At 38.8% G+C, this 576,716-nt stretch overlaps 8 protein-coding genes, 5 long non-coding RNA genes and 1 pseudogene across 72 annotated transcripts; 9 read left to right on the top strand and 5 right to left on the bottom strand.

The window, feature by feature from the left end:
• The first annotated feature begins 22,023 nt into the window (after positions 1-22,023).
• LOC103540586 (patched domain-containing protein 3) lies at positions 22,024-44,541 on the top strand. Its single transcript, XM_008507197.2, has 4 exons — positions 22,024-25,858; positions 26,791-26,912; positions 37,095-37,240; positions 39,727-44,541. The coding sequence occupies exons 1-4, from the start codon at positions 24,755-24,757 to the stop codon at positions 41,229-41,231; spliced, it is 2,877 nt and encodes a 958-aa protein (XP_008505419.2). The 5' UTR covers positions 22,024-24,754; the 3' UTR covers positions 41,232-44,541.
• Positions 44,542-75,718: 31,177 nt separating this feature from the next.
• On the top strand, positions 75,719-80,736 carry LOC103540587 (uncharacterized). Its single transcript, XR_011534962.1, has 5 exons — positions 75,719-75,915; positions 77,092-77,140; positions 77,794-77,936; positions 79,777-80,300; positions 80,550-80,736. It is a non-coding gene; the product is annotated as an uncharacterized lncRNA (long non-coding RNA).
• A 13,371-nt stretch (positions 80,737-94,107) lies between these two features.
• On the bottom strand, positions 94,108-139,993 carry YME1L1 (YME1 like 1 ATPase). Its single transcript, XM_070600859.1, has 19 exons — positions 139,626-139,993; positions 130,578-130,709; positions 125,147-125,309; positions 120,283-120,381; positions 115,490-115,599; positions 113,804-113,954; positions 113,315-113,398; positions 110,967-111,049; positions 107,294-107,384; positions 104,057-104,209; positions 103,367-103,499; positions 102,487-102,549; positions 101,143-101,255; positions 99,829-99,984; positions 99,094-99,245; positions 98,308-98,434; positions 97,934-98,007; positions 97,208-97,294; positions 94,108-95,232 (listed from the first exon to the last, which is right to left on the bottom strand). Exons 1-19 carry the CDS (start codon positions 139,656-139,658, stop codon positions 95,089-95,091), a joined length of 2,148 nt encoding a protein of 715 aa, XP_070456960.1. The 5' UTR covers positions 139,659-139,993; the 3' UTR covers positions 94,108-95,088.
• LOC139080576 (U2 spliceosomal RNA) lies at positions 137,515-137,683 on the bottom strand (annotated as a pseudogene).
• A 522-nt stretch (positions 139,994-140,515) lies between the features above and the next one.
• Positions 140,516-172,892, top strand: MASTL (microtubule associated serine/threonine kinase like). 6 transcript variants are annotated; one of them, XM_008535173.2, is made up of 13 exons: positions 140,516-140,968; positions 143,977-144,114; positions 151,605-151,744; positions 152,438-152,526; positions 156,285-156,391; positions 156,621-156,771; positions 159,458-159,630; positions 161,601-162,749; positions 163,798-163,939; positions 167,233-167,247; positions 169,026-169,139; positions 169,226-169,327; positions 172,442-172,892. In XM_008535173.2, the coding sequence occupies exons 1-13, from the start codon at positions 140,783-140,785 to the stop codon at positions 172,597-172,599; spliced, it is 2,664 nt and encodes an 887-aa protein (XP_008533395.1). In that variant the 5' UTR covers positions 140,516-140,782; the 3' UTR covers positions 172,600-172,892. The 6 variants fall into 6 exon arrangements, with proteins under 6 accessions (XP_008533395.1, XP_008533396.1, XP_008533397.1 ...); XM_008535174.2 differs by having other exon boundaries at positions 163,801-163,939; XM_008535175.2 differs by lacking the exon at positions 167,233-167,247.
• Positions 172,893-179,902: 7,010 nt separating this feature from the next.
• On the bottom strand, positions 179,903-220,275 carry ACBD5 (acyl-CoA binding domain containing 5). 17 transcript variants are annotated; one of them, XM_070600867.1, is made up of 14 exons: positions 220,144-220,275; positions 218,671-218,836; positions 214,681-214,801; positions 213,123-213,195; positions 207,515-207,629; positions 207,385-207,417; positions 202,664-202,798; positions 201,550-201,753; positions 200,675-200,781; positions 195,792-196,059; positions 192,180-192,379; positions 186,966-187,010; positions 186,524-186,633; positions 179,903-181,859 (listed from the first exon to the last, which is right to left on the bottom strand). In XM_070600867.1, exons 2-14 carry the CDS (start codon positions 218,744-218,746, stop codon positions 181,847-181,849), a joined length of 1,500 nt encoding a protein of 499 aa, XP_070456968.1. In that variant the 5' UTR covers positions 218,747-218,836; positions 220,144-220,275; the 3' UTR covers positions 179,903-181,846. The 17 variants fall into 17 exon arrangements, with proteins under 17 accessions (XP_070456968.1, XP_008533392.1, XP_070456970.1 ...); XM_008535170.2 differs by having other exon boundaries at positions 186,524-186,663; XM_070600869.1 differs by having other exon boundaries at positions 218,671-218,826; positions 220,144-220,211.
• An 8-nt stretch (positions 220,276-220,283) lies between these two features.
• On the top strand, positions 220,284-372,539 carry ABI1 (abl interactor 1). 25 transcript variants are annotated; one of them, XM_070600879.1, is made up of 12 exons: positions 220,298-220,497; positions 306,125-306,292; positions 344,149-344,325; positions 349,723-349,737; positions 350,465-350,565; positions 352,243-352,383; positions 354,979-355,079; positions 355,992-356,072; positions 359,650-359,826; positions 363,155-363,241; positions 366,944-367,129; positions 371,604-372,539. In XM_070600879.1, the coding sequence occupies exons 1-12, from the start codon at positions 220,474-220,476 to the stop codon at positions 371,777-371,779; spliced, it is 1,434 nt and encodes a 477-aa protein (XP_070456980.1). In that variant the 5' UTR covers positions 220,298-220,473; the 3' UTR covers positions 371,780-372,539. The 25 variants fall into 25 exon arrangements, with proteins under 25 accessions (XP_070456989.1, XP_070456980.1, XP_070456984.1 ...); XM_008535182.2 differs by lacking the exon at positions 220,298-220,497 and adding an exon at positions 256,049-256,388; XM_008535183.2 differs by lacking the exon at positions 220,298-220,497 and adding an exon at positions 256,049-256,388 and having other exon boundaries at positions 359,653-359,826.
• Positions 268,943-272,216, top strand: LOC139080446 (uncharacterized). The gene is made up of 2 exons (XR_011534964.1): positions 268,943-269,040; positions 272,099-272,216. It is a non-coding gene; the product is annotated as an uncharacterized lncRNA (long non-coding RNA).
• On the top strand, positions 282,453-285,774 carry LOC139080447 (uncharacterized). Its single transcript, XR_011534965.1, has 2 exons — positions 282,453-282,605; positions 284,715-285,774. It is a non-coding gene; the product is annotated as an uncharacterized lncRNA (long non-coding RNA).
• On the bottom strand, positions 370,985-411,139 carry PDSS1 (decaprenyl diphosphate synthase subunit 1). Of its 4 annotated transcripts, none has more exons than XM_070600891.1 (11): positions 410,912-411,139; positions 406,843-406,907; positions 406,232-406,352; positions 403,125-403,255; positions 393,768-393,909; positions 390,948-391,059; positions 390,745-390,854; positions 383,278-383,358; positions 383,062-383,175; positions 377,519-377,599; positions 370,985-373,968 (listed from the first exon to the last, which is right to left on the bottom strand). In XM_070600891.1, exons 1-11 carry the CDS (start codon positions 411,038-411,040, stop codon positions 373,828-373,830), a joined length of 1,227 nt encoding a protein of 408 aa, XP_070456992.1. In that variant the 5' UTR covers positions 411,041-411,139; the 3' UTR covers positions 370,985-373,827. The 4 variants fall into 4 exon arrangements, with proteins under 4 accessions (XP_070456992.1, XP_070456994.1, XP_008533402.1 ...); XM_070600893.1 differs by having other exon boundaries at positions 373,508-373,968; positions 393,768-393,994; positions 410,912-411,083; XM_008535180.2 differs by lacking the exon at positions 410,912-411,139 and adding an exon at positions 409,399-410,765 and having other exon boundaries at positions 373,508-373,968.
• A 23-nt stretch (positions 411,140-411,162) lies between these two features.
• LOC103560863 (protein adenylyltransferase SelO-like) lies at positions 411,163-444,835 on the top strand. Of its 9 annotated transcripts, none has more exons than XM_070600863.1 (20): positions 411,432-411,763; positions 415,573-415,691; positions 416,540-416,668; positions 419,445-419,509; positions 419,590-419,646; positions 419,738-419,836; positions 420,028-420,095; positions 422,692-422,779; positions 424,775-424,843; positions 425,110-425,179; positions 425,943-426,015; positions 427,469-427,552; positions 428,302-428,431; positions 433,560-433,604; positions 433,713-433,794; positions 433,897-433,989; positions 438,670-438,749; positions 439,555-439,598; positions 440,703-440,782; positions 444,547-444,835. In XM_070600863.1, exons 2-20 carry the CDS (start codon positions 415,575-415,577, stop codon positions 444,667-444,669), a joined length of 1,596 nt encoding a protein of 531 aa, XP_070456964.1. In that variant the 5' UTR covers positions 411,432-411,763; positions 415,573-415,574; the 3' UTR covers positions 444,670-444,835. The 9 variants fall into 9 exon arrangements, with proteins under 9 accessions (XP_008533419.2, XP_008533421.2, XP_070456964.1 ...); XM_070600860.1 differs by having other exon boundaries at positions 411,432-411,719; XM_070600861.1 differs by having other exon boundaries at positions 411,432-411,599.
• Positions 444,836-462,473: 17,638 nt separating this feature from the next.
• On the bottom strand, positions 462,474-564,420 carry APBB1IP (amyloid beta precursor protein binding family B member 1 interacting protein). 3 transcript variants are annotated; one of them, XM_070600896.1, is made up of 16 exons: positions 563,931-564,420; positions 563,510-563,742; positions 527,809-527,880; positions 524,813-524,900; positions 521,456-521,748; positions 518,882-518,959; positions 512,539-512,698; positions 511,059-511,180; positions 492,232-492,318; positions 489,254-489,397; positions 485,383-485,493; positions 473,728-473,826; positions 473,027-473,141; positions 466,116-466,219; positions 463,120-463,280; positions 462,474-462,856 (listed from the first exon to the last, which is right to left on the bottom strand). In XM_070600896.1, exons 3-16 carry the CDS (start codon positions 527,878-527,880, stop codon positions 462,763-462,765), a joined length of 1,728 nt encoding a protein of 575 aa, XP_070456997.1. In that variant the 5' UTR covers positions 563,510-563,742; positions 563,931-564,420; the 3' UTR covers positions 462,474-462,762. The 3 variants fall into 3 exon arrangements, with proteins under 3 accessions (XP_070456997.1, XP_070456996.1, XP_070456998.1); XM_070600895.1 differs by having other exon boundaries at positions 462,474-463,280; XM_070600897.1 differs by lacking the exon at positions 563,931-564,420 and having other exon boundaries at positions 462,474-463,280; positions 563,510-563,755.
• On the top strand, positions 467,423-478,340 carry LOC139080448 (uncharacterized). Of its 2 annotated transcripts, none has more exons than XR_011534966.1 (3): positions 467,423-467,584; positions 477,696-477,916; positions 478,019-478,340. It is a non-coding gene; the product is annotated as an uncharacterized lncRNA (long non-coding RNA). The 2 variants fall into 2 exon arrangements; XR_011534967.1 differs by lacking the exon at positions 467,423-467,584 and adding an exon at positions 477,254-477,382.
• LOC139080449 (uncharacterized) lies at positions 488,419-492,339 on the top strand. The gene is made up of 2 exons (XR_011534968.1): positions 488,419-488,588; positions 491,447-492,339. It is a non-coding gene; the product is annotated as an uncharacterized lncRNA (long non-coding RNA).
• Positions 564,421-576,716: the final 12,296 nt, after the last annotated feature.

Raw genomic sequence — 576,716 nt, forward strand, 5'->3', positions numbered from 1 at the left:
CTTCCTTAAAGTCAACTGGCTATGGACTTTAATCACATCTACAAAACACCTGCACAAGGACACCTAGATTATGTGTTCGATTGAATAACTAGGACTATAGTCCAGCCAAGCTGACACATAAAACTGACCACTGCGATCACATGTATGTGAATGTATATATACATTTATATTATGATCCAGATGCACTATTGCACTCTGTGTGTGTGGACAGACAGACAGAGAGTTCAAGAAGGACACACACCAAATTGATAACAATGGAACAGAGTGAAAATTGGGAAGTTGCAAAGGGAGAGTGGTGTAGGGCAAAGAGGAGATTCACTTTTTACTCGTTACAGTTCTGGTGGGGGATGTTGATAATGGAGGAGACAATGCATGTGTGAGGGCAGAGGGTATATGGGACATCGCTGTACCTTCTGTTCAATTTTTCTGTGAACCTAAAACTACTCTTAAAAAATAAAGTCTATTTTTTAAAAAATAACAGATCACCCGTAAATAAGCAGCAATCAGCTTGGTAGCAGAGCTCTCATCAGCAAAAATAAATGCCAAAAGGTAACAGGAAAACATCTTTTCCAAACGTAAAGTAAAGAACTCCGAACCTAGAATTCTATACATAATAAATTACCATTCAAGAAGGAAGATAATTCAATATATGTTCAAATATAAAAAAACAGGAGTTTACTCCTGACTGATATTTGTGAGGAAACTACTGGAGAATATGAATCAGGAATAAAACTGATTCAAAGAGGAAGGAGAGAAATGCAATGGTGAGCAAATCCATTTGGAAAACATTTTGCTAAACTAAATTAAGAATTGAGTGTGAAAAAAGTAATCACAATTATTTTCGTGGATGCGTTTAAAAAACAGAATTAAAAGTCTAGATAACAATACTACAGAAGTTTTGGCAGGATATTTCAGCATGAAATAAAAAATTAAAAATTTTCTTTTTGCTTTTGGAAGAGAATTAAGTTAGAACTTGTTAGAGAAATGTGAAGCTAACATATATGTTAAAAAAATTTTTTTTTTTCTTTTGCCAAGGAAGATTTGCCTGAGCTAACATCTGTTGCCATTTTTGCTCTTTTTTGTATGCCAGCCACTGCCACAGCATGGCCACTGACAGACAAGTGGTGTAGGTTCACGCTCGGGAACCGAATCCAGGCCACTGCAGCAGAGCGCAATGAACTTAACCACTAGGCCACCAGGGCTGGCCCAAAAATTTGAGTAACTTTTAAAGCAAATCATGAAAATTAAGAAAAACATACTAATCCAACAAAGGGAGCAAAGAATAATGATAGAAAAAGCAAGTGGAATTAAAAGCATGGTAAACAAATGACACAAAATAAGATAATTTCTAAGAAAATTATTAAATTTTTGAAAAATTATCTTTAGAACACTGCCCATCAAAACCTGTAGAATAGTTAATCTAGCACTTAAGTGAAAATTTATCATTTTAATGCCTTTATTATAAAACAAGCAGCAGTCAATTTATGAAATCAAAAAAGAACAAAACGTTGGAGGAAGGCAATAAAAGGAAAAGTAGAAATTAAAGACACAGAATGATCAAAGAATTTAAAATAGAGTTAAACTGCAAAATCAAAACCTGGTTCTCTTAAAAGAGTAGTAAATAGAAAAAGCTTTAAAGGCCTGCTTAAGGAAAAAAAGCATAGACATGAATTAATATTTGGAATGGAAAAAGTTCATAAATACACACAAAGAACAGATTTTTTTAAATCTTGAAAAACACATGAAAATGTTATGACAATTTAAAAACAAACGAAAAACACATTTTCAGAAAAATATAAACAAACTATCAAGTTGGCTGAAGAAGAAATTAAAAACCTGATTCACCCTATACTATCAAGAAAACTAAATTAGTTGTTAAGAATGCCATCTCTTAAAGGCACTAGACCCAGATATTTGCCTAAAATCACACAGGTAGCAAGAGGGAGAGCTGGGATTCGAACCCAGGCACATTAGCCTCAATGTCCATACTTTTAACTAGGGTGCTACAGTGCCTTAAAAAATATCCCAAACCTCTTAATTTCCATTGCCCTTGTAGACTATGTATTCCTGGATTGAGTGCGGACTCTGTCTAGTCCTATTTGAGCAGAATTTGTGTAGGCCTTAGAACTTGTGTCTTAGGGGCACTTTCCCCTAAGGTCCCATATCCGTTTCAGCAGTAGAATCAGTCAGCAGATTCCTGAGCAGAATCTGTCATCTACACGTCTGGAGTCTGTGCCCTTTGGGGCCTAGTGAGGATCAATGCTTCTGCCATGTTCTCTCCGCCACAAAACTAATGTTTTTTCAGCTTTTGGATTTTCCATACCCTAAGTAGCTTCTTTCACTTCAACGGATGCCAAAGATCTTCCTTTTGTCACACTGCTTTCCGTGGCAGAGATCCAGGACAAAGACTGCTTACACCTTCCCGCTACATTTCCCCTACTCCTTTCAGGAAGGTTCCCTTAGACTTACAAATCTTATCCTGACCCTTACCTTGATCCCTTTCCTTCTGGAAAAACCTGTAAGCCAGTTCTGTTTGCTGGGGCTTTATTATTTTCTTTTGATTTGGGGCTCAGACCTTTGTTTTTCTAATATAGTGCTCTATTTTTGTTTTGAGAGGGCTCCCATAGGCAGAAATACGAAGTCAAAGAGTTACTGAATTATCACATCATCCATGTTTAACTACATCTTGTCCACCTTCACTCCCTGCCTGGGATAAACTCATCCACTACACCTTCTCCCAATCACTCCATCACGGACCTCAGGCCCGGGGTCCATCACTTTTGTCCTGCTTGGTTCCTTTTTGTATTTCTCCTCTTCCATGTGCTTCTCTTTTGAAGAGATTTAACTCTAGAAATTCTTGGTCCCCCAGGGATCAGGAAATACATGAATCTTTACCAAAGTAACTTCATGATCTTGAAACTTTTCTAACAATACGTGAATTTGCCTAAGCTAATTCCTCAAGTTCTCAACTGAAAAGTCTGTCCAGATTTTCTGTAGCCACTTTGACCAGCTCTCCTGTTCTTTAAGGGAACATCTCCAAGGACACCCGCAGATACTCATTATGGCCTGGATCTGGGCTCCCTCCTGGGAGCAAGACTCTTGTTTTCTCTTAGATTTTTTTAGATTCTAGTCACTCTCTCTGACCTATTAATTATTAAAGTACTTCCCCCCTTTTAAAGTCCTATCTCAATAAGCTGTCAAATCCATTTTTTTCTTTTTTGTATGTTGAGTGTGGCCTTCAAGATCTCGTTTTTCCTTTTCTGTCTAATGTGATCCCCCAAATTCCAACACTTCTATTAAGGAAATCTCCGTTTTTCTCTTCCTTAAGCAGTCTCCAGTTTGTCTTCTGCTGTTTCTTGAGCCATGTTTTTGGGTATTGCTACATTACGGGAAATAAATTCACTTTATTGTATAAAAAGGAATTTAATGAAAGTCAAAGATAAAGTAATCGCTTTAAAGAGTTTTACTGTCAGCACTGTGAACCTGACCTCAAGTCAATAGAAACCTGTGCTCTCTTGCTTCCAAGCAAGCAAACCCCCAAATGCACAAGAACTCATCAGCCCTCTGCTTGTGTCACAGTTGCTAATGTTCCATTGGACAAAGTAAGTCACGTGGCCAAACCCAGGGTCAATGTGGGTAGGGACCATGAAAAGTCATAGATACTGGGAGCCACAATTCACTGGAGGCCATCGATATAAAAGTCTAGCACCTCAGCGTAATATTTGTATGCATTTTAACAATATGTTTCCTCCCAACACTATATTTATGGTTACTTCTTGCTGCTGTCACTTTTAATCCCTCCCTCACTTTCTTTCTTAATTATTCATATTTCAGTTTTAGAGCCTCCTCTCCATGGCTGATGCAATTTATTAAATCTTTAGATTTTAACCAAAAAAAGAAAGCTGAATGACTTCATAGTGTTTTGTGACAGATTATTACCCAGGTGAGGAGGAATGGCTATACCATTTTACTTCCCAACAAGGAAGAAAGGAAAAGGAAAAAAGCTTAAGATAGGGCAGATGGAAGATGCAGAAAGATATCTCATTTCTCAGTTAGAACACAGGCATCTGAACAGACTCTACAAGATCTACAGAATACATTTCAGCCATTATGTCTACCATGTTTTAACAAAATGATTTCTGGAGCTATTGAAAGGCAAGCAGGACCACCTCTGTAATGAGAATAGGCAAATACTCACATAGTTTGATGGAACAGCCCTTGTCTTTGCCACCAATGCCTCTACTCTGTCCCTCTTTTGACTAACATTGGAGTGTCCTCTGAGTACCAAATGCAGGAGGAATAAGACATGGTCCTTGTCTCTGAAGAGCTCATGGTCAAATGCAGGAAACAGACAATTATTACAAAACATAATTATAGTATGATTAAAACAGAGGCATCTTATAAATAATAGTGAGCAACTTCCCTTTGTTTATACCAAACTCAGTTCAGCTAACCCCGAGAATAGGACTTAGAAAAGGAGAAACGGGAAAGAGAAAACAATGGGATTTGGGGGCTGCTTGAGAAGGACTGGGGAACAGAAGGAAAAGGGAATTACAGAGTGATGGAGATAAAGAAAAGGCAGGTGACTGAGCACTAAGTGATGCTTTGCCTGCTTCATTTTGTCTGGACTGAATGTGGCTAAGAAGTAGACTAGATAAAATTTTAAGTTCTCAACTATATTCTTGAATTCCCCAATACCTTTCCCCTTATACAGAGGCATTTTATTAAATATAAAGGATACTATTCTGAAAAAGTGGACACCATTCTCCAAATAAAAGCCAGAAGGTCCATCTAAATTGAAAGGAAGACCCTTAAGAGACTCACTTAATCAGAAGCCGTGTCACTTCTAGGCCATGTCGCAGCTGCACTTGGAGTCTTCTAGGGCTCTGAAACCAATATGAAAGGTTCACAACTCAAAAATAGCAGATGAGCTCGTAGAATATTTGGGCTGATTTTATTCCTTAGGCATTTGAAGAACACCAATCGCTTTTATAGACTGATACAGAAAAACTGGTGGAGAACAATCAATGGCAGTGATTTTTGATAGACACTCTAGGCCCACACAAACGTTAGTAATCTAGATACTAGATTAATAAAATACAATTGTCTAGACTTGATCATCTAGAATGAGGAGACTGGATAAAATCAGATCCTGAAGCACATACATGTTTTTCTACAGAATTTCTTACTTTGTAGTGATTGATTTGCAAGCAATTGTAGATATCTAGTGGTTGTATTTCGAGGGGAAAAACAATATGTTGACGTTGTGCTAAAGAAATACCATAAAGATAGGCAGTAAGAGGCCATGTGTTTGCATTTGTGTCATTATAGAGCACCGTGAACACCTTCACTCTGACATTTCCTGTGAAACGTTTAGGAGACCAGCTGAGCCATTCTCTCCGCAAAGTGGATATGGCTCAACAAACAGAATTCCCAAATCATCTACTCCATCTACAGACTTTAAATGTGATACAGATGCCACTAGGCTTATAGCACATGAATGAGAAACTCAAGAAGCAGCTATAACTAGGACTTGCAACATGCAGATGCAGGAGAAAAGGAATCCACAGTCCAATTTACCGTAACTTTTAAAATAGAAAATTGAGGCCCTCTTGTGGTTGTTTTAGTAAGGTCACTCTTAAACAATAAAACACTCTTACAGCCAACATACAAAATCTCTTATTTTTTTCTCCTTTAAAATATTGGTAAAGATATTTTCCCTAAACTTTTAGACTCACTGCTCTTACAATATGGAGATTTCGTGAAATACTATATCTACCCACATAAAAACATAATTACTATTAATACTAAATGATTGCCAACCATGGAAAAAGTGCCAATCACTACTCATAATTCTAGGAACTGCACACTGCCAGCGTGCGGAGGAAACCAGATTGAAAAATGACTCCCTAAACTACTCATAATTAATTGCTGAGAAAAATGGCACAGGCGAGGCTTCCAAACATGTCTAGATATATAAATTTGCTTTATTCATCAATTCTCAATATCATTAAAAGAATTTATATATATTTACTCAAACATATGGTCTTTTAGCAATAAAAATTACCAATTTGAGTATGGAAATTTACATATATAAATACAAAATATGTTAAGATTAAGAAAGAAATGCTGTTAACTAACATTCCTCTAAAATGAGAAAGCATAGCTTGCATGTGGAAGTTATGGATGAAGTGGATAGAGAACGACTTGGGTACCAAATTTTCCAAATGTGATTCCACTAAGTCAAACAGCTCAGAACCACTCCCTAGGAACACAAAAAGTGAAAGGCTTTCAGTGATCTTAAAATATCACTTAATCACTCCCTACCCTTAGTCTCCCAGATTATCACAAAATTTTCTTTTCGTGTTTCTATGAAAAATTAGGACATGCTTTAAAAGTACTAACACAACAACAGGGTATGCACCAAAGACCTGTTGCTTATTATATCCTATCCTTCAATACGCAGCCAAGACTTTCTTTTCTTGCCTCAGATCAATAGTCTCAGCTAAATTAGTCAAAGCACATTCAGTTCTTATACCAGGATCACCTTTCAATCTGAAGATAGCACATGCCGTAAATCTCTATTGATAACTAAAAGCACTCCTACTCTAGCTAAATTATTAGCTAATCATGAAATGTTATTACTTTCTCCTTGTATTTCTACCCATCCATCTAACACTCTCAGTCCAGCAACCTCACAATTGCATTTCTGTAGTTTTAAAAATGTCCATGACCAGAACAGATATTTAGGAAGTCTCATACCAAATCATGACTTAATATTGTTTATTTGGGGGTCTTAGTTCTTATCTTAAAATTGAAAAGGAAAAACTAGACTGGTTATGCGGTAACTTACTCAAGACACACACATGGAATCTACTCTCTTACCAGAAACAAAATAGATTCAAGGGACCAAATTTTTGACCCTCTCTAGGGCATGTCAAGTTGTTGAAAGTTAAAGGGTAAATATGTACACTGATAGACAGTATATATTTGGAATAAGTAAAGACATTGTAATGTTATGAAAGCAAAGAGGAACTTTCTTATCCTCCTCAGGTACCCCTATGCCTGGGTCACAAAACACATGAATTATTGAATGCTTTGATGCTATCCAAAGAACTCGCTGTCTGAAAGGTAGATGCTGATTAGAGTGGAGGAGACACACTTAGACATATCCTGATGAAAATGGAAATCCTAGGAACTTCCAAAAAGAAGGAGACAGAGAGAGAGATTACCTAAAAAGGAATTAGGATAGGATTCACATTAGACTCCTGATCAGCAATACTGGAAGAAAATAATGCAAGAAGACAATGGAATAATATGTTTAAAGTTGCGAGGGGTAAAAATTTTCTTCCAAAATGTTGTACCAGTCTAACAATCATTCAAGTGAGGTATGAGATGCTGTGGTGGACCAAGAGGCCAGGAAATATTTTACCGATAAGTTTAGAAAGGTTGTTTTTTTTGTTTGTTTGTTTGTTTTTAAGATTTTTTTTTCTCCTTTTTCTCCCCAAAGCCCCCCAGTACATAGTTGTATACTCTTTGTTGTGGATCCTTCTAGTTGTGACATGTGGGACGCTGCCTCAGCGTGGTTTGATGAGCAGTGCCATGTCCGCGCCCAGGATTCGAACCAACGAAACACTGGACCACCTGTAGCGGAGCGCGCAAACTTAACCACTCGGCCACCGGGCCAGCCTCAGAAAGGTTGTTTTTTTAATAGCAAAATCAGGAGCACAAATCCCAGATTTCATCAATATGGGTGGCGGACATGGGAGAGGAGTATACCAGGAGAATGCAGAGATGGAGGGGAGGGGTTTGTAAAGTTATTATATATCTTATCCTACCAAGGAGAGCATATAGATTAATTCCTGATGTTATTTCAAAATATAACCGGAAGGATGTTTGCAAAATCACAAGAGTTATAAACAGAATAACAAAAGTAGGATGTGTAATCTATAAACCATTAAGAGAAAAAAATAGCACAAAGAAAACCGGCAATCTAACTCCCTTGCCTTTATGGGGTCTAGCATCTCTGAGCCCAAGCATCTCTTGTTCAACTGCTCCAGAAGTTGAGATGCTGTTTTCTACTGGGATATGAGAGGAACAGTCATCTGACTACATAAGCTATGGATGAGTAATCTGATGGTCTAATTCTTACACACTTTCAATCTATTCTACATTCAGCTCTACCTGCCACTCTGTCTTTCAGAGGTAATCGATGCTTTCAATTCCTAAGCCACACCAATTTTAGGTAGTATGAATTGCTTACTTCTTATTAGCTTTACCTAGAGATAGTTTTTATCTTTATCTGTCCTTCTAGCCCAGTTACTACTGTTGATATCACTCATTTACTGTTGCCTCCTTTCCCATTCCCTTATCCTTATAGATTTACACTTATATAGCTCCTAAAGGGAGATTATAGGATCATATACATATTTAAGCCTTCTCTGCAACTAGAGACTACTTGCAGTCAATAATTCCCTGGGTTTAACTTTATTGTTCTTAACCTCACTTTTGCTAGCTCCTCTCCACAAACTTATGGCTAAAATGTCAAGCTTCCTAATGAACTTAGAGGAACTTGAAAGTCAGACTTAGGAAATATTAAATATAAATTGGATTTTTGTGAGGATGACATCACCAAGATGATGCAGTAGGAATTTTTAGCCCTCTTCTCCCCAAGAAATACTGATTTTTGACAACCACCCATTGACAAGAGTACTTTGTGGGAGCCCAAGTGTCCAGTGGAAAGGTCCCAGAACCCCAGTGGAGCAGAAAAACTGAGAATAGACACATTAAATAGGATAAGAATAGTTTCCTTTTACCTGCATCTCCTGTTTCCCAAGGTGTCACAATTCTGTGCTAAAAGAGACTCCCACGGCTTGCGGTTCTCCACAAGAGAAAGTGGAGTGTAGTGAGCACCCAGCTACCCTAGGTGCCCAAGAGGTCCACTTCTTTCTCACTACACCCAGGATACTATGGGGACAACTGAATGATCTGGAGGCAGCTAAGAGTAGGTAAAAGGGGTGGGGGCTCACAGCAGCTGGGGCACAGAACTCAACAAAGTGCCATGGTTTCTAATAAGCACTTTGTGGACTCCACTAAGAGATCCTCCCATGAACTTCATAGGGAACATCACCTGTGGAGTCCCCCATTAGCCCATATGAACCCTGAGCATCCCATATGCTCCTCCCGATAGCTGGCACCCTACACACCCTCCCAGAGGGTGATCTGGAGTTCTGCAGATCATGCCCAAGCACATGCAGACAGCCAGCTCAGCTCTACCAGACTTGGAGAAGAAGCACAACCTTGAACACTTTACATCACTTATGGAAAATAAATGAGAATTTCTCAGCACTCAGCCTGGATTTGTGGATTGAGAGAAGTCATACAATCTTAAGACTTATCCTTTGAGGAGGGAATAAGAAAAGTGGAGCAGTCACCTCCATAGAAAAGGTCTGAGAGATCCCCAGAATCCCAAGCTGGGCTAAGTGGTAAAGGTCTTTCTCTCCAGAAGCCCATCAGTAAAGACTGGAGGATGTGATTGATTCCTCAAAAGTGACGACAGTAATGCAAGTCTTCAAGGAACACAAAACCCCAGGAGATATGACATCACCAAAGGAACACAATAAATTTCCAGTTACCAACCCCAAAGAAATGGAGAGCTATCCATTGCCTAAAATATTCAAAATAAATTTTTTAAGGAAACTCAGTGAACTACAAGAGAATACAGATAAACAACTCATCAAAATCAGAAAGCAATACATGAGCAGAACAAGAAGTTCAACAAATAGATAAAAATCATAAAAAAGAATCAAACAAATTCTGGAGGTGAATAAAAAATACAGTGATTAAAATGAAAAATGCAGTAAAGAACTTTAATAGTAGATGCAAACAAGCACAAGAAAGAATCTGTGAACTTCAAGACAAATCATTTGAATTTATCTAGTCAGGAGAGGAAAGAGAAAAAAAAGAATGAAGAGGAATAAGGAAAACCTATGGGATTCATGGGACACCATTAAGAGAGCAGACATTCATATTATGGGAGACCCAGAAGTGCCGGGAGCCGTGTTACCAACACCTATACAGCCGTCTGACAGGGTTTGGGCTGAGAAGGGCCGAGGGGCTCAGGGATGCCCCTCGATGAAGAATGGCCGGCCGACACCCCTGATATTTTCTGAAATGTATGCATGCTTTCTATCAAGGTTATGACTATACTTGTTTCTGCTTTATATAGTTTAACTTAGCTTTTCAGCCTGATGACTGACTAGCAAAATGATATTTTCTCCGGACACTGTGTTCAAGGGACAAATAGTCCTACCCCCTTAAAGACAAAGGAATGCTTTCACCCCCTAAGGGGTGCGGGAATGTAAAGAATTTTAACTACCCACTGAGAACGCACGTAGTCCTGGGGATAAGATACCTGGGAGTTGCCTTTTGTTCCCATTAACCATCTACACTAATGACGTAGATGATTGATGGAGGCAGGGGTAGCTCCCCCAGAACGTGCACAGATGGAATGCTCTCCTCTCCAGAGGTCTGGACCTTCTCTCTGCCTCTGATCTAACTTTACCGTGAATTACAACAGATGTCAAGGTACCTATCTCTTTTAGCTTAGAGACAATAAACAATAGTTAATTGCAGAGAAGACGATCATTAACCTTATGCTCTATAGAATGGAATGCTAATAAATATTCTTGTGCTGGTTTTGTACATCGTTATCTCTCTGAGAATATTTGTAGAGCTATTTCTGTACCAATCCTGAAAAATATAAAAACGACACTTGTGCACAGTAAAAACAGACTTGATTGCACCGACTCAAGTCTCACGTCTCTTTCTTCACTGCGCCAACTCTGTCCCTCCCTCAGGAACCTGGACTCAACTGGAGCAGGACTCCGGCACAGAAAGAGAAGAGAGAGAGAAAGGGGCAGAAATCTTATTTAAAAAGACAATGGCTAAAAGTTTCCCAAATCACAGGAGGGATATGGACATCCAGATTCATGAAGCTCAAGGATCCATGAACAAGATCACCCAAAAAAAGATTATACTGAGACATATTATAATCAAATGATTAAAGTCAAAGTCAAAGACAGAATTTTGAAAGTAGCAAGAGAAAAGTGACTCATAACATATAAGGGCACTCCAGTACGGCTATCAGCAGATTTGTCAGCAGAAACCTTGCAGGCCAGGAGAGAGTAGGATGACATATTTAGAGGGATGACAGAAAAAAACTCTGCCAACCAAGAATACTACACTTAGCAAAACTATCCTTCAGAAGTGAAGAAGGAATAAAGACCTTCCCAGATAAATAAAAACTGGACCTAGTCACCACTAAACATGCCTTACAAGAAATGCTAAAGGGAGTTCTTCACGTTGAAATGAAAGGATACTAATTAATGATATGAAAACATATGAAAATATAAAATTCACTATAAAGGTAAGTATATAGTCAGATTCAGACTACTCTAATACTGTGATGATGGTGTGTAAATAATTTTAAACTCTATTATCAAAGTAAAAAGATAAAAGTATTAAAAATAACTATAGCTACAATAATTTGTTAATGGTTACACAACGGAAAATGTAAATTGAGTCATCAATAACATAAAATGGGAGGGAGGAGAGGAGTAAAAGTCTAGAGTTTTTGTTTGGGATTGAAGTTAAGTTGAAATAGACTGTTAGAACTATAAGATAGTTTACGTAAGCCTCATCATAACTACAAAGAAAAAACCTATAATAGATACACAAAAGGTCAAGAGAAAGGAATCAAAGCATATCACTGCAAAAATCAACCAATCACAAAAAAGACAGCAAGCGAAGAATAAAGAAACAAAGAAACAGTAAAACAGTCAGAAAGCAATTAACAAAATGGCAATAGTAAGTTGTTACCTATCAATAGTTACTTTAAATGTAAATGGATTAAACTCTCCAATCAAAACCCAGAGAACAGATGAATGGATTTTTTTAAAAAAGACCCAACAATATGATGTCTACCAAGAAACTCACTTTAAGAACACATATAGACATAAAGTGAAGGGATGGAAAAAGATATCCCATGCAAATGGAAACCAAAAGAGAGCAAGAGTGGCTTTACTTACATCAGACAAAATATACTTTATGTAAAAAATTGTCACAAGAGACCAGGAAGGTCACTATACAATAACAAAAGGGTAAATTCATCACAAGGATAAACAATTGGAAATATATATGCACTCAACATCAGAGAACCTAAATACGTGAAGCAAATATTAACAGATCTGAAGGGAGAAATAAACAACAATACAAAACTAATAGGAGACTTCAGTAGCCTACTTTCAGCAATGGATAGATTATCTAGATAGAGAATCAATAAGGAAACAATGGACTTGAATAAAACTATAGATCAAATGGACCTAATAGACATATACAAAACATTCCACCAAACAGCACCAGAATACACATTCTTCTCAAGCACACACAACATATTCTCCAGGATAGCTCGTATGTTGGGACATAAAACAAGTCTTAACAAAAGTAAGATTGAATTCATGTCAAGTATCTTTCCTGACCACAAGCGTGTAAAACTAGAAACAAGTAGCAGGAAGAAAACTAAAATATTCACAAATATTCACAAACAAAATTCCTGAACAACCAATGAGTCAAAGACAAAATCAAAAGGGAAATAAAAAATATCTTGAGACAAACAAAAATGTAAACACAACATACCAAAACTTATAAGGTTCAGCAAAACCAAGTCTAAGAAGGAAGTTTATAGCAATAAATGCCTACTTAAGAAAAAAAAATATCTCAAATAAACAATCTAATATTATATCTCAAGGAACTAAAAAAAGAATAGACTAAGCCTAAAGTTAGCAGAAGTGAGGAAATAATAAAAATTAGAGTAGAAATAAATGAAATGCAGGCATGAAAAACAATAGAAAAGATCAACAAACCTAAGAGTTAGTTTTTTGAAACAATAAAAAAATTGACAAAAATTTAGCTAGACTAAGAAAAAAAAGAAAAAGACTCAAATAATTAGCAAAATTACAAATAAAAGAGGAGACACAACTGATAATACAGAAGTACAAAGGATCTTAAGAGACTACTACAAACAATTACATGCCAACAAATTGGATAACCTAGAAGAAATGAATAAATTCCTAGAAACATACAGTTTACCAAAACTGAACCATGAAGAAATAGAAAGTCTGAACCAATCAACAGTGAGTAAGCAGACTGAATCAGTAATAAAATACCTCCCACCAGAGAAAAGTCCAAGGCAAGATGGCTTCACTGGTGAATGCTATCAAACATTTAAAGAATTAACACAGTCCTTTACAAACGCTTCCAAAAAATTGGAGCAGAGGGGATACTTCCAAACTCATTTTACAAGGCCAGCCTGACCTTGATACCAAATCCAGATAAGGACACTACAAGAAAAGTAAATTACAGGCCAATATTCCTGGTGAACAAAATTCAAAAATCCTCAACTAAATACTAGCAAATAGAATTTAACAACACTTTAAAAGGATCATACACTATTACATGTAGATTTACCTTGGGATGCAAGGACAGTTTAACATATACAGTTCAATAAAATGTGATAAAACACATTAACCAAATGAGGATAAAAATTGTATGATCATCTCAATAGATGTAGGGAAATCATTTGACAAAATTCAACATTCTTTCATGATAAAAACTTTCAACAAATTAGGTATACATGGAATGTACCTCAATGTAATAAAGACAATCCCACAGTTAACATCATACTTAATGGTGAGAAACAGAAAGCTTTTCCTCTAAGATAAAGAACAAGACAAGGATGCCCACTCCCATTACTTCTATTTGGCATAACACTAGAAGTCCGAGCCAGAGCTATTAGGCAAGAAAAGGAAATAAAAAGCATCTATTTTGGAAAGGAAGAAGTAAAATTGTGTCTTCTTGAAGATGACAAGACTTATATATAGAAAACCCTAAAGACACCACCAAAAAATCACTAGAACTTATAAATGAATTTGGTAAAGTTGCAGGATACAAATTAACATAACAAAATCAGCTGTGTTTCTATACACTAACAATGAACAACCTGAAAAGGAAATTAAGAAAACAATCCCTTTCACAATAGCATCAAAAATAATAAAATATTCAAGAATAAACCTAACCAAGGAAGTGAAAGATCTGTACACTGAAAACTATAAAACACTGAAAGAAACTGAAGACATAAATGAATGGTAAGATATCCCACGTTCATGGATTAAAAGAATTAATATTATTAAAATGTCCATATGACCCAAAACAATTTACAAATTCGATATAATTCCTATACAAATTTCAATAGCAGTATTCACAGAAATAGAAAAGGCAATCAAAAAATTCATCTGGGGAAGCACAAAAGACCCCGAATAGCCAAAGTAATCTTGAGCAAGAACGTACAGTGGGGAAAGGATAGTTTCTTCAATAAATGGTGTTGGGAAAACTAGATATCTACATGCAGAAGAACGAAATTGGACCATTATCTCACACCACATACAAAAATCAACTCAAAATGGATAAAGACTTAAATATCAGATCTGAAAGTGTAAAACTACTAGGTGAAAACATAGGGGAAAAGTTTCTTTACATTGGTCCAGGCAATGATTTCTTGGATATGACTCCAAAAGCACAGGCAACAAAAGCAAAAATTGATAAGTGAGATTGCATCAAATGAAATAGCTTCTTCACAATCAACAGAGTGAAGAGGCAGCCTATGGAATGGGACAAAATATTTGCAAACCATACGTCTGAAAAGGGGTTAATTTCAAAAATATATAAGGAATTCGAACAACAGCAAAAAAACAAGTAACTCAATTAAAAAATGGGCAAGAATATGAATGGACATTTTCCAAAGAAGACATACAAAAGGCCAACAGGTATATGAAAATATGTGCAGCGTCACTAATCATTAGAGAAATGCAAATCAAAATCACAATGAAACATCCCCTCACACCTATTAGAATTGCTATTATAAAAAAGATAAGAAATAATAAGTGTTGGCGAGGATGTGGAGAAAGGGGAACCCTGTGCACTCTTGGTGGAAATGTAAATTGGTGCAGCCTCTATGGAAAACAGTATGGAGGTTTCTCAAAGAATTAAAAATAGAACTACTACATGATCCAGGAATCCCACTTCTGGGTATCTACCCAAAGGAAATGAAATCAGGATGTTGAAGAGATATTTATACTCCCCTGTTCATTGCAGCATTATTCACAATAGCCAAGATATGGAAACAACCTAAGTGTCTGTTGATGGATGAATGCATAAAGAAAATATGGCATATATATATATACACACACATAATGACATATTATTCAGCCTTGCAAAAGAAGGAAATCTTGTCATTTGTGACAACATGGGTGAACTTGGAGGACATTATGTTAAGTGAAATTAGCCAGACACAGAAGGAAAAATATTACATGATCTTACTTATATGTGGAATCTAAAAAAATCAAACTCAAAAAAGCAGAGAGTAGAATAATGATTCCCAGAGGATGGAAGGTAAAGGAAATGTTGGTCAAAGTGTCTAAAGTTTCAGTTATGCAGGATGAGTAAGTTCTGCAGATCTAATGTGTAGCGTGGTGACTATAGTTAATAAAGCTGTATCGTATACTTGAAATTTGCTAAAAGAGTAGATCTTAAGTATTTTCACCACAAACCAAAAAATGCAACTATGTGAAGTGATAAATATGTTAATTAGCTTGATTGTAGTAATCATTTCACAATGTATACAAATATTAAAATATCATGCTGTACACCTTAAATAAATTTTTGTCAATTATATCTCAATGAATATGAAAAAAATAAAAAATGAACATAAATATAAACTGGATAAAAGCAAAATATAAAAGTGGTTAAAAAGATGAATGATAGAGAAGACTATATAATTCAGCATTTGCATAACTAATATACCAAAGAAATGAATGTAAGAAACTTTTTATATTCCAACTTTCAGAAAACCCTCAGAAAAAAATTCAAATATAAAATTGGGGAGGAAATGTTTATTAAATAAAGGAAGACTTGAATCTTCAGGTTGAAAAGGAGAAATTGATAAATGCAATATATACTAGTGAAGGTACTGATTTTCAAGCAAAAATAAAGAGTACTTTGGATGCTCAGCCAAAAAGTGCAAAAAAAAACTAACCTTTAAGGGGGAGGCAGGGGAATGGGCTTCACATAGACAACACTGAATTCCAGGAGACAGGGGAGAAATGTCTATGACGTTCTCTTAGAAAATGAAAGAATAGAAATATATCCTCAAATATGCAAAATGCAAGGTGATAGAACGTAAGTCCTATTTTAAAATAAAACCTTCTTGGCAATTAAATCAGTTCAACTAATAAACAAATCAAAATTAAGAACTCAGAAACTGGGAAGTCATGGTAAAGAGGTTACAGAAATTATTGAAACCATTAAAAACCGAACCACACATATAAACAGCCACAAGAATTTTGGCTACAGAATATAATGTAAAGTTAATAAACTATAACAATGCAAAAAACAATGAGATATTTAACCAAAATCAGAGGTTGAGGGGGAAAAGGAAGAGAAAGAAGGAACTTCTCTAATTTCAGATTACGATGTCAAAGTGGAAATATCATGAAACACGTGTCTAAGCATAACATTTAAAATTTTCAGTAAATATCTATTGAGCACATATTAGGTCTAGGCTTGGTTCTAAGCACTGAAGATACAAAATATAAACAAAAATGGGAGATTTAAAATTAAACCTTTGTCATATCAGTAAATATAAACACAATAAATTGTTAAAAGATAATGATCCTTAGACTGGATAAAAAGTAAATCATCTTTCATCAGTCAGGATAGGCAGGTAATGCTGAGGGAAGAAGAAAATATCGAAATTTCAACAGCCTAACAAAAGTTCCATTCTTGCTCCATGCAGCGTTTAGGCTGCCTTCTACGCCATAGCTGAGCATTCCAGGCTGCCTCGGTCTCATAGTACCACCACCTCAATGGGAAGCATTAGATCAGGGCGTAGAGAATTGAACACTGGCTCTGAAGTGCTTCAGACTAGAAGTGATACACATCAACTTTCATTATAACTCATTAGCCAGAACTATTCACATGACCCTAGGGGTTAGGAAATGAAGTTTTCCTTGTGTCCTAAACGGGAAGGACAACTGGAAATATTGGTGAGCACTGGTGGTATCTACCGCACCCCTGTATGCTGTATACAAGAAGCACATCCGGGGCAAAAGGGTAAAGAAAAATTTTTTAAATGTGGCCAAAGATATACAAGGCAAATGAAAACCAAAAGATGTCTCTGTTTGTAACCACGAAGAATTTCTTTCATGCTTATAGGACTATTAAGCTTTTCTATTTCTACTTGCATTAGTTTTGTTAGGTTTTATATTTCCAGATTTCCATAAATTTCCTCAACATTTTTGCTTTTTTATTTAAGTCCTTAACCTACTGGGAATTTATTTCTATGCAAAATAAGATGTAAGGATCCAAGCTAATGTTTTTCCATGTGTATATTTAATATTCCATTTTCCCCCACTGATCTGCAGTCCGCATTCAGCAACGAATCAAGCTTGCATATAGGATGTCTATGATCTGTTTCATATACATGTCAGTTTGTTCCTAGGTTTTCTATCTTGGTCTACTGGTAAATTTATCTATCTTTTCATCAATACCATATAGTTCTAATTACTGCAGCTTGATATTAAATTTGATATTTATTTAGTGGAGGAAGTTACTCAATTTTGTTTTCCTTCTTCAGGCTTTTTTTTTTATCCAAAGCTTCATACAAAAATAGTGTTCTTTTCTACTAAATGCAAAAATCTTCAAATTTAAGTTATATATTTAAGCTTGTAGATACTTGCTTTGCAATGTTGTAGCAGTTTCAAAACCAGAGGTTCTAAATTCTTTGAGGAATTCTAATAACTTCTTGATTTGCTTTATTAAAATGTCCATGTGAATGCTTTTATTTTGTAATAATTTACTGACAAAGTTTACTGTCTGAGCGCCAGAAGTTCCTGCCTCCACACTCAGATTGGCAAGTCAATATTTATGCAAATATCACAGGAACAGGCTCCAGGGACAGACCAGCAAGCCGGGCTCCAATAGTGCTGCCACTACCACTTCTACTGCTGCTGATGGACCCAGGACCTGCTCCCAGAAGCTCCCTGGGGGCCCTGTGCCAGCCCTGCCCCTTGTTGTCATGTGTCAGTGAAGCAGGCAGCCAGGCTGCTTGTTGTCAGCCAGCCCACAAGACTGAGCAGCACATGCGTGCACTGTCCGTTGGTACGTCTCCTCTGCTCATGGAGATACTCCATTATCCCATTAGACTTCACTTAAAAAAACACAAGTTCAAAGGTAAAAATCATTAAGAATTTCAAGCCAGTGACAACAGAGCATCAAACTAGGGATGGGGCCCCTTCTGAGAATGATCACAGGCCTATGAAGCCCACCCAGCCCCCAGAGTTGCTCCCTATCACTCTCAATGTTAGGTATGGCCAGTCCTTTTCATTTTAGCAATCCAGTAGGGGTGGACTATATCTATTTGTGCTTTTAATTTTTATTTACCTGATGATTTTTTTATTTTAAATTTGTGTGTGTGTGTGGAAGATTAGCCCTGAGCTAACATCTGCTGCCAATCCTTCTCTTTTTTTGCTGAGGAAGACTAGCCCTGAGCTAACAACCGTGCCCATCTTCCTCTACTCTATATGTGGGATACCTACCACAGCATGGCTTGCCACGCGGTGGCATGTCTGCACCCGGGATCTAAACCGGTGAACCCCAGGCCGTCGAAGCAGAATGTGCGAATTTAACCACTGCGCCACTGGGCCGGCCCCTACCTGATGATTTTTTATATGCTCATTGATCAATCACTTCTGTTAGTTTGGGGAAATGTTTTGTCAAAGTCCTTTGCCTATTTTTATTGGGCCGTTCGTTATATATTCTGATTACAAGTCCTCTGTCAAATATATATTACAAATTATTTTTCCCCGTCGAGGGTTTTCCTATGCATTTTTTAAAATTTCTGTAACACAGATTTATAACATAGTATAATTTTGAGGTACACCATTATATTTCACCTTCCGTATAAACTACATTGTGTCAAAAGCCTAGTTGCCGTCTATCACCATGCACATAGGCCCCTTTAGCCCTTTCGCTCTCCCTCTGGGTTACTGCCTATCTGTTCTCTCTGTGTTTATCTTCCACACGAGTGAAATCATACAGTATTTCTCTTTCTCTGTCTGACTTATTTCACTTAGCATAATACTCTCAAGGTCCATCCATGTTGTCACAAACGTCAAGATTTCATGTATGATCCTTTTAGTGTATTGTTGTATTCAATTTGCTAATATTTTGTTGATGATTTTTGCATCTATGTTCATCAGGAATATTGGCCTGTGATTCTGTTTTTCTGTGTTGTCCTTGTCTGGTTTTGGTATCAAGGTAATGCTGGCCTCGTAAAATGAGTTAAGAAGCGTCCCCCTCCTCTTCAATTTTTTGGAAGCGTTTGAAGAGGATAGGTATTAAATCTTCCTTGAATGTTTGGTAGAATTCACTGGGGAAGCCATCTGGTCCTGGTCTTTTGTGTTTTGGAATGCTTTTGATTACTGTTTTGATCTCCTGACTAATGATCAGTCTATCCAGATTCTCTAGGTTTTCTTGATTCAGTTTTGGAAGGTTGTATAATTCTAGGAATTTATCCACATCTAGATTATTTAATTTGCTGGCATATAACATTTCACAGTATTCTCTTGCAATCCTTTGTATTTCTTTGGAATCCGTTGTAATTTCTCCTCTTTCGTTTCTGATTGTATTTATTTGAGCCTTCTCTCTTTTTTCTTAGTGAATCTAGCTAAAGGTTTGTCAATTTTGTTTCAAAGAACCTGCTCTTAGTTTCATTGATTTTTTCGATTTTTTTTTTTTAGTCTCTATTTCATTTACTTCTGTTCTGATCTTTATTATTTCCTTCCTTGTATTGATTTGGGGCTTTGTTTGTTCTTCCTTTTCTGTTTCCTTTAGGTGTAATGTCAGATTTTTCATTTGAGATCTTTCTTGTGTTTTGAGGTGGGCCTGTATTGCTATAAACTTCCCTCTTAACGCTTTTTCTCTATCTCATATATTTCGGTATGTTGTGTTTTCATTTTCCTTTGCCTTCACGTATTTTTTAATTTCTCCTTTGACTTCTTTGTTGGCCCAATCGTTTTTTGATAGCATTTTGTTTAGTCTCCACATATTTCACTTTTCCAGCTTTCTTCTTTAACAGCTCTTACATTAACAGAAGACACCCTGCAAGGCTGGGAATTCAATTTGTATTGTAATTCAGCCACACACAGAATGACACTTTGGCTTGGTTTTCAAAAATCTCAGTTCTGTGTATACTGGAGATAAGGATTTCTCTCAGGGTACACATGAAAACTTTCAGGTCATTTATGCTGACCTTCAGCAGGGAATTTGAAGCTCTGAGCTCATCCTTTTCTTTCCCCACATACTCCAGTTCAAGTAGGAGCAACCAACCTTATGCTAGTTAGTTTGACTAAAATGTTCTAAGGTATCAAATACATGGTCATGTAAAATTTGCTGTTTATAAGTACTCAATTAGGAGTTTACAATGGTGATATTTTATATCTATTGCAACATCAGATTATGCTCTGTCAGTACCCTCTTTACTCCTGGATATAGAGCCATTAATGCCTCAAAAGATAATCAGATTGGAGAACCAATTCTAGAAAACCCAGACCCAATTCACACAACTCATCCTTAAGATTCCATTCCTTGAGATTAACTCTGGGTACCAAGTTATGTGTGTGTGTGTGTGTGCGCGCGCACCTGTGTGTGTGTATGGAGAAAGAGATCTTATATATATTGAGATCTCTGTCTATATACTTATACTCAATATATATATTTTATATATTGAGATCTATCTCAACATCTATCTCAATATATATTCTTTTTATATTATACATATTAATTATATATATTTCTAAATATATATATTTAGAAAGAGAGAGATATATAGACACAGATATATAGATATATGTGTATCTATATATCTATATTTTTAGGACTTATTTCAAGTAATTGGCTTATGCGGTTGTGGGGGCTGACAAAACCAAAGTCCATATGGAAGGCAAACAGGTTGGAAACTCTCAGACGGGAGCTGAGCTTGCAGTCTTGAGACAGAATATCTTCTTTTTCTGGGAAACCTCGTTTTTGCTATTAAAGTCTTTCAACTGATTGGATGAGGCCCACCCACATTATAAAGGGTAAATTTTTGCTTAGAATCAAGTGATTGCAGATGTTAATTACATTTACAAAATACCATCACAGCAATACCTAGGTAAATGTTTGATCAAATGATTGAGTACCTAAACTTAGCCAAATTGATACCTCAAAATAACCATCACACATTGGTACTCTCTTTTTTACTTCATTCAGGGTATCATTCTTCTTCCTCCTTCTTTTCTTTTCTTTTTTTTTTTTTTCTTGCTGAGGAAGATTTGCCCTGAGCTAACATCTGTGCCAATCTTCCTCTATTGGTATGTGGTTCACCCCCACAGCATGGCCACCAATGAGTAGTGTGGGTCAAAGTCTGGGAACCGAACCTGGGCTGCTGAAACCAAGCAAGCTAAACTTAACCACTAGGCCACAGGGCTGGCCCCCAGAGTATCATTCTTAAACAAACATTTTATAACACAAAACTCATCAAATTAGTCATCTATATTTCTGATTATCTTAAATGTTTTGCCAAACCAAATGGAGATGTTGCAGAATAATAGGCCTTTTCAATTTCATTCCATTCATTACACAACATAAATTTATCCCCCAAATGAAAGCTCATCAAAAAATTCTTCTCACAAGGTAAAAAATTAAAAAGTATAATTATAAAATTTCAAAATTAAATCAGGTACACTGAGCTCTCCTTGTTTGATTTATTCATTTCCTTCCTCACTTTTGTAGTGACAATTTCAATGTTTTCTATTTATAAACTTTGTTTTCAATAATTCCAATTTACTACCAAGGCTTCAAAACTTTAAGTTTCTATGGTGCTCCCTTCATTGAATGCTTTGATTAAAGATTCACAACTGATTTTGAACAAAGTGCAACAAAAACAAATACAGCACTCATTCACAAACGGTTCAGTACGGGTGTAGGGCACTAGATTGATTTTCAAAGTAGTTCTTCATAAAATCAAGCATTTGTAAAATCCGGCTGATTTTGGACAGCTAAGAGGGAAAAGTGCATACTGTAATGCTTGAACATTTTTTAATTCAACCTCAGCTTAATCACCAAATATTTGTTGTTCACTTCCTTTAGCATTTTATTAGCTCATCTTGCTCCTTCTTCATGTAGTCCTCACATGTAGCCTTTGGCTATACAGTCAGACTTACAAACAAAGCCTATTTGGCTGAGTATAGGTCACTGATAAGTTTCCTATGCAGTTGTTAACTCTTGTCTCCCGCAGCCCTAACTGGTTTTCTACGGTTGTCCTGGTATACCACCTAATTTAAATTTGTCCGGGATGTCTCATTTTCAATGAAGTATTATTGTTAATAGTTGAATTAAAATAAGCCTGGATTGGTTTGCTAGACTACTGCTTTTTACTTTCAGTTTCTGCCACGTCTGGCCTAGTGATGTGGGTGACACAAGTACACTGAATAGAATTCCCACTATAACACGTGGTTAACTCTGAAAGTCACCCACTGATACACCACCTCCCTTCCAGATCCCTTACAACTGCTATGTAACTAACGCTTCTCTTTCACTGGCAGTGGGCAGAGTGCTCACTGAGTAAAATGAAGGGGGCTCAGACAGGAGTGGTTAGGGACAGCTATCTCTCCATTGCATTCTTCATTGGTAAAGTTGTATTAGCCCTTTCAATAAATGTCTCAACCTTTTAGTGGCTTATCACAACAGAAGTATATTTCTCACTCATGTAACAGTCACTGTGGATCCTCCTGGTCAGTGAGTAGCTCTCTTGTCCATGGTAACTCAGGGACCCAAGTTCCTGCCAGCTTACCACACCGCAATTCAAATGGGCTCCTTGGCTGCCTGTGGCTAGATGGCGGATGGGACAGAGAACTTCTTAAAGGTCTTGGCCTGAAGGTGACACATATCACTTTCACTTACATTCTGTAGTTGATTATTGGTCACCTGGCCACACATATAAGTCAAAGGGACTAGAAAATGTAGTCCTTGACTGGACAGTCATGTTTCAATTGCAATTGCATATTATGGAAAAACACAGTTTTGGTTGACAGCAAGCACTCAATGTCATTGATTCTGAACCTCTTAGATTACACTAACTTCCAGACTGATCAATATTTAAATGTTTTAACAAGTAGATAATTATAATCACTGAAAGGGAAAAGTCTGTCTATTGCAACACAAAATCCAGAACTCATAAAAGAAAAGCATCAGTTAATTCAACTATAAACATAAGCCATGGCAACCAGCAAAATGGTGAGGGATGTACTCAAAGCACAGGAAAAAGTAATCATTTCCTTAATGTACGAATGGTTCCTATAAAGCAAGAAGAAAATCCCAACATCCCGAAAGATGTAAGATGACTGTTCACCCAGAGAGAAAATATGATGATTCTAAGTAATAAATTAAAAATAAAAACAAAATAAAAGATCAGTGGCAGGCACAAACCAGTTTCCTGACATTCAGGGATAGGCTGTGGCAAACCAGAGCCTCATATGCTACTTAACAGGGTATAAATGAACCAACTTCTACAGATATGAATTTATCAGTACCTCTAGAAATTTAAAAGGGCACATCCTTTGGCCTAGTAAATCCACTTCTAAAAACTTATCTTGCAGATAGAGTTCTTGTGCTCTGAATTGAGGACATTCATTCACTTAGTACTGTTTACAACACCAAGAGACTCTCAACAACCCACAGATCTATCAATGGTATTACAGCTAATTAATGTTTCACCCATACATTGGAAAATTATAGAGCAGGTCAAATAAGATAAATTTATATGCACTAACATGTTATGATCCTTGGATGTATTAGGTGAAAAATGTAACTTTGATACACTAATACAATAATATTTATAAAAAAGATATATTTGCATATATTGTGATATGCCTGTAAATGCATAGGAAAGGGTTTGTAAGAACAAACACTTTTTTCTTTTAAACAAAGAAAAAAACAATTCCTTTAAGAAGAGGAGTGGGATAGAAGGAAGGTTTAGGGTTGAGTTTTACGTTGGGTTTTTTTTCACTTTTCATTTTATATAATTACTCCTATCTTTTTACAAGGAGAATGTATGAACATATTACGTTTGTAGTTAGAGAACAAAAATAACTGAATTAGGTGTACCAGGCTCAGAGAAGACTTCCCTGAGAACAGTGTTACTGGACGAGCTCCAGAAACTAAAAGCTGCTACTTACAACGCATGTAACATCTGTGCCATTTGTGTGTGTGTGTCACTGAGAACGAGCCAAATTCTCCCAATACTGAGTCGTGGAGGACAGGCATGCATTTTCTTCGTCTTTAAGAGTTATTTCTCGTAGTAACTTAACTCCAAGGGGATAGGCACGCCACAGAGAAATTTGGGGCTGGTTGGAGCTACGGGTCAAACCACGTGCTCGTCAACGAAGCCTCCAGCATCCGGGGCGCGAGCAGCCTGACCTCAAACAGACTTCCTTAGAATTTCTCCAGGAAACCGTCGGGTGGGGCGGAGATGGGCGCCCTGCCCAGTAGCCACTTCCTAATCTGCGGCCCTGCTTGAGAACGTTGCCTTTCCTTCCCGGAAATGAGCCTTAGTTCCTCTAAGGTTGCGCCAAAGGCGGAGCCAGAGGGGAAGCAGGAGGCAGAGTCAGCGTCGGAGAAGCGGGAGCCGGAGGGGGGGCCTGGGCCAGACCCTCGGAGCCAGTGGGATCCGGGGACAGGGCCGGAGTCGGAGCCGCCCGCGTCCTCAAGGCAGGAGTCGGAGCGGCTTTTGGAGTCAAGTCAGGGACAGAAACCCGAGCTTGGCTGGGCTTCAGGGCAGGGCTCAGAGCCACCAGCGGCGTCGGAGCAGGAGTCACAGCCACGCCCGGCGTCGGCGAGGGGGGATCCCCCTCTGTCCGAGTCACAGTCGGGAAATCAGTTGCCCGAGAGGTCCCGCTGCCACACTGACTGCCTGGAGGCGCCGCTCTCCCGCGCCTTCGCATGGCTGGGATGGATGGTGGGCTCGCACCCCTGGATCTTCCTGCTGGCGCCGATGGTGCTGACGGCCGCCCTCGGCACTGGCTTCGTCTACCTGCCCAAGGACGAAGAAGAAGACCTCGAGGAGCAGTACACCCCGATCGGGAGCCCGGCCAAAGCCGAGCGGCGCTTCGTGCAAGCACATTTCACCATCAACGACTCTTACCGTTTCTCCGCCTCTAGGAAGAGCATCGACGTCAATTTCGCGTCCGTTCTAGTGGTCTCCAACACTGCCTCGCTGCTGGAACAAGAAACCTTATCAGAAATTAGTAAATTGGACGAGGCGGTGCGGGCTTTGTATGTGACACAAGAAAACGGAACCGAGATCCACTACGATGAGGTGTGCGCTATGGACCAGGGCCGCTGCGTGCCCTCCAACCCGCTTCTGGCCGTCTGGCAGGCGAACAATAACCTCAACCTGAAAAACATCACCTTTCCCATCTCCACCCAAGCCGGCCAACCCCTCTACCTGGCCAACCTCCTTGGCGGAGTCGTCTTAGGCGAGAAGATAGGAACGAACCAGTTCCTCCTGGAGACCAAAGCCATGCGGCTGCTGTATTTCCTGGAGACCGAGGTCAGAGAGGACAACGAGCATAGCAAGTTGTGGCTGATCCATTTCCTGAACGAATTTAGCAAAATGCAAAAGAGTCTGGCCTTGAAGAAGATTCAGGTACCTGGCGCTGGGATTTACAGGGTGGCCAGGAGAAAGTGGGAGGGATAAGTAAAGACTTGGTCCGAGTTCCATCACCATAGCGCTCCCTGACTTTGATGGAGTCCCTGTCTTGAAGCTGGGTGTGCTGCACTGTATTTGGTACTTAATCCAGCTTTCTTGAACGAACACGTGGAAGGATGCCACAAATCTTAAATCCTTGGTAACATTCTGGTGGAAGACACAAATCCTACATCCTCAAAGTCGGTCTGTTCAGTGCAGACATTGTTCTTCTGGTTTAGTTTTGGGGTTTGGTTTTCTAGTCAGATTACTTTTTCTTTCTTTTAGCTAAAGTCTTTGCTGTTTCTGGGAGCCCCCTAAAACTTGCTTGGAGTTCATTGGAATCAAAAAACAAACTTTTAAGCAAAAGTTCCATGGTGGTGTTGAAAAAGCTAAATAGCTCAGCATTTTTCAACTAAGTTATTGCGTAGCGCTGGGCACATGTTAGCTGTTAGTAATTGTTGGACCAGCAAATCTGCTAATACTTCTGAATAAGCCTGGTGAAAGTGAGACATCCTACTGGAAAAAGCCTTTTCAGGCCTTTCTGAAATGATATTTATGCAATTAAAATAGTAAAAGATAACCTAATAAAAATTTAGAAAGAGGCACAATTTCTACAGCCATTAATGAGTTCACAGTTTTATATGAAATATAGATTTTGTATGTCCAGTTTTAAACTTTGGATTTTTGAAAGAAACTTTGGAAAGCATGCCGTAGATTTGTGGGAAGATGGAGATCTCTATCTTCTTTATTCTAAAATCATAATGCACATATTTTGATCTTTGAATTTTAACATGTTTCAATCAATAAGCTATAGTGTTTCGATAGTGTTTGTAACTCACACACGAATATTGGAACTAAAAGTTATTTACCTGAGTGTGTTTTTGTGGCAGGTGGTCTACTTTACGTCACTTTCTAGACAACTGGAATTTGAGGCAACTTCTATGACAGTGATCCCTTTGTTTCACTTGGCATACCTTCTAATCATATTATTTGCAGTCATATCATGCTACAGGTAAAACACTTTTATTAGTTTTTTAAACTCTTACTTTTTAAAAAGTATTTTATAGTGGTAAAATATATATAACAAAATATGCCATTTTAACCGTTTTTAAGTGTACAATCAATGGCGTTACTTACATTCACGCTGTTGTGTAACCATCACAGCTGTCTTGTTTCCAAATATTTTCTGTCACCCCAAACAGATGGGGTCACTCTGTAACCATTAAGCACTAATTCCCCATTGCCTCCCCGAGTCCTGGTTTTAACCTTTAATCTACTTTCTGTCTCTATGAATTTTCCTGTTCTAGAGATTTCATGTAAGTGGAATCATAGAATGTTTGCCCTTTTGTGACTGGCTTATTTCACCCAGGATGTTTTAAGTTTCATCCATGTTGTAGCTGTATCAGAACATTGTTCCTTTTTAAGGCCAAATAATATTCCATTGTATGGATATACCACATTTTGTTTATCTGCTTATCTGTTGATGGACACTTGGAATGTTTCTACCTTTTGGCTATTGTGAATAATGCTATGATGAACATTGGTGTACAGATATCTGTTTGAGTCCTTGTTTTCAGTATATACTTAGGAGTGGAATTGGTGGGTTGTATGATAATTCTATGTTTAGCTTTTTGAAGAACCAGCAAACTGTTTTCCACAGAGGCTGCTCCATTTTACAGCCCATCAGCAGTGTAAAAGGGATCCAATTTCTCCACATCATCACCAACACATCTTACTTTCTGTTTTATTGATTATAGCCATCTTAGTAGTTGCAAAGTGGTATCTCATTGTGGTTTTGATTTACGTTTCCCTAATTACTAGTGATTTAACTATCTTTTCATGTGTTTATTGGCTTTTTGTGTGTATATCTTCTTTGGAGAAATGTCTATTCAAGTCCTTTGCCCATTCTTTAATTGGTTTGTTTGTCTTTTGGTTGTTGATGAGTGCTTTACAGATGTTAGATACTAAACTCCTATAAGATGTATGATTTGCAAATATTTTCTCTCACTCTGTAGATTATCTCTTCACTATCTTGATAATGTCTTTCAGTGCACAAAAGTTTTTAATTTTGATGTAATCCAGTTTATTTTTTGTTTTGCTCCTTGTGCTTTTGGTGTTGTATCTAAGAATCCATTAACAAATCTAAGGTCATGAACATTTACCCTATGTTTCCTTCCAAGAGTTTTATGGTTTAACCTCTTATATTTAAGTTGGTGATCAATTTTTAGTTTATTTTTGTACATGGTGTCAAGTAGGGGTCCAACTTCATTCTTGTACGTGTGGAAATCCAGTTGTCCAAGTACTATTTGTTGAAGAGATCATTCTTTTCCAGTTGATTGGACTTGGCATCCTTGTCAAAAATCAATTGGCTGTAGATGTATGGGTTTATTTCTGGACTCTCAATTCTATTTCTTTGGTCTATGTATCTATCAATATGCCAGTACCATACTGTTTTGATTACTCTAGCTTTGTTATAAGTTTTGAAATCTGGAAATCTCAGTTCTCCAACTTTTTCTTCTTCAAGATCATTTTGGATGTCCAGGGCTTCTTGCAGTTCCATATGAATTTGGGGGTTGACTTTTCCACTTCTGAAAAAAAAGGCCATTGAAATTTTGGTAGAGATTGTGTTGAATCTGTAGATTGCTTTAGGTGAGATTGATATACTAACAATATTAAGTCTCCCTTTCCGTAAACTAAGGATGTCTTTCCATCAATTTAGGTCTTCTTTACTTTCTTTCACCAGTGTTTTTTAGTTTTCAGTGTACAAGTCTTTTATCTCCTTGATTAAATTTGTTCTTAAGTGTCTTATTCTTTTAGACACTATTTATGTGGAATTGCTTTCTTAATGTCCTTTTGGGATTGTTCATTTCACATGAATAGAAACACAACTAATTTTTGTGTGTTGATCTTGCATCCTGCAGCTTTGCTGAATTTGTTTATTAACTCTAGGGGGTTTTTTTGTAGATTCTTTGGAATTTTCATATATGAGATCATGTAACCTGTGAAAAGGGATAGTTACACTTCTTCCTTTCCAATTTGGATTCCTTCTATTTCTGTTTCTTGTCTAATTGCTCTGGCTAGCACCTCCAGTACAAAGTTGAATATCTTTGGTAAAAGTAAGCCTCTTTATCTTGTTCCTGATCTTGGGGGGAAAGCTTTCAGTCTTTCACTATTGAGTATGATGTTAGCTGTGCAGTTTTTAATAAATGCCATTATCGTTTTTTAGGAAGTTCCTTTCTGTTCCTTGTTTTTGAGTGTTTTTTATCATGAAAGGGTGTTAGGTTTTGTCAAATGCCTTTTCTGCATCTATTGATATGATCATGTGGTTTTCATCCTATGTTCTAGTAGTGTGGTGTATTACATTGATTGGTTTTCCCATGTTGAACCACTCTTGCGTTCCTGGGATAAATCCCACTTTGTTGTGGTGTATAATCCTTTTAATGTCTTATTGAATCGGATTTGCTAGAATTTTATTGAGGACTTTGCATCTATATTCTTAGGAGATATTTATCTGTAGTTTTCTTGTGATGTCTTTGCCTGGCATTGGTATCAGTGTAATGCTGGCTTCATAGAATAAGGTAGGTAGTGTTTCCTCCTTTTCAATTTTTTGAAAGGGTTTAAGAAGAATTGGTGTTAATTCTTCTTTACATGTTTGGTAAAATTCACCAGTGAAACCATTTGGTCCCAGACTTTTCTTTGTTGGGAGGTTTTTGATTACTGATTCAATCTTTTTACTTGTTACGTCTCTCTTGAGATTTTCTATTTCATCTTGAGTCAGTTTAGGTCATTGGTGTGTTTCTAGGAATTTGTGCGTTTCATCTATGTTATCCAATTTGTTGGCATGAGTTGTTTATAGCATTCTCTTATAATCCTTTCTATTTCTGTACTTTTGTATCTGATTTAGTTATTTGTATTGGCTTGTTTTTTTCTTTGTCACTCTAGATAAAGGTTTGTCAATTTGGTGATCTTTTTAAATAAGCAACTTTTGGTTTTGTTTTTTGTATTGTTTTTCTATTCTCAATTTTATTTATCTCTGTTCTAATCGTTATTATTTCCTTCCTTTTGTTAGCTTTGTGTTAGCTCTCTTTCTAGTTCCACAAAGTGATTTGAGATCTTTTTTATTTTTTGATGTAGCTGTAAATTTACCTCTGAGCACTAGTGTCACTCCATCCCATAAATTATGGTATGTTGTGTGTTTGTTTTCATTTGTCACTAAGTATTTTCTAATTTCCATTGTGATTTCTTCTTTGACCCATTGGTTGTTTAACAGTATGGTGTTTAATTTCCATATATTTGTGAATTTTCTAATTCTTCCTCTATCATTGATTTGTAGCTTCATCCCATCATTGGTTGAAAAGATAACTTTGTGTAATTTCAGTCTTTTTAAATTTTCAGACTTGTTTTGTGACCTAACATATGGTCTATCACAGTGAATGTTCCATGTGCACTTGAAAATAATGTATATTCTGCTGTTGTTTGGGTTGAGTGTTCTTTCTATCTCTGTGGGGTCTAATTGGTTTACAGTGCTGTTCATTTCCTCTATTTCCTTATAGATTATCTGCCTAGATTTTTTATCAATTATTGAAAATGGTGTTTTCAATTTTCTATTATTGTAAAGCTATCTATTTCTCTCTACAATTCTGTCAATATTTGTTTCATGTATTTTGGGTCTCTGTTGTGGGCTATGTATATGTTTATGGTTGATGTATCTTCTTGATGAATTGACCTTTTATCAATTTGTCTTTTTTAACAGTTTTTGAAATAAAATCTATTTTGTCTGATATCAGTATAGCCACCCCTGCTCTCTTTTTGTTACTATTTGTGTGGAATATCTTTTCCATCCTTTAACTTTCAGCCTATTTGTGTCTTTGTACCTAAAGTGAGTCTCTTTTAGATAGCGTATAGTTGAATCATGCTGTTTTATCTATTCTGCCAGTCTCTGCCTTTTGATTGGGGAGTTTGATCCATTTACACTTAAAATAATTATTGACAAGGAAAGACTTACTTCTGCTGTTTTGCTATTTGTATTCTGTATATCTTATAGATTTTTGTCTCTCATTTCATCCATTATGCCTTCTTTTATGTTTAGTTTCTATGTTTCTAGCGAGCTGTTTTGATTCTTCTCATTTCCTTTTGTGATGATTTTTAAAGATTTTTTTTGGTGGTTACCATGGAGATTCATGTAACATCCTAAATTGAAAACAATCTGTATTAAATTGATACTAACAACTTCAACAACCTATAAATATGCTGCTTCTATACATCTCTGTCCTCCCCTGCTTATGTTGTTGTCACAAATTACATTTTTATGCACTGAATGCCCTATAACATAGATTTATAATTATTTTTATGTATGTGTCTTTTAAGTTCTGTAGGAAATAAAATGTAGAGTTACCAACCAAAAATGCAATAATACTCACTTTTATATTTGCCCATGTTTTTACCTTTACTGAAAATCTGTGTTTCTTCATATGACTTAGAGTTACTTTTTATTGTTCTCTCAATTCAGCCCAAAGTATTCCCTTTAGCATTTATTATAGGGCAGATCTAGTGGTAACAAATTCCTTTAGCTCTTGTTTGTCTGGGAATGTCTTAATTTCTCTTTCATTTCTGAGGGAAAGTTTTTCTGGATACAGAATTTTCACTTGATGGGTTTGTTTTCTCTTTTAACACTTTATCATTTCACTGTCCCTTGGCTTCCATGGTTTCTGATGAGAAATAAGCCTTTACAGTTATTAAGGATCCCTTGTTTGTGGTGAGTTGCATCTCTCTTGTGGCTCCCAAGACGCTTTCTTTCTCTTTCTCTTTCCGCAGTTTGATTATAATGTGTCTCAGTGTGGGTCTTTTTGAGTTTATCCTCCTTGGACTTCGTTAAGCTTCTTGGGTTTGTAGCTTCATGTCTTCTGTTAAATTTGGGAAGTTTTTAGCAATTGTTTTTTCAAATATTCTTCCTGCCCCTTTTTCTCTCTCTTTTTCTTCTGAGACTCCTATAATGTGTATATTGGTCTGTTTACTGGTGTCCCACAGATCTCTCAGGTTCTTTTCATTTTTCTTCATTTTTTTTCTTTCTGCCAGTCAGACTCAATAATTTAAATTGTCCTGGCTTCAAGTTTGCTGATTCTTTCTTCTGCCTGCTAAATGTGCTGTTGAATACCTCTAGTGTTTCTTTTCTTTTTTCATTTCAATTATTGTGCTTTTCAGCTCTGGAATTTCTATTTGGTCCCTTTTAAAAATTTCGCTATTTATATTATCATTTATTTATTTTGTTTGCCTTACTTCCTCGTCAGAGCTCTCCTTTAGCTCTTTGGGCATATGTAAGACAGTGTTTTATACTCTTTGTCTAATAGGCCCTATCTCTGGCTTTCCTCAAGGGTGATTTCTGTCAATTTATCTTGTTCCTTTCCTTAGCCATACTCTCATGTTTTTTTGTATACCTTGTGATTTTTGTTTTTGTTGTTGATAACTGGACGTTTGACTCTTATAAAATGGTAACTGAAAATCAGATTCCCCCTGTCTGCAGGGTTTCCTGAGTTTTTTCGTTTGTTTGTTTAAAACTGTAGTAGTCCATTTTATTAGTGACTTCCCTAAATTATTATTTCCAGGACTGTATTCCCTGTTTATATGGTTGCTGAAGTCTCTGTCCCTTAGCTTGTGTTTAGCCAATGTTTTCACAGAGATTTCCTTGGATGGCAGGACCTCTCCCAGTTTTTGCAAAATGATTCTGTGCTGGGACCCTCCTTCAAAACTTAGCCAGGCTTACACTGTGCCTGGGAATTGGCACTAGGAGAAAGCTTAGGGTCTTCTCAGGTCTTTTCTGAGCATGCGTCTTGCCCTGGGTGACTGTCTAATTCTCCAGTACACATATCCTAAATTCCCAGAGAAATGCTCCCCAGTTTTGCCTTAGGCAACCTTTTGTAGGTTTGGGTTGTAATCTTTTGCCCTACGTGTGTGAGGGTTGTTAATTCAGCTTGAGGTGTTTCCAGCTTTCCAGCTTTGAGTGAGACAAAACCAAGGAGTGTCTTGCATCATTCTTTCAGGTAGCCCCCAGACAGGTTAGAGCAGACATATAGATTATTTTGTGAAAGGTGGTGCTCTGCTCCCTCCAAAAACAGAGATATAGTCCCACACCAGTAACACAGGCTGTTGCCTGTTTAAGATGGCTGCTGCTTTAAGACTATTGCCACTTTAAGACTGTGGCCACTTTAACACACCTGCCACTTTATGGTCACTGCCACTTTAAGACCTCTACCATGCAAGAGAGGGATGAGGTAGGGCTTGTCAAATTGATATAAAGCTTACTGTTTTGAGGTGCCCTTTTCTTTACTTCTTTTTTTTTTTTTGATTCAGCACTGACTTGGTTGCTTTAAACTTTTGGCTGTTTTCCAGAGTTCACAGACTTGGTTCTGACAATTTCTTCTTGTTTTTCTGTTTCCTTGTGGGGATAAAAGTTTAGGTTTTTCTACTCTATGTTTTGCTGATGTTCAGCACTAAACTCTTATTTTTTAAAGCTGATGACTTTTTAAAAATTTTGCCCATTGGCAGGAGTATGCAATCAAATGGTATAGGAACAAGAAATTGTGGCTAGTTTTGTTTGATTTGGCATAGGCTTTCTGCCTTACATATTGTACCAATTATGATTAATTGTCCCATTTGGAGACAGATATGCTGATAGAACTAAGATATAAGTCTTTATTTCTATTATAAATTTGAACTAGTACTTTTAAGTATATAAAAAATTAGGCTCTAATTTAAATTGACTTGGGCTTCTCCATTGTTCTGTTGTGGAGTTAACCTTGCTAAGCATTTAAAAAACGTTACCTAGGAATTAGGGTTAGTTTGAGATCTTGTGATCAGAAAGCTAAAATCTGAAAAACGGCAGCAAACAATAGAACTTAGATGTAGAAGGAACCCTATAGATTATATTATTCCAGTGATTCTCACATCAGAGTCAAAAAGAGAGCCCTGAAACCACATATTCTGAGGCCCTACCCTATTGAATCGAATATCCAGGGGTTAAATCTGAGAATCTATATTTCAAAAATTTCTGTAGTTGATTCTCATCTGTAGGTGGATTTGGGAACAAATGATAAAAGTTAACTCTCTAAATTTAAGGTGGAAGAAAGATGAGGCCCCAGTACGTAAAGAGACTTGACCACAGTGGGTACCTCCTTAGAGTTAATAAACTATCTCATAACTTTGTTATTCTGGAAAGGAAGACCACACTTTTTAGAAAACACAGGAAGGAAGGAAAAAAGGAAAGAAGGGAGGGAGGAGAGAAGAAAGAAAAGAAAATTCAGTCTTGTTAAAGTTAGTAGGATAAAGACGTTTTTTAAATTAGTATAGAATCTACAAGATACCAACAGATGGTTTGAAAAAACTTTCCTACTAAATAGTTGGTTCTGAAGATACAAATTTATATCAATTCTTGCTTATCTTTACAAATAGTTGTGGACAATAAAGCAGAAAATCTTGTTTGGAAGGCAATTAGAAGATGGTTTATATTTGTCTTTGAAGACTATTTTTATGCTTATGTAACCAACATATTGAACACACAAGACTCATGAGGTATAAACATAAAGCAACTTTATTTTGTCTTCCTTTGTTCCCTTGAAGCATTGTAGGTAGAGCAAGTTCTTCCTCTGCCCCATGAAAACTCGGGCAGACCCTGTGACTTTTGTGGTCATTCTTAGGTAAGACAAAGTCTTCCAGTCAGAATTAAAATGTCCATGTCCATGTAATACACAAAAGTTGTAACTTGATTCGAAACTAAGGTTTTTCCCCCCATTTCTTAACTGGGGGATGCTACATGGGATAACCGTTAATGGAGAACAAAGGACTTGCCAGCCCTCTTCCATCACTTCTCCTCCTACTCTCCATCTTGCTAAGCTGGTTCCTGGGTTGGAGGATGCACAAGGAGAAGAGGAAAGGAAGCAGGAAAATTCTTCAGCCACGGATGCTGACTGATGGTCTAATACATGCCTTTTCTGGGCTTGAATATAAAACTGATTCTCCTGTGAGCACTTTCGTGAGTTCCTTGGACATCGCTCACTTCTACTTCTCTGTTATCACTGAGAATCTCTTATCTCTGTTCTAGATGAGGCCTCCTGGACAGTCCCTAAGACATCCCCATCCTGCCTGTCTCACACGCTTATATATGAAGATTATTCCTTGCTTGCATGCCTTTACCTCATACAGAGCTCTTATTTGAACATATTTTGGGATTCCATATTTATTGTCTTGCAGTGGAGTCACTGAAAATAGTAAGACTCTTTCAAAAGTTTATGCTCCAAATTGAACTTCATCCTATGGCCAGTAGTGGTATATGGAGTTTCTTAGACTATTTCAGAATTGTCTGACATTTGGGAAATGATAAAACTTACATCAAATATTAGACCAGTTTCTGATAAAATCTGGAAAATCTTTCCCTTCTCAAATGCACTGAACTGTTCATTACTTACAATAGATGTCAATCCTTTCAAGGAAGATATGGATGCCTCACCAAGCATGTCTCAGTATACTAACGTCTAATTAGCCCTTCCCTGCTAAATGAATAGAAAATTCAGAAAATTGGCCATTTTGCTGCCAGTGACGCCCAACTCTGCCTGAGCATTGGAATCATATGAGGAAATTTTTAGACACGTAGGCTCTGCAGCTTCACTACAAACCTATAGAATCGGGATCTGCAGAGTGGGTTCCAGGAGATCTAAGGTTCCAAGACTCCCCTAGGTCGTTCTGATAACCTGCTTAAGCCAAGGTCCTTCTTGGGGACTGGAATATCTACAGGTGTATTCCCCAAACTCCTACAGTGTTCCACTTTCAGAGCTTTCCTTCTATTGTCTATTGATCATTAAAATAAAGGTCACTCAGAGAAAATCGACACAGCAACTATTCCAAGTAAAGTCACTAGAGCTAATAATATACTTCAGTCCCCCATCCTCTGAAAAATTTACACCAAGAAATCCAGAAACTTGAAAGAGGGATTGGGAATAAACACGTCTTATGTAACTTTTATGTGCATTAATCTTTCTGATTTTAAAGTTCTTCTTTGTTACTTTCTTAAACTCCTGTAGACCAATATTGTTGTTTTAAGAAAGTATTCATTATAATCAAAATTTGTTGTAACAAAGCAATTTACTTTTGCTCTGGAATTTGTGTGTGTGTGTGTTGATTTGGGGCCCTGAATTTAACTCACAGCACCAGCAGGTTGAGAAAAAGTGAAATAGAGCCATGGTGTAGAAATTTTTTTAATAAGAAGGAAGTTGAGCTCATTTTGTGTGATCTTTCCTGAAGAGGGTCTTGAATCATGTTTTTGATGCTTTGGAATCAGTGGCTGCATTTCCGTAGTTGACTCTCCTAGTCTTCCGTCCAAACCTAGTTTCTCTCTCCTGCTAAAAACATCTAGAGGCAGGTGTCAGTCATTTGTTTTGGGGCAGTTAACAAGTGAGTAAAATATAAAACCACAGGTGGTTGTCGGTATTTTACAATGTAACGTTGTGGTTGTTTGGGAGGTAAAATACTGAATCCATGCTATAAAATTCCGTATATATATTTCGATTTCTGTTGTTCCAGCAAAGAAACAGCCATAGGTTGTGTTATTCAAAATAAACTACATTTCAATTTTTTTTTGCAATTAGTAGCAACTTTTCTAGAGCCCACTTCACTAGTAAAGGAGAATCCTGAAAAGGTTTGAGGAGGCGGCTTTCATACTTTGTTAACCACAATACAGATTCGACTAGCTTTGAAATACAGGAGTTGTTTAGGGTTGTGTTTATGGCTAGTCGGAGTTAGGGGTTGGGTAAGAAGACAACAGGCTATGGATCCTTTCTCTGTAATTTGCTGTTGTATTCCATTCACACCCCTTTGAAGATCAGAGTGTAATTAACCATCTGCAGTATTTTGATGTATCTTTGTGGTTCTGAAATGCCAGTTAGTGGCTTAGTGCTTGGCTAGCTGCGTAAGTCACCCAAGATAGTTTGGTAAAAGTATAGATTCCCAACTTTTCTGTTCCCTCTTTTTTTTTCCAGTTGGTCTGGGATAGTGCCTGGGAGTTAAAGGTCTCCAGCAGACAGGTATGGGAATTATTGCCCAAGAGGCTTCTGAGTTGGTGTCCAAGTCAGGAATGTTATGAATTGATGGAATTTCAGTATGGAAGCTACCACCACAAATTCCATGATTTTTCCCTCCAAATTTACAGGTGTGACTGTATCCGCAACAAAATGTGGGTTGCAGCCTTTGGAGTGATTTCTGCTGCCTTGGCAGTGGTGAGCGGCTTTGGCCTGATGTTGTACATTGGGGTGCCATTTGTGATCATAGTTGCAAATTCACCATTTCTTATTCTAGGTGAGTAAAACAAAACATGAGGCTACACATTGTGTATGTGGGATGTGGGGTAGTTAAGGGAAGGAGCTAATGTTAGATTAAGCAAAATAACTATCTAGAGGTGGCTCTACAGATCCAAAATGAGGGGTCAAGAAAAAAGAAAATCAAATTGAATCATGTGCCTTTAGAGTTGGAAGAATCTATACCTCAAATGGAAAAATACAGATAAGGGATGTGAACAGGCAGTTCACACATACACCCCAAATATCCAAAATACAAGTCACTGAAGCTATAAGAAAAAATATTTGACCTCTCAATTAATCAAGGGATGCAAAATAACCAAATGTGAGACACCTTGTTTTCTTATTAGATTAATAAATATTAGCAAGATTGAAGGTTTGGGGAAGGTTGTGTGCAAATGAACACTCTCATATTCTTCTGGGGGAGAATTGTAGATGGGTACAGCCTTGTTTTAGTCCAATTTTGCAACAAATCAAAAGATTTAAAAATGAAAAGGGGAATACTCTGACCTACCAATTCCATTTCTAGGAATTTCCACATCTAATAATTGGACAAGTGCTCAAAAAAGCAGAACAAGTATGTTCATTTCAGTGTGATTTTGAATAGGAATGTATTGAAAACAACCTAATCCCATATCAACGTAGGATGGATCAACTCATACATAGCATATGAAAATCTTGGAATCATATTCAGTCTTTAGAAAGAGGTAGATATATAATGTTAAATGGAAAATGCTGGTTATGAAACAAGATACTTGAGAGAGATACGGTTCTATGTGTATGTTTGTATAGAGGAAATTCTGGGTGAATATCCATAAAAATGTTAGCAGGGATTGTTCCTGAAGGGTGGAATTACAGTTGTTTAAATTTTTTCTTTCTATTTTCCTATACTTTCAGAATTTGTTTACAATAAGCATGAGAAAGTAAGCAACTTGGAAGAAATAATACTGGGTTTCCTGGGGGAGATAACGGACGAGCTGTATGCTGGATGTCGGCTTGTTTATCCTAGCTCTTCAGGGCACACCTTCCCAGTACACAGTCACGCTTAATCACTCAGTGTTCCCCACAGCCATAAATAAGTACAAAGTGTATATAATTGATTTAATATAAAGCATTTTTGTATAGTCTGTGTATACATAGGAATGCAAGTGTGTGTGTGTGTGTGTGTGTGTGTGTGTGTGTGTGATTTCAGCAACTCAAGGAAGAAATGTGTGAGGACAGTGTCTGAACAAGGTTCTATGAATAATAAAATTAGTTTTTAAACAACTAATAAATGTTAATAAGTTCATTCTTTGTCCTTAGCACTTCTGATTCTTCTCTTTTGTCCAGCTGAGCGCTGTTGAAATCCTCAAAGCTGAGCAGTGGGAGTGTCAGGATGCGGTTCATGACATTACGTAGACTTAAGTTTCGGTCTAGACCCTTCCCTCTTGATCACACCCGTAGAACATGTGAATTAGAGGCAAAGTTGCAATTCCCAGTGCCCTCCCATGTCATCCATGGAGAAGATCCCCCAAAATTGAACTTAAGATTGGCATTTCAGTTCCAAGTATTGATTTTGTATCGATATACATGGAATCAAAGGTGTCCATGAGTGACAGTAGTGTCAACTCTAGTAGACAATCTGAGGGAGGTGAAATTTACTTGCAACATGCTCATGCTGTCCTTTCTAATCTCCTTTCTTCTTTATAGCCCTCCTTCTCCAGTCTTCAGTGATGATTTCAAAGCCCTCAAATGTTCTATCCTCTTTATTCCAAACCAGTCATGAAATGTCATTGTGGAAAAGAACTAATCACCTAGTAGGCACTAATAAGTAAAAGGTTCTTAAGGTTTACTTTGGTACATAGTTCTGATCTCAAGAGTACTTGCATTTTAATGAAATAATGCCTTAACCTGGGCAAGTGATAGTTGAATGATAACATTCCAAGTATCAAAAACAGACTAGCAGGAAAACTACATTTGTGTGTGTGTGTGTGTGTGTGTATGTCTATAAACTATACCGTGCCTCTGAAATCATACCATGTTGATAGCTAGATGCTAGCTGTAGAACAGATAAGTCCAGCTTATATTTTAAGCCAGAGAATGTTGGCCCAGTGTGTTTGTGCATTAGTGTGAAGTGGTTTGTGGGAGAAAATTGTCTCTCATGTGATCTAATTGAATCAAAGATACATTGCTAACCCTGCTTTGACTAACACCCAGGCAACCAGGTTTCCTGACTCATCATTAAAACACCCTAAATGAAGACTAGGAGTAGAGTATACTGTGCTATGGGCAAATAATAGTGCACAAAGCACAGAGTTATTACAGAGGAAGGAATGATGAATTCTGTTGTGAATTCAGAAGCAACCAGAGAAAGCATCAAAGTAGCACCAAAGCACAGATTGGGCAAGATAAATAAGACCTTAAGAGATGGGCAAAGAAAATGGTTTGATCTGTTTAATTTTTAATGGCTATTAATATGTATGAAGATACTGTTTCCTTTTTTAACAGGTGTTGGGGTCGATGACATGTTTATCATGATTTCTGCCTGGCAGAAGACCAGCCTCGTGGATAGCATAAAACAGCGGCTGTCCGATGTCTATTCAAAAGTGGCAGTGTCCATTACAATAACCACCACCACCAACGTCCTGGCTTTCTATACAGGCATTATGACCTCCTTCAGGTCCATACAATACTTTTGCATCTATACAGGAACAACCCTGCTCTTTTGTTATTTGTATAACATCACCTGTTTTGGAGCATTTCTGGCCCTGGATGGAAAAAGAGAAGTAGTCTGTCTACGCTGGTTGAAAAAGTCAGAAACTCCTGACCAAAAATGTTCCTCATTAAAAAAGTCCTGCTGTCTCCCATTTGAGTCTCTCCCAGAGGAACATGAAGCTGAAATCCATCCAATGAATTTGTTCTTTAGAGACTATTTTGGGCCTTTTCTCACAACCACTGAGTCCAAGTTTTTTGTAGTGCTTATATACATTTTGTACATCGTAAGTAGTATATATGGGTGTTTCCAAGTGGAGGAAGGTTTAGACCTTCGAAATTTGGCAAGTGACGATTCATACATCACACCATATTTTAATGTAGAAGAGGAGTATTTTTCAGATTATGGCCCCAGGGTTATGGTTATCGTTACTGAAGCTCTTGATTACTGGGATAAAGATGCTAGGCAAAAATTGGAAAAATGTCTGGCAGATTTTGAAAACAATAACTATGTAGATAAAAGTCTTACAGAGTTTTGGTTACGAGAATATGTGAAATATATGGAAAATAACAGACAAGATGTAAATGATAAGAATACTTTTATAAACAGTATTTCCAGTTTTTTAACGGATTTTCCACTTTTTAAGTGTGATATTAATATTTCATCATCACATGAAATCATTTCTTCTCGGGCCTTCATTCAGACCATAGGTGTTTCTTCTTCAACCAATAAGAAGATGATGTTATTCCAGTTCCGAAGCCTGGCTGAAAAGTGTGAAATTCCCCTAATGGTGTATAACCGGGCATTCATATATTTTGATCAGTATACTGCAATATTAGAAAACACTGTTCGAAATGTCGTTGTTGCATCAGCAGCTATGTTCATCGTTTCCTTATTGTTAATTCCTCATCCACTGTGTTCCTTGTGGGTGACTTTTGCTATTGCTTCTGTGATTGTGGGAGTCACAGGTTTCATGGCATTCTGGAAAGTCAATCTTGATTCCATATCCATGATTAATCTTGTCATTTGTATAGGGTTTTCTTTCGATTTTTCTGCACACATTTCCTATGCATTTGTTTCCAGTTCCAAGCCCTCAGTAAACCAAAAAACAATTGAGGCATTGTATCTGCTAGGCTACCCGGTGTTACAGAGTGCAATTTCAACAGTAATAGGGGTGTGCGTTTTAGCTGCAGCTAAAGCATACATCTTCAGAACATTTTTTAAGATTATGTTTCTCGTTATGTTATTTGGGGCTGCTCATGGCCTAATTTTTATTCCAGTATTCTTAACCTTTTTTTGAAGGCTTGTTTGAATATCCGCTAACAAATCAAAGACCAGTTATAGAATTCCTGATTGCCCCAATCCGATCTGATAAAAATGCACTATTAGGAATAGTGAATAAACTAAAAACAAAGGCATGTTTTCTTGGCTTGGAAATCCCATTTAAAAATGTTATTTAAAATATCCTGAGAAAAATTAATTAGTCTTATATTAAAATATCTTTATAAATTAGGAAGTGTTGTCATCTTTATTATAGTCTATACAATCAAGTATAAGGTATAACTTTCCAGTTATTTTTCCTTTTATTTCATCATTAGAAATTTATGCCTGGAATTCAACTATTTTATATATTATACTATAAATGGAATATTATTTTCATTGTGCTTCCTATATGCATCATTATGTAAAAGTGAAACTTATTGTCATTTATTCTCCCAGTCTGGGGCTTTTCTATGCATTTTCTTAGTGGTGTATTTTCATGAACTGAAGTTTTTAAAGTTTTGAAATCCAATTTGTCGTTTGTTTATGGTTAGTACTTTCTGTATCCTAAGAAATCTTTGCTTATTCCAAGGTTAAAAAAAATTCATCTATGTTTTCTTCTCAAAGCTGATAATTTTAATTTGGGTCTATGATCTATAGACCTGTGTTTGTTGAGGAGTATGGATAGAGGTTCATTTTCTTCTCATAACAGTTATCCATTTGTCTCAGCATCATTCGTGAAAAAGACTATCCTCTCAGCCAAGGATTAACTTGGTACCTCTGTCAAAGACTCAATCGACAATTTATGTGTGGTTCTATTTTTGTGCGTTGATGTGTTCGTCTATACTAAAGCCAATACCGCATGCCTTGATTACTAAAGCTTTATATTAATTCTTGAAGTTAGGTTGTGTAAGTTGTCCACCAGTTTTCTTCTTTACCAAATTGTTTTGGCCGTTCTAGGTTCTTTGCATTTAGATACTAATTTTAGAATCACTTGTCAACTTGACAAAAAAGCCTTCTGGGATCATGACTGGGTTATGGTGAATCTACAAATCAATTTGGGGAAAATAGATATCTTAGCAATATGGAATCTTCCAATCCATGAATATGGTTTATCTCTCCACTTCTTTAATTTCTCTCAGGAATGTCGTAGAGATTTAAGTAGATTTTACTTCTAAGTATTTTTATTTTTATGGCATAGTAAATAATATTAATTTTAAATTCCTTTTCCATTTTTTTAGTAGTACATAGGAATACAATTGATTTTGGTATACCTACCTTATATTGTATAACTTTGTTAGGTTCATTTATTAGTTCTTATAGATTTTTGTAGCTCTTTAGTAGTTTTTATCTATGCAGTTATGTAAAGATCACATAAAGACCATTTTATTTCTTCCTTTATAATCTTTGTCTCTTACTTGCCTTATTGCACTGGCTTAAAATGTCCAGTAAAATGTGGGAAAATGTACTAAGAACAGACATCATAGCCTGCTTCCCAACTCTAGGAAACATGTTCAGTATTTCATCATTAAGTATGATGATTACCTGGAGGTAATTCATGACTGTTTCTATCAGATTGAGGAAGCTCCTTTCTACTCTAGTGTGCTGAGATGTGTTATCATGAATGAGTATTGAATTTTGTCAAATAATTTTTGTCCATTAAGATTATCATGTCATTTTTCTATTTTAATCTGTGAATGTGGCAACTTATGTTGAATAACTTTGTAATATTATACCAACATTCCTAGGATGACTCACATTTGGTCATGGCATACTATTATTTTCATACATCGCCATCCCTGTTTTGTTAATACTTTGTGAGTGATGTTTGTTCCTGGAATCATGAAGGATATTGGTCTGCAATTCCCTTTTCTTGTAATGTCTCTCTCAGGTTTTGATATCAGGATTATGCTGCCCTCAGAAAATGAACTGGTAAATAGCCCTCCTCTTTAATTTCTGAAATATATGATGTATGGTTGATGTTATTTGATGTCATCATTTTGATATTGTCTTTCCTTAAATGTTTCGTAGAATTCACCAGTGAAGTCTTCTGTGCATGGAGTTTTTCTGGGAAGGTTTTTTATTTCAAATTCACTTTCTTTAACTACTATAAAGCCATTCAGATGTTCTGTTTCTTCTTGGGTCAGTTTTGGTATGTTTTGTCTTACAAGGAATTTATCCATTTCATTAAGTGGCCAATTGATTATTTTCTTATCATTTTAATGTCTCTAGTGATGTCCCCTCTGTAATTCTTAAAATTAGTAATTTGTATTATATCTCTTTTACTTCCTTTTTTTTTTTTTTTTGGAGGAAGATTAGCCTGAGCTAACATCTGTGCCCATCGTCCTCTACTTTATATGTGGGATGCCTGCCACAGCGTGGCTTGATAAGCAGTGTGTAGGTCTGCACCCGGGATCCGAACCAGTGAACCCCGGGCCACTGAAGCGGAGTACTGGCGAGCTTAACTGCTCTGCCACTGGGCTGGCCTCTATCCTTTATTTCTTGATCAAGAGATTGTCAATCTTATTAAATTTTTCCAAGAATCAACTTTTGGCTTTATTGATTCTCTTTATTATTTCTCTATTTGCTGACTCATTGGTTTCTACTCTATTCCTTCTTGTTTTCTACTTTGAGTTTAATTTTCTCTTCATTTTCTAGCTTTTTAAGGTGGTTAATATGTTAAGTCATTGATTTTAAATCTTTATTCTTTTCTGAGAAAGCTTTTAATGCTATACGTTTCCTTCTGTTTTAACTGTATCCACAAATTTTTATATGATAGGTATTCATTTCAAAATAAGTTCCCATTTTGCTTGGGATTTCTTCTTTGACCATGGATCAAACGATGCCTTTATTTTCTCTTCATTTTTCAAGAATACTTTAACTGGATGTAGAATTCCAAGTTGCAAGGGTTTTTTTCTTTCAGCACTTTAAAAATGTCATTGCACTGTCTTCTTGATGTAATGCTTTGATTAGAATTCAGCCTTCATTGTGATATTGTTGTTCTTTATAGAAAATGCTTGATTTTTTCTCTAGCTGCTTTGAAGATTTTTTTCTTTATTATTGGGTTTTCAACAATTTGACTATGATGTGGCTGTGTAGGGTGTTTTTTCTACTCAACCTTCTTGGGTATCTTTGAGCTTTTAGGACCTGTGGCCTGATATTTTCCATCATATTTGGAAATATTCTAGCCTTTATTTCTTCAAATGTTTTTCTGCCACATTGTCTCTCCCCTCTCCTTCTAGGACTCCAATTTCAAATATGTTCTTGTTATTTTCAGTTGGTTCATAAAATTGTAATATTCTAAGTTTGCATTTTATCATTAATAAATTTGAATTTGTTGACACCTTCAATAGACTCTTCTCTGTAGCCTATATTTTATTGAAAAAATATTCTTTCTACGTATAGTGAGATTCCTGGTAAGCTCAGGAAAATTCTGCTATGTGAAGGTTATTAATTATGCTTTTATGTTTGGAAATGTTTCAATAATTTGGTCTAAATATTTTCATCATTACTGTCTTTTTTTATTTTATTGAGATTGTCATTTTTAGATAAATATTTTATAACACAAAATTCATCAAATAAGTTGTCTCTATTTCTGATTGCTTTAAATGTTTTGCCAAACCACATGGACATGTTGAAGAATAAGAGAGCTTTTGAATTTCATTCCATTCACTATAGAATGTAAATTTATCCCCCAAATGGAAGCTCATCAAAAAATTCTTCTCACAAAATTAAAACGCACCATTATAAAATTTCAAAATTAAATCAGGTACGCTGAGCTCTCCTTGTTTGATTTATTCATTTCCTTCCTCACTTTTGTAGTGACAATTTCAATGTTTTCTATTTATAAACTTTGTTTTCAATAATTCCAATTTACTACCAAGGCTTCAAAACTTTAAGTTTCTATGGTGCTCCCCTCATTGAACACTTTGATTGAAGATTCACAACTGATTTTGAACAAAGTGCAACAAAAACAAATAGAGGACTCATTCACAAACGTTCGGTACGGCTGTAGGGCACTAGATTGATTTTCAAAGTAGTTCTTCATAAAATCAAGCATTTGTAAAATCCGGCTGATTTTGGACAGCTAAGAGGGAAAAGTGCATACTGTAATGCTTGAACATTTTTTAATTCAACCTCAGCTTAATCACCAAATATTTGTTGTTCACTTCCTTTAGCATTTTATTAGCTCATCTTGCTCCTTCTTCATGTATAGTCCTCACATGTAGCCTTTGGCTATACAGTCAGACTTACAAACAAAGCCTATTTGGCTGAGTATAGGTCACTGATAAGTTTCCTATGCAGTTGTTAACTCTTGTCTCCCGCAGCCCTAACTGGTTTTCTACAGTTGTCCTGATATACCACCTAATTTAAATTTGTCCGGGATGTCTCATTTTCAATGAAGTATTATTATTAATAGTTGAATTAAAAGAAGCCTGGATTGGTTTGCTAGACTCCTGCTTTTTACTTTCAGATTCTGCCACGTCTGGCCTAGCGATGTGGGTGACACAAGTACACTGAATAGAATTCCCACTGTAACATGTGGTTAACTCTGAAAGTCACCCACTGATACACCACCTCCCTTCCAGATCCTTTACAAATGCTATGTAACTAATACTTCTCTTTCACTGGCAGTGGGCAGAGTGCTCAGTGAGTAAAATGAAGGGGGCTCAGACAGGAGTGGTTAGGGACAGCTATCTCTCCATTGCATTCTTCATTGGTAAAGTTGTATTAGCCCTTTCAATAAATGTCTCAACCTTTTAGTGGCTTATCACAACAGAAGTATATTTCTCACTCATGTAACAGTCACTGTGGATCCTCCTGGTCAGTGAGTAGCTCTCTTGTCCATGGTAACTCAGGGACCCAAGTTCCTGCCAGCTTACCACACCACAATTCAAATGGGCTCCTTGGCTGCCTGTGTCTAGATGGCGGATGGGACAGAGAACTTCTTAAAGGTCTTGGCCTGTAGGTGACACACATCACTTCCGGTTACATGCTGTAGTTTTATTAGTCACCTGGCCACACATATAAGTCAAAGGAACTACAAAATGTAGTCCTTGACTGGACAGCCATGTTTCAATCGCAATTCCATATTATGCAAAGGTAGCACAATTTTTGCTTGCCAGCAAGTACTCAATGTCATTGATTCTTAACCTCTTACATTACTAAAATAAATTCCAGACAGATCAATATTTCAATGTTTAAAAAAAGTGGATAACTGTAATCACAGAAAGGGAAAAGTCTGTCTATTATGACACAAAATTTAGAACTCATTAAAAAAGCATTAGTTAATTCAACTACAAACATAAGTATGGCAACCAACAAAATGGTGGCAAGGGAGGGTGGGCGGGGGCACTCGTGATTCCAAACACAGGAAAATGTGATCACTTCTTTAATATATGAATGGTTCCTTTCAATCAAGAAGAAGCACCAACAGTCCAAAAGGAAAACCAGAAAAAGATACAAGATGATAGTTCAAACAAAGAGGAAATATGACAGTTCTAAGCAATAAATTAAACATAAAACCAAAATAAGATACCAGTGGCACAAATCAAACATTCTAGGATAGGCTATAGCAACTCAGAACCTCATACACTACTCATGAGAGTGTAAACTGATACAACTTCTATGGATATTAATTTATCAGTGGCTCTAGAAACTTAAAAGGGTACATCCTTTGGTCTAATAAATCCACTTCTAAAAAGTTATCTCACAGAGTTCTTGTGCTCTGAATAAAAGACATTCATTCACTTAGCACTATTTATAACAGCAAAAGACTAAACAAACCGCAAGTCTATCAATGGGATTATGGCTAATTAATTTATGTTTTACCAATACATTGGAAAGTTACAGAGCAAGTTGAAAGAATAAAATAAATTTACACGCACTAACATGTTAAGATCCTTGGACTTACTAGGTGAAAAATGTAACTTGCATACACTAATAATACAATAATATAAAAAAAGATATTTGCATATATTGTGATATGCCTGCAAATGCATAGGAAACGGTTTGTAAGGATAAACAACCCCCCCTTTTTTTCCCCAACAATTCCTTTAAGAAAAGTAATGGGATAGAAGGAGGGTGTAGGGTTGAGTTTTTGTTTTTGTGGGGTTTTTTAACTTTCATTTTATGTAATTACTCCTAACTTTTTATGAGAATGTATGTACATATTACGTTTTTAGTTAGAGAACAAAAATAACTGAATTAGGTGTGCCAGGCTCAGAGAAGACTTCCCTGAGGACGGTGCTACTGGACGAGCTCCAGAAACTAAAAGCTGCTGCTTACAACACACGTAATATCTGTGCCATTTGTGTGTGTGTGTGTGTGTGTGTGTGTGCCTGTGAACAAGCCAAACTCTCCCAATAAATTGTGAGTCATGGAGGACAGGCATGCATTTCATTCGCCTTTAAGAGGTGTTTCTTGTAGTAACTGAATGAACTCCGAGGGGATAGGCACGCCACAGGCAAATTTGGGGCTACTTGGACTACCAGTCAAACTGATGTGGGTCCAGCGAGCCAAGGAGGCGAAAGAAAGATTTCTTGGACTCTCAAGGTCTGGCAGTAGTGCTATTTTATTTACAGAATAGTGTGGAATAGCATGGGGACAAGACCCATGGGCAGTAAAGAGCTGCTGCAAACATGGGTTGAGAGTAGGGCTAAATTTAAGGCTCAGGTATGTGAGTTATCTCTTTACAAGACAAAGGAAGGAATATGTAAAAAAAAAGTCATTAAAATGGTATCAGTGCAGGTGGGGTCTGGTTATTAGGTGGTCCTTTAACTTTAGGTAAGAATCAGACTGGATTAAGTCAGGACATCCTATGCTTCCTGGAGGATGTTGGTGGTGGGGGGAGTCAGTTACATGAGGTTACCAGACAGGCACAATAAACAAGAGCAAGATCACTATGCAGACTTAAGTCCTTGCCTTCCCCATTAAGAGTTTCTAGAGATAAGGTCATCCCCCCTTCCTCCCAGTGCAGAGAGGGAGACACCCCTACAGATGGAGATCTCCCTTACAAACATAAATGTCTCCCAACAAAGGTCAAGCAAATTCCACTCCTCAGAGCTTCCTTCCCCTCTGCAGTTTTTTAAAAGTAACCAGTCCAAAATAATCCTCATCAAAACGACGTGCTCACCAACAAAACCTCCAGCATCCCGGGCGCGAGCAGCCTGACCTCAAACAGACTTCCCTAGAATTTCTCCAGGAAACTGTCGGGTGGGGTGGAGATGGGCACCCTGCCCAGTAGCCACTTCCTAATCTGCTGCCCTGCTTGAGAACGTTGCCTTTCCTTCCCGGAAATGAGCCTTAGTCCCTCTAAGGCTGCTCCCAAGGAAGATTCCAAGGTGAGCCGATTCCTAGCCTGGATTCTGAAGCACAGCTGGAACAGGAAGTGAAACTGGAGCCAGAAGAGGAGGCGAAAGCCAGGCCTGGACCTGCTTGTCAACCAGGAGGAGCTCCAGTACACTCGTCACTTGGCACAGGGATCAGAGTGGCTGGGGTTCAAGAGAACAGTTGGAGCTCCTCTAGAAGGAAGAGTAGTGCTGGGGATCAGGGGCCCATCCAAGCCGCATGTCCAGACCTAGGTCACAGGTATTCTGGGCATCTAAAATAAGTGGAGATCAGCGTTGGAGCAGTTTCAGCAGACGTTCTGGTTTTCAGAGCACAGGCTGAACCCAAGCCAAGCAGGAAGTCAAACCTGTTCCTTCCGATTTCTGGGGTCTGGGCATAAATTTGAGGAGAGAGAGGGCCCTAATAGGTAAAGGGTCTTGATGACAGTGGGTGGCTCTAATGAATCACCTCATAATTTCTGGAGAGGAAACCACACCTCCCAGAAAACAAACAAAAAAGGGGGAGGGAGGGGAGTGAGGGAGAGGAGGGAGAGGCAGAATGAAAAACTGTGTGGTTAAAATTAGTAGGATAAACCATTTTGAGAATTGCCAGGCGTCCCCAATCACAAATCATCCTCCTCTCCATCTTGCTAAGCTGGTTCCTGGGTTGGAGGATGCACAAGGAGAAGAGGAAAGGAGCAGGAACATTCTTAAGCCACAGACGCGGAGTGATGGCCTAGTGCACACCTTCTCTGGGCTTGAATATAAAACTGATTCTCAGGCTGGCCCTGTGGCCAAGTGGTTAAGTTCCCGTGCTCCGCTTGGGGAGTCCAGGGTTTCGCTGGTTCTGATCCTGGGCATGGACATTGCACTGCTCTTCAGGCCATGCTGAGGTGGCATCCCACTAGCACAACCAGAAGGAGCTGCAACTAGAATATACAACGATGTACTGGGGGGCTTTGGGGAGAAGTAGAAGAAAAAAAAAAGATTTGCAACAGATGTGAGCTCAGGTGCCAATCTTTAAAAAAAAAACCAACTAATTCTCTTGCAGGTGTTTTTGTAGGTCCTTGGGAACCCTTCACTCGCATTTCTTCATTATCACTGAGAGAGTCTCATTTCTGTTTTGGCCTGGGCACCTTAGTCCCTAAGACATCCCCATCCTGCCTGTCTCACACGCTTATATATGAAGGTTATTCCTTGCCTGCATGCCTTTACCTCATACAGAGCTCTTATTTGAACATATTTTGGGATTCCATATTTATTGTCTTGCAGCAGAGTCATTGAAAAATAGTAAGACTCTTTCAAAAGTTTATGCTCCAAATTGAACTTCATTCTATAGCAAGTAGTGGTATATTGAGCTACTTAGACTATTTCAAAATTGGCTGACATTTTGGAACTGACCAAATTTACACCAAATATGAGATCAATTTCTGATAAAATCTGGGAAAGCTTTCCCTTCTCAAAAACACTGTAAACTATTCATTATTCACGATAGACATCACTCCTTTCAAGAAAGTTATGAATCCCTCACCAAGCATGTCTCAGTATAACAACGTCTAATTAGCCCTTCCCTGCTAAATGAATAGAAAATTCAGAAAATTGGCCATTTTGCTGCCAGTGATGACCAACTCTGCCCGAGCATTGGAATCATATGAGGAAATTTTTAGACACATAAGCTCTGCAGCTTCACTACAAACCTATAGAATCGGGTTATAACCTATAAACCTATAGAGTGGGTTCCAGGAAATCTAAGGTTCCAAGACTCCCCTAGGTCGTTCTGATAACCTGCTTAAGCCAAGGTCCTTCTTGGGGACTGGAATATCCACAGGTGTAGTCACCAAACTCCTACTGTGTTCCACTTTCAGAGCTTTCCTTCCATTGTCTATTGATCATTAAAGTAAAGGTCACTCAGAGAAAGTCAACACAGCAACTAGTCCAAGTCAGGTCAGTAAAGTCAATAATATAATTTACTCCTCCACCCTCTGAAAAATTTACACCAAAAAATCCAGAAAATTGAAAGAGGGGGTGGGAATAAATGTGTCTTATGTAACTTTTATGTGCATTAATCTTTCTGATTTTAAAGTTCTTCTTTTCTACTTTCTTAAACTCCTGTAGACCAATACTGTTTTAAGAAAGTATTCATTATAATCAAAATTTGTTGTAACAAAGCAATTTACTTTTGCCCTGAAATTTGTTCATTTTGGGTCCTGAGTTTAACTGACAGCACCAACAGGTTGAGAAAAAGTGGAATACAACTACAGTATAGAAACCTATTAATAATCAGAAAGGTTAGCTATTTAATTGGGGTTTGCCTAAAGGTCTTTATTCATGTTTCTGCTAAGTTGGAACCAGTGATTCTGGTTCCTTAGTTGTCTCTCCTACATTTCAATGCCTAACTTACTCTTACTGCAAAAAAATATCTGAGGTGACATCAGCACAGATGTGGGAAGAGGAAAATCCAAGAGCCTGTTTCACCACAGAAACATCAAAAAAATTAAAACTGTCAAAATCAACTCCAACTGAACTCTAGAAAACAATCCAAGCTTTACAGCAATCAAGCGAATACTAAATCTGGAAAAAGGCAACTTAAAAATGATGGAACCGCTTTGTGGCATTTGAATTTGCCCTTGTTCCAGCCCACTTCCTGGCACAGTGGTGGTGGTGGTCTTAAAGAAGGCAGCCAACATTCCTAGTATGGCACTCTGGTCCCTGTTCCACAGACCTTATTCACAAAGAGGTGTTTGTTCTAACCTGTCTGAAAGCTATCAGAAGACTGACAAGGCACTGCCTTTGTTTTGCCCGGTTCAGAACTCATTCATTGTGGAAAAGCAGCAGGCATTCCATAAAAAAATTGTAAGGCAAACTAACAACCCACAGCCACCAGGGGCAAAACATTATAGTTGAGGAATATACTGAAAAGCCACGGAGGAAAAGCCAGGGAGAGAACTCTTTGTAAAATTAAGGCATTCAAAATCACTCCTGTGTACTGGGAATTTACATACCCCCACACTTGGGCAGGACACATGCTCAGAAAAGACCTGATAAAACCCTAAGCGTTCATCACTGGCTGATCACCACACTCAATGCAAGCGAGAAGTCAAGGCTAAGGCAGTGCTGTAGATGGCCCGGCTAAGCTGAAGGAGTGCCCCAGTCCAGAATCAATCTACAAAGACTGAAAGAGTTAGGTTTTTATTTTGTTTCTTCTCTCTCTGTCCTCCCTGCCCACACACACTCACTCACTCACTCTCTCTCATCTTTTTATTCTTTTGGCTCCTGATGTTCAGGGAAATCTGTGTCAAAACTCTAGCTGAACAACAGCTAAAGGAATAGAGACTCAAGAGATCACACATGATAAAGATTACAGACTTATAGGGGCCAGCCTTGTGGCCTAGTGGTTAAGTTCAGCGTGTTCCACTTTGGCAGCCTGGGTTCAGTTCCTGGGCATGGACCTACACCACTCATTGGCAGCCATGCTGTGGCGGTGACCCACATACAAAATAGAGGAAGATTGACACAGATGTTAGCTCAGGGACAATCTTCCTCAAGCAAATAGAGGAAGATTGGCAACAGATGTTAGCTCAAGACCAATCTTCCTCAGCAAAAAGAGGAAGACTGATGGTGAATGTTAGCTCAGGGCTAATCATCTTCAAAAAAAAAAAAAAAAAACAGACATTATCTCTGAGGAAGCACACAGATTGGAATTACTAGACAAAGACTTTAAAAAGACTTTAAATCATCTGTCTCAAATATGCTGAAATAGTTAAAGAAAATTAGAAGAATGATGTGTTAATAAATAGATTATCAATAAGGATACAGAAATTATAAAAGAGAACCAAACAGAAATTCTAGAGCTGAGAGGTACAGTACTGAAAATGAAAAAACTCACTACAGGATATCAATAGCAGGTTTAAGTAAGCAGAATAAGGAATCAGCAAACTAAGAAATAGGTCAAGTGAAATTATTCAGTTTGAAGGGCAAAAAGGAAAGAAAAATAAAGACGATCAGAGCCAAAGAGATCAACAATACCAACATATTCATAATGGGAATCTCAGACAGAGAGAAGGGAGAAAAAGGAGCATAAAGAATATTTGAAGAAAACAATGGCTTAAAATTCTCCAAATTTGATAAAGGACACAAATCTCCATATTCAAGAAGCTTAAAAAATTCAAAAAAGTATAAACCACAGAAGTCCACACTAAGATACATTATAACCAAACTTTTTAAAGCCAAGGATAAAGAGAGAATCTTGAAAGCAGCAGGACAGAAGTGACTCCGAGAAAGGCATCCTCAATTATGTTAACAGTATATTTCCCATCAGATACCATGGGGGTCAAAAAACCAGGGGAATGACATTTTGAAATTGCTGAAATGGGTTTCAGTTCAAGATGGCAATGTAGGAAGATGCTGAACTCGCCTCCTCCCACAGACGCACTGAATCTACACCTACATATGGAACAATTTCCATAAGTAGAAAACATATTTCCACATGGAGAAAAACAAAACTGGCAGAGTGACGCCTTCACATCAGGCAACCAAGGGAAAACACACTGAAGCAGGTAGGAAAGGCTGAAACACAATCTCGCCACCTCCAGCACAGCAACCTCCAGTCAGGAGGGAACTCGAAACCCAGAGCTTCCCCCTAAGGGGCAAAGAGTTCATACTGCACATCAGGCACCCAAGCTTTTAAGACCAGACCTGAGAGATGAGCCTGCAAAACCTCTGGCTTTGAAGACCAGCAGAGCTCATGTCCCTGAGACCCATGGGACCACTATGCCTCAGGGCTGGCTCCAAGAGTTTTTACCATTAATGGATGGTGAATTTTGCCAAATGCTTTTTTTGCATCTATTGAGATGATCATGTTTTTTATTCTTCATTTTGTTAATGTGATATATCACATTGATTGATTTTTAGATGTTGACCCATCCTTGCATTCCTGGAATAAATCCCCATGTGCTTATGGTGTATGATCCTTTTAATGTATTACTGAATTCAGTTTGCTAATATTTTGTGGAGGACTTTTACATATATGTTCGTTGGGGATATTGGCCTGTAATTTCGTTTTCTTGTGGTGTCCTAGTCTGCTTTTGGTATTAGGGTAATGCTGGCTCATAAGATGAGTTTGGATGTTCCCGCCCCTTTTATTTTTTAGAAGAGTTTGAGAAGGATTGCTATTAATTCTACTTTGAATGTTTGGTAGAATTCTCCAGTGAAGCTGTCTAGTCTTGGGCTTTTGTTTGTTGGGAGGTTTTTAATTACTGACTCAATCTCCTCACTAGTAAACAGTCTGTTCAGGTTTTTTTTTCTCTTCATGATTTAGGTTTGGAAGGTTGTATTTCTCTAGGAATTTATCCAGTTCTTCTACGTTGTGCAGAAGGGAGCTGATATTCCTGGCAATTGTAGATTTAAAGGGATTTGACTTTTTATTTTTCTAATATCAGTAGAGAATAACAGAGTTCATTTCCTCTTTTAATATTGATAATTGAAAAGAATATGTTCTTTTCTTGGAAAAGAAAAAGGGTTTGAGAGTTCTAAAGTTCAGGATTTTCTTAAAGGGAGTCTGGCCTGAACCCTCGTCACAGACTGGAAGCCACTATGGGTCTCATCATCTTCACTCTTTCTGGATGATGCCCTGAGACACAATCCTTCCGCCCAGATTTTCCTCAAGAGGCAGGGCAGGGACTGGCAAATGAAGTCACCATCCAAGAGGAACCATTAAGACCACATTTCTTGTGCCTCATTGCACTTCTGATGGGAAGAACGGACTCAGAGAACACCCTGCATTAGGAGAGGGAGCATAGAAAAGAAGTAGTTGGTACCACTTCTTTCTTTCTAAGAACAGTAATAATAGTCCTCTTTCCTAGTGTTAAATGCCTAGTGTTACCCGCCTAGCGTGAAAAGTGTGCAATTTGTTCATTCATTTCACAGTATTTTTTGAGCATTTGCATTGTGGCAGACACTCTTCAAGGCACTAACCATAAAGCACCAAACAAAATAACCAGAGGTCTCTACCCCCATGGAACTCACATTCCAGTGACTGAGGAAGAAAACACACAAGATAAATAATTATATATATAGTATTTTAGGAGAATAACTGTCAAAGAGAAAACTAACAGCAATTACCATGACATCCAGCAAGATAAGATGAGTCCTCATCACTAAATAGGAATGTGTGTGTCCGTGCACATATGTAAGATGCATGTGCACACGTGTCGGTGGGAAGGACAGGAAATTGCCACTGCAGTCTGACCAAACTGGGGAGAAGTGAAAGCTTGTAAGTATATTAATGTACATTAATACGGGAAGTAAATTTAGGTAAACGAAGGGGAGTACTCCTATGTATTGTCAATCATGACTATTATTATATTCTCCTTTCTAAAATGGCTTGGGATCAGCATCAACTTTCTGGATATTAACAAAGAAATTGGGGCTGGCCCCGTGGCCGAGTGCTTAAGTTCCTGCGTTCTGCTATGGTGGCCCAGTGTTTCGCTGGTTGGGATCCTGGGTGCAGACATGGCACCACTCATCAGGCCACGTTGAGGCAGTGTCCTATGTGCCACACTAGAAGGACCCACAACTAAAATATACAACTATGTACTGGGGGCATTTGGGGAGAAAAAGCAGAAAGAAGAAAAAAAGAAAAAAGATTGGCAACAGTTGTTAGCTCAGGTGCCAATCTAAAAAAAAAAAAACAAGGAAGTTGATTTTAAATTATAAAGTATGCCCTTTATTATTTTAACAGAAATTTATTACATGTAAGTGTTCACTGTAAGGTTTTTAATTTTTAGTGAGTAGAAAAACAATATAAAGTACTGACATTCCAGGGGGATTTCATAATAAATAGCCCCCTCTTCATCTCTTTGCGGTAACAAAAGTCTCCACTCGCTGGACACTCCAGCCAAGCCCTTCAGACCTGGAGCACAGTCTGGCGTGTTGAAGGATGCTCTTGTCAATGCAAGAATCAGTAAATTTGCTTTATAAAGAACTACCTTTTTCAAAGTAGACAGAAGAAAAAAGAGGAATTCCATAATGTGACACAACCAAATCCAACCAAAGGGACATTTTTCTCAAATGTAATATCTGTCCCCTCTCATTTGTGGAGAATCAGACACCACAAGCTCACGGAGGTGGACTGACCTTAGCGAGGCACAAAATCCAGTCTCTAGCCATAGAGAAATACAGCAAAGAGCATGGGAGCGTGCTCTGAGGGAAATAGGTGGCTATGTCTTGTACGGGTATGTCAGATGTCATACCCATACAATCTCTTAAGGGTTTCTTAAGAGATTCTGAATGGTAGTTTCTTCCATCCCCAAGTTGTAATGTTAGTCCAACAAAATGAAATTCACACACAAAGTTTCAGGTTGAGTAAACCCATGTGACTGTCAAATCATTCAAATAATAACTATCATCGACAACACGATGAGGAAAGTCATCAAGGTCTTGATTTTAAAGGACTTTGAAAAAAATAAATAAAATGAAGTAAAGAAATTAATTTTCTTCCTCCAAAGCAAAAACTATATTCCAGGTGTTAAACTGCCACGGAAACTGTAAAAGAAATGTTAATGGAAAAAACATACACGTCATCAATGAAAACCTAAAGCCAATTAAATCTTGAGCCAAGAATCAATTGCAGGCCATGATGAAGCTGTCAAGGGATTTTAAATAGTCATTTATTGGAAAAGCAGATATTTGGAATACAGCTGGTTGAGCCTAAGACAATCTTAGTAGGTATGCATAGTTTTTGAATAGGTGTTACCAGTAGAGGTAGCAGCCATCATTCTCTCTCTCTCTCTCTCTCTCTACACACACACACACACACACACACCCACACACACACACATGAGACTGCAAATTAGATTCCAAAATTTATGAATACTTTAAGGTTGTACTTTCCATTTTTCTTTTTTACTGAGTTATTTTCCCCGTAATGATCTTCTCTATTGATATTTCATTTCTGTGAACTAGGCGACTAATGAAACCATACAAACATACACCCACATAAGCAAACACAGGCTTTTTTTCTTAGATTCTGTCTCTATTTGTATTGATTATATCTCTAAAGGAGTCCTTTCTACTGTTACTCAAATAACAGGCCACCGGATATCCTTCCCTCTACACGTGCACCTGTATCTTTCGTCAACTTTAACGGAAATTCCATGTGAGCAAACTCCTACTGCCAGGTTCAGGAGTCAGAGGGGACAAGGTGTTACGAGTTTTTCAGGTTGCTGACCAAGGAATATAGTTCATTTCCTACATAATCAATATTATTTAAAATGAAGGTCATAATATTTCTGGAACAGAAATATAGTAACTTTAAAAATAATAGCTTATGGGGTTGGCCCTGTGGCCAAGCAGTTAACTTCACGGCTCCGCTTCGACAGCCCAGGGATTCGTTGGTTCAGACCCTGGGCGCGGACATGGTACCACTCATCAGGCCATGTTGAGGCGGTGTCCCTCATGCCACAACTTGAATGACTCACAACTGAAATATACATCTATATACTGGGGGGATTTGGGGAGAAAAAAGCAGAAAAAAAAATAATAGCTTACTTTTTTTTTTTATTAAAAGATTTTATTTTTTTCCTTTTTCTCCCCAAAGCCCCTCGGTACATAGTTGTATATTCTTCGTTGTGGGTCCTTCTAGTTGTGGTATGTGGGACGCTGCCTCAGCATGGTTTGATGAGCAGTGCCATGTCCGTGCCCAGGATTTGAACTGACGAAACACTGGGCTGCCTGCAGCTGAGCGTGCGAACGTAACCACTCAGCCAGGGGCCAGCCCCAATAATAGCTTACTTTTATTTCAGTTCTTTTTTTTTTTTGATGTTTAGAAGGAAATACATTACTAAGGCCTTTTGCCAACAATTTGTTAGTAATGAAATGAATAAAAGCTGGTACATCACACAATTCCTTTAGCTAGTACACACACAATTCCCTTGCCAATAAGTACCGAAAAAGTATAATCTATAATTTCAATACCTTTTTCAATAATATTTACAGATTTTCCACGAAACTAAGGGCTTTTTTCATCCTCACACAGACACTATGTACAAACAAGCCATTGTTCAACCTCCCTTTCTTATTTGCTCGCTAAAATGTGATAAACGCTACAGTTTCAGGGTCACTTCAGGAATGTTGAGAAACAGGTTGTCTGTTCCTTAAGAAAAAGCTTAATTATTTTCTTCATATGAATTCTGCTCCCAGTTGATTCACTCTTGTAATAGCATTTTAAGACCAAAAACTTTTCAGCAGATTGTTTTTCTAGGGTAAGGCTCTACTCATCATGTTGTGCTTCCCTCGCTTCGTCCGCATTGCCATTGGTTAGAAGGAAAAGGTGATTTTGAAAGTTTCTAGTCAACACCGGCTATTTGCTTTAATTTACCTAAGTCATCCTCATCTGACCAAAGGAAGAATCTTCAAATCACTGATGTCTGGCAGCACAAAGGTGCACATGTCAGCTCCGAGACCAACTTAGAGTACTATGTACCATTTACCACACTGGTTCTGGGTTTAGTGCTTCTGGGAAGCAGTCGAAACGTATTCTTACAAATGAAGTTTGGAGGTGCCTAGATTTACATCTACCTGTTCGGAAGAGCAGAGATCATAACCCTACCTGGGCCTTTTGAAAAGAGCGGAGGTAGTCAGCCTACATAAAGATGATCATAAGTGCTTTCCATCTTTTTGATCACCAGCTCTCTTGGCCATCTGCAGCCAAGGACCTGCACAGACTAATGCCACTTTACAGAGAGACGGTGTCCATAGATAAGAGAAGAAATTATTTTATCTCCTGCCACAGTGACTCAGTTTTATTTACTAAAGGTCAGAGACCAACTCACCTTTGGGATGGTGCAATAAATCCCAAGAACAAAATGGCAAAACCCAAAGTGAAGAATCATACTGTGCTTATTCACAATTATGAGACACAGAGCTTGACGTATTTTGTGTTTGTGTGTGTGTGCGTGTGTGTGATATTTATTAGGTTGGGCAAGAGTCTCCTAAAGTCAGTTATCTATTTTAAACTATAAATGTGACATCTTAAGAGTTTTTAAGTGTCAATGGATATAGCTTTTTAAGTACATGTAATTACACTGCAGATATACTGAGGATGAAGAAAGGAGGAAGCGTCTGAATGACAAAGCTTCTATGGCGGGAGCCTCACCTCCAAGATACTACAATTTGACCCTTTAGACTTGGAAACTCACAGGTTCCATTGTGAGAAACACTGTATTTAAAATTAAAAGTTGTCCTTTAGAGAACCAGTTAGTGGCAAGTCGGTTGTGAAGACAAAAGAAAAATGCCAGTACTGAAATCAGCGAAGGGAATGGGCTAGAGAATTGGGTCTTTTCTTTCCTTTCTCCTCCACTTTGCTTTTCCTCACCTTCTTCCCCAACCCCTATCCTGCTTCCAGCTCCTCCTGAGGCTGTGGCAGGAGGAAGAGGGGCAAAGTCTCAGGTAATGATAGTCAATGTAAAATGACTGTTGCTCACTCTGTCAAGACAGGCTTTCTCTTGGACCTCATTGGTGGGTTTTTTGCATTCTCCAAAGCGCATACTCTCCAGCTGACTTCTTTTAAAATCCCTTTTATGGTTCACTCCACATAACCTCCGCTGAGGTCCCCTGCCCTCCAGAGAGAGACCTGTCTAGTTCACTCAAGCATAGTTCCTCTCTGCAATATCCACTTGAGCCATGTGGTCACCAGCCTTACCTCCCAAATGATGTAAGTTTTTCTGCTGCCCTGCCTCCTTGCCCTGCTAGTGGATAACATCTGCCAAAGTCCTGCCTTCAAAATTAAGACAGTAGTCATGCACTAGTCTCTCCGTCAGGAGGGGGAGAGAGGAAAAGCCACGACGCTCATATACCTATGCATTCCCATCAAAGAACACTTCAATAGATCTCTACCCTTCTCTTTTTCAGACTGTTGGAAATGACAGTCACTGAACCTTATGGATCCAATAATCCTTTCCTGCACATGCACAAATGTATATGTGTGTGTGTCCGGCAAATTGTGCATGCCTACCCAGCCATGTCAATGAGGAGAACCAGCTTGCAACACAAGAGCTTTCTACCTTCCCTCTCTGCCATACTCAGTGTGTCTCTCATCCATCCACAGGCTAGTTCTCTTCATTGTCACAAGCTGGCTGCAGCACCTTCAGGACCACATTCAGACACAACAGCGTCAAGCAGAAGGAGAGGGACTGTTTATCCCAAGTGCCTCTTAAAAAGAGTGAAGAGCCTTTTCTCAAGGAGCCCCAGATGACTTTTTACATCTCTCTGGGCAGAACTGAATGTGTACCCACGTCTGATTCAATAACTGACAAGTAAAATTGGATCACAACGACTGGCTTAGATCAATTAGAATTTATTCCTGGGGCATGGATAGTGTGACCTTTCTCAAGTCACATTGGTTAGGGCTAGCCACTGGAACACAATGAATGCTCAACATCAGGAGACAAGGTAGGAACAGCTCTTAGGTAAGCAAACACGAAGATTTTTTTCTGGCAACACTTCTTGAAACTTTGATGTGCTTCTCAATGTGTAGGAAACGACACCAACTGCTTTTATCCACAGCCAATCGTAGATGGTCTTGACTATCCTACAATACCATCCCCATCCCAGAAATAGTGTGAGACTTCACCTGAAACTGCCCTAAATTAATTTACTCCATTTAATCTGTTTTTTATTTGGGTATAGAGGAAATAAAGTGGAAGCAGCAACCCATTTCTTCTGGGAAATCAGGTTATTGTACCCACAACCCCCTCTAAAGAACATATGTGAAAATTTCTGCTGGCCACTTCGCGATGACTCTCAAGACACCCTAAACCTAAAAGTAATTATAAACAGTTTTCCTTTAGATAGAAAAATATGTTATAAAACAATATAAGCAATCTTTCATCTAACAAATATTTACTGAGCTCCTATTGTGTTCTCCTGCTTGGGACTAGAGTTACAATGATTAGCAAAAACATATAATTCATAACCTTGTGGAGCTTGAGCCCTGTAGGGAAAACAGACATCAACCGGTAATAACAAAAGCAAATGTAAAATGGTTATGTGATATGTGCTGAAAGAGAGATGCAAGGGAGGGGGGTCAGGGGAGACTGACTTGAGGAGCAAAGCTCCAGCTTGTATTGTGGGGAGACAGGAGCAAATGTGGCACGTGGTAGAGGGTAGAAGACTGTTCCAGACAGAAGGAAGAGCACGGAGAAGGTTCTGTGATGAGAGAGAGAGTGCACACTTCAAAAAAGGCCAGAGTGTTGGAGCATGGAAGGATAAGGGAGATGGCGCAGGATAAAGCCAGAATCTTATGCAGGGGTCAGATCGTGCAAGCGTGGACAATTCATGTTTACAATTTCAGTCTTTATCCTTAGCATAGAGGGGAATTTCTGAAGTGTTTTATCCAGGGGATGGTATGATCAGATTTGCATTTGAAAGTTATTCTGCCAGGGTGGAGGTCAGATTGGATATAGGAAGGCCACTTTTAAGGCTCATACAATATCCACGTAGGAAATGGTGCTTAGACTAGAGTGGAAACTGAGAGAATAGAAGAATTCAAAAGCTGTTCAGGAGGTAAAACCAGACAGAATTCAGTGATGTATTGGATGAGAAGTAAGCTAGCATACTCAGATGGATGATGGTGTCAGTCAATGAAAAGGGAACATAGAAATAGGACTGAATTTGGAGATTGAGTGAGAAGTTTTAGAATTGCTGAGTTTAAGGTATCTCTGAGACAGCCAAGTGGATTGACAAGGGAGCAACTTCAGGGGATTCTGGGAAGATGGTAGCATAGGAGCACTCTCAACTCAACTCCTCCCATGGACACAACAAACCAACAACTACCTGTGGAACAATTACCTCTGAAAAAGAACTGCAAACTGAATAAAAAGAACCCCCACAACAAGGCACAACATTGACAGGAGTGGAAGAGGCAGAAATACACCTCTGCTAAGGAAAAAAACATATCCTGGATGCCACACTTCACTGCCTGGAGCAATCTTAAAGGTATGAAGCTTTTCCCAGAGGATCGAGGAGGACCTGAGTTGGAGTTATATACCACAAAAGGCATCCCAGCCTTTGGATTCAGCACAACCAAGGAGATCCCATAATACCTGGCTTTGCCGACTTTGAAAACCAACAGAGAATACCTCCAGAAAAATTATCAAACTTCAGAGAAAGAAAAGCCAGTTGTTAAATGGCTCAGGCATGGATTCACCCATTCCAGAAACTGACACAAAAAACACTATTAAGAAAGTTCATGGTCCATTGGTAAAAGAGATTCACTTGCTAATCTCCAAGCACATCTCAGAGAGGCAGGAGGTGGCTGAGTGGTACTGTGATATATTCAAATACTGAAATAGAAAAACTTTCTGCCAAGAATACTCTATCTGGAAAAATTTTCCTTCAGATAAGATGAAAAAAAAAAAGCTTTCCTAGATAAACAAAACCTGAGGGAGTTCATCACCACTATACCTCCCCTACAGGAAATAATTCAAGATGCCTTCACACTGGAAACAAAAAGGCAAAGGTCTACAAAGCTTTGAGCAAGGAGATAAATAGACAGACAAATCAGAAAACTGCAGCTTTCTATATGAAGACGGAGGCAAATACTCAATTGTAATTTAAAAAGTAAAGGGAAAGAAAGCATCAAAAGTAAGTATAAACACTTCAACTTAATCACAAAATCATAACATTAAAAACAGAATAATTTGTGACAGCAATAGCTCAGAACAGGAAGAGGAAAGGGATGGGACCTACTTAGGTTAACGGAGATAAGAGACTATGAGAAATGGACTATTCCATCTACACGATCTTTTACACAAATGGTAACCAATAAAAAAAAAAAAACTGAGCAGAGCCACAATTCACAAAATGTCAGAAAACTTCCTCAGAAAATGACCAAAATGAAATGGCAGTCAGAAATGCAAAGGAAGAGAAAAAATGGAAACAGAACAACCAGAAAAAAAGAGATAAAATGACAGTATCAAGCCCACATATATCAATAATCACTCTAACTGTAAATGGATTGAGTTGTCCAATCAAAAAACACAGAGTGTAGAGAAATCAGTTGCTTGTCTATACTCTAATAACAAACTTACAGAAAGAAAACTCAAGAATACAATTCCGTTTACAATCACAACTAAAGGAAAAAAGTACCTAGGAATAAATTTAACCAAGGAAGTGAAGGACTTATACAATGAAAACTATAAGACATTACTGAAAGAAATTGATAATGACATAAAGAGATGGAAAGAGATTCCATGTACATGGATTGGAGGAATAAACATAGTTAAAATGTCCACACTACCCAAAGCAATCTACAGATTCAATGAAATCCCAATCAGAATCCCCGTGACATTCTTCATGGAAATAGAACAAAGATTCCTAAAATTCATATCGGGCAACCAAAGACCCCGAATTGCTAAAGCAATCCTGAGAAAAAAGAATAAAGCTGGAGGCATCACAATCCCTGACTTCAAAATGACTACAAAGCCATGGTGAGCAAAACAGCATGGTAACTGGTACAAAAACAGGCGCACAGATCAATGGAACAGAAGTGAAAGCCCAGAAAGAAAACTGCACATCTACAGACAGCTAATCTTCGACAAAGGTGCCAAGAACATACAATAGGGAAAAGATAGTCTCTTCAATAAATAGTGCTGGGAAAACTAGACAGCCACATGCAAAAGAATGAAAGTAGACCATTATCTCACACCATACACAAAAATAATCTCAAAATGGATCAAAGACTTGAAGATAAGTCCTGAAACCATAAAACTCCTGGAAGGTAATATAGGTAGTACACTCTTTGACATCGAACTTAAAAGTATCTTTTCAAGTACTATGTCTTCTCAGACAAGGGAAACAAAAGAAAAAATAAACAAGTGGGAGTTCATCAGACTAAAGAGCTTCTGCAAGGCAAAAGAAACTAGGATCAAGACAAAGAGACAACCCACCAATTGGGAGAAAATATTTGCAAATCATATACCTGACAAGGGGTTAATCTCCATAATGTATAAGGAACTGACACAACTGAACAATAAAAAAACCAAATAGCCTGACCAAAAAATGGACAGAGGATATGAACAGGCATTTTTCCAAAGAAGATATACAGATGGCCAATAAACACATGAAAAGATGTTCAACATCACTAATCATCAGGGAAATGCAAATCAAAACTACACTAAAATACCACTTTATGCTGGTTAAAATGGCTATAATCACTAAGACTAAAAATAACAAATATTGGAGAGGGTGTAGAGAAAAGGGAATCCTCATACACTGGTGGTGGGAATGCAAACTGCTGCAGCCACTATGGAAAACAGTATGGAGATTCCTCAATAAACTAAAAATAGAAACACCATATGACCCAGTTATCCCACTACTGGGTATCTACCCAAACAACTTGAAATCAACAATCCAAAGTAACATATGCACACTTATGTTCATTGCAGCACTATTCACAATAGCCAAAACATGGAAACTATCCAACTGCCCATCGACTGATGATTGAATAAAGAAGATGTGGTATATATATACAATGGAATACTGCTCAGCCAGGAAAAAAGACAAATTCATCCCATTTGCAACAACATGGAAGGACCTGGAGGGAATTATGCTAAGCGAAATAAGCCAGACTGAGAAAGACAAACACCAGATGATTTCACTCATATGTGGAATATGAACAAACACATGGACAAAGAAAACAGTTCAGTGGTTTCCAGGGGAAGGGGGGTAGCAGGTGGGGACAGGGGGTGAAGGGGAGCATTTATGTGGTGACAATCAAGAAATAATGTACAACTGAAATCTCATATTGATGTAAACTATTATGAACTCAGTAAAAAACAAAAAAACAGAGTGGCTGGATGAATTAAAAAACAAGACACAAGAATATGCTGCGTCCAGGAAATACATCTCAGCTCTAAAGACAAACATAGGCTCAGAGTGAAGGGTTAGAAGGCAATACTCCAAGCTAATGGCAAACAAAGAAACCAGGTGTTGCCATACTTATATCAGACAATGCAGACTTCAAGTTAAAAAAGACAATGAGAGTCGTGGAGGGGCAGTATATAATGATAAAAGGGATATTCCACCAAGAGGACACCACTTCTTGATATATATGCACCTAATACACAGGCGCCAAAGTACATAAAGCAATTATTAAGAGACCTAAAGGGAGAAATTAACAGCAACACAATAATAGTAGGGGACCTCAACACCTCACTTACATCAATGGACAGGTCATCCAGACAAAAAGTCAACAAGGAAATAGTAGATTTAAACAAAATACTTGATGAGATAGATGTAATAGATACGTAGAGAGTATTCCATCGAAAAACAGCAGACGATACATTCTTCTCAAGTGCACATGAATCATTCTCAAAGATAGACCAAATGTTGGGAAACATATGATAATAATAATAATAATGATGATGATGATAAAGGGAACAATTCAACAAGATGATATAACACTTGATCAACTATAAAACATTGTTGAATGAAATTGAAGAAGACACAAAGAAATGGAAAGATATTCCGTGCTCTCGGATTGGAAGAATTAACAATTAAAATGTCCATTCCTCCTAAAGAAATCTATAGATTCAATGCAATTCCTATCAAACTTCCAACAACATTTTTCACAGAAATAGAACAAAGAATCCTAAAATTTATATGGAACAACAAAATACCCCAAATAGCCAAAGGAATCCTGAGAAAAAAGAACAAAGCTGGAGGTATCACAGTCCCTGATTTCAAAATATACTACAAAGCTATAACGAAAACAGAATGGTACTGGCACAAAAACAGACACACAGATCAATGGAACAGAATCAAGAGCCCAAAAATAAAGTTGCACATCTATGGACAGCTAATTTTCGACAAGGGAGCCAAGAACATACAATGGAGAAAGGAAAGTCTCTTCAATAAATGGTGTTGGGGAAACTGGACAGTCACATGTAAAAGAATGAAAGTAGACCATTATCTTACACCATACACAAAAATTAACTCAAAATGGATTAAAGACTTGAATGTAAGACCTGAAACCATGAAACTTCTAGAAGAAAACATAGGCAGTATGCTCTTTGACAGCGGTCTTAGCAGCATATTTCCAAGTACCAAGTCCGACCGGGCAAGGGAAATAACATAAAAAATAAACAAATTGGACTACATCAAACTAAAAAGCTTCTGCACAGCAAAGGAAATCATCAACAATATGGAAAGACAACGTAACAATTGGGAGAATATATTTGCAAACCATATATCAGATAAGGGGTTAATAGCCAAAATATATAAAGAACTCATATATCTCAACAACAAAAAAACTAACAACCCAATTAAAAAACGGGCAAAAGATCTGAATAGACATTTCTCCAAAGAAGATATATAGATGACCAATAGGCACACGAAAAGATGTTCAACATCATTAACTATCAGGGAAACACAAATCAAAACTACAATGAGATATCACCTCACTCCCTTCAGAATGACTCAGTTAACAAGATGGGAAACAGATGTTGGAGAGGATGTGAAGAGAAGGAAACCCTCATACACTGTTAGTGAGAGTGCAAACTGGTGCAGCCACTATGGAAAACAGTATGGAGAGTCCTCAAAAAATCAAAAATAGATCTACCATATGATCCAGCTATTCCACTGCTGGGTATTTAGCCAAAGAACATGAAAGCATGAAGGGATAAAGATACATGCACCCCTATGTTCATCGCAGCATTCTTCATAATAGCCAAGACTGGAAGCAACCTAGGTGCCCATCAAAGGATGAATGAACAAAGAAGATGTGATATATATATACACAATGGAATTCTACTTAGCCATAAGAAACAATGAAATCCAGCCATTAGTGACAACATAGATGGACCTTGAGGGTATTATGCTAAGTGAAATAAGTCAGAGGGATAAAGTCAAATACCATATCATCTCATTCATAAGAAAAAGATAAAAACAAACAGTCATATAGAGACAGAGATTGGATTGGTGGTTACCCGACGGGAAGTGGGGAGGCAGGAGGGCCAAAGGGGTAATTAGGCACATGTGTGAGGTGATGGATGTAATTAGTCTTTGAGTGGTGAACATGATGTAATCTATACAGAAATTGAAACATAATGATGTACACCTGAAGTTTATATAATGTTATAAACCAATGTTACTGCAATAATAAATAAATAGTCAACCTCAAAAAAAGAAAAATGTTAAGAAACATCTTAGCCAAAAAATTTGTCTTCACATCTAAAATTTGGAAAGGTATTGGATATTATGTTATTATCACCAATGTGACCCTGTTTGGGGCATTTAGTGAGAAGATACCTTTTATAAGCAAGATTTAAATAACAACATTCTAGATGGGGACACTTTGTAATAGTTTGAAATAACCCCACACATTTCATAACTAAGTAGATAACTACAACCAGTCAAATTTCAGAAAAATCAGCCCTGATTCCTGGAAAGGAAACATATTACAGTAAAGACATATATTGTTTTCCTTGTTTCTAATTCTAGAAAGTCATAAATCAGAAACCAAGTTTGAGAACTGGCTCTAGCCTATATTTTTCCTTTCTTCAAGCATATTTTCTGAAATCTTTGTGTCCATATGAATAAAGAAATATTTCAGTCATAGTACAGACAGTAAAATATCTTTGCTTAATATTTTGCTAGTAGAATTTTCACATGACATTAGGACAGTACCACTTTCTTCATTTTATGTATTTAAGATTCTGTGCTGAAAAATTAATAATATAGAACATACCTTAAGATTTTAATTTTCTAAAAGTGCAGAATGGAAAGTGTATTTTAAGGAAAAATCCATTAAAGTAAAAAACTGATTAAACTTTTACAAACAGCAGTTTTTCTAAGAATTGCAAAGTAACACATTCAGTGCAAACTATGACTTGAATTGTTTAAACTTCTTTGTACCAATAAGATCAAAGATTGAACATCGCCCTTCTGAAGTTATGTATATTCAGTGGACCAATACCAATTGTACTTTTCATCAGACTCATTTAAATGGCATTACAAATATATGTTCTCCATTATTTAAAATTACAATAATTAGGAATTTATTTTATTAATGTGATTATTTTTCTATTTCGGCAATCCCCAAGTTAGGTCTAGTCTCTCAAAGTATTATTTAAAGGCCAAATTTCATAAGCTATATATCCTCCTAGAATAATTTCTCTTAACTTAAACATTATAATAAAATTCAACATTTCACATGCAGCAGGAGTTGGAAAAAATATAACTAGAAAAGTAGAAGAATGTATGTTGGCAAAATTTATGAACTGAATTTAGATATCACTGATTTCTGAAGTAAACTGTAAATAGTAAATGGCATCCTTTTCCATTGTTTGGATAACAGATACTATGTTAAATATTTTTGCATACACAAAGCTAATGAAAAATGTGAAAGTGTAAACATTCATAAGGAAGAATATACATATTCCTCATTTATTCATCATATTTCATAGCTTTTCAAAAACCTCAGAAGTTGATGTGTGTCTTTTTCTTTCTGGCTATCCCCTCCCTTCACTTCTGCCGTCCCTATGGAACTGTCAACATACACACAGAAACTATTCTCAGAAAACATGGGCTTCACCAACTTCTCACGTTTCTGGAGGTGATATAAGGCCAAAAAAACCAGACTCACCTAGTAATACTTAGTCAAGCAGTGACAGTTCATATAGCTGTCATTTGATTGTGACATTTAAATCTCTAGTCCTTGATGTACACTGACTGGTTTACCTTTTGCCCTCAGGAAAAATTCCAAATTCCTCAGCATGGAATAAAAACACCCAAATCAACTTGGTTCTTGCCAAATTATTCAGCCTTATCTCTTGCTCCTTACCCTCCTCTGCCCCTTTGCTCTGGCATCTCATCAAACTAAAAGACTTAGCCTTCCACAGAGGTCTTCCTCCCCTCCAGTCTGCGCATGTGCTTCTTCCCTCTCTCTGTCTGACACACTTCTTCCTTGTCCTTCAGGTGTCGACTTACATATCACCTCCGCCAAAAAGCCGACAACACTGACACAAAACTGGGAGTCCCTTCTGTGGGTTCCACTAGTGCCTCGTTTTATCCCTGTCACGGGATATATGAGTCTGTGTGGAAACTGCCTGTTCGTCTGTGTTTTCGGTTGATAGCACACGCCTGCTGAGGGATGGACTGTGTCATCTTCGTCTTGTAACTCCAGTGCTTGTTACAGTAACTTAGCACATGGTTGTTGAATAAAGAAGTGGAGAATGAGAAAACCAGAAGCTCTGAAACTTAACCACAATAGCAATTAATTCAGTGTGCAGCCCCGGGCAAATTATATTTCATAGTCATCTTGTATTTTGCATTGTAGCCATATATAGATGTTTTTCATTTTTCTTAACACTTACAAAGGTCTCAACTATTTTTTTACTAACTTATGCTTAGTTAGCTATGAAGTATTTTAAATAAAGATTATAATTCTTTCTTTTTCTTTCCAGCTGCTGCTGAATTTGAATCTGGACCCTGCTTCTCCTCTGGGATCTACTGATGAGTCAAATCTAAATCAAGATCTAGTTTTGAAAACGTCACAAGAATATGTCCAGATTTTGAAGAAAAATTACATGATCTGAAGAACAAATAGTAAAAATTTATATACTGGGCCATTTACATAACATTTTAATTGTTTCCCATTAAACACATGATGTGAAAATCTTAAAGGAAAATATTTTTGTATCATATGTGTATGATGAAAATTTATATAGTATTTTAAACTGCTTCTTGGCATCAAATTAACTTTTAAACAGATTTTGTGAATGAAAACCAGCACTATTGAGTTTTATCTACTCAAACTGCCCAAATACCAGCTATTTAAACAGCACCTGAATAATCAATTTGTTGTTAATACTTCAGTGGTGTTAACTGATTGCCTATTTGTATTTTCCAATTTTTATCACTATATATGGACCTAAAGATTTAGACAGACATCATTTTGATATACTGCTGCTGTGGCTATTGTCAATGTTTGGATGCGTTATAATAGTTATAGTGCCATAAAATTTATTATACATAATTTTAACTTTAAACACTGATTCATAGATCTCTCCTTATGGAGAAATAAAAGTTGACTAAGACTGTTCACCTTTTCCACTTATTTATTTATTCTTGATTTACTTTTAAACAGTCTTAAAATTAGGGAAAACTTCCAAGTTTTAGTACAAAGAACTTTTTTCCCCTGAATCATTTGAGAGTAAATTGCTGACATTATGCCATCATCCCTGCCTCCTTTAGTGTTTATTTCCTACGCGTCAGTACATTCTACATAACTACCATACATCTGTCACAATCAGTAAATTAACACTAAGATGTTCCATCATTTAATCCTTATCTTCTTTTCAAGTTTTACCACTTGTCTCTGGCGTCCTTAACAGCACAAAGATCCTGTTCAGATCCATGATTGCATTTAGTTGCCGTGTCTCTTAGTCTCCCTCAGTCTGGAACACTTCCTCAGTCTCTCCGTGACTTTCATGACCTTGAATCTTTTGACGGGTCTGTTCCAGTAACGTAGACCATCCCTCAGTGGGGATTGTTCTGATGTTTCCTCACGACCGGTTCAGACCACACCTTTTCACAAGAGTATCGCAGAAGTGATCCTGAACTCTTCTCATTGCGTCCGATCGTGTGACCCACAATTCTGATTTGTCCCAGTACTGCTGGTGTGAATGCTGACCTCTGAGGGTAGTATCTGCCGGGTAATGTTAGTTTTCCACTTCACGATTAATTAGTATTTTATGGGAGAAGTACTTTGAGACTATGCAAGTATCTCTGTTCCACATGAAACTTTTGATTTATTCATTTACTTGTATCTATATGGAGTCACGATTTATTTTATTCAATGAGTTATAATTTGTTAATATAATTTTTAAAATTTTATTGTTCTTTTAGAAATGTTCTATTTTGACAATTTCAGGCTTATAGAAAAGTTGCAAGAATAGCACAAAGAATTCTTGGATACCCTTCCCCAAATGTTAAGATTTTACTATATTTGCTGTTTCCTTTCTCCCTTCTTCTCCTCTCTTTCCAGATAAACATAAATGTAGGTCTACAATATACATTTTTTTTCGTGAACTATTTGTAAGTTGCCGGCACAATGCCTCCTCACTCCTAAATACTTTAGTGTGTATTTCCTAAGAACAAGGAATTATTTTATGTAACTGTAGTATAATTATCAAAACCAGGAAATTAAAATTGGTTCAATATTAATATCTAATCTATGAACCTTACTGCAATCTTGCCAGTTGGTTCAATAATATCCTTTATGGGCAAAGAAAATCCAAGACACTGTGTTGTGTCCAATTGTCCTGTTTCTTTAGTCTCCTTTAATCCAGGACAGTTCTTCCGTCTTCCTTTGATTTCCATGACATTTACATTTTGAAGAGTATAGGTCAGTTATTTTGTAGACTTTCTCTCAGGTGGGGTTTGTGTGATGTTCCCTCATAAGCAGATTCAGGTTATGCCATTTCACCAGGAATGTCACATTAGTGATGCCCAGTTCTTCCCAGTGCAGCAAAATCTGGAGGCACATGCTGGGTCCATTACTGGCAATGTTGACTTTGGTTATTTGGTTAAGAAGTGTCTGCCAGGTTTGTGCACGGTAAATTTACTATTTATCCTTTGTATTTCATAATATCTAGTGTGGAGATACTGTGAGACTTTAGAAGTATTTGGTTACTCCTCAAAATTTCCCCCCCTAGATTCAGCATCCATTAATGGTCGTTTGCTTGAATCAATTATGATGATGATGTTTGCCAATGATGATTTTCTTATGCTGTCGTTCCTTCTACATTGATAAATAAAACAAAAAACCAAACAAATAAATGAAGGAGAAGGGAAAGCTTATTATTTTGGTGCTAAAATGCCCCAGATTTGGCCAGTGGTAGCCATTTCAAGTTGATTTCATGTCTTTTTGACCTGTCCCCATTATTCTTTGAGCACTTCCTTATTCTCTGGGAGAAAATGTTCCAAGCTCATCTTAATGATCATTCTTCCCCCTTACCTTCACCCAGACATCTAAGTGCTGCTGCAGATCACACAGTGCCCAGCAATCCTACTAATGATACTCACTCAACACGGGTTGACATAAGGGAAGCCATATTGTATAAAAGAAACCATATTGTAACTTTGAATGACCTCAGACTAACTAACCCAGCTGGATATGCACTCTCCAGGAGTCCTACCTGCTTTGTAGATTTTATGACCCCTGCTTGTGTATGTACCTCCCAGTTGCGATAAGATGATAACTTAGTTCTTTTGAGTTCCTTAGGAATGTGATAACGCCGAGCAGAGAGTCTATGCTGATAGCTATCATCAACGACAACTGAAAGATCTGTTGTGGCAACTCCTGGGTCAACATTCCTCACCCCTTCCCTCTAACCCACTGGCCTATATAACTGCTTCAAGATTCTGTGCCCTGCTTAAGATGGTTCTTTAGGATGCTGGCCTGCCGGTCTTCCGATTTGCTAGTTTATCACTTAATAAATGCCCTTTCTCTGCCACAATCTTGCCTCTTGACAATTGGCTTTTGTCTTCAGGCGAACATACTGTGCCCTTTGCGTGGTAACACTATTTTGCTTTAGTCAATTTGCATCTCCTTTCTTCACAGTGATTATTTTGAATCTAATCTCCTCTACAAACTTCTCACTCTATTTCTTCCCTCACACTTGGACCAGGCGATCTTATTTCCCCACAACAAACTTCTGAAAGATTTCCCTGTTTCCTCATCAACAATTTACGGCCACCATCTTTAATATGTCTTCTTCCCCCATTCTCCCAAAACTATTCAAATTTACTGATGACTTCCACGTTGCTAAATCAAAGTGACATTTTTCCACTCCTTGTCTAATTTCTCATTCCTCTTGGTATTCAATATAAGTGACGTCCTTGAGACACTTTCTCCTTTTGGCTGGGCTGGGCTTTTAATATTCTTTAACTTTATCCTGAATGCACACACAAAGTATTCTGATCAGAGACAGAGTTCTTATTAAATATCTCACAGAAAGCAACATGCACATTACTCCCCTTGCTCAGTCTTACCCTTGGGCTGAGAGGTTCAGATCTAGTCAATTGTCCTACACCAGTAGGTGAAGGACAGGAAGACTGACTTTCCCTGCTGCTTGAGAAGGGGCAGGGTCAGCTGGCCCCCCCCCCCCCCCATCCTGGGAAGGCTCTCTGCCTTACTCCAGCCCTTTGGTATGTAAATAAAATCTCTCCAGGAGCAGCCTGCACCTCATTCCTCCTTGAAATGTAAATAGTGCACCTCAGGGGACCTACTCCGGGCTGTAACTATTTAGTTCTCCTAGGGAGATGAGACATTATTAATCCTTGCAGATCAGAGCAATTAACTAGACAAATGGCTGCAGATCTAAATCTCATGACTGCATGAAGAGTATTAGAGGGTTAGGGCTTTTCACAGAAACACTGAGACATCCCAGGAAGTTTTATTTTCCCACAATTCCACCCCTTGATCCTGAGTTTTAGCCCCTGGAGAATTTTCCTAAGTTTATGCCACATCAGCCACTCTAACCTGCCAAACTGAAGCTCTCATTGGCAGTCACCAAATCCTTATTGCTTATGTTAGGCAACGTTTAATCAAAGGCAACGTTTGATCAGCAGGACCCTGAGCAACAGGAAAATGATGAACCTGTAGCATGGGTCTCAGCCAAACACCCCAAGATCTCAAATTGAAGCATCTGAGTCCCAAAACCATTAGGGTCTCTCTTTGAAAGCCAGGTGACTTCCTCCTCATGTTTCTGTATTAACCTTTTCTACCTGGTCCAAGGCACATACCCAAGGACAGCTGGCTATGCTAACAATTTGCACAGACTTGGCCTCGGCCTGCAAGGAAGGCAGGCTCGGCAAACTCTGTCATCCATACAGCGATAGCCAGTGAGTTGAAACTCCCCTGAAGGCCTTTCAGGCTGAGGTGAGGTCATGGCTCACTTCAGCAGGAGTCAGGGATGAATTTCATACAGCTTTCTAAGGGAACATCTCCCATTTAGGTAAAACCCCCACAGCGTACATGTGTGGGGGCTATGTGCACTAAAGGGGTGTTTCCTTCAGCGTTTGAATGTTTCTGATAACCGCCCCTAGGTGTAAACCACAGTGTTTCCACTAGAGAGCAAGTTACTGCCTGCCTTTCCCACCCACAACACAGGATTCCCAGAGGACACACATAACTCCCCAGGAAAGAGATTCCAGTTGCTAGGGACCATGAGCTGGACACAGTCAGGCAGCACTATGGCCTCCCACTGACTGGGAAGGTTTCGTGCCACCTTCCTCAGAGTTCAGTCTGAATAACTGAGATCAGTTTAGTTTATGTTTTCAGTGGGACCCCCTGGAAGCAGGCAGTTTCAAGTGGTTCTGCTGGCCTTTACTGAGGAGGGGTTCTCTTGGTTCTTTTGGCTGGTCTAATAATTAAATTGACATAAGACAGCTTAACAGGAGGGGGAAAAATTTAATTTTGTACATACAGAGGTCTCATAGATATGGGACCCAAGAAGTGACTGAAGCAGGCTGTTTATATACCTTTTAGACGAAGAAATCTGAAATTTGTGAAGAACTGATAAGATAAAGAAACTTAGCCTTGGGTACAAATTAGTGAAGAAACTAAGCCGAGTTTGTTTACATAGGCTTCTCGACTCTGAATTCTGTATCTCAGACACTAAGGACGTCCCTCCACCTCCTGGTGCAAGGAGGGCAACTTTCACATGGGAGATTTATTTCCTGCTTTTAGGGGGACAGAGAGGAGAGTCAAAGTGTCCTTCTTGCACCTGTTGTTTCTCAAGTTAATACTAATTCAAGATAATCCATATGCTACTTTTGCATATTTTCGAGAAGTCTGCCCTCAGCCTGTGGGAGACTGGAATTGGCCACCCCAAGATATGTCTCTTTGCCATGAGGATTATTTTGGGCTGGTTACTTTTCTAAAAAACTGCAGACAGGAAAGAAACTCTAAAAAGTAGAATTTACTTACCCTTTGTTAGAAGACATGTACAGTGTAAAGGAAATCTCCATCTGTAAAGGTGTCTCCCTCTCTGTACCAGGAAGGAGGGATGACCTTATCTCTAGAAACTGTTATTAATGTGGAAGGCAAGGATTCAAGTCTGCATAACAATCTTACTCTTGTTTACTGTACTTGTGTGGTAACCTCCTGTAACTGACTCCCCCCACCCCCAACATCCTCCTTTGTCTTTAGCTGAAGATGATATTTAAGGTGGTGGCTTCAGCCATTTTGGTGAGTTGCTCAGTTTGCCTGAGCCTCTCCCATGTATACATGTTATAAAGCTTTGTTTAATTTTCTCCTATTATTCTGTCTCATGTGAATTTAACTCATTCTCCAGCCAGAAGAACCCAGAGTGGGTAGAGGAAATGTCTTCTTCCCTGACAAGCCCCATCAGTTCCCTCCTCTGAAACTTTCCTAGCAATTTCCCATATTAAAAGCTGAGCTGGTGTCTTCGGAGTGAAAGATCAGGTTAGTAGCTGAGTGGTAACAGATCTGTAAAGGGAAAAAAGAACATGGACCAGAATGAGGATCAACCAACAGAAAAGAACAAATTGAAGCACATTTCCCCACAACCCAAAAACCAGTCTCCCAACCCTGGGAATAGACCAGTCCAATGAAATGGTTTTGCTTCATTTATGTGATGAAAAATGTTAACCTCTTTTCACAGATTTAAGTCACACACTACAGGTCCTGTTTGATTTACAAACAGCATCATTTTCCAGCAATAATCACACAAGCCTGCAGTCCCTCTTAACTGTCCATCTTCTATCATTGAAGTCATTTTGTGGATCTTTCCAAGATCTTCGTCTCGGATGTGGTACCCAGGCCGTGAGTTGACTCCATCGCTACTCTCACGACCGAAGCCCGCGCTGTCCCTCCTCCAGGTGGAGGAGGCCGGGGGGGACTCGCCCTTTTTACTCCAAAAGCCAAAAATCTTTTTTATCACGGACCCTACGGGCTTCAGAGCCATCTCGCCGCCCCCTCCGCTTTTCGCTGCATCCTGAGCCCAACACCAGTACTGTAGATAAGCTGGCCGGGTCCCGCCACAACATCCCAGCCACCAAACTCTGCGGTTGAGAATCTCTCAGCGCAGACCAACCGTAGCCCAGCAACTGTCGCTAAACACAAGCGCGCATGTGCACCTTCGAAGATGCCGTTACTGCGCGTGCGCACAGAGACCCAGGGGCCCAGGGTGCCCAGAGCGCACGTGCGAGGCCTAGGTGGTTCAATCTCGGCGATGGTTTGTGGGCAGCGCGGTTCGCTTACAGTCTTCGGTGGGCGTCGGCTGAGTGTTTCCAGACGTCTGCAAAAGTTAGATGTTCCCAGTGGAAAAGCAATCTTTGCATATAACTGGGACTAGAGTAGCTTGGAAGGTCAGGATGCCAAAGGACTCGTCCTGCAGAAAACTCCCATAAACTCTACTTACCCCTCAGTTTATTCCCCTTCCACATCCCTCTGGGCCCCGGCCGGTCTCCATGGGATTCAGCAGATGCAACAGCAGAAAGCTGTTTTCATGGTTTCAGAGATTGTGGCCATGTGTGTCAAGTGCAGACTGAGGGGGAGAAACCAGTGCACATTCTCCGGATGAAATGAAACGCGTTTCTGCATGCCTCTGAACCCTCCCCTTTGACTTACCCTTACCTTTACATCTTCTTTACTTTTATTTTTTGCTATTTTCCCCCAATTAAATCTGTAATCAATCCAAGATTTATTTTGGAGAATGGTGTGATATTTAAGAGCTTTTTAACAAAATGGCGATTGTCCCAAACAGTCCATCTTTTCTCACCTCGTTTAAAATACCTCTTTATCTTACATTAAATCCTCAGGTGTGTTTTTTCTCTTTTGGGTTTTCCATTCTGTTCCATTGAATGGTCTACTTTTTCTTGCATCCCTAATCTATCATTTTAACTTCTTTTTATGTCCCTCATTAGCTCTTGATAGTTTTTTTCCTTATGTAAACCCTACACACTTCTTATAGTTTGTACTGATTATTGTTTTGATATCTGTGTATTCATTTGACAACCAGAGTGAAGGATTTTTTTAAGCTATAATTTTTTAACAGGAGAAAAAGTTGACATTTTCTGGCAGATACTTAGGGAAGGCACAAACTGGATGGTAAAAATTTCACCAGAAAGATGTAATACTAAAGAACAGTGTGATGCAGGTGAAAAAAATCAAAATGCGCACAGATGGGCTGTTTGTATTGAAGGGTAAGATAATTACTGAAAATTTTAAAATATATAATATAGCTATTTTTTCCTCAAATCTTATTAGCCAAATTTTTCAGTAATTAGCTACCTAACAGGGACATCTAACCTTTTTGTTTCCTCTGAATATTTTCTCTGTTCCTTTGCTTTATCTACCCAAATCTATTCCCCACTCTTACTTGTGTAATCTTATCATCTCCATTATTATGAAGCCTCTGCACTCTACACTTGTCCCATATTCCTTAAGATCTCTCAGACATAAAATCTAAATAATCATTTCCCCTTGCTTCCATCTTCCTCTATTTGCAACTCATGTGTTTCCATCTTTATTCCATTTCTTAGGAAGGCAAAATATGTTGACTCCACACTCCATAGAAACTGGTATAAACAGGTGAGTGTATATGGAAACTCCTTTTAATATAATACTTGATCCAGTAATTCCACCTGGACTATACCTCGTATTGTGGGTGAAGCAGACAGGAGCAGCAGGTACAAAACACAGCTAATACAAAATCAGCTAACCCAAAACTCACCAGGTTCCTATCACATTTGTTAGCGATTTCAAGAATTAACTGAAATAAAAAGTAACAGAAATCACTGTTGCACAAGATGCACAGCAAAATTAGAAAGTTTGGCAGCCATATTTTACAGCAAAACAAATCCATAGACATTAAGTACTTATTCTTCAGAGGCCATTAACACCACTTTGTTCTTAGTAGATTGAATGGTTTGATAAATTATTTGGAAATAGCACCTCAGAAGCCGAGTGTCTGGACTTTCAGCAGAAATTGCTGCTGGAATGCATCTGCAGAGCTCTGGCAAACACTGGGGGCCCTGTGAGGAGGTGGCTGGTTCCAGGATGGGCGTCTTCATCGGGGGAAGAGCAATGAAGAACACCACCACCACCACCATTCTTCAGGCCTCTCCAGCTGGGCTGGGCCAGATAGTTTGGGTGTGAATGGTCTCAACTATGATCACCAAGCATTTACCTCCTACAGTCGCCCAGCTAGAAAATTATCTTTCATCTCCTATTTGTCTCCTCAGTATTCCCCAGGGTGACTTATAAGAATGATAAAGGATGTAGTGACATTTGGAGAGAAGACTCTGACATTCCCTGATGCAACCGGGAATGAGGGTCAAAGCCATTACCAGGCTGTGGGGAGGCAGGAACCGCACCAGGACTCCAGGTACGTTGTAGCGCTTTGGTTGACGCTAGTGTTTTTGTGTGGACCAGAGGTACTCAAGGAGGACACATTAGGCCAGCTCTGAGCTTCTGTGCTCCTTGGTCAGGTGCTGTCTGGATCCCAAAAGAGTTTCCTACAAGCAATTGAACCCTAAGATTTCCCATTCCCAGACTTCCGTGGAACCTAATTTCAGATCCAAAGCACAAGCCTTCTAGAAAGTTGTTGCTTAGAACGTCCATGCCTATCTAAGGCCCCAGTAATGCCCTGGTCAGCTCTTCTGCTCCCTCATGTAATGGTTATGCTAATGAAGTTAATAATGTATGAGAGTAATATTTGTTGTATGATGAAAAACAACTAAGATATGGATGCCTCAGCAAATCCCTTAGCTAAGGTTCTCCAGTCCCAGTTCAAGGCTGTCGTAAATGTTCTCTCCTTTTAAGAGTTACCACGAAACTCGTCAAACACTTTTCCACAGCTGGTTCATTTCTGTTTGGGATGTGTCTTCCCATGCATTCCACTGTGTCTGCTGAGGAAAGTTAAGACTCCGTTGTAATCAAACCATGAGGAGACTATGAGGGCCCAAGTGTGTTGAGGCTGATCTGCCAGTGTCTACCGGAGACCCCTGACCTGGGAAAACCGCAGCAAGGGGGCCATAAAGTTAAAATAGAAAATGTACTGAAAACCTTATTGTGGCATCTGGGAGTCAGCGAGGAAAAACAGACATGACATTCCATGTTCAGGGAGGGAGGCAGGTTTTATATTTATGCCACATTAAGGTGAGCACAGAGGGCCTGTCGAATCAGGTAGAGGAGGATGGCAAGTCAGGGAAAGATGCACAGGAAGAAGTGATACCAAAGCCGAAACTGAAGGAATGAATAGGAGTTAGCCAGTGAGAGGGGAGGAGATGGAAAGAAGCACATTCCAGAAAGAAGGGATAATGTATCAGTGAGGGTCCAATCAGGAGAGAAAGCACTCAGCAATTTGAACAGCGAGAGTTTAATATCAAGAATTACTAACTCTAACAGTAGATCAACTATAGAGGTGAAAAGAGAAATCACGAGAATACCCTCCAGTGGGACAATAGCCAAGGAAGGAGCAACTTAAATGGGTGGCCCCCAAGGCTGGGATTAGAGCTCAGTGAAGAAGGTGTGGGTGCAGTTCACTGAGTTGCCTCCAACAGGCCAGAGCTGGTTCCCAGTCACGGAGCAAGCAGGAAATGCCCTGCGGGAGTGCAGGGAGCCCACTTAGCAGCAGAGCAGCCCAAGGCCTGGGCTGGCGTATCCATGTCCAGAAGGAGGCAGCACACACCTTCGGGATACAGCAGAGTCAAGGCTGAGGGCTGGGCGGACAGAGGGAGGAGGTGCCAGGAGCTGCCTCCCAGGGACATGGTGTCCATGTTAGTAGGGCCACTGGCTGGGATTGGCCTGCATGCTCTGGGAGAGCACAGCTAGAGCAGAGCACTTTGGGTGTTGGTGCAGAAGGAACAAGCAGCAGCAAAAAGCAGCACACCAGAACCTGGGCCAGGGCCACTCCTCAGTCTCCAGGAAGGCACGAGCAACCCACTGGGACACACATGAGTTGAGGTGGGCAGTCTGAGGAAGTCAGACATACAGGAGTCAAACTTCTCTGCCATCCATTGGGCTCAACCACACCTCCTTCAACAAGGTTTGAACCCCGCTCCCGAGTTTGCCCTTTTGTGGGTACTCCCCTTCAGCCCTAGGGCACCCTTCAGAGTTCTCTTTCCATCTTAACAATTGTTCTCCTATCATAGCTTAATAATCCCTTATATTAAACTTCCACTGTTTAAATTACCATGTGCTACCTGTCTTCTGATTGGACCCAGGCAGATACAGAAGCCGCAGAGGTGCACTGTTCAGATCTGTCATCAAGAGAACCTAACGTGGAAGCACAGCTGAACTGTAGCCACCAGCTGCTCCATTTTTTGTCCACCACAAGGCTCCCACTGAGGCCTTGTGTCTGCCGTGCTGTGTCGAGCCAATGACTGAGCACAGAAGGGATACCAAGGCCAAGTCATTTCTGTCAGCATAGGACTCCTCTACAGGCAACCTCTGGATGGAGGCTCACCATCACAACCCCAAGGGCCTACGCTGTGATTTTCCTGCTGGGGCTTGCTCTGAGAGCCACGCTACAACTTTTCCCCACCACTGATGCCACTAACCCCATGGGGTCTACCAGACCCTGTGACCAAAGCAGGAGGGCTGCTTGAAGCACAGCCTGGACCGACTGCAGAACTTGTCTGCACTTCAGTCTTGCATACTTTACTGTCACCAAGGTGTAAGGACCAAAGGAGTATTCCTAAGTGTGGGACAGCGTTTCTCAACCTTGTTCTGTTGACATATTGGTCAGGTAATTCTTTGTTGGGGGTCGGGAGCTGTCCTGTGTATGGTAGGACATTTAGCAGCATTCCTCATGTCTGCCACTAGATGTTAGTAGTAGCATCCTCAGTTGTGACAATAAAAATGTCTCCAGGCATTGCAAAATGTCCCCTGGGGAGCAAAATTGCTCTTCCATCCCCACGTGTTGAGAATCGCTGATGTTAATATGCTGCCTCCAGAACCCAGTGGCCAACAAATCTGTTTCCTTCTTTGTGAAAAGGTATCAGGAGGCAATTTGTCTTTCACTTCTGAGGGAATATCCTGACATGCCCTTGACCCTGGATCCCTAAGAACATCACGGAAGTGGCAATTCATGTCTTACCAAGGCCTCCAGGACTACAGCCACTTACTGCTCATCCTGTCAAATCAGCATGATATCATCAATAAAACAGACCAGTGTGATGCTCTGGGGATGTTCAGGTGTCCGAATCTTTTCAGAATATAATGTGACACAGTGAAAGAGTTAAAATAACCCTGGGCCAAAGGTAAATGAATGATTCGTTCATACCATGTAAATGTGAACTGCTTCTGATCCTCTTTTGTAATTGGAATAGAAAAAAATGCATTTGCCAAATCAATGGTCACATGCCATGAACCTAAGGCCTTGTTAATCTGTTCTGGATAAACAGATTAACATTAATATCTGGACCTATGCTAGGTCCAGAATACCAGCTATGATTGGGGCTACTATTTGGTTGAATTTACGGTAGTCTATCAGACATTCTGCAAGATCCATCTAGTTTCTGAACAGCCAGTCTAGTGACTCAAGCAGAAATATGCTAGAGCTCACCACCCTTGCGTCCTTTAGATCTTGAGTGGTAGCACTAGCCCCCATCTCTCCTGGGATGCAATAATATTTCTGGTTTACTCTTTCAACTGAGGGGTCAGTGAGTTTCAGAGGTTTCCACTCAGACTTTTATACCATGATAGCTTTTACCGCACAGGCCAAGTACCTAATGTGCGGGTTACTCCTACTACCATGTGTGTTAATTCCAAGCATTTACTCCGAGACTCAAGAAATGACCACTCGGAAGCGCGCAGAACCTGGGAGCCACACTTTAATTTTATTACCTGATCCCCATAAACCCCTACTTTTACAGTCTAGCTATGATGATATTTGGGACCCCAGGTATTAATGTCAGCTCAGACCCTATGTCCAAGAAGTCCTTGAAATATCTATGGATTCCTCTTACCCCAATGTAGCCATCCAAGTAAATAAGATTAAGTCCCTTTGGAGAAAGACTGTGGGAACTAATTTAGGATATCTCTGCTGTGGTATTGCAGGGTCCTTCCTCCCGGGGACCCATCCACCTCCTCAGTCAGTTGGGTCTAGATCTGAAAATTGTCACAGGATCATGAGTTTTTAGTGGGGCAATTGCCCTCATCCTCCTGCTCCTCCATTCTTGCCTTTGTCTGGTTGTAGATATTAAGCAGCACCCTTGTTACTCACCTGTTGATTTTTCCTCCAGGGGCACCATGCTCTTTTAACCATCTCCATGACTCACTGTTGGTTAAGTCCCCTTGGCTGCACCTCCAATCTTGCGTGCATTACTCTTGGTCTTGATGTGTTCTCTGGGGCCTCCCATGGAATATAATCCTCTGTTGGCTTTCTGGCCTCACATAAAATATCCATTGCAGCACACACACATCCCTTGGCCTCTTTATTCCTTCATCTATCACCTCTCTTGGTGTGGTATAATAAAAAATCTTGGGTCTTCGTCCCCAGTTCCTGGCACAGAGCTCCTAAAACCCTTAGAATTTCCTGAGAGACAGGAATGTCTAATTGTTTTCATGAGGAGCCCTTTGACCATACCTGAGTTTATGCCAAGGAACTGACGCCTTGTAGGGGGAGGCCCTAGATAGCTTCAGGAAGGGGGCTAGTAACCAGAGGAGCCAACCAGGTGATTGGAAGGTTGGAACTTTTGGCCCTACCTCCCTTGCCCCCCACAACCTCCAGGGAGGGGAGAGAGACTGGAGATGGGGTTCAGCCACATGGCCAATGATTTATTCAATCATGCTCATGTGATGAAACCCCATACAAAAACTCTGAGATGAGGCTCAAAGAGCTTCCTGGTCAGTGAGCACATCAATGTGCTGAGTGGGTGGCATGCTTGGAGAGGGCATGGAAACCTTGCCCCAACCTCCCCAGACCTTGCTGCCCTACATATCTCTGCATCTGGTTATTCTTTGTATCCTTTATAACAAACCAGTAATTTTTTTTGTTGTTGCTCCTTCTTCTCCCCAAAGCCCCCCAGTACATAGTTGTATGCTGTAGTTGTGAATACCTCTGGTTGTGCTATGTGGGATGCCTCAGCATGGCCTGACGAGTGGTGCCATGTCTGCACCCAGGATCTGAACCAGCAAATCCCTGGGCCGCCGAAGCGGAGCACATGAACTTAACCACTTGGCCACAGGCCACCCCACAAACCAGTACTCTTAAGTATAGCACTTTCCTGAGTCATTCTAGCAACTTATTGAACCTAAAGGAGGGTCACAGGAACCCCCAAATTTGTAGCCAAGTTGGGCAGAAGTATGAATAGCCTGGGGACCTGGGAGTTGTGGTTGGTGTCCAAAGTCGGGGGACCGAGCCCCTTAACCTGTGGGCTCTCTGCTAAGTTTGGGTAGTTAGTGGATCAAACTGAGTTGTAAGACAATTGATGTTGCAACTATATGCAATAGAGGCATTTCCACTGCACTCAACATCGGCCATTGCTTTCTCCTGAGTTCGAAATAGAAGCTCACAGAAAGTTTCCTCTATCGCCTGGAGCTCTTGCTTGAGTGTTAAATCCTGTGTCCCCCAGAAATACTCCCACATCAATGAATTCTTGCTCTTCCAGGCCTACACTCTATCCCACTTGATCAAGCCTCTTAAAATCCAATCCCAGGCATACTCACCCCGGCTAGGGGCTGTACATACTACCTAGTTCTCACAGCTCCTTTGGTGTATCTTCTTTTTTTTTTTTTCTTTTTTTGCGGAAGATTAGCCCTAAGCTAACATCTGCTGCCAATCCTCCTCTTTTTGCTGAGGAAGGCTGGCCCTGAGCTAACATCCGTGCCTCCCCTTCTTCCTCTACTTTATATGTGGGACACCTACCACAGCATGGCTTGTCAAGCAGTGCCATGTCCGCACCTGGGATCCAAACCGGCAAACCCCAGGCCATCAAAGCAGAACGTGCACACTTACCGCTGCACCACCAGGCCGGCCCTATGGTGTATAATCTCTTCTTCCCTTATGAAGCCCAGCACATCCCGGGCAGGTTATGTTGGGACTTATCCCAAACTATTAGCCTGGCAGCCAAGAGAACAGGTGGGTGCAGCTGCTGAGTGGATACCTGTTGCCTTGTCAGGGAGAAGCCTCAGCAAGGTCTTCCAGAGTGGGGGAAGGAGTAGTACTTACTAAGGAAGGCTGGGCCTAGAGAACCAAATCCATGAGGATTTAGTGGGATCTGCAGAACCAACATCCCCACGGGCATACATCTTGATGTCTCCATCCCATTTGAGATCCCAGATTTTCTCAGTGGCCCTGAACTTGGCATAGTGTACTTGCCTTGTCTAAGCATTTAAACATCCCAGGAGCTCTGCAACTGTATCAGATCTTCGGCTTGCTCTTTAGTTTCTGCTCTGCCACTGAAGATTAGGGCCTCCACGTGAATTTCCAAAGAGACCCTGTAGCTCTCACAATTAACATTTACTACTTGTTAATCTCCCTGAGTTTCTCATTATCTCAATGCAAGATGAAGATACAACCTTGCAATATCCAGATATCTTTTTAAAATAGCTTTATTGAGATATAATTCACATACACTTCACCCATTTAAAGTGTACAATTCAATGGTTCTAGAATATTCAGAGAATTGTGCAACTGTCACCACAATCAATTTTAAGATATTTTCACCATCTCCAAAGAAACCCCATACCCATTAGTAGTCACACCCCATTTCCTTCCAACCCCTCAGCCCTAGGCAACCACTAATCTATTTACTGTCTTGACAGATGTGCCTACTCTGGACATTCATATAAATGGAATCATACATTATGTTGTCTTCTGTGACTGCCTCCTCTCCCTTGGCATTATGTTTTCAAGTTTCATCCATTAGTTTCCTAGGGCTGCTGCAGCAAATGACCGCACCTACACAAACTTGGTGGCTTAAACAACAGAAATTTTATTCTCACAGTTCTGGAGGCCAGAATTCTGAAATCATGGTGTCTGCAAGGCTGTACTTCCTCCAAAGGCTCAGGAGAGAATCCGTTCTTGCCTCTTCCAGCTTCTGGTGGCCTCTGGCATGCCCTGGCTTGTGGCAGCATCACTCCAACCCTGCCTGTCTTCATTTGGCTTTCCTTTCCCTGTGTCTCTCGTAAGAACACACATCATTGGATTTAGAGCCCAGCCAGATAATCCAGAATGATCTCGAGATCCTTATGGACACCAGCAAAGACTCTTTTTCCAAATAAGGTCACATTCGCAGGTCCCAGGGGTGAGGACATGGACACATCTTTTGGAGGGACACCTTTCAAACCACTATATCCATGTTGCAGCATTTATCAGTACTTCATTCCTTTTGATGGCCAAATAATATTCTACTTAATGGATATGCCACGTTTGGTTTGTCCATTTCTCAGTTGATGGGCATTTACACTGTTTCCTTTTTTTTGCTGTGAACAGTGCTGCTGGGAACCTTTGTGTGGATGTATGTTTTCAGTTCTCTTGAGTATATACTTAGAAGCGGATCTACCATCTTTAGAACATGTTCTCTCCATATCTTTCAAAGTCCATTCACCAGGAATTTTTCCAGTGTCACCACCACTTTGAGGATTCCGCCAAGGAATCCTCATGCCCCATCTGCCACTCACAGTAGTGCTGGTTTTGGCTGTGAGTAAAGCAGTCTCAAAACCTGTTTTCTCAGACCACTGCTGGCACCACTTGTGTTAGTTGAGTCCTCGGATAAGTAGATGCTTAGGTGGGACTAGATGTGCAAGATTTAGTGGGGAAATGCCTATGAAGGAAAAAGGGGAGTGTGGCAAGTGGAACATCAGTCCCCCAGATATTCATATCCTAATCCCTGGGGGCTGTGAATGGCAAGCGTGGGTATTAAGGTTGCAGAGGGAATTAGGGTTGCTAGTCAGGCGTTGCTAAAATGAACAGATTACCCTGGATTATCCAGGTGGGTCCAACGTAATCACAAGGGTCCTTTAAATGGGGAAGAGGGAGGGAGAAGTGTCAGAGTGAGGTGAGAAAGCCTCTACAGGCCATTGCTGACTTTGGAAATGAAAGGGGGCCACGACCCAGGGAATGCAGGTGGCTTCTAGAAGTTGGAAGAGGCAAGAAAATGGATTGTCTTCTAGAACTTCAGAGAGGAACTTTCTTGCTGACACTTTGACCTTAGCCCAGTAAGAATCATTTCAGACCTCTGACCTCCCGAATCCAAGTGGGTTCCTAAGAAGTCTTCAGGTAGGAAGGAGGTGAGCAAAAACCTAGCATCCCCTCAGAACCTTGCCTGTGGGGGACCCAGTGTTAGGAGAATGAGGCATACCTCTATCTACTCTGACTCCTAAGGTCTCCTTTGTTTCATATTTATTTTCTTATTTATATTTTCTAACTTTTCAACAATACATACTGCTTTTGCATAAACAGATAGTGATTTGTTTTTAGTTAAAATAATAAAATAGCTTTAAATGTGTTAAAGAAAATTAATACAAGTAAAATATTATCTATTAAAGTATACAATATATAATTCATACATGTAAAAATACAATTATTAAATACTATGTTGCCTACAGAAGAATAACCATATCAATGGAAAACCATATAGAGGCTGAGAACTTTTAACATAGAAACTACACAAATCAAGGAGGATGATCTGGATTATTAAATAAATGGTTTGGGTAGAATCAACTAGTACTAATGAGAAGAACTACACATCTCACAACACATGCACCAAAATAAACTCCAGATTATTAAAAGTAGTGTAGTCTTTTTAATGAAACCATCAAACCATTAAATATTTTAGAAGAAAACAGAGATGAGTGGTATTATTGATGAGTGGTAAAAGATTTTTCAAACAAAAAACAACAGAAAGTTATGAAAGAAAATGTCAATACATTTGGCCGCAAAAATTTGTGACCAAATAAACTTAGTATAAATGCAAATATAAAAAAAGCACTAATATGCATAAATAATAAAAATTCTTATTTGTTTACAATAAAGTAACGAAGATTTTTTTAAATGATCAAAGGACACAATCAGTTCACAAATTAACCATGAGTACTAAAAGCTTTCTGCTCTTACCTGATGGGGACGGTAGGTTCAACTTCATCATCCTGCCTCAAGACAACACTTGCTCTTCAGTTCTGTCATCATTTACTTCACTGGGATCCTGATATTCTTACTACCTTACAGGTCATCACATTTACCCATTATGTGGATGACTTCATGCTGACAGCATCAGGTGCATAGGAAATGGAAGGGAGTTTGAAAGTCCCGGTAAAAATTTCTTTTCCCACTGTTATTATTTATGTCAACCCTCTTAAAAAACAGGCCAGCTTTATCTATTTAGATTTAAAGAAACATTTCCCCAAAGTTAAGCACAAATTCAAAAGATCATCTTATCACATGTAATTTATAAGATCTAATATTAAAAATATAGTCAGTTCTAACAGTGACCAAAGCATTGGTAGATAAAATGAAATTTGTGATGTGGGGTAGTGAGAAGCACAGTCACATAGTAACATCTCATTTTTAGAAAGTGTATTTTTATATAACCTAATAGACACATTCTTTTTACCTTTAATGTATTCCTCTAGCAACTCTTCCTTTCTTCAAATTTTTATGAGAGGATCTGAAGAGATTTTATGACACTAAGAAGCAGCATTGAATTTAAGAACCTTAAAATCTAACGGAAGAAAAAGCATACAGAAAAGCATAAGCTTATGTGAACAAGGGGCACAGGCAAGCACATGCCTGCCTGCCAACTCCTCAAATGGCGGGGGGGGGGGGAACACATTTAGTTACATAATATAGTTAATCAACAGCATATGAAATCAGGTGTAAACAAATTGAAAAAGTCAGTTTCTTTGTGCTATAACAGTATACATTATTTTCCATTAAAACTAAAAATTTTTTAAACTTTTGGCACAGCAGAGCTAATAGTGACAACATGCCACTCTGCCTGGTGGGTTCCACACTCCCTGTGCCCATGAATATTTTGCACCAGGCTTTGCATTGCTTGATTCACAAATTTCATATAATCATTCAGTCATTTCATTTTTTTGCCTATGGTTGATGATGACTTCTTTTTAGATAACCACGATTATTTCAAAATAATATAAAAAACAGTCTCTCTTTTGTTCTTCCTGGAAATCTTTTAGCAACCAACTTCTCCAATTGCCTCTATATCTTGTCTCTTCTTCCTCCATTTTCTCCTACCTCTGCCTCTTTCATTACCTAGTTCATAATTTCTAGGACAGTTACACATACATAACTAACATCTCCAATTTAAGAACTGGTTGGTAACATGCCCCAAGACTGTGAAGAGAGGCAAAATTTGAGGGGAGAGCCTAAAATCATTTCTGCAGAGCAGAAAGGAGAAAACATGAGAGATAAGCACATTTAAGTCAAACATATCCACTTAGACATAGATCTTCACTAGTAGAGTGCATGTGCTATGTACTTTTCCCACTGTAACCACTCCTATTTAACCAGGACCTACTCAGTAAATGCCCATCTACTCAAATACAAAAACATCCTGATTTGATAGGCTCACAGGACAATATAAAAACAGAAACAAGGAATCTGGAAAACAGGAAAGATGAAACTTTTCACTTCTTCATAACATGAAATATTCCATTTCATTATTAGCTACAAAAGACTGCTTCTGATTGCTAATGGTACATCAATTCAACTTTAACACTCCAATATAGGTGTCCAGTAAACAAAACCCAGATTTTTCCTAAGGAAAAGCAAGAACACAGTACCCCACTTTAATTACATGATCCTATCAATTAATGAAACCTGTAGCTTTTAATACTGTGAACTTGGTGAGTAAAGAACCTGACATGGACATGATTAATGACTAGAAGTCTTTAAATATGAGTTCAATTTAACTGCTTCTCCATCTGCCCCACTCTACGTCTATCAACATCTATTTCTAGTCTCAAGTCTGAAATCTCCCAGCATTACAAAATAGATACATGCAACATTCATGAAACTCTGTCCCCGAGGTTGAATTTTAAGGGGTTTTCATTAGTAATAAAGTTACATAAGACATATAATTAAGAACCTGAAAGGCAGCAAGTGATCAAAGATGAAGTACATCTTGTCTGAAATAATCCAGAACACGTTAAAGAAGTTCACATGTCACAGGTCCTAATCCTTTTATCCACTTCACAGATGCTTCCATATGACAAATACTGTTAGCCAAGCACATAATCCTACCTTGCATTTTTTATCTTCTAAAAAAGATATCAGATTTTCCTCCACAAGACATTCCAGTCGTTTAAAGAATATCTCCTTTACTGTTATACTCACTGAGATGTTTTCAGAGACAAAAAAGTCACTTACTACTCATATTCTCTATAGCATTAATCCTCTATGGAGAGTCTGATCCATCTATTCCAGTGCTCTGCTGCCTGCTGGTGAGGAATTAGGACAGTTAACCTACTGAATACCTACTATTCTTTCATTCACTGAAAATGTATGAGCTGACTACCTATAAAGCACTCCCTTTACTCCTAGGGACAGAAAAGTAGTCAAGATTGTTTCCTAGAACTCACTGTCGGGTGGTAGAAGGCAAACATAAAAATAACAGAGAACAGCTTATTACAGAAGTACAAATCAAATGCTCCGGCAAAGCAAAGAAAGCAGCTGGACACTTAGCCTGTCTAGAAAAGCAGTGGAGACAAAGACTAAGAAGTCACCAGCAGACAGATGACAGAAGAATCCAGAGAAAAGCTAAAAGGACCAAGGGCTTAATCTTAGAGTTTACCAACATGAAAGGGCGAGCAAAGAATAAAGGATCCCACAAGACAATTCCCGAATTTTAACATAATCATAGAAAAGTTATCAATAGAATAAAGGGAAAAGAGCTGTAACCAACTAAACGCAGTCATCAGAAAGGGTTTCTAATGCCTCCATTATTAATTTAGCAACAGCACAAGTAGGTAATTCCACTAAATCCTTGGATTAGCTCTTCTGGTATTAATTTTGACAACAATTATAGGAAAACAACATCACTAAATTTCAGAGGGATTTTAAGGGGAAAGAATACTAAGCCATAATATAATACAATCAAACATCATATAAAGAATACCAAGACAACAGACATTTTGTTTAAAAAGTTAATATAAAGGTCATATATATTCACACACATATCCCATACATGATTGTGGTAGAAATTACAAAAATATTTCAGATTTTGAAAAATCACATGTATAGAATTATATCACCAAAAAATGTTCAAACAAAAACCTGCAAATAAATATATGTAACCACTATTTTTGACTCATGGGATATTATCAGAAGCCAACATCATCTCCCACTACCTTTTTAAATATTCAGGTATTTTTTCTTGAACCCAGGTAGAAAAACCTTACTCTCAAGTAGTCAGTCCATAGAGTTCCTTTAACTCACAAAGCACTGAACAGCCAGCCCCCTCTAACTATAAAAACGCCAAGTCACAGTCACCCAGCTAGGCCAGGCTCCAAGCTGACCACTTGCAGCAGGGGTCGAAAGCAGGCATGGTCCCTTTCTTCTTCCCTGCATAATTTCATCCCTCCTCCCTCAGCAGGCTAATTATAGTTTGATCCTGCCAGGGTCAAAACTGTAGGGGGTGGTTGAGTATTTATCTGGCTCATACTACTGTAAGATGGTTTTGAGCAGTTGGAATCTGGCAATTATCTTATAGGTGACTGTACTCACAGCTGTTGTCACAAGCAACTCCCTTGACCTGAATGAATGCAATCCATTTCACTGGCTTTTTTTTGCTTGAGGAAAATTAGCCCTGAGCTAAAATCTGTGCCAATCTTCCTCCACTTTATAGGTGGGTCTCCGCCACAGTATGGCTGACGAGTGGTACAGGTCCACGCCTGGAATCCAAACCCACAAAGCTGAGTATGCCAAACTTAACCACTATGCCATGGGGCTGGCCCCACGTTGGCCTTTCTTTCTTCACTTTTTTTTTTTTTTTTAAGATTTTATTTTTTCCTTTTTCTCTCCAATGCCCCCCGGTACATAGTTGTGTATTCTTCGTTGTGGGTTCTTCTAGTTGTGGCATGTGGGACGCTGCCTCAGCATGGTCTGATGAGCAGTGCCATGTCCGCGCCCAGGATTCGAACCAACGAAACACTGGGCCGCCTGCAGCGGAGCGCGCTAACTTAACCACTCGGCCACGGGGCCAGCCCCCTTTCTTCTTCACTTTTAAGGAATCCAGAGATCCATTTTGGATTATTCTCTTCTGAGGTCTCTTCATACCTCCAAGTGGCCCTTTTGCCACTGTATCTAAAATGGATCTCCCAGAATGGCTCACTCTCTTTCATGCTTGATGGACACCTTCATAAGCATTCAAGCAGTTTTTGTCAAAACAAATGCTGAGAGTGAAGAGCAGGCTCAACAGTATTAATCAATATTAGCAATTAGTATCAATATTAGCAATTCTTCTCCCTTCATCAGCCAAAGGTTCCAGGTTCCTCTCAGGTTCCAGGTTTCCTGGATATGAGTCAAATATCTGCTTCCAGAACTGTAGGAGATTCATATCAAGCTTTCCAAACTCGGTTTTATGAGAAATAAGCACCCTCTTACCTCCCTTTTTTGGCAGCTTTGTAATTTTTTTTTTCCTAAAATACACTCTCAAATTCACATAAATTCCTAATAAATTAGTTACCTATTAAAATACTATATGATGTAAGACTGAAAACAACATAGCATTTCTAGAATAAAAAGAATGTCTAAAAATAAAATGTATCAATTACCAAAAGCAATCAATTTAATAGATATAGCTTACATGTGAACTCTGGCAGACTAGTGGCTTTGAAAAGTTTACAAGTCCTCTCTAAGTCCACTCTTATTAAACTGCTTTGGTTGGAGTGTGATTCAAAATAAGTCAGAGAGGTTTACTTTCAGCATGATGATGTGAGGAAGTTGACAAATCCTCTCCACTTTAAAAAGAGCAACTATTAAGTTGGATAAAATTCTTTAAAAACTCTGGAAATCAAGTGAAGAGCTACAATAAACTAAGAAGTGTTTATCCCTGAAAACCATTGAAGTCCAGGTAAGAACAGGTACGAGTGTGTGGTGGTGTGCTCTCACATCCCATGCCAGAGGCTGCTGCCACTGCCAGAAGGGACTCGCTTGACTTGATGCGGAAGGTAAAGCGGGGTCTCAGTGGTAACCAAAGTTCTCCAGCCTGAGGCTGCAGTCCTGTTTGGGAGTAGCTGGGTTTGCTAAGTGCTCCACATGCGCAAGATTTACCAGAGGCACGCAGAGCAGAAACGCAAGCTGGTTCAAGCTGCACATCATGGGCGCCAAAGTCTGAAGATGTGCACTAGGGAGAAGCAGAGCAGCCCACTAGAAAGCAAAAAGCAGGACAGACTTGCAAAGGACGTGAACACTGAACGTACTCGCCAGCCCACACACAGACCCATCAGCGGAACGGAGGGCCTGGCTGACGGGGATTGAACACAACCTCTGTTCAATCTTCGGATAATGCTAAGCTATGCAGACACAGTAGTAACCCTACAGAAGCAAGATTTAACATTTTAAAAAATAAGCAGAGACATCAGTGGCTGCATACTGTAGTAGACACAGACTTCACAAATTTACTGAAGGTAAGTTACTAAACAAAACAGGAACAACCCTCTGGGGAGACAATCAGAATCCCTAATTGCTACATTATCTGAAATTCAACAAGACAGCAAAGAAACAAGTGTGACCCTAAGGAAGAAAAGCATTAAATAGAAACTGAGTGTCTCCAAATGTTGGATTTAGCAAAGACCTAAAAGCAGCTATTATGAAAATATTCAAAGAACTAATGGAAGTCATGTTTAAAGAACTAATGAAAACAATGCAATGCATGAAGAATCTCAATAGAGAGAGACAATATATGAAAGAACACACAGAAACCTGGAGCTGAAGAGCAGAAAATTTGAAATGAAAAATTTGGTTGATTTGAGATGGCAAAAGAATCAGTAAATTTGAAGCATCAACAGAAATTATTCAATCTGAAGAGGAGAGGGAGAAAAAACAATGAAGAAAATGAACAAAGCCTCAGACATCAGATCAACATCAAATCTATTAACCCAAGCACAACAAGAATCCCAGAAGAGGAAGAGAGAAAGGACAGATAAAGATATTTGAAAAGATAATTGCCAAAGCTTCTCAAATTTGACAAAAATCATTAATCCACAGATCCAAGAAGTTCAATCAATCCCAAGCAGGAAAATCACGTGGAGATCCACACATAAACACATTACTGTCAAACTGTTTAAAAGACAAGGCGAAGAAAAAAATCTTGAAAGCAGCAAAGAAAAAAAAACCTATCACAAAAGGAGACCAAAATTATGAATAGCTGACTTCTCATGAAAAATAATGGCAGTCAGGGGTCTGTGGGATACCATATTCAAAGTGATTAAAGAAGAAACTGTCAACCATGCACTCTATATCCAGCAAAACATTCTTAAAAACAAGGCAAATTAAAGACATTCCCAGATAAAGACTGAGGACATGATTATATAAAGCAGTAGTAACGTCCCTGTATTGTTAATTTGTAACATATGATGACAAGAGCACAAAGAAGAGAAGAAACGGAGATACACAGGAATAAAGTTCCTAAATTTTACCAGAATTAAATTTGTATTATTTTGAAGTTCTGTGAAAAGTTATGATGCGTACTTTCATCCCTAGAGTGACCACTCATGTAATGCAAAAAAGGAGGAACAGAGGGATCACTTTAGATATGAGAAAAACAGAAAACAGAGCAAAATAGCAGATCTAAAAACAACTATATGTATATTAAATATGAATGAACTAAACACCCCGCTCAAATAACAGAGATTATCAGACTGGATAAAAAAAGGAAGATCCATTTAATAAAAAGACTTGTATTCAGAATACATGATCTCTTATAACACATAAGACAATGACCCAAAAAAGGGGGGATGGGGTAAAAGATTTGAATATACATTTCTCCAAAGATATACAAATGGCCAATAACTGCACAAGAAAGGATGTTCAATATCACCAGTCCTAGAGAAAAGTAAATTAAATTCACACTGAGACACCACTTCACTACCCATTAAAATAGCCTTATCAAAAAGACAGACTATAAGAAGTACTGTACAAGTGGAGAAACTAGAATGATACTTTGGTGGTTGGAACATAAAACTGTATAGTTATTTTGAAAACAGTTCATCAGGTTCTTAAAAAGTTAGACAAAACTTATCACATGACTCAGCAATTTCAATTCTAGAAGTAACCAAGAGAAATGAAAACATGCAGCCAACAAAGACCTGTATACACACACATACGCATACATATACACAGAAAGAGGGAGAGGGATGGAGGGAGCAGAAGAGAAAGGAAGGGCCACAATTTAAAAGAATGCGGCAAATGAAAATAATTCGTGGATCTGGATCAAAGGTATAGGGGAGTGCCTTGTATTATTCTGGTAACGCTTCTCTAAGTTTCAAAGTACATAAGAAATTTAAACTACCAGAAAAGGGGGCAAGAATATTGCATAGCAAGCTCCCTCTAGCAACTTCTTCAATGAAGACCGTATCAGGCATAAAAGTTATTAGAAAACTGTAGGTAATTTTAATAAAATCACTTCAAGAATAAATTTGGTTGTAAAGCCAATACAATGTGCTCTAAAATAATTATTTTACTGAGTTAAATAAATTCATCTGTAAATCCTGCAACAACACATTCATATTCACAAAATCTGAACGAAAAGCACACACAACTTTCCATTTCTAACACAGGGTAATTTAAAAGTTCACTATGAAGTGGACTGACTTTTTGGTTTTATTTTGCTTTCAATACCAAGCATAATTATATAATTCAGAATTTGAAGTGTGTCACTCATTTATTTAACATAATACTACTACTATAAAATAAATGTCATTAGTCAGAGTGATAGTGATGTTTAAAAGAAATACTGTGAAAATACAAGCTGCATTTTTAAAAGGTTATAATCATTTAAATTCTGATTGTATCTGTACGTTTACAATTTTCTACTCTTAGATTTTTAAAAACCATTTTATATATGTTCGATGTGGAGCATGAGTAACTGCATTTTAATGAAGTTTCCACTGATGTATGTAGAAATACGGTTTACCAACAGCCAAATAGCATGACTTTGTTATCAAAGATGAATGGTACGATCTGGAAATAAGGACAATCCTTCAACAATTTTACTTTGCTAACTAAAAATACTTCCCAGGAGCTAAAGGCACAATTTTTATTCACATCCAGTACAATAACCAAGCACAAAGTCATTACTTATTTTCAACTTAATAACTGATTGACATTTCTCAAACAAGTTGTTCTCAATCCTCATAGCTCTTTATTTTCTTTATTTGCTCTTTGCAGTACGTGTCCATCATGAGAATAACCAAAATCAGATAAGTGTGACAAAAGACTGACAAAGTATTTCACACCCTTGAGTGACGTCAAGTCAAGAATGGAGGGAAAGCATTGCAAAAGGAGATTCCTGCAATGCTACTTATCTTCTTGCAATAAACCCAGCAATGCCTCCATTTCAAGAGAGCTATCATCTCACTTCCAATTTCTTCCCCTCAAGAACAATCTGAATCTCCTTGGCATCCAAAGTCTCATAGGTCAACAAAGCTTCTGCTAGATTCTTATGCTCTTTTGCATGAGTCTTCAAGATATGTTTCGCTCGTTCATATGAGTCCTGAAATAGTAGATATGTAAGAGGCAGAAAATTTAGGAGAAGAAAAAACCATAAATGAGAAAAGAACTTTTACATATCCTAAAAAATGTGAAATCTACTGATTCCTATTTACAAAAGATAAAAACATTTAAAAGCTTGGTTCCCAAAGAAAATATTTTCATACTTTCAGATGCTCTGTTTTTTTTTTTTTGAGGAAGACTAGCCCTGAGCTAACATCCGCCACCAATCCTCCTCTTTTTGTTGAGGAAGACTGGCCCTGAGCTAATATCCATCTTCCTCTACTTTATATGTGCCCATCTTCCTCTACTTTATATGTGGGACACCTGCCACAGTGTGGCTTGAAGAATGGTGTGTAGGTCTGCACTCAGGATCCGAACCAGCGAACCCCAGGCCACTGAAGCGGAACGTGTGAACTTAACCACTGTGCCACCAGGCAGGCCCCCCAAATGCTCTATTTTTAACCTCACAATCTGTCAGCTAGATAACTGAAGACTATTTAGACAAAAAGGTACTCACAAAAATAGAAATATACACTGCTTTTTAAATAAGGTCTGTGATCACAGAAATCTATTTTTCTATTCAACATACATGTTAAAAAGGAAAGAAAGTTGGCTACTTTTGCCTCTTGGGATTTTACCTATTTACTGAATCTAAAATGGCCAGAAAGGATATATTTTTACACTCTTTTACTTCCCAACACTCACTTGTCAATTTGTGACAAGTATAACACAGTACTATTAGATGATCCTTCATTTTCATACATTTGATTTTTTTTTTTTAATTCTTCAATTGTCTTTCCAAAGGTGAGTTTGGATTATCAGCTCACGAATAATGGCACTGATAACAGTTCACTTTCGGCACTGTCACAACATTTGCCTGTACAATGTCTATGCCAACATTTTAATATTTAATCACATTTTTGCCCTTATAAAACTGAGTGGAAAATGTAAAAATTAATTGATCAACACCAAGAATCATAGGTCATATAAACACAACATAATCATTAGACATTCTAAACATAATCTTTATGTTCTAGTGAAATAAATTAAAGAAAATATATAAAACATTAGAAATATATTACGGAAATCTGTAGCTAAAAATCAAGGATAAATTAGTAATAAATTTTAAAACTCTCCTGGAATGAAGCCCTAACTTTCTAACACGTAAGACTACTTGGTTGTTATGCTACTAGTAATCATTTCCCCTTAATAACAATGTAAGTTTGCCATCTAGTGGAAAGAGTACCTACTGTCTTTCCAAAATCTATCTTGTTTCAGAAGGAAAGAATTCAAGTTTTGCTCTTCTGTTTTCTGAGTTTTCAGAAATTTTGCATGAGGCAGAAATCTACCAACTTTATATTAGCTGCTCCCTCAGCCAAAACATCACAAAAGCATGTTGATTTCATTACATCAGTACTTCTTGAACCAACCCGCGTTTTTCAATTTCTACTTTCACCACCTTAATCCAAGTGTCCATTATACCACAACTAGATTACCACAGTACTAACTGACCTCACTGATTTTACTCTTACACGTTCCTTTACCCTCATCTCTCCTGGACACTGAAGTCAAAAAGACCTGTGTTTGGCTTATTCTGCATTCTCAGCACTTGGACACCGCTAGGCACAAAGCAATACTATTTTTTGAATAAATATGTCAGAGTGGGAAAGCAATAGAGAGTCAATAATCAATATCCCCCATTCTAATACTTACTACGGTTCTACAGCTAAAGTAGAATGGAATATTTATAATCACAGATATAAACTGTTCTTAGACTACAGCCAGAATAAAATAAAGATCCAGTCTATGACCAGAGGTTCCCTAACAACATATTTAAATCATGGCTGCAGTGGTGCGCCTGTTATCTTTATTACATATAGCGACATTTGGACCTTTCAGTTATTTTCTAAGTACCTAACAGTTTAAGAATATTATGACTAACGAGATAAATAAGCATAGAAAAATATGTTCATTACCCTTAGAAGGATTCTGATTTCTTGTTCAATAGCAGATTGAGTTTCTGGACTCAGTTTCCCTGTATCACTGTAGGTCATAACTCCAAGCTAAAACCAATGGGAAGAAAGAAATTGAACAGAAAAACCCCAACTAATAAATGTAACAGAGGAAGTACTATCCCATACACAAGGAAATAAATATTATGGGAGGCAAAGAAGCAATCATGTAAAAATGCCTTTGAGGGCAAAGAAATCTCATCATTCTTCTCAAAGTATAGTACTGAAATTAAAAGTGTGAGCAAGAGAGAAAATTTTACATCCTCAAGTATGGTTATGAGTACCTTCCTAAAAATGTCGGCAGCTTTCCAAATTCAGAAATCTACAATTCAGAGTGTTAGAACTGCTTCACGGAGCCACAGTCACAGCGTAGGAAGGTGAAATAAGGGCAAAGGAAGCATGCTCAACAAGCAAGCCTTTTACGTCACAGGAACAGAAAAGGCTCAAGAATTTATCTTATCATTTGGTTAATTCACAGAGTAATAACTGTTACTGTTCAAGCAGCTAGAATGGAAAGAGAATACTACATTTATTTCAGAAGATTACATTCAGTTTAGAATAAGCTGTGTCAAATCTATTTGGAATGAGAGAGGGATAATAATGTTATTAATTTATAAAGAGACCCCTCTCTCACAGACACTTGGCACATCATCATGTGATATATAAAGAAGGATTAAAATTAGCTATTACCTTTTCACTCATTCCAAATCTGGTAACCATTCGCTTTGCTATTTTGGTTGCATTATCAAAATCACTGGAAGCACCTAAGATTTTCAAATACACGCAGAATGTAATGTACAGCACAGGGAATAGAGTCAACAATATTGCAATAACTGTAGAACAACAGATGATAACTAGTATTATCAGGGTGATCATTTTGTAATGTAAATAAACGTCCAATCACTATGTCATATACCTGAAACTAACACAGTACTGTATGCCAACTACACTTCAATCATAAAAATAATAATAAATAAAATAAAAATATACATAGAACTCAATTTTTAAAAATATCTTTAAACCAGTCAATGCAATTTGAATGAAAGCCATGCTTTACAGCCAACCTGTTGTAATATGATCAGTTCCAAATATAAGCTCCTCGGCCACTCTTCCTCCCATACTAACATCCATTTGTGCAAGCAGCTGAGCTCTAGTCTCATTCCATCTGTCATTCTCAGGCAGCAGGGACACCTAGACAATTGAAAAACAGAGAAAAACCTCATACACAGGTTTGAAACATGTATATTAATAACCAGAATGATCACTGTTCTCTCACAACCTTACTTAACACCATGACGCTGAAAGCTCAAGGACATTTAGTAGAGACGGTCATCAGTGACTGATGACAAAGCCAGCAACTGATAAAATAAGAAAAATTTTTTATACAGAAAAAGTGCATTTTATAAACAAGAGGTAGATAACATTATGATAGGACTGCTTTATCTTTAGTTGCACAAAAATGTTTAAAATGTTTATAATTAGAAAGATACGAGAATGAAACTTCTATCATTGAGAAAAATCTTAGAACTACTGAACCAGTCACTGTAAAACATAATTTCTTTTTAGCAGGAAAAGAACAATTACATATTTAAGAAATAGACTGCTGTCATTCCTGAATTAAATTTCATAATATAAATATACAATATCTGAAATATTAAGAAAATATTCTTTATTAGCAGACAAATTTCCCAAGTATCTCTGATTTCAAGATGGTTCAGGAAGTTAAAGAAAGTATTAATATACTTAGGAAGTAGTCGAATTTTCTTTTTCTAATGTTTCAATGGCCATTTCCTACTTAAGCTTCTGGGGAGTGCTGTCTAAGAGAAAAGAAAAAACTACAAGACGCTTACATGTCCAAGTGTTGGCCCTCGTGGCATGATTGTAGCCTTGTTGATAGGCATCGCGTCTTTAGTGTAATATGCAATAATAGCGTGACCAGACTCGTGATACGCTGTGATGGTTTTGTTTTTGTTATCAATTTCCACACTTCTACGTTCAGGCCCTAAGGACAAAAGTTTAATTAAGTAAAATTCCCCAACAGGAAGGTATATTTAAATGAATGAAACATATTTGCCTTAAAGTCATTCTTAGAATAACACATATCATGATTTAATATTTTAAACAGAGTAAAAGTTTAAAAAGTTAGAATTCACCCTATAACACATAAACCACGATGATTTGTCAACTGAAAACCAAAACTGTAAGAACTATCATCTGAATTCTTATAAAGAGGGAAAGCTTAATTCTATTTCTAGAAAATAAACTTCCAATCTAACAAGAACGTCATAACTAACCTGTTTTTTGAAGTCAATTCAAGATTTCAAATCAAAATTAAATACAGAGACTAAGTAAAATTAACTATTCTTTTATCAGCAATATCAGACAAAAGGAAACATGTGGGCTGCCTTGCCTCCACATGATGTAATCATATGAGCTACAATATATTTGTTCTGGAAGAGGCCAAACTGTGTTGCTCGTTTCGAGTACATATTTTCATGTTCCTATACCTTTCTTTTTCATAACCTTTCTCTTAAAAAGAAGTACTCTCTAACATAATGAATAGTATAAGATAGAAAAAAACCTACCCATGAGAATTTTATCTTTGGAAAACTCTAGCTCCTTCATGGTAACCATTTCTTTTCCATCAACGGCTGCTTTTAACGCAGCTTGGTTCACAAGATTCTCCAACTCTGCCCCGGAAAAGCCAACAGTGCCTCGAGCTATGATTTCAGGATCAACAGCTGTGTAGACAGAACACGATACTGAAATTCTAAAACCAGCTCTTCACAAAGAAATCACATTCCTCACCCCCAAAAAAAGAAAAAAGAAAACTGAGGTCCTAAACTATAATTTAAAATATTTATCTTAATGAAACTATAAATTAAACTTACATTAGTAAATTCTAAGGGAAAAACGCCAAAACTGCCATTAGAATTGCCAGTGGGACAAATCACAAAAGTCCTTAAACCTAGGCAACTATGAAAAACAAAGAAATGCAGCATTGCCAGACAAGATTTATAAACTTTCAATTATGACCTCTATCGTTATGAGCCTAAGCACGAATTTAAAAAGCAGACTCTCAGATAACAACAGATACTTTGTTTTCTCAATCTCACCTTGAAATACTTTGGACACAAAAGCTCCCCTTACTATAAGAATTATATTTGGTTTTATAAACTGATTCAGCCATCTTTGAAAATATGGCAGCTTAAACAGCTGCTTTTATTACTCATGTGGGTCCATAATATTTCCATGTGTTTTGTTTTACAGTTTGCTTTCTCCTCTTTTGGCCCCAAAGTGACTATATCATGAAGTACAGTGCTCATGATATACAGATGCTTTTTCTATTATTTTCTATTTTACGTTCATCTCAAAAAACATTTATACATATATTCATCTTCAAATAGCATCTATCTGAATACTCTAAAGAAAACTTTGTTTAGAATCACAACTCAAAATGACAGAATCTCCTGGATACATAGTAATTAAGGAATAGACTTTTTTTAAAAGTATAAATGAAGATTAAAAAAGACACATAAAGGAACTGGTCTCGGGGCCAGCCCAGTGTCACAGCAGTTAAGTTCGCATGTTCTGCTTCAGCAGCCAGGGGTTCGCCAGTTTGGATGCCAGGTGGGGACCTACGCACCCCTTGTCAAGCCATGCTGTGGCAGGTGTCCCACATATAAAGTAGAGGAAGATGGGACAGATGTTAGCTCAGGGCCAGTCTTCCTCAGCAAAAAGAGGAGGATTGGTGGCGGATGTTAGCACAGGGCTAATATTCCTCAAAAAAAAAAAAGGAACTGGTCTTTTACAACATTTATCAAGTAAGGACCACAAACAACATAGTTTGATATAATTTTATAAAGATAATGATGTTTGTTTTATGGAATTAGACTTACACTGATCAAACTTTATTTTATTGAGATACCATTTTAAAATTTCTGTTCGACCTTTTACATCCGGCCTTGGAACTGTAACTTGCATGTCAAAACGACCAGGACGTATTAAGGCGCTGAAAGGAGAACACAAAAAGAACATATAAATGAACAAGCTGACTATGCTGAACATCAAGTTAAATAGGACTGACACACTAAGGAGGGGACGGAAAGACAATGGGAACCAGAGGTTAAGATGGAGTGTTGATCATACATGATCAGATAGTTGCTTGTAAAATATGGCTCAAATGACAGTTTCAGTACCCAGAAGGCAGAACAAAGGTTCATATAGATACACATGTGCACCTAGAGGGCACACATCCCTCAGCAACAAACGCACCAGTCAGTCAGTCCAGAACAAATAATCCTACAGCAGTCTATTACGAGAGCTACACACCCATCTTAACTGCTAAAATACAGAATGTGACAGTCTCAGGCAAAGAAAAACTATTAGACCAAATGAAAATATGAATAACTTCTATAATAAAATGAACAAACTAGTACTACAGTAAATTTTACTTTAAAATGCTCTCCACAGCAACCCAAGTGCCCATCAACTGATAACTGGATAAAGATGATGTGGTGTATATATACACAATGGAATACTACTCAGCCACAAAAAACGAAAATCGTCCCACTCACAACAACACAGATGGACCCTGAGAGTATTATGTTAAGTGAAATAAGGCAGACAGAAAAGACAAACACCATATGATTTCACTCATATGCGGAAGACAAATTAACACATGGACAAAGAGAACAGATTAATAGTTACCAGAGGGGAAAGGGGCTGGAGGTGTGGGTATAATGGGTAAAGGGGCACATTTATATGGTGACTGGCAAATAATAATGTACAAGTGAAATGTCACAATGTTATAAACTAGTATAACCTCAATAAAATTAAAAAAAAAAAAATTCTCCATCACCCAAAATTTTATAAGCAAAGATTCTTTTAAGAACTTTATTGAGACAGAATTCACAGATCACAGAATTTAAACTGAATAATTCAGGGATTTTTAATATTCAAAGTTATACAACCATCACCACAATCTAATTTTAGAATATGTTCATCCCCCAAAAAAGGAACCTCATATCCACTAGCAGTCATTCTCCATTCTCCCCAGCCTTCGGCAATCACTAATTACTTTCCACTGTTATGGATTTGCTTATTCTGCACATTCCAGATAAATGGAGTAACATAATATGTGATGTTTTGTGATGGACTTTTCTTTTAGCACAATGTTTTTAAAGTTCATCCATGTTCTAACATGTATCAGTACTTCACAAAAGTTTTCTTTTAATACTTACTTGTCTAATGCCTCTGGGAAGTTTGTGGCCCCTATGATGATAACTCCTTCATTGGGTTTAAACCTATTTTTTTAAAAAAGCAGTTTTTCACTGAAAATTAAAACAGCACATATATACAAACATTCTACACAAAACTGTTTATATCATTAATCTTAACAATAGCAAAGAAAAGGGATCTTTTTCATGCCCAAAATGATAATGATAATGATAATGATAATGATAAAACAATCCCTAATTGTTTTTTAAAAGGAACAGATGTTCAGCCAGTACACTTTAATAAAACTGCTAATAATAAATCCCCAAATCATCTGTGATTACACACCTTCACAATATTTGTTCTACTTAGGAAGAGATAACTTGACACAGAAAGCTTGGTTACCTGACTAATTTTTGAAAAATTATTTTCAAATTTACCAATTCAAATTATTTGCTTCTAGACTTCCTATTTGTTTCCAGAATGTCTTGTATGACTTTGAGACATTTTTACTTCTCTTAAAGCAAAGCCACCTCTTGCTTTTTATATTAGGAAAATTGATGCAAGTTTTTTAATCTCCCACAACGCTTCAAGCTATCACGGATTCTGTGGGAACCAGCATGCTCTCCCCTTTCCATCTCCAACAGACCACTAGTCACAGCTGGAGTCACTGCTTTCCTGTCGGAAGCAGGATACATTAAATGAGAAAAGGCGTAAGCATCACAATGAAGAGGAGCTGATACATGAATGATCCCATTAGTAACGGAAACAACACAACACTTAGAAAAGCCTGTCTTAACTTCTTGCACAAGGGACTATTCTGTTGCCTTTAAATATGCTTTTCCTAGCTCTAGAATGTTACCAAAAACATCACCATATCCCACAGACAGAGGAGGATTCCATTACCCATCCATTTCAGCAAGAAGTTGATTTATGGTCTGCCTTGAATATGGATGCATTGGAGATTCAATTCGCTTGCCACCAACAGAATCTAATTCATCAATGAATATAACACAAGGAGCATTTGCTTTTGCTTCCCCTACAAAAACAGAAAAGATTCACGTAAGTTTAAAGATATCAACAGTTTTTGAACAAAGTCAAACATATTAAAACCTTGTAAGATTGTCAAAAGTCAACAAAAGACACTCATTTTGTGTACTCAAAATACACAAAAGCCCTTTTTTTAAACCTATTTTTAAGAACAACAGCCTCAGAACAAAAACAACTATACAACATAGAATGATCTAAAATAAAAAATAATTGAGTATTCATTCTTCCTAGCTGTACAGATATCATATACAATCAAGTTTGAGGCTAAATACTCTTTAATTACATACTGCAGCATTGATGAATAAAATGAAAACACAGCTTTTCAGCAGCCCTAAACCTCATCTACACTTCTGCTAACTCTTCGGACTATTTAAGAAAGAAGTCAAGTTCCGTTTTAGCTCACACGTTAAAGTTACCCGAACCCAGAACCCGACAAGGGCTATTTCAGCTATCAATCATATTAAAGAAGCAAAGAAAGGGTAAGAAACCCTCTTTCCCTAAAATTAAGACAATTTCATATTGTATGAAAGATACATTAAAACGTACTAAAAAGATTTCTTATACGGCTGGCTCCCACACCCACAAACATCTCATCAAATTCTGATCCAGAAGCATAATAAAAAGGAACATCGGCTTCTCCCGCCACAGCTCGGGCAAGAAGTGTCTTTCCTGTCCCTGGTGGTCCAACCAAAAGAATTCCTAAGAGAAAATGTAAAGAATGATTCAAATTAAAAAAACTCTGATATGAACCTATAAAACAAATAATTATTAATTTACATAGCTTTGAGGTTCAAGACACATCAATGGCCAATATTGTGAAAGAGCATAACCTATCTGTCTTTGCTAGTGACTGACTTCAGGATCTTCTCCATAACTGGCTTTCCCGTATCATCTAAATACTCTTTACACATCAGCCACAGACAAGACAGAATCTTGGGGGAAAGGAATATGAACACTTATCACTAAATAGATTAAAAAAATTCACATAAAAACAAATTAAGAGAGTAAACAACCAAATGACTTGATGTTCTTCCATTAAAAAAAGTTGAAAAAAAATCTAGGGACATTTGGTGAAAAATTGAAAACAGACGGGAGAGCACTGATATTAAGGAAACAGTGTTTAATTATTATTTGGTAGGATAAATTATTGTGTTTATTTAAGACAATGTCCTTATCCTTAGGTGATGCATAACAAAATATTCAGATGTAAAGTAGTTAATATCTACAGCTCTCTTCCTAACTTTTCCATACGTTTCAAAAATGTCAAAATAACAGTAAGTTTTTCATAAAACCCCGCCTAAATATCCTTAATATTCTCCTAATATTGCCACATTATTGATTCCGAACTGCTTTAAATCAGAACCCTAAATTAACAAAGGTTCTTGCAAACATTTTTATATATTGCTGAACACTGTAAGCAGAGATACTGGGCAGTATAAAAACAAGCGTTAAATAGGAGTGCCCCTTTAACTCAGCAATTCCATTTCTAGAATTAGAACGTAGAATAATATATAAATACACCTAAAATTTATTCTAAGGAAATAAGTAGGCATGTAGGCAAAGCTTTGAGATATTAAGGTGATCATCACAGAGCTAATTTTAGTAGCAAAACTTCAGAAACAATTTAAAAGTTCAATATAAATGGTTAAAGTACAGTAAAACATATAGTGGCAGGACACCATAACATCATTAACCAGCTGAGTGTCCTACAATTCCACTCAATTCTGACACTATCTGCCTGGAGATAGCATCAGATCTCACAGCTTAAAGGCTGGGTCCCACAAGACTGCCCCAGCCCCCCACCTCAGCCACCAGGTGCAAGTCCAGGTTATTACCTGTCCATCTGACCAGAGGCTATAGATCAGGGGACAATTAATTTGCTAGAGCAGCTAACAGAATTCAGAGAAACATTTTACTTACTAGATTAGCAGTTTATTATAAAAGAATGTTTCTGGCACAGCCAGATAGATGTAAGAGATACACAGAGCAAGGCAGGGAAAAGGGACGAGCAGCTTCCATGCCCTCTCCAGGGGCACCACTCCATCTACATCTCCACGTGTTTACCAACCCTGCAGCTCTCTGAATCCCATCCTTCTGGGGTTTAATGGAGGCTTCACTACTTAGGAATGATTAATCAAAACACTGGCCATTTGGCGATTAAGCTCAATCTCCAGCCCCTCTCCCCTAGGCAGGGCTGAAAGTTCCAACCCTCCAATCACACGGTTGGTTCTCCTGTCAACCAGCCCCCACCCTTAGGTGTGTTCCAAAAGTCACCTCAGTAACATAAAAAGACATCTTCAGCACTCTCATCATTTATGAAATTCCAAGAGTTTTAGGAGTTCTGTGCCAGAAAATGGGAAAAAAGACCAAATAGATATTTCTTACTATAAAGCACAATATCACAGTCATTAAAAATCACATTGAGTAACTGAGAAAACATTAGACAAAGCCAAACTGAGAAACATTCCACAAGTAGTGTATACTCTACACAACTATTAAGATCATAAAAGATCCCCTAAAAAAGGCTGAGGAATTTTTTTCATACTAAAGAAAAAACTAAATATTGTGTGTGAACCTAGACTGGGTCCTGAAGCTGGGGTGGGTGGGGGAGATGCGAAGACCTCACTACAAAGGATTTTATTGGGACAACTGCTGATACAGTAGTCCTCCCTTATTCGAGGGGAAAATGTTCCAAGACCCCAGTGGGTGTCTGAAACCATGGATACTACCGAACCCTATATATACTATGTTTTTCCCATACCAAACACTTGTCATGCTGTATGGCCATAACTTTTGTAGTCTGAGCTGAGACAGCAAAACTAGCATGAATTTCCTTTTCCTTCTTCACATTTTCAAAGATAGAAAATTCATTCTCATCACAGATCTTAGAAACCTCAGCATACGAATTTTTTTCTTTCCTTAAGTCAATAACTTTAACCGTTTCACTTAAAGGAAGCACTTTACGTCTTCCCTTCGGCATATCTGAACTGCCAGGATCACTACTCTTGCGCTTTGGGACCACAATTAAGTAAAACAAGGGTTACTTGAACACAAGCACTACGATACTAACAGCCGATCTGAGATGGTTATTAAGTGACTAACTGGCAGGTGGCATGTACAGCGTGGGTATGCCAGGCAACGGGATGATTCACATCTCAGCCAGATGGAGCGAGATGGCGCAGGATTTCATCACACTACTCAGAACACCATTCAATTTGAAACTTATAAACTGTTTATTTCTGAAATGTTCCATTTAATGTTTTCAGACCGTCAGTAACAGAAACTGCAGATAAGGGGTCACTAGTGTATTTGAATATGACTGTGAATTTGATAATAGTTCTGGATCCATGTTAAATCTATTGATTTTAATAATTGTACTGGAGTTATTTAAAGAGACTATCCTTATTCTTAGGAAATACACAATGAGGTATTTTGGGGTCAGGGAGCAAAATATCTACAATTTATTCTCAGTTAAAAAATTAGATGCATGTAAAGAAAGTGAAACAATAAATGAGAGAAAATGTTAAAAAAACTGTTGAGTCTGAGTTAACAGCACAGTGACATGTCACTGTACTATTCTTGCAACTTAAAGTTTGAAATTATAGCAAAGCTTTAAGCTATCAAAAAGAAAAAGGCTATAGAATGCTATGTTCAAAATGAGAACTTACTTGTAAAACAGCAATTAAGAACTAAACTTTAATCATTAAATCTGACAAACATTAAATTAGTAATATATTACAGTACTTTTTGATGTCAAGTCATGGTAAAAGGAAGATATCTTACCTTTTGGAAGTTTACCTCCAAGCACAGTAAATTTTTGTGGATTTTTCAAGAATTCAACAACTTCCTGTAATTCTTGTTTAGCTTCCTCCACCTAAAGTGACACAATTTACAAAATAATTTAAAATAATGATGAGATTATCATGGCACCCTCTTTGAAAATCGTAAATTTAATTGGAAATTAACTTGGCTTTCTCTTTGTTTCAGTAAACGAAGAAGAGAAAAATGCACACAGAAAGGGCTTTCTCCTAACCCTTATTTTCAATTAGGCAAAATCTTCTTACAAATTCCAACAAAAGCCATTTTTAACTTATATTTTCAAGAAATAGTGCTTCCTCCAATTAACAAGGGCTATTACATTCAAAATTCTAGTTAATTTATGTCAGTGGTATTTGATACAAACACAAAGAGTTGAAACTAAGTTTCAAATCCCTAACTTTTTGGACCTGGTAATAAGTTTCAAGGGCAAATTATGTGGACTTAGCATATATTAATAATAAGGGAGTCTGTGTTTAACTTATAACTTTAATTTGTGATTAATTATGGCAATTATGAGGTTGTTTTCATTATAAGGAATTACTAGTAGGTTATAAATGATTCAGTTCCTAACAGATGCCAAAGGATAATGACTAAAATTAAGCTATGGTATACTGATACTGTTTTGTAAATGATTGTGGTAAAAAAAAGTTCATAAGATTTAATTCCCAAAATATAAAATTTTGCAGAACTGCAATCCTTAGCAAGAATAAAGCCCAATCTGGCCAACAAAGATGGCAAGCAGAACACTAGCTAAAAACTCTGATACTTATATATAGCAAGCTGCCTATGAGAAATGGTGAGCAATTTTCCTAGTTGATTACAACTAGAAGTCACAAATGAAACCAAAAATTGAGTGCAGAAGGCCAGATGTAAAACAACAGTGGTGGCAATAAGCTGAACTGAAAAGCCATAGCCCCTTCAAGAGGGCAACACCACAACTTGGCTCTACCAAGGAACAGAGACTTAGTGCGCCAGACTTTAATTTTCCAAGGAAAAAACCAGAAATCTTTATGTGGGTGAAATCTTCCCAATTTAAAAATGTTGGCTACCAATTTAAAGTGTCTGCGTATGTACTTATTTACATTCATTTATCTTAAATTACTCTGGCCAACAAATACATTTGTTAACCCAATTTAGCTCACTGGCAGTCAATTTGCAACCTCACATTACACAACTTTAAATAGCTCTCAGTGACAAAAAAGAACTGAAGTACATTGGGCAGCGTTAAAAAAGCTACCTGGGAAGGAGTGCAGTAAAACATGAAACAGATCTCTGGGCCAAAGGGCATTCTGATAATCTAAAATTAAACTCATGACTATCTTAGATTTCCCAGGACTATTTCTAGGAAATGTACAATTGGTAAAGAGTAAACAAGTTTTTTTAGGCTTGAAATGGTTTTCAGAGTTATTCTGATTATTAAAATTTACTAAAATGTTTATAAAGTCAAGGGTTAAAAGCAAAGCTTTGTCCACTCCCAGGCACAAGAGAAGTGTGTTCATATGCTCACCAAGAGATCTGTACAACAACATTCACAGCAGGACTATCTGAGCCAAACCTAGACACAACCACATGTCCACCTAACGTGGAATAAACACACAGTATCGTGGTTTTCGTGGAATAGAACACCATGCAATGAGGATGAATGAACTACCACTCCATATAACACCACGGACGGAGCTCACAAACATCATGTTGACGAAACAAGTCGTACATACTACATGTATCACATTTATATAAAATTCAAAAACCGCCCAAACTAACCTACGGTATTAGACAGGACAGTGCTCACCCTCGGAGTGGGGAGAGACGGTCACTGGAAAGAGGCACTAGGCAGGCCCTGGCGTTCTGTTTCCTGAGCTGGGTGCTGACAACATAGATGTGTTCAAAGTGGTGTGCGAAAATTTATTGAGGTGTACATTTACGATTTGTGCATTTTTGTGTGAGTTTGTGCATAAAATTTATGTTTAAAAAAGATCTGGCTAAATTATCAAAAGAATTTCTTGAAATATTCAAACAGATTTATATACTACAAGAAGACCAACATACATTTAGTCAAGGTAATGGCTAACTTTAAATTGGAGGAAAAAGGAAAACAGTAAACATCATCTACTATTCAAAATACACTTTCTCTCCCCAACCTCTGTGGTAACAGAAATCCTTGAGGAAGATGAAATCTATGGAGGAAAATAGGGTTGGGGGATCAAGGCAGCGAATGAAGGTATGAAAGCCCTTATGAATGTTTCCCTTTATGTTCAGGAATTCTGGGCAAGGAAATGACATTCCTATACAAGCTCTTTAAGACCTGGTGAAAGTGATCACAGCTACTTCTAGTGGCATACTATTATGGTAAATGCTACTGAAATACTTTGCTCCACATAAACTTAGATTTTACAGCAATTATAACATTTATTCATATTATCACGGGAAACTGTGAGGATCCACCTTGTGATGTCCCCCTTGCCTAATGTTTGGGTGTCAACACATCTTCTCTAATTTTGCACTTCAAATGGCCTCATCTGAAAAGAAATGTGATGTACTGAGTAATGAAGTACATACACCGCAGGGAGAGAGTAAGGACGCCTCGCTGACCACGGCCTTAGTGCAAGCTCAACGTAAGCAGGCTCCCTGACTGCAGCCCTCAGACAGAACGAGAAGGGCCCTCTGCACTGACGCGTCTAGCTTTCAAATAGTCACTGCACCAGCCTCTTCCTCTACTGCTCACTTTTCACAATCCCAGCAGGGTTCACAGCTACTTCAACTGCAAAGGAACAAAAGGACCGCTTGGTGTAAAAACTACCGTAATGACTCGCAACACCGTATTCCCCAACAGCCAAGGCAGAAAACAAACGTTCCCTCATCAACAGAAAACAGAGTGTGCAAAGAGGAGGAGCAGAAACAACCTAAGCAGCCTCTTCGGAGTTGGAAGAGTCCTCAGAAGTCATGGCTTTCAAGCCCCTCCTGCAGGAAGAATTTCTTCCAAAACCTTCCTCAAAGACGATGCCCAGCCTCTGCTCGAACATGTTCAATAGCGACACGTCTTTAAGTTACAAGACAATCTGTTTAAACGGTAAAACACTATCATTACGCTTTCTTTCCTGCTCAGTCAGAGGAAAACGCTCCTGTTGATACAACTCGGGAACAGCCCGATGGAACACATGCACAAGGCAAGGTATACAGGAAGGGGTGTAGGGCTCCCAGGCCCTCTCTGGGGGCGCCACTCTCCCAGCACCTCCACACGTGCACCACCCCGGAAGCTTCCTGAACCCCCACTATTGGGATTTTTATGAGGCTTCCTCGCATAGTCATGACCAATTATTAACTCCATTTCCAGTCCCTCTCCCCTCTCTGGAGAATGCGGAATGGAGATAAACGTTCTAAGCTTTTAACCTTGCCTTGGCCTTTCTGGTGAGCAGCCCTCATCCTGAAGCCATCCAGGAGCCCACTCAGAGTCCCCTTATTAGAACAAAAGATACTCTAAACACCCAGGAAACTCCAAGGGATTTAGAAGCTCTGTGTCAGGAACCAGAGGCAGAGACCAATGTACCTATTTTCTATTATTTCACACCTTTACAATCAAATATTGGTCTTATACAAGTATATAATGTTTGAAGAGGGGAATGTAAACTTTTTAACTTACTCCTTTAACATGTTCAAAGGTGACATTTTTCATCTGGACAGGATCAACTGCAGAATCAAGCCCTGTTGTTGTCCGGAAGCGAACTAACAGGAAGAAAAGAAATGTTTATACGTTTCATAGAATCAGAAAATTCTAACCACCTTGTTTTTCAGATGCAAGAAAGCAAAACACAGAAAAATTAAGTATCTGAGTCCACATACATTCAATCAGGGTAAGGAGTAGAAACTAGGTCTTCTGGATTGCTAGCCAATGTTCAAGGGAGAGATGATTCACATTAGAACAGCATCTTTGTACTTGCCTGTTAAAACTAAGAATTATTTTCCTCTGCTCCTTCTAATATTTAACAACAGAAATCTTAATCCAATGGTTTTCAAACTCCAATACGCAGAAAAATCACTTGAGAAATGTATTAATGCAGGTTTCCAAGCCACATGGCCCAGGCCTTCTGGTTTGTAAATTTAGGAAAAGAGCCCAGGAGAGTTTGCATTTTTGATAATCATCCATAATTATCCTGATTCAACTAATCGTGGATCTACACTTTGAAATACATCCCCTTGAACCTAGCATAAAAAAGTGGTTCTGGCATTAAAAAAAAGAAAGGGTGAAGCTTAACAGACTATTTCACTGCTCATGTAGGCTTCTCCCTTTGACAACTGATAATACTTGCCCTTAGATGATACAGCAGTAATGACATCATTCAGTACGAGACAGACAGTAACAGTTTGGTAGGATAATAAAATATTTGAGATCAACTGTGGGGAAACTATTAGAAAGCTTTCTTAAACCTCTCCTCCCTCAGTAAACTTCCACAGTAGAAGGAGCTATAAATGAGTAAACTGCGCAATTTCTAATTTCCTCAGAAGAAGCCAAAAATATTGTCTTTAAGATAAACTGAAATTTAGGGCTGGCCCGGTGGTGCAGTGGTTAGGTTCACATGGTCTGCTTTAGCAGCCCGGGGGTTTGCTGGTTCAGATCCCGGGTGCGGACCTATACAATGCTTGTCAAGGCACGCTGTGGCAGGTGTCCCAGATAAAATAGAGGGAGATGGGCATGGATTTTAGCTCAGCGTCAGTCTTCCTCAGCAAAAAGAGGAGGATTGGCAGCAAGTGTTAGCTCAGGGCTAATCTTCCTCCAAAAAGGAAAAAAAAAGATACACTGAAATTTAGAATGATGTAGGCAAAAGTACAGGGTTAACAAGAAATGCTTAACATAGTAAGAACATACAAGTTAGGCGACCAAATTTACAACAGTAATTTTAGAATGGAAACTAACAGTTTTAGCCTACTAAATTATTTAAATACCTAGATAGTTATTGGAATGTGAGTAAATTTGCAGGAGAACCACCTGGACGTAACAAAAACTTACAGTAATTACCCAAAGGTATATTTTGCTTAATATATCAATTAAGAAACATAAAAGAATAATCAGAACTCATCCCACCCTCCTACTACCCCACCAATCTCACCCTATTGTCCTGATACTGGTTCTTTTTGGGAAAAAAGGAGACAAGAGAAGGTGAATCTAGGTATAAAAAGGCTATTCCTGGATGTCAAAACCTAATCTCAGGTTTGATGCCACAAAAAACTTTAAAAACATATGGGGCTACATGCAAGTTCTGGGATGAAGTCCTGATCCAGGTCAATCGATGTTCTTAACTGGACATTAGCTTTTGCTCTCAAGGTAATCAATCACAAAGAGTAGAGAACACAGGGCGAAAACTGAGTAGCAGTTGAAAAGGCAAGTGGAACCACTTACACCTGACATGAGTACTTTATATTAAACTGGCAAACTGAAAAAATAACGGGACTCATTTAAAGTCTTATTCTTAATATATTTTTAAAACAAATTCAATTTATTAATTTGTCTTTGAAACAGATGACTATTTCATCTTGTATTGCTATTATAAATTCTTCAACATTTTAAAAAATTTTCTAATTGGACAGGGATCATTTTCTAAAAACCTGGGACACTAACCATTACTCGAACTTGAAATAACATTTTCACTCTAACATAATCCTGGGAACTTTAACAAAATATTAATCATCTATCTCGAAAACTTGAATTTGTACAGTGTCTGAAGGAACTTTGTCATCCACAAAGCGATATGAATAAGCCCTCAGACGATGCAGACCATACACAATCACAACAGATTAAAACTTTTCTACTTCCAAGCGAAAAGCAATCTCAAAGTGACCCAATCTGAGAAATCCTGACTCAGGAATTGAAGGCCTAGACCTATAAACATTAATGTTTTCTTTCTCTAAGTCTTAGGTAGACTAACTATGAAAAATAGATGAGTATTTAAAAGATTTTTTTAAATAAGTCAGATAAATAAAAAGAGCCTTTACCAGATAAAAATGGGTTTTTTAAGAGTCCATAAATGCCAAATAGCAGCAGAACAAACAGAATCAGACGGGTTCGTCTTAGAGAATCTGGAGGAGAAAGAAAAAGCCTTAAATCAAATGACATCAACGAGAAATGACAGCTCAATGAGACGCAAACATCAGGCTAAACTGATGATGATCCCATTTCATCACATGCAATCTTGGAACCTGGCATCCTTCTGCAGAAGTGCCAGGATTTCCTTTCAGCACCCTCTTACCATAAACTTCATGGAGTCACTCATGCTTCTATCCTTGCCTTTGGTTTCTCACTTGATAAAGTGAAAGTGCCAGTAGGTATTTCCATTTTTACACAGCTTAAGTTACAAACATGGTAGAATATAACCAAGAGAAAGTTGGATGATTGTTAGAAAAGTTATTTACAATCACTTGAAGGTAGGACTACAACTTCCTTTCCAACATTCTTCTCAAACACATGGTGTCAAATCAACGTACCATTGGTTTTTTGTGTTAGTGCTTGAGCTTTCAGAAAACCCTCTGCAAAACCAGTTTTAAAAGCATCTTGATGAGCTTCAGGTATGTTTTTGGTTTTCATGAGTTTGTCCAAACTCTCAACATCTGTTCCTCTGTCCCGCAAAAGAAATCCCTAAATACACAAACAACACATCAGTATTGGTTGACTATATAGATAACGACACTCCCCAGAAATATTGTGACTTGTGACCACTCACAAAATAATTCATTAAAATTCTACTATTTCCCATTTTTATTATCAATGTGAGGAATTAGATTAAAATTCAGCAATACATCTCTTAATCAATGGCTAGGAAACTAACACTGGACCCTAGACCTGCATCGATCATTTAATATAAAGAAACTCTCTGAAAGAACACTACTGAAACAGTTGATGGCACATTCCTTTATCTCTGCCAGAGGAAAATCCTCATTCCTATATTAAATGTTTATTGAACACATTTCATCTATTTGGCCCTGTGTAAGTTCTGAAGACACAAGTAAATAACTAATGATCTGAATGTTTTCAGTCTATAGGGGAGAGATGCATAAATAACTAAAAAATCATTTTGATATTTTGTTAGAAATGCTAGGTATGGTGGTAAAATAAATGCTACTTAAGGAAGTCAGGAAAAGCCTTAAAGAGATTGGATATCTAAACCACAGGGAACAAACAACATGAACAATGTGACAGAGGCATGAAACAGCAGACTTTAGTGCTCAAGAACTGCAAGCAATCTTCTGTGACAGGACTTCAAAATGCCAAGCGAGGAGGAGGGTAGGGGGACAAAGGGGGTGGCACATTGAAAGATGGGAACAGAAAAATGGTAGGCAGGGGCCAAATGATGCAATGGCCTGTGCACCACGGCAGGAGTCTGACAATAAAGCAGAGGAATATAATTATTACATTAATACATGTTAGACAGACTGGTGGTGGCAGTCTAGAAGCTAGACTGAAGGTAGCAAAACGAAAGGCAAGGAGACTAAATGAATGTTTATTAGAGTAATCCAGGCAAGAAATGGTTATAGTCTAGCTATGCAGTGGAACTGGGGATTATGAGAGAGAGATTCAAGAAATACTTAAGGGTCGGCCCAGTGGTGAAGTGGTTAAGTTCACACGCTCAGCTTCAGTGGCCCGGGGTTCACCGGTTCTGATCCCGGGCACGGACCTATGCACCGCTTATCAAGCCATGCTGTGGTATGCATCCCACATATAAAACAGAGGAAGACAGGCACAGATGTTAGCTCAGGGCTAATCTTACTCAAAAAAAATAAATAAATAAAAATAAAAAAGTATTTAAGAGGCTGGATCAATAGAACTTAACCAATTCATGGATGTGGGAGGTGGGAGAAGATGGACAAATCAAGGTTGGTCCCCAGGTTTCTAGCTGAAGTGGATGCTACTCATTAACACAGAGAACACACATGCAGGTGTAGGCTGGCAGGGGAAAAAAATCAGGAGGGAGACATCTAATAGGCAAGTGGAGAGAAAAGCCTGGTACCCAGAAGAGCTGTAGGTGTAAAGATCACACAGGTTATTCGTCCTTTTTCGTAAGTGGAAAGATGGCAGAAAACCAATCAGCCAACAAAAGAAATCAGATATTGAAGGTTCTCATTTTAATAACTCGAAAATTACTGCTTTTTCGAACCAAAAAAAGGTCTAATTACCTTCACGAATGATGGTGCTATATGCTGTGTTTCTGCTAATCTTTCAGAGGTAGACTGCAGACGTCGTGTCCTTGATTTCAAAGTTTTAAAACTCCGAGCCTGTATGAAAACTGAATAAAACAGGAGCATATTTACCTCTCATTGTAAGTTTCTATAAGAAAAGAAAATTGCCTAAGATTCAACACTCTGCCACCATACTTGTACTTCCTACTTTATCATCTTATTTTTTTTTTTTTTTTTTAAAGATTTTATTTTTTCCTTTTTCTCCCCAAAGCCCCCCGGTACATAGTTGTGTATTCTTCGTTGTGGGTTCTTCTAGTTGTGGCATGTGGGACGCTGCCTCAGCGTGGTCTGATGAGCAGTGCCATGTCCGCGCCCAGGATTCGAACTGACGAAACACTGGCCCGCCTGCAGCAGAGCGCGCGAACTTAACCACTCGGCCACGGGGCCAGCCCCTATCATCTTATTTTTTAACACTTCATTGCCTGACACATCAACACACTTATCATTAAAGTCATCAAAATGGATTGAATCTATACAAATAACTTTACATTTTCTTGGTAATTTAAAATGTTAAAAAAAAAAAAAACAGTAAATGAGTATCAAATAAAAGTCAGCATCTCCTAATTCCTCCAACCCTCATCCTGCTCCCCAGAAGTAACCCTGTTAACCATTCTGTGACTAAACTTCTATGCACTGAAACACATGCTCTTTCTATAAAAATAGCACGTAACTTTTTGTAATTGTCTTCCTTTACTTAACAACACATCATGGACATTTTCCAGAACAGGTCAGATAGTGCATTTGGTTTAACGGCTGTTCATAGTTTTCCAATTTATCAGAGTACGGCAATTTATTCAACTTCTTCTCTACTATGGACATTAGTTGTTTCCTGTGTTTAAATGCTAAAAATAATACTGCAGTACACATTCTTGCACATATTATCTTTCGGCACATGTGAACTAATTCTTAAAAGTGAAACTGTGAGGTTCAAATTATTAGACACTGAGAAATTGCCGTCTAAAAGGCTATTATCGATTTTTACAAACACCAATGAATATGAATGTCCTTTTCTCCATACTGTTGCAAACACCGGATGTTACAAATACAAATTTGTACAAATCTGAGAGGTAAAACTGAGACCTTGTTTTAACATGCATTTCAGATTAGAAGGAAAAATTTTGAAAAAATTTTTTATTTTTATTGGCTTTTTATTCTTTAGTGAAGTGACTACTCATGACCCTTGCCCATTTTTCCATTCTCATTTGTAGAAGAATATGGATGTCATACATACTAACCTTTAGTTACGTACATTTCAAACATTTATTTTGATGTTTATAATACTTAATATGGCTTTTTAATTACATGATACAGTAATTTACAAGGTTAATGTAGCCCTATCTTTTAATCTTTAGTGTTTTCTGCGTTGTGTTTTGATTACAGAGTCTCATCTCTAAATTAAGATTTTAAAGACAATCTACTCACTTCATCTAATACTTTTAACTTTTTTTTTTCAGACCTTCATCTTTATCTATTTTTTTTTCTTAACAAGCCTTTAGGGTTTCTATTGGAACTGCAGTGAATTAATAAATTTGGGCATAAATTGACACTATTAGAATGCCGAGTCCTTCTAAAGAGCAGTACAGCATTCCCTCATTTTATTTCAGTCAGGTCTTCTTTTATTTCCTTCAGTAAAGTTTCAAGCACGTACACACATGTGTGTCTGCGTATATATCCTGCTATAGATTTCTCGTCAGGATAAAAGATTTAACGGGTTTTGAAGAAATTCTAAATAAAATCTATTGCTACAATCTAAGGAAACTATTGATTTTTATGCATTTATCTTATATGGTACCAATGTAATGAATTCTTACTACCTGAGCAATCTTTCTGTTGATTTTCTTGAATTTTCTGGTAAATAATCATACCCCTGCTAATTAGAATTCTGCCCCTTCCACTAATTTATAGATAAATTTTTAAAAATTCATATTAATTTATATATAAATTTTTTTAAAGAACAAGAAAAATTAATGTGGATAAAACAGACATTAAGTGAATATAAGAACAAAAAACAGTTTTATTTAATTAAACCAAGAATAAGTTTAATTTGAAAAAAAACAATAAAGGAAGAACCTATTTTAGAAAATTCATTTAATCACATTGTTCAGAACCTCCAAATTACTGAACAAAAAGGATACTAGACATCTTACTTTTCATATTAATGAGATCATAATAGATATTCTTAAGAAATTCTATTCTACTCTATTCCAGCTTTCTAAGAGTTTTTAGGAAGCATACCAATTAAAATACATCACATGCTTTTTAATCACATATTGCAACAATATTGTTTTTCTTGTCTTATCAATTAATACAATAAATTAATATACTACCTAATGTTAAATCACTCCTATATTCCTTAATCATATTTTTTAGCACATTTCTATACTTTTCAGACTTTATTTACAATTTCTGTATCTGTATCACAAAGTGAAATTGATGTATTGCACTTTTTTTTAAAGGCTGTTTGTTTTTTTTAAAGATTGGCACCTGAGCTAACATCTGTTGCCAATCTTCTTCTTTTTCTTCTTCTTCTCCCCAAAGGACCCCTAGTACGTAGTTGTATATTCTAGTTGTGAGTGCCTCTGGTTGTGCCATGTGGGACGCCGCCTCAGCATGGCCTGATGAGCAGTGCCATGTCCACGCCTGGGATCTGAACCAGCAAACTCTGGGCCGCCGAAGCCAAGCACGTGAACTTAACCACTCAGCCATGAGGCCAGCCCCCTGCATTCTTTTTTTGTGTTAATATTTTATTATCAGCAATCTCATGGAATAAACAGGGAAGCCTATTCTATCTTTTTCTTTATTAAAAATGTTTGAAATAGCAGGAAACTTCTGCTCTTTGGAAACAGAACACAGCGATGAAACCATCTGAGCCTAGCGCCTCTGGGGCAAAGGGATTACACTGGGAAAATATTATCTTTCAGATTTTATGATTGTCTTATCTCTTCTTGGGTCAAGTTTGCAAATTTATAGCTTGGATCACTGTCTGTTTTCAATACATTTTTATTCACAATATAAAATTATACACACTATTTTATAATTTCAAAATTTTCATCACCTGTGGCAGTTCCTACTTTTCACTTGTAACATCATATTGTCTTACTGTTTCTTAATCAGACTTGTCTGTATTTTCTCATTGTTTCTTAATCAGACTTGTTCTATTTTACTGGTTTTTTCAAATTAAACTTATTCTTGGTTTAATCAAGTAAAACTGTTTCTTGCTTTTATATTCATTTAATGTCTATTCTATCCATATTACTTTCTCCCATTCTTTAAAAAAAATTCTCAAAGCTAATGTTTAATCAATTTATTTCCCCTTTTTCTTGTTTTCTAATTATACAATGCCTTCAGCATCACTTTGTCCTAAAACCAAAGATTTTGATATGCAGATTTTCATTGTGGTTCGTGACTGTAATTTCAGTTTTGATCTCCCTTCAGCCACAGGACACTTAGAAAAGTACCTCAAATTTCCACATTTTTAAGCTATCTTTTCTGTTAATGTGATTTTAGTTTTATTGTGCGATCACAGAACCTAATCTCTTAGTTATTATTACATTTTGAATGTTAAGATATTCTTCATACCCTAATACATGCTCAATTTTTATTAATCTTCCATGAACATTTAAAAATAGATCACCCTTCTTAAGCATTCTTATGTCTTCTGCATTAACCATTTCTTCAGAGGATTACGATTTCTTTGCTCAACTTCGTGCTTCTCTTTCACACTACAAGTTTTCCTCAAATACGTGGAGATTCTTGCTAATCTATTCATATTTGTAAAGAAGAACACAGTGATCAGTTCAAACTGAAGATAGGTTTCCTCTAAACTACTAAGGCAGTAAATGTGTTTAGACTACAAACATGGGCTTATGGTGAAGGAGCAGGAGACCTTTGGTGTACGAGTCAAGTCCAAAGGAAGCTGGGGTACTGTCTTGCTCTCTTTGTCATCAGTGCTCAAACCAGGAGCCTTCAAATACAGAACCCTCTCATCACACACACGCCTTATTACAAAGGTGTTTTCTGCCCATAGTAGCCTAAGAGTTACAAGCCGTAACTGTTCTGTGATTGGCCCACTTTTGGCAATCTTTCAACTGTTTACTATGAGCCCACTATTACTGACTTGGGACTCTGGGTTTTTCTGACGTTCTACTGGAAACAGCAGTACTCATCTCCTTCATGTCACACTACTATAAGTCCAATGAAGGGAGGGGACACCTGTCTTTTTCATTTATAATATCAGTATCACCTAACACCTATCATTAGTGCCTGGTATTAAATAAATATGAATGAATGCATATTTGATTTTGCTGTCAATTTGATGTCACTGACTTTATGGAATTTATGGAAAGTCCTCAAATTTCTAGTCCATTGATAAAGCACCTCTGCTACTGCTCTGCCTTCTTTATCATTTTTATGTCATTGCAATGAGATTCTGAAAATGAGAAGTAAGCAAATGTGCTTAGTTAACTATTTTGAAGCACGTGTAGATACACTCCCTAGAGTCTGATTTACTGTGGCACTTATCACTCACACTCAAAATTCAGCTCCTATTTTATAGTTTCCCAATTAAAAATTACACAATACCCAAACTAATGGGTTCCTAATATTCTATAAGTCCTACTATAAGCTACAAATGAATATTTATAATCATTAATATCAGTAAGAAAGACAAACCAGAACATATTAAATAAATCTATTATTTTTTTTTTAAATAAACAGCTTTTGTTTCTTACCTGGCCAGTACTGAAGATCTGAACAAATGCTTTTAAGAGTTCTTGAATGTTGTCTATACAAGCAAGAGGAACGTAAAGTACCAAACATATCTAAGTAACCTGGAGAGAAATTGCACAAAGTGAATTTCCCAATGGCCAAACCAAATGTGGGGTGGGTGAAATCATATGGAATATAACAATTTTACCAAATATTAAAAAGACACAAAATACAAGTTTTGCCTCTTATTTGTCCATATATGACTCTGCTTTTAGAAATATCTAAAAACACTGCTAATCTAATTACAGTTCTTCATCACTTTACTGTCTATCACTTGTTTGTGAGATTCTCTCTTTTATCTGATATACGAATATAGCTGACAAGGAAATGAAATTCAAATTAAGAGGTAAAAAATATATATGTTTAGCTAAAGTTACTTTTAGTTAAGAGCATAAAGAGACAAAAGAATTGCTATTTCCTAGAGACAATTTCAAAAACTCTAATGAACAATGTGATAAAACACTGCAAACCAGAGGTCTTCCATAGTCATTGGGTACAAAGAACGTTCCTTCCGTAGCTGGAGGCCACGAATAGTTCAGTAATCCTTCCTAATTCCCACTCTTGACTAATAGGCCCCATTTTAGGTTACACCCGTGACCCCAGGGAAAAGGCAGGCAACAAAAATAGACACTGGTTCTCATCTATCCTTATATTACAGTTAGGATTCAGGGATTTTTCTAAGAACCCTTACGGTCAAGTCAAGAAGCCCCTTCTTAATATCTCTGTCTGCCTAAGCCAAGAAAACGGCTGGCAGTAAGAGGAACAACCTTAAAAGAAAATGTAATGTGCAGCCCAGAAGAGCAATAGTAATAATAACACTATAATAATAATGATAGTAACAAAAATTTTACTCTCCTGAATACTTACTATGGACCACGTACTTTACTTAGACTATTTCATTTGATCCTCCAACGTGAGATAAGGAGTTACTCCCCACACTTCACATGAGAAAACAACCATTTAGAGAAAGAAAGTGAATCCCATAGTCACTGGGGGCAGGACTGAGTTTGGTCCTAGTCTCCTCCTCACTCTAAACCACTAAGGGCTCCCCTCAGGAAGGAGGGAGCGTAGCATAAAAAATAATAAAATGAAAGCAGATTTTTAAAATTAGAAATGAGAGAGGAGAAATCACAACAGATACCAAAGAAATACAAAGGATCATAAAAGAATACTATGAAAAACTATATGCCAACAAATTGAACAACCTAGAAGAAATGGATAAATTCCTAGACTCATACAACCTCCCCAAACTGAATCAGAAGAAATAGAGAATCTGAATAGACCAATCACAAGTAAAGAAATAGAAACAGTAATCAAAAACCTCTCCCAAAATAAGAGTCCACGACCAGACGGCTTCTCTGGAGAAGTCTACCAAACATTCAAAGAAGATTTAATACCTATCCTTCTCAAACTATTCCAGAAAAGAGAGGAAGATGGGCACTCCCTAATACATTCTATGAAGCCAACATCACCCTGATCTCCAAACCTGACAAGGACAGCACAAAGAAGGAAAACTACAGGCCAATATCACTGATGAACATAGATGCAAAAATCCTCAACAAAATTTTGGCAAACCGAATACAGCAATACATCAAAAAGAGTATACACCATGATCAAGTGGGATTTATACCAGGGACACAGGGATGGTTCAACATCTGCAAGTCAATCAACGTGATACACTACATTAACAAAATGAGAAACAAAAACCACATGATCATCTCAATAGATGCAGAGAAAGCACTCGACAAGATCCAACATCCATTTATGATAAAAACCCTCAATAAAATAGGTATAGAAGGAAAGTACCTCAACATAATAAAGGCCATATATGGCAAACCCACAGCCAACATCATACTCAACGGACAAAAACTGAAACCCATCCCTCTCAGAACAGGAACAAGACAAGGGTGCCCACTTTCACCACTCTTATTCAACATAGTACTGGAGGTTTTGGCCAGAGCAATTCGGCAGGAAAAAGAAGTAAAAGGAATCCAAATAGGCAACGAAGAAGTAAAACTCTCGCTGTTTGCAGACGACATGATCTTATATATAGAAAACCCCAAAGAATCCTTAGGAAAACTGTTAGAAACAATCAACAGCTACAGCAAAGTTGCAGGGTACAAAATCAACATACATAAATCAGTAGCATTTCTATACGCTAACAATGAACTAACAGAAAAAGATCTCAAGAACTCAATCCCATTCATAATTGCAACGAAAAGGATAAAATACCTTGGGATAAATTTAACCAAGGAAGTGAAAGATCTATACGATGAAAACTACAAGACTTTCTTGAAACAAATCGATGACGACATAAAGAGATGGAAAGACATTCCATGCACATGGACTGGAAGAATAAACATAGTTAAAATGTCCATACTACCTAAAGCAATCTACAGATTCAACGCTATCCCAATCAGAATTCCAACGTCATTCTTTACAGAAATTGAACAAAGAATCCTAAAATTCATATGGGGCAACAAAAGACCCCAAATTGCTAAAGCAATCCTGAGAAAGAAGAACAAAGCTGGAGGCATCACAATCCCTGACTTCAAAACATACTACAAAGCTACAGTAATCAAAACAGCATGGTACTGGTACAAAAACAGATGCACAGATCAATGGAACAGAATTGAAAGCCCAGAAATAAAACCACACATCTATGGACAGCTAATCTTCGAGAAAGGAGCTGAGGGCCTACAATGGAGAAAAGAAAGTCTCTTCAACAAGTGGTGCTGGGAAAACTGGACAGCCACATGTAAAAGAATGAAAGTCAACCATTCTTTTTCACCATTCAGTAAAATAAACTCAAAATGGATCAAAGACCTAAAGATTAGGCCTGAAACAATAAGTCTTTCTAGAAGAGAATATAGGCAGTACACTCTTTGACATCAGCTTCAAAAGAATCTTTTCAGACACCATAACCCCTCAGATGAGGGAAACAATAGAAAGAATAAACAAATGGGACTTCATCAGACTAAAGAGCTTCTTCAAGGCAAGAGAAAACAGGATTGAAACAAAAAAATAGCCCACTAATTGGGAAAAAATATTTACAAGTTATTTATCTGACAAAGGGTTAATCTCCATAATATATAAAGAACTCACACAGCTCAACAACAAAAAAATCAAACCAAACAAAAAAATCAAACAAAATGGGCAGGGGACATGAACAGATATTTCTCCAAAGAAGATATACGATGGCCAATAGACACATGAAAAGATGCTCATCATCACTAATCATGAGGGAAATGCAAATCAAAAACTACACTAAGATATCACCTTACACCTGTTAGAATGGCAAAAATATCCAAAACCAAGAGTGACAAACGTTGGAGAGGCTGTGCAGAAAAAGGAACCCTCATACACTGTTGGTGGGAATGCAAACTGGTGCAGCCACTATGGAAAACAGTATGGAGATTTCTCAAAAAGTTAAAAATAGAAATACCTTATGACCCATCCATCCCACTACTGGGTATCTACTCTAAGAACCTGAAATCAGCAATTCCAAAAGTCCCATGCACCCCTATGTTCATTGCAGCATTATTCACAATAGCCAAATCATGGAACAAACCTAAGTGCCCAGCAACCGATGACTGGATAAAGAAGATAGGGTACATATATACAATGGAATACTACTCAGCCATAAAAAAGGACAAAGTCGTCCCATTCACAACAACATGGACAGACCTTGAGGGTATTATGTTGAGTGAAATAAGCCAGACCGAGAAAGACGAACTCTGTATGACTCCACTCATAGGTGGTAGTTAACATATAGACAAAGAGAACTGATCAGTGGTTACCAGGGTTGGGGGAGGGCACTAGGGGTCAAGTGGTGTACCTACAACATGACTAATAATGATGTACAACTGTAATTTCACAAGGTTGTTAACTATCATAATCTTAATAAAAAAAAAATGAAAGCAGACTTTTAATCCAAGCTCAAAAACTTTTTTCTCACTCTTGAATTCTTTATTTATCCAAAAGAAGAATGAAGAATTAGTAAATGAATTAAGTTTATACAAAGTACAGCTTCAAATCAAACCTTTGTCACAAAACTATTCAAACTTGCTCTATTATTCCCGGGCTTCTACAGCTTACATTGATTAAAAAAATCTCTCCTTTCATCAGCATAAAACAAGTATTTTGATAAGCCTCTAAAATTCCTTAAGTACCACCCAAAAAGAAACTCACGCAGCTGACGTTCCTTTCAAACAAACTGCCTACTTATTATAATACTAGATCATTATAAGATTCAAATAAGAAAATTCAAATAAGAAAAGACATTCTATAAAATAAGGGACTATGACTGTTTCTTCAATGTATTCCTAGAGATTAGTATGTTACCTGGAATCCAATAAATGTTTGTCATCTAAAATTTAAAAAAAAAAACAACAACCCACAACACTCCCTATTCTAAACACTATGTAGTATCCTGTACTAGATCCTGGAACAGAAAATGGACCCTAGCGGAAAAACTAGTGATTTGGAGAAATTAACTTTTATTTTGTAAAATCTAGATAAAGTCTATAGTTTAGTTAAAAGTACTATACCGATGTTAATTTCTTAGTTTTGACAAATGTACCATGGTTCTATAAGTAGTTAACATTAGGGGAGGCCAGACAAAGAGTATACAGGAACTCTCTGTACTACCTTTGCAACTTCTCTGTAAATCTACAATTCTTCCAATATGAACAGTGACCCCAAAAACAAAAAGAACTCAGAAAAGAACCTGGCACATAGTAGATGTTAATAAATGGTATCTATCAGAATTATTAATAGCATTAAAATGGCTTATTTTTAATTGGAAGAAAAAATATATTGACTTACCATATTTATTTTCAAAGAAGGACTGTGCAGAGACATGAGACGTATGCCAATGGGAAGAAACGTTTTTGCCTTTGCAAAATCCAGGAAGTAGACTGTCTACCAGTTGATCAATCTGTCCAACTTTTAACTCAGATAATCCAAGGTCTCTCAAGTTCACTACAGCCTGTAACAGAATCCGCCCAAGTAAGCAGTTTTATCAAGGTATTTAACTTAAAGAGTTATCATCAGTTGAAACAATATGGATTTTTAAAAATCCAACAAATGTACTGATTTCCCTTTTCTAATATTTAAAAAATAAGTTGGTACAAATATTTTTATAATTCTAGTTTTACTGAGGTTGGTCATATGAGGTTTGACAAAGGTGAAAAAATCCTATTCCCAATGGTATCACCAGTCCACGGAGATTTAAAGCTTCCTCCAGTCCCTACTGCCCATAGGCAGAAGCCCATTTGATAGAGAAAGGGTATGCTCTGTCACCACAGGACATCTCACTCTTCGGGCCTCAGTGTTGAGATCCTTCTTTGAACTGAGAGGCTCTATAGTTACCTATCTCTAACTTCAACTAAGGAGGGAAACTGAACAAGGTCAAAATGTGTGCAAACCAGGCAAGAAAATGCACTCACCTTGAAACAGTTCTAAAGTAACTAAAATTGGATTGAGGTGAGTTATTTTCTTGTCCACATGAGCTGATAGGAAAACACTAAAGACCGGTAACAATTACAAGCCCCAAACAGCTAGAACTTGAAGCAAGGAGAGCAAAAACAGAGTTAAGTAATGTAACAACTTCTTACGGTGGATGTAAAGTTACATCCACAGATTTTATAGCTGTGGATTGACATTCAGGGGTTTTGTCACTTCCTAAGCTTTGTGAGAAGTCATTCATATTCTTAGAATCCATTTCCTCACCAGTAAAATGAGGACGAAATACGCCCTGCCTATTTCACAACGAGATAGTATGGGTCAACGGAAGACATCATGCCTTCCTCACCTGTGTATCCTAACATATGTAGTGAGATAGTTAGAGGCATGATGAAAGCAAATACTTAAAAGTGCTTTGTAAACTTCTAAAAATTATTCAGTGTAAAGGATATTATTATAATGGAAACAGAAGGACTGAAATATTCAAGAGCAACTTTTCAACAGTTATCTTTTAAAATGGGAAACCTAAAAGTCTGTTTACAATACATAGACTTCAAAAGAGAAATACAGAGTCTTAACTAAGAAAGAGAATGACTCCCCTTACTGATTGGGTGTCAGGTCCTCGGACCATAAAAGCATGGTAAATACACTACATGGTAACTACCATTACAGAGACATAAAAACAAGTGGTGAGAGAAACACGGAACACAGAGCAACTAATTTCCTAAATAGGATGAGGCTTCACTGAGGTAACAACTAATTAGCAAAATGCTGGGGGAGGAAGCCTTGTGGAAGGGGGCAAAGAAGAAGTCATCAAAGGGCCGGGAATGTTTGAGATGTAGTAAAAAGTTTAGTGACGGAAGAAGGGACTAGGAAGACAGGCTATGGACAAATTGTGAAGAGCACTGTTTGAATTTAATTCTAGAGCTAATAAGATTAGTTTTGTTTGATAGAAAGAAAATAGAAGATAAAGAAGATACGCTGGATAGAAGAAGAGAAAAATGGTCTGAGGCTGAACTAAACCCTAACTAAGAAGGATGGAAATAACAAATCACAGACAGCAGACATTTGAAGAAACGGGCAGAGTAAGAGAGATGGGAGGGAGAAGGGTGCTGGATGGATGTGCTGGTTTTCGATTGTTGTCTCTCAGCTCCTATTCATCCCTCTTGTTGCCATGAACACGGATGTGGGCCCTTTAAGTATTTTTCCTTTGCCAGCTGGCACGATGTCAAGCTGTGTCAGTAGAGGGCACTCGAGAGACACTGCAGGAGGAAAGAGGGTTTGTTCCTGGTTCTAGAGTGCTCACTCAGCGAGCTCCTGTCTGCAGCACCCAGGGTTTCTCCAGCATCTGGCTCCTGCAGCTTGTGCAGCTTCTCCAAAGCCTGGCTCCTGCAGCGCAGTGACCGGCAGTACCCAGCAGCTTCCCATGGCACCACTCCTTCACCGGGCAGTTTTGGAGCAGTTTTTCCAGTAAGACACACGCCCGTGAACAGCTTTCCCTGGTACCCGAGGGGGCAGATCTCCATCAAGTTCAGCTGGCGTGGCACCAGCAGTGACTTCCCTGCCATTCAGTGAGCCAAGGCCATGCCCTCCCCCACAAGATCAGGACCTCAGCCCGAGGGAGGAGAACTCTTCCTGGGGTGCTCCATCTCAGTCTGAGGAGGATTAGCTGTTCCTGGAATCTGCTCGTCTTATATGAATTTTAGAGTTTTCTTTACTTATTACTAGCCAATCTATACTTATTCCAATCCTCTGTAAAAATATAGTTGTTTAAATAATAAACTAAAAAGTTATACTAATTTTTTACACTAAATTTTCATTGTTCAAATAACTATGCGGTTTCTTTCTCCCAGTTAGACCCAGACCAATAAAAAGGGGCTGAAACCGCTTTAAGATTAAATATACTGGAATCTGGGGGAGTAGCTCAGTTTCAGACATCTTAATTTTGAGGTCCCTGGAGCCTGTCTAGAGGGACATTTTAACAAGCCACTAGATAAATTACTTTAAAACTTTAGAGAGACTTTAGGTTTGAGATATATTTGGGAGTTAGCAGAACAAAGATATATAAACGTTATGTGAAGATATGAAAACGGGTAACATAACCTGGGAGACTGTGCATAACGAATATTAGATTAAGGATAAATGCACAGTACACTCAATATTTAAGGGGTTGGCCACAAAAAAGGCCAGCGAAACAGAAAGAGAAAAAAATCAGCAATATAACTTCACTCAACTTAAGAGTATTTTGAAAGTAGTGGATGTTCAGCAAGATCAAATGCTAAGGAAAAGTTGAAAAAAGACGTGAATTTTTTAAAAGGCCTATACTTAGTATTAAGGAAATCAACAAAATATAGCAAAATAAGTCTGTAAAATGGTAAAAGTAGTAGCCAAACTACAATGGGATGTAGTGTGAACGAAAGTTTTGCAGGTACAGTTCTAAGTTCAGAGTATCTTTTTCAAGCACTCTGAAAGCAAAGGGAAAAGAAGTCAGTAGCTTGAAGGAAGCTGAAAGGAAGATTTTTTACTTGCACTGTGGAGCGGATGTTTGAATGAGCAAGACCTGATGAGAGCAAAGTCGCCACACAGCAAAGGGAGTGAGAGGAGAGATGAGGTAGGATGCTTAAGGAGAGTGAAATGTTTGTGAAGCAATAACGAGCAGTCAGTGAAGACAAGAGTAAGGCTAGTGAGGGTACATCAGAGGTAAAGAACACCACTTCTGTCTTTGAGACCATTACTCTTATGCTTCACACAGGCTTCTAGAATTTAGCTACTTTTCAAGCCCCAAAATGTACTTCACTACTGACCCAGCAATTTTAAAGATTTAGCAACACAAACGGTAAAAGTGGTGCTCTCTATAGCAACAAAAAATTGAAACAATATCCAAGAAAGGGACATCATACCCAACATTTTGAAGTCATTAAAAACATAGAAAACGACATAAGTTCACAAAACTTTTAAATGAACAAAGCAGAATCTAAATCAGCATATAGAGCATGATCCAATTATTATAAAATATAAAACTACAAGAGAAAAAAGAGAAATGAAATATAAATACAAAGGTTAATAGCATTATCCCTGAGAAACAGGATCACAGGTGAATTTCTTCTACCTACATAATACTTGCCAAAATTTCTAACATGTACATAGTTTTGCTGCATGTAGCAATCTTGATACATGTAGCATTTTCATGAGGAAAGCTCTCTTCATGAGGAAAGCTCTCTTAGACCGTAACTTGTAACTTCGGAGAAAGGTGTCACGACAGCAGAAAGACAATGGCTACAGAAAGAGGCAACAGGAACTGGGCAGAAAGTATAAATAGGAAGCATAAAAATGACAAAGACAAACCTTTCAGCTAGTTAAAATTTTATCCTAAGACAGCCCCCACAAACCCGCCCCCAAAGTGAACTTTTGTCCAACTCCTCCACTCTCCTTTGCTATAGCCCCTGATGTCAGGACTAACAATATAAACTACTTATGGGCTAAAGAGGCTTTGGGGAAACTTAACTATAGATTATGATGTTTTCTATGAAAAATGTCTTCTGAGCTACAAGCAACTATCTTATTAAGGAACTGTATAAACACAAAGGCTCCTAGGCTGGGAATTCCCTACTATCCTAGGCAACACTGATTTTAGAATTCTCTGAGTACCGAAAGTATATTTTCATAGCTTAGACATTTCACTTTCCGGTTCCTATGTGCTAATTGTTCAGCTACAGTGAAAGCTCCCATAAGGTGGTAGATGACAACTTCTTACTTTTCTATCTTCCCTGAGACTGGGAAGGCAATCTTGGTCATTAACTGCGGGTTCACTGCTACTGTGAGATGAACACGAAAGAGTATCTAAGTGGTATCATTCGAGTAGTAATCTAGGAAGTGAATACCAAATATACCGCCACATGAAAATTTTTATAGATTAAATGTTAAAGAATAAAACCAACTTTTATCACCTTACCCCCATCAGAATGGCTATAATCAACAAGACAAAAAAAATAACAAATGTTGGAGAGGATGTGGAGAAAAGGGAACCCTCATACACTACTGGTGGGAATGAAACTGGTGGAGCCACTACTGGAAACAGTATGGAGATGTCTCAAAAAATTAAACATAGAAATACCATACAACCAAGCTATCTTATTACTGGGTATTTATCCAAAGAACTTGAAATCAACAATTCAAAGAGACTTAGGTACTCCTACGCCCATTGCAGCATTATTCACAACAGCCAAGACGTGGAAGCAACCCAAGTGCCCACTGACTGATGAATGGATAAAGAAGATGTGGTATATATACACAATGGAATACTATTCAGCCATAAAAAAAAGATGAAATGGTCCCATTCACAACCACACGGCTGGACTCTGAGGGTATTGTGTTAAGCAACATAACCCAGACGGAGAAAGACAAACACTGTATGATTTCATTCATACGTAGAAGATAAACTAACACATGCACAAAGAGAATAGTCTCGTGGTTACCAGAGGGGAAGGGGGTTAGGGGGTGGGCATAAGGGGTAAAGGGACACATTTATATGATGACTGGCAAATAATAATGTACAACTGAAATTTCACAATGTTATAAACCAGTATGACCTCAATAAAATTTTTTTTTAAAAACTAACTTTTCTATATGTAAAATAAAGCCAGAATTAGACATCTTTAATAATGTAACAAACTAAGCTAAAGACCGAAATCACCTTGTTCCAAATAGCTAAACACAGAAAGATCTTTCAAACATGTTTACGATGTACTAAATCAAAAAGGGTTTGTCACACAACCAGGGGAAAAGCTATTACCTCACTGCTGGGAGCCTCACGCTCAGGAACTGCATCTCGATGATGGTTTTGTGAAACGGATGCACTGAGAGAAATAAACGTGGTTTTAGGTGACTGAAAGGCATTGATGAGATGACTCAGAGGAACTGTAACCTAGAAGAAGATAAAAGTTGAAATTAAGAGTGTATTTAAAAAAAAACAACAGAAAAAAATTTTTTTGTCAGGATTTGGGATGTTTAAAAAGTTACATACACTGTATATCAAAACTATATATTAAAAATTGTAAATACTCAGATTTATTGCTGGCAGGAAGACAACCGGGTATATTCTTTCAGGATAGTATTCTGGCTATATGAATCAAAAGTATTAAGAATACAGTCATGCGCTGAATGATGACGTTTCGTGGAGGATGGACCACATATACCATGGTAGTCCCAGAAGATTAGTACCATATAGCCTAGGTGTGTAGCAGGCTGTACTATCTAGGTTTGTGTAAGTCACTCTATGATGTTTGCACAATGACGAAATCACCTAACAATGCATTTCTCAGACAGTATCCTTGTTAAGTGACACATGACTGTATACATATTTCGTTGTCCCAGCAATCTAATTTCTAGGAATTTATTCTAAGGAAGTAACCTGATTAAGTGCTTGCCTACACGTAGATGACAATTTTTATCAAAACATTTTACAATTAGTGGAAAGCTAGAAATGTCCACCGTTAGAGGAGTGGCTAAATAAATGATACCACCACAAAATGAAATATCTCACAGACTTTTTAAAAAAGTAAGCATATATCCAGAACCTTAGACTTAGCCTCCCCACTGCACCATCCTGTTCTAAGTCACCGCCATCTAATCTATATGTGGATTTTTGCAACAGCCTCCTGACTATTCTCCCTGCGCCTGCGCCATTAAAACCAAAGTCCAATGACATCACTCCTCTGCTCAAAACCCTTCAACGGCTTCTCTTCCCACTCACAGTAAAAGCCGAAGTCCTAACAACCAGGACAGAGAAAGCCCTCCGTGGCTCTTTACTCCACCTCCTAATCTATCCACCACTACACTCCCCTTCATTCTCTCCGCTCTGGCCCCACTGATCTCCTTGCTGCTCCTGGAACACACCTGGCAGGCCCTCACCTCAAGGCCTTGGGACTGCCGTTGATTCCCTCTCGCCCAGTTAGTAACACAGCCTGCTTTCAAACTCCCTTCAGTTCTTAACTTAAAAGTCATCTTTTCATGAGTCTTTTCCCTAGCCACCCTATTTCATTTTTCAACAACCCTCCTCTAAAAAATATTCCTTATCCCCCTTTTCTGCTCTATTTTCTTAAAGATTGGCACGTAAGCTAACAACTGTTGCCAATTTTTTTAATTATTATTATTCCCAAATCCCCCCAGTACATAGTTGTATATTCTAGTTGTGGCATGTGGGACACCATCCCAGCATGGCCCGACAAGCGGTGCCACGTCCATGCCCAGGATCCAAACCCGTGAAACCCTGGGCGGCCAAAGTGGAGCATGCGAACTCAACCACTTGGCCACCGGGCTGGCCCCTCTGCTCTATTTTTTTCTTGACACTTTGACTATCTAATACACTTTATATATTTACTTATTTATCTATGTATTGTCATCTGTCTCTCTCATCCCATTTTGTGACGCCAACTGGGTGTCCAAAAGTTCAATTCAATTGACACCAAGTACCCAGAGGCTAAGAGCTCAGCCTCACAAGCCTGATCCCATTTCAGATGCCATACAAAAGTCCCAGGCCACCCATACTTCTAATCTACCAGACAGATATAAATCAGGGTTTCCTACAACCTCCTCCTAAGGTTCAATAATTTGCTAGAACAGCTAAAAGAATTAAGGAAAATACTTTACTTAAGGGAACATATGCCTCAGCATAATAAGGCCATATACGACACAGCGAACATCATACTCAGTGGTGAAAAGCTAAAAAGCCAAAAGCTTTTCCTCTAAGATCAGGAACAAGGCAATCTTGACACTTTCATTCAACACAGTATTTGAAGTCCTAACCAGAGCAATTAGGTAAGAAAAAAAATAAAACGCATCCATATTGGAAAGGAAAAAGTAAAACTGTCACTATTTGTAGATGACATGATATTATACATAGAACACCCTGAAGAAGCCATCAAAAACTGTAAGAACTAATAAACAAATTCAGTAAAGCTGTAGGATACAAAATCAATACACAAAAATCTGTTGTGTTTCTATATGCTAACGACAAAATATCAGAAAGAGAAATAAAAGAAAACCCCATTTACAATTGCATCAAAAAGAATAAAATACCTAGGAGTAAATTTAAGACAGGAGATGAAAGACCTGTGTACTAAAAACTACAAGACATTAATGAAAGAAATTGAAGACACAAATAATTGGAAAGATATTCCGTGCTCATAGATTAGAAGAATCACTATTGTTCAAATATCCATACTACTCAAAGCCATTATCGCTTCAACGCAATCCCTATCTAAATTCCAATGGCATTTTTCAAAGAAATAGAACAAATAATCCTAAAATTTGTGTGGAATCACAAAAAACCGCAAATAGCCAAAGCAACCTTGAGAAAGAAGAACAAAACTGAAAGCATCACACTCCCTGATTTCAAACTCTACTACAAAGCTGCAGTAATTAAAACATATGGCAATGGAACAGAATAGAGAGCCCAGAAATAAACCCACACATATATGGTCAATTCATTTACAACAAAAGAGCCAAGAATATACACCGGGGAAAGGACAGTCTCTGTCCTTAAATGACGTTGAGAAAACTGGACAGCCACATGCAAAAGAATGAAACTCAAGCACTATTTTAGACCATACACAAAAATTAACTCAAAATGGATTAAAGATGAGGCCGGCCCCATGGCCTAGTGGTTAAGTTCAGCATGACCCACTTCCCTTGCCCAGGTTCAGTTCCTGGGCCGGACCTATACTACTAGTAGCAGCCATGCTGTGGTGGCAACCCACATACAAAAGAGAGGAAGAGTGGCACAGATGTTAGTTACTGCAGGGACAATCTTCCTCAAGCAAAAAGAGGAAGATTGGCAGCTCACGGCAAAATCTTCCTCAGCAAAAAAAAAAAAAAAAAAAGGATTACAGACTTGAACATAAGACCTAAAACCATAAAACTCCTAGAAGAAAACACAGGCAGTAAGCTCCTTGACATGTGTCTCGGCAAGATTTTTTGAATCTTGACACCAAAAGCAAAAGCAACAAAAGTAAAAATAAAGACGTGGGATTATACAATACTAAAAAGCTTCTGCACAGCAAAGGCCACCACCAACAAAACGAAAAGGCAACTTACTAAACGGGAGAAAATATTTGTAAATCATATATCTGATAACAGGCTCACATCCAGAATATATAAAGAACTCATACAACTCAATGACAAAAAAAAAAAAAAGTCTCATTAAAAAACAGGCAGAAAATCTGAACAGATAATTTTCCAAAGACATACAAAATGGCCAAAATGTTCATGAAAAGATGTTCAACATCATTAATTATCAGGGAAATGTGAATCAAAACCCAAAATGAGCTATCATCTTACATCTGTTAGGCTGGCTATTACCAAAAAGATGAGAAATAATAAGTGTTGGCAAGGATGTTAAGAAAACGGAACCCTAGTGTACTGTTGGTGGGAAGGTAAACTGGTGTAGTCACTATGGAAAACAGTATGGAAATTCCTCAAAAAATTAAAAATAGAACTGTCATATGATTCAGGAATTCCACTTTTAGGTCTTTACCCCCAAAAAAACCCAAAAACATTAACTTGAAAAGATATATGCATCCCCATGTTCGTTGCAGCATTATTTACAATAGCCAAGATATGGAAACAACCTAAGCATCAATCGATGGATGAATGGATAAAGAAAATCTGGTATACACACACAATGGAATATTGTCCAGCCATAAAAAAGTATGAAACCTTGCCATGTGCAACAACATGGATGGACCTCAAGAACATTATGCTAAGTGAAATATATCAGACAGAGAAACACTAATACCATATGTTCTCTCTTATACGTGAAATCTCAAAAAACAATAACAAAAAAGCTCATAGATACAGCAAACAGATTAGTGGTTGCCAGAGGCGGGGGCAGTGGAGAGTGGGAGAAATAAGGGGGTCAAAAGGTAAAAAATAAATAAAATTTTAAAAAATAAATAAAACACTTCAACTTGTGCATTAAAGTTTAGTCACCTCTTAAAAAAAAGGTGCCACACAGTAGGTGCTAAAAAATAAATATGCTATATAAGATGATTATTTTGGCATCGAGCACTGGATGAGACACTGTGTTAACTAGTTTCTACTCACCTATTATTCCCTACAGTACTTTGAAGTAGTTTATTATTATTATTATTATTTTATTACAGATGAGAAGACTAAGAAGGCTCTGAGAGGTTTAGTGACTTGCCATGGTCACACAACTAATAATCAGTGGAGTCAGGATGCAAAATCAGGGATGCCTGATTCTCAAATTCGTAATCTCAACCAGTCTTCTAAACCGACTCAATAAAATGAATTGGGAGTAGAAAAAAACAAAAACAAACAAACAAAAAGTAGTATATCCTTTCTAAAGGGCAATATGGTAACACCTATCAAAATTACAAATGTATTTCCCCTTTGACCCAGGAGTCTCACTCACAAGAATTCATCCCACAGAAATTCATGTAAACATAAAAAATGACACACTATTAAAATCAATAAAAATAAAATTATAGTAACTAGTAGCAAGCACTGAACACATTAAATGCCAGGCATGTGCTGAGCAATGCAAGTGGGGGGAAAAAAAACTTGATCTACATTTACCAGTCTATCATAAAAGAAAGAAATGAACAGCGAGATGAAGAGAGAGGTAGGGCAAGGTCCAGAAGGGTCCCAAGCACAGGAGCTCATATTCCCCCTGGATGTGGAGTGCACCATCCTCCTGCACTGTGAATGTCTGCACTGAATCTCACTGTTTAAGAGTTTTTACAGAGCTCCATCTCCAGGCAGCTCCCCAGCCCACGAGGCTGGGGGGGTCAGGGCTGAGAATTCCCACGTTCTAACCACCAGGTCTTTCTGGTGACCAGCTCAATCCTGAGACCCTACTTAAGTCACCCCATTCACATAAATTTAGGCGTGATCCAAAGGGATGCCTTGTAAATAACAAGACTCTCATCACTCAGGAAATTCCAAGGGTTTTAGAAGCTCTGTGCCAAGAACTGGAAACACAGACCAAATACTTATTTTTTATTTATACCTCACTCTCCCACTCAAATATAAGTTCCATGTGGCAAGGGATTTTTTTCTTTCTTTATTTTATTTTTCTCTATTTTATTTTATATTACTTATATAATTAATACAAAATGTTTTTACATAATGCTTACGTAATTTACATATTTTGTATTATTTTATTTTTTCTCCTTTTCTCTATTTTATTCAATACTGTATCCCAGTGCAACAACAATGCACACAGTAGATACTAAATAAACATCTGTTCAGTAAATGAACAAATTAATGGCTTCCTCCTATATGCTGGATTTTGTACTATGTGCCTTACTTATATTATCTCATTTAATACTCATAACAGTTATAAAAATGAGTTACTATAATCCTCCTATTTAACTGATGAGGACAACAAAGATTTAGATAGGTTTAGTGGCATGTTCAAAGTCACACAGCTAGTAAGAATAGGAGCAAGGATTCCAACCCAGATAACTTAAGATTCCAGTTGAAGACTTTTCATCCTATAGTTATTGATATAGAAGTAAATTCATGATATGTTGTTAAATGAAAACAAGCAGTCTATAAAATTATCTATAACATCTTTTTTTAAAGTATGCATACACATATTTGTGTAGAGATAAAATGTATGAAAGAATTTATTCTAAAATGTGATCTCTCTAGGTAATGAGATTATAGGTAACTTAATTTTCTTATTTATATTTTTCTTTTCAGCATTTTTGGCAATGAGTATGTATTACTTTTAGAGCCAGAAACAATAAGCTCTTTTAAAACTATAGGAGCGAATTTTTTTTATTGAGATCCAACTAATATAACATATAAGTTTCAGGTGTACAACATAATGATTGGATATTTGCTTATTGGGAAATGATCACAATCAGTCTACTTAACATCCATCACCACAGTTACATAATTTCTTTTTCCTGTGATGAGAATTTTTAGATCTACTCTCTTGGCAAATTTCAAATATACAATACAGTCAAGCACCGCATAATGTTTTAGTCAACAATGGACTCCATCTAGGAAGGTGGTTCTATAAGATTAGCACCATATAGCCTAGGTGTGCAGTGGACTATACCATCTAGGTTGTGTAAATAACACTCTGTGATGTTCACAGAACGACCAAATTGCCTAACAATGCATTTCTCAGAAGTGTCCCCGTCGTTAAGCAATGAGTGACGGTTACTAATTATAGTCACCATGCTGTACATTACATCCCCATGACCTATTTATTTTTTTAATTTTTATTTATTTATTTTTTTTAAGATTTTATTTTTTCCTTTTTCTCCCCAAAGCCCCCTGGTACATAGCTGTATATTCTTCGTCGTGGGTCCTTCTAGTTGTGGTATGTGGGACGCTGCCTCAGGGTGGTTTGATGAGCAGTGCCACGTCTGCGCCCAGGATTCGAACCAAGGAAACACTGGGCCACCTGCAGAGGAGCGCGCGAACTTAACCACTCGGCCACGGGGCCAGCCCCCCCATGACCTATTTATTTTATAACTAGAAGTTTGTACCTTTTGACCCTCTTCAACTATTTCACCAACCCCTCACCGTAACCTCTGGCAATCACCAATCTGTTCTCTGTATCTATGAGCTCAGTTTTTAAATTTAATATATTGTCCTGGGGGTTCAGGGGCAGCCAATGGTGTAGCGGCTATGTTCGCTGGTTCGATCCCGGGCTGGGACCTACAAACTGCTCAACAAGCCATGCTGTGGTGGCGTCCTCCATACAAAATAAAAGGAAGACTGGCACAGATGTTAGCTCAGGGCCAATCTTCCTCACCAAAAAAAAATAAATTGTCCTAGGATAGGCGACATATCAGATATTAAACTGATAAGAACAGATACTATCCTTGATCTTAAGCCGAAAGGCGGAGAAGTAATTCAAATTTATTTTAAGATACATATTTTCTGTCTATTCCTTTGAAAAGTTTTATTTTAATCAGTTATCTCTTCTCATTCAAAAAGTATTTAAATGCTAAAAGATAGTTTAATCTCCTCTCAATGAAAATACTCAACTTTTGTCTTTCCTAATTTTACAATTTAAACACCTGTATTCAACCAATTAAGCAACCAGGAATAACAAATGTGTTTACCATGTTTCACAGCATAAAATGCATAAGGATCCTATATGAGCCCAGTTAAGACTGCCTGTACTACACGAAACCCCTTCACCATCTCTACCAAAATCATCTACCACTAACTCTCCACCCAGTTGATAATACAGTCTCCTAAAATGAGGTTTTCTTGATGTGAACTTCCAGAAGTTCAGTTTCAAAAGGTTTAATACTATACTCAACAGGCCAAGTCAGACTTCTTTTCAAACACTTGCTAGGACTCCTCCAGACACTCATTTTGGTAACACCTTCATGCAACCAGCTGGTCAAACCAGAAACATCTCTTTCCATCATCCTTCATATCCAATCTCTTATGAAATTCCAAATCTTTCTTCAAAATAAATCTCGTCCTCTTCTTTCCACAACCATTGCGACCACTTTAGCGGTGCATTACCCCTCTCCTGAACGTGCAATAGCAACCTTAACTGAAAACACTTCCACTCTTACTTACCCTTCCACATTCTCTACACAGCAAGAAGCCAGAGTGATCTTTAAAAAATGTAAATCTGGTCATGTTACTCCATGCTTAAAAGGAATTCAGCGGTTCCCAACATACTTAAAATTAAGACCAAAATCCCTTATGATAACTCCCTGTAAGATCCGCGTCAAGGTTTCTCTCCAACCTCATTTCTGTCATTGCGCCCTGTAATCACTACCCTCTCGCCACACTGGCCTTATTTTTGTTCCTCCAATCGGCTAAACTCTTCCCTATGCTGGAACTCCAGATATCCTTCCGTCTGCCTAGGATACTTGTTCACTTCCCTTCACTCCTCACTTGGCTCTTACTCATCTTTGTCTTCATGTCACCGTTAAGATTTCACCAAATCACCAAAGATTTGCTTTATTCACCTGGCATATTACTGATGTCCAATAAATGACTAACCTTTTTATTTTCTACTATCTAGTCAGTACTAGAAGGGGAAAAAAACCAAGTGAGAGGGGATTACACAAAGGAACATAATTATATGTTTAAACTACAAAACTGTGTCAAAACACTTTTAAGTCTGAATGTTTTCAAAAACCTTTTACATGCAAAACTGAGAACTCTCCCTCCAAAAAACTATCTAAAGGTTACCGTGAAAAAAGATTTTTTGTCACAGCGATTACTCCTGAAACATAATTAAAAACCCTTGGAAACATTTTTCTCCGCCCTCTTTTTGCTTTATAAACAGATGGGGAGGAAGCCGACTCAAAATTTTAACTACAAGTACTCAATAACTTGAAATATATATATGTATCAGTCACTTATGGTCAATAAAAAGAAAGGATTCGTGGTAGATTATTGAAATTATTATAGCAAGTTTGGGTTAAATGCCCTTTAAAGGCAAAGAGATTAGGGGATCGGCGTTATGAATACTAAAGTCTTTGAAGAGGCAAAAAGGAGGAAAGGGAACATTACCCGCTGCCTTTACATCTACAGCAACGATCTCCCCCCGCCCACCCCAGAATGTCCGGCGTTGAACAATGCCTGGTGGACTCTCTAGCAAAAAATTCCACGCAATCAACTCGAAAAGCCAAGGTCTCCATCACGCTCACATCATGCCTCTGCTTCATCGTCGGCGCTTTAATAAGTCTCAGGCCCGACCCTCAGCGTTGCCCCTGATCCACTAAACCTGCGGACGCACGTCGGGTTAACCGCTTCCACCCAACGCAAACGGCAAACAGCCGCGGGCCGCGGGGGAGAAAAATGGACTGGACGGCGGACTCACCTGGGGCTGCACCGTGCTCGACAGGGAAAACATCTCCTCCGGGCCCTCAGCCACCTCACCCGCCTGCCGAAACTGCCCCACTGTCCACGGCCCGGCGGGGAGGCGCTGAGCCCTTTCTTCCTTTTCTTTCTCTTCCTCCCCTTACCCCCTACTCTTGCTAGAAACGGAAAATGGCCTCCCTTTCCTACAGCTGCTGCGACAGACAACCTGCCCCGGAAGACAAGCCTCTAAAGCAACAGTACTTCCGGGGCAGGTGAGTGCCACCTTCCGGGGACAGACGTCAGGGCTCCGCCCTTTTAGGGCCACTGCCCGCCCCCCACCCCCCCGAAGTAGTTGATGTTCACGTGGAATAATACACGCCCTGGCTCCCCAAAGCTCTCTGGCTGTAGGTTTCCTTTTCTTAAGGGGGACCGGCGTCCCCACTGTGAAACCTGACTTTCTACAGCTTCCTTGTCAAATCGTCCAACGCATTCGCTTCCGACTGGGCCTCGAGTTGTAAGGCCTTTCGCTATGGTTTAGTGCCATCGCCCCCACAATCAACCAGAAAATTCTTCCTGTTGGTTCTAATCTGTTTCAGTCAGGTACGTTACATCGTGTTAAAATGTCAGATTACAGGGCCAGCCAGCGCTTCCTGCTCATCCAGATTCTCCACATTCTGTGGCTTCACTGGCCATCGCTTTCCTGAACAGACCAAACTGGTTTACATTCCTCCCGGGGGTGAGAGGTCGCGAAGGAGTAATTTAAAAACAAAAAATAGTGGAAGCAGGGTGCCAGCAGCCACGATAGGAGGTCGGGAGAAAACTCAAATCCCGCCATGCAGATTCAAGTCCCCGTCGTTCCTTTTTCCGTCAGGCAGGAACTGTTTGCACCTCCCCGGTCGTGACAAACGAAGCAAGCGGGCCGCGGGCACTGCCCCCGAAGAGCCTGTGGCTGGCTAGACGATTGCCCAGCGCCCCGCCTCCACGCCCCATGCTTCTTTCCGCGTCAACTACAGGGGGTAGCGGGGCGGGGCTGCGCGGGGCTCCGCGCGGCGACGGCGTGACGTCACGGCCGGCGTGCGGCGTGGGCGGAGCCTAACTTTGAACCCGGTTGGCGGGACTGGTGGCTTGGAAAGGGACCTTGGCGCCGGCCGCGGGTTCGGTCCGGGCTGGCCTGCGATGGAGGCCGCTGCGGGCAGCGAGGAGGATGGTGGAGCAGGCGCGGCGACGGTGGAGTGCGTGTATAGGATCCCGCTGCCGAGACCTCCCTCCATTGAGGAATTCACGATAGTGAAGCCCATTAGCCGGGGCGCCTTCGGGAAGGTGTATCTGGGGCAGAAAGGCGACAAGTTGTATGCGGTGAAGGTAAGAGGTCAAGGAGTAAAGAAAGGCAAAGAGCCCGGCCCTTCAGCCCCCCTTCCTGCCCGCTGAATTGGGCAGGCCGCTGGAGCACCTAGGCGGTGGCCCGGCTTACTAAGGCCCCAGAGCCCCGCGAGCTGACTTCCCCTTGGGGTGACATCAGCCGGGCTCTCCGGAGTCCCGCCGCTGCCCCGCCCTTCTGCTCGCACCGCGAGTGCTTGAGAGACACCAGAACTTCTGAATCCTTTCTACTGACTTGGCCTTTACCACGATTAAGTTTGAAACTTTAAATTTGAAATAGCTATTTCCAAATTATATTTTAATTCTGTCAGTTTGATAATAGATTAGTTTCCTCTTTTATTGGGATAGAATGGACAATAACATGAGTTTCAGGTGTACAACATAATGATCACAGTAAGTCCAGTCAACATCCATCAGGACACAGTTACAAATATTTTTTGTTGTGGTGAGAACTTTTAAGATCTACTCTCTTAGCAACTTCCAAATATACAATGTGGTATTATTAACTGTAGTCACCACGCAATGATATAGATTAATTCCGGACCTACTATATAACCGAAAGATCTCATTAAACAAACCCCATTTTTTTCTCTTCAAACCTTTCATTATAAATCTAGAATGTACTTTTATTTAAAGACTAAGCTGAAAGATGTCCTAAATCACTCCTTTAGCCCTGGAGCAGTATATATCATTCCACAAGCATTCAAGAGCTTCCAATGTATTTGAAGCTGTTCTGGCCTCTCTTGCTTCTCATCCACTCGCATAGTTTCAGGTGACTCACATTCCAGCCCTGAGCGAACTTGATGAAGAAAAGAAACCAGTCTGAGTGCCGATGCAGTTTCACTTTCCTGAGGGACATTACTATGTGAATCTCTAGCAGGCACCTCAAAGTTGTACTTACCTAACTTTAAACGGTCCTTTCCACCTAACTGCCTAAACTCCGAACCTCCCGTGTTCCCTCTCTACATTTAATGACACCACCTTTGTCCTGGCCATTCAGGCTAGACACTTGAGTCATTTTAACTTTCCTCTGCTTCCTGTGTATATCCTCTCAACTAATCCTGTCAATTCTGTCTCATATTCATTCTTATTACCTCCTCCATTCTATTCCAAAATCTGCCCAAGTATGGGACTTTGTTTTTTCTCCCTTCCTTTCTCCCTTCCTTCCTTCCTTTCTTCTGTCCTTCCTTGCCTCCTTCCCTCCTTCCCCCTTCCCTCCCTCCCTCCCTTCCTTCTTTCTTTTACAGTTCAGTTTTTAGTAAATTAAAGATTGAGTGACCATCACCACAAGCCAGCCTTTCCATCACCGTGAGAAGACCTCTCCTGCCCATCTGCAGTGCCTCCTCCCTTAACACCTCTAGCCCCGAGTAACCACCAGTCTACTTTTTATCTCTAGGTTTTCCTTTTCTGGACATTGCATATAGATAGAATCATGCAATATGTGGTCTTTTGCATCTGGCTTTTTTCACTTGACATGATGTTTTTGACATTCATTATGCCTTCATTTCCATACCTAGTCTATTGGAATAGGCCCCTAAATGGAATCGCTACATATTTTTCCATCCATTCCTTAGACTGTGATATGCAAGCTAAAGTCCAAACTCCTTGGAAAAGCAGTCATTCTCCAAGGTCTGGTTCTAAACTTCCACTCTCTCTTCCACATGTCCTATGTTCTAGCCACTCCAGACAATTGGCTAATCCAATGCCACGTATTGTCTTGCTTCTGAGCTTATGTTTATGCTGGTTCCTCCTTAAGTGCTTTTCTTCTGCCCTTCTCTGCTCTTCTCCACCTATGCTGTTTATGTATTAAGGTTCATCTTAGCTCGCCTTCACACCTTCCCTGACCTTTCAGACCTACCCCACTGAAGTTAATTCTGCCTTGCTTCATATGTTCCCAAGATTTTTTGCTTTTCCTTCTACTTTACTTACTAATGTCATTATCAGTTGTTGAAATGAAAACACCAATTCATTTTTTCGATAAATATTTGTTGAGCATCCCCTTTGTGTGTAGGATCTCGAGTACACTGGTGAACAAAACAAACATGGCCTCATAAAGCTTTCAGTCTGGTGGAATACGGGTGACATCAGGCTCCAGACTGGCTTTGTCAATTTCCCTCGGTTTTCTTATGGAAAGGATGTAAGGCTAGAATTTACAGTGCATTAACGATTCTATTAAATACTCTAATGAATCTTTGGAAAAAATATGACTTTTTTTTTCTTGTAATCATCCTGAGAATTGATCTCAGTGTTACTGGCTATTTGGTTTAGTGCTCCAGTTTTGCTGTAGATTATATAGTTCTGCTTCCATACCGATTACCTTGAACCTTGAAAAGAGTAATTAGTTATTTAATAATAACTAATATTAGTTATATTTATATAACTAGTATTAGTATAATTAGTATAATTAGTATTAGTTATATAATATTAGTATTAGTATTTTCTATAGGACAGCATTTGAGACTGTTAAGTTTCAGTAGTTCTAACCATTCTTAAGATTTTTTTTTCCTAGGCAAACAAACTTTCTACAGCCTTCTCTTTCTGAATCTATTCCCATGCATCAAAGAATCAGAAGTGAAAAAAATTTACCAGCTGCTATTTCCCTGGGCTGACGTTGCTGATGATCTGGGGGCTGATTAGGAACATTCCTATCTTTTGTCTTGGTTATAAGGACAGCAGAACAGAATTTTTTTTATACAAATATGTAGGGCAGTCAGGGAGCATTTGTTTACTTCTTTTTCCTTCTCAAAAGGGATGTGATACTTTTGCTGCTTGATACCAAGATAAGTAGTTCTATGTTGAAGAAAGTTTGTTTTTGTCTTCACCATATTAGCTGTTTTTCTGGCAGTTTCCTGATGGCAATGTGAAATCCAAATGACCTTTATGTTTCCTCTCTCTGGTTGTCTTCATGATGGCAACTTTGAAACCTGAGAACCTTTAGTAATAAAAAATGAAATGAATGTGTCATGTTATCACGTTCTGTGTTTCTACTACAGGTTGTCAAGAAAGCAGACATGATCAACAAAAACATGACTCATCAGGTGCAGGCGGAGAGGGATGCCCTGGCACTAAGCAAAAGTCCTTTCATTGTCCATTTGTACTATTCACTGCAGTCAGCAAACAATGTCTACTTGGTGAGTAAATAATTTCACATGTTTTTCTTCATTCAGCCATCGCTGAACCCAGTGGCTTAAGAATACAGTCTCTGGGTTCAGAGTACCTGGGTTTCAATTCCAGCTCTTGCACTTACTTGCTGTATGACCTTGGCCAAATTATCTTGCCTGTTTTATTAGTCAGGGTTCTCCAGAGAAAAATAACTAATAGGGTGTGTGTGTGTAGAGGGAGGGGGATTTATTTTAAGGAGTTGCCCTATATGATTGTGGGGGCTGGCAAGTCTGGACTTTGCAGGGTAGGCCAGCTGGCTGTCGACCCAGGAAAGAGTTGATGTTGCAGCTCAAGTCCAAAGGCAGAGTAGAGGCGGAAATCCCTCTTCTTGGTGGGGGAGGTGGTGAGGGCACAGAGGGCAACACCTCAATCTTTTTTCTTTTAAGGCCTTCAACTGATTGGATAAGACCCACCCACATTATGGAGGATAATCAGCTTTTAGCCAAAGTCTACTAATTTAAATGTTAATCTCATCTGAAAAATATCTTCATGCAACATTTAGATTGATGTTTCACCAAATATCTAGGTACCATTGCTTAGCCAAGTTGAGACAAAATTAACCATCACACCTCAGTTTCTTCATCTGCAAAATGGAGATAATATTACCTGTCTCAAAGGTTGTTACAAAATTTCAGTAGGTTAATATAAAGCATGTACAACAGTGTCTGGCACATAGTGCTAAAAATATTTGGTAAGTAAAGGACATATGATAGAAATATTATGTAAAGTTTGATGTATAATAAGGAAAGATATTAGAAAGTGGTGGATTTGGGGTGTGTGGACTTTGAGAGTTGCTTGATTTTCATTTAAAGCAGCAGCTTACACTCTTAATTCTAATGAGCAATTTGAGGGGGCCAGGAATAGGTGAGGATATTTTACCTGTAAATTCTAGAGAGTCTTCTGATTTCAGAGATGGTCTGTGGGTTAAATGTTTGTAACTCCAATAGCTTCTGTTTAGTATGTACAAAGGGTTTTCTGTGAATGAATCAGTCTTTAGGATGTTGATTTTAGACGTGAGATTTGTATGTTTATCAGCAGGAGCCTTACTCCTTTCATAATTTGACTACCTTCAGGAGGGCAACCCTTTATCCTCGATATGCTAAAGCTCTCTTGCAACTCTGGAACATAACTATGCCACTCTTCAACTTTTTGCTACACCAAAAGCTTGAAACTGAATAGACTTCTAATATGGAAGAATATGATATCCAGCTTCAAGCTAAAGACCTAAAAGTTCAGGATAGTTTATAAAAATAGAGTCTAGTCTAAGAGTGTTTTGGCACCTGATGGTGAAATCCATTTCTAGTCTTTCAGTAAATCTGTGAGTATTCTTAGACTGATGTTGAAAGTGGTTGCAAAGATTTAATGGGAAGGCCAGAAACCTTCAGAGAGTAAAAAGTTTCTTAAGGACAATAGTGACTACCTTTTTTGCATTAGGGCTAGTTTAGGATAAATATCAGTTTCTTACAAACCACAGTTGTTTAAAGGAATGCATGAAATGCGATCATATTGTAAATATTATTCTTCTACCTATTTTTTCCCACTTAGTGGTGACTTCATCCTTTTTAATGACTGCAGAGAATTACATAGATTTATTTATGAATTTTATAATTTCTCTAATGTAAACTCTTTTGATGAGTTGGTTTGGGGTGTTTTTAACTGCTTAGTTTTGTTACTGTTCTAAACTATACTCCAATGAAGACCTTAGCATGAATTGCAGTACCTTGTTGTAATGACCTTCTCTGTGGGAGATAAGACCTGGTAATGCTAGGGGGAAAGATGTTGGAGTAAAGATACAAATTTGTATCAGAGTGGATTTAAAGACAGCCCCTCAGGAGATCCCTAGGTTCTGAGCAAGCACAAGATAGGTTTCTACTTTTTAGGATGATTCACTGTCTGAGTGAGTCAAAAAAATATATATAGTATCAGTAAGAAGATAAAAACCAAATACTATAAGAATAACTGACTTTCCATCTCTTAAGCCAGTGATTGGCAAACTAGCCCATGAGCCACATCTGGCCCACTGTTTCTGTACAGCCTGTGAGCTCAGAATAGTTTTTGCAGTTTGAAAACATTGGACAAACCAAAAGAAGAATAATATTTTGCGATACATGAAAATTGTATGAAATTTGAATTTCAGTGAATAAATAAAGTTCTAGTGGAACACAGCCACATCCTTTTGTTTATATATTATCTATGGCTGCTCTTGAGCTACACGAAGAGTGAAGTCATTGCAACACAGATCATATGGCTCACGAAGCCTAAAATGTTTACTATCTGGCTCTTTACAGAAAAAGAAGGAAACATTCTTTTATCTCATTTCCAAAGAAGTGGGGGGACTGTTTAATCCTTCACTTCTTCCTGGCATCTCTAATGCCTTTACCACATACTGTTTCGTATGCAGGGTGTTGCCTTCCCCAGTGCCATGACTGGCTCTGGCATCAACCCTGGCTTAGCCTTGTGGCAGCGGGAGTTTCCCCAACCCTGGTCTAACAGTGGTGGTTGAAGGACTGAGTCAAAATGCTCAACTTGGTAGTTTTTTTCAGTGCTTCTGTCCCAGAATTAGTGGAATAAGTAAACAGCTATAGTATTTTTGATTTCCTTTTCCTGAAATTGGGTAGGGGACCATATCTTATCTTCCAACTTCATCACTGGTCTACATCCTTGACACTCAAAGTGTAGTCCACAGCTAGGTAGTGTCAGCATCATCTGCGAGCTTATTAGAAATGCAGAATCTCAGACCCCACACCAAATCTGCTGAACCGGAATCAGAATTTTCATGAGATCCCAGGCACGTTAAAGTGTTAGAAGCACTGCTTTAGACAAAACAAATATTTCCTAGAAATAGGAAGCTAGTTTGAGGCAGAGAGAGAAGGTATGACTGAACACAGCCACAATAACAACAAATAATTGGCTACTATGTGCCAGGTACCATGCTAGGTACAAGGAGCATAAAGATGAAAATGTTTATTATGGAAACATTCAAACATACACGAAAATGGAAAGATTAATGTAATGAACCCACATGTGTCTATCACCTAAGTTCAACAGTTACCAATATTTTGCCAAATTTGTTTCATCTATTTCCTACCCCCCCCGTCAACCTTTCATGTAATGGTTTTGGCATCCTTTAATTCATTGCCTGGATTCTTTATTTATTAAAGTTTGCAAAATGATGAGTTTTCAAATCCTATTATTCCTTTAGCTTTTATTAACTAGAATTCTTCTATAAAGAACTTTCCCTTATCGTGTAATTCATCACTCTGAAATACAGCTTGGATGAGGAAGGCAGAATAAATAATGGTTGATTCTTTTCCTTTCATCACCAGTTTTCAGAAGAGCAACCTCCAAATAAGTGTGTTTTTTTAGTGTCTTTATGAATCCATGGAATTTTATAGGTTTGATGTGTTTTAACCCACTGCAGTCATTATTTTCTGTGTTTAAATTGTCCCATCTTTAGTGATTGGGAGCCCCTTCAGTTCATATCTTTGTCTTTTTCTACTATCCTAGTGTTCTGATAGCTTTCTTGCTTTCTGGAATGACCAGATATTTAAGGCTCATTTTGTAAATGTACTAGGCATGGGCAAGGAGGTGTAGCTTCTCATTTTATTGGGAAATAGTGTTTAGAGACCACAATCTAGGTGGTAGTGATTAGTAAAGTTCATTGCTTTTAGCAGTGAACTTTAGGTTCAATGGGTTGTCATTCCTTTTAGTGGACAGACTAGGAAGTACATATTTTTATAGAAAGTACGTGATTTATCATGAGTTCACGCTGATGATAGAATTTTTACTTAATATCTTTGAAAAATGTATAAAATATAAAAATATTTTGAAAAAAACATTTGTATTTTTTTTAATGCTGGTGATTGGCCCTGAGCTAACATCTGTTGCCAATCTTCCTCTTTTTGCTTGAGGAAGATTGTCGCTGAGCTAACATCTGTACCAGTCTTCTATTTTTTGTGCGATGCCATGGCTTGACGAGCTGTGCTGGGTCCATGCCTGGCATCCGAACCTGTGAACCCCAGGCCGCTGAAGTAGAGCACACAAACTTAACCACTATGCCACCGGGCCGGCCCCCATTTGTATTCTTTTACCCTGAGAATCTGGGTTCCTAAAAACATTAACATAACTACTTATTTGCTTTAACTTACAGCATATGTATATCTAATATTTTCAAAATAACAAGACCAATATTGTTTTACTAACACTAAAATAACTGGATTCAATTTAGGATTTTTTTGCAGTTCTTTTTGTCCTTGGGATGTACTGTCAGGATTCTGTTTTTTGAAGTCACTTGAAATAATTCTCTGTGTGGTTATGAAACTTGATCTAGTGCTAGGTTTATTTGTTCCCCTTTAATATCAGAGATTTCTACATGAAAAAGGGAATTCATGCTAGTACCAGAAGAAAGCTTATGTGAATATTTTTATAATCATAGAATGGTGCAGGTCTTACTAAGTAGAAAATAAAGCCTATGTTGACACAAAATACTATATACATAGTCACATGACAAGTTTGGGGAAACAGTGTCCAGAAGACAGACAAAGGGCTAATTTTACTACTGTGTAAATCGATTTTACCAATCAGTAAGAAAGGATAAACACCCCAGTAGAAAAATGGGCAAAAAATAGAATAAGTTGTTCACAGAAGAAATATAAAAAACCAGAAACAGTGTAAAGATGCTAAATCTCCGTAAATGTAAGTAACGTAAGCATTTAAACAACTCCATTTTTTCTTCTTTAGTTTGGCAAAGATAAAAAAGATTGATAATCGTTGATGAGGATGTAAAGAAAATAAGTATTCTCATAAGCTCAAATACAGTATCTGTTTACTTATTTCCCTGCGCTGGATTATAAACTCTTTAAGTACAGTGACTACATTTTATTCATGCTTATTTTCCCAGTGCTAGCACAGTATGAAGCACAGATTTTCTGTTTAGTAAATATTTAATGATTGACCTCATCAACAAATATTAACTAATCTCTATGTACCAGGGAAACTACTGACCTAAACAGGAAAGAAATGACCTTGTTAAGTTCTTAGGCAGTATTTCACTAAACGGTATTAAGACTATAGAAAATTTTGAGAATAATGACTAGCTTTGCAACCACATAGCAGTAATGGATTCAGGCAAGAATCATCTATAGTCACATGATGCTAAAGTCATTGCTTGAAAGTTTATGGGACAGGTCATTTACATAGTTCCTTTTTTGTTTGTTTGTTGTTGTTTTATTATTTATTATTTATTTATTTTTACATGTTATAACACATTTTTAATTAAAAATAGCTATATTGTCCAAAAAATAGTGAGAATAATGTCATATTTTATATTTTTGTAAATATCTTGAATGTTCTGACTTAAGAGAAGACAGATTTTTTTTTTTTTTTTTGAGGAAGTTGAGCCCTGAGCTAACATCTGCTGCCAAACCTTTTTTTGCTGAGGAAGACTGGCCCTAAGCTAACATCCGTGCCCATCTACCTCTACTTTTGTTTTATTTAATTAATTTTTTAATTGAAGTAACATTGAGTTATAACATTATTTAGCTTTCAGATGTACATCGTAATATATTTCGAATTCTGTGTAGATTACATCATGTTCACCACCCAAAAACTAATTTTAGTCCATCCCCTCACATGTGAGCCTAATCACCCCTTTTGCCCTCCCCCCCTTTCCCCTATGGTAACCACCAATCCAATCTCCATTGCTATGTGTTTGTCGTTGTTTTTATCTTTTACTTATGAGTGAGATCATACGTATTTGACTTTCTCCCTCTGACTAATTTCACTCAGCATAATACCCTCTAGGACCGTCCATGTCACAAATGGCCGGATTTCCTCATTTCTTATGGCTGAGTAGTATTACATTGTGTATAAATACCACATCTTCTTTATCCATTCGTCCCTTGATGGGCAGCTAGGTTGCTTCCAAGTCTTGGCTATTGTGTATACTGCTACAATGAACATAGGAGTGCGTGTATCTTTATGCCTTTGTGTTTTCAAATTCTTTGGATAAATACCCAGCACTGGAATAGCTGGATCATATGGTAGATCTATTCTTAATTTTCTGAGGATACTCCATACTGCTTTCCATAGTGGCTGCACCAGTTTGCACTCCCACCAGCCGTGAACAAGGGTTCCCTTCTCTCCACATTCTCTCCAACACTTGCTGTTTCCTGTCTTTTAATTATAGCCATTCTGACCGGAGTGAGGTGATACCTCATTGTAGTTTTGATTTGCATTTCCCTGATAGCTAATGATGTTGAGCATTTTTTCATATGCCTGTTGGCCATCCGTATATCTTCTTTGGAGAAATCTCTGTTCAGATCTCTTTCCCATTTTTTAATTGGGTTGTTGGTTTTTTTTGTTGTTGTTCACATAGTTTCAAGGTATCTTCCCCCAGATTACTTATTAATTACAAATGGGAAAAAAAGCACTTCTTCAGTGAAGAAATCTGAAAGTCACCACCTTAACTAAGTGATCAGAGTTAGCATTACCAGTAATGGAACACACTGATGTTAGGTGTCTCATCTGGGGGAATCACTAAGAAGGACTCAACAGCACTTATGTAGTGTCCTGCCAAAAATTCATAACCTGAATTGAACCCTGAGGAAACAATCAGATGTCAAGACTGGGTCATGAAAGACTGCTCCCACTGCACCCCCTGCCCCCCCAAAAAAGGCAAAATACTATTCCAGGTTGAAGAAGACTTAAGAGACGTGACAGCTAAATGCCGTGCATGATCCATGCGTGGGGAATGAGTAGGGATGCTATCAGGGACAATACTGAGATTTTCAGAGAAATCGGAATGTGGACTGTACTTTAGATGGTAATGTGATATTTGCTTTAAAATCCTTGAGTTTTATTATGCTGTAGTTATGTAAGAATGTCCTTGTTAGGCAACACATGATGAAGAATTTAGTGATGATAGGTCATGATCTCTCCAACTTTATTCTCAAATTACTCAGCAAAAATTTGAAAGTTATACAATACCAGTTACCAATGTTGGCCTATTTTTTAAATTACACTGTGTAGTCTGAACAGAAATGCATGTGTATAAGATATTTATATTAATGATTTTAATAACTGTGTTATGTTATTATGTAACAATTATGCTAACGATTAACAAATATTATTTATTTTTTGTTCATATTTGTGGAGAGGAAAGCAAATGTGGCAAAATGCTAACAATCGGTGAATCTACTGAAGATTATATGGGAAATCATTCCATTATTCTTACACTGTTTCTGTAAGTCTGCATGTTTGTTCAGACTAAGCAGTTTAATTTAAACTTAAAAAACTATATGGCAACATGAGCAAACCAGGTATTAATGTGTACTGAATGATACCAAGAAAACGTGCCTGTTACAGAACCATGCTAAAAATGTTTAACTGTAATGCTCAAATAGTGTATTTTTAAAGTAATCGTATTAGTTTATTTTGCACCATTTGTATTTTTTGATAGGTAATGGAATATCTTATTGGTGGAGATGTCAAGTCTCTCCTACATATATATGGTTATTTTGATGAAGAGATGGCTGTGAAATATATTTCTGAAGTAGCATTGGCTCTAGACTATCTTCACAGACATAGAATCATCCACAGGTAAAGACTGACTTTTCTGAAAACTATTACTTAAAAATATAAATAATCAAATTATGTATTAAATATTTGAGTCTTAAATATTTCCGTAACCACTTGCCCACATATCCAGGTTATCCAAAATTTAGTAGTAGCTTGTGTGAGTTTAGAAATTCCATCAACTCTTCTTTTGTCTCCCTGTGTGTTTTGAATATGTTGCTTTGACCATGGGTATACCATTTTATTGTGAAGAATATTGAATTTTTTTCCTACTCTTTTACCATCATACAAAAGTGCTGAATTGTATAATCCCAGCTGATTTACAACATTTTGCTCTGTGCAAAGAAAGTCAGGTTAAGGGGATCTTCTCTATTAAAGTCTTAACCTTACCCTACTTGTAAAAGGGAAATATGATTTGACCTGGCTTGAGATTTATTTTATGTAATGAGGTTTATTTATTTTAATGGAATATCTAATAAATAATGTCAAAGATAATCTAGCATTAAACCAATTAACTTTCTTGTAAATTCTATATATAAAAGATGGTTTTCTCTTGAGAGTTGTTTTCTGCACTTCATAGCCACCAATGAGTGCCTTATTTTACAGAAAATAAATAGGATTTGATTCTTCTGTAACTTTCTGGGTTTTTTCCCTGGTAATTCTAACATCAACACTAGCTCTTTTTTGGTTATCAGCTATTTGTCTTTGTATGTGCAGGGATTTGAAACCAGACAATATGCTTATTTCCAATGAAGGTCATATTAAACTAACAGATTTTGGCCTTTCCAAAGTTACTTTGAATAGAGGTAAGAAAAATAATGGGTAAGTGCCTTTTTAAATATCCAACAAATTTTAGAGACTACATTTCATTAACTTATACCGGTTTTTTTGTTAGTTTATAATGAAGAAAATTTGATGATCCTGTGTTCCAAAATAGACTAGAAAGGTATAATGGTATTTTCTTTCCATTAAAGATGAAAAATGGGAATAATTATTCTTAAATCCTCAAAGATCCTTGAAGATCTTTGGATCTTCAAAGAACTCACAATTTCCATTCTTCTGGCTTTTTTTCCCTACTGAAACTTGTTCTGACCAATTAAACTCAGTAAAATAACTAAAATAACTATAATTTGATAAACAATTAATACCTAAAGCACTTATTCAAATGTACGTGACCACCACCAAGACCTTGATAAATAAGGGGCAAAGAAAATGTACACATACTTCACACATACATATATATGGAAGTATGTTAATTTCACTAGTAGTAATGAAAGAAATGCTAATTTAAAAAATAATATATGAATCATTTTTACACTACTAAGCTAGCCAAAAAAAGAGAGAGAACAAAGATCCAGTATTGATGAGACTGCAAAAAGCATGGTCAGTTTTTCTGGGGACTCTGTAAATTAGCACAGTGCTTTCCAAACAAAATCTACCGATGTATTTAACAAACAAAAGGTTTTAATTCTCTTTGACTTAGTGACTTGTGTCTTGGAATTTATTCTAAAGGAATGGTTCAAAAGAACAAAATATATGAATAAAATTATTTGTAGCAGCATTGTTTCTAATAGGGAGAAATTAGAAATTAGTTGTGTTTGTCATAGAAACATGGGTAAATGATAGCTTAGTGACTTGGTAGCATATTGTATTATCTATTAAAATGGTAGAGGATGGAAATAAATGAACAGTAGAACCCAAAATTTGGCTTATAAGTTATAAACCATGGGATTATAATTATTTGAAAATGAATACAAGTTTCAGAAAGTTTTGAATACCTAAAGGTTTTTCATATGTTTGGTAAAATCTGACCTGAGCTGATGTGTGCTGTTTATAGTTTTTATTAATCCTACTTCACGTAACTACTCATACTTTCCACAGCTGTAATAATATTTGAGTACAGGTTGCTGGATGAGATGCTACTAGAGATGTTCCATACTATTTATCACATAACCTTTCTAAAATCTAAACTGTGGTTTTTTTGTTTTTGTGGGGTTTTTTTCTTTTTTGGTGAGGAAGATTGGCCCTGAGCTAACATCTGTTGCCACTCCTCTTCTTTTTGCTTGAGGAAGATTATCGCTGAGTTAACATCTGTGCCAATCTTCCTCTATTTTATGTGAGATGCTGCCGCAGCATGGTTTGATGAGTGGTGGTAGGTCTGCGCCTGGGATCCAAACCTACGAACCCAGGGCCACCAAAGCAGAGCATGCAAATTTAACCACTATGCCACCAGGCCAGACCCTAAAATTGAAACATTTTTTAATTGTGAGGCAAATCTATCTCCAGATAAGATATTGGAAAAAATCACAAATGAGAAACATTTTGTATTAGGGTGATATTATTGATGAATTTAAGTTATTTTTATAACAGTTTAATAGTTTTTATTTTTTTCATATCTCATGATTAAGTTTAGAGATGACTCTCAAAAATTGTACACTTAGGTTAATATAAATAATATTATGATAAACATCTTTGAGCATACAGCTCTTTCTGAATTTGGTTTCTTTCTTTCTTTCTTCTTTGATTCTGGTAAAAACTCATAACTTTCTATGAGTCATAAAAAACTCATAAAATTTACCTTCTTGAGCATTTTTAAGTGTACAGTTCACTAGTATTAACCACATTCACATTGCTGTGCAACAGGTCTCTAGAACTTTTTCACCATGTGCAACTGAATCTCTGTATCCCATCTTTCCCTCCCCCTAGCCCTGGCAACCACAATGCTACTTTCTGTGTCTGTGAGCTTGATTACTTTAGATACTTCATATAAGTAGAATCATACAATATTTGTCTTTCTGTGACTGACATATCCTTAGCATAATGTCCTCAAGATTCATCCATATTGTAGCATATGACAAGATTTCCTACTTTTTTAAGGCCAAATAATATTCTATTATGTATACATGCAACATTTTCTTTATCCATTCACCTGTCAATAGACATTTGGGTTGCTTATACTTCTTGGCTATTGTGAATGATGCTGCAATGAACATGAGTGTGTAAATCTCTCTAAGAAACCCTGCTTTCAATTCCACCTCGCAGTGGAATTGCTAGATCATACAGTAATTCTGTTTTTAATTTTTTGAGGAAACTTCCTTGTTTTTTCCGTAGTGGCTACACTATCTCACATTCCTACCAGCAATGCACGAGGGTTCCAATTTCTCTACATCCTTGCCAACACTTCTTATTTTCTGTTTTTTGATAGTGGCCATCCTAATGGATGTAAGGTAATATTTCATTGTAGTTTTGATTTGCATTTTTCTATTGATTACTAATATTGAGCATCTTTTCATAAGCATGTTGGTCATTTGTATATCTTCTTTGGAGAAATGTCTATCCAAGTCCTTTTTAATTAGATTATCTGGTTTTTGTTGTTGTTGAATTGTGGTTCTTTATATAGTCTGTATATTAACACCTTATCAGATAAACCACTTGCCAATATTTTCTCCCGTTCTGTAGGTCATCTTTTCATTCTGTTGATTGTTTCTTTTGATGTGCACAAGTTTTTAAGTTTGATATAGTCCCATTTGTCTATTTTTGCTTTTTGCCTGTGCTTTTGGAGTCAAATCCAAGGAATCATTGCCATAGTATTTTTTAACATTTAAATTGTAAAATATTCTCTAAGATGTTTACTGTATCCTATTGGTCCTTATTGCTTCATCAATGTGAGGTAGGTATAAATGAAATTTGTTACATTCAAACTTTCAGTCTGCCTTTAAAAGGTACTCTTATAAGGTGAAAGTCTTATACCACATACAAAGTACTACACTTCTCTTACCATTTTTGATATCTGACGACAATAGTATGATATTACTATTGTTGAATTATTTGACAATGTTATGCACTGAAACCTGATAAAAATCTGTGTCAGTTTCTATCTTGACCTACACTTGCACAAGTTAATTAACATGAGGGGCCTATAATTTGTATTAATTTCTTAAATAGATTCAGATATTGAAGTTTAATTTCTGTGCCTAATATCTTGATTCCTTTCTTAGTTTTTCTTACCACCTCCTTTTCTGATATTTGATTTGCCGAGAATTATCTTGTTGCCAGTCAGATAACAGTCTTGTTTAGTGACTGAGTACTCCATAAAAAGCTAAGACTTTGGGTCATTATACTGTGTTCTATTCATTCCAGAGCAAGACTCAGTTCTATCAAACTTTAATGATTTCAATCATTGCTTTTTTTTTATAGGGAAATTTTTTTTTAATTTTAACTTTTTTACTTTTTGACCCTTTTCACCCATTTCCCACTGTCCACCCTCACCTCTGGCAACCACCAATCTGTTCTTTGTATCTATGAGCTTGGCTTTGTTTTGCTTTGTTTTGTTTTTTAGAGTCCATATATGAGAGAGATCATACAGTATTTGTCATTCTCTGTCTGCTTGGTTGTATTTGTTTACTCTGTGGCATGGTGGCTTCCCTCGGTATATTCGTCTTACACAAGCTAATTTTGTAGATAATGTGGAAAGAGGGGCCAAGTTCAGAATAGATCATTATTGACTTAGTCAATGACTGTTGGAGTTTTTAAAGAATTTCATATACTTTTCTTTCGTACATAGATATCAATATGATGGATATCCTTACAACACCATCAATGGCTAAACCTAGACAAGATTATTCAAGAACCCCAGGACAAGTATTATCTCTCATCAGCTCTTTGGGATTTGTAAGTACTTGATAAGGAAAGACTCACATGACATGCCCTTTCATGACTGCCACTTAAAACTTAAAATTCTTTTCTTTTTCAATAAATGAACAAAATAAATTTACATGTCAAGCATGTTGAGTTACTTTAACAGTTTATCTACTCAGGTGGTATAGCACTCTGTGCACTTAGGTGGTATTTTTGTGAAGGTAAATCTTAGCGTTTGTGTTTGTCTTTCTCTTTTTAATAGTACACACCAGTTGCAGAAAAAAATCAAGACTCTGCAAATATTTTTTCAACCCATGTATCTGAAACATTGCAGCTTTCTCAAGGACTGACTTGTCCTATGTCGATAGATCAAAAGGACACTACTCCTTATTCTAGCAAACTATTAAAATCATGTGAGTATAAAAGAAAAGGTAGCTTATTCCATTAAGTGTGTCTCTTCAGGAACAAAATGTTTTTGAATTTTTAAATCTCTAATATCAAGTTAATAATTTTGAAATGCAGCTATTTGAACAGTCTATGGCGTTCCTATATTTCATCACGTGAGTGCCATTCTGACTGGAGTTGTTGCAGATCTTGAAGTCAACAGAATAAAATGCCTAACTAAGGAGACATTCTCCAATTAGCTATAATATTGGAATGATCATTGGGTAAATTTCACTATTCTGGTAGTATATGTCAAAATACACTATATTTTTCTATGGAATTCTTATATAGAGAAGATGTAGTACCCATAATATTGTGTATCTTTATAAAATTACTTCCAAAAGATTTTCAAAGAAAATAGTTGAAGTAAAGATACGGTTTTTTAAATTAGCACACAATAAAAGACAGAAACGAAGTAGAGGAGGAGAGTGAGTGGAAGATTCGTGTAGTGCTTCACTTCACCCTTTATCAGTTAACAGCAGCGGACAAATTCGTTCTCTGCACTCAGGTTCTTCCTCTTGGGAATGTGAATAATGATGCTGTAAAGAATAATTGGTGTTAGTTATCAGAGATGTTACCTCATTTTGAATTTGGTCCTCAAATCTATACATATTTAGGAGATATCTATCTATAGATAGATAGATAGATCCCTTTTACAAATGAGAAAACCAATATTTGAAAATGTTTAGTTAAACTATTAGTGGGTAAGTCAAGTAGAGATTGCAGATACAATGTCTATCCACTGACCCTTTCCTCCTAATTCAATGAGTCTTGTTTCTTCTGCCAAAATCACTTCTGTGAAAATCAAAATGACTGAAAAAATATATATAGCTGTGATAAAGAGAAAACTGTTAAAATATGGAATATGCAGATGTTATGTATAGCCTTATTGTATCACCTCGGTCATTTTTTAGTCTAGTCAGAACTAGATGGGTGCAGGGCACAGTGCTGGTCGCTTGAGTGAATATGAAAATGATTAAGAGAGGTTCTTGCCTCAGAAGAGCTTGTAATTTTGTGCTGATTACAGGTATGAAGGGAGAAGAACAAGAATCCTATAAAATAAAGATCCAATCGAAACTTGAAGCCAAATTTTTACAAGGGATACTATGATACAAAGTGATAAATGCTAAATGGAAAAATCAGGAATGGTTCTAAATAAAGATATGGCAACAGCCAAGCTGGGCCTAGAAAGAGAAGGAGGAATTTAACAGCTCCAAGTATATTGGAAAAGGGCGTTTCAGATAGAGGCATAAGCAAAGGCATGGACACATGAAAGTATATTCCATCTTCAGACGTAGGGACTAAACGTGTTATGTGAGGCTGGGAAGCACGTGCAATAGAAGAGGCAGCCTAGCAGGTAGATGGAGAAAGATCAAGTGTCATGACAGGGAGCTTGAATTTAAGTGTAGAGAAAGGGGAGCCATCAAAAGTCCAAAGTAGGGCATGGTCTGATCATATCAGTGATTCAGAAAGAACTCATTAGCAAATATACAGCATCACATGGCATTAGATTAGACACAAGTTCCCATATTACTGGGAAAAGGCAGCTGAGCAATTTAGTCAAGTGGCCAGTGAGTTTCAGGAATTCCATTGAGAGGATTTGTGTACCAAAAAGAAAGTTGGTTTAGGGCCAGCCCTAGTGGTCTAGTGATTAAGTTTGGCACACTCTGCTTTGGCTGCCCAGGTTCAGTTCCTGGGTACAGACCTACACCGCTCGTCTGCTAGTGGCCATGCTGTGACGGCAGCTCATGTACAAAAAAAGGAAGATTGGCAGTGGGTGTTAGCTCAGGGCAAATCTTCCTCAGCAAAAAAGAAAGAAAGAAAGTTGTTTTAGATGGACTTTGAAATTCCCCTTCCAGTTTTAAAGTTCTAAGATTTATTAAATTAAAAAACTGTAAGACTAAGAATTTACTTGGGATTAAAGTTATGTTCACCCTTTTTGGGAAAGAGAAAAAAATATACATATCTTTTTATATATGTACAAACTCTTTCTATGCACATATTATGATCTTTAGTAAAAGTATGATTGTTGTGTTTTAAGTTCAGGAGAAACAATATTTAGCATCATTTATTTTTATGATAAAGGAAAATGTATCATGTAGATGATGCTGCTTTCTTGTACTGACTGGCTCTTAGCCAGTTCACTCATTTGCTTTACTCAATAGTATTAAAAAAATCCCTTATGGGTGTGTATAATTCACACTTGTACGCATGTAAACCTCAATATTAAAATAAAGCTGTAGTTTTGATTAAATACAAATTGAACTCAGTAAATTTAGTCACATTCCAACCTTACATCACATCTGGATATAGCACATCAATAATGCTCCTTTATCAAGAAGAGTTTCAAATTGAATAAAAGATATTCAAAATGGATTTCCTCCTAATTATTAATTAGTTCCCTTGTCCTGGTTTTTGCTTTACAAATGTTGAGAGTTGTGGGTTTTTTTTAACTTTCACAGCAGTACTTGTATGCCAAAACAGCTGACGCCCTCCTTGTGGATTGGATAATGTTTACATAGGGAAAAAAACATACACAGAAATAGTTCTCAGATGCAATACTTAATACTTCGCCTAACTATCTGTAAAGATTCAGGTTCAGTGAGGAACTAAGAAAGATGTGACATAAGCCTCGATATTTTCTGCCGCCTACAGGCCTTGAAACAGTTGCCTCCAACCCCGGGATGCCCGTGAAGTGTCTGACTTCGAATCTCCTCCAGTCTAGGAAGAGGCTGGCCACGTCCAGTGCCAGCAGTCAGTCCCACACCTTCGCGTCCAGTGTGGAGTCTGAATGCCACAGCAGTCCCAGGTGGGAAAAGGATTGCCAGGTGAGAGTGAAAGTTTTCTTCATTAAAACCAATTACTATGTCAAATTAATGACAGAAACACTTTATACCTTTTCATATATATTCTGTAAGGAAATGAAACTGTTACACGAATGGCAGTCAAGATGTTCTTCATTTTCCTGTATATTCTGTCAAATTCTTTTGAAATATTTTATTTCTCATTCAAGAGTGAAATTATTCTTGCTTGATATATAATGAGATTCCAAATTTTTTAATTTTTGCAGTAAATTGATGGTAAACATTTGGCTTCTAGGCATCTAGATGGACATTTGTTTTTAATTCCCTGCCATGACACAGACATTAGCTTGTTGAGTGTTTTTTACCTATATCTTATTTTAAAATTTATACTACCTCCTTCTATACTGTTTTCTGCCAGTTTCTCATTTAATGAAATGGTAACTCTTCTGGATCAGAAATAACTTTTAGACCTCAAAGGTAATGTAAGTGTACCTTTAAAAGTATCTAGTCTAGGAAGATTGCTTGCTAAGTGAATGGGTTTACCTAAAATTATTTAATGTATATATTCTGTTTTTGCCTTTTAAAAAAGCTACAGAAGCTAATAAATATTAAAACTGAGAGGAACTAAAATTTTACATTATAGTAAACTTTCAGAGAATGCTGATAAAATAATGTTAGATTAGAATATGGTAATGCACAAAGAATAAACTTTCATTTTGATAAAATAGTTTGGATTGTATTTGCTCTTATTGTTAGTAATATGATTTTCTTCACCGTTGTTGGATATTTGTATTTTAGGAGTAAGGTCACATTATTGTTCAGTTCAGGCAGGGTTTCTCAGTCTTTTTCCTCTTCTCCTTGTAGGCTGCTCTATGGGCAATATATACTGCAGGATAAACCGGCATTGCACTCCTAGTCCTATTATTTCACTTTGATTTTCATCAAGAAAGCATATTGTATAATATTGCAAACTATACACAGCTTTACCGTCTCCCTCCCACTTCTGCACCCCTGAGGAATGCAATGATTGGACTGTAGTAGTGCTTCTCAAGTATGATGAGAGGAGTGACAGTGGACCACAAGGGACCCCTGATAAACCTTATGCTAACTCCCAAAGGCACAGTTTTCTGTGCTTGCAGATCAGTGAGTTGTGACTTAGGAATTTTCTTTTTGTTCATGACTAAGCACCCCTTACTATTACTAAGTAAGTTGATAAAGTTTGATTTTTTCACATATCAAAAATAGTCACTATTAGCATTTACTGAAGATTCACTCTAATTGACTCATCTTGTAAAATTCCTGATTACCATGCACCAAGTTGTGATGTTATGTACAATGCTCTGATCACATGAGCACCTGCAGATAGTTAGCATTCAAACAGTTTTCAAGAAAAGCATTTTGTTATCAATGCATCCTCAGTTCATCTTGTGGACAATGGATTTTAATTCTTGTTATTTTTGGTTTTTAATTATAAATTACCATTAGTTTAGCTTCATTCCTCATCAGTTTGGTTTTATTATACTTGTGTGAAGTGATAGACGATTACTTCAGCAATATTTTTGTTGTCTATAACTTTCCATTAACTATATTTCAAGCCTTGTGCATTTTGCAATTCAAAATAGAATTGTCCATACCCCTGTTGCATAGCAGATATCTACATATGTAGCATTACCCCCAGTTTTCCCTGAATATGTTGAATGTTATTTGTCTTATTTAAATAACATGTAATACACTATCAAATACGTATTATAGAATAGTTGATTTACATTTTAGACCAGTGTTTCACTCAATGTATATAAACATATACTATAATTGTTTATATTGCTTTTTGATTCTCTGTCATCATTGTTCTTTTGTTCCATTGGAAAGTGGGAATAGGGAGCATAGTAGTTTCTGGGCTCATTTATCCTACCTAAGTGGACAGAGGTTTAAAAGGTTAAAGGGTCTCAGCTTTGTATAACTAAAAAAAAAAGGGTTTTTTTCCCCTCTCTTAGGAAAGTGACGAAGCACTGGGCTCTGCAATGATGAGCTGGAATACAATTGAAAAGCCCTTATGTACAAAGTCTACAAATGCCATCGAGACCAAAAGTTGCAATAACAAGGATCTTGAGTTAGCCCTTTCTCCCATTCATAACAGCGGGGTCATTCCTGCCACTGGAAGCTCTTGTGTAAACCTTGGTAAAAAATGCTTCTCTGGGGAAGTTTCTTGGGAAGCAAGAGAACTGGATATAAATAATATTAATATGGCCACTGACACAAGACGGTCTGGTTTACATCAGTCAAATCAGTGCGCTGTGGATTCTGGTGGTATGACTGAAGAGCACCTTGGGAAAAGAAGTTTTAAAAGAAATTTTGAGTTGGTTGACTCCAGTCCTTGTCAGGAAATTATACAGAATAAAAAAAGTTGTATAGAGTATAGGCATAGTAATGAAACGAGAGATTGTTGTACAAATCAAAGTACAGGCTTAACAGCTGAAGTCCAGGACCTTAAGCTGTCAGTAGATAGAAGTCAGCAAAATGACGGTGCTAATAAGGAGAACGTGGTCAGTTCTCTTACTGATAAACAACAAACACCAGAAACATCACCTATCCCGATGATAGCAAAAAACCTCATGTGTGAACTGGATGAAGATTGTGACAAGAATAACAAGAAAGACTACTTAAGTTCTAGTTTTCTATGTTCTGATGATGATAGAGCTTCTAAAAGTATTTGTATGGACTCTGATTCATCTTTTCCTGGACTTTCTATAATGGAAAGTCCATTAGAAAGGCAGTCCTTAGATCCAGATAAAAGCATCAAAAAATCCTTTTTGGAAGAATCAAATATTGAAGACCTGCTTACTGTATCACCCAGCTGCCAAGAAAATACCTTGCCCAAAGGCGATGAGAATCCTGCTGTCCAAGACCATAACCAGAACATGTTAGCTCCCTCTTTGGAGGTGTTGAAAACATCAACCTTCTCCAAAAGAAATGCTGTAGCTTTTCGAAGCTTTAACAGTCATATTAATGCATCCAATAACTCAGAACCATCCAAAATGAGCATTACTTCTTTAGATGCAATGGATATTTCGTGCGCTTATAGTGGTTCATATCCCATGGCTGTCACTCCCACTCAAAAAAGAAGATCCCATATGCCGTATGAGGTATGTGATAATTTCTAACACTTTGTTCTTTAGATTTTGGAAAAATAAACTGTTAAGGCCAGAACTACTTGGTCTCTCAGCTAGACGATATGATATAAATCATATAGTTTTGTTCTGCTTGTCGGGAACCTGTGCATCGTTGGAGGTTTTAATGCAGGAAGGCAAAGCTGGTAGTAATGTTGATTATTCTGAACTCCAATACCTCCTTCATTGGTGTTGCTCTATATACTTCCACACATTTTCAATCATGTTTACATATTTACAGTCACATATTTTCACTTGATCATGGCAACCCTGTGAGATACAAAATTAAAGTCCATGCCACCTTCCTGCCTTCTAAGGACATATTTAGATGATCTCTTTTCTTTACCGAAAAAAGTTGAAAAATATATATTTCAAATCTTATTTTGTTTTTATTTTCCAAACCTTTATGAACTCAAAGTTTCATTTTTTTCTTTCTTTGGAGAGACACCCTAATATAGAAAGTGTAAACGCTTGATTTAGGGTTATACAAGACCTGGGTTCTCTATTCAGACGTCACTAAGTGACTCAGAAGGCGCTCAGCCTCCGAGCCTCTGTCCTGTCAGTCTGAAAAACATAAAGATACCCGTCCTGCTGGTCTCGCAGAGTCGTGTGAGACGAGAATATCTTAAACACTCGAATGCCAGTCGGCACAAGAGGTTATTTATATTTAGTTCTGTCTTAGGTATTGTCCCAATAGTTCAATCATTTGTCAGTGACAGCCTCCCTCAGTGACGGTTCTTGAGCTTGTATTAATCCATGCCATCAAGAAGTTTTTCTTGTGGATTTTTTCATTTTTTCTGGTATATCCAGATCTTACTGAAAGAATTGTTGTTATCTAAGCTATTGAATTTCACTGAATATCAGGACTTCTCATAGTCATCATTAGTTATGAGGCCATTTTCAAAACTGATCAAGAACTTCTGTATGTCTTTTATGCCCAGCAGCCTAGCTTTTGTTTTAGCATTTCTGTTCACTGTAAAAGGAATTAAGATACTTATTGTCTCTTAAACTCTTTGTAAATCAGCAGACCCCAAATCACATCAAGTCAGGAACTCCATTCCGAACTCCAAAGAGTGTGAGAAGAGGGGCAGCCCCAGTAGATGATGGGCGAATTCTTGGAACCCCAGACTACCTCGCACCTGAGCTGTTGTTAGGCAGGGCCCACGGTAAGGCATACATATCTGGAGTTTTTGAAGTGTTATCTATCACTACATTTTCTTCCGCGGTAAATTGTTTTAAATTTCTTTGGTACTTAGATTACCTAAAGTAAAAGAAATGAACTCATCCAATACTCTTTTCTCATCTATATGCATTTATTGTAGGAAAAGAAGACATGCAGCCATCTGTTCTTTGCCTTCTGGTTCATTCTCAGTGATCCAGACAAGCCCCACCTCCACCCCCTCTGTTATCTTTGTTCTGCCTCCTCAGGTCTGTTCTAGTTTGGGCTCAGGAATGCAAAGCTGGGCCTACACTTCTGTTCAGTCTGCAGAAGCCTAGTTCGGTTCAGAGCTTACCGTCACTTATTTCCTCACCAGAAGGGTCAGGCCAGAAACAAGCCTTCACAGTGCAACAGAGGAGTAAAAGGATGGCGTTTTCACCCGTCTCCTTTTTTTTTCCCTTTTGCTCTCTGAAGTGTTTTCCCTTCCTACATTCTGAAATGAACTGCATCAATTTGCTAGGGCTGCTGTAACAACGTACCACAAACTGGGTGGTTCAAAACAACGGAAATGTATTGCTGAGGTTTGGAAGCTGGACGTCTGAAATCAAGGTGTGGACAGGACCGTGCTCCCTCTGAAACCTGTAGGGGCACCGTTCCTTGCCTCTTCGCAGCTTCCAGTGGGATGCTGGCAGTCTGGTCTTGGCTTGCAGACACCTCACTCCGATCCTTCCTCTTCGTATAGTGTTCTCCCTGTGTCTCTGTGGTCACATGGCTGTGTGCTTATGAGGATACCAGTCATGTTGGACTAGGGGTCCTACCCTACTCCAGTATAACCTCATCTTAACCTAACTAATTACAACTGCAAGGACCTGACTTCCAAATGTCACATTCAAGAGACCTCAAGGGTTAGGACCTCACCGTATCTTTGTTCAGGGGGACATAATTCAGCCCATAACGTGAACCCCTTCTACATGTTGCTGTTAATGATTTCCCTTTTCTTTGGGCTCCTTTGATGATCATCTGTCTCCTCTTCCCCACCCTGCCACCCCCCACCCCCCCACACACCACACACACCTCCTTCTATTTTTATGTCTTTGCTGACTTTTCTCCTTGGCCTGAAAATAAGTTTCCACCCTTGTCTTCGCCTTACCACGTATTCTCAAAGGTTGCCTCTTTTCTTTGCCTGATTGTTTCTGCTCTGGCAATTGGATTGTTATCCCTACCATTTAACTGAAACTTTTTTATTAAATAACCAGTTATGTCATTATTGTCAAATCTACCAGCCTTTCCTCAGTCTCATTCCTCTTACCTCTATTGCTACCCCTCAGTTCTTTCCTTCGCTCTTCCAAAGATATGGAAGTTCTTCAAGATTCTGCCCTTTCCTCTTTTTTCCCTAGACCTGCTCCCTGTTAATCTTATCACTCCCATCCATGACTTCAGCCGTCACATCTATGTTGATGTTCCCCAAATACCCATCTCTAATCCTGACTTTCTTTAGGCAGCAGACACATGGCCAGAGTACCTGTTCAGTATTCTACTGGTCATTCAAATGCTGTGTGTTGTCCAGCTTGCTCTTCCTCTCCTCCCCATCTCAATTTCACCATCTTTGTAGTGACACAGACATTGTCCCTGCATTCAGGCATTTCACCGGTTAATTCTGTCTCTGCAGTATTCTCACCTTTTCACCTCTGCCACTATTCTGTGTAAGAACCTCATCTTTCCCTTTCATTAATAGCTTTCTTTCTGGTCTCCTCGACTTCATTCTGTTGTCTGTGATCATTGCCACCGGATTTTCCCTCTTAAAACATAACGTGACTCACACTGCTTCTCTCTTGGAAAGACTACAGTGGCTCCTTCCTACCTGCAACATAAAATCCACAGTTCTGGGCGTGGCATTTGTAGCTCGAAGCTCTCATTCTAGCCTCATCTCTCAAAGAATTTCTTTGTAGGCTTTATGTTCTTATTCCACTTCTTAGACACCATTTAGTTTCAAGTTTTCCTTATTTTGCATAAGTATTTTGCCTTCGTTTAGAAAAGCCAGTTCCAGTCATCTTCCTGTCAAATTGCTTCTCATGTCACCACCACTTGAAATGTCATCTCTTCCATAAAGCATCCTGGGTCAGTTAAGGGGATTAGTTATTAACTCCAATATCACTTTATTAGAAACTGTTTAAAACTTATGTCATTCTACCTATGTCATCATTAGTTATTATGTTTGTCTCCACTACAAAAGCTTAAGAAAATTTCTTAAGACTCGAGTCTGAGTTTCCCTTCTCCGTCGCACTCCGGGATAATTCCTTGGCAGCACTCACTAACCGTTGTCAATGATCTCTACAGTGTTGAAAGTGGACACACTTAATGTTCCCCTTCCTTATGAGCCGAAGCGGCTGACTTCCTCTGGGCACGTCACTGATTTGTGTACAGTGCCTGGCTCGCTAAGTCGCAGATTTGCTAGCCCATTTCCTAAGTTATAATTTACAATTTTACGAACTTAGGATACAGGGTGAAAGCTTCCAATTTAAAGACTGACTTTATGAGCTCCTGCCACTGTTGTAGCGGGGCATCTCGTTACTGCAGCCGTCTAGTGATATATCTTTAAATTTGTGTTTTCTATAAAAGTAATTGGATACATAGTTTTTAAAACAACAAATAGTACAAAGCAATTTATAATTTTTAAAAAGCCCCAACAATTCCCTGCTTTCTACCTCTTCCCCCGAATCCCAGGACCCAGGGGCAGTGACTTCAGCTCTTTGTTTCTTCCTGCATTGACCTCTCTGTTTCTAAACATCACGCTGTGGCACAGCTAAGACTCCTGGGGCCCGCTCCGTGGTCTTCCCCCTCAGCAGAGGGACTTAGAAACTCTGGCCTGAGTTTCCCATAGCTTCTTGTGCATATTTTTGTTTCAGTTCTCTTAACATCGTGTTAAAATTATCTGTATTGTGTCTCCCAGCTAGGCTGTTTTCTCCTTGGACAAAGCTCTCTTTTTTTTTTTGAGGAAGATTGGCCCTGAGCTAACATCTGTGCCCATCTTCCTCTATTTTCTCTCCTACCACAGCATGGCTTGACAAGTGGTGGGTAGGTCCACACCCGGGATCTGAACTGGCAAACCCCAGGCCACCGAAGCCGAGCACGTAAACTTAACCGCTGTGCCACCGGGCTGGCCCTGCAAAGCCCTTTTTCTTATTAGTCTTTGTATCCCATATATCTGGCACAATACCTGGTATCTAGTTCAATGGATGAGATGAGGATGAACTCATAATTTTAATACAATGTACCTAACTACTGTTTTCTTACATGCAGGATTTCTGACTTCGGGTGAGTGAGTTTCTCTGTAAAGTAATATAGCAAAGCACATTAAACTGAACAGTCAAAGTATAATTAGATCACATCGCATTAAAAAATCTTTTTTCCTTTCAGCTCACTTAAGAAATACACGAATGAGCTGTCTCTGTCTTCTGAGCAGGAAGACATCCAGAGAAGTTGTTCTTCTCTGTGAAAACGAATGTACGCTGGTGGCATTTTTAATAACTTTTAAAAGTAGCAGAGTGTGAAGATACAGCCATTTTTATTGCAACTGAGGAAAGAGGCTTGATAAAAATATTAAAAGCAGCTGCTACAGAAAGCTTGAATTTTCTAAACCATTTAATTCTATTATTATTAGAAACTAGAAAGGTATAACAGGACCAATTTATCTCTATAAATTACAGAAGGATGTTTTGAATTAGAAAGCCGGTAGTAGAAAACAAATTTGTCCTATTTCTCTGGCTAATAATATATGTTATAATTGCTGAGATTTATCACAATATGTGATCTTATTAGACTTTGACTCAACTATATGGATATGTGTAACATATCCATGGGGAAATCCTGTACATTTTTGACATGAGTTCATTTTGGCTGAGCTGGGAAAAGGGTCCTAATTTCTAACCTAAGTAAAATAAATAAAAATGTATGTTTTTTTCCTGATTTCCCCCTACTTTTCTGTTACTTGGTTATATTGTCTAATTTGTTGGAATAAATCTTTCTCAGTGCTGCTTGAAAGTTCTACTAACTGAGGTGGTTGTACCTTTTTACAGTGATTACTGTAGAAATAGAAGCTTGTCGACTGCATCCTGTGCTCCTGGGGTGATGAGAAGGCCCTCTAATGCATGCGATTATTCCTCATGGCACATTCCACAGTGCTTTCCTACTTGTTTTAAAATGGAATGGTGGCAGTTGCTTAACCACAGTAATGAATTTTGTGAAATTGATTTTAACGAGTAATTTTCAGGCAAATTTAGTACAGACTAGAATTCCTCTTCTAAACGTATATCACAGTTAACCATTTTTAGACTGAAATTAACCTTTGCTTAGGAAACACTTTATTCATAGACAGAACTAAACAAAACTATAAACCAGATTATAGGGTCATGTTTAAGATAATCGTTTAAAACATTTTTGTATATAAATGATGCTTCCAATAGAGATTTTATTTAGAAATCAGTTTGACCTATTTATTAAGACTTATCTCCACTTACCTCCTCAAGCCATAGTTTAAGTGAATATTTTTTGTTCATCTAATTTGTCCCTCTGTGTTCCTAAAAGGAATAAAGCCACATTAAAACCCTCTGTCAGGTTTCCCCCACTTACCAGGCTATCCTCGGTTAGTTTAAATGTTGCCACCTCATCTCTTATCTTTATGAGACGAGTGGGATACAGAATCATCTGAATGTTATTGTTGCCAGATTTGAAATTGAGAAGTATTGTATTTTAGAGAATAATCTTTAGATTAAATGCATTCCTTGATTGTGTTTTAGGATTTAGAACAAATAAGAATCCAGAATATCAGAGGTTAACAGTAAGAGACAAAAGATAGCTTTAACTTTTCTTTAACTAGCTGTGTTAATTGCTAAACTAAACTTCTTGGAAAACAGAGAAGAAAAGTAATTGCCACATTGTGTAAATGAAGGTAATTTGGGTTTTTACACCTCAAGAAACTACAAGGAAGCCTTGAATGCCTCGATTGTGCCCAAACACCCATGTACTAATGTTTTAGTTGATCAAGCATTTGCACAAAATGCCTGCAAGTTCAGCTACTTCCTCTTAAATTCCAGGTCCTGCAGTGGACTGGTGGGCCCTTGGAGTTTGCTTGTTTGAGTTTCTAACAGGAATTCCCCCCTTCAATGATGAAACACCGCAACAAGTATTTCAGAATATTCTGAAAAGAGGTGATTCTTTTTCTGCTAAGATAGTTCATTTATCTCTGCATATTATTATCTTGAGCAACGATTAACAAGCTTATCTGTATATGTAGATATCCCTTGGCCTGAAGGTGAAGAAAAGTTATCTGATAATGCTCAAAGTGCAGTAGAAATACTTTTAACCATTGATGATACAAAGAGAGCTGGAATGAAAGGTAAGGTTTTGTGCTAATAAATTCTTTACTCTTGGTTTGTTTCAGGTGGTGCATGTTAATAATGATATCAAGTTCTTGTACAATACTACAGATGATCTGACTGCTAAATTGGTTTAAAAAAATTTATTTCTGCTCTCTGGTTTTGCATTGATGTATTTGTCCTTATTCCACATTAAAATTTAATGTGGTCAGTTTGCTATATTCACTCACTGAATTTTATTATTCACTCACTGAATTCTATTAATCTCAAGCCGATACCTGAAACAATCTTATCTTGTCAGTGTCTTACATTTTTCAAAGCCTAATAAAGTTAACCATCAACGTACCGGAAAAGTTTTTTATCAAAATTTTCTATTCTGTAATTTCTTCTGCTTCATTTCTGAAACCATTATTGAGAAATGTATCAGGTGCTGGGTTGCCTCAAATAAGACAAATTTGGTACATTGTGACCCATTCGGTGATTTTTTTTTTTCCAGAGCAAGGGATATGTTAATCTCCAGTTTTGAGTCTAGTAAATCTCATTAGCAGCTGCCTTAAAATCTTTTTCGTAACAAGGTATATAAAGAGACAAATGGAGCAGACCCCACAGCCTAGTGGTTAAGTTCAGAATGCTCTGCTTCGGTGGCCCAGGTTCAGTTCCCCAGGCACAGACCTGTACCACTCATCAGTGGCCATGCTGTGGCAGCGACCCACATATAAAATAGAGGAAGATTGGCATAGATGTTAGCTCAGGGTGAATCTTCCTCAGCAAAAAAAAAGAGAGAGAGGGAGAGAAATAAGCATTATGTCCTAAAATGCATTTCCATGTGAAGTAGGGTATAGTTAGAAAAATGAGCTTTAGTAATGTGTCATTTGCATCAGCTTCTAGGTATTCTCTCTAGTAAGATCAACAGTTTATGTATTTATTTAACAGATCCTATAGAGTGACTTCTAGGTGCCAGGCAGTGTTGCTGCGGGCACTGGAGGAACGTGCAGGACGAACCAGGCTGACATCCCTATGCTGGTAGAACTTAGGTTCTAGTGGAAAGACAGAAAGTAAGCGAATACAGCCCTAACACAGTGCCCTCTAGCGGTGAGCATTATGAAACAACGATACAGCAGGGTGAGCCATACAAGTGATGGCAGGAGATTTTCTTTTCATAGAGCAGGAAGGACTCTGTGAATAGTGGAATTTGAGCAAAGACCTGTGTAAAGCGAGTGCACAGACATTTGAAAACTCAGCTCTAAAATTTACTTGGGGGCCAGCCCAGTGGCATAGCAGTTAAGTTCGTGCACTCTGCTTTGGCAGCCTGGGCTTCACCAGTTTGGATCCCAGGGGTGGACCTAGCCACGCTCGTCAGGCCAAGCTGTGGAGGCATCCCATATAAAATAGAGGAAAACTGGCACAGATGTTAGCTCAGTGACAATCTTCCTCAAATCAAAAGAGGAAGATTGGCAATGGATGTTAGCTCAGGGCCAATCTTCCTCACAAAAATAAAATAAAATAAAATAATTACTTAGGGCAGCAGATCTCAACAAGGGTAATTTTGCTCCCCAAAGGACATTTGGCCTTGTCTAGAGACATCTCTCGTTGTCACAGCTGTGGGGGCATCTAGTAGAGGCCAGGGATTCTGCTCAACATCCTACACTGCACAGGACAGTCCCCACAACAAAGTATTATCCAGTCCCAAATGTCAATTGTGCTCAAGTTGAGAAACTGTTGTTTAGAAAATGGCTATAATGTACTGTAATTTGCTCAAAATAAGTGGAGACAGAAGAAAAGCATTCTTACCAGTGACTTCAGATTTCTGTTCTTTTGTTTAATGAACAGTTTACATAGTGAACTAGATGATCGGGCTATTCTTCAGTTAAAAAACAGTTGCTTCAACAGCTGTTTGTTTAGTTAATCTTAACCTAGGTCAGAATTCCTTTGTGGATTCAGTGTAAATAAATAGTTATGATGAGAGGGTCATAAAGCACCACATCACATCCAGATATCCCAGTTTAAGAGTTACTGCTACAGGTAACTAAAGCAATCCATGCTCAGCTAATTATTTTGAACAATTGAGAGACAAATTCTCTAAATGTGAATTATTTTTGCTATTTTATCCCTCTTCCTCCCAGTCTTTTAGTTTAGGGAAAGCTACTTGTAGACACATTAATTTCCTAACACATCACCCCCAATACAGACACATGATTCTTTCCTGTCTGTGTCCTCTTCTCCCAATATTTTCCTTAAATTTGAATGGGCTTTTTTAACTGTTTACTACCTTAATTGTCACTTCATTTTTGCCAACATCTTTATTGTTGCCTTATAAAGTAAATAGTTGAGAGGGGAGGTTATGCCTAGCAACCAAATAGCAGAGTGTGGTCAAAAGAGCATATTTTCATTTTAGTAGGTAGAAGAAATAGGAAAGATGACAGGTACTGAAAATGTAGTTAAAAAGCTGAGCAAAGTTGAGATTTTGTGGGAGCAGTAAGTGGAGGTGGAAGCAGTCAAGATTCAGGATGTGGCTGTAGTGCTAGATGGTTGCGTGTGGAGATGCAAGTCAGTGAAACTAAAGAAGTCAAAGAACCAGGAAGAGAATGTGTCATCCATGTATATTTTGAAATCACCATGAAGCGTAAGGATGAAGCACAGGGAAGGAAGAACAGGAGCAGAGGATGAGCTTCTTGCCAAAGATATCCAGGGCAATAGACAGTGCTAAGGACTGCAGAGACATAAACAGGTGGCGAGGACTTGGAATGAGAAATGGGGCGGAAGATCAGTGGTGCGGAAGCTGCACAGGGTAGCAGCACGTAGGCCAGCCTCTCATCTCTCACTGAGTCAGGGATTATGTGATAAGATGCAGGCTGTAAGAAAGACAGGCTTCTGTTAAGGCAAATCATTCACTCATTTGACAAATACAGACCAGGCATCTGTCATATGTCAAGTGATAAACAGATTGACACAGGGTGTGGCGTCGTGAAGTACGTGGTTGAATAGAGAGACAAACATTAAACAAAAGTCCATGAAATTGGCATAATAAAGTAGGGCAAGATGTACGTGACACATTCTCTTCATAATTCCTGTAAAACAGTGCTTACTTAGGTAATGGTGTCATAATATTCTGTCTGTGTGATATTTTTCCTAAGAGCTGAAACATCATCCTCTCTTCAGCGATGTGGACTGGGAAAATCTCCAGCATCAAACGATGCCTTTCATACCTCAACCAGATGATGAAACAGATACATCTTATTTTGAAGCCAGAAATAATGCTCAGCACCTGACGGTCTCTGGATTTAGTCTATAGCACATACATTTTCTCTTTAACCTTGTCTTATGGAATAAGATAGCGTAATTATGTACTCCTAAATGCCAGATTGATCTAAGGGGAAAAAAATCATTATTTTACCTGGATCAATGAGCTTTTAATGTATGTTACAGCTTCCACAGAGTTAAAAGGCTGACAAGAATATACTCAGTAACTTTTCTTAATCTCAGAGTTGTATATAGATCCTCAACGCTTTTTTCATCCTATTTATTTTGTTACTGCACTTTATGAAAATTAATGCATCAATAAAACTAAAAGACACTAACACTCTAGAGAAAGAGTGAGCCTCGAGCTTGATTTTCCTTCTCATCTCTTATTTCCGTCCACCATTCAGTTTGGTATTAAAATATCACAAACATCATATAGTTTTATTTTAATGTAATGTTTTGTACATGACTGCCTGCAAAAGCTGTGGTCTCAAGGGCAATCATTCAAGCCTGCAATTGTGACTCCAAAAATGCAGCTGGAAAATTCCTTGACTCAGTAGTGTGACTCCTTTGGACAATGAGGAATAAACAAAAGGACTGAGGTTTAGCTTACTTCACTGTGAATACAGTTTTGCTGCCTTGACTGCTTTGGTGCTTTCTCTACAATATATGTTTGTTTAAAATAGTACTGGAAAGCTTAGGGGTGCTTGATACCCTGCAGCAATTTTAACAACTTGTTCAACCTTAATAAAACACGTGATGGTTTACGTCTTAAAATAATTTAAAACGTATGCAGCATTATCAGCAGCAGCCTGATCCTTAAAAAAGAACAAAAAATAATTTGCTTAATAAATGTAATTGTAACATACTTCAATACATCAATATCATTCTTTTAAATATATATATATATATGCACTAAGATTCAGCTTCACAAGTCATATCTTAAATTCATTGAGGCTTTCAGCATTCTTACCCCCCAAAAGAGCAAAGTTCAAATTTAAACATACCATATATAAATTTTCTGCTAATCTATTAAACACTGTTGTTCCTTTTGCACACTGGCTTTAGTGTTTTTACTTTGCATTACTAGCCCAGTAAGAGCCCTGTTATTAATGTAGTTGATAAAGATAATATGAGTTTAAAACTGTTACCATGAAAGACCATTATAACCAGAGCTCTATAACTGAATCCATGGTTTAATGGTTTTCCTGAGTTTGTCTTAGTATTGACTACTTAGATTTAATGCTCCTAATAGTCACCTCTTCTAGTAAAATGTTCGAAATACAGTTGTTCGAACTTTTTCAATATAAATTACATCCTTCCCTTAAATTAGGGAAAAGCACAGGAATATTGATCACCCTTTTATGGTTTTTTCAAGTAATGGAAAGAACAGTGGGCTTTGGAATCGAGTACAAATGGTTAAAGCCCTTGTTCTGCCACATTAAAAGACCCTGGGCAGCTTAACCTCTACGCTGCTGATTGTCCACCTGTACAGTGCAGGTTAATAATAAGGAACAAGCCAGTTCCTTAATGGGACTGCCGGTATAGAATAAAGAAAAGAATACTCAAAAAAATTTCAAGAGTTCTCAAGAATATGATAGTAGAAATGAAAACTAAATACAAAGATTCAAAGTTGAAGAAATTTCCCACAAAGCAGAATAAAAAGACAAAGATGGAAAACAGGAGAGAAAAGATCAATTTCAAGGATATGTTCGGGTGGTTCAATATCCAAATAACAGGAGCTCCAGACAGAAGGAAAGGAGAAATGGAAAAGAAATTATGAATAAAATCAATCAAGAACATGTTCAGCACTGAAGGACATACATTTGCAGACTGCAAGAGCCAAATGCTCAGCATGAAAAGAGAACAATACTGGGGTAGATTGGATTCTTGTTCCCAATCCACTCCACACCCTTGTCATGGAACAGTGCAGCATTTCCAACAGACTAGTAGTTGGAATGTGTCCGCATCCCATTGATCTTGAACTTGGTCACATGACTAGCTTTGGTCAATGGAAGGTTAGTAGACACTAAGCATGCTGGTCCAAGGAGGAAGAGGAGGCATGTGGAGCAGAACTGAACTTAAACCACAGCCTACCTTTGCCAAACCTAGCTGAGTCCAGCACAGGCACAGCTTACCCAGAGACCCAGGAGCAAGGGACAAATGCTTCTAAACTATTGCATTTTGAGGTCATTTGTTACATACCATCCATCATTGCAGCAAATATCTTTTCTATACATACCAAGTTATAACACAGTGAAATTTTAGACATTGGGGCAAAGAGAAGATCCTTCCTACAAGCATTCAAAGAGGAAGAAAAAAGACTGGTGTGCGATAATAGAAAATATATATATATTGCCTCTCTGGTTTGTGGCACAGAGTTCCTAAAACCCTTATAATTTTCTAAGTGGTAAGAGCATTGTTTGTTCTAATATTTGCTCTTTCACCCCACTTCTTGCTCCTAAATCCCTTGGAATTTCCTGGGTGACAGAAGTGTCTTTTGTTCTAATGGGGCGACTCTTGGTGGGCTCCTGGATGGAGGCTGGGCACCAGAGAGACCAAGCCATGATTAGACGTTTGGAATTTCCAGTCGCACGCCCCATTCTCCAGAGAGGGGAGAGGGGCTGGAAATGGAGTTGATGATCGATCATGCCTATGTGATGAAGCTTCCATAAAAATCCCACAAGTACTGGGTTTGAAGAGCTTCTGGGCTGGTGCAAGTGTGGAGGTGCTGGGAGAGCAGCTGTGCCCAGAGGGCGTGGAAGCCCTGCGCCCCTTCCCACGTACCTTGTGCTGCGCGTGTCTTCCATCTCAACGCTCATCTGTATCCGCTACCATGTCCTTTATAATAAACTGGTAAACAGTAAGTAAACTGTTTTCCTGAGTTCTGTGAGCCATTCTAGTAAACTAATTGACCCCAAGGAGGGGGCTATGGGAACCTCTGACTTACAGCTGAATGGTCAGAAGCACAGGTAACAAACTGGGCTCGTGACTGAAGTCTGAAGTGGGGACGGGGCACAGTCTTGTGGGACTGAGCCCTTAACCTCTGGGATCTGACACCATCTCCAGGTCGCTAGTGTCAGAATTAAGATAAATTGTAGGACACCCACCTGGTGTTGCAGAATTGCTTGGTGTGGGGGAAAAACCCACATCTGGTGTCTGAAGTGTGAATGTGAACAGTGTGAGAGTAAAGGAAAAACAAGCGAGTTTTTTCTGTACAACCAAGCATCTGACATGTCTTCAAACCTTTTAACAGTTATAACTACAAAAAAATAAGCAACAGGGCGACGTCTTCAAACTTACGAGAGGAAGAATAAAGACATTTTCACACATGCCAAGTCCCAAAATATTTACTTCCTACACACTCTCTCTCTGAAAGACCCTGGAAATCATCTTCCTTCAAAATAAGAGAGTAAACCAAAGGAAGAAGAATACATTGAATAAACAAAGCAGACTACTTAACAGGAGGGAGGTAAAAAGAACCCCAAGGCTGATGTCAAGTTGGAACTTAGGATAAGGACTATGTGCCAGGCATCAAGAGCAGCAAGTTCAGAGCAGGTCAAAAACCTCCAGGACACCTCATCAGTATCTGAAATTGACAGAGAATCTGGCGTATCTGAATGTCTTGATAGGTTATTTAGACAACTGAGGGAGAATTAAGGATTGAATTATTGATAAGTATAAAGAAAGCTAAGCAAATGAAAAATAAGACAGTTAACTCCAGCAATAATAAAAAGCTGTGTGGGAAAGAGAAAACAATCATAGGTTAGGAATTGCTCAGTTGTGAACAGTGTTTTCATGGTCCTAATAATGTGAACCCTGAATACTGATCTAACCATAATTATAATACGGATGTGCTGGGAGAAAATTCTCGAAGGCTCTCTTGCATTTCTGCATGTCCTGCAAGTGAGGCACTGACTGCCCTTCATCCTGGACCATCTTTTCAAAGATGTGTGTACAGTGAACAGCCATGGAAGATAGAGATTGCAGTAAATGGTAGGATACTTACCAAGAGAATAAAGATTCAGGTCTCTCTCTGGAGTAGAGTTCAGGCCTGCTTCCTACCCACTATAAAAGATTCAGGTTCCCTAAGGTCAGAGCCCCTGTCCTGTAATGCACCCCGCTGCATGTGCGGGGGTCATCTGGCCTCTCTGCACCACCCTTGGGAACTGGAGCTTGGAGCATGAGTATAAAAATGCTGATCCTCTGGCTCCTAATATTGCTATGTGTAACAAACTCTTCACAGTTCTTGACAAACTGTATTTCAAAGTGGGGAAATGAAAGGGATACACATGAGCAGCGAACGTAAAGGAAGGAAAAACAATGAAATCTTCCATTCCGGTAAGAGGAAGTAAACAGATAATTCCTAAAACAGAAATACCAAAAAGTAGCAGTTCAAACATATTATTTAGGACCTTGGAGGTAAAGTACCAAAATAATCAGCCAAAAGTGATAAAAGTATTTGAATCTGGGGAAGAAAATTGCAGCAAAATCCTTGAGAAAAGAGATAATATCCAGAAGATATGTGAAAGAGACTGGCTCTTGTTTTAAAAAAAAAAGATATCTGTACCGTTGCACCAGTTCCCAGTATCTGTCTCTTCATAGCACTTTCAAAACCTGCAAAAGGGAGCTGGATTTTATGTCTTCTTGTCCTGCTTCTGTAAAAGTACTGAGTGTGAAATAATAAAATGATTATTACCATCACAAAGAGCTATCAGTTACTAAGTACTTACTGTATCCTGAGCACTGTTGTATGCATTTTACAAGTATTAACCCTATGAGATATTTCTATCCAAATTTTATAGATGAGGAAACTGAAACACAAGTTAAGTGGCTTTCCCATGATTGCACAGAATTCGAACCTAGACAGTCTGGCTCCAGAACCCACAGTCGGTCCTGAGAATCAAGAGCTACCTCTACTACACCAGTGGCAAGTGTCAGAAACCTAATTTAAACTAAGTAAGAACGGAAACTTATTAACTCATGTAAATAAGTTGTATGAAGAGAGGGGTAGTGTTTTCAGAGATAACAGGATTAAGGGACTTGAATTCACTGTTTCTGACTCTTGTCTAAGTTCCCAGGTCTAGATGTTGGCCTTATTATCAAAGCTCCTCCAAGTGGCAAGATATACGGCCCCAGAAACGCTAGGGTAAAAACCCTACATGCTATAATTCAAAGAGAAGGAGCGTGTAACAACAACGAGATACCACTAAACACCTATGAGAATAACTAAAATCCACAACATTGACAACCATCAAATGCTGGGCACAGATGTGGAACAAGAACTCTCATTCACTACTGGTGGGAATGCAAAATAGTACAGCCATTTGGGAAGACCGTTTGGCAGTTTCTTATAAAACTAAACATACCTTTACCATATGACCCAGCAATCACATCCCTTGGTATTTACTCAAATGAGTTGAAAACATGACCACACAAAAACCTGCACACACGTTTATAGCAGCTGTATTCATAATTGCTAAAATTTGGAAGCAACCAAGATGTCCTTCAATAGGTGAATGGATAAATAAACTGTGGTATATCCATACAATTAAATACTATTCAGTGCTAAAAAGAAATGAGCTATCTAAATCAACAGTCAGCAAACTACAGCCCACGGGCCAAATCTGGCCCCCTGCTTGTTTTGCAAATAAAGTTTTATTGAAACAGAGCCATAAAAAATATAAAAAGAAATGAGCTATGAAACCAGAAATTATATGGAGGAAACTTAAATGCATACTGCTAAGTGAAAGAAGCCAATCTGAAATGGCTGCATTCTGTATGATTCCAACTACGTAACGTTCTGGAAAAGGCAAAATGCTCTCTCTCCTAGCTTCGTGAAATAAATCCAGAGAATAACTCTGACTGCCTCACTGATGGTCATATGCCCACCCCTGGGACTGGGACTGTGTTCAGGAGAATGGGATATACACTGGCCAGGTTTGAGTCACATGTCCATTACTGTGGCTTGCGGTGGTGCAAGAATGCGCAGAGTTGGGTGTCCCATTTAGCAGTGTCACCGGAATCACCTGATTTAAGAGTGGAGGAAGAAGCACTCTCCAAAGGGAGGGACAGAGAGTGGTGCCGTTATCAAAAGGAGGAGGAAAGGGTGCTACACAGAATAAAAATGTAACAATGGCTACATCCTCACCTGTATTATGTATGTATTTAAGAGTTCTAAGGGGCACATATGTATGGTGATGTGTAAAAACTAGACTGTTGGCAGTGAACACGATGCAGTCTATACTGTAAGGGAAATGGAGTGATGTACACCTGAATTTTACACAATGTTGTAATCTAAAATGACCTCAACAAAATAATTTTTTTAAAGTTCTCTTTTGTTTTAAAAAGAAAAAGGACATTTATCACTTTCCAGCTTATAAAGTGTGGTACCACTGGGAAAGAAGATTGATGGAGAGAAAGTCAGCAGGAAAATAAAGGTTGAGAACAGAAAGGAAAAAGAAATAGAGAAAGGAGAGAACTGAAGGGGGGGCATTACAGGCCAAAAGACATGGCCTTTACTATCATGTATGGGCAAAATTAAATATATAAATTAAATCTCTATAAACCGGAATAATTTTATTCTTTAAACAATATTTTTTATAGACAAAGACATAACTCTGAGACCCAGTTTTAGCCAATGAGATGGAGAGGGAGTGACCTGTGTGAGACTTCCAAGAAAGTGACTGATGCCTGATCAGCTAAATCTTGCCTGTCTGCAAGGGAGACATTAGACCTAGATGCACAGCAGCCATCTGGCAAGCGTGAAGACAAAACCCACACACTAAAGATGGCAGAACAGAAAGACGGAAGGAAGCTGTGTCCCTAATGGCATCGTAGAAGCAACCTTACCCGCCCTGGACTTCCTACCTCCGGACTTCTCGTATGAGAAAAAGGCCCAAAACCTATTTGGCCAAGCCACTGTAGTTAGGTTTCTATTACACTGACATCTTAAATGATCCAAACAGCTAACGTCACTTTGTCACTATCTGTAGAAGTACAAGGTGTAGATTTGTATTAAAAACACAAAACCCTCTTACCGTTTTCCACCTAAGACCAACTGTATGTATTTAAGATGGCTGATTAAGGGGGCACTGAGTGGCTGTGGGAAGCTATCTATTTGGTATAAGAACTGAAACTAAGATTTTGACTAAATCAAAAACATTCTCAACCAAATGACTAAATGAGTTAAACTTTATCCCAGTTTCTGATTTTTATAAAATTATATGTAATAGCACAGCTTTATTTCGAAAGAGGCATGACTGCTTTCCATGAATTCCTACTATTTATTCTCATTTAATCCTTAATATATAGTCAGTGAACTTTTAGCAGTAACAAGTAATAAGTACCATATCTTTCTCATTAACCTTTTATTTTTAACTTAGTTTTACAACAAAGAAACAGAAAAGAAGTAGATCATTAAAAAAATACCATTGCTGTCAATTTAAAATTTTAAATGAGGTTCTTATTAAACAAAGCATTAACACTATATCTTATAATTACATCTTTACTTCTATATACAAGAACGGTGTGCAAAGTGCTTTTCAAACTATAAAATAAGACTTTGGAACAGGATACAAATGGTTATTCCCAGGAATTAGTTAACCCCGACTGCTTGTAATGAATCATAAATGCTTACATTCTTAATTTGCATTTTATTTACATCCTAAGAGAAAAGCCACCATTTCCTGATACCAGAGTGATATCTAATTTTTGAAAATAATCCCTGATCCACAGGTCTAAACTTTACTTTTACGAATAATTCAGTTACTTGCTTCATTTTTTTCCTAAATAAATAGAGGACAGTTTTTTAAAAGCAAATATTAGTAGATCCCTTTAGACAGACACATTTTAATCAAGATGGGATCAAAAAATAAAAAACATCACGTTACATGAAAGGAAAAAAATACAGAAAAAAGAGTCTTGGGAAAAGCCAATTGTATTCTTACACTTTGTTCTTCAGCCAAAGAAAGACCCATGCTCTATACTAGGAATAGATTACCTTCTCTCTTCTTGAAAACTCTGAACACATGATGCTAAATCCAACATCATACATACCAAGAATGCTTAAAAATTATTTGCTACTAAACCTTTGAATCAGAAAAATCTTTAAAGTACAAGGTACATCTAAATAAGCAGGGAGTTTTGGAAGATATACAGGAAGAATAATCCCAAACGAAGCCTTCAAGGATCTAAATTACAGTCGTCGTCTTCATCTAAACACAGGAGGTGGGGCAGAGAGACACACACTGACATTAGCTGGGGATGCCCTCTTCATACAGAAGCATATGGCCTGCTGGCTTGCAAACCCTTCCAATCCCCCTGTGAAACAGCTTCATGTCAGATATTATACACCGAAGGAGAAACTGAGGCACTAAGAGGTTAAGAGTCCAGGCTGTGTAGTTTACCAGTTGCAGAAAAGTGATTTTCATGTGTTTCCTTTTTGCCGTTTGTAAAAACAGTATAAATAAGTTTTCATTTTATATTTCAAAGCACCCTATGAAGCAGAAACAAGATATCCTCAGTTAAAGAGAAATGATTACAAAGGAATAAATGGATATGACTGAATAAAAATCTTATTAATGATCTGCAGGCTCAGAATACATTTCAAACCTACTTTAAGCCCATGTGTCATCATTTCCATCAGCAGGTTATGTCTATTCTGTGAATCACCTGTAAAAACTAAGCCTAGTACACAGGACTCTGCTTTGTAACGAAGATGCCTGAACAGTATGTCTGCGCTGTGCGTGTCCAAGATCACGGACCGCCCACCAAGAGCACGTGGAGACTTTTCTTCCCGCAGTCTTCTACTCCTTGGCATGGCAATGCAGTGACTAAGATGTAAAGTCCATTTAACCTCATTTGAAATTCACTCCTGGTTTGCATTCTTGCTCATATTTAATTTAGAAAATTAAAAATACCCGGTTATAAATCTGATCTCATTATTACAACAGTAGCTTGGAAAAGCTGCTTATATTTCTCTATGGGAGATAATCAGGTAAACAGGTTACCAAACAATAATTAATAATTTAATGTCCTTCGAGTTCAAGGGTAAATCTATGTATGCCATTTATAACCTAGTTGAGATTGATTATTCAAGTATTAACAATATTAGTCCTTAAAATGTTATCATTTGTGTAGTGCAAAATATATATATGTATATATGTACACAAACCAAACTACTGGACAACAGAAAGAAGTGTAATCATCACAAACTAAGATTTTCTCGTGAGCTCCACAATCCATTCCATTCCGAGGTCATCAGGCCCAGAAGTCTTCTTAAGTAAAACACCATTTCTTCAGTTCAGTTTTCTTTAAAAAGAAAGTAAAAACCAATTTCCTATGAATATAAATGCAACCTGAATATGAAACACATCCATACCAAGAATTCCCTGAAGGATAACATAACGATAATATTTAAATTCAAAATAAAACCATAAAATTACAAATGATCCTTCTCTGAACTTACTTCATGTGACTTATAGCTTGACACAAAAGATCCGATTGTGAGTGTTCACATTACCAAACAGTTTCCAATAAATAAAGTGTACATTTCTCCTCTCCTAGCTTGTAGATTCTCATCCTTTTCTAGTTGGCTATTATACCATTCAGATTCTTGCAAATTATTTCACAATTTTATCAAAATGGAAACGTGAAACAAAAAGCTTAATAAAACTACAAAAGGCTGATAGATATACAACCAGGACTATTCATTTAATCAACAAATATTATGTTATCTGTTACTTTCCAGGCACTGGGGATTCAAACATAAACGAGGCAGGCGCTCAGCCCTCAAAAGAGCTCTCAGTGTAGTGGAGGCAGGGTGGGCCGACATACAAACCAACAACCCAGGTATGTATAATGTGTCTGTTTTAACGACAGCAGAGTGAATTAGCTATTAGAGAAGGGTGGGTTTGTCAGCCAAGACACAACAATCACATCTGATCTGAGTTCTGGCAGAGGTCTTACAGCTGTAAAATCTCCACCCTCCCCAGCACTCAAGATGCCACAATGCCTGAAACTCTCTCGCTACAGGTTCATGCCTCTCCTCTGTAGAAATGCTCTTATGCAACCCCCTCGGCAGGAGTGACATTTTACGTAATCTGATCAATTTTCACATTACAGAAGATCCGTCACGGCATGAAGAAAAGAGGCCCCTGGAGGAACAGCATTGTGGGTGGTTCTAAAGACCAAGTGCCAGCCAGGTTTAGCAGAAATGTTAGCTGGGAGGTGCTGAACAGTTAGCAACACTTACCAAGGACCCTCGTGACACAGATTACTATACAAGGTCCTTGGCAGATTTACCAAAAAAGCCCACAACTTGGTTTATGAACTCCCAATCTTCTAGCTACCGTAACAGGGAAACACAGTAGACATAAATGCCTATCACTATCTTCAGAACTTGAGAATGTTTTTCAGGCTCTTAATGAGATCTTTTTCTCCTTTTTTTTTTTTTAAATTAACTTGCAAAATGTAGGGTGTGGTGTGATAAGACGAGAAAAGTTACAAGAAACAGCAGATAAAGGACCAGGAATAAACATTCTGCCTTTCCCCTGCCTAGCCATTAAACTCTCTGCTCTGGCTGCACTGCTCAGAATCTTTCCCCTCCTCAGAAGCCTGGGCCTGACATTTTGGGCCAGTGCCATCTTCCCCAGTCTCCATCTGAAGAATGTTTCTCCCAAGATCCTCCCCACCCTACCCAGTTTTTTGTTTTTTTTTTTTGAGGAAGATTAGCCGTGAGCTAACTGCTGCCAATCTTCCTCTTTTTTCTGAGGAAGACTGGCCCTGAGCTAACCTCCATGCCCATCTCCCTCTACTTTATATGTGGGACGCCTACCACAGCATAGCTTCATGAGCGGTGCCATGTCCGCACCCAGGATCTGAATCGGCGAACCCCAGGCCGCCAAAGCGGAATGTGCGAACTTAACTGCTGTGCCACCAGGCCCACCCCCCTACCCAGTTTTTATTGATTACTCTCTAATGAAAGCTCAGTGTTTCCAAGGAAACTACGTGACAGCAAATTTATGAATCTGGGCAGGGTGATAAAGAAAAGTGGTTTGGGACATCCTTTCCTTCAAAGTGACAGATTAAGAGTAGTCTTTTAGACTGAACGGGTCTGCTCCAGCATTGAACTCCTGGATCACTCTAATAGTAGCATTATCAGGGTAAGTAATGGGAGAGGTGGTACCACCGGAGGCTGTTCAGGCCTATTTTTGAACAGGTCTGCAGGTGTTGCTCTCTGCAGAGTTTCACACAAAGAATGTTCTTCTTATCCACTACAGAGCAATGTGAGAAATCTCTTGTTACTTTTATATTTACACTCTTCTATACTAGAAAAAAAAAAAATCAAGCAGTGGACCTTAAGTACTACTTTTAATGTTAAAAAAAATTTTTTTAAGCTTACCACAGATGGCCACTTATTTTACCTACATATAAGACTATCTCAGTGTGTCTGTGTCCAGATTGTATTTATTAAATAAAATAGAGGCTTTTCCAAGTCATATGGTACCTCAGTCTGCCATCCTGCCAAGAGTGGGCATTCAGTCATAAACTCAGCACATATTTACTGAAATCCTATGACATGCCAGACACTGTAAGAGGGGGTGAGGTATAGGATGGTCCCTATTGTAAGAAGGGTATACCCTCTCCAGCCCACACTTTTCCCATCCCAATAGATTTCTTTATCTTTCTCTTCATCTCTAACACAGATCTGTCTCCCCTACACCACACACTGCTTTCTAAATCTTCATTCCTGTAACTATCAGATTAAGAACTGTTAAACACTGCCAGATTAAAAGAGGCCTAAATCCCCTCAGGGCCAAACATGGCTCTATCGCCAATCCCAGTTAATTTGTTACATATATAAATAAAAACACTGTATCTCATCAAAATGCAGTTGTGCAGTGCTAAATAATTTGCCATTTGGAAGGACTAACATACAGTGGAAAACCTGACAAAGGGTCCATAATAACAAAGTAGAAAATTAAAATAGGGAAGAGTTTCTCTATTCAGAGACACCTGGGAACAAGTGAAAGGGGCACTTAGGAGAAACGGTGTGTACTTCTACTAGTAAGGAACACTTTTTTTTTTTTAAGATTTTTTTTTTTCCTTTTTCTCCCCAAAGCCCCCCGGTACATAGTTGTATATTCTTCGTTGTGGGTCCTTCTAGTTGTGGTATGTGGGATGCTGCTTCAGCGTGGCCTGATAAGCAGTGCCATGTCCGCGCCCAGGATTCGAACCAACGAAACACTGGGCCGATTGCAGCAGAGCGTGCGAACCTAACCACTTGGCCACAGGGCCAGCCCCGTAGTAAGGAACACTTTTAAAAACCATTTTAGAAAACTGCAATTTTCAGTGACTGCTAAAGCAAAGTGTAGTTTGTTTTTTCAGTCTTTACTGAAGTGACAAGCTGCTTCAACCTTAAGTAGAAAATAAATTATTAACCAAAGTAAGCTTTAGCCTTTTTGCCCTAGGCCAAATGTGTCTACTCTCCAACCCCCAACTTCCTACAAGTAAACACGAGAAGAAACTTTGAAATGCACTGCAACATGTGTCAACACCTACCTTGGGTGCCACTGTTCCCTTGGCTTAAATCTAGCATTACTACGTATTAAAAAAAGGTTTGGTTGTTTTTCCCTCCTGTTATCAGGGAAACCTGAATTGAAACCACTGTACAGCACTAAACCCAACCATCATAGGAGAAAAGTAAGATGTGTGAAAGAAGAAAAGAAAGGACTTAAAGTCCGTATCTTTAAAAGCTGAAACGATACACAAATGGATTAGAAAGGGGGTAAATAATGCTAAGAAAGCAATTTATGATTCTGAAATCCTACTGAAGTGTTTTCAAGTGGGAAGGTGTATTCCAAGAACATTAATGTACCAGAAAACTTATTTAGTTCACTATGAACGTAAATCAAACTGTCTTAACATAATCGGAGAACAAGGAAGACTGAAACATTCACCCAGTGTCACCAGCATTTCAGTTTCTCTCCTGTAAAGTATTCTAATTGGAGCACTTACACTAATGTGCTTTGTATCCTTTTTATACGAGAAAAGGGGACATGTTTGGTTTTGCTTTTGTTATCAAGTGTAGTAAGTAGAAACTTGGGTTCTTTGGTACTGGAACAACATACCCATAATTATTTAAACTTCTAGATTTTTAAAAATGTGTCTTACTGCACATATTTAAGAGAGTGCTCAAAGTCTTCTTATTAACTACCCTATTTCTTTTCTCCATTCGTCAGAACTTAATGGGAAATGGTGACTAAATACAGAAAACATAATCATGAGGCCACCGGTGAGGTAAACAACTGTCTATCTGTCCATCCATGGAAAGTCAGTCAGTTTACATAGTGTCCAAAACAATGCTTTACGGATTTTCTTGAACCCAAGAGTTTTGGCCTCAGGCTATTCCTAACCTAGTCAATCTCAGAGCACTTTCAAGGATTCCAATCTATTATTTTCAGACTTACTCGAGTTATCTCCTGGCATCCCCAATTGAAATTCTGGCCCCCAAATTAGAATAGTCCCTATTTCTAGAGACAGTCAACCACTAGAGTGAAAATGTCCTAAACGTCCATACCTATATTTCAAAGGTATAGGGAGCACAAAGGCACTGTTTACCTACCCATTGTCCTTTACTACTAGCAAAGGGCCTAAAATAAACACTGGACTTTAAGAACACTGTTTCCTCAGAAGCCACAAAACTTAAGCCTGTAATCATTTTCTTTTTGTTGCCCAAATCAAAGGTGTACGAATCCATCAGATGCTCTCAAGTAAAAATGTTTTAAGTCTAACAAGTACCTAGAAATCCACCAGATATCATTTCCAAGGCAGTTTCAGTCTCAGGATCAGTACAGAACGTTCAGCGTGACGATCTATCTATAAAACAATCGGTCCCCTTAACTGCTGCGGAAGGCTCTGTCTGCTCAGATCACGAGTCTAAACACCACTCCAACCTGTAAAGCCAGCGTTACCTTCTCCTTCTTTGATAATAGAGATGCACCAACCACTGGGCAATGAACGGCCAGATGATAGCAAAAGCCAGTGTACCCGGAGACATCTCAAAGGGCCACCAAGATGGTCTCTGAGAAAATAAAATACGCTGGTCACCCAGCTATTACAAATTGCATGTGTAAACTTAAAAACACACCTAATTCATAACTTTGAAAATATATAACTAATAACACATCTCACTCCTGGCTAAAGGGAGGGAGACAGTCTATATTGCAAAGCATAATTCAGTAAGTAGATTCTGAGGAGTACTTCAGACTTAAACAAACACAAAACAAATATATTTTTAACTTCAAAGTTCTAAAGGGTATATTTCATTTGGAATACTTTAAAGACCTCATATTCTAAGTTTACTGTAACTTATTTGAAACCCTGGCACTTAGATTTAAGAAAAGAATTTCTTACCTGTGAAGGGGGCTGTTTCCTAGTTTGTAATGTTGAAGATTTTGCCTAGAAATATAAATGAAAGCAATTTAGCTCTGACAAAATGAAAAAATACATATACTAATTTTTCTATTTCCTATTTTTTAAAAAAAGGCTGAAATTAACATTAGTTTATTCTGTATTTTTCTACTAACTATACTTTGACTATACTGAAATATATATAATATACAGTATGAAATATATATAATATACAGTATAATATACAATAATATACAGTATGGACTGACCAAATGACAAGGTTCCTAAAACTTCCAGCCAAATAAGTATCTTTGACAGTTTATATTTTAGAGTCCAAATAATAAAAAATTATCAAAATAAAACCTCAAATTGATCTGAACCATTACTTCTTTTATATTCCTATTAAATTGCCTACTCAACTTTTCTTATTAACTCCTTATTTCCATACAAACTAACAATTTACAAACACATTTAAGAACTGCAGCCTTGATTATTAAAATTGTAACAATTATGTAAACAATATCCAAAGATCTGTTTTGGAAATTCATGGTAAGACAGAGCAGAGGAGGTATACAATAGCTATGAGAAATGAACCACGACTGTTGTAGGTTTTTATTTTTTTATTTTACTTTTTTCCAGCTTTACTGAGGTATAATTGACAAAATTGATATATGTGAAGTGTACAACATGATGATTTCTGTATATATTGTGAAATGATGGCCATCATCAAGTTAACACATCCCTCACTTCACACAGTTACCTCTGTGTTTTGTTTTTTCTGTGGTGAGTACTGTGAGTTTTTAAATGAAAAGTATAAACTAAGCAGAAAAATTTCAAACCAATTAAGGAAACTTACATTCTTATTTGGCTCATCCCACACACAAGTTTACTTAGGCTAGTTGTTAGAAACTTATTACTCCAGTTTCTCCATTTATTATAACTTTAGAGAAATGGTGTGAAGATTAATGAGATCATTCATTCACTTATTTAGCAAACATTTATTGAGCATCTATTCCATACTAGTCACCATTCTAGGCATTAGAGATAAAGCTGGGAGCAAATGATAAAAATTGCTGCCCTAATACAGCTTACACTCTAGTGGAGGGATTCAGATAACAAATAGGCCGATAAAATATACAGTATGTCAGGTAGTGATAAATGCAAATAAAACAGAAGGGAGATGGGACATGTTGGATGAGGGGAGATTTGGGAGTAATTTTAAATAGTGGTCAGGGAAGGCTCTGCTGACATTTGAGCAAAGATTGAAACAAAAGAAAATAGTAAGCTCTGTGGCTAAGTGGAGGAACAGCCTTCTGTACAGAGGGACTGGCAAGTGCAAAGACCAGGGTGGGAGGGATCCTGCTGCAAGATCAAGGACAGCCAGGCAGCCAGTGTGCTGAAGTAGAGTAGGAACAGCAGGAAGTGTGCATGTGAGTGGGGTGGGGGAGGGTGAGGAGGCAGGCTTTTAAATGTCCTGGTTAGGGGTAATATGATTTCAAGGACTCTGGTATGACTATACCTTACAGGGAAAACTAAATTAGTTGCCTCTGGATGTTGCATTAGTCCTTACAGACCATTAGGTGTTAAATAGTTCCAATTCCAGGATACTCAAGTTGCAAATGCTCAAAGAATCTTGAGAAGGTAATCATTTTTATGGTATTAGTTGTAATAGTACCTTGTAGGCATAACAATATTTAACTAAGAGATTCTCCAGACTTCAAGGAATAAAGCGTAGAATTACAAAACTGGGCTCCGAGGTATCTGATGACTTACCCAAGGTCACACTCGTCAGTGTGATTTAGAACAGATCTCGAGGTGATGGAATCCCAATGTGACGACACAACTATTCTCCATTAAAGCTACAACTACTGATACATACTAAGCGTGAATCAGAACTATTCAATGGAACTACGAATGGATTTTTTTCTCAGTAATAAATGGCTTGAAAAGGCAAAGGAAGATTCCTAAAGACCCCTGCTTACAGCTAAGAAGTGACAAGCACTACCTGTAAAATAAGCCTTGTGACTTGTTGCTTTAACGATATTTATGCTTACCTATTGTGAAAAAAATTTCAATGACACTTGTTAAAGCACAATTAGGCAGACTTTATTCAAGGGAGAAGGGGCTATTACTATAGGTGTAGGGACCACTGCAGTGGGCCAGAGAGATGGGGATCAATTCCCAATAGAGCACAGGCAAGTGGGAACATACAGGAGGAGCAGGGTGGGGATCAGCGGAAGGGAAATTGCTCAGAGGAGCCATCAAGGGGGAGGGAGATTCTGGCTGCACCGACCCAAGAGGATTCATGGCAGAAGACAGGCCAGGGTGATCACATACTATCTGGAGGACGTGGAGCATGAGGAGCCCCATCAGACATCAAGGGTGGGCGGTTCTGGATAAACTGACTTATTAGCAGGGCTCCTAAAGCTGGATTTCATAAGGAAGAAGTGAACAGATGGGCCTCAGAGAAGGTTCAGCTGAAGTCTGGTCAAGCAACAAATCTTTGTCAATATCAAGTAGCTTTTATGTAGCTTTTACATATTTAGAAATTCTATCTATCATTTTATAGCTAGGTTAAAATAAGGACTACTAAATTTTTTTGAAAATCATTTTGAAAGGAAAAATCTCATACAATAGTAACTGTTGCAAAGAAAATACAAAATATAAAGAAAATATAAGTTAGGTCCTCTGTAAGGCTGTGAACTTCCTGAGAGGAGAAACCAAGCTGTCTTACTATTGTTGTTGTCATCATCTTCATCTCATGTGACAATACTTAAGAGCTTAATAGGTTCCAGGCACTCTACCAAGCATCCTATTTCATCCTCTGAATAAGCCTATGAGGTAGGCATTATTAATACTTCCATTTTATAGATAAGGAAACTGAGGCACAGAGTAGTGAAGTAACCTGACCCAATATCACACAGTAAGTGGTAGAGCCAGGAGTTGAACCCAGTAGTTTGCTTCAGGGTCTGAGACACTGTGCTCTCTCTCTTTTCATTTTTGAGTCCATTGCCTAGAAAAGTATCTGGAACACGGCCATTCAACAAATATTTATTGAGTGAATGAATCTAGGGAACTATTTTACAAAAAAAATAATATATCTCAGGCAGTTTATTGAGGTGAAAAGTACATCACGTGAGAAATCAGGAAACTAGTTACAGATCTGGCTCTGCCACTCAGCTTCCTTGTCTGCTGAACTAAGGGAACTGAACTAACTTTCTTTCAGTTCTACAGTCTACTACTATTCTACCATCAATTTATTTCTTTTCTTCATCCAGACGAATTATGCAAACTTTAAGGGGAAAAGTCCTTAACATGTCAGAATCTTTAAGTTTGCTTTTATGGAAGACATGAATGAAAAAGAACACTTCTGAAAAGAAACAGCAAAAGAATTTTTAGCAGAATCTCAATACCATTGAAGACATTAAACAAATACAAAATATTCTTTTAAAAAATCACAGAACAAGAAAATACAGACTACTGTAAAAATAATGCTCAATAGTACTAAATTAACAAATGAGGTTTCCTACCCATGTTAGCTCTTTTTTGCTTCCTTTAAGGTAGTTCTGTACTAACCTAGGGATAGTTTGATGGGATTCTTAGGCCTTAAATACATTTTATTTCTCAAGCTAATATAGAAAAGTAGAATTTTTTTTTTTCCGCTAAGTAAGATTCACACTGAGCTAACATCTGTTGCCAATCTTCCTCTTCTTTTGCTTGAGGGAGATCAGCCCTGAGCTAACATCTGTGCCAGTCTTCCCCTCTTTTGCATGTGGGTCACTGCCACAGCATGGCTGACGAGTGGTGTATGTCCACACCCAGGATCGGAACCTGCAAACCTAGGCTGCTGAAGTGGAGCATGCTGAACTTAACCACTGGGCCAGCCCCAGTAGAATTTTCTTATTAATGAAAGATACAAATCAAATGGTTTGATATCAACAACCTACACTTACCTCCACAAACGAGATGTCACTTATTTAAGGCACTATTCTTTTTTATCATCATAGACCCTGCTGAGAATCTGATGGAAGGCAATAAACCCTCTCTCCTCAAAAATGCAAAATCAAACAAAACTTTGCATATTATTTTAGGATGTTCATAGACTAAGAAAAGTCTACAGATTCATAATCTATGTAAGATAAAATGTAATCAAGGATCATTGAGGTACATATAATTGAGAAACCTTGTGAGAATTTGAGTAAGTCACTTATTAGGTAAAGGGTAAGATATTCACAAAGGTTGTTTAGAAAGCCTACAGTATTAGTTTCTTTACATAGATCTACATTTAATGTGTTCATCTTGCAATGGAAGCACATTTTGTTTGATTAATCCCTACAAATTCTTCTTAACATCTGTTACAATAGGATGCTTCAACGTTGTGTAATGTTTGAAGCTAGGTCAGACAGCCAGGCTAGTTGCCTCTTTCTTTTCTCCAACCAATGTTACTAAAGGAGGAACTAGTCAGGGGACACCTACTAGGGGCAGAACACTAGCAGCCGTGTGAAAGTGCTGCATCTGAGTCCAGGGACTATCACAGCCCGGTCAAGACTAAGAACCAAGTCCAACTGTCCCTGCCTATGATCCATATTCCCTTCTTTTAGTAACTCCTCCATATTCAGCAGCCTAGCTTTATTCAGCACGGGACAGCAATCTGCCATAGCAGAAACAGCACTGCCCTGGGAAACCAGATGTCTGGGTTCTGCTTGAGTTTCTGCAACTGAACAGCAGTACTGCCTTTTCAAAGGTCTAACACCCTTGATTTTCACGGTCAAAACAACAGTGGAGGTCAAATTATAACTCTACATTCCTCTCTGGCTTTGAAGTTTTGATCCTAAAACTAATTTACACTAAAGAATTAATAACAATATATTATCTCTACAACATTTTAAAAAGACGTCAAGATAGAGGACAATGCTTACTACAAAGGAATGACTCTTCAATGATGAACTCCAGGGCATTAGTTATGTCTCTTTGTTAGTTCCTCAAACTGCACTACTTACCAGCTCTTTTTCTTTTAATACCAAACACCCTACTCCTGCCTCCAAAATGGTACAACTAACTTTACTCTAAAAATTTTCTAAAAGATCTTCCTTTATTTTTTAAAAAATCACTAAATTACATTGATTTGTGTAAATCTGATCAAGACAGAAGACAATTACATGCTGTTTCACAGGATCACTAGCGGAAGGAGGAGATAAGACAAATTCAGAAGCTTACTTGCGAAGCCGTCAGTGTTTCCAGTTTATGAAGTCTCTGAAGGACATTCTGCATGTCCTCCTGCAGTCGCATGAGCACGAGAGCGATCTGCTCATTGAGGGTGCCTCTTGACCCTCTGTCTGAACCCCAGCGTTCTCCATCACCTCCACTTCCCACTTGCCGACCCTTGGCTCCTTCGCTCAAATGTTGCATCCTATGCCCTATTTTAAGAGAGCAAATAAGTTAGTTTTAAATAATTCTTATAAAAGCAGAAACAGCGTGCTTTATTCATTTCCCTCTGTTATTTCTTTGCTATCTAAATCTCCAAAGTGGAGTGGAAGCAATCAGGAAATACAAAAATTATTGGGATCAAAGAAGCAGATATATAAGCTTCTATTTATATTGATATATTCTAAATTTTTTCTTGCTAAGGCTTTATAATGCACTTAATATACTAGGACAGAACTAAATGCATATAATTCACAAATAATATAGATATTTGCGGTGCATTCTCAAAAATTCTTTACCAATGAGGTAACAAGATTGAAAACATTTGAAGACTGCTTCTTTAGAGTACTAAAAGCTACACTAAATAGCTATGTTTTCCTTTTTGGTCATTTTTGGTTTCATCACATTGTAAGCCTCCTAAAATGTTTTTAAATGTGCTTTTTAATTATAAATTCCATTATAGTATAAAGATACTGAAATCTCACTACTACTAAGATTTTGTTATATCCATCCATTCTTTTTTCTTTTTTTTTTTTTAAAGATTTTTATTTTTTTCCTTTTTCTCCCCAAAGCCTCCCAGTACATAGTTGTCTATTCTTCGTTGTGGGTCCTTCTGGTTGTGGCATGTGGGACGCTACCTCAGCGTGGTCTGACGAGCAGTGCCATGTCCGCACCCAGGATTCGAACCAACGAAACACTGGGCCGCCTGCAGCGGAGCGCGTGAACTTAACCACTCGGCCACGGGGCCAGCCCCCATCCATTCTTTTTTCTATGCGTATATTTACAGAATTGGCCTTACCCCTTGTACATGATTTTGTATTCTACTTTTAAAAAATATTATATTTATCTGTCTCATTAAATTTTATTCCAAAAACACTGAAATGGCTACATAAATTCCCTATTAAGACCATGAAGTAATAATTTACTCAATTATTCTCCACCTTCGGATAGTTAAGACAATTCCAAATAACATTGCAATGAATGTTTTTGTATATAAAGTCTTGTCCAAATTTCTGCTTATTTCTTTAGAACAGACCAATTCAAAGAGAAGAATTACTGGGTTAAAGGATAACAACTTTGTAGAGGTTCTTACTGAGTGTTGCCAAGTTATTTTTCAGAAAGGCTGAAACAGCTTTATATTGCAGTGTATAAAAAGTACTACCATGTTACCCTACCCTTGCAGAAATGGAATATTACAAGTTTTTACATGCTTGCTAATATAACGGGTAAGTGGTGTTTGTTTTGTTTTAAATAATAAACAGGAAATTTTATACCTCATTGCTCTTTGGTGTCCTGGAACCCTAGAGCAGTAGCATTCCCAAAGCTGAACTTGCATCAGACAGAGTTTGGGTTTTAAGAGCAATGGAATTGGAGCTGTTTGCCAAGTTAGACCCAGAGACTACAGTGAAGGGCTTGATGCTGTTTCCAAGATGACTTCTCCTCTTGCACCAGAAGGAAGCAAACTCTGAAGTGATCCTTCACGAAGGAATCTTCATGCTAAGGAAGTACTCGCATCTCTGCTCACTTTACTATATCCTGTGTAATATTCAGCTTTCAAACCAGCCTTCACAAAGACAGGATTAAGCAGACCATTGTCATGGCATGGTAATCCCACCTCCAGTCACTCCGTCCAATTACCCTAGTTTTTTCCTTCGGAGCACACATCACCATTTGCAACATATCCGAATGATTTCCTTGTTCACTGTCAGCTTCCCTTCCCTAGAAGGTACGCTCCAGGGAAGGAGGGACTTTGTCTCATTCTCTACAGCATACCTGGACCCCAAACAGAGCCCGACAAACAACAGATGCTTCCTAATATTTGTACGATGCTGCGGCAGATTTACTATGAAGCTTGGGAAGCCTGACTTCAGAGTCTGCCACGTGGACAGGCCCCTGTGACTGCTGGCAGCTGCAGCACGGTGCAGGTGGGGTGAAGCCAGGTTGTAAATACGAAGCCTTTTTATAAACCATTTTGGTAAATTGCCTCGAGAAAGGGAGCTGAATCGAAGGCTCTAGTAATATGCTGTGATCCTTCTTTTCTTAGGTGAATATTCACAATTTTGTATGTATTCAAATGGCTATTTTTTAAACTATAATTTTAATACTATTGATTCTTTTTTTTTCCTGCCACATCTTCATTTGTTTTATTTTATGTAGATTTTTTTCAACCAGATATACAGATAATCCTTTAACTTTTTATGACCTCATGAAATTATATGGGGACTTTCCTTTTTTTTTCCAGCTGTACAACGTAATGATTCAATAGTTGTATATATTGAGAAATAATCACCAAATAAGACTAGTTAAGATCCATCACCATACAGTTACAGATTTTTATTTCTTGTGATGAGAACTTTTAAGATTCACTGTCTTAGCAACTTTAAAATATGCAAAACAGTATAAATAACTATAGTCGCCATGCTGTACATCACATGACTTATTTTATAACTGAAAGTCTGTACCTTTTGACCCCCTTTACCCATTTTGCGCCCCCTCGCCCCACACCCAACTCCACTTTTGCCTCTGGCAACCACCAATCTGTATCCATGAGCTTGTCTTTTTTTTTTTTTTTTTCAGATTCCACATATAAGTGAGATCATATGGTATTTGTCTTTCTATTAATTCTCCTTTTTGACAGTATCTATTCATTCCTTACTGTGAACAGTCATAAATTAATATATTTACTTTCCTTCCCCACTCAACTCTCTATTACTCGATCACATTACTATTCTTAACATTTACTTTTTATTGTCAAATATTCTTTTATCTCTATTACTTGACTTGTCAGCTTTAAATGATGTCTTTTGACTTAAGTGGGGAAATGTGGAAAAGACAAAGAATTCAAATTTTTACCTATAGTAGGAAAAAGAAGTAGCAGCCCAGTTGGAGCAACCAGTAAGCGACTGTTCAGGGGAGTGACAGAATATAAATTAAGCTACTTGAAAAAACTGCATAAAAGATGTAGAAATAGAAATGTTGGGGCTGGCCCTGTGGCTAAGTGGTTAAGTTCGCGCACACTCCGCTTCAGCGGCCCAGGGGTCTGGATCCTGGGTGCGGACATGGCACTGCTCATCAGGCCATGCTGAGGGGACATCCCACATGCCACAACTAGAAGGACCCACAACTAAAATATACAACTATGTACTGGGGCGATTTGGGGAGAAAAAGCAGAAAAAGAAAAAAAAAATGTTTTCCCCCATACCTTCAGAGAACACACTATTATGTCTGTGGAGTCAAAGGACAGAACTAGACAAAAAGAAAAATGGTCAGATGTTATGGAAGGATAACTTTTAACATTCCCTTTGCAGAATGATAGTTCTAATGCTGCTTCTATCTAGAACCTTCCCATTTCACTAATTAGTTTAGACAGATAGTCAGTGAGAACAAAAAAGAAGTAATACACACCTCTCCCTCTTCTGACATTAGAGAATTCCTCATTTTCTCCACCCCGTTTCTCACGGTGTGGTGCCCCAGTGTTACTTCCGCCATCTTCTCCTCCATGCTTTACTTCACCTTTTCCTTCGACTGCTGCCACCTGCACATCCCCAACGTTGCCATTTCCAGGAGATATTTGAACAGCTTCCGGAAAACCAGAATTTTCCAAGGGATGATTGGGATCACCACCCAAGTAATACCGAAATGGTCCATTGTTTGATGTAATGCTATCTAAAGACTACAAATTGAAAACAACACTTAGTTAAAAGCCATAAACATAAATTATACACCATGTATTTTTATGATAATAGAAGAATTACTGTTTTTCTAAAGTGTTTTTCATGTTATTATAGGAAATATTCTTCTTCTAAAAAATTTTTTCAATGCATATTCTGCATCCTATATGTAGGGAAGAAATGGGATAGGAATGATTCATCCATGAGCAAAGAATTGAGAAGTTCTGGCAGTGAATTGTTCTTGTGAGTCAGTCATTCATCCAACAAACATTCAAATGTCCACTCTTTTCCTGGTTACTATGCTTACCTCTAGGGATACTATGAAGAAAGAGATAGAATCCTTGCCTGCAAGAAGCTTCAAGGCTTAGTAAGGGAGTCAAGAGAAGTAAGATTATAACATAGATAAGAGGTACAAAGATATACAAACAGTGCTACAGGAGCTCACAGGAGGGGTGACTAACTCACCCTGGGGTTGGATGGAGGCTTGGTCAGAACATGCTTCCTGGAAGAAATGATATGAACTAAGTCTTGAACAAATGAGTATAAGCCAAGTGAAAGTTCTGGTAATGATAACAGCATGAACCAATAGAGTAGGAGCAGGATAGAGGATGATTTGAGAACTTTGAGATTACAGAATCAACAGGACTTAAAGACTGAATGTGGGGAGTAAAGGGAAGGAAAGCCTAGATGGGTTTGTAACACTCACGAAGATAAGAAATACAGAGGATAAGGAGGTTTCAGGGAGACAGAGACAATGGTATAGTTACAGGTAAGTGAAAACTGAGGTTCCTAGGCAAGATGTCTAACAGGGCAGTTAGAACTCAGAAGAGAGATCTAGGTTGGAGACATCACCTTGAGAGTCATTAGCATGTGAGTGGTGATTGAAACCACGGGAGTAGTAACCAGGATATATGCCTGAAGAACACCAAATTTAAGCGGTCAACAGAGGAAGAAAAACTCACAGAGGAAGCCCACAAGGGGCCTAAGAGGTCCACCTAAGAGTTTAGGAAACTCTTAAAAGAATGGTGTGATGGAAGCCAAAGGAATATTTTCAAGGAGAGAGTAGCTAATATTATTTAATGATATTCAAGTGAGATAGGAACTGTAAAGCATCCATGCACGTTAGAAACAAAGGCATGTTGGCACGTATCTGAAGGGAACAAATACAATGAATGAACACAACCAAGAGAAAGCCTGGCCATGAAGGGAAGGAGAGAGACACGTTAGGGGGTATCACAAGGCTGAGGGAGCATTTTCTTTCAAAGATGGAAGGGATATGTATATGTGTACAGCTAAGAAGAAAGAACTAGAAAAGGGACAATGGGTGGCAACGGTCTAGAGGGTATGAAAGACGAATGTCTCCAAAGAGGTGGGAGGAATCTGCTACAAAGGAGAGAAACTGGCCTTGGATGGGACAACATGTCTTTCTCTGAGGGGGGAAGAAAGGTGCCAAGGACTGAATGGGTGCAGCTTACAGTCAGGAAGGTAAAGAAGCAAGTGGCAAGGCACAAGGCTGAAGGAGTAACAACCTAATGGCTTCTATCTTCTCAGTGAAGCAGAAAACAAAATTATTTGATGAAAGCAAGGAAAAGGTGGGATGGGACGAATGAGTATCAATGCCCTACCCACATCACCAGTCTGTCAGAACCCTAGCTTCTTATGCTTTAGGTGCTGCTCAAAGTGTGGTCTGCAGACAAGCAGCACTGGCATCAACTGGGAGCTTGTTAGAAATGCAAATTCATGGGTCCTACCGCAGACCTGCTAAATTGGCAACTCTGGCATTGAGGCCCAAGAATCTGCTATAACAAGCTCCCAATTAAAGTTTGAGAAGTGCTGCTTAAGAGATAAGAAGAATGTGTAAGACAAAGGGGGAAAAAAAGCTAAAATGTTTCTTTTTCTTATTCTCTTATCTTAGAAATCTAACACACCTGACAAAATTCCAAGTGCACCAGTACGCTTTGGTAAACGGGCATCAGATATATATGTGTATATATAAACAACCTCCAAGTCTCTATTTCAGTTTCAGAACGGTACTTCCAAACCATTATCTGTTCCACTAAATGATTATTCTAGAACATGGTTTGTTTTTAGCTTCTGCAAAGCAGTAATAGCTAATAATTCAATCTTTCAAAATTTCAACTTTTTAGAAAGGGATCTATAAGCTACTCAACTTTATTTAAAGTGGACTTAAAACAAAAAGTGTGAAATAAAGAAAACTGACTTTCTTTTCAACAATAATTGTTTAAGTGAGATGAGGCCCTTGAAAGCAGGAGCTCCTCCATGAACTCAGAGATTTAGCAAAACCAATGGGACGCAGTGCTTTCAGACCATAAACCCGAAGGAAAGGACAGAAACCAAGAAAGTATTGTATACAGCAAGGTAAAACCATTACTATATTCAAAAAGCATTACTGAAATCCTGAAAATAAAATTCCAATACTTACACTTTAAAAAAAAATGATTTGTTACAGATCATCTGTCATGGATAAAGAAGTTGAAAGTAATATTATTTAAGACTGAGCTTAGATTAACAATAGGTCAGGTAACAATAAAACAAGATTTTAATTATACTAGCAGACTGGCTAATACCTCAATGGATAAGATCCAGAGATGAAGCTTGGGGACAAAGTACATAGTGGCTATTTAGAACAGGTAATAAAAGAAGTCATAAGGCAGGAGACGGTGCAATTGTACGGAGAACATAATTAAATTCAACATTCTCATGGAAGAAGAAAAAAGAAAAGAAAACTATTACACAGGCAACATTAGTTGGAACATAAAATACAAGTAAAAAGAAATATTCCAGACAACTATAATGCTCATTTTAAAATGTATTATGGACAATTTCAAACCTACTAGAGTAGAACATCAATCCCCCAGCCTCAGCAATCACCACTGCAGGGCCACTCCTGTTTCATCCATTACTCCCACGCCCATCCCCAGTGAATTACTCTGAAGCAAATCCTAGACATCATATTATCAGGCTAAACACTTCACTGCAACAAGATAAATAAATCAAAGATTAAAAAAATATTGCTTACTCCGTGTGTGTATGTGTATGGGGGTGTGGTGCTATGCTTAACTGATACCTTCAAGAGGCTATTATAAATTTTTAAAAATACTTTTATAAGTGAAAATTAAGAAGAAAAGGAAAATGTTCAAATCACAATAGACAAACAATAAATGTGACATCAGCTGTCCACAAAAAGAACTTGAAAAGCACCTTGATTCTCAAGGAATTCAAAATTGATAGTAGAGATTAAATACATTTTTAAAAGAACCCACCTAGGAAATTTGTGGATGACAATCTATAATTAACCTAGATTTGGTGAGCGTGGTGATGAGGTGAGGCTGTATCATATCTAAGGATTCCTTCAGGAAGGGACATCTGAATCAGGGTTTAAAGGATGTGCAGAAGTTCACTCGGTGAAAGGGGAGGAGGTGCATTCCAGCAAAATGAATGCAAAGATGCTGATGCTGGAGGAGAAAAGGGGAAGGGACGTGACATATTAGAGGAACAGAGAAGGCAACCAGGGTGGGTGCCGAGCAAAGCCCAAACAGGAGGGTGGTGTTAGAGACCGAGAAGGAAAGCAGGAGTCAGATCAGGCAGGGCCGCAGGAGGCATTTTAGTCCATGAACTGATTTAGAGAGAAAATAGGAGCAAACCTAGAATTTAGTAGCCAGATATTTACTAAGATCAGTCCTCATCTGGTCTTTTTTTCACTAACCTTCCTTAAACAATCTTTTTAAGAGAAAATAAAAGGGAATCTGGATTTTTATCACTTTTCATTTTTCACTAATTCCAGCTCATTCTCAGTTTGACCTCCTTACCATTGAAGACCATCTCTGCTACTCATTTGTGTTTGACCTTAGTTAAAAAGTATTTTGTGCATGTGTTTTTAAAATTTGAGAAAGCCAAGAGGTAAGTTTAATTGCATTATGAAATGGAAAAAAAGGGGAAAACACAAAGAGAAACAGTTAAAATCATTACTTTAGGGAGGCGAAAGATAAATGGTTTTCTATAAGACTCACTTGAACTGTGTTAGAACAGGAGTGGGGAGAGAGCGGGGGAGGATGCAAAAACACGAACATAAATACAGCTGTCAAAACCACCGTAGTCATTATCAGAAAGAGGTGTCACAGAGAACAAAAATATTCATATATTTTTAATAATTTTTTTCAAATGTTAGCTTCCAATACTACGTCTTAATTAACTGAAATTTGAAAAGTATTTCCACTCAAAATCTCAGTTCAACACATTACAGTCAATGTGAAGAACTGATTTGTTTGAAAACTATTCAATTTTCTTGAATGTGAATCAATGTTTCAAACATAGGAACTAGTGTAAGTTTATCCTAAGCCTCTCCATCCCACCTCTCTCAGAATATTTACAAATATATTATAAATTATAATGTTTAAATATTATTATTTTGAATATACAAGAATTTTATATACTTTTAAGTTCACAATAAATAATTTAAAATATAAATGTTTAAACATTTTAGAGGTATGTTTTCAAAGTGATGAAGAGCACGCACATCTCCTATAAACAGAAATTATATACTCAATTCTGATATACCACTTTGAAAACTTACCAATCAAAAAATATCATTTTTACCTCTTCTTGTCCAAATTGCTCCATCGAATCACAGTAAACCTCACTGTCTGAATCACTCGTCAAATGCTGAATCCCTGAAACATCTTCAATGTGCTCATCGTTTATATCTAAACATGAAGAAACATCCAGGTAGAGTAATTATTCTCTAATTGAAGAAAAATGCATTTATTCCATTTTCAAAATGTATCAGCTCTAAATTATTTTCATACTAGGAGACAAATTTGATTTACTGAGCCACACTTTTTTCTTTTAACTTACTGAAACTTCAAATTTAACTGATAATTTTTACTGGAAAAGATTAAAAAGTATCTCATCAAGGATTTATACAAACACACTGTCCAGATCAAACCTTAACAGAACTTAATAACCTTATAAGAGAAAACTAATTATCAGCTACGAGGACTCAATTTGGATGCAATGATGCAAGTGTGTTGCTACATTAAGAAATGGTATTTCTTGGTTTCTCGACTGAATTGCATCAGTGTTAATAATTCACCAAATACACACCATAGGCTTACCCCTAAAGCCCTAGGATATGAAAAGACTATAACTTATCTTTCCGATTGGAGAACAAAGTATTATATAATCAGAGGTTTCACTTAAAAGAAAAGTCAGGAATAAAAGCAAAATTTTCAAAATTTTATTTTAAAATCCCATGCAAAAACACAATAAAAAAAGACTTAAAAGTATAAAAGCCCTGGCCCTAATTCACTGTCTTTCAAAGATATAAAGAATTATAATATTAAAAAGCCCTAAGATATTACTGAATAAGAGGTTTCTTAAATTCTAAATTGCTCCTAAATATTCTAAAATTATTACAAGAATATTTTATTCCTCGGAAAGAGACTGGAGAAATCACTATCATGGGACCATACCTTGATGAACGCAGACAGTGGTTTCCCCCGTTGGCTCCAAGTTTGGATCTACAGGTTGCACTTCTTCAGCGCTTCTGCCGTTCAGGGAAGAAGGGGCATGAATATCATTCTGTACGTCCTGAACAAGGTTGTCTTTCTCATAGCCGTTAGTGACGACAATTTCCAAATTCTTATGGTCTGAGGATTTCTTCATCATTTTCTTATCTTTTAGGTGAAAATGGAGAGATTCATAAAAGTTCACAGTAGGTCAACTTCTGTATACTGTGTTCTAACACCAAGTAGTCATTTCCCCAACCCACCATAATCCCTTTGAAGGGTTTCCTACTTGGATCAGAGAGATGGTGTGCTCCCTGTAAAGGGGTTTATTACACGCTGAGAGCTCACCCAAACTGTGTTGGTTTCAAAACTGCTGCAGTTCCCTGTGAATTTTCTAGAACCCCTTCTAAGAGATAATCTCTCAAGGTCTTCACACTCCCTCAGCATAGGCAAATTGTTCTATGTACCCAGCAGTACAAAGGGGTCCAAATAGCCAAAAAAAGATCTTTCAAAGAAGGTTCTATTCACCATACCTTACTGGAAAGTGAAGGTAAAGTTAAGCTGTGTGGTTTGTTTTAGTGTCTTTCTTCCTCCCCTTTCTAAGACAGTCTTCCCAAGAATTACTGGTATTCTTACTAACAAGGCCCTCTAATGCAGTACCCCATGATTCCAATGTTCCCTCTTTATCAAAACTTCTGCCTATATCCTATTCTCTGGATTCCATTTTATTCTTGACAAGATATGGAAAGTTTAACTTCTCTCCTCTCCTTGGTAACACATGCATATTCATATTGGAAACAATACCTTAAATGAATATATTTCTAATGCAGCATTTCAGGTATGACATTGGGAGGATGGCCTATTCTCGCTGGCCTTCAACAGACATCTGTTCCATCTGAGCATAAGGCTGGCTAACCCTACACTCTGCAGCAGAGCTTCTGGTCCACAGCAAACCTGCTTGGAGGGTCAACAGCCCATTTCCCACCATACGCATAACACACGTCAAATCAGCCCAAACTTCTCCACGTCCTTTTATCTTATCTAATGTAAAATTATTAGCCCATCGTTCAAAGATTACCATTATCACTTTGTTCTGCTCCTTTTACTTCTTCTTGGGCCTCTTCTTCCTCAGACTCAGCTCCACTATCACTGCTTTCAGCTTTACCATTAATAGTTTTGGCATTTGGAGTAGAAGTTAGAACATTACCAAGATCTAAAATACAAAAATGACCACTTAATCTCTAATGCTGTAACATGACACTGCTGCAATTTACAAATAATACTGTAACTTACAAATAACTAAAAAAATGATTTTGAAGTAAAAAGTTAGAATTTTGATATGTAATTAATAGTATTCTTTTGACTATAAATATACATACATTACATAAATAGACAAATTCCTTCAATTATCAGTTTACAACAAAAATGATAAAGCTGTCTTAAATCATTCCTGAACAAGGCAGAGGATAAATTATTTTTAAGTTAACATCAATCAAAATGGTAAAGTTAGAGATGAATGATCTTCTTTATAGATGGTACATGAAGAGACAGTCGCTACATGCTAGCATGCTGAAAACATAAATATAATATTATTGGGCCTAACAACAATATTATCAATATTATAGTTGGACTACATCTAAAAAATTTTTTATCCTTTTATTACCTCTAGGGTTTCAGGTGCACAACTTACATTATTATGTCTTTATACTTAAACTCTTTTTTTAAAGCATCAATAAATGTGATCAATCACTTAAAAAGGCAAATTGTCCTACTGCCCTAAGTCATATCTTAGAGTAAATATAACAGGGTTTCTCAAACGTAAATGTGCACAGGAATCACTTGAGAGCTAGTTACCACGCAGACTCTGAATCAATAAGTCTGGGGTGACCTAAGGTTCTCCATTTCCATAAAGCTCCCCTATGATGCCAATGCGGCTGGTTACTGGACCACATCTTGAGATATAGGGTATTACATTTCCACCAATTCTTTAAGACAAAAAAGCCTCCCAAGTGGCTACTGGCCAAAACAGTGGTCTTCCTCCATAAACTTTTGGGCTTTATTTTCACTTATACAAAATGCATTTTGGATGCTTCCCTGCATCCCAAATAATATATTAAATTTCAAAATCTCCGTACACCTTAAACAGTCAAGCCTATGTTCTTATTTAAGTCTACCGAAGCAACAGAACAAATGAGTAAAAATTCAGCTCTATCATAGGCATTGTGTTCTATTCTCTCTTAGAGAATCATGGTAGCAGCATAGTTTTGAATCTCCCTTACTCTCGCAGACAACCAGAAAAAGCAAGAACAACAACAATTAACAAAAAGACAAAAACACCCACCACCCACGGACATCTTCAACAAAACTAAGTACAGGGAAACCCCAAAACCCCTATCAGATGGATGGTTGTAGCAAAACTAATTGACAGCAGCAAAAGCAGCATCATAGCAGTTCTGTGATGAGAGTTACAGAAAGCACAGAGAATTACTAATGAGCTCTACTCAATATCTAAAAATCAATGAATGCAATACATCCTATTAACAGACGAAAGACAAAAGCCACGTGATTATCACAATAGATGCAGAAAAAGTACTTAACAAAACCCAACATTCTCGGGGCCAGCCCCATGGCCAAAAGGTTAAGGTCATGTGCTGGGCTGCCATGGCCCAGGGTATCCCCAGTTCGGATCCTGGGCACGGACCTAGCACCACTCATCAAGCCATGCTGAGGCGGCATCCCACATGCCACCACTAGAAGGACCCACAACTAAAATATACAACTATGGACTGGGAGGCTTGGAGGAGAAGGAAAAATAAAAAATAATTAATATCTTTTTTAAAAAAACCAACATTCTTTCATGATAATAATGCTGAAGAAATTAAGAATACAAAAGAATTTCCTCAAACTGATAAAGGGCATCTAAGAAAACTCACAACAAGCATCATTCTTTATGTAAAAAGACTGAATGCTGTGCTCCTAAAATAAGGAACAAGACAAAGATGTCTGTTTTTGCCATCTCTATTAAATACTGTACTAGAAGTTCCAGCCAGGGCAGTTACGCAAGAAAAACAAATAAAATGCATCCAGAGTGGAAATAAAGAAATAAAATGATCTCTGTTTGCAGATGACATGCTCTTACATGTAGAAAATCCTAAGGAATCTACAAAAAACCTTCAGAACTAATATACAGAGTAGTGAGGCTGCAGGATACAAGATAATTATACAAAAATCAATTGTATTTCTATAAGCTAATGATAAACAACTTAAAAATGAAATTAGAAAACAATTCAATTTACATAGCCCCCAAAAGAATGAAATACTTAAGAATACATTTGACAAAAGAAGGTGGAGGAATTACACACTGCAAAAGACAAAATACTGTCGAAAGAAATTAAAGATCTAAATAAACGGATTGGAAGACAATATTGTTGAGATGACAATATTCCCCAAAATGATCTATGATTCTTCGCAATCCCTATCAAAATCTCAATTGGCTTTTTTGGCAAAAATTGACAAGCTGATTTCTAAAATGTATATGGAAATGTGAGGGATCCAGAATAGTCAAAACAATCTTGAAAAAGAACAAAGTTGGATAGCTCATACTTCCTGATTTCGAAACTTACTATGTATGTATATGATGAAAAAGCCCATGCGACACAGATACATCTGTTCTACTGGACCTAAATGGCTACTTTTAACAAGATTCTTTGCTAAAACAAAAAAAAGTCAAGATTGCAAACTGTCTTGCAATCTGGCAATATCTTATAAAATTGCAAACACCCATCAAATACCCATATCCTTTGATCCAGCAATTACACTTCTAACATTATTTCTTACAGATAGACTTCCACATACATAAAATGACATTTGTACATGGTTACTTTCAGCAGCATTTTTTAAAGATCAGAAGAGGAAGCAATCTAAATGTCCGTTAGAAAGGTACACATTAAATAAATTACGGTGGCGGTCCACGTCCCTTACCACCCTTAGATCCAGATATGATTCGAAATCTAGACTTTTCTAATTTTGCAAAGGTCATACACCATATATACTGTATATTACACAACACCTTCAACAGAGTCTAGGCAGCTTTCACGAAAAAAAATTAAGATTTTTGCATATACTAAATATACTGTATATTATGTAACACCTTCGACAGGGTCTAGGCTGCTCTTACCAAAAAAAGATTAAGATTTTCGCAGTAAGGGGCTGGCCCCGTGGCCGAGTGGTTAAGTTCGCGCGCTCCGCTGCAGGCGGCCCAGTGTTTCGTTGGTTCGAATCCTGCGCGCGGACATGGCACTGCTCATCAGACCACGCTGAGGCAGCGTCCCACATGCCACAACTAGAAGAACCCACAACGAAGAATACACAACTATGTACCGGGGGGCGTTGGGGAGAAAAATGAAAAAGTAAAAAAAAATCTTTAAAAATATAAAAAAAAAAAAAAAAAGATTTTCGCAGTAAAACATATGAATAGTCTCACTAAATAGGATAAATAAAGACTTAAAATAGGCTCAAGTCATTTTAGGTCAGGGTTTGCTCCTCCATTAGTTCATGTCAGCATAGGTTTTGCTGCCAAATGAACAACAAAAAAACCTTTATCAAACTTTTTGAATTATTAAATTATAGCTAACGGATTGTGGACCTCAGCCTTCATTATTACTATTATTATTATTATTATTATTATCTCTTCTTTGTTTTTATAATTAGTTGTTTAAACATCTCTGCCTCTGGCCAGCATACTGGACACTATTAGCAGGTCCAGATTTACTCCCTTCTGCATCCTAACAACATGCTTTACACAGAGAAAATGCTTACTATTTTTTCTGAATTGAATAAGCATAGATAAGGAAGATTGTCTGTTAATATTTGACTCCTCTAGGCAAATCAGATATAGAGGGTGTGGTACAAGGTTATGCCCAGGAAGCAGTCACGATGAGTTACTACAGTCCACACAGGCTCTAGGCCTTATGACTGGATGAGACGATGACTGTTCTGAAACACTGTAATTTCCATCAATTAGTAAAAGATGCCTTGTAAATAGGGATGCCAGGAAAAAAACGGATACCATATATAGGATTTTCATCTAAAATGACTCTAATGGGCTCAGTCCATTCTGCTTTCTAAAAAACTTTAAAGAGCAAATGTTTACAGTCAACACCAGTATATCTGCATACTATTCAACTCCTGCTAGTACGTAAAACCTAAGCCTTTCAATTCTTCACTGAGAATTTTAGCTTGCTATGCTTTAGTTAAACCATACCGTAAACATATCTACTTTAAAGTTAGCTAGAAATCATTTCAGCGACAGTATTGCTAATATAATTCATAAAGCAAAATAGAAAATATGATCGTCAAAATAAAACTATGAATTGTGTTACAATTTTGTATATACTAAGTGAACCACCTGTCATCTTTTAATAACTTAAGAGTTAAAACTCAAGGGTTTATGGAGCTGGCCCCAGGGTATAGTGGTTAAGTCCAACACGCTCTGCATCTGTGGCCCGGGTTTGCAGGTTCGGATCTTGGGCATGGACCTATACCACTTGTCAAGCCATGCTGTGGCAGCGACCCACATACAAAACAGAGGAAGACTGGCACAGATGTTAGCTCAGGGCTAATCTTCCTCATGCAAAAAAAAAAAACTTAAAGGTTTATAGTATTTTCAAACTTTATGTAATGTGTTTGCTTGGAATGAAAACTCTTGAGCAAGAAGCTTATAAATTACATAAATTTGTGCAGAATTCTTTGGCATGTAAATTTTAAAGAAAATTTTTACATGGATTTCATTATTCCTACCTTCTAAGTATTTAGAGATTTTCTCCAGTCGGACTGGCATGTGAAAGTAAAAAAACAATTAGTCATATAAATATTAATGCATGCATAATGTGTCAGTTACGGAATTAAAAACTAGGTAAAACAGTCCAACCTGAGGTTAAATCAGAACTTCTGCCACTCTTTTTGTCCTCTACAATTTCATAAAATGGACCTATAACTTGTAGCAATTCTTCAACTTTCTCAGTCATGGGCATAGTTTCAAGAATCTGTAATTGAAAGAAACAAATCGTGTGAAACAACAAACAATCTGACCTACACTAGCATCAAATAATCTGATATTTACAATTTACTGATTGATAATTTTGAGACTTTAATTTCATTTATAGACTCCCAAAGTATCTATATTAATTACATACTTAATATATATACCCACCTAGAAAAGTTTCAAGAATATTAAAGATTTAAAATTGTTCTCATTTTGAAGGCTACTTTACATAAGCTTCATGTAAAGTTTTACACAATAATCAATAAATTATGCATTATGTTAAATAAAATACAAAACTGGGGTTAGTATAAAATTTTTACATCTGTTCTTTAACACTAAGGTAAATTTCTAAAAGGGCACAAAAGTAAAGTAGGAAATGATAACCACTTTCAGACACCTTCATAACTATGGGCCAATTTCGAATCATCAAATCTAAAGAGCAGGGTAAATTAACTGAAAAGGCATTCAAATAAATAGCTATCAACTGGTGACTGGTAAAAGAAATGACAGTATTTCCACATATGGAATATTGTGCAGATATTAATAAGACTAAGGTTAGCTTCGTGTGTGCTAATTGGAAAAATATCTATAATTTCTTTTTACATGCAAAAAGCCAGTGGCCACACAGTGTTTAATATGATACCATTATTAGTCTTGTCTCTCTTTAATAATAAAAGATATGTACATTAAAAAACCCAAACATCAAAAGAAGTATAAACTGAAAAATAAGTCTTCCTCATTCCCTCCATTTTAACTCTTTAGTTGTAATTACTTTTAACTGTATTTTGTAGATTGATTCAGAAGACATATATGTCATTCTTGCATATTTTTCAGCTTATATGCAGTTTTAAAGTGGCCATTTATATCTTTAAAATTAACAACCTTGGACTCATTCTCCCAGATTTACTGTTCATTCACTGCCTATCATTTTTTAAAAATTATTTTACTGAGGTCATATTGGTTTATAACATTGTGTAGTTTCAGGTGTAAATTATTATATATCAGTTTCTGTATAGAACGCATCGTGCTCACCACCAATAGTCTAGTTTTCATCTGTCATCATATATCTGTGCCCCTCTACCCCTTTTGCCCACCTCCCCACCCCTTTCCCCTCTAATAACCACTAATCTGTTCTCCCTTTATCCATGTGTTTGTTTATCTTCCACATACGAGTGCGTTCACTGCCCATCTTTCACAATAGAATGTAAGCTCAGTGAAAAAGGGCCTTCGTCTGTTTTTGATCACTCCTGTATTTCCAGTTAGAATTCTCAATTTCTGTTCAAACAACATGCTTTTATTTTTAAACTAGATACAGGAAAGACCATAAGTAGTCTACAGTAATCAGCAAATCTGATATGATTTTGAGCTGAGATACCCCCATCAACAGCACCATCCTGTGTGGCAGGGGGGGAGTAGGGGGGGGCGGTTTGTTGAGAGAGATTATATAGAATGAACTATGTTAACAATATCTGGTTTTACTGATTATAATTTAATTTCACAGCTCTTAGTAAATTATCGTGCTCTTTCCTATGCTGTTTATCACGCTAATTGCTGCTTCTACCAACCAATGGGAGTGAAAAGAATGCTTTAATCATTAAATATCTTTTTGCTAAAGATAATATTTGTTATTGTAAGGTTGGGGCCATTAGGGAGAGCATTTTTATAGCTTATGTCAGATATATGATTTATAATATATTTGGATTATAATAATAATTCCAAGAATTAGATTCAAACCAAAAACTGAAACTATAAGGTAATGTTTACTTTGACATGACGAAAGACACAGCTAATAAACGGCAGAGAGAGGATTCAAACACAAGTCAAACACATACACTGGAATAGTGTATATAAAGACTTGACTGAGCAGTATCTGGTAAGCCCACCACAGACCCCATCCTGACCTCCACCCAATACCTCCTTTGATCCTCCTCCAAACCAGATCTCTTTTGGTTCTCTCTCAATTAAAGACTAAAGTAGGCCAACTGATTCAGTGTTGAGTTTCTCATACCCCCTAAGGTAAGACAGTGAATTATGGACTTGAAATGCCAGAACTAAATAAATGGAGTATGTGCTGGTGCTAAGCAAAAATAAGCAGAGTAATTTTTCTTTCAGTAACCTAGAATTTCAGTGGTCAAGACAGTCAGGACAAATGGCCACAGCAAGATACGCCAGAATTTAAGAGGTTATTCTCTGAAGAAGAAACTTTCAAAACATAAAACCAAGAATGATCTTAGCCCTTTGCAAAATTCTCTCCCACACTCCAATGGTGAAATGAAAGAAATGGCACACACGCAAACACACATACACACACACACAAGATGTAGGCAGAGATAGAGAGAGACACAGACAGACAAGCTGACAGAGGAAAATCTCAGTCTAGGTAACTACTACTTATCCTCAGAGAAGATTTTATTTAAAGTGTAAGGTAATTAACTTAACTCAATTGGATTGTAACATCCTAATGAGGAATGTTTTAACAGAAAAATCTGGTAAGCTGCATGGACTCTAGAAAAGCAGCATCCACAGCACAGTAATTTTTCTAGGTTTATCAAACACTTTTCCCCAGTGAGAGACATCATTTCCATAAGATGAAAACATACTGGAAAGGTGGAGGTACACTGCACTGTAATGCAAAGACTACACGCCTCGGGCTGTTTTGCCAGATGAACATATCTCTTACAGCCATCCAAATCCCAGCGCTCTACTCCCTGTTCAACAGACAATCTTAGCAACACTAATCCAGTTTCTCAAGTGCCTCTGACACTTTGAGGAGTGTCCTATATCTCAATCCTGAGTAAGCTGATCACTAGAAAAGTGTATCGCTCACTGTAAGTTAAGAAATCAGAATTCTGGTTTTTCCCTAATCTCCAAAAGATGTTTATCATGAGTCAAGCCTTAAAAAGCAAATCAACCTTCAGTACTCAGAGAAGGCTAAAGTTCTAGACTTGTAGGGCTACAGACCAGACCCTTGGCCACGATAACTTCCAGGCCCCATCCCTGGAGACTCTGTTCTGATCCTCCATCTTAGTACAGTGATTACCCCATCCTCTCAGAAATCCTGAAGTAGTCAGTCTGGGGTGTGCTGGGGCATTTGTAGTCCTCTTTTACAAGGTCCCCAGGTGACTCTAATGTGCAGTCACAGAGTCGAGTACACTGATCTCTCTTTAAATTCAACAGACATAATGCACATTATTCAAGTACTGGCTGAATTTTCTGGAAATCCCCATAACATAGCCTATACAATTTGTACAGAAAATAGAATTTTACATTTTCTGCTGATTATGAATCAAAATAAACTTTATTTAAAGAAACATGTATTACATCCCAAACCACATTAGTTACTCTATTCCCTCAAAGCTAAAATCCTATTAAATTATTTTAAAAGAATTTTTGATTCCAGCAACTTTTTCAGTGATATTTCACTGGACAGTTTACAAATTATGAAAAGTGATTTTCTATAAAACATTGTTGTAACATATAAATTTAATAAGGTTCCTTAAACCCTTGACTGCAAAGCCACAGAATGAAATTTATAATACAAGAGTAATTCTAAAGAGCAATAGTACGGTGATTTGTGAACTATATTTGTGAACAAATTATGTGTAAAAACATAATTTGATGGCTGCTTCAGCTAGTAAATTATTTCAATTAGAAAAAGTCCCTTGGGCCAGCCCCGTGGCCAAGTGGTTAAGCTCCCACGCTCGGCTTCCGAGGCCCACGGTTTCACTGGTTTGGATCCTGGGCGTGGACGTGGCACCACTCATCAAGCGACACTGAGGTGGTGTCCCACATGCCACAACTAGAAGGACCCACAACTAAAAAAAAAAAAATATATATATATATATATATACACAACTATGTACCAGGGGGCTTTGGGGAGGAAAAGGAAAAATAAAATCTTTTAAAAAAAAAAGCTTAATAAAGAAAAAGTCCCGAATTGAGTAATCAAGTCTTTGGGATGATGTACTATCCCACATGATTATCTAGAAATACAGAATTTTATCTATCCATATCCACAAAGCTAAACTCTAAAAATAAAAGACTAATCAAATTTTCAATCTACAAATACCCTAATTTTAGATGTATCTCTAAAAGTTTACCATAAACTTATTATAGTCACAGTGATTAAAAGAAATTTTAAAAGTCTGAATGAAAATAGTTGGTGGATTCTTTTAATTAGAGTAGTTACAGAAATTTACAGGCACAGCAGAAGTATTTTAAAACAGCTAAAAGGCAGAAGCATAGTTTTAATCTCTCCTGAGGAAAAATAAAAAAAGAACACACATTGTTTCCTTCCCTTCTCACTTTAAACTGTGGCTACATCATTAATTAACAAAATTGGATAGGAAAAATGGGTAAATTTTATTTAATGTGTCACTTCAACTTTACATTACACAAGTGTGTCCTAAAAGTGATGACGATATTTAAGGTAAAGAAAAAGGAACAGATATCAAACCAAAAAGGCTTTAGACTGTCTCTCTCTCTCTCTGCTTTAGAAAGGTTCCTTTGTTGCTGTTACTGACATAGTTAACAGCCAAAAGAACTAAACTCTGCCCTCTGTTGTAAATAAACAAGGTCCACTAAAAAAAATCGGGAGAATGTAACAAAGGGCACAACTTTGAGCAGTATAGAAGAGATTAGAGTCAAAAAAAAAAAAAACCTAGGTTGAATCTACCGAATAAAAATTACTACAGAGACTAATATTGTCAAACCGTCCAGCATAAAAACTATCCCTTTTTATAGATTTTCTTTATGTTCAAAGATAATTTATTTAAGATTATCAAACAGACCTAGAGCTCACAACTTCTGACCCATCTCCAACATAAAAATGGTCCTTTATAAAAAGGCACTAAAATAATCTTTAAAATTTATGATTTCTTCATAAATTTGCTCCTCTAAACGACCCCTTGAAAAGACTTAAAAGACCTAATTAATAAGGAATGCACTCCTTAGTAGTTCCCACAGAAACTAACAGTATCCTTATCACGTTCTGCTTCTGAAGGATCTTCACACTCACAGAAAAAGGCTTGTTACTGAGAAGCCCAGGGATGGGACTATCTCAGTTTAGGAGTCAAAACTTGTGTGAGAACATTGTTGGGCATTCTTGTTAACTATTTCTCCTCAATAAAAAGTTCCAAAGCAGAAATACTATCAAGACAGCCCAGGTAATTCCCAGACTCCTGAGTAAGGGACATCAATCTTTTAAAAGATTCTTATTTCTACACTTTTGCAGAAGTTGACTATAGAGAAAGACAGGGAAGATGAAAAACAAAAAAAATCAAGATATTACCACAATGTGATATATCCTAAGGAAAAAACACCTTAAGATAAACTTTGATGAGACAGATAAAGCCCTAATACGTTGAATAATCTAGATTCTCTAACATATTACAATCTCCCTGTTCCTTAAAACAAAGCAGCTAATTTGCCTGACAAAATTAAATCAGAGTGGCTCTGAATATTTTTATTTTCTACTGTGAATTATTTTCCCTACCTTTTTCATTTCTTCAACATATGCAATCATGGCTTCCTCTTTGGTCATATCCCCCAATGCACTCCAAGCATCCCTAGAAACGAAAATACCCAAATAACAACAAAAGACATTTGATTGTCAATTGCTAAGAATACAATTTATAGTTGATGCTATAGTGTCATTAACTTAAAACAGGCTCTACTTAAAGCCATATTATGTTTCCAAAGGACCTCTTTAAATGTACCACCTCGAAGAAAAATATTACAGTGAATAAACTGGCAAATTTAATAGTATTTAAAACTAAGTATATAACCCACCTACAGACGATAAACTATAGTCTGGTGAGTATAGAGACTATATTATATAGACTATAGACCGTTCATAAATATTTGCTAAGAACTCTTTAAAAGTTTTGATAGCATTATAGAGAACAGTGACAGAAATGAGCATTTTAGAAGACTGCATGAACTGTCACAGCCATGTTTTAAACGAAGAGAAGTTTTGGTTAGTAGTTTCCATTAACTTAAACAAGAGTCCAAATTATACCCCTGAAAAATGGAAGGAGTTTCTTACTTCTAAAAAAAATGAAAATGTGAGGGACAAAAAAATTTTAACCCCTAGATAGCAAGAATAATCTCTTGAAATTTTTGCCTAACATGAAAATCTCTCTTTTTATACTTTTCCAGAAGCAGTTTAACTCCGCCAAAGGTCAATACTGAGAAAAATCATAAATAAACAAATTTTCTTAAAATAGATTAAATAACATATTGCTATTATGTTTAACCTATTATTTTATGAGCATTCACAAAGATTTTAGAGGAAACTACAGTACTAAGAAATCCTCAAAGGAGTCAAAGGACTTTCAATTCAAGGTAAAGAAATTTAGCCATCAAAATGCGTGGCTCTTGAGACATGCTTCACCAGTTACCAAATCCTGCTCGGAATGTATAGTCTACATTAGGCTACATTAGACGTTTTGTTACATGTCTGTAAAGTCTTCAATAATATTTAAGAACATTAAATGTTAGTCAACTGGAAAAATTCTAGAGCTATCTCTGGATATTTTATGATTCTTTTAAGTATATTAAAAATCAAATTTCTATTGAAATACAGTGGGACAGGAGTGAGGCCTAGATAAAAAGTTAGCATGGCAGCATCTGAGTCATGTTCCTAGTTACTTATTATCTTAAAGGCTCAAAGCAAACACTGTCACTCGACAAGCAAAAGTCATTATTTTTCTTTGCAGGTAAAACAGGCAGAAGAGTTTGTTTATTTATTTAACTTAGTCTGGGAGTTGGTCTTGGCATGATAAAAAGAAAAAACTACATAAAAAGGAAGCCTAACTAAGAATGCTTTTTTTATCTTTGAGACACCTATCCTTTTTGGTTTTATTGTTTTCCTCTCTTGCCCAAGTTTCTATTTGAGTGAAATTGTGTTAAGAGCACCTGGAGGATAAAAATTGTATCCAGTACCCAGAATCCTTTATGCACAGAATAATGCATAACCACATATACAACAGTCAGATGATAATTATGTCATTAAACTAAAAATTCTTTCATAGCTTTCTATACAAAATTACCATTTATATCTTCCAACAGGGTCCCAGAATCCAGGCCTCGAAAGTGTGCAGGGTCCTTCAGTCGCCTGCTTATAGAAGCTGTAGAACTTGAGCATCATTTCATGCGTTGGCTGAAACGAACCTATGAGAAACATACATTACACACAGATCTCCTGGAGAATACAATTCGTACGCTAAGGCTACAAATTAGCTGAGCTATACTAATAATGATTTTTAAATATTTCATTAATACTTCAGACAACTATTTATTTACTTCTATCTTATAGAAACAAAAATTATGGCTCTATTAGTTGCTTTACTCCTTTAATATAAAAAAACCCCTCTGATTTTACACTTTAATAGCAACACCTAAAACAGATCAATAAATTAAAAAATAAATGAACAACCTGCTGTAGGTGTAACCAAAATATCTGGCAAATATCATTTAAAAACTAAATTTATTAAAATATAGACTATTATGCAACTGTAATAAAGTATTTTTATTCAAAGATTGTGACAAACTAAAACTGACTAGCATAAATGAAAAAGTTAAATGTATACTCTGTTTAATAAAACTCCAATATTAAGAAATTGAACTCCTCTTGGCCAAATTTCAATTTCTCAACGGATAAGGAACTTTCGCTAAAGCCAACCAGTGTGTATTGTGGTAGAAAAATAATCCAAGATAAAATAGATTTCTCAATTCCTACCTCTATAATTTTGGACACATCAGTTTTTTTGAAGATCAGTCTTCATATACATTTCTAGCACATCTACAACCTTTTTTCTTAATTTTTTTAATTTTTTTATTTTTTGAGGAAGATTAGCCCTGAGCTAACTGCTGCCAATCCTCCTCTTTTTCGCTGAGGAAGACTGGCCCTGAGCTAACATCCATGCCCATCTTCCTCGACTTTACACATGGGATGCCTACCGCAGCATGGCTTGCCAAGCAGTATCACGTCTGCACCCGGGATCAGAACCGGTGAACCCTGGGCCACCAAAGCGGAACGTGTGCACTTAACCGCTGCGACACCCAGCCGGCCCCTCTACAACCTTTTTAATGTTTAAAATTTTCAAGCTGTATGAACAAGTGCTATAAGTTGCAATACTCTTAATAACAGGGAAAATTTGGAATGTAAGTGTTTTATAATAAATAAGTGGCTAAATAATTATGATACACATATACAACTGGATAATTTATAACTACAGCCCTTAAAAATTAGATTGTAGAAAAATATAATGACATGAGAAAAGTTTCATGATCTACTATAAAATGAGAAAAAAATAGCAGTTTAAAAACAGCATATCCAGCATAATCCATTTTTGCAAAATAAGTATTCATGTACATAAAGAGTAGAGTGGAAGGAAACACATCAAAACGTTAAGAAAAGGATATCTCTGGATAGCAGGCATACAAATTATTTTTATTGTCCTTTTTGCTTATTTGTGTTTAAAACATTTTACATTCAGTGTGTATTACTTTTATACCAAAAATTATTATAAAAATAAAAATTAAAACTGTAAAAAGATATTTTAAAAACTTTAAACAGATAACATGTAGTAATCAAAAGCTAACAGTTTCTAAATGCGGTGAAAATTACAATACAGCCAAGCTGAGAGCTGGTATTTCAGGTTTGGCCAAGAGTACGTAATTAATTTCAAAATCACAATAATAATTATCTACATTAGTTCATATAGGAGTATCTATTACATATGGTGTTTCAATGATATAGTTAGTCCTCCTTTATATAGCAGAGGGAAAAAAATGGAGAAACTACAGTTAAAAACTGTTGCCTATTTAAATAACACAAACCTAAATTTAAAACATCAAAAGCCTCATCTCATAATATCTTCATAAGTCAATCAAGTAAGATTTAGAAGTCTATTGGTTAAGGTGAATGATACATACATTAAAGTAAGTTATAGCAAAAACTGCTAACATATATTGAGTGTACTCTGTGTGTAAGACACTGGATAAAGTATGATCTCTGTCCTCAAGGTGATATATTGATAAATCACATGATATATTTGATATATGTGTTTACCAGATTATCTACGAATTTAAAATTCTAAAGGCCAAAGGCATACCAAACATAGTTGCCACAAGACTCATTATAACCTTAGGCCTTACATAAAGATTAAGTAACAAGGAACAGAAAGATTAAGTAACAAGGAGCAAAAAATTGTAAGATCTTACTCTCTGCAAAATAGCCCAGGCAGATCAAACAATTTTAAAGTATTATTATACAAACATTGAATAATTCATTATAACAATATTTGTGCTTCAATTAACATCAACATAGTTTCTGGAGGTAACAGTATACTGAATACTGTCCACCACAGGTGCCCTTTGGTATCTTAACTTTGCAATATCTTCTTAAATGTCATGTAAATACAAACTGTATTTACACTTACAAGGGTTTCTTAATAAGTGATATAGAACGTCAAAGATAGTACACTGGAGACACCAAGTCTAACTTTATCAATTTCCAAAAAGATATTAAAATGTGTGTAGAAAGGATAAAGGTATGACTTACATAAAACTCTCAGAATCATGCCTTTCTACAAACCCTCTTAATCAGGTATTTAAAAAAATCAATATCTAAATAAGTTCCTATATTATTTCTTTACATTTTGTTCAGGTGCTCTTATCTTTCAACCCGCGATATGTCTTCCTCCAATTTGACGTTTGAGATTACAAAAGGAATACTATTTTGTGTACTGCATATTTCTTTTTTAAAACCTTTTGAATCTGCACTTAATTAATTTTTATTGAATGGTATTGAATATTCGTTACTTAGCTAAATGATGATTAATGAAAACAGACATGATTAAAAACTATAGTAATGTATTAATGTTACATTTAGTTTTACACTCTTGCACAATAAAAGTACTAAAATGCATCATTAAAAAATACGTTTTGTTTTTGTTTTGAGGAAGATTAGGCCTGAGCTAACATCGGCTGCCAATCCTCCTCTTTTTCCTGAGGAAGACTGGCCCTGAGCTAACATCCGTGCCCACCTTCCTGTACTTTACGGGTGGGACGCCTACCATAGCATGGCTTGCCAAACGGTGCCATGTCCGCACCAGGGATCCGAACTGGCGTACCCCGGGCGGCCGAAGCGGAACATGCGCACTTAACCGCTGTGCCACCCTGCCGGCCCCCCGAAATACACGTTTATTGTGAAAAATAATTCATCTAATGCAAAAGGAGATGAAGTAAAAAGCAGAAGTCCCCCTCTCCAAGCTTCCCAACAGAAAAAAGTATCTGAACAACGGCCTTAAACTTCCCAATATTGGTCAAAAACATAAAATCACAAATTCAAAAAGCTCTACAAACCCCAACGAGCATAAATATGAAGAAAACCACACCCAGATACATCATACTCAAATTGCTGAAAACCAACGACAAAGAGAAGAGAAAAATCTTGAAAACAGCCAGAGAAGTGACACATTAAATACAAGAGAACAGCAACTCGAACGACTTTTCTCCCAAGCTGCAAAGAAGGTCCAATATGAGTATAAAAAAGCGAACACTGTTACAGTAAAATAGCAAAAAATAAAGTGGTATAGTATATATATTTATTAAAATAAAAGAAATCGTTTTACCAAAGAACATAATTGTTCTTTCCTTTCTCTCTTTTCATATTGAAAGTTTCCAAAAAGGCTTAAATAGTAGACTTTATGAGTATGCGGTACCAACCATCTCCATGCCATTTTTTTTTTAAACATACCCAAATCCGCAGTCATTACGAGACAAGACTTCTGTTTTCAACAACATAAACTACTTAAAATCTGGATAATATACTTGTCTCTGGCTTGAAAGATCAGCAGGTAATTAATTCACATTCGCTACGTCCCCTTCAATTACATTCCTTTTAAACGCAGAAAAGAAGTAGGTTAAATAAGCAAGACTGGAAGCAGAAGGGAGGTTTAAAGGAGCTGAGGTTCAGGGACCGGGGCCTCAGGCCTCTGCAAGAGGCTTCTGCAGCGGGGACCCGGTGCACGTACCATTTTTCGGCAAACTCTGGATCACCTTCACCGCCGCCTCAAACCTGGTTTCATGCACGGATCTCGTGTCCGCCATCTCCAGCCGCCAGCGCCGGCCCCGGTCCCCAGGTGTGTCGGCTGGAATCAGGCAGCAGCAGCACCAGCTTTCCCAGGAGCCTGCATGAAACTGGAACATGGAGCGCAGCCGCGGATCAACATGCCCAGAGGGAGGAGGCCGGGAGCGCAGCTGGTCAGTTCCCCGTTGCCCTGCCCTATCCAGGCCACACCGACCGTCGTGGCCCGGCTCCTTCCTCCTCCCCGGGGCGTGACCAAGGCCGAGCAGCAGGCCCGCGAAGACAGAAAAACAACTCACCGAGAGGAAGAGCATCTCTAGCAGAAGGCGAAGGGGCTCCCGCCACTGGTGGTCGCGGAGCCGCTCTCCCACCCGTAGGACCCTGGCGGAGCAGCCACACCCCCCATCCCGGCGGGGTCGGTCTGTCGGTCCGCGCCCTCCCCACAGCCACGCCCCGGAGCCACCCCAGGACCCACTAGCTCGCGCCGCCGGCTCGCAGCAAACTCCACCCACCCGCCCCGCGGAGGCGGCGGCGACGCGCGCTGTCCGTCGGAGCCCCGAGAAGGGCCCGGGAAGGAGGAAAGGAAGAGGAGTGCGATGGGGCCGCGGAGGACCCGCTGCCCGCTGTTTGAGCGGGGTGGACCCACGTGTCCGCCCGCGCAGCTGCACCGGCGGAGCGCGCCCGGGCCCAAAGTTGTGCTCGTCGGCACCGCTGGGCGGAAAAATGCCTCTGCGGTGCCCAGAGCCTGCCCTCTCTGGTTAAGATTTCAGGAACGTGATGGGACTAAGCAAAGGGCTTTAGCTCCGGAAGGCTCGGTGAAACCTTAAGTTCTGCCATTGACGTTCTGTGACCTAGAGCAAGTTACTTTAGCCTCTCCGGTGGCAGTCTTTGTACCACCCTAAAGGGCAGATGAAAGGATTAGGGATGTTGGATAGGGGTGCTTAGCAGTGCTTGGCTCGCAGCTCTTTGAGACAGGGACGTCCGAGCAACACCGAAAGGACAGGGGAGGTCGCCAGCTACTAGACTGGGCCGGGGGAGAGAGGGCACCTTCCCGGGCACCACCCCTAACAGCGAGCCCGGGGAGCCGGGCCCGGCCCAGCCCAGCTCCAGCCCGATTTAATAGGCGACAGGGCGTGGGGGAGGGGCGAACGATGAACCAGCATGGATCAACCCTAAAAATGGGTACCCTGGGCCTGAACCTTTCTAGCACAACGCCCCGCGTCCTCAGGCCTCTAGAAAGCGCCCCAGGCCCATCGAGGGGGGACTGACATGGTTGTTGGGGTGGAGTCCTGCAGCCCGGAAATCCCAAAGTCGCCAGGTCGCTTTTGTCAGTTCGGGATGGGTTAGGAGGGTTACTAGTACAAAGCTAGACGCAGACTATAAGTTACTTTTCTCTCCGAGCCGCAGTGCCGGCATTTACCTTGGTACTGCCGGGCAAGGCCTGTCCGGTAATGTCCCCGACGCCCGCCCCTCGCCCTGCCTCGCGGACTTGTGGGAAATGTAGTCCCCCCTCCGCGGAGCTTCAGGACAGCCCCCTCGGGCGGGAGCTTCCTCCCACCCGTTCCGGTTCGGTTGCTCGGCCCCGCAGACGCTCGAGCCTGGCGGCAGAAATCCGTCTTTTCTACTGCGTCGCTCTGTACCAATTCAAAATACCTACCACATCAGCTTCCAGCAAAAGGGACGCACTTGAATCGGAGAACTGGGCTCCAATTTCTTGCTCTTGATCCTTACTGACTTTGAGGTTGCGTATATGAAAGCAAAGAGGGCCATTCAGGTAATGAAGGCTACTGCTTACTGAGTGCCGGGTTTCTGCCAAGCAGATGACACGTATTCCAGAAACTTTTGTAGGGTCTTTGGGGATGAGGACTTTAAGACTCATCTTATCTGATTTGCCCGAGGTCCTACAATTTAGTAAGTAGGAGAACCAGGAGTCAGTCAATCCAAAAAAACTCTTACTTAAGTCTTAGCCTTTTTCCATGATACCAAATTGTAAGAGACTAACAATTTTTCTAATTTACTCAAACTAGGAAGACTTTGTGTGTTTAATATCTACTGCTTCCTCTACTCTTTTTTCTTGCTCTTTGATGATATGCTTTTCAGTTCCAGTCTACTCGGTCACGCATACTTATAAAAGGACTTGGGTATTTTTTCCCTAATCCAGGACTTCATTTTGACAACTGTTCGTTGAGCTTATGTAATAAACTAATTTACAGTATGTTGATCTTTAGATAATGATGAGTAAGAGTTTTGTGCCAATAATTTCTGTTGAATTTCCATTTGCTGGTAGTCTGGATTTCCAATAAAGGTGAATAGCATAAGGAGAAAGGAACTTGAGGTTATTCAGGTAAAAGTATTTAAAAAGTAGCTCTTTCACATCGCTGGGCTCGTTTAGGTGTGGTAACTCCTGCTGAAACCTAATGATGAATATGATGGATTGAATCAGTTCCCAAGGTGCCTTCCAATTTTGTGAAACTGTAATTTTACCTAAAATATATGTCTTGGAACACTAGTTAATGTCTTTCAGTACTTACAGTACAGTGCCCAATATGAAGCTTTTTTTTAATTGAAATATAATTGACATATAACTTCATATTAGCTCAGGTGTACAACATAATGATTCAATATTTGTATATATTGTGGAATGATCACCATAATAAGCATTCTTGATCATGTATTTCTAGAGATGTTTTAATTAATAAGAGGCCCATTCTTACACATGACTATAAGAAAGATAAAATAATTAGCTTATGGATCTTAAGAAACATAAAGGAATATATATTGAAATAACTAAAAAAGGCTTCTTCAAGATGCTCTTTCCTTTACAAACATTTTTAAACCCCTACTGTGTCCCATGTGATGTAGTTGACACTGAGGTTTACAAAGCCCCTCGGGGAACTCAGTCTAGTGTGGTCAACAGATATGTAATATAGGAATTGCAACACAATGCAAAAGTGTTGAAATTAAAGGATGTAAAAAATGCTACATTATGTGCATCAAAAGACAACTACAAAAATGTTAATAACAACGCTATTTGGTAATAGCCCAACCTGGAAACGACTCAGTGACCATCAGCAGTAGACTGGGTAAATAGGGACTACTGAAGAGCAGTGAGAACAAATGAACTACACCTGTTCAACATCTTCTATGAATCTCAGACGTAATGTGGAGAAAAAGAATATAGATTCAAAAGAGAACATATTGTATGATTCCATTTATATAAAGTTCAAAAACAGGCAAAACCAGCCTATGTTCAAATTCAGGCTGGAGATAGAGTGTCTGGAAATGGAATGTGGGAATTATGGGGTTATGGTAATGTTCTATTTGTTGAATTTGGTGCTTGTTACATGAGTATGTTCACTTTGTGAAACTCAATTGAATGTGTAACTAAGATTTGTTCATTTTTGTTTATGTCATGCTTCAATTGAAATTTACGTTAATATTTTTTTAAGTGCCATGGGAACAAGAGAGTAATTAAATGTATGTGACACAGATGAGGAAGATGTCATAGAGGAAGCAACATTTCACCTGATTCTTCTGGGATGAGATGTTATTTACAAGCAGAGATGATGAGAGAGAGTCATTCTGGGAAAGATGTAAAAGCTAAAACATCATACCATATGTGATAAGCAGGAAATTTGTTCATGTGTTGGGATCAAAGATGTGAGGGAAGGTGGGACAAGGTATTGGATGAAAAGCTGATTGAGGCCGACTTAAGGTCATATATGCCCTGCAAAGGAGTTTGTACTTTATTTATAAATCCATAAAGATGAAATATTTTGATTCAGCTAGAATTTGATCAGGAAAGTAGAACCACTGTGATTGGTGTGGCATGAGATTAATTACAGGGATTAGACTTTATAGAATTATGGGAGCTGGTCAAGAGGCCTGTGGAAGACTATTGCCTCTGTGTCTGGAGGCGGGCCTAAAATTACTCTAGGTCAGCATGTCCTATAGTCAGGAACTGGTGTGAAGTAGGGAAGAGCAAAGACAAATCGAAACCCCTACGGACAAAGCAGAACCAATGAGGACAAATTGAATCCTGTATTTTCTCTCACTGCCTCTAAACTCAATGACGTAGATGACCTTCAGAACAAAAAGGAACCAGTCTCCATGGAGCTGAACTCATGCCTGAGCTAAGACTCAAGAGAAACTGTGGGTCAAGCTGCTACTCCATGCCTGGCACCTTTCAGAGCTGCTTCACTTCTACCTCCCAAATCTCACATAAATTCTTATGGCAACCCAAAGTTGGAACAATACAGGGAAGGGAATTCTGGGAGATATAGGTCCAGCTTCTCTAAGAATAATGACTCAATGCAAATTTACCACAATTATTCTAATTGTTACTTTTAGAGTGGCCAAACAAAGTTTATTCCAGGAATACATAGAAAGGTAAACTTCTTTAAAAATCTACTAACATAGATAAAAAGAGAAAATGGTGGGGGGGAACCCTTGGTGGTTATTCAGAAATACCATCTCTTATGGACTGAATATTTGTGTGTCCAAAATTCACATGTTGAAGCTCTAACCCCAAGTGTGACTATATTTGGAGACTGGGCCTGTTGATCAAGGTTAAATGAGGTCATAAGGGCGAGACTCTAATCCAGTAGGGCTGGTCCGCTCAGAAGAAGGGGAAGAGAGACCAGAGCTCTTTCTCTCCACTATATGAGGACACACCAAGAAGGCAGCAAGCCAGGAAAACAGCTCTCACCAGAAACCAAATCAGCTGGCACCTTGATCATGGACTTCCAAGCCTCCAGAACCATGAGATATAAATTTCTGTTGTTTAAGCCACCCAGTTTGTAGTATTTTGTTATGGAAGCAGACACCAGTCATACTTCTGGCAGTCATAGCCAATGAAATGAAACAGGAAAAAGAAATGAGGCATAAACATAAGAAAGGAAGAGTCAAAATGATTATTTTTAGATAATATTGTCTATCTAGAAAAAATAACGTTGAATAAACTAAAATACTATTGAAATTAATATGAGTCCAAGAAGGTGAATAACTTAAGGTAAACATACAAAATCTATAGTTTCCTATTAGAATATTGAAATACAAAAATCAAACCTAGATAGATTAAAAACTTAAATGTAAAAAACAAAAGTACAAACTTGTAGAACATAAGAAAGCCTTAGCTAATGCAAGCAAGACAAAAGAATATGAATGAAATGTAAGAATCAGGAAAGAAAAAGTAAACATTTCATTATTTGCAGATGTTGTCCACATAGAAAATTTAAGGGAAGCTACAATTATTACAACTAAGAAAGGTTTTAGCAAGGTTGTTGAACATAAGCTCAATCAATAGTGATCCTTCAAACCAACAGTAATCAATTAGAAAATGTAACAGAAAAAATCATATTCACAGTAACAATAACTTCCAAAGTACTAGAAACAAATAAAAAATGTGTAATACTTTCGTGGAGAAAAATTGTAAAATTTACCAATGGACATGAAAGACCTGAATAAATGGACATATAATAGTTATGTCCAAAGTTATAAAGGGGAAAATTTTTCCCAAATTAACTCATAAATGCAATGTAACTCCACTTATAATCCCTACAGGACTCTGAGGAACTTTATAAGCTGACTAAAAACCTTACGGAAAGACTCAGAGCAGGCAAGATGACTCCAGGAAGAACATTTTATGTTAGTCAGGGTGGGGTAGCTGCTACCATCAACAACTGCAGTATCTCGGAGACTTAACACAGTAAAATTCATCTGTTACACATGTCACAGTCCAATGCTAGTCAGTAGAAGAAGAGCAAGGGATGGGTGAGCTCTGCTCCATTGAGTCATCGGAATGCAATATGCTTCTGTCTAGTGGCTCCATCATCCTGGAGGACCTCACATTCCTCTGCTGGATCTGCTGCGTCCAGCCAGAAGAGGAGGTCAGAGAGAAGGCAGAGAGAATCTCAATGGAAATTTTAAGGAGCCGCATCTGGAAGTGGCAAATATCACTTTCCACCAACATTTCATTGGTCCCACTTAACTTCAAGCAAGACTGAAAAATTTTAGTCTAGCTAAATTTCTAGAGAAAAAGAAAACTGGACTTGGTGAACAAGTAGCAATCTCTACCACAAAGGATTGGCCCTGCCAAGTAGCATACTTAGGGACCATTGGTAATTAATGAGTGTGATAGCGACTGAAGAAAAGCTACTTAGTTTAATGGGACAGAGGAGAGAACCTAGAGATAGGCATTAAAAATTAGTGGAGAAAGGATGAACTATTTAATGAATAGCAATGGACCAATTCCACATAGAAAACAAAGATAATAAGATCCTTACCTCAGACATACACATAATAAATTCCACACAGATTAAGGATCTACTGTGTAAAATATGTCTTTAAAATCATTACAAGAAAAATAGAATAGCGGCTTCATTGCACAACACTGGGGGACACCATTTGTGTTATAATCTATGTTAATTGGTGCTCCCTGAAGTTGTGCAGCCCAGTGGTCTTGTTTATGGTTAAGTGTTAATGAAAGGTTTACTTAACAAGCCCCAAAAATAGAATTACAAAAAGAAAATATGGATGAATGTCTTAGTCAGCTTAGGCTGCAATAAATAAACACAGACTGGGTGACTTAAACAACAGACATTTGTTTCTCACAATTCTGGAGCCTGTGAAGTCCAAGATCAGGGTCCTAGTTGGATGGGGTTCTTAGTGGGGGTCCCCTCCCTGGCTTGCAAATGGCTGCCTTGCTGTATCCTCACATACCCTTTCCCCAGTACCATATGTACTCATTGAGAGGGAAAGATCTCTTTCTCTTCATCTTCTTATAAGGACACTGATCCCGTCATGAGAGTCCTACCCTCCTAAACTAATCTAACCCTAATTACCTCCCCAAGGCCCCACCTCCAAAAAGCATCACATTGAGGATTAGAGTTTCAGGAGATGAATTTGGAGTAGACACAAATGTTCAGTCCATAACAATACATTTGACTACATCCAAATTAAAAACTTTAGTATGAAAGAAGATACGTAATATGAAATGAAAAGCATGCCACAGATTTGGAAAAAATACTTTCAACACATATATTGATTGATACAGTCTCCAATTACAACTCCTTTCTCCCTTGTCTCTACAGAGATTATGAAAAGCTAAAACCTCAATTTCCGAGCCCCTCTTACAGCTAAAGGTAGCCATGTGTCGCTGTTCTGGTTTATGATTAGAGTGGAAGTTGCTGGATAGTGCTTATGTGAAGGATTTTTACATGTAAAGATTTAGCTGGCACACCCCTTTCCCCTTTTTGGCTTTTGCCTTTTACCCTCATCCTTCTTCTTCCTGAAAGGTTGTTAAAATGGATAGAGGTATAGCAGCTGTCTTGCCCCATAATGACAAAAACATATACCAGAGGGGTGAAAACAGAAAGAGAAGAGGAGCCTGGGTTCTTGATGACATCATGAACATCTGCACAAGCCTCATACAGTGCATGTCCAAATCTCTTGATCCAAGAAAAACATAAACATCTGTCTTTCTCAAGGTTTTTTGTTGCTTGAAGAAAAATGGAATTTATAACTGAAACAATCTGTAACAGACAAAAGATTTTTGCACAGAAGAAATAAAGAGCTCTTTAACTAAAACTAAAAGACAAAAATTCAATGGAAAAATGGCTAAAGGAAAAGCTCTGGCACGTAACAGAAGAGGAAAAATAAATGGCCAAAAACACAAATGAGAAGATACTCAATCTCAGTAGTAATCAGAGAAACACAAATTAAAACAAGGATATACCATTTTTTCTTCATCAGTCTTGGTAGTAGTTTTATGTCTGACAGTATAAGATGCTAGTGGTAATATGAACATATGGAACTCTCATAAATTGATACAACCTACTAGAGATAAATTTGGTATTTTCTACCAAAAATGAAAGTATACAGACCCACTAATGAAGCAATCTCCTTTTCTAGCATATATTCTGTAAAACTCTCACCCATGTGTACATGGAGACAGGTATAAAGATGTCCATCAGAGAGCTTTGTGTAATAGTAAGCAGTTTGAAATAACCAAAACATCTTCAAATGGAGAATAGATAATAAAATGTGGAACATTTGAACAATGAAATACTATACAGCAATGAAAAGGAATAGACTATACTATGCTATATGAATCTAAAGAATATATGTTAAGTGAAAAAATCAATTTGTAGCATATATAAAGCACAAAACAGAACTATAAGTTGTTTATACAAACACTATAGAAAATTATTTTTTCAATAGATAGAATGATAAACACTAAATTCATGCTAGAGATTGCCTTGGGTGAAGGGACTGCTTATGGTGCATAAATGGTCTACATTTTTATCTGAATATTTTATTTCCCTTTAAAAAGAAAATATGAAAAAGTAACAGTTTTCAATTTTTTATAGAACTTTACCCAATTGCCCCACATTGCTTATTGAATAATCCATTGTTTCTCCCCTGATTTGAAATGCTACCTTTTAAATACTAGTTCCCACAACTCAGTAAAACAAACAAATAAACAAACAAAAACCTGGATTTTTAAATGGGCAAAGAATTTGAATAGATATTTCTGCAAAGATGATATGCAAATGGCCAATAATCACATGAAATGATGCTCAACATGACTAATCAATAGAGAAATGCAAATCAAAACCACAGTTAAATGCCACTTCACATTCATTAGGATGGCTGCTTTGAAAAAAACAGAAAATCACAGTGTTGGCAAGGATGCAGAGAAATTGAAACCATTATTCATTGCTGGTGGGAACATAAAATGGTACAGCTGCTCTGGAAAGCAGAATGGCAGTTCTTCAACATATTTTAGAAATAGAATTATCATATGACCCAGCAATTTCCTCCCTAATATATATCCAAAAACATTGAGAGCAGAGACTCAGACATATGTTTGTACGACCATGTTCATAGCAGCAATATTCACAATAGCTGAAAGGTGGAAGTAACCCAAGTGTCCGTGAACAGCTGAATGGATAAACTAGATGTGGTATATAAATACAATGGAATATGATTCAGCCTTAAAAATGAAGGAAATTCTGACACATGCTGCAACATGGATAAACCTTGAAGATATTATGCTAAGTGAGATAAGCCAGTGACAAAGGAGAAATATCGCAAGATTCCATGACGTATCTAGAGTAGTTAAATTCGTACAGACAGAAAGTGGAATGGTGGTTGCCAGGGGCTGGGTGGAGGGGTGAATGGGGAATTATTTAATGGGTATGAAATTTCACTTTGGGAAGAAGAAAAAGTTCTGGAGATGGAGGATGGTGATGATTGCATATCATTATGAAAGTATTTAACAGTACTGAACTGTACACTTAAAAATGGTTAAAATGGTAACATTTTTGTTATGTATATTTTATCACCATTAGAAAGTCAAGTTTATAAATTATATGCCTTTGGAAAATCTGGAAGCAGTAGGAAAATGGAGAAATCTTATTACACAAAAATTAACTTTGCAATGCAAATCTTTATTTTTTTTGATAACTCACGCCTTTATATTTATTTCACTAAAGCCAAATCCATCAACTATTTTCATCCAAGATTAATCGGAACTAAAAGGTTGGACTGTTTTTCTTCAGAGAGTGAATATCTTTCCTGCCTGCAATAGGCTAGTGTGTTCCAAACAGAGTAAATGGAACTGCCTTAAAAACAATACGGGAGTGATGTCAGCAGCATGGTGGAGTGAACTGTTCCCTTTGTCTCTCCCCCTTCAAACTACGACTAAATGGACATTCATTGATCAGCAGAGGATGCCCACAGAGAGCATCAGGACACCTGAGAGACCACACAGCTATACGTCTGAAGGTGGAGGCACTACCCCTGAGGAGGTGGTGGAGATAGGTGAACACTCTCTGACCCCCAGGCAGCCCAGTACACTTGCGCAACTGCTCTCCCAGCTAGAGCACTCAGAGCACCACTGCAGCTCCAAAGGTGGGAGCGCTCCCCAGTGCAAATGTGGAAACAGTTAATGGCAGACTTGAGCCCCATTTGATTGCTTCCCTGTGTAGTGGGAGAGTCCACAGGGCTGCACAGTCCACAGGGAATGGCTCAGGCTTGGACCCAGTGGGGAGGTCCTACCCACCAAGCACAAAGGCTGGAGCAACCTAGGAGCAGATGGCGGTGGGCCTGCGAGCCACGGCAAACAAGCTCCCAGCTGCCTCGAACTCCCATAGTACCACTGTGGCCCTGAAGGAGGGGGCACAACTTGACAGTACTGTGGGAGCAGGCAGCAGCAGCCCTGAGCCCATGCATGATCATTCTCTGGTCCAGTCGGAGAGCCCACAGTCCTGCCCCAGTCCCAGGGAGTGGCTCTTGCTCTAACTCAGTGGGGAGGTGAAACTCACCAAACACAAGAGCTGGTGTGACCTAGGAGCAGATAGTGGCATGTCTGTGGCCCAGGCAAATGAGCTCCTGGCTGACATGAACACCCATACTAAGAGTGTAGCCCCAAAGCAGGAAGCACATCTTGGTAGGACTGTAAGAGCAGGGGGCAGCAGCCCTGAGGCCCTGCATGATTGCTTTCCCATTCAGTGGGAGACCCTACAGCGCCACTGCAATCCCAAGAAGTGGCCCAGGCTCAGACAGGCACAGCTGAAAAGGATCATGGTGGGCTCAGATTACACAGCTCCTGCCCTGCTCCACAGTTGCAGCAGGTGGAACCTGCAACCAAATACTATCACTATGCAATGACACAAATCCACTCCATCAAAGGGTATGAAGAAATATATTAATATTCCAGGCCAGAAGGGAAAAGATAAACACCCAGAAATAAATACTGAAAGCAAAGAAATCTACAATCTAAATGACAGAGAATTCAAAATAGCCATCATAGAAAAACTCAATGAGTTACAAGAGAATTCAGAAAGGCAGTTGAATGAAATCAGGAACAAAATTAATGAACAGAGGAAATTCTTCACAAAGGAGATCAAAACTATAAAGAAAAACCAGTCAGAAAGGTTGGAGATGAAAAACACAATGAGTGAGATAAAGAAAAATCTGGAGTCCTTACATAACTGAGCTGATATTATGGAGGGTAGAATTAGCAGTCTAGAGGTTAGGAACCCAGAAATGCTCCACATGGATGAGGAGAGAGAAATGACACTAAAAAGAAATGAAGAAATTCTCCAAGAAATATCTGACTCAATTAGAAAATGCAACATAAGGATTATAGGTATTCCAGAAGGGGAAGAGAGGGAGAGCTCAGCAGAGAGCTTGTTCAAAGAAATAATAACTGAGAACTTCCCTAGCCTGGAGAAGGAGCTGGAACTACATGTAAATGAAGCCAATAGGACACCTAATTACAACAATGTAAAAAGACCTCCAAGATGTATATTAGCAAAGCTGGCAAAAGTCAATGACAAAAAATATTAAGGGCAGTAAGGCAGAAGAGAATAACCTACAAAGGAACTCTTATCAGGCTCTCAGCAGAAATTTTCAGCCAATAATACTTTATCCAGTGAAAATATCCTTCAGATATGATGGAGAAATAAAAACTTCATCAGATAAACAAAAGCTGAGGAAGTCCATCACCACAAGACCCCCCCCTCCCCACACACACACAAGAAATGATCAAGAAGGCCCTCATACCAGAAAGAAGAAAGGGTTTACAAAGCCTTGAGCAAGGAGATAAATAGGCAGACAAAATCAGAAAATTGCAATTTTATCAGAACAAAGCAGCAAATAGTCAATTATAACTCTAAAGATACAGGGAAGGAAAACATCAAAAATAAAAATAATCACTTCACTTTAACCACAAATTTTCAACACATAATGAAATAAGCTATGAAAACAACTTAGAAGGGGAAGAGGAGAGGGATGAAAGCTGCTTAGACCAAAATAAAAAGAGGCTATCAGAGAATGGACTATCTCATCTACAAGATCTTTTATACAAACCTCATGGTAACCACTAAACAAATAATCCAAAAGAGAAAACCATCAGAGAGAGCCAGCAAACTGAATTTGCAGTCAAAATACACAGGATAACAAACAAGGGAAATACAGAAAAACTGGAAAACAAGTGATAAAATGGCAGCATTAAGTCCTCATATATCAATAATCATTCTAAATGTAAATGGGTTGAATTCTCCAATCAAAATACACAGAGGGTCTGGATGGATTAAAAAACAGTACCCACCAGTATGCTTCCTCCAGGAAACATATCTCACCTCTAAAGACAAACACAGGCTCAGAGTGAAGGGGTGGAAGATGATACTCCAAGCAAATGGCAAACAAAAGAAAGCAGGTGTTGCCATATTTACATCACATGAAGTGGTCTTCAAGATAAAAAAGGCAGTGAGAGACAAAGAGGGCAGTATATAATGATAAAGGGGACACTCCACCAAGAGAATATAACACACATATATATAAGCACCCAAAACAGGAGCACCAAATTACATAAAGCAACTATCAACAGACCTAAAGGGAGAAATAAGCAACGCAATAATAGTAGGGGACCTCAACAACCCTCCTATACCAATGGATAGATCATCCGGACAGAAAGTCAACGAGGAAACAGTGGCCTTAAATCAAACACTAGACCAGATGGACTTACTAGATACATGTAGAACATTCCATCCAAAATCAGCAGAATACACATTCTTCTCAAGTGTACATGGAACATTATCAAAGATAGACCATACATTAGGAAACAAGGCAAGCCTCAATAAATTTAAGAAGACTGAAATCATATCAAGCATTTTCTGACCATAATGCCATGAAACTAGAAATCAACTACAAGAAAAAAGCTGAGAAAGGGACAAATATGTGGAGACTAAACAACATGCTCCTGAACAAACAATGTATCATTTAAGAAATTAAAGGAAAAATCAAAGAATATCTGGAGAAGAATGAAAATGAAAATACACCATACTAACTCATATGGGATGCAGCAAAATTGGTCCTAAGAGGGAAATTCATAGCAATACAGACCGACCTTAACAAACAAGAAAAATCTCAAATAACCAATCTTAAACTACACCTAGTAGAATTTGAAAAAGAAGAACAAACAAAGCCCAAAGTCAGCACAAGGAGGGAAATAATAAAAATTAGAGCAGAAATAAATGAACTAGAAACCAAAAAAACAGTAGAAAAGATTAATGAAACAAAGAGCTGATCCTTTGAGAAGATAAACAAAATTCACAAACACTTAGAATCACTAGAAGAAAAAGAAAGAAGCCTCAATAAAATAAAATTAGAAATTTAAAGGGAGAAATTACAATGGACATCATAGAAATATGAAGGATTATAAGAGAATACTATGAAAAACTATTTGCCAAAAAATTGGACAATCTAGAAGAAATGGATAAATTCTTAGACTCATACAACCTCCAAAAACTGAACCAAGAAGAAATACAGAATTGGAATAGACCCATCACAAGTAAAGAGATTGAAACAGTAATTAAAAACCTCCCAAAAAATAAAAGTTGAGGACCAGATGGCTTCTCTGGAAAATTCTACCAAACATTCAAAGATGATTGAATACCTATCCTTTTCAAACTATTCCAAAAAATTGAAGAAGATGGAACACTTCCTACCACATTTTATGAGTTGAACATCACCCTGATCTCAAAGCCAAAAAAGGACAACACAAAGAAGGAAAACCACAGGCCAATATTGCTGATGAATGTAGATGCAAAAGTCCTCAACTAAGTATTGGCAAACTAAATACAGCAATACATCAAAAGGATCATACACCATGATCAAGTGGGATTTAAACCAGAGGCACAGGGATGTTTCAACATCCACAGATCAAACCAGGTGATACACCACATTAACAAAATGAGGAATAAAAACCACATGATCATCTCACTAGATGCTGAGAAAGAATTTGACAAGATCTAACATCCACTTATGATTTTAAAAACTCTCAATGAAATGGGTATGGAATAAACTTACCTCAACATAATAAAGGCCATATATGACAAACCCTCAGCCAACATAAATATTCAACAGGGAAAAACTGAATGCCATCCCTCTGAGAACAGGAGCAAGCCAAAGTGCCCACTCTTGCCACTCTTATTCAACATAGCACTGGAGGTTTTAGCCAGAGCAATTGGGCAAGGAAAAGAAATGAAAGGTGTCCAAATTGGCAATGAAGAAGTGAAACTCTCTGTTTGCAAAAGACATCTTTTTATATATAGAAAATCCTAAAAAATGCATTGGAAACCTATTAGAAATAATCAACAACTACAGCAAAGTTGAAGGGTACAAAATCATCTCACAATATTCAATTGCCTTTCTATACTGTAATAACAAACTAACAGAAAGAGAACTCAAGAATACAATCACATTTACAATCACAAGAAAAAGAATAAAATACTTAGGAATAAATTTAACCAAGGAGGTGAAAGACCTGTACAATGAAAACTATAAGATATTATTGAAAGAAATTATATAAGACATAAAGAAATGGAAAGAGATTCCATGCACATGGATTGGAAGAATAAACGTAGTTAAAATGTCCATACTACCTACAGCAATCTACAGATTCAATGCAATCCCAATCAGAATCCCAATGACATTCTTTACGGAAATAGAAACAAAGAATTCTAAAATTCATATGGGGCAACAAAAGACCCCGAATAGCTAAAGCAATCCTGAGAAAAAAGAACAAAGCTGGAGGTATCACAATCCCTGACTTCAAAATATACTACAAAGCTATAGTAATCAAAACAGCATGGCACAGGGACAAAAACAGACACACAGATCAAGGGAACAGAATTGAAAGCCCAGAAATAAAACCGCACACTACAGACAGCTAATCTTTGACAAAGGAGCCAAGAACATACAAAAGCAGAAAGGAAAGTCTCTTCAATGAATGTTGGAGAAACTGGACAGCCACATGCAAAAGAATGAAATTAGAGCATTATCTTTCACCATACACAAAAATTAACTCAAAATAGATAAGGGACTTGAAGGTAGACATGAAAGCATAAAACTTCTAGAAGAAATTATAGGCAGTACACTCTTTGACATCAGTCTTTGAAGGATATTTTTGAATACCATATCTACTCAAGCGAGGGAGACAAAAGAAAAAATAAACAAATAGGACTTTATCAGACTAAAGAGCTGCTGCAAGGCAAAGGAAACCAGGAACAAAACAGACAACTACCAACTGGGAGAAAATATTTGCAAATCATATATCCAACAAGAGGTTAATCTCCAAAGTATGTAAAGAATTCACACAACTTAACAACCAAAAAACATACAACCTCATCAAAAAATGGGCAGAGGATCTGAACAGATACTTTTCCAAAGAAGATATACAGATGGCCAATAGGCACATGAAAAGATGTTCAACATCACTAATCATCAGGGAAATGCAAATCAAAACTACAATGAGGTGTCATCTTACTCCCATTAGAATGGCTATAATTACCAAGACAAAAAATAACGAATGTTGGAGAGGATGTGGAGAAAAGGGTACCCTCATACACTGACCGGGCCGGCCCTATCATTGGGATTTTGATAGGGATTGCATTGAATTTGTAGATCGCCTTGGGTAGTATTGACATTTTAACAATATTAAGTCTTCCAATTCATGAACATGGGATGTTTCAATTCATTTATGTCTTTAATTTCTTCCAGCAATGTTTTCTCATTGTAAAAGTCTTTCACCTCCTTAGTTAATTCCTATGTATTTTATTCTTTTTGATGCTATTGTCAATGGAGTTATTTTTGTAATTTACTTTTCAGATTATTAATTGTGTATGGAAATGCAACTGATGTTTGTACATTGACTTTGTATCTTATTACTTTGCTGAATTCATTTATTTATTCTAACAGATTTTTGTGTGTATGGAAGCTTTAGGGTTTTCCACATACAAGATCATATTATCTGTGAAGATAATTTTTTTTTTTTACTTCTTCCTTTCCAATTTCTGTGCCTTTTATTTCTTTTTCTTGTCTAATTGCTCTGGCTAGAATATCCAGTACTTGCTGAATAGAAGTGGTAAAAGTAGGCATCCTTGTCTTGTTCCTGATCTTAGAGAAAACATTTTCACGCTTTTCCATTGGGTATCATGTTCGCTGTGAATTTTTCATATATGGCTTTTATTATGTTGAGAGAATTTCCTTCTATTCCTACTTTATTAAGCATTTTTATCTTGAACGGGTATTGAATTTTATCAAATGATTTTTCTGCATCAATTGAGATGATCACAAGTGTTTTTTTTCTTCTTTCTGTTGATATGGCATATTACACTGATTGATTTTTGTATGTTGAAAAATCCTTGCATTCCAAGAATAAATCTCACTTGTTCATGGTGCATCATCCTTTTAATATGCTGCTGAATTCTGTTTCCTAGTATTTTGCTGAGAATTTTTGCATTAATGTTCATAAGGGATATTGTTCTGTTGTTTTCTTTTCTTGTTGTGTCTTTTTCTGGCCTTGGTATCAGGGTAATGCTGACCTCATAGAATAAGGTAGGAAGTGTTCCTTCCTCTTCAATTTTCTGGGAAAGTTTCAGGAGGATTGATATTAGCTCTCATTAAATGTTTTGTAGAATGCACCACAGGTCCAAGTTTTTTCTTTGTCAAGAGATTTTTGATTACTGATTCAATCTCTACTGGTTGTAGGTCTATTCAGATTTTCTATTTCCTCCTGACTCAGTCTTGGTAGGTTTTGTGTTTCTAGGAATTTTCCATTTCACTTAGGTTATCCATTTTGTCAGCGTACAATTAATTGTTCACAGTACTCTCTTATAATCCTTTTTATTTCAGTAGAATAAGTAGTAATGTTCCCACTTTCATTTCTGATTTTAGTAATTTGAGTCTTCTCTCTTTTTTCCTTAGTCTGTCTAGATAAAGGTTTGTCAATTTTGTTGATCTTTTCGAAAAACCAAAACCAACGTTTTTTATTGAGATCATAATAGTTTACAAAATTGTGAAATTTCAGTTGTATGTTATTATTTGTCAGTCACCATATAAATGTGCCACTTTACCCCTTATGCCCACACTCCAACCCCCTTCCTGTCTGGTAACTACCAATCTGTTGTCTTTGTCCATGTGTTAATTTATTGTCCACATATGAGTGAAATCATAAGGTGTTTGTCTTTGTCTGGCTTATTTTGCTCAACATAATACCCTGAAGGTCCATCCATATTGTTGCAGATGGGACGATTTTGTCTTTTTTATGGCCGAGTAGTATTCCATTGTATATATTTACCAAATCTTCATCCAATCATCAGTTAATGGGCACTTGTGTTGCTGCCATTTCTTAGCTATTGTGAATAATGCTGCAGTGAACACAGGGGTGCAGAAGTCTCTTCGAATTGTTGATTTCAAGTTCTTTGGATAAATACCCAGTAGTGGAATACCTGGGTTGCATGGTATTTCAATATTTAATTTTTTGAGAAATCTCCGTACTGTTTTCCATAGTGGCTGCACCAGTTTACATTGCCACCAGCAATGTATGAGGGTTCTCTTTTCTCCACATCCTCTCCAACGTTCATTATTTTTTGTCTTGGTAATTATAGCCATTCTAGTGGGAGTAAGATGATATCTCATTGTAGCTTTGACTTTCGTTTCCCTGATGATTAGTGATGTTGAACATCTTTTCAAGTACCTGCTGGCCATCTGTATAACTTCTTTGGAAAAATATCTGTTCAGATCCTCTGCCCATTTTTTGATTGGGTTGTTTGTTTTTTGGTTGTTGAGTTGTGTGAGTTCTTTATATATTTTGGAGGTTAACCTCTTGTTGGATATATGATTTGCAAATATTTTCTCCCAGTTGGTAGGTTGCCTCTTTGTTTTATTCCTGGTTTCCTTTACCTTTCAGAAGCTCTTCAGTCTGATGAAGTTCCACTTGTTTATTTTTTCTTTTGTTTCCCTTGTTCGAATAGGCGTGGTATTTGAAAATATCCTTCAAAGACTGATGTCAAAGAGTGTACTGCCTATATTTTCTTCTAGGAATTTTATGGCTTGACGTCCTACCTTCACATCTTTGATCCATTTTGAGTTAATCTTTGTGTGTGGTGGAAGATATTGTTCTACCTTCCTTCTTTTGCATGTGGCTGTCCAGTTTTCCCAACAATATTCATTGGAGAGACTTTCATTTTTCCGTTGTATGTTCTTAGCTCCTTTGTTGAAGATTAGCTTCCGTAGATATATGGTTTTATTACTGGGCTTCCACTTCTGTTCCCTTGATCCGTGTGTCTGTTTTTGTACCTGTACCATGCTGTTTTGATTACTATAGCTTAGTAGTATATTTTGAAGTCAGGGATGTCATGCCTCCAGCTTTGTTCTTTTTTCTCAGGATTGCTTTAGCTATTTGGGGTCTTTTCTTGCTGCACATGAATTTTAGGATTCTTTTCTCCATTTCCGAGAAGAGTGTCATTGGCATTCTGATTGCAATTGCATTGAATCTGTAAATTGCTTTAGGTAGTATGGACACTTTAACTATATTTGTTCTTCCAACCCATTTTCATGGATTATCTTTCCATTTCTTTATGTCATCATGGATTTCACTCAATAATGTCTTATAGTTTTCATTGTATGAGTCTTTCACTTCCTTGGTTAAATTTATCCCTAGATAGTTTATTATTTTTGTTGCGATTGTACATCAGATTATATTCCTGAGTTCTCTTTCTGTTATTTATTAAAGTATAGAAATGCAACTGGATTTTGTAAGTTGATTTTGTACCCTACAGCTTTGCTGTAGTTGTTGATTATTTCTAATGTTTTTCTCTTTTCTTTTTTTTAAAGACATTATTTTTCCTTTCTCTCCCAAAGCCCCCTGGTACATAGTTGTGTATTTTTAGTTGTGGATCCTTCTAGTTGTGGCATGTGGGATGCTGCCTCAGCATGGCTTGATGAGCAGTGCCATGTCCGCTCCCAGGATTCGAACTGGCAAAACCCTGGGCAGCTGAAGCAGAGCAAATGAACCTAACCACTTGGCCACGGGGCCGGCCCCTCTAATTGTTTTCTGATGGATTTTTTTTTTTTAGGATTTTTTTGTATATAAAATGATGTTGTCTGCAATCAGTGAGAGTTTCACCTCTTCATTGCCAATTTGGATACCTTTTATTTCTTTTCCTTGCCTAATTGCTCTGGCCAAAACCTCCAGTACTATATTGAATAAGAGTGGTGAGAGTGGGCACCCTTGTCTTGTTCCTGTTCTCAGAAGGGTGGCATTCAGTTTTTCCCTGTTGAGTATGATGTTGGCTATGGGTTTGTCATGTGCAGCCTTTATTATGTTGAGGTACTTTCCTTCTATACCCATTTTATTGAGACTTTTTATCATAAATGCATATTGGATCTTGTCAAGTGCTTCTCAGCATTTATTGAGATGATCATGTGGTTTTTATTCCTCATTTTGTTAATGTGGTATATCACATGGATTCATTTGTGGATGTTGAACCATCCCTGCATCTCTAGTTTAAATTCCACTTGATCATGGTGTATGATCCTTTTGATGTATTGCTGTATTTAGTTTGCCAATATTTAGTTGAGGATTTTTGCAGTGTTTCCATCAGCAATATTGGACTGTAGTTTCCCTTCTTTGTGTTGTCCTTGTCTGGTTTGAGGATCAGGGTGATATTCAACTCATAAAATGTGGTAGGAAGTGTTCCATCTTCTTCAATTTTTTTGAATAGTTTGAGGAGGATAGGTATTCAATCTTCTTGGAATGTTTGGTAGAATTTTCCAGAGAAGCCATCTGGTCCTCAACTTTTATTTTTTGGGAGGTTTTTGATTACTGTTTCAACCTCTTTACTTGTGATGGATCTATTCCGATTCTGTATTTCTTCTTGGTTCAGTTTTTGGAGGTTGTATGAGTCTAAGAATTTATCTGTTCCTTCTAGATTGTCCAGTTTGTTGGCATATAGTTTTTCATAGTATTCTCTTTTATTCCTTTGTATTTCTGTGATATCTGTTGTAACTTCTCCTCTTTCATTTTTGATTTTATTTATTTGATCCTTTGATCCTTTTTTTTTTCTTGGTAAGTCTGGCTAAGAGTTTGTCAATTTTATTTATCTTCACAAAGAAACAGCTCTTTGTTTCATTGATCCTTTCTACTGTTTTTTGTTTGTTTGTTTCCATTTCATTTATTTCTGCTCTAATATGGGCTTTTATTCATTCTTTTTCAGATTCTCTTAGATGTAGTTTAAGATTGCTTATTTGAGAGTTTTTTTTGTTTGTTAAGGTGGGCCTGAATTGCTATGAATTTTCCTCTTACGATCACTTTTGCTGCATCCCATATGAGTTTGTATGGTGTTTTTTAATTTTCATTTGACTCCAGATATTTTTTATTTCTCCTTTAATTTCTCCAATGATTCATTCATTGTTCAGGAACATGTTGTTTAGTCTCCACATATTTGTCACTTTCCCAGCTTTTTCCTTGTCATTGATTTCTAGTTTCATAGCATTATGATCAGAAAAGATGCCAGATATGATTTCAATCTTCTTAAGTTTAGTAAGTCTTGCCTTCTTTCCCTCCATATGGTCTGTGCTTGAGAATGTTCCATGTGCGCTTGAGAAGAATGTGTATTTTGCTCTTTTTGTATGGAGTGTTCTATATATATCTATTAAGTCCATCTGGTCTAGTTTTTCATTTAAATCTGCTATTTCCTTGTTGACTTTCTGTCTGGATGATGTATCCATTCTTGTAAATGGGCTGTTAAGGTCCCCTACTATTATTGTGTTGTTATTAATATATCCTTTTAGATTTCTTAATAATTGCTTTGTGTAATTTGGTGCTCCTGTGTTGGGTGCATATATATTTATAAGTGTTATGTATTCTTGGTGGTGTGTCTCTTTTATCATTATTTACTGCCCCTCTTTGTCTGTCATTGCCTTTTTTATCTTGAAGACTACTTTGTGTGATGTATGACAACACCTGCTTTCTTTTGTTTGCCATTAGCTTGGAATATTGTCTTCCACCCCTTCACTCTGAGCCTATGTTTGTCTTTAGAGCTGAGATGTGTTTCCTGGATGCAGCATATTGTTGCCTCCTGTTTTTTAATCCATCCCTCCACTCTGTGTCTTTGATTAGACAATTCAATCCATTTACATTTAGAGTAATTATTGATATATGAAGACTGAATGCTGCCATTTTATCACTTTTTTTCCAGTTCTATATTTCCCTTGTTTCTCCCTCCTTGAATTTTGGACTGCCAGTTCAGTTGGGCAGTTCTCTGTGATGGTTTTCTCAGTTTTCTCTTTGTTTATCATTTGTTTCTCTGTTGAGATTATTTGTTTAGTGGTTACCATGAGGTTTTTATAAAATATCTTGTAGATGTGATAGTCTGTTTTCTGATAGCCTCTTACTTCTTTAGTCTAAGCAGGTTCCATCTCTTTCCTCTTTCACTTCTAGGTTATTGTTATCACAACTTATTCCATTTTGTGTTGTGAATATGTGGTTAAAATGATGAGATTATAGTTATTTTTATGTCTTCCTTCCCTTTATCTTAATGTTATAATTAAGTATTTGCTAACCAGTTCTGATAGCTGCAATTTTCTGATTTTGTCTATTTATCTCCTTGCTCAAGGCTTTGTAAACCCTTTCTTTTTTTTTTTTTTTTCAGATGTGAGGGCCTTCTTGATCATTTCCTGTAGGGGGCTTCTTGTCATGATGAATCCCTCAGCTTTTGTTTATCTGGGGAAGTTTTTATTTCTCCATCATATCTGAAGGATATTTTCACGGGATAGAGTATTCTTCACTGAAAGTTTTTGTCTTTCAGAATTTTGAATTTATCATTCCACTCTCTCCTAACCTGTAAGGTTTCTGTTGAGAAATCCCTGAAAGCCTGATAGAGGTTCCTTTCTAAATTATTTTTTATCCCTTGCTGCTCTTAATATTTTTTCCTTGTCATTGACTTTTGCCCTTTTAGTACTATACACCTTGGAGAAGGTCTTTTTACATTGATGTAATTAGGAGTTATATTAGCTTCTTTTACTTGTACTTCCAGCTTTTCCCCCAGGTTTGGGAACTTCTCAGCTATTATTTCTTTGAATAAGCTTTCTGCTCCTTTCTCCCTTTCCTCTCCCTCCAGAATACCCATAATCGTTATGCTGCATTTCCTAATTTAGTCAGATATTTCTTGGAGAATTTCTTCATTTCTTTTTTTTTTTTTAACATTGGTACCTGAGCTAACAACTGTTGCCAATCTTCTTTTTTTTTCTGCTTTTTCTCCCCAAACCCCTCCAGTACATAGTTGCATATTTTAGTCATGGGTCCTTCTAGTTGTGGCATGTGTGAGGCCACCTCAACGTGGCCTGATGAGCAGTGCCGTATCTGCACCCGGATTCGAACTGGTGAAACCCTGGGCCACCAAAGCGGAGCATGTGAACTTGACTACTCAGCTATCGGGCTGGCCCCCCTTCATTTCTTTTTGGTCTTAGTCTTCTCTCCTCCTCTATCTGAAGCATTTCTATATTTCTGTCCTCCAGATTGCTAATTATGTCCTCTATAGTTCAAAGACTCCAGATTTTTCCTTATCTCATTCATTGTCTTTTCATCTCAAACATTTCTGATTGATTTTTCTTTATAGTTTAAATCTCTTTGTGAAGAATTCCCTCTGGTTATTAATTTTATTCCTCATTTCATTGAACTGTCTGTCTGAATCTTCTTGTATCTCCTTGACTTTTTTAAGGATAGCTATTTTGAATTCTGTGTCATATATTTTTAAATTTTTTTTAACTTTTTTTCCTCCCCAAAGCCCCAGTACATAGTTGTATATCCTAGTTGTAGGTCATTCTACTTCTACTATGTGAAATCCACCACAGTATGGCCTGATGAGCAGTGTGTGGTTTTGGGCCCAGGATCTGAACTGGTGAACCCCAGGCCACTGAAGTGGAGTCTGCTAACTTTACCACTCAGCCATGGGAACTGCCCCTCTCTGTATTTTAGATTGTAAATTTTTTTGCCTTCAGGATTTATTTTTGGGTGGTTGTGATTTTCCTTCTTGTCTGGAGTATTAATTTACCTCTTCATATTATTTGATGGGGTGGATTTGTACCTTCGCATATTGGTAGTATCTGGTCACAGATTCCACCTGCTGCCACTGGGAGGGGGACAGGAGCTGTGTATTCTGAGCCCCCCATGATCTCTGGAGTCTGCATCTGTCTGTTGGAATCTAAGCTGACAGGGCCCATCTGAAACTGCCTGCTTGCAGCTACTTCTTTGCTAACATATTCACAGGTGCTCTGGTGGGGGTCCCTTGCTCTGGCTGACTGGCCAAGCTGATGCACCAGGCAGGGGGTGTGGCACTTTCTTTCACATGTGTTATCCCAGGGCCATTCTAGCTCTACCATCACTATCTGCTGTCCTGGGTTGCTGGCTTGATGAAGTCACCCCCGCAATAGCTTAGCATCCTCTTTGTGGAGCTTTTCCATGGCTGTGAGGCAATTCAGAACACGAAGGTATTCCTATGGAGAGCTGCCCCTCACCCCTCTGCTCTTAGGGCCGCACTCAGTCCTGTGCCCTAGGTTGCTGCTGGCAAAGGAAAGGAGATCCCCTTACTTCCTTCCACTTCCTCCTGGGGAGTCCAGCACCTTCAGCTCTGGACGTGACTGCGTTGGTCTCTCAGATCTCTTTTGTGTTGTGTGACTGTCTTCCGTTGGTTCATGAATGTCCTTTTCATTGTATCTTAGTGGGGAGAGTCTAACGTCACTCCTCCCAAAACCAACTTTTGGTTTTGTTGATGTTCTCTATTCTTTCTCTATATTTCATTTATCTCTGCTCTAATCTTTATTATTTCTTTCCTTCTGCTATCTTTGGGTTTAGTTTGTTCTTCTTTTTATAGTTCCTGAAGTGGTTGTTTTTTTTAGGAGAAGATTCGCCCTAAGCTAACATCTGTTTCAAAGTTTCCTGCTTTTTACTTCTTTTCCCCCATGAAATCCCAGGATGTAGTTGTGTATAGTTTTAAGTTCTTCTGGTTTGTCTATGTGAGTCACCACCACAGTGTGGCTACTGACAGACAAGTGGTGTGGTTCTGTGCCCGGGAACTGAACCCAGGCTGCCAAAGTGGAGCACATTGAAATTTAACTGCTATGCCATCAGTGTTGGCTCAAGGTTCCTTAAGTTTTAAAGTTAGGTTCTTGTTTGATATTTTTCTTGTTTTTTAGTGTAAGCATTTATAGCTATAAATTTCCCCATTAATACTGCTTTACCTGCATCCCCTATGTTTTGGTATGTAGTGTTTTTACTTTCATTTGTCTCTAATTATTTTCTAATTTCCCTTGTGATTTTTTTCTTTGATCAATTGGTTGTTTAGCTGTCTTTTTTCCCCACAATTTTTCGAATTTTCCAGTTTTCTTTTTCTTTTTGATTTCTAACTTCATCTTGTTGTGGTCAGAGAAGATACTTTACATGATATCTACCTTTTTAAATCTGTTGAGATTTAATTTATGACCTAACACATGGTATATCCCAGAACATGTCCCATCTTCACTTGAGAAGAACAAGTTTTCTATTGTTTTTGGGTAGAGTGTTCTATATATTGTCTCTTAATTTATTGTAAGTCCTCTATTTCCTTACTTATCTTCTGTTTGGTTTTTCTATCCATTATTGTGAGTAGAGTATTGAATTCTCCACTATTATTGTAGAACAGTCTATTTTTCCTTTGAATTCTGTCCGTTTTTGCTCCATATATTTTGATGATCTGTCATTAGGTGTATAAATGTTTATAATTGTTATATCTTACCACTGTAGTGAACTTTTTATTAAAATATGCTTTCCTTCTTTTCTCTTGTAACCTTTTTTGATTTAACATCTATTTTGTCTGATATTTATATACCCCTCCCTGTTCTCTTTTGGTTACTATTTGCATGGAACATGTTTTTCCATCCTTTCACTTTCAACTTGTTTGTATCTTTGGATCTTAAGTGAGTGTCTTGTAGACAGCATATTTGGATTGTGTGCTTTTTGTTTTTTTTTAAAGATTTTATTTTTTTCCTTTTTCTCCCCAAAGCCCCCCAGTACATAGTTGTATATTCTTCGTTGTGGGTCCTTCTAGTTGTGGCATGTGGGATGCTGCTGCAGTGTGGTTTGATGAGCAGTGCCATGTCTGCGCCCAGGATTCGAACCAATGAAACACTGGGCTGCCTGCAGCAGAGCGCGTGAACTTAACCACTCGGCCATGGGGCCAGGCCCTGGATTGTGTGTTTTTATCCTTTCTGCCAATCATGTGTTTTTTTTTTCAGCTTTACTGTGGTACACTTGACACACAAAATTGAAAGATATTATTGTAATATATGTTGTAAGCAAACAACGTGATGACTTGGTATAGTAATGATTTGATATATATATACATTGTGAAAGGATTCCTCCCATTGAATTGATTAACACATCAACCTATGTCTTTTGATTAGAGATTAAACCACCTACATTTGAAGTAATAATTGATAAAGAAGATCTTACTTATGTCGTTGTGCTATTCGTTTTCTATATGCCTTGTAGTTCTTTTGTCCCCCATTTCCTGCATTACTATTTTCTTTTGTGTTCAGTTGATTTTTTGGTAGTGAAATGTTTAAATTTCTTTCTCATTTCCTTTTGTGGATATTCTATAACTATTTTCCTTGTGGTTATCATGAGGATTCATTTAACATCTTAAAGTTATTACACTCTAATTTGAATTTATACTAGTTTAACTTCAATAACTTACAAAAAGTCTCCTCCTTTATGGCTCTATCCTCACCCCTTTCAGTCGCTGATGTTACAAAATTACATCTTTATTCATTGTGTGCCCCAAAACACAAACTAATAATTCTTTTAAGTGCATTAGCCTCAGTGTCAGCCCCATGGCCAAATGGTTAAGTTTGTGCACTCTGTGTCAGTGACCTGGAGTTTCTCCGGTTTGTATCCTGGGCATGGACCTAGCGTGGCTCATCAAGTGATGGTGAAGCAGCATCTCACATAGCACAACCAGAAGGACCTACAGCTAGAATATACAACTATGTACTGGAGGGCTTTGAAGAGAAGAAAAAAAAGAAGAAGAAGATTAGCAACAGATGTTAGCTCAGGTGCTAATCTTTAAAAAAAAATAATAAGAAGAAGTAAATAAATGCTTTAGTCTCAAATTATGTAGAAAGCAAGATTTAGAGTTATAATTCAAAGTTACAATAATACTAGATTTAACACTAATAATTACTCTTTTTTCTGTAAATACATTAGTGTCTTAAATCATGTAGAAAACAAAAATTACAGGTACAAACCATTGTTACAATAATATTAGATTTGATAACTGCCATGGATTTCCTTTTATTGAGATCTTTATTTCTCTATGTAGCCTTGATTTACTGTCTAGTGTCTTTTCATTTCACCTTACAGGACTCCCTTGAGCATTTCTTGCAGGGCAGGTCTAGTAGTCTTGACTCCCTCACCTTTTGTTTACCTGGGAATATCTTAACTTCTCCCTCACTTTTGAAAGATGATTTTGCCAGATATATGATTCTTGGTTGATAAGTTTCTTCTTTTAGCACTTTAAATATTTTGGCCCACTGTCTGTTGATCTTCAAAGTTTCTAATGAGAAATATGCTTATGGTTTTATTGAGGATCCCTTGTATGTGATGATTTCCTTCTCTCTTGCTGCTTTCAAGATTCTCTTTGTCTTTGTCTTTTAAAAATTTGGCTATGATGTGTCTTAGTATGGGTCTCTTTTAGTTTACCTTACTTGGAATTCATTAAGGTTCTTGGATATTCATGTCTTCCATCAAATTTGGGAATTTTTCAGGCATTATGTCTTCAAATATTCTCTTTCTACTCCTTCTGGGTCTTCCATGATGTGTATATATGTCCACTTGATGGTGTTCCACAGGTCCTTTAAGCTCTGTTCACTTTTCTTCAATCTTTTTTCTTTCTATTCCTCAGGCTCAATAATTTCCATTGTCTTATCTTTAAGTTTGCTGATTCTTTCTTCTGCCTGCTCAAATCTGCCTTTGAATCTCTCTAGTGAACTATTCATTTCAATTATTGTAGTTTTCAGTTTCCAGAATTTCTTTGTGGTTTCTTTTTAGATTTTCTCTTTATTGATATTTCCATTTTTGTTCACACATTGTTTCCTTGACTTTTTTCATATCTTCCTTTAGTTCTTTGAGGATCTTTAAGACAGTTGTTTTAAAGTCTTTGTCTAGTACATCCGACATTAGGTCTTTATGAGCAACATTTTCTATTGACTTGTTTTTTTCCTTTTTGTATGCCTTGTGATTTTTTTGTTGTTGAACACTGGGCATTTGAATAAAATATTGTGGTAACTCTGAATATCAGATTCTTCCCCTTCCCCAGGGTTTCCTGGTTTTTGTTATTGTTTTTTGATTGCTGTAGGCTGTCTCTTCACTGATGTAAGCGTAAGACTAAACACCTAAGGTGTAAACTAAACATCTTCTCAACGTAAACTAAACGTCTCCTCTGAGCCTTTCCATGGGCATGTGCAGTCACTTCTAATGTTCTCTGTGTTTGTAGTGTTTTTGAATGTCCTAGTCTTTAATGTCTGGTCCTCAAAAGGGGAGAAAAACAAACATGAAGGAGGGGCGGGGGAAAAGATGCTGGCCCTTCAAATCCCCTGGAAATTACTTCAGCCAGAGGAGGAGGGGCTTGCAGCAGAAGAGAGAGATGCAACAATGACTGCTTGCTTTTTTGTTGACACCTCTGTAATTAGAAGTAGCAATCAGCGATCAGATCCCAGATCCCCAATATTTGGAGGACAGCATTCTTTTTGCCCACCCAAGCACCTGCAAGCTGTGTTCAAGCTGCTCTAGGAACACATACACACCTGCCTGCCACGTGGCTGAGAGTGGCAGATGGGTATCTGCTAATGTGCTAAGACCTGAAATTGACCAAAATTATGCAATTTTCCTTCTTCATCTTTTCCAGGAAGTCGCAAGCTATCAACAGATTCCAAAGTTTCAAAACAGTTACATCAGGCAGATCCATCTAGTGCAATTTTTGTCCAAGTGGGAAGACAGATTCCTGGTGCTTCCCACTCCACCATCTTCCCAGAATCCTCTCCTGAACACTCACTTTTAAACTGGCATTGTGCTCAGTAGTTTATGGTTAATCTCATTTATTATTCTCAAGACATAGGAATTAGCAAGTTTTATATAACTTGCCCAGCGTCTCACAGCTGGTAGACGGTCAAAAAAAGGACAAAGAGCAATAAAGAAAGTACAGAAAAAAAGAGCAATGGATAGAAACTGTCCCCAAGGAAGTCCAGATATTGGACTTATGGGATTTTAGCCCCTATTTAACATTCAGCCAGATGCCCTTGTGTGTGAGTAACTTGCACAATTGTACGTGGTAGTCCTGGATAGCACCCAAGCCACCTGTATATGTATTGCAAAATTTTTCTGAGTTGTAGTAGATAGCTGACACTATTGTTTTCTTTGATTATCTACTCTCTCTGGAACATTGCCACACCAACCTTAGGGTGGTTCAAGTAACAATGCTACTGCTGATTGAAAATATCTCCATTGCCAAAGTCGACGCTTGGAAAGAAGAGCCAATTCAAAGTGGACTAATCATATTTTCTTTTTGAGAAATGCTGGTTTGGAACTGAGGGATTTCGAACTCAGGTTGGGCTTCTTGAATGGAGGAGACGAAAAACTTGGGAGCCAAATTTGTTGTGCTCCCCACCATTTAGAAAGGGTAGCAAAAAAAAAAAAAAAAACCGTTGGCAAAGAAACAAGACACCAAATAAGAATATTGCCTGGATTCCTGCCAGCCTTCCAAATGACTTGCACTAGAACTTTCTCAGGATGATTGCATTTGTATTTTTGAATTCTGTGAGTAAGCCTGAATTTTCATAATTTTTTACTTGTTCTTTATTTTTCTTTTTTCTTTTTCTTTTTTATGCTACTTTATTTTCTGTAACTTCCAGCTAAAGAAATACTAACTCTACATGGATTGTCATTTGTCTTTAGAACTTTTAGATGTTATTTTGTTCAGTTGTATTAGTCAAGAAAATTCTAGATATTTCCAGCAGCAAGGGATTTATAAAGCTGTTGGAGGGACAAAGTTCAGGGAGGGGCCATCTCCAGCAGCCAGTTTACCACTAGGTTCAGAGAATGAGATACTCATTATTGCTGGCGAGGTCATCTGCTCCAGAAACTGCTCCGATTGTCACCTACGCCTGAAGCATCTTGCTGAAGTTGAGAAAGGGAGGTGGAGGAGGATGTGTTGATTCAGCAGCTTCCAAAATTAACAAGTGCTTAACTCACTCAAACCATACTGGAGATATTGCAGCTTCTGGAAAGAAGAAAAAACCACATGAGATTTCACTTAATTCCTATATTTTTCCCTCCAGGACTCCAGGCACCTCGCGTTTTTAGCCATTGCTAATTTTTAATTATTTCATAATAACAGCTTGCTCCAGACTAAAATAATGCTGGCATTCTGCAGTGGCTTGTCTTAGTGTGTCTAAGAAAGATCTTTTCTCCCCTGTTAAATGAATAACCAGACTTGTCTGAAAGCTGGTCTTTGGGTCTTGGCCTGCTACAAATATCATGACGCTGCATAAAAGGACTTCCATGATCAATTATAATAAAATTTGAAGGAGAGTTCACAATTCATTCTGTCTCCTGAAATCCTCTTATCTTGTGTGGGCCTTGCTAAACCATTCGAATAGTGTTCTGTCAACTCTCCCTCCTTTCTGGGGATTCCTGGATGCTATTGTTAATTTGAAAAGAAGCAAATAGAGGAAATAATTGAGGGTTGTAGAATCCTAGAATGTCAGTTAACTCCCTGTAATGGACTGAATTGTGTACCCCTCCTCCCCCTGGCAAATTCATATGCTCAAGTCCTAACCCCAAGTACTTAGAATGTAATGTATTTGTATATAGGACTTGTAAATAGGTTATTAAGGTTAAATGAGGTCATATCCAGTATGACTGGAGTCCTTATCCAAAGACAAGATTAGGACACACAGAGACACCACGGAAAAGGCCACACGAAGACACACTGAGAAGATAGCCATCTTCAAGCCAAGGAGAGAAGCCTCAAGAGAAACCAAACCAGCTGACACCTTGATCTTGGACTACCAGCCTCCAGGACTGTGAGAAAACAAATTTCTGTTGTTCTTAAGCCACCCAGTCTATGGTATTTTTGTTATGGCAGCCTGAGCAGACTAATACACTCACTCCTCTCTCCCTTTTTTTGGTAGAGAACATGACCATGTCGCATAGTAGTGGCGGATGGAGAACCCTGGTTACCTGACTCCTGGTAACCACTCCACTCCACTCTACCACATTGCTACTCTCCATCCTGATTTGTTGACCATCTACTTCCAATTTAGTGTCCTGTGATGCAATATTGTGAATGACCTTTGCAGAAGTCTGAGGTCCACTAAGTGTGAAGTCTCACTCCTTGTGTGCCAGATAACAAGATAAGCAATTATGTTCCAAGATGGTCCAAATTATGATTTTGTCCAGCACAGCTTTTAACCCCCGAAATAAGTTCTTTATGATTGTTAGCCATCTGCTATTTCAAAGCAGAATACATGAAATTTCAATTTCCCTCCATGCACACGTGCAGAATTTGCAGTTACAAACTGTTTTTCATGATCCAATTGTTTAGCTTGACTAGACATCCATGAAATGAAATATACAGGGTCTAATTCTCAGCTTGAGCCCAAGGAATACATCTAGTTTAATACAAACACTTATTATTCTTTATTCTGTTTGGATTTCTTTTAAAGGCATTTCATTATAATTTATTTGCACAAAACCCACAGAAAAATATTAAATGAATAAATAGTATAGAAGTGCACAGTATGGGAAAGAAATTGGACTCTGAAAGTTAGCCTGATGCATATAATTTAATGTCACAATGTCTACCTGCAATTCTTAATGTTAACTCTTGACCATTTAGTCACCTTTATTACTCGAAAGAGCAAGTTGTCTCCTACTTTTTTGGATTGTACGACTTTTCATCATATGTCAAAGGCACGGAAAATGTGTAATTTTTTCCCTATTCTTTAATATTTGAACCAAGAGATTTTTCTCTTGCGTGTACTTTTTTGGGTCAGCTTCAGTGAGATCTAATTTAGTTACAATAAAACTCACAGATTTTAAGTGTACAATTCTATGAGGTTGAGAAATGCATATAGTCACGTAACCCCCACTACAATAATGATCTAGAATATTTCTGTCACCTCCTAAAGTTTACTTGTGTCTCTTTGGAGTCACTCCCGCCTTCCCCAATTCAGGTCTCTGGCAAAGTCTGATCTGATCTCTATCACTGTAGTTTTGCCTTTTCTAAAATTTCATACAAATGTGATCATACAGTGTGTAGTCTTTTATGTGTCTAACTTCTTTCACTTAGCATAATGCTTTTGAGATTCATCCATGTTGTTTTGTGTATCAGTTTGTTCCACTTTTAGTGCTCAGTAATATTCCATTATATAGATATGTTATAATTAGTTTATCCACAAGGACATAAATTGTTTTTTTCTGATTTGGGCTGTTTCTAACATTTGCTTATAAATTTTCGTGTGGACATGTGTTTTCCCTTTTTTTGGTAAATACCTGGGAGTGGAATTGAAGGGTCATAAGATAAGTGTGTTTTACCTTTTTGAGAAACGACATAGCTTTTTTCCAAACTGGTCTTACCATTTTTCATTCTCATCAGTAGTGTATGAGAGTTGCACTTGCTCCACATTCTCAACAACACTGGTATTATCAATCATCTAAATTTTAGTCATCCTATTGGTTGTGTAGTCGTATCTCTCTCCTCTTTTTTTAGAAGATTGTCCCTGAGCTAACATCTATTGCCAATCTTTTTTTTTCTTCTCCCCAAAGCCCCCCATTACGTAGTTGCATATTCTTGCTGTAGGTCCTTCTAGTTCTGCTATGTGGGACGCTGCCTCAGCATGGCTTGATGAGCAGTGCTAGGTCCGTGCCCAGGATCCAAACCAAACCAGCAAAACCCTGGGCCGCCAAAGCTGAGTGTGCCAACTTAACCTCGGCCATGGGGCCGGCCCCATGTAGTGGTACATTATTGTGGTTTAAATTTTCGTTTACTTAATGACTAATAGTATTGAACATCTTTTTTTGTATTTATTCACCATCGTATATTTTCTTTGATAAAGCATCTCTTCAAATCTTTTGGTCTTGAAAAGAAATTGGTTTATTTCTCACCCTATTATTGAGTTGTAAGAGTTCTTTACATATTATTGATACAAGTTCTTTATTAGATATTTGTTTTGCAAATATTTTCTCCCAGTTTGTGGTTTGACTTTTCATGTTCTTATTTATTTATTTAGGTACAATTGACATATGAGATATTAGTTTCAGGTGTACAACATAATGATTCAGTATTTGTAGATATTGTAAAATGATCACCACAATGTCTAGTTAACATCTGTCACCATACATAGTCACAAAATTTTTTTTCTTGTGATAAGGACTTTTAGTTTCTTACCAACTTTCAAATATGCAACACAGTATTATTAACTAGAGTTAATGCTGTACTTCATTTTCTTAATGATGTCTTTTGAGGAGTAAATGTTTTTAATTTTATGAAATACAATTTTCCATTTTTCATTTCATATTTCATGTTTTAATGTCCTTTTTAGTTTTTGCTTGAAAGATGGCACTAAGATTTTCTCCTAAATTTTATTACAGAAAATTTATAGTTTTATCCCTTCCATTTAGGTCTGTGACCCATTTCAGTGAAGCAAGGGATTTTGAATCTCAAACTGAAATATCTTTTAGAAAATAATTTGAAACCCACATCTCTGCACAAACAAAGAATAATAACTGGTTCACACAATTTGTCTCTACCCTCTTCCTCCCAACCAGTTAAACTGAAGGAGATACAGGTAGAATTGCTGCTAAGAAGTTACGGTTACTATATCTTCTTGATGAATTGTTCCTTTTGTTATTATCCAATAGCCTCTTTATCCTTTGCAATATTTTTTGTCCTCGATTGTAATTACTTTGACGTTATTATTGCTATAACAGTTTTCTTTAAGTAAATATTTACCTGGTAAATATTTTTCCATCCCTTTATTTCGATATGGCTTCGTTTTTTAGATGTCTCTTGTAAGCAATATATAGCTGGACTTTTTTCTTTTAAAATACCATATGAAAAATCTCAGTTAACTTTTTTAACTTGAAAAAATGTGTTATTTTGTTAAGCTGCAGGTAATCAAGTTCATCAATGCATTTCACTTTCATCGTTTCTTTTAATCCACACTTTGCCTCTGCTTGAAGGTTTCTGGGTGGTAAACTCTCCTCTATGTCTGAACCATATCGTCCTGTAATGACATTTAGTTGGGTTTAAATTCTATTTTGAGAGTTATTTTCCTTCAGTGCTCTCAAAATATGACTTCCTTATCTTTGGTATCTCTTACTGTTGATAAGATCTCTACTAATTATCATTCCTTGGTAGAAAAATCCATTTTCTCTGATAGTTTTTAAGATTTTTCATTCTATCCTTGATATTCTAATAACCAGTTTTTTATGTTAATTCACTTCAGACTTACTTTTATGTTTAACTATATTTAATTTTGCATTTAGATGTTTTCATCTTCCACTCTGGGTAAAGAATAATTGAATCACATTAATTTCATTTCAGGATTTTATAAACTTTCTTCTATTGTTTTTTGACATCTTTTGCAAAGGAAAACACTGGCTTGATATTTTTTCTGTTGAAGATAACCTGCTTTTTCTATAGAAGATTCCTTTATTTTTTATCTTTAAAGTTCATTAAATTTTCCAAGATGTATAAGTTTATTCTTGCTATTGTCTGTTGTTCTTTTCCTTTTTATAGGTGAACTTCTAAAAAATATTATTTTTTCTTTATTACTTTTTAAATTGAATAAATGTATATATGGCCTACATAGAGTAAATTGGGTAAAGTACACTACTTTTAAGTGTACAATTTGACGATTTTTTATTTACATAACACCTTTGTAACCACCAACCATATAAAGATATAGAATATTTCTAGTGCCCCAGAAGATTCTCTTATGTTGTTTCCCAATTTATCCCTTACAGTAGTTAACCTCTATTCTGGATTTTGTCACCATTGATTACTTTATCCTGTTTTTTAACTTCATAGAAATGGAATGATATAGTACGTATTTTTTCATTTCTGACTAATTTCACTCAGTAAAACATCTTTTATCCATGAAAGTGCTTTTAGCAATGGATTCATTCATGTCGTTGCATCTATCAGTAGTCCATTCTTTTTACTGTTGTGTGGTATCCCATCATATGAATATATCACAGTTTATTTATCCTTTCTCTTGTCGACAGGCTTTCAGGTAGTTCCCATTTTTTGGCTATTATGAATAAAGATGCTAAGAACATTCTTGTGCATACCCTTTAGTGGACACATATGTTTATTTTTCTTGAACAAATACCTAGGCACAAATTGTTAGGCTGTAATGAGGTGTATATTCGGCTTTAACAGGTATTGCCAAACAGTTTTCCAAGGTGATTGTGCCCTTTTATAATTGCATACTCATATATATACACACTCATGTGTGTGTGTGTGCCAGATGCACTACATTTTTTCCAACACTGGGTATTTTTGGTCTTTTGGGAGGAGGGGTCTGGCTGGCTTCTTTCACTTAGCAAAATGCATTTGAGATTCAGCCATGACTTTGTGTTTATATAGAGTTCATTAATTTTATTGCTGAATAGTACTCTATTGTTTGGATGTACCAGTTTATTCATCCAGTAACTGGCTGAAGGACATTTGAGTTGCTCCCAGCTTTTAGTGGTTATGAATAAAGCTACTATAAACGTTCACATAGTGGTTTTTGTGTGACCATAAATTTCCATTTCTCCTGGGTAAGTAGCTAGGAGTAGGATTGCTAGGTTTTATATTAAGTATATGTTTGGTTTTATAAGAAACTACTAAACTATTTTCCAATGTGGCTGTAGCAGTTTGCAGCCAGTAAAGTATGAGAGTCCAGTTACTCCACATTCTCACTGCCACTTGCTATTGTCAGGATTTTTTTATTTTAGCCATTCTAGTGGGTGTGTGGTGGAGTCTATTTAATTTTATACTATATCCTGGTAGAGTGTAGTGTTATCTTATTATGGCTTTAATTTGCATTTCCTTGATGAAGAGTGAATTGAGTGCCTTTTTATATATTTATTGGCCTTTTGTGAAGTGCAGTTGTCTTCTTTTGTCTGTTTTTTTATTGGATCGTCTGTCTTTTTTTTTAATGACTTGGAGTAGTTTTTAAAAATATATATATTCTGGACCTGAGTCCTTTGTCAAATGTATGTGTTGTGGCTTATCTTTTCACTTTCTTAATAGTGTCTTTTAACGAACAGAGTGTTTTAATTTTAATGATGGCTACAGTAGGCTGACTAATGGCCCCCCAAAGATGTCCACGTCCTAATCCCTGGAAACTATGAATATCTTACCTTACATGGCAAAAGGGACTTTGCAGATGTAACCAAGTTAAGGATCTTGAGATGGGGAGATTACCCTGGATTATCCAGGTGGGACCTATGTAGTCACATGATCCTTATAAGAGAGAGTGATGGTGGTCGGAGTCAGAGAGAAGGAGGTGTGACGGCAGAAGCAGAGTCAGAGAGAGATTTGAAGATGCTCTGCTGCTGACTTAAGATGGAAGAAGGGCCCACGAGCCAAAGGATGCAGGTGGCTTCTAGAGACTGGAAAAAGCAAGGAAACATTTGCCGTTAGAATCTCCGGAAGGAACAAAGCCTGTGGACACCTTAATTTTAGCCAGCGAGACTTCTGATCTCCAGAGCTGTCACATAAATAAATTAGTGTTGTTTTAAGTCACTAAATTTGTTGTAATCTCTTGCAGCAGCACAGGAAACAAGTAAAATAGCTTACTTTTCATTTTATTAAAAAGCAAATCTTTTTTTTCCTTTTTGTTAGTGTTTATTGTATCTTGGTTAAGAAATCTTTGTCTACCACAAGCTTATGAAATTATTCTATATTTTCTTGCAGAAGCTTTATTGCTTTACCTTTTACATTTGGAAAGACCAATGATTTAGAAGTCAGAGAACTTTACTACTATTTTCAGTGCCCTTAGCTAACCTGTCTTAACTTGTCTAAGCTTAAATTTTCTTATTTGGTAAAGTAGAAAAGAATCTTTAGGTCATTTATCTCTCAGAGTTGTGAGCATTAAAGAAATTTGATATGACTTTGAAAATGGTAAAGCAGCATCACCTGTCTGATCACTCCCTCAGTGTTGTTGAAAAGTATCAACATATGGATATAAACGGGTTTAGTGATATACATAGTTAAATCTGGCTCATGTAGGGACGAAGTTGAAGAGTACATCAAATTTCAATAACTTGGATTAAATCATCATAGGATTAATGATAAATATTAAAGAAAGACTATTGTGTATATTCCAGATAATTATTGAACGCAAGTCCTTTATTGATTTAGGGAGCTTAGATTCCTTGACTGGGAATCTGTTGGCTGGGGGTGATTATCTCTTTCAGGTAGGAGTGTTAAGTTTTTCCCTGTAGAGGTTGAACATTTTATGGCCCCTAGTAAAGGCAATATTCAATAAATACTTATTGATGGATCAACTTTTAAAATTTGGTTGAGTCATGTTATTATTCCTATACCTGTGATTCTAAATGACTTCATGGACAGATGAAAATATGGACATTTAAATGATCTTTAAATTAGTTTCCTTTTCGACCTTTGGACAACACTTCCGTAGCCCACTATATCAAAAGCATTTAATGTTTCTGTTGAAACGAAATGCTTGAAATACAGGGCCTTTTAGACTATTCCAAAGCAGTTGATGATAAAAGAAAAAACAATTTTGCACAACATAGATAAACAACGTATACATAACTTCAAAAATGCAGGTGGAAACATGCAAAGAAGGCTCAAAGAAAGATTGACAGGATAGCACTAAAAATTGTGTGTTTATTTTTAAATTGTGAGTCTTTAAGAGTACAGAGTATCCTTACTTAACTTACACCCCCAATGTTTACTGCATTACTTGGTACAGAGCTGGCAATAATAAATATTTGTTAAATTTTATATGAATTGAGGGTGGCGGAAGTTTAGAAAGTAAAGCCTGCGTGGCGCTATCTCTAAGAAGCTTGAGGAAGTAAAAATTTGAAGTTTTCCATATTCTAGCCCTTTTTAATCCTTATCAGAGTTGATATCTCTGATTCACTGACATTTCCTAATTCACCAAGTTTCACAGCCTTCTTGGTGCGGGGAAACGGTTTTATTCTTTAGAATCACCCTGTGGCGCCATCTCCCGGAGCTGTCGGGAAACTCCAGACTTAAACCCGCATCCTCGGTCGACGTTCTTTTTTCGGACTCTCCCTACACGCATGCGCTTTTGGTGGCAAGCCTAGACTTGTGAGAGACTACAATTCCCAGAAGACCATGCCTGGGGCGGAGGGGCGGAATCTTGTGGTCGAGGGGAGGGGGAGGGAAAGACCTGAAGGCTCGCGAGAGAACGAGATTGAGGCGGCTGCGCGCAGCGGGTGGAGGCGGGGTGGAGAGAGCGAGGAGGAAGAGGAGGAGGTGCCGTCCCACAATACCAGGCGGGAGGGCGAGTAGGCGGTTTGTATCCGGGCTGTGAGGTGCTCCGAGGCTCCGCGGACCTTGCTGCCTCTGTCTCTTTAACGCGAGAGGAAGCGATGCGGAGGGGTGGAAAATGGCAGAGCTGCAGATGTTACTAGAGGAGGAGATCCCGTCTGGCAAGAGGGCGCTGATAGAGAGTTACCAGAACCTGACCCGGGTGGCCGACTACTGTGAGAACAACTACATACAGGTGAGGCGCGGGCGGGCGGGCGCGGGCCGGGCCGGGCCGAGGACCCCGCCGCCGGCCGCCGAGCGACAGCCCACTGGGCGGGGTGGGGAGCTGCCCTAACCTCAGCGGCCGCCTCAGCCCCAACCCAACCCCAGCGCAACCCCAAAGCGCAGCCGGGGAGAGAGCGAGCGGCCGGGCGAGGGTTTCGGGCTGCGATACAGGAAGTGGCTGTGGTGGGGGAAGCCGACCGAAGGGGAGCGAGGAAACGGGCGAGGGAGCCCCGCGCCCCCCTGCCGGCCGCCTCCCCTCGCCGGGCTTCTGTCCCGGAGAGCCGCCCGCCGCCTCTCCCGGGACGCGGCTCTGGGACGGGGAGCGAGGGGAGCGGGAAGCGCGGGGAGGAGCGGCCGAAGGGAGACGAGCGGCGGGCTGTGTGTCGGCGAGCCTGGGGTGGGGGCGATTATGTCAGTTCGCCCCAGAGGGTGTGTCTCTGATTTATTTATTTTTTAAAAAATTTGTCATGAGTCACATTACCGAGACCTCCCCGAGGAGAGGAGGAAGCGGGTGGGGAGCGAGGGAGGGCGTAGAAGAGAAGTTAATCGCGAAATTTCTTTAATTGAAGGTTTGTAAATCTGCCTGCCTGTCGGGTGGCAAGTCGGGTTTTTTCCCTCCCATCATTTTCACTTCCGCCCCACCGTAACGTGCTCTGAAGGTTGTTAGGGCTGTCGCTAGTATGAAACACAGATTCTTCTTCACCGCCTGGAAGGTCTTCAACACGTCCTCTTCCCCAAAAGTTCTTGAACTGTGGGCTTCCTAAGTAACTTAAAATAGAATGGTGTAATCGCCGGTTGCTTATTTTCTGAGGTTTCCCTCTTTCCAACCTAAGTAAATGTGTAGAATATGAATCCAAGTAGATTGCCGAGCACATTTAGCGTGAGAACCAGAACGTGCGGCGTGTTATTGTAAATTTATTAGAAAATTCTTGGGGCCTTATCTATGACAGATGCTTGCTTGTTGGTTTGTATTTTAAAGATTGAAAGTGACTTATGTTGCAGTTTGGTTGGGAGATCTTTGTGTAAACCAACAGTTTGCAGTAGAAGCAAATTAGCAGAGTCCTTTGTATCAATATAATGGCACCAAAAAGTCGCTTGTTAGTGGTAAGGCATGACCAAAACGTACTTTGAAAGGTTAGGGTTATTGCAATTCACAACTAAAGTATTTATAGAAGTGACTCCCATGTGATTATCATTTTTAAGAACCAATAGTTTCTGTGTTGGCAAATGCTTTTCCGCTTTATTTTTAGAAGGAGATACTGTTTTCAGAATATTTTGAATATTTCTCAATTTCCATATTAGTAACATTGTCTCTCCAGTAGCACTACTAGGAATTTATCGCATAAATTTTTTCAAGCTTTTACTTTAGGAATTCTAGTGATAAATAAACTTGTTGAATGCCTGCCATGTCTACTGTATTATTTGTTTTTGCAAACTTTATATTTAGCCTTTTAAAAGTATTCTCAATTCTGGCAAAAATGTGGATATGGTTTTCAAATAGAAAAGTGATCTTGTAGTTTGTCAATATTAAAGATATACAACTTTTATTTAACTTAACATGGAAAGCCTTAAAATTGAGGCGAATCTCAATTTGCTGAAGGTTTAAAGATTTTGAAAGTCAAAGTCACAGGAAGTTAAATTGCCCCCATTCTAGAAAAGTAATTTCTTTGTAGAAGTCAGCAGATAGGTGCTTCATAAAGGGGTGGCTGCCTTTTGTTTTGCGCGTTGGGAAATCTGACAAATATATGGTGTGGTAACTGCTACGTGTTGGCAAATGCAAACGTGTTTTAACCTGTCTGTTGACTGTTTCTTTTTCAGGTGGTTGTGTGACGTAGGGCTTTTTTTTTTTCCCTGATAGCTTTCTTTTTCCCCTCCTGCCACCATCATGTAACGATGAAGCACTTTTAAACTTCATTGGTGATATCCTGATTAAGATAAGTCGCGTTATTTCTCATGTAGTCTCTTACTTTTAAACATGTTAGTACCTTGGTACCAAGAGCCACTGTCAGGGGCCCCTAATTTTTTTTGGTGGTCCTAAACTCGACTCCAGTGAAGCATTCTCATCTTACTGGAGGGGAAAAGATGAAATTCACACATAGCAGTGTCTATCCTTTAAACTTCGGGCTGCGTGATGCAGGCCACTAGCTGCCTTTCTGAGAGGCTCAGACAGGGTCAGGCTCAGACAGGCTCAGAAGATGATGAAGACTTGTGGAAGCTGATGTGGTCGCTGACTTCATGATGTGCTGTGCTGCTAGCTTTGGTGCTGTGAATAGGGAACCAGTAGTACTAGAAATAACCATTTAGATGTCTTTTGAGATCTTTCTGTATCCCTTCTGTGATCCTGATTGGGTTAGAACCAAGACTTCGCATACACATAACTCTTCTCGGGGAAAGTACACGGTCACTTGGTGTTTTGAGAATTTTTTATACCCGGGGTGAGTCAAGTTATTGCTTGGGTGATTTTTATCCTGAGAATTCAGTTTGCATTTTGTTATTTTCCTACAGTTTGGAAGTTCAGTCCTGTTCAGGTAAGGTGTTTAGCCAACAGATTCTTTTGGCTATAATACAGTTGAGTCCTTGGGCACTTTATTAGTTCTTTGGGTCCTTGACTTTAATTATTAAATTGTGTTATTAATAACAAAATTGTTATGGGGAAATAATATTCAAAATAGAAAGTGTTTATATAGACGTAAAGAAAAACCTTTGCCTTTTCCATCTTTCATTTGAATTTTTCTGGTGGATTTTGTTAAGGACTGTCACTCCCCAACTTGAACACACTTATTCATCTGACCAGTTCTCTTTGCTCTCCTTTGGGGTCCGTACTGCCTTTGTCTTGGGAACTATTTTGGGGAATAAGAAGGGGTGAAAAGGAGTAGAAATGGCTTAAGAAAGGTTTCTCAGCGTGCAGATTGCTGGGTTGGGTAAGGACAGAAAAGTCTTCCATACAACTCAACTTTTAAATTCAGTCTAATCTTTCTATCTGGAATTCCCTCAACAACACCTTCATTTGGATTAACAAGTATATTCTAAAATCTGAGAGTGTGAAGGGCATATCCTCAGTGAGCCATGTACTTTAGGTCGCTTTCCCCCTCCCCTGGTAGCGCGAGATTATTCTCATTTCCTCCTTATACACATTTGATCTTGGAGGGCAGGTAATTTTCGAGCAGGAACGTTTGGAGTAGGTAAAGGCTAACGTTTCTGGTACTGTACAGTTTATCCCATTTTATAAACCGTGTCACTTAATTATTACAAGAAGTACAATTATAATATTTCTATGATTTTTTCTTTTTCTTTTTTTTTTTAAGACAGATGAACAATCTGAGGTTCGGAGACATTAAATGCATAGCCTAGAGTTCCATGTCTTGTATGTGATAGTGCTGGGAATCAAAGCCAGATTTTTCTGATTCCGTATCCTGTTCCTAAATTCCCTTTAATGAGTACTGAATGGGGTGCTTATTGCAGCAAAAGGGATAAAAAGAGTGTGCAAAGAGGGTAACAGAAAAGGGAAGTGAGCAATATAATTACTCTGTCACAGTCTCGGCTGATTGATTTGTATTATCTTTAATCCTTACAAAAACTCTCTGTGACTGGCAGTATCCTCTTGCAGATGAGGAAATCAGGACTGAGGAAAGTTAAATGAATTTTGTTTGATCCTACAGTTAGTAATTGGCAGTCAGGATTTCTGCCTGACTCTGACAGGCCCCACAGGCTATGCTGTTTCCATATGGCACTGTCTCCAGACACGAATGAGTCTAGAGCTCAGACCAGTTCGGAAATGTCATGGGATAAATAGACTCTTGTTGGGCATGTCTGGGAACCTGACAGCTCTTTTACCATTGTTTCTTCTGGGTGTCAAGTTGTAAATATAAGAACAGGTATGTTTGTAATTTGGGGACTTGCCTCCATTGCCTAAAGATGGCAGCTTTGGCACTTGAAGTGTTGAATTATGGGAATGATAGGCTAGTTTTTCACCGAGCTCAGTGGATTCTTTTCCTTTCCTATGCGTCCTTGACTGTTTTTTTCTAGTCTGATTCAGCTTTGCAGTTGTGATAAGAAAAGTTGTAGAAGAATTAGTAGAAGTTAACAAAACAAAAAATGTCCTGAAATATTTTGAATAGTTCTGATTTCCACACAAATCACATTCAGGAAGAAATAGTCAGAATGATTGAGGAGACTAGGACAGATTGGAAATAGTAGAATTGTTAGACTTGCACTTTGAGGTTTGAGTGAAAGAGTGGCTATCATAATTAGAGAGATTAGGGGCCATCCCAGTGGCATAGTGGTGAAGTTCTCACACTCTGCTTTGGCAGCTTGGAGTTCACTGGTTTGGATCCTGGGTGCAGATCTATACACTGCTCATTAAGCCGTGCTGTGGTGGCGTGCCACATAGAAGAACTAGAATGACTTATAGCTGGAATATACAACTATGTACTTGGGGGGATTTAGGGAGAAGAAGAAAAGGAAAAAAAGGAAGAGGAAGATTGGCAACAGATGTTAACTCAGGGCCAGTCTTCCTCACCACACACAAAAAAAGCATACCTTAAAAAAAATTAGAGCTATAGGTTGGAAATGTAAATGAATTAAACAGGGTTTTAGTAATGTACAGCATGGTAACTATAGTTAATATAGTACTGTATATTTGAAAGTTGCTAAGGGTAGATCTTAAAAGTTCTCACCACATGAAAGAAAAAGAAAAAAGCTTGTAACTGTGTGGTGATGGATGTTTACTATTAACTAGACTTACTGTGTTGATCATTTTGCAATACATACAAATACTGAATCATGTTGTACACCTGAAACTAATATAATATTATATGTAAAGTATATCTCAATTTAAAAACCAAATAAAACAGGATTTTAGAGAGAGATTTTTTTGGTGACGAAGAATGTCGCTGAGCTAACATCTGTGCCAGTCTTCCTCTAGTTTGTATGTGGGATGCTGCCACAATGTGGCTTGATGAGCAGTGTGTAGGTCTGCGCTTGGGATCCAAACTCTCAAACCCCAGACTGCCAAAGTGGAGAGCATGAACCCAACCACTACGCCACCAGGCCAGCCCCCTAGATTATTTTATTTTATTTTATTTTATTTTTGAGGAAGATTAGCCCTGAGCTAACTGCTGCCAATCCTTCTCTTTTTGCTGAGGAAGACTGGCCCTGAGCTAACATCCGTGCCTATCTTCCTCCACTTTATATGTGGGACGCCTACCACAGCCTGGCTTGCCAGGCGGTGCCATGTCTGCACCTGGGATCTGAACTGGCGAACCCCAGGCTGCCGAAGTGGAACGTGTGCACTTAAGTGCTGCGCCGCTGGGCTGGCCCCACCTAGATAATTTTATTAAAGATCATCAGTTGTTTGTTAGACTGACCCATACCGTGTCACATGTTTGTTTATTTATTTATTTTTGCTGAGGAAGATTTGCCCTGAGCTAACATCCACTGCCAGTCTTCCTCTTATTCTATATGAGCTGCCACCACAGCATGGCCACTGACAGACGGCTGATGCAGGTCTGTGCTTGGGAACTGAACCCGGGCCACAGAAGCAGAGCATGCTGAACTTAACCGCTAGACCATGGGGGCTGGCCTGCAACATGATTATTAATGCTGCTGTCAAGCAGGCAGGATCTGACTTGGCATATTAGGTCTTAGGAAAGTCCATTCATAAGGATGGAACATCATATCACTTCTTATTAATAATACTGTCAAGAATACTGAGTATTCTTTAGGGCTGTATGTTATTTGTATTAAAACTAATGTCCTCTTTCTTTTTTCCTTTTGTAACTTTAATACCAATAAGAACTTTATATGCTATACTATGGTCTAGTCCTGGTCTGTTTTGATCTTCCGGTTTAGCATGTTTGTGACTTTTGGAGAGGATTTTTTAGAAAGCTGCTGAAATAATCCCTCAGGATAAGGACATTTTTGTAAATCTTCCTGCGTGCTTCTGCTTTCTCTGGTTGGGTCTGATATGAAGAATCTTTTTTTTTTGAGGAAGATTAGCCCTGAGCTAACTGCTGCCAATCCTCCTCTTTTTGCTGAGGAAGCCTGGCCCTGAGCTAACATCCGTGCCCGTCTTCCTCTACTTTATACGTGGGATGCCTACCATAGCATGGCGTGCCAAGCAGTGCCACGTCCGCAACCGGGAGCCCAATCGGTGAACCCTGGGCCGCCGAGAAGTGGAACGTGCGAACTTAACCACTGCGCCACCGGGCCGGCCTCTGATATGAAGAATCTTAATACTCCTTATAGTGGAAAAGAGGTTTTGGGTAATTGGAGGTCTGGTCTGTGGCTGTGTAGAATAACTCTGTTTACCTTGGGTAAAATTATGTCCTAGGAATTAGACATTTGTGAATTAACAGACAAGAGTATATTAGCCAGAAAGGAAGGAATATTGGGAGAAGAGGTGGGATCAAGCATTAGGAGATTATGTAGATGTAATTCCATAAAAATAGTGTTGCTATGAAAAGTAAGGTAAAAATAATAGTTAAATGCTAATTTGGGGGCATTTAAACAGTGTGAATTTTGCGGGAGCTGTATGTTTTTTCCAATATCTTTTTGTGTTGATTGTAATTTTTATTGAAGTTATGGTTGGAGTTTAGAAAAAATAATAGTCAAACCCCAGAACTACAAACTTTTTAGACCTTGATGTTTAATAAAACACCAAGCTAAAAAATAAGAGATTTTTTTTGAAAGTACAACATTGAGAAGATGAGACTCTTGGAAAATGACAGTTGTAGGACTTTGTTTTTAAAGGAAATAGCTGACCTGATCATTTTAACAGTAAACATTAATTCCTTAGTAAGGAGACTTGAAGTTTTTTAGTGTTACCACTGTGTCAATCCAGATAATTACAGTTAACCCTGGATTTACTAATTTTCTCCATTTTACAAAATATTTTCTCAGAAGTAGTTGGTACTGAACTAATAATGTTTGTGAAGAAATTCTGAAAGCAAAACGAAATGTCCTAGGGAAAATAATGTGTGTTTGTTATCAAGTAGATTCTGATTTTCATCTGCATCTGTGCTTAGCAAGTTCAGCAGATGTCTGTGGAGTTGTGATTTATGTTGACTAAAGAATATTGGTAGGACCATCTCAAGTATAGCTTAAAATATAAGGAAATGAATTATGAGTCTTATTTTAGTAATTATTAGCATAGTAATTAAAAACTCATTACGGAAAATTTCGAACATACTCAGAAATGGAGAGAATAGTATAATGAACCCCCATATGTTCACCACCTAGCTTTAACAGTATCAACTCATGGCCAGTCTCCTTTCATCTGTTTTCCTCTCGTATCTCCCTGCCATTGTTGTAAAGCTCATCTTTGACGTATCATTTCATCATTAAATATTTTAATATGTATCTCTAAAGATGAAGCCTTATTAGATCTATTGCATTACTTCTGTATATGGGAAAAAAGCTAATGGATATTATGATTCATTTGTGACAAAAAAGAGTAGAGAGCTTTCAAATAGTTAATGTGTTTTTAATTTACAGCTAATTTTGTTAGTGATTCCTGTTGCAGGTTGATTGGAATTTAATTATATTATGTGCTTCATAATGAATTTTTTATCGAACTGTAATTCGTATAATATAAAACCAACCATTTTAAAGTGTACAGTTCAGTGATATTTAGTACAGTCACAGTGTTATCCAAACACTACCTTAATCTAGTTCCAGAACGTTTTCATCACCCCTCAAGAAAACCCCGTACCCATTAAGTAGTTCATCCCCTTTTCTACTCCTCTAGCACCTGGCAGCCACCAATTTGCTTTTGTCCCTGTGAATTTCTCTCTTCTATGTATTTCATATCAATGGAATTATACAATATGTGGCCTTTGCGTCTGGCTTCTTTTGCTTACATTAGCTAGTGTTTTTGAGGTTAATTCCCTTTGTAGTGTGTATTAGTACTTCATTCCTTTTTATGGCTGAGTAATATTCTACTGTATGGATATACCAAATTGTTCATCCATTCATCTGTTGATGGACCTTTGTGTTGTTTCTACCTTTTCGCTATTGTAGTAGCTAAATAGTGCAACTGTGACTATTCATGTGCAGTATTTGTTTGAGTGCCTGTTTTCACTTCTTCTGCATGTATACCTAGGAGTGGTTTGTAGTGGTATTTTGTAGTGAAATATATAATTATCTAAGTTTGCACTTAGATAATTTTGAGTTTATACTACACTGTACTGCAGTGTAATGAGGGAATCCCAGGCATGGACATATACTCAGAGTTTCAGTGTGAATTGCCAGAAATTAAGACTTGGAGCCTAATTTTTCACTTTATATATAAGCTTTATTTTTCCCCTTATTACCAAAGTAAGATTAAATAAAGTAATTGTACAAGTGTTAAACTTTCTAGAAATATGTATGATTTGGACAGGACAAGTCCCTTGTAATATCACTCCTTATGTACAGCCTTTAAAGAATGTATCTAAACTTTATGCTGTATAATTGATAAACTCATATTGTTTATACATGCTGTTTTAAGGCAGAAAGTATTTCAATCATAGTATATTTTAAAAACCAAAAAAATTTTAACAGTTCTGTGAGATTATCTAATTATCAAGTGACATGTGAATTATGCTCTTATTCAGAGCTTAGATGAAGTGTAGTGTGCAAGATGTGCAGTTGGATATTCTCAGCTGCTTTTAATTGGAGCAAATTTTTATTATTTATCTCCTTGAAACTTAAAGGGAACAAAAATACTATGTTAATGAAAAAGGATATTACTGAAAAACTTCAGTTTACCTTTAAGTCATTTGTTTCCTGAATGCTTTATATTTCATTCCTATTAGTCATTTCTACATGGTGTGATAAAACTACATTTGGTAAGTTTTATTTTTTCGTTTTGTGGAAAGGCAAGTGTGGTACTTTTTGAGAACTATTTCTGTTTGGGCCATGGGGAATTAATGCCCTCCACTTAAACAACAGAAATGCATATAATGCATCATAAGGAAAAAGATACTTTGTAGTTCAAATATTGGCAACTTAAGACTTGTAATGACAAATATTAAAGACGGCTGTGTAGTGGAAAGTGTTCATGAGTGCCATTTTATTTTTTAAAATTTTTTGGTAAGGAAGATTGTCTCTGAGGTAACATCTGTGGCAGTCTTCCTGTATTTTGTATGTGGGATGCCGCCACAACATGTGTTGATCAGTGGTATGTAGGTCCATGTCCAGGACCCGAACTGGCGAACCCCAGGCCCCCGAAGCAGAGCACACAAACTTAACTACTACACCACCAGGCTGGCCCCTCTAAGTGCCATTTGAAAATCATGGTTACCACTCAAAATGCACCCTCAACATAGCCCAGCAATCCCACTGTATTTTCCATGTTAGTTTATTCTTCTGCCTACCATAAATTGTTTTAAATTTTCTCTTTCCTTGTAAAATCTCTTTCTTTTCTCATCTTTTATTTCACAGAGAAAATAGACCTTATTATACGAGACATATAATTTCTTACCACTACATCTCCAGGCCTCCTGGCATCCTCCTCCATCCTACTCCCTTCTTGTTATAATGGAGGTGAAGTGTCCTTCTACCTAGCTGAGGTCAGTCGTTATCTTTGCTCTGGGTCCCATCCTCTCTTGCCTTTTCAGAAACCGCACCCTTCTTATATCTTTATTCCTTCTCTCTCTCCTGAAATTGTGTAGTCAGAATTGAAATATCTCAAGTCTCTCCCATATTAGAAAATTCCCCTTTGACTTCATCCATTATTCCTTCCTGCCCCCCAACCACCACTGATTTATCTGTAACAGGTCCTGTTGATGCTTCTTCCCAAATATCTCTTTAATTTGTCTGTTCCGTCTCCACTGTACCACCCCAGTGTAAAGCTTGGGCAGCTGCCTCCAGCTTCTAACTGTCTTCTTTACGTCACCACATATCCCTCTCTGACCATATCCCCATTATCCACACGGGTTCTTGAGTGGTACTTTGAAAATAGAAATCTGATCATGTCACTCCCCTGCTTAAAAATCCTTCAGTGATTCCCCATAAATAGACAGTCTCACAGTGAGACCTCAGAGGCCCTGTATAGAACAGTTCCTGTCTTTCTATCTTGCTGCATTCTGCCCGTTGCCCTCGTCTTGTCGCTCATACTGGCCTTTCAGGTTTTGAAATTGCATTCTTTTCTGCCTTTGCAAATGTTATTCTCTTTGACAAGAACTCATTCCTCTCAGCCTGAATATTACTCGTTTGTCTAGTCTTGTAGTTCAGATGAAGAATAACTATATTCTTTCATTCATTCTTCATTTAATAAAAATACTTTGAGTACCTACTATGTGTCAGGTACTATCCTAGGTCCCAGAAATAAAATCAAAGTCTCTACTCTAAGGAAGTTATTATAGAGAGGAAAGGACGGGTAGAAACACCAAAAAATAGGACTGTTTTCGATAGGGAGAAGTACTGTTTAGAAAATTAAATGAGGTGACAGAATACAAAAGATTAGGCTTGGGAAGGAGGTCTTCTTTAGCTAGGAAAGTTAGGACGTGGTACTCTGTGGAAGTGACGTCAGAGCCAAGACCTGGAAGGTGGATAGGGCATCTTCCATGTGAAGATCTAAGGAAAAGGGAAGTGCAAGACTCTGAGATGGGAAAAAGTTTTCTAGGGGTAATGTGGCTGGAGGGTAGTTAGTGAGAGGGAAGCTGGTGGGAAAGAGGTCAGAGAGCTGGTCAGGGGCCAGATTACATAGGGCCTTGAAGGCCTTAAAAAGAGGCTGGATTTTATTCTAAATGTATCATTAGAGTACTTGATTTACTTTTTAAAAGAATCATTCAGACTGCTGAGTGGTGAACATACTGAAGGGAAGGCAAGAGAATAATCAGCCAGCAGGGGAGGGTATTGTAGTAGTCCAGGCAGGAAATGACAATCGCTTGTACTTAGCAGTGGGGTGAGGAATTGAGGGAAGAGGTTGGTTTTTTTTAAGGCAGAACTGAACAGGACTTATTGGTGGATTGGCTGTGGGGTGTGGAGGAAAGAGAAGAACCTAAGGATGACTCCTAGTTTAAATTTCTTTCCTGAGCCTGTCAGTGGATGTGGCAGCCCATGGGCAGGAGAACATCCAGAGGACTGTTGTGGACGTGTTAGTATGAGATACCTATTAGACAACCAAATAGACAAGCCAGATAGTCTTCTGGAGCTTAGGGAAGAGTCGGAGTTGGAGATCAACGTTTAGGAGTCATCACAGAATAGATCAGCACTGTCCAACAGAAATATAACGTGAGCCACATAGATAATTTAAAATTTTTCTAATGGCCACACTAAAATAAGTATGAAGAAACAAGTTGAAATTAATTTTCTTAACATATTTTATTTAACCCAGTGCCTCCAAAATTATTTGTTTCAATAAGCAGTCAACATAAATAGTTTATTAATGAAATATTTTGCATTCTTGTTTTGGTACTAGGCCTTTGGAATCTGATGTGTATTTTATGCTTATAGCACATCTTAGTTGGGACATGGATAGTGAAAAACTGGTAGGATTAGTGGGTAGGAAGTCCTGTGATAGCAAAGGATAGTTGAAATTGAGGTGCTAGAGTAAACTGCAGAGATAGAAGTTGGGTGTTTAGAAGTCTAGATTTTTGGAAGTGGTATAATTATTAGTGATGACCATGGGAGTTTTTGACGGTGGTGAAGAAAAAAATTGAGTTCAGGAGGTCAGGTGGCTGAGAGGCAAGGGTTTTTGGTGGATTATCTGAGTGAATGTTGCCATCACGAGAATAATGATAGAAAGAGTGGTGAATTAGTGAGCTAGAAGCTAGTGTCCTTAGTGAAGGAGGGGGAGAGATGAGGATTGGTGGGTGACCATAATAAGGAGGTTACTTCCTTAGAGACCTCTTCCCTATCCCACCAGGTGAGTTTATACCCTGTTACGTCCTTCCATAGAATTCTATCTGTTTCCTCTGTAGTGCTCATTATACCTGTGTGACACTTGATGCTGGTCTCCAAGAAAGCAGGACCAAGTTTGTCCTGTCTATTTCCACATATTCGGTGCCTCCCCAGTGCCTGGCATGTAAGCTCTCAAAAGTTTACATGAACTGTACAAGGAATCTGGAAGCTTGGGTCTGGTTCTCTTTCTATCATGAATTAGTTGTATTTTAACCAGCCTTTACTCTTTTATCTTCTATAAGATGAGTTTGGACTAGATTATGTCCAAAGTGACAATTCTAATGGTTTTTAGTAGAGTTTGTTTCTATGACTTGCAGCCATACAATTCTGATATTTTTATTAGGGTTTGTTTCTGAGTTCTTCAATTTCCTCTAAAAAAATCTCTGATTTACTTATACTTATTCCTTCTGTTTTGTTGTTAGCAAATGTTACATTTAATTGTTTACTTTGTTGTAAGTAATATACCAAAACAATGAATTGGTTGTTCAGGAAATGATTTAAATCAAGTAGTTATGAACTATGATTCCTCCTAAACATTCTTAAAAGCTTTTTATTCAAATCCATTTTTCTAAGTTTTACTGAAGAGAGGAAATATAGGTGAGGATGTGTTTAATTAGAATATCTTTGTCTTTATCCTTTCAGTAATTTTCTATAGTGTGGATCAACAGTACTGAAACTGAAGGTCTCAGGCTCCTTTATGCTCTTGAAAAGTATTGAGGACCCCAAAGAACTTTCAGGTGTGTTATATTCGTCGGTATTTACTGTATCAGAATTAAAACAGAAGTTTAAAAAATTTATTAATTCATTTAAAATAACACGAATGGGTTTATTATTGTTAACATAAATAATATATTTTCTGAAAAATAACCGTAGTTGGGGGCTGGCCCTGTGGCCGAGTGGTTAAGTTCACGTGCTCCGCTGCAGGCGGCCCAGTGTTTCGTTGGTTCGAATCCTGGGCGCGGACATGGCACTGCTCATCAAACCATGCTGGGGCAGCGTCCCACATGCCAGAACTGGAAGGACCCACAACGAAGAATATACAACTATGTACCGGGGGGCTTTGGGGAGAACCAAGAAAAAAGAAATCTAAAAAAAAAAATAATAACCGTAGTTGTCCAAAACAAAAAAGTTGACTGAAAAAAGTGGCGTTGTTTTACATTGTTCATATCTGTTTAGTGACTGGCTAATAGAGGACAGCTAAATTCTCCTGTCTGCTTCTGCATTCAACCTGTTGTAATATTTTATTTTGAAATATATGAGAGAATCTGACTTCATACAGTTATGTAGTTGGAAAGGGAGGAAGATTTTAATAGGCTGTGCATATAATTGTGGGTAATTTTCTTTGATACTACATCAAAACTCGGCAGATAGTGGTTTCTTAAAGGTAGGTTGCAAGGTAGACGCTGAAACCGTATCAGTGAATGTTAAAAATTGTTGTGTTGGTCATTTGGAAAATATTTCTTCACTGAGTTATGTAAATCTTCTGAATGTTGACACATTTCATTTTACAATATGAAAACAGTCACATTCATTAATATCACTACAGGTTTTATCAGAAGAGTCTGTAAGTATTGAAAAGCTTCCAACCTAATATTGATGGATACAAGTTTTCCAAAATTCTAATTATTGCTTGAAAGCTCAAGTTTTGCTATTGGCAACAAATACTGCCACTTATTTTTCTTGAAGTGATAGGCTCTCTTCGTTCATTTTTAGGTAAATGTCTACCAAATACCCAAGCTGAATAACCATAGTTTGTCAGTTGTCTTTTGAAGTTGCGATGAAGTAATTTTTGAAGTTCCATGGAGAAGTGGGTTATTCAGCTTGCAAATAAATTGCACAAGTGCTTTTTCCTACAGGCAACCATCATACTTAGTATGCAGCAGAAGTGCTTTTTGTATACTTCCCATTTTGACACACAGAATATTAAAAGACATCTTAAGAGCCAAGATTTAGTAAAATTAGTATTTTTTCCTGCTTCATCAAGAACATTTTTAAGTGAAACTGGCTTTGTTTTTCTTCCTGTGGGTGGTTGGCAGTAAAGAACTCAGTGACTACTAGCTGCTGGTACAGTTGGTGACACTGCCTTGATTCATGCTCAAAGGGTAGGAGTTTACTCAGTTTTGCTTTTGCACCATCAGTGCAAATGTCAACACAGAAAAGAAGGCAAATAACGTTAGTAGTAGTATGAAAATAGTTTTGGCCTTGTGAACTCCTGAAAGGGTGTTAGGTATAAGAGTCTGAATTTTATTTTATTTATTTGTGTATTTATTTTTAAAGATTAGCACCTGAGCTAATAACTGTTGCCAATCTTTTTTTTCTTTTCTTCTCCCCAAAGCCCCCTAGTATATAGTTGTTGTATATTCTAGTTGTGAGTGCCTCTGGTTGTGCCATGTGGGACGCTGCCCCAGCATGGCCTGATGACTGGCGCCGTGTCTGCACCCAGGATCCGAACCAGCAAAACCCTGGGCTGCCAGAGCGGACTGTGGGAACCCAATCACTTACTTGGCCACGGGGCCGGCCCCAAGAGTCTGAATTTTAAATATCACTGTATAGCACAAAGTGTTTTGGGCATCTCTGACGAAAATAGCCTGAGTAATACTTTATACAAATTTAAAACTCCTTGTGTAGGAATTCTCTTAGCATAGCATATACTATGTTAATTGTTTTGGATAGTTTTCTATATTCTGGGTCTTACTATTGCTCTACTTATTTCACTTCTCAGTAACACTGATTTTGAAATAGTTTGAAAAGTTTCATCTATCTGTTGTCTCCCAGTTTTACCCGTGCTAATAATTTAGTAATTTGCTTGAATAAATTTATTTGATTAATAGGAAGTTGTTCAAATTAGATGATTTTTACAAAGAGTATGAAATACTGATTTTAATTTTAAAATGATGTGGTAATCATTTAATTTGTGTGTGTGTGTAGGATTGGCCCTGAGCTAACATCTGTTGCCAATCTTTCTCTTTTTGCTTGAGGAAGATTGTTGCTGAGCTAACATCCGTGCCAATCTTCCTCTGTTTTATTTGGGATGCCGCCATAGCGTGGCTTAATGAGCGGTGCTAGGGCCACGCCCAGGATCCGAACTCAGAGGGGAGCACGCAAACTCAACCACTATGCCGCCAGGCCGGCCTTCATTTAATTTATTTTTAATTTGAATATGTTCCACATTTGAATTGAAGAAGTCTGTTGTTGATATTATCCCTAGTACATATCTTGCTTTTCTGTGCTAATGTATTTATGTCTTAAAATAATAAAAATAACCCAACTAAAGTGGGAGAAAGGGACAAAAAAATGGAGGATATGTTTTTGTTTTAACTGTTTCTCTGGCATTTTCCTCCTCATTTTATATATTTTTATGCTTTTTATGAAAAAAGTCTTTGGATTAATTCAGCTCCATGTTTCATTAAAATTAATATTTAATTAATAGTTAATAATACTTAAATTTTACTTGGAATTGTGGGAAGACAAGCTAGTGATACTCCCCTTCTTTCTGAATAATCAGAGAATATCATAAAGATCCCAAAGAAAACTGGCAAAATTTTATGGGATCCCTTTGGAGCCGTAGGAGTTCCAAAGGAAATGCTCAGTAAAATGAAATATGCATAGTTGTATGTAACATACTTCACAGTATGTCAGAAGATATTAGTTTGTCACCTATTCAGCAACTTTTTCCTGCTTATTATATGCCAGGGTGTGTTTTGTGAATCAGATGTAATCTCTGCCCTTAAGAGATTTACAGTCTGCCTTTCCCACTAATCAAATAAATCACATACTATAATAAATTTTATCTAGGGAAGTACATGTTGACATGAGAGTGTATATCAGGTGCCACCACCTAGCCTGGCATGTTGAAGTAATGTTGGAGTTGAGATCTGGAGATCTGAAGGGGAAATATATTTTAACCGAGAAATTTTGAGAGAAAGAAGAAGAGTGTCCCTACCAGAGGGAACAGAGGAACATTGCATGTACAGACCCAAAGGTGAGTGAAAGCAGAGTGACTTTGAACAAGTTATAGACCTGTGTGCTTTAGAGTATGGCGAGCGCAGAGGGGAGCGTGATCGTGAGGAGTTAGGTAGGGACCAGATCAGATAAGGCTTTATAGGCGGTGTTAAGGATATTGGTCTTTGGGCTGGCCCGGTGACGCAGTGATTAAGTTCACAGGTTATGCTTCTCAGCAGCCTGGGGTTTGTGGACATGACACCGCTTGGCAAAAGCCATGCTGTGGTGGGCGTCCCACGTATAAAGTAGAGGAAGATGGGCATGGATGTTAGCTCTTCCTCAGCAACAAGAGGAGGATTGGCAGTAGTTAGCTCAGGGCTAATCGCCCTCAAAAAAAAAAAAAAGGATGTTGGTCTTTTAAGACATTGAAAGTTTTAAGCAATGGAATGACATTATCATTTTTACTTTTTAAAAAGGTTATTTGTGTTGTGGATTGAAGAACAGATTGGAAGGAGGCTTGAGTACAGACTGGAAGGAGCTCCAGAGGAGATGGGGGGAGGCTAGTCTAGAGGTGGTGGTGAATTATTGAAACTCTCTAGCGTGCGGAACCATTGTAGTAAGCTGTGACTCCTTGTCTTTCTTTTCCAGAAAGAGGAGTGTTCGTGGCTATAGGGATGTGTTAGACAGAAGTAGTTCAACAAATAATTATTTGACACTCAACAAAAGTTATTAATTGCCTACTCTGTGAAAGACTATGCTGGGAACTGTGATGCCTGTATGATATGTAATATAGTTATGTAAAAAATCATTGAATGATAGAAGATTATAAAGCCTTAAATATAAGGAAGAAAAAGGAAGAAAAAATCTATTTATAGTACTTATATTTAAATGAGGAAATGTTCTGTATAGAAGAAAATAATTGTTATTTTTGAAAGGGTTTTAATTTTAGTTTCGGCAGTCAGTATTTTGCTTACAGAAGGAAAAAATAACAAGCAGCATTTTTTTTTAACTTTTTATTAAGATTATGATAGTTCACAACCTTGTGAAATTTCAGTTGTACATTATTGTTAGTCATGTTATAGGTGCACCACTTCACCCTTTGTGCCCCCACACCCCCTTTCCCCTGGTAACCACCAATCAGTTCTCTTTGTCTGTATGTTTAACTTCCACCTATGAGTGGAGTCATACAGAGTTCGTCTTTCTCTATCTGGCTTATTTCACTTAACATAATACCCTCAAGGTCCATCCGTGTTGTTGTGAATGGGACGATTTTATCCTATTTTGTGGCTGAATAGTATTCCATCATATGTATATACCATATCTTCTTTATCCAATCATAAGTTGATGGGCACTTAGGTTGCTTCCACGTCTTGGCTATTGTAAATAATGCTGCGATGAACATAGGGGTGCATGGGGCTTTTGGAATTGCTGATTTCAAGTTCTTTGGGTAGATACCCAGTAGTGGGATGGCTGGGTCATAAGGTATTTCTATTTTTAACTTTTTGAGAAATCTTCCATACTGTTTTCCATAGTGGCTACACCAGTTTGCATTCCCACCAACAGTGTATGAGGGTTCCTTTTTCTTCACAACCTCTCCAACATTTGTCACTTATTGTTTGGGTTATTTTTGCCATTCTAAGAGGTGTAAGGTAATATCTTAGTGTAGTTTTGATTTGCATTTCCCTGATGACTAGTGATGATGAGCATCTTTTCATGTGTCTATTGGCCATCCGTATATCTTCTTTGGAGAAGTGTCTGTTCATGTCCCCTGCCCATTTTTTGATCGGGTTGTTTGATTTTTTGTTGTTGAGCTGTGTGAGTTCTCTGAGTGTTTCCCTCGTCTGAGGAGTTACGGTGTCTGAAAAGATCCTTTTGATACTGATGTCAAAGAGTGTACTGCCTATATTCTCTTCTGGAAGCTTATTGTTTCAGGTCTAATCTTTAGGGCTTTGATCCATTTTGAATTTATTTTTGTGAATGGTGAAAAAGAATGGTTAATTTTCATTCTTTTACATGTGGCTGTCCAGTTTTCCCAGCACCATTTGTTGAAGACTTTCTTCTCTCCATTGTATGCCCTCAGCTCCTTTGTTGAAGATCAGCTGTCCATAGATGTGTGGTTTTATTTCTGGGCTTTCAGTTCTTTTCCATTGATCTGTGACCTGTTTTTGTACCAGTGCCATGCTGTTTTGGTTGGTAGTAGCTTTGTAGCTTTTGTAGCTTTGTAGTATGACAAGCAGCATTTTTTAAAAAAAGAGCATCTAAGTAATTAGTACGTTCCTATGAAAGATTCAAGTAGTCTAATTATATTAAATGCAAAACCTAAAATTCCCCTTTTTTCATCTTCTGCCCATACTCCTGCTCATCTTCTACCCTAAAGTTTGTTTTACATTATTCCACTTTTTGCACAAAGGTTTGGGAAGATTCGTCTGGCATTGGTGCAGGATGGATTACTGAAGGGACAGACTGGATGCCGAGTGACCAGTTAGAGAACTGTTATATTGGTCCGGATGTAAAGAGTATTTCTTGAATTGAGATAGCTCCGGTTTAGATTGACAAGGAAGGAATAGATGCAAGAGAAGTAAGAATCAGAAGCCTTGGTGAAGGAGATGTTGGTGATTAGGGAGAGGGAGAACTCAAAGTTGGCTTATTTTACCTGCATCCGTGCTCCTCCAGCATAAGCTAATACACCTACAGAAGTAATTTGCAGTCACAGAAGTGACTCTGTAGACCCTCTCTTTTTCAGCCCATAGAGCACAGTTGGTTCCGACGCTTTCCAGCTTTTACTCCTCCACAAGTGAAGTGATTGGCAGAGCAGTGGGTTGGAAAATAGGAGTAAGGCTTGACTGTTAGCTGGCTGTGTGGGCAGAAGCCGGGAGAGGGAGGAAGGAGAGGAAAGGAACTCCAAGGTCTCTGACTGTATACTATTATGGCATGAGGTTGAGGTGCAGTTTTCTCCTTCTAATGTTTATTTTGATGTTCTGTCCTAATCTTCTGTATTAGAGGTTGTTGGCATTTTTATAAATACTTTCAAAATGTATGTGACTTATATGTGGATTGAGAACTGTCCCTTTAAAAAGGGACTGTTGGAGAGAAATCTAAGAAGAGTGCAGTGTTTGGGGGTTTCAGGGAAGGCTTCTCATAAAGGGTGAGTTTAGCTGAGTGATACGTTTAAAGAGTTAAGGGGAAGGGGAGGTTGGGCAGCAAGGGATCCAGGCAGTAGGAACAGTGTGTATAGTAAAGCATGTTTGAGAGAGCTGCAAGTTGTTTGCTTTTGATAGTGTCCTATGTAAGGAGGGTAGTGGAGGAGCTGAGGTCTCAGTCAAAAATATACCTGAACTGCTGTCGTTAAACTGTAGTAAACCAGTTCAGTGTTTCCCACATCACAAACAGAGAAACCATGTTTTACGTTTAAGACTGGTAAGATGAAATTGTGCTTTTGCTATGTCCTGATATATATTCTCTTCCTTTGTCTAGACACATTTGGCATAATCAACAGAAAGTATTGACTAAGTAGGTAAATGCAGGAGAAATGAGTTATAGAGCTGAATAAATCATTTTTATATGAACTAAGTGTCATAACTTGGGAACTGCTTGCATTAGTGGATTTATTATTAGTGTTTATTAATAATGTCGTGGAATATAGAGCCACTTATCTCCGATTCAGTTGTGCATTTCTTCTACCCATCCTTACTCCCCTCCCATTACGCATCTCCCCAAAAAAGAAAGACAGCATGGTACTATCTATATGAAAATCTTGCCACTCTTGGGGTTTTTGTTTTGTTTTTGAGTGGAGAGGTGAGGCGATGTAAGGCCAGAGGAGTAAATGACATATTTACATCACTGAGAAGAACTGCAATAAAACATTCCTTTCACAGTCAGACAGAAGTCTTAGAAAAAGTTTGCTTCCATCACGATATTCTGGGGCCGGCTGGGTGGAGCAGCAGTTAAATGCACACGTTCCGCTTCGGTGGCCCGGGGTTCCCTGGTTCAGATACTGGGTGTGGACGTGGCACTGCTTGGCACGCCATGCTGTGGTAGGCATCCCACATGTAAAGTAGAGGAAGATGGGCATGGATGTTAGCTCAGGGCCAGTCTTCTTCAGCAAAAAGAGGAGGATTGGCAATAGTTAGCTCAGGGCTAATCTTCCTCCAAAAAAACATGTTTTGACCTCATGGATACTATAAATCATACAAGAATCTTGTTTATCTTTGTGGATTTGTGGAGATCAGAGCCAGGCTTAAGGCTCCAATTTATTATGTAGTTCTCTGTGGTCTCTGTGGTCTGTGTATTAATGTCCTGCCTTTATCTTTGGTATTATTGGATATCCTGATTTTTATCTTATATATTTTCCTGTTTTTTTTTTAATGAAATCTTTTCTATTTTTATTTGTTTATTTATTTTTTGGTGAGGAAGATTGTCCCTGAGCTAACATTTGTCGCCAGTCTTCCTTGTTTTGCTTGAGGAAGATTGTCCCTGAGCTAACATCTGAGCCAGTCTTTTTCTATTTCATATGTGGGACGCCACCACAGTGTGGCTTGATGAGCAGTGTAGGTCTGTGCCCTGGATCCAAACCTGGAAACCCTGGGCCGCTGAAGTGTAGTGCATGAACTTAACCACTACACCACTGCCCTGGCCTCTATTTTCCTCTAGTATTGTACACATTTTTGTACTGACATAGTAGTAGCTAGTGGCCCTACCCTAGACCAATGAAATTGTAATCTTTTTAGGTGAAGGTGAGAGTTAGGTGGGGTCCAGGGCTCTAGAAAATTTTTTAAAAGCTCACCAGGTAGTGTTGATGTCCACCAAGGCTTGGGAATCACTGTTCTGGAACAGGAGGAGGTGGTATTTTCAGCAAAGGGCCAGATAGTAAATATTTTAGGCTTTGCAGACACTGTAGTCTGTCACAACTACTCAACTCTGCCATTGTAGTAAGAAAGCTATAGATGGTATGTAAATTTAACAAGTGTGGCTGAGTTCTAATAAAACTTTGTCTGCAAAAATGAGGCAAGTGTTTGGCCTGAAGGTCATAGTTTGTTGAGCCCTGATTTACAGCCTGAAAATTAGTTACTGTGGTTTACTGCTGATGGACCCAAACTGTGTTTGAGCTAACATACCAAGCTGAATGCACTTCTTTCTTTCTTTTGTTTTGTTTATAGACCATTTTTTAGAGCAGTTTTAGGATCACAGCAAAATTGAGTGGAAGGTACAGAGATTTCCCATCTACCCTCTGCCCCTGCATATGTATAGCCTCTCACCTTATCAGCATCCCCCACCCGGCTGGTGCATTTGTTACAATTGATGAACCTACATTGACACATGATTATCACCCAGTGTCCATAGTTTACTAGTTTACGTAGTTTAGGGTTCACTCTTGGTGTCCTGTGTTTTCTGGGTTTTGACAAAGGTGTAGTGACGTGTATCCACCATCGTAGTATCATACAGAGTAGTTTCACTGTCTTAAAAATCCTCTGTGCTCCACTTATTCATCCCTCCTTCTCTCCTAGCTCCTGGCAACCTGTGATCTTTTTACTGTCTCCATAGGTTTGCTTTTTCAAGAATGTTGTACACTTGGAGTCATATGGTCTGTAGCCATTTCGTATTGGTTTGTTTCACTTAGTAATATGCATCTGAGGTTTCTCTGTGTCTTTCATGGCTTGTGATAGCTCATTATATTTATATTTATATATATATCTATTGTGTGGATGTACCACAGTTTATTTATCCATTCGCTGACTAAAGGACATCTTGGTTGTTTCCAAGTTTTGGCAATTATGAGTAAAAGCTGCTGTAAACGTTCCTGTTTAGGTTTTTGTGTGGATGTAAGTTTTCATCTCCTTTGGGTAAATGAAAGGAGCGTCATTTCTGGTCTTTTGTATGGTAAGAGGTTGTTTAGTTTTGTAAGAAATTGCCAAGCTGGCTTCCAAACTGGTTGTACCATTTTGCCTTCCCACCATTAATGAATGAGAATTCTAGTTGCTCCATATCCTTGCCAGAATTTCGTATTGTCAGTGTTCCAGCTTTCGGCCATTCTAATAGGTGTGTAGTGATATCTCATTGTTGTTTTAATTTGCATTCCCCTGATGACATAGATGTGGAACATCTTTTTGTATGCGTCTCTGCTATCTTTGTATCTTTGGTGAGGTGTCTGTATGGTCTTTGGCTCACTTTTTAATTGCCTCGTTTGTTTTCTTCTTCTTGTGTTTTAGGAGTTCTTTGTATATTTTGGATAACAGTCCTTTATCAAGTATGTTTTGCAAATATTTTCTCCCAGTCTTCGTCTTTTCATTCTCTTGACGGTGCCTTTTGCACTGCAGAAATTTTTATTGTTAATGAAGTCCAGTTTATCAATTCATTCTTTCGTGGATTATGCCTTTGGTGTTCTATCTAGAGTCATCACCAAAGCCGCATCATCCAGATTTTCTCCTGTGTTATCTTCTAGGAGTTTAATAGTTTTGTGTTTTACGTTTAGGCAGGTCTGTATTCCATTTTAGGTTCATTGTTGAGAAGGCTGTAAGGTCTGTGTTTACGTTAAGTTTCTGCATGTGGATGTCCAGTTGTTTCAGCACCATTTGTTGAAAAGATGTTCTTTGCTCCATTCTATTGCCTTTGCTCCCTTGTGGGACAATTGACTATATTTTTGTGGGCCCATTTCTGGCTTCTCTGTTCTGTTCCATTGATCTATTTGTCTATTCTTTTGCAAATACCACAATGTCTTGATTACTGTGGATTTATAGTAAGTCTTGAAGTTGGGTAGTGTCAGTCCTCTAACTTTGTTCTCAAAGTTGTGTTCAGTATTGTATTGTCTATTCTGGATCTTTTGCCTCTCCATATAAACTTTATTAATTTTTTCCAGCTTTATTGAGTTATAATTGACATATAACATTGTGTAAGTTTAATGGGTACAACATGATGATTTGATGAAGTGTATACATTATAGAATTAACCCCTCTATCAGCTCACATAATTACTGTTTTGTTTTGTGGTGAGAACATTTAAGATCTATTCTCTCAGCAACTTTCAAAAATATAATACAGTATTGTTAACTGTTGTCACCATGCTGTATATTAGATCCCCAGAAGTTATTCATTTTGTAACTGGAAGTTTGTACCCTTTGGGACCACCCCCTCGGAACTACCATTCTACTCTCTGTTTCTATGAGTTCAGCTTTTTAAGTTCCACATATAAGTGATATCATATAGTATTTATCTTTCTCTGTCTGACTTAGCATAATGCCCTCAGAGTCCATCCATGTTGTCGCAAATGGCAAGATTTCCTCTTTCTCATGTCTGGAACAGATAATCCATTGTGTATGTGTGTGTGTGTGTGTTTATCACATCTGCTTTATCCATTCATCTGTAGACTGACGCTTAAGTTTCTTTCCCTGTCTTGGCTATTGTGAATAATGCTGTGGTGAACATGGAGTGTGTATATCTCTTTGAGATCCTGATTTCACTTTCTTTGGATGTATACCCAGAAATGGGGTTTTTGGATCATATGGTAGTTCTATTGTAAATTTTTTTGGAAACCTCCATACTGTTTCCTGTAGTGGCTATACCAGTTTACATCTTACCTCCAGTGCACAAGGGTTCTTTGTTCTCCACATCCTTACCAATGTTTGTTATCTTTTGTCTTTTTGATGATAGCCATTCTAAGATGTGTGTGAGGTGTGGTTTTGATTTGCATTTCCCTGGTGATTAGTGATGCTGAGCATCTTTTCATGTACTTGTCAGCCATTTGTATGTCTTCTTTGGAAGAATGTCTGTTGAGGTCCTCTGCCCATTTTGACATAGCAATTTTTTTTTTTGCTACTGAGTTGTGAGAGTTCCTTATGTATTTTGGATGTAACCACTTGTCTGATAGATGGTTTACAAATATTTTTTCCTACTCTGAAGGTTGCCTTTTCAGGTTGTTGATTGTTTCTTTTACTGTACTGTAATTTTTTGGTTTGATATAGTCCGACTTAGTTTCACTTTTGTTGCTTGTGTTTTGGTTGTCATATCCAGAAAATCATTGCCAAGATCAATGTCGGGGAGCTTTCCCCCTATGTTTTCTTATAGGAATTTTATGGTTTCGGGCCCTAACATGTAAATCTTTAATTGTTTTTTAGTTAAATTTTTTTTTTCCCTGAGGAAGATTCACCCTGAGCTAACATCCTCTGCCAATCTTCTTTTTCTGTGTGAGCTCCCACCGCGGCATGGCCACTGACAGATGAGTGATGTAGGTCCGTACCTGGGAACTGAACCTGGGCCGCCAAAGTGGAGCGTGCCAAACTTAACCCGTGGGCCACTGGGACTGGCCCCTTTTTGAGTTAATTTTTGTGAGTGCTGTAAGCTAGGAGTCTAATTTCATTCTTTTACATGTGAATATCCAGTTTTCCCAATAGCATTTGTTGAAGAGAATATCCTTTCCCAATTGAATATTCTTGGCTCCTGTGTCAAATATTACTTGGTCATATATGCGAGGGTTTATTTCTGGGTTCTGAATCCTACTTTGTTGGTCTATGTGTCTGTTTTTATGCCAGTATCATACTTCTTTGATTAGTATAGCTTTGTGATGTAGTTTAAAATCAGAAAGTGTGATACCTCTAGCTCTGTTCTTCTTGGTCAAGATTGCTTTGGCTATTCAGGATATATTATAATCTATAGAAAATTCAGGATTGGTTTTTCTATCTGTGAAAAATGCCATTGGAATTTTGATAGAGATTGCATTGAACCTGTAGATGACATTGGGTAGTGTGGACATTTTAACAATATTAATTTTTCCAATCCATGAACACAGGATATCTTTCCATTTATTTGTGTCTTTAATTTCTTTCATCAAAACCTTATAGTTTTCACAGTACAGATAGCTCTCACCTCCTTGGTTAAATTTATTCCTGTGTATTTTATTTTTTTTTTTTTGATGTTATTATATAGCATCAATACAAATGCAATACAAAAAAATTGTATTTTATTGTTTTTGATGTTTTGTATGCTCTTTATGGGATTTAAGAAAATTTTTTTCAGGTATTTTATTGTTACTGTACTGAATTGCAACTGATTTCTGTGTGCTGATTTTGTTTCCTGCAAGTTTACTGAGTTGTCTTATTAGTTACATTTTTTTGGTGCAGTCTTTAGGATTTTGTGTATATATATAAGAGAGAGAGAGAGCATATCATCTGCAAACAGAGAGAATTTTACTCTTTCCTTTTCAATTTGGATGCCATTTATTTCTTTTTCTTGCCTGATTGCTCTCGCTAGGACGTTGAGTACAGTGTAGAATGAGGGTAATGAGAGTGGGCGCCTTTGTCTTGTTCCTGATCTTAGAGGAAAAGCTTTCAACCTTTCATCTTAGACCATTATGTTAGCAGTGGGCTTGTCATATATGGCCTTCATTATGTTAAGGTAAGTTCCTTCTATATCCAATTTGTTGAGAGTTTTTTATCATGAAAGGATTTTGAATTTTGTCAAATACTTTTTCTGCATCTATTGAGATGATCATATGATTTTTATCTTTCATTCTATTAATGTGTATCACACTTACTGATTTGCACTTCTTGAACCATCCTTGCATCTTAGGGGTAAATCCTGCTTGATCAAGGTGTATGAGCCTTTTAATGTGCTGTTGAATTCTATTTGCTAATATTTGTTGAGATTTTTGGCATGTATATTCATCAGGGATATTGGCCTGTAGTTTTCTTTTCTTGTGGTGTCCTTATCTGGTTTTGGTATCAGGATAACACTGGCAATGTAAAATGAGTTTGGGAGTGTTCCTCTTCAGTTTTTTGGAAGAGTCTGAGAAAGATTGATGTTAATTTTTCTTTAAATGTTCAGTAGAATTCACCAGGGAAACCGTATGATAATGGGCTTTTCTTTTTTGGGAGATTTTTCATTATTGATTAAATCTCCTTACTTGTTATTGGTCTGTTCAGATTTTCGTGATTCACTCTTGGTAGTTTGTATATTTCTAGGAATTTATCCATTTCTTTTAGGTTATCCATCTTGTTGGTGTATAATTGTTTATCAGAATCTCATGATTTTTTATGTTTCTGTGGTTTGAGTTGTAATGTCTCCTCTTTCATTCCTGATTTATTTATTCAAGTTTTTTTCTTAGTCTTGCTCAAAGTTTGTCAATTTAGTTTGTCTCTTCAAAAAGCCAGGTCTTAGTATTGTTGATCTTTGCTCTTGTTTTTCTGTTTCTGTTTCATTTGTTTCCTCTCTGATCTTTGCTCTTTCCTTCTTCCTGCTAACTTTGGGCTTAGTTTGTTCTTTTTTTCCCCAGTTCCTTGAGGTGTAAAGTTAGGTTATCTGAGATCTTTTTTTTCTTCATGTAGATGTTACTGCCCTCTTAGAACTGCTTTTGCTGCATCCCATAAATTTTGGTAAGTTACATGTCCAGTTTGTTTCAAGATATCTTTTGATTTCTCTTTTGGTTTCTTCTTTGACCTATTGGTTGTTAAGGCCTGTGTTATTTAATTTCTACATATTTGTGAACTTTCCAGTTTTCTTCCTGTTATTGATACCTAGTTTCATACCATTGTGGTTAGAAAAGATATGTGGTATGATTTCAGTCTTCTTAAATTTGATAAGACTTATTTCATGACCTAACATATGATCCGTCCTGGAGAATGATCTCTGAGTGCTTGAGAGGAATGTGTATTCTGCTGCTGTTGGATAGAATATACTTACTTTTACCAGTGTATTGTATATTTTCATGTTACTAATTAGCATCCTTTTGTTTCATCTTGAAGAACTCTTTCTTTCAGCATTTCTTGTAAAGCAGGTCTAGTGGTGATGAACTCCCTCAGCTTTTTCTTGTCTGGAAAAGTCTTTCCTTAATGTCTAAGGACAACTTTGGTGGATAAAAAGTATTTGTAGTTGGTAGTTTTTTCTTTCACCGCTTTGAATATATCATCCCACTCTCTCCTGACCAGTAAGGTTTCTGCTGAGAAATCTATTGATAGCCGTATGGGGATTCTCTTGTAGGCGACAGCTTCTTTTTCCCTTTTTGCTTTTCATTCTCTCTGTCTTTGATTTTTGACAAATTCGTTATAATGTGACTTAGAGAATATCTCTTTGGGGTGAATTTGTTTGGGGACCTGTGAGTTTCATGAAGTTGGATGTCCAGATCTCTCCCTAGATTTGGGAAATTCTATTATTTCTTTAAGTTTCTTCCCCTCTTTTCCCTCTCGTCTCCTTACAGGACTTCAATTATCTGGAAAAAAATTTTTATGGTATCCTAAAAATCACGTAGGCTTATTTTCATTTCTTTGTTCTCCTGTGACTGGATAATTTCAAAGTTCCTGTCTTATATTTCACAGATTCTTTCTTCCAGTTGATCCAAGCTGATATTGATGCTCTCTGTTGCATTTTTAAATTTCATTCATTGTATTCTTCAGCTCTGGAATTTCTGTTTCTTCTTATAATTTCTATCTCTTTGTTAAACTTCTTACTTTTTTCTTGTATTGTTTTTACTGATTTCATTAAATTATCTTTCTGTTTTCTTGTTGTCCATTGGGCTTCCTTGAAACAGCTATTTTGAGTTCTTTACCAGGTAAATTGTGGATCTCTGTGTCTTTGGGGTTGCTTACTGGAAAATTATTGTGAACCTTTGATGGTGTCATTTTTTCTTGAATTGTTCTTTGAATTCCTGCATTGCAGTCTTCACATTTGAAATAGCAGTCACCTCCTCCAGTCTTTGCTGAATGACTTGAGGAGAGAAATATTTTCTGTCAGCTCTCCTAGGGATTCTGAGGCTTTCAGAGATCCTCTCTGGATATACCTGCTCCACATTTCTTTCTCCTCCTTGTAGCAGAATTCTTAAGTTTGTGTTCCTTCTCTTGATCCTGCAAAGCACCAGGCTCAGTACTCACAGCCTCCTCTGCTTCCCTATGGCTGGTGCTACATGCTCAAGTTGATGGTGTCTCCCAGGCCTGCTGTTTCTGGCTGACTTTCTGCACCTGCTCACTAGCCTTTTGCAAAAGCTCACTCTCGCCAGTGTCAGGCACACCCACAGGGAGGCAGCCATGAGGTGAGGGTGTGTGTAGGTCAGGCACGCAGGGTACTAATGGTGCCTGTGGAGCAGCTCGGGGGGATCCACAGACAAAGCCTCCCTGGCAGTTTGTGGCCAGGTCTCATGATGGAGTCCATGACGTGCTTAGTGGGATCCACATCCCTTTGATAATGTTCTGTTCTGAGCTCTGTCTGCTGGTCCCAGCTGCTCACCAATCCCTAGTCATGCAGCTCATGAGTCAGAGTGTTCTGGATGGGCAAGAGAGAAATGGGCTTCTTTGGCAGTGTGTTGCACAGGTAGGGAAGCTACGTGCTGCATCACACACTCTCGCTTTACCTCATGTGAGAAATCATTGGCTCAGAAGGGCTCTTTTGCCGCTGGGAGGGCCTAAGGTGGGAGGGATGAGGTGGGTAAAGTCAAACTGTTCCTCTTACCCTTTGCAGTGCATCTTATCTGATATTTTTCTTTTTTGCTCTAGTGCTATGCTGGAACTTCTCCACTGGACTCCTGGACTTCCACAGATGTTCTCCTTTCTGTGGGTGATTGTCTAAATTAGTGTTCTCCAGGAGCTCCTGGACTGTGGCTGTGAGGGGCTGGAGCCAGTTCACAGGCTACTTGAGGGTCCATATCCAGGACCCATGTCTGTATGTCTGTTTCCTGATGCCTTGATGGATGAGAGTCTTCTCAAGTCCCTTGGCATTTGGTGCTGGTGTCAGAACCAAAGCCAAATGGGGCTGTAGCCGAGTCCTCTGGTACAAAGCTATCTCCAAGTCTATAACTGATACCATGGTGGAGTTGGCTGCCTGGGTGCGGACCTGTCTTCTTTTTTTTTTTTTTTTTTAAGATTTTATTTTTTTTCCTTTTTCTCCCCAAAGCCCCCTGGTACATAGTTGTATATTCTTCGTTGTGGGTCCTTCCAGTTCTGGCATGTGGGACGCTGCCCCAGCGTGGTCTGATGAGCAGTGCCATGTCCGCGCCCAGGATTTGAACTGACAAAACACTGGGCCGCCTGCAGCGGAGTGCGCGAACCCAACCACTCGGCCACGGGGCCAGCCCCCGGACCTGTCTTCTTAAAGGCTCTCCTAGACCCTGGAGTGCCCTGGGGTTTCACAGTCTCCTCTCTGGATCCCACAGCTCCCACAAAAGCACTTTTGTCCATGCATGGATGCCACATTGTTGTTGAAGGTGGATATGATGAGGGACATCATATTTGGCTGTCTTGCTGACATGACGTTCCCATGTAAACCTGATCACTTTGTTGATGTTCACAGAATAACTTGCTGGGATTTTGATTGGGATTGTACTGAATCTATAGATCAAGTTGGGAAGAAGTGATATCTTGACAGTATTGAGTCTTTCTATCCATGACCATGGAATATCTCTGCATTTACTTAATTCTTTGATTTCTTTCATCAGAATTTTGTAGTTTTCCTCATATAGATCTTGTACATATTTTGTTAGATGGCTTTCTTTTTAATGCTATTGCATCCCCTTAATTGGTATTTAGAGCTTTAATTAATTAAATTATTTGGTTTGGATTCAGTGTCTGATAATTTATTAATAAAATATTTTTCCCTTTTTTGAGTCTCTTCCTATTTTATAACCAGTGAGTGTGAATTCTGTTCACATCTCAGATTTTTTGGAATAGCTATAAGAATGATCCTACATCTCGGATTTTTTTGAAATAGCTATAATTCAGAAAACTTGGTTGATTTTAATAATTGGTTGATTTTTATAGTTTTGTAAATCTTATACTTTTATATACAGATTAAGAAATTAGAGTAAACATAGTTTGTCACCTAGAGTCATACTGGTCCTGATTTTTAGTTTGGAAAATGTGGTTAATGAATCACTGGGATGGAGACAGCCAAGACTGATTCTGTGAGACTGTATTGTGAGCTGGTCTAAGTGAGAAAATAAGCAGAGTCAGTGGTAGGACAAGGTACTTTTGTTGGAATTTATAGAACCTTGACTTTTTTTTTTTTTTTAAAGATTTTATTTTTTCCTTTTTCTCCCCAAAGCCCCCCAGCACATAGTTGCATATTTTCCGTTGTGGGTCCTTCCAGCTGTGGCATATGGGACGCCGCCCCAGCGTGGCTTGATGAGCAGTGCCATGTCTGTGGCCAGGATTCGAACCAACGAATCACTGGGCCGCCTGCAGCGGAGCGCGCGAACCCAACCACTCGGCCACGGGGCCAGCCCCCCTAGAACCTTGACTTTTTAAGCAGAAATACTTAGTTTTTCTCAAGTCAGTTAATTAAGGGTGGTGCTGATTGTGACAGTATTAATTTCTACCCTACCTAGTAGTTTGTAAAGTGGTGCATTAAGTCATTTCCTAGTGAAGTCACATTTATTTGGGTATGAATTAAAGATGTGAATTTGTTACTTTAGTAAGGAGTAACTTAGAAAAGTGTTAAATGTTTAATTTTTGTTTCTTTCATTTATGGAACCCCTATATAGAGCGTTAATTGTTTCATAGATCAAAAACATTCTCAGCTCTCCTGAGGAAGTCAGCTTTCTCATTCTGTTCTCTTTTCCCTTCCAGTTAATTAAAATTCATGTGGTATACAAATTAGTTAATGATGACCTGGAGTGGTTCATCGTAGAGGAAATACTTTAGTAGTCTCACTCTGACACGCTGACCTATACTTTGTTCACTCTTGAATTAGAGACTGGGAGGCAGTGTGGCATCGTGGAAGACCATGGCCTTTGGAGACTCTGTCCCTTCCTAGCAGTGCTACTTTGGGGCAAGTTACTTAACCTCACCATGTTTCTTTTTCCTCATTGTTAGTTAGTCTAAGTGGGGTATTTAACATAAAGACGCCTTTCTTTTCTGTGGTACAGAGCGCATGTTGCAACAGAATTCCTGTCTTCATTCTTATGTTCTCCACATTTTCTCAATCCACTTTATAAAACCAACTGAAGTGATCTTTCAAAAGCCAAAATTAGTCATATCTTTTCTTCCTGAAAATCCTTCAGTAGTTCCCCCTTTAGCCTCAGGATAAAGTCCAAATTCCTCTGGGGCCTGTAGGATTTCTCTAACTTTGTGGTATTTCCCCCTTGGGCCTGCTGACTACTTAAGCTCGATCACCTCCAAGCTAAGACTCTTGTTCATTTCATTCTGCTTGGAACCTGATCTTTCTGCTCTTTGCCCTTCCCCTTCCAGACCCCCAAGCTGCTTCTGTTGGTCGAAACATTAGGTGACATAAAATTCCTATCCCTTAAGTGCATATGACAAGATTAAGAGCTATGTAAAGGCCGTTGGACTAGGATTCAGACCCAGATTCTAGTACTTGCTCCTCCATTTACTAGTTAGGGGATCCTTGGACAAATTAATATCTCTGACCTTTATCTAGTGCTTTCATCTGTGAAACCAGGATACCTGCTTAGTTTACTGTATGAAAATGCTTTGAAAACTAAATAGTTACACATAACTGTTAAAAGTATTACTATCAAGAGTATATTTTGGGTATTTGTAAGAAGGCTATATTTCCTAATGTTTGAGGAGAAAAATGATGCTATGGATTGAATTGTTTCTCTTCCTCCACCCCAAATTTATATGTTGAAGCTAACCCCCCATGTGATTATAGTGGATATAGGGCTTTTACAGAGGTGATTAAGGTTAAATGAGGTAATAGGGTGGAGCTCTGATCCAACAGAACTGGGGTCCTTATAAAAGGAGAAGAGACACCAGAGAGTGGTTTCTCTCCACTGCGTGAGGACACAGCAAGAAGGTGGCCGTCTGCAAGCCAGGAAGAGAGCTCTCACCAGAAACAGAATCCTTATCTTGGATTTTCTATCCTCTAGAACTATGAGAAAATAAATTTCTGTTGTTTAAGTCACTCAGTCTGTAGTATGTTGTCATGGCAGCCTGAGCAGAGTAAAACAGCTTATAGTCGGCCCTCCATATCCTTGGATGTGGATTCAGCCAAACATGAATTGAAAGGCCTGTGATGCTTGTGTCTGTACTAAACATGTAAAGACTTTTTTTGCTTGTTGTGATTCCCTAAATGATACAGTATAACAGCTATTTACATTGTATTAAGAATTATAAGTAATCTGGAGATGATTTAAAGTATATGGGAGGGTCTGTGTAGGTTATATGAAAATATTATGCCATTTTATATAAGGAACTTGAGCATTCTACGATTTGATATCCGATGGGGGTCCTGAAACCAATCCCCTGTGGATATGGAGGGATGACTTTAATTGCCTCGTGGGCAGGGCAAACTAGACTGATTTCTCAGATTAACATTTTAATGAGTAACACAGTCAGCTGTAAATTAGTGGACTGGTTTAGAAAATAGCCTTGGTAATTTGGGAGTTACCCTAATAGATTTTTTGTCTATATGACTAGGAGTATTACTATAAATTGTTACTTTCAAGTTTAACCAAGACCCTTTTTTTGAAACTTACTCTTCCCCTCCCCTGTATAAAAGTTAACTATTTAGGATGCGTTTGGTGATAAAGTTAGGCTTAAACAGTAAGGAACATTTATTATTTTATATCACAAGAAATTCCAAGTTAAGATTGTCCCAGGGTTGGTTAATTCTTTATCTCAGTGTCATCAAGGATTCAAATTCTTTCTGTTTTCCCCCTCATGCTTAGTGGGGTGATAGTGAGGTATTATTAGCCTTATTCTCAGTCTCCTGATACCTGCAAGATGGTTGCAGTAAAAATGTTTCATGGCTATTGTAGAACATTTGGAGATGTCACAAAAGGATAAGGATAAAAACACAAATGATTTATAATCCAACTGTTAACATGCTGATATATCTCCTTTCATTTTCTAGTGAGTTAGTTTGTATCAGTATTAATTATACCAAACAAAATTTGATCACATTATATACAGATGTATATTCTGGGTTTTTTTCCATTAAGATTATATCCTTAGAATTCTCTTAGTAAAAATAATCATTTTTTTTCCTGATTATTGAAGTAATATTACGATCATTGAAAAAATTGGATACAGAAAAATATAAGGAATATTAAAAACTACCCATATCTCACCACCCAGAGATATTATCCCTAATATATTCATATATTTTCTTTTAGACATTTTCTGTTTGTATGTGTACACATTTCTTTAAAGAATACGTAATCATTTTATAACCTGCTTTTCTTACTGGATATTTTATATACCTTCCCTTGTGGTTCATGCTCCTTCTTCTTTGCTTCTTCACTCTCAGCCCACACCTATAGCCTCATGAGGAGTTCCAGTTGACCGAGGAGAAAAAACTTAGTTTACATATAATTCTACATCCTATGCTGGTACCACCTGAAGATGGATATCCGTAGCACTGTGGCCACACTCAGTGGTGACCCAGAAGGGCCGTGGTGAATGGAAATTCTCCCAGTGGGTGGAACTTTGAGCAGCGCACCTGGTTGTTCATTTTGCCTGGAAAGAGAGATGGTTCGAGATGTGGATCCACTCTTTCATGGCAGTAGCTAATAGTTTGGCTAATTCATTGTGGACTTGGAAGGAACATAATTAGGAATATGGGGAATGGATGTGTAGATATGCTTCTGAATAGACACAGAGTAATATTTGTGTTCATTGCGCATGCCCATCAAAGAGCAATCTTAGCAGGGAAGGATCTTAATAACCAGGTGGACAAGACATCACTTCTGGATTTCAACCTCTTTTCCCATCCACCTGTATCCTTGCCCAGTGGGCTCATGAAAAAGACGCCATGGGAGCAGGCGTGGAGGTTACGCATGTGCTCAGCATCATGGAGACCAGTCTGGCTACCTCTACAGCTGAATGACTGTCTTGCCACTAGCAGAGAGACGATCGTGATCCCTGAGATAGAACCATTCCTCTAGAGGGACCAGCCAGACATCTAGTGGCAGGTGGCTTGCCTTGGACTGCTTCCATGGTAGAAAGGATACCACTTTGTTCTCCCTGATATAATTACTTACTCTGGGTATGGATTTGCCATCCTTCCTTGCGTTATTTCTGCCAAAACTATTTGTGACTTGTAGAATACCTTAATTATCTCTTGATATTTCATATCACATTGCCTCTGACCAAGCAATTCATTTCACAGCAAGTGAAAAGTGGCATTCATGGAATTCCTGGTCTTACCATGTTCCTGATTACCCTGAAGCCGCTGAATTGATAGAATAGTGGAATGTCCTTTTGAAGACTCACTGCACTAGCTGGTGGCAGTTCTTTGCAGTGCTAGGGTAATGGTCTCTAAGATGTGGTCTAGTCTCTGAATCAGCCACCAGTGTGTGGTGGTGTTTCTCTTGTAGCCAGCATTTGTACGTCAGAGAATCAAGGGCTTGAAGTGGAGTGAACTCCTTTTACTGTTACCCCTAATGATCCGCTAGCAAAATTTTTGCTGCTTTTCTCCACAACTCTTGGATATGCTAGTTTAGAGTTCTTAGTTCTAAAGATAGGAACACTTTTATTGAGGAACACAGCATTGATTCTCTTAAACTAAAAGTTGAGCACCTGGCCACTTTGGCCTTCTCATGCCAGTGAAACAGGCAAAGCAGGAGGAGATTACTCTATTGGTTAGGGTGATTGATCCTGACTCTCAAGTGGAAATTGGATTGCTACTACACAATGTCCTATGATAAAAGTTAAAGGAAAACTAAAACAGCCCAATACAGGCAGGGCTGCTAATAGCAGAGAAGGTTTGAGTCAACCCACCAGGCAAGGAACAATACCCTGATGAGATGATTGCTGAGGACAAATGGAATATGTGATGGATAGTAGGAGAAGAAAATTATAAACACCAGCTATGATGACCTTATGACTAGAGAATGAAAACTCTAGTAGTTATGAATATTTCTTCGGTACCGTAATATTTGCGTATATATTAACCAATTCTTTTTCTCTTACTCGCTCCTCCCCTCCAAGTTCTCTTAAGACATGTTAATAGTGGTTAACCTTGTGAAAAAAAATAGTGGTTAACCTTGTATTTTGGTATTTAAGTAACAGGATGTCAGAGGGGAAGTACAACTCAGCTAGCTAGAAAAGGAATAAACATTACTCAAAGAGAAAGTAGACTTTGTATTCTCTTGGGGAGATAGCATCTTTTTAGTTGTTTGAGGGATGGGTCGTATCCTGTTAGACTGAATCCTGATTTTGCTGTTGTCTTTATTCAAGAGTTCATAAGTAAAGAGGGGTGTATGTGTACCATATTGACAGAGGGTACTTGGTCGTTTGCCCTATGTCATTTGACTTAAGCTGGAACTTTGTGTCTCCTCGTTCCGTAGTATGGTTCCATCTTTGCATGGTTGTGGGCTAGAATTGCACAAAAGAGAATTTGTGTAAGCAGCACTCACTAACCTCTGAAAGTTTTTGTGGTTAGATGAAGTGAGAGATGCAAAGGTTGGTTTCAGTGTGACCTTGGTCTCCTTTGCTTTGCATCCAACTGTTTTTCCTGGTTGCTGACAATTTGGTCAACAGCAGCCTCAGGACCACTCACCTGGTGGGAGACCTACAGAGGCACAGCTTCCCAGATCTCCCCATGAGACTTTCCTTTGCAGTCCCATTTCTTTTAATTCCTCTGTTTCCTTGTTGACTTTCTGTCTGGATGATCCATCCGTTGATGTGAGTGGAGCGTTGAGGTCCCCTACTATTATTGTTTTGTTGTTAATGTCTCCTTTTAGATTTGCTAATAGTTGCTTTATGTACTTTGGTGCTCCTGTGTTGCGTGCATAGATATTTATAAGCGTTATGTCTTCTTGGTGGAATGTCCCTTTTATCATTATATACTGCCTCTCTTTGTCTTTCTTTACCTGTTTTATCTTGAAGTCTACTTTGTCTGATATAAGTATGGCAACACCTGCTGTCTTTTGTTTGCCATTAGCTTGGAGTATTGTCTTCCATCCCTTCACTTTGAGGCTTTGTTTGTTGTTGGAGCTGAGATGTGTTTCCTGGAGGCAGCATATTGTTGGGTCATGTTTTTTAATTCATTGCTCCACTCTGTGTCTGTTGATGGGAGAATTCAATCTATTTACATTTAGAGTGATTATTGATATATAAGGGCCTAATGCTGCCATTTTATCAGTCATTATCCAGTTCTCCATTTCCTTTGTTTCTCGTCCTGTGTATTTCGGACTACCAATTTGGTTAAGTAGTTTTCTGTGCTGCTTTTCTTAGTTTTCTCTTTATTTATTATTTGTATCTCTGTTCTACTTATTTGTTTAGTGGTCACCATGAGGTTTGTATGAAAAATCTCATAGATGAGAGAGTCTGTTTTCTGATAACCTCTTGTTTCCTTAGACAAAGCTGATTCAGTCCCTTTCCTCTTCCCCTCCTAAGTTGTTTTTGTCATATCTTATTCCATCTTGTGTTGTGAGTTGATGGTTAAAATGACAAGATTATATTTGTTTATGGTATTTTCCTTCCCTTTATCTTTAATGTTATACGTGAGTGTTTGCTAACCTGTTCTGATGGATAGCTGTAATTTTCTGATTTTGTCTACCTATTTATCTACTTACTCAGGGCTTTGTAACCCGTTTCTTCTTTTTTTTTTCCAGGTATGAGGGCTTTCTTGAGGATTGCTTGTAGGAGGAGTCTTGTGATGAACTCCCTTAGCTTTTGTTTATCTGGGAACGTTTTTATGTCTCCATTGTATCTGAAGGATATTATCACTGGGTAGAGTATTCTTGGCTGAAAGTTTTTGTCTTTCAAAGATTTGAATAGATCATTCCATTCTCTCCTAGCCAGTAAAGTTTCTGCTGAGAAATCAGCTGAAAGTCTGATAGGGGTTCCTTTGTAAGTTATTTTTTTCTGCCTTGCTGCCCTTAATATTTTTCTTTATTATTGACTTTTGCCAGCTTCACTACTTTATGCCTTGCAGTAGGTCTTTTTACATTGATATAGTTAGGAGATTTGTTGGCCTTTTTCACTTGCATTTCCATCTCCTTCCCCAGGTTTGGGAAATTCTCTGCTATTATTTCTTTGAACAAGCTTTCTGCTCCATTCTCCTTCTCTTCTCCCTCTGGAATACCTATAATCCTTATGTTGCATTTCCTGATTGAGTCAGGTATTTCTTGGAGAATTTCTTCATTTCTTTTTTAGTCTTAGTTCTCCTCCTCCATCTGAAGCATTTCTATATTTCTGTCCTCAATAGTGCTGATTCAGTCCTCCATAATATCAGCTCTATTTTTCAGAGAATCCATATTCTTTATCTCATCCATTGTGTTTTTCATCTCCAGTTTTTCTGATTGGTTCTTTATAGTTTCAATCTCTTTTATGAAGAAGGTCCTGAATTCATTGAACTGTCTGCATGTTCTTGTAATTCATTGATTTTTTTTTTATGATAGCTATTTTTAATTCTGTGTCATTTAGATTATAGATTTCTGTGCCTTCAGGATTGATTTCTGGGTACTTGTCATTTTCCTTCTGGTCTGGGGATTTAATATCTTTTTTTTTCATGCTTCTACATGGCATGGCTTTGTGTTTCCTCATCGTGGTAGTGTTTGATTGCTGCTTCCACCTGTCGCCACGAGGCAGGGTTCAAGAGCTGCGTATTCTGAGCCTGCTGCAATCTGCGGCACAGCTCCCAGGTACTGAACTGGGGCACTGGGTTGGGGGGAGGGGCTCTTTCTTCCTCCTGTGTCATCTTGGGGGCTTCTCACTCTGCCGTCGCTATCTACTCTCCTGGGGTGTTAGCTTGATGAAGACACCCCCATGATAGCTAGTCACTTTTGTGTGAAACTTTCCCCTGGGCTGTGAGGGACCTCAGAGATTGATAGTGTTCCCATGGAGGGCTGCTGCCCCCTCCCCACTTTGCTCTTGGATTTGCATGCAGTCGCTGGGTCGCTGCCATTTGGCAAGGAAGAGAAGCTTTCTCTTACTTCGTTCCACTTTCTTGAGGAGGCTCCAGCACCTCCACCTTTTGATGTATGGCTTTGTGGGGATCTCAGACATCTTTTGTGTTGTGTGGATGTCCTTTGTTGGAGTATGAATGTCCTTTTTGCTGTGTCTTAGACAGGAGAGTTTACAGGGAGAGCTCACTCTACCATGATGCTCATGTCACAAGCTGCAGTCCCATTTCTGCAGCTGGATGTTTTTGGCTTCTTAGATTGACTGACTGATGACTCTCTGATCCTTCCTTCCCTCTTGGACCTTCACAGCTTTCTCAGCTGTTCCTATAATTGTGTAAGGTAAAATTCTATAAGAAATTTCTTATTTTGAAACTCATACTGGTTCTGCTTCCTATTTTGAGTCCTGACTTAATGCACTTTGCTTGTGGGTAAATAATCTGTATCACTTTTATTGACTACATGGTATTCCAGTATATGAATTTTTTTTATCAGCTGTCTTTTGCCATTTAGAATTTTTTCTAGTTTTTTCTTCCTGTTGTAAACAAAGGTATTGTGGACATCCTTGAACATACAGGTTTCTTTGCACTTGGTCTTTTATTTCTTTTGGGTAAATTTCTAGAAGTGAAGCATATATATGCATTTTAAAGAACTGTGATAAATATTGTCTAAATTGCACTTTCCAGCAGTATGTGAAAGTGCTTGCTCAAGGTACACTCTTGATCATCATTGCTCTTTCAATTCAATTTAAGGAGAAATTAGATTATATGAGAAGATAATTAGTTAAAATGGAAGGAGTTAATGGAAGGAAGTAAGTGTCTTGTACTAAGTATGAGATATATTCTGTCAGTAATATTTAAACGTAATTAATTTTGTCTTTAAATGTAGTTGCTCTTTCTAAAACTTCAGTTATTACAGGTTTTGCATTAAGCCTGTTTTTAGAAATATAAGTTTTGCAGTATGGTAAGGGATGGTAAAGGAATTAGTCTGGGATAAGTGTCATTGACTTAGGCTAGAATTATGGTAAAACTTAAAATTTCAGAATCTAGGCCTCTAGTTCTTAGAAATGCCCTGGGGATATAAATTGACTTGTAAAGGTTTAAAAACATATTTTACATAAGGGTTGAACTTGGAATTTTATGTAATAAGTATACTAGCTGTTTATTGTTCTGTGTTAGCTCTTCAGTTAAAGAAGAGAATGTGCCACCACTGCCATTCCAGTCCATGAAAATTGTGTGTCACAATAGGCAGCAGGGGCTTCCCCTAGATTTCGCTGGGAATGGAAGGGCTCATAGGTCTGTTAGCAGTTGCTTAAGTGGGAGGTGGTAGGGAGGAGCTGTGCTAAAGGCTTATGACGACTAGGTTTCAGCCTGAACTGTTAATGCAAAAATTTATTCTTTTTGCTGAATATTTGCTGTAACCTGGAGAGTTTCTTTTTATTTAGTTCTCAATTTTATTGGAATGGGAATTGTGTTGGAGAAAATTAGATCCTTTCAGTGTTAGCTGTATTGAGTATATGGATACAGTAATCCCCATGACTCCATGCTTAACAGGTTTATTTGTCAGTAGTGAACCACTGTTTGGCTGGTGTGCTCTCTTTTTTTCCTAATCATCTCATCCCTCTCCACAAAGTGATTATTTCCTCCTGGAAAGTTTCTCAGGTCTCAAACCAAACAAACCCTTAGGTTGGCCTTCAGCAAAGTAGATGTTTTGTTTTATGTACTTTATGGTATAGAAAACTCTTCCTATTACAGGTATGAAAACTTGAAGTTTTAAATCCTTCCCATTAGCACAAATGTCTTTTTTTTAAAAGAAGACCCTTAAACCAAGGAGTGTTCCTTATATGCTGTATTTTATCAGTTCTAAGAAAGTTCCTTGTCACCTCCCACATTTTGAACATTTCTGAAATTGGGATACATTTTGCAATTAATGATGTCCTTTAAAAGCTGTCAGCCAGGCAGCAGTTGTCATCGTTAGTACTTGTGCACAATTGGTTGTTTCTGCTGGTGCCTTACCTGGATTATTGCAACCTGTCAGCAAACCTTTTAAGAACTATTTGAGGAAAGAATAAAGTCCTGAGTCCTGGGTTTTGTTATTAAAGCGTTTTTTTGGCACCATCTGGTAAGATTAAGATAGCACTGGCACCAGAATTTGCAGAAGTGGTGTCAGAGCTTTGAAGGAGATCCTAGAAATAGTGGTGGAGTGTAGTTTTAAAAGATGTATCACCTGCAGTGGGAAGTTCACCCCATCTCCTGTGTAGTATTCTTGCCACTCTGTTTAATCTGAATCTAATCCTGAGGAACCAATCAGACAAATCCAGATTGTAGGACTTTCTATGAGACAACTGGCCTGGATTTTAAAAATAATGTCTATGTTTTGAAAGGAAAAAAGGTCAGGTTTGGTTGGGGGTGTTCTAGATTTAAGGAAACTAAATAGACGTGATTGTCAACAACTGTGAGCAATCTTTGGCTCTTGGGTCATACAAAATAAAAGATATAAAGGACATTTTTGGAAGTTGGGTAAATTTGAATATGAACTCTGTAGCAGGTACTATTCTTTATGATTAAGAGTAACAAAGTTCAACATCTAAATAAATCTGAAAAAGCATTTTGTATAAGTATAGAATAAAAATTCTTCATAAAAAAGTGTTTTGACACAATTGGGTTGGTGGGTTTTTTCCTAAGTGTTACATAAAAATGCTGCTGGTTTTAACAGTAGCGAGTTTGTTGGAGTCATTGAAATATGGTATCTTTTTGTAGATTTAGATTGTTTTTTAATGGATTGTGAGTGAAATGCTCCTATTATATGTATAATTGGGAAAACCTTATTTAAACATTTAAACTGTTCTGTGGGAAAAATACTGACTTTGGAAAAATTTCTGGGAGGTTTGGATTAGAGATAGGTTAAAAGTTATTAAAAAGATACGATGTAGTGACAGTTCTAGAAAGAGTGGGAGGAAAGTAAAGACAGAGAAGCAAAATGGTGGAAAACTTTGTTTTTTTAAAAAAATGTACATAGAACTCCAATTATGTTACTTAAGCAGAGTGATTAAACCACTTGTAGTTAGGACAGAGAGAAATTGTTGTTCCTCAAATAAAGCAAATTATTTTCACGTCCTCTTGGCAGACTTTAAGAAAGGGGTCAAAGTGAGTAAGAAAGAGAACATTTTAAGTTGTACTGTTATTCCGAAATGTTAATGTACAGGCCAGTGCTATAGGATATGTGCTAGACATAGGCTCTGTTTTCTATATAGGACATCTTTCAATATAATAGGGCTCTAACTTAGAAATGGTACTCTTAAAGTTAGCTTGTAGGTTAGTGTTTGGAACTTAATTATATAGTTAAAATGTTACAGTGAAGAGTTGGAAGAAAATCATTAGTTTTATTAAATTTGTAAAATGAATAGATAAGTACTTGTAATAACAGTGCTAGAGTTTGAGAGAAACAGATTTCAGGTAGAGCTAGAGCAAAATGACACTATCCATGTTTTGGTATTCATTTCATATGATAAAATATCTATATTAAAATGGATATTTTAAAGATATTTTCTAAGAAAAGGATTCTGAGTTCATTAAAAAATCAGTGAAACTTAATTTTTAATGTATTTTAGATATAAAACTTTGTAAGCATTATGAAACCAAGTAAAATAGGAATTTGTAAAACTAAATATGACACTTACTGAAGTTAAAAGACAGATACATGAGGTTATCTATTGTTCTTTCTACTTTTGTATATATTAGACTCTATACTAATTAGGGGAACAGTAGGAGATATTTGTAATTAGTTGTACATGTTTTCCTCTGAATTCCTACAACTACTAAATAATACCATCTCGTTTGATCATTTAGAGGAAGTTGGATTTGAATTGTTTTTTTTTTTTTACAGGGGAAGATTCACCGTAAGCTAAGATCTGTTGCCAGTCTTCCTCCCACAAGCCCCAGTACATAGTTGTGTATAGTTGTAAATTCTTCTGGTTCTTCTATGTGAGCGGCTGCCACAGCATGGCTACTACTGATAGACAAGTGATATGGTTCTGCACCTGGGAACCAAACCCAGGCCGCTGAAGCAGAGCATGCCAAACTTTAACCACTAGGCCATCAGGGCTGGCTCCAAACTTGTTTTTTAATAGGGCGTGAAACATTGGTGCCCTGATTAAGAATAAAGTAGTAATAATATTAGAGGAATTAAAACGAGGAGAGTAGGCAACTAACAGGTACTACCATAATCATTAAGCTTTTGAAAACTGTTGCTTTGAAAAAGATGATAGGAAAGAGTAGCACATAGGGAAATATTCATGGTACATTGTTAGATGAAAAAAGAGGATATGTAACTATATGGTATGATATCCATGTTTTCATTTCTGTATACATACATGTACTGGAGAAACTTGAAGAAAATACACTGAAATGTTAACATGGCCTATTTGAATGGTATGACCATGATACATTTTTTTATTTGCCTTTATATTTTTCCCTTTTTCTGTCAAAAAATGGGCGAAAATTTAAAAACCATAGCGTATTTGTTTTCATTTAGAATGCATTGCATTTTTTGTTTCGAGGAAGATTAGCCCTGAGCTAACTACTGCCAGTCCTCCTCTTTTTGCTGAGGAAGCCTGGCCCTGAGCTAACATCGTCCCCATCTTCCTCTACTTTATATGTGGGACGCCTACCACAGCATGGTGTGCCAAGCAGTGCCATGTTGCACCCGGGATCCGAACCGGCGAACCCCAGGCTGCCGAGAAGCAGAACGTGCGAACTTAACTGCTGCACCGGCCCCTGGAATGCATTGCTTTTTAAGCATAGTCATGACACAGATGTTCTCTCTCTCTTTTTGGGAGTTCAAGTATTTACATGTAATAAAGAGAGGAAGAAAGATTTTTCCTGAGGTTATAGGTAAAGGCTGAGAGAATGAGGGAGAGGAAATGTGGTTAAAGATAAAGGTATGAGAGAGATTGCTTATGGCTAGTAATTTCTCCTCTAGGCAGTGAAAGAAGAGATTTCTCTCCTGTGTAGTCATCTTGAGGGTCAAGAGAAGGACTTTAATTAGAGTAGATATTACTTGGAAAGGTTCTTTACTCCAGCTAGCAGATCCTGACTCAGTATAGCTTGGTTTCCATAGGTAGATTAAGGGAGGAAGAAGAGAACTAGTTTTATGTATGGGGTGTTTGTGTTCAGAAAGTTCAGTTATCTAAGGAATTTCCTGTTTAGTTCTTGGCTACGTTGTTTGAGTTTAGCTCTTTTAAATAATTAGCTTTTTATTTTAAAGCTGGATATGTTTATTTCCATTTTAAGCAAACTTCATCAATGGCGTAAGACAGGGATGGGGCAAATGGGTTTCATATCACATGTAAACTCCTAGAGTAATTAGTTAAGAGTATTTAGACTTTGCAGGGAAGACTTCTCTAATTGATTAATAATGTCTATTTTACTCCTTGGAGAAATGCTGGCTGTTGGTGGTCTAGTTTATAATCCATTTTGTATGATGCCTGGAACATACTAAGGCTGTTTGGTTGTTATACGGTAAAAGCGTCAAAGAATGAGAGAGACCAGCTATTGGATACTAAACTTATAAACCTGAAATAAGTGACAGCCACAATTCTTGTGCAGGTTGAAACGCGTGGTCTGTAGAGGAGATTGTCTGTGGCTAGGAACTGAACTCTCCAGTAGGGTAGCCACAGTCCACACATGGCTGTTGAGCACTTTAAAATGTGGCTAGTTTGACTGAGAAAATGAATTTTTAAATTTTAATTAATTTTAATTTTTTAAAATTTAACTTTAAAAGGGAAGCATTGTATTATTTTCTGTTAACTTTATTTTCTTGATAGGACTACATTTTACTTTATTGCGTTGGAAGTGCTTGGGAGGTTTTTATGTCTAGGCTTGGAAGTGGCACCCATTTCTACTATCATTCCACTGACAATGCTTAATTATATGGCCATGCTATCCAGGATGCTGGGAAATAAATTGTAATTCTATGTCCTGGAGGAAAGGAGAATATATTTTAGCACAGGACTGACAGTCTCCCTCGAGAACGGAAAAAAAAGTGTGCAACCTGTACAGTGAAAACAAACAAACAGGCAGGTGAAACTCCAGAATACAGTGGATGACTGAAAATAACCCAAGTCTCACTCAAGATTACATCTGCCTGGTTTGGTAAACTAAGACTAGAAGTACTTCCTTAATCTCCTAAAGGTCATCTGCAGAAAAACCTGCATTCGATGTTTTAATGATAAGAGACTGAATGTTTTCTTTCTAAGGCTGGGAACGCCTGGGAACGCTTACTTCTATTCAACAGTGTACTGGAGTATCTAGTCAGTGCAGTAGAGCAAGAAAAAGAAACAGAAGACATACAGATTGGAAAGGAAGACGTAAAATTGTCTTTATTCACAAGCAACATGATTATGTAGAGTAACCTAAGGAGTCTACAAAAAGCAACTATAATAAGTGAATTTAGCAGTGTTGTGGGATTACAAGTTCAGTACTCAAAAATCAATTGTGTTTCTATTATCTTGCAATGAATAATTGACAGTTGAAATTATAAAAACAATACCCTGCATGATAGCATCAAAAAGTGTGAAATGGTGGGGCTAGCCTGGTGGTGTAGAAGTTAAGTTTACATGCTCTGCTTTGGCAGCCCAGGGTTTGCGGGTTTGGATTCCAGCCACGGACCTACACACCGCTCATCAAGCCATGCTGTGGTGGTGTCCCAAATACAAAATAGAGGAAGATTGGCACAGATGTTAGTGCAGGGACAAACTTCCTCAAGCAAAAAGAGGAGGATTGATGACACATGTTAGCTCAGGGCCAATCTTCCTCACCGCCCCCCAAAAAAGTATGAAACACTTAGGGATAAATTTAATAAAATGTCTGCAACTAGTGCACAGAAACTAAAAAACTTTGCTGAGAGAATTTAAAGAAGACCTAAATAATAGGAGAGAGATATTGTGTACATGGATTGGAAGATCCAGTATTGTTAAGATGGCAGTTTTCCCCAAATTGATCTATAGGTTCAATACAATCCCAGTTAAAATTTCAGGAGGCTCCTTTGTGGAAATTGACATGCTGATTCTAAAATTTTTATGAAGGTGCAAAAGACAGAATATCCAAAACAATCTTGAAAAAGAAAAGTAAATTTGGGGGGCTTACAGTACCTAATTTCAAGACTTACAGGAGCTATAGTAATCAGTACAGTATAGTACTAGATGAAGATCAACAGATTTATCAGTGGAACCCTAAAGAGAGCCCAGAAATGGACTCACACCTATGCAGTCAATTGATTTTTTCTGAGTAAAATGCCAAAACAATTAATTGAAGAAGGAGTAATTTTTTCAACAAATGATGCTAGAACAGTTGGATATCTATATGCAAGAAAAGAATTTTGACCATCCCTGACTCACTATATGCAAAAGGTTAACAGGAACTAGGTCATAGATCTACATGTAAGAGCAAAAATTACAAAACTTTTAGAAGAAAACATGAAAGAAAATCTTAGTCACCTTGGGTTTACCAAAGATTTTTTTTAAATAGGACACGAAAGTCATGAAATATAAAATAAAAAATTGGTAAATTGGACTTCATCAAAATAACATTGTCTCTTCAAAAGACTGTTAAAATAATGTAGAGGTAAGCTACAGATTGGGAGAAATATTTGCAAAACGTTACTGACAAAAGACTTGTATTCAGAATATACGTTTAAGGAACTAAATAATAAGAAGGCAAACAACCCAGTTAAAAAATGGGCAAAAGATTTGAACAGACACTTTATCAAAGAAGAAATGGATGGTACATAAACACTTGAATAGATGCCCAACATCATGATTTGGTAGGGAAATGGAAATTAAAATCACAATGAGATAGGACTATGTACCTACTTGAATGGTAAAATTAAAAAGACTGACCATACCAACTGTTGGCAAGGTTGTGGAGAAACTAGAACTCGCATACATTTCTGGTGGGAATACCAAATAATACCACTACTTTGGAAAATAGTTTGGCAGTTTCTATAACGTTAAACATACACTTAACTTACCACAGACTCAGCAGTTCTACTCTTAGATGTTTGTGTAGGTATTAACCAAGAGAAATGAAAACTTATGTCTACACAGGACTTGTACTCAGATATTCATAGCAGCTTTATTCATCGTGGCCCAAACTGGAAACAACGCAAATGTCTACAGCTGATGAGTGGATTAGCAAATTGTGGGAAATCCACACAGTGGAATACTACTTAACAAGGATGAATTTCAAGAGCAATATGCTAAGTGACAGAAGCCAGGCACAAAAGACTATGTACTTTTGATGCCATTTATTTGAAACTCTAGAAAAGGCCAAACCTGCAGTGACAGAAAGGAAATCACTGATGTCCAGGGTCCAGAGGATGGGGAGGGAGCTGACTGTAAAGGGCATGAGGGAAATCTTCTTCCTTTCTTCTTCTTTTTTTTTACTGAGTTCATAATAGTTTACATCAATGTGAGATTTCAGTTGTACATTATTTCTTGACTGTCACCACATAAGTGCTCTCCTTCAACCCCTGTGCCCACCCCCAACCCCCATTCCCCTGAACTGTTTTCTTAGTCCATGTATTTGTTTATATTCCACATATGAGTGAAATCATCTGGTGTTTGTCTTTCTCAGACTGGCTTATTTTGCTTAGCGTAATTCCCTCTAGGTCCTTCCATGTTACTGCAAATGGGATGAATTCATCTTTTTTGTGGCTGAGTAGTATTCCATGGTATATATATTTATATACCACATCTTCTTAATTCAATCATCAGTCAGTGGGCACTTGGATTGCTTCCATGTCTTGACTATTGTGAATAGTGCTACAGTGAACATAGGGGTGCATATGTTACTTTGGATTGTTGATTTCAAATCGTTTGGGTAGATTCCCAGTAGTGGGATAGGTGGCTCATATGATAGTTCTATTTTTAGTTTTTTGAGGAATCTCCATACTGTTTTTCATAGTGGCTGCACCAGTTTGCATTCCTACCAGCAGTGTGTGAGGGTTCCCTTCTCTCCACACCCTCTCCAACATTTTCTATTTTTAGTCTTAGTGATTATAGCCATTTTAACAGGCGTGAGGAGGTATCTTAGTGTAGTTTTGATTTACATTTCCCTGATGATTAGCAATGTTGAACATCTTTTAATGTGTTTATTGGCCATCTGTATATCTTCTATGGAAAAATGTTCATCTCCTCTGCCAATTGTTTGATCGGATTGTTTGGTTTTTTTATTGTTCAGTTGTGTGAATTCCTTATATGTTATGGAGATTAACCCCTTGTCAGATATATGATTTGCAAATATTTTGTCCCAGTCGGTGGGTTCTCTCTGTTTTGATTCTAATTTCTTTTGCTTTGATGAGGGGAATGTTCTTTATTGTGATTATGATCTTGGTTACACTACTGTATACATTTGTCAAAACACATTGAATTGTATACTTTTTAAAATTTTATTGTATGTATTTCATACTTTAATAAAGCTGACACCCCTTCCTTCCCTCTCCCCTGTCAATAAGACGATCCCTAGCATCCTCCAGAACTGGCCAGTGACTTTTTTGTTTGTTTTTTTATTTTTTAATGTTGTTATGAGCTCTTAACATTTAAACATTTTCTGTGTTTTGTTTTGTGTAGTTGTTATCCTCATTGATGTTTGCATTCTCCCATCTTGGGCCTGTGGCAGCTTATTCCAGTTGATTCCTGAGTCCTTTTGACCTGACCCTAGAGTGGTCTTTCGTGGCTTCCATTTGCTTTCTGATGTACATGTTCCAAATGGATCTTGTACATTTCCTATCCTAGACCTATTGCCTGGACCTAGGAGTCCTGGTTCCCCGAAGTCACAAGTGAGGTAGAGGTCACAGTCTGGATAATAAGTGGTGCTTTCATGGCTGCTAGACAGTCATTATTTTTAGGCCTTTTCTTTTTTTCCTCCTCCCTGCCACCTTTACTGAGGTATAATTGACAAGTAAAATTATAATATATTTAAAGTGTACATCTTGATGATTTGATATACGTATACATTGTGAAAGGATTCCTCCCATCTAATTAACACTTCTATCACTTCACATTTTGAAAAAAATTTTTTCCTACTCTCTTAGCAAATTTCAGTTGTACAATCCAATGTTACCAACTATAGTCACATGTTTTACATTTAGGCCTTTTCATTGGACAGAGCTAGGATATTGATGTATATATGATATGATAAGATACATCTTGGGTTCAAACTGATGCTTTCAGCTTAAATCCAGAACTACAGGTTTTTTCCTTAACCTCATTCTTCTTACATCAGAATCTCTTTTGAACCCTGCCAAAAATCTCAGTTCTCAATGACATAAATGTAATTAATAGCTTGCTTTATCCCACACTACACAAACAGCAGTCTCAGGATAATAACTACAGAACTACTGTTAGCAATAAAGTGATTGAAAACAGTTTGGGTTTTTTTCTCTTTCAGTTGTTTTTGTCCTAAGGGTAAATGCCACTAAGAATGTACAATCAAATTACTGTGCTTTGAAGTCACTTTTAGACTATTTCCTCTCTCGTTAAGCCACTAATTGGATGTACAGTTAGGCTCATTTGATTAATTTTGCATTTAATTTTGGGGAATTGCCTTTTCAAGTTTAATTTTGTTTCATAATTTGTAAAGTATTTACATAGTTGCATAAACAAATCTACAAAACAATCTACATTCACAATTTTGTGCAGCCACTACCTCCATCTAGTTCCAAAACATTTTTAAATGTTTTAAGAATTCTATCCATGTTGCCCTCTAACCTGTTTACTCCTGTCCCCATGCGAAATTATTTTTTTTAAATGTTATGGTTGTTTCTTCTTAAAAATTATAAGCATTTCCTTGTTTCTTAGTTAAATAGTAACATACTGTAAACATTTTTTTTCCATTTTTCTAGCAATTCTTGGCCTTTTGCTTCACGTTTAGATTGTATGTGAATGATGTTTACCCTTTATGATATAAGTTGTGTTATGGTGATCATTATGTGTCGTGCCACAGGACCCGCCCTGCCCCAGAGTTTATCACTTGTCTTTTAACTTTGCTCCTCTTTTAACTTTGTTTAACCACCTGACTCTTGAGTTCCTTCAGGAGTTTCGGAACAATGAGGGGTAAGGGATTGGGTCATAGATTCTCAGTCGATTTTGTGGGGCTGAGAGGCTTGGTCATAATGGATAACAGGGAGGTTGGATTTCTGATGCTGATAATGTAAACAGGAAAGTAAGGTGGATTTAGTCCCTGTCACTGTGATTGTTAAATTAACATTTGTTTAGTAGAGCTTCTGGGTGTCAGATGGTGAGCCAAAGTTCAACAAAAGATGGCAAGGGAAAGTGAAGTCAAGTTTCTTACTCACAAATCCGAGGAGATACACAAGCATGCCTTGAGGGACCACGTGGGGAGGTCGGTGCAGAGTGCAGGCGCAGAGTGAGCAGCAGGACGTGGGGCGCATGCCCTTATTAAGGCGGAGTGCTTTGAGGTTCCTAGGGTAAGACTGGATAGGTCAATTCAAACCAAAAAGAGCGAGGTTTTCTTTTATAAGCTCCGTGGGGTGGAGTCTTATCTGTTTATCACAAGGAGCGTTGGGGGAGTCATATCAGGAACTTACCTTTACTTGACCCTGCTGGGCTTGCAGGAGCGGCTCTTGTCGTTCAAGCCTCCTGCAGGTCACTTAGCCATTCAAAATGGATGCTGAGGAGCAATGTTATGGAGTAGTTTAGCTAAACTCTCAACAGTGGTTTGGGAGCTTGGGGCTGACATAAGATCCTAAGGATGTAATGCAATGAATTGGTGGTTGAGGAGTTTTAGGCAATTTAAAACTGACTGTTACAGTGTGCCTCTGGTGACAGTCACTTGGTGGCTCCTATAGTGGACCTCGGTGGATGGACTACTCAGGAGGGCATGGTTCCCACCTGGCAGATAGGGATTTCTGCCATGCCTTCACCAGTGTCCTGAGACTGTCTTCAGATTGGTTTAATAAGTTTTTGATTCAATTGGGTTTTTCTATTAAAAACTATAATATGACTCTGCCTTTCAATAGAATATATGTTTAATGAATGTTAATCTAAGTAAGTATTTGTTGTTTTTGTTCTTATTTCAGGCTACAGACAAGAGAAAAGCTTTAGAAGAGACCAAAGCCTACACAACCCAATCCCTAGCTAGTGTTGCTTATCAAATAAATGCGTTGGCCAACAATGTCCTCCAGTTGCTGGATATCCAGGCCTCTCAGCTTCGGAGAATGGAGTCTTCCATCAATCATATCTCACAGGTAACAGCTGTAAAAGGCTTTAAATTCATAGTTTTTAACTGGCAGCTTATGTCAAAGGAGTAGAAAGCCTGGAAATAACAGATTCTTTGCTCCTCTTCTTACTGACTAACCACAGTCATCATTTTCAGTCTCAGCTTTGAGTTCAGTAAACGTCCTCTTCCTTTTTTTGTTGTTTTGTTGTTGTTGTTGTTGTGGCAAAATATATATAACAAAATTTACCATTGTAACCATTTTTTAGTGTGTAATTCAGTGGCATTATGGATATTCACGTTGTTGTGCAGTCATCGCCACTTTTCCTGTTCTTCTTTTAAGATCTTTTTTGAGGTAAAATAGCACATAATTAAGGCATTCAGTTTTATAAATTATGATACACAGATTACCCATGAGCCCATCAACACATTCAAGATAATGAACGTCCCCTAAAATTTCATCATATTCGTTTGTTATCCCTCCTTTCCATCCCCTCTCCTCAGGCTTTCTGTCACTATGGATTAATTTACATTTTCTAGATTTTTATGTAAAAGGAATCATATGGTTTATACCATTTTTTTGTCTGGCTTCTTTCATTCAGCCTGATTATTTTGAGATTCAACCATGTTGTGGTGTATAAAAATAGTTCATTCCTTTTTATTGCTGAGTACTGTGCCATTGTTCCATGTTTTGTTTATCCATTCACATGTTGATGGACATCTGGGTTGTTTTCAGGTTTTGCCTATTACAAATAAAAACTTCTATGAACATTTGTGTGTGAGTCTTTATGTGGTCATATGCTTTATTTCCTATTACTTTAATGCCTCTGGGTAGAATGGATGGGTCACATGGTAGATGTCTGTTTAATTTTATAACCAAATTTCTAGCCAAATTGTTTTTCAAAATGCTTATACTCTTTTACCTTCCCACCAGCACAGTATGAGAGTTCTAGTTGCTCCACATCCTCACCAGCACTTGCTGTATCAGTCTTTTTAATTTTAGCCATTGCAGTAGGTGTGTAGTTATATCTTACTGTGGTTTTAATCTCCATTTCCCTAGTGATTGTCCATGTTGAACATCTTTTCATGTGGTTTCTATAGATTTCAGTATTTAAGCCTTGCACATCTTTTGTGAGATTTATTCCAAATTATATCATATTTTTGATGCTATTGTAAATGGTACTGTTTGTAATCTCAACTTGATTGTTCATTTCTTGCTTGTGTGTACAGAAATACAGTTGATATTTGTATACTTAATTTTGTATCCATGTTAATGTCACTTAATAGTTATAGTAGCTATTGTATGGATTCCATTGGATTTTCTACGTGGAAGATCATTTTGTGTGTAAATAAAAACAGTTTGACTTCTTTCCTTTGTATTTTTCTTCCTTTTTCTTTTCTTTTTTGCCTAACTGCACTAGTTTGAAGCTTTAAGACAATGTTGAATAGGAGTAGTGAAAATGCACATTGTTGTCTTGTTCCTATCTTAATGGAAAAGCATTCAGTCTTTCACTATTATGTAAGATCATAGTCTGTTGGTTTTTCAAAGATATGCTTTATGAGTTTGAGAAAGTTAAGTTCCAGTTATAGTTTGCTGAGTTCTTATCAGGAATGGATGATGGATTTCGTCAAATCTTTTTCTGTGTCTGTTGAAATGATCTTTATTTTTTGGGGGAGCAGTCCTCTCAATATGGTGAATTGCTTTTTTTTTTTTTTTTGAATGTTAAACTAGCCTTGCTTTCCTGGGATAAACTCCACTTGACTGTGATGTATTATCTATTTCATAGATTGTTTGACTTAATTTGCTAAAATTTTGTTAAGGACTTTTCTTCTATGCTTCTGAGAATTATTGTTCTTTTGTTTTCTTGTAATGTCTTTTTCTGGTTTTGATGTCAGTGTAATGCTGATCTTACAGAATGTATTGGGCAGTATTCCCTCCTCTTCAATTTTATGGAAAAGTGTATGTTGAATTGATACTTGTTCTCCCTTAAATGTTTGGTAGAATTCACCAGTGAAGCCATCTGGATCTGGAGTTTTCTTGGTTGGAAAGTTTTTAACTATATATTTAATTTCTTTAGTAGATATGGGGGCTATTCTCTTAATCTGTTCTTCTTGAATGAGCTTTGTGTTTTTCCGGGAATTTGACCGTTTCACTTTAGTTGTCATATTTATTTGCATAAAGCTGTTAATAATATTCTCTTCTTTTAAATCTGTAGAATCTGTAGTGATGTCACATTACTCATTGTTGATATTGGTAATTGGTGTCTTCCCTGTTTTTTTTTGAACTGATCAGTATGGCTAGTTTATCAATTTTATTGTCTCTTAAAAAGAAAACCTTAGCTTTTGGTTTCATTAATTTTCTATATTGTTTTTCTGTTGCATTAATTTTCACCCTCATGTTAATTGACTCTTTTACTTATCTTGGGATTAATTTACTCTTATTTTGTACTTAAAGTAAAAGCTGAGGTCATTCAGGGCCTTTATCTTTTCTAATATAGGTGCTTTAGGTCTATAAATTTTTCTCTAAATAGTGTGTTATCTGTATCTCATAAATTTAGGTATGTTGTGCTTTGATTTTCATTCAGCTCAAAGTAATTTCTAATTCTGACTTTTGATTTCTTCTCTAGCCCAGGGGTTATTTGGAAGTGTGTTAGTTTTCAAATATTTCAAAATTTTGAAGGATGTTTTTGCTGTTGATTTCAAATTTAATCCCATAGAAGTCGGAAAATATTCTTTGTATGATTCAAGTCCCTTCATATTTATTAGGAATTGTTTTATAACCCAGAATATAGTCTATCTTGGTAAATATTTTGTGTGTACTTGAGAAGAATGTATATTTTATTGCAGTTTGGTGGAATGTTCTGTAAATCTCATTAGGTCAAGTTGGTTGATAATATTGTTCAATTCCTCTATATCTTTACTAATTATTCTGTATACTTGTTTTATTATTGAGGAAGGTATATTGTAATCTCTGTGATTTTGGATTAGTCTTATTTCTCTTTGTATTTTAATCATTTTTTGTTTTATGTATTTTTGAAGCTATGTTATTAGGTGTGTAAATGCTTTGGCTTATAATGTCCTGTTGATGAATTGACTCCTTTATCATTATGAAAAGACTCCTTTTGTGTGTGTGTGTGTGTGAGGAAGATTGCCCTGAGCTAACATCCATTGCTAATCCTCTTTTTTTTGCTTGAGGAAGACAAACCCTGAACTAACATCTGTGCCAGTCGTCTTCTACTTTGTGTGTGGGATGACTCCACAGCATGGCTGATGAGTGGAGTAGGTCCACACCCAGGATCCAAACCTGTGAACCCCAGGCCGCCAAAGTGGAGCATGAGGAACTTTAACCACTTGTTCACAGGGCTGGCCCAGAAAAGGCTTTTTTTTTTTTTATCATGGGTAAACTTAGCTTTGACTAGGCAAACCTAATTAGTACAAGAACTGGGGAGATAGAGTGGGTTCCTACAATGGAAACCTTAACTGAGTCAATGCTCTGGGTTCTCGAACTTTTTCTTCTGAAGGTCCCTTTATATCTTAAATTATTGAGGATCCAAAAGGCCTTTGGTTTATATGGGTAGATCTTCCAATATTTATCATATCAGAAATTAAAACTGAGAAATTAAAACATTTATTAACTCATTTAACAATAAAATAAACTCATTACATGTTAATACAAAAAACATTTTAATGAAAAATAACTGTTATCCAAAACAAAAACAATTTTGAGAAGAGTGGCATTGTTTTTACATTTCTGCAAATTTTTTTAATGTCTTGTTCATTAGAAGATAGCTGGATTCTCATGTCTATTTTTGCATTCAATCTTGTGATTTGTTGTTTTGATTGAAGTATATGAAGAAAGTCTGGCTTCACACAGATATATAGTTAGAAAAGACAGGATCTTCAGGACCCCAGTTGGAGAACCATTGCTTTTTGGGCTTATTACAGTTTAGTCACTGTGGATATGTATCCCCAGTATCATATACTGGCCATCATGCTTTTATTTTTGAAAGTTTTCAAAATTGATAATATGTTTTCACTTATAGTTTCTTCTCGCTGTTTGTTATACAATTCTTGGTTGATCCTTACTGACTTTAGTGATATTTTTGATGCCCTTATCCATAATATCAAGGGACTTCTGCTGATCCCAATGCCCTATTGATATTTGTTTTAGGTTTCCTCATCAGTTTCTTAAAGATAGTTCATGAATTTAAAGATTAAGCATGCTGCTGTTCTTTGCCGCTTGTTATAGGCTGTTGTGTCCCTCAGAATGCATATGTTAAAGTCTTAACTCCTGGTACCTCGGAATGTGACTGTATATGGTGATAAGGTCTTTAAAGAGGTCTCTAAGTTAGAATGAGGTCACTAGGTGGGCCCTCATCCGATATGATTGGTGTCCTTATAAGAGGAGAAGATTGGGACGTAGACGCACTCAGAGGGAAGACCATGTGAAGACACAGAGAGAAGAGGGCCTTTTTCAAGCCAAAGGGAGAGTGTCTTGGAAGAAACCAACCTGCTGACATGTTGATCTTGCACTTCTAGCCTCTAGAATTGTGAGAAAATAAATTTCTGTTGTTTAAATCACCCAGTCTGCAGTACTTTGTTATGGTAGCCTGTTGTGATGTTCTTGGCTAGGAATGCTTGAGGCACTCAGCTGGGCTGTATTCACTCATAGCAAGCCCCACAGACGTTCCCTGACACTGCCACTGGGGCCATGTTTTGGCTGAATCAGCTCTCGTGGTTCTTATTACGATTCAAGTCACACTTTAGCAAAACCATGAAGAACAAGATTTATTACTCACATGTCCTGGAGGCATGGCCAAGGATCATGTAAGGGAAGGGAGTGTGGACCTTGGGCTCTGCCTTTATTAGAGTCTGAGGGTGGGGCGCCTAGGGTTTTGTAGATTCACTTTTTATTGGCAGGTTTAAAGCATAAGAGTGGAAATTACGGCACAGGAAGGGAAAAGCAGGGTCACTTAAGTGGTCACTTACTGAGGTCGCCCAGGGATTTCTAAGGGAACTTCATGGGTGGGGGCAGCCTGGTTCCTTATATAGTTGTTTTGTTAGTAGCTGTGTAATACAGCTGGCAAGTGTTTATTCAAGATGGACGTCTTTGAAATGGGTGCCTCAGCAATCAAAAGCTTAATGTCATTTACTTACCCTACACAGACCTGGCAAACTTACCTAATACTGTTAGATCATCTTTAGCACTATCACTTGTTTACTTATTTTGTTTTTATTTTTCTTTTTCTTGCTGAGAAAGATTCATCCTGAGCTAACATCTATTGCCAGTCTTCCTCATTTTGCTTGAGGAAGATTCACCCTGAGCTAACATCTCTGCCAGTCTTCCTCTATTGTGTATGTAGGTCGTTTCCACAGCATGGCCGCTGACCAGTGGTCTAGGTGTGTGCCTGAGTACTGAACCTGGGCCACCAAAGCAGAGCAGGCTGAACTTAACCACTAGGCTACAGGGCCAGAGCCAGCACTATCACTTTTATACTTTTTGTCAGCTGTAATGGATATAAACTGTTCACCAGAACCTTAAATAATGGCAGAAAGATATAATGTGGATTGTTCATTGTCATTCCAAATGAGAAAGCATGGTATCTTTAGTTAGTACCCAGTAGCTAGGCGCATTCACCAGCATTTACTTCATTGGCTGACTTACCATGAGAAACATACATTAACTGCACTATTCAGTATTCTAATGGGTTTATATATACATCTAATATTTCTAAGATGAACCATATGGTGCTAGGCTGAGCAATGGCCCCCACAGATAACCAGGTGCTAATCCCTGGAAATCTGAATGTTGCTTTATATGACAAAAGGGATTTGAAGATGTAAGTTAAAGATCTTGAGACAGGATTATCCAGGTGCACTGTAAATGGGATCACAAATGTCCTTGTAAGAGGGAGGCAGAAGAGGATCTGACACAAAAAGCAGAAAGTGAAATGACAATGAGAGAGAGATTAGAACGATAGGGTGATAAGCCAAGGAATGCCAGTAGCCGCCAGGAGCTGGAAGAAGCAAGGAACAAATGCTCCCCTGAAACCTTCCAAGGGCGTGTGACCCTTTGGGCACCTTGCTTTAGTCCTGTAAACCTCAGTCTGGATTTCCGGTCTCCAGAACTGAAATACAATAAATTTCTGTTCTTTTTAAGCCACTAAGTTTGTAAATTTGTTACAGCAGCATTAGGAAACTAATACACGTGCTATCACAAATCAGTCGTAAGTGTGGTTTGACTTTATATTTTGTGTAAATCTTTGGTAGAGGTTGGTTCTTGTTATTTTCATGATGTGGATTAAAATTGTATTTTTTGAAGGATACAAAATTGTGTAATATCCTTAAAATTGTGAGGAAAACATGAAAAATTCCCTAACTTTCCTGTCAAAGTCCTATTATAAAATAGTATTTTTTATCTTCAACCCTGTTATTTTAAGACTGATATCTGACCTAAATAGTTGCTAACTTTCCCCTATTTTTTTAATTAATGTTAAGGCCCAACAATCAAATGGTGTAGGGCAAATTTCCTCACGCCTTTTTGGGAGTGGGAATACCTTTTTTTCAGATTAATGAAGCATTCTAGCTTTAATTGTAGTTATTAGCAAGGGTAAGTTTATACAGGAACGAGCTATAGTAAAGGTATACTAATACAGAGTATAGATGCTTCTCTGAATGTGAAATACATGCTACAAGAGCATATAAATGTATATTTGGGGGAGTTGAAGGACTAAACCTTGTCTTGGCACTAAACCTTATTTTACTATTATCTGAAAATAAAATTCTCTTAATTACTGTATGGATAAACATTTGTTTCAAAATTAGTTATCCTACCAGGGACTCTTATAGCACCTAGCACGGTGCCTGGTACTTAATGTGTGCCTTCATGTTAGTTGAGGGAATTTTTTTTTTTTTTGCTTTTATTTTTTTTAATTTATTTTTTTTATTGAGTTATTGATAGGTTACAATCTTGTGAAATTTCAGTTGTACATTAATGTTCGTCAGTCATGTTGTAGGTGCACCATTTCACCCTTTGTGCCCACCCCCCACCCCACCTTTCCCCTGGTATCCACTAAACTGTTCTTAGTCCATAATTTTAAATTCCTCACATGAGTGGAGTCATACACAGATTGTCCTTCTTTCACTGGCTTATTTCACTTAACATAATTCTCTCAAGGTCCATCCATGTTGTTGCAAATGGAATGATTTTGTTCTGTTTTGCAGCTGAGTAGTATTCCATTGTATATATGTACCACATCTTCTTTATCCATTCGTCTGTTGCTGAACACTTAGGTTGCTTCCACGTCTTGGCTATTGTAAACAGTGCTGCAATAAACATTGGGGTGCATAGGACTTTTGGGATTGCTGACTTCAAGCTCTTTGGATAAATACCCAGTAGTGGGATGGCTGGATCGTATGGTAGTTCTATTTTTAATTTTTTGAGGAATCTCCATACTGTTTTCCATAGTGGCTGCACCAGTTTGCATTCCCACCAGCAGTGTATGAGGGTTTCTTTTTCTCCGCAACCTCTCCAACGTTTGTTGCTATTAGTTTTAGATATTTTTGTCATTCTAACGGGTGTAAGGTGATATCTTAGTGTAGTTTTGATTTGCATTTCCCTCATGATCAGCGATGATGAGCATCTTTTCATGTGCCTATTGGCCATCAATATATCTTCTTTGGAGAAATGTCTGTTCATGTCTCCAGCCCATTTTTTGATTGGGTTGTTTGATGTTTTGTTGTTGAGTTGCAAGAGTTCTTTATATATTAAGGATATTAAGCCTTTGTCAGATAGATGACTTGCAAATATTTTTTCCCAGTTAGTGGGTTGTTTTTTTGTTTCAATCCTGTTTTCATTTGCCTTGCAGAAGCTCTTTAATCTGATGAAGTCCCGTTTGTGTATTCTTTCTATTGTTTCCCTTCTCTGAGAAGGCATGGTGTCCGAAAAGATCCTTTTAATACTGATGTCAAAGAGTGTACTGCCTACGTTTTCTTCCAGAAGCCTTATGGTTTCAGGCCTCACCTTTAGGTCTTTGATCCATTTTGAGTTTATTTTGGTGAATGGTGAAAAAGAATGGTCAATTTTCATTCTTTTACATGTGGCTTTCCAGTTTTCCCAGCACCATTTGTTGAAAAGACTTTCTTTTCTCCATTGTATGCCCTCAGCTCCTTTGTCAAAGATAAGCTGTCCATAGATGTGTGGTTTTATTTCTGGGCTTTCAATTCTGTTCCATTGATCTGTGCACCTGCTTTTGTACCAGTACCATGCTGTTTTGATTACTGTAGCTTTGTAGTATGTTTTGAAGTCAGGGATTGTGATGCCTCCCGTTTTGTTCTTTTTTCTCAGGATTGCTTTAGAAATTCGGGGTCTTTTGTTGCCCCATATGAATTTTAGGATTCTTTGTTCTAATTCTGTAAAGAATGTCATTGGGATTCTGATTGGGATGGCATTGAATCTGTAGATTGCTTTAGGTAGAACGGACATTTTAACTATGTTTATTCTTCCAATCCATGTACATGGAATATCTTTCCATCTCCTTATGTTGTCATCCAATTCTCTCAGAAAGGCCTTGTAATTTTCCTTATATAGGTCCTTCACTTCCTTGGTTAAATTTACCCCAAGGTATTTTATTCTTTTTGTTGCGATTGTGAATGGTATTGTATTCTTGAGTTCTTTTTCTGTTGGTTCATTACTGGAGTATAGAAATGCTACTGATTTATGCAAATTGATTTTATACCCTGTAACTTTGCTGTAGTTGTTGATTACTTCTAACAGTTTTCCAGTGGATTCTTTGGGGTTTTCTATATATAAGATCATGTCGTCTGCAAACAGTGAGAGTTTCACTTCTTCCCTCCCTATTTGGATTTCTTTTCTTCCTTTTTCTTGCCTGATTGCTCTGGCCAGGACCTCCAGTACTATGTTAAATGAGAGTGGTGATAGAGGGCATCCTTGTCTTGTTCCTGTTTTCAGGGGGATGGGGTTCAGTTTTTGCCCATTGAATATGATGTTGGCTATGGGTTTGTCGTATATGGCCTTTATTATGTTGAGGTAGTTTCCTTCTATGCCCATTTTGTTCAGAGTTTTTATCATAAATGGCTGTTGGATCTTGTCAAATGCCTTCTCTGCATCTATTGAGATGATCATGTGGTTTTTATTCCTCAGTTTGTTGATGTGGTGTATCACGTTGATTGATTTGCGGATGTTGAACCATCCCTGTGTCCCTGGTATGAATCCCACCTGATCCTGATGTATGATTCTTTTGATGAATTGCTGAATTCTGGTTGCCAAAATTTTGTTTAGAATTTTTGCGTCTATGTTCATCAGTGATATTGGCCTGTAGTTCTCTTTTTTCGTGGTGTCCTTGTCAGGTTTTGGTATCAGCGTGATGCTGGCCTCATAGAATGTGTTAGGAAGAGTTCCATCTTCCCTAATTTTTTGGAATAGCTTGAAAAGGATAAGTATTAAATCCTCTCTGAAAGTTTGGTAGAATTCCCTAGGAAAGCCATCTGGTCCTTGGGTTTTATTCTTTGGGATGTTTTTGATTGCTGTTTCAATCTCTTTCCTTGTGATTGGTCTGTTCAAATTGTCTGCCTCTTCTTGAGTGAGCTTTGGGAGTTGAGGGAATTTTTGAATTTTAATGTGTTTTAGACATTATCTGAAAATTTTGAGGTTAAATAAAAATACTATAAAATGTAGCAAAAATTTCTGCTATAGCTTTGGTCCTCTCCCCGTCCCTTCCCACAATTTATATATATGTACATATATAGATATATGCTAACATGATTTGTATCATTAAAAATATATATATGTTTACTTTAAGGGGCTGGCCCCATGGCCAAATGGTTAAGTTCGCGCACTCCGCTGTAGGCGGCCCAGTGTTTCGTTGGTTCGAATCCTGGGCACGGACATGACACTGCTCATTAAGCCACACTGAGGCAGCATCCCACTTGCCACAACTAGAAGGACCCACAACGAAGAATATACAACTATGTAGCGGGGGGCTTTGGGGAGAAAAAGGAAAAAAAAAATAAAATCTTAAAAAAATATATATATATATTTACTTTAAATTTTTTTTTTTTTAAAGAATATGTACTAATCTTGTCCCTCAGGCTGTTAGTTATTGGAATGGTTCTAAAGCTTCATGCCATCAGATGACTTACATATTTTTATGTTTATGTGAGTAAATAATCTAGTGCAGGGATCAGTAAACTATGGACTAAATCCAGTGCACCCCTCCCCATTTTTGTAAATAAAGTTTTATTGGAACATAACAGCATTCCTTTGTTTACATATTGCTATGGCTGCTTTCACCACTACAGGGACATAATTGAGTAGTTATGACAGAGACCATATGGCCTGCAAAGCCTAAAATATTTACTCTCTGGCTCTGCCCAGAAAAGGTTTGCTGACCCCTTGTGTAGTGTTATACAAGCATTTGTTTAAAAAAATTTAAAGAATGTTCTTGGGATCTGACAACAGTTTCTCCAACTACTTGTGAGTAGTTGGTTATACGTGCTTATAAATTACTTTAAGTAACTTTTTTTAAAGGTTGATATGCTGACATTTCTGAAGGATCCAGAAATTGTAAGAAATGGAGGCTCCTGCAGATTGCGTGATGGCACAAATTCCATAAGTTCATGGCTTCATTATTTCTAGATCCTCAGCGTATGAAGCTTAGCTTGTATGAGAAATGATGGAAGTTCGTTCGAGGTTTGTTTTTATTCTGACACCAGCTGATATACTGCAGCTCTATTCTGACACTAACCGCTCAGACTCGAGGCTGCCCCCATTTCAGACACCAGTGGCAGGTTGGCTCCCCATTCTACCTGCACTTCTGACCAGCTGGTTATAGATCTGGAGGGGTTTCCTACAACTCCCCTCAGGTTTGATGATTTACTAGATGACTCACAGAATTTAGGAAAGCACTGTCCTTATGATTACAGTTTTAAAGGGTAGAGATCAGGAACAGCCAAATGAAGAGACATGTAGGGCAAAGTCTGGGATTGTCCTGAACACAGAGCTTCCATGCCCTTTTCCTGTGGAATCAATGTATTCACTAGCATATCAGTGTGTTCACCAACCAGGATGCTCCAGGAAGCTTTGGATGTTCAGAGTTTTTATCACATATAGACAGGATTGATCGAATCATTGGCCACGGGATTGAATTTAATCTCAAGCCTCCCCCTCCTCTACCCAGAGGTTGGGCTGACTCAAAGCCCCAACCCTCTAATCACATGGTTGGTCTTTCTGATGACTAGCCCCTAACCTGAGCCTTCTTGTTAGCGTAAACAAAGACATCCCTGTCACTGGGGAAATTCCAGGGGTTGGAATCTCCTTCCCAGGAACCAGGGACAAGGCCAGTCAAATTCTTTATTATACAGCAGATATCAAATTTGAAGTTTTATGGCCTGAAATAAATCAGTAAGAACGAAGGGATAATAATGGATTTGTTTTGTGGTTGAATCTGCGAGAAAATTCTGTTCTTACTGAAGTTTTTATAAAAGTCATGTTGGAGGAGGGCGTTGTCAATTTGTTTCATAAACAGTCGTTGCTTCCATACAACACTAGATCAAAAGATATCAATTGTGAGGAAGTTTCTCAAAACTGTTTTGCATATAATGATACTTGAAGTATGGTGTATTTATATAAGTAGATTCTCAAGTTGATAATTCTATAGGAGAATATTTAGTGTTTTAGATAACTGAAATTTCCTATGTTAATCACATTAAAGGAAATCTTTCTGATATATGTGCCTTTTTTTATATTTACAGGTAGGCTATAGGCAGTCCCACTCCTCCCTGCCTTGCATTTGATAGAATTTGCAGGTTTTCTGTGCGTAAAAGAATCTCTGGGAAGTGCAGATTTGGGTGAATAATCCCCAAACATTTTTTCGTCTCATGATTTTATTCTCACTTCGTAGGGCAGATCAGATTGAGGTCTGCAGTGACAAGATTGATTTGGAAATGACGGGTATCAAAACTTTGAAGTGTCTATATTTCCTTTTCTTCCTTTCTGAATCTACATCTGGCACCACTGCTACCCGAGAGTGGTCTTATTTGTAGATTGTTTGTGCTAGATGTAGTTCCGGGACAAGTATCGTTTTCTTACAGTTGTTTCTGGTTTGTGAAGAAAGAAAGGGAGAGTAAATGTAGTGTTCAGGTGTAAGTTGGTGAAATGTCTTGTATTCAAAGATTTTCATTTTTATTTTTTAAGTGACAGTTGATGGCAGTCTTTTTTGTTTTTTAAATGTTGTTACTGGCCAATAAAATTGGTAAAAATACTTTTTCTTCCTCCCTCCCTCCCTCCCTTTTTGTATGTCTGTCTTTCTCTTCTCTCCTGTCTCTTCTCCCTTCTTCTCAACAATTTACTGATATGTGAAATTCATAGTTACAGTAACCAAAGCTGTTCCATATTGCAGTCACCTTCTAACACGTGCATACACACCAGCCCACTGGCCCACCTCTGAATGAACAAAGAAGAAAGAGACTTGGACCATCGACCTTAGAGCACCAGATTCTTTTAAGACTAATGAGAACAGGGGCCAAGCTGTGAGTTTAGTTTCTTTTCCACAGTAAGCCAACCAAGCTTTCCTCCTGTGTGGTAATGACAGAGTAGTTCCTATTAACCTTCCCACGGGTAATTTAAACTCCTAACAAAGTGTAAAAGACGAAGTCTCCAGGAAGAGCAAACGGTAACAGGCAGAACCAGGGGGGAGGGAGTGTTAGTCTACGCTTGGAAAAAGGAAACAGCCTGGTGGGTTTGCTGTTTTTATAGCCACTTGACACCATGCTAGGCAACTAAAACTCAGTAGAAAACTGCATTCTGCTTGATGAACCAGAGAGCAGAGTTCACGGTGACCGCAACAGCTGGAAAGTGAGGAAAAAGAGATCTGAAGAGAGGGAGCCACCACTTCTGCAGTAGAAGTTTGTGCATATCACAGGCTCACCCTGATCTGTGCATGTGTGGAACAGACTGCAAGCAACCTAGCCAAGGCTACAAGAACTGAACACAGCTTTCAGCTGCTGCCCATCCTAGAGGAGACAGTTTGGAGTTTAAGGCCAGCTAAGTTTCCTGTCAACACTTTTCAGAGGACTATAACAGGATTTAGTGTTTCTACAAGGTATCATATACCGTGTACAGGATATCTATAATTACTAGACCTATGGAGAAACGGGTAAACATGACCAAAACTCAAGATAAAAGGCAATCAATAGAGATCAACCTTTAGATGATATATATGTCGGACAAATAACTCTTTATTTGACTAATCCTGAATTCAGGAGATTGGAACTTTTTCTGGTTAAAGGGAATTTCAAGACACTGATTCTAGTTTCATTCTTCAGTATTTTTTCTCATGTATCCTGAGGTCTAACCTACAGTTAACAGGTTGTTAGTCTCTTGCACTAGTGTTACTCACTTTCCCTTTTCCTTGGTGTGCTTCTTCCCTGTAAGGCATTATTTACTTGGTTAATATATGAATCAAGGTCCAGGAAACAGAAACCACTCTAGGTATTTGGAGTAGGAGTTAGGTCTCCATGAATGATTCCCGTGATTCAAAGAACTGACCCACTAGGGCTGTAACCTCTGAAGATGCCGTTGGATTTTTTTTTCCTTGAGGGAGATTGGCCCTGACCTAACATCTCTGCCCATCTTCCTCTATATTATATGTGGGATGCCTGCCACAGCACGACTTGATAAGCGGTGTGTTGGTCTGCTCTCGGGATCCCAACCGGCGAACTTCGGGCTGCTGAAGCAGAGCACGTGAACTTAACCGCTATGCCACTGGGCACCTACGACTGGAATTTTTGAGTTTAAGAACCTGATTCAAAGATTTCAAACTAAGGATTAGAAAGCTTCTGCCACTGTTGTTACTGCCTTGCCTGCCTCTTGATACTCACACAGCTGGTAACTGGGCACTGGAACTTGGAGGCCAGCTGTTGCCCCCACTGTAGTTGCCTCTCAACAACAAAAGAATTAGAGCATGGATACTGGAACAGCACTTTGAAAAAAATCTCATTTCTCAACTTGCTTGCCAATAGAAAGTAATGTAAAAGGGTAGTAAGAGATCTCTAGCTCACTTTCAATTTCCATATCCCATAAAAATGTATTTCATTGGCAGATGTGAAATCGTATCCAGAAGCCTAGCTGTGAGAACAACTGGACAATGTTGTTTTTAGCTTTCTAGCTTCTGCAGTGTAAGAAAGTACTCTGGGGGTGGGGGTGGCGGGGGAGAGTGAAATGAAGATTGAGTGCGCTAATTGCAGCATGCATTAAACTTATCTACCCTGCCTTAGCACATTAAACACATACCAAATGCCACATTTACTGTGTGGCATTGCTTTTTCATTGTGGGGAGCTTTTGAAAGGCAACAGATTGTATTATTCAACTTTTAAAATTCTAGAGCCTAGCACTATACCTGCCATTAGACTAAGCATTCATTAAGTGTTTGTTAAAATTTTCATTGGGGGGGGAGTTGGCATGTATACTATTAAATACAATCCATGGAAGTATTTAATAAACACTTTAATGGAGAAAAAGTCCTGTGGGCGTATAGTTTGGGTGGCGTTGAAGGAGTGACGTTTAAGTTGGGCTTTGAAGGAAGCATGTGCGTTTTTCATGTTGACATGGAGTGCAGATGCATTCCCGTGTGAGGTAATGGCATTAGACAAAGATACAGTGGGTTGTTCAAGGTGACTAGAATGTAGGGTGTCATGTTTGGAATGGAGAATGTACCTGGAAGTTAGTTTTGAAAAATAAATCTCAAGTTCTAAATTTCAATTCCTTTCCCTTTGATTTGGTTTCATTGATGTAGCTGAATGCTGACTTATGTTATGTTGGGGGAGAGGTAGTATCCTTTTGCTTCTCTGCTTCTCGTATCTGCTTGGTGCTGGGACTATACAGCCCCTGAATCAGAGCAACATGTTTAGCAGAAAGAGAATCATTCTTCTTAACCATCATCAGATGGCAGACTGACGTGATTAAGCCCTGAAAGCAAAGGAAAGATGGTATCCTCTGAAACTTGGAGACTCTCTTCTTTACTTTCAAGGTAAACAGCACGCTATCCTGCCTCTGTTCAATATGCTTTTTTGGAGAAATGAATCACCCAAGCCCAGATTCTGCCTCAAATAGTCTGTTTGGGGTGTTGAGGAGGCAAACCTCCAGTCCCCTCTCTGTTGATCACAAAGTTTGTGCTAAACCATTTTTCAGTTCTGTCCTAATTAAATAATACAGCGAGAGACTGTTCTCATTTCACTTAGAGTAAGGACTGCCTTTTTCAAAAAGGAACTTTGGAATCTTCCTTCTTAAAGCCTGATTATAAATAGCTAGTTTGGTAGTCTCATTCCACATCTTTTGAGCTTTTGGTTGTCTCTAAGCCATTCACTAGGCTACAGCTTGAACCTCCTAATCCATTTCTGAGGCTTCACAGTAGCCTAATCTTGTTTCAAAGCGTGGAAATGTTTTTTCCCTTCCTTTAGTTTAAACTTCAGGTATCTTAGCATGGCATAAAAGGCTTTTTGATCTAATCTCTTCCAACTCTCATTGCATTCGTGCCATGCTCAACTTCTAGAAGTGTTCCAAACTATCATGTAAATTTGTACCTCTCTGCTTTTCCGTAATCTGTCTGTCTTACTTGGAGTTAACTGTGTCCTGTCTCTGTTCTGCTTAACACAAGGCACCATCTGAAGTCTTCACCGATCGGCTCAGGTAGAGTTGCTGGCTCTCTTTGTGCTGTGCTGTCTACTTGTTCATCTGACTTTATCAGTGACTTGAGGTATATGTCTGTCTCCCCTTCCTTAATCTTTAAAGATAAAGACCATGTTTTATTCGTCTCTGTATCCTCAGTGCATACTAACTGGCACTTAAGAAGTGGTTTGAAAAGTATTTGTTGTCTGCTTTGGAGTCATAAAGATCTGGGTTTAAATGCTAGTTCTGCCATCATGTGATTTGTTCAGATTATGTAACTTCTTTATTTTTCTCATATGCAGAATTGGGACAGTAGTGCTGACCTTAGAGATTAAATAAAGAATTGCATGTAAAGCATTTAGCCTAACACTTGGATATAAAATGTTGGCATTATTAGTCGCTATATCTACATCTGTTCTTTCTCCTGTATTCAGTCTCTCTTGCACTCCCCCTTCCAATCAACACGTAAGCGTATTTGTTTTTTCCTGTCTTAAAAAACACTTTCCTTACCATACCCTTTGAGATATTACCTTTTCTCTTGACAGTTCACAACCCAAGTTCTTGAATCTGTCATCTTGTGGCATCTTCTTTCTCCAGACATATGTATGCCTCAATCCCTTGTGATTCTACTCCATGGATGTTCCTTTTGCAAAAAGCAGCGATGATATCTTTTTCTAAATCTAATAGCATATATTTTTTTCACTTCATCTTTGTTGCTTTTATTTGTAGCACATGACAAATTTGTAACTATGTTTATTTGTATATTTACTTACTTAATGCTTGTTCCTTCTATTAAAAGTAAGTTTAACGATGATAGAAACATCATCTGTTTTGTTCATTACTATATCACTAGTGTCTCCTGTAGGGCCTGGACAGGAGTAGATCCTCGAATCTTTGAATTATCAGTGTAGCACTTCAGAAAATCTATAGTCCTTTGCAAATAGGATGAAAGGTGTCAATGCTGTCTTTAGAAAGTTTTCCATTTCAAAGCAAAATGGAATGTACCCTCGTGTAAATTTTGAGTTATCAATGGTTTGGTTCAGAATCTTAAATGGATTACTTAATGTTGTCACTAAAAATGTTTTTGCCTGCCTGGTCCCTGAAAAAGTCAAAGTATAGAGAATTTTTTTAGAAAAGTTGAAGTAGCTTAGAACTTGTAATTAGGTATTACCAGTTTTGCATTCTTCTCCACACTCCCGCTTTGCCTTGTAGTCCTTGTGAAATGACCCAGGCAAGAGCTGTTCAACCAACAAATAAGAGAGAGAATTGACTTCTACCATTAAAAAAAATCTCTGTGCCTATTACTTTTATTAAAAACCTACACCCACCTCCATCAGGTGATATTATGTCAATTCTTAAACTTTGCCTTCAGGATAATGGCTAGATTGTTACCGTGGTATTGATGCCAGCATGATCTTGTCTCCCTTTGCCTCTCTAGCTTCTTTCCTTTCTCTTTCTTGCTTCAAACGTCCTCATTCATTTACTGTTGTAGATGGTACCTTTGGAATGTCCGTCTCCCCTATTTCCTCTGCCTGAGTAGCCCCTGCTCATTATTTAGGCTTTAGTTGAATTGTCTCTGCCTTATGGAAACCTTTTCCTTGGTTTCCAGAAGACTAGGTTTGATTTTCGTAGTACTTCTGTGCAAGCCCCTGACGGATATCTGAGCTTCCTAGTTCACTCTCTGTCCCTCTGGTCTTTGCCCTGCCAAGCTTACCTGTGTGGATTTTGTCAGTGGGCATCTGTGACTTCTGGTTTCAGATGGAGTGCAGCCAGTGTGGAACACAGGTAGGTCAGAGGCAGTGAGGAAGGTAAGCTCAGAAGATTATTTCCCAAGTTTCTTCCCTGTGAGTTGGCTGTGTCCCGAGACAAATCATTGCTCCCTTTATGGTGGCTTCCTCTATGTGACTTTCTCTTCCAAGTTTCGGTAATCTCTACTGCCCCTTATCCTTTTGGACTTAAGGGTACTGCTTCTGCTGCTGACACTAGTTCCTGTACCTTCCATTTTCTTTCCTTCTCCCTCACCATTCCTTTGTGTTTAGATCCTCTGTACCTAAATGCTCTTTGAATTATTCTAACTGGAAGTCTGGTTAATAGAACCCATCATGTGGTATTTCTGATACCGCCTTCTCACTCTTTAACAGTTGCCTGCTTTTTCCTTGCCCTCTCTTAGGTAAATAGGAGGCTCAGTTGAAGTTCTAAGCGCCGTCTTTCCACTTTAGACAGGATAGTGCTACTTTTGTTTATGTTATATATTGAGATTCCATGTAGATTGACTTGAAATTAGAATTGCACAATGAAAAAGATTTGAAAATCAGTAATGGCAAGGAAAAAAATCTTAAAATCTTTTTAATGGCATTTAAGGCTCTTTAAAGGCTGATGCCTGCCTTTATTTTCAGCCTCATCCCTTACTACCAACCCTTCTTGGACTTTTACGTTCCAGGATAATAAATGCTCTCTGCCATGTCGCTGTCCTGGCACATATTGTTACAGACCTGTTTCACCTAGCCAGCTCCTACTCATCCTTGAGGTCTTACCCTAAATTTTATTAAAGGGTGTTTTTTCTCTAATGCTCCTTTCTGTCCTGCCTCCCACTTGCACACATATTATTAGGATTCTTTAACTGTTTTCATAGCATCCTATGCTTTCCCGTCATAGTGTTTATTATTAGAATTATATAGTTATTTGTCCTGTTATTCAATATCTGCCTTCCATAGGGGTCTGCTGTGATCAGTGCTTTATTCCCAGTGCCTAGCATGCATGCATCCATTTATTCAACAAATAAAGAGAAGGAAGTTGCAATGGAAGGTCACAGAATCTCTTTGGAGCAGTGTGATGCAGAGAACCTAAGACCATTAGAATTTGTCACAGTTTTGAATGGGGCCATCCCCTTTTAATTTTAATTGAAAAAAAATCAATGTATCCTCTTTTTAGAGAAGTCTTATTTGGTTGTGTTCCTCCATAGACTAGTGGAACATTGATCACTAAATACCTCTGAATCAGTGAACTGAAAAAGACAGTCCTATTCTCATTTTTATGACTATGTAATAAAGATGTCTTAAAACATTTTTAGGGGAACAGTTTTAAGCTTACAGAAAAGTTGCAAATACAGGACAAAGAACTTTTTATTTTGAACCATTTGAGAATAACTTGCTGTTATGATGCCCTGAATGCTTTGGTGTATGTTACATTCTACTGCATAACCATAACACAATCATCAAAATCAGGTAATTAATACATAGAACATTGCTACCATCTAATCCTCAGTTCTATTTTTCAATTTGCCAGTCATTCCTATAAGCTTATAGGAAAAGGATCCAGTTCAGGAGCATTTAGTTATCACGTCTCCCTAGTCGTCTTTAGTCTGGAACAGTTCCTCACTCTTCCCTTGACTTTACCTCACTTTGATACTTTTGAAGATTATAGGCCAGTTAATCTATAGAACGTCTGTCAATATGGGTCTGTTTAATGTTTCCTCATCATTAGATTCAGGTGATAAAGTTAGGTGACATTTTGGAGGCAATAGCTTCCTATTTGAAAACCATTCCCGTGGTCGTAATTTTTTAAAGAAACTTTTTGTCGTTTACATTTTAAGTCTTTTTCTAAGTGTTTTTAGTTTTGGGGTTGGTAAATTCATAACAGTCTTTAAATATAGAGGAAACCTATAAAGAACCTGGCATTGTACATCAAGGCATAACATCCCTAAGGATATTTTGTTAAGAGACCGACAAAATTTTACTGTCATAAGAATTTTTATTTAAACTAGTCAGGAATAATTTATTCTGCTATATTTTGACATTAAGATCATTTCCAATTTAAAAATTCTTTGGCTTCTGAATTGCAGTCGGTACTTGAGAGCTTCTAAGACTTAAATAAGTATGTTTAATTATGGCAGAACTTACTTCTAAAATAACCCTTTTGGTTAAAAACAAATTGTACACATTTTAGCTCTCAGCTTTAGTTCTGAAATAATTTGAAAATCCAAATGCAGGCAGTGAGAATCACTGTTCTAAGCCTATTTTTAGAGTTTTTCCTTTTAGCTGGTTTCCTTTTTGGCCACCTGCAGTTTGTGTGCAGTTGCACGTGTTCATTTTTTCTGAAACTGTCCACCCACCAAGCTTTGCATGTAAGTAGTTTCTGTAATGCTTTTGGTTTGTTCTTTTTGAAGAGCGAAGTATAAATTATAAAACCTTCATTGAGTATTTAAATTCATTTAAAAATATTTTTCATAAAATCCAGCAATATTACAGAATGAAGGACTTTCTCCCTCTAGGAATCCTCTTCACTTGTAGTTTATTTTGTCTCGATATTATTAATATGTTGCATATTAACATAATATCTTTTCTATTCTTTTAATTTCAACTTTTTCCTGCCTTTTTTTTTTTTGAGGGAGTTTAGCCCTGAGCTAACATCTGCCAGTCCTCCTCTTTTTGCTGAGGAAGACTGGCCCTGAGCTAACATCTGTGCCCATCTTCCTCTACTTTTTATATATAGGACGGCTGCCACAGCATGGCTTGCCAAGTGGTGCCATGTCCACACCTGGGATCCGAACTGACGAACCCCGGGCCGCTAAAGTGGAACATGCGCACTTAACCGCTCTGCCACTGGGCTGGCCCTTTCCTGTTTTTTAAGATTTGTCTCTTCTAAGCATAACTGGATTTAAAAAAAATACAGTGTGATGTTTCTTTTAACTGGGGCATTTATTGCATTTATACTTAATGTAGTTATTGATATATTTGGATTCAAATGAACCACCTTTATGTTGTACTTTTTATTTGTGTCATCTATTTCTTTTCTCTCCTTTCTTACTTTCTTCTGGGTTAATATTCTCTTTTGGATTTACATTCTTTGGAGTTCTTATGGTGCGTATGGAGGCTGCATGTGTGTGTGCATGTGAATGCATGCTGCCTCTTGCTTGTGGTGAATTATTTCCTTATGTGTTTTATAAATTTTGATTGTGAGCTCATCTTAAGATCTCATCTTTGAGCTCTCTGTCCAGTCTGAGGGGAATACCATTCATAAGATAAATTGGACGTATATTCCTGGTCAGTTTTGTTCTGCCAAGTGTTCGAGGGGTATCATCAGTCCAGGACTACTTAGCGTTTGTTCATGGGAACATGTTACACTCTCCAGGACAACCCAACCCGCCCCCTGTGTGTGTAAAAGTTTCCTATAGCAGCTGTACTAAATCACCACAGACTTAGTGGCTTAAAACAACACAGCTTTACTATCCTATAGTTCCAAAGATCAGAAGTCTGAAATAGGTTTCCCTGGGCCAAAGTTAAGATGTGGGTAGGGCTGTGTTCCTTCTGGACGTTCTATGGGAGAATCTGTTCTTTTGCCTTTTGTCAACTTCTAGAGGCCTCCTGCATTCTTGGCTGGTGGCCTCTTCCTCCATCTTCAAGCCAGAACACTCTGATTGGCACTAACCCTCCTTCCTCCCTCTTCCCTTTTGAAGACCCTGCTGATTACATGAGCCCACCTCAGTAATCTCAGATAATCTTCCTATCCCAAGATCCTGAACCTGATCACATCTGCAAAGTCCCTTTGTACGTCAGTTCTACCTGCCCATCTTCAGCAAGCCGAAGCCTTGTGTTTTGTTCCCATTTGGCGTAAAAGTGCAAGCCCCTTTGTGAGTGGCCAGCAAACCCCTATAGGGTAGCTTCTTTCGTGTTTTCTCTTCTGGGTTTTCGTCCTCCCTTCTTCCTGCTCTCCCTTGATTTTCTTTACTTTCTTTAGCGTTGGATTATGAAGTTTTGGAAGATGCTATCACCATCTACCAAACATGTTTAGGTAGTTTGTAGTGGGAGAGTTCTCAGGTTATCTGCTCTGCTGTATTGCCTGACTTGGCATTCCTTACATTAGCAAGGCATTAGTGAGTTTTGATGAGATATAAAGTCTGTCACTTCTATTTTCCTATTTTTAAATTTAAAATGCTTTTAATTTAGCTGCAATAAAAAAAAAAACAATGAATCTTGTCTTTGAAAAAGCTTTTCAGTTAACTGCGATTAAAATCAGTTTCTCTATTTGAACACTCTGTTTTACTCTTATCAACAAACTGCATCTTTTTTCTTTCATCTGACCCAGACTGTCCTGGTTTGCTCTGATTCTGTTACTCAAGCAGACCAAGAATCTCTCTTATCACGTCTACCTCCCTTCTTGACTGTCTGGTCAGGGGGTTCTTTTTCAAAGAAAATTTTTATTTTCTGTTTTTCAGTCTCATTTGAGCTAAAGGCATATAGATATTGTTCTGTGTCCAGTGCTTATCACTGGGCTTCACTTCACAGTTTCCTCCTTCCTTCCCTCCCTTTGATGATGTATGAATGTGGTTAAAGCCAGTCAGATACTACCTAAGGGATATAATGAAAAGCCAGGTTCTGTATCACCCCTTTCTATACCCAGTCTTGCTCCCTCATGCACTTATATGGTGAGTACTGTGTATCAGACGTTTTACACACATAAACACCTATGAATTAATTCATCTTCATAGTAGTCCCATCTTACAGATGAAGATACTGATACACAAAAAGGTTATGTGACTTATTCAGGATCATACAGCTATTAAATGGCATTATTTGAACCAGGCAGTCTTGTTTTAAAATCTGGTTGTTATCACTGTGCTGCACTGCCCTTAGCTTTAGACTGAAAATTGTTTTCCCTCAGACTCTTAAAGGCATTGGTCCATTTCTTCTAGCTTCCAGTATTGTTGAGATGTCTGATGTGTGTCTGATTCTAGATCTTTTGTATGTAACTTAATCTTTTTCTTTCTGGAAACCTTTGGAATGTTGACTCTCTTTAGCTGTGGTATTTTGACATTTCACAGTGATATAACTTGGTATTGGTCTTTTAAAAAGTACACTGTGCTGGCATGTGGTAGACCCTTTTGGTCTGGAGATATGCCACTATATTTTTGGGATATGGTATTTATTTGATAATTTCTGTTCTACTATGCTCTCTGTTCTTTTTTTCTAGATGTGCTATTCAGATATTAGACCTTCTGTGTTCATATTTTAGTACTGTTTTTCTTCCTAATTTCTGTCTCTTCTTCAACTATAAATTCCAGTGTATCTGTTTTAATTTTTACTATTCTTTTTAATTTTCAAGAGTTTTCTTGTTCTTCCTTTTTCACAAGCTGACTTCTTGTTTATTAATGGGTCATCTTTTATTCTTCTGCATATAATATAAATACTTTTTTTAAAGAATTCCTCTGGGGGCCAGCCCAGTGGTGTAGTGACTTGAGTTCGCGCACTCTACTTCAGTGGCCAGGGGTTCGTGCATTTGGATCCTGGGTGCTGACCTACACACTGCTTATCAAGCCATGCTGTGGTGGCATCCCACATATAAAATAGAGGAAGATTGGCATAGGTGTTAGTTCAGTGACAATCTTCCTCAAGCTAAAAGAGGAAGATTGGCAACAGATGTTAGCTCTGGGCCATTCTTTCTCACCAAAAATAAATAAATAAATAAATGTATTCCTGTAGTTTCTGCAAAATCTTTCTTCTAGTTTTGTTTGTTTTAGGGTCCCCCTCCTCCGTTATGAAATGTTCCCCCATAATCTGGTGATCCTTGGCTGTCTGCTTCTATTTAAGAATGAGGAACTAAAATTCTTCTGTAGAAACTCAATAATTATGTGACAGAGACTGTCACTTGGTGGGGTGATTGGACTTTGAGCAGGGTGCCCCAAATTTTCAACATATAGAAGTCTTTTCTTGTGCCCTTCTATTTCTGCAGTGGAGAATTTTCTGATTTCTTTCATGAGAGTTGCATTCATGAGGGCAGTGCTGGTGTTCTGAGAACATGGTGCGTGGAAGGACTGGGAACTCCACTGTTCATTATTGAGACACTCAATTTTCTAGCTTTTAGCACTGTTCCTCACTTTAAAAAAAAGTTTTATTGACAGATAATCCACATACCGTATAATTCACCACTTAAAGTGTACAATTCAGTGACTTTTGATGTATTCACAGAGTTATGCATTCATTACTACAGGCAATTTCAGAACATTGTCATTACCCCAGAAAGAACTCCCCTGTACTCCTTAGCTGTCACTCTCCAGTCCCTGCATCCTCTCTCCACCCAGCCCGAAGCAACTGGTAATCTACTTTTTATCTCTATAGATTTGCCTATTCTGGATACTTCATATAAATAGAATCATGCAATGTGTGGTCCTTTGTTATGGCTGCTTTCACTTAGTGTGATGTTTTCAAGGTACCTCCATGTTGTAGCATGTGTGAGTACTTACTCCTTTTTACTGCCGAATAATCTATTCTGTGGACATATCACATTTATCCATTTATCGGTTAATGAACATTTGGATTATTTCCACTTTTGGCTATTATGCATAAAGCTGCTATGAACATTTGTGTACAAGTTTCTGGGTAGACATGTGTTTTCGTTATATTGGTTATATACCTAGGAGTGAGTGGAATTGCTGGATCATATGGTAACTCTGTGTTTTACCGTTCAAGGAAGTGCCAATGTGGCTGTACCATTTTACATTCCCAGCAGCAAAGTGTGAGGTTCAGTTTGTCCACATCGTCACAAACTCTGTTTTATCTTTTTTTTTTTTTAAAGCCATCTTAGTGGGTGTCAAGTGACAGCTCATTGTGGTTTTGATTCTGTTCCTTGGTTTTATAGTCTGTAGGACCTGTCACTTCCAAATTCTGAGCCTCTCAAGGGTTATTTTTTTCTTTCAGGATAAATTGTCTTGCTGTTTGCAGGCATTCTGGTTCTAGCTTCCTCTATTCTGATCAGTAATCTTCCCTCCATTTGCTTTCTGATACCAAAGATTTATTGAAAGTTCCTGTCCACTGATTTTTCTCTTTTTATTTCCCCTTATCCTTCTAGGGAGGAAAAAGCTTTACATTTTACATATTTAATAATATATTGCATTATATTATTGGTTAATTTGTGTATATAAATTAATTGGTTGGCAGTCATTTTGGTGAAGTCTATGGAGGGAGAGACATTAACATGTAATCATTTCTCTAAATTTAATATGAAGTACCGATTTGTACCTTTAAATATCTTCTCTGTATAAATATCCCTAAATGTAGTCATTACTTGTAAGAAGTATTATAAGACCAAAAATAGTCTTCTGATGAATATGAAAGAAATGAGGAGGCTCAGAAAAGGCTACTATTGAGTATAATCCAAATCCTTTCAAAGTGTTGGATTTGACTCTTCTGTTCTGATAATACTGATTTGCATTCCTTGTTATATGTTTAATATAGCTGGGACATCTTAAATGAACTAAGTAACAATATTTAACTTCTTTTTTTTTTTCCTGCTTTTTCTCCCCAAATACCCCCAGTACATAGTTGTAATTTTTTAGTTGTGGGTCCTTATAGTTGTGGCATGTGGGATGCCTCCTTATCGTGGCCTGATGAATGGTGCCATTTCCACGCCCAGGATTGGAACTGGTGAAACCCCAGGCTGCTGAACTGGAGTGCACGAACGGTTCTCGGCCATGGGGCCGGCCCCGAATTTCTAAGATTCCTTATAAGAGTTGTATTTATTATTGGCTATAAACTTTAATGATTTAGTATCATCTAGTAAACTCAGAGTTAAACACTTGGATATGGATTGAGAAACAGAATGATAATAATAGTAACAGTAAAAGCTAACATTTATTTAGTTCTTTCTGCATGCCAGGCACTGTTGAAAATCCTTTATATATATTAGCTCATTTAATCCTCATAATCACTTTGTGAAGTTGATAAAATTTTTTGTATTTAAATCTCACCCATATGGTAAGAAAACTGAGGGCAAAGAGTGGTTTAGTAACTTGCCCAAGGTCACATAGCTAGTAAATGGTAGAATGTAGTTTTAAATCTGTGGAATCTGGTTTCTGAGCCTGTCCTGTTAGTCTTAGACTATAATGCCTGACATTCCTACAGCATTTGAAATGTATTATCTTCTTAAGAAGGGAGAGACTCTCATGAAATACTAAAACAAATGTTAATTCTTAGTAAGAAGTAGTAGATTGGGGGAATAAGTACAAGTTCGTGACCTGATATTTAGAAGATAAACTGTGATCTAGTGTTCTCTTAAATGTTCATATTTATTTTAGGTCTTAGTTTGGATCAAAAATGGTTATAACTAAATTAACAAAAGTAACAAAATGTTAAACTATAACAAATTTTTTTTTTGAGATGGATGTATAATTACCATGTGGAGTGTTCTCTGGTGTGTCTTAAAGTCTTAAGCAGGAGGGGCGGAGAGAGAAAAATGTCATTGGGTGGTACTAAAAAATTGGGTATGGGCCAAAGTCTTAGTGACAGATCCAGTTTTTCCCAGAATAAAATATTTCAAAATAATTCTGATCCAAGTGTTTTATATTATGTTTTTCCACCAGAGTCTTATTTTGCAGCTCATCTTTTCTAAATAGATCTATTTTATAGTGTGTATATATGGGTCATTCTGAATCAAGTTAACTTCGCAGTTGATTGGGACCTTGTTTCCAGCTTATTGAACAAAGCTCTGTAAGACAGAATTTTGGGCAGAGGGCCATTTCCAGAGTCTGGTCCAAATAAGCAGTAACAGACAAAGATTGTCTCTTTCTTGGCTGAAGGCTGTCTCTGTGTGGCTCGTCCAGGACTCTCTCACACTTCTTCTGCCCCTTTCATACTCCTCTCCTTGTTCTATTCAGGGCAAAAGTGTTTCGATTTTCATCCTGTGGTTATTCTTTCAGCAAACGTTTATTGTGCTTTTACTTATATACAAGGTTCTTTGCTTGAAACCTATAATGCCCGCCCTGTGTTGGCAGTGGCAGTTGAGGATAGTAGGCCTTCCAGTATGAAATTGTAGAAGATAGTGAAATATTAAGTAGTTCTGCCATATCATACCTCTTTCCCGCCTGCCTTTCTGTATTTTGATTATTAGAAAGGATTTTTCTGGAGGATCTTTAAAAGATGTAGATGCTTCCACACCCCTCTCCCCAAAGTGGTAAGGAAAAGGAAAGGAACATAATTAAAACAACATATTTCTATATAATAGTTTTAATTAATCATATCTTAAAGCATAATTGAAAAATCTTGTCTACTTATGAAATTCATTGTTTTATTTAAACATTCATTTCAGAAAATAATGTTTTCCTTTCTAAATAGAATCACTTTGGAATATTTTAATCATTCCTTTAGAACTTTTGCTTTCCATGCAATTAATTTTGCCTGTTCAACTCCCAATCTGCTCATATTATAAAGGGCCTGCTCGACACTTTGAAAAGAAATTGTCAAGTTTGGTTTTCTAATTTCCTTAGTCTTTCTTTATTAACTCTTAATAAGAGTAGTGCTCAACTTATTTATTTATTTTTTCATTTATTTATTTTTGATGAGGAAGATTGACCCTGAGTGAGCATCTGTTGCCCATCTTGCTCTTTTTGCTTGAAGAAGATTGTCACTGAGCTAACATCTGTGCCAATCTTCCTCTATTTTATGTGGGATGCTGCCACAGTGTGGCTTGATGAGCAGTGCTAGGTCTGCACCCAGAATCTGAACCCATGAACCTCAGGCCGCCAAAGTTGAGCACATGAACTTAACCACTACACCCCTAAGGCCAGCCCCGACTTATTTTTATTCATGCTATTTTAAATTTTCCCTAATCTCTGAGCAGGTGTTGTATTTTCCTGTCCCTTTGCCTTTGCTGATGCTGCTCTCTCTGCCTGAATTTTCCTCTGCCTCCATTCTCCTTTCTTCTCTTTAGCCTGCCAAATATGGCTGGCTAAAGTGAGTTTTTTCAAGGAGTCTTTTGATGCTGCTCCAGGAATATTAATCATCTTTTTCTCTGTGCTAACCTGTATTATAGGTTCTAATATTATCCCATCCCCCATTTTGTGTAAGCAAAATGGGATCTTAGTGAGTTAAAGCTTGTATAAAATTTCACAACTGGTAATTGAAAGACCTATGTTTGAACCTAGGTTTTCTTTTTTTTCTTTTCTTTTTTGGCTGAGGAAGATTTGCCCTGAGCTGACATCTGCTGCCAATCTTCCTCTGTTTTTTTGCATGTGAGCCACCACCATAGCATGGCCACTGACAGACGAGTGGTATAGGTCCACACCCAAGAACCGAGCCTGGGCCACTGAAGCGGAATGTGCCGAACTTAACCACGAGGCCACCAGGGCTGGCCTCAGACCTAGGTTTTCTGATTTCGCATTTGTGTGCCTTTTTTTTAAACTAGTGTTTCTCGGCTGTGCTTCATGGTCTAGGGATGGCTGCAGAGTGTTCACCTGAGCCTTCTAGTCCCTCTCAACTCCCGTTACTGTTAAATTTTATCTTTAGTATATTTGAATTGAAAACTGATTTTCTTTATATCAGACTGCTGCTTTTGCTATCTAAAGATGAAGAAAAAAATGTGAAAGTAAGGAAATTCAAGTATGAAAAGGAATTAGTCTCCCTGGAAAAGCTCGCTTTGGCTTGGTGAACATGTGCATGCTGCTGTTACACAAATGTTGCAATCCTGCTCCCCTCCTCCTGCTTGCTTTATTCACTCACCCTGCCATATGGAGGGTTGGGCATTGCTGGACGGGTTGTGATTTGGACTTCTGTGACTCTGAATTAGGAGACTGGGGTGAGAGTAGACTCAGAGGAAAAATTTTCAATTAATTTGAAATAGTGTCTTGAATGGTTCTACAGTGTGTGAGGGAAGTAGGAAGGGGGAAAATAGATGATTTTCAGGATAGTTGTGGACGTGATGATGTTTGAGGAAAATATCGAAAAAATTTGGACCATTTTGAATTTGTTTTTCCCATGAAGACTGGGAGCATGTAGGGTGTTCTTTTAACAGGATTTAAGCAGGTGAGATATCTTCAAATTTTTTCATTTTGTTTTCTGAAGTTTCCTTTTTTTTCTTTTTTTTGCTGAGGAAGATTTGCCGTGAGCTAACATCTGTGCCTGTCTTCCTCTATTTTGTATGTGGGTTGCTGCCACAGCATGGCCACTGATGAGTGGTGTAGGTCCACACCCAGGAACCAAACCTGGGCCGCTTAAGTGGAGCATGCTGAACTTAACCACTCTGCCACGGGTCTGGCCCCAAGTTTACTTTTTTTGTAAAGATCATCATCGTTGCACCATGGAGAACAAGTTAGAAAGAGGCTAGATGGACGCAAGTGGACCAGTTAGAAGGCTATTGCAATAGCCAAGGTGAGAGACGATTTAGTAGATAGACTAGGATTAAAGTGTTGGAAACAGTTTCTGGTATTTGAAGGTATAAGTGACAAGATTTACTGATGTTGGATATGAAGTAAGTGCTAGATGTCTGACTTAATGTAACTTGATAGAGAACTAAAGTAGGAACATTGAAATAGAGTGGAGTAGACTATGTGTTTGATTTTAGGCACATCCATTTTGAGGTACCATTGAAATATCCAAGTGGAACCTCACGCAGTTTGATGTATGACTCTGCGCTGCAGAGGGGAGGTCTAGAATAGGTAAAGGAGAGTTTATGTGCGATAAATGGTCATTCAAACCTGATTGTGGATGAGTTTGCCAAGGAGGGGTTCTAGAGAGGAAAGAGCCTGGGACAAGCTGGAGGCCCTGTATCTGTCAGGTGACCTTGCCAGGGAGACAGAGAATGAGTGTTCAGGGAATTGGGAGCAAACCAGCGTGAGTATTGGTCCATCATTTTTACTGTCCAATGAAATCTCAGTATTTTCCCTTTTATGGAGTTAAGAATACCCAAACTTAATTCCATGTTAAGCGGAATTTATTTATAATTTATATTAGCTAATCTTGTGCTTGACCTGTTAGAAAAAGGAGTTTAAAAGGTATATGGAAGCATTCAAAATAAAAATGTAGCTTGAACTACAGTTTGTAACATCAATGACTGTATATCAGATAATCTTCAGAATTACTAGGGCAAAGGGTATGGTCAGAGAAGTGAATTGTTTCACCATAAAAACAGATTTTCTTTGTTTCAGGAACTGTGAAGGGTCTGAGATTTTACCGTCTGCACAAGCTAACAATTAGCCTGCCATGGTTTCATGATGCTGATAGAAGACACAAGACTTCTGGGTCAGAGATGTGGGACTTTCTTAGTCATGATAATAGCAGGAGCCAGAGTGTTAGCATTTGTGCTGGTTCCCATCTCCAGGCTCCATAGAGGCACGTGAAGAGGGCTGTGGTGCCTCTCCTGTATTGCAGTACAGTCTGTTACCAGAGTGGAACCTACAGGTTAGAGAACCCAAACTTTTATATTGGGCAGTAAGCTTGCCTGGCCTTTATCCTCAAGAGAAATGACATCTTTATTATACTCGGCAGTAAATGAACCTCCTCTTTGCTCCTGAGGGAGACATTTCTATCCTTCATGGCTGTTAGTTACACAAACATACTTCACAAGATAGTAAGGAACAAAGAAAGGCAGTGCCTCTGCTTACAAGATCTACAGAAATGTGATGGATCCAAGCATAATTTTCCTTCCAACAAAATTTGCACCTCATTTCTAAATACCTTCTTGGTTTCTGGTAAAATTTCCCATTGGTCCTGGCCTGGTGGCATAGCGGTTAAGTTCGCACTCTGCTTTTGCAGCTGGGGTTTGTTGGTTTGGATCCCAGGCGCGGACCTATGCACAACTTATCAAGCCATGCTGTGGTAGGCCTCCCACATATAAAATAGAGGAAGATGGGCACGGTTGTTAGCTCAGGGCCAGTCTTCCTCAGCAAAAAGAGGAGGATTGGTGGCGGATGTTAGCTCAGGTCTAATCTTCCTCAAAAAAAAAAAAAAATTTCCCATGATTATGCTCTTCACTGGTCACTCTGATTAATCTGTCCAACAGAGCTGGGACCAGAGCCAGTCTGTTTGTCTTACTGTGAACAGGGTAGCAGGATGAGGCCAAACTGCCTTGTCCTCAGCTGTGCTCCCTGCTGAACAAATGCCGTATACCTTTGGGGTCTGCCTTAGAGAACCACATGGCTTTCTCTTTAAGTTTCTGTACTGACTTTGTACTTGACCCAAGGCATTGGTCTAAGTACTGCAGAGTGTTAGGGAACGCACAGATTTGGCCCTGGCCTGCAAGCAGGAAGTCTAGGGCTATTTTGTCCTTCATAACAATCCTGGCCAGTGAGGTGAGACTAACCTGAATAGCTCCAGGGCTGAGGTGATGTCACTGATCACCTCAAAGTCAGGAAGAAATTTCAAACTTTTGAAATTGGATGATTCTCATTTTTGGGATAATTACCTCAGACTGTGCATAATTAACAAGTCAGTCATCCTTCTAGGAGGGCCCTCCTACCCCCATAATCAAGAATATCCTTACTTTGGAGCTGTCACAGTTGTCTGCGGACTACACGATGGTGTAGCATGTTTAAGCATGGTGGTTGCTTGCTTAAAAACTTGAAAACCTTCTAAGGTACAAATCACTATATTGTCTGAAGAGAGCTAAGTTAGTGCCTATGAGGAACGTATTATTTACAGTTGTTGTGCCTTTCTCCCCCAAATGAGACCTACTTAAGTCAGGGAGCACAGGCTGGTGGTTTCTCCCATGTTGCCTCCTGGACAGCTGGTAGGCCTTAGGGCTCCCAGTTCAGTAAAAATAATTGAGCCTAGTCCTTGTTTTGGAGAGATTACCTGAAGGCAATCAGTCTAGTCTGTCCTATTTATTATCTGTGCCACCAGCCAGGTGGCATTCATCTGTCTCTTGGAATGACTGAAGGATAGCTACAGGAATGGCGGGGGACGAGGCGAGGGAGGGCAGCCTGGGAAAGACACCGGAGGTATTGACGAGTGTTTTGTGCGAGAGAGAGGTGCCGCTGCTGAGACAGTCCTCTGCTGCTCCCTGAAGCCTTCGCAGTGAGGTTAGGGTGTGGTCAGAGCCCTCCGGCAGAGTCTGACAGACCCCGCAGGCAGCTCAGTTTAAGGTGCTTGCACGGTGTGGGAGAGCTGCACAGGGCATTTTCCTTTGTGAGGAATGCTCCAGGGCTGGTTCTGATGGACACAGATGACTGCGTCCCTCCTTGTTACCTTCTCGGGTCTCCAGTGTTTCTTCCACAGGCACCAGGGTGGTGGTTCTCCTTCCACTGCCACAAAATCAGCGTGTCCCCTTCCAGCAGCTGATTTTTCTCTTTTTTGCAGTCGTCCCTGACTCTCTCCCAAAGCTTTTGTCTGAAAGGGTCAGGTGTAAGAGAGGCAAGGGCATTTTTATTAAACTTACAAAGACTTTATTATGTCTCCCACTTTGGCATATATGGTCCACTGTAAGGGAACTTGGTGAGCAATATACTTACTTACCAAGTGGTCAGTATCTGTATTATCTAAGACCACAGAAATCCAACAGGAAAATTCAAGTGGCTGAACTAGAATTAAGTTGGAATTCCCAGGGCCTGCTTTTGGCTGGGCTGCCACCCAGAGGGTGGACCAGTCAGGCCAACCCAGGGGTCCCATTGGGGGAAAGAAAGGAGCATCGTACTCAGGAATGGTCAGGGCAGAACGCAGGTGGCCAAGAGGAGATGATCTCTTCCCCGGGGACAGCTGCATTCAGCAACCAGACTGCTTTACTGATGTGTGTGAACCAGGAAGAGGAAAAGTATTAGAGTCAGAAACCAGGAAAGTATTATAGTCAGGAACGTTTTCCGGTTGATAAAAAAATTTTTGTTTAATTATGGTAAAATACATACAATTTCCCATCGTAAGCATTTTTCAGCACACAGTTCAGTAGTGTTAAGTGCATTTGCGGTATTCTGCAGCCAATCTTCGGAACTCTCTTCATATTGCAAAACTGAAACTCTGACCCCCTGGAACAGCACTCCCCGTTGCCCTCTCCCTCCAGCCCCTAGCAACCACTGTCCTACCTTCTGTCTCTGTGAATATGACTACTCTAGATACCTCATATTAAGTGGAATCATATAATATTTGTCCTTTTGTGACTGGCTTCACTCTGCATGATAGTCTCAAGCTTCCTCCATGTCATAGCCTGTATCAGAATTTCCTTCCTTTTTAAGGCTGAATAATATTCCAGTGTATGTATATACTGCACATTGTTTATCCATTCTTCCATCGGTGGATTCTTGGATTACCTCCACCTTTTAGCTCTTGTGAATAATACCGCTATGAACATGAATGTACAGATATCTCTTGGAGACCCTGGTTTCAATTCTTTTGGGTATATACCCAGCAGTGGAATTGCTGGATCAAGTGGTAATTCAATTTTTAATTTTTTGAGGAACCACTGTACTGTTTTCCACAGCAGCTGTACCATTTCACATTCCCCACTGCAATGCACAGGTGTTCCAATTTCTCCATATCCTTGTCAACACTTATTTTCTGCTTTTAAAAATTTTAAATAGTAGCCATTCCTAATGGATGTGATATCTAACTGTGGTTTTGATTTACATTTCTCTATTGGTTAGTGATATTGAGCATCTTTTCATGTACTTATTGGCCGTTTGTATATTTTCTTTGGAGAAATGTCTAATCAAGTCCTTTGTCCATTTTTGAATCTGGTTGTTTTTTGTTTTTGAGTTTTTTGCGTTGACTTTTGGGGAGGCTGTTCCAGCACTCAGCAATACAAGATGCCTGTGATAGGGAGTCTGGAAGGCCATCACATACTTTAATTGTTAGTGACTTTTGGGATAAAAACATATTGTCAGACTGCAGATGATTTGGAAAATGAAAAAACATGATACAGATTAGTGTCAAGGGCAACAATGGTATGGCGAGAGTCAGTTGATTGGACTGGAATAGCAATACCGTAACCTGAAAAAGTGTCATCAGCGGTGAGGCCTCACTGATAGTCTGAAGATGGGCTCAAAGGTCTGATGTAGCCAATTTGCCAGTAGTGGGTAATGTGGCCCCTCTCACCCTGAGACACAAGGGTCTTTTACTGGGAGTCACAAGTCTGAGATGGAGTGGTTGCCTCTGCCTCAGGAACATAGAGTCCTTTACGTTGTGTCTGTTCTCTGCTGGTGCACGTGTTGACACGTCTTCCATGATTTTGGATCAGGCAGCACTGAGGGCAGTGTGGGCTGGATCAGTAACTTGATTCCAGGTGATCTCATCAGACAGGGGCCCTTACCATGGACATCTATATTAGTGACCCAGATGGTCTGATCAGCAACTGCAATTAGTTTCCACACTTTATGGCCAAGTTTTAGTATGTGAGTCTGTAGTTTTCCAAGTGGCATATTGAACAGCTAGACCATTGGTAACAGCCGCAGAGTCAGTGAAAATAAAACAAGGTGTATCAAGGGGAATTTGACTGTATCTATGAGAACGTCCTTGAGTTCTGCCCATGGAGCAAAGCAGCCACACCCATTTTCAGTTCTGTCTAGCTGGCACTGAGGTTGAACACCACAGCAGCCCACTGGGCACAGTAGGGTTTCAACTTAATCACTGGTGAGTCAGGCGCAGAAATTCAGGGGATCCTCTGTGAATCAAGGGCCCCAGTGAGTCAGCAGCGTTGGTTTAGGTGGCAGAATGGAGGATAAAATTTCCCCAGAGAGATAGCTGCCACTTTTTCATGTAAGGCTGAGATGCTATAGGGGCTAGGCTGGCTGCATTCTTTAATATACCGTGTCCACGTGATAAGAGAGGCTTGTTAGGTCCTTCCTACCTTGTTTGTCTTTGAGTTTGAGTTGATCCATCCCCAAATGGGAAACTTTTCAAAAGAAATAAATCTGGTGGCTGTGTTAGGGAGGCATTGAATCCATACCCAAGGGGCATCTCCAGTGGAGGCTGCTCCTCTCGCCGCAGGCTCCAGTCAGTAAAATCATCTGTGAACGGAGCCTTGTGCTCAAAGGAATCATAAGGATTGTGGGGCGCTAAAGCTCCCAGTGCTTTTCTACACGTGGCTCTTCACAGTTGGCACAACCCCCTCTGGCACTGGGGAGCATTCACAGTGCAGGCATGTAAAAGATCAGTACCGAGTATACATTCAATGGTGAAAGCCACAAATAGTAATACGTTGAATTGGTCCAAAGAGCCCCACCCAAAAGGACAGGTTAGCTTGTCTTCCCCACTGTGAACCCTACCCAAACCTCCGTAACTGAAACAGGCACCCTCTCCCTCCCCAGAACAGGTGTGAAGGTGATGTGGGCTCCTGGATCTAACAGCCGTAAAATTTTGATTCCCTCCCCTCCCCAGAGTGATCTAGCACACCCTAGGTATGTTTAGTCTTCTTCCATTTCCCTTGGGGACTTGGGGAACTAAACTCTACCCCTAATCACCTTTCCCTTTAAAGCAGCTGAGGTTGGGATGTAGGGGGAGGTGGGGAGAGTGCAGCAGCTCTGCGCCAAACAAGGTGCATTTACTTTCAGTTTTGAGCGGTGCTGTAGCTGCATGCTGGTCAACCAAATAAATCGGTGGTGTTTTTGGTACAAAGCCCTGTATTCTGAGGCAAGGTCATCATTACTGATATCATCTGTTTCTGTTTGGGAACACCTTGGATACAGCAACTACAGCCACATTGCTTTCTTACAGGGGCCATGTGTTTGTACCCTTTGGCTAACTTGGGCTTGATCTGCACAGTGGCATCATTGTTTTTAGGAGTCCACATAATGCAGGCTATTTGCTGCTCCATTGTCAAGATAACAGCTCTTAAAACCTTGCTCGATTTCAGCATAAGGACTAGGAGTTTGCTGAGGCTGGCAGGACTAACAGCAAGAATTGATGTAGATTCTTTGGACGAGTTTCTCATTCTGCACTGAATCACCTTCATCATCATTTTAAACCCAATTCAATACAGTAAGAGCTGGAAGACTAGTCAGTGCCCATGGGAGTTTGTCTCAGGGGAATTCACCCAAGAGGACCAGAGCTCGCTTATAGCAAACAGCATCCACTACCAAAAGATGCTGAGGCCTTTTAGTCATCTTGAATGGATTGACTATTGACAAGATGGACTGCGGGAGGGGCTGAGCAGTAAGAGCCAGCTCTTGCCACTCTTCTTTAACAAGCATTATGTGCCCTGCCCCCACATCTCCCAAGCACACCAGCCAAGGTTCTAAAGATTCTCCTGATTCTGCCCACAGTGGTTGCATTTTCCTCTTTTCATGCTCAGTGTAGCCACATTTCTCTGTAATGTCTGAAAGGGGATAGAACTTATGTGCTCCCAACTCCCTCCGCCAGACAAATCTTAGTACTAGTTGTTCACCGGGCTGACCTGCTGAGGCTGACTGTCAGCTTGGTGGAAGTTGACAGTAACCAGAGCATCATTCAGGCTGCTATCTTTGAACCTGCTTCCTGATACTCAACCTGAAACTACCTCCTCAATTCAGCCTCATTAATGGGCAGTAAAGTGGAGGACCATTCATTGGCTGGTTGACCAAACAATTTGACCAGCATGTTCACTCATAAAATTCCCGTGGACTTCTCTCAGTTCCTGTTAACTGGCTTTTCATTCCATTTCTAGAAAGCTTTATCTCTGTTAGCATTCCATCCTCGTTGCCAAAACTGTCAAAAATTGTGAAGGGCTTAAGATTTTACTCTTCATGCAAGCTAACAAGTTAGCTTGCCACAATTTCATGGATACTATTAGAAGCTATGAGATTCTTGGGTCAGTCAAAGGATGTCATTACTCATGGCAATAGCAGTAGCTAGAGTGTCAGCATTTGTGCCAGATAACCAGCCCCAGTGTCCATAGGATACTGCAGAGAGCCGAGTGATGCCTGCACGCAGAGTTCGGTGCATTACAGCAAAGGAACTCCCGGTCTACTGGACCAGATATTTTATAATGGGCAGTAAACCTTCCTGACCTTTCCTCTGGGGGATGACATTATCTTTATTTTACTGGACAGTAAACAAACCTGCATTTTGCTCTCCCAGGAGGAGCTCTATCTTCTAAGGTTGTTTACTATATAAATGTCCAGCACAAAGGGAGTCAGTACCTTTTCTTGCAAGATGTGTAAATGTGCTAGACACCCAAGGAGAGTTGTTTCCCTGTACCTTGTTTTGGAGTTGGGAGAGCATTTTTTGTGTGTGTGTATGAGGAAGATTGGTCCTGAGCTAACATCTGTTGCCAATCTTCCTCTTTTTGCTTGAGGAAGGTTGTCCCTGAGCTAACATCTGTGCCACTCTTCTTCTATTTTATGTGGGATGCTGCCACAGCGTGGGTTGACAAGCGGTGCTAGGTCCGTGCCCAGGATCGGAACCTGTGAACCCTGAGCCGCCGAAGCGAAGTGTGCAAACTTAACCATTACACCACTGGGCTGGCCCCCATGGGACAGCATTTTTGATTACAGGTTCTTTCCCAAACAGTTTTTTAAATTCTGGTGAAATAGAATCTTAAACAAGCATTAACATTAAACTTGTTTTTTTCTGACAATATCTTTTCTTCCCCCCTCTGCTTCAGTTCAATTCACAGCCTTGCCTCTTCTCACTTAGACTACCGTAATTGCCTCCTAGCTGGTCTCACTGCAGTAGTCTTGTTCTGTCTGTCCTCAACACCTCTGCCAGAGGCATCTTAAAATGCAGATCTGATGATGTCGCTCAAATTTGTTATTGGGTCCCCATTACTATTAGGACAAAGTCTAAATTGTTGAACAGTTGTATAATCATTTCTCATGTCTGTCTACTACCCAGTTATTTTAAATGTTGGCAACTGAACTACAAAAAATTTATTTTAAACCATAAAGGTGAGTACTAGGGAGGCTGCGTGCTGCCAGTTTGTAACCTCTGCTCTTATTTATCGTCTTTTCTCTTACATCTTTGTCTGCAACATGCAATTCTTTCTGCCTTGAATAATTTCCACATTTGCCTCTTATACTTCTGTTCATCCTGAAAAACCTACTTACTCTATAGCCTTTAAGCGAACCTTTCTCAACCTAGATAGGTATCTTGCTCAGAACACCTTTAGAGTAATTTCAGGTCAAGTTTTCATGTGTGGCTACAGCCCTTGTGTCATTGTGTTGTAACTACTGATTATTTTTTCCTTGTTTGCATGCCCACTAAATCAAGTGTAAGCTACTCAGAGCAGGACCCCCCTCCTTTTCCGTACACACCAAGTCTTTGGAAAGAAAATTGCTCTCCTGAGAATTGTTTTGGAATCAAATCCATTAAATTAGTTGGTGCTTTTAATCACTTTTCGATGTTCCCTGTTGTGAGCCTCGAGGATATTAATTTGCTTAATTTTGAAGGGAAAGATATAATATTCACTGGAAATAGACATGTGATTCAGTCTTATGGTCCAACCTATATAGTATGTTCTAAGATATGTGGACATTATATATCTTATTTACTATGCCTAATAATATTTTCTTGCTTTGTTTAAATTTAAAATATAGACTGTGGACATTCATAAAGAGAAAGTGGCTCGAAGAGAGATTGGTATTTTGACAACAAACAAGAATACATCAAGAACTCACAAAATAATAGCACCCGCAAATATGGAGCGCCCTGTAAGGTATATTCGGAAACCTATTGACTATACAGTGCTGGATGATGTGGGCCATGGCGTCAAGGTAAGCACTTTTACATTGCGTTAACTTGAAACAGTTTATCCAGTAAATGTTTTGGATAGGAAATATGGTGATAAAGATAATTTTCTTAAAGAATTAATAGAGTCTCTTAGCTAGTAACTACCATTCCAATTTTCAAAGAACATTTATTTAATATTAGTTATGTATAATACTAAGCTTGAGGCAGAATTTTACCTCTGGAATAAGTTGTATTCGAGAAGGTAATAAAAGTTGAAATGACTATTCATTAATTAAGCCTTTTGAATCCTAGACTAATATTATAAATTTGTGTTGTGAATACCATGTCTTGCTTTCACTACTGAATGTTTAAAAATAAAAACATCTGTGTTCTCTAGAATTGGTTTAGAAAGTAATTATAAATACTTTAAACCTTTTATTCCTAAATATGTGTATATATTAATGCATCTGTGTGGATGTGAATGTAATTCCAGCAATCTATGAAAAGTAAAAATTGTATATAATTTTGTTCCATGCACCACCCCCCACTCCCCCACCCCCTACCCCAACAGCCTTTTAGGAAAGAGGTTGTTGCCCATGTTCATTTCTTAGAATGGCAGAACTAGCTACTCTTGAAGGATACCTGTAGCCTGTCTACTTTTTGGGTATTCATGGGTCATTTTGCAAGCATCTGGAATGACCTGGATTCTTTAGCCATCTCTGCTCAGGATAAACTATTCCTCTGAAATTTGGTGGTCCCTTTCCTAGAGGACCATTATTTGATTTTGTTCCTTGTCTTTAAAATATTTATAATAGTTATTTAGGAGTCAGCTAGAATCTTGAAACTTTTCTTAGCTGGTTGATCTGACTCGTGCTATTGCTGGATCTGTTGCATTCTGAATTATCTGGGGTTCCTCATCCAGAGAGGAGTATAGCTGATGACACTGACTTTTGTTTTATTCTTCTCTGGGATTATTGGAATCTCCCTGTCACTGTCATGATGGAAATTATAGGTAAAGTTGGAACACTTTGCAAATGTAGAGGAGGAGACTACTGGTTTGTTTCTTGTATTTTTACCCAAGGATATGGCTAGGGCTGTATAAGAGCTTAAATTCAATTTTAATTTAAGATATTTTAGACTAGATTGATCTACAGGATTTGAATTTTGAGAGTCTGGAAGAACTTCTTTTTGTATTATTGCCAGCCTTGGGATTAAAAATTTTATATATATACACACATATACATATGCACGTGCACACACACACTTAATGTTAGTCACTTCCGCTTTTGCCTAATATTGATTTTTATTCCTACTGAAGCAATACGCACTCATAAAAAAAATTCTGTCATCATTTTAGAAGTGACTATCTTCTATTATCCCTAATAATTGTATTTAACAGTTCAATACATAGCACTTAGCAGAGTATAACATGAAACCAAATTTGACAAGGAAATTTTGTATGAGAAAATTCAACTGTTTCATCATATACGTATAAATGGCAAGTGTAAACACAGCATAATGTATACTGAAAGTATACAGATGTGAATTTTGGCAATCTCCTTTTTGTAATATAGATATTTTAGACACAGTTTTGTTTTTTAACTTTTTATTGTGGTAAAAGATGCATAACATAAAATTTACCATTTAACCGTTTTAAGTGTATAGTTCTGTGGCAGTTACATTCATATTGTGTGGGCTATTTTTTAATACAACATTTTTGACTGGGGGTAGGAAAGTGGGTAGTCTGTGAGAACAGTATATCGTAGAAAGTGTTATGTGGCCTGTTTGTCCATTTTTTGTTTCTGTGATATACAAATGCAACATATAGTTGTTTTTTTCTCCAGTAGTCTCATTGCTACTTTATTTATCCATTTTTCTGACTTTCTAAAAGACCATTGCAGCCTTACTTATTTCTAAAGAATTGTAGAGCTGTGTGAAGGCTAGCAATTTGGTTAGTCGTTAATGAACAATGCCAGGGCCAAAACTATCAGGAGGAAAAGTTTAAATTTGTTTTAAAATCAGTATTTTAAGTATAAGGAGAGGCTGTCCTTACAGATCTAGGATTATTTTCTTATCTTTCGCCTACTTTTCTATTTAGAAATTTGTTTTCTTACTGATTTGTAAGAGTTCTTTTTTCCGTTAAGGAAATCAGCTCCTTATATATTGGCAAATATTTCTTTCTACTGTTTGGCTTTTGACTTTGATGTTTTGGTATTTTAAAAAATACATACAGAATTTAAAAAAATTGTATCCAAATATATTAATATTTCTTCTTATTCCAAGTTTTTTGTTAAGGTTTCCACACTCAAAGATTAATATTCCATCATATTTTCTTCGTTTGTGATGTAAATTTTAGTGTTTGGGTATTCCTATTTGTATTATCTCATTTAAATAATATTTATTATTAATGTATTTTATGCTATGAAATAAATGGTACACATAAGTTTAGTAGGAATTAAAAATATGGAAAAATATCTTAAAGTAAGTCCTGTTTGACTTTTGGAAATAATGTAAGAGATGGATAAGAGAATCCTATCTTAGAGAAACTACCAGAATCTATGCATAAAGGAGAAGGAAAAGGCCCTACCTTATAAGGGAGCACAGATTTCAGAATAAGCTAGAGTAGAGAAGGCGTGAATAGTTAGCAGAGACATTTAGATTTATTTTTATAATGATTAACAACTGTATAGCATGGTTCATAATTTACGAAGGACTTTCCATATATGTGTGTGTTTGTTTTTAAGCCTCAAAAAGACTATGGGGCTGGGGCAGCCTGGTGGCATGGTGGTTAAGTTCACGTGCTCTGCTTTGGCGGCCCAGGGTTCTCAGGTTTGGATCCTAGGCATGGACCTACCCACTGCTCGTCAAGCCATGCTGAAACAGCATCCCACATACAAAATAGAGGAAGATTGGCATAGATATTGGTTCAGCGACAATCTTCCTCAAGCAAAAAGAGGAAGATTGGCAACAGATGTTAGCTCAGGGCCAATCTTCCTCACCGAAAAAAAAAAAGGAGAGAGAGAGAGACCATGGAATCTAGGAGTTGTTACGTTTTATTAATGGAGACACTAAAGCTTTCTAATATGTACCTAGGAATGATATTTTTTAAAAATTTGAATTTTATTAAACAGAAGAATAAGCTAATGAATCATATGAAAGGAAGGATTGGCTGGCTTTAGAGGCTTTTAGTACCTGTGGTATGCAAAGCTTATGAGTTAGTTAGGGCCAGAAGATAGGAAGGAATCGAAGAGAATTCTATTGTTTTTGTCAACCATAAAAATAAAATGACCAGTTATCTTACCAGCAAAACAAATTTATTCAGGAATAGCCAAAGGATTGTAATTTCAGATGAGCATGCTATGGCAGACCATAAGCAAATCCGACAAACGAGAGAGGAACATTATTTTATAGAGAAAAAGGAGGAAATTGGGAGGGGTCATTTTGAACAAAAGTCCATTGGAGAGAGGCAGGAGTTCAGGGTAGTGATGTTTTTTCATTGGGTGAGTTGCTGGGGGAGTCACTTTCTGTTTGGGATACAACTCCTGTAATTAAGGACAGTATCCTGTTGATGACTTCGTTTAGGGTCCATAATTGACTGTCTTTCTGTTGAGGACTTCTTTCTCTTGGGGTCTGTAACTGACACTGTCTTTCTTGTAATTGACTTCAAGTGGTACTGCATGGGAGCTCCCCCTTCTGGCCTTCGGACTCCATTTTAAATGAAGTTTCCCTTTATTAATTTTCACATTTTCAACCTAAGATTCCAGGGAAATGGTAAAATGGCTTACCCATAAATGTAAATGTTAAGGAAATGCAGTGAAATCTTAAGGAAATAAAAAGTCTAGTTTTGCATGTATTTTGGGGACATTTAAGTGGAAAAATTTTGTAGATTGCCAGCTATAATATTTTGAGCTGTAAGATATAGAGATTATTTCCTTCTAATACTCCCCAACCCATATGTATATATAAACACACTCTTAATAGAGGAGGCTGAGCTCCATACAAGGTTGAAGTTTACACCATTGCACAGTCGCAGAGTTCAGCTAGAATTTTCATTCCCAATCAAATTCTCCTTTCGTTCTTTCATTTGGGACCAGTTTATACTTGAATGTGAACTTTTTTTTTGCTTTTTGTTCACTTAAAGCATCAAATGAGGGAAGATAGGTGGTCATATTTAGAATATTTCTCAGTTACTTTAGAATAGTATTTAGTGCATTGTAATGCTGTCACATTAGTATATCTCCTCTTCAAGGATAATATTATTATTCAAGTTTAATTTCTAAATCCAGATATGAAATGTAGCAGCTAAATGGGATTCCAGAATTGTTTTCAGATAAAAATGAGCAATATCATTCTAAAGAAGCAAAGAATACCAAAATTCTGGCACAGTTTCTTAGAAATGAGACTATATCTAAGACCAAGTACATTCCTCCTTTGGATAATTTCCTTGATGTTGCCTTAATGGTCACTTGAAAAATGATAGATACATATTTAGAATGGCAGATGTTATAGAAAGAACTGGAAACCCAAAAAATCTATAAAAAGTTATATTTTACGATCTAAAGATAGTTTTTCTGAAGCGGCCTCGTACATGTAGTGATGCTTTAGGACTGTGTGCATTATTTCATGTTATTCATATATACATATGTTCATATTATTTCATGTGTACATATTTCATAGAAGTAACCTTTACGATCAAAGCAGCTGTTGTTCAGTTTTGAATCTTGGCTAAACTGGTTCCAGAAGAAAACTTAGAACGAGAGCAACCTGGAACGTCCCACTAATGTTGGCCGTCTCAGATTTGGATTCATAAGTTATAAATGAGAGAGTTTCCAGACCTTGTTTGTTTATTCCTTAGTTAGAATCTGGCTAAGCTATTACTGTGCATCGTGATGTTGTTTTTAAACACTGAGGTACTAGGCCCTTTTGTGAATTGGGAGGCAACCTGTGATTTTGAATTTTAACATTTGCAATTTGTCACCTTTATGATACTCTACTACCATTCAAATAATAAATATTTGTACTTGGGCATTCATTATCCAGTAAGTCTTAGGTCTTGTATGCTGATGTATTAAAGTAGCCTTACATTTAATGGGTTACGGTATTTGTGTTTAAATCAAAGTTAGTTTTTTTTATCATCCGTGATTCAGTTGGATTAGTTCCTTAGGATAAAGTACTGACCTAAGAACTTATTGGACCTGCATGAGATTGGTGTAATTAAGTGGTGGTTTCCTTTTGAACATATTCTTTTGAAGAAGATATGGTACACGTGAATATTTCCTTACTGCTTATGGATATCTTTTTCTTACAAAATATTTGAAATATGGCTGGGTAAAAGCTTATTAACATGAATTGCATAACTGTAAATGTAAACCTGTCCTACCAGATATAACTTATTTAGAATTAATTTCTACTTTTTCCCCCCTTTTTTTGCCAACGTAAAGTGGCTAAAAGCCAAGGTAAGAGATATTACTTATCACTTGATCCACAGTATACCCTCTATATTGATAGAGGCTGCAGAGCCACTAAAATTTGAGAACTCTTCCTATGTCTGTCTGCTTTTTCCCCATAGGATTTATGTAGATTAAATATACTCAAACTCAGTTCAAATCAGCAATGTTTAGCTTGAATGTGTTAATATATCAAAGATATATTGACATCTGCATTTATATAGGAACATTAATTTTGCTAACATTTATTGCTTTGCTCATTTTTTGATAGTTGCCTTGCTTTTATTGACTTACAATTAGGAGGTTTCCCAGACATCATGTATGACTTTGTTACTAAATTGTTAGGATAAAGATGATTTTTCAGATGCATATTTCAGCAAATTGACACTGAGATCTGTAGTTTATATTCATGTACACATTTCAGAAATTTTGAGGAACCCAGTATTTGAATGTAGATAAGTTTGATCTTAGTGAACATGTTTGACAATAATATAAAATCCACTAATCTCACCTGTATTTGGCTATAAATTGGTATGAATAGCACAAAATAATAGGAAAAGCCAAGTGCAAGTGGTTTCTTGACTTTTGAAAATGTGGTGAGTACCAAAGTCTATTATTTAAACTGTCTGGGAATCCTTACTTCACATTCTGATATTAAAAAAAAATAATACATGGTGTCAAAACACCAAGAGAACAATTTGATATAAAAATAAAGGCTTTTCTTTCCACATTTCAGCATGGAAATAACCAGCCTGCAAGAACTGGCACACTGTCGAGAACAAATCCTCCTACTCAGAAGCCGCCGAGTCCTCCCATGTCAGGCCGGGGAACGCTGGGGTAAGAATTCAACTACATTTTACAAGAAAATTCGTACGCTAAAGGGAAAGGTGTTTCTGGGACTTAAGTAAATATATGGATCCTTACTAAGGGCCCCTCTCCATGTGACGCTACTTTTTATAGATTGATTTTGGTTCTTATTTCCATAAACAGAATCCAAAATGAATCTGCCTGTTTTATAACATTCTCTATAGAAGTCTGTACTGACCTAGGAAGGTTCTTTTGTGTATGTGTAAATGAGCATTATTTATTATTTATCTTCTAATTCGTTTTTTTTAAATATAAATCTTAAGTTTATTTCATAATAAATCCTCTTATGGTGCCTTCACCTGTATTTACAGTATTTGTATTATGGAACTTTGAGTAAGCGGTCTGTTTTGTGTAGTTCAGCTTGGCAGCCTGCAGCTCTGCCGTTTCCCCTATTACTTGGTGCCTGAGACTCAGGGACTCTTTACCTGAGGTGTTTCTGACTGTGCTTCCGCTGGTGATCTTAGGGCCCTTGACACTTGCATAGCTTTGTGGGAAGGCCAGTAGGAGAAGTAGAAAAGATAGCACTTGGTGGCTCTTCCTTCTCAATTGTCCATGCAATAAAAATATTGAATAATTGGTAAGACATTTCTGAAAGATTGTTCACCTTGACATAGGAAATAATATATTAGATTCCTTCTTTTTTGGTGGAGGGGTGGGGAATCATTATTTTATAGTAACAGTTAACTTTTGTAGAGAATCTTAGTTTCCATTTTCATTCTGTAAACAAACCTCTTGTCCCTGGAAAAAACATATGAAATTATTAAATAGAAAAGTTAAAATCATTTATTGAGAAATTAATGGTGTTACATTTAGGATCAGAATGTACTTGTCCGTATCTTTCCATATTGAGGTAGGAATAAATTGCAGAGGAGATATTTACCTTCCATAGTGTGTAAGGACAGTGGCTTGTGGGTGACTAAGCTGTGAATCATGTATATTTCAAAGTTTGATATTGAGCATTTAAAAAATTATAGCCATTATTTTTAGAAATAAGGTCAGAAAGAAAAGGTCAGGGGCTGGCCCTGTGGCCGAGTGGTTAAGTTCACGCGCTCCGCTGCAGGCGGCCCAGTGTTTCGTTGGTTCGAATCCTGGGCGCGGACATGGCACTGCTCATCAAACCACGCTGAGGCAGTGTCCCACATGCCACAACTAGAAGGACCCACAACTAAGAATATACAACTGTGTACTGGGGGGCTTTGGGGAGAAAAAGGAAGAAAAAAATTTTAAAAAAAAGAAAGAAAAGGTCAAAGAAAAGGTAACATTTTAGTTTTTGTGTTAAAGTAACATAATTCATATACCCCAATTAAGAATTTCTTTTTCAACTTTGTTATTAAAAATTTTTTTAAAAAGGGCCCAGCTTGGGTGGCCTACTTGTGAAGTTCAGTGTGCTCTGGTTTGGTGGCCTGGGTTCAGTTCCTGGGCATGGACCTACACCTCTCTGTTAGTGGCCATGCTGTGCTGGCAGCCCACATACTAAAAAATAGAGGAAGATTGGCACGGATGTTAGCTCAGAGTGAATACTCCTCCCCACCTCAAAAAAAATTAACTGGTGTTATACTTGGTTACAATGGGACAATCACAGATTTGGGAGAAAATACCATTTATTCTTTCTTATTCATTATTCCTTTTTCTATTACAATTCTTTAGACGGAACACTCCTTACAAAACCCTGGAACCTGTTAAACCCCCAACAGTTCCTAATGACTACATGACAAGTCCTGCTAGGCTCGGAAGTCAGCATAGTCCAGGCAGGACAGCTTCTTTAAATCAGAGACCGAGGACACACAGGTAAACCTTCAGGTTGAGCCTTTGAACAGCTGAGAGTGGGGGTTATTGACTGGTGGCAAACTTCTTTAAAGTTACTAAGTAAAGGTAAGGTACTCCTCTAATGTTAATAGAATGTGAAAGTTGAGGGTAATAATATTATATATGTTCCTGTAAATTTGTGTCATAGCTTCTGTTTTTTAGATTTTTAAATATCTGTTTATACTATTAGCAGATTGATACTATGTCCTCCTTTTGACAGAGGTTCAGATGTATATTTGGGTCAAGGCTAAAGAATATTTTTTAAAATAGTCTTAAAAAAGATCATGGCAACCACTTTTAAATATTTTGGATAATAGGTTAAATATCAGAAATTATGCAATGTGATTTAAACTTTAAGAGGTTGGAGCTCCGAAAGAAGACTTAGCTTAAATCCAAGGAAGAATTTCTTAAGAGGGTTGATATACTAGAATATGTTATTGTATAGATTGTTAAAAAAAAAAGTTTTAGGAATCAACTACCTAGTGGATTTTTACAAACTTGATTATGGAATGTAGCATCAGAAAACTATATGCTTTATTAAATATACAACTTGAGAAGATTAATACAAATTGAACACACTCATGTAACCATCACCCAGATCACAAAATGGAACATTACCAGCAACCCAGAAGTCTCCCCCCAGGCCCTTTCCCAATTATTGCTTCTAAAAATAGCCCCAAAAGTAGCCACTCCATTTTTGGCCACTTTTTAAAAGCTGGACGAATTCATTATATAGCTTAATTTATTTTTTCTTCAATTTTACCTCTCACTTAATAACTTGGGCAAGGAACCTTTCTTTACCTTGACTTTTAGGTTGATGTGTTGGAGATACAACTTAGCAAAATCGTTTTTGGGGATTCAATTAAAGAGAGTACATCAAGTTCTTAGGTGCTATGTAATTAATATCTGTGGTATTGCTACTGTTAGTAAATAAATTGATATGGCATATCTGCAATTACTGTATCAGGTCAAGTTCATTGAGGACCAAAATTGTTCTTTTGTTTGTTTGTTATTGAATTATTATATCAAAGCATGGTTTTTCTCTATAGTGGAAGTAGTAATAGTTTAATCATATTCAGCAGCCAGTTATTAAGAGTCACTTCATTAGATGCTAGGGATATACCAATAAGATATAGTTCTCTTTTTCAGAAGCTCATTCTGTTAGAAAAGGGATCAACAAACTTTTCTATAAAGGGCCAGATTGTCAATATTTTAGGATTTGTGGGCCATCTGGTCTCTGTTGCAGTTACTCAGCTCTGTCATTGTAGCATGAAGGCAGCCATGGACACAAGTGCATGAGCATGGCTATCTTCCAATAAAACTTTATATATGGCACCAAAACTTAAATTTCGTGTAATATTAAGGTGTCACAAAATAATATTCCTCTTTAGATTTCTTCTCAACTATTTAAAAATGTAAAAAACGTTCTTAGCTTACAGGTCGTAAAAATTGACCATGGGCCAGATTTGGCCCACGGCCTGTGATTTGCCAACCTCCATGATGGAAAAAAGGCCCTTAGGTCAATAATTGTAGTGCAAAATATTCAAAGATAAGTGCGAAAATATTCAAAGGTCTCTGATGCGATGGTGGCACAAAGCAGAGTATTGATCATTTGGCTTGAGGGAGTAGGGAGGCCTTCACATCAAAGCTATTTTTATTATATGAACAGCTTTCTTTTTTCTTTTCTTCCATTAACATGTGATAATACAATTATAGAATGATCATATTGGAGAAAAAAATAAAAATTTTACCTGGGCAGTGCAACTCTTTGCCCTGTTGAGTTTCTGGTCCTATTGAGCCAATGATTTTGATTTTAAAACATAAAACGGAACGTAAGGCTACATGTGCACATACACACATTTCCATACATACACATGTGCACACACACATTACTGAAAACATCTGGGTAGTGCAAGGCCATATACCTAAAGGGACAGTAAATCTATAGGAATTAGAATAGTAGGGAATTGGTTAGAGTTTAACAGTATCGATTATTCTAGAATGCCCCATGCTGAAACTTCACTACTGTCTTTTTTTGTCATTTTGCTCATTTTCCAGAAAATTTCTGTTTTATCGCCCTTCTTTGAGTTGCGTGGAAGTTTTCATACTAATTCCAGATTAAAACTGATTAACCTTTTTATTAATTTCCATAGCAGCTCTTTTGTGGCATCCGTCACAGTATTTTTTAATGTTTTCCCATTCTCAACTATGAGCTCCATGGCAACATGGTTTATGTCTGCTTTGTTCACTGCTATTCATAATAGGCACTAAGTAAACCCTTGTTGACTCATTGTATTATAAGATTTTATTGGTCATCCATTTCTGAATAGGATGATCTGTTCTGATAGTTCTCAGTACTATGTTATGATTACATTGGTTTCCGATAGATTGATAAGTAGAGTAAAACTCAAGACAAGTTTTAGGGTTAAAATTTGTATTGAACAGTTTAAAAATTTGTTTTATATGTGTATATATACACACATGCCATAAAAGGAGTGTTTATTGGCTTTGACTTGATTATTACAATTTTTTTAATAAATCTCTAGAATTTCTTTTTTCACAATTTTTTCATTGCAGTGGAAGCAGTGGAGGAAGTGGAAGTCGAGAAAACAGTGGAAGCAGCAGTATTGGCATTCCCATTGCCGTGCCTACACCCTCACCACCCACTATTGGACCAGGTATGTTATTTATTAATATGTTATAATATGTGATTGTATTTATGAGCTTTATTATAGAAGTGTGAAATAATTTAGTTATATTAGATAAAATATTAAATTTATGTGATTGTTGCTAGAATAAACGCTAACAACAAATTTAAAACCATTTTTAGATTGGTTTTCACAGTCTTCAGGGTTTTACCAGCTGTTTCTCCTTTTACATAAAGCATACTGAATAACTTTACTAAATAATTTTTTGGCTGTTTTGCTTTAGAAATACTTGCTTTGGGCACTAGTCAAAATGATATTTATTATTTCAAGAGCAAACCAATTTATTGTTGATACCCCAATCAAAGGATCAGTGTATATAATATGAATTACATATCAGTGAGTTTTGATGCTGCTTTATAAGCTAGTATCTCAACTCTGTTGTTAGCTTGTTCTGTGACTTTACTACACTTATGTGTGATATTCAATACATATTTCAGTAAAATGCCATAAATATAAAATGGGATTAAAATAGGAAAAATTTTTTACTTTTTAGATTATATAAAAATTTAAGAAATCACTATAGAGCATTAAATTAGTCCTTTGATTTTTGGTAAATAAAATGAAGACTTTATAGTGTTAAAAATATACATTTTTCAAAGTGAGTATGATAAAACTGTTAGGAAAAAATCTTTAGCTTCTCAAGGATGTTGTTAAAAAAGGAGAAAAAGCTACTTATAAAAACAGGCATATTTTATAGTTAATGCAGGGTTGAACTCAATAGCCTTTTTACCTAGTAAAATTCATACTCATTTGAACATGCTTTACATATGGGTATCTCTCTCTTTTTTTTTCTTCTTTCCAAAACATTGTACTTTCTTACTGTTTCAGAATGTTTAGTTCTCTTTCTTGCACTCTGACCTGAATTATAAACTATTTTATTAGAAAGCATTTCTGTCCCTCCTCCTTCTGGAGCTCCACCAGCACCACCTCTTCCACCACTTCTCCCAGTGAACACTGTGATAGGTGAGACTGCATACCCGTTGGAGTGATGTAACTTACTTTGCATAATTCATAATAAACTCCTCAGACTGCTGGCTTTCATAGTATTAGGTTATAGGCAGTAATACAGAGATTAAAGTAGTAAATCTAATTTACACTAATTTCCTCTGGTTGAAAGGCCTCTGAAGTTACACAGAAAACAAATGTAAAGTAACTTTCTCTGTAATGTGAACTGTTTCTATGCTTAGTTTATAAGTAATTTAATGTGGTTTGTATTTGTTATTTGTTTAGATTTTTCTAGGAAAATTATAGCAGTGATTGTTCAAGAAACTTTTTTTAATTAGTAATGTAATTTTTTTTAAGTTAAACTTGATTTGGAACTCCCTGGTATATATAGCAGTCAAAGGATTGGGGTGAATGTGGCGGACAGGAGTAAGAAAAATGGAAAAGAAAAAGATGCGTGGTGTGGGGTGCCCTGAGGCTTTCCTGTGCATCGCAGTTTGAAAAACTCTGATATAGCCCAGTACTTATGGCATCTGAGGATGTCATGAAACATTTTTTCCAATAAGATGCATTTAAATTGTTTCCAACTTGGGGGTGACTGGATTGAGCATATAAGAAATTCCAAATATAGACTCAGTGAAAACGGTTCATCCTAGAAATACACAATAGCAACAATCTGGGTAAAAGTGGATAATGAGATGTTTCAAATGATGAGAACTGAGTTTCATTTTAGGTGCAATAAAGCTGTCTTGCAACATCTTTTCAAAACATTGGCACTTGTAGTCAAAGGAAAAGGGCAAAAGGAGGTGATTTTAAAATTTCTAATAGTAGAAATTGTTGGCAGAAAGTCCATGTGAAAAAAATTGCCCTCAACCTAATTAATAACCAGGAAAATGAAAATTAAAACCACAGTGAGATACTATTTTCTATCTACCAGATAGGTAAAAATGTAGAAGTGCGCTAGTACCGAATGCTGATGAGGATACGCGGTAACAGGAAAGTACATTGCTGGTTGGAGTTTCTTAGTTGATACACTCACTTTGGAAAGTAATTTGTTGTTACCTCGTCAAGTTGAACAGGTTTCTACCTTAGATTTAACAGCCTCATTTCTAGATATTTACCCTAGAGTACTGGTTCTCAGTTATGGGACCCCTACGTGTTGCCAAGGTCCCTTCATGGATTTTTTGAGGTCAGAGCTGTATTTATCATAATACTAAGACTTATTTGCCTTTTTCATTCTCATTCTGGCACAGTATACAGTGTATACAGTGGAATTTTCCAGAGGCTACGTGACATATGATAAAATCATTGCTTTGACAGCTAATGGAATGTGTATTTGTGTACTCATGTGTTTTAAAGATATATCAGTTTTAATTTTTAATATGGTAATTACCTATTGCTATATAGCTACCACCTCAACAAAAGCCTTTTGAGGTTCTCTCGTTTTGAAGATTGGACCCTCAGACCTTAAAGTTTAAAAACCACTGCCCTAGAGCAGTGGCTTTCCGAGTGTGATCCCCAGACTGACAGCATCATCATCATGGGGGTACTAGGTAGAAATGTAAGCTCTCAGGTCCCATTCCAGACCTGCTCAGTCAGAAACTGAGGACTGGAGCCCAGCAATCTGTACTATCACAAGCCCTCAAGGTGAACTTCTGATCAGCACTGAAGTTTGAGAACCACTGTTCTACAGAAATTCGGGAACCGTATTTAGGAATGTTCATAGTAGTAGTATTACTATCAAAGGAAAAGAGCAAGCCAACAGAATACATAACCATCCATTGTAAAAGTTTATAAATTTGCAAAATCTCTCTGTGTATTGTTTAAGGTTATACATATCTGTGATAAAAAAATTCTATGTAGTAAAGCAAGAGAATGTTTAATTACATACCTTTTGGGGTTTGGAATCCAGAAGGGGCAAACAGGAAGCTTCAGTGATACTGGTAATATTCTATTTCTTGGAGCTGGGTATTCATCCTATCTTATTTTTCTTTAAATTTATATATATATGTATATAAAATTACATTAGTATATATAAAACCATATGTATATGTATTATTTGTATGACATAATTATGTATATATATCAGTCATATACCCTTTGATATTATGACTTATTTCATAATAAAATATTAAAGTAAATTCTAAAATAGGCATAGTTTGAAACTGCTAAATAGTTGGGTTTTGATTTTAAAATCCCCAAAATAAAACTTGGATTTCATACACTTTTTATACGTCAGAGAAATATGAAAATCATTTTACAGAGATTTCTGTTAAAAATAGTTAAATGCTTACTTCTTAGCTCTCTTGAAAACTTAGCTGTCCACAATTACTCATTCATGAAGGCTTTGGAATAGACTTTAAAAAAAAATGTGTTTCTATTTAGAAAATGAATGTGTGGATGATTCAGATAATTATTAGTGACTGCCTATGGCTTGGGAGCTCCAAAATGGTAAATATTAGCACTTCTTTCAGTGAACAAGCTCTGCTGTATGGTTTCATCTAATAACTTGTATGACCTCTAGGAGAAGTTAAATTGGACGATTGAATGAAAATAAACTATGATGCTGTCTTTTTGCCTCCTCAGTCATGGTTAGATGTTTGGCTGGGGCAAAGAGGGTGATATTAATCCTGAAGTTAGCTTTGGAAAGTGTAGTTAACTTTAGAGGCTTTGAACTGTATTAACCTTTTAAATATTAAACTTTGGAAATGTTGGTAAAGATGATATTGAATAAAATTTTAAGTGTTATTAATATTTTAGTCAGATATGCATGATGATGATTAAAAAAAAGGATTGCTGTGGGTGTAGGGTGGAAAAAAAGCCCTCCATGTAGGGAGAAAGCTAATGGATTTTCTACATAAAGCTGCCTTAAAATGTCCATATTTTACACAGTCTCAAATTTTTTCTAGTTTTGTCAGGTACAGAAATTTAAGTGATAGAGAAAAGTATGTTACTCTTAAAAGTTTGGAGATGAACAACAAATCTGATGTTTTGAAACTGGAAATTGTACTTCTAAAAATTATTCTACTATAATATGTATTAATAATTGCTAATATAATATTCAAATAAATATAGTAGTATATGTGGAAAATATGCATAACTTTACATTTTATAATTTAACTTGGGTTTGGCTACATAGCTTCTTACACTGTGCTTCTGAAGATTTGGCACTGGGAAGGAAGAAGTTTGTACACCAGATATTAATACATTCACATCTAGAAACTGACACTTTCCTCCTCAGACTATCTTTTGGTACTTATTTTGTTGGAGAGACAGTTTACATATAAAAGCTATATATTCTAAAATTATGCAGAAAAAACTTATACGTAATATTTGCAAAATACTGTTTGGGATTATGCTAAGTTAAAGGCTTAAGCATATTATTGATTTACTTTTGCAGCTTTCCGCATAGTATCTGTTTTCCCTTCTGTGTAGCTTCAGAGATAGGGCTGTTTGTGTTTTCTCTTTATTTTGCGCTGTGGGCTTTAAAAAGTAATAAATTCTTCTTACTGAGAGTCCCCCCCTCTTTGTTCTGTCATCGGAGGTGACGTGCAATGCTCAAGTCCTTTGTTGGTTGCCTTTGACTAATGCTTTTCAGCAGCCCCGGGCTCAGCTCCTGGTTCCCAGTATGGCACAATGAGCAGGCAGATCTCTCGACACAACTCGACCACTTCCTCGACATCTTCTGGTGGATACAGACGGACTCCCTCTGTGACTGCTCAGTTTTCCGCTCAGCCTCATGTTAATGGAGGTCCACTTTATTCTCAAAATTCAAGTAAGCTTGTGCTTTGCAGGCGTACAGCAACAGTGGAGCTCCTTTTGAAGGAAATTATTTGGAACCATTATTCTTGCCAGTGATAGACAACAATTGAAACCATGCTATTTCGTGTTTATTTTTGCTTTAGGAAGTTTGTCCTTCAGTCATACCATTTTAAGAATAATTGCTTATCACTTTCTCTCAAAACATTCAAACTTACCGAGTATACTTGTCTATTAAAATTTAACTGGTGGTTTGAGATGATGTTTTCATTACTATAAATAGAACTAGAGAGGAAAAACACTGAAATTAATTAAGCGGAATTTATTTTTATCAGTTTCTTTGAGACAGTTCAGTAGCAGTAAAATTAAAAACATTGTGAAAAGTTTTCTTTAAAACAATATGACAAAATTGCTGGCTATCACTTTTAAGCTTGTTAACCTGTACTGAATTGAGTTCCAAACCATTAAGAAACATTTGTGATGCTTGCTTATTCTGTCTCTAATAATTGTAACCGTGGGGAGGATTTTCTTTTGATTTCTTTCTGTTCACCTCAAATTGCACATCTCAACACTAACTGCAATCAGTGTTTAAAGGCTGAAAAGATTAGAAAATATTACAAGTTTGAATTGCTTAGGGTAGTCATTAATTTCACTTTCCTTATTAAAATGTTTAATCCAAGAAAAGAAAAAAGATATAAAGAAATCTGAAATGAGCCTCTTGTCCAGTGTTTGTTATTGGCTTGAAGCAGTGATTGCTGGGCGTAGACTGACACACACCTTCCCATGTGGCTTTTGTAGCTACTTTCTAGAGCTGCATGGTTTATTAGTTTACCTAAAAAACACTGAATACTCATGTTTACGGAGGATGTTGGCTTGAAGTTTTTTTAAATTTATAATGCATGTTCTGAACATGTATTTTAAAGCAGAGCTGGGGGAAGTTCTCTTACTTGTTTTTTGTTTAAATTTTAGAGTTAAAGATTAATTGTTATGGCAAAAAACTCCTAAGAATTGAAAACCAGTTTAGAAGAAATGTCAAAATTCATAGGTAATCCCAAAATTTATACAACCCTTTTCTAGACTAAAATTTTCATCCAAGCTACCAGGAAACTTCACCAGTTAGAATTTTACCTCACATTTTCCCTGGTCTTCTTTTGGGAATGAAAGGTAGCTAGCGTCTGAATAGTCACAGATTATCTGATTTTTAGCCTCACTAGTTTTGTGAATTTTTAATTTTTTTTCACATTATGTTACTTTGTTAGACCCCATCTTTATGTTCATTATTTTTCATTTCTTAGACATTTAGTTTACTCTGCAAATAGGGTTTTTCATAGCTCTTCATCTAATAGATGTTTATATAGCTTTATTCTAAGAGTACTTGGAGGGGGGGCGTTGCTTACTCTCAAACAAGACATAATTTCATTACTGAATGTCTATACCTTTTGGATATTGTCCAGCAAATTTGGCCTCAGTGTTTAAATATATTATTCTGTGTTGTCAAATTATCCTTCGATCTGAGTCACTGTTGGTGTTGTGGTAGTAGTAGTATGTGAATGTTTTTAGTGTTTTGATGTGCATATTTCCCCCGTCTAAATGTGGTGGTGTAATGGTTAGTAACTTTGCAGCGTAGCTTTCATTTTCATCACATACTAACCAGCATGGCTAGTTACTAAGGGTTGATTCTACAAAAACTTTTTTAGGTTTGTGGGGATTTTTTTTTAAGTCAAAAACTGTAACATTTAATTTATTTAGAGCCTTCCGTATACAGAGTATCAGATTGAGTGAGGACCAGTTTCATAGTGAATTGAACGTTATTTTTAGCCATACAATGAATATTAATATACATATATTGCTTTGTTAAGTTATTGCTTCTTTGAACACTGAAGCTCTTTCAAATTTTTATGCGTACCAACAAAATTTGTAGATTGGATTAGTTGAAACAGCCTTTTGATTAAATGATCCTTGACAACCAGTAAATTGTTTTTTTCTGTCAATTTAGTGTCACTTCTTGGTGACTACCAGTAAACTGAATTTTGGAATCTAGTCCTTATTGACTTTTTCTTTCTTTTTTTTCCTTTTTGGTGAGTAAGATTGGCCCTGAGCTAACATTCGTTGCCAGTCTTCCTCTTTTTCATTGAGGAAGATTGTTCCTGAGCTCTAACATCTGTGCCAATCTTCTTTTATTTTGTCTGTGGGATGCCACCCCAGCATGGCTTGATAAGCAGTGTATAGGTCCACGCACAGGATCCGAACCTGCGAACTCCAGGCCACAAAAGCGGAGCATGTGAGCCTAACCACTACACCACTGGGCTGGCCCCTTGCTGACTTTTTCTAAGCAATCTTTGGGAATTGCTGTCTTGTTAAAATGAGACAAAGAGATCAACATGAATGTTTACTTCTAGTTTGTTAGAATTTTTAATACATTTGCTGCCCACATGAGCATTTGGTTATGAATTTCCTATAAATTATGTCCTCTCCAGAAAGAAGTTAGAATATGTTTCCCGCTACCCAAGGATTTGTTGGATATAGAAATTACTTTGATGCAAGTAATTGCGTATTTTAACCTATTGTTAGATCAGGTTTCGTTTTTTAGAACAGTGATAAAAGGAAGGTCATTTTTGAAATGTCTTATCCCATGAAACTCAGTGAACAGTTAACACAGTGTGTGGAGCACTCTTACTCCCTAGTAAATTTAGGAGTGATGTCTTTAAAAACAAAATTATCAACTTAAAAAATAATAATAACCTTGTTTTATAAACAAGAGTTTTTCCTGGAGAGATGTGTGTACATTCTCATATATAATAACTGTTTTTAAAGGAAACCTGTGATTAATGTATTTATTTCTATATGGAATAAACAGCTATTCCGTAACATATTTGTTTTATTGATTTGGGTTCTAATTTACAACGTTACCCTAAAGCTAGACATACCTGTTAGGTTATAGAGAGATGGCAAAGACATAATATCCTGGAAACCTCTATTGGTATTTCACCATTTTTTTATCTTTCCTTAGAATTTGAAAATTTCATTGCATGAGAGTGAATGTGGTACTGAATTTAAATCTTCCCCCAAACAATATAACTTTAGAATTAAATTAAATGTATTTTTTTTTTTTAATAAAATTAACCAGTTGGCTAGGCACAACTCAGCTTTAGGTTTGTCATGGGAAATGAACTTGAAGAAGGTTCTGCAGGTTTTTGTTTTGTTTTTTGTTTTGTTTTGTTTCATTTGCAAACTGTTCTTTGCATACTTATGTTTGTGGTCCTTGTAACTGACTTCTGCTTTTTGTTTGTTTCCTTTTCTTTCCTTTATGTTTTACTTCCCCCATACTGTGTTGTTGCTGCCAGTTTCTATTGCTCCACCCCCTCCCCCTATGCCTCAGTTGACTCCACAGATACCTCTCACAGGCTTCGTGGCCAGGGTGCAGGAAAACAGTAAGTTTGGAAAAACTGAGCTATCCAAAGAGTAGAGGCTGTCTCCTTATAGCATGCATGGCTGACGAGTCATCGTTTTCCTTACTTTTATTGAGAAGCTAATCTTATCTTGAAAATAGGTGCAGATAATGTAATTGAAACTGAAGAGCACGGTCTTCAGTTTTTTCTCTTGTGTGCATGATTACTGACCCATAAAAATTTCCAAACTGCAACTTTCTTATGTATTTACATGATCTAAAACATGAAATGTGATCTTTGTAGATTCTTGTTGTGTAATCACAAAAATTCGAAATGTGTGGAAAGGACTAGCTTCCAGTAGTTATTAGGAGACTTAGTTAGAAACCATTTTGTATTCTGTTGCCAGCAAATTCATCAAGATAGAGGTAGTTACACTGAGATTAAATTTATTATGCAATTGGGACAGGTGTGTTTGTTTTTCCTTTAGTTACAAAAAGATTTCTGGAGAAAGCTTTGTAGCCTCAGATTTTTATATATAGATAATTCTGAACCTAAATAAAGATTCATTGTTAGGATGAGAATGAATCTGCAAGAAGTAAATGACTTCCATGCTATCCATGTAAGAGTGGTCCTCAACGTGGAACCCTCTTCATGTTTTGGCTACATGCAGCCCCATGAGGATTATTTCTGAGTATGCAAATCTGTCAGCTTTTTAAGATCTTCTCTGAAGGAAGATCAGGTTTAATGATTTTTGGAAATTCTTTTGAATATGTGGATTTAATTAGGATAGAGTAGTTCATGTTGCTACCTGATTACTTTGAGGTTCCAGAAGCTATATAATCCTAACACATGATCATAGTGAATGTTGTTTGGCAGAATGAAAAATGCCCCTATTACTGAATTATATTATGCCAGAATAGCTGTTGAGATTAAAATGGTAAGGTAGTCTAGTAGTAATTTACTTCACTTGGGACCATCACTGTGCAGATGTTTCTCAGAATGTCCTGAACAAATATATGAGCCGCTTGACCAGCCCATCTTCCGGGAGAATACATTGTGGCAAATTACATTGTTAAGATTTGCTGACCTTGTGTTATTCTCCACATTTCCTCCCTTCCTCCAGTCAAATATTTTTATTCAGTGTTATGTGCTAGGCTCTGGGAAGAATACAAGTAGTCTAAGAGGAAGTCCCTATGTATGATTTAATGGGCTTTTTATAAAACATGGTAGTTTCCAAATGTTGAAATTTCTGAGTGTAAACCAACCTTGTTAACATTTGTTTGAAAACTCTAATGTGTTTAAACATGTAAAAATAAATGAATCTTATTTTTTTTTAAAGTGAATAAGGATAAATTACTGGTCCTTATTGCTGTGAGAATTTAAAAACTAAGCCAGTTTAACCTTTTGAACTTCTTTACAAACGGGAATTTTTAGGAAATATTTTTAAATTGTCATAATAAACATACATTTATTGGGTCCAAAGCTCATTGACTAGCTTTTTGGAAACTTTTAAAAATAGAATGTCAGTGTTACTTATTCAGTACTTTATTTTAGTCATACATGGCCTTGCTAAAGAGGCCCATGGTACTATCTTAGTTCTTTCTAGCAAACATATGAAAGTGAGTCAGTTATTCTCCTTGTGCTGCAGAACGCCCCACTTTATTTGGCATCTATTTTCTTTGAAAGCATATTAGAAAGATTGGTGATAAACTGTGTATCCATGTCTTAACTGTTTTATGAAGTGCAAATTTTCTGTGTTTTTTCTTTTAAATATTCAGTTTCTTAGGCCCCTCAACGTTGGTGATAATGCACCTTAGCAGTTAACCTATTAATAAATGTTTCCGTTTAAGATATGAGCCTCTAAAAAACTCAGCAGTGTGTTTATGTCTATTTATGATTAACATCAGAAAGCATTTTTTAACTAATTACTCATGGCACTAGACAAAGTATTATACACAGAGAATGATTGACTAGCCTCCTGCCCATTGTATGTAATTTGAAGATAATTCACAGCAGTTGAACATAAAGACAATTGAGTGAAAATATTAAACTAGTAAGTACTATATCAGTCAAGAGTAAATGCAATTTAGGGGTTCAGGCAAATTTATATAATTTACACATTAAGCCAAATTAAGGATATGAGAGCTATGACTGATGTCAGGATGATTTATCTCCATTTTCTTCTCCTCTCAATATTAGAAAGCTTTATGGAGAAGGTATGGGCAAAAATAAAATAGATCCAAGCATTCAATGGAAAAACTGTAGACCTGTTTGATAGCTATCAGAATGAGCATCGCCACATCAGATTTGTTTTCTAACAGTCTTTTTCATCCCCCAACAGGATAAAGTAGAAATCACGGAATTGAAGTGGTTATGGAAGTAGGGCTGTTGTCTGCAAATGTTTTAGATATGGATCCCTTGGTTATATTCTCAGCACGTTATTCCAAATAGGGTAGAGGAACTTTAAAACCTGTATTACAAATAGATTATGATTGCTTTCTTTGATCACATAAATAGCCCAAGAAAGTGGCATTTGAGTTTAGTATGTTGGTATTCTGAATTTCTCCCCTGCAGATATTATATAATTCCTGTATCAATTTGTATCAAAGCATTTTCATGTCTTTTACTTTTAAAGAAATTTGTGGATCAGAAATTTGAATTAAGAATTAGTTATGTTCTAGCTTTGAATTCCTTAATATTGGGAGCATTTGTTGCCGTGTATCATAATAGTTGGGTGAACGCAGTTCTAGCCTGGCATTTTCCCATTTCACTGTTTATGCCTTTAATTATTTAAATCACACACACATATCACAGCCATCTAGAATTTGAGGTATGACTCATTTTTATTGTTTCGCATGATACAAGTTCCTTTCTGTTTGTTTGTTTGTTTTTTTAAATTACATCTTCCTAAAATACTTTGTTTTTAAAATCTTTATTGTGGATATATTCTTAGAAAATTGGATCTTTAGGATTCTTTCCCTCATCCTATGTTTATGTTTTACTAGCAGTAATGCAAAAATCTTAGCTTGCTTTTTCTACATTAAAAAAGTTGATTATGAATACAAACTTTTTTCAAAATATTCAATGAAATTTTCTACTAGCTTGGAATTATTTACTTTTAGTTTGGTTTAATTTTCTCCTGTTAAATTTTAAATAAAAGAATAGAAAACCTACACATAGAAGCGAACCTAATACCTAAACTTTTCTTTTTTTCTCCATTAAAACAAAAATAAACAAGTATTCACCCACCGGAGACTTATTTCTGGGGAACTAACGATAATTAAAAGCCAAAATCAGAGACATGAATGTGCACAATGAATGGTTATCAAACCATTAATGTGTTATTATTCATAACGTTTACTGTAGTCCAAATGACGAATGTGACATAGGGCTTATTTAAGGAGGTATGCTAACTGAAGAGTGACATTTGTTCTGACCTGGGCCTTAGAGCTTAGAAACATCTTTACTCCTGTGATCTTTGTAAAAAGAGTCTTTGTCTCCTAACTTCCTGCATTCATTAATCTGTAGTTTTTCCTAATTCCCTTATTTTTAGCTCATTGTATTTTTGTAAAATTGTTCTTAAGAGTAGTAGAAGCTTTAACACACCAAGCTTTTATTTCTAATCATTGCATGTTTTATTATAGTGCATGCTGTATATGAAGTAGTGCTTTCTTAAATTCTGTTAACTTATCAATTTCCATTTAGTCTATTTCTCATTCCAATTAATTATCTGAATTTTTTTAGTTGCTGATAGTCCAACTCCACCACCCCCACCTCCGCCAGATGACATTCCCATGTTTGATGACTCTCCACCTCCGCCACCACCACCTCCCGTGGATTATGAAGACGAGGAGGCTGCAGTGGTTCAGTATAATGATCCATATGCAGATGGGGATCCTGCTTGGGCCCCCAAGAATTATATTGAGAAAGGTAAGGTACAATCATCATTGAATTGAGGTAAAGGAAAATAACCTCATAATGGAATTGTAGAGCTATAAAGAATGTCTAGGCTAGTGTTTCTCAGACTTTGGAATAGCTTTACCAGCCAAGATGATTTAGTTAAACCTTATTTCCTATACATTCCCAGTATAAAGGGAGGATTATTTTTTTGTTTCTAAAATTAAAAGTATGATATTAGGTGTGCTTTTTCAAATGACATAAGCTTCCAGCTGGATATTAACTTGTCTGTCAGCATTTTATAGATGAAGCAACTCAGGCCACAAGAAAGAAGTTTAATAACTTACTAAAGTCATAATTAGGAAATATTTAGAACAAAATTTCTTGTGTGGTGATGGATTGCAACTAGACTTTTAGTGGTGAACATGATATAGTCTATACAGAAGTCGGAATATAATGATGTACACCTGAAATTTATATAATGTTATGAACCAGTATTACCTCAATAAAAAAATAAAACAATTTCTAAGCTCTTATACTAAAAATAGAAACCTTTCATATCTAAATATTTAAAAATATATTGGGACTATCATGAGAAAAAGCCTCAATTAAATTGGTTTTCAGTTAGTTGACTTTGTAAAAGAGAAGATAACTAAAATTTCATTTCATGAAATTAGGTATAACTCTAATGCGCAAATCATTCACAGTAATTATCTATTAAGAAATAGTGGGGCTGGCCCTGTGGCTGAATGGTTAAGTTCATGTGCTCCGCTGCAGGCGGCCCAGGGTTTCGTTGGTTCGAATCCTGGGCGCGGACATGGCACTGCTCATCAAACCACGCTGAGGCAGCGTCCCACATGCCACAACTAGAAGGACCCACAACAAAGAATATACAACTATGTACCGGGGGGCTTTGGGGAGAAAAAGGAAAAAAATAAAATCTTAAAAAAAAAAAAAAAGAAATAGTGTGTAGGGGGGCCCGCCCAGTGGCGCAGTGGTTAAGTTTGCACGTTCTGCTTCCGTGGCCCAGGGTTCGCTGGTTCAGATCCTGGGTGCGGACATGGCACTGCTTGGCAAAAGCCATGCTGTGGTAGGCATCCCACGTATAAAGTAGAGGAAGATGGGCACGGATGTTAGCTCAGGGCCAGTCTTCCTCAGCAAAAAGAGGAGGATTGGCAATAGTTAGCTCAGGGCTAATCTTCCTCAAAAAAAAAAGTCTGTGGGAAGAAACAAATTCTGTTTTTAGAGAGTTTGTTTGCTTTTTTCCATCCAATTCTATGCTATTTTAAAATCTATTTCTGGGGCCGGCCCTGTGGCAGAGTGGTTAAGTTTGTGTGCTCTGCTTCAGCAGCCTGGGGTTTGTCAGTTGGCAACCTGGATGTGGGCCTACACATTGCTCATCAAGCCATGCTGTGGCAGCATCCCACATAGAAGAGCTAGAATGACCTACAACTAGGATACACAACTACATACTGGGGCTTTGGGGAGGGGGAAAAGAAAACAGGAAGATTGGCAACAGAGCTTAGCTCACCAAAAAAAATACTTTAAAAAAAAATATTTCTATAGAGATCTGAAAAATGCTTGTAATTTAGTGGATCACATTTGATTGCCTTTGAAATGTATTCCCTTCTGTTAGCTTTGTTGGATTAACTGACCTTAAGCAAGTAGCTGTCGCCCTTGAGACCTGTGACATTCTCTCCTGCCTAGGTTTTGAATATGTGGCTAAAAGTAAATTCGCTGTTTTCCTTTTTTATATTTTTAAACAGTAGATATTCCACATACTGTTCAGGAAGATGTGAATATTCTACTTTACATTTAAATTCTACTTTACGTTTAAAACATAGAGATATGTCATTATGAGAGTGAGAAACTTGAGTAGTCTTGAATTGTGTTTTTACCCCTATTTTCTGGCTTGGAAAAGCAAATTTAACTTTAAATAACTGTGAAGATGAGACTATTATATAAGTTGACAAACTTGGAATGATACAGTAGGCAATAGAGCAGGATTAAAAAATATCTTCACAAGTTGGAATAATGAGTCTTAACATCACACACTTTTAGTAAAAGACTAGGTCATAAATATTTTTCGCTTTTAAAAAAATTGAGGTATAATTGACATAACATTAATTTCAGGTGTACAGCATAATGATTTGATGTTTGTATATATTGTGAAATGAAATATTTTTAACTTTACAAGACATAGAGTTGTCACAGCTACTCAGCACGACGGTTGTAGCACAAAACGGGGCATAGACAGTACGCGAGTGAGTGGATGTGGCCGTGTTCCGATAAACTTTTACTTACAAAAAAGGCAGTGGCTTGGATTTGGCCCTGGGTTTGGTGACCCCTAGTCTAAATTAAAAAGTTGAGATTTATTAGGATTATATTTAAAGCCTTTAATAGTCACCTTTATAATCCCCAATGAATAAAACCTGTTTTAATAGGATTTCAGTTGACTATATTAACCAACAGTTTGACATGACTGTTCTGGAAGCCAGACTCTTAGGGTATTTTAGCTGAATTTCAACCTAATATCTACCAATATGATCATATTCATTTATATTAGACTAGTGCTATGTCTAATTTTGAGTACCACATACATTTCAAGATCTTGCAAACAGGAATGCCTTCAGAGGAGAATATTTATAAGGCTGAAATATCTAGAAAGTGTATCTATAATGAGAAAAAGTTGAAAGCATTGTTTCCAAGTTGAGGAAGAGAAGATTTCAGAGGGGCTAGATAGCTATCTTCAAATTTTTATCATGTTGGGGTAGGATTAGCGTGTTAGACTTCGAGTTCCAGAGAACCCTAAAGTACATACCGGAGGGAGAGTTCAGCTCTCTATATGGATTGGAATCCTGGAGAGTAGAATGGACGTCAAATTATAAACGGTTAAATATACTGAGCAGTAAGAGTTATATGAGAGAATATGTACACTGGGGAAGGGAGGTTCAGCGTGACTCAGTTTCATTTACAAAGGCAACTTGGAAAATAGGAATATAATTAATTGAGCCTCAGTACTTTGACAAGCTTTGTATAGGTGGAACTAAACTTGAGGAAGTAAGAATTTTCATTTTGCTGAATCACTTTGAGGGTACCAGGCCTTTGTCACCATCTGTTTAAAAATCATCTGTACCACTCAAAAGCTAACCCATGGTGACTCAGAATTCAAAGAAATTAACGTTACAAAAGTTAAACAAGAAATAATTATTAATAAGTAATTGACAAATTAATAATAATTAACTGACTTTTTATTATTACACTGTTTTCTTTATTAATGTTTATCTCTAGCAGTCACTCAACTTTCTTGAGTGGTTATTTAGCCAAAAGTAATACCAGGACAATAATTTAATATTATTTATTATGTATGTTTTGGGTTTTTTTGAAACTGGTTATGTCAGTGAGCTTGTAATCACAGTACTATGATTCTGCTGCAGGATTGAAATGGAGGGGAATGGACTTGTTCAGTTTACTTAATCGAGTAGTTTGTAAGAGGAACAAAGATCGCCTATCTTAATTTAGCAAGTGTTGGTGCAGATTAGTACTGAAGGTCTGCTGCTTATTGTAATTCACTAATTCAGAAGAATTATGGGGAGAAGCCATCTTTCCTAGGGGGAAAATGAGTTCCAGAATATCTCAAACGTTTTTAAAACTCTTCTATTTTAAGACAAACTACACAAGGTAAGTCAATGAAAAAAATCTATATCACATACAATTTTACATATACTAGGCAATTACATGTAATTTCAGAATTATTATGCTAAAAAGGCAGAAGGAAGGAATAATTAAATTCATAAACCTATAGTTTGGAAAACTAGTAACTTTCTGATGCCTTTCCTTTCCACAACACTGTTTATAAAGGATGTAAATATTTTTAACTCAAAATAATGATATATGCCACAGAATTGCAGACAGTTCTCTAAGTCTTCATTAATGTGTCCTCACTCACAATATTTCTCCCTTTAAAAAAAAAATCTTATTGCCTTGAAAGTGTGTAAATATTTTTTTAAAAAATCTAAGTATAGCCCCATAAATTACATGAATATTTTCCTTGGAGTAGGATGAGATTTACCTCCCAGTATATGTGTATCTTCAGAGTAGCTTGGATTGTCACCTGGTTTACTAACTGATTGGCTGTGCAGCTTTACTTTGCCCAATAGTCATTTTGAAAAATGATGCTTTGCATATGGTTGGCGTTTAGTAGATTTTTGAACAAATGAATTGAAACATCTAACAAATCCTAAAGTTTCGAGATCTTTCCTAAATAGGTTGGTAGAAGCTATTGACTTCTCTAGTCTAATCGAATTGTCAGTTTGGCCCTAAGATCAAACCAGTGATTTAGGCACATGGTTGGCCACTGGCCTACCTATGAATATAGATGTAAGAATTAAGAATATTCATAAACTAGTTGGTTTTGCTATACTATAGAATTGGCATTACATTTTAAAATTCAATTAAATGTTGGAAATAGTGCACTCACGTGATATTTCAACTCTTTTCTCCATAGTTGTGGCAATATATGATTATACAAAAGACAAGGATGATGAGCTATCATTTATGGAGGGTGCAATCATTTATGTAATAAAGAAGAATGACGACGGCTGGTATGAAGGAGTCTGCAATCGAGTGACTGGTCTGTTCCCTGGGAACTATGTCGAATCAATCATGCACTATACTGATTAAATTCTTTTGGCTTTTAAAGTAGGTTCTTACTACTCAGTCATACTGTGGGACTATTATGGTTAACAGAATTGTCTTAAAATGTTTAAAAATGTGCCCATATTTTCAGGACATGCTGTTTTATTGGTATAATTGAATGTCTACCTGTAAGCATAAATCTTGGAGGCAGTTCGTGATTGCTAAATAGCAGTTCATACAGGAGGCTGTCCATAACTGATTATGCTTATGTACTTACACATTGTTAACTTGATGACCAGCCTAAATATTCTGGGGGTGTGGGGTATAATATTTAACAAATCATGGTTCAGATTGTACCATTACATGTTTCAGTGCAGCATGGTTACTAACGCTATGTCAGACTAATATTAAAATCAGAAAACTTAAATTCTGGTGCTGGTCATACTTTTTGTTTAAACTCTCTCATTCTTGAAATATACTATTTGTTTAAAGCATGCATTCAAATTTATGTATTGAAATATACTTAAAAAAATCCAAGATGCTTCCAATTTGTGTAGTATTTACTTGGAGTACTTGTATTTAGGTCTCTTGAAATGAGTTGAGTCTCTAAGGTCTCCATGTGAAACAAAACAAAAAAAGGTTATCTGTAATGTTGTTATTTGTACCTAAGTTTTTTAATGAGTGAATTTGCATTATAAATTTTTCCATTCATAAATATATAAGTGAACCAAAGGTTTTTGTCCTTTCCTTCACTGGTTTGCTTTTAAAAAAAGAAAGAAATAAAAGATACTGATTTATTGCAGAATTATGGTTCTATTTTCTCAATATATTAACTGGGAAAAAAAGTTTAGCCTTATCTCAATCTGTCCCAACAGGAATGTGACTGATTTTTACAGATTTGAAATCTGAGATGGTTATTTACCAGTCAATCTACTGAATTCCTTTTCTAAAGTAACTTTTTCAGAGCTAAGAAAATGTGTCCAAGTGTGTACATTCAGTCCTTCAGTTTCCGGTGCACTGTTGTATACCGCCGGTTCAATGAAAGGAAATGATCTTTTCTGTATTGTTTTTGTAGAGGTGGATGCAGTTGATTTTTGAATAGGCACTCTTTAATCCATTACCTGGCACTAGCAACATAGAAAGATGTAAAAATAATTGGGGGAAAAAGGTGGGTCATGTATTAACCAGTGAACAGGGATATACCTGACCAACAGATTTACATTATCTTTTGACATAATTGAAATGCAACACATGCACTTTGTGTGTCTCCTCTTAATTTAAGGGAGGGTTGGAGGGGTTTTTCTTATTTTGTGTATAATTCTCTCCTGCCTAGGGTATATTAAAGTAGAGCACTCAAGTGTGGGTTTCTGTGTACTGAGGATTTGTTTGGGTTTCAGATTACAGTTATGTACTGGGCATTACAGACTTATAACAGCATAGCAAATGGTAAGACTAGTGCAAAACATTTATTCCTGAAAATTAAAGACCATTATTGCTACCAAATCAATGTGACTGTTGCATATGCATTTTGCCTTTGTTAACATGATTTTAGTATCACTAGTGATCAGCTAGCTACCTTCTTCACATTTTTTCAAGTGGAATGTTCTCTTAATTTTGTATATAACCTATTGTCTAAATTTTATGTACAGTCTTTTATAATAAACCATTCTCCTATATGAAACTTTGGATACTGTTAAAACCTAACCAGTGTGGACTGAAATGTAGACTTCACATTTTCTGACCTTTACTTCTGTGATGAGACAAGATAAACCATTTGAATTTTAACATTGATTATTTATTTATTTGTGTAATGGCTTTACATGTGGATATTAACAGTGTAAACAATACCACATATAACCATCAAGATACCTCGATTAGAATTTACAGCACTAGAATGATAGAATCAGATGGTTTAATTACATTTAAAAAGTTTTCTGAAAAACTTTGCCAATAAAAAATAATTGCCCATCGATAAGGTTGAAATGATTTTTTAAAATGATTTTTGGTTATCTGCACATGAAGCAAAGTATATTCGACAAAATTCTTTAGGCACAGTCTGGTAAAATAGCTGCCAGAAATAACAGAAAGAGCTGTCATTTATCTCTTGTGAGGACAATTTCTGAAAGTTGTATGAGGGCATCTCTTTCCGGGGATGGTCGAAGTTTACTGATCTCTCTTACTGCCTCATGGCAGTACCGCTGGGCGAGGTAGGTTGTTTGTTGCACACCATCACTCTATGGGATACAGAACAAAACAGAACAGATGCATGTCACCCATTGCATCAGCTCTTAAACACCTGCTACAATGAATTAAAACAGTTTTAAGATCATATAGGTCAACAGCCAAACTATGTTTCTAATGTTCTCTCTCCAACTCATAGTTCTAGCTTTCTCTGCCGACTTTTAGGCCCTTTTCTCAGATTGAAGCAAATTTTTATTCTATTAGCATACAAAGCAACTAACTCATTAATATTAAGTAGCCATCTATTTCCCCTATTTTTAAGTATAGTTATGCACCTCATGACGCTGTTTCAGTCGGTGATGTACCACGTATACAATGGTGTTCCCGTAAGATTAGTACCATATAGACTCTGTATGAAGTAGGCCATACCATCTAGGTTGGTGAAGTACACTCTATATTGTTAACACAACAACGAAATCACCTAAATAAGCATTTCTCAGAATGTATCCCTATCATTAAGCAACACATGACTGTATTAGAGTTTTTTTAAAAGTTCTATATATAAAAAATATCTATACAATAAGTTTTTAAATGAAAAAATCTAAAGTGAAAGTTTTAAAAAACTATATATACAATAAAAGTACAGAAGAGCTTATGATGAAAATCAGCAGTTCCCGTCTTCCAAAGGCATCAGCTTTATCAGTGGTTTTTATTTCTTAATTAGCAATTTTAGTTATTTATTGCCTTTCTACTAAGAAAAATGAGGATTTAGTCCACCCACTATGCCTCCTAATTTGATCATTGTATTGCTGTCTTCGGTTCTACTAGATGACCTTTGTCATCATGTTACATCAGCTTCTGACTTCATCGTGTCTAAGATGAGGGTAAGAATGAGGAGCACTTGTAGAAGTGCTCCTGTGTTTTCTTCTCACTGTACCTTTGCACTGTAGACATTTGCACCGTATTCTCTAACTATGTTTTTATGTTGGTTCTTTCTAAAAGTGTAAAAATGTGTACTGCAGAATCAAGTATAGTTGTGCATAGCCTAATGACGGAGATATGTTCTGCGAAATGTCTCATTAGGTGATTTCGTTGTTGTGTGAACATCATAGTGTGTGCCTAACACAAACCTGAACAGTGCAGCCTACTACACACCTTGGCTATGTGGTTCTGATCTCGAGAGACCACTGTTGTATAGGACCATCACTGACTGAAACGTCATTATGCAGCACATGACTGTAATATACTATAATTTTATTTCCTTCCCCATGGTTCCAAGTTCATGATCTCTCTGTATTCAGAGGAGAATATTCCTCACAAAATGACTCGAGGGCCTCTTACCAATTGACACAAGATATGACTCAAATATGATACACTTTAGTTTGCTCTGCCTTACTGTACAGAAGCCCACTTCTGGATGTAACTCCCTCCTTTTCTTCCTCTTTGGGAAAGGAGCTCCTGATTTCTAATATTTCCAATGCCTTAATCATTCTCTCTATTATTTGACTTCCTTCTAGCTCTAATGTCCAGCTGCCTTCTCAGTATGACTTTTCATTGAACTCTTTTGGTCCATTCCACTGCTTTTAATACTTCTATCTTTCTCTTTCTTGGGGTTTCCACATTTTTGCTGAAATACATCCACAAGTAAATTACCCAGAATATGTGTATTGGAAGTCAGCTTTTTAGCTCTTAAGTGTGATAATGACTTTTGCCATCATATTTAGTGGATGGTTCAACTAGACGTAGAATTCTAGGTTAAAATGTTCCTCATCATTTGGAAGCTCTTGCTCACTGCCTTCTAGCATCCATTGTATTTGCTATACACTGAGCCAGTTTTGATCCTTCTTCCTTTTGTATGTGACCACTTTTTTCTTGGATTTCATTTTTTGACTCTCTTCCTGAAACATCTGTTACATGATTGTACTGATCCTCTTCAAAGCTTCTCTCATTTTCTTCCCTTGCTGTTTATATTTTGGAAGATTTCCTCAATTTCATATTCTAACCTTTCTTTGGAGTTTTTCACAATCATCAAAAATTTCTTAGAGCTTGTTCTTATTTGTTTTTTAAAAATTATTATCCTGTTCTTGTTTTATGAATGCAGTATTTTTGAACTGTCCTATTTATATTTTTCCTGAGTCTTTAATTCTCTTTTTCCTAGTCTTACTCTTTCATTCAGCAAGCTTTAATCAACCACTTAGTAATCCTATTAAATAAATCTTAGTTGTCCATTCATATTTAATGAGGGAATAGGGACTAGGAGTTCTGTGGTTCGTGAACAGGGAGCTAGAATTTATAGTTCTTTAGAGAATTTGTTTAGAGAACATTCCTGTGAATTTTTTTTCTAAGTGCATTTCTGTCTAGGCTTGTTGGGCCTTCACTGTTCTACATAAGAGCCACAATTAATTTCCCTCTTTTCAGTCCCACTTCTCACTTCAGCCCTCAGTAGTACTGTTATTTCTGAAGCCAGAACCTGTCCCAGGCATATCGACTTCTTTTATCACCTATGGCCCCCTCTTACACTGAGTTTTTCATAGTACTTGCCAAACTACCCTCCAAAAAGGTGGTAACCCATAGCATACTATGATGCTTAACAGTATAGAGAATGAAAAGAGAAACTTATCCTTTGGAGGGGTTTTGCTTTTTGGAAATTTAAAAAATCTGAAAGATAATCATTTGGAATTCTTTCAAGTATTGGACTTACTATAGATTTCAGATCACATTTACTTACTAAAAATTGTTTGCTCACTCCATCTTATTCACTAGATCTACTGGCTCCAAATGACTTTGGAGTTGGATCTTAGAAAGAGCTCATTCTCAAAAGTCACAGAAACTGAAAATACGCACGAGGATCTGGCTTCAACAGGAATTCTGAGGATATGTGGCAATATATTTGAAATAAGCTATAGCCCTGAAGTTCAGCTTCGTTTGCCTTTGTTGGTTTAAATTTTTTTTAGGTTACCACTTCTTTAGTCACACCTTTATCGCTGTTATATAGGATGGACTAGGAGAGACCAATTGTGAGTAGTCTAGCTGCAGCAAGGATGAGGACTTGGATTAGGCTGGAGGCCAGTCTGGGCGACGGGGAGAATAGTGATGCTACTGATGGATATGGGGAAGGCTGGTTCCACACCAACGGACCTCAACACTGACTGCACATTGGAATCAACTGGGTAGCTTTTAAAAAATACTAATATCCAAGCCCTGTCCAAGACCAATTAATTGGGATCTTTGGGAAGAATTCTACAAGAAAAATGAATTATACAAGTTTTTCTTTCTCAGTTTTTGTCAAATCAAGAATTGGCCAAACTTCGTCTTGTATCTAAAATTTAATATTATGTTACTTGATTTGTTAAAAGAACTTTGCCACATTGTACCTGCTGTTGCTTTGTTCCTTTTTATAATCTTGAGCCGGTCCTAATGGCCTAGTGGTAAAATTTGGTACACTCTCCTTCGGCAGCCCGGGTTTGGTTCCCGGTTGTGTAACCACACAACCTGTCAGTAGCCGTGCTGTGGCAGTGGCTCACATAGAAGAACTAGAAGGACTTACAACCAGAATATACAACTATGTACTGGGGCTTTGGGGAGGGAAAAAAAACCCCTTACCTGTAATACGTATTGTCGAGCTCTGTCCACATCTCCTGGCAAACTGAACCGTCTCATTATCATCGCATTCATTTCTGGGAACTAAACCATAAAGAAAGAAAATCTATTTATTGCTCTTGGGAGAATCAAACCACTAGTTTATAACAAGAGGAAATAATAATAGGTAAAAAAAAAAGTGATTAAATGTTTAGATGACATGGGGGAGCAGTAAATTGTAGCAATTAAAGAAGCAGGGCTAAGAGAGACATCCATTTTCCATGCACAGGGACTGAGCTGGTGCACAGGAGAGGCAGCTGTTGATTCTTGTTCATTCTGATGTTCTGTTCTATCCTTGGTCCAACACTGAATAAGGAAGAGAGAAGGAACCAAGTACATCTCTAAAATCTCCTTAGTGTCTTCTCTTATGGTTTTCAAACATTAGACTGCACCAGAATCACCAGAGACCTATTGGGCCTCTCCCCTAGAGTTTCTAATTCTGTAGGCATGGGGCGTGAGTGTGCATTTCAAACACGTTCTCCGGTGATGCTGATTCTGCTGGTCTCTGCTGACATTTTGAGAACCACTGGCATAGGATAAGGGTGGGGATTAGAAATTCTTCTTTTGGTACTAAATTGAGTGACTCTTAAAGCTGCTGAGGTTTCTGAGCAGAGGGTATTATGAACAGAGCTCTGCCTTAGCAGCTTGTAGAGTGGATGAGGGCAGCGGTACTCAACATTGACTGCACACTGGAGTCACTTGGGGGGGTTTATAATACAGTTGCCTGGATCTGCTCCCGAAGATTCTGATTATATAATAGGCTTGGGGTTTGGCCCAGGGAGCAGGATTTTTCAAACTCTCCAGGTGTTTTTAATGTGCAGCGAAGGTTGAGAACCACTGAATTAGAAGAGAGGGAGAGAAACTGGTCACGTTACTGTAGTAAATTATAAAGAATACTAGAGTTAAGCTGATGGAAAAAGGAGGAAAAAAAACAGATACAAAAGGCATTGAAGATAAATCTACATTCTACAATACTTAGTAGCTACAGAATCAGAAGCCAGGACACCAAATCACTTCATTTTCTAGATCCCAGCTCTAGTCGTGGTGCTGCCACAGCTTTGTGAGTTCCTTAACCTCCCAGGTCCTAGCGCCATCTCACCAGTGTCATGAGGGAGCTGAACAGCGTGATCTGAAATCTATTAGCTCTAACAGCTGAAGGTCCATGAAATAAGAGGTGAGATGACATGTTTGGTTTGGGACACGTCAGTGCTTCCAGCAGTTGCCAGTTTTTCCCTGGCAATAAGCCTGAAGGATGAAATAAGTTGTTGTCCTGTAACCACTGTCATGGTATTAGTAATCCCAGAAGAAAAAATAGGGCACACAGAGAAAAACCTCACCCAGATGATGGCAGATGAGGAATTAAGAACGTTCCTTTCAGAGCAAAGGAGGTGTCAGAACAAAGTTCTAAACATGTAGAGGCTGCTGGAGCCAGCAACTGGTTAGTTCCTAAATGAAAACCAGTAATTTGCTTTAGTTGCTGGTCTTTTAAGAGTAAAATAATTTAAGTTACAGGAAACAAATCAGGAAGGCTCAAATCAATTTTAGTGGTAAAAAAAAATCAAGTAGGCATTTGTCTTGGTTTCTTAATATGACATTCCAAAATTGGATATCTGGAAGGCTGTGTCCTCAGAACTGAAGTGACACGTCCTGGGCATCTGGTAAAGTTCCCTGTCTATGCTATTGTCTATGGTATATGAGCTTTTTCTGCAACACCATCAAGCATGGTAGAATGTGCTGACTGGGGGGTTTCTCTGATTCCTTTGACAAACGCATTGAGAAGGGAAAGCTTAAAAGAGATATTTGCATCAAGTGTGAGTACACCCTTCCTTTGAAACATATAGTGTGTGCAATTTTAACACGCAAATATTAAACTCTTCCCCTTGGCACTCCCGTCCCCTTAACGTGTATGTGGAGAAGAAATGAGAAACATAACAGGAAGAACAGTTGCCTGCCTGCAGATTTAGTGGGAAATGAGAAAATTTTTTTTGCTCAGGCTCGGTTTTTAAGATCAGGAAAACCACCTGTGGACGAATCAGATTCTAACTGTGCGATCTGTCCATAAACTAAACGACAGAGGTGATCAATAAATCGGAGTGAGCTTCCACAAACAAAACTTGGGTAACTCTTAAGATCTAACTAGTGACAACAGCAGAAGCCTGCGCAGCTGGTGCAGGGGCTGGCGAGGGTGAGGGCAGCTGGAAGGACGGCTGACATTTAGGTCTGGTGACTTGTCAAACAACGAAGAGAAGCAGGAGAAGAAAGGAAAAGATCTCTTAAAGGATATTTGAGAACTAATGTAGCCTCACCAAAAAAAGAGCGAAGGCTTCCATTTTGTTTCTGAAGAATTTTGAAATCCAACCTATGTACTCTTCACAGATTTAACGTGAGGTCTTTTTCTTAAGTGCATATATAGGAAGGACACTGTCATCACTGGGACCTCTCTAGAAATCCTGAAACTTTTCTTAAATCCCCTGTACCAACTGCTGTCAAAAAACCCCTTCAGAGAGAAGGCAAAAATAGTGAATTCCAAAGAGAGGGAGTTTCTGTCAAGTTCTGCGTCCAATGAATTTCAATTTCAAGACAACTCAACCAAGCTGAGTTAAAAAGGAAAAGTGGTGTCCCAGGGTTGCTTGTCTGGGTCCAGTGAGACTCAATGTTCACAAATGGAAAAGTTCAAAGACTAATTTATCTAATCTGCAAACAGAACTCACCTACCTACGGAAAAAGATTACAAACATCTTACAACCACTCCACTAACTGGGTAGGTTAGTCACAGTAATGGAAGCTGACACCGAGACTCTGCTTTGAGCTATCAGTGCATTTTCAGTGCCAGGCACACCAACTGTGTGCTCTGTGGGAAGACCTACTGGGGACCGGACAAGCTCAACTGCTAGCTTTTATCCACATCATCAGTGGCAAGAACATTCCACTGTATACTAAAATGTATATTGGTCTTAGACTTGGAGTGTTTGCCTGCTGTGCCATTTACCTGATGTGTAATTTTGCCCAAGTTTGAGCATCACTTTCTTTTTTGTAGAATGGACATAATACCTACCTCAAAAAGGAGTTGTGAGATTAATGTAGAAAAGAATCCTTTGTAAACTACATGGAGATAGCTGCACATTTTCATGTTATTTTTGGAACTTGTCTCACCCCAAATCAGTTTGAGCCCCATAAATCTTTTTGACAAATTACTGGCCAAGAATCCCTTTTTTGACAGTGTAACCCATAGTAGAGCCTCAACTTGATGTTTTCTTTGAAAACTTATAAATACGTATTTGACTGACTTTGGGCCCGTGCGCCACAAGACAGAACAATCAGTCTACTTAAGAAACAAGTCCTGTCCAGTCACTTCCTGCTTGGCCTCGTTCTGTGTTCCCCTTTCTAAGGCTGCAGTGTGCCTCTCTCACTCCTCTTCCTACTGCCTGATGAGAGGGCAGCGGGGAAAAGCGCTGTCTGCTGAGGATGAGTGTGTGTCTCATGATACTGTGGTTTGCGGCACTGTAAGCTTTTGTCTCTTCCTTTTCCTTGTCCCCTTTTTTCTTTAAACCAGCATTTTTAAGTCTCTTGTAGATTACTTATAGATTTAAGAGATTTTCAACAGAGTGGTCCATTTCTCCCCTGACTTTGCCCCACTATATCTCAAGGCAGAATTATTCACACTCATTTGTGTAGAGAGGGAAGCAAATTAGTTTCTTTTGCAGTACGTTCATAGTGAAACACGATCAGAAGAGACATCTGTTCTCAGTCAATCATCTTAAGGTTTAAGTAGGACTCAGTTGTTAACTTAGTATCACGGGGCTCATACAGTTATTTATAATTGTTAAGATTTCTGAAAGTATAGCATCCAGAGGTTGTTAGTAGACTGTAAGCTTCTTAGGGAAAGGCTTGTTCTGTAGTCATCTTGATAACCTCAGAGTGCAGCTAACGGAGTCTTTCCCAAGCTGGCAGAATCCCAGGGCTCTTGGTTCATCTTGTTCTTCATTCACATTTACCAATCACGGCTGAGGAGTGGATGGATGTTTGTCGTTGTACAGATGGTAACCAGTGACTAATCTTTCTAATCTCAGGCATGCTTTTACATTTACATGGCTCGTGAATTCTTGCCTTTTTGTGGGTTAATGGCAAAAAAGGAAATGTTCCTTACTCCTGCTTTAATGTATACAAGGGGATTTTATAAATTGTCAGAAGCTGGCACACGTATTAGTATTCTTCTTGAGTTTTGTGCTGGCAGTTAGTCTCAATAGGAGAAAGGACCTATTTAGAGCACACTTTTCACTTCTCTCCTCAAAATTTTGAGAGGATGGAGCCTGGGAATGGGGACAGAAATTTCCACAAAGTGGCCAGGCCTCTCCGGTCCCAGCCCTCAGTCTGCAGGTGACTGCTGTCCACTCGTGTGCTGCCCAGAGTAAGCTGGCCCAGCCCCCCGGGCCATCAGCCTCCCCTGAGAAGTCACCCTGGTGATGGCGCTGCTAAATCGTGGGGAAAGATGACCTCTCCTTTCTGGGATCAGAAACCGATCAAAAGCAACATCTGGTTTTTATAATATCAAAATGGAATCACTGAGTTCTATGGAAGACATGATTTATCTTTGTAAATTTTGAGAAAGAATAGAGGCACAATCTCTGAAAGACTAAAAGTTTACAAAAATTTTAGACAAAAGAGCTAATTTTTAATTTCCTGGCATGGTGATGAACATCTTTGCTTTGCTAAATCACACATACTAACATGAAAATCTATTAAAAAGACGTCCAAGTACCAGCCAACGTCCCAGTTATTTCAGATAACATTTGGCACAGCCAGAAGCAGTGTGGCCGGGGTCCAGGGCAGGCTCTGAAAGTGTCTGCCTTGCAAGTCCCTGCAGCATCTTTGAGGCTTCCTAAGCTTTCATCCATATTAAGGAGAATAAGAAGGCAGCTTTACTTACTTCCTTAACTGACAGCCCTTTAATCTGGAGAAAGAAGGAACTGTGTGGTTCTAGTAGGGTATTCCACTGACTTCTTGACATTTTGAGGCAATGGCCGAGGCTCTCTGAGAGCAGCAGACAGTCCCATTAAACTTCTAGAACTGGAGAATTTCTCACAATTTCTTATGCTTGGCGGCCCTTCCTGGGCCTTTTTAAGGGGCTCTGAGGCACACCCAAAGTCCAGTCCTATAATCAAGATGCGGACACCATTCACCTAGTCAGTGCTCCAGATATGAGGAAATTGTCATGCCTAGAGAATTTACAAATTATCTCCATGAATGTTCTCTCAGTTACTCCTCACAACTCTGGGAGGAAGGTTGTAATCTTCTCCATTCTACAGATCAGGAGACAAAGCTTACAGGTGAAGTGACTGGCTCTAGCATCTCAGGCATGGAGCTGGGATCCAGTCTAGATCTGTGGTCCCTTGTCAGAATGCTTTCCTGTCTGTTCCTCATCTGAACCTTCCCATCAGCTGTGCCTGGAAGATACTGGTTCTGTGGGACTACACAGCAATGGGTCACAGGGGGTTTGTAAAACCTACCTGCTGACAAGCAAATAAGACAGGGCCAGTGGCTAACCCGAGCTTCAGATCGGCTGATGTCGGTTTGCCCATCTGGTCAGAGCACGAGGTGAAGTCCAGTACATCATCTATCAGCTAGCAAAAGGGAAAAAGCAATGTCAAGGCATCACCAGCCCAGCCTCGCCGCCTTCCTTCCCACTGTACCAACAGGCCACGTTAACAAAGCAGCGGACCAACCTGAAAAGCTATTCCCACATTTTTTCCGTACTGATAGGCAATCTCATGCACCACTGGGTCAGGGCATCCCAGGACCGAGACCTGCAACAGAGGAGAATTCTGAGATAAGCCACTGGGGGCAGAAGCAAGGCAGCCAACCCCGGCACGGAAGGATTCATACGCCTGTTCCCTTAAGGAGGAGTGAGGCCAGATTACGTACAATCAGGAAATGCTGATACCAGAAGGAGAGCAAACGTCTACAAAGTACCTGTGTTTGTAATGAACGATTTCAGCCTCAGATTGTTTTCTTAAATTCTAAGGAAACTATGCTTTTCTCCCCCTTTCACAGGATAAACCATCTTTCCCACTCCTTAAGAAAAACCGAGAAATGCTGGCTTCTAGCTCTCAGCAAACTCAGCCCAATGGTCAACTCTATTTTATTTTCTATTGATTTAGCTCTATTTTAGGGCTAGATATGTAATCTGATCTAATCGCACACGTGATGTTGCCATATATATACTTCCCTATCTGTAGTCTTTTAATAATCATGGCTCTCCCACTTATTTCTGAGATGCAGTTACTTCTTGCTGTGTCTGTGACAGCGTGCAGCCTCATGCTTCTGACATAGATGTACTTATTTTACTATCAAAGGATCCTAACCAGTGCTGTTTCCATATTTCTTTCACAAGAAGTAATGTAACTGTTTAAAAACTATATTTTCCCCTTTCAGTGGGGGAGAAACAGTTCTTCTAAGTCTTTTTTAAAACTCCAAAAAAACTAGCTGGCACTGGCTGCTTGCGTGCATTTCCCACTGCTCTGCTGAGCATGCTAAGCAGGCCCTGCCACATTTTCAGAAAACAAAGACTGGGTAAAAACCAAAAGGGGGAAGGGAGAGACCTTCTGTTCTACTGGAGAGGAAATGTCTCCAGGAGAAAGCCAGATGGAGCATGTCATCTCCATTCTGTAATGGGCCCTGTCCCCTGACTTCAGCCCTGAGCTCTGTGGTCCTCTGGTGGGGGCCCCACTTTGCTCGGGCATCAGTGTGGAACAGTGTCGTGGGCTCTGCACTTCGTCTGCAGGGTGCACTTATGCTCCTTACAATTACCACGTGACCTCAGCGTGTCCCTTAATCTTTCTGTGCTTCAGTTGCCTCGTCTTTAAACCCCAGGACCAACAGCTCTTCCCTTAGAGGGCTGCTGTGAGGGAGACAGGTGATGCTGCTCATAAACTCTGGTCATGACTCAGTCTGTTTGCTGCTATTGATAATAATCCTCCTCCTCCTCCTCCACTGGATATAGAGACAGGAGCCTGGGAGTGCCCATGCACCTCCGCTAATTACAGCCAGATCCCATAACTTGCTCAGCCCTGAGAATGTTTCTGACGACGTAATGAAGCCTGCGACTGTGTGATGTTTGGCCATTCCTCCTCGACAAAAATGCACACAGCATAAAAAGTTCAGCGGCCACTTACTGGAGTGAATAACAAACTCATACCTGCTTTCAACAGCAGAGACCTCACCACTGGCAGGCACTGACCAGTGGGCTACAGGGAGGGAGCCCTCCTCTTTTCAACTGAACTAAGGAAGCTTTGAGACCACATGGGAGACGATTTAGAAACTTGGAAAGAAGGCAAGATATCCATCAACTTGGCTAAAAGAATGAGAGTGTGGCAAGATTAGGGCAGCCTGGGATATGCTGAGCTCACAACACAATGACCCCCCTTTTCTAGGCAGAAGTCGCCCATCAAGCAGTCCCTGGAGAGGTGATTGCCGTTCCTCAACGTTCCTCAGCAAAGCAGCACAGAAATACAAACTTGCTTCCTGACAAGTACAAGATTCTTAAACACTACATTCTATTTCTAAACTTAATGAATTAAAATTTATGGAGGACATATGATGAGCACTTTACATGATCTTAGTTAAACCTCACAGCATCCCATAAATATCCTTTTGTGGTTGATGATGCTAAGAGCTAACAATTCCTGAGCTCTCAGGGTGTGCCAGGTACTATTCCGAGCTCTCTCACAGATAACTCACTGATGAGGAGGACCTGAGGCACAGTGGGTACCAGGTGATCCAGAGCCAGGAAATGGAGGAAGCAGAATCTGAATGCCAACAATCTGGCTCCAGAGAGCATTCTTTTCATCACTTTGCTATGCCACTTCTAACGGGCAACAAAATGGAAGCTCAGAGGTCAAGGACTGTGCCCAAGTAAGCATAGAGCCATGAGGTCTGTCTGCACTGCCCACTTCTAGCTCACATGTGCTAAGACAGAGATGAGCTACTTTTTAGTGGGCGGCTTCTGCCTTGCAGGCTGTGAAGGGACATTTCTGCTCAGACTTCAACTAGTGCAGTGTAAAGACCATTGCTCACTCCCCCCAGAGAATCCTGCTCCCCCAGCCCAGGCACAGGCTGTCTGGATCTGTTATCACAACCAGGAAAATCAGAAGCAATGCAACGCAAAGACCCAAAAGGAGGTATGCTGACGTGAAATGAACACTGCTTGTTCTTAGCCTCAGAGCAGAGACGCCTCATATCTCTCTGGAAGTGGGTGGAGTGCAAAGAAATGATTAAGTAAAAGTGGAGCTCAGCTAACTGTTGTGTTTGAAGCAGGTCCACAGCCAGGCCACCTGCATCTTTCAGGAGAAGGCCCACACCTCTCATGAGCCTTGTCTCAAAAAGATTAGGAAATGCTGTTGGCATCGGTAGGGGCAGAGGACTTGACGTTTATCAAGCATCCCTATGTCTGAAGTGCATGTTTGCACCACTGTGGACAGAGATTCTGATGAACACATATATGCATCATGGTCGTCTTTATCAAAAACAGTGGAGATTACTGGAGCTCCACCATTACATAAAAAATATCAAAACAGGTTGTCGTCAAAAACCAACTGAAAATATTGGGGGAAAACATATACGACACACTATCACACGTAAACAGTGAACATTCTTAATCTACAAAGAGCTCTTAAAACTGAGCAGAAAAAAGACAAAACACCCCCTAGAAAAATGGCCAAAAGACACGAACAGACAATTCACAAAAACTCAAGATATAAAAGGTCCTTAAGCATCTGAAGAGATGTTTAACTTCAGCCAGAAATATACTACTACAATATACTACTTCTTGTTGTAAGACAGGAGGGGAAATAGCATACACACGTCTGCTCATTTGTGTGAAAAGAAACAGGAAGGAGGAACGAGAAACTAACGAGACAGTTAGTTAGGGGGTGGGTGAGGAGGCCGGGTACTGGGAACCGGCTGAAGGCATGAGAGGCAGTTACCTTTTTGTACAGTTTGTAATGTGTCATCCACTCAAAACAATAACCTCAAAGCTAAAACACAAATTAGTAAGAACGGAACCCCTAAAATGGAATAAAAGAGAACCTAACTATATTTCAAATAATAACATGACCACACTGAGCTGGGGAGAAAGGTAACTTCTGAACACAGAACTTTAACTATATTATCCTCAGGCTAAAGGTAAAAGGAACTGCAAACCAACCCTGAACTGCTAGGTTTTTCACAGAGATGGGGGGTACCCATTTTTAAACCCCTATGGTATATTCGAGGATTGGGCAAACATACGGTGGAGAATGGGAGCCAAGTTTCTTACTGTTGGGGAAGGGAGTTACAAATGTGGGAAGCCCTAATGCTAGAATAAATCATGAATCCTGTGGTATGAGCTATCAGTATGCTAACTTAGGGTTTTAAATAAACAAAAATGGATACAGAAAGACATAGAAATATACATAACCCACACATAAATTCCCTATCTCTGTCCATTGGGAGGGCCTGGAAGCAATGATACCTGGTGCCCAGATCTTGGTTTCTAAATACCATTCTCCAGCAGAAAGAACCAGGGCTCCTTGGAGAAATGATGGTTCTCAGCGCAGGGAAGGACAAGATGAGCCTAGAACATCTCCTGCCAGAAATTAAGGAAGTGTGACAGAATGACAGGGATACGTTACAAAGGCACAAGAGCCAGGTTAAAGGGCCTTCTTCACTGGCCAAATACAGGACAACTGAGCATTAAAATACATAACAATAAAGGGTTATAATCCATAGAGTAAAACAGCAATCCAAGAGTCCATATAGATAAGGTCTTCCTTAAAAGAGAATACCAACTCTATTGTAGAAGCGAGACGTAGAAGGAATGATGGATTAAGAAAACTGTCACGTGGCAAAAAATCAGGGTGACTATCGCCTCAGTAAAGTTATCATAAACAGATGCTAAACCCAGAGAGGGAGAATTTGATAAGAAACAGAATTACTGATGTGATTTCAAAATGCCTCCCCCAAATAGGGAAAAATAGAACTTTAAATAAAGTGAAGAAACCTGGCAGACACCACCCTAATCACGGGATCAAAGTGAATCTCATCAGTAATAGGATACAGGGACACCAGGCACCCCCTGATGTCATGAACTGACAAGACAGCATCGCTCCTGTTGTATTCCTGCCCAAAATTCATAACCTGTGTCTAATCTCAAGAAATATCAGACAAACCCAACTCGAGAGGCTCAACAACATAACTGGCCTGTACTCTTCAAAATATCAAGGTAATATAAGAACAAAGAAAGACTGAGGACCCAGATGAAAAGATTCATGACAACATGAGATCCTGGACCAGAAAAATTTTTTTCCCTTTTGTTATTAACAATATTATGACAACTGACAAAATTTGAATAAGGTCTATCAGTAGATTAGATAAGAATATCATAACCCCAAAATAAGAGTATTCTGCAAATATGACCCACAAAACAAAGTTCCATGACGCACTCTGTAGCTTTGAAAATAAAGTAAATAGGAAGACAGCCCATTGATTCCAGGCCACATGCAGCACTAGAGAGAACAGACATTTAGAGAAAAACAAATGAACGCAAGATTACCATACCCAGTTCTGGTTTCAAATGCCAGCACAGCCACTGTCTGACTGACTGACACTAGATGGGCCCCCGGGCCTCTCAGGTCTCATTCCCATCAGATTTTCCGGGGAACAAGTGACAGCCATCATTGGTAAGCTACAGAATGTACTCTGCATGACTACGTATAAATAAATAGCCAATTATCTTTGAAGCTTACTTCTATTTTAATATCAGTGTCACAAAACAATCCTAGACAGTCCTTAGATTTTCATATTATTTCCACTAAAAATACAAAGAGTCATTTAAAAGGGGGAGGGGGAAGAAATGGTGTCCTTCGACACCATTAGAACGAATTAAAAGCTGCTACATTTCCTTCAAATTCCTGTAACACCATAGAATTCCACTAGTTCTTCTGTAATAATTCTGAAGTTTAAATTCCCCCTTATCCTCTCTTTTTGGCATCTCTAACTTGCTTTGCATGCATTCTTTTGGAGCCCACATGTCTTTGCATTTTAGACACCAGGACTACACAAAAATAGCAATTTTGAATATATAACACCTCTGGAATATTTCTACCCATAGGCACCTAAATATAGAAACTTTTATTCAGAGAGCTCATGATTTTGTTTTATTATTCTAACAGCTCTGGAGTTTAGGAATAAATCACATGAAAAGTGGCTAGTTCCGTGATGATGCCAGCATGCCTCCTAGTGGACAGCATAAAGTATTTCATTTTTAATAAGGGCCATGCCATGTTAACATACATGTCCATTGCTAACTTGCTAATCTGTGAGGACCGAGGTGCTCTTTATAAACAAACACGTGCTATAATATCTTTGGCATCTTAAGCACAGGACAGGGACTGCACTAAGCCTTTCCTTGATTACTCAGGTCCGTCTCCTTGGCCCCTTCGTAGGATCTGATCACTAAGTACATCAGCTCCTGTTCTGGCTCCAACATGGCGCTGCTGCCTGTCTGTGGGGGGTCCACCTTGTGTGGACAATGACTCCCTGTCGTTCAACTTCGAACAGCCCCACTACCTGCTAGTGCTTCGAAGTGCAATCTCAAGCTTGTGAAATCATCAGCGAGCTTCGCTTAACACACCAGTGTGCCTTATAAGGATGGATCTCGAACTCCATGGAGATTCTGGCCATCAAGGATCTGATGACCAATGAAGGATTAATGTCACAGCTTTACGACTCCCATTTTAGGTAGGTCATTCTTTTAATTAGCATTCTAGTGTCTATCATATTTTTAGCCATCTCTCTTTTTTAAAAAAGCAAACTAGCAATTTCTTGGAAATAAAATAATAATCCTTTCAATAAACACAAAAATGGCTGAGATCGTGGCCAGCATATTCTACATAATTCACATTCCTTAGGGTTTCAGTTAGGTCATTTTAGGAAGAAAATGTTGTCCTGGTTCCCTTCTGGCTCACAATTATACATTTCTTGACACTCTTCAAAACAGACACACTACTGGCAAGGGACTTCTTCACCTGAGAAAAAGCTCTCTGTAACTGTAATGCTCTTAAGAGTGTATCATGACAGCAACCGACACATGCCCCAGAGAGAGCTTCCTTGCTTGTTGCTACAAGACTTTATGCCCAGGTGTCATCTCTGTTACCTCTGCTAGGCCGGGACACAGTCAGATGAACAAGACTATGGAGGGAACTGTCTCTCATTCTTGGGCTAGCACTGAATACCTTATTTTAGTCTACAGATTACGGATGATAATACTGACTTTTAAAGAAAGAAAACTAGAGCCAGCCCTGAAGGCTTAGTGGTTAAAGCTTGGTGCTCTCATGGCTTCAGCTGCCCAGGTTGGTTTCCCAGTCACAGAACCTCACCACCTATCAGTAGCCATGCTGTGGTGATGGCTCACATAGAAGAAATAGAAGGACTTAAAATTAGGATATGCAACCATGCGCTGGGGCTTCAGGAAGGAAAAATAAAAAAGGAAGATTGGTAACAGATGTTAGCTCAGGGCGAATCTTTCCCTGCAAAAATAAATAAATAAATAAAATTTAAAAAAGAAAACTATGTGGGGAGTGCAGAGAAGGCCAGGGAGAAAGCAAGGGAAAAACAAGTTATGGTTCACACTCGATTTATACCCTGAAGAAAATTGGCTTGTTTATATTTCCTGTAAAAATATTGGGAGGATCTACCACTCATAAAAAAGGACAAAGAGCACTAGACTAGTACAGTCTAATAGATGTTTTCTCCTGGGTAAATATTATATTTAAGAACACAGCGCTTCACAACTTTTAAAATGTAAGACGTCAGAAATAGTGTGTGGGACAACAATCATGAGAGAAATCATTTATGATAAATTGTTCAAAATTTTACACAGTTTGGAAATGAGATTGGGGAATACATTATAAAGCTTCACTCTTGGGAGGAAAAATAAAAGTTAATGCCTGCATTAGCAAAAGACGACGGCAAAAATGGAAACCACAGCAGAAGTTCTCTCTTTGTTTAGGGATGTACTTCTTTTCTCAATGACCTCTTGGGATTTTGGTGACTATTTTAAGATTCTCCAGTGAAATTTTTCTAGAATTAGCTCCCAAGAAGAAGCTATAAGGCTTTTTTTTTTTTTAACTTCAAAGAAGACAGAACGTACATACTGCTTTACAGCTGTTGGCTATCAGACTGGCAGTCTTCTTGAAGGTCTTTTCCAAGTAGTGTGCAAATCTTTCATTCTCATTTTCTTTCGACCCTAGCTGAAGAAATTCACCTAGAAAGAAGGAAAGGGGTCATTTGAGATACAGTTTTATACTGCTAAATACTAAGACTGAATAAAAAAGAAGAAAATGCAGAATTAACCTACCACGCACCAAATCTTCAATAACCTGGGTTAAAATAGATATAACAGTTGTATTTCCAATTCGTGCCAGAGCTATAGATGCTGCAGAAAGAATTAAATCTCCAGCAAGAACAGCCTAGAAAAGGAGAAAAAAAAAAAACTCTCAGAGAAAACTATCAGAGCAATGGAGCCAACAATGAGGTTGTCGTCTTAGAAGATAAATACAGAATGGGAGGGAGGGGTCATCTTGGATGTAAGCTTTTTCCCTGCCTCAGCGGGATTATATAATAATTACTTACAGACTTGGGACATCGTTTGCACTGGACTGGCTCTCAGCAATTATGCAGTCTCTCTCCAGTTCAGAGCTGAAGAAATGAATGTCTTGAGATGAAAAGTACCTCACTCTCTCGCTTCATCTGCAGGCCCCACCAAAACACGGCCGCCTTCAGTTTAGTTACGCTGGACCACTCACTCTTTCCTCAAACTACGTTGTTGTGGTTTTCTTTTCACTTGTGTGTTGTCTTTTCACTTACTGTTTCTTCTGCTCAAAAACTCCTTCCCCTTCATTTAGCAGACTCACTTGCATAAATAGCTCAGCTGGCACCTCCAGGAAGTCCACTCAGATCCCTCTCTGCTGTGTGAGCATAACATGCCTTGCAGCCTGCTGTCCTTGCACTTTCCATCCCAATCAGTGATTTCCTGTTTACCAGCCTCCTTGAGGGCACGGACTGCCCATTAGCTCGGCCAGTACTTAGCCCACCCCAGCACATGGCACAATGCATGCTTTTCTCAGTGAACACTAAACCAAGGGATCTTGGCTCCAAGTTCACTGCCCTTTGCACTAGATTAGACTGCCCATTCTTCCTTCCCAGAAAAAATATTTTTTTCACTGAACATTAGATAATCAATATTTTTCCAATCTTCTTTAGATTGTGAGTCAATGTCCATACTGTATTTGCAACTAATTATAAATTATACATAACTGAATTATATGCTGTAATCGAATATACTAATCTACGTATTTCAAGATATGCATAAGCATTGTTATAGAGTAATTAGTTATAAATGCTAGAGTTCATAGCAATTTTAATTCACAGAATTTCAACATAACCACATTTTAAGTTTTTATTGTGCCTGTCAGTTCTCTAGTATTCAAAATTAGTGATGTTCAGTATGTTTACCAATTAATCATCATTTTATAGCATAAGCTATCTCGATAGAAATAGAAATATACATTTATCAAGTCCCTTACATATGGTGACTGACATGCACACAGATGTCTGCCCATTGGCCCCTGCGACATTAGCAGGTCAGGTCTAGGGATCTCTAGGCCTTCAACTCTTTCCTTTCCTGGCCCCGAGGTTCCTAGAGGCCACAAGATTGTGGCATATGGAACTGAAGCGTCCAAACTGGGGACGGCTGGGGTGAGGGGTGACAGGGAGGGAGGGCTGGGAACTCAGGCAGGGTCACGAGGGCTCAGGGAGGAGGCGCTGTGTGAATGGAGTTTTGATCCGTGACACAGGAGTCTGGGTTCAGAGGCGGGAGAGGGGAGGGGAGCGGCAGGTGGACGTGTGCGGGGCAGGCCAGCCTCACAGCTCACACAGGTGACAGTGGTGAACACATTCTTCCCCGCATCAGGGAGATCCCACAGCAGAGGCAGTCACGAGGTCACGGGAGCCCAGGAAAAGGCCTTAATTTATTCTTCGAATCCTCCTCCCCTGCCAAGGAAGGCTTGAGGATGGGCTCTGAAAATGGGCATAGCCCACCACAGGGACACATCATAATGTTACCCATGACCTCTCCGAAACGAAGCTCCACTCTCTTTTTACCAATGTTCTGATGTACGGGATTCTGTCAATAGGACACAGAACCCTTTAATCCAAAATTCCAAATAAAAGGCTTACAAACAAAATCGCAGGACTTGATGACACAACAAAGTCGTAAGGAAAACCAGCATGTGAAGACGACAGTTAACATCTATTTCTCCTTTTAATAAGGACAATTAAAAAACAGGGGTAACCAGGTACTGTGAATACCGTGCAAGGGAGGGGAAGGCGAAGAGGGGAACCTCGTCTGCACTATTGTTCTGTTTGTGCTTCAAGCAGGCAGGGCGGCCAACGGGGGCGCATGTGTGGAGAAGCCGCTCCTGAGAGCTCTGCACCTCTTCGCTTTTCTCTCTTCAACCGCATTCCCATCCCACAACCCATGGTTTAAGCATCCTCAAAGAAAATTCCCGATTTCGCACACTCCCTTTGAGAAATGCTAATAAAATACCATGGAAATATGCTTTTAAAATACAGATAGATGAGCCAAACCCAATTAGAGAGACTCTATTTAAAAAGGTAAAATTTTCATGGCAGAACAGTAATCCCCTGATATACTGATATCAGGGGATATATATATAAAAAGCTATATTTAACATATATAAAAACCATAACATAGATATCTTTTTGTTTTATTTATTTATTTGCTTTGACACTCTAGCACATGGCACTCAATAAATGGTTAAGAAATTGAACGAATTCTGAGTAATCTGAGCCCAAAAGTAAAATGTATGATCCCTCATGAAATAAATGGTTTTGGATAACTACAAAATCCCTTTTCTTATAACCAAAAGGAATTCTATATGTAACTGTGAATAACCAGAAATTCTGTTTACATTTCTATGGCATTATCGATTATCAAATACCTGAACACAGACAAGACATGAATCCTATTCTGAAAGTTGGAAGACCACATTTGAAGGAGGCTATTTAACTTTTTAAGGCGAGAAAGGTGAACAGTAAATGCAATCCACAGAGTGTGGGATTGGGTAAGCAAGATTCAAAAAGCAAAACACCGTACCTTCTTTTCACCCCAGATCTTATTAACTGTGTGTTTTCCTCTCCGAGAACGTGCATCGTCAATAACGTCGTCGTGAACCAGACTAGCAGTGTGGATCATTTCTGCAATTAAGGCTATGGAGCGCTGGCTGGCTTGCACATCTCTAGTTAACAGAAAGCAAGGCTTTTTAACACAGACGCCGCCTAGAACCTTCTCAGCAATCATCTTGTGAAAACTGGACATCGGATCTAGGACAAAGAATTTTATTTCTCTAAGAGAAACTGTGTAAAAACTGGGCTTCCCTACAAAGCCACTTCTATCACTTGGAGAACATTTTAAAAACGCGTGAGACACCCTGCCACGATGAGGTTTTATGGACACCACATTAAGAAGTAGAATTTATACGATTAAGCACAAAAAAGGGATTAACATCTCAGTAGTCTGGCCATCAGGCTGAAGGATCATCTTTATGTCCTAGAATAGCGGTCAGGGTCAGGGGACCAAGTTTACAATTAGGTCACAATTAAATTTCAGGGATGGATGGGGAAGAGAGGTGAGAAGCATTCTAAAAAATTCTATTGAAGAACCGATGATCATGATGGTCAAAGCTTTTAATACCGTCTTAAACGTTCAGTAAGAAGACCTCAATGACCAAGGCAGAATTTTTGTAAAAACTTTCTTCCAATTCATATTTAACCTTTGCATTAGAAATTTAAACTTTTATATCCCAGACTTAACATAAAATATAGGCTAAGCACTCTCAAGAAGATACATGGACGTGAGTTTTATAGCTAAGTGAGAATGTCCCCCAGTTTCTTTTTAATCATCATGATTATCATCCTCATTGCCTAGAGGAATTTTTAAAAAGCGAATTCCAAGAAAATCAAACTGGGGAAATAACCAACTGAATTTTCCGAACATAAAACATATCCTGACTTAGACACATGCTAACCAAATGTTTCACTTATTCCAAGAGCTTACTTTTCAAATATCATCACGTTATCTCTTAGAGGGGAGAAAAGTGAGGGACACTGAAATATGACTTTTTCTTTAAAAATCTAATCTGAACATCTGCAAAAAATAGTGCTCATTCTAATTCCTCTGATCTAGCAGAAAGCAATGAAAAATGAAGTTAAACTACATGAAAGATGCTGGAATTTAACTACAAATGCTAAATCAGCATGAAGAACATCTTCCGATCTTGCTTTAAATGTAATTGTAAAATATGGTGCTTTGCCGGCAACTCTTAGCTAAGATTTTCGAACTATACCTCAGAACCTTCAACTGCTTTTAGCCCAGAAATCAACTGTAAAGTGCTGCTCATTATTTATTAATATGTCAAAGTTATAACAGTTCTAAATAGTTCCCAATCACAACACATTCTTCCTAAGGGGGAGACATAATGCAATGGAGGGTAGGGACAAATGGTCCCATACAACCACTTTAGCAAATGAGAAAATGCAGGCCCAGATGGCTTCTAAGAGCTTGCTCTGAATCCCTCAGAGAGATGCTCACAGACTCGACAGCAGGAAGCTTGGACCTTAACTACTTTTCAGGTAAATTTATTGGACCCTATCTTATTTGAGTTGAATGTAGACTTTACAGTTGTTTTTTTAATATAAAGCCTTTTCAGAATATCTTCTCAACAGAATTTCGGTCTAATAAAGTACATACTTCCTACTGGTTAGTAACAGAACTTACCTTAAAACAACTGATAGGCCTCTAGCCTGTCTCATGCATTCATAAGTTGGGCACCACTTCCATTATCACCAACTATGTCAGCAGACAGGGGTTCCTGCTGGGAAGTTGCAGTAAAATGGCAGCGCTCACTGAGAGACTGGAGTTTTGTGTAATTTGAAGATATTAAACCAAAGACAAAGGTTTCTTAAAATATTTTGAAATTTCATAGCTTCTCTATCTATATGAAAATGCCGTTTGGCATAGCTAAATTATCGACTGATGAAATCGGGATTCTTTCTTAGAACGTTATTTGGCTTTGTGACAGAGCCCCTACGTAGGATAAGCATCTAATTCTGGATGCTTTATAATTTTATCTGATGTACTTTTTCCTATACAATTGGGCTCTACTGTGTGTAGCTTATATCTGGAAAATACTGCCACTGCTTATCCATAGCACGGCATAATGGGTTGGAACTAGAATTTAGAGGTGACAGAAAAATCTCACGCTATCTTTAACATGAAATCGCCCAAGTGCCAAAAACTTAAGTCACGCCTTCAAAAAGCTGGGTACCATCTCCACTTCCTGCTGTGAAATAGCTGCCATACTTCCCAGTTTCTGGGAGAGGTGCTAAGAAAAGCTAGACAAGCAAGACAGCGTGAGAAGAGGCCCTTGGCCTTGAAAGCTGGCTACCTCTGTACTTCCCACCTGCAGGAGGATGCGAGATGAGTCAGCCAGCCCCTCAGGACATTTGAGGGGTTTTGCCCTTTCATTGGATTTTGAAATGTTTGTAATGAAGATTTCAAGGATAGACAAAAATAGATGGAGCAACATAATGATCCCCCCACATACCTTTCATGCAGCTTACATGTGATTTAAATAAAATACTTTTTCCCCTATTCATGCTAATTCATTGTTTAAAGGCTTAAACAAATTACAGTCATGTGCTGCGTAACAATGTTTTTCTGTCAAAGACAGACAGCATATATGACGCTGCTCCTATAAGATTAGTACCGTACAGCTGAGGCAGGCTCTACCATCTAGGTTTGAGTGAGCGCGCTCTATGACGTTCCCACAAAGACAAAATCGCCTAACGATGCATTTCTCAGAACGTATCCCCGTCATTAAGCGACGCCTGACTGTACAAGTAAACCCTCAGTGTGGGAAAACCGTCTCGAAAACAAAAATCAAACCTTGTCAATTAGATTACTTTGGTTTGGAACAAATGAGGGAAGCAAATAAAATTAAATAGTAAATGTGGCTTCACTTTAACAACAGAGAAGCTTCTACTCTCAAATCTACAGGTTGTATAAAGAACAGAGTTCTCTTGTGGGATACAGAAGGCTCTAGTTCTATTTCAGAATGTTCTTCTGTTTGTTTCTTCAGACAACACTAAAAATAAATGCTTCACTTTGCTTGTTCGAACTTTGAAAAGCTTAGCGTTTCTTAAATCTATGTCCCTCATTCACCATGTCAGAATCAATACTCTTGAAAATGCAGACTGAGGCCTCAGTGAATCAGAATCTCTAAGGATGGGCCTCAGGAATCTGCATTTTTAAAGAGCCTGCTGGGTGATTCTGATGCACAAAGTTTGGGAGACACTGCTCTATCAAGTGGCGGGTATCCACTTGACTTAGGCCACACATGGAAGCTTTTCCGAAGAAGGGTTTTCGTACCAGCTCGACCCTTGCTGGTCCATGGTGGCACGGCCTCTAAACAATGGGCAAATGGAACGAGAGGCCACTCTCCTATCCTAAAGGTGACCTGACACTTGGGGGGTCAGTTCAAAGGTCTTGTGCTAATGACCCCCCAAGTCTCTTCACAGCCCAAGAACAGAAACGCTCAGCCGCTCTGAAGCGCACATTCACGGGAGGGGCCCTTCCTCTCCTCTTTCACGCTGCATCATTGAGTTTTCTGGGACATGAATGGATGCTGCATCAGTTTGGTACCCAAGCAGCTCACTACTTAACTTGCAAATGAAGTCTCCGTCTCTCTCTATAAAATTCTTCAGGATGCGAATTGCATTTCCTAGTTGCTACCTGAGCACAGTACCATATTCAAGTTCTCGGTCTGATGAGCAATCTATCCATACTGACTCAAGGAAGATTTTATCTTTATCTGCCACTGAATCGACGTGCAAGTTTGGGTCCTTCAACTATTGAGACCGTGGAGTGTGTTCTGCTTTCCCCTCTGGTCTGCTCGGTCAGAGCAGGGGGATCCAGAAGAGGCGCCTCCAGAGGAAGGAAGAAGCCCATCCAGGCTCGCTCTCTGCACTGATGCGATACAATGCCATGATAGGGTTTGTATTAGTTTCCTGTGGCCACTCTGACAAATTACCAAACCTGATGGTTTAAATCAACAGAAATTCTCTCACATTCTGGAGGCCAGAAGTCCAAACAATTTCACTGAGCTGAACTCAAGGTGTCGGCAGGGCCATGCTCCCCCTACAGGCTCTAGGGGAGAACCCTTTCCTCACCCCTCCAGCTTCTGTGGCTGTCGGCAGGCCTTGGCTTGTGGCCACATCACCCCAGTCATTGAGGCAGCCCTGCTCCATCTCCACATCGCCCTCTGCCTCCCTCTTCCAGGGATGCCTGTGATTGCATCGAGGGCCCATCAGACAATCCAGGATGATCCCCCTATTTCAACAATCTTAACTTAATCACGTCTGCAAAGACCCTTTTTTGCTGTATAACACAATACAGGTTGCAAGGATTGGGCCGTGGGTAACTTTTATGGGGCCATTTTTCAGCCTAACCCAGTTTCTCACTCCACTAGCCTCTTCTGTTGATGCTCGAATGTATCCTTCTCAGTGATCCGATTCTTGAAGTTACTTGATTTTATGGCATTTGTCTAAAATCAAGTTTGTCCTCATTACTGAAACTGCCTTGAAGTGTCACCTTTCACAGCAGCATTCAGGCTGAACGCGTGGGACTGAAGGAGCTCCTGAACGGCTCTTGCTCTCTGCCACTGATCTTTGGCCTCATATTTCCGTTTCCTGGGCTTTTTCTCTGGCCAGTGCAATTCTGTTCCCTTTTCTTGTATTCCTTACTGGCACACCGAGGATGCTACTAGCACAAACATCAAAGGTGCCTTCCATCGAAGGAATGGCAGAGTGCAGGGGGGATGCCTGTCAACTCAAACTTGCTAAGCAAGTCATCATCCTCAGCCACTGGCCATTTGCCTTCATAAACCCAAAGGAGCACACCAGGCTCAGAGTGACGTCTGTCTCTCTTTGGTGGGAATGGCGGTTTCAAACTTGATCATTACAGTCCTGAATTCATTAGCAATTTTAATATCAAGAAAAAAGAAGCGACATCCATGGGGCTGGCCCCGTGGCCGAGTGGTTAAGTTCACGCGCTCTACCTTGGTGGCCTGGGGTTTTGTCAGTTCGGATCCCAGGTGCGAACATGGCACCACTCATCAGGCCATGCTGGGGCGGCGTCCCACATAGCACAACCAGAGGCACTCACAACTGGAGTATACAGCTATATTCTGGGGGACTTCGGGGAGAAGAAGAAGAAAAAGAATCGACATCCAAGAGCGGCTGCTCCTAAGTATTTCAGATTTATCTCCAGATAAAATTGAAGCCTGCAAAGTTGCATCATAAATGACGCAGGGTTCGTGCTACTGTTTATTTACTTGTCGCTGAAGAAGCACTGCGGAAGTTTCAGAATCTTTGAAAATGTGGAGAGCGACCCACCGTGATGACATCTTAGACCTGCAACTTATCTAGGCTGGCTTGGTACAGGGCTTTCTCTGCAGGATCGAGGGTGCTGCAAAATAATGCAGCATTTGATTTTTTCAAATTGGGCACAGTTTAATGAAAGTGTGGAAGTCGATTCCCTCAGTGATGAAACCAGCCTCATCCTGGCATGGTGGGGGGTGGAAGATGGTGCTCACAGCTCATTCAAAAGCCCTACAGCCCTCTTGTTCTCACGGATGTCCTCCTTGGCCTTGACCTCACCAATGAAATGGACAACCATCTGGTTATCAAAATCTCCTCCACCTTAGCAGGTAGCCCTCATTAGAGTCTTTACTTCAAGATCCACTTTAATAATGAGTATGGATACATTAAAAGTGCCTTCTCCTAGGATAAAAACAAAACATTTCTTTTGGCACCAGCCTTCCTGCCCATCCCATAAAGAGCTGCCACAGTAGCTGGCTCAATGATTTGGAACACACAGAAACCAGGAATGGTTCCACAATGATTAGTGGCCTGCTTCTAGGAATCATTCAAGTGAGCTGGTGCTGTAATGACAGTTTTGTTACAGGTTTCCCAGGGTAGGCTTTTGTAACTTCCTTTGCCTTTCTGAGAATCATAAAAGGCACCTCCTCAGATTTTTATCACACTTGGACCCTTGACCTAGTAACTAATGTGAAAACTGCATCTTATAATTTGTACCATCTGATCAGTTTGGCTTTGTAAACTGGCCTAGAGGGATTCAATGCCACTGGACTGTTTGCACAATCAAGTTCAACAGACCTGGGCCAAATACACCTTGAGTAGTCCTGTCATCCCCATCAATGGCAATGACATCCACTTTCCAGTGCTGGAAGATTTCCACACAGGAATGGATGGTGCCAAGATCAAAAAGTGCAGGTCCCTCCAATGAGGTTACTGAGCGGGATAGGCTTGACTTGTTTAAGAAAGATTAGACACTACAGCTGTGCTGTATGCTATGAGTAGAGCAATTTTATAGAAATCTATTTATTATAAAAGTTGTTTTTGGTCTGGATTCTTTGACAGAGTCAGTCCTGACCTACAGTCAGTTTGGGTTTTGCTCTGCTGCAACCTCTGTTGCAGGCTGGGTTCTCTGGGAAGCAGACTCAGAAGTTTAAAGTACAAGATGTCTACTGAGGAGTGCCCTTGGGATCAACACCTGAGGGAGGGAGCGGAGGAAACCGGACTGGGCAAATAGAGAAGTTTCTGGAAGCAGGCTCATCCACAGCTGTGGCTACCCCATAGTGCGCCCTAGAGCTAGAATGGCCCTTCACCTATCAGTCCCTGGATATGGGCTGCCTCAAAGAGCAAGGCCTCAGGTGAGAGGATTCTTTGCCTCAAAGGGGCTGAGGCAACAATACGTGGTTCAGCAGGCGGGGCAGGGTCCTTGGTTGAAGGGGGATCCGGGCGGGCAGCACATCTCAGAATCCACCACAGCTCTGTTTCCTGGGCCTTTCAAATCTCAGTCATCTGTGGTGTGCATTCCTACTTTACCTGCCCAGGCACTGTGGTTATCTGGATACAGAGAGCACAAATAAACATTGGGTCTTAAGCTTTGGGTGGGGCGCCACATTACCCTTTGAGAAGACATTATAAGCTATAGATACCGTTCCCCAGATATGTGCAAATACACAAAAAATTGTGCCTACAATTCTAAGGGGCTCACAGACTGCATAACTCCCATGGAGCCCAGGTGAAGAAGTCCCAGCACAGTAATCTAGTAGGGAGCATTTCATGGACAGCTGAAAAGCTTACTAAAGGACAAAGAGAAAAGTCAGTAAAGGTAGTCGCCCTCTCCCCCTGCCATTTCTTAAGGGACCTGTTCTATTCTGTTTTCTAAAATCTCCTCCAGGATTACCGTTAACCTATTTAAAACACATCTCGGAAGCAAGAAGATGATGTCTGCGAAGCCTCATAGGAGTTGTGGAACTTTGATTAAAGCAGATGAAGTGCTGGAATGGTTCTGGCGCCTCTGGGGTCTGAGGACGCCTCTGGTGGCACAGGCTAAAAACAGAGACTGTGTGTGTGGTCCTGCCCCTGAATGCTGAGCCACATTTTTCCATATTCTAAGTCTTCCTCAGCAAGCAAAATCACAATGGCCCAAGTCTCCAGAATCTTCTCCTACCCATCTTCTTGCTTTGAGTAGCATGGAAGTAACAGCTAGATAGTCAGCCCATTAAGAGCCTGATCCGAAAGAGTCCTCATGAGGTAAGTACTCTCAACAACTTGGGGCCTGGAGAGTAACATTGCTAGGATGCTGCAGCGCCCCAAATGTGCGCCACAATCGCGACTCACACCCCAAGGCCAGATGCTGCCTCTGCCCGGGCCTTTAGTAAGGAGGCCCCGCTCTGATTCCTTACAGGAGAGTGAAGCTGCAGCTAGAACATCCCTGGAGAGGGCAGAACAGTTAAACTAGTGATGCCTTTTCTGTGCTATAGTCTCCCAGGTGCTCTGCAACCAACAATCTATACAGTTTCAATAAGGCAAACTGAGAGAATTTCCAACCACAGGGCTAACAGCCGACAGGAATTAAAGCAGTGCAGAGTATTTTCCTTCCCATGTCATCTCTGAGGGTAATGAACTGTATTATGTGTTAATCTGAGAAATTAAGAATATAAATACACTCTCTGCCTAGAACCGTGGTTCTCAACCAGGAACGATTTTGCTGCCCGGGGGACATTTGGCAATGTCTGGCTACATTTTTGGTTGTCGTCAACTGGGCTGAGGATTGGGGATACCACTGGCATCTAGTGGGTAGAGGCCAGGATGCTGCTACATCCTATAATGCACTCAACAACCCACAACAAAGAATTCTCTGGCCCAAAATGCCAGTCGTGCCAACACTGAGAAACTGTGCTCTGGAATACGTGAGATAAATTTCAACTTTGGTTCAGAAGGAGCATTTCTGCTCTCTGCCTCCAGGCGAAGTGAAAGTGGTCCTGATTATGATTAAAAGGTCACCGCTCCTTCAATCTACACTGCAAGCTTTTCCAAAGTCTGGGGGTAAGTGGCAGGCAGCCCTGAGCATGGTGTCGCGTGCCGAGGGGCTCAGCCGCAGGGCACAAAGGGCTGCGGTGGGCCGAGGCAAACATCTGCTCAGGAGCCACATCTGATGCTCATTCTTACAGCATCCTTAAAGTTAGCGCTGTCAAACCTGAGGCTTTCCTTAAAGTATTCTTCATTGAGAAGAGGAAATATAATACAAATGTTCAACCCTAGGGAAATGTATTAGTACATTATGGTCTACTGGAATTTCCATCAATAGATTACGTGATGCAAAAATAACAACTATCAAGACACTCCTGCAATGTGGTAGAGTTTAAAAAACAAGCGTAAACAAAGCAGAACACAAAATTATACATCTAGTCTAACTGAACCCAAGAGTGGAAGGACAGAGGATGACAAAGATGGCTGCATGACATAAACGGTAAATTCTTTTTCCTTTTAAGATTTCCTGTAATATTAAAATGTTGCTGTTGCTTTAGTATTTTAAAATTTTATATAGATTCAAAATACAAAAGTTGAGGCCCAATGGTGAAAATGCCTTCTTTTAACAAGATTTTTCTGGCACCTTTCTGAAGGTCCCAGGAAGGCAGGCCCTGTGGCGGGTGTGGTGGCCAGAACCAGGCCAGGCTCATGACTTTACGACAATCAACCTTTGGACTAACCGCCCTGTGTATATAATGATTACACACGTCCTGGTATTCTTTACTTCTGAAGGAGAAAACTTAATTTGGCTTTCAAAATTTTTTCTAGAATGTTCATTTGCAGCTGAAGTTGTTCTTCCATGGACATTAAAAAGTGCAGAAAAGGAAGATGCCCAGACCAGATTCCAGAGCGACCTTAGCGACTCAGCGCCAGAAACTCCCCCTCACAACTGAATTCGTAAATAGATGCCACTTCTTAAACAGGAAACTCAATGGCACCCTTGGGAAGGAAAATTTGCCAAACGACAGAGGGCTGAAAGCAAGTAACTCACCGGGAGTTATCATGATGGCTATTACAGGCTCGGGCCATTAGCACCACAATAATTGGTCGAAAGGCTTTTCCTTTTCCATCAAAGTAATATTCAGACATTTCCTTAAGTTCTGTTGTAGATATGAGAAGTTCCTGAAATAAAGTTTCTGTGTGTCAATATGGCATCATAACTTGCACAAAAAGTCAACAGGATTTCTTTCAGGAAACTTTGTTTCTCCCCAAAACGCCCCCAGTACATAGCTGTGTATTCCAGTTGTAGGTCCCTCTGGTTGTGCTACACGGGATGCTACTTCAGCAGGGCCTGATGAGCAATGCCATGTCCGTGCCCAGGATCCGAACCGGTGAAACCTTGGGCCACTGAAGCAGAGCATGTGAACTTAACCACTCGGCCACAGGCTGGCCCCTTACAAAACTTTGATTTGATCTCAGTGTACTCATTTCAGTTGAGAAATTCAGCACTCATGCTGGGAAAGGTTTCAACACTGTATGGCCACAAACCTGGCTGCCCAGTGGCTCAGCCCCAAGTCGCTTAAGTGCTAAGGCAGCCACTGCCAACTGCCCCAATGACTCCAAGAGACAGGAAGGGGAGGATGGCACTAGGTGGCTAGGGACTCTGGGCCAGTGACAGCTGGAGAGAGAAAGGAACTGGGGCTGGTAGCAGCTTGGAAGGTGGAGGGGAGAGGACAGAGATGGGGAGTGTGGGAGCCAGTGGCTGTCAGGAGCCAATGAAGCAGGAGGTCAGAGGGTGTCTGGGCTAGGGAGGCAAAGCTATGTATTAGGCGCAAGAAGACATAAGATGGAGGCCAGGGAGAAGCAGCCGAGGTCAGTAAGTCTGGCTCAGCCGTTATTTAGCAACAGGCATGTCAAAAGTTCACAGAGAAAGTTTAAGACCTGGTTTGCCTGACTGCAAGGAGCTTACAATTGAGTTGGGGAGACACAATTTTTAAAAATATGAAATATTCAGTGAATAATACAGTGGTAACTTGAACTATGCTGTACATTAAATGCATTAGTTCAAGAACGGAGAGCTCAGTGTGGGCTAGGAAAACTGAACATTTCACGGAGAGATAAGCTTTGACCTGCGATGATTAAAGCATAAGTAGGATTTTGATTTCTGAGGAGGAGGCAGAGCCCTCCAGGTGATGAGCGTGTGTCCATAGCGCCTGCCACTCAAGGACTTGCTGGATTGGATCAGAGCTGATCCCCCGGAAGCAGCAGGAGCTAATGGACCTGGAGGTCCCTCAGCCAGGCTCAGGTGAACATGACACAGCGTCCAGTCATTAACTCACTGAATGATCAACTCAGTGCCAAGCACAGCAATAAACTCAATGGTTACAAAGATAAATGAGACTGCTCCCTGCCTACAATGAGTTCAGCATGTAGATGGGGAGAAGTAAAACAATAATTGCAATATAACACAATACGGTGCGATGGGTGCTGTCCCTGAGGTAAGTGCAGTCACTCTGGAGCACAAAGGAGGGACCTGCGGCTCAGGCCGAGATGAGGAGGACAAGAAAGGAAGGACAGGGCAACAGCAATGGGGTGGCTGACCTAAGGCTATGGAGGCTGAAGGCAGGAGGCAGCCTAGGAGGATGGGGAGGGGAAGGAGACAGATGAATGGAAGATCCCTCCAGGTTCCGGGGCGGTGCCTTCAATGAATATGAAAAACAGGAGAAAAAACAGTAAGGGAAAGCAGAGTTTCAGATATGTTGCTTTGAGACAGTTGTGGACGCTCCACAGAGTTGCCCGGTGAGGAGTTAGATGTATGGGTTTAGGAGAGCGAATTCAAACTGGAATTGAGATCTTCTTTGGGAGTCATAAGTAAGGCAAAGGGGATACAGAGAGAGGAGGGGGCCGAGAGAACTCCAGGGAACAGCAAAATTAAAGGGAGTAGGGTGGAGGGGACAGAGAGGACCCAGGAAGCAGACTGAAGGACGGCCCACGAACGAGGAGAACGGGGAAGTGCAGATGCCCGGGGAAGAGTTTCACAGAATGGGGAGTGGTCAACAGTGTCCAATGTTCAAAAAAGTCAAGGAAGATAAAAACCAAAAGGGCCCACGGGATTTAGCAGAAGGAAGTGATGGGTGACCTGGGCAAAGGCACTTTCAGAGGAGAGGCTGGAAAGGAAGGCACAGTGTGATGGTGGAGTAAATGTGAAGGGGCAAAACAGAGAGAGAGGGTAGAGGGCACTGTAGTGGGAAGGGAAAGGCTGGGACACAGGGTCAAGGGACCGTCATTTACACGAGGAACATGAAGAAACCGGAGCACCTAAAATATAAATGTGAAAGAGACACGAAGAGGGAGAGTTTGCAGACAAAGGGGAGAGAACAGGCCACTGCAGGAGCAGTTCCTAAGGCACTGAGGAAGAGGCAGAGGGGCTGGGTCTTTACTGGAGGTAAAGGGACTATTCTGGAAAGGAAGGGAACATTGACTTCACCGAGACAGGAGGGAAGGGGCAAGCACGGAGACAGGTGCAGACGAGCTTGTCAATGGTGACAGAGCAGGGGGAGGTCCTGTTCCATGGCCTGGACTTGGCCCATCAAACAGGAGGTGGTGCTGCTGTGAAACAGGACAGTGGGGTGGGTGCTGGCGGCGGAAAGGGGAGAACCTCGACAAGACAAGGAAGCTGACGAGGGGCCTGTGGACATTTCTGGGCAACATTTGAGAATCCACGCGAGGTTGGGAGCCACTAAAAGTTTTTTGGGAAAAAGGTGTTTAAGGCTTTCTGCCCTATTTGGGGCCGTCCGGCACCGATATTCAGAATTGGATAAGGAAGAGAGTAGCAGGAATCACCAGAGGCTTCAGTGTGTTAACAGGCCTGGAGTAGGTAAGCAATCGGAGAGAAAGGTTAGATAACTCATTGGACAAGTAAGTATGTGCTGCGTGTACGGTTTTTTGCAGTTTCCCAACTTGGCAATAACTTCTTTCTGGATGGTAACACGTATTGCATCCTCCATATTGCCCCACAGTTGTTGCTCAAGAAACATCTGAAACTTGATAGTCGTGTGTCAAGTTTGCAATAGCATCATACGTATCTGGAAATCTGCACTGTTTCTCATAATTCTAAGAAATCAACAGTAGTTCGTAGCATCATCAGAACTATCTTACCTTTCTAATGTCCTCATACAGACCTTTCAAGTCCCTCCAACCAAGTTTAAAAGGATCAGTGTATTTCTCACCACTCCGTGTCTTACTACAACAGCACGCGGCCGACGTTGTGTGCTGGAACCTGGGACAAGCACAAATGCACACAATGTAAGTCTGAGTGCTATTTTATTAGGTGAGATAATTTCATTTTTAAGTAAAAATTATATACACATGTGCATATAGTTATATATATAGTTGAGTGAGATGATGGAAAACTTAAGCCCAGATACTTGCTGGAAATTAAGCTCGAATCCAAAACAGTCATTAAATTTAGAAAGGCATACAGAATTATGTTCTTGCTAAACACTACATCAGTAGTACATTTTTATAACCAGGGCCTTGAGAATCCACAAAATCAAAGAAAGACTTAACTATGTTCATTGTGTTCTGGGTTGAGTTTAAATTTTATTAAATTCTCATTTTTTGAAGAGACAGACCACACAGGGTAGATATTGTAACATTTAGCTAAACAACATTAAATTTGTGGGACTAGCCCACTACATTTTAGAATAGAAATTCACTGGCCATACGGTTAATAATTTTAGTAGTTACAACATAGATTGTAAACTTACCTTGATATACTATACATATTTGGAAAGGCAGATGTTAAACTCTTCACAAGATTAAAATAGGATACCTATAAAACAAAAGTATCAAGAAACTTGTAAGAATATGCATGAAAAACTTGTTTCTAATACTAGATGCTCTCATAATTCATAATAATCTTTATCTTTTAACGTCCATTTCTAAGTAGATTGCAAACTTTCAAAAAATGACAATGTCTCCTGCTTACAAAAGCAACATTTGTCACTACGGAAAATATAAATAAGAAAAAAGCAGAAAATAAGAAACATCTATAACCCCTCCCCCCAAAGAAAGCCGGTTTTCACACTCATGTCTATCTTTCCAGATCTGAAAGTAGTTTAAAGACAATTATTTCCATTTAACTAGGATTGGTCAGAGAATAGTGAAGATCGGTGTTACTTACACGCTTTCAAATTCTTAAATTGATTTAAAACAAAGAATCATCAAGATTCCAAAGGCATCAGCCCAGATGGTGAAAAGGAAAAGATTTCAACGCTAAGGAAGGAATTTATATTTGAACTTTTTTTTTTGAGGAAGATTAGCCCTGAGTTAACTGCTGCCAATCCTCCTTTTTGCTGAGGAAGACTGGCCCTGAGCTAACATCCATACCCATCTTCCTCTCCTTTATATGTGGGACGCCTACCACAGCATGGCTTGCCAAGTGGTGCCATGTCTGGACCCAGGATCTGAACCAGCGAACCCCAGGCTGCCAAGAATCGGAATGTGTGAACTTAACTGCTGTGCCACCCGGCCGGCCCCTATATTTGAAGTTTTTAAGTGTGGCTAGGACAGTACTGAACTGCCTATTATAACTTATTGTTCCTAAACACACTCGGAACTGGTGCCTCTTAATAAGTAATGTTAAGAAGCAAACAAGTCCTGCAACACATTTTGGTGATATGAACTTAATCAGAGATCAACGAACAGGACACTACTTCTAAAAGATTCAGAGTTGGTGACAATAAATTTTAGTTTCAAAAATTATGGAGCACTATCATGGGCCAGGAATGTGACAGGTACTGGGGACCCAAGTCTGCCAGGCATTTCAAAAATAACTAACTTATTAATTTAATCTAACGTTAAGATTAGATCAATCTTAACAAGGGCTTTTATAGAGTATTTGAGGCAAGCATTTTGACAAAAAAGACGAATTTAGCACAAGAAAAATAGAACTCATCTACTCTATTAGTAATAAAGTCTTGCAACATGCTTTTACACTATTATTTTATCCTCACAACTACTTGCTTTATTACAGTTGGGAACTTGAAGTTCAGAAAAGTCAAAGTCTGAAAAACTGATACACAGATATGTTTACACTACATCAAAGGAAAAAAGCACCTACAGGACTGTGTGCATTATGTGATCCTGCTAAAAATGTATACACACACACAAATAAAATACATAGAGAATAGGGTTTGGAAGCATATAAAACAGGATAGTAAACATTGTTATTTTGGAATAAATAGATTTGTGGGAATTTTTGTTTTATTCCTTTTTTTAATATTTTCTTGTTTTTCTCTAGTGAACATATTGCTTTATACATAGTAAAAAAAAAACCATACGTGGGCTGGCCCGGTGGCATAGTGGTTAAGTTCACGCGCTCTGCTTTGGCAGCCCAGCGTTCACAGGTTTGGATCCTGGGCGTGGACCTGCACACTGCTCATCAAGCCACGCTGTGGCAGTGTCCCATGTACAAAATAGAGGAAGACTGGCACAGATGTTAGCTCAGGGCCGATCTGCCTCTTAAAACAAAAACAAAAACAAAAACAAAACCCATAAAGGTTGACTTTGCCAGGCATGCAGTGGCCCAGGAAGCCAGTTTGAGTTCTATTCTTTCCACTGTAACATTACGTATTCATTAAGCCACTAAGAACATTTATGATAGCCCAGGCAATTACAATGTCCCAAGAAAACAACGTGATAATCTACACTTTTGATTTTACCATTATATGACACTTTACCTACTTCTTTCAACCATCATGGGTAATTAATTCATACGAATTCACTATTTTATTAGAATACTTATTCAGGTTGAGATGTAACCTCTAACCAGGGATGAAGAGTTAAAATTATCCAGCAAATAGAGTGCTCTTAACCACTAGGCAGTGCAGGTTGGTAAAATCATCGTCTTTGGAAGATGGATCTTGGTTCAAATTCCAACATGTCCTGGCTGTGTTACCTTGTGACATCTTTCTGATCATGGAGAGATGCTGAGATTAATTTAGAGGGTATATGTAAAACTCTTAGAGCCAAACACATTGTATACATTTAATATAGTATCTATTCGGTCAAGCTATTTTCTGCTTTAAGAGTAGCTAAGGGCAATGTTTTCCAAAGTGAGGTGGGAGGTATTGAAAGAGCAGTTAAGTTTAAAAGGCAGTGGTGAAACTGGAGCTGTACCACTCCCTGCAGGAGCGACAATCATTTTCCAATTCCGATTTTGTTCCCTACCTTTCCATCACATACCCTCCCTGAAAGTCAACCTTGCCTTTCATGCATTTTTTTTAAAAAGAGAAAATGCTGAGCAAGAAGCAAAGACATACCAACAGGTGATTTGGCACGATCCAACGTGCACTGGTTCTCATCCCGTTACAAGATTTGTTAACACTACCATGGAGCAGATGGCAGCGGTACATACATCAGCAAGTAGGAGAGCTGTGTTGCAGAGCCCGACGTGGCTTTATTATTGTTGCTTTTTGTCCCCACGGACTATCCGGCCCTAAGAGACTTGAACTAATCAAAACACACACGCCTGAGGCAGACACCAGAAGGCTAACATACTAATTTATACTAATATTTATAATAATATTTGAGGTCTGGCTAGGACAGGACTGAACTGGATCCCGGCAAAGCCCTGAGACTCTTTCCCCATCTTCTCTTTACTGTCTAGTCTGTCTACCAGCCCAGCTGCCAGTCTCTCTCCAAAGGTCTATTTTGGATAAGTTGTGATATGTATCCACTTTGATACAAAGTACACACTTATAAAGGCTACATAATTCATATCAATAAATGGTGTTTGATGGGAATACGAAGTGTACCCAATCTAACCCAAACGGAGTCCTAAATTCAAACAAACTTTTAAAAAATGACGCTTGCAGATGAGAGGTGAATACATACAACTACTGTGTGACTGGAGAAGTCTCTAAAAAGGACCGTGAGTCCAGATTTTGCGCAATTACGCTAAACAGCATGGGCCTACCCTAGGGCACGTTGAAAATGAGTCACTAGGAAGCGCAGAAAGGACTCACAGAGCCACAGAAACATGTCAATTTACAGAGGCAGAAGTGACCGGAGAGGGAGAAAAATGAGCTTGGGTCCGCAGGCAACAGGGGAGAGCTGTCCAGGAGTCCTGGTTTGTGCGGAGATTCTGACTCTACTTCAAGAAGTCATGGGTCAAATCAAAGATGATCCGAGGTTTCTCTACTCGGACAGCCTCAGGCCTCTTCTCCTTCCGGTGCTTTCCCCCTAGTCCAGGTATGCTCTCCCTCCGAAGCAACTACCGTCGACAGAAATCCGGTCCTCCGGAGCATCAGCCCTCCATTCTCCACAAGACCTTTTCTGCCTATTCCGAGGCCACTGGTTCCTCCGCATCTCTGAGCGCCCAGAGCACCTTTTGCTCTAAAATCCCAGTTATCTGTCCTCCCGAAGCCCTGGCTGTAACTCGAAAGGAAATAGCTGCAGACGGTCTCCCGGCTTTACTTTGTAGGCGCTCCAGGAGGCAATCTGACCACTCCCGCGGCGTTTCCTCGGGACCTGGTTCCTCACCGCTCCCTCCCCAGACCTCAAATGCCCCCTTGGTCCCCAGGACGCCGCTCTGCAGTCCGAGCGGGGCGCCCCGACTTCAGGCCGACGCTCAGCGCCCACCCTCCGAGGCCCCCGCGCGCCTCGGTCCCGTCCCCGGCGCCCGGCTGGCCCCGCTCCCCTCCCGCCGCCGCCGCCGCGCCGCCCTCCGCCCGGGCGCACGTGCAGAGCGCTCCCATTCATTCCGCCGCGCGCTTGTCATTGGCGCCGTGACCTCTGCGCCCGGCCGCGGCGCGCTCCATCCCCCGGCCTCACCTGCGCGCCCGCGTCCGCACAGGCGCGCGCCCCGCACGGCCCCGCGCGGCCGGGGGAGCCGGGCCCGGGGCTCCGCGCCGGCGGCCTCCAGGAGCAGCAGCGCCGCCACCGCCACCAGCGCGAGGCCATGGTCCGAGTCTGAAAGTCGCGGCAGGCCCGCAGCTCCGCCTCTGGCCCGGCGGCCCTCCTCCCGGGACCCGGAGCCGGAAACCTGGCACAGGAAGAGCTTCGGCCCCGCCTCGGCCGGCCGCGCGGGGCCTCGGGCGCCTCCCCGCTCCGGAGCCCGGGGACGGCCCGGCCCTGCCCGGCAGCGACCGGGGAAGGCGCGCTGGGGGGAGCTGGGCCCCTTCGCCCCCTGCCGGCCTCTCGGCCCCGGAGAAACCAGCCGCGACCTCCCACGCGGGCGAGCGGTCTCCCCGATCCCCTCCCCGCGCTCGCGGGAGCTGGTAGCTCCAGCAGCCAGAGCAGAAATGCACTTTTCGGGACCTGGCTGTTAGCAGAGTGTGCTACGGCGCACCCGACTTCCGGTCACTAACTCGTTCTGCGTCTTTATGTAGAAATATGACTCAAAGAACCGGGTTCCTGTTTTGCTGGCTAATCCAGAGGCTACAGTTTCCGCAGCTGCTGCTTTTGGATGTTACCTGCCACGCCATTGTCTGCTGCTTGTTGCAACCTGGCCTTGAAAGAAGTGACAGCGTTTTCTATCTTTCCAGTAACAAGTCAAGCCACGAGCAGGGTTCTTGTGAAAAAGAAGTTAGATTAGCCTCGTCTCTCGACTTTTGGACTCTCTCCTCTGAAAACTTTATAGGTACATTGTGACATCGTTTGGCAGTCTTGCTCACATCTGGATATGTGAGTCCCACTCGTGGGGGTACTAGGCTGTGTGAAATTGTTTACTGTTTGGTAATGTTGAACGTACTTGTAGCCAGCCCGGAGAATAATGGAGAATGTACAGGATTAGCATCTAATACGGGTTAGAGAGACTTTTTGTTAATTCTGTAGCCGGATCTACTCTTCTCATGGTAGTGAGAGAGCGTATTTATTACAGAAATCGGTGATATAATTATTCACTCAAAACATGCACACAAACAAACAGCCAATGAGAGAAAGTGTAAGCATTAGGAATACAGAAATACAAGTAACATACTCTGTCCTCAAAAATTCACTCTTATAAGGAAATAGATCAGCAAATAGGCAGCTGCACCTCTCTGATCTTTTTTCTTGTTCTTCTGAAACCATGCTTTTTGCATTAAAGAATGCAAGTACCCATATGGCTGAGCACATTGTATTTATCTTCAAAGTATTATTTTTTATTGAATGAAAGCATAGAATAAAGAAGTTTATTACAATAAACCAATTTTGTGAGGTTTTTTCCCCCCAATCTTGAAGAACATTATGTAAAAAACATGACAGGTGCTTTACAAATAAAAGTTAATATGCACCTGTGGCTTATCTTGATACAGGTTTACATATTTAGAAACATCTAGCAGGCAGAATTTACCAAGTAGAGTGTACTGATAAACAGGTGGACTTGCAACAATCCTATGACCTGGATGTTACCATCTGCTCTTTTTCAGATAGGGAAACAGAAATGGAGGAATTGAGCATTGTCCCCAAGCTCATCTAGTAGGTAGATATAGCACTATACAATTCTAGCAGGCCATTTTCATTTAGAAATTGTTTACCCAGATTAAAACCAAATATTTGGCTCTTGAAAGGGTGTCATATGGCAAGACTAACCTGGGAAGCAGATGGAATTCTTGAAGGCTTCCAGTATTACAGTGGAGCTAAACTCTTGATGAACAAGAACCCACCAATAGGACATGCAGAATACACAGGGGTTCTTTTGACTCAACGAGACCAAGCTTGAGTCCAAGAAATTAAAAACATTGTCTGAGCTGTGCAAGTAATTGCCAAAGAACAGAGGCCTCTTGTGCACAGGCTAGAAATGACTTTGGTCTTTTTTTTTGTTTTTTAAAGATTGGCACTTGAGCTAACATCTGTTGCCAATCTTTTTCTTCTACTTCTCTCCAAAGCCCCCCAGTACATAGTTGTATATTGTAGCTGTAGGTCCTTCTAGTGTGGCATGTGGGACGCCACCTCAGCATGGCCTGATGAGCAGTGCTATGTCTATGCCCGGGATCCAAACCGGTGAAACCCTGGGTTGCCAAAGTGGAGCGCGTGACCTTAACCACTTGGCCACGGGGCCAGTTCCACATTGGTCTTTTTTTTTTTATTTTTTTTTTTATTTTTTCCTTTTTCTCCCCAAAGCCCCCCGGTACATAGTTGTGTATTCTTCGTTGTGGGTTCTTCTAGTTGTGGCATGTGGGACGCTGCCTCAGCGTGGTCTGATGAGCAGTGCCATGTCCGCGCCCAGGATTCGAACTGACGAAACACTGGGCCGCCTGCAGCGGAGCTCGCGAACTTAACCACTCGGCCACGGGGCCAGCCCCTCCACATTGGTCTTTTCGACTGTACTTGTACAAATGAAACAGCCAGTCTTGACTAATAAAAATGGAATAAGTGTGTAATTGAAAGCATTTTCAAAGTTGTTATTTCGATGTTGGAAAGTTGGTTACACTTTAAGACATTTTCTTTCTATTAATGATGGTACTATTCAAAACATTTTCTACAGTAGGGCCAGACTTTACAATCAGGAGAGATAGCCGTAATAGTGAATACATATTAACCATGTCTTGGTTCATGGCACCACATAAAAACATCTCATCCTGAGGTTACTCAGTGAATTATGAATGAATAATCAAGGCAACTGGGGTAAGACCCTCTACGGAGAGAAGAGTTCAAACACAGTTGCACTGAAAGGTCAGCAGTTCTTGTAGATTTTGTATTCTTAGGCAAAACTGAACTCTAAAGAATTTGGTTTTGGAATTACTGATTTCTCTGAGATGTGAAGATAAAGGGTCATACATTTGGAATTTTCTCTGGGGCTTTGAGTCACTGACTAATTAGTTTGTTAAAGTGGCACAAGGTGAGGGGTGGGGACATCTGAAGCAATTAGCCGTTGTGGTTCCATGGCCAGTGATCACACGCGTACTGACCCATCACCTACGGTGCCAAAATGTGAATCGATCAGTACAAAATCATAAGTCCTAGTGGAACGTTATATACTGCCCATGCTCTGCTGAAATATTAGCGCATCATAAAAGAAAATGCATTAATTATATAGTTTAATCTGTGTCCACACAGGCTTTCCTAAAAGAGAAGAAAATACATGGTTGGGTTTTCTACTCCTAATCATAATGTCAGGTTTTCTGTGGTGGATACTAAAATCATCTATTTTTTGGTTGACTACCCATTTGTTCCACATGATGCTGCCTTATTCACCATGCCCTTAGGGGAAAGTATAAAGGGTTAAATCTGTACCACATTTGCCATATCATATGGGGAAGATGCAAGATTACTCTTGTTTCTGTTATAATTGACGTTTAATTCACCTAGACTTGGATGGAATAAATACTCTAAACAGTTGAGCAAATTGTTCTGATGGCACCTTTCTCCACTGATTCGACATATCATTTTCTCTAATTATATAGGGAATTTTTACGTTACTTTGGGCTGTTTCTGTGCTTTTTATTGAGTCCCATTGATCTTTGCATCTATTTTTGGGATAACAATATTTTTAGTAATTGCATCCTTATAACTTTTAATATGATAGGGAAACTCTCATTTCTCTTATTTAAAAAAAATTAGTCTTTATTTTTCCAATTTATACTTTAAGTTTGTCTGTTTTTTTTGAAAAAGAATCCTACTAGGATTTTGATTGAATTTCCATTATGTTTATTAAATAATTTGGTGACACTGACATTTTGACAATGTAATCTCTATCCAGAAACATAAGTTTTTATGTCTCTGTCTTGTAGTGTTCGTAATACAGCTAGCCTCTTCTGTTTTTTGTTTTAATTGCATTGGATTAAGAAAACAGATTAAGATTTTAAGAATTGTGCTTAAAATACAAGTACATATGTTCTGAGTGTCTAAAGCATGTTCAAAGCTCTCTTTTTCCTCTACAGCTTGTTAAATTAAATACATATGCTTTGGTGCCTGGACTTTATAAAACATAATTTATCTCTTTAGAGGTAATTTTCAAACTTCTAGCCTTGTGAACAGGCGTGTATCAAATGTTTTGAAGTTTCTGGTGGGTTTGGAAGCAGGTTTGTACATTTAGTAAAACATCTGATATTAGATGTTATTTGTGTATTTATCTGTTTCCTTCGGTTAATCATGATTTTCTGAAGGGAAGAAAGGATGTGATTAAGTGCCTAATATTTTTTGGTTGGATTCCGTTACTACTGTAATTCTAATACTGTAATGCAGCTTACCTCCATTTTATTTATAGATTCTTATTGATAAATATATTGCACATCCTATTGGTCTCCCATGAGTGAAAATCTTTGAAGACAGGGTATGTGTCTTGTTTTAAACTTTTTTCATCTCCCATCTTCTGGGACAGCTCCATCTTCTATGCTGTCTGAATACGGTTGAAAATGATAAAATAGCCTTTAAATAACAAAGTATGAAGAAAATAGTGGTTTAAGTTGATTTTCTGGAAGAACTGTTGCCTTTCTAAGGAATATTAATGCTGTATATGCAACAAATGGGAACATTAAAAAGAGGGTTTTGTTTTGTTTTTTTTTTGTCAGCTATGTTGCCAGTTGATCCTGTTAAAGAAAATTATGTTCGTAAAGTGAAAAACTGTGTTTTTTCAATTGCCTTCCCTACTCCTTTCAAATCAAGAGTACGTCTTGTAGCAGTTTCAAAGGTTAGGCTTTATTTTTTCACAATACAAATATTAACTCCCTATAATTTTTGCCTAAAAAGATGATAATTTTTTTTTCAGAGTTAAATTGTTAGTCTGTTGATAAATGACTGTGTTTAAAATTCAGACCCTTGGAGAAAGTCATTCTTAGAAATCACTTTTTGATGCTTAGTCCTGGAGCCTAGTATTTACTTTCTTCTTACACTTATCTTACAAGGAAGATACACTTTTGTGAAAAATAGGTGTAAGAGATTTAAATTCTTAGAAATGCGCTCTAATAAGAAATTCTAAATTGTCTTCTATGATTTAAATGAATTTGGGATAAACATAGAACTTAATTTTAAGTTATATAAAAATAGAATTTACTGTTTTCTAGTTCCCTTAAAGCATAAGTGCTAGGAAAAATATTATTTTACCGTGTATCACAAGAAATACATGAAAATTTTAGAACTATCTAGGGACCAGCCCTGTGGCGCAGTGGCTAGGTTTGACACACTCTGCTTCAGTGGCTGGGTTTACGGGTTCGGATCCCAGGCACGGACCTACGCCACTGGTCAGCCACGCAGTGGCAGCAACCTGCAAATAAAGCAGAGGAAGATTGGCACAGATGTTAGCTCAGGGTTAATCTTCCTCAAGCAAAAAAAAATTCAGAACTATCTAATAGAAGTAATTTTCCCAAATAGCACAAATAATCATAGAAAGCCTGGTACATCTCTTAAGAAAAAATATTAATGTATTTTTGGAAGAGGTTTATTTTTTAAATTTTCTTTCTTCCATTAAGTCTCTTTTCTCAAAATTTTTAAAGGGATTACTTAAGTTTGTAAGAAGAGTTTTTTTTTTTCCTGCTTCAGGAAGTTCTAGAAGATATTTTGGACCTTGATTTATCTGTTTCGGAAACAGATGATTTTATCCAGCTTGTAAGTGGAGAAAAGATACTATTTGGATCCGTTCCATTGGCTCACAGATACGGTGGCCACCAGGTAAGAGCAGCATTACCATCACTTCTGTTATGCAAATACACACCATTGGTGGAAGTGCTGTCCTATTAAAGAAGTTATTTTGCATTAATTTCTCTAATATTAGCATACTGAGACTTCAACGAGATGTTCCTAGAAGAACGTGTCATTATAAGATCTTTATAGATTACCTGATGTGATTTCTTGCTGTCATAAAGCTAGAGACTGTTTCTTTAATGGAGTTGAGAAAACTGAGGCAGCACAAATACAAAATTTCTGTGAATTATTGCTAGAGAACTCATTCAGTGAAGTTTTGGCCGCAGATTTAGACAAAGGCAAGTAGCACAAAGAATCAACATGAAAGCCTCAGAAGGACAGACAGATTACAGTTTTGCCAGGATTGCTGTAGAGCTAAGTTTTAGAGCTGCTAGAAACTTCTAGAAATTAAATCAGGGTTAACTGAAAGTGTTATATAGTCATGTGCCACATGACGACATTTCGGTCAATGATGGACCACATATACACAGGGGTCCCATAAGATTAGTACCATACAGCTTAGGTGTGTAGTAGGCTATACCATCTAGGTTTGTGTAAGTCACTCTATGATGTTCACACAACCACAAAATCGCCTAACAACCCGTTTCTCAGAACACATCCCTGTCATTCACGACACATGACTGTATGTGCAAAAGCAATTAAGAAGGCAACTTCTAGAAATAAAGCATGATGTTGAAGCAAGTTCAAGCTGTGGTATCTGACTAATTAAAAAGAAATAAAGAGAAGGAACACAGGACCAATTGTTGAAATTGCTGTGACTTTCCTGTGAGCTGGATAGGATTAATTTAACCCTCTCTGGTTGTTTGGGGGTCTGGTTTACTCAGGAATAATTTTTAGGACAAGTAGCAAAGTTTAATAGGATTGGAGGAAGGATTAAGTTAGGAAATATATGAAAAGTAATTTCGTGATAGCTATTATAATAATGATAATATCAGGTGTGTTGGGGTAGTTAATTACTATCAGATTTCTCTTGCTTTCATTCTTCACCATCCTAAGAAGCAAGAGTAACATAGAAGCTAAGAAGCTGAGCTAACATAAGCTAAGAAGCAAAGGGACATCGATGATTAGAATTGAGAAGGATTTTAGGGGTCATCTATGACAAACTTGAACCTCAGTGTCTTGAACTATAATGAGCGAGGGTTGACCAAGATCGTTCCAGGAGTTGTGAGAAGTGCTATGGCAAAGAAATCTGCTGAATTTTATTTAACACACCATTTTCCAGACACATCTGACTACATGATTTTGTTGTTGTTTTGTTTTTAAGGAATAACTATTAACATTTTGCTGAACTATATTTCTCAGTTTAGAAACTTCTGGACTGAATGATCCTTATGGTTTTTTTCTAGCTCCTAAATACATGGTTCAGAGAACCATTCCCCAAGTAGGTTAAATTTATTAGATAGCATTTTATACCAGTACTCACATGTACTGTGAAAGTGCGAATATAAATGTTAAGCCCTGCAGAAGTTTGCTAAGGTACTCTTTTTTTGTAGCTTTTTTTTTTTTTTGTAGTATGGTAAATTGGATTAAGCTTTTATCACTTTCGCATTTCATTTCCTCCCCCGATTTGAAATTATATTATAAATATTTATTGATAAGGATGGCACTACCATTTTGAACTTACAGTCATAAATGAATTCTCTTTTATTAATGGAGACCTACCTCCCTGTTTCCCCTGATTTCACTCCCAGCTCTGGATTCAGCATTCTTTCTACTTCCCTTTTATGGTGTGCGATATACCTAATATACTGTCGACTTTAGAACTTTCCAGAGTTTGCTGAGCGCAGCTCTCAGACTTCAGTTCTTAGAGTCCATAGCCAAAATCAATTAATGGTGGTCTGTTCCTGGTTAAAATGAAAAATTAAAATATTGGATAGATTTTTGTCAATTTCATGTATTTCTTCCAGAACTATAAACATTGTTTAAATATTCCACCACTGTTTACAAAACTCCTTTTATGTGCCCGGAGCTATTGTGGTGAATGAGACCTGCCCCTTTTTCTCAAATTGGCCGAGCTGGGAATTGAACTGCAAACAGGTGTTTTTTTGTTTTTTTTTTTAAAGATTGGCACCTGAGCTAACAACTGTTGCCAATGTGTTTTTTTTTTTTTTTTTTGCTTTTTCTCCCCAAATCCCCCCAGTACACAGTTGTATATTTTAGTTGTGAGTGCCTCTGGTTGTGGCATATGGGATGCCGCCTCAACACGGCCTGAGTGGTGCCATGTCTGCACCCAGGATCCGAACAGGTGAAACCCCAGGCTGCCAAAACAGAGCGTGCGAACTTAACCACTCGGCTGCAGGGCCAGCCCCGCTAAAAGGTTTTAATAGAAAAATTTGACAGCAGTTAATCATGCAAGTTCGAAAGCAGCTTTTTCAGGTACAAGTATGTTCCTGATTTTATATGGCATACATATAATATAGGCAAATTTTCTACAAACAGATTGTCCCTAGTTCATGTTCTAGAATGAAATAGATCAGTTCTAAGTATCCTATACCTTACAAATTTGAGATTGGCTATAAGATGATGAAGAAATTGATTATATATCTTAAATTTATATTTTTACAATGAATCTCAATTGTTTTATTGATTGAATTTTATTTTCACCTGTATTGTTGTTGATTATTATAATCCTAAAAATGGAATACCCCATTCTTAATTTTAATAAAATAACTTTGGCTATAAAATGACTATAAAAGCTTTAAGAGTAAATAAATATGAGTAACTTTCCTTTTTTCCCCTTTAGTTTGGGATATGGGCAGATCAGCTTGGGGATGGAAGAGCCCATCTTATTGGAATTTACATGAACAGGTACCACGTTTTCTTGTATAGTAGCTTTTCTGCTAAAGATTGACATGAATCTTCTAATACTTAGCTTTTTTTTTTTGAAGAAAAGGTGAAAAGTGGGAGCTCCAATTAAAAGGCTCAGGAAAGACCCCATATTCTCGGTACAGTTTGATATTTTTTTTTAGGTGTCTAAATAAAAGTTGATGTTGTCTTAATCACAGCTGAAAATCTTTTGGATCTTCTCATCCACAGTCACGGTGACGGCCGAGCCGTGCTTCGCTCCTCAGTGAGAGAATTTTTGGGTAGTGAGGCTGTGCACCATCTTGGAATTCCAACCAGCAGAGCTGCGAGGTAATTCCTCTTTCCTTGAAGCTGACTTTCAGGACTGCAGCATGTTGTCTCCAGAAATGTGTCAGGAAATGGAGCAGATAAATCTCTGAGAGCACGATTTCTCATCGTTTCTTCTAGTTTTAGGTACTTCTTGATAGCCTGCCAGCAGTTAAATAAGGGTAACTTTAATTGTTTGATTCTGTATGTTTCAGTCTGGTTGTAAGTGATGATGAAGTATGGCGGGATCAGTTCTACGATGGAAACGTTGTGAAAGAACGAGGTAATAACTGTTTCTGGAACGCTTTCATAAAATTAGGTTAAGTTCTTCAAGAATAACAGATATTAGACGTCTTTGCAAGCATCTTAACCAATGACCTAGGTTCTTCAAGATGTAATTTCAGCATTAGGACGTTACAGAATATCCTTTCCCACATCCTTACATCACTAATCCATCCATTTTTAACAGCAGACATCTGGGAAGTGAACAAAAAGTGTTTATGGACGGCCTACAAGGTGTTACAAAGCCAGAACATGAACGTTCATCCCCTCTTTTCCCTGGAGAGCCCCCGAGACCTTTGCTCAGAGCCTGATTGCTCTTACTGCATGTTACTTCCGCGGAGTTCAGCTAGCTTTTTCCTCAGCCTTCAGTAGGTTAGAAATAAAAAATTAGGAGGATGAGAAAGCGTGCTCTGGAGCAGCAAACAGAAAGAGTGAGAGAAACTTGACTCTGAATCTCTGGGGAGAGAGAAGACCTGCAAATCAACAATAAACATTTTTAACTGCTTTAAAAGAGGAGCTATTGACAGCTGCTGACATCCCTACAGGCTTTATTGGGTCCTGTGGACATCGCTGTATCACAGGGCAGCATTTTTACTGATGTTCACAGTCGTTCACCAACCACACATTTTATGCTCTTTATGCTTAGTGCGTAATATGTTTTGATAAGATTTTAATAAAAAACAATCCCCCCAAAGCATTCATGCATAAAAGAATTAAGGGTTACTTATCTTGATGGCGTCTCTCTTTCCCTTTTAATTTAATTTGGATAAAATGGATGCTATTGCACATGGGCCTGTAACAACTATTTAGGTCTTTTTGTTTGTGGTGATTGGAAATGAGATTGCAATCACTGACCGTCAATGTGTTGGGTACAACACTACTTACTTTTGTGGCAATGGCTGATATACTGTATATTGTTAATCTGAATTCCGAACCACAAGCTTAGTGGTTTCAAATCGTCCCAATTATTTCTCCTTTTTAGACCATTAGTAGAATTTCCACATTTAAGTCTTCACCTATATACAGGTATTTCAGTTGTACTTTTACCTTGATATTTGCCCAGCAGCCGCGGTGGTACAGTGAGAAATGTGCTGGACGGGCAGAAAGACCATGTGACACCTTGAACTGGCTCTTCGGGAGCTGGTTTGTGACTTTAGGCAAGTCACATCCTGGCCCTCAGTTTCTCCACCTAAAATGGAGGTTAGATTAGTTGATACCTCCCGTGTCTTGCAGTGCTAACATTCCGCGTTTCAATGCCTATTCACTAAGTAAACACTTAGAGTCATTTATTGAGCTCTTATATTTTTTCTAAGTGATTACATTTTTATTGCTCAAAAAACCCCACGTGAAAATAAATATTCAGATTACTTTTTCCTTTTTCTCTACACAGCCCCCTGGTACATAGTTGTATATTCTTCGTTGTGGGTCCTTCTAGTTGTGGCATGTGGGACGCTGCCTCAGCGTGGTTTGATGAGCAGTGCCATGTCCGCGCCCAGAATTTAAACCAACGAAACACTGGGCCGCCTGCAGCGGAGCGCGCGAACCTAACCACTCGGCCCCGGGGCCAGCCCCTCAGATTAGTATTTTGAATAAATCCTGACTATATGGATAATTTAGTTAACCCAGAAAATACTAATTGGCCTTTTTCTGTGCCTACCATTGGATAATCACTAAAGGGTCCAGGAGTAGTAAGTGTATATCGTAGTCCCTGGTCTTGAGAAACTCAAACTTCATGGAGAAAAGGCTTAAACATATGGAACAAATGAGTGATACAAAGTCAGAGGTCAGTAAAAGGGGATCAGTTTAGCTTTATGGAGGAGGTGGAACTGATTCTGAGCACAAGATTAGAAAGGATTTCGGTATGGGGAGAGAGAGAGTGGGGCATGTGGAGAGGGGAGAATAGCGCGAAGGCCCGGACGTGGCAGTGAGTGTGATAACTCGTTGAAGGACATCACCAGCAGAGCAGGAGCTTTCGTCCCCTGGGATGCACTTCATCGTGACGTCAACACATATGTAGGTACAGCATTCCTTATGAGAAAGAAACATGAATTCTATTTACTAATTGTAATCTATAGTAATGTCTATAATCAAAACAGAAGGCGGCAATAGAAGGCGGCAAACCCAAAATACAAATTCACTTTGTTTCTTCAGCGTATTCATAAGTTAGAACACATGCACACGTTTATTTATTAAAGTTAATTTTCAGTTAGTTACACAAGTGGAAGGTACTTGCAGGGACTATGCCATAGAAATAATTCACTAATTCCTGATTTCAGGACAAGGCACATGGAAAAGGTCACAATTGGGAAAATAGTGGGAATCTAGTGTTTGGAGCCTAACAGTTTAACTGAGCAGCCTTTAGCCAGGTTGGAGCCTCGGTATTTCTGAAAGTGTCGTGGTTCCTAACCTTCCAACTGATTCAGGCTTCAAGACATAGAGAAAAATCCTGGATCCTTTCTAAAGCGTAAGTTAGTTGTTTTTCTGGTCAATTCAGTTACTGTGTTTTTTAGTTAAAATTTCGTTTTAAAGAAAAGCATGTTATGCTGTATTTGCATAGTTTAAAATAGGTTATGCTAAAATAAATGTTTCTTTTTCAGCTGCAGTAGTGCTGCGCGTGGCGAAATCTTGGTTTAGAATTGGATCGTTAGAAATTTTGGCTCATTATGGTGAACTGGATTTACTACGGTTAGAAAATGACTTTTTTTAAAATGGTAGAAGGCAGTTGAAAAAAAATGCTTGTATATGTGCTGTGAAGTTAAAATATTTTTACTTTTCTTATAAGTAAAATAAAAAATTGCAATTAGTAAATATTTTTAACGCTTGTTGTGTGCCTGACATCACGTGGGTTTACTAGGAAGCTAAAAAAAGAAGTGTAACATCCAGTAGACCCTTTTGTCAAGGAATTTTTTATCTAGTACGCAACCCGGTTGCAGCCGAGGGCCTCTGTGCCACTCAGAGACCTGGGTGGAAGTGACTCAAGCTCCCCAATTCTGCAGCCTCGAGAGGTCCAAAGCTCTCCTTCCAATTCCTGGGGTTCCCAGGGTGCGTCCTCTGTCTCATGTCTCTTTTTTCCTAGACTCCGCTTTTGACATGTGTGTGATGCCCATTTCATACTGGCTTGGCCCAGACTTGAAACTCAGCCCCTTCAACAGGATGAAAACAAACAACAGACTAAATTTATACAAAGCATTTAAGAACCGAGTGCATCTTCCCAAAGATTTCTGCAGAGAAGACAGAGGAAGGGCTGCTTCCAAAGAGCAAGGGCGATAAATGCTTCCCCTTGTGTCCTGCTGCCCCCGTCCTCTGATGTCTTGGGGCCTGCGGTCTCTATGCTCACAAAATTCCATCTTCCTCAAAGCAGGCTTAGTAGGATGTTTCTTGAAACAAAAACATTTCCTCCTTAAGAGGAATTCTGTGTCCATTTGTTAAGATAATAGAGTTTTAAAAAGTATTAGAAATATATAAGAAAAAAATTCTCTTAGACAAACTAGAATCATTTGGAATATGGATCCTATATTGTAGTTATCCACTTAGTAAATCCAGACACCTGGGCCGTGAAGAATACAGAAAGGAGAGAAGAGACGGAAAGGAAGAAGCAGAGCAGGGAAGTCATCACATTGTCATGACCTCCTCTGAGTCTCTTTCTTCAGCAAATGTTTACTGAGCTCACCGCCTTCCTGGCTTGTTGAGGGACTTGTCTACTCTCACTGGGCATTGTTCCTAACTTCCCATATGTTTTTCGGGTCACTTGTGCTTGCATTCATCACCTCACTGAAATGGTTCTATCTGGTGGTCATCCTTCAGTTATATTTCACTTCCCTCTGACATTTGATGTATCTTGGTGACCACTTCATCCTTGAAATGCCTCCACTGGCTAACATCACTGTATCTACATTCCTTTTTGTTTCCCGAATGTCTGAAACAGTTCTTCACACATAGGCACTTATTCAAGTTATTAAATGATTAAGTGATTTGAAAAAATGTGTATATATATATATACATTCTCATCCACTCCTATTTGTTTGACTGGGTTTTAATAATTCCCAAATCATATCTACAACCCCCATTTTTTTCTGGATTCTCTATTATCCAATGCAATAAACACTAGTGGTTAGTTAACTGACTAGAATAGTCAGTTCAAATAGGGAATAAAAATGTGATACATACAGGGGCCAGCCTGGTGACATAGCAGTAAGTTTGTGTGCTCTGCTTCAGCGACCTGGGGTTCACGTATTCAGGTCCTGGGCATGGACCTACACACCCCACATGAAGCCACGCTGTGCTGGCATCCCACATATAGGGTAGAGGCAGATGGGCACAGATGTTAGCTCAGGGCCAATCTTCCTCAGCAAAAAGAGGAGGATTCGTGGCAGGTGTTAGCTCAGGGCTAATCATCCCCCCTAAAAAAACAGATATATGTATATATGTATGATACATACGCAACTTAAATATTTTAACTAGAAACACTGGCCAATTTTTTGTCACCTCATTTGTGAAGCTGTATGTGACCCTTCACACATAAATAATCATTCCCTGCTCTTTTATCTTTATACTTTTTATATTTTTCTGTTATTGCATGTATTATACTGTTATGTCATGATTTCCTCATATGTTCTTCTGCTCTAGTAGACTATGTGCCCTTTGAGGTCTGGGTTTGGCTCTTGTCATTCTTCTTTGTAGCCCTTGCACAGGGTGCAGTGCATACAGCAGGTCCAGTATGTACTCAGTGGCATTCAGCAGGTGCAGTAGGTACGCAATGGATGTTTATTGAACCAATCTGAATTTGTAATGTAATAAGATGGGATGTAATATGATCTTAGAGACACGTTTCCAGTTTTGATTGGTATTGAGGAAACGTTTCTCTCTGGCTGTTTTGGGAGTAAAATATTATTTTAATTTTTAAAATTTTAAGCATGAATCTAATGAATTCATGAATGTCAAGGGTGAATTTAGAGGACTGGATGTTTGATACTGTATTCTGAGGAACACTGATGCTATCTCCTTTTTATTTCCAGGACATTATTAGACTTTATCATACAGGAACATTTCCCTTCAGTGGATGTCGGAGAACCTAACAGATATGTGGTAAGTTTTTAAAGAGAAAGGGCAGGACTATTTTCTCTCATTGGCCTGCCAACATTAGCAGTCACAGCTTAGAACTGAAAAATCTACCGTTAGGAAAGGAAATGTAGAGCACTTTGAACGTTTTGTTAGATGAAAGTAAGATGAACCATTTCATACACAAGACATAGATAAGACAATGGTTTTATTTGAAAGAATCTAGAAAAAAATAACAGGTGCTACTCCATCCTGACTACATACGTTATTTTTTGAGCAGCATTTATAACTTGGTCACCTATATTCTTCTCTCACACATTAGATATCTAGATCTTTCTATAGTAGTCGTTCTAAAATAAACACAATACATAATAGGAAAATGTAATTTTCTATTTTTGTGGAAATTTTTTGATCTTCATAACCCTTTTTCGTTCTTTCAACAGTCACAGAGAAGGGAATTCCAGTATTTTTCTTGGTGACTCATTTTTAAAGTTTAATAACTCTCTTTGCTTATATTTTACTCCCTGGTACTAAATTCTAATGCTTTTCTTTTTCTTACTGGACAAGGAGAAAGCCTGGTCATAATACTATGTCTGAGCCTTTTAGGTATTATTTCTGGATGAATAATTCTCCTTTCTTCCATTTTTTTCTTACATATGCTAATTCCCTTCCTTTAGTCATCTTTCAGCTCACCTTTGAATTCTTTCCATGTTCTCCTTTTGACTTATCAGAAGATCCTAAAAGAGTACACATTAGTGAAAATCTGAAAAATTTCTAAATTTCATTTTAGGATTTTTTTTCTGTTGTGGTATCTGAGACAGCGCAACTTATTGCCTTGTGGACATCGGTTGGTTTTGCTCATGGTAAGTTGTGTACTGGTGCTTCATTCTCCTGATGAGAAAGTAGAATTAATTTGTTGAAGCAGAAGACTCCTTTTTTGTGTATTTCAAAATAGTCCTGCTGATGAGCTTCTTAGCATTTATAATATATGAATTTTTTTAGCGACAGAGACACAATTTTCTCATGTTTAAAATGGTTTTGAATGGAACAGTATAGACGAAAATAGAATAAGTGTCCTCAGTTTCATGAGGATATTGTTACCTGTAAAGCTTTTCAACCTTGTGAGTATATAGTATATTTAGATCTCTTTAAAGGTGTTTTTAAAATCTTAATTATAAAAGCACTACATGCTTATGGTAAAGAATTTAAAATACACAGAAGTGAGTGTGAGTTCCGTTCTGCAGGATATTCATTATTAACCGTTTCATATCAGTTCTTTGAGACTTTTTTTTGATGCTGTTCATACGTCTCCTGCAAAAGCACCAGGGCTGGCTTGCGGGTGTTGGAAGCCATTCACTGGGGGGTTGCATTGGAAGAAATATCTGCCTGAGCAAAGAATGACTGGAAAGCAAGTTGTACATGTACTAAGGTCTCTAGATAAATACCAAAGGGGGATCCCACATTGCAGAACTCTTGAAATCCTTTAATTGTCACACACAGACTCTCTGGGTCTCACCTGGGGTGGGGTAGGGTAGGGAGCAGGGGAGGTGTTTTAGAGTTCTTGTTATTGTGAACTGTGCTGCAGTGACCACCATGTACCCGTACCTTTGTATTCTTGAAGGTGAGTTTTTGAGGAGAAATTCCTAAAAGTGGAACGGCTGGGTTAGAGAGTCTGGACATTTAACATTTTGATAAACAGGGCTATCTTGCTCTGAAAAAAGGTTGAAACTCTTTATTTTGGATGCTGTTGCCACTTTGTCCAAATATCCTATATTAGGCTGATGGGTCCATCCCATGGCTTCTTCCTACCCCACACTCTGTCCCCATCCCTAAGCCCCCTCCCCGAGAAGGTCACACTCCCTCCCCACACTGTTAGTGGTCCACAGCTAATGACTGTTATGGGGGTACACATCTATATTTTACCCTTTCCACAACCCTTCGAAAATCAATTAATCTTTTTCCTTTACTAGTCTCAATTCCGTTCCAAATAACTTACGTTTTTTAAACAAATGCTAGACATTGAGGATAAATAAGAGGAAGTTTCATTTGGGGGGGGCTTTTGTTCCTATAGTATTTGAAATCTTTTGGGGAGGGGGTATAAAACAGAAAGCTAAATTTAATTTTTAAATATAGTTTTAATATATATTAAGCTATTTGACTTCACTCATTGAACTTTCAATTGATAATCTAGTTTTGTTTCATTCCTAAAACAAATGCATTTCCATGACGTTTCCTATACTGCATAATTTTATATAGTTAAAAAGAAGCTTTATCATTTTATTATCATGTTTTTGGAATTTTTTGTTGTGATTTTAGGTGTTTGTAATACTGATAACTTCAGTTTGTTATCCATTACAATTGACTATGGTCCATTTGGTTTTATGGAGGCCTATAATCCAGGTATGTATGATTTATATGTATATATGTATATGTGTGTATATGTGTGTGTATGTGTATAAATGCATGTTTGTGTATATATAGAGAGAGATATATACTTTATTTCACAAAAAAATTATCACAGGTTTATTTTAGATTATCTGCTATAGCTAATATAGCAATGGGGTAGTAGAAACAATTGGGTTCATTCATAAAATGGTCATTTTATGTGGTACTCAATCTGCCAGGTGCCATAGGGATACAAAAATGAGTCCTTTGTGGTCTCTGCCCTCAAGGAATTACATATTAGAGAAGATGACATGAAGGGTAGTAGGGAATATATTGTCAGACAGACGTGGGTTTGAGTTCTGACATCTGACCCTTAATGGCTCTGTGCCCTTGAACAAGTTACTGAATCTCTCACTTTACTAATCTGTGAAATGGAGGTCACAGTGATAAGTACTCCACTGGAGGGATCAGAGCAGGCTTTGTGGACAATGGGCTGTGTGAGCTGAGGTACATGTGTGATACCCCGGAAATTCTTGTAGGTTAGAAATGTATTCTTCCATTAGGCAAATAATTCATATTTTAAAAGACTTTTATGTGTATGGGTATTAAGTGTTTGTATTACTTTTGAGTTAAATGTATAATATCAGAAAGATTCTTACCTAATAAATATAAATTGAGTTTAAAGATAAACTTAAAAATGAAGAAAGAAACTCTTTAGAATGATTCTCCCCAATGTCAAATGATAGTATTTTTGTTTTAAACAGATTTTGTACCAAACACATCTGATGATGAAAGAAGATATAAAATAGGAAATCAGGCCAATATTGGGATGTTTAATTTAAACAAGTTGTCACAAGCTCTAAACCCGTTACTGGATCCTAGGCAAAAGCAGCTGTGAGTAAATCCTAAATCTACTAATTAAATCTGTGTGAAAATATGTTTGTATAATGATAATTTTTTGAAAAGCAAGAAACTAACATTTTTAAAGCCATCTTATTATTTAATCTTTAATAATGAAGGCATTTCAAACTATTTTTCTCTAGTACAGTTTTGGCTTCTTTTCCATAGTTATCAAGATAAAGTGTTTTCCTCTTTACTGCTTTTTAGGTGTTGTGAAATTTTAGTTTCTTTCTTTTTTGATCTGAGGGTTATTTATCTCTGTGTTTCTTTATTTCTAAGTAGTTGGGCTTATTTTCTGCATATTTTTATCATCAAAGAACATGTTTGGTAAAATCTATTCAAAATGTGTTAGGGTTTCTTTATGGCCCAAATAATACATTTTTTTACATTTTATGATGATATAAAAAAATGTATACTCTGTACTCAAAGGTTTCAATATGAAATTGAGTGTATTGAGTGTATCAGTCAAGTCCTTTATTGCCCTATTCATTTTTTATCTGTTAGATAAGTTTGATTCATAGGAAATATGTATTACAGTTTCCCATTTTGTGCTTTTATCAAATAATTTTTCTAATTGTTTAACATGTACATATTTTGCTGCTGTATTATTTGTACATACAGGTTTTTTACTTATATTTTCTTCAAAAAACATGCCTTTTATCCTAACATAATGACCTCCTTTATCCTGATTAATACTTTTAACTCTCATTGCCACTTATCTGATATTAATATTGCCATTCATGCTTTCTTTTTGTTGGATTTGCCTTGAATCTCACTTTACTTTTTACTTTATTACTTTCTTTTAAATTGTGTTTCTTATAAAAACAAGCAAAACATATAGCCCGATTTTAATGCAATGAGAGGGTTTCTGTCTTAATAGACGTATGTCGGCTGTTCATTTATTATAATTGATTTTATTCCTTCTGTCTTATGTTGTGCTTTATTTTATATGTTAGTTTCCCCCCCACTTTCCTTATCTTTTTATGGTTTGAGCAATTCATTCATTCCGCCCCCCCCCACCCCCCAATTTGGAAACTGTTGAATTCCCTCGCTCCCCCCACTGGTAATTATCTTTCTTTTTCTGCCTCTTTGCTGTTACATGAAAACAAGTTTCTAAATATCTTCCTTCACTAAGATTCTATTTGCCCGTTGTTTTTCCCTCCATCCCAGTAAGATGAGACCTTTCAAAGGCTTTTATGTTTTACCTCAAATTACCCAACTGCTAGATTTTGCTAAGACGGTTTACAGTTACACACTGATAGTAGGTTTTCCCTTGAAGTGTATCCTTCTATTTCAAGTCTTTGCCATTAGCACTCCGTTCCCCCCACCCCCCATTTCTACTCATTTCACCGCTTACCACCATTGTTTTTGCATGGTTCCATCTTGAAGTCTCTGTCTGGATTACTTCCTGAAGTATTTCATTCCCACATGTAGGTGATATATTTCCTGAATCTTTGCATAACTGTTAGTGTTTTTATTTACTCTGAGAGGTAATTGAGATGTAGGGTTTTAGATTGAGTATAGATTCAGTTGCGTGTACCAGAAACGCAAAATAATGGTAGCTTGAACAAGATGGACATGTATTTTTCTCTCCTGTGAAAGTATGTGGGTTGGGGTGCCATCTATAACATCCTTATCCTATGTAGCAGCATGGAGAAGGAAAGAAGCAAGTCCTCAACATTTCAGAATTTGTACACATCACTTCCCTCATTTCCCATCAGCCGAAACTTCATCATATAGCCATATATAGTGTATTGGCCTTATATTGTATCAACTTGGCTAAACTGGTCCAAAAATGCCTTTCTCTGTGTACTTATGGGTAAGGTTGGCCACAAGAGAAATCTGCAAGATCTGGAAGGCAGAAGTGAACAGCAGGACATATACGTCCCGAAGGCTGGTGGAGGGTCAGGCACTCCTGCAGCCACTCTCGTTGGCAGGGGGAGATAGCCAAGGCTGCAGCTCCTCGGCTCCCTCTGGATGGCCTCCTTCAGCATCTTGAATCCTGGAGCCAGGACGTGTGCCACTCTCTGATGAAGGGCACCACCTTATCCTGCAGGTTCCCTGCGCCCCTGAGCTTGGAGGCTTGAGATACAGACACGGGTTCCAGTTTGTCTTCACTGTCTCCATCTGATTTTCTTTCCTGTCTTCTCTGCTCTCTTTGAGCCCCAATACCAGATGCAGAAGAAACAGCGTTCTCCATCCTTCTTAACCAGCTCCCACAATCACGTAAGGTCAAACTCCTAAACTAAACCGCTTGTTCTATAGCACCGCTACTGGTTCTGCGTCTCTGACTGTAGCTGATGTGCGCAGTGAGAGCAAGCTCTGCTGTTGTTTATTTAAGTCTTGCCTTTCTTCCCTTCATTTCTTTTTGTGCTGCTGGCACCTCATTATTTGTTATGAATCCTCAATATATTTCCAGTTCTCCTATTTTTTCGATATGCTTTCTGTCCCTTTGTGTTTTTGCTTAGTGTTTTGTGGTGTTTCTTCTACTTGATTTTCTGAGCCACTGAATTGGAGTCTCAAGAGAAATTGTCTTCTCTCTCGTCTACTGAATTTCTTAGCCTGAAATCATGTTTTGTAGTTCCAGAAGGTCTGGTGAGGTATAGTTCATTCCTCTTAAGTGTTCTTATTTTTTGGGATTGTTATCTGTCTCCATGGCAGCTCCTTTGCCTCTTTTGGGGGGTTCAGCCCCAGCTAGGTGGGGGCACACCTTTAACGGGCTGGCAGGGTCCTGCAGGCAAGTTTTGAGCTTCCTGTTGGGCCTGTAGGAGGCAGCCTCTTGCTCCCAGCTCCCCTCAGCAGCTGGGGCTGGTTCTCTCCCACCTTCTGGGCTAGAGGGGTTTTAGTAGCTCCCCTGTAGGCTCTTGGAAGCCAGCGAACCCCCTAGCTCTTTCCAGTAACAGTTATACAGGTGGGGCCCTTAATGTCTTTGCTCAGTTGTGCAGTACCTCAAGAGTGAGGGCCCACAGCCCTGCTCGGACCCGCCAGGCCCCCCTGCCTCCGCCAGGCCCCCGCAGCTCCTGGGCCCGGGAGAGGATTTGAGTCAGAGCAGGCAAGGGCAGGCACCAGGAGGTCTTTTAAGCTGCCTTCTGTTTGACATCCCTGGTTTAGTCTTTGGCCTTTCATGCTTTTACAGGAAGTCGGTTACTTCCCTTCTGGTGGTTCATTGTGGTGGGGGAGCTTCAGTAGAGTGTGCATTCCTTCTCTGGCCCCCACTCACTGCTCCCTGAGGGAAGAAGGGTTCATTATCAGTTTGATGAATTCGGGAGAAGAAACTAAGCATGTGTGGCTCATCCTATTATTCCTCTCTTTTCGTACATTTTCTGCTTCTTTATGTATCCGTTTTACAGGAGTGTGCCCAAGTTGGGGAGGCCCATAGTCATAACTGCTGTTCCGTTAACAGAGTGAATAAACTTTTCCAAACTAGGCACAGTGTATTATCATGCCTATTTATCTGCAAACCTAAGCCATTTTCTCCGGCTGGCTTTTATCAGTAATAAAGCTGAAATTTTAATCTCTGTCTGTTGTATGTTCTCTCATTCAGAATTTAGAAAAAGGATACATGGCTGCATTTTTAAACAACAGAGTAAATAATAAATAGACAACTTTGCAATGTTTATAATTAGTTACTCAAAATGAAATATCTTATGTATGCGTATGAATAAGCATGAAGGATAATCTGAGTACATTAATAATTACAAAGAATGTTAAGATATTTGTTGATCTAATCACTAGACATTGAACTCCTAGAGGGCAGAAACCACATTTTAATCATTTCTGTGTCTCCAGTGTATTTAGTAGAAGATAAAATGTATTTCTCTTCACACTCCCCACTACCAAAAAAAATCTGAAATTTACCATTTCTAGTATAACAAGATCCCAAATGGAAGACAAGGCACATAGTGATTTTATTAACCCCAGGTAGCAAAAAAATTGCTACAATAAAGATAAAAGTTTTACATACCATCAATGGTTTCTTAATTAGATTTATAAATATATTGGTAATGTAGTGGCACAGTTTAAAATGAAAGCAATATAAAATGGTATTTATTAAGCAGTCTTCATCTCACCCTTGTCTCCATTAATTTTTTATCCCTTTTGCCTTGCAGAGTTCATTCATTCATTCAACAAAAACTTATTGTGGTGCTTAGCATGTATCAGACACTGTTCTAAGTGCTAAGGGGACAGCAACAAATAAAACAGCAGAATAATTGTGCCCTCATGGTGCAGCCCTCCGGTGGGAGAGACAGTCGGTAGACAGAATCAATACGTTTATAGCGTATTAGAAGGAGATCACTATGGAGAGAAGTAAAGCAGGGGATAAGGAGTACGGGGAGGGGGCGGGATTTGCAGTTTAAAGGGTGGTCAGCACCTCACTTGAGCAAAGACGTGAAGGAGTCCCAGGAGCAAGCCACACAGATGTCTGAGGGAACAGGGCTGCGGGCAAGGGAACAGTCTGTGCAAAGGCCCTGAGGGGGGAGTGGATGCGGGGTGTTTAAGAAACAGCAAGAAGGCCAGTGCAGCTGCAGAAGAATGTCCAAGGGGAAGAGCTGTAGGAGACGAGGTCAGGAAGGTAAAGGGCGTGGAGCTTCAGAATGGCTTAAGCTTTTGTGTGATTTAAAATGCATTAAGAATGTTAAGAAATAGAAAGTTTGTTTGTTTAAAAATGTGTTTAAGGTTAAGAACCCTTTAATTTTTATGAAATATTTCACTATATTTTCATATATTCAGGCAAATAAAATGTTATTGCATTGAACGGGGTATTTGTAATGCGTTATTTTGGGTCTAAGATGATTTTTAAAACACACCCAAAAACCCTATTTATATATCTCTTTTGGTGTTAGAGACATATCAACATTTATCCTACAGGCTAATTGTACATTGTAATGTTTCAGGAGTGACATGATTTGATCTGTTCTCTAGCCAAATCTTTGAGACAGTAAATTTACATTGACAATTTTCTCGAAGATATGATATGTAATTAAATCACTCATCTAGAATCAATAGCATGTAATCTAAGGTTATTTAATCTAGGAGAAGTTTCACTTTGTTCTTATAAAATGTAATTCAGGAATGTTAATTTTAAAACAAGGTTTAACTGTCCTTTTTCTCCCTCCCGCAGTGCTGCTCTGATTCTTGAGGGGTATCCTGACCTTTATTATACAAGGTTTGTCCTTTTTGAATACAGAGTTTAAAGCATCCTCGTTGATTTGAGGACAGTTCTTAAAATAGTGAGAATTTTAATAACAAATTGAATTGAAATTTCTCCTTTTAGATTTAGAGAACTATTCAAAGCCAAACTGGGGTTACTTGGAGAAAGGAAGGGTGATGAGGATTTGATTGCATTTCTCTTACATGTGAGTTTATCATTTTTATCTTTTTTTCTGGTTAACATTTGAATTGCTATTCAGGATTTTTTTTGAAGAATTGAGATTGACAAATCTTATTACTTTCATTAGCTCATGGAAAAGACAGCAGCTGATTTTACCATGACGTTTCGGCAGCTCAGTGAGATTACTCAAAGCCAGTTACAGGAGCTCAACATTCCTCAGGTATTAATTTGTGACATTTGGCACTTTTTTCTTCTTTTTTTTTTTGGTGAGGAAGATTGGCCCTGAGCTAACATCTCTTGGCAATCTTCCTCTTTTGTTTTTTTCCCCAAAGCCCCAGTACATAGTGGTATATCATAGTCGTAAGTTATTCTAGTTCTTCTATGTGGGATGCCACCTCAGCATGGCTTGATGAGCAGTGCATAGGTCCATGCCCAGGATCCGAACCAGCAAACCCTGGACCGCCAAACCAAAGGAGAGTACATGAACTTAACAACTTGGCCATGGGGCTGGCTCCTGGCTTTTTTCTTAATTCAGTTTTCTTTAACAGGTTTATGGAGGTATAATTTATATACTGTAAAATTCCACTTGCCTTCCAATTCAACGGTTTCTGATAATTTACAGATGGTGCACTTGTCACCACAATTCAATTTGAGAACAATTCCATCACTCTAAAAAGATCCTTTGTGCCCATTTGTCGTCAATCCATGTTTCCACTCCCAGCCCCAAGCAATTACTAATTTACTTTCTCTCTCTCAAAGTTTTCACTTTCTAGACATTTCCTATAAATGGAGTCATACAATATGTGTTTTTTTTGCCTCTGGCTTCTTCACTTAGCCTGCTTTTTGGGGTTCATCCACATTGTAACCCATCAGTAGTTCTCTCCTCTTTATGACTTAGTAGTACTCCATCATATGGATATACCACATTTTGTGGATCATTTACCAGCTGATGGACATTTGGATCGTTTCCAGTTTTGGGCCATTGTGAATAAATATCGCTCTGAACATTCATGTCCAAGGTTTTGTGTGAACGTATGTTTTCATTTCTCTTGGGTAGATACTAGGAGCAGAATTGCCGGATTGTTTAGTAAATATACGTTTAATTTTTTAAGAAACTGCCAAACTGTTTCCAAAGTGGCTGGACTTAATTCAGTTTTAAGAATGTGTGTTGCCTTTTAATTTCAGAGCTCATACATTGCATTCGTGGAGTAATATGAGTATTTCCAGAAGACTCCTACTTAGATTTTTAGCAATATGGATCTATTTAAGGTCTTTTATATGACAATCATTGTTTTATTATTTTGAGATTAAAATTTAGCCTTACTTTTTTCAATTTAAATTTCTTCATCATCTTTCATGACATTCTCTCTATAGTTAGTTATCTTTTCATAAATTTTTTTCTGAATTCAACCTCACTTATGCAGTTGTTCATCAAGTGCTTATTGAGAACCCACTATTATTGAGAGCTCATTCTGGGACAGGCATGATAGTAAATGCTTTACAAAGTAATGAAAAATTAATACTAATATAATGACAATAATAGCTAACATTTACTGAGTGCTTATTATATTTTGGGCGTTATATCTAAGTGTTTTATGTGTATAATCTGTGCCCCAACATAAGAGGTAGGTAGTATTGTTATCTCTATTTTACTGGTAAAGAATCTGAGGCACAGAGAGGTTGTAACTAATGCTGGGTCACACAGCTAGTAAAGTCTGGCTGGATTCAACCCTGGCAGCTTTCTCCAAGGTCCATGCCCTTAATCCCTGGGTTCTACTCCTTTCTCCTGTAAGCCTTCAGTAGCAGCAGCTCAATAGTAAATTTTTATGAGCTTTTAATTTGTTTTCTATTAATAGGAAAACAGCAGGATCTGGCTCTCATGCTTACACAGGCCTGATGAGGTTCCTTCTAAAGGCATTTTCATGCTAATGGACACTTAGCCTGTGATTCTGGTGGTAGAATTTCCTGATAGAGGAGCCCTTAGCAGTGAGTAGGCCCTTCCTGGGCCTCCTAAGTCACCAGCACTGCCAGGTCCTTCCCCACCGTAGATCACTTTGCCTTGAGTAAAACAGAGACGTGGGATCCAGGGAGGAAGCAAAGGGTGGACAGCTTCCTCCCTCGGTCCCTCCATCCAGTCAGTCACAAGTGAGAGGCCGCATGGGCTAAGTCATAACGCTTAGAATCAGAGTCCTGTGGAAGTTGAGTCTAGACGTCATCATCCAGTAGCTGAATAACCTTGAGCACGGGGTTTGACTTCTCTCAGTCTCGGTTCTCTCATCAGTAACACAGGCAATCCCACGCTCGGCCTAATTTTTTTGTAATGTTTAAATACAGTCATGGGGTTAAAAACCTTTGTCCTCATCCACTGCATTCCCCTCTCACTCCTGGAGAAAGCCATTTTTATTAATTTCTTACATGTCCTTCCAGTGTTTCTTGAGGCAAATACAAACAGATATTGAGAGAGAGATATACATATTTTAAGTATTTTTTCACATAAAAGATAGCCTACTTTATGTAATGTTTGCATCTTGTTTAATAGTGTGTCCTGAAGATCTTTCCATATCAATACGTAGAAAGAATCCTCATTCTTTTTAGGGTTGCAGACACCCCGTGTGTAGGTCTACCATGTCTTATTTAACGAGTTGTTTACTGTGGCACTTATGTTGTTTCCCAACTCTTGCTGTTAAAGTGAACCTAGATTATTTCATTTAGTACAGATGTATCTGTAGGGAATTTCCTAGAATGTGTTTCTGGGTTAAAGGATATACGCATTTGTAATTTTGCTACATCTTGCCAAACTACCTTAGGCTTCGACATTTTGTATTTTTATCAGCAATATATTTCTTTTTAAGAGGGGAAAAAGTCATTAAAGAAAAATGTCAAAACAAATGCTCGAGACGAAAATATTGTAGTCTTTTTGACGGTTTAGTTCCCTGACATTGTTGATCCATTTGTTAGAGTAATCTCAGGCTTAGAATCACAAAATTTTCCATTAAGAAAGGACCTTAAATCTCCATTCATTTTACGATATGGAGACCGAGGCCAAAAGCGGTTAAACGACTTGCTGAATTCACATAGTAGTTTTTTTCAAAATCAGAACTGGAACAAAAACTTCCTGCTGTCCAGTGTCCTTTCCGTTATGCCTGGTCTGTCAGCTCTTCCTTTGTGAATTCTTACTACTTTGATATTTCAAGCAGCATTGTTTTACTAAAAGTTGGTCCTCGTTTTCACACATAGTGAAGCTGAGGCAAGAAAGGTGGATTTTTCACAGTGTATGTGCAAGAGGAAGTACACTGTGGCGATTGAGGAGGCCGAGCTCCAGAGGCAGACAGGGTGCTTCACATGCGGGGTCCCCTTCGACAGGCGCTGTGAACTGGCACAGGGTACTCAGTTTCTCTAACCCTCACGTGCTTCATGGAGGGCGGGGAGGGGGCACTCAATCGTGGTTAGCGATCAGTAGTGACCTCCAGCATAGAGTCCACTTAGGGTTTGAAGGAAAGGGTGTCAGCAAGACGCCTCAGCTCTTACCGTTTATTTCACAACGACTTTTGAACCAAAATCGTTATTGTCAGTGTAGGAAATGAGTTAAACTATTGTTGTTGGAAAAAGAAGCATAGCCGATATTATTACTGAGGCAGGTATGGGTCCTAGTAATTCTAAGGAAAATTATTGTTCTCACAGGTATGGGATAGCCATAAATTACATTTTAGGAGTGATTTGAATAAAAGAATGTCTACCTGTTCGGTAGGAAATACAGAAAAATGTTAACCGATACACATCGTTGATGTAATTAAAAAATTATCAATGATTCATCTATCAGAACTAATCAGAACAAGTCACTAATTGTCATTTGATGTGTGGCAAACTGAGACAAAAAGTAATGTTAAAGTGACTTGTTCCAGTTCTTGACAGGGTACTGATATTTAAATCACTAAGAGTTGGGAAAATTTAAGAATAGATCATTACACTTTTAATCATTTCAATCTTTAATTTCTGTGTCTTCTGATTCTGAAACTTTTTCAACTCCCTAACTCTCAGGTAGAGCTAATTGCTTATTCCTTTGTGTTCCATTGGCCTTTTATATATATTTCTATAAAACTTCTAAAATGGTATTGAATTATCTGTTTATACACTTTCCTTCTTAAAGGGAGGGGTCATGTCTTATTAATTTTTATATCCTTCCCACCTAATTACTTCCTAGCACGTAGTTGACATTCATAAATATTTGTTAAGTGAATTAATAGATGACTAAATAAAACACAGTTGTAAATTAAGCTTTTAAAAGTAAATTATACATTAGGGGAGCTCTGTATTTAAAAGGAAGCTTTGGGGCTGGACCCGTGACCAAGTGGTTAAGTTCTCGCGCTCTGCTTTGGCAGCCTGGGGTTTCCCCAGTTCAGATCCCAGGCACAGACACGGCACCGCTCATCAGGCCATGTTGAGGTGGTGTCCCACATGCCACAACTAGAAGGACCTACAGCAAGAATATACAAATATGTAGTGGGGGGCTTTGGGGAGAAGAGGAAGAAGGAAAAAAAAGATTGGCAACAGATGTTAGCTCAGGTGCCAAACTTTAAAATAAATAAATAAATAAAAGGAAGGCTTTTGATAATATAAGTATTCACGTATAATCTCTAGTTATAAGAACTTTGTATATTTTTTATTTCTCTTAAATCATGCCATTACATGAATTTCCATGAATTAGAATTTTAGAGTTGAATGTTATATGAAGAAAAGGAAACTATTATTCATTTTTAGTACTACTTCTGCTTGTTCTACCTTAAAAAAATCTGGATAGTATAAATTATTATTAAAGAACATAATTTAAAGAAACATGAAGTTAAAATAGACTGAACAAATATTAATAAAATAAGCCATGTATCACTGTATTTTCATTTAGCAATTCTGGGCACTGCAGACGATTTCAAAGCACGAACTGTTTCCTGCCTGGGTGTCCCAGTACCTGCTGAGACTGAAGAGGTGAGATCATCTCATCACTTCGGAAAGAGCATGTAATGTGTTCCTTTAGCACAGTCAACCCATCAGCTTCCTCCCTTCCTTTCATTTTTCAACATTTCCTTTGTCCTCCCGGGTCCTTTGCACCAGCTGAGGCGTCCACAGTAACCTCTCACCATGCAGAGAGCCCCCATATGTTCCCCTCAGCTCTGAGAACACAGGTCCCCAGCTCCCGAGCCCACGCCCTGAAGCTCTGGAGGAGAGCACCTCGGGCTTTCATCCCTGTCCGCTATCGTTACATCTTACACAGTTGTAAGAAGGTACTTTGTTTCATAACTCACAATGAATTAGAAGCTACAGACATGAAAGAGGAAAGAAGTTGCAGGTAGTGGCAGCCAGCCGAAGGGAGAAGGAAGAGACAGGAGAGCACAGGATGCACTGGAGCAGATAGCCCTTCCCAGCCCGATGCCCGCTGAGGACTGTTTATAAAGGGGACCCTGAGCAATCAACAAAACGTTGAATCATTTTCAGAAAGTCGTGTTTAAGATAACAAAAGGTATCGGACAGTTTAGGTTTTTTTTAAGACAAAAATAAATTTTTAATTGGTGAAAATAAAATAAAGTTTGGTATTATCTAAAACAAGGTAGTCTTTTATGTATTGTTTAATCAAACTCACTATTTTCTATCTTCCCTTCAAATACTAATTCAATGTGATTTTTTAATGTTTTTTCTTAATATTTGTCTTGTGAAATAATTCCCACCCTGTTGAAAAATGATATAATTTCAGGAGACGGTGGTTAATTTTGTCCTTTGGTTTATTCATTTTTAGTAACATGAATGATTCAGATTCTGAAAGAAGAAAAAGAATGATGAGTGAGTAATCAATATTTAAGTTGCTTCTAGTTTTCCTTAATACAAGTAATACTTTTTTATGTTTAAATCTGTTTCCATAGACTATATTCCCAGAGAAAGCAGAAGTACAAGGCGCTTATATGTTTAGGTTTTCTGGCACATCTTGGCAGATCTTTAAAGCCAGGTTGAAATGGAGTTTGCATGTTCCCTCCATTCAGGTAACTCAGAAAACTGCTGTTGAGAATCACAAAATGGTGGTTTCTGGAGACCTCTCAGAATTTCCCTGATGCCGGTGGGGATGAGCCTCCTCCTTCTCCACCCAGTTGATAAGTTATTTTGGAAAAGGTTCATCTCAAATAAAGACATAGTTTTCAGATTTTTTTCTAAATGTGCCATTATTATAATACTTTTTTTTTCTTTTTGTGAGGAAGATTCTCCCTGAACTAACATCTTTGCCAGTCTTCCTCTGTTTTTTATGTGGGTCACTGCCACAGCATGGCTGCTGACTGATGTCGGTCCATGCCCAGGAGCCGAACCCCGGCCGCCGAAGCAGAGTTCACCAAACTTAACCACTAGGCCACAGGGCCGGCCCCCATTGTAATACTTTTTATTGTGAAAAAATGCATGGTTACTATCAAAAATATAAACCTGTTAAGAGTTCTGTCTGCACATAAGCTTTCCTGTTTGCTCTTGGCAGCATCAACATTAAGCAGTCCTACTGAGTCAGACCTTAATTCTGTGCTTGAGATGTGAAAAGCAGCAACTTTTCCCCTCAACTTAGGGCACAGGGCCTAATTCAGATGAATTCATTGCTTTCTCCATGCTCTATAAAATGCTTGGTGAACTGAACCTGGTGAAAAAAACAAATTAATGATAAAACACTGAAAAGAAAAACAAAACATAATATTGCTCATAATCCTCAAAAAAGTTTTTTCTGTACCATAAAATGATAAATACTGTACCTTGTCTATAAACAATTAAAGTTGACTGAAGCTGATCATTTCTTCTCATTTGAGCCCTCCAGCAGAGTTCTTAAAGCTTGTCTAATTTCAGTGGTAATTGAATAGGGCCTGTGTCAATTTAGTAAGTTGTTGTTCCCAGATGTACTTCTCCCTCTTGTTTAAGCTGTTAATCCCAGATATGTGCTGAAGAACTGGATGGCAGAGTCTGCAGTGCGAAAAGCAGAAAGGAATGATTTCTCAGAGGTAAGGGGCTTGAATTTTCTGGGTTTATTTTCATTAATTTTAAATGTATTGTATTTTAAACACACATTTTATTTGCAAACATGCTAAACTATGCCATTGCCAGCACCAGCTTCCCCAAATTCTTGTTGCTTAGTCTCTCTTTTTGTGTTTATCAGTGAATCATTTTCTCCTATTTTCTAATTTATTCTCTAATGTATTTAAAATTTTCGAGGCTGGCCCAGTGGCATAGCAGTTAAATTCGCGCATTCCACTTCGGCAGCCTGGGGTTTGCTGGTTCCGATCCCGGGTGTGGACATGTCACCGCTTGGCAAGCCATGCTGTGATAGGCGTCCCACATATAAAGTAGAGGAAGATGGGCACGGATGTTAACTCAGGGCCAGGCTTCCACAGCAAAAAGAGGGGGATTGGTGGCAGATGTTAGCTCAGGGCTAATCTTCCTCAAAAAAAATTTAAACATTCATTTTATATCATATATCTACATTCTTTGAACTTCCGAGGGTTGATTCTGCTGTTTCTTGTTCCTGTTTTGGAATTCTGGGTTTCATCTCTGAAATGCAGTGAAGCCTGATTTGAAGGTGCGTCTCTCCACAGGGAGTAAGCTTTTGCTTCTGGCGGGGTCCATGGCACTAGCAACCTGGGTCCACTTACATTCATCTTGACAGCAGTGAACTGAATGAACTGGGTCTACGTGCGTCAGCGTGGACGAATCTCACATATGGTGTTAGGCAAAACAAGCGAGTGGCCAGGAATACATACAATGTGTTACCACTCAAATACGGTGTAAAACATGCACAACCATATGTTACTTATGGGTCCATGCATATATGACAAAAGTAACAAAATGAATAAAGGTGATAACATCATCTTTGGACAGAGGTTACTTTGCAGTGAGGAGGAAATTTGAGTCAGGAGAGGATCTCAGGGCTTCACGCATATTGGAAGTGTTTTGTTTCTGAAGCTGGGTGGAGGATGGATACTCAGGAGTTCATTACGTTATTCTGCATACCTTCTTCTGTGCCTCAAGTATTTCAGAATCAATTGTTTACAATGCATTACACATAGTACATTTTTTAGAAGAGGAATGGCCCTGGCACTCGTGCTGTCACCTTCTGCACTGGAGCAGACATTGTTAATGACCGTGGCCCTCTTTCTCTCTAAAACTGCTCACAGCCTCAGAATCATTCTCATCACAGCAGGCTCTGTGGTCACTGTCAGCTGATCAGAGTTGGCATGGAGAGAGACTCTTGGCTATTTCAAATTTGGAACTTGCATTAACTTGTTATGTCAGTAGTTTAATTAGCCTGACAAATCTAGGTTTTCCTATTAGAAAATAAAATATTTTTAAATGTAATCTTTTTATGATATTAAGGAAAACCAAAGAGAAGGAAGATAACTCAGTATTTATCTTTAGATAAATTGGTCTAACCTGGGGAGACTAAACTATTTAATAAGTTGTTTTGTTGGCTTATTTCTCCTTCCTTCTGTATCTTTTGTTCCTTCCCTGCTTTCTTGCCTTCCTCAAAATTATTTATTTTATTTTTTATGCTTTTTGGTGAGGAAGATTGGCCCTGAGCTAACATCTGTTGTGAACCTTCCTTTTTTTTTTCTCCCCAAAGCCCCAGTACATAGTTGTATATCCTAGTTTTAAGTCATTCCAGTTCTTCTGTGTGGGATGCTGCCACAGCATGGCTTGATGAACAATGCGTAGGTCCGCACCCAGGATCTGAACCAGTGAACCCCAGGCCACCAAAGCAGAGCATGCGAACATAACCACCCAGCAATGGGGCTGGTCCCTCAAAATTATTATTTTTATGTTTATTTATTTTTTTTTGAGGAAGATTTTCCCTGAGCTAACATCTGCTGCCAGTCCTCCCCTTTTTGCTGAGGAAGACTGGCCCTGAGCTAAGATCCATGTCCATCTTCCTCCACTTTATATGTGGGACGCCTGCTGCAGCATGGCTTGATGAGCAGTGCTTAGGTCCATGCCAGGGATCCGAACTGGTGAACCCCAGGCCGCTGAAGCAGAGTGTGTGAACTTAACCACCATGCCACCAGCTGGCTCCCTAAAAATTATTTTTGACTGAGGATGCAGTGCTCACCTTGAGTGGGGAGGTGTCTTACTAGCTTCAAGTAAATATTCAGATTCATGAGACTGTTGCAGGTTGCTGTTGACCCCAGTTGAGTCTGGAAGATACAGGACAGAAACGTAGCTTACCACCAGGGCAACATCAGGCTCGTTCGCAGGAGTTCTTGAGTGCTCCACACTAGCAGGAAGGCACAGCAGTAAAGCTCAGGCATGAGGAGAGGAGAGCCACACCTGGAAGATGCATGGGCAGCCCTGGCTTCAAAGCTTCATGTTCCACAGAAACCAGCATCTCTTGTAACAACTCCATGGGCATAGTTTCCAATGTCCCCAAAAGAGACCTGCCTTATACCGAGAGTCACCACACTAATGAAAGCCCAGAGCATTCTATCAGGTCTTCATGGTTCTCAGTCCAAATGCTATTTGTCAGTCCTAAGCAATGTCGTGTGGTGATACAGTTGACATACCACATTATCAGGTTACCAGGGCAACAGACCTAGAAAGTTAGCTAAGGGTTAAATTCTCATGCAGGAAAGGAAAAAGATTTTGTTAACCCTTTATACATGTAACCCTTTACACACACAACTTGTGTTTATGTTCTTGCACCAAACATTTCTTGAGAATCTACTCTGCAAGGCACTGTAGAGAAGTATCAAAATCTGTTCAGGGAGCTTTTAAACTAGTAGGTGAGATTAGACAGGTGTAGTGACCTCAGTGAATGGATATGTATAGAAAGTGCCCGGGGAGAAGTTACAAGGGGCTCTAAGAACACTATATTGGTGATGATACAGTCTTCCTACTTAAAATATTAATAATACAGTAGTACGCTCTATCGGATTTCTTGACCTTACTTTCTTATTAGATCATCCACCTTTTTCTATCAGAATGAGGCATTTCCTTAGTAATACCCGAGGAAGTGACAAAACCACTGGAAAAGATATTTTTAATTGAGGTGTAGTTGACATATAACATTATATTAGTTTCTACTGTACAACATAATGATTTGATATTTGTGTATATGGCGAAGCGATCACCACTCTAAGTCTACTTAACATCCATCACCACACACAGTTACAAATTGTTTTTTCTTGTGATGAGGACTTTTAAGATCTCTCTTAGCAACTTTCAAATATGCAATACAGTATTATTAACTGTCGTCACCATGCGGTATGTTACATTGCCATGACTTACTTATTTTATAACTGGATGAAAATATACGTGATCCTAGAATTATTGTTGAAAGAAGTGTCTCCTTTGATGCCTCAGTTTATTACCGTGGGGCAAATTGAAAATGAGGAAGCAGCATGAGTTGGATGAGCAGCATGCCCTTGATTTGGAAAGATTACAAACCACTGACATCCTTATATTTTTGTAAATATTTTAGAAAATTATAGTTTTCTTGATGCTGTGAAGGAATTTAAAAATTATCAGGATATATATGTAGTCTTCGTGACACTGTATATTCACTCTCTTGTTTTAGCACAAATCTAGTACTTAAGGAACTTTCTGTGGAACAATACAAATTTTAAGTAACAACTCTAGTCTTAAGTTTTAATAGAACACAAAATGTTTAAACAGTTTCAAGCAGATTTAAAATTTACCCTGTCATTTTAGAAATTTAGAAACTTATAAAGGTCCTGAGGAAAAGCATCTATATTTATCTACTTAAATTGTTTACCAGGTGCGTCTCCTTCAGCAAGTTCTTCAGCATCCTTTCCAGAAGCATTCCACAGCTGAGAAAGCTGGCTACGCCTCACCTACTCCTTCTTGGGCTAAAAATCTCAGAGTCAGCTGCTCGTCTTAATTTGGGGAAAATCAAATAAGGAAGACTCCAACACTGAACACAACATAGAATAATCTATTTGGTAAATTCTTAATGACCATATACATGATGACAATCCTGCATTTTTTTATAGTGATTATATACAAAAATATTTTTTAATCAAATAAACTAGACCTATTCTTCAGAACATCTTTGTAATCATTTTTGTTCTAATCAATAACTTTAATGGAATAGGAAGTTGTTTTTGGTAAACCACAAGTTATTCTCAATAACTAAAAAACCTTGTGACAATCTTTTAATGAATTTGTAAGCATTCATCTAATTCTTGCTATGTACCCAGCACTTTGTGGCACATCAAATAAGTATATAGTTTAATTGTATTCCTAGAGCTTTTTTGTCTATTATGGAAATTTTCAAACATTTATCAAAGTAAAAGCAATAGTTTAATCAATCTGATTTACCATTCAACCAACTTATTAATTATCAATGCATGATCAATATTGCTTCATCCACGTTCCTACACACTTCCCCCATGTTCCTAGTTATTGTTTTAATTGAAGTATAGTTTATATATCCCCAAGTATGTTTAAGAAATTCCCTGACGTTGTTTCATTTAATCTACAGATATTTCTTCATGCATCTCCAAACATCAGTGACTTAAAACATATACACACAACCATTATCACCTTAAGATAAATTAACTGCTCCCCAATGCATCAAATCAAATAACCAGCTTTCAAATTTTTCCTATTGTTTTATAAGTTGTTATCACCATCATTGCTATTTTATAGTTGTTTATTTCGATTCAAATAAGGACTATACACTAAAATTAGATAACAAAATCTCTTAAGTTTCTTTTGATGTCTTTGGGTACAACCACCTACATCTTTTTTTTTCCCTTGCAACTTTTCATTTTGTTTCGGCTGAAGAAACTAGGTCGTTTGTCCTGTGGTCCCCAAGTCTCTATTTTGCTAGTTGCATGTCTGTGGTATTGGTAACATGTTGCTCTGTCCCCTGTAACTCTGTAAATCTAGAGCTTGATTCAGATTCAGGTTCTGTTTATTTGGCAGAAATACTTGCTATCGGAGGGCGAGTGTCGTGTACTTCCACCAGGAGGTGCATACTTGGTTGTCTCTTTTTGTGATATCAATAGCCATTGACAATCATCACCTTGACCCATTGATTCAATAGGGTTACAAAATGATGACAATCTAGTCCTATCCTTCACTTATTAGCTGGAAACCTTCTATAAAGGAAAACTTACTATCATTAATTATTTGGTTATCCTGAGATACAGAAAGGCAAGGTGACGAGTTGGTTCCCAAGAGTGCTCCAAAGACAGCCAGTGGGCTTGTTTGATGATTTGTGTTAGTATCATTATGAGTTCTTGAATTTAAGCATAATTTATGTTTTATAATTTTGCAGTTATTATCCTTACTGATGTACAAATTTTCCCATATTTAGCCAGTGAGGTGTTATTCATATTGCCTCCTTTTGGACATGATCCTAAAAACTTTTGATAACTCCCTTGTTTTCTGGTGTGATAAGATGTTCCAGGTTCATCCTGTATATTTCTTGCTTTCACCCTGGAGTCAGTCATTTTTCTAAGGAGGACCTTTTCAGGGAAATGGTGTTTAGAGACCACAGTTTAGGTGCCTAAAGCTTTGTGAATATTTGGAACACTTTCCAAAGCTTGTTAAATTATAGTGAACATTTTTTGAGTTGTAGACCTTCTTTTCTAAAATTAAATAATATGAACAAACAACAAAAAAATAAAAATAGCAAAAAGATATATTATTAGAACTAAAGATAAGTCCTAACCTCATAAAATTTTATGGTGAGATTTTATTCATTTTTTTCAATTATTAAATTAATCCTTGCTTATGTAAAGTAATACATGCTCGTGTAAAAAGTTTTTTAAAGAAGTATATTGAGTAAATGTGGAAGTCTTCCTTCACACTCTCCTCCCATTATAAGTGTTGTGTCCTTTCAAACTTTTGCTGTACTTTTACATGCCTGTATACAAATATACATATATAAATGCACGTTTATGAGAGTAGGGGCATATGTGACACATTGCTTTGTAAATTGGCTTTTATTTATGTTATTAATGTTCAATAGCCATATGTGCTGATCTCCTTCATTCACTTTAATGGTTTAAAAATATTCCATAGTATAGATATACCATATTTTGTGAAATCATTTACATATTTGGTACCCTTTTGGGTTTCCAGGCTTTTTATCCCTTATAAATATAGCATCCTTGTCTGTACATCTTTGTATATAGAAACCTGTATATAGAATTATTTGGGTCAAAAGGTGTGTGAATTAAAAATGTTTATATAGGGTGCCAGCCTGGTGGCATAGCAGTTAAGTTCATGTGCTCTGCTTCGGCGGCCCAGGGTTCGCTGGTTCGGATCCTGGGCGCAGATGTACGCACCACTTATGGAGCCATGCTGTGGCAGGCATCCCACATATAAAATAGAGGATGATGGGCACAGATGTTAGCTCAGGGCCAATCTTCCTCAAAAAAAATAAAAAAAATAAATACATAAAAATGTTTATATATACTGCCAAATTGAACCCCAGAAAGGTTTTACCAGTTAATATTTCCAACAATGTAACACAATACCAGTTTCCTCACACCTTCAGCACTGGATATGTGTTTAATTTTTTTTCCAGTCAGCTACATCATAATTTGATTTATCATTTTAATATCAATTTTAATTATTCATGTAGCAGTTAACTTTTGTTTTTCATATAACAAATAGTGTTTCTTTTTCTATCACTAGTATTTTATTCTTTAATGGTGTCTCACTAAACAGATTTTTAATTTTCATATATTCAAATTTGGAAATTTTAGAAAAGTCACTTTGGGATTTTATGTCTTGTTTAGTATTGCTTAAAATTCATAAAAAATATTTACTCAAATTTTCTTCTAGTATTTTTAGAATGTTTACTTTTAATTCCTTTGAGATTTATTGATTATTTTTTCCAAATTGATGGATAATGTCCAGTACTATTTATCAAATAGCTTATCTTTTACACACATTTGAAATACAACTTTTATCATATACTAAGTTGTCATATATTTGAGCTCATTGCTAGACTTTATTCTAATTTTTTTATTTTCAACTCTTCTAGCAGTGGCATTCTATTTTAATTGTTTTGATTTTATAGTATAGTATATTTCAACAGTTGGTCTGCTGTCATTAAACTTTTTTTTTGACTTTTTTTTATTAAGGTTATGAAAGTTAACATCCTTATGAAATTACAGTTGTACATCATTATTAGTCTTGTTGTAGGTACACCACTTTACCCCTAGTGCCCTCCCCCCACCCCCCTTTCCCCTGGCAACCACCGATCAGTTCTCTTTGTCCATATGTTAACTACCACATATGAGTGGAGTCATACAGAGTTTGTCTTTCTCTGTCTGGCTTATTTCACTCAACATAATACCCTCAAGGTCTATCCATGTTGTTGTGAATGGGACGACTTTGTCCTTTTTTATGGCTGAGTAGTATTCCATTGTATATATATACCACATCTTCTTTATCCAATCATCAGTTGCTGGGCACTTAGGTTGGTTCCACGACTTGGCTATTGTGAATAATGCTGCGATGAACATAGGGGTGCATGGAACTTTGGGAATTACTAATTTCAGGTTCTCAGGATAGATACCCAGTAGTGGGATGGCTGGGTCATAAGGTATTTCTATTCTTAACTTTTTGAGGAATCTCCATACTGTTTTCCATAGTGGCTGCACCAGTTTGCATTCCCACCAACAGTGTATGAGGGTTCCCTTTTCACCACAGCCTCTCCAACATTTGTCACTCTTGGTTTGGATATTTTTGCCATTCTAAGAGGTGTAAGGTGATATCTTAGTGTAGTTTTGATTTGCATTTCCCTGATGATTAGTGATGATGAGCATCTTTTCATGTGTCTATTGGCCATCCATATATCTTCTTTGGAGAAATGTCTGTTCATGTCCCCTGTCCATTTTGTAATTGGGTTGTTTGATTTTTTATTGTTGAGTTGTGTGAGTTCTTTGTATATTATGGAGATTAACCCTTTGTCGGATAAATAACTTGTGAATATTTTTTCCCAATTAGTGGGCTGTTTTTTTGTTTCAATCCTGTTTGCCCTTGCCTTGAAGAAGCTCTTTAGTCTGATGAAGTCCCATTTGTTTATTCTTTCTATTGTTTCCCTCGTATGAGGGGTTATGGTGTCTGAAAAGATTCTTTTGAAGCTGATGTCAAAGAGTGTACTGCTGATATTCTCTTCTAGAAGGCTTATTGTTTCAGGCCTAATCTTTAGGTCTTTGATCCATTTTGAGTTTATTTTAGTGAATGGTGAAAAAGAATGGTTGATTTTCATTCTTTTACATGTGGCTGTCCAGTTTTGCCAGCACCATTTGTTGAAGAGACTTTCTTTCCTCCATTGTAGGCCCTCAGCTCCTTTGTCAAAGATTAGCTGTCCATAGATGTGTGGATTAGCATAGATGTGCATAGATGTGTGCTTTCAATTCTGTTCCATTGATCTGTTCACCTGTTTTTGTACCAGTACCATGCTGTTTTGATTACTGTAGCTTTGTAGTATGTTTTGAAGTCAGGGATTGTGATGCCTCCAGCTTTGTTCTTCTTTCTCAGGATTGCTTTAGCAATTTGGGGTCTTTTCTTGCCCCATATGAATTTTAGGATTCTTTGTTCAATTTCTGTAAAGAATGACATTGGAATTGTGATTGGGATAGCGTTGAATCTGTAGATTGCTTTAGGTAGTATGGACATTTTAACTATGTTTATTCTTCCAGTCCATGTGCATGGAATGTCTTTCCATCTCTTTATGTCGTCGATTTCTTTCAAGAAGGTCTTGTAGTTTTTGTTGTATAGATCTTTCACTTCCTTGGTTAAATTTATCCCAAGGTATTTTATTCTTTTTGTTGCGATGGTGAATGGGATTGAGTTCTTGAGATCTTTTTCTGTTAGTTCATTGTTAGCATATAGAAATGCTACTGATTTATGTATGTTGATTTTATACCCTCAACTTTGCTGTAGTTGTTGATTGTTTCTAATAGTTTTTCTATGGATTCTTTGGGGTTTTCTATATATAAGATCATGTCATCTGCAAACAGTGAGAGTTTTACTTCTTCGTTGCCTATTGGATTCCTTTTATTTCTTTTTCCTGCTGAATTGCCCTGGCCAAAACCTCCAGTACCATGTTGAATAAGAGTGGTGAAAGTGGGCACCCTTGTCTTGTTCCTGTTCTGAGAGGGATGGGTTTCAGTTTTTGTCCATTGAGTATGATGTTGGCTGTGGGTTTGTCATATATGGCCTTTATTATGTTGAGGTAGTTTCCTTCTAGACCTATTTTATTGAGGGTTTTTATCATAAATGGATGTTGGATCTTGTCAAATGCTTTCTCTTTCCATCTCAATAGATGATCATGTGGTTTTTGTTTCTCGTTTTGTTAATGTAGTGAATCACGTTGATTGACTTGCGGATGTTGAACCATCCCTGTGTCCCTGGTATAAATCCCACTTGATCATGGTGTATACTCTTTTTGATGTATTGCTGTATTCGGTTTGCCAAAATTTTGTTGAGGATTTTTGCTTCTATGTTCATCAGTGATATTGGCCTGTAGTTTTCCTTCTTTGTGTTGTCCTTGTCAGGTTTGGAGATCAGGGTGATGTTGGCTTCATAGAATGTATTAGGGAGTGCTCCTTCTTCCTCTATTTTCTGGAATAGTTTGAGAAGGATAGGTATTAAATCTTCTTTGAATGTTTGGTAGAATTCTCCAGAGAAGCCGTCTGGCCCTGGACTCTTATTTTTGGGGAGGTTTTTGATTACTGTTTCTATTTATTTACTTGTGATTGGCCTGTTCAGATTCTCTAATTCTTCCTCATTCAGTTTGGGTAGATTGTATGAGTCTAGGAATTTATCCATTTCTTCTAGGTTGTTCAATTTGTTGGCATATAGGTTTTCATAGTATTCTCTTATGATCCTTTGTATTTCTTCGGTATCTGTTGTGATTTCTCCTCTCTCGTTTCTAATTTTATTTATTTGAGACTTCTCTCTTTTTTTTTTTAGTGAGTCTAGCTAAGGGTTTGTCGATTTTGTTAATTTTTTCGAAGAACCAACTCTTTGTTTCATTGATCCTTTCTACTATCTTTTTTGTTTCAATATCATTTATTTCTGCTCTAATTTTTATTATTTCCCTCCTTCTACTGACTTTTGGCTGTGTTTCTTCTTCTTTTTCTAATTCCGTTAGGTGTCGCTTGAGGTTTTTTATGTAAGATTTTTCTTGCTATTGAGGTGAGCCTGTATTGCAATGAATTTCCCTCTTAGCACTGCCTTTGCTGCGTCCCAAATAATTTGGTACAGTGTGTTTTCATTTTCATTTGTCTCCAGATAATATTTGATTTCTTCTTTAATTTCTTCAATAATCCATTGTTTGTTCATTAGCATGTTGTTTAGTCTCCACATTTTTGGCCCCTTCCCAGCTTTATTCTTGTAGTTGATTTCTAGTTTCATAGGATTATGATCAGAAAAGATGCTTGATATTATTTCAACCCTCTTGAACTTATTGATGCTTGCTTTGTTTCCCAAGATATGGTCTATCCTTGAGAATGTTCCATGCATGCTTGAGAAGAATGTGTAACCTGCTGTTTTTGGATGAAGTGTCCTATATATATCTATTAGGTCCATCTGATCTAATTTTTCATTTAATTCTATAATTTCCTTGTTGATTTTCTGTCTGGATGATCTGTCCATTGGTGTTAATGGGGTGTTGAGGTCCCCTAGTATTATTGTATTGCTGTTGATGTCTCCTTTTAGTTTTGTTAATAGTTTCTTTACGAATTTTGGTTCTCCTGTGTTAGGTGCGTATATATTTCTAAGTGTTATGTCATCTTGGTGGAGCATCCCTTTTATCATTATATACTGCCCTTCTTTGTCTTTCTTTATCTGTTTTGCTTTGAAGTCTACTTTGTCTGATATAAGTATGGCAACACCTGCTTTCTTTTGTTCATTATTAGCTTGGAGTATTGTCTTCCATCCCTTCACTTTGAGTCTGTGTTTGTTTTGGGGCTGAGGTGTGTTTCCTGGAGGCAGCATATAGTTGGATCTTGTTCTTTGATCCATCCTGCCACTCTGTGCCTTTTGATTGGAGAGTTCAATCCATGCACATTTAGAGTGATTATTGAAGAGTGGGGGCCTACTGTTGCCATTTTATCACTTGTTTTCCGGTTCTTTTGCATTTTGTCCTGATGGAGAGCTGTTACTTTGTGTTATTGTCCTTCTGCTTCTCTCCTTTGTTCTGGATTTTGTAGCCCCTTTCCTTTTTTTGATTTTTCAGGAATGAGGTTCTTCCTGAGCATTTCTTGAAGAGGAGGTTTTGTGGCGATGAACTCCCTTAACTTTTGTTTATCTGGGAAAGTTTTTATTTCTCCATCGTATTTGAAGGATATTTTTGCTGGGTAGAGTATTCTTGGCTGCAGGTTTTTGTCCTTCAGAGTTTGAATATTTCATTCCAATCTCTTCTAGCCTGTAAGGTCTCTCCTGAGAAATCTGCTGATAGCTTTATGGGGTTTCCTTTGTAAGTTATTTTCTTCTGCCTGGCTGCCCTTTGTATTTTCTCTTTGTCATTGACTTTTGCTAGTTTCACTACTATAAGCCTTTGGGTTGGTCTTCTTGCGTTAATAAAGTTTGGAGATCTATTGGCTTCTGTCACATGAAGTTCCATCTCTCTTCCCAAGTTTGGAAAGTTCTCAGCTATTATTTCTTTGAGCAGGCCTTCTGCCCCCTTCTCCTTCTCTTCTCCCTCTGGTATACCTATAATCCTTATGTTGCATCTCCTAATTGAGTCGGATAATTCTCGGAGAGTTTCTTCATTTCTTTTTAGTCTTAGTTCTCTCTCCTCCTCTGTCTGCAGCATTTCTATATTCCTATCCTCCAAATTGCTAATTCTGTCCTCCATATTATCGACCCTACTGTTCAGAGAGTCCAGATTTTTCTTAATCTCCTCCATTGTGTTCTTCATCTCCAGTATTTCTAATTGGTTCTTCTTTATAGTGTCAAGCTCTTTTGTGACATAGCTCCTGAACTCATTGAATTGTCTATCTGAATTCTCTTTTAACTCGTTGAGTTTTTTAATAATGGCAGTTTTGAAATCATCGTCATTTAGGTTATAGATTTCATTGTCTTTGGGATTGTTTTCTGGGTGCTTATCATTTTCCTTCTGTTCTGGAGATTTAATATATTTTTTCATACTGCTTGATGGCATGGATTTGTGCCTTCGCATAGAGATAGAGTTTAGTCGCTGCTTCCACTTGTTGCGACTGGTGTGTGGGGGGGTGGGTAGCTGTTTAGACTGCACCAACCAGGAACCCTGTCAGCTGTTACTGACTGGACCTGGACCCCTCCTCGTAGTCACAGTGGTCCTGTGGGGACCCTCAGCGGTTGTGGGGGCAATCGCAAGGGGGCCTCAGGCTGCTGGTGCCTACTATTGCAGCCCACTTGGACGCACTCCCTCCTTGTGGTCTGCAGTGGTGTTGTGGGCTTTCCCAGCAGCCAGTAGCAGGATCACCTATAATCTCCGCTTTGTCCCTAACAGAGCCCACAAGATCACACTTGTCCACTATAGGTCCCAGCAGAGCTATGGGTATCTTCTGCAGTCTGTCGTTAGCTCACCTAGCTGTGCTACTTTTGCCCCAGGGCCTTCTCACCTTGCGATTGCCAGTCAGGACCTCTCCACTAGTGCTGTGCAGAGGCTTTCACTGAAGCTGCTGTAGGAACCTGGAGTTCCCCCCTGGGCTATGTAGCTCTTTCACCGGAGCTCCACTCCTCCCCACTCCACTCTCACAGGATCTCTGGAAGCCCCTTGCCTCATCTGGGACATGGCCAGAGTCTGTGGGCCTGGTGGTGGCTTGTAAGCTGCTGCCTTGTGGGGAATTCTGCTCTGGGGAGCTTCCTGGTGTTCCAAATGCTGGGCGGGGGCTCCCTGCTAATGGTGAGCAGAGGCTTCCCCTGCAGGGGGGGTGTGGGATCCCGGAGCCTCCCCCCCTGCCGCAGAGCCGGGTGCTGGACCTCCAACCGTGTCCCCAAGCATGTCTACGGGAAGTCTGGGCACCCCCTGCACCGACCCATGCGCCGGAGACCGTGGGCCCAGCAGCAGCTTGCGGTCTGGTGCCGTGCTGGGGAATCCGCCAGCCGGGAGCTTCCCTTTGTCCTGGATTCTGGGTGTGGCCTCCCTGCTAATGGTGAGCAGAGGCTTTCCCTGCCAGGGAGGTGTGGGACACCAGAGCCTCCCCCTGGGCCACAGAGCCAGGTGCTGGAGCTTCAACCGTGTCCCCAAGCACATCTACGAGAAGTCCGGGTGCCCCCTGCACCGACCCGTGCACCGGAGACCATGAGCCTGGCAGCAGCTTTCGGTCTGGTGCCGTGCCGGGGAATCCGCCCGCTGGGAGCTTCCCTTTGCCCTGGATTCTGGGCATGGCCTCCCTGCTAATGGCGAGCAGAAGCTTTGCCTGCCGGAGAGGTATGGGGCCCTGGAGCCTCCCCCTGGGCCGTAGAGCCGGGTGCTGGACCTCCAACCATGTCCCCAAGCACATCTACGGGAAGTCTGGGTGCCCCCTGCACTGACCCGTGCGCCAGAGACTGTGAGCCCAGCAGCAGCTTGCGGTCTGGTGCCGTGCCGGGGAATCTGCCCGCCGGGAGCTTCCCTTTCTTCTGGATTCTGGGCGGGGCCTCCCTGCTAATGGTGAGCGGAGGCCTTCCCTGCCGGTGGGTGCGGGACCCTGGGGATTCCCCCTGGGCTTAGGTGTAATTGCGGGGGGCTTGGGTAGGGCTGTTGTCACCTGTTTCCACCGTCGCTCCGCTAGTGAGCGCACGCTCCCACCCTTGGTGTGTGGCGATGCTATGGGGGCGTCCACTGGAAGAGAGCCTCCTGCAGGAACTAGGCCATCCGGGGGTCGGGGGTCGGAGACTTTTCACCTATTTCCACCTCCTCCTGGGGGGAAGTCCATTTGCCTTCCATTGTATAGTAGCACGAGACTCTTAGGCATCTTGAGATGCTATCTGGATATCCTTTGTTAATCGGTGAATGTCCAATTAATGTCCAATTAGTTGTGGATTCGACGGGGAGAGACAAAGAAGACAGCTCACTCCGCCATCTTGGTCCCGCCCCCTGTCATTAAACTTTTAAAATGTATTATTTGCTATTTATTTTAGATGAATTTTCATTCTATTTGTCAACTTTCACAAAAAACCCTGTTGGAATTTTGATTGGGTTTATGTTAAATTTATAGACTGACTTGGAAAGAACTGACATCTTTACAATATTGAGTCTTCCCATCCAGGGACATAGTACAGGCACTTCTTGCTTTGCATGGTCCTGCAGGACTGTAAAAATGACCGTGCAAGCTAAAACCATGCAAAATGCTATTAATAATCAGTGGGGAAAATTATGATTGTTTTGTGATCTTCAAAAATTTTGGTCAAAATCTTAAAAACTCTTCTATTGTTGGCTATAGATAGATAGGGAAATGAAAAAAATAGTAAAACTAGTATTTATTTAGTACATTGCAATTGAAAACATTAGAAACATTGAGAATTAAAGTGTTTTATTTCTTTGTAAAAAACTTATCAAGAGTAGCTTGAACACTGCTTGCCTTCTTTCGTGTTATATAACTTATAATACAGACCAAGCATCTTTTGCATTAAAACCACAAAAAGCAGGAAAAGAGTGAAAGACAAAAATAGGAACAAAGAATAAGGGCAACCAGTAGAAAACAGTATAATACAGTAGATATTAATCCACCTATATCAATAATCACTTTAAACATCAATGGTCTAAACATACCAGCTAAAAGACAGAGTTAATCAGAGTGAATCAAAAAACAAGAGCCAACTATATGCTATCTAGAGGAAACCCACTTTAAATATAAATATAAGGACACATACAGATTAAAAGTAAAGGGATGGAGAAAAATATACCATGCTAACACTAGGCAAAAGAAAGCTGGAGCAGCTATATTAATTTCAGACAGAGCAAACAACCAAGTGAGGAAAATTATCAGGGATAAAGAAGGGCATTAGAGAATGATAAAGAGGCTTACTCTTCAAGAAGACATAATATAATTGGATATAATTATAAAGTAAATATAATTGACATCTATTGGCTATTTTACCCAACAACAACAGAATACACATTCTCCTCAAGCTCACATGGAACATTGAACAAGACAGACCATATTCTGGGCCATAAAACACAAGCAATTTAAAAGAATAGAAGGCATATGTTGTCTGCTCGCAGATCACAGTGTAATTAAACTGGAAATCAATATTTGGAAAATGTCCAAATACTTGGAAATTAAACAACACACTTTTATATAACACACAGGCCAAATAAGGAATCTCAAGAGAAATGAAAAAGTATTTTGAAACAATGAAAATGAAAATACAACTTACCAAAATTTGTAGGATGCAGTGCTTAGAGGGGAAATTTATAGCATTGAGTGCATATAGTAGAAAAGAAGAAAGATCTAAAATCAATAATCTAATCTTCCACCTTAGGAAACTAGAAAAAGAAGAGTAAATTAAATCCAAAGTAAGCAGAAGTAAAGAAATAATAAAAATTAGAGCAGAAATCAATGAAATTGAAAACAGGAAATCAATAGAGAAAATCAACAAAACCAAAAGCTGGTTCTGCGAAAAGAAGTAGTTTATCAATAAATGGATAAGCTTCCAGGCAGTCTCACTAAGAAACAAAGAGGGAAGACACAAATTACTAATATCAGAAATGAAATAGGGGATATCACTCTGATTCCATGGACATTAAAAGGATAATAAAGGAATACTATGAACAACTCTATGACTACAAATTCAATAACCTAAATGAAATAGATCAATTCCTTGAAAGACAGCATCTGCCAAAACTCATACAAGAAGACATAATCTCAATAAGCCTATGTCTATTAAAGAGATTGAAACAATAATTAACCACCTTCCAAAATAGAAAGCACCAGACCCAAATGGGTTCACTGGTGAATTCTACAAAACATTTAAGGAAGAAATTACAGCAATTCTCCTACAATCTCTTCTGGAAGCTAGAATCAGAAGGAATACTTCCTAACTCATCCTATGAAGCAAGCATTACCCTCATACCAAAACCAGACAAAGACATTACCAGAAAAGAAAACTACAGACCATTGTCTCTCATGAACATAGATGCAAAATTCCTCAATAAAATATTAGCAAATTAAATCCAACAATATATAAAAAGAATTATACACAACTACAAAGTGGGCTTTATTCCAGGTACACATTCTTGGTTCAACATTCAAAAATCAGTTAATGTAATCCATCATATCAACAGGCTAAAGAAGAAAAATCATGATCATATCAATAGATGCATAAAAAGCATTTGGCAAAATTCCACAGCCATTCACAATAAACACATTGAACAAACAAGGAATAGAGGTGAATTTTCTCAACTTGATAGAGGGCATCTATAAAAAACCTAGAGCTAACATTATACTTAATGGTGAGAAAAGAGAAACTTTATCACTAAGGTCAGGAACAAGGCAAAGATGTCCTATCTCACCACTGCTTTTTATCATTGTACTGGAAGTCCTAGCTAATGGAGTAAGACAAGAAAAGGAAATAGGAGATGTACAGATCGAGAAGGAAAAAATAAAATTGTCTTTATTTGCAGATGACATGATTGTCTACACAGAAAAATTCAAAGCAATTGAAAAAAAAATCCTGGAACTAATTATCAATTATATTAAGGTTGCAGGATTCAAGGTTAATATAAAAAAGTCAATTGCAATTGCATTCCTATATACCAGCAATGAACAGTTGGAATCTGAAATTAAAAAAGACAATACCATTTGTATTAGCATGCAAAAAATGAAATACTTAGGTATAAGTCTAATAAAATATGTACAAGATATATATGAGGAAAACTACAAAACTCTGATGAAAGAAATCAAAATACTAAATAAATGGAGAAAGAGTCCATGTTCATGGATAGAAAGACTCTGTACTGTCAAGATGTCAGTTCTTTACAACTTGATCTATAGATTCAATGCAATCCCATCAAAATCCCAGTAAGTTATTTCGTGGATATTGACAAATCGATTCTTAAGTTTATATGGAGAGACAAAACATCTGGAATAGCCAACACGATAATGAAGAACAAAATTGAGGGACTGACTACGTCAAGACTTATTTATTATAAAGCTGTAGTTATTAAGACAGTGTGGTATTGGCAAAAGAATAGACAAACAGATCAATGAAACAGAATGAAGAGCCCAGAAACAGGCTGATATACATACAGTTAGCTAATCTTTGACAAAGGAGCAAAGACAAGACAATGGAGAAAAACAGTCTTCAACAAATGGCAGTGGAACACCTGGATATCCACATGCAAAAAAAGAAAAAAAAGGTCTAGACACAGACCTTATATCCTTCACAAAAATTAAGTCAAAATGGACACAGACTGAAACATAAAATGCAAAACCATACAACTCCTAGAAGATGACATAAGAGAAAATTTAGAAGACCTTGGGTTTAGCGGTGACTTTTTAGATACAAAACCAATGGCATGATCCATGAAAGAAAATTGATAAGGTAGACTTCATTAAAATTAAAAACTTCTGGTCTGTGAAAGACAATGTCAAGAGAATGAGAAGACAAGCCACAGATGGGGAGAAAATATTTGCAAAAGACATACTGATAAAGGACTGTTATCCAAAATATATAAAGAATTCTTAAAACTAAACAATAAGAAAATGAACAACCTGATTAAAAAATGGGCAAAAGATCTGAACAGTCACCATACCAAAGAAGATATACAGATGGAAAATAGGCATATGAAAATGTGCTCAACATCATGTGTCATTGGAGAATTGCAAATTAAGACAACAATGAAATACCACTACACACCTATTAGAAAGGCCAAAATCCAGAACACTGACAACACCAAATGCTGGTGAGAATGTGGAGCAACAGGAACTCTGCTTTCTGCTCAATTTTGCTGTGAACCTAAAATTGCTTTAAAAAATAAAAGCTATTAAAATAAAGAAAAACCCTCAATGCACAGGGCTTAAACACAGATTAGATTGTGCTGAAGAAAGAATTGGTGGGTGGGGATTAAGTCTGATTAGTTTACCCAGAATAGATAAAGAAATGGAAAATATACAAAATTGAGAGGTATGAAGGATAGTTAGAAGGCTTGACATACAGTTAGAGCTCCAGAGATGAAAAAGGAGAGGCAATATTTGAAAACAAAATATATGAAAATTTTTCAGAATAGCAAAATTGCATATTTCTAGATTTAGGAGCCTCAATAAATTCTCCAGCATCTAAATAAAAAGAAACCCACAGTTAGACCCACCGTGTGAGAACATCCAAAACAAAGAAAGGTCTTAAAATCATCCAGCGGAGAAACAAAAGATGACCAAAATGAAATGATAATTTGACAGCCAACTTCTCAACAGCAACAGTGGAAGCTAGAAGACAGTGGGGCCAATCTTCTCCAAGAACTAGGAGTATTTACTGTCAACCCAGAATTTTGTATCTAGTGAAACCATTTTTCAAGAATGAGTGTGAAAGACATTCTAGGGGAAAAAAAAACACTTGAGATATAACTCAAAGACTGGACAACAATTAGTTGTGTGAGTGTGAATGTGTGTGTGTGTGACTGAAATTAAAGTATTCTAAAGTCCTTGTATTGTCCAGGTTAAAGCTGTTCATCTTTAGACTTTATTGAGTATGGATGTCTTCAGTTCTAGGTAGCTAGTAAAATAGAAACAGAGCGTATAACTTTCCAGTAAGAAGATTAAAAGATGGAGGAGAAAAATCCTTGATCACATGAAAAGAAGATCAGAAAGGAAGAAAAAACCAGAAAAATGCAGACGAATAGAAAGTACAAAATAAGACGTTAAAAACACCTACAAATATATAATCACAATAATAATAATAAAAAGGAATAAATTTGCCACTTGAAGGAGAGCAAGTGCTGGACTATAAACACACCAAAACCCACTGACGTGCCACCTACGAGTGGCAAACCTAGAATGCAATGACACAGAAAGTTTGAAAGTAAGTGAACAGAAAGATTTTTTTAGGCAAATAACTGAAAAAAGATGGCGTATCTGTATGAATATAAACAAGCAAAAAGCATTACACAGGGATATATGGTTCAACTCACCAGGAAAATATATAAATAAATTTGTTCATGCTTAATAAAGTGACAATATGTAAAGCACAAGTTGCCAGAAAAGGTAAAAGATATTGACCGATCTCAAAGGAGATTTTTTTTCTTTTTCTTTTTCTTTTCTTTTTCTTTTGTTTTGCTGAAAAAGACTCTCCTTGAGCTAACATCTGTGCCAATCTTCCTCTATTTTATCTGTGGGACGCCGCCATGGCATGGCTGATGAGTGGCACAGGTGTGAGCCTGGGATCTGAACCCGCAAACCGGGGCTGCCAAAGTGGAACGGCCAAACTTAACCACCATGCCACTGGGCTGGCCCCTCGAAAGAGATTTTAACACATCCTTCTTAGTAACTGACGGCTCAAGCAGACTAGATATTAGATATTAGACTATGGAAGATTTGAGCAACGTGCTTAGCAAGCTTGTTCTAAACAAGTATAGTACATTGTACACAAGCATACATGGGTCGTTTATAAAAACCGACCATGAAACAAGCCATAAAAGAAGTCTCAACAAATGTTAAAGGCTCGATTATCATTGAATTTGATAATTTCAGTATCATAACAGCCATTGTTCCTATGATCAAATAAAATATGTAAAACACATAGTGGAAGCTTAAATGTTCATTTCCCCTTTTGAGATCTGCTGTAAAATCTTCTATCAGATTCCGTCACGTGGCAGGTTAAATGCTGTTTTCTGTAAACTTGATCAGAGCCTGTGGTTTTAATTGCAATTATTCTGTTACCTGGGTCTTTGCCCTGATTGCAACATTATGCAAGAAATTCTGTCGTCTTTATGAATTACAATATAGGATTACTATCTTAATCCCATACTCCTTCTCCCTGACTCCCCCCGAGGGTCTGTACTTCCCCCACATCTGTATTTGTGACTAAACTTTTCATAAAAGGAGAACAAATTCTGGAGTCTTTTCAGGGCTGACCTAAGTAGTGTCGCTCAAGTATAGGCAGTGTGCGTGAAGACCTTTCTGCAAGACACAGAGATTCTGTGCCACTTGAGTGAAAATTGCACAGAGTTCCTGATCTGGTGCCTGGGCCTGTTGAAAGCAAACTCTCCCCCCAAGATTAGGCAAAAGCAGCCCAGATTTGTAAGATTCCTGACCAAAGAGGCCTTAATACTGGATTTCCTCTTGGATATTCATACAAGAGAGATCAAATTGGACCCATCACATAGGCAAACAAAGAATGGAAAGACAGTGCATTCAACCCTTTGGTCCACACTAAAATGGTATCAGTATTCTGACCACAAAATCAGTTAATTCTCTTGGGTAGCTTCCTTCTCTAGATAGGGCCAGGAAGTGCCATTAAGGTTTTATCCTCAGAAATAAACTCAGCCAAGGGTTGGCTATACCACTATTTGGATTATAGTGGTACTGGGTTCTAAATTATTCTTCTCAAGTACTTAATGCATTTCCTGATCTGCAAATCAAGTGGTAATTTTGATCAAGGTAAGTAAGATCCAGATAATCCTTGTGAGGGATCTTTTGTCCTGAACCCTATATGATTGGTTCACTACCAGAGGTCAGGTTAGAGCAACCTGGACAACCTCGTGTGGCCCCTTTGTTTTACCTCTCTTCCTCAGCCCTAAATGTCCAAATCAGTCTCTAACAAAATTATGCCATTAACACCTTTCCTGTGTTGTCCCAGAGGTCTGCATAACGACCAGGCTTCGGTCAGGTCTCAGAAAAGCTATGTTTTTACTGCATCCGACATCAAAGAACATCATAAAACACAAACAAATGGGAAAGAGTTCCTGTGCATGAGAGATTGAATATAAATCATTTACCTTCTATCCTATTTTAGGCACACGCTTAGGAAAAATTTAGAGCACCTTACCAGTTTTAGTTACTAAATATTTTGGTTTTAAAATCTGAATCGACTTTTTTGTTTTAAATGTCAATTTAGAGCTTACTTTTTTCCAAATATTAAAATATCAGATTAATCATCTTCTTTAAGCAGAAAATAATGCATTAGTTATTTATTTTCTACCCACTTTAAGAAGATTTTGAAGTGTTTTACAATTAAAAAGAAGAAAAAACTATGGAAATAAAACTAAGAAAATCTAAAAGGACTCTCAGAAGCCAACTAGAAAGAGAAGAGAGAAGGGTAACAGGAAATTAAGGTAAATTGATTATTAAAATTGAGCATTAAATTTATCTGAGAGAAAACATTGCAGCTTGAAGAATATGTACAATTGCCTTTTCCTGTCTCTGACTTTTTATTTATAGCATACTTAGAGCCGTATAATAGCAGAGAATCCAAAAACTATCTAAATAACTTTCCCCCCCAATTACTATGTTATTCAACCTTTAGAAAAGCAAAAACAGAGCAGCGTTGTGTCCAGGACCTCAACCAATGGAGCGACCAGTTTCAAAAAAACTGAATTCCCTCTGCCTCTCCTGTGTTTTTCTTTTTCCTCTCTTGATTTTTCTGAAAATTCTGAAGGTCATGGAGGTGGAAATGGAAACTATGTCAAGATCAACAAGACTTTAGACGTCATTGGATTTTGAAACCTATTTTTAAAACGTCAAGTATATTATGAAATAGTGTTGACATCACACTACATACACCGCTATTTCTAAAAATACCGTCTTCAGGAAATTTTTTTGACTTTTATTAATTTGATGCTTCTGAACATCATAAAATGAACATACATCATTTTAGTTAACTTGGGAGGAAAGATAAATTCCATTAAGAGGAAATACATAGGAAAGATATGTCCATTTAGGCAAATATTCTAAATTCGGTGCTAGGTTAATGGCTATGAATGTACTGCAGCAACAGTGAGCCGTTTTGCATCATTTCTAGTCTGAACACTTCAATATTTTACCGAGAATGAACAAGACGCCACGAAAACAGAGCCGCGGAGACGCACTTGAGGTTAGAGGGGCGCGCGCCCGTTCCCTAGGCCACGTTGCCCCTCTTTTTCTGCAGAGCTTTCATCAGATCCGACATGAAATCCTGCTCGCCGCCCCCTCCCCCGCTGGCCGGCGCTGGGTTCTCCTGCCTCTTTGGGGGAACCGGAGGCCTTTTGGCGACAACGGGGGACGGCTTCGTGGCTTCGGGGGCGAGGGCGGGCGGGGGCGGCGGCGGCGGCGGCAAGGAAGCCCCCGCATCCCACGGCGGCGGGGGAGGCACGAAGTCCGGGGGCGCTTCGTCAAAATCGGGGGGCGGCGGGAGGAGCTCGTCGTCCTCCAGGGGCGGCGGCGGCGGGGGCGGCGGCAGGGAGTCGTCGAGCAGGGGCGGGAGGCCGCCGGCCGCGCCCTTGGCGGGCATCACCGGGCTGCTGCCGGTGTCTGAGGACCGTCGCACCGGAGGCGGCGGGGGCAGGCTGGACTTCGGGAGGTGCTGGGCCCTGGGCGTTCCTGGGTCGTGGTTACTAAGGGCTGGCTTCTTGTCCTTCAAGAAAGCAACAACAGCATTATTCTTGACAACACAGCCACCTTGGGGGTTGACACTTCCACTGATGCATAAGATCTCACTGCTTTAGGCAGCGCCTGCCCCCTGGGGTGGGGGGAGCCCCAATCCCTCAGTCCCTGAGACTGCAGGTGTTCATGAGCTAGGTCATCTTCGCTCTGGGATAGAACGACTCCACGTGGCCTTTAACATTATTGCCAATAATGACATTATTATTTAACGGTATTACCTGGTGCTAATCTCCGACGTCTTCTGTACCTGGAAGACTTTGCCCTATTCAACGAGGTGTTTAGGATGTTTAGATTACACGTCTACCTCCTCGGAACCGCCTTACACAGGCGTTACTGCTGTCGTTAAAAGAGCTTTAGTGGTATAGAGCTTAGCTAGTTGTGGGCTTACCTCAGTCTTCACCTACCCTACAGTCAGCCTAAGGCAACTCAAAATGGAAGCAAAATGGCTCTCCTGGCGGTCCCACTCAGGCCTTGGTTCTCAGGACAAGCCACAGGGTCCAGGGCACATGCAGCCCTAACATTTTTCTTGGTCTGAGTTGAGCTGGTTGGGAAGCTCAGTTGTCAGGAGCAGGTGGCCAGTAAAATTGTTATGCTCCTGTACCATACTCTCAGTGGCACAGGGGTGGTCCCCAGACCTTCCCCAAATCTCCTGGCTGAAATGTCCTACTTTAACACAAAGAAGATGGAGAGGAAAAAGAAATTGGAAATGGTTTTCTCTAGGCTACAGCTAACCTTTGTGCAAACCTGAGGACAAAGGATCTCTCTCCTGGCAAAGAATCGTCTGCCTTCTCTGGTGTCAGTGCTTCCTTGCTTGCAGGCTGAGAACAAAGGTGCCTTTTCCCAAGACTGTGGGCTCCAGGAAGGCGTAATTATATGCTTCATTCCCTTTGGCTTCACGGGCTTTTAGGGAGGCAGGGGGTGGACCAGGAATCTGCACACCTGGTCTATAGCCTTAGATTTACCTTTGCTTAACTGTGTGAAAGTTGGCTGGCTAATCAGGTATTATACAGACATCATAAGCCCTATTATTATTTATGTCTCAAGGTTATGATGAGATCAAATGAGATAAATGTGTGAGTGGGTTCTGAGGAATGAAATCTGATGCCTGTGTTCTTGGTAGAAACCAGAACGCTAAACTTGGTCAAAGGTTGACAGAAGCACAGTTCTTCTGCCAACAGTGGAACAGATAATAATGAATTATATCTCTATAATGCAACTTCCCCAGGAGTTTCAGGCAGCTGAATTGAATCCCTCTGTTTTAGTGATAATTATCATTGCAATTTACATTTTATCAGGCTTTCATTTTCTTTCTTTCTTTGCTTAATAACCTCTCACCACTAAAGATTAAATTTAGAAGTTTTTTTTCCTAACAAGGTGCCTTATGATTGAGTTTCTATTCTATTTAGTTTATTTGCTTAGCATGATAAGCTAATTAACTGGTGATGTATTTTTTTTTTTTTTAATTTCTGAACAGGCAGTTTGGGAATTGGTGTTCACACACAGTTAAGTGATTTCTATTCTGGGATCCTTTTATTGCTTTTAGCATTTTAAAAGGTTTCTTTTCAGTTGGCATTATAGAAATCATGGAAATTATAATAGCTGAAAGTATACTGTGTGAGGAGATCATCAGACTCGAGAAGAAAACAAAAATATTAGAGAAACAACTTTTAAAGGTCTGCAATGGTTGTCAAAGATTATAAGAAGTCCAATAAGTACAAGACTAAATTGTTTCCACCACTGGCTGATGGACAAAATGAAGGCATGAATGAAATAAAAAATTACTGAAGGTATAGTTATTTAAAGTTGCTTTGAATCACACATGGGAAATATTAAATGGAACTTGTATAGTCATTTAGATGTTACCTATTGGACCACCAACTAAATGATCCTTTTTAGCTGCAATATTTAGATATATTTAAATGACTCTTCATTAATCTCCTCTAGTGAGAAAAAAGTTATGAGGAATATTATACCAGTTTGATTTTTCTTTTCCTTGTTGAGGAAGACTGGCCCTGAGCTAACATCTGTTGCCAATCTTTCTCTTTTTGCTTGAGGAAGATTGTTGCTGAGCTAACATCTGTGCCAGTCTTCCTCTATTTTATATGTAGGATGCCTCCACAGCATGGCTTGATGAGTGGTATGTAGGTCCATGCCCGGGATCTGAACCTATGAACCCTGGGCAACTGAGGCAGAGCACGCAAACTTAACCACTACAGCACTGAGCCAGCCCCTTGGTTATTATTTTAAAAATGTGTTTTCCTTCCCCTTTCCCTGAGGATGTGTGTAGAACAATAACAGAATAATATAAGATGCACATGTTATAATGGAACCCTTTTAGTATCTTCCAATCTGGTTTGGGGCCCAGTTAGCATTTAACATAGGGCTTCCTACTAACTGATTGCTCTTGTTCAGAAAAAATAAGTAAAAATCCCAAGGGCTTAAAACTCAGGTGCCACTTTCAGAGAGTGCTGAAACCACTTGACTCAACCAAGAAAATCACTCCGTCGAAATAAATGTAGCTAGGTTAAAACTATTTACCAATCCACAGCATTAAAAAAAAATTCCTACATTTTCCTGAAGCAGTGTGATCATAGTTGATTCTAACTTTCCACTCTAGCCTATGTCACCTTAAGACAGAAAAAAAAAATAAAACAATTATCTAAATGAAATTACAGTGCCTTCTTAGTTGTTGGAACTGTATTTTCTTCTTTTAAAAGAGCAGTGATTAGCAGTGTTCCAATGGTTTAGAACGTGGGCTCACAGGTGACAGTCTGACAGAGCGGTGTCAGCTGCTCTCTGTTCTTACCTTAGGCGTGTCAACTTGTCTGTCTGCTTCGTTGAGAACAGTGCTCACAGAATGTGCAGCCTGGGGAATCTGACCATTGGCCTGGGCGGTGCCTGTTTTAAGTCCTGAGAGGGAGGAAGAGAGACAAGAAGAGTGGGCAAGGCATGTTTAACGTTCTTGAAAGTTAATCTGAAACTATAGAGCAGTTTATATCTTCAAAGCAAAAGAGGAGGATTCCCAGCTACACAGGGCTTACGGAAAATCTGGGCTTCTACGGCAAATACTTCATGAGATTCAGCAAAACCTTCTGGAAAGGGAATGCCTTATACAGGCTACAAAATCTGCTTTGGGGGGGGCCTAGCGAGGAGTATGTTCTGCTTTGAAAAACTTTTTGGTAATGGGTGACTACACCTTGAAAACCTCTTCCTAAAAAAAATTTCTCTTGTTGAAGATTTTTCTGAAATGTATGTATGGAGTTTCATACCATGCTGAGTACAGGAACGATTTTTGAACATTATCCTCCACAGAAAGTATTCCGGGCACAAAAATGGCAGAGGGCATTGAGCAAAATGTGCAGACCCCCGATATACCCTAGAATTAGATTTTTTCCCAGAGAGTCCTGATATGCACTTTTTTCTTTTTTTGCCCTTTCCAACAAAAGTATGACTAACTAAGGTTTCACAGTTTTAAGAGACTCAGATAGAAGAAGCTGTATATTATCTCTCTGGCTCCTCAGAGAACATTCTGGAGAGGATGGTCAGCTCCACATATGGACGCCATTTCTCCAGCAACTGAACTGTCACCCAGCCTATGACATGAGCTCTTCTCCTCCCCCAGTGGACTCCGAGATTGGTTTGGCTATGCTCAGTCCCAGCTAATATGTCAAATATTTATGAAATGACTGTTACTTGCTTCTTCAAATATTTTCCTAATATTTTGAGAACCCCATTAATCTACATAAAGCTCAAAGAAGGCCGTTAAGGACTTCAAGAGATTGGGAAGACGGTAAAGTTTGATGAGGAATAGAATATTTACAGAGTCTCAGAGTAGCTCTCTACAAATTATTAAGATCAAAAATCTGTACAGGAGACAAACTGGACAACACCTTAACCAAGTGGTCAAAATTAATGTTTCCATTGAGGGGGAAACGGACACTGAATGCCTCCGATGGTGACACCCTGAGGAGGACACAACAGCTCTCACGTAGTATTCCTGCCAAAATGCATAACCTGAAATGAATTATGAGGAAACATCAGACACATCCAAATTGAGGGACAGTCTATAAAATAAATGGCCCTTATTCTTAAAAACTGTTCATGTCTCGACAGACAAAGAAAGGCTGAGGACACAATCCAGATGAAAGAGGACTAGAGAGCCACGGAGACTAAATGCAGTATGCATCCTGGATGGAACCCGCGCCAGGAAAAAACATCGCTAGAAAAGGCATTGCTGAGACAACTGGCAAAACTGGGATATAGAATGTGGTTTAGGTAACAATATTCTATTAGTATTAAATATTAAATTTCCTGAATTTGATAACCGTGTTATGCTTAGTAAGAGAATAGCTTTGTTTTCAGGAAATACACACTGAAGATTTAAGGGGCACGATATAGTCAATCTACTCTCAAATGCTTCAAGAAAAATATACACAGGCAGAAGGGGGAGTAGGGAGAGAGAATGACAAGGCACATGTGACAGAGCCACTACTGATGATCTGTGTAAAGGGCACACGGGAGTTCTTTGTACTATTCTCGCAACTTTTCAGTAAGTTTGAAAATATTTCAGAATAAAAAAGATAATTCATGTCCATCTATACCGTTAAAAGATTGGAACAGGCTATACCAGCTGTCTCTATTGTCACATTTTTCACTATAAAATCTACGTTCCTCATCCAGCAAGGACAGCTGCCTCCTTCTTCAGAGGAGGGCCTCGCTTGACGTCCTCCACACGCCCCATCCGTGCTGTCAGAACGTACGTGATGTGCCACGTAAACACGAGATCACTCTGTGTCTAAGGCTTATTAAATGTCTCTCTGATTAGCCAAATCTTTGCTCTGGAGGTTGGGAGGTAACAGGTGTAAACATCTTAAGGCCTTAAGGCGTTTATATTTACGACTTTTCATAAGGCCTGGGCACCGTCCCATACTGTGCCCAGGAGATTTCAACATCTTAGATTGCAAAGTGCTCAATATTCTCATTTCCTTTGGTCTGTTCTTTTTCTCCTCCTCCCTCTAGTACGTATTCAGAATCCTTTCTTTATATATAATGTAATCACCTTTGTACAAGGTAGACAGAAACTGAAGCTGAATATTGAAAACTATTGGGGATATTTCTTTAAAGGGTACAAATGATATTTTCTTTTTGCTTCCTTTGCCCAAACACATACACAGGCTGATTTCTCAGGAACATAGTGTACATTTTATGTAACTGGGATGTCCTGGTGTTTACCAGTCTGTGAGAACACCTTTATAGTAATCTCCCAAATGCTCCCAGCTGCCATCCTCCCATTTACCAGGAGGTCCAATCTTTTCCATGGGTTCTCTGCCCCATCCTGAGATAACCCATGGGCACCCACAAAACCCATATATTGTGTAGGTGCCAATGATTAGGGATCTAGGTTGTCATAGGTTCTCTGTATTAGTAGTCCCAGCTGTCAAGCAGCAATACAGCCTCTCCCACAATGATGTCTCACTAGGAGTCCTCGAAGGAATCAGGAGTTGGAGGTTTATTAAACATATATGAGCCCCACATATTTTACAGGACTCAAGTGCATTCTAAGGGGGGACCAACTCCCCCCCATTCTTAACCCACATGGTTTGCGAAGGGCCAATCCCACCACTCAACCTGGCAAATAAGAGGATGGCATCCTCTTGGGCACAGCAAGACGGTTTAGGAATGACCATGAAATGAAGCCCTCTGCTTTTTCAGAAATGGTGCATTCTCTTTATACTAAGATTTCTGACTGTGTGAAAAATGTAAGCCTAGATAGTCGGTGGCAATCCTTGCCACCTCATGGGGACAGTGCCTAAGAAAGAAACAGTATCTTGAGAACATCACTTAACCCCTGGATCCTACTGTGCGTGAAAGCAGCCTACCCCTAGACTTCCTAGTTTTGTGAGTTAATAAATCTCTCCCGCTCACTTTTTGTTACTTAAACTAGATCGAGTTGGATTTCTGTCAGTTGCCATGTAGGGAGTAGCCATTAGGTCAGAAGAATGGCCTGGGGCCCCTGAAGTGTGGCTGGCGTCTGAAGAAAAGGCAGACTTGTTGGGGACTGTGCCGTAACCTGTGGGGTCTGAGCTAACCCTGGTGGTCAGCATCAGAGTTATACCTCAGTACCCCCATTGGTGTCAGAATAGGGGACCAGAGCATGCGTGGAAGAGTTGGCCCTTAATAGGCGGTAACATAATGGACACAGGCTAGGATGGGTGTAGATGCAGATAAGTTGTTGGGTTTGGTGGTGGGAAGCTAAAGGAGTTCCCCTTTGATTGGTCCATTTTCTCTGCTGAGAGTAAAGGGGTTAGGGGTTGAAAGTCTGAGGAGAGTGAAGAACATTGGAAACAATTAGAGAAACTAGGAGATTACGTTGACTGGAATAGGTTTTCTCAACATTATTGACATTTTGGAATGGAAAATTCTTTGTTGTACGGGGCTGCCCTGTGCACTGTAGGAGAGGCCGCTTCCCTAGCCTCTACCCATTAGATGATGTGAGCACCTCCCAAGGTGTGACAACCAAAAACGTCTTCAGACATTGCCAAATCTTCCCTGGGGGTCAAAGTCACCCTTGGTTGAGAACCTCCGGTCTAGAGAAACATATTAAGATTGATAGGTAGTATTAGGGGCCCAGGTGTGGTTGGTGGCCACAGATCTGTGGTGGAATCAATGTGTCTATTGTGTGTAGAGCCCTCTGGGAGAAAAGGTTGTCTCAATCCCTTTCTTTACCACTCTCTCCTTTTCTCACTCTCTACATTTACTAGGTTAACAGTGGGCAGAGTCACTGTGGGTAAAGGGCAGGCTCAGTCCTTTTTTTCTCTTCGTTTCTTCCTTCTTCCCTCCCTCCTCTCTTGCTCCCTTTTTCTTCCTCCTTTTATTCAAATCACTGGTGTTACAATTGCATCTGGCTAGTGTTAAGTCTGAGACTTAGGCAAGAGAGAGGTTTATTTCAGGCTTCAAGTTTAAACCACATGCTCTAGCATGTTCTTCCAGAGAACCTTGAATTAGCAGTTATGGACACTAGCCCAGCTAATCAAAATGTAGAATTCTGTGTGCCATGGTTCCTTGCATATATATCTCTTTTTCTTGGGAACTTCACAGGAGGTATGCGTGTGGCTGGATATGGGATCTGTGGGTACCCGATCATAATAGCATCTCATAGCATCCCCAAATCCCCAATGACCTCTGACATATATACATAAATGGTAGAGCGAAGGGCCTGGAAGGAGGGTGCTCTGTTTCCACCCCAAGTGGGTGGACTGCAGTTCTGTTCTGATGCCGACCTGCCAGAGTTAGCATCAGACTCCACAGTTTTAAGGGCTCAACCTCCGCAAGACTGCCTCGACTTCAGGTGCCAGACCCCCGCCACTTCTCACCAGCCCTCTGCAAATTCAGGAGTTCCCATGCCCCAACTCAAGTTCAATAATTCTCCAGAACAACTCACAGAACTCAGGAAAGTGCTATACTTACGATTACAGTTTTATAATAAAGGATACATACAGGGCAAGTTCTGGGAGGGTCCTGAACCTGGAGCTTCCATGCCCTTTCCCTGTGGAGTCAGAGCACATCAGCCTCCTGGTACATTGATTTGTACACCAACCAGGAAGCTCCCCCAAGCCTCGGTGTCTATTTATTGGGGTTTCATTATGAGGCATGATTGAATAAACCCCTGGCCACGTGGCCAACCCCACTCTCCAGCCCCCCGGAGGTCAGGCAGTAGAAAGTTCCAACTCTCTAATTGCCGGCTTGGTCTTTTTGGTGACCAGTCCCCATCCTAAAGCTCTGCAGCAGCCCACCCTGAGCTACCTCATTAGCGTAACAAAGACATTCCTATCACTTAGGAAATTCCATGGGCTGTTGCAGCTGTGCCAGGAACTGAGGCTAAAGACCAGATATATTTTTTACTGAACCACAGAGGCGGTTTGTGATCTGAATGAATACAACTGAATGCCAAGGAGGAGTCCATTGAGAGCCTGATTGGATATGGCTCTTCCTGGTTGCTGACCACAAGCCAAACACTTCCTGAGAGATCCTCAGTCAGGCAAGCCAGGCTATGAAACTTGTCTAGGTGAAGTATGATTGTCCGGGCAATACACCAATTGTGTAAGTCTGGGAAACGGCTGATATCCCAATCAAGGTATCCCAATTGTTCTAAAACAGTCCAGCTCATAATTAAATAGCTGATGTGTCAGCTTGATAAAAGGGAAGGTGATGCTAGTGAGAAATAACTAGAACAATTACAAGGCTTGGTGAGAAACAACTATTTGCTAAAGCAAGGGATCCCAATTTCAGAGAAAAATGCTCAGAAGAAAAAAATTCTTTGGAAAGGAAAGGGATCTTAGAGTTGCCCCCCAAAAAAGAACTTGGAGCCATATGGGCTCACTCTCATTGAGTGAGACTTGAGGCTACAGTATCTGCTCCAGAAAGAGTCCAGGAGTCTTTACTGGAAAGGAGGCCGATGCCCCTGGGAGAGATGCCCAAGGTGGTCTCAGGATGCCTTCCCCATCTTGGGAAGGCAAAACTTGATGGTCCAGGAGCTTCAAGTGGTGTTTCCCTCTCAAGCTGAAGACTGATAGAATTAGGATTCCTTCTACAGTCATTGAAACCCAACCTTCAATCAATTTCAGCAACCCTTTACTTATTAACTCAACAAATATTTATTATATAACAGGCTTGTAAATTCTGGGAATGCAATGTGGAACAAGCAGAAAGGACTTTGTCCTTTTGAGACTTAAGAGTGTAGTGGAGAAATAGGCAATAACCAAGTTAACAAATCCATAAAATAATTACAAATTGTGATAAGTGCTCTGCAGAAAACAACCTGGCATAAACACTTCAAGGAAACTCACCTTTCACAGAGCAGCCAGACCGGACACAGCTAAGGAAAATATTTTTAAATGTTGGGTCAAATCTACCTTACTGCAATTTCCACACTTTCAAGCTGGTTTTACACTTTAAAGTAGCAAAGAACACACATCCTGGTCTTTGATATGACCATCCTTTAACACTGGAAAACAATGACCAGGACTCTTCTGCTGTAAATGGTTCCAGGTGTTTCAACCATTATTTATCTTAAAGACAATGTGCTTGAATTACAGCTCAGCCACTGAGAAGATACTAGATACTAGCTTCTCCCAGCTTCAGTTTCCTCCATTGTGGAGTGGGAGTAATGATCTGTACTTTGCTGGGCTATTGTAAGAACCAGAAATAGCAGTATAGGTAAAGCTGTGCATAGTATCTACTCCATCCCTCAGTGTCCTGTCCTCTGTCTTAAAAATACAAACAAGTAGCTGTTACACTACCTGTAAAATGTGATGCTCAGGATTGGGTACAAGGCTCTAGCCATGATATTATGGAAGCAAAACACCAGAAAATGATCTCATCCTTGGGGTAGGCAGTCTGCTGGGTACCAGTGGAGTTTTGGACAAATACAACATTTGTACTGTGATGAGACACAGCTCCCTACTAGCTAAGCCTAAACTGGTGATCGCCATCATATCCACAAGCATATCATGAAAAAAGTGGTTAAAGCTTTGCTAAAAGTCACTAATAAGGAAATAGATACAGGTGTGTGGGGGGAGATGTTGAACCTGACCATCAGAAAAGAAATGTATTCTGTATACTGTCGACACAGTTCTGTTTCTATAAAATGTGTTGGATACGTCTGAACACAAGCTCTGAGCTTTGAATGGGGGTCAGAATATCTGCTCTGCACAGTACCTGTGGAAGGCGGGGCCGGTGTAGCTGCGTTGCCAGTGCCCACGTTTGTCCACCGGGAGGCGAGCCCAGCCCTTGCCATGGCCCGCTGATAGTTATCATAGAGGGTCTTTCCATACTAGGGAGGGAACACAAGAGAAGCAAGAAAGTAATGCATTTATGCCCAATTCTGCACTCAATTGCAATACAAGTATTGAGAAAAGAAAATACTTCATGACTACTCTTTTTACTATTTCCCCGATAATTGTTTTTAGTATTTCAATAAAAAATTCACAAAAGTTTTTGCATGTATTAAATAATTTTCCCGATTAGTCAGTTAATACTCTTACCTACCCATTAGAGGGGAGCTTTAGCAATGAAATTCTGATTACACTTCTTTATGAAATTCTACCACAGATTACATCTCATGTTTCTTAATTACACAATACACTTGCAAAGCTCTCTACAGATAAATCTCTGAAAAGTTTCATGTGAAAGTAAACTCTTGATTCTTAGGTCATTGAAGACGCCCATGTTTGTATCATACTCACCTATTTAAAAAACCCAGTGGGCAAATAAGCGAGATAATATTGGCGGCATTGACCCATTAATGGCATTGACCCAGTAAGAATGGATCAGCTGTTTCACAGCAGCACAAAGACTGGACAGAGGTCAGGAAGTTGGTTAGCAAATTCACGATAGGGTGAGTCCATATGCTCTCTCACCTTGGCAATCCTTATTCCGGTAACCCACTGATTTAGAGTTCTTGCGTCGTCACAGCAAAGATATTTGATATACTGGGACTCCTTCTGAATTTGGGGATGCTAGGAAACAAGTCATTTCAAAAAGACCATTTAGAATCTCTTCAATTATTAGCACCTGTCAAAAAATTTTTAAAACTCTAACAATGCATGAGATTTCCTGAGATGGTGGCAAAAATTACCGGTAACAATTTTAGGATTAGGAAGAGGGGTACTTTTTAAAATGGGCTCAATTTTGAAAAGATTTAAGTCATCTGTGACATGATTGATCATGAGAGCTTTTTACTATATTATCAATAATAATGTTCATTTCTGCTTTTTTAACTCTGAAAACCGTCACACCTGTCATGTCTCTACTCTCACAAGAAATCTGAATCGGTTCATTTATCAGATAAGGGAACTTACCTGATCTAATTCTTATGTCATGGGATTAATGCTTTTGCAACTCCCAGTCAGTCCCAGGGTTATTTCTGTTATCAGGAATGCAGGGTTTCACCTTTTCTTAACTGTCATCTCCTACCCAAATGGGCCATTTTGGCCTCTGGATGGATGGCCTGGAGAAGGAAGGTTTGTCTATTCTCAGGTGGCAATGAGTTGGAGCACTGCACTAGGAGTCATCCAGGATTTCGAGGAGCTCATAGTCAAAGGGAACAGTGATATGGGCAGGCACAAAGGAGAAAGAGACACAGGTCCCTGGTCACACAGAACACCCTGCGCTCCTCTGTCTTAATCCTCATTGCCCTTGTAATTTCTGCTTTATGTCTCTGTCTCTGATGGACTGTGTGCTCCGTGAGGGTGGGAACTATGTTACTCACTGCTGAAGAGTCCCAGGGCTTCGGCCATGGCCTGGCGCATGGTCGGTATTCCAGGCCAGAGGTGAAAGTAATTGTTGAAGGAAACAAAAATCATAAGATTTCCTGTTCAGCCAGAAGTCTTGGGGCCATAAGATGAGGGGCAGGCAACCAAATCTAGGTTCTAAGATGTGTGCCATGTGAATTTTCATGGGTCATTGTAATTTTTAATAAGCTTTACTATATAGAAAAATAATTACCAACCATAACCATCGTGTGTATGTGTGTGACCACCTCTCTCTTCTTCCTCCAGTTCTCAGAGGAGTTTGTTAATCCTGCTAGGATAAGCATAGATCATGGTGGTGCTGACAGTGACGTGGAATGCCAAGAGAGCTGGAAGCCATCCTCAGTGGGCAGGAGAGGATCAAGCTGTCCAGTTCCTCTCTTATGGGATTGCACAGACCTCTCCACTTTGCTTTTGCTTTCAGCCTAATCACTGACCTTCAAGGAAATGGCTATTTTCAAAGTTGATCTAAGCCAAAGGCATTGTGCCTTTGAACTTCAGTTCGAATCTGAGAAGCAGCATCTGGCCTAGTCACCCTGCTGGTCTTTCTTTCTTTTTTTTTGAGGAAGATTAGACCTGAGCTAACATCTGCTGCCAATCCTCCTCTTTTTGCTGAGGAAGACTGGCCCTGAGTTAACATCTGTGCCCATCTTCCTCTACTTTATATGTGGGACGCCTGCCACAGCCTGGCTTGATGAGTGGTGTGTAGGTCCACGCCTGGGATCCAAAATGGCAAACCCCGGGCCCCTGAAGCGGAGCGCACAAACTTAACTGCTATACCGCGGGGCTGACCCCCTGCTGGTCTTTCTAATGACCCAGCCAGCAGGAGCCAGTGGTATTGCTGTTTTTGCCCAGGGAGGATAAGAAGACCCAGATAGACTAAGAGCTTGATGAGAGGTTAGTAATTTTTGGTTTTACAAATGAGACAACTGAGGCCCAGAGAGGTTACTATATATCTTACCCCATGTTCCTCTAGAACCTTGGAGTCTCTTGTTCCATCACCTAGAATTTCTGTATTTATATTAAGCTTTTAAGCCAAAGTTTCAGACTTCAAAGATAACCACAGAAAAATTAAGAAATTATAAAGAATTCCTTGTTTTGGCCTTTTGAGTCAACTGAGGAAAGTCTACCTTCATACTTTTACCTTTAAATAGACCATTCCCTTTATTTAGGTCCTTCAGCCCCCAGGATTTGCATCATTGTCGCTTGAAGACCAGTCAGTTCCTATTTACTTAGGTACCACATGTTCCCTCGCCTCCCAGGGTGACACCTCCACGGTGGGCTCCCCAATGTTGCCTGTAGTTTTCCATTCTGGCCAGCAGATGGTAGCAAACACTTCTGAATGGCTGCCGCACATTGCCTTGTTACTGGGGTTCAATGCTTCCTCATTAATTCTGAATGTTAGATTTTATGTTTGCAAATGTTATCCCAATGATCATCCTCTTTGGAGGCCCTTACAAATCGAAAATCTCTATCAACTCAGATAATGTGGCCCAACAGCAAAAAAAAGATTTGTTACGTTAATTAACTGGAAGCTCATATTGATGAAAAGTATCCTAAACTGAGGATTTCTTCCCTGGGTGGAATGCGACATTCCACACATGCCTGCAGCATTCTCTTCAACAATAAAATTCCCGAAGCCAAAACAAAGTCCTTGTCTTTCAGCACCAGAAACACAGCTCCCTAACTGACAACAGCATTCCCGTTCTGACTGTCATGTAAGGCGCAAACATGGGTCTCTCCAGCAATTTAATGTTTATAATTGTTCTTAGCAAGCAGTTGTTATGATTTTTTTTCTGAGACATTTAAAAAGTTGACATTGTTGCCTTGGGCTTGGTATATTAAAATTTCTTGTTTGTTTCCTTTTTGGTGCATGTCATGTGAGAGCCAGGTTCCCAGGAACAGACTATAAATCGCACTGTGATTGCAATGAAATGCACAAAGCAATGGTCTGTCGGAGGTGTCCACTTAAACAGCTTAATGAACAATTTCTTAAATATGTTATTTATTCAAATAGGGTAAAATTTAGTTGTTCCCTTACACATAGTGGCTTTGAGCATAAAACAGAGGCAAGACTCTTGAACTTGAGTCCTAACAGTGGCTCCTCCTATGATGATGAGAAACATCTACAGACCTTGGTTCATTCTCTTCAACATTAGTGGAGCGAATCTTATCGATTTCCTTAAACCACATGTGTACTATGAACGCATATGGGAGAGTTAAGCATCAGATGACCTTGAAGGTCTCTTGCAATCCTCAGATTTTATGATTCTAACATGAGCTACCTGGTGGGCAGAAGGCTCCCTTCTGTCTCTCTTGTTAATGCAGAAATCCTCTAAGCTCCCAGGACATCAAAAGCAAGTCACTGTGCTTGTTCTCCTGTCATGTCTTGGGACCTCGCCAAGAGGCTTACGCCCTAGCTGAGCCTTTTGCTGAAAAATTATTTGCAAAGGAGTTTCAGGAAAAATGCTGGTTCAGTGGCATGGCCAGACTCTTCTGCAATTGGTTTGATTGTTCCTGACCATAAAAAGAGAGAAGCTCTCTTAGGACATGCAGCTCAGCACACAAAGGTCAGGGCAATTGCAGAACATTGCTGTGAAAACAGATCTTACAGATGCCCTACACTTACAAATGAGGAAGCTGAGCACCAGGGAAGTGAAGCCATTTGTCCAAGGCCAAAGGCAGTGGTAGAACCACGACTAGAACCAAGGTCCACTTGATTCAACAGATACCTGTGACTGCTAAGAAATATACCAATCCCCAGGTAAATATAGATGAGTGAGAGAGGCTCACACCATAATCAGGAATTGGTGGCTGGGGGTGTTCCTGGGGGAGACACGTGTAGACAAATATGTGATTACTCTACGACATGGCAAATTTCATGGTAAAAGTTTGAAGACAGCCTGAGAAAGGGTCTTGGGAAGAAGTGGTAGAATGTTGTAATACATTCGAGGAATGTCTAGAAGTTCTGTGTGGCTAAGGCCTGGGAGCCGTGGAAAGAAAAGGCAGAAAATAAGCTGGAGAGGAGCCTGAGTTAAGGGTCTTGTGTCTAACTCACATCTGGACTTGTCCTCTAGGCAATGGGGCATCAGCCATTTTAAAACAGCCGAGTAACACAGGCTGCTCTTGGCGGCTGCGTGGAGGGTGGACCTGAGTGAGGAGGAAGAACACACGAAGAGTGGCTGGACGAGAGGCGTCTCTACTGGAAATTCAGAAGAACTTGATGATGGATTAGATGAGAAAAGAGCAGAGGAGGGAAATCAGGGATGATTTCTCTATTTCTAGCTCGAAAAAGTAGGTGAGTATTATATGTTTAATTGTGTCCCCTCGAAAGATATGTTGAAGTTCTAACCCTGGGTCCCTGTAAATGTGACCTTATTTGGAAATGGGATCTTTGTAGATGTAATCAAAGTAAGATGAGATCATCCTGGCTGAGGGTGAGCCCTAATCCTGTATGACTGGTGTCCTTGTAAGAAGAGGAGAAGCAGCACAGACACACAGAGCAAAGATGGCCATGTGATGATGGAGGCAGAGACTGGCAAGGTGCAGCCGCGAGCCAAGGAATGCCAAGGATTGCTGGAAATTGCCAGAAGCTAGGAGAGAGCCATGGAACAGATTTTCCCTTAGAGCTCTACAGAAGGAACCAACCCTGCTGACACTTGGATTTTGGACTTCCGGCTTCCTGAACTGTGAGAGAATAAATTTCTCTTGTTTTAAACCACCCCGCTTATGGTACTTTGTTATGGCAGCTGCAGGAAACTGAGTGATGGTACCATGCATCTTGAGAGAGAAAGGAGTTTGTGACAGCGGAGAAAGAGTTAAAATCACCGTCTGACAGGTTATGGTGGAAGCGCCCCTTGGATATGTAGTTACCTCACGTGTGTGGCACTAGGAGAGAAGGTGAGACCATTCGCTGCAGATTGGGAATTATTAGCATGCAGACGATAGCTGGAGCTGTGGCTGCAAATACGGTCTCTCAGGCAGAGCAGGAGGAGTCTGGTGAGAACCAAATACAGAACCTTGGAGAACATTCCAGTATGTGTGAGAGGAGGAACTAGCATAAATGGAGTAGGCACAGGTGAAGAGAGAGAAGTGCGGGCTGAGGATGATAAAATGAGGAAGTTGTCACCAATGCAAATAATGCCAGAAGACCAGAAGCCCGAGGACTGGAAAAAGCCATTGTTCATTGGGAAGCTCAGTAGTAACAGTTTCAGCAGAGGCGGGGGAGGGGCCTGCCAGCGTGCAGGCTCCACAAAGCCAGAGGTCTCTGTTTTGTTCACTATGTGTCCCATGGTCTTGAATAGTAGTAGGCTCTAGAGAAATATTTTTAAATGAATGAATTATACTGACAGAATGAAAGCTGAGGACATTCAGGGCATATTGCTTTCTCAAGAAATCTGAGTTGGGGCTGGCCTGGTGGTATAGTGGTTAAGTTTGCATGCTCTGCTTTGGTGGCCTGGTGTTTGTGGGTTTGGATCCCTGACACAGACCTAGCAGTGCTTGTCAAGCCACACTGTAATGACGTCCCACATAAAATAGAGGAGGGTGGCATAGATGTTAGCTCAGTGACAATCTTACTCAAGCAAAAAGAGGAAGATTGGCAACAGATATTAACTCAGGGCCAATCTTCCTCAGGAAAAAAAAAAGGAAGTCTGAGTTAAAGGGAAGGCAGAGGCCAAAGGTGTTGCTTGAAGAGGTGGGCAGATCAAACTGAGGAAAATGATTTGGAACCCCAAATCAAGGAACATTTGAACATATTTGTAGCCCAAGGGGAAGAATTCTCTGGAGAGAGGTTGAAGATGCTGAAGCAAAAGGGAGTCCCTGATGGTGTGGTCCCCGGGGAGGGCTGGCTTTAGAGGAGGGAGACTTTTTCCTCTGACAGACAAAGCTGGAAGGATGATTCCTCTGTTAGACGGGTTTAGAGGTAAAGAGGAAATAAATTGGGGTGACTCAATCCATTTGTTTTCTATATTCTTTTTTTGTTTTGAGGAAGACCAGCCCTGAGGTAACATCTGCCACCCATCCTCCTCTTTTTGCTGAGGAAGACTGCCCTAAGCTAACATCTGTGCCCATCTTCCTCTACTTTATATGTGAGACCCTTACCACACCATGGCTTGACAAGCAGTGTGTAGGTCCACACCCAGGATTCAAACTGGCAAACCCGGGACCGCCGAGGTGGAACGTACGAATGTAACCGCTATGCCACCAGGCTGGTCCAGAAGGAGGCAAGGTATGCTGAGTGAGGGGTTTGAATATGAGAGACCCTTTGAGAAGAGTGTAGAAGTTGTCTGGGGATGAGGCAGAGGATTCAGAGGAACAGAAATCAGGGGGAAAGTTGCTGAAGTCTTTTGTGAGGGCAGGAGCTGACCTGGAGGTCAACAAAAAGCAGACTGAAGACCCAGAAGGGAATGACTTACTCAAGTGTATAAGCCCAAATGTGACCATTGTTGAGCAGGCTAAAGGGAAGACAAATATAGTACTAAGAGAATGTGGACCCTAAATCCCAGTTCTAAGCAATTAAAGACACGAAGGGAAGACAGTTTGTTGGCAAGAGAATACACTTGATGTAATGAATAAGTATGAATGACCTTGACCAAGTTCATGAACCTTGGTGAGTTTCTGTTTCCACATCTCCAACACAGGGGTAATAATACCCCCCCTTAAAGGGTTGTTGAAAGATTAAATGAAATAATCTATGAAAAGGACCCAACATGGTGCCTGGAACATGATGGGACACGTTACTATTAATATTAATGATGGAAGCAGGTTTTGAAGGGCACAATGCGGCAGGGGCTTGATGTGCATTTCTGTTCATTGATTCATTCATTGGATGTGTACTGAGCATTTACCATGCATCAAATCACTGATCCAGGCTCTAGAACAAAACAGTGGATGCAACAGAAAAAGTCCCTGCACTCAAGACGTTTATATTCTATTAGGAGAGAAAGCCAATAAAAATACAAAACACTAAGTAATGTAATTTCAGATTGTGAAAAGTCCTATGAAGAAAACACAGCAGATTAAGGGGTAGGGAGCAGGTGAGTGATGGAGCCGAATTCCAGCGCTCTTTCCATGATACTCCACCGCCTCGTAGCAGAGCTCGCTAAAAGCGTATTTTCTCCTGGAAGATCTCTTTCACTGCCCCATCACATCTAGCCTCAGAATGGAGTGAGGAAGAATTCACAGGGGCCGGCTCCGTGGCCAAGTGGTTAAGTTCGCGCGCTCCGCTGCAGCGGCCCAGGGTTTGGATCCTGGGCGCGGACATGGCACTGCTCGTCAGGCCACATTGAGGTGGCGTCCCACATCCCACAACTAGAAGGACGTGCAGCTAAGATATACAACTGTGTACAGGGAGATAAAGCAGGAAAAAAAAAAAAAAAAGATTGGCAACAGTTGTTAGCCCAGGTGCCAATCTTTAAAAAGAGAAAAAAAAAACCAAAAGAATTCACAAAGGAGCAACTTCATCACAGTCTCAGAATGAGAGCGTGCATCAAAGAAATAGTGCAAGGAAGGAAAGGATTATTGAGGACTAAGTCCTTTCTTCAGATTCTGGTATCTGGTATCTTTCCTGTGAGTACAGACACCCCTTAGGAACAAGTGATGTCTATGTCGCCTTCTGGGAGCGTGGTCTTGAATCGAAGCGTCAGCATCACCTGGGAACTTGTTAGAAGAGCAAATTCCTGGGCCTGATCCCAGACCCCCTGAACTTGAAACTCTGGGGGCCCACCAAGCTGTGTTTCAACAAGCCTCCGGGTGATTCTAATCCAGACTGGAGTTTGAGAACCATAATGGTCAATAGAAATATTCCCCTAATACTAGAGTGCAGTAATACTTACTACCATTTATTGAGTGCTGACCATGTTTCCAAGACATATATTGTTTAATGCACACAAGAAGGGTTGGGTATTCTTATTTCTTCCACTTTGTAGAAGAGGGCAGGGAGACTTAGGGAGTCACAATAGTGTGCCAGGTGACCAGGCCAGGACTCAAACTCTAGTCTTTCTGACAGCACTCCCCATGGACCATCAAAATCTGTAAACTCATACTGACTAAGAAACTTCTCAGCTGGACTTCTCAGTCAGTGTGTGTCCATGGAATCATGCAATCTCTTTTTTTTTTTTTCTTTTTGGAGGAAGATTAGCCCTGAGCTAACTACTGCCGATCCTCCTCTTTTTGCTGAGGAAGACTGGCCCTGAGCTAATATCCGTGCCCATCTTCCTCTACTTTATACGTGGGACGCCTGCCACAGCATGGCTTTTGCCAAGCGGTGCCATGTCCGCACCTGGGATCCGAACCTGCGAACCCCGGGCCGCTGAGAAGCAGAGCGTGCACACTTAACTGCTGTGCCACTGGGCCGACCCATCATGCAATCTCTTAATGTGCTTCCCCATATCCTGAATTCCTTCGCAATGTATGTACATATTCTTTGAATTCTGCAAATCTGCTTATCCTAATGAAATATGTGAATATCAAGACTTTTTTTCTTTCATAGTAGAGAGAAAGGGAAGTAAGTGACTAAAATGTTCACAAACAAATTAGGTTCTCCAAACTGTGACAGACCGTTTTGCTCAGCAAATTAATAAATATGCACAACATTTTGGAAAGGAACTGAGAAACATGCTTAAGAGCAAAATGAGCAGAGTGATTGCTCATAAAGAAATTGGCTTGAGAACAGAACTGATCGTCCTGAGAAAAAAGGAAATGCACATTCTGCTAGGGCTTGCCCCTGACTCTTGTTCCTTCCCAGATCCATCAGGCCGGCTGGCGTCTCCAACGCTGAGCCCTCTTCCCTGGTGGGGTGGCCCCCAACTCTCTCCTGAAGATTAGGTCTTGGAGATGAGGGTTTTAGAAGTTCTAGTCTAATACCCTGGGAGTCAGCCCTGCCATTGGCAGTGCTGCCCAAGATAACCTGAGTCCCAGTCAGATAATTCAGTTCGAGCCATGAGTCTAGGACCTAATCCCAAACTTGCGAGTCAGTGGGACAAACTGAGTTCGTGCCCCGCTCACTGTGTCTAAATCTGCATCCTGGGATCCTCTAGGTCTGACATCTTATCTTTCTCTTGCCAGACATCCCTGCTTCAGCCCCTGGACCCTAGCCTTGGAGTTTGGGCCCTTCATCCCTTCTGCAAACTTTCACCCTATTTGTCCATTCCAAAGGGTATTTCATCACCAGCTGGGCCCTGGCTGTTAATGATTAGAGTTAGAACACGTTCTAATACTCTGAGTGTAAAACTTGACTGTGCCGAGGAAAAACGAAGATTCTTGGGCCCCATCCTTAAACATTTGATTCAGTGGGTCCAGGGCCCTGGAACCTGTATTGCTAACAAGTCTGCAGTTTACTGATCAGCATTTCAGAACCTCTCTCCAAAACCTTCTCCCTACTTAAGAGATGTGGGCAACACTTCAGAGATGAAGTGCACTGGAACGCCTGTATGGAAATAAGGGCCTTCATTTTGGTAATTTCTCAGAGTCTCAGGATTCCAAACAAGGGCCATGGGGTCAGATAGGAACACAAGACACCACTGAAGGGCAGCTAGCAGTGCAGGAGGGGTGGGGCAGAGAAGATATTTCATGTCCTAGCAATCAGTGTCTGAGAGAATGGCCTCCGAGCCACCACCTGGTTTCTCATCCTGACTCGGCCACTCCCTGGCTGGGGAGTCCTGTGCTCAGGTTCCACATAAACTGGAGGCAGTATGGGTCTCACCTCATAAGCTTCATTAAATGAGCTAATATCTGAATTGCATTATAGATGCTGTGTGTTTGCCATTATTCTCATTACCCTTTCAATGCCAGGAACAGACAGGGAGGTGCGGGAACCTGAAGCAGCAGGACGTTCTCCTCATTTCTCTTCCTTCTGACCCGGGCGGGCCCCCACCTCAGGACATCACTTACTGCTCTTGCTCCTGGAATGCTCTTCTCAGGCAATTCTTGCTCCCCCACTTCACTCCCATCTTTTGTCAAATGTCATTCCCTCAGAGAGCCTTTCCCTGACCACCCCATCCAGAGAAGCCCTGGCCCCAGTCCTGGCACACTCTGTCCCCGGCCCTGCTTCATGGTTATCCGCGGGCTTATCATTACCCGCCAGCACATTACACATTTTTCTGTTTATTGCCATCTCCCTCACACTGAATGTAAACTTCACGAGGACAGGGATTACTGTAGGTTTGACTTACTTCTGGATTCCCAGTACCTGGGACAGTGCCTAGCAGACGGCGGGCATCCAATGAATATTGAATAAGTGGATGAATGAATGAATGAATCTAGCTCTCTCCCTTCCCTCCGTCCCTTCACAGCATTATCCTGGGGCTATTCTGTTTACAGCAGGGCTTCTCAATAGCGGCACTGTTGACATTTGTGGGCAGATAATCCTCAGTTGTAGGGGCGGGTGACTACAAAGAAGCCTTGCTAGACGCTGGTCTCCTGGACACCTGCTCCACCAGCTCATCCCCATGGAGAAGGAGGAACCCTGACTCGGCAAGGAGACATTCTGCACGCAGCCTTGCACTGTGCTTTACGGAATTAGATAATCCACACTCTCTGGTGTGAGCCGTGCCGGGGACTGCGAATGGAAAGGAATTTATGGTGTTTGAGACAAGGGCATGTCCAGAACAGCTGGGTAAATTCCTTGAATCCATTTCTAGGAGTCAATTGTCACATCTGGCAGATAAAAGTTAATTCTGCCAAACCTTCCAAAACATGGTGCTAATATAAACCTTACTGAACACCTGAGAATACATATTGGCCCCCCTCCTTTTTTTTGGTGAGGAAGATTGGCCCTGAGCTAACATCTGTTGCCAATTTTCCTCTTTTTGCTTGAGGAGGATTGTCTCTGAGCTAACATCTGTGCCAATCTTCCTCTATTTTGTATGTGGGATGCTGCCACAGCACAGCTTGATGAGTGGTGTAGGTCCACATGTGGGATCCGAACCTGTGAACACTGGGCCACTGAAGTGGAGCATGCTGAACCCAACCACTGTGCCACCAGGCTGGCCTCTACATATTGCCTTATTTAAAAAAAAATTAATTAATTAACTAATTAAGTTTTTTGAGGGAGATTAGCCCTGAGCTAAGTACTGCCAATCCTCCTCTTTTTGCTGAGGAAGACTGGCCCTGGGCTAACATCCATGCCCATCTTCCTCTATTTTATACGTGGGCTGCCTGCCACAGCATGGCTTTATGCCAAGCGGCGCCATGTCTGCAACTGGGATCTGAACCGGCAAAGCCCGGGCCGCTGAGAAGTGGAATGTGGGAACTTAACCGCTGCGCTACCAGGCTGGCCCCTACATATTGCCTTTTGATAATACACACTTTAAAAAGTTTCAACACTACCCAGTAATGTTATTTTTAGAAAAACATATTTTTTCTATTTTCTATATTTTTTTCTAGGAAATTTTGTCAAGTTCCTAATTTCCAAAAACTTCTTACAATGGAATAAGAATCCAATAAATAAAAAACTGAAAAATTTATTGTATTATCAATAAAATTGTAAATAAAATTTGTTCAAAATGTGGAGCTTTATTTTCATAAGTGATGAAGAAGCCTGGATGGAGTCACTTTAAAGTTTGCGCTCAGATAACAGGCATTTGGGGGAAGTGATTTGAAGTGGCATAAATGTTTCCCCCTTTCCTATTTTGGTTTAAAATAAAAAGCTTATGATATTATACTTGTGGTTAACTGTATAATATTTAACATTTTTTTTTTCTTAAAAGGAAATATTAACTCAAATTGCTTACAAACCTCAAGTAAGGACTTCTCCCAACATACCTTCAAAACAAAGCAGTAATCAGTGGGTGCTTTATATCTCATTTTACACTGAGTCCCATAGTAAATGTTGACATTTTCAAACTGTATAAAACATGCCAGATCTCGAGAGGTCTGAAAGAGAAGGATAAAAGAAAAGGACCTTAACCAAGTCGACAGTTAATATTTTTCCAGGGTTGTTCTTGATGGCACAACTAAGGATTACATTTTAGTAGAAAAAATACTGAATTTTAGGTAATTTATTTAAGCATCTACCATGTATAGTTTTCTAGAAGCGAAGCCTGCATTTTAAGAGGTAAAAGAATACATCCAAGGCAAATCAGCAGGCCGCAGGCCCAGAAAGGGAGTGAAGATACACAGCTGTTCTGGCATCTGCAAGTGCACTCCCAGGGTCAGAGACAACTGGTTGACCTGAGACATCATTATCGGTGTAGTCAAGACAAGGTGACTGACCACCTAGTCAGAAATTTCATTTTGGCTTTTGCCATTCTAAGTCAATGATGGATTTCATGATCGAACATTTAAAAAAAAGTCACCCTCCGGATGAACAATGAGAGGTAAATGTGAAGCTCAGTAAATCAGCACACACTTCATGCACTTCTTCCTGAGGAAAAGAGAGTCCTTTCATGCTTTCTCTTTAGAGCTGGCAGCGTTGCTATGGAAACAGAAACCTCTCCTCCATGTATAATATGCCTTGCGAAGACTGCACCCTCTAATCTACATATTTGCTTACACTTCAATTACAAATATGTTCTATTATTCTGTTTTTCCCTTCACATTCTGTAATTCTTTACCTAATTAGCGAACAAAGAATAAAAGGCAGAATTGCTACACCTCAGCGCACAGTTATTCCTTTATATACGGCTGTACATTTCTTTCTTGTAAGATATTTTCTTCTGGATTTTCAAAGTTTTAATTTTTTTAATTACAAAAATATACATCATAATTTAAAAAACTACATATATATGTATATATTTATATAATAAAATGAAAATCTTCCTCTATCACCCCTTTTTCTAGTTTCACTCTTTTCTCCATATAAGTCTCTTAGTTGATAGTTTGGTAGTATTTTTTCAAGTGTTTTTGGGTAAACATTTATACACATATGTAAGTGCAGATATACACACATACATACACATACATACACAATTTTTAAAACATGAATGACATTAAAATATGAATGACACTATAAGTACTGTTCTATGAGCTTGTTCTTTTTCTTAACATTTTATCTTGGGATCTTTCTGTGTCAAGACAATGAATGGATATATGACATTCATTTTACGGCTGCATAACATTCCACTGTATAGCTACAATAATTTATCTAACCATTCCGCTATAGGTGACTAGAGGTTATTTCAATATTTTGCTATTACACAAAATACTGTGCATGTGAACAAATACTTCTGTGGGGCAGACTGCCAAGCGTGGAGCTGACATTTGAAGGGGTATTCCCTTTTATATTTGCATAGATCTTGCTCAACTGTCCCCTGATCTGGCTGGACCAGTTTACATTCCAACCTGCAGGAGAGTCCCCCTTTTTCTTACCCACTCCTGCCGAAATTTGGATATTATCAATATTGTTAATTTCATCAATCTCATGGGAGGAAATATTTCACTAATTCGCATTTCCCTGATTACTAGTAAGATGGAGCAACTTTTAAATTATTCGGTGGCTCCTGATAGTTCTTTTTCTGTGACTTCTCACCTAATAAGCCTTGTTGTTTTTCTATGGTTATCTTTTTCTTGTTGATTTGTTGAAGTCTTTATATTTTATGGCTATTCATAGTAGGATATACATGTTGCAAATATATTCTCTGACTCAAAAGCTAGCCTTTACTTTCTTGTTTGGTATCTTTGGCCATAAGGAATTAAAAACTACTTTATACGGTCAAATTTGTCAATTTTCTCCCTTATAATTTTGAGTTTTTAGTCTTGCTTAAGAAGGGTTCCCCATCTCCAAATTATGAAAATATTAACTTCTAAGATTTTATATATATATTTTCTAAATATATTTAATCAATCTAGGATTTAATTTGGAACGTGGTATGAGGTAGGAAAGCACTCTTCTCAAATGGATAACAATTATCTCAATGCTGTATTGAACACTGCATTCTTTCCCCACCGCTGTAACATGCTCACTTTAATTTCCTTTATACTACAGGCTCTCTGTTGATCTGTTTGTCTCTACCTGTATTGTTGTTACCTAATGTTTTGACATCTGGGAGGAAGAGTTCTCCTCAATGTTCTTCACAATTTTTTGCTTTATTTTGGAATAATGTCTCTTTCTGATGAATTTTAGAATCAGTCTGTGAACTTCAAGTAAAAAGAATCCTATTGAAATTTTTCTTGGGATTGAATATATAGAAAAAATTGGGTAAGAATTAATATCTTTTCATCTAATAACATGTTACATTTCTATTTATTTAGTTCACTTCCTTTATTAAATTTTATATTTTATGCCATATAAGTCTTGAACATTTCTTCATAAGTCTATTGTTACATATTTTATATTTTTTGTTCCAGTTATGCACAGAATCTTTCCCATTATATTTTAATTTGCATATTGTTTGTGTAAAGGAAAATAGTTTCTTACTTGGCAAATTTATTTGGTCCTAATAATTTTTCAGTTGAGTGTCTTATGTTGTCTGGTAGACAATCATGTCAACTGTGAATAAAGAGAGTTTTTGCCTCTTCTTTTCCAATAATTATACTTCTTATCCTTTTTCTTGACTCACTGGCTAGTTTCTCCATTCCAATGTTAATGGTAGCAGGGAGAGAAAGTACTCTTGCCCAACTCCAATGTGAACACTTCTAATTTTTATCACGAGGTGTGTTGTTTGTGATAGGTTCATTTATATGTAAATGTCAAACACGTAACATTTCTAAAATAAAAAATTATTTGTGTTATGTCCCCAGTGTGGGACTGGACTGAAGATGGCAGACAGGGAAGTATCAGTTCTCAGACTGAGGCTAAGTAGCAGCAGTAGCTGCCCTGGACCAAGCGTTACCCATGATGCCTCTCCTGCACTCCGACAGAGATAGGAGAGCCTTCTAACTGGTGGGAGCAGACATGGATATTCACCAGGACTCCACCTGCACAGGATGTGGGTCAAGAAGAAGCAGCTTGCAATTTGTAAATACACTATTGGGTGCTGCCCTGGATTCAGCAGTGAAGGCAAAAATACTTCAGTGTACCCCAGATCCAGGTAAGAGAGATATCCTAAAGCTTTAAAGGTAAGCAAAAGATGGATATGTCCCAGGCCTCTAAGAAAGGTCTTAGAAAAAGTTAAAGGTCAGAATGAGAGCTCAAATTACATTTCAAAGACGAAGAATTTACTATATGCCTGTAGATTTGTGGCAATAATCCTAAATCACCAAGTAGAAGTTAAATGTCTAAAATACTCTTAAATTAGGCAAGGAAATGCATACAGTATAACTCAGAGAACAACTTAAATGTTCAGAGCATAAGGGTTAAAACCTAAATGAAGATCTGTCACGACTTATACTTCATGATGCCAGATAAAAGAAGTTTGACAATAATGACTATAGAACAAGAGAGTAAAGACAGGGGACAAAAAGTCCTCAGAAATAGATATATAAAGTAACAAATTTATCTCTAGAAAAGCGCTTCTGCCATAATTTTTGAAACCTGACTTTAAAATAGATAAAATTCTTCACTTTCAAGAGAGCTATAGAAAAATTCAGAAGAATTTCCATGATTCTGTCTTAATAGAGTACGTATTTGTATAAACATTAAAGTACCATGACTCTCATAGAGAAAGATTGCATTTAAATTGCCACCTGAGGATTTCTTTAGTTTCACTTTCATGAAATGCCTTTTTGCTAAAATGATTTTTTTTTTCTTTCTGACCTTCGTCTTTCCTTTGGGTACATAATAAATTCCAGAAGCCCGTAGAAGAAAATAGCGCTTTTTCCAGGATTTCTTGCCATCTTCTTTCAAATAAAGAGCTCCTTCAAGTTCTGGTACAATGATGGATGTTCCACAGAAACTTTCCTGAAATTGAGATTCCAATTATTTAAAACATATGAAAGATAAAACACACATTTTGTTCACATTTAAACAAACTGGCAAACTAGGCTTTAACCTAAAAGTCATTTTGTCTACAGCTCTGATTGAATGCATATATTTACACTGCATACCATTTGCCAAAAAAGAGGAAGAAAACCATGGTGGTTGAGTCTCAGCTCCTGAGTTAGACTTCAAGGCTCCTTGACCACAGAAAGCTTAGTTCTGTGACCGCGGGCAAGTCACTACAGTTCAGTTCCTTTACTTGCAAGATTGGAGTAATAACAGTAGCCCCAACTTCATAAGGAAGTTTGTGAGTAGTCTTGGTATATTGTAAAAGTAAGCTCTAAAGAAAGTCTATTTCTGTTGTTATAAATTGGTAAATAGAAAAATTATTCCTTTTCCTGTACGTAAAAAATTATTCTGTCACTGCTAGTAAGTAGAAAAATTATAATATATAATTCTATACATAAAATATGTGTATGCTAATCTTTTATTCTTGCGATAATTTTCTCTTTTTTAAATTGACATATAATTGACATGTAATATGGTATTAGTTTTCGGTATACAACCTAATGATTTGATACATGTATACATTGCAAAATTTACCACAATAAGTTTGGTTAACATCCATCACCTTACATAGCTACAAATTTTTGTTCTTGTGATGAGAACTTTTAAGATCTAGTCTTTTTGCATCTTTCAAATATACAAGACAGTATTGTCCACCACAGTCACCATGCTGTACATTACATCTCCATGACTTATTTATCTTATAACTGGAACTTTATACCTTTTCACTTCCTTCACCCATTTGGCCCCCACCAACACCCCACCTCTGGCACTGATCAATCTGTTCTATGTATCTATAAGTTCAGTTGTTTTTTCTTTTTAGCTTCCACATATAAGTGACATCATACAGTATTTGTCTTTCTCTGTCTGACTTATTTCGCTTAGCATAATGCCCTAAAGGTCCATCCACGTTGTTGCCAATGGCAAGATTTCCTTCTTTTGGGATAGTTTTCCTATCAAAGAATGAAGAAGGCAATTATTAATCTTATGGTATCAGAAAAAGACAGTGACAAAGTACATTTTCTAGGTGTGGATTTTCAAATGCCAAAACTTGCCTAGAATTATATAGCTCTTAAATTTCTTTTAAAAAGCAATGCAATAAATTATATATTATTCTATCTTCCAGTTCAAATACTCAAACTTATTTTTTGCTTTATTTTCTGTAACTTTCAACCCCCTTTCATGCAGTCTCATCAATGTAGAATAACTTCTAATTTTGCATCCTTCAAGTAATTTATATGTAGTGGAGCTGGGATACACATTTGTTCACATTTCCCACCAAATTTAGCTAGTATTAGTTGTCTTGTCAATATTTTAATTCAATCATATTTTTGGGCCAAATTAGCGGCATAACGCTGATTTTTCATAACATAGCATGTTTTATATTTTCTTTCACATCCAGCTTTTAAAGCACAGCTGGAGTCCTATAACAAGAATTATTCAGGCAACTGTGTACATCAAGTCATAACCAGTCCCTGATTCACAGACAGCTGATGCAGAAGCATTGATTAAAAACACATGGCCCTGTCAGGAAACCGTTCACTCCCCTTCCACGTCTGTCAGTCGCCATCCCTGCTAAGAATGCTCAGAACCTGGATCTCCGTGCTGCTGGGGACACCTGGTGCCTCACCTTCTCAACGCAACCTGAAGTCTGTTTCATAAATGCAGACACAATGTCCCCATTCCCCCTGTTGGGCCTCCCTGGGAATTGCCCACTGTGCTCTTGATCCCAGGAACCAGAACTCATAATATATTTTTGGGACCTTGATGGTGGCAGCAAGCTTGTGGTGCCTGCTCCATCTCGTACAGGGCGAGGAGGGCCTGGCGAGGACAGAAACCTGTGGAGGCCCTGGGCAGACTTGGTGAACGGGAGAGGGAGCTCTTCAGTGTCAGTGAACTGGCTCCACATGGGAATGGGGGCCCAGGGGTCACTAGGTCTTCTGATTTTTTTTTTAAACTTTTCAGGTCATCTGATTTTTATGAGACGCCCCAAATCTACTAACTCAAGAAAAGGTCAACACATTGTCAGGGGCGAAGAAAGCCTGTCTGGTGCTCCAGCATGCCCCTTTGGGACCTGTGATCCAGCACGCATCTGCATTAGTTACTATGTGAAAAATCATTAGAAGTTTCAAAAAAATCAACCATCAAATGAACTTCTGGAACATGTCCCGATAGTGATCATCACAGACATCTGTACAGTAATTGACACCCTGTACTTTCACTACCTCCCTGGATTTCTGTAATAATTCCTTACAATTCAGGAAACCGAGGTTCTTGGACTTGCCCAACAACATATGATCCTTGACGGGCAAAGGCCACTTTGTATCAGGTCTCTAACTCCACATCTCACCCTGCCTACCACACCTGGCTGCTGGAAGAGCATCTTAGAATTCACTGTAAAGACTCGGAAATCCTTATGTCTGACTTCTGCGGGGCACTCAAGTAATGAAATGCATGCAATGTTAGGAGATGAGTTTTATGCAGATTCCTCAGTCTTTTAGGCAAGAATTACTAACACAACTTCCTGAAAAGCAAAATATACTGTCTAAAGCCATAGTTTTTAACAACTGACTCAAAGAACCAGTTCAATTATCTAAATAGCTATAATTTAGTAATAATTTGATTTTAAAACCCCAGGTTAAAATTTCAGTGTGTCTCAGAGTCTCCCTTTGTTCTGAGAAGCAAATAATTTAAAAATAGATGCAGTTAACATCCTTCCCTTTTCTTCTGCTCTGCAAAACCAAACTTACCTCAAGTAAGGATTCTTTGTTCTTGGCATTCATTTTCCCATTTGTTTCCTTGCTTTCTTTTTTTCCTTTGTTATCCAAGTAAAAATTCTAAATAAAATATTAAAAGATCAGATCAGTAAGCGTTCATCACCATGCCAGCCACTGCAAGGAGCTCGTGGTCTTGCTGGAGAGAGAAGACGTACCTGTGTGAAATATACTCGGAACTACAGCATACGCTGTCTGTCAACCAAGGGCTTACCGAGGCCCTTACCGAGTGCTGACTACCACATTACGGGGCAGAAGTAAGACCTTCCCTTCCTCCCATGGTGCACAATCAACCAGGAGACAAACGTAAGACAGAAGGAACTAGCAATAGATATGACATGGTTTCATTGTTACATTCCATGGTCTAGAACATATGTCAAATGCTAGAAACTGGGAGACCCTGGTGCACTGGGAAGAGCTTGGGACTGGAATGAAGGTGGAGCCCATGTCCCATGCTCCAGCTAGTGGATGCCATGTAGGATCCCAAGGCCCTGTGGACCAGAGATTCTGGTTTATCAAGAGAAGCTAGATATCTGGATTTTTATAAATGTTGGCAACTAATTTTAATTTACAAAAACTACATGAGTCAATCACAACACTTTATTACCACAATTTCATGTCTTCTAAGGACAGACAAAAGTAGAAAGGGCATTTCTGGAAAGACAGCCAGATTAACAAAGGCAAGGAAGACCATGGTTTCAAAGTGCATCATGAATGGGTGCATGGCCTCTAAGTGGGATCTCTATTAATCTACTATGTATTATATCTTGTTAATACCGAATATCAATGAGGTGGCTGAAACTAAATGTTAAATGCATAAATTTCCTCCTGAAATCAGGAGTATACAAGGACCAAGTTTTACATAACCCGTACAGTTGAAGCATCAATATACGAACTGATTATTATGAGTGACCACCGTCATAGGTAAAGTGTTGAGGACTTCTATGTGAAAATGAAGAGTTTTGTTAAATAATGCATAAGAAATGTATTAAAACTAGAACATATACCTCTGGAGCACAGTGAGTAAATTAAGGACCCTCCTGAATATAGTGACAGATGTTTATTTACACCATGGGTGTGTTTCTACAAGTGAGATCCCCAGGCTACCTTGATGCTCAGTAAAATGCATGGCCCTCGACTCCCAAACTCTTAAACTGGAATCACTGGGGCGGGGCCTGGCAATCTGCATTCTGACATGCTTCCTGGATAATTTTTATTCACGTTGAAGTTTGAGAATAGAGTGTACTGGACAGAGAATTAGGAATTAAACTGCAGGCAAATAAAATTTGCAGAATTAGGATATCTCCTAGAAATATAATGCATAAAAATGGCGATATGCTAATTTAAATAGGGGAAATACGTTAAGTACAATGCCTTTGATAATTCTTATCAAATTATCTTTTAATATGCTTTTCAAGACTTTTAACTTTTACTTGTTATTTGAAAGAACAGTACATTGTGAATTAGTGTGATGATCATGTAGGGTTCAGAAACTATTTTAATTCTACACATTTGGCTTAAAGACTATGATTAACCACAACAGATAACATATACCATCTGCCAGAACTCTACGTTAAGGCCTTAGAGGTACACTTTTCATTTCATCCTTACAAGAACCCCACCACATAGGTGCTATTGCTACTTTACAGATAAAGAAACAGAAGAATTAAGTTATTTGCCAAAGGCCAACGAGTGCCAGAGCTTTGAGTTGTTCATAATTTTTCTCAGCATTAAAACGCTCTAAATACCGTAGGAGAGAACTCAGCACAAGTGTGGATGTACTTAATGCCACTGAACCGTACACTTAAAAAGGATTAAAAATGGTAAATTCTATGTTACGTATATTTTGCCACAATAAAAAAAGGAGATAACCTAGTCATAAGAGTGAATGCAGAGGTGCTGGTAGGAAGCACATCTTGCTTTAGAGTCCTGGAAACTGGGATTACGTATGAGTTGAAAGAATGACAGAGAACACAAGGAAGACTCCACAGTAAGTGCTTTTGATCCTCATCTGGGAAAAGGCGAGCACCTGTCACCGTTGCAGGGACACCAGGGGAAGAGCTTTCTAAAGTGTGAAGGGCCTCCTTCTACAAGGATATCCCAAAGGGTCGGGACCTGCAGGCTTTCTCTGTGACCACTCTTCACTTTTTACCCTTCTAAGTGACCGTTCTACACTGTGTTTTTGTTTTTCTTTTAATGAAAACGCAAAAAACGCAAAGTAAATCTGAGCTGCAGATGGGGAAGGGCCGTCCTTCGAGGACTCACTGCCCTTGGGTTGAGACTTCCACCGGCTGTGGGGTCAGCCGACGCAATTTGGGCTGCTCTGTGGCAAGCAGCAGAACTCACAGTTAATTGATTATCCGTTGCAAATGGAAACTGTGGACAATCTGAGCTGCTCAATAAGGGATCTTTAAAATGGGAACTGAAACTTTCAGTCACAGCTTGCTCCCTTTTCTCACAGCTTCTGAAAACGCAAGATTTGGAGACAGCTGGCTAGGAAAGAAACAGCAGATGCATTACTTTTCTAATATCACCTTCTTGGAATAGAAAGTCAATTAAGCATAGAGTTATCAGTCCATGAATAAATATTTGTGAGTACCCTTTATGTGCAAAGTATCCATGTTCTTAAGAAGCTTTCTATCACATTGAGAAGATAAATATAAACAGATGGCCATATATCTATAGATGGGGGAGCTATATAAGGCACTGCAAGAATTCAAAATGAGCCGAATTCCATAGGTTTTCAGAGAGGAAGAAATCACTGTGGGCCGAGATGGTCAAGGGGGACTTTATGAAGGAGGTCAAAGTTTGAACTAGGCCTAGAAAGATGTTCAACCTTCAGAGAGGGAAAGAGGAATAAGGAGAATATTCCAGGCAGGAGGAAAAGCATGTACAAAGGCACAGATGTAGTTAAATATTGGGGATCTTTCCTTTAAAATAGCAGCCCATAGTGGAGGCCATAAATGTGATTACTGTATGACTTTCCTTCCAGCTGGGCCTGATCCTGGATGGTCAAAGAGGAACTGTGGCGGGCGAGGAGGTTGCAGAAGAATGGAGGACAGATGCCATGGGTAATTTACTCCCACGGCGGCTGGCATCTTTCCACACCCGAGGGGAAGAACGAAGTTGTGTTTCTCTCTCTGTTCCTCACCTGTGCAGCCAACTAAACCACAACCACTGCCAAATTATGGTTAAGAAACAGAACAAACGATGGAATGAAAATTGCCTAAAATATCAACAGTGATTATTGTTGGAGTGCAGGATTATGGATGATTTAAATTTCCTTTCTTCTATTTTTCAATTTTTTCAATAAATTGATATTACTTTTGAAGTCAGAAAAATAACAGATGTTGTTAAAAGAAATAAAAAGCAATTCAGCAAGTAAGCAACCTCATATTAATTGATGTTACCAAACCTCCTCTGAAAAACAGACTCTTCAGGCTCCTAGCAAGAATGGCGCATGTTAATACCGGGGTGTTTCTCCCTCCTCAGACACAGTCCTTAGCCCTTAGACCTCTCTTTTGGTTTCAGGCAATGTCATCGGACTTTGCACAGCGGGGCTACATGTCAGCATAACTTGGAAAACAAACTCCTTCGGTGACAGCTGACTGCCATTTGAACATCTGGCACTTGTTTAAGAAGAGCAGACCACCCTGTGACTCCAACCAGCTGGGAAGAGGAACTTTCCTAATGACAACTAGACTGAGAAACCAAGCTGCTTTTTAAATAAAGTTGCTTTTATTAGGATAGTAAGGTTCTGGGGCCGGCCTGGTGGCGCAGTGGTTAAGTGCGCATGTTCTGCTTCTCAGCGGCCCAGGGTTCACTGGTTCAGATACTGGGTGTGGACGTGGCACTGCTTGTCAAGCCATGCTGTGGCAGGCATCCCACATATAAAGTAGAGGAAGATGGGCATGGATGTTAGCTTAGGGCCTGTCTTCCTCAGCAAAAAGAGGAGGATTGGCAGCAGATGTTAGCTCAGGGCTAGTCTTCCTCAAAAAAAAGGACAGTAAGGTTCTACTGGCCCAACCCACTCTACGGAGAAGAGGCAGGACCTCCTGGGCAAGAGAGATCCTCGCCCTGACCCCACAATTGAAAGAGTCCCTGCTCTGACCATCACCCAGCCACTCCCTTACTCACAGGATGATGAATCTGTCGGGCCACAGGGATGTGCCTATCTGGGGCCAATGACCCTCACATTCCAGTCCACCCTCCACCAACCCAGGGCCTTGGAATTTCCTGCCTAAATGGTCCTGAGACTGCCCTGCATCCATCCTCTTGAGGGTAGATGGCACTGCTAGTGTAGGCATCCTACGTCAGAGGGAGTGGACAAGGGGCAGCTGTTTGCAGGGGAGTGACGGGTTGCATGGAGTTTGTTGTCTGGGCTGGAGTGGCCACATGCATGCATGCCAGGCCCCCATGGTGCAGGATGGATGGGATGGGTGGAGGGGGCAGTTTGGGGGCAGGTCATGGGCAGCTCCATGATCCCACCTTTTTGCACAGAAATCAAAGAACACTAAATCGAAACTTTTAGGTCATTATAGAGGCATTAAAGTAGGAGGATAAAACACATGTCATTTAACTGCTTATTAACTTGAGTTAGAACTTTAAATATATAGATACATGGTATATGCGCCTTCAGTTGTACTCTTGCCCCATGTCCCATGAATGTTGGGGGTGTGCCTGCCCACAGGCCTGTCCTCCATTCCCTGAGGGGATTCCACATTGCCCCCACCCCCAATCCTTTTATTCTCTTCTAGTCTTCAGGCCTCATTGAAACGCAAAATAGAAATATAGAAGAATTTCTTTAGACTCTCTCCTTGAGAAAGTGCTTAATTTTCTAGGCTATTTGAAGCCTTGGGAAGCTCTCTCAACTACAGAGCAGCCAGAACGGTTAATGGGTAGAATGTGATGTCTCCCCTTCCTCTTCCTAGATCTTCCTGCCCATCAGCCTACATCCTTTAAGTCTACACCCTGGGCCCTGGGCTGTAACAGAGCCCCATCTCTGACAACTCTGTCTTGGTGTTTAGGACACAGGAGTGAACACCCCTCCTCAGCCGACAGTACCCTGGCTGCACTCCACTGGCTGTCTGTCCCCATGCCCCCAGGCACCCAGCCTTGCAGAATATCCCCATGTCACTGCATCTGTCCTCTGCAGGACCTCACTTCCTACGGAATGCTGGTTATTGCTTTTAATTTCACACTATCTCCTAGATGCATCTGCTCCCTCCGCTCATTACTTCTAGCAGACAGCTCCTGGCCCTGCATCTTGTCTACAATCTCCTTGGCTGGCTTTATTCCAGCACAGTGTAGGTGCTCAAGAAACGTTTGATTCTTGAGCAAATGCCCGGCATTATGGGGAATGTAGGGATTAAGGGATTTAAATCCTTACCCCTTTAATTTGTCCTATCCACTTCAGATAGCCTGAGGATAGACTCCTATTCACACTTCTTTGACTCCCTGCCTAAAACTTCAGAGACTATACAACACCACTGTTCCAGCAGAGTCTGGCATGGCCCCACATGTCCCACTAGTGAGCACCCTGGTCCAAGAAGACCGCTGACGCCTTCCCGGAGAGTTGCTAACATCCTCCCATCCTGCCTCATTGCTTCCCTTCTCCAGGCTATTCTCCACACAGAGGCAAACAAAAATAATTATAATTATAATAACAATAGTAATTATTACTAAGTGCTTACCCTACACCAGACGTTTTGCGTGGCTGATGGCCTTTAATTCTTACAACACACTTTAAAAATAAATTACCTCCATTTTACAGACAAGAAAATAGAGAGTTGGTGAAGTTAAATAATTTGCTCAGGGGCCCACAGCTAAAGAGCAATAGAGCCAGGCCATGATACGGCTTTCGAGAGACAGGCGTTTTTTTAAAAGGCAAATTTGAGAAGAAAACTCCACTTTATGAAGCTATAACTCAAAACCCTTGGCACAGCGTGGCAGGTCCTCCACATCTGGCCCTGCCCACTGCTGTTCCCACAGCGCTCTCCATGGCGGCCTCATTGGGCCTTTTCTACTCCTTGAACTTGTCACGCGACCTGGATTCTGAGCCTTGATAATCCTGGACTGTGGCGTGATGTCTCTCCTCCTGCCTCTCCCTTGTCTCAATTCCCTTTGCGAACATCAGAAACATCACTTCCTCAGGGAGGCTGTCCCCGATCCCCAGGACTGACAGACACCCTCCCGCTGTCAGCTCCCAGAGCTACCTGGTCTATCCTTGTTACAATACATACCTCACTGGCTATTACTTGCCGAGAGTCTTTACTGATTGACAGGAAGTTCAATAGCACCCCCCTCACTGAGCTTACCAACTATTAACGATGAAAATGACATAAATCATTATTTCACAATAGTTGTGATAGCTTCAGAAGCAGAGGACAGTTAACTGCAAGGAACCTGAGCCACTTTCAAAGCCAGGGGTCTTTAAGCTGTTCCTCTTGAAGTGTGTATGTGAAGCCTCTGCAAGGGTATGTGGGCATCAGTTTCTACATCCTCACCGTCTGCGTGTATGCTTTTCTGAAATGGATCTGCCTGAGAGTGGAGGGCCCCTTTCTCACTTCACATAGGAAAGGCCCACCTCACAGCCACACAGCATCTCACTGGTCTGGTGTGTAAAGCTTGCAGGCTCTACACAAAGGCACAACTTGAAACAATGGTGTTGAGAAAGAAAAAGACTCACCACTCTAAATAAATCTCTTTGGAAGTCAAGTAGTTTCTAATTCTTTGCTTTCAACACAATGGGAGGTACCTAATCATCTTGTCAGCTGATAGATCAAGAGAACCATCATGAATCCCTCAGCGACAGGTAACTTGGAAGGAGTTCAAAGAATTTAATGGCACTGTTCTCACAAAGCTCTTCCATTGCCATCTACTAATTTATGTGAACAAGGTTTCTCAGTACTTACACAGTCATGCACTGCATAACGAGGTTTTGGTCGATGACAGACTGCATACACGATGGTGGTCCCATAAGATTAGAACCATATAGCCTAGGTGTGTATTAGGCTACACCACCTAGGTTTGCGTAAGTATACTCTATGATGTTCACATGATGAAATCGCCTAACGACACATTTCTCAGAATGTATCCCTGTCGTTCAGCAACGCATGACTGTATCTACAAAAAGTACTTAACATCTCTCAAAATGAAAGACAGGAATGTGAACATTCATCCCTTTAACCCGGAACTAATCAGGGGAGAAAAAAGGCTCCATCTCTTTATCACATTAAGAGATGTCCCCCCCCAACTTTTACTTTTTATGCTTATCAATATTTATAATTTGTAATGTTTTAAAAAATGGTTTATAGTCTTTAAATCAACTGTGCAATTTTTTAACACTTAAGTGCCTTATGACAACAGGAAGTAAAAATTTATGTATCAATTTATAAACATAACTTGTTGAATAGAAGTATGAGAGGGAGATCAATGAAAGACTTTCAAGCATAAAAATATATTAGAATAGAATAAATCTTTGTGGAGAAAATAGAATGGGAATAGTTCAAGGAGGGGGAGAAAAAAAGAACAATGTAAAATTTCCCAAATGTTCAAAAAGCTTATTGTACAGCACGAAGAGTGAACCCTAATGTAAACCATGGACTTGGGTGATAATGTATCAATGCAGGTTCATGGATTGTAAGAAATATGCCACTGTGGTGTGGGATGTTGATAGTGGTGGAGGCTGTGCATGTGCAGGGGTAGGAGTATGTGGGAAGTCTTTACTTCCTGCTCAATTTTACAATGAATCTAAAACTGCTCTAAAAATAAAGTCTACTTTAAGAAAAGCTTAATCATGTGTTTCTTAAACGGATGCTGGTGTGAATCAAATTTCCATGGCACTGCATTTAGATTCCACTGGATAACTTTTTAAAATGTCAAAATTTATAATATGCTGGACATTGCATTATTTGCATCTATTTAAACTTGTGTTGAAAAATTTTGGATGTCAACATACAAATGTATGAGGTGATGCATAGGTTTTCAAAGTTCTTCTAGGGGGTGTGCAAGCACAAATGTCTAATATCCATTCATAGAGGCAGTTACCATTGGAGGCTGGCCATAAGCGGCTATGTGGGAAGAGAAGAGTGAGCAGAGTAAGGGAGTCTACTGAGAGAGAGAGGAAGGACACAGCTTGTTGAAGGACAGAGTGACAGAGGGAAACAGAGGCCTGAGGGAGGGCTGGGGCCAAGACACTCCGGACTGTGGTCCCCACAACATTCCATTCCCAGCACCAACCCCTGGGAGGCCTGATCATGCTTCCTATCTTTCACTCCATGAGATGCCTCTTCATCCTTTGAATAAACACACTGAAAAAATTCTAGTTAAAGCAATTTCTGTTCTCACGACCAAGCGATCCCCAACACAGTTGTGGGGGATCAGAATTTGCCACCCTAAAATGTGTCTCTTTGGCTTGATTATTTTTAAGAATAAAAGACTCAGGAAGAAATTTTGACCTCCCCCCAACTGCCTTAAAGAATTTAAGATAGAAGCTCTGTTCCAGGAAGGAGCTATAACCATAGACAACTATAATATAATATGAATCAGGTGTGGCAGACAGGGAGGAACCTAGCAAGGCCCATCTAATCAAAGTCCTCCCCATGTCCCATTGTCTCTGCAAGGTATGGCAAACATTTGTTTACCAAACATTTGCTTTTTCACCACCATGTGAATTGGCTTCCTCCCCTTTGAAGTCCCAAATCACTACCCCCAACATCCTCTTTTGTCTTTAGCTGAAAATGGTATTTAAGGTGGTGGCTTCAGCCATTTTGGTGAGTTACTCCGTTTTCCTGGGTTTCTCCCATGTATACATGTTATTAAATTTGTTCGATTGTCTCCTGTTATTCTGTCTCATGTCAGTTTAGTTCTTAGACCAGCCGGAAGAACCTAGAGAGTAGAGGAACACATCTTCCTCCCCTACACAGTTTATGGCTGAGTGTGTGCACTCAGACTTCAGCAACAGCTCTGAAGAACCACTGATAGTCTTGGATCCTCACCAGCTTTCAATAGTTAGGCTCATATGTAGTTGCTGCTTCTTGGGAGTGAAGCTAAAGCAATGACTGTCCTGAAGAGACAATAAGTCACTCTCAAATGGAATAGGGCATAAGAGCAACCACTAGGATAATTCATTACCCTGTTTTTCCTTGTTTTAACATGGGTGATCTGTTGTTACTTCCCAAAGTACAGACCAGTCATCCTGGTGGAATTCCTTCCTAATTAAGTGTCTTTTGGTCTACAAATTTGCAGAACATGATTTTTCTCCATAAACTTATTATAGATAAACTTTTGTTAAATTGATTAAACAAGGAGGCCACTAGACTGAGGCGGCTCTAATGCTGTGGCGGCCTATGTAAGCAAACCAAAACCTAAGAATGGAAATGACTCAAGGTTAAGAAGTCAAAACCTAAGGACAACCAACAACACACAACAACTCGGCTTTAAACTATAGCCAATCAGAGAATTTCCTTTCTGTGCTTCCGCACTTTCTCTGTAAAAGCCCCTCTCCTCGCTCCTGCCAGAGGAGCACTCCTGACCGCTTCCGGTTTGGTGTTGCCCCATATAAATTGATTTTTGCTCAAATAAACTCTTAAAATTTCTAATATGCCTCAGTTTATCTTTTAACACTTTATCATAGATGACTGCTGAACTTGAGGTGGGATCAAACCACTTCACTTTTACACATAACTTCCCAATGTGGCAAGTGTTTTTCGTGCTGATTTGACCTGGGAGGTGGGAAGTGCAGCAGTGTCACCACTGTACAAATGCAGGAACTGAATTTAAGTCTTGTCAGAAAGCACGCCAGGCCCAGGTGAGCGACATTGCTTTTCCAGTCATCAGTGGAGCCTTGCATTGTGCCTGCATAAGCACACGACTGACGTCCCCAAATCTTCACTGACTGCTGCTTTTGATATTTGAGCTCAAAGCCTCTCTTTGCATCCAGTTTACTGCCTCCTCCCGAGAACCATCCCCAGAGATAATCCTACTAAGTATTAAAGACTTCAGTATTGGGATTTTAAGCATGAAATTTTACATAGTTTTGCATAGTTTAGTAATTTTCCAGAAGAACTGATGCTCTGAGCCAGATAAGCTCTTTCTCAGTCAAGATTCAAATGCTAATCCATCAAACGGTAGCAAGCCTAGAACAGACTGACCTTGAAGTCATGAATGCAGATTCCAAGGAGAAAGACAGAATCTCAACTCTCAGGCCCTCTAGGGATCTACACCTGCAGACCTAGGAGGATATGCACCAGTTTCCCAAGGGCACAGAGGATGTCACCTACCATTTGAAACAATGTGACTTAGCATACGGTTCTCTAGGAATGGAGGCCTGGGACAGAGAGTAGAATAATAAATTTGGGCTTATTTTGATCTAGGCCTCTTGGAATCATTCTTTTATCTTTGTGAGAAACTGAGCCACTTTAGTAACTTCAGAGGCAACTGATTCCATTTGTGGTATTGTCCTGATAGCTGTATTCAATTTATCTTATCTGAGGACTTCACAGTCATTGTCTACCAATTTCATTCCAGGTTTCTATAGTCTAGACAGCTCTGAACAGAACAATCAATGTATGGAGACACCTCATCAACGTCCTGAATGACAGTCTGAAGATCAAAAAAGGCCTCCTTTCTATCTTTGATCTCAGTATTCTCATCTGTAAAGGAGGAATAGTAATATATCCTTCTTAACCCTCACAGTTGTAAAGATTAAAGATAATATATGCAAGGCATCTATGTAGCATAGAGTAGGTATTAAGTAAACAGCTTCTAGGAATTTCCCTCGATCATCAGTTTATGTTTATTTCCGCTGCCTTTAATAACAAGTAACTTTTGTTAAAAACTTCCATGAAAATAAGTTCTTAGGTTTGATACCTTAAGAACTGGGAACCAATAATATTTAATATAAGCTCCTGTCACTATCCTTATCTCTGGAAGTTTCACTTTGCAATCACAGATGAAAGTCTCTTAACACAAGGAAAGTTTTGGGGAATAATGGGGACAGTGACAATAATCCAGTCAAATCTTGTCCCTTTGTAAATGCCTTGGAGTCTGAGACCAGGTTAGATGGGAATCTCAGCAATGGAGAGATCCCCACCATCTCAAGAGAAAAAGAAAACAACCCAAGGGAAAATTTGGGAGTATGTCTCCAATGACTCTTATAAATAAAAATATTGCCCATCTACGGAACAGAATTGAAAGCCCAGAAATAAAACCACACATCTATGGCCAGCTTATCTTCGACAAAGGAGCTGAGTGCATACAATGGAGAAAAGAAAGTCTTTTCAACAAATGGTGCTGGGAAAACTGGAAAGCCACATGTAAAAGAATGAAAATTGACCATTCTTTTTCACCATTCACCAAAATAAACTCAAAATGGATCAAAGACCTAAAGGTGAGACCTGAAACCATAAGGCTTCTAGAAGAAAACGTAGGCAGTACACTCTTTGACATCAGTATTAAAAGGACCTTTTCGGACACCATGTCTTCTCAGAGAAGGGAAACAATGGAAAGAATAAACAAATGGGACTTCATCAGACTAAAGAGCTTCTTCAAGGCAAATGAAAACAGGATTGAAACAAAAAAACAACCCACTAACTGGGAAAAAATAATTGCAAGTCATATATCTGACAAAGGCTTAATATCCATAATATATAAGGAACTCTCACAACTCAACCACAAAAAATCAAACAACCCGATCAAAAAATGGGCTGGAGACATGAACAGACATTTCTCCAAACAAGATATACGGATGACTAATAGGCACATGAAAAGATGCTCATCATCACTGATCATTAGGGAAATGCAAATCAAAACTACACTAAGATATCACCTTACACCCATTAGAATGACAAAAATATCTAAAACTAATAGTAACAAATGTTGGAGAGGTTGTGGAGAAAAAGGAACCCTCATACACTGCTGGAGGGAATGCAAACTGGTGCAGCCACTATGGAAAACAGTATGGAGATTCCTCAAAAAATTAAAAATAGAACTACCATACGATCCAGCCATTCCACTACTGGGTATCTATCCAAAGAGCTTGAAGTCAGCAATTCCAAAAGTCCTATGTACCCCAATGTTCATTGCAGCATTATTTACAATAGCCAAGACATGGAAGCAACCTAAGTGCCCATCAACAGATGAATGGATAAAGAAGTTGTGGTACATATATACAATGGAATACTACTCAGCTGCAAAACAGAACAAAATCATTCCATTTGCAACAACATGGATAGACCTTGAGGGAATTATGTTAAGAGAAATAAGCCAGTTAGAGAAGGATAATCTCTGTATGACTCCACTCATATGAGGAATTAAAAAATGTGGACAAAGAGAACAGATTAGTGGCTACAAGGGGAAAGGTGGGGTGGGGGGTGGGCACAAAGGGTGAAATGGTGCACTTACAACACGAATGACAAACATTAATGTACAACTGAAATCACACAAGATTGTAACCTATCATTAACTCAATAAAAAAAAATATTGCCCATCTGATAGAAAATATTTAAGTAAAATGCGTAAATTTCATGCTAAATTTATGGAGGATGAAGTGAGATTCTTTTTGAAGGAGAGGGAGAAAGTCAGCACGCTTAAAATCTAGCTCATCATGTTCCTCTCCCAAACTAGTTCTCTTCTCGTGCTTCCTACCTCAGTGAAGGGCGTCAGAATCTATCCAATTCCTAGCCTGAAACCAGAGTGTCAGCTCTGTCTCCTTCTTTGCCTCCCGGTTATACCAGCATCCAACTGACCACCATAGTATGCAAAATTCTACCTCCGAAATCTCTCCCAACACTTCCAGTCCATCATCATCTCTTTTCTGGACTACTGTAACCACTTCTCCATCACACGGCAGCTCCCACCAAATCCATTCTCCACTGTGCAGCCACAGGGACCCTTGCTCCTCCCAAAACCCTCCCGCAGCTCCCTGCAGGGCTCAGGACACAGTCCAATGTCTTTTACATTGTTCACAAAGCCATGGTCATCTTGTTCCTGCCTCTCTCCAGTCTAAACGAAGTCTTGCTAGGACCATATGACTTCATTAAAAACAATTTAATCAGGAATAAAATTATAGCAGAAACAACAAACGGGTTAAAATTTCCCCTGCCGCATATTTTTCAGGTCTTAGTGATTCTGACACACTAAGTATACCGACTTAGTTTCTTACGCATCTTTAAGCCTTTTGGGACATTTGTCAAAATTTTTCAAGTTTTTGCTTTTTTATCTCTATTTCATTCTTAGCTAATTTTGCTTGTTTGGCGTCTACTCCTAAAGCTTCAGGTTTGTGGTGAGGTACTGCAGAGTGAAGTGGGTGTAAACGGACAGCCTGATGCCACTGGTCGTTGCACTGCCACCAGCCAGGAAGACAAGGACCCATTCCAGGAACCGTGAGTCCTAACCAGCGTCAGGTCTCTACCAGCTTTGACAGGCCCTGAGAGGGTGGGAATAAACACAGGCTGTAGGCTGAATACAATGAGCACTACCCTTGATTACTATCGTTGGCTTCAGAATCCTCCATCTGTCATAACCTTTTGCAGGTGGTATTTCACTTTCACTCATCATCTCTAGTTCCATAAGTCATTTTTCTGCAAGAACGAAGCCTGAACTTCAGCTTCTCCACTCACAAAGAGGAGGGCACACTCTGTGCGACAGCTGCAATTGTGATGGCAAAGTTGAATGAAACAGTGGCATTTTCACAGAAAAGAAATATACAATATAGTTAAATAAGGAAAGCAGGCATTGGTGCTCTATGCAGGATTTTTTAAAATAACAGAATGTTGGAAACTGAGTAAAACTGCCTGAAAATGCATTTTAGATGAATCTGGTACAATTATGACTGCATGAACTGGTGACTGGAAACATTCGTTACTGGCCTGGTATTTTTGTTTTACTTTTGCTGAGGAAGATTCACCCTAAGCTAACATCTGTGCCAACCTTCCTCTATTTTTTAGTACGTGAGCCACCTGCACAGCACGGCCCCTAACAGAGCCGGGTAGGTCCTGCCCGGGGAACCAAATCTGGGTTGCCAAAGCAGAGTGCACTGAACTTAACCACTAAGCCACTGGGGCTGGCCCTACTAACCTGTTTTTATTTTAACCAATATGATATTTTTTTATTGAGGTATAATTGACATAGAACATTATATTAGTTTCAGGTATATGCCATAAGGATTCAATATTTGTATATTTTGCAAAATGATCACCACAATAAGTCTAGTTAACATTTGCAATGTCTATTTTGATCAATTTCTTTTCCACCAATTTATCCTAAGGTGCTGTCACCTCCTGTCCCCACCCCACCTCTCCATGGTCCAGCCCTACAACGATTTCCCATGATCTCCCACTTCCATTTTTTTTCTTAATCTTTGCACACACCTGCTGCCAAGGATGCTCACTTGTACCCTGCCCTTCACCTGGCTATCACCCATGAGTTTTTCAGGTGAGCGCTGGGACATAAATTTCTCTGAGTGAACTCTCCTGTTCCCATGCACCCCCACAGCAGCTGCTACCTACCCCATCACAGCACTTTCCAGGTCTGATTCTGATTTCTCACTTCCCTCTTTTCCCTCACATCCTCTTTTCTTTTACTCTTATTTTGTTGCTTTTTCTACTCCTGGTTTATTTGGACCATATCTTACTGCCTTCCACCCAAGATAACAACTTCCTACAATTTTGTTCTAAAGCCTGCAGTTCGTTGATTTTATAGATATGCTGTTTGTAAAGTCTTTCAGATGCTATTTCCCATCAAGTCCCACGGCATTTGTCATAAACACCATGTTCGTTTTTCTTCTTCACTCATCCTAAATCAGGGCAAGATTGTTCTAGTTGGTGTCTGTCAACAGGCGAAGTCTGTGGTTTGCCCTCAGCCCCACCCTCCATGCATCTATGTGGTAGATATTATTTTTCTTTGGGTTAGGGCTCAGGGGTTTATTGATTGCTCAGTTCATGGTTTCACTGCTCTACTAAACTGACATTTTCCTGATCTTGGACATTATAAGCTAATGTAGTAGTTGAAAAGCTAAAATTCTCAGCATACACCATCACTAAGCCTCTTCTGTCAATAGCATTTTATGCTTTGGTACTTAATCTTAAGACAGTATCATGCCATAATCTCTGTTCTACACCATTCTCATCCTAAACCTGGAAATTATGCCTTAATGATTTTCACATGACTTTTTTTCCAGCTAGATTATAAACTGCTTGAGGGCAAGGATTTTCTTAATCTTTGTATCCTCCATAGATAGCACAAGGTTACGCACGTAACAGGTGCTCCGTAAATGTTTGCTAAAGTCAAGAAAATGTCTCTTGGAGTGAATTCCTCTAAAGCCTTCTCATACAAGCCAGCATTGGAAAGACATTCAATATGCTGAAACCTTTTATGGAGACCCTACTAAATAAATTGTTCAGAGTCTCAGTCTCTTCCTTTTTGATTTCTGATTCTTCATCCACAGTCAGTTTCTAACTAACTCTTCCAACAGCTCCCAGGCAGTCCCATATTCCCGCTGGCCAGGAAGATCAGGCCTGTGGGCTCACAGACATAGCGCTGAGTGGGGCATGGAAGCAGGAACCAGCGATGCACTGCTCTATTCTGGGATTTATCACTACAAGGAAACGTTGGCAATTACATTTCAAAAAGAATTAACAACCCAAACGAAACATAAAACGTATTTGGATTTTTGAGTTAACCACTCAAGACGTTGTTTGAGGAGAAACTCTAAGGCAATTAAACAAAAGAATTTCCAGGTTGTGTTTACATAAGAAACTTCCTCTGGAAATACTCTTCTCTAGGGTTTTTTCTTCTTTTGCTGTAAACTCAGCATAAAAAAAATCAAAGTTTATGTTAAAAAGTGTCAAAGGGTGTCAGCTTTTACAAAGGGACAGTGGGTACTTCAGGAGCCATGACTTCCACAAGCAAATGGTCACAGTCCACTACCCTGACCCTAAGGTCAGCATGCTGAAGCCACGATCCATGCAGAGCACTGATCAGACAACGGATTATTCCAGCAAACACTGAGAAAATGGAAATACTTAAAATTGGCAACTTCAAAAATGCTTCCACTTCAATTTTGGTCTTTAAATGTGATTGTAGATTAGGAGAATCCACTTGCTTGGTTTTTAAGAACATATTATTATCTAGATAGAGTAGCTTCCCTCTATGATAGAGTAGCTTACAGTTAGATCAAAGCACCACAAAAACAGCTAGAAAAGCTAGATTTAAAAAAAAATCTGTGTGAAGGCTTTGGAGAGCTGCAGAGGAAGCCAAGACTCAAGGGGCCAAAATCCAAGAGAGAAAGGAACCACCAAGAGGAGTCCAGACATTCTGAGAGCCACCTTTCCCTGCAGGGCACTTGTTGATTCTTGGCCTGAGGTGAGAAGCTGAGGATGGGGCAGAGGAATTGAACCGACACTTAACAAAAATGGATATTCAAATGGATAATAAACATTTGAGAAGGTACTCAAATCATTGGCAACAGGGAAAGCTGCATGTAAAACCACGGGAGATACTGCTACACACCTACACAGAATAGCTAAACTTAAAAAAAATGACAACATCAAGGGCTGGCGAGGATCTGGAGCAACAGGAATTCTCATACAACACTAATGGGAGGGCAAATCATAGCATCACTTCGGAAAACTGCTTGGCAGTATCCCCTACAGCTAAATACAGTCATGTGCCACGTGATGATGTTTCGGTCAATGACGGACTGCATATTTGACGGTGGTATCAGAAGGTTAGTACCATAGAGCCTAGGTGTGCAGTAGGCTATACTATCTAGGTCTGTGTAAGGACACTCTGTGATGTTCGCACGACAAAATCACCTAACAATGCATCACCCAGGACGTATCCCAGTCATTAAGTGATGCATGACTGTCTATGGATACCCTGTGATCCAATAACTGCACTTGTAGGTATCTATGCAAGAAAAAAGTCTACATATGTTCAACGAAAGATATGTATGAGAACGTTCCCAACAGCATTACTTGTTGAAGCCCCAAACTAGGAACAAATCAAACGTCCATCAATAGTATGACGGATAAACATATTTTGGTATAGTGGCACAATGGTATACTAAGCTGAAGTGAAAAAGAATAAACTACTGCTGTATGTAACAACATGAATGAAAGTTGGGTGAAAAAAAAAGGCTAAACACAAAAGAGTCCTGTGATATGATTCCATTTTACATAAAATTCAAAAAGAAGAAAAGGCGATAGAAGTCAGAATTGTAATGCAGTTAATGGCTGGAAAGGGGCATGAGGGAGTCTGCTGGAGGACTGCTAATGCTCTATATCTTGATGCAAGAGGTAGTTAAATGGGTATGTTCACTTTGTGAAAATCCATAGAGTGTACAGTTATGTTTTGTGCACTAATTCATTAGATATGGTGGCAAACTGCAGATATCCACTAATACGCACTCTTCTCTTCCTCCTCTTAGTTATATAATAGTATAGCCATGTTGTACAATTCCCGGGCACCATTTTTATAGACTCAGTGTGAAAGCTGCCTTGTGAAGGAGCTGTACAAAGTGCTGACTCGGAATATAACTACCCCATTTTACCTGTGCCTAAGGTTGTTCAGCTAGAGATTGCATTTCTCAGATTCTCTTGCAGCTCAAAACCACTATGTGACTGAGTTCTGGCCAATGGGATGAAAGCAGAAGCAACAGTGCCATTTCCAGGTCTTTCCTTAAGGAGTCTGGCTGTGCACTGCCCTGGCTCTTTCCTCCCTTCCTTAGGACTGGAAAATCACCAAGTGGAAAAGCTGCCTTGGATCCAGAGATGGAAGTCACGTGTGGAGGATGGCAGAGCCTACCAGACCTGCAGACCTTAGTCTGGATTGGTATGTGAGAAAGAAACAAGCATCTAGCTGGTTTGAGCCACTGATTTAAGGGGTCTCTTTGTTACAGCAGCTTAGATGGTACCCTAACAAATATAGGCATTAAAGCATGATATTGAACGAAGTTATATTTCAAAACTGTACTTTTGTTGCTTGGTATTTGTCACAAACAATAGCATTTAATTGCTTTGTTATCAGTCTGCCACCATACAACCTAGAGAACTCTAGAGAAAAGCACAGTACAGGGGAGAGAGCATTTTGTCGTGAGGAGCTGCTCTAGGGTATCCTTCTAACTCTGCCTCTAGTGATAAGGGTTTTGGCTTTTTTTACCTGTATAATATAAAGGTGTCTGGATGTCCCCAAGGATCTCATCCGTGTCTAACATTCTGTGACTCTCCTAAAACGATGTAATGACCCTCACACAATTACAGTTGGCTGGAGGCCACAGTGGGAAAAAGTCTACCCTTCAGTGCCATCCTTGTACACATGACTTGAAGGAAGCTTTTTCAAATACGGACAGCAATGCCTTTTATTATGTCAACTGTCAGTAAAAGTAAATCACAATAAATTGCACATTTTCCAGGCACTCCTTTCAGTTGTCCCAGAATCATTAAGCACCCAATGTGAACAGCAAAGAAAAGAGCGTATTTAAAATATGAAGCGTTAGGGACTCACAGTGCATCAAGGTATATTGGCTTAATGTAGCCAAACAGAAATAAGGACTGGATTATTTCAATAGATAGATATGTTTTGGATGCTGAATCAAAAGAAACAACATAGATCCTTTTCTTTCTGAATCCTTCAAGGGGCCCTTAGTTTACACATGGCCTAAGAGTTGAGTTTGTGTTTATTCGAAAGGAATACATTTGTGATATTCTGTGAGATAATAAATAATGTGGTTAGTACCGAAGTGACTTATTAAGACAATCATCCACGCTTTACATGGCTTAACAATATAAAAGTTATCTTACCTGGGGGTTTTTAAATACAGCATATTTTTCCTCTTTCTCCAAAAATACCACTTTATTTTCTGTGTCTCTTGTCCAGTCTGATAAGACTTCAACAACATTTTCATGGTCTTCAAAAAACCTTTCTGATGAAACAAGAAAAAAGCATTCTTTCAGAACCAAGATATCAGGGTTTCCAAAAGAGAAATAGGCTAGTATTGAGTCAAAAACCATGCTTCATACTTCTCATCGGTTTCTAGAAATCCCTAATTCTTATATGATGTCACATTATAACATTCCTATTATGTTGATTCTTCAGTGTCAGGTCTTCAACCTATTTTCCATAAAAAAATATGGCAGATGAACCTACAACATAGTGATAGCGATCAGCCATTGCCCTTTTATCTTATTGGCTTTTTTTTTTTGTTTTTTTGCTGAAGATTTGCCCTGAGCTAACATCTGTGCCAATCTTCCTCTATTTTGTATGTGGGTTGCTGCAAAAGCACGGCTGACAAGTGGTGTAGGTCTGCACCTGGGATCTGAACCCAGGAACCCTGGCCGCTGAAGCAGAGCCCACTGAACTTAACCACTACGCCATGAGGCCAGCCCTTTTATTAGCATTTTTGACTTCAAATAGTCCCTGGGCATAAACATACTACCTGTAAGGAGAATAACTAAGCAATGGTTGGTTAAACAACTTGGAATGAAATCGTGAGAACTGTGATGAGTAGACTCTAAAAAGCTAAAAACAACATATGAATATCGGAACTAAACCTAAACAGAAAGGAAAGCTTTCATTTCTCTATTTGACTCAGAGAGTTGAAGAAAACTTCAGGAGGTTATTTCATTGTAGATCATTTCCTTTAGAAAAAATTTCCACCGAAAGCTTCTAAAACAGGCAATTCTGTATTCCAGCAAGCTCTCCTGGGAGACAACTGTACTGTGAGAGGTATTAAGAAGGAGATATAACAGAGTACATCTTCAGTTGCTTTTTCTCTTGTTTTTTTATTCCATAAATTTCTACCAACTGTCCTCTGCTCTTTGGGACTGAGCCTCTTCAGCTAGACAAAGTGTCAGACATTAGGCGAGTGGGGAGGAAGGACAGGGAAATGAACATTGATGTGAGGCAGAGTTACACTAGAGTTTAAAGAACTAAATTCTAAACAGATATTAGCTGACAGATACCCAGGCCCTTCCACAATCTGCTCAGATTACTAAACGTGCAGTAGGAAGCATCATCCTGTCACTTTCTTTCCCTTAGGGAACCACTAGAGAAGTGGCAATAACAATGCTTACACCCCCCAAGGTCTGGCCACCTGCAACCATCTGACCCTGTTCCCCGCAAAGAAATGAAGAGGCAAACACTGAATCTGACAGAGGGAAATGATGTATGGGAAGTCTTGATAGACTTGAGCCAAACTCTTCCTAATAATAGACCAAAACACATAATAAAGCAAATCCACAGGTTTTCGAAGTACAGCCTATTGCTGGGGATGGGACTTACCGATTTGCAGTTCTGGGTATATTTCATAAAGACACCAGTCTATGTTGCAGTCACAATGGGTTTTCTCAAAAAGGTTGTCTAGAATGTCTCGAGCCAACTGCCGCTCATCCACCATCAGTGACTTCGTGCTGTTATCATTCATGTGCACCTTCACAACAAGCTGAGGACAAAGCCATGGGCAACCAGTCAATTTCAGCAACTGGAGAAGGCCACTAAGAGGAAACTTTCAAAGTTGCTATTGCTTTTGCAAATTTAAGCAGGAATGTGCCCTGAAACTTACTCAGTATGAATTCACGCATATGCTGAGCACTTGTTCGAGGTGCTAGGAATACAGAGGTGGAGAAACCAATAAACAAAAACGGAAACATACAATGAGCAAAGTCCTTGCCCAGCTTTCAGAGACTCTGCCTTCTGATGGGGGAGACAGAAAACAAACAAACAGAACCAAAGCAGCTCTGACTTCCTGCTTTCCTGACATCATTCAGTGACTTGTTCTGGTTCACCCAGGAGCCACACCCATAGAAAGCCATGCCTGCATCTTTCTAAGAAATTTTTCTCTTTTGCTTAGCAGGAGTTGGGTCCCATTTCATGCAACTCAAGAGTTCTAAGACACAGGTCAGACCACGTTGGTTCACCGACAATTCTTTGACGGTCTGGAGTGCACAGCAACACAACGTCATGGAGGGGCCTTACTGAGAGGCAGGTTATGTCACAGCAGAACACGTTTGAGATTAGAGGTGGATTAAGTGACATGAATGTAGACTGAGAAACACGTATTATGGGGGCATGCAGGCAAATTAGTGATTGAACTGACTTTTCACCCTATCTGTAAAAATCCTACTGCACTGAGTTCACAATCAAATTGGTAGTTATTCCAAATCCGGAGGGTTTGATGGGAGCAGAATTGGCTCATCTTCAATCAGGCCATAGGATATTGCCGGCTTTTCCCAGATAAACCTGTCAAAGTTATTAAAGCTTCTGATCCCCCAACAGAGATCATGATTCTGATACAATATAACAGAATGAATTCCTGAAGTAATGCAGCGAGGGTTTGGATTTTCCTTGACACCTGTGCATTTGTAGCATATCTTTAATTACAGTAATTGTTATTTGTGAGTGCTACAGGTTATAGTGGTGTCAGGTAATCAGTCTTCAGAAGGAACAGTGGAAATGTGCCCACTAAGCCCCAATTTATTACATACGTATGATTAAGAGAAGATTTCCCACAACTCCTCTGGGAACACGCGTGGTACTATTTAATTCTTTACCAAGATCACCGATCCTACCCAATTAAGTAAGAATTAGCTCTAGTCACAGTCAACCAAGTTGACAACCAACAGAGTCACCACACACGAAGGAGGTGCTTAGATGAGAGTGATGCTGCCATTCCCTTTCCAGACAATCACCACCTGACCTCCAGCCCGCAGTACCCACTACACGCAACTACTCTGCACAACCAACAGAGAATTCCTGGAAACCACACTGTCAGCCTGACCACCTGATACTCTTGCTTAAATTTCTATTCTAACTTGAGAAGAGAAGTATGAGATAGCTAAAGACAAGTTCTGCCTATTCTCTTTGCCTAGGGTTGGTCCTGGTTACTAACAAATGAGACTTAATCACTATTTAAAAAGAGACTACAAGGGCTGGTCTGGTGGCATAGAGGTTTGGTTTGCGTGCTCCACTTCAGCGGCTCACGGTTTGTGGGTTCGGATCCTGGGCGTGGACCTCACACTGCTCATCAAGCGATGCTGTGGCAGTGTCTCACATGCAAAATAGAAGATTGACACAAATGTTAGCTGGGGGCCAATCTTCCTCAAGCAAAACGAGGAAGGCTGCCAGCAGATGTTAGCTCAGGGAGAATCTTCCTCATCCAAAGAAAAATAGTGATTACATGGACTCGAGAGAGAGCCACACAATTGGTAGCATTTCTTCTTTCCCCAAAGTTTGAGTTTGGTTCTGAGCAGCTGGGAAACTGCTGCTCCCACTTCCACCTAATCTGATCTTGAAAACACTCTGTAGTTAGAGTGAAGATGCAGTTCCTGTGGATTGTTATGCAGTTACTGACAGCACCCAGAGGGTGTGGGCGTGATAGAAATCTGGACCACAAGTTGAAGCGCTGGTAGTATCTAGTCTTTTCCAACACAAACACACTCGAGAGTCAAAATGGAGACATCAGGGCAATAACAGCGCATTTCCTCCTCCTGGGATCATCCAAATTAGACCCTTATTGCAGGCTTGTTTAAAAAATACTTTTTTCCATGAAAACTTGTAGCCTGGAAACCTCTAGTTGGATATTTGCTTTCCTTTTCATGTTTGTCTTTTGATGTATTTAAAATGATAGGCCCAAGTACCACAATGTCAGAGATACGGCCATCTGACCTGAGAAATGAGGCATGGAGGGTTGCATGAAAAAACAGGAATTCCTCAGATAGCAGTCTTCCCTATGACTTATTTTCTGTGGAAGGCTTGCCCGCTGCTCTCTGCTGAGAATTATTGCTATAAAGTAGCTACATGTCCTAAGAAATACTACTAACGTTAGGACCTTGAAAACTTAATCTTCCTGATGGAAAAATTAATGAAGTTTGACCACATTTCATTCCTGCTTAGGAATTCTTGAGAAAATAAAACAAACGTTGGTGGTTTCTTTGCTTTCATAGAGGGAATAAAAACCAAACCACATAATTTGACAATCATGAAAGGTTTTTTTGTTTTTGGCAGAAAGTCCAAACTAAATTTAATCCACATGTAGTTATGAGTCTCCACATTTATAACATTTAGAAAATAGAGCAACCAAAAGAAGGCTGGTGATTTTTAGCAAGAAGAAATCACATTTTCTCGTCTTCACAGTTTCTATCACATTTCCAAGTCGAAGATACTTCTCCACCAACACATAACATGACTAAATTACAGTTATGCGGTTTACCAGTTAAGTACTTTGCATATCTAAACATATGCATATCTATATGCATAGATTTGCATATCTATATGATATAGGGTAAAAAGACTAAAAAATGAAAAAACTTCCTCTTTCTAATCCACTATAGTAAAGATTTTATAGTTTTTATAGTTCCTTCTTTTTCTTTTGCAAGCTGTTAAATACAAGAATATCCCAGCCCTAAATCATTTATACCGTCTTTTTGCTTCTACAATAAAATTTACAAATGGAATTGCTGTCCTGTGTCACAGAGCTTTAAAACAAGCAAACAAATAAAATTAACAAGTCTAAATCTGTTTTCAGTTCCAAAAGCTTTGTCCTACAATCTGTGTACATCATCCATAATCCAAAATGATGTCCACACCCCATAGAACACTTGAGAGCAAAGGGCATCATCTAGACTTGATTTCCATCTTTTTGAAAAACTTGTTATAGATTACCTATGAGTACTTCTTAGTTACTTTACTAATGTACGGGCATGTCTCAGTTCTTTTCTTAATGTTCTGTGCCACACAGGCTTTTGTTTTAAGAAATAATGTTTGGAGTGTCTGAAATCAGAACAAACAACTTGGCTTCTTCATCTTCTTTCCTTTCCCACTGATCAGAGGGCCTTCTGTTTTGCATCTTCTGTCTTGACTCAAGGCAGGCTGTGCTTTGTGTCTACTGTCAGGATTCACCTCAGCTCAATTACAGCAGAGTGCTCTCACTTTCTGATATGCCGCAGGAAATAGTTGCCATCTCCTCCCGGTGCTCATCATCTCCAGTTGAAGCAAAAAGACTGAATACGCTAGTCTTTCTACCTTTTTGTCTAAGAATCACCTTCTCTTTTTATTTTCCCTCTGAAAATATATCCAATGTGGCCCCCATCTTATAAACAATCCAAGGGTTTAAAATAGTTTAATTATGAATTTAATTTTTACTCATTTTCTTTTGCCTTTTTCTCTCCAGAGGTAAAGTCAGTGGCTCAGTGCAGCCCACTTTCACCGGCCATCCATTTGTGACTCAATGTTTCTGCCTCCGGGTATTATGGGAGTGCGGGCTGCAGACCCCGTCACCTTGCTCTCACTCCTTCCCCTACAAGCCATTTTCCACAAAACAGCCAGTATGATCCTTAAAAACCATGAATTACCCCTTGTTAAAAACCATCAAATGGCTTCCCAATGCACTTTGAATATTTTCCAAACTCCTCCTTCAGCCCGTGAGAACTTGTGGCTGGGCCTGCCTCTCTGACCTCAACCCCTCACATTGTTCCTCTTACTCAATGGCTCACTGAGTTTGGGCCACACAGCCTCTGCCCGGCCTCTCCCTGCTACGCCCACAGACAGCCGGCTTCCTCTTGCCGCTGAGGTGTTTGTTCAAAGGGCTGCCTCCTCAGAGAGGCCTCCCTGATCACAGGCTCAATCTGAGAATCGCTTGGGCCTCTTCTATCAGTTCTCCCTGCTTTATTTTCTTCATAGGCCTTATCTCCCTGTCTAGAATTTAATCCTATACAAGCACGGACCTTATCTGACATGTTCACCTCTGTATATCCCTAACACCTGTTCTACAACATGGGGATGCATCAGTGAAGAAAACACAAAAACCCCTGGAGGAGCTGCTGTGGTGTGTGTGTGGGGGGGCGGGGGATGTAGGTAACAAACACTGTGAACAAGTGAAGTGGACGGTATGTTGGATGGTTACAAAAAGTGAGGAGACAAAGAAAGCAGGGAGGGCTGGGGAGTATCGGGGTGTGTGTGTGTGTACAGTGTCAGATAGGGAAGACTCACCGAGCAGGTGACCAGATCTAGAGGAGGAACAGAGAGAACGCACGGCAATCTGGGGGAAGAGCTTTCAAGGCAGGGGGACTGCAAAACACAAAGGTCCTGAGGCAAGAGCCTGCCTGGAGCGGTGGTGAGACCAGGTAGTTAGAGCGGGGTGAGGGAGGGAGGAAGGGGGGTAGATAGCGGACAGCCAGATCATATAGGGCTTTAGACCGTGTGCGGATTTGGGCTTTACTGTGTGAGATGGGGCGCCACTGGGGGCCTCTGAGCAGAGGAGGGACAAGAAGAGAGGATGGGAACTGGAGCATGCGAGGAGACGCAGGTTACGGGAGAGTGATTGCACTCGGGGCGCTTGGGCTGCACCGAGGGTCCAGGCTGAGTAGGGGGAGGGCTGGATTTAACCAGGGTTTGACAGAGTTGAGTAGAAGCAGAGAGAGGGCAAGGCAGCCGAGCACATATGATTTCAATAGTTGACCATGGCATTTAATCACATGTAGAGAACAGGGAAGAATAATGGTAAAGAAGTTCATGCATTTTTGGAATGAATGGAACCAGAGTGATCTGAAAAGACTCTCATAGGTGAACCTTAAAAGTCTGGTCCAGGGATAGTCAAGGAATATCTATTGAATATCAATCAACAGGTATCAAACATCCTCATCCAAGGGACCATGGGAGGTGCTGTGGGAACATAAAGTCTAATGCCCTGTATGAAAAGAACAATTCTCCCAATTATATATGAAAAGCTCGTAATGAGTATCAGAGATGGTCTACGCTTCAGGAGTTGAAATAAGACTGTTTCATCTTTCCCTTAATCTACCAAGCTAACTATTATTAACAAAACTACATTAGTGTGCACTTCTAATGAGGTTAAATACAGATGTTTCTGTTATAATACAATATATATGTTTCTGAAAAACCTATGCTCTATAAAAAACACACAATAAAATTACAGGCTTATTGGGAAAACAGAGTTGGGGATGGTCACTCGAAACCTATGCAACTTTGAAACCAGAGCACTAGCCAAACACCATTTGGTACCTCGGGAGATAATCGGGCATCCAGGGCAGGCAGTGGGGCTAGAGGCTGCCACAGGGGATATGAAAAACGCACAAAAGCAAGGGTGAAAGTGCTGAGACGGAGGTGAGGCCAATGAAGTTGAGCTCTGACGCAGTTAAGACAGGAACAGAAGGTGGCGCCACCTGCTATTAGCCAAGAGCTGAGCAGAGAACAGGAGAAGGCACCCTCAAGGCAGGGAGCCCTGGGGGTATAGACTTGTTTTAAAACATATTAAAATAGAGCAGAAAGGGCCCTGCCTGTGTTGCGGCCAAGCCAGTGGCCTTTTCCTTTGTTGTTGAAGGTTAAAATTCTACTTTCGCTATTCCAGCTCCCAGGAAAAATTATGTGTAAACCAACCAAAAATCACGTATAAGCCAAGGAAACTTCCACATTTATACTAACATAGGTCGCCTATTCATCAATCACAAATGAGCTAACTGATGTCACAGAAAGAATAACCACATAATTTATCTTTGTCCTTAAAGTTTAAAAAAGTACAACTATTTGGAAAGCATGAGATTTTAATATCCTTAAGTAGAATAAAACGTCATTAATTTAACTTCTCCATGCAAAAGCGATTCCAGTTTACCTTCTTAACCTTGGCCTCCTTCAGTTTTTCCAGCGCTAGCTTAATTTTATCAGCCTTGGCTGCTGCTTCTTGCTCTTCCTGGAAAATGGCAAGACATTCAACACACTCCATTACATAATATCAGCGAGTAAGTCCTCATGCCATTGCTAGTGTCTTAGTTACTTTATGTTAACAGAAGGCTCTATTACAGGGCACGAAATTTCACATCGATTTTTCAGAATTTAAGTGACTGTAACAAAAATCTTCAACCCAGAGATAGAGAAGGCGGTCACCCTTTATATTTTAGCAACAGTAACTTAAAAGATGAAAACGATGATTCTAACAGAGCTTCACATATTTTGTCCACAAAAATCTCTGCTTGGCTCAAAACTGGGGGCTAACCTGAGGAATCTATAGGTGGATCTTAAGGGATTTGAGCACTTCCTGAAATTTTATGCATTCTTTTGGACCAGCATGCATTTTCTGGGATTCCTAGTCTTTATTCAATTCCTAAAGGGGTCTTTAACTCACCCAAAGTTAAGGCTTAGACTTGAACTTAAACTTATAATTCACCATAAGCAGGCAGAAAAGAGAGTGAAACATTTTATGAGCCCTTTGATTTTTGCAAATTAATATTCTGAGAACAGGATGATTAAGGCTCTCCTACCTATTTATATTGATGAGGAAATGAGCTGTTCTAGTTACATTGTGATTACTTGAAAGTGGACATATATCTTCTCATAGCAGTGGTTCTTAAGTTGTTTTTGAGCCACAAACCCTCTAGGAATATGTTGAAGGCGATGAAGCCCATAAAGCTTCACATGGGCTTTCAACTTTCCTTATACTTTCAGGGAATCGTGGCCTCCTTGACATCTCCAAGAACCCTATATTGAGAGCCTCTGCTTGTCAGAATGGCTATCATCCAAAGACAAGAGATAACAAGTGTTGGCATCAAGGGAACCGTGGTACACTCTTGGTGGGAATGTAAATCGCTGCAGCCACTATGGAAAACAGTATGCAGGTTCTTCAAAAAATTAAAAATAGAATTACCATATGACCCAACAATCCCACTTCTAAGTGTTTATCCAAAGGAAATGAAATCACTATTTTGAAGACATCTGCACTCCTATGTCACTGCAGCATCATTCACAATAGCCAAGATGTGGAACAATCTAAGTGTCTGTTCATGGATGAATGGATAAAGAAAATGTGGTGTATATATAAATATAATGTAATGGAATATTATTTATCTATGAGAAAGAAGGAAATCCTGTCATTGCAACAATATAGATGAACTCTGAGGGTATTATGCTATGTGAGCTAAGTCAGGCAGAGAAGGACAAATACCGTATGATCTCACTTATATGTGGAATCTAAAAAAGCTGAACTCATAGAAATAGAGAGTAGAATGGTGGTTTTCAGGGGCTGAGGGATGGGGCAAATGGGGAGATATTGGTCAAAGGGTACAAGCCTCCAGTTACAAGATGAATAAGTTCCAGGGATCTAATGTACAGCACGGTGACTGCAGTTAACAACACCGTAAGTCGCTAAGAGAGTAGATCCTAAAAGTTCTCACCACACACCTAGACAAAAGGTAATTATGTGAGGTGACGGAAGTGTTAACTAACCTTATTGTGATAATCATTTCACAATATACTTGCATCAAATCATACATTTATACCTGAAACTCACACAATATTATACGTCAATTATATTTCAATAAAGCTGGAAAGAAAGAGAGCCTCTGCTCTATATGGATCACCAATTTTCAAATGATGTTACTAGAATATATACACAACAGAGCAATGAGTGTGACCTAATATTTGATTTATATGTAATATTTATTCACTCAAAAGGCATCATAGGAACTTTCAGGGTTACTAGGGTCATATTTATAAATCCCGATCATCATCATATACAATAAATGTGGAAGCCACAGGAAATGGAGCTGGGTTCTTACTCTAAAATATTTTTTAAATGGCTCATTCTCAGAAAAATCCTTAAAAGTGCTGTTTTTACTTTTAAGAGAGACATAAGTTAACATCCCAAATATTGACCATATGAACTTTCCAGTTGTTTGTTTTCCCAGTATTCAGAAACGTATTAAGATCAATCACTCATCACCTGCCTGACCCAAAACACCCCTCCCCAGCTAGCCCTACTGAACAGGGCTGCCAAATTCAGCAAAATTCCATGTAGTTGAATTCAGAAATACGTAAGGAATGCCTTCTGTTCATTTATGTACCAGGCTAGGACCAGAGATCCAGAAATGTATAAATCAGTTCCCCAGTTCATACCAAATTAATAAAACATTACCCCCAAAAGGTTGAGTATTATCAGAGAGTGCTGCAGACAAATACAGATTTCAGCCAAACTATAAAAATTCCTGAAAATGACGTGTTCTTTATACACACTTATGGGCCTTGTTTATGGAGGACTCTGACTTTGCAATGAACATACTTGGTACCCTTGTTTTTTACTCTCTCAGAGCTTTGGCTATAAAAACGCAATGAATATAACTGACCTTTGAAGAAAGTCAAAGATCATGGGTAGCAGAGATCAAGGGTCCTGCCTTCTCTGGCCCCACACACTTACCTGAGAGAGAGGTTCAGGAGGCGGTGGTGGCAGAGGCAGGTCTAACATCGGATCAGCTGGTGGAGGTGGTAACTCGTCCCCATATTGGCTAGTACTCGTTACAGCCATATCTGCTCCATAACCAAGGGAGGCTGCACCACTGAAATTTGATTTTTCCAGAGATGCCGAATGAAGCTGATCCTGAGAGGACTCTCTCTGTGCCTGGATTGTCCTCTGCTCAGCTTCACTTATGTCAGCTACCAGATCTGCCATGAGAGCATCTAAATCTTGGTCTTCCAGTGCATTTAAGGACTCTGATGGGGAAAATCACATTAATGATCAAAACAATGATTTGTACCTGGAAAAACTGAAAGAAGATCAATTTTAAGAGTAATATTTGAATACTGTTTGCGAGGGGCTAGGGGTTGCAGGAAATAGGGAGGGGTTGGTAAAAGGGTACAAACTTTCAGTTGTAAGATGAATAAGGTCAGAGGATCTAGTGTATAACATGGAGACAATACTTGATAACGCTGCATCATATAATTGACATTTGCTGAGAGAGTAGAGCTTAAACATTCTCACACACGAAAAGGTAAATGTGTGAGGGGATGGATGTGCTAAGTAACTTGACAGGGCGGATCCTTTCACAGTGTGTATGTATATCGAATCATCACGTTGTACAATTTAAATATCTTACAATTTTATTTGTCAATTAAATCTCAATAAAGCTGGAAAAAAATTCCCTCTTCCCCCTCAAAAAAAGAAAAGGAGAAAAACGTGTTTCTTCCATTGAGGGACCTTACAGCCCAGCTATAAAGTCAAATCTGAGCATGTAATAAGCTTCCTAAGTAGGGAATTCTTTTAAATTGTGGTGCAAGATCTTAGAGTTTTAGAAAAATAGAGGAAGCGAGATGATGGAAACAGATGGAAAGTTCTCCCCGGGCCTTTGGAGGGCAAAGAGAGTACCACTGATAAATATATTTGGAAGAAAGTGGGTCTCAACCCACTGGGGTTTTCTAGGCCTTGAGACTTTGGGGTGAGGATAGAGCTTCTGTAGGCACGGCACCCAACTACAGGAGCCCTCACATTCAAAGGAAGAGCACTTAAGGATAAATAACAGGAAGTAAAGCACTAAGGGGGTTGAGGAGTAGAAAGTAATTTGTTAAAATTGGGATTAACTGGTGAAGCCTTCATAAGACAATGAGCTGGGAGTTGACTTTATAGGAAAGGGCTGACATGGATTTTCAGAGTGAGGGTGAGGGAGTGTAGTTCACATGAGAATTTCTTCCATGTCTGAGATTACTGCAGAGATCCGACACGTGGTCCTGAAAGATGATTAGACTGTGTGGCACGAAGGGAGTGGTGTCGGTGAGCAGTGTTAGCAAGGTGCTTGGATGATCAGGCATTCATCAGATGGCGAATGTAATGAACAAAGGATGGGCAGCATGGGCGTGACCATGAGGAAGAGAATTCCAGCTGCTATGTGTAGGATGAACTGGACGGAGGAAATGGGAGCAGTGGAAATGGAGCCTATTCAAGTCATAAGCATACAGCTTTGTGAAATATTTTATTGCCAAACATCATCATAATAAACACACATAGCATATTACATTAACGCTAACAGTCGTAGTGTGTAGCACTTGGACCAAAATTTGGATCTCTTAACTGTTTAAAAAGGGCTTATTTTCTTCTAAGCCATTTTGCATATAATTAATTTAAATTAATCTAAAGTTTTTCAGAAAAAAATGTCTGTAGAACAAATGAAGCATGTTTATAATTTCCTAATGTTATCAATGGCATCATGACTGTTGACATATAAGCAAATGCCTTCAATCCTTTATAAAAAATTTTAGGGACAAAATTTCCATAGTGGTACTTATATTAACAATTTCCAAAGCAAATTATAATCCTAAATATTTCAATATGGAATTGAGTAATATGAAATTGGAGAATAAGATATAAATGGATTCTGTCCTGAAGTTTGTCACTAACTCTCTGAATGACTTCGGGTGAAATATTTTTAACTCATTTCAGCAGTGTTTTAGGTACAGACAGAAAAAATCTATTCCTATTCTAATTCTCCATAAATTTAATTTTCAGTACACATCAGTACTTTTTTATGGTCTTGTCTTATTTGCAAATTGTGCCACATGTATACATCTCATCTCCTTAATGACATGAGTTTCTTGTTGTACTTTAACATTACTAAGTTCATATATTGCTGGGTTTCTTTGTGTCTGTCATCTTCAGCAATCTTTTGATCCTAGGTACTGAGTGCTTAGAAAGCATTAGTTGAGTTGACTACAACTGAAGTACTGATTACGTTTTAATTTTAATTAAATTGATTAAAGCACTCAGCTGTTACAAGTGTGGTGACGCGAATCTCAGTGTTCATACACACAAGCCTCTATTATCTATTAATGTCATAATTTTACAAAAGTGTATTGCTTTTCCGAAACTTCAAGAATGTTAGCATCATTCAACATTACGATGGAAATGACCGAGAGGAAGAATATATGTACACGGCAAATAGAAAAGAGGGTGAGAAAAGAGAAAATCAGAAGAGATGTACTATGACTTATAAAGATACAGGCATTGGCACCTAAGGATTTATCGAAAAAATTACTGAAGATGACAGAAAAAAGGAGACAGTGAGTGACAGAAATAAAATTTGGAACTCTGGATTTCAGTAACTAGCCTTCTCTATTATTTTGTTTTTTATTCTTTTGGTAGGCACTGCAAGTTTTTGGGAAATCTTTTTGAAGCGTTGCAATGCATTCTCATTAATTTGGAAGTAATTCATTCAAGATTCATTGTAATGTGAATAGCACATGGGCTGAAGACTGTCTCTGCACTAAATAGAAAGTGAGATTTTTGTTAATAAAATGACGTGACAATCTCAGGAGAATGAAAACATATAAAATAGAACAAATACATTATATTATATATTAATGATATGTATATAAATACATTGAATTTGGAAGCATCCATTCATATATTATCAATCACCATGAAATGGACAGTTCATTATCATCCTTGAATGGACATTTCCTTATTAATATTTTCTTATACTACTGTACGTTATTACTCTAAGGGCTTAGCAATAAGAAGAAATTCCCTTTACTTCTTTAAAAAATAAGATAGTTTTGAGACTTTACGCAGATGCAGGATAGTGTTCCCTCTCATTATAGGTAAAAACACCTTCTTGTCCTCTCAATTCAGTCCAAACACAACACAATCTGAAATCTAGGAGGTTAAAAATTATACTTATCATGCTGTCCAGGTTCCTTTAATTTTGCTTTCAAATTATAGTTCCATACAGAGTGTAGTCATCACTATGATTTCAAACGACTGAAGAAGAGAAATGATGATGCTTACCATTTAAATCCTTAAACCCCACACTAAAGTTAAATTCAGCTCTCGGCGGTTTAGGGTCCGGAGGAGGAAGAGTGTCGACTCCTAAACTCTGTGGAAAGAGATCCCCGTCCCCAAATGTTATTGACGATACAAACGCTTTTGCAGTGCATTTTAATGATTAAGTCAAAACTCGTTTATCATTTTCACTCTAAATATGCTCTTTAAAAACTATTCTTACTTAAAAATGTTTCACGGGAGTTTTTTCCCCTACAGGAAATTACAACTTAAAAGTTAATCTAAAAGGTATGTTTGAAACAAAACAGGTCAACTGAGAATGATCAGAATGAGATAGCTAAGTTAAGTTTTATAAACAATAGGAAAATTTCCTGTAATGATGCATTTGTGACACATACAGCACACACAGTTCTATGAGGACTTAGGCAATGACATCAAAGAAAAGGAAGGTTTAGTAATTTGGAAGACAAACGTTGTTTCAGGATGCAATCCGCCATTACACAGTGAAATGTTATGCTGTTACTCTTATCTAATAAAACTCTTGAGAAAAGGAATTGACAGAATAAGTTACTAATTTTGTAAATGCTACTTTTTAAATTGAAAGAGTGTTGCATCAACTATGAGTTATATTACATATATAATTTAAATTTTCAGAAATATTTTTATGTCTATAGTTTGAGAAGTGATTTCACCTGGTCCTAAACAAGGATGTTTTCATGACAGTGAGTGCATCCTTTTATGTTGATTTGATTTGGTAGAGAATATCCTGGTTCATGTCTTAAATTTATGAAGGAAACCAATCACTATATGTTTGAGAATAAATTAATGAGATATAATCAGTAATAAATACTAGGGAAAAAGAGACCATTCATCAAGAAGAAGTTACAAAAAATTAATGCAAGCAAGTTAGAATCAAGGATAAAATGTAGGGAAAAGTGACTGCAACCCCAGAATTCATTCTAAAAAACAAATGAGCATGCAGAAATTACCAAGAAAAGGGGAAGTGGGTGAATGAAGTATGGGGCAAATACTAGAATAAAAAATTTAGTGAAAGTATGAAGAAATTTCTTAATGACTTCACTTTTTAACATTACATCTAAGAAGTCTAACATCACAGTTAGGGTAGCCAACTAACTTCTTCTCAGAAATATAACTTACTATGCTACTTGAAATTAGAAGTAGGTCTGTAACAAAATATTAACACATAAATGTGTGATAAAACAGGCTTCTAGTAAAACATAGAAAGAGGGAAAAAAGAGATAGGAAACTGATTAGAGCTCCTTTAATCATAGAAAAGTCATTCAAAGGCCAACATGGAGTGAAGTACATAGCACTTTTCTTTATATGCTTGGTGTGGCCTGTGAAATGATTTTAGGTGGTACGCAAAAACACACAAACAATTAAAACTTAAATTATTGTGTATCTGTTTGGGAGTTTATTAAGAAAAAATTGTGAGAACATCTGACCTACCTGAGATTGAGTTTTTCAAAAATCAATTAAAGACAAATATTAAGAAAGTAATAGGATGGGTGGGTTGTAGACATGGCAAAAATCATTATTTCAAAATAAAAAAGTTAAAAGCACATCATTACATTTTAGTCCCCTTTAATTTTTGCTTACTTTGGAAAATTAGGAAGCCTATGGCTAACCCACCCATCTCAACCACGCCTCAGTTTCAAAGGACAGAATAGGCATAAAATTCACAAATGGATATCAAAATGCAAGCTTTTCTAATGGCTGGGAAAATACCCAATAATCTCAAAGTGCAGTTGACAGTGGTGGAATTGAAGAACAGATTTTAGACCCAAGAACAAAGTGGGGCCTTTTCGGTACCCTGAAATCTTGAGACCAGCTTGTTAGGAGAACTGTATTAGCCAGGCAAGCCCTGAGACTACACCCACTTGAGCACAATAAAAAAAAAGCAAAACCCAGAAGGGCCTTGAGTGAAGGTGGGTCCTATACACTCTGAAGGGCTCCCTTCTTACTCCTGAGTTAGAATAACAATACCCAACTGTGGTTCTATGAAATGCTAGACTCTGACCAATCAGAACGATCATTCCTCCTACCAGAGCAGAGGTGAGTGAATGGATGGAGAGACCATAGATGTTCACTCCCCTTCACGGAAGGAAAGAAAATCCTCTCAGTTTTAGAGATGTGGTTACCATCTCCACACTGACCTGATCAACGCCCCTTTCATCTAAGCCTATTATCTCATATTTTGTCTCTTCTTTCATAGAATCTAAACTTTCTTGAATTTTATAAGGAATATAGAGTAGATGCTAGCTAAAATTGATTTATTTTTCCTAAAATAAATATTTTTAAAAACACAGATTACTCCTCATTTATTTTAACTTAAAGAAAATTTTAAGATCCTGTCTTATTTAGGAATATTGGATTATTCTTATTTTAATATTTTATGCATAAAGTGATGAGCTGACTATGCTCTGAATCAGAGAAGCATTTATGAGAACATGCTAAAGCTCACCTGACTTTGTAACCTGGGTTAGTGGTGCTGAGGTTGGCAGCCCCTGGGCTCAGTTGGCCTGACAGCGGGGTGATCTCTGAGTTAATCTGGTCTTGGTGCCAGTGGCTTTTTCGTAGACCTGAAGCTATGGCTGTGTGGCTTCCATGCTACTTTGAGAGAACTAAGTTCGCGTGATTTTCTGAATACAAAGGTAACTCCAGGGGAAATTGTTCAGTGGCGGTGGTTGTAGGGGGTTTGTTTGGGGAAAATCCCTCCATTGGCTAAATGTTTGAACACGATGAACATGAGAATTGCCTTAACAGAATGTATGTGGGACAAATGCATTCAATGAACTAAACTCAAGAGTGTATAATCAAGAAAAAAGCTTTCTTTTTTCCACCCACTATCAAAGTTACATCAGGAATAGATAATGTTGTCAATCTCCAGTCTTTTTTTTAAAGATAGCTCCCTCATCATGTTAAAATCAAATTCTGTAATCCCATTTTTTCTAATTTGAAAGTTAAAAAGGGGGATTTACCTTGGTCAGAAGATCCATCTCTCCCAGCAAATGGCTGAACATTTGGTCTATATCTTCATTTGACTCACCCATCTGAAAAAGGAGGAAATCCAGATATAAACAGTCTAATGAAAACCTGATCCATGGATAACTGTCCCATCTCTTTCTTGACCCCAAAAGCCCCATCCATGGGCAAGTAAATCGAGAAGAGAAAGCTGCAAGAGAGTAAGGTCTATTGGAGCCTAAAATTCCATGACTGACCTCCTCCAATTCGCTTGGTCCAAGATTGAACCAAACCCTAGGAACTATCTCAGAGTGACAATTGGACTCTGGTTTTTCAGACTAAACTAGTCTCTTTGTGGCCGAGTGGACAAAGAGTACATAATTCAGGAATTCACATGACCATAGGACACCTTTATTAGCAAAGGAGAAAGCCCAGTGCCACAGGTGGCAGGGAGAAGCAGAACTTCACCTCCCCTTAAAAGCTTCCACCGAAATGGTATCTCAGGAGTGAGTAAGCATATTCCCCAAACGATTCCTTGCTTTACAAAGACATTCTGCAACAGCAGCTTTCGGTACGTTTATTTGAAAGTATTAAGGTGACTAACACTGAGAACTAAGGTGGCCACACAATCAAGTGATAAGAGATGGAAATAAAACATATGTCACATTATAGCCTTTCTTTGCCTAAACCAAACGAAGAGATTGTCCAAGATGGGAAAAGTGTTTTCATAAAATGGGGCGGGGACGCCTTGTGAGATGTGACTAGTTGCTCCCTTCGTGACATTTTTGGCAAGGCTGGATGAGGAAATCAGGAGACATGGTTACTGGTCCTCCTTCAGCTACTAACCAGCAGTGTGTTGTTTGATAAAGGGAATCGAGTGCTTCATCTGTAAGATGACGAGTTTACCGCAGATCATTTCTCAGGGTCCTCAATGCTCTAAAACGCTGGAAGATTAATGTTAATTACAGTTCAAGCTAAGCAGTCTGGTGAGTGTATGTATCATTTAAGCCAAACAATATTCACAGGTGTGTATGCATGTATTTGGATTTTAATAATTTTACATGGAAAATTTTAAATATATACAAAAGTAGAATAATACAGTGATTTTATGTACTCATTATCCAGCTTCAATAATTATCAATTCATGATTGATCTTTTTTATTGAGATGTCATATCTATATCTTCCCAAAAGATAATTTTGAAGCAAATATTATTTTTTCATAAATATTTTAGTCTGTAGCTCTAAAAGGTAGGGTTTTTTTAACCATAATTGTGATATTATTATCTCTGTACACACACACGTGTGTGTGTGTGTGTTTGCATTTAAAATAAAATATTTGGCTAAAATAGGCAAAGTCAGGGCAGATTTATCTTTCCTTGCATAAATTATCTTGAAAATATATGGTTGTCCCTTTACCATAACTTCAAGCTAATACTTGAGTAGCAATACCTTTTCATTTTTAATAGCTTTAGCTAATAAGGCTTTCTCTGTCTCTTTATAAAATATGTATATGAAAAACTTTTGTCATACTGACTCTGCTACTTAAAACTGATCTGAATGATCTTTTTTAAAAAAATCCAATTCTTTTTTTTTGTTTTTAAAGATTGGCACCTGAGCTAACAACTGTTGCCAATCTTTTCCTTCTTTTTTTTTTTTAAATTGCTTTTTCTCCCCAAATCCCCCCAGTACATAGTTGTATATTTTAGTTGTGGGTCCTTCTAGTTGTGGCAGGTGGGACACCGCCTCAACATGGCCTGATGAGCGGTGCCATGTCCGCGCCCAGGATCTGAACCTGCGAAACCCTGGGTGCAACTTAACCACTTGCCACGGGGCTGGTCCCCCAATTCTTGAAATTAAAGAAATGTAATGATGATGATGATGATGATCCCGACACTGATCTGGCACTCACCATGTTCCAAGAACTGTTCTATAAGCCGGGTTGATATTAACAGTAAGCACCCAGGATGGCAATGACAGCGAGCAATCAGAAGGAATGATGGCTGTGGAAACCATTCAGAGTGAGTCGGTGCATATCCCCCAAATATCCACCCTGGAAAGCCGGTGCTCAATCTTCCCAAATTATCTTCAGCAATTGTGCTGGGTTTACATCACTTAGGAAACCTTCTTGCTTAATTTCCCCAGGAGACATTTTCCCCTCTCCCAATTTAAGAAGGAAAAATGATTTTTTCTTTACACAACTTTAGCGTCTTCACTGAGCAGGGGTGAGAGTGTTTTCTAGCTGAATTTCATGCTCCCCACAATAATTCTTTCTTTGCTCTCCTTCTAGGCTCTCCCTCTAGTGAAACACAAAAGCTACTCTGAGTTGCAGTTATTGAGTATAGTCAGTATTCAAATTTTAAGTTGTGCATGTTTTATATTGGAGGAAGGACATCTCAATTGCTATGACTATTAATCTTCCAGAACACCCTCTCTGGCTTCCAGTGAAGGAGGAGTCTCACAGGAGCATGAGTAGCTACAAAAGTGAGTTGGTCATGAAGGGCCAGGAAGGGGACTTCAGTTAAAACAGGAGAGGACTATGACACCATGGGACAAGCGCATTCCTAAGTAGCAGACACAGCTGAAAGAATCAGGCGTACATACGCAGAGGACAGGCAGGCACGTGTTGGAATCCAGGGAAGCCCTCCAGTGAATGCTCAGGGTCAGACCACACAAAGCAGGCAGGTTAGCTCTCAGATACAGAAGTGACGGGTTAGGCAGACACTGCAGGTGTGGGTCTGTGCGTGCAGGTCTAAGAGGTCGGGGAGGACTCAAACACAGCATCAGTGAAGAAAGATGGAAGACGTTCATCCTGTTTTATGTGGGTTGTTGGGCACAGTGTTTATCACAGTCAGAGAAGGAAAGAGAGCAGCAGGTGGGCCCTGGCTCTGGTTGGGAAGGGGAGTCAGTGCTAGATCCACTCACATGTGGTTCGAATCCCCTCCCAGTTTCTTACAAAGTGTCTGAATCATACCCTCCCTTCTTCAAATTATCTGCAAAATGGAGGAAAGAAAATATTTAAGTCAACCAAGTACCCACGGCTTCACAAACTCTCCCCTCAAACAATTAACTGGCATTCAAAATGTTGTAATGGATGATGCATTCATCACTTTAATAAGAGGAAATTAGCAGAATAAACAACAAAATTCCAGAACTGCCCATGTGAATTTATTTTCATTAGAATATTATGCAGTGCATCATGTGACAAAATAAAGGAAATCTTCAGATAATTAACAGGGGAAGTTAAGAGTAAGTATTAGTGTTAACATATTTCAAATTTTTTATAGAAGTAACCCAGAGGAGAAGAAGGTGGGGGAGGGCGAAGGAGGTAAAGGGGCACATGTGTTCGGTGATGGATGGCAACTAGACTTTTGGTGGTGAACACGATGCAGTCTGTACAGAAGTTGAAATATAATGATGTACACCTGAAATTTATGTAAGGTTATAAACCAATGCGACCTTAACAAAGAAAAGAAAGTAATCCATTCAGAGTGGGAAAAATAAATTTATTTGCTGATCTCAAAACTGCCAATCAGTGTTGCATTAAACTTATACGATCCAAAGATGATGCTCGTAATAAGAATCCTACCATTGATGCTTTCTCTTAAATCACTAAATTTGGAAAACTGCTAAAATGCTGAAGAATAAAGTCTTGAAAGGAAATGTGGCGTCAATGAACCAGAAAAACCCACTGAGCCCAAAGGCCTTGGTTTCTCTGTACACATCACCAATACAGAATGGGTTGAGGACATGCCAGGGTGAATCACACATCTAATATGGAAATAACTTGAAACAACAGCACATTCTCGTGACCTCTGCTGAAACTCTCCCTGTGTTCATCTGGTAAAAATCTTTCTCTGCCCTTCCATTCCTTTCCCCCAGAGTCTGTTGATGTTAAATTATTAAAAGGAATCAACACCAAAATTGTGCTGTAAGTCCACAATCATAAGTACATCTGTTACTGAACGCATCACAGCTTAAAATAGAGTTACGTCCTTGGTAAAAACACTAAGACATTTAAGTTAGGGGCTATTATTGACATAAATTTGGATTCATCTGTAAATCCAATCATCTTCCATATTTACCCTCTCTGCAGGAAAACCTTGTTTTGGGGATGGACAGAACAAGAGTCACACAGATATATATACACAGCAGGTACACATACACACACACACAAGCGTGAGAAAATAGGGCTGTGTCTATTTGTACGTGTGGTATTTTCCAAAGGTCAAAATCAAGATTAAAAAGAGAGAGAGAAAGAAAACACTCAGCCCTCAGACAGCTCAGAGTGTTATTGGGTTAACAGTTTAAAAGAGCAGGGTGGAGCAGCCCTAGTGAAGCAATGGATTGCAAAACCAGCAATGTGCACATCACGAATGGGTGGAATTAACATCTTTTTGTGCATATGTCATTTCTGAGTCCCTTTCGTGTCTTGGGAATGACAACAAACTGTTGACTCAAGGAAAACTGGAATAGTACTTAATCAGATAGATTTTGCTGGCTTTTTTTTGCGGGGTTTGGGGGGGTGAGGAGTGGATAGAAGAAGGGTGGGGTCGTTGAGGCTGCATATCCAGGCTGAAATCTTGCCTTAGATTCCCTGAAGGACAAGGGAATTTTCTGTAATGCTCAATATTTCCCTAAGGCTCAAATTTCTAAGCCTCAGTTTTTATCCTCAAATAGTTTCTCTTCTCTCTATATATAAATCCCATATACAAACTTCAAATATATGTGTTTAAAAAAGTCTATCTACAAGAAAAAAAGATTGTAACTATGTTAGGTGACGGATGTGTTAACTAAACATGTTGTGGTAGTCATTTCATAATATTACATATATTGCATCAACTTGTTCACCTTAAACCTATATAGTTATATGTCAATTATATCTCAATAAAGCTGGAAAAAATCCATCCTAAGTACTCTGATATATATATACATATATATGTTTAACAAGACATATATTTATGTCTATGGCAAAGTTAACCTCATACATCTGACTCAGTTTGGATGCAGGTTTCATTGCCATTTGGATTAGCAATTCCAGCCATGACTTTGGACCTAGATCAGGGCAGACCTTATTTTATCTGTCAGAATAGCTTGCCTAAAAGCAGCCCATTCAATATCCCACAGCCATTTCCATCATTATTCCCCCTCTGGTGTATTCTCCTCCCATATGTCCTAATTTGGCTACTGGTCATAATTCACTTATTAGTCCAACTTAGAAAACTTAGCGTAGTCCTTGACTTGTCCCATTTTTCCATCCAATCAGTCAAAAAATCCACTGGTTTTCCCCATGGAGTGTTCTCCTTTCTTGCATCCTCACTATCAAGCCATAGCTGAGACCCTGATCAGCTCATCTAGTCTCCAGCCTCCCAGATACCCCATTCAGCCTCAGTACCATCACCGTGAATTTGAAATACAAATTGAACGTGTCACTCTTCTGTTTAAAAGCCTTCTGTGGCTCATCATGAAGAAGTGGAGAGTTCAGGTCTCAGCATGTCTTTCCAAGTCCTTCACAATGTGCCCCAACCTGCTCTTCAGGTTTCACCTCTTGCCACACAGGGCCCTTGACATCATCTGAACAGGCTTTTAAAAATTCTTTGTTTTTGTATATGCTACTCCCTTTAAATAATATCCTTGTCTGTCCACTTATCCTGCATAAAATTCTACTTATCATTCAAAATCCAGTTTTCATGTCAACACTTCAATGGTGTCTTCACACTCAGTAGAGAGATTTGCTGTCCATTTTACTTGGTAATCATATCAGTAAATCCTGGCCCCAACAACTTTGATAATGTATTTAATCCCCCTCTGTTTGTTTCCTTGTCTGCAAAATGAGGAGAATAACACGTAATTCATAGGACTATTGTGACAATCAAACAAAACAGCATATGGTACTTGGCATAAGCACTCAATAACAGCATTTACCATACTGAATCATGCTCTTTTTGTTATCGCGTTAGAACCTCTTTCCAGCTTGGGGGCTGTTATTAAGTTAGGATCAGATCTTGTTCATCTTTATGTTTAAAAATGCTTTGATGAAAGCCCAGAGAGATGAAGTAATCTCAGATGGATGGGAAGACGTGAGCTGGAGCACAGATCTCAGGCTGCACAGAAAGCTAGCATGCCATCTCCAATGCCCTAGAGGTGGACCCTGCTGCCCTGCACTCAGAGCTATGACATCCCAGGGCTGGACAGGCACCGAGCTTAACAAATCCCGCCCTTTAACTATCAGGGCAAGTAAACAGAAACTCTGTTTCGAGGCTGTTGCCATAGTTACAAGTTTGTCAACCTCACTCACTATAGCAATAGTTGACTTTTTTCAATGCTTTCCAAGTGAGTAAATACTGATACTTATTCAGCTAAGCTTTGTTGGTAAACACAGAGGTTTCCTTGGGGCTCACATTTATTTAGGCCTGAATCAGTTTTCAAAACCAAAATTTTTGTTGCTTTCAGAAAAATCTAACAGCTACCATGCAACTTGAGTAATGGTTATCAATGGCTTTCCTTCTAATCGAATTCAATCTGAAGTCAGTTAATATTTTAAGTAGTACATTAAGTAACCATTATTTAATAAATAAAAACAAGTTACATCTTCTATCTTAATTATTCTTTTATTCACATCACATTTCTAATTAATTTTAACCCTATAAACATAGATTTATACCTTACTTTAGAACAACAATGTAGCAGCTTAATTATACAGTAATATATCAGGCTATCTGTATCACTTTAATATATAATTAAAATGTATTTGTATATGTTTTGCTATTTACACAGAATTGTACGCCTCTGGCTTGCACTGGGTTTCAAAATAGAGAATAAATTGTGTGTGTGTGTGTGTGTGTGTGTGTATTTGCCAATGCCACATTTTGGTTTTTCACGTCTTTAAATCTGCTAATCTGTAAGAACAAAAATGAACACACACGGACATGTTCAAATATTCCTCTCTTGTAACGTATATCTTTGTTGCTATTAACTGAATTTTGAGCATAATAGTATTATATTAAGGGGTTATTTGATGCACTTAAAACTAAATGATTTACTCATAAAACATACAATTTTGTATATTAAATACAATAAGAAATAATAAACTCACTTATAAAAATTTTTCATAAAACAGAAAATAGTTAAAAAGATTATTTTCACAGAGGTTTCAAAAAGTGAGCCTAGCAACTTCTGCATAAAATCAAAAGGTTAAGATTTTCCCCTTGTGATCATCAATTCTTGCCTTTACAGAAATGACACATTCAGTGGCAGCCAGCATCAATACAATGAAGAACCCTGTGTTATTTAAATTTTCATAAGGAGCTAATTTGTCAAAAGTCTGCTTTCTTGAAGCACCAGATTAAGATATTACAAACTGGTGGATGGTCTAATTTGAAGGGTTGCAAAGCTAACCTTTTCAGCTGGGGTCTTAGGTACACATAATTTTACCTGGATTGAGGTATTGATACCAATAACCAAATGAAAATTTTACAGTAATAAGAATTAAAAGAAAAGACAGAATATCTGTTAGTAAAATTTTAAGAATGAAACAAAGGATGTATGAAAATGACTTTCTGATCCTTAAAATGAATCAATTAAGCTCAGACAGGTTAGAAATAGTCTTCAAAATTCTACCAGAACAGACGCCACCTATCTACCAAGAAGAAACTGCCCCTCTGTTACTACCGTGCGTGGCTGTGGGTGGAGAGAGACGACTCTCCCCATTCTCTTTACCTGCCTGATAATAATAAAAATAACTACTAATACACGATCAGGTGTCCTCACTCTGTGCCAGGCACTGTCCTTGTGCTTCACGTGTGCTGACTGATTAAATTCACCCTCACAACTCCCTAGATCGGACACTTATTTTCTCCATTTACAGAGGAGGAAACTAAAGCACCCAGAGATTAAGTAACTCGCCCGAGGTCACACAATTTCAGTCAGTCCACAAATATTTATTGATCCCAGATACTGTTCTAGGCTTAAACAAACTCCGGAAGATTTTCCTCTATGGCTTTTCCACAACTGTATTTCTCCTCATCAATGTGTCAAGGATTAAATATCTAGACTTTATCTACATACTGTACATGTGGACACACTGTACATATGGGAAGCCATTTTGAAGAGAGTTAAAGGAAAATGTTTGCATCCTTGCATTGAGACTGTTATTTTTTAACCTTACATCCTATCATGTATTTCTTCGTGCAGGTGAGGGTGTTTTGAGTCTATAGTAAGATTGCCAGAGCTGAAATATAACTGGAATCAATGAGAAAAAAGGTTGAAAAATCTGAGACTCTGTCCGTATCAATTTGCTTTGGTATTTTTATTACTTTTAAATTTAAAAAATAGCTGGCTATGTTTACTTTTTCAAGGAAAAAAAAAATCAGCCCACCTATGACAACTACAGACACAAAAGAAGAGAAAAATAAAAAAACATCTGTTCGTGATAGGGATCATACCTAGCCTGGAATATATAGTGCAGAATCCAGACGATCATAAATGCTGGCGGAAATTACGAAGCAGCCAGAGTGCAGCATGATTGGAAAATAACTGACCATATTGAATTTTACCTGATTCCTTCAGTGTAGTTTTTTTTCAAAATGCAATGAAAGCACTTATCAAGAGGAAGTGGTTCACGAAACAACACAGCACATGGTTAAAGGTTCTTGCAATGATCGGGGGAGGGGGGAAGCCAAAGCTTCTGTGTAACATGAAACAGGAAACAGAGCATCTCTAAAATTACACACAACATCAAACAATACTCAACAAAGAACTAAGATGAAGAAATCTCTTGGGCCAACTTAACCGGCTTGGTACGGCACACCTGAGAGGGGTGAAAATTTTAAGAAACGGGCTAACAAACAGTTACTAGGTTAATAGGGTCATCGCTATGGTCCTACGAACAATACAGATCAACATATCAATCACAACGGAAATTCATGTGGACATCACAGATACGCATATGTACGATTGTGCAAAAGGAATGGCCAAAATGATAGGGTTCTTTGGTAAGCAGTACTGTGATGGCAAAAGTTAGATGGAAAAAACATCTGTAAATAAAAAAAGTAATCATGAAATGACACATTTCAAAAATTTAAATGCTACTAAGGGGGTGCTTTGAAAAGCCCTAGAATTTGTCACAGTGTAGAAACACACACATGCACGTACAGAACACGAGACGGGCTATCAACATTTTTTAAAAGTCTGATTTTTAAATGCTCTCATTTCCAAAGTGCTTTGCTTTTGAGTGAATGCAGGGTGGAGTGGAACAGAGTAGCGCACTCTGCTAAGTCAGGTACCAGGGTAGGTAAAAAGGGAGACGGCTGAAAAAGACCCAAAAATGGTCAGCAGGACTCGGAAGTAAACAGCATGTGACACAGGGAAACAAAGGTCAGATCTTATGAACACAACAACATTCTCACTTCCATCTGTCCAGACAGCTTTCTACATTTCTGGGAGACAAACTGTAGGTTAGTTTCACTTGGATATATGTGGGCTGAAAAGAGAGTTTAAAATTTCAAGATTTTCTTAAGTTCTCTTTCTACTCCATTTTGAACATCTATATAAGGAATGGGGAACTGCTTTTGTATTTATGATCTACTGTGACATCAAACCAAAATGACAACATAATTTAGGGTTTTTTGAAGAGACAAAAATATCCACTCATTTGTAAATAAAAACCATGGATACTAATTTTCATACAGAAAACTCCTGTGAATTGTTATCTATAGTCACTGTCCCTACTTGTCTTTTTTCTCTCAAATCTCCCCTGCTATGGCTGAATGTCGTGTCCCCCCCAATTCATATGTTGAAACCTAATCCCCAGTGTGATGGTGTTTGGAGGAGGGGCCTTTGGGAGGTGATTAGGTCAGGAGGGTGGAGCCTTCATGCTGGGATTAGTGTCCTTATAAGAAGAGATACAAGAGCTTGGTTTCCCTCTGCTCTCTGCCATGTGAGGACACAACAAGACGGCCATCCACCAACCAGGAAGTGGGCCCTCACCAGACACCGGATCTGCAGGCGCCTTAGTCTTGGATTCCCAGCCTCCGGAACTGTGAGAAATAAATGTCTGTGGTTTAAGCCACCCAGCTGATGGTATTTTTATGGCAGCCCAAACTAACCAAGACCTACCCCAACTGGACTTCTATTCCCACCAAACTGTCTGTGTCAAGATTACCAAAGACCTCTATGTTGCCAAATCCAATGGTTAATTCTTAGCATCTTAAACAGCATTGAACACTGTTTGCTGATCACTTTCACTCGGAAATACTTTCTTCACTTGGCTTCCATGAAAGCTTTCTCTCCTGCTTTTCCTTCTAACAGAGGCCAACTGACCGTGAAGCTAATGAAGCTTACGCTTCAGGGCTCCTCACTTGCAGGCCCCTTCTAAGACTGCATGTCCCTTCTGGCACCCCAGCAGCGGCATAGAACACTGTTCTCTTGCTGAGAGATCACCCTGGTAAGGATCCCAGGGCTGGGATGGAGCCGCTGGGCTGTCAGCACTACTTCTACTTCATCCAGCTAGAGCTGGGTCCATGGTAGATCTCACGGACTGTGGACCCCATCTCCTATTCTGAGGAGAAGAGCTGAAGGGGACACTGGTCTGCTCTGCTTCTTGTATGGAGTCCCCTTGACCCAAGCTTCCTGGCCACCTTACATCACCCCCAGGACCAGCCTAGCAGTTGGGAAGAGGCGGGAACTGATGGCTGCCTGGTCTTGGCTGAGCTGGACCAGCTGCTTCCTGGGCCACTGAGAGCCATGGGGGCCATGCTATAGCTAGTGAGAGCAAACGCCTCAGTTCTCTGAGGCCTTGCTCCTCGGCAAGAAGCGCTGCCAGAGTAAGAAACCACAGAGGAAGTTACAGATGAGGCTTTCCCATAGAGAGCTGTGAGACTAAAGAAAACTTTTTCTAAACTTTCAATAATAAAATTAACTTTGAGCAACTATGCTGAAGGGAAGACTAAATTCTCACTCTATTTCCTCCACAGAAAACTGGATTTCAACTTCATACTCATGTTGAGAGGTGATCAAAGAATATGCAGCCAAAAGTGTAGGAAAAAATATATCAGGCAGTTAATTAGTAAAAAAAATAAGTGTTACTTTTTGGATTTTGTGATGTTGGTGGTATGTGTTTCAAAAAATTAGTAATTCTTGGGGCTGGCCCTGTGGCCTAGTGGTTCGGTTCAGTGCACTCTGCTTCAGTAGCTTGGATTAGGATCCTGGGCGCAGACCTGCACCACCCATTGGTGGCCATACTGTGGTGGTGATCCACATACAAAATAGAGGAAGACTGGCACAGATGTTAGCTCAGAGCCAATCTTCCTCAAGCAAAAAGAGGGAGATTAGCAACAGATGTTAGCTCAGGGTGAATCTTCCTAAGCAAAAAGAGGAAGATTGGCAATAGATGTTAGCTCAAGGCAAATCTTCCTCAGCAAAAAAAAACAAAACCAAAAAAGTAATTCTTTGTGATTTCCTTTCTCACACAGGCATCTCCCAAAACTGTATAAGATTCAGGCCCCAGGAATCCCGGATCTTCCCTGCCTGTCTCACCGGCCTCTCCTTTTAGCCTCCTTTGTTGGTTCCTCCTCATCTCCCTGATCCCCCACTTTCTGTTCGTCTCTGTCTATACTCTCTCGCTAGGTGATCTCACACTGTCTCCGGGCTTTAAATACCACATACGTGCTGCCAACCCCTCAAGTGTATCTCTAGCCCCAGCTTCCCTCTTATTTCACAGATTCAACTACTACTTAGCGCTGCCGCCCTTGCCTCTCTCATTTTATCCCCTTTAGCTGTCTGCTCACACTGCCTCCCGGCTGTTCCTTGAACGCTGGTAGCATGCAGCTATGCATGCTTACTCTCTCTCTGGAGCACCTGTTCCCCACTTCCCTAAATGGCTTGCTCTCTCACCGCCTTTGGGTCTTTGCTGAAATGATCCTTATTACTGAGGCTTCTCTGACCTATTTCAAAATCAACTCTTTCCCACAAACTGTTTTCCCTGTTTATATTCTCTCCCTGCTTACCAACTACAATTTGACTGTTGTTGTTTACTCCTAGATTCCCACAAGTAGCGCAATGTAGTAGATACATGATAGATATGGAATGAATATTTATTAAATGGATGGATGAATAAAAAATTAAAATGCAATATATTCATTTAAGCTTCATGAGGGTCATGAGGTCAAGGCTGTCTTATTCACCTTTGTATTCCTAGTGCTAAGCGTAGTGCCTGCCTTGGTCATGGAAAGCCTTCAAAAGCATCTGCTGAATAAATGAATGACTTACGGGAGAGCAGTGGAGGAGAAATGGAGAGAGGGAGAGAGAGATAAAAAAAGGAAATTGATTCCACAACCACCACAGTGGGTGGCAAGAATAAACAACAGATGTTGACACCAATGGGTGAAAGATGGGTGGGGAACACGATATTCCTCAAAGTATCACCCCACTCTGCTAAGTCAAGCTCCAGGGTAGTTGAGAGGTGAGATGGCTGAATAAGACCCCAAAATACTCAACAGAACTCAGAAGAAAAACAGCAAGCGACACAGAGAAACATATTACTTACCACTTTCAAAGGGAATACTGTTAAATAGAAAAATCTGGTGGATACAATTTTAACCAAATGAAGAAATTTAGGATCATCATTGATGGGACAATCTGACATCTCACTGCCCGGAGAAGATGCAGCGAGGACACAGTGTCACCTCATAACACTGCTGCCAAAGTGTTTAGCCTGAGTCTAGTCAAGAGGAATCCACCACACAAGTCCAAATTGAGGGACATTCTGCAAAACCATCAAAACGAGTGGTCTGGACTCTTCACATAAAAAAAGACATTATTGAGATAATTTGGAAAATTTGAATATAAACTATGTATCAGAAAATTCTTAATTAAATTTCCTCAGTGTGATCATGGTATTGTGGCTGTGTAAGAGAATGTCTTTGTTCTTAGGAGATAAATGGTGAATAGAAAAATAGAGCAAATGCCTCTAATGTAAAAAAATAGTGAATCTGGGTGAAGGGTATATGGGTGTCCATTGCACTAGTCTTACTTTTTTGTTGTTGTTGAAGTTTTGAAACTTTTCAAAATAAACAAGTTTGGGGAAAAAAGAGCCAATCTTTTAAGTCAGACAGACCTGAGTTTAAAGGAACAAAACAAAACAAAACAAAAAAGAAAGAGGAAGAGGAAGAAAATTTAAAGTAGAGGCAGGCAAAGACAATGTGAAAGAAAAAAATATTTAATCTATCCTGTTGTAGTGCTGTTATGTTATCTCATCCAGTTCTCATAAAAACCATGGGGGGTAGATAATATGACTCCCATTTTCATAGATGAGGAGCTTGTGGTGGGAAGTTTGACGGGCCCATGATCACACATCTAATACATGGAAGGATGGATTCAAATTCAAGTCCAGTCTTGTTCATTACACTGCTCCTCTCTTACCCAGAAAATGAGCCATGTAGAGAAAGAGTCACAGCAGGAGAGGTGTGTGAAAGAAAAACACAGGTGGAAAATACACTTAGCCACTCATAATGCATCTGCCTAGAGATGACACATATTCAAACAGGCACAAAGCAGCAGCAATGGGAGGAAAAGGCACACACCAGCAAAGAAAGTCAAACAGAAACAGGCTTTCATGTAGTCACATTCCCATCTCAAAGGAAGGATCTTCCACATCACTACTTCTAAAGGGTCTAAAACTGGGCTGTGTCTTCACAGATATGATCATGGATGTTACATCATAGCAAGCCCCCTCTAGAACAGATAACACTAAGTTCAGGACCATATGTGGCCATGGCATTGAGACCCACCCCTAGTCTAGGTAGAAGAGAAGAGGCCAGCATACGCCTGGGGCTAGACGTCTTGCTTGACAAACAGGTTGAAGCAGAAATTATCTGATAACCACAGGATTTTGACTGACGATTTTAAAAAAATTCATTTTCTCCTCTCTTCTTCCAACTCCAAATTCAAAGAGGAAAAGGATGAAGGGGAGGAGGTTAAAACACTTGGCTTCAATTTTTCATTTTGCTTTGGCAGTAAAGATCAATGGTTTCTAGTGCAGGGAAGATTTCCCCTGTGTGACTGCTAAAATTTTTAAATATGCAAGCACAGGAATATTAATTCCTGTCAAATGCCTTTTTGCCTTCCAAGAGCACAGAAGGGATACTTGCTAAAGATTCCTAAGAAGTAAAAGTCATGATCTTGGCCATCACTGGAGTAATGAGAACCAGGCATGTCCACCAAGGCTTGAGAATCAGCACTAGGCAGAGCACATATTCCAGGCTTTGCTTAGAAAGCAGTATATAGCCACCCAGAAGCAGAATCCACCACGATATACAGCCACTGAAGGGCTGAAGCTACCACAAGACTCTAGGACTGATGTTCAGTTTTATGAGTTGTTTCTAATTGCAAAATAAATCTATAGGTTGCTACAGAACATCAAAAAAACCAAAACACTGAAACCAAAAGGAAAAGTAAAGGCAACATAGTTCCTCAATTCAAAAACATATCTTTTTACATTTTAATGCTTCTGAAATCATGATTCATATAGCAGAATGTAAAATTTCGCTACCACCAACAGGAATCAGCTATGATGTAGTTTTCCTCAACTACGTATTTGCAAACTGAATGGAGCAGAAAAGGTGTCTATTCATCTAATCGTCATTTCAGTGGAATTATCTGCCTCGGTAGTAGAATACACAGTTCAATTCTTAATTTAAATTGGGATCCCAAATCATCATTTAAGAAACTCATAAAGCTTCAAAATAACGTGGCACTAAAATGCAATGTTACCATTTGGAGAAGACTGCCGTTCACAGGTCAGACCACGCTATGAAGGCAGCAGAAACTGTCAAGGCTCTCAGATTGTAATTTTCAAAGTCAAGAGAGATTGATGTGGCAGATTTATGCATTAGAAAGGATTATCTTTCAGGTACCAAATGCCTACCTATCAAACGATTCTAATTGGAATTCAAGAGAAGTTTTTTAACTTCCAACAATATTTAAGACAATAAAGAAAAATAAATCTTTGTATTTAAACAAGATATATAAAAAAGTTCACGGCATTCTTTGATAAGCCTAAAAATTATTTTGTGGACTGTAAAAGTTGTAAGGAACAAGATTACACATGGGCTTGGGGAATGAACAGCTGAGTGTCCTGGCATGCTCTGCGTGTCTTAGAATCTTTAATTCTCAATTTGAGGAAGCAAAGACTCACATTTTATTTGTAACGCTTAGAAGAAATGGTATATAACTCTGTGAACAACTGTATGCTGTTATCTCCCAAAATGTTTCTGAATATCCCGTGCAGCGTCTCTCAACTCCAAAAGGATGTTGATGAATTCATCAATGAAATATGATAACAACGTTGAACATTCTCAAGATGAGAACTGAAAAATGGCCTTTGGCTTTAACAGCATAGAAGTCACTGGCTATCTCCAGGGGGCACTGAGGGTGGAAGCCAAACTGAGCACCTTCAGAAGAGAGTGGGAAATAGAGATAACACAGACAGAGATGGTGCGGTCCACATGGTCCATCGCAATTGTAAAATGCTTTCCTCTCTATCACTCAGGATTCTTCCAAAGTCACTTTCACGGCTCCAAGCATCTTTCATGTGGATGTGCTGCAACATCATTTAATCAGTTCTCTATTGTAGGAAATTTATAGTTTGCTCTTCTTTTCAAGATATGCTATGAGCCAGATGTTTTCATTTGCAGAAAAACTTTATGCAGCACGGCTTAAGGATAAAACTGGAAATAACCAATTCTTGCCCTTCTATGGGGTGAGGAATTTTCTGATTTTGTATCTTGGTCAATGTTCTGCACCTGGGACCAAAAACCCCAAAGGATTGAGGCTGTTGGTAAAAATAATGCTCGTGTGTGGTAAACTTTGCATTGATGAGCTCAAGCAGGGTGTGTCCCAATGTGCCGCTTATTTTTCTCTATTTGGATGTATTTATGGCCATTTCTTTTTTTTTTTATTCAGGTATAAGTGACATATTAGTTTCAAGTGAACAACAGAATGATTCGATATTTGTAGATATTGCAAAATAATCACCATGATAGGTCTAGTTAACATCTGCCACCACGTAGTTACAAATTTTTTTCTTGTGATGAAGACTTTTAAGATCGACTCTCTTAGCAACTTTCAAATATGCAATACAGTATTATTGACTATAGTCACTATATGTACGTTACACTATGCTGTGCGTTACAACTCCATGACTTATTTATTTTATTTTGGCCCCCTTCACTCATTTCGCCCGTCCCTCTACCCCCAACCTCTACCAACCACCGATCTACTCTCTGTATCTATAGCTTGATGGGTTTTTTTTTAGATTCTACATATATAAGTAAGATTATTTACAGCCATTTCTGGGACTGCTTGTGTGTCCAAAACACATTAGGATGATACACACCATGGAAAAAATTTATAGCAGGAAAATCTGAAGTACATTTAAGATTTTTCAGTGGCAACCCAGTTTTGATTCTTTTCCTGAGTCTCTTAGTAAGTTTTCTCTCTTCTTCCTCAAAATGCTACTGACAATACTTTTCACTCTCCTATTTTGAAACAAGAAAGGAACTGAATTTTTACTCCTTCACAATCAAGATGATTCACCTCTCAAAATAAAACAAAAAACATCTAGCATTTTTCTCCAAACTCACCTTCCAGAAGGAGCTGGGGTGCAGTGTGTGTGGGGCTTCTATTACGTGCTCATTTTTTTGTGATATGTGGGCCTATCTGGGTGGGCCTCAGGCTGGGGGACCACTGAGCCACACAAGGCAGACAAGACCCTCCCAAAGAAACAAGAACAGAGTCTAGAATCAGGATGCCCTGGTTCAAAACCTAGCACTGCCACTTATTGGCTGTGTAACCTTGGGCAAGTCACTTAACCTCTCAGTGTTTTAATTTTCTCACCTTTGAAAAAGTGTGATAATAAGTTACTTTATGAGGTCAAAGTGAGAATTCTCTAAATTAACATATGTAAAGTAGGTACAATAGTCCTGGCTAGATCTGAGAGCTCAGTAAATATAGGTCCTAATCCCACGAAGCAACTGGAACCGCAGCCATCTCTCAGCCTCCTGGAAGCCCGGAGGAACATGTGCACGGACGCAGGCTGAGGAGGAGCATGGTGACTACAACTGTTAGAGTCAACAGTCTCGCATTGTGGATCCTTCCTCTTGCCCATGCCTCCCCACGACGGAAACCACCTGGCCCCAGGGAGATTCTTGGTTGTGTGTGGTGGAGACGGGGAGGTCACAAGTTGAAAGAAAAGGAAGAAGGTTAAAAATAAAAAGAACTATATCTTTTGAGATCCTAAAGGAAACCAAGAACACAGGTCTGTTTTGTGCATTATGTTGGAACTGCCTGGAATGACAGCTGGGGCCACGCTAATTGCACAGAGGTCAAGAGAGAAATGCAGAGCTGCCACTGGGGGAAGGGCGAAGGCGAAGCCACCACAGGAACGATGTGCAGCCTGTAGTGACAGCACTAGTGCCACAGATGGGGATCCACAGATGGTGCAGTAGGAAAGACTGCAGTCCTTTTCACAGGACAGTCACCTCCCAGAGCTCACATAAGACACACCCAGGACGCCAGGAACGAGCCAGGGAGAGCCTATGAGCTGGGGTCAAGAGATGCCATCCAGGGTGGCTAAAGCAGGGTCTATTACTCAGTCACCGTTAGAATAACCGTATTTCCTGATTGCATATTCCCTTAGGTTGGTAAGACCTAGAGAAATAGGTGACACACGAATAGGTACACGTACTGATCACTTATTTTCACATAAACTCATTTACTTATCCAGTGACAGGTTGCGATTTTGTACCATGATTTTTCCCTTCTGAATTCATTCATTCATTAGCTCAAGAAACACTTAGGGAATGCAAACTCTCTGCCAGACCCTATAGTAATTGCTAGAATCCATACCTTGAATATTTGTTAAACGGATACAGTTCATAGTCTAAAGAGGATGACAGACACGAAAATAACAACACTGCATAACAGTAATTAGTATAAAAGGCATCAATCAAGCCATAAGAGATCAGAGACGAAAGACCATGAGTTCTCTCGGGGTGAGGGGTTGTTCTCGGCAGCCTGAGGTTGATGGGATGTGCAGATGTTATGAGCAGGAGGACGCACTTTGGATTCTGGAGACGTGGGTTCAGCTCTGCCCTTACTCGGGTGTGATGCTGGGAAACAGCCTTAATAGCTTCAGTTTCTAAATCTATAAAATGGGAACATTTTGCCAGGTTTCTGTAAGGATTAAATAAGATAATGTGTGCAAAGGGCTTACCAAATGCTCAGCAAGTGGTGGGAGTGGTTCTATCATCACTGTCATTGTCTGGTTAGTACACACATCTTAGGAGAAGACTGCCTGACGCTTGAAAGCACATGGCAGGTTGATATTGCTGAGTCATCTAGCGAGGCCAAAGCTCACCTTTGGATCTGGTTCTGCATTTTCTCTGCTACAGTGGTTCTCAAAGTGTGGGCCCCCACACGAACAGCATCGGCATCACCCAGACATGGAAATGCAAATTCTTGGACCCCACTCCAAAATTACTGAATCAGAAACTTGGGGGTGGGGACCAATAATCTGTGTTTTCACCATCCTTTGGTGTGATTCTATTGCACACTAAAGTTTGAGAACCACTGCTCTACAAGTAGATGGCAAAGTCTAAAAAGAATTTTAAAAAAGGCACAGGCAAGTCCAGACCGTGAAGGGATTATGAGAACCAAAACTTTTAGTTAAGACAAAAATGGCTTGTGTTGGGGCTGGCCCCGTGGCCGAGTGGTTAAGTTCGCGCACTCCACTGCAGGTGGCCCAGTGTTTTGTTGGTCTGAGTCCTGGGCACAGACATGGCACTGCTCATCAAGCCACACTGAGGCAGCATCCCACATGCCACAACTAGAAGGACCCACAACGAAGAACATACAACTATGTACCAGGGGGCTTTGGGGAGAAAAAGGAAAAAAATAAAATCTTAAAAAAAAAATGGCTTGTGTTTTAGGTCAAATACAAGGAAAGAAGGCACTCCTCACACCCTCCATTATCTCAATGTTAAAAATGCATTAAAAACGATCACATCTTTCTATCGCTTAAAGGTACGGAATGAAAAAGAATCTGGTGTTTAACCTGCGGATTGGGGAATCAAGCTCACTCTTACCATTAATGTTCCTGCCCTGGGTAATTGCATAACGTCTTGAAGCAAATATTCACTCAATTCCTATGGATTATGAAGCACTTCCTTTCCTTCTTCATAAACAAGAAGCATATTCACACTATAATACTAATGATGGTGACGGCTGGTGGCTCCAACATGGCCTCCAGTTCTTCACACTTCTCCCATCAAGACATGGGGTCTATGTCCCCTCCTCTTGAATCTGAGCAGGCTTGTGACTGCTTTGATGGAAGAATGATGGAAGTGGCACTATGTGGGTTTGGAGGGTAGGCCATTCAAGGCCATCCCCCTGGGCCTCTCAGAACTCCTTCCAGACATTCCTTCTAGGACTCCAGTGCCACACTGTGAGAAGCAAGAGCCACTTGGAGGGGCCGCAAGAGGCACTCAAGTCACCAGTTCCAACCCAGTCCAGCAGCCAGGCAGCTGAGCGAAAAATCCTCCAGATGAAAGCAGTTTGCAGCTGTGTGGGTCACCCTCAGCGGTTCAAGTCTTCCTAGCTGAGGTCACAGACATCATGGAGCTGAGAAAAGCTAGCCCTGCTGTGGCCTTTCTGAATTTCTGACCCACAGAACCCATGACCTTAATAAAATTGTCTGTTTTACAGCACTAAGTTGGGCGGTTTGTTACGCAGCTGTAGCTAAGTGGAACAAATGATCATATCACCTACCATTCCAGCACCTTCTATGTGTCAAGCACTATACTACACTTTATATGCTACACCTCTCATCCTTTCAATGGCTCTGCAAAATATATTATCCTTATTTGAAAGTGAAGAAATGCAGGCTTTGAAAAGATAAATGTCACGTAAGGGTGGATATCTGGTAAATGACTAGTTTACGTTACAATTCAGTGCGTTAAAAAATGCCAAACTGTCAGTCTTTAGCCACGTAAAGATGAGAACTCAGAGAGGGCAAGCATTAAAAATTAATAATGACACAATTATATTATTTTTTTAAAATTTAAAAATGTTAATGCTTTCTTTCTTTCTTTTTTTCTTCTTCTTCTCCCCAAAGCTCCCCAGTACATTGTTGTATATTCCACTTGTAGGTCCTTCTAGTTGTGTTATGTGGGATGCCACCTCAGCATGGCTTGATGAGCGGTGCTAGGTCCGTGCCCAGGATCCAAACTGGTGAAACCCTGGGCCACTGAAGCGGAGTGTGTGAACTTAACCACTCATCCACAGGGCTGGCCCCTAATGCTTTCTCTACGGAGAATTTAAGCATTGTTATCTACTCATCAGGAGGGACAAAAATCATTAATTTATTATTAATTACAACTAGTAATTATTATGCCATTACAATATATAATAATGTCAGCATAGATTAATAATTTGACAATTTCTTTTGCCGTAAATATGAGATGTTTGTCATGAAAAATACAGAAATTTGTGTCCCCGAATAAGCCAACTAGACGGAAATTAACCTGCCTACAGAGCATCACTAACAGCAAACTAGTCAAGATCCGAGCACGTCTATGAAGCCAAGAAGGGCACCTATTAGTTCAGTGGACATCTGATAATTTTTAATGGCTCTATATGAGTTTCTTCAATTTCTTTGTGAAGGATATTTACACATAGTTTCCTATGGGTGTTATTTTTATATATGGCAAATGAGAACCTTTTAATTTAACTATATTTTTCTCCAAACAGTCTACATAGGATCCCACCCAGTCTACAGCTACCGCATTTTAAATTTCTCTCTTCCAGCTGTGAGAAAGAACAAGCACAGAATGGAAATAATGGACTTGAAAACACAGACTGTTCCAATGTTCTGTCAGTTTTATTCAGACCACTCAGCCAATTCTCTACTTAATTCGTCTGTCAAGAAAATAAAAACAGTGAATAAGGAACTTGAAATTACCCTCGATCATCATTCAAAGGGTACATGTTGGAGGCCTGCTCTATCCCCAAAAACCTTACTAGGTGGGAATGTAATGACCGGGTGAGTCAAACCTGAGTTCAGTGCTAACTACCGCATGACCTTGAGCAACTTCCTTCACCCTGTTGAGCTTCAGTTTTTTCCTCTGTAAAACAGGGATGAGAAAACCTCATTCATAAGATTGCAGTGAGGATTAAACTAGCATAGGCAGGCCCTGGCACAGCAAGTGGCACATAGTGCTGCTTGCATGGAGGCAGGAACGTTGAAAATGCACTGACAACTTCTGGTTCCAAATAGTGGGCAGTTAATATACACTCGCTCCTAAACTTCCAATGAAATGACTCTATAACAGTCCGGAAAGGAAGGCAGGATGGCATTACCAGACCAAAATGTTGAAGAATTTCTAGAAGATATTATGAAGAAGGGACTACATAGACTGACCAACCCGAGTTAGGGAAACAGCAGTCCAATATGAGTCTAGAAGATGGCTGCCAAAGACAGAGCCCAGGAAAGTGCCCAAGCTCATGGTCAGCAAGGACAGGAATCCAGGGACAGCCAACTGGAGGAGGACTTATTTAACGGATTGACTTCTATGGGCAATTTGACTTCTCTGTCACAAGGAACAATGAGATGCCTCAATCGCCCCCAGTCTAAAATCAGTAAGAAACTTGCCTTAAATAATGTGGGAGAGTAACGTTTCACTGGTTCTTAAAGTGGGTCTTGAGCCCCCCAAAACAAAGTGCCCAGAAAGTTTGGGACCCCCTAACAGTCAGATCCACCCAGCCAACTATCAATCAATCAGAAGGGAGTGAAAAGAGCAAGGTCCACATTCAGTGACATGCGCTAAGAATGCTCAGGTGCTCCATCTCCAGCACAAAGCTCTGCAGGCCCTGAGTAAAGGGCACTCAAAGAGGGCTTAAGCTTAGAAGTCTGATTGTCATCCAAACCAAAGGGGTCAGCTGCCTGTCTAGCAACTCCCATATTCATCTAGAGGACCTGGAGTCAGTCTCCTAGTGAAGAAAGAGGCTTATTACAGTTGCCTAGGAAACACCACCACCTTCCTACATTATTCAAGCCCTTCAATTAAGATAACGAAGGTTGTTGATAAATCAACAACCAAGGGCCACGAAATATTTGAGGAAAAACAAGAAGCATGGGAGCATGCAGACTAAAACCCAACATCTTAACCCCTGAGGACACAGAGTTGATGAAAGAGAAACAGAGGAAAGATTTTTCAAAAATTCCAATTGATGCCTTCAGAGAGACTTATGACATAGTAACAAAAATAAGTTGTTATTAAAAAAAGCAGTCAGAAAATAAGAAAACAACAAATCAACATTATTTACAAATATGGACGCAAAAATCCCAAATAAAATTTGAGAAAACTGAATACAGCAGTATAGTAGAAGTATAATACATAATAACAGGGAATACCAGAACAGCTCAACACTAAGAAATATATTAGCATAATGCACTAAATCCAAATATTAAATGACAGACCATAGGATCATCTCAATGTATGGTGAACAGGCAGTTGCTAAATTCTAAAACCCATGCCTGAGAGACACCTCTTAGTAAAGTTGAAATGGTCGGCACATTCCTTAACTCGATAAAGGGTATCTACCAGAAACCAATGGCAACCATTATCCTAATTGTAAAACACAGAAAGTCTTCCTATTAAAGTTAGACACAAGTCAAAGAGTCACATCATCATTGTTACTATTTAAAGTTGTTTGGGTGGTCTTAGACAATAAAAGTCCGGAAAAAAGATTTCAAATGTCTAGATACTCTGTGGTAGGATTCAGCAAACTTTTTCTATAAAGGGCCAGATAGTAAATGTTTTAGGTTCTGCGGGTCCTATGGTCTCTGTCACACTGCTCAAGCCTGCTGTTGTAGGGAAGAAGTTGCTGGAGACAATAGTAAACAAACAAGCATGGCTAGTATCAATAAAACTTTATTTACAAAAGTACTGCAGTGGATTTGGCACATGGGCAACAGGGAAAGGACAAAATTAGCATAGTAAGTAGGTGATATAACTGTCTACACAGAAAATTCAAGAGAATCAAGTGAAAAGTAGAATTAGGAAGATGGCTGCTGTGAGGTAAATACATACAAAACAATAACATTCCTATCTATGCAGCAATAAATATTAGAAAGTGACACAGAAGACGGATCAAATTTACAACAGGAACAAAAGCTATGACAAATACAGGAGTAAGCAATTTGCCAATTCTAGATAGAGAAAACCATACGGCATAAGAAGACCTGAACAAATGGAGAGAACTACCACGTTACTAGAAGGGAACATTCAATATGGTAAAGATGTCACTTATCCTTAAATGAATATAAAACTTACTGCAATTCCAATTCAACCCCCAAATGGAATAAAAAACAAAACAAAACAAAAGCTGACAAGCTGATTCTAAACTCCATCTAAGAAAAAAAGATTATTCTTAAATAATAACAAAAAATGTATTTTAAAGAAAAAATCTTTGGTACATCAGGATTTACACAAATAAACCAATGGAAAAGAACAGAGATTACAGAATTCAAATTTAATATCTGAAAAAGTAGGTAGTTAATCAGTAGAAAAATAACAGATTATTTAATAATCGGTATAGAAACAATTGGCTACCCATTTGGACAAAATAAAGTCAGATCCCTACCCTGTCACCACACACAAGCTAAATTCAACTTGGATTAAGAATTTAAGTCTAATAGTAAAACTGTAAGAGTCGTAGACGAAAAAAGCTTTTCTTTTTTCCCTCCCTCTGTCTTTCTTTCTCTTCCTTCCTCCCTCTCTTCCTCCTTTATAATTTTGTAGCAGATACCACAAACACACTCTCCAAGTGCCTTTTGTGATGTGTTCCCATAATATTGAAGCAAGAGATCTAGAAATGCCATTTCCCATGCTCTCTAGCAGTCAGGGTTCTACCTGTGATCCAGGCAAGCAGAGACACTGAGGTGAGTCTTCGTAGGTAGAAACGTGCAACATGAAGTTAAAGTAAGAGACGGAGAAAGAATCTTCTGGGGGTGGTTGTTCTGTCCCAGTCAACTCAGACTGACTAGTGGGGCTTGGCAGGAGTGAGGTTTTGCCAGAACAGTCCTGACAGTATGATGGGCACTTCTCCCGGCTGTGTTATTCTTGACCATTAATATCAAACAAACTCCCTGCCCCTTCCAGTTTTGTACACAGTCATACTTGTAATATACTCCCTTCTGTTTAATCTAGGGCGGATACTGTTTTCTGATCATTACAAGTAGTGAGGTATTTTCCAGGCAGGACCTAAAATCCAGGAGCTTTAAAGAAGCTCTTTATATTTACTCATTCGTCCACAAGTATTTATTAAATATCTAGATATCATGGAAATGTTCATTCTCTTTGGTTCACTAATTCAACTTTTAGGAATTTAATTCAAGGAAATTTCACAAACTATGAAAGAATTCTATATGCCTGAAGATGAAACGGCAGCATTATTGGAAATTAAAAAAAATCTAAATATCCAACAAATATGGGAAGAGTTAATTAATGTAATGTACTCAATGTTGTTCTTTTTGTTACCATTAAAAATGGCTGTGAAGACTGTGACAATACCATTTACCACTAAGTAAAATAAGTAGACTATAAAATAATTTATATTCTAATATTACAATAATGTAAGAAAACCAGGGCATAGAAAGAACCCCACAAGATAATAAATCAACATGTGAAATAACACTCATATTAGGGTGCTGGTCTGTTTTTTTCTATTTTCCACATTTTCTATAATGTTGTACTCATGTCATAATTTAAAATACATTTAAGAATCACAAATGGTTTCAAGTCCATAGAACTTGACTTAAAAGGCATGTTAGCAAAGAGGTTAATATATATTTTTTATTGAGATATAGTTGACATATAACATTGTGTAAGTTTAAGGTGTACAACATGTTGATTTGATACATTTATATATTGCAACATGATTACCACAGTAACTGTATTAGCTAAGACTTCTATCACGTCATATAATTACCATTTCCTTTTTGTGGTGAGAACAATTAAGATCTCATCTCTTGGTAACTTTGAAGTTTATAACACAGTATTGTTGATTCTAATCTCTATGCTGTGTATTAGATCTCTAGGACTTACTTATCGATTAGTTCTAAGTTCAGACCCTAAAACAACATCTCCCCAATTCTCACACCCCTCAACCCGTGACAATCACTATTTTACTCTATTTTTATGAGTTTGGCTTTTTTCGATTCCACATGTGAGTGAGATCATACAGTATTTGTCTGCCTTATCCCACTTAGCATAATGCTTTCAAGGTCCATCCACGCCATCACAAATGGCTGGATTTCCTTCTTTCTCAAGGCTGAATAATATTCCATTGTATATATATATACACCGAATCTTCTTTATCCATTCATCTGTTGATTGACACTTAGGTTGTTTTCCATATCTTGGCTATTGTGAATAACGCTGCAATAAACATGAGAGACCTCTCTCTCTCTCTCGTGAAGACATCTCTTTGATATCCTGTTACCATTTCCTTCGGATCCCAGAAGTGGGACTGCTAGATCATATGGTAGATCTACTTTTAATTTTTTGAGGAACCTCCATACTATTTTCTGTAGTGGCTGAACCAACTTACATTCCCACCAACAGTGCAAAACAATTCCCTTTTCTCCACATCTTGGCCAACACTTGCTATCTCTTGTCTTCTTGATGATAGCCATTCTAATAGGTGTGAGGTGATATCTCATTGTGGTTTGAGTGCATTTCCCTAACAATTAGTGACACTGAACACTTTTTCATGTAGTTATTGGTCATTTGGATGTCTTCTTTGAAAAAATGTCTATTTACATCCTCTGCCCATTTTTAAAAAATCAGATTATTTATTTTTTTGTTACTGAGTTGGATGAGTTCTTTATATATTTTGGATATTAAGCCCTTATTTGATATATGGTTAAGAAATACTTTCTCCCATTCCACAGGTTGCCTTTTCATTAAATTCCACTGTGAAGATTGCTCACAAAAAGGAGGAGAGGAACGCTTCACCTGCCCGGGTGTGACTTTATTCTCCTAATTATTACTGGGGATCAATTTGAGGAGGACAAGTTGAGGGGAAAGTGCACTGCAAGAGTTTCTTGTCTTTCTTGCCTAGACTCTAAAAATTTTTAGTGAAAAGAATTTAACTAAATTAAAGAATTTAGTTTAGAACTAAAATGCATCCTTCATGTGTTGTTTCTGATTGGTGAATTTTATGATGACTATTTTTTTTTTAAGATTTTTATTTTTCCTTTTTCTCCCCAAAGCCCCCTAGTACATAGTTGTACATATATATATTTTCGTTGTGGGTCTTTCTAGTTGAGGCATGTGGGATGCCACCTCAGCATGGCTTGATGAGCGGTGCCATGTCCAGGCCCAGAATTTGAGCCAGCGAAACCCTGGGCCACCGAAGTGGAGTGCGCGAACTTAACCACTCGGCCACGGGGCCGGCCCCTATGATGACTATTTTTAAAAAGGGTATTTTATTTGTTTATTTTTTGTTACTATGCTTAATAACTTTCCAGGGAGTGTTTTTCTTGTCATTAGCTTATTTTTTTTTTTCTCTGGAGGCAACTGCAATTAAGAACTCAGCACTGTGGTTCAGAAGTGATTCATCATTAAATTTTCAGCCAAGAATATATTCATTTATTTATACAAATTATTTTGAAGACTAAATCAATGTTTTACCAAAAACAAAACTATACACTTGGCTTGCAAAATTATGACCTTAGCAATAGTAACACATTTCCTCTCTCTATTTGACTAATTAACGGGAAAAGCAAAGATATTATAGAAGATTTGAGTAAACATTAAGTTTAGCTTTTAAGATACTTATTGAAAACTAGTCATATACCAGAAAAATCTCAATTAATTCTCCAAAGAAGAAATTGTGCAGACTACATTCTCTGACCAAAATATAATAAAAATAGAAATTAGTAATAAAAGATTAAATAAATTTAAAAATCCTTAAGGAAAAAAGCATTTTCCTAACAACTTAGGGATCAGAGAAAAAAATTTCAGAAGGAGAATTTGTAACTATCTAGAAAATAACCAGAGCAAAAGCTACACACACACACGCACGATGCAATCAGAGTTAAATTCAGAGGAAATTTTGGAGAAAAAATATAATGAAAGACTTCGACAATGACAATAATTAAAGCAGAACAGTTATAGTACAGGAATAAAACAGATAATGTCACATAACAGAATGTAGAAATATTAAGAATATCAAAGAATTTGGTGCTTCATAATCTTAATAGAATCTAAAACATAAAATGAAATACAGTGTTAATTTTTTTGGCTAGTATATTATGGAGTCTTTGTTTTTTATCTATTTCAGCTCTAATAACTTATTTCAGGACAATGTAACTGTCCAGTGTTGTCTTGCTGTAAAAGACAGATAACGTAGTAAGATACAACTTAGGTTCGTTTGATATGGACAGAGAGAAAAATGTGATACTGTGTTGGTTAATTTCTTCAGTCAGGTGTTCATGGACCTTTCCAGATAAGGTCTCAGTGAAACTTCCAAGACTGTCCATCAAGTGTTCCCACCATCCATTCCATTCACCCTCCTGTTGTCCAAGGGGGCTGGCTTGACAAAGGTATTAGTCAGATAGTAAAAATATCCAGATTTCATATATATGAATAAAGATGCAGCTTGAACGACTTTGTGAAATAAAGGTGGCAACAAATTTGCCATTTCAGAAAAATGACTGAGTCGTTTTAGCTCTGCTCAGATTATCTTTGGGGTGTAACCTCCCGGACTTTTGTTTTCTGTTAGTCTTATTATCTAGTCTCTGTAGATATTGCTGCAAAGGGAAGCAGAAACAGCTTACTTACTATCTGTGTCTCCATCTCTCTCCTGCCTTTAAGCCCTGCATTTACACTTCCGGTTGTCTGCAGGGCATTTCCACCAGGCGGTCCCAACAATGGTGCAACCACAACATGGCTCCCTTCTAGCTTGCTCGTCTCCACCCTGCCCCCAATTCTCCTGGCCTGCCAGTATAGGTGGTGGTGCAGCAAGATCCAAGCCAGGGGTGGTCTTGGGAATTGGGGAGAATGTCAGCACAGAGAGGCTCTGGGTGAAAATGAGATCCTGGGGAAGGAATGGGATGATGTGGGGAAGTGAGGCTGGGACTGGGCATCTGGGCATAAGACACCAAAGTCAAGGGAGAGAGCAATCAGAATTGTGGTCCTGAAACAGAAGCCCCACATTACGAAGTGGAAAAGCAGATGAGACAAAGGCAAGATGAATAGACTCAGCAAAGAACCACAGGGCGGGCTAACTTAATAGCTGAGGATGTTTGTGAGGACCAGCTTCAGCCTTGCTGTTAAAAGGAGCCACCTACACACGACTATCCCTCTCCGCAGATAATACCCCCACCCCCAGCAAAAAGACCCAGCCTACATTTATCTTGAGCTACAGCTTGATTATCTCCCCTCAGACATCTTCTCGGGAACTTCAGGGGCATTTGGTAGCCTCCTGTTCCTGAGGTCCCCAATCTGATCAGTCAGTGTGGCTTGTCAGTTCAGCCTTCCTAATGCCCTTGAACTTGTCCTAGTCTCTCCATAACTGTCACTCTAGGTCAGCTCCTGCACAAGTCTTAACAGGACTCTGCCATCTGCTTACTGTTTATCTCCCTGCCTCTAGTCTCTCCCTCTTAAATGCCACCGGAGTTTTCTTCCTAAAACCCAGTTCTGTTCATATCCTCTCAATTAGGAAAACTTTTTAGTGGCTCTCTACTGTCCAGACTCATTAATGTGGCTTTTAAATTCTTCTACAGTCCAATCCCCATTGACCTCGCCAACTTCATCTTTCAGACATCATCCTGTTCTCCCCGTAAAACCTACTTTGCTGCTAGGACTACTGTTTCCTTTATAATCCGCAGGTACACCAAACGCTTTCACTTCATGGACTGAAGCCAGGGCACAGATTGCTTCTGATGCACCTTTTCATCTTCCCAGTGGCCCTTGAACACAGGCCCTGTGCTCCAGATTTAAGAAAATAGCTTCATTAAGTTATAACTCACATACCTTACAACTTACCTTTTAAAGTGTATAATTCAAAGGTTTTTGGTACATTCATAGGGTTCTGCAACCATAACCACAATCTAATTCTAGAACATTTTCTTCTCCCCTAAAAGAAACCCTATACCCATTAGCAGTCACTTGTCATTCACCCCTTCCCTCCCCAGCCCTAAGAAACCACCAGCTTACTTTCTTTCTATATGAATATGCCTATTCTGGACATTTTATAAAAACAGAATCATAAAAATGGAATCTTTCGTGTCTGGCTTCTTTCACTTAACATTATGCTTTCAAAGTTCATCCACATTGTAATGTGTACCAGCACTTCATTTCTTTTTATTGCTGAATATTTCATTGTACTGAAACATCACATTTTGATAATGCATTCATCAGTTGATGGGCTTTTTGACTTTTCGGCTATTATGAATTATGCCGCTATGAACATTTGTGTACAAGATTTTGAATGGATATATGCTTTCATTTCTCTTGGGATTCCTTAGAGTAGAACTGCTGGGTTATGGTAATAGTCTATCTCAATTTTTGAGGAGCTGCTAGGTTGTTTCTCCAAAGCTGTGGCACGATGTTACATTCCACCAGCAGTATACGAAGGCTTGGATTTCTACACATCCTTGTCAATACCTGTGTCTATCATTTTGATTATAGCCATCCTAGTGACTATGAAGTTCTCATTGTGGTTTTGATTTGCATTTCCCTTCTGTCTAATGATGCTGAGCATGTTTTCATGTATTTATTGGTCATTTCTATATCTTCTTTTGACAAAAGTCTACTCAGATCCTTTTCCCAGTTTTAAAGTGGATTATACGTCTTTTTAATATATTATTATGTTGCCGTAAGAATTCTTTAAATATTCTGGATACAAATCCCTTATCAGATATATGATTTGCAAATCAAATATTTTCTCCCATCCTGTGCATTGTCTTTGTACTTTCTTTCTTTCTTTTTTTTGCTGAGGAAGATCTGCCCTGAGCTAACATCTGTGCCAATCTTCCTCTATTTTGTATGTGGGTTGCTGCCACAACATGGCCGCCAATGACTGGTGTAGGTCTGTGCCTGGGAACTGAACCCAGGCCGCCAAAGTGGAGCATGCTGAACTCAAACCAGTAGGCCACAGGGCCAGCCCCTGTCTTTATACTTTCTTGATTGTGTTGTTTGCAGCACAAACGTTTTATATTTAGATGTAGTCCAACTTATCTATTTTTTCTTTTTTCAACTGTGCTTTTGGTATTATATCTAGACACCATTTCTTCACCCAAGGTCATAAAAATCTACTCCTATATTTTCTTCTCAGAGTTTTATACTTTTACCTCTTATACTTAGGTCTATGATCCATTTGGAGTTAGTTTTGCATACAGTGTGAGTCATTATTTTTTAACAGATGCTATTGAGAGCAGAGCGTTTGTTATACCTAAAGAACCAAAAACAAAAGCTCTTTCTCTTTCTCTGTGATTCAATCAAAACATACTCACTGAGTCATTTGCACAAATGTATGTAGCAGTGAACTAGGCTCTATGACAAAAATAAAAAGAAACTGTACCAGCAAGTGCTATACTACTGTAATCCAGGGCCAATCCAAACCAATTTAGGGAAAATTTATAATTGTTTCTGCACAGAACCAAACTCCAGGAAAACTGGTTTAGATTGAGTCCATTCATAGAAAGATTACTGGTTAGCCTGGCTTGAAAATTAATCCTTGACTTAAAACACATGGGCCATCGTGTTCCCGGAATATGCCAGGCATACTCCTGCTTTACAGCCTTGGCACTGGCTGTTCCCTCTGCTTGGAACACTGTTCCCGCAGATAGCCTCTTTCTTAGTTAACTCTTTCTTAGTTATCTCCTTCAAACCTTTGCTCAAATCTTATCTTCTCAGTCAGGCCAAGCCTGACCACTTTCTTTCAAACTGCAACTTTACTTTGCTCAACTTGGTCTTTTTATAGCACATTTCACTTACTAATACCTATATTATTTACTTATTTATTGTGCTTATTGATTAGTGTCTGCATCTCTCCACTAGAATATAAGCTCCACACATGCAGAGATCTTTGTCTCTTCCGTTTACCAACAGGTTCCAAGCACCCAGAATAGTGCTTAGGAAACATTTTTTGGATGACTGAATTGCATTTAAAGGGAAAATCTAAGTAATAGGAGAAAATTAGCAGTTCCTAAGTTACATATTTTTTATTACAGTTAAAAATTATAATTATCCAGTGATTGGGGCTGGCCCTGTGGTATAGTGGTTAAGTTTTTATGCTCTGCTTCAGCGGCACAGAGTTTGCAGTTTTGGATCCTGGGCGTGGACCTAGCACAGCTTGTCAAGCCATGCTGTGGCAGCATCCCACATAAAAAAAAAAAAAGAGGAAGTTGAGCACAGATGTTAGCTTCCTCTTTTTGTTTGAGGAAGATTGGCAACAGATGTTAGCTCAGGACCAATCTTCCTCACACACAACACACATACAAAATTATAATTATCCACTGATGAATCTTAGTTACTTGATTAATGACAGACACCACTAACTATTTCTGCGGCACTTACTCTTAAGTAAGGCATCTTGACTTCCTAGCACACTTGCTTAATGACCTTGCCTGGAATTGGTGGAGACTCTAATTCCAGTTTCCCAACAGCCAATGTCCTCTAAATCCCAGTTTGATATCACTTTGCGAATGCATGCACAAGCTTTCTCAATGTTTTTTTTAAAAAGTAGCACATTCAGAATAACGATTATTGAGAAAAAAGGGGAATGCAATGGGAGGAGGTCAGCAAATGTACTGGTAATATTTTACTGCTTCAGCTGGGAGATTAGGTACCCAGATGTTGGCTTTATTATTATTTGTGTATAACATATATATCATATCATCTTTCTGATATATGAAATATTTCATATATAAAATAGAAAGTAAAAAAAATAAATCCTGCCTAGTATTTACTTGTCCTACTGTCACTCTTCATTTTCTCTCCAGTTTGAAATGATATAGCTCTGTGGACGTGTATCCTCCAGCTGGTTAGTGGAAACATAATTGCTGGGTGTTTAGCATGGATCCCTCATCCTAGCCCACAGCCATCTCACTCCTGAGACTGTGATAGAGACGAAGTCAGAAAGATCTCCAGTAGAATTAGAAAAACACATTATACTCACTGCCTCATTGATTTAATCAACCTAGTAAGCTGTTGAGAGGGATCAGAATATAACAAAGATAAAAATGAAAACAGGATTGCTGCCAAAGCAGATTACTTTTTCAAGAGATATATATAAAGATAACAACTTCAACACTGATGGTAATATCTTGTCGTCCCACTATAACAAGCCCAGCTCTCTGCTTGGTTCCCTTCATTGCATCCTCCCTTCCTTGACCCTAGCTTGGTGTAGGCATCCGATATGGGCTCCCACAGCCCACAACTCTAGGTACCTGGAGAATTCTAGCTGCCTACTTATGTCTCCCTACCAGACTAGGACTTTACTGAGGATAGGCCCCAGGAGTTTTCACCATTTGAGCCCTTGGTCCCGGTACAGCACCTTGAGCACTGGTATCAGACTGGCTCGGTCCAAATGTCAGCTCTGCTGCTTACTCCCAGCATAAGTTTCTTAACCTCTCTGTGCTTTCATTTCCTCAATGATAAAAGGGGGATAATAATAATATAAGCCCAGGATGTGAGGATTAAGGAAATGACACATCTAAACTAGTTAGCACAGGGTCTGGTACAAAATATAAGCTAAATAAAATAATAATTATTATTTACTATGACCATTTGGTGATAACGAGAAAACTGAGTTGACAGAGAAGAAAGAAAACAGCTCTTACAATGTGACTCTTAATGATTCAAGTCCATAGTCAATGTTCAGACAATGTTTGGAAACTGAGTCATGAATTCAAGTTCCAGACTGCAGACTGAGCGGGTGTGGTGCCTTGGAGTGGAGCTACATCTCTGCGCTCAGGCCCCAGGGTTGGTACCAAGGGGGCCAGCTGGGTCTCAGGGGCTGCAGACATCTTGATGGTACAACCCAGAAGTGGATCTGATATATGCCGTACATTTAGCACTTTTTGATTCCTAACTATGGCGTCAGGAATTTGGCTAGGTAAAGGGGATGAGGCGGTAAATCGCCTCCTCTAGTCCCTGGAAGCCGCCCTCAGCCCCTGCCCTGTCATGCTGCACGGAGCATCTCGCCCTTAGACTGATTACAGGTCCTTTGACGCCATTCCTCAGTGCTGCAATTCTCTCTTCTCAAGAGAAATCTGTTCCTTTTCCACATGTATAGCAGTTTCCTCTAAAACTTAGGGTTCTATGATAATTATAACTGTTAGACATATAAACATCACTATACAACCAGTGTATCAATCTGATGCCTTAAATCCTGGCCTTTATTATGTACTTGAATTTATAATAAATGTTTAAACTTTAAGTTACTTGCCACTTAGGATGACAGAACTGACATAAAACACATATACATTTTCATACTGAAAATATTAATTATGTTAATAATAAGAATTGTATTTTGAAGTGAGAATTCCTAAGACCATTTTATTTTCTATAAAATAAACTCATAGGATCCAATACAATTGTAAAGATTTGGGTGTGATAGACTATGAAACACAAACCTAATTTATTATAAGATTTGTGGACTCACCAAGAGGTTTTAGGTATAAAAATAATTAAAATAAAATTGAAGAGGATTAGAAATAAATGAAAATAATAATTCTTTTTGAAAGTAGAATTGTTTAAAGAAAATTCAAAGCGGCATATCAAACACAGACATTTATGGCAATGAATTTCATAAACAGCTTACTTAGTAATAATGTGAAAATATCTAGAACTTTTTATTTATAAGTGAAAAAAGACAAAAAACTAGTGGGTGGTTGTATATATTCTTAGGATATAAAAATACGAAAAATTTAATGGACACTATGTAATCTAGTCAGTATTGTGTTTAATATTTAAAGTAACTAAATCATAAGGTAATCCATATTATAAAGCTATATTTCTCTGGAAATAGCAGTCGAAGAATGTTGAAATATTGACCTGCTCAAGCTTGGGGCACACCAACTCCCTATCTTAGTTTTTCAATAAAATGGAAATTTGCCATCTTACATATAGGCCAGAAATTGACTCTGTTTTTAGAGGAACTTCTCAGAAACAAAGGGCCTCAAAAGAATTGATAGGTCAGAATCTAAGAAAATCTGTTATCATTATTATTTTCCCCATTCTTTTTTGTTAATGCGCAGGAATTCTAACTTTGCCAGTATTCTAGAAAGGACAAATTCAAAGAATTATAGCAAATCCTCAATTGCTTTTTAATGACAGACGTGAGGTAGTCCAATCACCTCGCTCCACCCATGAGTTATCTCAGAATCAGAGAGGTTAGAGCAGCTTAGTCAAGGTCATCCCTGTTTAGTTACAGACAGGTAGGAACTAGAACTCGAGTCTCCCAGATACCTAGAAAGGACACAAATATTGGTTGGTAATAGTGTGAAAACTATGAATAAGATGATAGTAAATTTCTTAGAACTTTCCCAACACATTGAACAGACAGGAAATGCCATCCGGAAGACATCAGAGATTTCTTAGCAGCTCCTCTGCTCATTTTGCTAGCCAGCAGTACTGTGAGACTGCCCGCGGGCCCCTCCAGCATTTCAGTGAGGCCAGAGGGACACAGCCCCTGGAGATTTTCAAAGGGACAAAGGCTCTCTTTCTGGTTTCTGTGCAGAGCCCTAAAATTTAAAATTAGTAGTGGCTAGTACACTTGCCTTTGTTTAAACCCCTTTTACCACCAGCAATAATATCCTGGGGAGTAAAAACTCTGTTACTCATTTCTCTTTCTCTAATGATCACAATAAAAGTTCTTTTTGAAACACCTTGCGGTTAGTGGCACTAGGAAACAACACACTTAGCGTTCCACAATGGGAGGAACGATAAGATACCTTCCCTGATGGAAAATTAGAGGTACTCCGGGCAAGATGTTTAGCGGGAGCCGGCGTGAGGTCCTCCTGGGCAGAAGGACATCCTAGTTAGCTGCCTTCATGCTATAAAATGGCATTCGGGACATTCATTTCCAGGCCAACTTACGACACTTTTGCCTGGTGTCTAAATCTTTCCTCTATCTTATTTTAAAATGAAAAGGACAATAATTTGGAGGAAATGTTATTTTTAAAGAGGAAAAAACAGCCGTCTGAAAGTTATAAAGGAAGGAAACACTCTAAGATGCGTCAGAGACACTCTCAAATTCTCACCCGCCTTGCATTTATCTACGGTGCCCTAAAATGCCCCCACTAGTCCCTTCAGAGTGAGTCAGATTGGGGGCTCCTGGACCCGCCGGCCAGGCGAGGGTTCACACTGGTTCCCAGTTTGAACTTGCAGCAACGTTTTGGGCAGGAAATCAGTTAAAGATGATGAAACAATGCCCGCGGGGCTAGGTCAAGCGCGGAGATCGGCGGAGGGGACCCCGGGGACCCGCTCCCCTCGAGGGCCAAGCGGGGGGCGCGCGTTCACTCGGCCAGCGCCGGGAGCTGGGTCTGGCCTTGGACCCGACGGGCCTGACACATGGTCGGTCCGGTTACAGCCCCGAGGGTCCCGGCTGCCGCTCCCAGCGCTCCCGCGCCGGCCGGCGCCGCTTACCTTGACGGATCTGCAGGGCCTTGGCGGGCACTTGGAGGGCACTTGGCGGGCACTTGGCGGGGCGCGGGTCGGCGTCGGGGCGCCAGCGGGGAAGGCGACGCCGTGCACTCGGCTCCACCCGGGCTCAGGTCCACGGCCTCGGGGAGGAAGTGGTGTCAGCCCTGCCCTTCCACGCAGCGCGCAGACGTGTGGCTCTCGCCGCGCTGCTTTGCATCGAGGTGCAAGAGGGGCGCCTGGTGGGAGACACACCCACGGAGAAATAGACACGGTTGAGACTCAAACTCGGGGCTGCTCTTTCTAACTCAGCCAGTTGTGCCTCATTTCGTCTTACTTCCCCCCTCTACACCACAACCTTGAAGAAAAAAATATAAATTTTTAATTCTGGGAAAAGTTGTGCCTTCATCTTTCATCCCTCCACTACCTGCGCCGCGCGCCCCGTTCTCGCAGGAGCGTCCCTCGCGAATGGACCCTTTTTTGTCGCCTCGATATATGAGTGGCTACGGGATTGGGGCCCGATGATGGTTCCACAAGCTCGAAAGCCCGATTTATTTTGCAACGGTCTTCCTAAGCGTTTACTTCAGCCCTTTCTGTGCTTCCTCTTTCGGGCCGGTTATGCAAGGGCCGGTCTTCCCGGGGGCGCGCAGCCCACCCGCAGCGGAAGCGGCGCGGGAGGGGATGAGGGGCGGCCCGCGCGTTCCCCGCCCGCCAGCCCGCAGGCGACCCGCCGCCGGCCCGAGATAAGCGGTGTCTGCAGGAGCTGGGGAGGGGGAGGAGGAGGGGGAGGGGGAGGAGGAGGGGGAGGGGGAGGGGAAGGGGAGGGAGAGAGGGAGGGGGAGGGGGCGGGGGTGTGGCGGGGCGCGCTCAGCAGAGGCCTTTTCTCAACTATCAGATTGGCAAACCCCCCAAAGCTTACCGACACTCGGTTGGCAGGCGGGGCTGTGGCCTCTCACACGTGGCTGGTGGAAATCCAAACTGAGATGAACCCTGTGGAAGGGAATTTGGCAAGAGCTATTTAACTTGCGTACGCAATTCCCCTTTGACTCAGTGATCCCCCCTTTGAAGAATGCATTACAGAGATAACAGCTATGAAAAGAAGTAATGCATATGCACAAGGCCATTCTTGGCCGCAGGATTTTAATAGCAAAGGACTGACTAGAAATGACCCGTCCTGAAAATACAGAAATTAAAATCAGTTACGATTTGTCCATGTGGTTAAATTAACCCTCTTCCCCAGTAGAGCTGTGCCTTCAAGGGTTTACACACGGGGCGGGTGGTGGAGACATAAAGGCATAAATTAATTAGGTAATTTCAGAGAGTTCAGTCATTTATTAAATGAGAAACTTACTCTTCTAAGAACAAGGAAGGCAGTAGTGAAAACAATTCCTGCTTTCATGGGTTGTCCATTCTAGTTGGGAGAAAACAAACAATAAACAAATTAATATTTAACATGTCAAATAATGTAAATATTTTGAGAGAAATTAAAAGGTGAGGGATGGAGAGTGATGAGAGTGGGGATGGAGTTGCTATATTAATTACGGTCATCCAGAATGGTCTATCCGACGTGACGCTATCTAAGTGACGCTTGAGCCAGACCTAAATGACACAAGATTAATCTATGTGGATTTTTGGATTAGAATATTCCAGGCAGAAAGAACAGCGCATTCAAAGGCCCCGAGTTAGGAGAGCACCTGAGATGTTGGGAAAACAGCAAGGACGCTAGCTAGTCTGGGTGGAGCAGAGTGAGGGGGTGGCAGACAGGACATGAGATCAAAGAAGAAAGACCCTGATCTTGTGTGGTCTTTCCAGCTATGGCTATGGTAGGGACTTTGCTGTGAGACAGGAAGCCACTGGAAGGTTCTGAAGTCAAGCAATGAAGTGACTTTCATGGGAGAGGAAAAGTGGTCGGGGAATACCTCTTTGCAAAGTAATGAAAAGGGACAGCCATTCAGAAACCTGGAAAAGCATTCTAAGAGAAGGAAGAGCAAGAAAAGTTCTTGAGATAATAACAGAGAATTGTTAGAAAGAAGGCCAGTGTGACTGATAGAGGATGGGGGCAGAGAGGTAGGCAGGGACCAGATCAAGTAGGGCCTTAGGGTCAGCCTGGAGGATTTGGGGTTTTATTCTAATTGCAATGGGGAGCTCTTGGGTGGTTTTTAGCAAGTGACTGCATGATTTGACTTCTGCTATATGCAATCATGCTGGTTGGTGATTAGAAAATGGATTGAATGGGAGAACAGAAAAAGCACGAGAGAATACTCAGCAGGCTGGCACTCGCCCAGGTGAGAGATAATGGTAACTTTGATTAGGAGTCCAATAGTGGGGTTGGTGTGAAAAGTTTGGATTCAAGATACAGTTCCAAAGCAGAACCAACAGCATTTGCTGATGGGCTGCGGTGGGGATTGGGGAGTGGCAGAAGGTATTAGGAACTGAATGTCAAGCAGTGTGGCTGGAGTCCTGAAGCTCTGGTGTGAGGCAAGGCTAGACAGGGAAAGGTCAGTGGAGACAAACTGTGCGGGACTATGTGGACCGTGTCAAGGATTGTTATCTGATCCTAGAAGCAATGAGATTGTGTTAAATAATATTTTAAACTTGCAGGATTTATGTTTTAGAAAAAGCACTCTGGCTATAGTTGGGGAATTGATCAGATGAGGAAAAGAATGGGTGCAGGAAGATTTCTGAGCTAGGCTGGGTGAGAGATGATAGTGGTTTGGACTAGGTTGGTGGCAGTGGAATGGAAAGAAATGGGTAGATAGACCTGAGAGATGTTTGGAAGATAGTTGTCAAGAAATTGTGATGACTGGATATGGAAAGTGAGGCAGAGGGAGGAGCCAAGGATGACACCTAAGAATCAGCCTTGGATGACGATGGATGGCACTGCAGTTCAATGAGATGAGGAACCCTGGAAGAGGACTATTTGGTGGGAGAAGATAATGAGTTTTCTTGTGAGCAAGAAATGCCTTTGAGACGTTCAAGTGGAGACTTCAAGAAGTAGAGAGTTGTGTATAGGGTCTACTGCTCAGAGGAGAATGTGGTTTAGAGTTAGAGACACACAGGTTGAGTAATATACCTATACATGGCCATTGATGAGACTGCTTAGAGAGAAGTGAGTGGGATGAGAAAACAGCCAAAGGCTAAGCCTTGAGGAATGCCATCATGCAAAGTAGAAGCTGAGCCTGCCAAGGAGACAGAGGAAGAGCTCTAATGCATAGGAGGCAAACCAGGAAAAGGTAGTGTTGTGGGAGTCACAAGAGTGGGAGGGAGTGGCCAGCCATGTCGGAAGTTGTTGAGAGGAATACAAGATGAAGACTGAGCCATGCCCATTGCCTTCAGCAATGTAAATAACCTCAGAGAGCTATTTCAATAGCATGATGGGACTGGAGGCCAGAGTGGGTCGAGGAGTGAATAGGGCGTAAAGAAATGAAGATCACAGCAAAATCACGCTTTTGAGTAGTTTGCCTGTGAAGAGAAAAGGGATAGGGAGGTGGTGGGTGGGGTATGTGAAGTTGAGGAAGATTTTATTTATATTTAAAAAATGGTTTTCAAATAGAAAGAATCCAGATGAGTGTGAGTATTGAATATTAAAGAGAGAGTAGAGATAATGGATGGTGAAAACTTCTTGAGACAGAGGAAATGGATAGGGTCCAGGTAAATGAATGGGTCCTTAGATAAGAGAAATGAGACCTTCTCTATTTTACCAGAAAGGAAGAAGGGTGGGCTTAGAGTAGATAAGAATTTTCTTCTCTTTCACAGCCATTAGATAAGGAAGTTCTAATCTAAAGCCTCTATTTTCTTTGTAAAGTAGGAAAAGAAGTAGGATCGTCTGTTGAGAGTAAGATAGGAGGGAGCCAGATCATAGGTTTGGGGAGCTGGAGAAAGTTTGACAAGGTCATTGCAGAAAATGGGAGAGTGAGTTGATCAGGAAAATGTAGTGGGATTTCCAGGCAGCCTGGGAGTCTATTTGAAACTGGTGATGATGGTGGAAGCAATCTTCTCAGTCATGTGACTCTCCTGCGGGGCTGGGTTACTTTTCTTGGGAGAAAGTTTAGCTCTGATGGGAGTGGCTGAACAAGCCAGCTGGAAGGACGGGTTATTGTGGTCAGAAGGTGGGCAGATTGAATTTTGCATCTGGAGATAGCAAGATTATGGGTGCTGACAATGTCCAGGAAGTGACTATGGGCCTGTGTGGCTGAGGTGATCAAGAAAATGAGAGGCCAAGGGGTTATGTGTATCTTCCCAGGTAACTGGTTAAGTCATCTGGGGTTGGGGTGGCTATATAACATTGTTGAGACTCAGACACTTTTGGGAGTACCAAAATGCTAACTGGATGAGAAACCAGGAAACAGGTGTAATTCATGACTCTTCCAGACAAACAGAATGATGACAAGATTTAAGGTCATCTTAAAGGAAGACTGGGTGTCAGATGTCAGTCCTTGAAATGAGAAAGCAAGAGTGACTGGGATTTGGGGAGATGCTAACTATGAAGAGGTGGAGTAGTTTAGCCAAATGGCATGAGTCTCAAGAGAAAAGTTTTTATTTGCTTTTCTTTTTTGTTTTTATTTTTTATTATTTTTTTTTTTTTGCGGTGGAAGATTTGCCCTAAGCTAAGATCTGTTGCCAGTCTTCTCTTTTTTCTTTCTTTTACCCCACCAAAGCCCAGTACATAGTTGTGTATAGTTGGAAGTTCTTCTGGTTCTTCTATGTGAGCAGCTGCCATAGCATGGCTACTGACAGGCAAATGGTATGGTTGTGTGCCCGGGAACTGAACCCAGGCTGCTGAAGTGGAGCACTCTGAACTTTAACTGCTAGGCCATCAGGGCTGGCTCTCATTTTTTTTTTTTTTTTTAATAAAAAGACGAGCCACTAATGGTCTGCAAATAGCAATGGGGAGCATAAAGAAAAGCAAACGTACCTTCTGAACTTAATGTACATGGAGTGTAAGAGAATAAACCACTTTCCTTGGAGAAAACTACAATGGAAATGGCGTCTTCAGGGTAGAGTTAAAGCCCTAGGGTGGAGAAACACTCCGGAAACAGCTTTAAGATACAGGAGCGGCAATGACAGAGTTTGGGAGGTGGGGAAGAGAATGGCCGATTGCATGACAGGCTAGGAAGAACAGAATATCATGGGATGAAGGTGTGGGAAAAGATTCCCCAGGTGGCTTCCTCTTTGTGGAGGGACTAATGCAGCCGTCTTCCTGGAATCTCTCCGCAGAGGGTGGCTAGCGGCTAGAGAACGCGTGCTACGGAACTATAGAGAAACTCAGTTTAAGTTGAGTGGGATTTTAATTATCTTACTACCTCATTCTTTTGGCATGTCCACCAAGTTCTACGTGTATTTTGGCCCATTTCCTCCTGGCTAAAGAGCACTTTCACCTTCTGGCAAGTGACCTGGGTTGACTTGAAGAATCCTGATACACTTTTCTTCAGGGTGGATTTTTTTTTTTTCGGTTTAGCATTTTATTAAGTTTTGCCCATTGATTTGGCTTACCCTTAACTGTAGGGAATATTTGTTTCTGATCTAAATATGTAAGTTTTATGCTGTCTGCTGCAGACTGTGTTTTCCAAAGATGGCCACCACCATATCTCCATTCCCCACCAAGAAGTCGGGTCCATTTCTCTCCCTTCTCCTTGAATCTAGGAGAGCTCTGTGACTGCTTTGACCAATACAAGACAGCAGGAGTGAAGGTGGACTCAGCTTTTAACTGGTTCCTGCAGTCCTGACCAGTCATCAAGCAGCTACTCAGACAGAGAGGCCGCGTGGAGGAGGCTTGAGGCATCAGTCGTGTGGTGAAGACGCCATCTTGGACCCCCAGCCCCGGCTCTTACCTAGATGCAGCTGCACCAGCTGAGCCCAATCAACCCGCAGATCCCTGAGAGATAATGATAAATAGCTGTGGTAAGGCTCTAAGTTTTGGGTTGTTCACAGCAATAGATACTCAAGACACTATCTTGGGTACCTCTGCGTTTCATTTTTCTGTTGTAGTAAAGCTTCTGTGTTTTAACTTTTAAAATATAAACTGATAGAAAATAACTCTGCTCATGATTTCAGTTTTAATCATAACATGTATATATAATTAGTATACTAGTAATTATGTTTTATTTTTAGTGTGTATATTTCCTCTTGCCTGTTAACAAAGTTCTCCCTCTGCCTGACCTCTCACCCTCTATTTGTCCTCTAGCCTTTGCTCTCAGCCTACCCCTTCGTGCTCCACACCCCAGTGATAGTGAGAGGAGTACCAGAAACGAAGGGATGGAAGAATAGCAGCTGGAGGAGAAGGATGGAGCAGAAAACAGCGAGTTCAAGAAGGATTGGGAGAGAATTTTTGGTGAGGAGCTGAGAGCAAAGCAAGGAGAAAGATGGTTTGAAGACACTCCAGAATATGAGGGAGGTAGAGAGTGAGAGGAAAAGGAGGAAGGGGGTTTTAAGAAACGATCACTTAGGGGCTGGCCCGGTGGCTGGGTGGTTAAATTCTCGCGCTCTGCTGCTGCGGCCTGGGGTTTTGCCAGTTCAGATCCTGGGCGCAGACATGGCACTGCTCATCAAGCTATGCTGAGGCAGCATCCCACATGCCACACTAGAAGGACCCATAACTAAGAATATACAACTATGTACTGGGGGGCTTTGGGGAGAAAAAGGAAAAAAATAAAATCTTAAAAAAAAAAGAAATGATGACTTAGTTTAAACTTAAATTTGTCTGGTGGTTTCTTTGCACTGACACGGCACAGAGGCTATGCCCATGGGAGCCCAGCGTTAGGTTACTTAATAAGCACTAACGTCTGTGGAGTACCGAGACACATATTCATACGCTGTATCTCCCCAGCACATATTTCTCTAAAGCAGTCATCATTGCTACCTATTATCATTGACTAAAAGTAGGAAACAAATGGGGATTGTTTGATTTGCAAGCAGCAAAATCCACTCAAACTGGCTCAAGCCAAAAGGAGAAGTTCTTGGAGAGAAGCTCTGACAGCTCATTGAACTCAGAGGGGAAGTCCAGCAGGGTCTCTTGAGGGAAGACGCTAAGAACTGGAGGACCAACAGGAAGTCTCTCCATCTCCCTTTTTCTTTTCTTTTTTACAATTTTTAAAATTATGGTAAAATATATGTGATATAAAATTTATCATCTCAACCATTTTTAATTGTACAGTTCAGTGGTATTAAATACTTTCAAAATGTTGTGTGATCATCACCACTGTCCATCTCCATAGCTCTTTTCATCTCGTAAAACTGAAACTCTATACCCGTTGAACACTAACTCCCCATTCTCCTCTCCCCCAGCCCCTGGCAACCACTGTTCTGCTTTCTGTCTCTGATTTTGGCTAAGTATCTCATATAAGTGGAATCGTACGGTATTTGTGTTTTTGAAATTGGCTTATTTCACTTAGCATAATGTCCTTATGGTTCATCCATGTTGTAGTGTAAGTCAGAATTTACTTCCTTTGGAAGACTGAATAATATTGCATTGCATGTTTATACACATTTTGCATATTCACATTTTGCTCATCCGTTCTTTCGTCAATGCACACTTGGGCTCCTTCCATGTTTTAGCTGTTGTGAATAATGCTGCCATGAACATGTGTATCCACATATCTCTTTGAGTCCCTGTTTTCAATACTTCTGTGTGTACACCCAGAAGTGAAACTGCTGGATCATATGGTAATTCTATGATTTTTTTGAGAAACCCCCATATCCCATTTTCCACAGCAGCTGCACTATTTTATATTCCCACCAGTGGTGCACAAGAGTTCCAATTTCTCCACATTCTCACCAACAATTGTTATTTTCTATTTTCTTTATAATAGCCGTGTTAATGGGTGTGAGGTGATAGCTCATTGTGATTTTGATTTGCATTTCACTCATGATTAGTGATGTTGAACATCATGTCATGTGCTTATTGACTATTCGTATATCTTCTTTGGAGAAATGTCTATTCAAGTTCTTTGCCCATTTTTGAAATGGTTTATTAGCTTTTCGTTGTTGTTGAATTTAGGAGTTTGCTATATATTCTGGATTTTAATCCCTTATCAGATGGATTATTTGCAAATATTTTCTCCCATTCTATGGGTTGCCTTTTTAATCTGTGGATATTGTCTTTTGATGCATAAACATTTTAAATTTTCATGAAGTTCAATATATCTTTTTTTTTTGGTTGCCTTTGCCTTTGCCTGTGTCAAGCTAAGAAATCATTGCCAAATCTTCAATGTCACAAAGATTTAGCCCTATATTTTCTTCTAAAGTTTCAGTTTTAGGTCTTACATTTAAGTCTTTGATCCATTTTGACTTAATTTTTGTATATGTTTTAGGCAAGGGTCCAAATTCCTTTGCTTATGGAGATCCAGTTTTCCTAGCACCATTTGTTGAAAAGACTGTCCTTTCCTCATTGTGTGGTGCTGGCACCGTTGTCCAAAATCATTTGACCATATATATGAGGGCTTATTTCTGGGCTCTCAGTTCTAGTCTATTGGTCTGTAAGTCTATATTTATGCCAGTACTACACTGTTTTGATTACTGTAGCTTTGTAGTAAGTTTTGAAACCAGGAAGTGTGAGTCCTCCAGCTTTTTTCTTCTTTTTTAAGATTGTTTGGCTATTCAGGGTCCCTTGAGATTCCATATGAATTTTAGGATGAGGTTTTCTATTTCTGCAAAAACGTCATTGGAATTTTGATAGGGATTGCATTGAATTTGTAGCTCACTTTGGGTAGTATCGGCATCTTAACAATGTTAAGTTTTCCAACCCATGAACATGGGCTATATTTCCATTTACTTACATCTTCTTTAATTTCCTCCAGCAACGTTTTCATTGTACGAGTTTTTCACCTCCTTGGTTAAGTTAATTCCTAAGTACTTTATTCTTTTTGATGTTATTGTAAATGGCATTGTTTTCATAATTTCCTTTTCAGATTGTTCACTGTTGGCGTGTAGAAATGCACCTGAATTTTGCATGTTGACTTTGTATCCTGCTACTTTGCTGAATTCATTTTTCAGTTCCAATAGTTTTTTGTGGAATCTTCAGGGTTTTCTACATATAATATCATCTGAAAACAGAGATAATTTTACTTCTTCCTTTCCCATTTGGATGCCTTTTATTTCTTTTTCTTGCCTAATTGTTCTGGCTAGAACTTCTAGTACTATGTTGAAAAGAAGTGGCAAGAATGCACACTTTTGTCTTGTTCTTGATCTTAGAGGAAAAGCTTTCGGTCTTTCACCATTGAGTGTGATGCATGTTGTGGGTTTTTCATATATGGCTTTTATTATGTTAAGGTAGTTTCCTTCTATTCCTAATTTCTTGAGAGTTTTAATCATGATAGGATGTTGAATTTTGTCAAATACTTTTTCTGCATCAGTTGAGATGATCATGTGATTTTTTTCCTTTCATTTTGTTAATATGGTTATAATACATTGATTGGTTTTCATATGTTGAACCACTCTTGTATTCCAGGAATAAATCCCACTGGGCATGGTGTTTAATCCTTCTAATATATTGCTAAATTTAGTTTACTAATTTTTTTGGATGAGCTCATGTCTATTTTTGTGATCATATGATTTATATCTAATATTCCCAGCACAACTGTTTTTTTCTTCTTCTTTTGAAAATCAGCTTTCAATGTTCTACCTTAAACACAGCTATTGCCTTGGATCAGATCCCCTCGACTCCAGACTCCAGACTCTGAGATGGAAATTTCCATGCAGAAAGTTTATTGGGGATAATCTCAGGAACAACGTCTGAAAAAGAGTGAGGGAAGAAGGATTTGGAGAGAGAAGTTTAACCAAGGCATATTGGCAACTGAGGCCTTAGCAGATTCTATAGAGAGCTCTAGGCGGGGGAGGCAGGACATTTGAACTTCCCATATTGACCAGCCATTGGATGCTGGCTGTCCTTGGGGAAGGAGGGCATACCCTTGACAAAGTGGCTCCCTTTGGTCCAGAGCAGTTCCTGGAGAAGGACTCAGCTATGGGTGGTCAGCAGCTACCTCTCCTGCAGAGGGGACATTGACCCTTGGTCGTCTGCTTCAGCTCCCCAGTCCGGACTGACCACATGTCCCATCTCAAACACCTACTGTGTCTGAAGAGAGTCTATCTTCCACTTTTGAATTCCTAGCAATAAGAATCTGACTGGCATGTTTGATTTAGGTATCTTTCTCTTGTTCTGATCAGCTCGGGCTCTGGAAATGAGGTCACAAGGTATGTTATCTCCTTGATATTGTCTTTGATTGCAAATGCAAATCAGTAAAGATTTGATATTGTCTCTAAAGCAGATATTATTTGACTAACGTTTTTGTTCAGAGCAGCTACAGTTTTGTTGAAATAGTGGCAGGCATTCAGATAAACATGATTTCAAAATTCAGAATGTTTGTGCATGTAGAGTTGGGCAGATGGATGTGTGGGTGGAGAGGTCATGTAAAAATAAAAAAGCAAACCCACATTTATCCAGAAGACAGCGTGAATATTTACCTTTTAACAGCATTTTTGTTTACCATCTCTATAGTTTTGCCTTTTCTAGAATGTCATACAAATGGCATCATACAGTATGTAGCCTTTTCAGATTGACTTCATTGACTTGGCAATATACATTTAAGATTCATACACATCTTTCTGTGGTTTCATAACTCATTCGTTTTTTTATCACTAAATAGTATTCTGTTGGATAGATAGACTACTGTTTCTTTGTCCATTCACCAAAGACATCTTGGTTGCTCCCAGTTTCTGGGGGTTATGAAGAAAACTGCTATAAACCTTCACATGCAGGATTTTATATGGACATCAAATTTCAAATCAGTTGTTTAAATTCCTAGGAGCATGATGGCTTGATCATATAACAAGATTATGTTTAGCTTCGTATGATACTACCAAACAGTCCTCCAAAGTCGCTGTACCATTTTGTATTCCCATCAACAATAGATGAGAGCTCCTGCTGCTCTGCATCCTCACCAGTGATGGGATGGTCAGTTTCTTGCATTTTAACCATTAAAATAGGTAAGTAGTGGTGTCTCATTGTCATTTTAATTTGCATTTCCCCAGTGACAAAATGATGTTGAGCGTCTCTTCATATGCTTATTTACTTTCTGTACATTACTTTTGATGAGGTGTTTCTTCAGATCTTTTGCCCATTTTTTCCTTTTTCTTTTTTTAAATCATAATTCTTGGTTGGCAAATAATAAACCAGTGAAACATATCACCTTAATTGACCAAACTGACATTTAGAACCTGTAGTTCATGTCAGGAAATAGTGCGTTTCAGATTTGTATAAGCATTTCTGTGGAGTTTTTATTTTTTTTATTTTTATTTATTTATTAAATTTTTTTTTTTTTTTTGAGGAAGATTAGCTCTGAGCTAACTACTGCCAGTCCTCCTCTTTTTGCTGGGGGAGCCTGGCCCTGAGCTAACATCGTGTCCATCTTCCTCTACTTTATACGTGGGACGCCTACCACAGCATGGCGTGCCATGCAGTGCCATGTCCGCACCTGGGATCCGAACCGGCAAACCCTGGGCCACTGAGAAGCGGAACGTGCGAACTTAACCGCTGCGCCACCGGGCCGGCCCCTCTGTGGAGTTTTTAAAAATTATTTTATTGAGTTCATAATGGTTTATAACATTGTGAAATTTCAAGTGTGTGTTATTATTTTATAAACTGCACTGTGCTCACCACCAAGAGTCTAATTTTTATCAGTCACCATTTATATGTGCCCCTTTACCCTTTTTGTCCATCCCCCAACCCCCTTCCCCTCTGGTAGCCACTGATCCTTGTCCATGTGTTTGTTTATCTTCCACATATAAGTGAAATCATGCAGCGTTTGTCTTAATCTGTATGACTTATTTCGCTTAACATAATATCTTCAAGGTCCATCCATGTTGTTGTGAATGAGATGAATTTGTCTTTTTCTTATGGCCGAGTAGTATTCCATTGTATATATATACCACATCTTCATTATCCAGTCATCAGTCGATGGGCACTTGGGTTGCTTCCACATCTTGGCTGTTGGGAATAATGCTGCAATGAACATAGCAGTGTGTAAATCTCTTTGAATTGTTGATCTCAATTTCTTTAGATAAATACCCAGTAGTAGGATAGCTGGATTGCATGGTATTTCTATTTTTAATTTTTTGATAAATCTCCATACTGTTTTCCATAGTGGTTGCACCAGTTTGCATTCCCACTAGCAGTGTATGAGGGTTCACTTTTCTCTACATGCTCTTTAACATTTGTTATTTTTTGTCTTGGTAATTACAGTCGTGCTAACAGGTGTAAGGTGATATCTCACTGTAGTTTTGATTTGCATTTCCCTAATGATTAGTGATGTCAAACATCTTTTCATGTGCTTCTTGGTCACCTATTTATCTTCTTTGGAAAAATGTCTGTTCATGTCTTCTGCCCACTTTTTGATCGAGTTGTTTTTTGTTGTTGTTGAGTTGTATGAGTTCTTTATATATTTTGGAGATTAACCCCTTGTCAGATATATGATTTGCAAATGTTTTCTCACAGTTGGTGAGTTGTTTTTTCATTTTGTTATTGGTTTCCTTTGACTTGCAGAAGCTCTTTACTCTGATGTAGTCCCATTTGTTTATTTTTTCTTTGGCTTCTTGTGCCTGAGTAGATGTGATATTCGAAACGATGCTGCTAAGACTGATGTCAAAGAGTGGGCTACCTATATTTTCGTCTAGGATTTTTATGGTTTCAGGTGTTACCTTCAAGTCTTTAATCCACTTTGAGTTAATTTTTGTGTATGGTATAAGATAATGGTCTACTCGAATTATTTTGCTTGTGGCTGTCCAGTTTTCCCAACACCATTTATTGAAGAGATTTCCTTTCTCCATTGAATGTTCTTGGCTCTTTTGTCAAAGATCAGCTATCTGTAGATGTGTAATTTTATTTCTTGGCTTTCAGTTCTGTTTCATCAATCTGTGTGTCTGTTTTTGTCCCAGTACCATGCTGTTTTGATTACTATAGCTTTGCAGTATACTTTGAAGTCGGGGATTGTGATGCCTCCAGCTTTGTTCTTTTTCCCCAGGATTCCTTTAGCTATTCAGGGTCTTGTGTTGTTCCATATACATTTTAGGATTCTTTGATCTGTTTCCATGAAGAATGTCTTTGAGATTCTGATTGGGATTGCATTGAATCTGTAGATCGCTTTAGGTACTGTGGACATTTTAACTATGTTTATTCTTCCAATCCATGTACATGGAATATCTTTCCATTTCTTTATCTCCT

This window comes from Equus przewalskii, chromosome 30 (assembly GCF_037783145.1).
Source record: "Equus przewalskii isolate Varuska chromosome 30, EquPr2, whole genome shotgun sequence".
Classification (NCBI taxonomy): domain Eukaryota; kingdom Metazoa; phylum Chordata; class Mammalia; order Perissodactyla; family Equidae; genus Equus; species Equus przewalskii.

Bases quoted from the DNA above. Each gene is read 5' to 3' on its own strand.
- LOC103540586 (XM_008507197.2), top strand. From the start codon at position 24,755: ATGAGCCTTAGTTCCTCTAAGGTTGCGCCAAAGGCGGAGCCAGAGGGG. The intron at 26,913-37,094 runs GTAAAACACTTT...CCAAATTTACAG, and splicing joins GCAGTCATATCATGCTACAG to GTGTGACTGTATCCGCAACA. The intron at 37,241-39,726 runs GTGAGTAAAACA...CTTTTTTAACAG, and splicing joins TTCACCATTTCTTATTCTAG to GTGTTGGGGTCGATGACATG.
- YME1L1 (XM_070600859.1), bottom strand. From the start codon at position 139,658: ATGTTTTCCCTGTCGAGCACGGTGCAGCCCCAG. The intron at 104,210-107,293 runs GTAAGATATCTT...ATTTTCTCTTAG, and splicing joins TGGAGGTAAACTTCCAAAAG to GAATTCTTTTGGTTGGACCA. The intron at 95,233-97,207 runs GTAATGAACATA...CTACTATTTCAG, and splicing joins AAATCAGAATCCTTCTAAGG to GACTCATATGAACGAGCGAA.
- MASTL (XM_008535173.2), top strand. From the start codon at position 140,783: ATGGAGGCCGCTGCGGGCAGCGAGGAGGATGGTGGAGCAGGCGCGGCG. The intron at 140,969-143,976 runs GTAAGAGGTCAA...TTTCTACTACAG, and splicing joins ACAAGTTGTATGCGGTGAAG to GTTGTCAAGAAAGCAGACAT. The intron at 144,115-151,604 runs GTGAGTAAATAA...ATTTTTTGATAG, and splicing joins CAGCAAACAATGTCTACTTG to GTAATGGAATATCTTATTGG.
- ACBD5 (XM_008535166.2), bottom strand. The intron at 207,418-207,514 runs GTTGGACTGTTT...TTCACATGCCAG, and splicing joins AAGTTCTGATTTAACCTCAG to TCCGACTGGAGAAAATCTCT. The intron at 186,664-186,965 runs GTAAGAAATTCT...AATTTGTAATAG, and splicing joins GGAAACAGCCCCCTTCACAG to CTGGGTGACCAGCGTATTTT.
- ABI1 (XM_008535182.2), top strand. From the start codon at position 256,272: ATGGCAGAGCTGCAGATGTTACTAGAGGAGGAGATCCCGTCTGGCAAG. The intron at 306,293-344,148 runs GTAACAGCTGTA...TTTAAAATATAG, and splicing joins CCATCAATCATATCTCACAG to ACTGTGGACATTCATAAAGA. The intron at 356,073-359,649 runs GTGAGACTGCAT...AATGCTTTTCAG, and splicing joins CCCAGTGAACACTGTGATAG to CAGCCCCGGGCTCAGCTCCT.
- PDSS1 (XM_070600891.1), bottom strand. From the start codon at position 411,040: ATGGCCTCGCGCTGGTGGCGGTGGCGGCGCTGCTGCTCCTGGAGGCCG. The intron at 393,910-403,124 runs GTGAGTTACTTG...TCTGTTAACTAG, and splicing joins AGCCATCATGATAACTCCCG to AGATGTGCAAGCCAGCCAGC. The intron at 391,060-393,767 runs GTACGGTGTTTT...CTCCTTTTCTAG, and splicing joins AGATCTGGGGTGAAAAGAAG to GCTGTTCTTGCTGGAGATTT.
- LOC103560863 (XM_070600860.1), top strand. From the start codon at position 411,473: ATGACTCAAAGAACCGGGTTCCTGTTTTGCTGGCTAATCCAGAGGCTA. The intron at 424,844-425,109 runs GTACGCAATGGA...TTTTATTTCCAG, and splicing joins GCATTCAGCAGGTGCAGTAG to GACATTATTAGACTTTATCA. The intron at 433,605-433,712 runs GTTTGTCCTTTT...TTCTCCTTTTAG, and splicing joins CCTGACCTTTATTATACAAG to ATTTAGAGAACTATTCAAAG.
- APBB1IP (XM_070600895.1), bottom strand. From the start codon at position 527,880: ATGGGTGAGTCAAATGAAGATATAGACCAAATGTTCAGCCATTTGCTG. The intron at 489,398-492,231 runs GTAAGTTTGGTT...TCTCAATTTCAG, and splicing joins ACAAAGAATCCTTACTTGAG to GAAAGTTTCTGTGGAACATC. The intron at 463,281-466,115 runs GTAAGAACAGAG...GCTTTCTTGAAG, and splicing joins GACAAGTTGACACGCCTAAG to GACAAGAAGCCAGCCCTTAG.